This window comes from Ceratotherium simum, chromosome 28, assembly GCF_057802395.1.
Source record: "Ceratotherium simum simum isolate JZ-2026a chromosome 28, ASM5780239v1, whole genome shotgun sequence".
Classification (NCBI taxonomy): domain Eukaryota; kingdom Metazoa; phylum Chordata; class Mammalia; order Perissodactyla; family Rhinocerotidae; genus Ceratotherium; species Ceratotherium simum.
Window position 1 is genome coordinate 5,924,386 of NC_141927.1, and position 576,716 is coordinate 6,501,101.

General features: G+C 41.2%; 4 protein-coding genes and 3 long non-coding RNA genes across 22 annotated transcripts; 3 read left to right on the forward strand and 4 right to left on the reverse strand.

The window, feature by feature from the left end:
- Positions 1-75,650: 75,650 nt before the first annotated feature.
- MCPH1 (microcephalin 1) lies at positions 75,651-322,146 on the forward strand. Of its 12 annotated transcripts, none has more exons than XM_087418291.1 (14): positions 75,651-75,673; positions 77,857-77,948; positions 81,725-81,843; positions 106,504-106,591; positions 110,326-110,440; positions 113,995-114,138; positions 117,697-117,786; positions 120,340-121,536; positions 131,578-131,687; positions 163,487-163,524; positions 165,813-165,975; positions 194,590-194,667; positions 313,617-313,854; positions 321,752-322,146. In XM_087418291.1, the coding sequence occupies exons 2-14, from the start codon at positions 77,937-77,939 to the stop codon at positions 321,805-321,807; spliced, it is 2,448 nt and encodes an 815-aa protein (XP_087274417.1). In that variant the 5' UTR covers positions 75,651-75,673; positions 77,857-77,936; the 3' UTR covers positions 321,808-322,146. The 12 variants fall into 12 exon arrangements, with proteins under 12 accessions (XP_087274417.1, XP_087274426.1, XP_004440637.2 ...); XM_087418300.1 differs by having other exon boundaries at positions 75,662-75,683; XM_004440580.3 differs by lacking the exon at positions 75,651-75,673 and adding an exon at positions 75,973-76,089.
- Positions 197,304-250,791, reverse strand: ANGPT2 (angiopoietin 2). Its single transcript, XM_004440581.3, has 9 exons — positions 250,223-250,791; positions 221,203-221,358; positions 217,837-217,958; positions 213,234-213,466; positions 211,227-211,354; positions 205,930-206,031; positions 205,189-205,355; positions 201,043-201,173; positions 197,304-197,981 (listed from the first exon to the last, which is right to left on the reverse strand). The coding sequence occupies exons 1-9, from the start codon at positions 250,508-250,510 to the stop codon at positions 197,821-197,823; spliced, it is 1,488 nt and encodes a 495-aa protein (XP_004440638.1). The 5' UTR covers positions 250,511-250,791; the 3' UTR covers positions 197,304-197,820.
- Positions 310,722-336,668, reverse strand: LOC147913290 (uncharacterized). 2 transcript variants are annotated; one of them, XR_015548787.1, is made up of 3 exons: positions 336,096-336,668; positions 333,830-333,990; positions 310,722-312,171 (listed from the first exon to the last, which is right to left on the reverse strand). It is a non-coding gene; the product is annotated as an uncharacterized LOC147913290 (long non-coding RNA). The 2 variants fall into 2 exon arrangements; XR_015548786.1 differs by having other exon boundaries at positions 310,722-312,337.
- A 71,897-nt stretch (positions 336,669-408,565) lies between these two features.
- Positions 408,566-466,328, forward strand: AGPAT5 (1-acylglycerol-3-phosphate O-acyltransferase 5). The gene is made up of 8 exons (XM_004440579.3): positions 408,566-409,081; positions 420,024-420,093; positions 422,540-422,655; positions 427,007-427,096; positions 432,168-432,258; positions 447,864-448,025; positions 461,463-461,586; positions 463,792-466,328. The coding sequence occupies exons 1-8, from the start codon at positions 408,863-408,865 to the stop codon at positions 464,015-464,017; spliced, it is 1,098 nt and encodes a 365-aa protein (XP_004440636.1). The 5' UTR covers positions 408,566-408,862; the 3' UTR covers positions 464,018-466,328.
- A 40,545-nt stretch (positions 466,329-506,873) lies between these two features.
- On the reverse strand, positions 506,874-530,670 carry XKR5 (XK related 5). Of its 3 annotated transcripts, XM_004440578.3 has the most exons (7): positions 530,594-530,670; positions 528,508-528,691; positions 520,183-520,367; positions 518,947-519,156; positions 517,230-517,399; positions 512,528-512,639; positions 506,874-508,563 (listed from the first exon to the last, which is right to left on the reverse strand). In XM_004440578.3, the coding sequence occupies exons 1-7, from the start codon at positions 530,649-530,651 to the stop codon at positions 507,416-507,418; spliced, it is 2,067 nt and encodes a 688-aa protein (XP_004440635.2). In that variant the 5' UTR covers positions 530,652-530,670; the 3' UTR covers positions 506,874-507,415. The 3 variants fall into 3 exon arrangements, with proteins under 3 accessions (XP_004440635.2, XP_087274427.1, XP_087274428.1); XM_087418301.1 differs by lacking the exon at positions 518,947-519,156; XM_087418302.1 differs by lacking the exons at positions 528,508-528,691; positions 530,594-530,670 and adding an exon at positions 522,975-523,089.
- A 143-nt stretch (positions 530,671-530,813) lies between these two features.
- LOC147913291 (uncharacterized) lies at positions 530,814-536,840 on the forward strand. The gene is made up of 3 exons (XR_015548866.1): positions 530,814-530,985; positions 534,596-534,766; positions 536,159-536,840. It is a non-coding gene; the product is annotated as an uncharacterized LOC147913291 (long non-coding RNA).
- Positions 536,841-537,883: 1,043 nt separating this feature from the next.
- Positions 537,884-553,837, reverse strand: LOC147913292 (uncharacterized). 2 transcript variants are annotated; one of them, XR_015548789.1, is made up of 4 exons: positions 553,797-553,837; positions 553,328-553,420; positions 541,927-542,084; positions 537,884-538,075 (listed from the first exon to the last, which is right to left on the reverse strand). It is a non-coding gene; the product is annotated as an uncharacterized LOC147913292 (long non-coding RNA). The 2 variants fall into 2 exon arrangements; XR_015548788.1 differs by having other exon boundaries at positions 553,328-553,809.
- Between the last annotated feature and the right edge of the window lie 22,879 nt (positions 553,838-576,716).

Consider the following 576,716-nt stretch of genomic DNA (forward strand, 5'->3'; position numbering starts at 1 on the left):
AATTAGAAAATCCTCTTCATCATCTTAATCAACATGGGGTTACTTAGGCAAAAAAAAAGGGGGAAGGAGAGGATTTATTGAAAGGATACTTGAGTGACATTCCAATCCTGCAGAATCCTTGCTTTCAAAGAATCAAGCACCTATAGGAATGATAATATCTTATTCAAGAGTGCACTTCATAACTTGCCCTCAATGGGAAATTTCATCAGAGCCTTGTATATACTAATCTATACTCCTTGGCTGAATTAAACCAGACGAAACACTCTCCAGAATTCCAATTCCTACTATGGATCCAAAACTGCAATGGTGCATACCACACAAATACTATTCCTCAAACCTTACAGTCAATAGATCCAAGAGCACATAATATTTATGTAATAAACTACAGACTCAGTGAGGCAGTTCAGGTGTAAGATAAAGGACAATAAAAATTCATTACCTGATATAATAGTTCTCTCTGAGGTGCCTACAGGTCCTAAAGGGCAGGTTTGCACATGATTAACTATTGAGGAGTCCAAGGGACTCTGAATGCCTCCTTCTCAGTCTCTTCTCCAACTTACTACTGTTTGAATAAGAGTATGTCTCAGAAACAACCATCTATTCCCCTGGAGTTCTTTTCTGTACAGCCCAGTGAACCAAGACTAACATGGAAAACAATGTGGACTAGGGCCGGCCCTGTGGCTTGGTGGTTAAGTGCGCGCGCTGCGATGCTGGTGGCCCGGGTTCGGATCCCGGGTGCGCATCGAGGCACCACTTCTCCGTTCATCCTGAGGCCGAGTCCCGCATACAGCAACTAGAAGGATGTGCAGCTACGACATACAACTATCCACTGGGGCTTTGGGGGGAAAAAATAAAATAAATAAAATCTTTAAAAAAAAAAAAGAAAACAATGTGGACTAGAGTCTAGATAACCCAGTAAGATGCAGTGTAGCTGCAGAGTGTAGCTGGGCTGTAGCCATGACAACCTTTAGGCAGCACTGAGCAAAACTGACTCACAGCTTCTCCCATGGGCTGAGCCACGAGGCTCCCACAGAGCCCCCTCTCCCTTGTTCCTGAGCCCAGGGCAAATGTTCCAGATTCTTCTTCAGCATAGTCTTACCCATTGCTCACCTCTCCCCTCTGATATTGCCCCTCCCTTGACATTCCTGACTGTGCTTCCCCACACAACATCCTTGCTCTGATCGCAACATCAGCACCCCTTTGTTTTGTGCCTGATGGACAGGTGTCTTGACATGAGTACAGCCATGATTGGCTGGTCCATGAACCTACAGCCACCAGCACACAAATAAATATAAAGTGCCTTTCTGTGTGGTGGGAACTGGCCCTTCTCCCACAAAGATAGTTGCAAATTGTAACATTACTAGGCTCTTTGTGCGTCGAAATCCCTGGCGGACTGGCCATCTGTGCTGGGCTAGGGTGATACCAAGGAGTTCGATGCACGTACACAACTGATAACTATTTGTGCATGAAAACACCAAATGCTTACTCTGGAAATTACTCATAGTATATAAACTGCTAGAGACTGGGGCCTGGCGAGAGTCTCGCTTGTGGGGGGATGCCTTGCCCAGACCCCTTTCGATAGGCACTCCCACCTAGCCTTGTCAATTATAATTTTATTTATTTATTTCTTTTCCCCCAAAGCCCCAGTAGATAGCTGTATGTCACAGCTGCACATCCTTCTAGTTGCTGCATGTGGGACACGGCCTCAGCATGACCAGAGAAGCGGTTCGTGGGTGCGCGCCCGGGATCCAAACCGAGACCACCAGCAGCGGAGCGCGCGCGCTTAACCGCTAAGCCACGGGGCCGGACCCTAGCCGTGTCAATTAAAGGGACTCTCCCCGGTGTAAGGGCGTGGATGTTGTAAGTACCCCATCTGATGTTTCTCTTTTTCCATCCATCTGATGTTGTTTCCCTTTGATCGGTCTGATGTTTCTCTTTTTCGATCCATCTGATGTTGTTTCCTCCTTTTATTGATCTATTCGGATATTATAAGTATCCAGTCTGATGTTTCTTATTTACTAACTTTTGCCTTTACCCTTCTCTATACAATAAAGTGTGCATTCAGTGCATTCGTTTGGGGTGGAAAGTTCCTTTTTACGTCTCCGATTGAATCCATCAAACCTCTTACAACAACAGGCCAGTCTCTCCTAATCCAAGGCCCATTCCTATGCTCCAGAGACTCCAAATTGTCTGTAAGGAAGAATGGGCAGCCACAAGCAGGCAAAAAATGATACATGTACAGAAGGCTTTAGATATGTGTTCTAGATCAGTAGTATTAAACTGGGTTCCCACGGAGCCCTGGGGTTAAATTCAGGTGCTTCAGGGCACTGAAAAGTGCATCTTGACCTCTATCTCACACCCTGTATTAGTCAAGTTCTCCAGAGAAACAGAACCAATAGCATGCATGCATATATAGAAAGACATTTATTGTAAGGAATTGGCTCATGTGACTGATTATAGAGGCTGGCAAGTCCAAAATCTGCAAGGACACTGTAGCTCGAGATGCAGGAAAGCCAATGGTGCAATCTGAGGGCCATCTGCTGGAAAATTCCCTCTTGCTTGAAGAGGCTGGTCTTTTTGTTTTATTCAGGCCTTCAACTAATTGGATGAGGCCCACCCACACGATGGAGGACAATCCGCTTAATCAAAGTTCACTAATTTAAATGTTAATATCATTCAAAAACAAATTAACCATCATACGTCATAATATTGCAGATCCAAAATTAAAAGACAATAAATATTTTTTTAAGAAACATAGAACACCTTCTTCTTGCCCTTGGGGTAGGGAAATATCTTAAACAAGACACGTAACACACACAAAAAAGTGCTATGCAAAAAGAAAAAATTGAAAAACTATGTTACACTCTGTCCATTAAAATTAAGAATTTCTGGTCCTCAAAAGACACCATTCAGAGATTGAAAAGGCAAGCTACTAGTGGGAGAATATATTTGCAATAAGTGTATTCAGTAAAGTATTCATATCTAGAAGATATTTTTTAAATATCTATGAATCTATAAGAAAAAGGTAGACAACCCAATAGAAAAAAAATGGACAAATTACTTGAACAGGCATGACACAAAACTGGTTATCTAACTGGCAAATACATAGCACAATGTGATCTCACTGCCCTCCACCAGATGGATAAAATGAAATAGGCTGACAATTCCAAGTTTGGAGAGCAGGTAGAGCAAAAGGAACTCTTACAAAATGGTGGGAATATAAATTCATATAACTGGTTTCAGAAAATTGTTTGGTATGTACAAAGAAAGCAGTACCTTTGCATACCCTGTGACCTAGTAATTCAACTTCTCTATGTAAATCCAACAGATAGGCAGGCACAACTGTTTCAAAAGATTTGTATAAGAATGTTGATAGCAGCACGTTTCATATTAACCAAAAAACTAGAAATAACCCAAATGCCCAATAGAAAAATGGAGAAATAAATTGAGGCATATTTCAATGAGAATAAAATGATCTACAGCCACAAGCTGTACATGGATGAATCTCACAAACATAAATCTGATCGAAAGAAGCCAATTCAAAGTAACTACTGTATGATTTCGTTTATAAAAAGTTCAAAAGCAGGGAAACAGTATCTGCGGCACTAGAATCAAGAGCAAGTCTACCCTTGGGGAGAGAGGCTATTGACCATAAGAGGCTTGAGGGGGCTCTGAGATTCTGGAAGGGTAATTTTTCCTCATCTAGTCGCAGGTCACATGGGTGTATTCACCCATGAACAATGAACTGTCCATTTATGATTTGTGCACTTTTCCAAATACACGTTACACTTAAATTTTTTACAAAATCATCAACACAAACATTATAGAATAATACACGGCAATAAACAATGTGTCACTGGGGGAAAAAAGACAACAAAAAATCTAAATTCAAGATAGATTACTCCTGCTGCTTGCCTTAACCCCACTAGGTCTGTCATCTTGTCATAGAGCAGATACACCTGCAAGGTAAAATTGAATTAATTTGCATACAAGTAGACAAGGTCAGTGAGGTGTCATGCGTTGATTCTTCTGATAGATGCTCACAGGTGAGTTAAAGTACTTCCCAGCAACTCTCTTTTACTTATTTTAATAAGGCAACAAAACAACATTAACACTTTAAGAATAAATTTTCCTGGGCATAAGGAAGTCTTCAATGAACTTAATTTTTAAATGGCACTCACAAATCACCTAATCCTTGTATCCCAATTGGTGTCAAGAATGGAGATACCTGCACTTCTACTTATTTCAGTGAGTCTAGTTCATCTATATTTAAAAGAAGATCAAGTTAAATACCAAAACCTCAGGGGGAGGTTAAGGAGATACTCACAGCCTTAAAAGAAAATGTTATTGAGTCCATTAGCACTTTGGAAAAAGCAGACATTAATGGAGATGCAAAAGACAGTTAAAATTCAGAGACTCAGCACATTTTTTTATTTTTATATAATTTACTTAATTGTACTTTTTGTGGTAAAATATACATAACATAAAATTTACCATATTAACCATGTTTAAGTGTACTGTTCAATGGCATTAAGTACATTCACATTTTTGTGCAGCCATCGCCACCAGCCAGCTCTAGAACTTTTTCATTTTCCCAAACTGAAACTCTACCCGTTCATTACACAGTCACTCCCCCAATTCCCTCACTCTCCACAGCCCCTGGCTACCACCATTCTGCTTTCTGTCTCTATGAATTTGACTTCTCTAGGTACCTCATATAAGCGGAATCATGCAGCATTTCTCCTTTTGTGACTGGCTTAGTACACTTATATAATGTCCTCCAGGCTCAACCATGTTATAGCATGTGTCAGTATTTCCTTCCTTTTTATGGCTGATTAATATTCCATCATATAGATAGACCACTTTTTGTTTATCCATTCATTCAAGGATGGGCATTTTGGTTGTTTCCACCTTTTGGCTATTGTGACATTTTTAATTTGAGGTTCTTTGTGACCAGATAAAGATGGCCACACGTTCTTGGACACTTTTTCCATGGAAAGATGGGATTGATGTTCCTTCCCCTGAAATCTAGTGGGGGCTCTAGGCCTGCTTGACTGATACAATACAGCAGAAACAAAATGTCCTAGGATCCATGCCCAGGCTTAAAAAACTGATGACTTCCTCTTCCTGCTCACTCTGGGACCACCATGCTGCAGAGACCACATGTAGGTGTCCTGTCCACAGTGCCAGCTGAGCCCTGCCCTCCAGCCATCCCAGCCCAGGCACCATACATGTGAAGAAAGCCACTTTGGACCCTCTGGACCAACCCTTCTGCCAGATGTAGAAGGAACCCTAGTCAGTGCCACCTGTAGCACAAGAATCCTTGAGCTGGGCCATGCCCAAATTCCTGGTTCACAAAATCCTTAAATATAACAAAAAGGTTAAGTCACTAGGTGTTAGGGTAGTTTCTTATACAATAATAGATAACCAACACCACCTTGGCTCCAAAACATCAGACAACTTCTGCAGCCTTGCAGCGGAATCTCCCACCAAAGAAGGGCTATCAGAACCTTAAATACCCGAAGGAATCAATGGCAGGACAAAGCCACCCCAGGGCCAGACTATGAAATATCCAGTCAATCCCAGGTAGGTTAGAAGGAACATCCAGATCACAAGAAACATTCTGGAATTTTGACCTTTTGTTCCCGAATTCACTCGCTCATTGAATCAAGTTGTGTCAAACACGTGTTATGAGCCACACATTGTGCTAAGCACTGGGTTATCCAGGTCAATAAGTCACACACCTGCCTTCACGATCATTGATCTCCCAGTTCACCAATACCACATGCCTCAGCTATTTCTTCTGCCAGTTCACCATCCTCTAACTTTTGGCTCCTTGTTCCAGAATCAACAAACATGCTCACAGGTGCGGTGTTTCAATGCAGACCAAGACATTCTGTGGGTTCTCCTAACGTATATGACTGTAGCTCCAACATCATGTATCTCGCCCTGGCAAGAGCCAATTAGCCCATTAAAAAAAAGAAAGAAAGAAAGAAAAAGATATAGCCAGGTACTACTTAAAACTAGCAATTTCTAGTATTTTCTAGTGATTTTGTTGGGTTCATTTTGATTGTACAGACTGCTAGAAGTTACCCAGAGTGCACTGTAGAATTCATGAGGCAGAAACCCACTGTTACCTCTTAGTCTAAGAGAACATAGTGAATTCAAAGGGAAAACTGAGCAGAATACAAAGACTTCCTAGGAAAGAGAAATTCTAACTTTGTACAAGAAGACATACTGAATCAATTGTTTCTAATAGGGTTTTGACTGCTTCCCAAGCTTGGTGTGATCAATTTGCCATGTTTAGATTTGTTTTGTCAGAAGGGAGGGCAGTGAAGGCTTTGCTAGGTGAGCTAGCTTACCTGATAATGCAGAACAAGCTCATTCTGAAGACCCGAACCCGCTCCTCCTGGTTTTCTCTTTGGGGCCGTCATTCTGCTGTGGGCAATGACTTCAATGTATGGACTCAGCCTTCCCCTGTTCCTAGGCATCGGATGAAAGCTGGCACACGTGTGGAGACCCATTCTCCCCAGTGGGCGAGTGTCTAGAGTTAGTCTTGCTGATATTAACAAGCAAGGGACCAACAGGAGACAACCCTGAGCACTGACATGCAGCTTTCTCTTCTTATCATCACATTTGCTCAGCTCTGATGTAGGCGTTTCTCTCTCATTTCTCTTATTTAGAAAGAGTTGGGATAGGAGCCACGCCATGAACTCAGCTCGTTCTAATCCTGTCCACCCATTACAGTGACTTGATGTATTTAAAATATTCAGAATGTATCTAGAACCTCCTTATCCCAAGTACCCCAAATGCAAAAACTGGGGCTAGGGTACTCCTCCAAGCCTGGCAGAACTCATACAACTATAACAGCAAACCCCTTCTCATTCCAGATATCACCACTGACATATGCCTTCTGATTTATGCTGCTGCATCAATCCCACCAGATCAGATGCCCTTAGATATGGACACAAACCCAAACGAAACATAAGAGCAGACTAAACAGAAACAGTAGATTCACTCTACTGACTTTGGAGTCACGTCTATAGCCAAATCGATGCTAGTTCCATTTGTACCTAATCCCATCTCCCTTCCCTTTACCATCAGCCCCACCAATGAGATTCCAATATCCTTCACAACAGAACCTTTCCAAGTTATGACTGGTATCTATCCAAAAATAGGTTTGTGATTAATGTGTGTATTAATCAGAGGAAAATGATAACTGGCCATCTTTGTCTTGATTATTGCAGGACAATGGTAATGAAGATTTTTTTCTTAACTGTTTAGTGAGAGTCTCTAGCCAGGTCCCTAAAGTTGAAGGTCTAAGGATAAGATAAGACTGGTGACAGATGTGTTCAGAAGGCTGAGTTAGAGTCAGGTTGCTGAACGTAAATCTTGGCTCCACTGATCACAAGCTGAGGACAGCCTCCCTGCACCTCATCCCTTCCTATGTGAAAAGAGTGGTGATCTGCTTCTATCAGAAGGTGGTTGTAAGGATTACATGTGTGGTTTGTGTAAAGCACATACACAGTGATGGAATCACAAAATGTAAGTTCACTATTCGTAGTTTTATTGGCATCATCGTCAGCCAGGTTTTTCTTGGAGTATCCTATTTTATTAACCTCAACAATCTGCAGTATAAGCAGAAGGACTGAAGGGTGCCTGGGGATTCTGTTAGAGTACATTTACATATCTTTTGACCCAATTATATCTTTCCTGTTCCAGTAGGTGTCACACCAGGGTTGCCCCAAAATGAAACCTGTTTATGTAATAAGAACCAAGGTTTTCATCCCAATCCTCCAAGCCTTCTCCATGAGGGAAACCAAGAAGGAAGCAAAGATGATTCTGACTCTCAGATTCTTAGATGGTGTTTATATCACAGGGAAGCCACTGGACTCTATAGTACATAGACTGGGGAGCAGTGTCCAGGTTCCTGAAAGATTATCATAAAATACTCTGTAATAAATAAAATACTCTGTAGGTGGAATAACAGAATCCACAAAGAAAATCTTTAATAAATGTTTGGTCATTTAAGGATATTCTACCTTAAGAAATTACTGTCAAAGGGTGACAGAGAATGGGGAAGAAGTTTGGGGGAGGGAAGAAGGCTGAAATTCAAATATTTTCCTTTTTGCCTGCATATTTCACTTAACCTCTCTTTGAAAGGCCAGTTTTACAATTATTAATAAACCTCTGAGGTTTTCGTACGAGGGAGGTACAGCTCCCTTGAAGTACCAATTCTATGAGTAGGATGTATCTTTTTCCTTTGCCTCTTGTTTTGTAAATGTCTGTATTTTTTACCCATTCCCACTCCACCCCACATCTTAAGTAATAGAGTAGTGTCTTTATAGAAATGTGGAAACATCTAAAGTTCTTCTGATAAACTTTTGTTACAATCAAGCACGGCAAAGGTGTTGGTTCACAAACCAGAGAGGGAGAGACTGAAGAAAGAGACAGGCCACCCCACATAGGTAGATGGCAGGTTTAATAAGGAAAGGAACTTACACATAAGGCTTGTCTTAGCAGCCACAAGACGAGTAGCTCTCCATCCATACCCAACCACCAGAACCTTAAAGTTTATACGGAGGCCTTAATGCTGTCCAGGTAGTTTCAACAACACATTACTCTCTCAAGGCTACACCTTGAAAATGGCTCCAGTTGCAGGAACAGTGGGTGGAACATACATTCCAGGGACAGGGGAGGGGTGAGGAGCCTCTGATTGCCCAGTTCCTGCTCACAGGTCAACCAGCATTCACATTCTCTCTGTGACCTCTTCCAACAGAAGGATATTGGTGGTCTGTGCTTCACAATTTGTGATAAGGTCCTCTGCTTTCGTCTTTCAGTCCAAAGGAATTTTAGATAGTGAAAGGGAGAAAGATTATCCTCTACCCACTCTGGGTCCTTTCTGGCTGGGCTACACATTAAATTGACATGAGACCGAATACCAGGAGAAAATTAAACAAAGCTTTATAACATGTATACATGGGAGAGATGCATTGGGTAACCGAGTATCTCAACAAGATGGCAGAGGTTGTCACCTTAAATATTACCTTTAGCTAAAGACAAGGGAAGATATTGGGGGTGGGGGGGAGTCAGCTATGGGAGATTACCAAAAAGGCACAGTGAACACAAGTATGCAGATTTAAGTCCTCACCTTCTGCACTAATAAGAGTTTCTAGAGACAGATCATCCCCACTTCTTCCTGGTACAGAGAGGGACATACCTTTACAAATGGAGATTTCCCTTATAAATGTAAATGCCTCTTACAAAGGATAACTTCTACTTTTACCTGGAATAGACCCTCCCAGTCTGTCCATATCCAGAGTTAAATTCTTTTAAGCAGTTAGTGGTGGGGGGGAGGTCAAAGTTTCTTTCAGAGAAAATAATCAAGGTAAAGAGACATATTTTGAGGTGGCCAATTCTGATCTCCCACAATAGAAAAGAGTTACAGCCTATATCCCTCTTTTTTTCACCCCTCTTTAAGGAGGAACTGTCATGGGTCCTCCAAAGCTCCCAGTGCAAGAAGAAAGAAGGAGAAGGAAAGAAGAAGAGGCTGAGAGTGTGGAAGGACAGAAAGCGCCAAAAACTGAGACTCAGGTGAAGCTGTTTACATTCACTGAAAATCTCTGCACCTTTTTGTTTTCATTGAGAATTTATTGGGCTTGCAAAGGTACATGCACCCCTGTGTTCATTGCAGCCTTATTCACAATAGCCAAGACTTGGAAGCAACCTAAGTGCCCATCAAGGGACGAATGGATAAAAAAGCTGTGGTATATATACACAATGGAATACTACTCAGCCATAAGAAACGATGAAATCCAGCCATTTGTGACAACATGGATGGACATTGAGGGCATGATGCAAAGTGAAATAAGTCAGAGGGAGAAGGTCAAATACCGTATGATTTCCTTCATTAAGTAGTAGATAATAACAACAATAAACAAACACATAGGGACAGAGATTGGATTGGTGGTTACCAGAGGGGAAGGGGGGAGGGAGGAGGGTGAAAGGGATAATTGGGTACATGTGTGTGGTGATGGGTTGTAATTAGTATTTTGGTGGTGAACATGATGTAATCTATGCAGAAATAGAAGTACAATGATGTACACCTGAAATTTTTACAATGTTATAAACCAATGTTACTGCAATAAACAAAAAATTTAAAAAATTAAAAAAAAATTAAAAAAAAGAGTGAGAATTTATTGGGCATCCTTAATGTTCAGATGCGTGTGAGGTTCTAGAAAAACAAGTATGAATGACATGCAGTCCCTGCATGTATGCTTTTGCCATCCGAGGGAGGGAGCCCTATCACCATTCAGTTGCACAGACCTATTTCCAATGAAAGAGTTGCCTTTCTGTGTCTACCTGAAAAGGCTGCAAAGAGAAATAGCCTCCTTTAAAATATTGAATACCTTGGGAAAAATAGTAGACTTAACTGGTGTTGCAGTATCAGTATTTCTAGTTTTTACCACTAAATGTTTATAAAGATTTTAGATTTCTGGTGACAGATATTCTTTAACACAACACATTATAACGAATAGTTGGGAAGGGTTCCTGTCTCTTTTCCCAAACAAATATTTACCTTGATTTATGTTCATATTAACACAAAGATTTTTCTCCACCACAGCGCTGAATACCAGGACTTGCCTCAAACAAGAATTCTTGTTTTTATCAACTCAACCCATTGGGAGACAATGTGTCCTTTTATTTAGTTTCTCAGGTGCTAATCAATTGCTAATTATCTTTAACATATTGACCTTCTCCCACTGTTTTTGCCGTATAGATTAATGAGTGACATTATAAGGAGCACAAATTCATGCATTGAAAGGAATGTATTCATGAATTATTCACCCCACATAAATACATGCACTTTTATTTGGAGCTTTCAAAGATCTCAGAAAGAAGCACCGAGGAGAGATACAAGCTGACAAAGGCAAGAATTGGGACAGGAAAATTATATTCGATGGAAATAGAGAAAATACACCAATCTGTGCAGAAATGAAGCTAGTAGAATGGAAGCAAGAACATGAGGAAAGAGGAAACAAATAAGTGCCTGTAAGTGTGAGTGTCTCATGATGTGTGCCAGGATCTTGAACCCCAGAATCTCACCTGGCCACTCATCACATGTGCACCCCCCTCTGCTGGATCACAGTGGGTATACACACAAAGAACAAGTCCAGGCAAATGAGCACTCTAGTAAGATACTCACGTTGGCCTCATGCTCTCTGGCTTCCTACCCTAGGAACTGAGCTAATCCATTTTAGCATAAAAAAATACTTCTGCTTGAACTAAAGGAAGGGGAAATGAAGATAAGTGGCCTCCTGTAGGCTCCTTGCCCCTGAGTTCCCCTTTGTTTTCTACTTGTCACCTAAGGAAGGTAGAGAAAGTTGATGCCTGCTCTCAGCCAGGAATAAGCCCTAACCCCTCTTGGGTCATAAAGAGAAAGGATGAGGGCCGGTGCAGTGGTACAGTGGTTGAGTTCACATGCTCTGCTTCAGTGGCCCCAGGTTCGTAGGTTTGAATCCCAGGTGCGGACCTAGGCACAGCTCATCAAGCCATGCTGCAGCAGCATCCCATATGCAAAATAGAGGAAGCTAACTGATGTTAGCTCAGGGCCAGTTTTCTTCGCCAAAAAAAAAAGAGAGAGAGAGAAAGGATGAGAGGAAATCTAAACTGAGAATCCAAAGAGAATACCCCAAAAAGAGCTGCGGTATCATAAGAATATACCTGTCTTCATCCCCAGTTCCTGCCACGGAGCTTCAAAAATCCTTGGAATTTCCTGAGTGATAGTAGTCTTTGTTATGCTAATGAGGTGACTCCTGCTGTTCCCCTAGAGAACTTCAAGATGGGGGCTGGTCACCAGAAAGACCAAGCCTGGGATTAAAAGGTGGGAACTTTCAGCTGCCCAACCTCTGGGGAGGGGAGAAGGGCTGGATATTGAGTTGAATCACATGGCCAGTGATTTAATCAACCACCGAAATCCCAATAAAATTTTTGGACACCAAAGCTCAGTGAACTTCCTGGTTTGTGACCACACTGATGGGCCTGGAGAGTGATACACTCTGACTCCATGAGGAGGGGGCATGGAAGCTCTGCATTCGGAACCCTTTCAGACTTTGCCCTATGTGTCACTTCTTGTATCCTTCGTAATAAAATTGTATTCCTAAGTATAGTGCTTTCCTGGGTTCTATGAGTTGTTCTATGGAATTACAGAAACTGAGGGGGCATGAGAACCCCAAATCTGTCACCAGTCCATTGGAAGTGCAGCTGGCCTCTGAGGTCAGGCAGTACTGTTGAGGACTGAGCCCTTGTACGCTGGAGTCTGACAGTAACATGGGTAGTTAGTGCCACAAGTGGATTGCAATTCACTCACTCAGGCTGAAAACAGAACAAGAACATGTTAGTCTTCCATGTTTTGCTCTTCCCTTTGACCCCACAGCCCCATGGTGCTCTTGACCTCAACAGCATTTGCCTCCAGCTCAGAGTGCAGAGAGATGGCCAGGCAAGGAGCTCAAGCTGTCTCTAAAGTGGTGGTTTTCAAACCTTTTATTAAGCAGCAGAATGCTTTTTCAAGTAAAATCTTATAAAAACCCAGCAAATAAAGTAGATAAAAGCATCATTTTATTAGTATTGTTTAAGAATAATTTTCAATTTTACATTTTCACGCTTATTATTCTAAAGTATTTAATGACATTAAAGAAGTAGCACATCAGTGATCTCCAGTACGATAACACTTGATATACAAAGTACATTTGACTGTGCAAGTTATCAGAGGTTAAGTGGGTTTTGTAAATAATATTCAGAATAGCTTTGGCCCAAAGTGGGCATTCCCTACCTCTAAAATATATTGGCACATTCAGGACATCGGTCTTTTTTGTGACACATATAAGAATAAAAAATTTAAAAAGTATATATTAGAAGTAATGAAGAATCGTTGACTTTTTTTCAATGAAATTATTTTCAAATGCTATGGAACACCTAAAAACACCCCGCATAATAGAGTTTGACTACCCAACCCCTAACAGGCAATGGGGATTTGAGTTCTCAGTGAAGTAGGGAGCTAGAAATGAGACCCCTGCATAAAACTGGAAAATCTTCAAATGGCTGAACCCTGAATGACAAAATGAGAAATCCACTCTTGCCACAAAAATACAACAATGAGGTTTGTCTCTCCCTGAGCTCTGGTTAAAAAGAAAAAAAAGACTTCTATGAGAATTGAATGACTGAGTTCATGTCTAACTAGAGCAAGGATCAGTAAACTATGGCCCACATACCAAATCCATCCAACAAATGTTTTTTGTGGATAAAGTTTTATTGAAAAACTACCATGCTCATTGTTTACATAGTATCTATGATTGCTTTCACACCACAATGGCAAAGTTAAGTAATTGCAAGAGACTGTATGGCCTGCAAAGCCCAAAATATTTACTATCTGACCCTTTACAGATAAATTTTAGCAACCCCTGAACTAAAACATGAGGTCCTAATTTACTCTGCCTAGGTTTTTCAGGAATATCCAAACAAAGAAATTAATATGCCAAAGTTGGCCTCAGGATTTAAATATCACTTGGGTACTGGGTAGGTGCAAACACAAAATCATTCTAGAAGGGAATTCAGAGCCCACTCCACATAGGATTCCCTCAGATCAAGCTCTACTGATGATGAGCTTACAACCAAAGCTTACAAAACACATGAGGAAACAATCCACATGAGCAAGAAGACAATCCCAGGAATATCAAATAACAGAACAATAATCTTAAAAATACAGTAGAACTCAAATAGTTGAAAACTATTTAAAAGACTTGAAAAACATAAAAATGACACTAAAATACCAAATAGAACTCTTAAAAATATATGGTAAATGACTAAAAATTCAATTAGTGGGTTAAGTAGCAGATAGCTGAAGAGAGAATTGGTGAAGTGGGAAGTGGAACCGAAGAAATTACCTAACATGAAGCACAGACAGAAAATAACTTGGAAATACAAGAAAGAGATTAAGCCAAAAGGATTATAGAATACAAGCTCCAACATTTGTCTTACATGATATTCTAAAAGAGGGAATAAGAAAAAGAAGAGGCAAAATTAAAAAAAAAAAAAAGAATGAAAAAGAAAATAATGCTGAATATATTCCAAAATAGAAGAAAAACATAAATATTCAGAATAAAAACATCACATGTCCAGTGTTCAGTCTTCTAAACTGGCTCCCAACGATACCCTCCTCCTGGTATCAATGCGCTTGTTGCAAGAGCTTACCCTGGAGTGTAAATTGGACATAATGACATATTTTTAACAAATAGAACATGACAAAGGTTATCGGATGCCACTTCCAAGATTGGGTTACAAATGACCATGGTTTCTGTCTTGCCACATTCTCTCTCTGGCTCTTCTTGCCTGCCTGCTCTGATAGGGAAGTTTGCCAGCAAGGAACCATGGGTGGCCTTGGGCCCACAGCCAGCAGAGAAGAGAGATCCTCAGTTCAACCTTCCATGAGTGATCTTGGAAGCAGACTCTGCCCCTGTTGAGCCTTGAGATGACTGTGAACCCACCCACCACCTTGGTTGCTGCCTTCGGAGAGACCCTGAAGCAGTGCACCCAGCTAAGCCGTGCCTGGATTCCCGGCCCGCAGAAACAGTGAGATGATAAATATGCATTGTTTTAAGCCACTAAATTTTGGGGTAGCTTGTTATATAGCAATAGATAACTAATATGCATCCCAATAAATAAAAATAAATCTTCACTGAGCCACTTCACTGTGATATTTTGGTGCAGCAAACACAATATGTGAAAAAAAAGAAAACAAAAGAAAGAAAAAGATAGAGCATCTACAAAGAGTAAAGATTAGCATTTAAATGCCAGAAGATAACAGATCAGTAAAATGTTGAGAGAATAACTCTCCACCTAAAAGTCTATTCCAGCTAATATCATCATCGAGTGAGGGGAAAGTAAAGACATTTCAGACAAAGACTAAGACCACCTGCAACCCAGAGATCCTTGCTGAATGAGCTCTTAAAGGAGGCATGTCTGAAAGAAGGATGCTGAACCCCAAAGAAGGAGTAAAACAAGTCAGGTGGAGTTAGGAATGGTCAGCATGAGGGTCAATTCACACAAACGCTGACTATTGAAAACAGCAATAGTAAAACATTTGGGGAAATTAAAAACATGTTGCAACAGAAATATTGAAGAAAATGCATGTAAGAAAGGAAGCTGTTAATCAGTTAAGTCTTCATAAGTTTTTATGCAGTTCAGTAGAAGATAGAAATATTGAAGAACATTAGACTTTGTTAAATACAGAGTGCATATTTTAAAATATAAGGATAATCACTGAGAGAATAGGAGTAGAAAAAGTAAATTACAAATCTATGAAAAGAGGTGAATAAAGAAAACGCAACCCAATAAAAAAGAAAAATAGGGCCAGCTCTGGTGGCCGAGTGGTTAAGTTCGGCGTGCTGCACTTCCACAGCCCAGGTTCAGTTCCCGGGCACAGACTTACACCACTCGTCTATCAGTGGCCATGCTGTGCTGGTGGCCCACATACAAAATAGAGGAAGATTGGCAACAGATGTTAGGTCAGGGTGAATCTTCCTCAGCAAAAAGAAAAAGAAATATAAGAAGTAAAGTAAAAGAATGATAATTAGGAAGTATAAATAAATCCAAATATATTTATCATAGCAATAGGACTTTACTCACAAATTCAATGACAGACACTCACAATTGGAAAAAAAAAAAAATCAGTTCTATGCCATTTAGAAGAGATTCACCTAAAATACAATGACAAAGAAAGGTTGAAATAAAGTGATATATAATATTAAGGAGAAGAAATGGTTTTAATGCAAAAAGAAATAGTAGAGTTAAAGAGAATTATATAAGGAAGAAAGGATCAATTCACTAGGAAGATTGTCACAACTTGTGTGCTTGTGTAACCTAAATAATATAGCCTCAAAACCTATACAAATACTATACCAAAAAAAAAAAATTTTTTTTAATTATAAGGAAAAATGGTCAAATCTACAGTCATGGAGGAGATTTTAATATACTACTCTTAGCAAATGATAGAATAAGCAGAAAAAAATAATTAAAAGATAGAGAAAATATAAACAAAACAATAAACAAGCCTAAACCCATGAGCATATATTGAGCCCTGCACCCAACAATTAGAAAATACATTTTCTTTTCAAGTACACACAGAACATTTACAAAAATTGACTGTACACTAAGTTTCACAGAAATTCTCAACCAATATAATTGACTCAATATCATACTGACCATGTTCTTTGACCATAAAGCAATAAAATTAGAAGTGAACATCCAAACGCACAACAAAAAGAAAGTTGCATATTTAGAACTTAAAAGCTCTGAGTTATCAGTGCAAAGAAAGCTTTGTGAGTCAGCATTTTTCTACTCTCCTCCTGGAAATCATAAAAAAGCAATAAGGAGAACAAAGCCATTTGCAAACTCCGGGTTTTTTTCCAGTGAAACTAGGAGACAGATATAACCCACAGACTACAAATTATTCATAAAGGCTGCAAAAGCCCCTGATTTGAGGCAAAAGCCACTCAAGAGAAACTGAAGAGAAGAGGGCAGAGCAGCGGCTAACGTGGAAAAACACCAGCACGAATGCACCTCCTGAGAGCGAAGGAAAACTAAAGGCAACAATTGTGTCCCTGCTTTGCTACACGGGTCTGGAGCCGAGAAGAGCAGGGCAGGGCTGGTTCCTGGGCACTCCCGGTAGACCTAAGAGGCAGGGCGAAGCCAGGTGAGCTGATGTGCTGCTGTCTCCATAGCAGCCGGAATTTGTCTCTCAAGTATAAAAACTACAACAAACAGTTTCAACATACTAGAACTCGGGGGTATTGTTTCCGTGCGACTTCCTGAGGAAATTAATAAAGGCTGAATCTCAGCCAAATTAGAGGAATAGCCAAAAAAAAGTCTTTAGTGTTTAAATATAGAACTAAGATGTAAACAAATATAAAAAGGGTAGTAGATGGTAATATGTATGTTATGCGCCCCAGCAACGTAGAAAGGATTCAATTAGTAGAAACATGGCAGGAAAGGGAGAAGAAAGATGGGAAATGAGGGTAAGTTCATTGAATGTTGAATTCTCAATAGCTGGGAGTTTCAAAATATAGCTTAAAGCTAATACAGTAATTAAAACATAAACATATATAACAGTACTAAGACAAAACTGTGAATAAAATGTTAATAAATATAAAAGAAGTGTTTGCAGAGTGGAGTTGGGGAGAAAAAGGAAACAAGCTAATTTTATCATTGTTCTTACAAGGGAACTAATAGATGTTATTTAAGGAAATGTAGTTCTGAGGTAATTATATGATGGTATAAAAATAATCTTTGAATAAAAACACCAACTTTACTAATTATCAAAATAATTAAGCAAAGAAACAAAGCAAACAGGTCACATAGTTAATAATACTTTTTTAATAGACTTCATTTTTTAGAGCAGTTTTAGGTTCACAGCAAATTTGAGGGGCAAGTATGGAGATTTCCCATATACCCCCTGCCCCTACACGTGCACAGCCTCCCCCACCATCAAAATCAGAACGGTACACTGTCACAATCATCAGAGTGCTCCGTTTGTTACAATCTATGAACCTACCTTGACACATTATTATCACCCAGAGTCTGCTGCTTACATTAGGGTTCACTCTTGGTGTTGCTCATCCTATGGTTTTTGACAAATGTCAATGACTTGTATCCACCATTATAGTATGATTCAGAGAATTTTCATTGCCCTAAAAATCCTCTGTGCTCAACCTATTCATCCCTCACTCTTCCCTAACCCTTGACATTTGCTGATCTTTCTACTGTCTCCATAGTTTTGCCTTGTCCAAAATGTCATATTGTTGGAATCACAGTATGCAGCCTTTTCAGATTGGCTTCTTTTGCTTAGTAATATGCATTGAAATTTCCTCCTTGTCTTTTCATGGCTTGATAGCTCATTTTTTTAGCACTGAATAATATTCCATTGTTTGGATGTACCACAGTTTATTTATCATTCACCTACTGAAGGACATCTTGGTTGCTTCCAAGTTTTGGCAACTACGAATAAAGCATAATAACTGTAAGCATTCGTGTGTGGGTTTTTGTGCAGACATAAGCGTCAACTCATTTGGGTAAATACTAAGGAATATGATTGCCGGATTGTACACTGGCTGTGGTGGTGAAAGCACCAAATCTTAACCAGTAGACCACCATGGCTGGCTAAAAGGGCTTAACTCACATATTGTAGACCACCATGGCTGGCTAAAAGGGCTTAACTCACATATTATAAGAAAAAGATTTTCAGATTGGATCACAAAGCAAAACCAAAAAAGATATAATACAAAAAACTGGGTAAAGTCATATCAAGCAAATGCAATGCAGCACCCTCAATCCTGTTGTCCAACAGGACATTAGGATATTCACTGAAACCATTAAATGAGTGTCCAAAGGAGGCACTTTATATTGGTACTGGGTAAACTGCACAATGAAGATATGGCAATTGGGACTATCTATGTACTAAATAATATAGCAGCAACAGTCATAAAGTAAAGTGAGGAGATGCCAGAAAAAGTAGACAGAAATAGTAAGTGTGGGGTGTTTTATCTTTGATTTTCAGTAGTTTGAAAATTATATGGCTAGGTTTAGTTTTTCTAGTATTTATCCTCTGTGGTGTCCTCTGAGCTTCCAAGATCTGTGATTTAGTGTCTGATATTAATTAATTGACATTAATATCGATCATTATTGCTTTAAATTTCTTCTGTTCCTTTCTTTCTTCTCCTTCTGGTAGTCCCATGACTCATATGTTCTACCTTTTATAGTTGACCCACAGTCCTTGGATATTCTGTACCATTTTGTTCAGTCTTTTTTCTCTTTTCAATTTTGGAGATTTCTATTGACATAGCCTCAAGCTCAGAGATTCTTTCCTCAGTTGTGTCCAGTCCACTAATAAGCCTGTCAAAGGCATTTTTCACTTCTGTTACTGTTTTTTTAATCTCTAGCATTTCTTTTTAGTTCTTAGAATTTCCATCTCTCTGCTCACATTGTCCATCTTTTCTTACGTGCTATCTACTTTATTCATAGAGTTCTTAGCATATTCGTCAGAGTTGTTTTAAATTCTCTGTCTGATAATGACAACATCACATCCCTGCCATATCTGAGTCTGGTTTTGAGGCTTGCTCTGTCTCTTGTATGCCTTATAATTTTTTCTTCATAGCTGGACAAGATGGACTAGGTAAATGGAACTGCTATAAATAGTCCTTAGTAATATGGTGGTGAGGTGTGGGTGAGGGGAAGCATTCTGTGATGAAGTCTCAGCCTTTCAGTGACCCTGAACCTCTGGATTCTGAAATCCAGGTGTGCCTCTCTGTTTTTCGGCTTTTTCCCCCTCTTAAGTGGGACTGGATGGCTAGAGGGGGCTGGAGTTGGCTATTTCCCTTCCTCCAAGTCAGTTAGGCTCTAACAAAATGATTCCCCTGTAAGCACACCTTTTATATGCAAATCAACAAAGCCAGGACCCATACTCCAAACCACCTCCTCTACCTGGCTCTTAAACTCCACTTGGCAAGACTCCTCTGCCCAACTAATCACCCCAGGACCAGGTACCAGACAACCAGGGACAGCCCCTGTGCCCCAGGGCCCACTGAAATTATTCAGACTAGCCAATCCTAAGCCTGTTTATCTTGCTGTGCCTCACCTTTCCCACAGAAAGCACAGTCAAGTCCCCTGTCCATGCTTTCCCCTCACTCTTTCTGCCTCCTGATTGACCCTGGTGCTTCCCCGTGTGGCCCTGCATGGCGTGGCACACCTTCTCCAGGGAACTGTGAGAGACAAGCTATCTTTTCAATGGCAGTTGCTCCTGATCTGTTGGCCTCACCATATTGGAATAATGATAGAACTTACATTTCAAAACATCTACTAATATCAACTGTTTGCAAGAAATGTGAAGAAACCTCAACTCTCATACGGTGGCTGGTAGGAATGTAAATTGTTAAAATCATTTAGGAGAACAATTGGAAATATCCAGTAAGGCTAAAGATTTGTATACCCTTCTGCCTGTCAAATCCTATTTCTAGAAAAACTTACCCATCTGCGCAAAGAAACATGTATAAGAATCAACGCAGTGTATTTTTTCAACAGGCAAAAGAGTGGAGACAACTTAACTGCACTTGAGTAGGAGAATGGATAAATAAACTGATACAAGAGCATATTATGCAGTAGTTAAAATGATTAACTGGATTTACATGTAACAATATAAAAAAAATCTCAAAAACAATTAAGTGAAAATATTATATATATACCTGCAATATAACAACATTTATATATTTTTTAAATTAAAAAATATTGTTTATAAATCTATTCATACACGAAAAATGCAAAGGCACATGTAGAATAGGGCACACCATCTTCGGGTTAGTGAGTAATGCTGGGGAAAGAAGGAGTATGATGGAATAGGAGGATATATTCACTGCATCTATAACATTATTTTATTCTTTCTCAAAAAAGGAACAAGGACAGATCTGAAGCTAATTATTATCATGTGTTAAGCCTGAGCAGTTGATTCATAGGCATCTCATGTTATTTTCTACTGGAAACATTTCATAATTTTTCCCCTTGGAACGTTTCTATTTTTTCCATTTGAAATATATATGGTTCATTGTTTTAATCTTAAAGAAAAAGAAAATCCGTGTTTAAAATCTAGCATGTAGCCAATACACAGGCACTTCACATAGGTCTACTCTCTGGAGACAGCTATCTCGACTAGAGAGTGAGATCAAGCGCTCATGATGAATAATTAAATTTGGTCTCTCTCCCATTCATTTACACAAAATGGATTCAAAAAGCCAGACTGAACCACATCTGGGACATCTAGGACATTGGCTCTGATTAGCTCACTCCTCTCCAGTTCTCACTGCCTCATCCTCCCTATCCCACCTCCATCCAGGCCTGTGTCCTGTTCCTATTCCTTGCCTGAGTTCATAGGTATGGGGCCAGGAATTTATTCCTCTTTGAAGCATGAACATTTGAATAAGACATATTTTAAAAGTCTTCAGCAATGAGATTCCACTTCACACCCATTAGGATGGCTATTATAAAAAAAACAAAACAAGTGTTGGTGAGGATGTGGAAAAATTAGAACCCTCATGCACTGCTGGCATGAATGTAAAATTGTGCAGCCACTATGGAAAACAATATGGTGTTTCCTCAAAAAATTAAACATAGAATTACCATATGATCCAGCAATTCCATTTCTAGGTGTATACCTAAAAGGTTTGAAAGCAGAGACTTAAAAAATATATTTGTTCACCCATGTTCATAGCGGCACTATTCACAATAGCCAAAAGATAGAAGCAAACCAAGTGTCCATCAACAGATGAATGGATAAACAAAATGCAGTATATACATTGCAATGTAATATTATTCAGCCTTAAAAAGGAGGGAAATTCTGACATAATATAACATGGACAAACCTTGAAGACATTATGCTAAGTGAAATAAGCCAGTCACAAAAGGACAAATATTCTGTGATTCCTCTCATATGCAGTTCCTAGAGTAGACAATTTCATAGAGACAGAAAATAGAATGGTGGTTTCCTGGGGCTGGAGGGAGGGAAGAATGAGGAGTTAGTGTTTAATGGATATAGAGTTTCAGTTGGGGAAGGTGAAAAACTCTGGAGATGGATGGTGGTGATGGGCACACGACAATGTGAATTCACTTAATGCCACTGCACTGTATGCTTAAAAATGGCCAAAAGGGTAAATTTTATGTTATGTATATTTTACCACAATGAAAAAAAAGACCTCAGCACTTCAGTCTTGAATGACTGTGTTTTTGGCTCAAGGCAGATGGAAGGGAAGACTATTTTTGAGCAGTATTGGGAGGGGGTGGTCTCATTCATTCAATAACTCTTGTTCGAATGCTGATTCTGCACCTAATACTATGATGGGTGCTTGACAGTTCATTTTGAGGACAAACCAGTGAAAAAGCAATTATAATGAAGAGTGCTAAGTGCTATGAGAGGGATGAGGAGGAATAGCACATTGTAGATGACTAAAAGGGTCTGCCCAGCACCTGTAGACAACCACAGATCAGTTTGTAAGGAGCACAGTGGGCCTGGCCTACAGCCCATACCTTCTGAGGAGTGGATATATTTTGCGGTGGGGGGTGAGAGGGGCAGGTGTCAATCAAATGACATTTTCAAGCTTCTATGTGTAGATGAGACAATTGCTTAAAATTTGGGTCTTTGATATAATATACGAACTTTGTGTTTCCTCCAAAAGAAATGTGCAAAATCTTTTCTCCTTTAAGCCACAGGTAAGGAATCTCATTAATTGTAATGGTAATCGGCTTATTGCAAAATGCATATTAGTGACCTGAAAAGGGTATGTCCCTCACAGCAGCATCTTCTCTCTTGAAAGGCAATGAGGCCCTTCCTTTGGTGGCACCCCTATGGTATGGGGTAGGGGATGTTGTGGAGCCTGGTTTCCTTGATATTATCCTTTATTTTCATAGAGGACAAAACAAAATCGAAAATGTATAAAGTGCTTATTCCTTTCTTTGATTTAATATTAGCATCACTAATATCATATATGGTCCAGGAAGAGAAATATTTTTCTAGATTTTCATTCTGGTAACTTTTACTATCTCTGGCACATCATAGAAGAGCTTTGTAATCTACTCGCCATTGCATGAGCACTTATGGGCAGACTTATTGCTATATTGGGATTCGTGAATTTGGGGATTCAGAAAGGTCTCTGAAGTTCCTTCTCAAGGGTCAGCAATCTCCTTTATTTTGGGGAACTTTCTTTTTAGCAAGTAGGGCCTGTCTTGTTATTTAAACCATTTCACTTGGACGTGTCACATTTTCCTTTCTTGGTACTAACTGTCAGTGCAGAGAAGTGTTAGATAGTCAAGTGTTAAGCACCACTTTATATTTCCACTTCCCTGACTGTCAGCACTAATAAACCACAGCATCAATATGTGCTTTCCTTCGTCTGAGGTACCAAGTGGAGGCCTCCAGAAAAAGGCACATAGCCATGGGGGAAAATGAGTAAACTGTACAGTGCTTCATAAAAGTCTTAGGAGGTTTGACACAAAACATTGACGTTTCTGAATAGCAAATAAAACTATCAATAATTGAGAGATATTATAAATAACCTGGAAAGAAGATTTTAATCGTATTTAGAGGTGTTTTTCTTGTAAATTGAATAGCAATATATGTTTAATGTAAAAAACTAATATACACAGAAAAACACTCCCTCTCAAAATTATTTTTAATCTCAACCCTAAAGAAAATGTCATTAATATTTCAATGTATGTTTTAAATATGTTTATATATGTTTATCAATATGAATATGTATGATTATATATATGTATTTTTAGACATATATGACCATTTTTTGCCAATTGCTTTTTTACTTCACAGTATATTATTATTTTTCTGTGATGTCTCGACATGTCAAGAAACAGTACCCTTTAAAATAATTTTAATGATTGCACAATATTCTTTTCCATATATTTAGAAAAACAGTACCATAATTTACGAAAAAATCCCCTATTGTTAGAAATTTAAATTATTTAAAAGTGTTTTACTTTTATAAGCAGGGCTGTGATAAATGTACTCATACATACATCTTTATAGAACTTTATAATTATTTCCTTAGGATAAATCCATAGAAGTAGAACTACTGAAACATCTCTCTTTTTTCAATTTTTTATTTAGAAAAATGACAAACCTATAGAAAAGTTGTAAGAATAGCACAAGTATCCTTATACTCTTCATCTGGATTCACCAATTGTTAACATTTTTGCACATTTACTTGTACTTCTCTCACATCTATCTTTCTCTCTCTCATCTCTCTCTCTCTCTCAACATTTCACACTATATATTTTGGTATCTTTTCTTAAGAGCAAGGATATCCTCTATAACCATAATAAATGATTAAACTCAGGAAAATAAACATTGATACCACACTGTTATCTAACTTTCCAAACATATTCAAATCTCAGTTGTTCCAAAAGTATCCTTTGTATTTTTTCCATCCACAAGCCAATCAAAGATCATAGGTTGCATCTGTGATCTCCTTTAACCTAGATCAGTTACCCCAGATATTTTTTTCATGAAATTGATCTTTTTCAGGCCAGATGTTTTTCAGAAGGCCCTTCAGTTTAGATTTGTTTGATTGTTTGCTCACTATTACATTCAGGTCAAACCTCAGGCAGCAATATTTAATAGGTAATCTTGTGTCCTCTAGATAGTGCATCTGGGATCTCACAGTTTGTTCCATTATGGTTGATGTTCAATTTGATCATTTGGTTAAGGTGTTGTCTGCCAGTTTTTTCCAATTATAAACGTACCTTTTCCACTTTACAACTAAAAAATAGTCTGTGGGGTGACATGCACTTTTTTAATGCTTTTGTCATACATTGCCAAGTTCCCCTCCAGAAAGGTTGGGCCATTTCTAAGTGATAAGCAGGAGTTGGAAAAGTTATTCATTGGGGAAGAATATGGGACAAACAATTATAAGCCTTAGGTGTCTCTAGAAAGATAAATTCACTGGATTTGTTTGAGGAAATGTATGTACTTCCATTTCCTCACCAAGAAAACCAAGAGCTACAAATGCCCCACTCCTTCTATCTCTTTCCATATAAGAGATGAATGCTTGTGGGTATGCTGTTGCTGCTGTGATTGTTGTTTCTTTTCTTTCCTGTAACGTTAAAAGCTTAATAAGTGAAAGAATCCTGGGCAGCTATGATTTGAGTCTAAGGCTAATACCATGTGTAGATGCCTACTCACCCTCTGATAACCATATCTTCAACTGTTATATCTCCTTATTTTCCCTGGACCTCCTACCCAGCCATCACTACTTTTAACCATTTCCACCTTGCTTCTTCTGAGTTTGCTTCTCATCGGATCCTGACTTTGTCTCTCTGATCTCTGCCTATCCTGACTTCTGGATTGGCACCTGCTTGCTGGCTGGCCTATGGCTCGTCTCCTGCTCACTGTCAGAGGTTTCATTTCATGCTCATTCCTAGTCCTCGGAGTCCTTGTTATACTTTAATGCAACAAGTAGCTGTCTTAGACTCTTCAGGCTTCTATAAGAAAATACCATAGACGGCGTGGCTTATAAACAACAGAAATTTATTTCTTACTGTTCTGGGGGCTAGGAAGCCCAAGATCAAGGTGCTGGCGGATTCGATGTCTGGTGAAAGCACACTTTCTGCTTCATAGACGGCCCTTTCCCTCCAACCTCACCTGGTGGAAGAAGCGAGGAGCTTTCTCAGGCTCTTTTATAAGGCCACTAATCGCATTCACAAGGGCTTCACCTCATGACCTAACCACCTCCCAAAAGCCCCACCTCCTAATATCATCACCTCGGGGGGTGGGTTTCAACATATGAATTTTAGGGGGACACAAACTTTCAGACCACAGTATAGCTCTTTCCCTCATCCCAGGGTCTGGTCTCCATGACAGACTCTGCCCTCAAAAGACTGACCCAGGACGTCGAGCCTGGGCAGAGCCCAGCAAATGAGGTCAAAATGTACTTGCTAGATTATCAAGTGAATGACATAGAATGAGATGTGGTAGAAAGACAGTGGTTTTCTAAAACTTGGCCCAAATTTTCCCATTATCCTACAGAAAATAAGACCAAAAAAGAGAGAGAGACATACTTGCTGATTGTTGAACTAAATCACATGTATAATTAGACTCATACCTAACTCTTGTTAGGTCATCTTTCTGTAGGCCAGTGCTGAGTTTGACCTGGCTCTCCTGGATGCACACATTTTTCTGCATCTCATTCTCCACCAGCCTCAGCTCATCTACCCATAGGCTCTTCTCCCTTCTAACATCCCTTAATTCCCACCTGTTTTCTCCAACTCAAGCTATTGATCTTAGCTAACTTCCAACTGTGAACCATGGATTTGTCATACCCCATTCCTCCTGCCATGAAGCAAAGTGTCAACTCAATACCAACTCCCATTCTATGCTGGGTTCTCTGATTCACTGTAGGGTGGCCCCTGCTACTTTGGTCTCTGACCTCTGTTGGCCATTATGGTCCCACCTTTCCTACAGACTTCCTGTTTGCTGACCCCCTGCCTGCTTCCAATTCAGAACACATCTTTTCCTAACCTGGTTGGCCTGTTCTGATATGAATGTTTGTGAGTGTTCCAGCAATCTGTGACTAAGTCACAGTCAAGTGATTAACCTTGTATTGTAGTTTTCCATTGTGAGAATAATAAGCCAAATATATCTGGCCCATTCTCTCACACTCTCTATGCGTTATAACAAGAATTGGAAAACTTCTGTAAAGGGCCAAATAATAACTATTTTAGATTTTGGGGGTCCAAGAGGCAAAATCAAGAATATTTTGTAGGTATTATATAATAAGAAATAAAACAAATTTCTACAAATTTTTCATTAATGAAATTCAAATTTTAATAACAATTGAGTACATTTTTTTCTAATACAGGTCTACTACTGAGAAGAATGGAATTCTTTTGTGAGGAGTGGGTAACATTTCACTTAATTAGAAATCAAAGTTATTGTTCTTTATCATCAAAAACAATTACAAATGTTCATCTGCTAGTGTTGATCTGTAATGAGATTTCATGTATTTCATCTTCGAAAATGTCTTTTCACACAGATAGAAGCTGCCAAAAACTGATATAAATCCATGACCATATGATTTTAATTGAAGATATTCATCACTTGAAAACCAGTTTGTAGAATTCTATTGGAATCTTCTCCTGATAGCTTTACATGTTGCTACATTGCAGATGGATTACTTCCAGCTGAAGGTTAAGTAGGATCTCCTCAACTGCATAGTTAAATGGATTTTGAAATATGGAAATTTCCTTTGCTCTTGCATCAAGGTCCAAAAAATGCTGCTGAAACTGTAGTTTGAGCTTAGAAATTATAGCCACTGCTAAATTTTGTAGGAAAGAGATCTCACTTCTTGCATTAACTTGGGACAACACTGCAAGTATATAAAGAAACTTGACAGTATCTGTGATTCAAACACTAATTGTTAAAATGACTTTAGAGCAATGCAAGTTTTGCATATAAGCATTGTTTTGCCTTGTAATTTTATATTGCATTCATTTACAAATATTATCAAGTCTACAGCAAAAACTAATTTCCAAAGCCATTCAGTGTTCCACAGTTGTGGTTGAGAATTGTTCTTCTCATTCAAAAAAATTTCAATTTCGATCCTGAGCTATAAAAATCACAATAAAACTTTACCACTGCTGAGCCATCAAACTGTTATGTGGCAAAAAGAGCAGGACATTTGGCTTTTATTTCTAACAATATTTTACGGAACTGACAATGGTTAACTCTACGAAAGCAAATGAAATCTAACATCGATACTACCAGTTCAATAACATATAATATATTCAAATATTTTCCACAAGATAAATAGTTAAATAAATAACCATAGGCTTTAAACACTTTGCATTTCCACAAGCTTTGTAAATTTGTCCAACTGAAGACTGTTCTGCCCCATACATGTTTTACCAACATGAATTGTAACACATCTTATCAGATTCCACTTCAGTTTGTGCTTAGTGTTTTCTCAATTTCTTTTCATGTGTTCTCATTAGGAGTTGCTATACATAGACTATTCATACAAGACTACTTTGTTACTTTAAACTCATCATTGACTCCTCAAATAAACAACTACTAAGTAATATTGCTAACATCTGTCAAATTATCAAGAGCCAAAGTAAACTACTTAAAATTGTTTGCTTTGTGTTTTGACTATTGATATTACTCCCAAATTCCTCAACTCTTTGTGCAACTATTCTTGCTGAAAGTCTGATAGGCTTAAACAAGATTATTTTTTCTGGAGATATTCCTTTGGTTGCCAATCAAACATGATGTAGTTGATTAACTCACCATTGGGAAACAGCTTTCCTTGCATGGCTAACAAATGAGCCACTTGGAAATTTACTTTTCTTGCAGCCTCACTTTCATTGCTTTAATTTTTGTGAAGAAATTCTACTGTGATGAGATATTCTGTATTAATTTTCCACTACTTTTAGATCTTTGCTTTCCTGTGGGTTAGGAACGTTGTGATAAGAGCCTCATCTGATGATGATACTTAATGTATTTTTTTTAGCACAACTATTCATTATAGTCATTCTATAATAAATGCAATTATTTAAAATCTAAATCAATAACAAAGTAATTGACACTCTATTTGCCTTAAAAGTGTGACATTTAAAGTCCACGTTTTCCTTCTTTTTTTTTTTCTTTTTGATACGAAGAGAATGCATTGGGTAATAAGAAATAAATAAAATGACATGGCATGGCTTAAATGCTCTTGAGTTACGAGTTCACTGTGATTTGTAGTGTGTTGAGCAGCAGCTCCAAATAACAAAAGGCTCACACATTTATCCTCAGTCATTGTAGCCCAAAAGCAACCACAGAGAGAACATAAATGAATAGGCATGGCTGTGTTCCAATAAAACTTTATATAAGGATCCTGAAATTAGAAATTCACATAATTTTCATATGTACCAAAATAATATTCTTCTTTAAGATTTTTTTCAACCATTTATAATATAAAAACCATTATTAGCTCATAGGCTGTACAAAAAGAGTAGTGAGCTGGATTTGGTCCACAGGCCATAATTTGCTTATCTCTGCATTAAAACAAAGAGTGAGCAAAAGTTAAAAGGATACAACATCTAGTGCCAAAATGGGTTTGTTTGTTTTTTTTGTGTGTGAGGAAGATCAGCCCTGTGCTAACATCTGCCAATCCTCCTCATTTTGCTGAGGAAGACTGGCCCTGGGCTAACATCTGTGCCCACCTTCCTCCACTTTATATGGGACGCCGCCACAGCACGTCTTGCCAAGCGGTGCATCGGTGTGCGTCTGGGATGCAAACCGGCGAACCCCAGGCCACCGCAGCAGAGTGCGCACACTTACCCGCTTGCGTCACCGGGCCAGCCCCCAAAGTGGGTTTTTAATAGTTGCTCTGATAAAAATCAAGCACTATACAAAAATCTATATAGAATAGGAAATGAGGGTGGTGGTGTCTAATCTGATGCCAACATTTGAGAAATTGTGCAGTGGTGGTGCCCCATAGACACACACATCCCTTTAGTAAGTAATTGTGGTTATTTAAGAAAGAAATATGTTATTTTATCTTTCAATTTATGTGTTTTTCAAATAGCTGCTAAATTACTAGGCCATAAACATTTATTAATTTATTTGAACTTCTCTACTTAATAAATAGAATTGTTATGTATATTTAAAGACTTTATTCTTTTTAGAGCAGTTTCAGGTTTACAACAAAATTGAGAAGAAGGTACAAAGATTTCCCATATACTCTGTTATGACTTTGTTAAATTAACATTTGTTAAGTGGAGCACAGGGCGTCAATGGTGTGCCTCAGTTCAACAACAGACCACAAGGGAAATTGAAATAAAGAAGTTCATTACTCACAAGTCCTGGAGGAAGTGCCCAGCCTTCCTCCAGGGGCCACACGGCAGTTCAAGGCAGAGTACAGACAGAGAGAGAGAGACAAGACCTGGGGCGTATGCCTTTATTAGGGTCCATGGGTGAAGTGCTTTGGGGTTCCTAGGATAGGACCAGATGGGTCAATTCAAACCAAAAGAGCAGAGTTTTGGTAAGCCCCACAGGAGTATTATCTAATGGGTGCATAAGACATATAGGTGCTGGGAGGCAGGAGAGATGATTGATCACAAGGGCTGTGGGGTAAGTCATATCAGGACTTATATTTGCTTGTGACTCTGGGGGCTGCTATCTGGGGCATGAGCTTGCATGAGGGTCTCTTGTCAGTTTAAGGTCCCTGCAGGCCCCTTGGCCAAACAAAATGGATGCCCAGGCAGCAATACCGTGGAGTAGCTTAGCTCAACTCTCAACAATCACTCACTGTAATAATATATTTTTCACCAAGGACAAGCCTACAATGACACATCATTATCACCCAAAGTCCACACTTTACATTAAGGTTCGCTCTTAGTGTTGTACGTTCTATGGGTTTGGGCAAATGTGTAATGACAGGTACCCACCATTACAGTATCATGCAGAGCATTTTAACTGCCCTAAAAATCCTCTGTACTCTGCCTATTCATCCTTCCCACCCCCACCCCCTAATCCCTGACAACCACTGGTCTTTCTGCTGTCTCCATAGTTTTGCCTTTTCCAGAATGTCACATAGTTGGAATCACACAGTAGGTAGTCTTTTCAGATTGGCTTCTTTCACTAGTCATACGCGTTTGCACTCCCTCCACATCTTCATGGCTTGATGGCTCATTTCTTTTTAGCACTGAGTAATCCTCCATTGTCTGAAGGGACCACAGTTTATTTAACCGTTCACCTACTGAAGGACGTCTTGATTGCTTCCAAGTTTTGGCAATTATTATGAGTAAAGCTGGTATAACAGCTTTAGGGGTTTGCATGGACATAAGTTTTCAGCTCCTTTGGGTAAATACCAAGGAGTGTCATTGCTGGATCATGTAATAAGAGTGAGTTTAGTTTTTGTGAGATATATTTTTTAGCCTAAGATGCCATGAAAATGTTACTGAGACACTAAGGATCCATGAATCTAACAGGTCTGGGAACTTCTGATCTAGACTACGACTTAAGCAAGGTCCAGCTCCTTCCAGAAGAGGCAGGGCATCCTAGCGAAGCCCAGCATTCTCCTGCACAATTCAGTATCCTCAACTCAGGAGAAGGGAATGGGATTCTTGTGCCTGGGACTCTTCTTTCCTAATAACATCAATGGGAAATAGAAATAGCCCAAAGAAAGTAAATGATAAGAATAGAAAGAAAAGCAAATCGAACAATGAAGATGGGGAGCCGATATTTATATGCTGCTGTGTTTTTTCTTCTCCCTTTCCAGAGATGCCCTGCCTTCTCTACGTTGTGTATCCCAATCACTTCTAATCTCAGGCTTATTTGTTGATTTGCTTAGGCTGTTACAGTGGAATTTGGTTTTATTGAATTCTCAGCATGAAAACAATCCTTGCTGAAAGCAAAATTGTGTATAAAAATGTCTCTTTCTTCCAGACCAGTGATATAAGCAGCTTCCATGAGTGAGACAAATCCCTTTCCAGTAGGTGGGCCGCTGGAAGTAAGCGATGGACGAGACATCCACCCTCCCTGTGGAGTTGCTCACAGAGCCTAAATATTTCCACACGACAGAGCTGCCAAGAGTAAGAGCAGAATAGGGTGGAGCCATAGGAGAACTCAGCCCTCATGGATTTATTCAGGGTCACCTACTGTCTTATCCATGGAGACCTGGACCCACAAGCTATCTGGAGTGTCCAAGAGTCCTGGGAACCCCCATTTCCTGCCAGCGCTTCAGTGCACTTCACACTTCTGCCATATCAAATCACCATGCATCTCAGAATGCAGCATACCATGCAGTTCGCTCTGCCTAGAATACCCATTCCTTCCATCCATCTGATGAAGATCTAGTCTTCTTCCAAGAGGAAGTACAGGGTATCTTGGACCTCCTTAAGCCAAATAAATGACTCCTTCTTTCCTGCCACTGCAGATGCTCATGCTGCATACCTTCAGTTTGTGCTCGTCACAGTGAATTACGGTCGTCTGCTTACATTTCTGTCTCCTCTATTAGGATTTGACCTTTTTGAAGACAAACCTTTGTCTCTTCTCTTTGTCTCACAATTGCCTAGACAGTTAATGGCACATAAGAGACACTCGATGAATATCCGTTGATTGAATAAATGAATAGTTGAATACCATCAGCAGCTTTCTGGAGCCCTGTGCTGTAGAAGAAAGCTTAAGAGGTGTTCAGCTCTCCCATTCTATAATGACAGGTAGCTATTGACAGCAGTTTAGAGCCTACAATACTCTTTCATAGGCTTGAATCCATTTAGTTTTTACAATAACTCTAGACAAAGGAAGTACTGTTATGGCCATTTTAATATAACTCCTAAAATGAAGTTTAAAAACATTGTAAGACCTACCCAAGGACATCAGTTATTAACTGGCAGATGTGGAACTTGAGTCCAGCTGTAGTGAAGATTGGGCCACAGTTCTTCCTTCAATAGTAGCATTTGCTCTATAAAACCATCCTCCCAGCTTGTGTCTGAGTGGCATAAAGCAGTGTTTCAGTGAGGACTCCTTGGTTAAAAGCAACAGAAACTGATTCAGACTAACTCAAACAAAAGGCATTTATTATAAGCATGTTGAGGCTTCATAAAATCTATGAGAGGCTGAAGGAACAGGCATTCCACCAACGGAAGCTAGGATGCAGGAGCCACAGCCAGCATCTCACAGCAAAAATAGACCTAAGAGGACACCCAAAGTGGGATGAGGGCACTGCTGTGATTTCTTTCCCCCATGAGCCACTCTTTCAAGAGTGAAAGTCCTGGGAGATGATCCAATTGGCCAACCAACTGCTCCACTCTAGCTGTTCATGGTGGGAAGAGAAAGGACCTGGCCATGTCAGCTTCAGGAGTTGGGAGAAAGGCACCCAGACTTACTATCCTCTCACGACTGCACAGAAAGAGGGATGATAATTACCCAAAAGAGAATTTGAGTGTGGTTGAGTAGGGGAAATATGTGGACAACAACAAATAAACAAAAAAACAAATGCAACGCTCAAGGTTAATAGTATCTATTAGGAGCATTTTATATAAAAAGGTGGTAGGAAGGGCAATATGCTTATGTTGATTATTTTCCTGAATGAGACTATAATAGTCATAATAAACAACATAGTCATCTATATTTAAAAGTCAAATAATGATGCTTTCAACTCACACCTAAAACATCAAGATGTGGAAGATTTCAGGCGGCAGTGCCATGGAAGCTTAATGAAATACACTTATTTCTTTGAAATATGTCTACTCTCCCTTATAGGACACAGTTATCTAAATTGGGGGGCTTATATCTCTAAAATTCTTTCCTCATTTGATATCTTTGTTTTTATAAGTGAAACTTTCTGGGTTTTATTTGCTTAACTTTGGCAAGTTTGCTTTCAGAATATCCAAACACTTTGGAGACTGTTTCTTTCTCTTTTTTTCCCAGAAATAATGAGGCAAACCTACCTTTGCAATACCCAGAAATGATTAAAGTCCCAGGCCCCCCCTTAAAATCATGATTAGGTCTGCCTTTCTCATGTACCTGTAACTTGGTTGTGACCTTCAATAATTTCTAATTTGGGATCTTTTTTTCCTTGCTTGAAGCATTACTGTGGAGTTTGTCGAATGCTGCTTGTTGAGACTGGCTACAGCAAATGAGTCAACTTGGGCATTGCTCAAGTTTCTTTTGATCAGTGAAATTTCAGGAGAAAGAGTGAATAATTGGAAATTTCTCTTTCTTTCCAACACATTGAAGAATATAAAGACATGGGATCAGTTATTTACTATTCCATTTACTACATAGCAGTTAAAAGTCTAACCCACAGTCACTTAATCTTTTTGTGCTTTAATGAAGCACTTGCACTGGCTTCAGCATCAGGTCGATTTGACTGATTGCTCTGGGACTTGCCCAAATCCCCTATCCTCAGCTGTTTACTTACAGGAACTGGAAATGACTTTGGAAGGTAGCTTTAGGAGGAAGACTAACACCCTCTAAAGACTAACCCATCCCCACACCCCACACCCCACCATCCTCTTAAAAAATAGGAGATAGAACTAAAAGCAGGTGGGCTTTAATTTTAAGAGTGGCTGCAGGTATTTCAACATCAATAAAGTACCTATTATATGGATTTGGTTGAACCATATGAAGTTGCCACTTTCATGGGTCAGAACCAGCCAACTATTGGCAATTTCATATGTTGCAACCTAAATAAAGCTGTCTAGAGGGTAAGGCAGAGAGCAAAGCAGATGTGGTGCTTGCCCTTACGGCAGGGAAAATAGACATGGAACATTGTTACAGTATACACTGTGCAATTATGTCCTGGGCTTTGCCATGAGAGCAGGTGACAGGGGAAACCTCCAATGACTAAGCAGAGGCAGGAGGGTGTGGGGGCATTTCAGGAACCACCCCAAGAAGGGCCAGAGGAGGGGGGCAATGACCATAAAAGATGTTAGGACATATCAGAGCATGGCATAAGGTGAGTTGTGAAGCAATAGTCCTCAAGTGAAACTCCAAATTAAACATTATAGAATTTTGAATATCTTACACTGGCATTTATCTCTAGAAACAAGAAGACTGCTGTGGTTGATGGAGAGACCAAATACAATCAGAAACAACATCAATAACTTTGCATGGCACTAAAATGTCTTACAGAATTAATTCAGAATTTACAAAATAGACATGTAGGTCCCATCTGATTTAGGAATTTTATCATTTATAGATTAGATTGTAGTGATTATTCAGGTGTAATGAACAGAACAGGAGGAAGCCAAAATCAATCTTTCTAACAAGATTCACCGTGCTGCTTCCAACCTTTTGTTTTTCATTAAATATATGTTTGAGGTTATTTTTTCTCCCAGATGAATTAATTCCTCATCTTCTGGCTTAAAATATTTCCTTCCCTGCTCAGTTTTCTGATTTCTGAAATTTTGTTTTTCCTTCTTCATCTGTCATTACCAGGGATCTTTACCACAAATGGGCCCTCTAAAACAAATTTATACATACTTCTTCCAAAACCTGCCAATAGGGGGATCAGAAGCTTCTCTTCTTTAGAAACACCACATAGCAAAGTGATTAAAAGTAAAAACACAACAACAACAGAAAAACTGGCTTTGGAATCAGCAGCCCTGGTTCCAGTTCTCATTACCGTGTGATGTGACTTTGTACGAAACACTTGATCTCCCGGAGCCACTATTTTTTCGTAAAAGCAAGATAATTTTTTTAATCTAAATAAGAGTTTTTATGAAGAGTAATTGTGATAGTGCGTATCTTCACTTAACAGAAAGCTTAGCATGTATTGTGCTTAATAAATAGCAGTCATTACTTTCTTAAATATTATGTGCCACTCTTCATGACTTTTCTGAATAATATAGTAATAATTACCTTTATTGAGCATAGACTCTTGGGCTAGACACTATTCTGGAAATTTTATGTAAGTCATTTCATTATTTTAAACCCCTTCAAGGCTGATCTTATTTTTATCAGTTTTGCAAATGATGAAGCATAGTCCAGTGTTAAGAGTACAGTTTTCAGAGCCAGACAGACCTAGGTTCACTACAGAGTCTCTCAGTTACTAATCACGAGACCTTGGGAGGGTTGCTTAATCTAGGTCTGAGTCTCCTCATCTGAAAAATGGGTTATACTAATCACAGGTTTATATGGACCATGTGGGAACTGAAGGCGACACTATCTGTAAATTACAAAGCACAGCTCCTCGTGCATAATAAACATCAACAAATCTTAGCCATTTTTAAAAATTATCATAAGGATACTGAGGCTCTGAGAGAATAACTAATTTGTCCAAGGTAGCAGAGCTTATGTGTCAAAGCCTAGATCCAAGGGCAGGTCTAAGACAAAAGCATGTATTCCTTCCAGTGTGTCACCACTGAGGTTAGTAAACTTGCTCCCTGTCATTCTGAACACTGAACAGCTCTCCTACTTGCCTTCCTATTGGATACAAGTTGGCTAACGGATGGTGTTCATTCAGCTCCCATATTCACTTAATTTATCAGCTGCCTGTTTTTCTCTTAAGCATGGTTACTTATACATTACAAAGTCATCTATCTTCACTCCAGGCCTTTGCAATAAGAAGCTGGATAAGAGACAAGAAATACTCTAGGCACGGAGATAAATACACGAGGACAAGAATTGGCTGACCTTGCATGAAGCCCAGCGTCTTAACAAAAGTGATATGAGCATGCTGTGAAAATTAAGAGCTCTTCTGCTTATTAGGAGATACATCATCTTCCAAACAGGGCTTTTCTATGTCTTATTGTTTTTGCACATTAATTGAAATAAAGGCAGGTCAATGTTGAACATGTTCATATTATCATCAGTTATTTATTTCAAATATGTATATCTGTAGATAGGTTATGTGGTCAACAGCAAGGTACCCTCAAATGTGAACTTGAGGTTCAAAGCCATTTTCCTCAATAAAATTAGAGAGAAGGGCTTGTAATCAATGAACTCAGTCATCTGTAGAAGGAATTACCTGCTCTAAGTGATCATTTGTAGCCACTGGAAGATGTTATTATTATTATGTTTATTATTTCAGAAAGCTTAACAGCTCATTGTACCTATTTAGGAGAATAGTGCAATATTAGATGAAGAGTTAGGCTAATTTAGGTAACAGCCACCAAGAAAGAATTTTCATATATCTTTTTTCATTGAATTTCCACAAAACTTTGGGAAGAGCTCTACTCCACAGGTGAGAAAATTTAAGTGCAAGAAAGCTATGTGATTTGCCCAAGAGCACAGAGCTGAAATTTGAATCAACGTCTGACTCCAAATTCCATAATCTTTCAATAGACAAGTAAGAATTTGAATGTCTCCAAAACTGTCTAGAGAAAAATATGTTTTCACTAGTGGGTTCTGGTTCCCATAGAAGGTAATTCTCTATACCAAAATTAGAGTTTCCAAGCTGTCATAGGTTGGAAGTCACTAGCCAATGGGGTCATCAATTGCTCAGATTCTCCGAGCATCAAGCAAGCTTCTGCTTTAACATAGCACCCCCACATGCCTTTTCCAGAGGAGAAGATGTCAACCCCCTTAGCACTTGTGCTTCCATGGTTAATTAGCTAATGGTTATTCTGATTTATCCAACACCTTCTTGCTAGCTTGATCACCAAGAGTCATTGTCCTGACTCTGTGAGTTCCCAAGGAAAATGGCATTTCTGGGCCTATCAGAGCTTCTCTACAGTAGCTCTCTCATTGCTCTGCAGCAGATTTCAGTTCTTATGATAGAGCAACTCCAACATACTTGTCTAGGTCGGTTTTTATAAGGTATATCTAGTTAACCAGCATAAAGTCAGATCCCCCTGATGTTTAAGTAACACTTACATTATCAACAGCTCCATAAAGAATTCAGCTAATATTTATCAAGTTCCTATGTGCCCAGACACTATACTAAATCAAAGGGCTACTTAGACTCTAAATCATAGATGAATTAGAGTGAATCTCTGCCCTTGTGGAAACCACAGTCTAGTATAGGAATTCACAACCTCTCATCACAGGATCAAAAATCATCTGAAGGAATTCAGGGAGATCAGATTTGCCATAGAATAGACTGTATGGACATCCAGTCAATGGCCCTAACATAATCTAAGGCTGTCACGGGGAGCAAACATAAAATCCCACGTCAAGGGAAGATGGACACCCCTCTGTAACTGCCAGGTAGAGGTAGAAGTCTGGGCTCCCCACTCAGTCTCTGTTGATGTCCCCAGGTGGGAGGGACCCTTCATTACTGCTGGGTGGGAGGCAGAGGTCCAGCTACCACTACTGGGCCTTCACGGATACCACCCTGGCACCATGATGTCCTGAGGTCCCGAGGCCCGAGCCAGTCTGCCATCTCCCTACTTTTGAGAGTCTTCTTATGTCTTTTTTATAGATAATATCCAGTGTTTTTAATTGACTTAGCAAGAACAATAAAGAAAAGAATTTCTACTCCATCTCCTGTACACCACATGTCAATCCAAAAGCCAATCTGCTCTTTGGGGACTCTGCTTGGCCAGGGTTGAAGGTTGTGTTGAACTTATGTCTCACCTGCAGTGAAGACCACCCCGTGGGCACTTCCTTGCCTACTCCCATCTTGGCCCTCAGTCTCACAGCCAAACCACATACCATAACCACCCAGTTCCTGGAAAGGTGGGAGGGCTGGGAATTGGATAAGAAAACAGTCATTCATCTCAGCATTTAATTCTGCTCTCTCCAACTACCAGAATAATAAGCCATAGGCTGTGCTGTATTCCTGGCTAATAACCAGAAAGGAGGAAATGAGCACATTCATGAATTATCCTGTTGATGTTCTTCAATTTGCAAATCCAAGCATTTTTTTAAGTAATATCTCTGCCAAGATAATCGTTTCCCACCACTGATGTTTCATTTTGAAAATAACCTTAGAAATTATCTTCTTTATATTATACGTATATCTTTACACTTTTAATCTCCTTTCAACCTACAAAGTTTAATTTTGCAACGACCGCTGACTTACAAGAATCGATGCAGCATCAGCTAGCTAAAAAACGCACTCACTTGCCAGTAGGCAGTGAAAACAGAAAAGCAGTTATTACCAAAGTCTACTTGGAGAGTCAATGTCTTTTTAAATACATCAAATAATAGTTGTGACATAAAATTAAAGCAAATTCAGATATATTGCTGAAAAGTCTGTCTTTGAAGTAGAAGTCAATGCTAAATCTTCACAAACATGATAAAACAAAACATTCTCATGGATGAAAAAATTTAAAAATCAGAAGCTGAACAGAAAACTTGAATTTACTCTTTATTCTTCGATGTCTTCAGGTTTCAGCTCTTCTATATAACCATTGATAATTGCCCCTTCTAGTTCATTTTCCATAAGCTCCTGAACTATGCCATCTTTGTTATTATATTTTGTTAATGTGCAAACCTTCAGAACCGGTTTATTTCTGGAGACACCCAACCTTTTTCCTGCCCTTCCATATAACCTAAAAACATCCGTGAGTACAAAGTAGGAAATGAAACGAACGTGAGTCACTGTGGGCCGGCAGATGCCAGCAGGACACACACAAACACACCACTCGTAAGAGGTTTTTTTATTTCTTAACAAAAGCAATATGTCTAATTTTGAGTCTTACAGCTGGGAGAAGACTACCCAAAAATGCCCACTCTTACACTCTCACTAAAAATAGCAAATATACAAAAAATTTATAATGGCTTCTGATTTGCTTGCAGATTAAATCCAAATGCCTTTTCTTATTATTTGCTGCCTTTCCTAACACGGCCTCGCTCCCTACACACCTGATCCACAGGAAGCCTGGTAAGTAGGCAAGCCAACCTATCGATTCCTAGTTCCTGCTACATGCCATATGGGGCTCACCTTGCTTCATCCACATTTGCTCGAATCCATTTTGTCACAAGTATATATGAAGCCTTCCCTCTGTGTCAGGTACCATGCTAAGTGGGGAGGACAAAAAGGAATAAAATGTGCCCCTGGAACTGTGTGCCTTTGCTCAGGCTCCTTTATTCCGGAATGCCCTCCCTCCCTGACCCAAGTCCACCCTTCTCCAGAGATCTATTCCTTCCAGACAAAATGTGCTCTGATGTCCTGTATTACTTCCATGCATAAAGGAGCTGAAACCACACCACATACACATGTCCTTATAATGCTGTAAAATAGTAGGAAAATAGGAGATTTTTTAGGAAGAGGGTTCATGTCCTACAGCAGGTTGTAGAGTGGAGGTTCAAACCCCAAACTCTAGGAGTTAACATTCCTTGAGCACCTGCCAGGCCCTTTGAGTAAACATCACATTTGATCCTTTGAGCAATCCTAATAGTAGATATTATTATCCCCATTTTTTAACCTTTTTTATTGCGGTAAAATACACATCACACAAAATTTACCATTTGAACCATTTTTAAGTGTACGGTGCATTGGCATTAAGTACATTCACACTTTTGTGGAACCATCACCACCATCCATCTCTAGAGTTTTTCATCTTCCCAAACTGAAACTCTGTCCCTGTTAGGCAACAACTCCCCGCTCTCCCTCCCCCAGCCTCTGGCAACCACCATTCTACTTTTTGACTCTATTAATTTGACTTCTCTAGGTACCTCATATAAGTGGAATTATACAATATTTGTCCTTTCATGAATCTCTTATTTCACTTGGCATAATGTCCTTGAGATTCATCCATGTTGTATCATGTGTTGGAATGTCCTTCCCTTATAAGGCTGAATAATGTTGCACTGTGTGGAGATAACACATTTAGTTTATCCATTCATCAGTCTAAGGACATGTGCGTTGCTTCTACCTCTTGGCTGTTGTGAATAACGCTGCTGTGAATGTGGGTGTACTGTTATCCCCATTTTATGTTAAGAAAAAAAACAACTGAGGTTTTCTTACCGCAGCACTGGGGCTGAAATTCAAACCCAGGAGAGTCAGGCTCCAAAACACACATGTAGCTCTCACCCAGGCTGCCTCTCCTGCATTTATGCAAAGGAATTTATCCACACTGTCTTCACTTAGCCTGTGCAGGAACAAGGAGATACTAGTATCCCCTGCAAAGTACAGAGGTAGACAATAAAATGGTGATTACCAGGGGATGGATGAAGAGGTATGGGGAGTTGTTTTATAAAGTTACGGTTACGCAAGATGAGTCAGTTCCAGAGATATGGTTAACAATATGGTATTGTGCACTTAAAAATTTGTTAAGAGGGTAGATCTCATGTTGGGTTCTTACCCAAAAAACCCTCAGATACACACACAGAAGGACACAAGGAAACTTTTGGAGGTGATGGATATGTTTATTGCTTTGCTTGTGGAGATGGTAATATAAGTGTATACATATGTCCAAACTCACCAAATTGTATACATAATTGTGTGTTTTTTTGTATACCAGTTATATCTCATTAAAGCTGAGGGAAAAAACTAGATGAAGAGAATAAACAATGAGACACTTCTTTGCTGAGTGTCTGGGTTGAGGAAGAAATGATCGGAACTGAGAAAGTCTGCGGACCGCAACTGCAGGCGTTAGAGATTCGTAAACACAGATACTGCAAATTCCTCAGGACAAAGCCCAGAATGAAATGGAAGCCTGTTGCCGGGGGTAAAGCTGAAAGATAAAAACTTTATCAAAGATGAAATCTTTACAAACACTTTTCTGTGGGCAAAGTATTCATATTTGCATACTTTATTCTTCTCTCCAAAACATTTCCTAGTCATGCTACTTTGTGCTGAAAAGAGAAAGACCTTGGTGAGCATAATCAGAAGAAAGAAAAGCTAAAAATCCATTGTTACATAGAGAAAAAGTGAAATAAAATGAGACAGGATGGATAGAAAGGAAAAAAATAATTATATGTAAACCAAATAACAATAAAATTATAGCATGAGTAAAATATTCTGTTCATAAAGACTGTTTTAAAAAAGTAATACCAAGTGGTTCTTGTGTATCCTTCCAAACAATATTTTTAAGAAAAAGGAGTGCTTTCTTACGGATTCATTTTGGTTAAAATTTTGAAAACAGAGTTTATAACACAGAGAAAATTAGTTTTATTCTTTCATTCACGATAAAGAATACATATTGAACAATAATGATAATAATTATTGTTATACCCTCTCATTAATATGTTAATTTAAAAATAAATAAATATGTTGCCTCTGTTTGAACTCTAGGTGGGCCACTAACTGATTGACAGCAGCAGAGGAGGAAAAGCCTCCATCTGCCCTCACTCAATCTGCCCTCGTCCTGATTTTGGGAAACATTTATTGAGGACCTTTTGCTCCAACATGCAGCACACGTGACCCCAAAACCCACGCACCCTGCTCTCCCCACCTCTGGGTCCACTTGTTCTCGACCTGCAAACTCAGCTTTTCTTCTGGTTCTGAGGTGTCATTTGTCTGCACTCAGACTTCACAGCTCTACACTAACATCATGAGACACGGTTACGCCCAGTTCTGGTACCCGTGGCCTCCATTCCACCTCTGCCACATAATAATTTCTAGTATTTCAGTCCCCACAAGTACCAAGGCATGACCCTGTGCTGCCATTCACTCCCAAAACCACACACTAACTTGTCTTCACTAGATAATTATCCACCTCTGAAGTGACAATTTCAGAAATCTCACTTGGAGACGCCCATCCCCAGCTCGCATGCTCGTTGGTTCCCACAGAGGCAGCTCCTCAACTTCATTGAGACTCCAACCCACCGACCCTTCCCTTTCCTCCGTCCTCCTCTCCTTCATCACTTAACTCACTTTGTGGCTTTGTTTCTATAGAGTCTATCATTTCAACCACTCTCCAGCCAATATCGCAAACTCCCTTGTTTCATGGCTTATCCTTCTCTCTGAGAGGCTCTGCTCTTTTGACTGAAAATTTCTACTCATCTTGCAAATTCTGAAAGAGTTTCTCATACTTAGGTGTAACTACTCTGCTATGGAGGAGAGACTGCATCTCACGATTTCACACCACAGGATCTGCTTACTTTTCCTTCCTTGCAATGGAAATGAGCTACCTACCACATTACATACAAAATATTCAAGAAATTGGAATCCTAGTTAGAAAAAGGTAGTAACTTTATATGTAAGATAGCTTGGCCTATATATATATATTCACAATTTAAGTGAAATTACAAATAACTTTAATTCCTTTTGCAAAGGCTGGAAACTCCATCATTTAAAGTTAACAGATACAGTCAATGTGAATTTTTCTAGTTACACAAGGTGACAAATGAGCAGACACAAGCTAAAAGAACTCACCCCGTTGTGTCCCAGATAAAAAAGTGGAATTCTCCTCTGTCGACAACTTTGAGTAAAGAGAGAGAAATACTTTGCAATGTCTCTTCTTTACGTGCAAACCTGTGATGCAAAGCTGGAAAAGAGGTTCTTATTTAGTAGCCAGTGGCTGGGCCACTGCTCAGTCAAGCCAAACTAGAGATTTTAGAAATGTTTTACAAAATTTACAAAAATGTTTACAAATTTTACATCAGCCCTGTCTGGAACACCCAAGACATTTTCTGCTCTGTGCAACTCTTCTACCAGAGTCTGATTCCTTGGGAAAGCAAGTGAATCTGGGGGAGATGCAGGAGAGAGGAAGAAACTAACACTTGTTGAATGTCTACTACAGATCAAACTCTCTCTATGTTCTCTAATTCTCAATAAAGAAAAAAAATTCTTCTACATTGGTAATGTCACTCCCATTTGAAGGTTTTGGAGACCCAGGAAAGGTGAATAGCTTGGCCAAGACCAGCACAATCCCACTACTAGTAGAAGACAGAGAAGAATTTGACCCAAAGAGGCTGCTTGCCCACTCTCTGTCCTCACCGTGAACAAAGGCATCACACGTTTTTGCCCTTCTCCAAGAACCAGTAAGCTAAAAGAACTTCCTGAGAAGGTAAATTAGTCCAGGAACATCATCAAGGCCGCTGCAGAGAGATCAACTCTCTACACAGCTCCTAATGTATGTGTTTATGGAAATGGCGGTAAATAAGCCTGATTTACATCAGCATCTTTAATATGAGTTTTCATTTGACTTTGCATAATGAATTTTAACCTTCAACTTTGGGAACATGAAATTTAGATACAAAAGTCAAAGCATTGGAGAAAAGCGTGCCTAATGAAAAGCAGGAAACCAATAAATAAGCCCTGGCCAGACTCCTCGAAGATTTGAAAAAAGAAGGAATAAGAGTTCTTTAGATCCTACGGAGGTGACAATGAGAAAGCAAGGCAGAGAATATGGCAATGATGAAGCAATTGAAGATTGAACTAGATAATTGCCAAGATTTCTTCCCTCTCAGCAACCTATGATTCTATTATTTCACAAGGGAAAATAGTGAGCAAACAGGAGGCCATTGTAGTGAGACATCAGTGAGCCCCCCACTCTCTTACCTCCTTCCTGGGCTCGAGAAGCCAAGTAGAATCCCTGGATCCTTCACACAGAATAATGAGATACATTGGCTCTTTGCCCCATGACTTTTCATCTTCCAGAACCCAAGGCCGTGAATTCCTCATGAATCAGAAAGTCAATCGAGGTGACTGCTCTAAAGAAAAGAAAATATTAGCCCAATTAGATTCAGAATCAGCATATTTATTGAGTATTTTTAAAAGACAGATTCTTACAGATGTTCTGATAACAATGCTGAATGATGAGAACTCCCTATTTTTCTTCTTTTTAAATCATCTATATTGAGGTATAATTTATATACGATACACCTATTTTCAGTGTCCGGTTTAATGTGTTTTGACTAACCACGCCACGTGACCACTGATATGCTTTCTGTCACTATAAATTATTTTTACCTTTTCTAAACTTTTATATAAATGAAACCATACAGTATGTACACAGTTGTATCTGGTGGCTTTTACTCAGTATAGTGTTTTCAATGGTCACCCATGTTGTTGCATATATCGGTAGTTCATTTCTTTTTATTGCTGAGTAGTATTCCACTGTATGTATTGTATGGATATGCTATAGTTTATTTACACATTCACCTGTTGGTGGACATTTGTATTGTTTCCAGTTTGGGGCTTTTATGAATTAACATACTGCAAATGTTTATGGACAAGTCTTTGGCTTAAACAGGTCTTGATATCTCTTGGGTAAATGTGTAGGAGTGATTTTTCTGGATTGTATGTTATATGTATGTTTAATTTTACAAGAAACTGTTTTCCAAAATAGTTGTGCCATTTTGCACTCCTACCAGAAGTGGATAAGAGTTCTAATTGTTCTGCAGCCTCATCAACATTTCGTATTATTAGTCTTTCATTTTAGCCATGATTGCAGGTATGAAACTCCGTTGTTCTAGTTTTCATGTTCCTGGTGATTAATGATGTTAAGCATCTTCCATTGGCCATTTCTTCATCTTGTATTCAGATTTGTTTCTCATTTCTCTTTATTGGGTTGTCTTCTTATTAAAGAATTCTAAGTTATTTAAATATTTTTATGACAAATCCTCTGTCAGATATATGTATTGTGAATATTTTCTCTGAGTCTCTGACTTGCCCTTTTGTTTTCTAAATGGTGTCTTTTGAAGAGCAGAAGTTTTAAATTTTGGTTGAGTACAATTGTCCCTGTTTGTATAGGTCATGATTTTGTGTCCTATCCAAGGAATCTATGCCTTCTCTAAGATTGCTAAGATTTTCTGCTGTGTTTCTCTTCTTTTTTTTTGTGAGGAAGATCAGCCCTGAGCTAACATCCATATCAATCCTCCTCTTTTTTCCTGAGGAAGACTGGCCCTGGGCTAACATCTGTGCCCATCTTCCTCCACTTTATATGGGACACCACCACAGCATGGCCTGACAAGTGGTGCATCGGTGCACGCCTGGGATCCGAGCCCAGGCCACCAGCAGCAGAGCGTGTGCCCTTAACCGCTACGCCACGGGGTCAGCCCCCTGTGTCTTTCTTCTAAATGTTTTATAGTTTTAGCGTTTATATGTAGGTCTATGATCTATTTTGAGTTCATTTTTGTGTATGATGTGAGGTAAGGGTTGGAGTTCATTTTTCCAAATGGATATCCAGTTGTTCGAGCAACGGGAACTTTGGCTTTTTAAGACTATCTTTTCCTCCATCACATTATCTTGGCCTCTTTGTGAAAATCCATTGGTATTTTCTTCTTGACAACAAAGAAACCAGCTGGAAGTAAAATTACTTACCCTGAGTCACGTTATATTTCTTTTACTTGTTTATTTATATTCCCAATCTTCTGGAAGTTTTGGAGCAGCTTACCAAAATCCTTACACCATAATAGCCAACAATTAGTAAGTAGAGCTAAGATTCAAACCAGGTTTTTAATCCCAAATTCAGTGTTTTTTTTTTTCCTAGACTGCATGCTATACAGACTATGACACCCCATGCTCAGTCTGTGAATAAAGATTTGTTAAGTCCCCACCATGTTCTAGCATTATTCAAGGGGCTGAAGATGAAACAGAGAAGAAAGCAGAGGGAGACCTTCATCCTTAAGGAGCATATTTTCTGGTAGAAGGAGGCAGAAAATAAACACAATGAATAGATAGATGGAGAGCTAGAAAAAATAGAGATAGATAAAAATTTCAGGCACTGACAGATTCTCTGAAAAAGATGGAAGGAGGTAACGTGGTAGAGAATGACTGGATGAGAGCCATCCCCTCCTTATGAAAAGGTGACACTTAATTGAGACCAAAATGGTAAAGAGGAGTAAGCAAAGAGCCAGGGGAACCCAAAAGCCCAGGTCCTGAGATGGAACTCAGAGCAGCATGTTGAAGACACAGAAGAGGGCCAGGACGATGCTGTAAACAAGGGAAAACAGTGCGGATGCTGGAGAAGTATGCTGATCCTCGTAGGCCGTAATGCAGTCTTGAACTTGATTCTGAGAGGAATGGGAAGCCATCGGAGGATTTCAGGCAAGGTAAAGACGATCTGATTTACACCTTGGGAAGATCACTTCTGGCTGCTCTGTGGGGCATGAAACAAGATGAAGAGGCATGATGAAGCAGCAGGGTTTTACAGGGGGCTACTGGAGCAGGCCGTGTGAGATGACGATGGTGTGATGGGTTTTCAGCAGTGCAGATGTTGAGAAGTGCTCAGAGTCAATATATATTTAGAAGGTAGATCCATCAGGATGTACTGGCAGGTGGAATATTGGGAAAAGGGAAAGAGAGGAGTCAGGGATGTCTCCTAAGTGTGTGGACAGTGCCACCATTTGCTGAGAAGGGCCCGTTTAAGTGGAACTGGATTTGGGAGAGGGGAATGAAAACAAATCAGGTCTGCCTGGACTATATTGAGTTTAAGATACTTAAGAGATGTTTAAATATAGATTCTGAGTAAGCAGTTGGATATGAAACATTGGAACTCAGGGGAAGGCCCAGCCTAGAGATGTAAACCTGAGGGTACCTGCTAATAGATGGTATGTGAGACCACGGGAGTGGATGAAGTCACCTAAGACGAGAGTGTTGATAGAGAATCTGTCTTCTCAGATGAAGATTTGGGGAAGAGAAACAAGATTTTTATACAAGACAACTATGGGTATCTTATGGAGTAGAGTCATTTCTCATCTCCCAACAGCCATTTCTCATTATGTCCACTTACTGTAATGTCTAATTATCAATGAATTGTTAGCATTTATTGGTTGTATACTACATGCCTGAAACAATGGAAGGGAATTATACATTTTCTCCTAAGGAGATAGATATTATCATTAGCCCCTTTTTACATGTAAGAAAATTGAGCATCAGAGAGGTTAAGTAAAGTGCCCAACCAGTTAGTGTCACTTCTGAGTCTTATAACACTAACATTGGTGAAATTTAACCACTACACTGTACTACTGTCGGTATGAGAATAAGCAGTTGACACGGCTACCTGTATTCCATCTAATCCAAAATGTCGTTGATGATAGGATGCCCCATTGTTCTATGTTCCACTGAGAAAGAAGAAATTCCTGCCAATTAAACTGTGGCACAATTTTCACATGGAATTTTTATACATAGTTCTTGAAAGAACTCAGACTTAATTGGGCCAAGATTTGTTTCATATATTAATTTTATACATACAAAAAGGGAAAATATAAACAAAATATATCATTATGATCTTTCTACAACTTTTTCATGTTTGAGTCCACCTCTTCTGATACACTTTTGTCTCAGAGAGATCGATGTCCACATTTTTCTACACCAATTCATCCTTTGTATCACTTAACGTGTTGGTGATGCAGCAGTTCTACAAGAATCCATGATTCGACTAAAAGCTATTGTTTCTGGGCTTTTAAGCCTGCTTTGCAATTATAGAGCTCTGGTCTACTTTTGATCCTGCCTCAGGAATGTTGGTAAATCCACCTACTTCACCACCTTTCCCACCCTCTCCCACAACCATCTCGTTTCTAGAAGTTACAGGTGGAGATCTTGGCTCTGAGATTTTCTTTCTAGTAAAGGTTGTTGCCGGTGCTGGCCCATGCTGGGACAAAGATAGCCACAGCACCACTGCCCCCTGGCCCTCAGAGGTGGGAAGGCAACGTCAGTAGTAGGCTACATCCCAGTTTCAGAAATGCAGAACGTGAAAGGAGTGCATCACAGAATGGAAGAAATCCAGTGTCTACGGCAGAGGTGAGGGGGAAAATCAGAAAGACTAGGACAGCCACAGAACGATATGAAGGACTAACGGGGTTGAAAACATACAGCGTTGATGTCTCTGGGTTTCCTAGATTTCCTATCACAAAAGCTAGCCAGCCTTGCTTCTGTAATAGCTTTGTTGAAAGATTATAGATAATTTTATTGTTATTATGACTATATGCACTTTCCAGTTTTCCTGAATTGAACCTAGATTATTTGTGTAATATTTTTAAAGCAATATTGTGTGATTCAATTTTTTCTTATTTCACCTCGGTTAATTCTATTAGTTCTTGTATATGTCCTAACATGTACACATAGTATACATATGTATATATAAATAGCATGGGAGCTGGGAGCATCTGGGCACAGAATGTGGGAGGTGGAAATATGTGTTTGTGAGACACTTTTCCGCAATGATCACCTTAATTGTAGCATGCACATTGTTGCCAAGCGAAAGAAAGTCAACTGCGTGTTTCACAGGTGAAAGGCGCTGGTTTATGTGGCTGGTTCCTGATGAACTCACGTTTTCCTGCTTCGTAGTTCTTAAAATTTTCAAAGCCGAGCAGCGCCATCTAGTTGTACAAGCCAGAACTGCTGGCTTTTCCCTTCTCAGCGTCGGTCTTCGCAACACCTGCTGTGGCTACACGATAGGTCCTCAGTCCTGTCTTCGTTTTGTTGACAAGACAATTATATAGTCAAATTTGTGTTTCTGTTGCTGATACAAGTCTTATAAACGATCATCAAAATGCTGAAACCTCAGAACTCTTCCTAAGTAGTGGTTGCACATGCACAGTATTGGTGTTGTAAAAATTCACAGTAACTTTTCAAACCTTTTTACAAATTTTTGGATTAGACTGGCAAAATCAGTCATATTTTGCCTAAAGATAAATGCTTTGTAATGATGAAAGGATTGTTTCTTTGACAGAAGTACATCACAGAGTGACTCCTAGTCTATAATTCTCTTGTCCGTAGTAAATTATTTTACATATTACTGATACATGCAAAGCCAATCACTATTGATTGTCCTCTTATTACTTATCCCTTAAGGAATTTTTAGAAATTCCTAACTGGAAAGGCTCTGTGAAGAAAATGTTTTTTTTGTTTTGTTTTGTTTTTATTTTATTTATTTACTTTTCCCCCAAAACCCCAGTAGATAGTTGTATGTCATGGTTGCACCTCCTTCTAGTTGCTGTATGTGGGACGCGGCCTCAGCACGGCCGGAGAAGCGGTGCGTCTGTGCGCGCCCGGGATCTGAACCCCAGGCCGCCAGCAGCGGAGCGTGCGCACTTAACTGCTAAGCCACCAGGCCAGCCCAAGAAAATGTTTTACATTAATCTTTTGTTGAGATAGACACTTTCTGGTAGTGTAACAAGTGACATTTCTGGAATAGTTTGTAAAACGTGACAGTTAACCAATTCTATGGGATGTTAAGCTACTGTTTGTGAAGTTATACTACCAGCCAAGAATACTGGCTTTATTTTGATCTTCAGTGTCCTGATTCTTTTGGTCTCTTGGCCACAATTTTATACTCTTTTATTATTTTGCTATCTTGTTTCCACAACAAACAGCAGCAATAACATGATGGATTCCATCCTGCATTCTCTTTGCCCAAAATCTCTCTTGACTGTTATTTCCAGAGGATGATGACACGGACATTCATGGACGTGTCCTTTACCAGCAAGGTGCCCCACTTCTCTGTTCACTTGCCACACTGGACTAGAATTACTTTTTCTCTACATTTCCCTCTGGATTATGATCTGGAAGTCACTAGTCTAAGGGCGATGTTAAGAGCAATCATTCAAAACTGGGGTATAAGGCAAATGATGAGTGTCAATCCTTTCCACTCATACAGGGATGAAGACCCACAAGGATTATTTTAACTGTTTACTATTGAGTTTCCCAGACTTGGTGAAGATACATATAAACTTACAGATTTTTTTCTAATACAGATGAAAATAACTTCTGTCCAGTAGAAAAGGTAACCTCCAAATGTTACAGTTTGTTGCCCTGTAGGACATTAACCAGTTTTGTATCTCACCCAGTCATCTTATCCTAACCTTCCTCTAGTAAATTCTAGATAAATACATAGCTTCTCAAATGACCTTTTGTTGGTCTTAATGTCGTTCTGATTCTCTTGTTAATAAATGGAATAAAATCTCTGATGTGTGTTCACATTTTATATTTGCATGATTTTACCTTTTGAAAACTATACTTTAGCTGTTTGAACTGTGATTATATTCATCTTTGCTTAATTCTGTATGTGATGGATGGATGGATGTTCAAATGAAAGCTTGTGAACGGAGGACTCCAATTCTCACCATCAGTACCGGGCTGCAATGCAAAAGCAGGGAGAGTTGTAGTTCTCCATTTCTGAATAAATGTGTATATGTATATTGTATGCCATGGGGGTAGGGGGATTGCTCCATTAGCCAGGATTTATTAGTCTGTTTTTATGTCTCTGTATTAGTTTCCTATTGCTACTGTAACAAATTATCATAAATTTAGTGGCTTAAAAAAACATGAATTTATTATCTGACAGTTCTGGAGGGCAGATGTCAGAAGCCAAGGTGTCAAGGGGCCTGCGTTCCTCCTGGAGGCTCTAGGGGAAATCTGTCCCTTGCCTTTTGCAGCTTCTAGAGGCCACTGCATTCCTTGGCTCATGGCCCCACATCACTCCAACCTCTGCTTCCATCATCACATCTCCCTCTCTGACTCTGACCTTCCTGCCCCCCTCTTATAAAGACCCTTGCGATTACTTGACCCCACCTGGATAACCCTGCATAATCTCCCCATCTCAGGATCCTTAACTTGATCACATCTGCAAGGTCCCTTTTGCCATATAAGGTGATATATTCATATGTTCCAGGAATTAGGAAGTGAGCCTTATTGGGGAGGCCATTGTTTGACCTACCACAGTCCCTATCCCAATACACTAAAAAAATGCATACAGAAAACATTTTAGAAAAGAATAACAGTGAGGTGTCTACCTGTTATAAGGGTTATAAGCTTTAAAAATGCCAAAACAATCTAGTCCACACATGTATGGGATAATTTAACAAGTTATATTTAGTGATTAATTGCTGGCTTCTTAACTTAGCAACATTGCTACATCTCTCAGTACGTTCTACAGATTTTCTTTAATTTCATGGAATTTAGTATACCATAGTTATTTAGGCAAAATTTCTGGGGTCAAACAGATTAAATCAAAGCCTGGCTATCTAGCACGCAATGTTGGTCAAACTATTTGACCTCTCTTGCTCCAGTTTCATCACCTACATAATGCCTACCCTACACGTTCGTTGTGAAATTAAATGAGATCATGTACGCAATGTGCCTGCCAGAATCCCTGGCAGACAATAAATACTTAGTAAACAAGCATTTATTTTTATTATCACTGAAATCTGCACCAGTTGTCCATTCACTGCTGCCACCACAGTCTGAGGGACTGTCGTTCTGTGTGGATAGCTGCAATCACACTGTAATGTTACAGCTTCAGTGCTTCCACCCTTACCCTCTGCAGTCTAGTCTCAAAGCAGCAGCCAGATTAGTCCCCTGAAAACTTAAGTCAGGTCTTGCCACTTCTCTGTCCTGCAATGACTCTCCGTTTCCCTCAGAGTTAAGGCTTCATTTCTCCTCTGCCCAGTTCTATAATTCACCACCTGCTCCACTCCAGCTGTCTGCCCCTCTGCTGATTACCAAGCAACCCAGGTTTGCCCCTGCCTTGGGGACTTGCAGGCTCTGTTTGCTCAACCTAGGACTCTGTTCCACACACTACCACCCCTCCTATGGTTAGGGGTGGTTCATTTCTTCACTTCCTTCGAGTTTTTGTTCAAGCATCACCTTCTCAGTGATGCCTATCCTTACTGCCTTTTTTAAATTGCAGACCCCTCCTGCCACCTCGCACCACAAATATTTCCTATCCCCCTTCTCTGCTTAAACATTTTCCATAGGGTTTATCGCCATCTAATATATTATAATTTTTTAATGTATTTTGATTATCATATGTCTCCCTCAGTTAAAATATAAGTTCCACACGGATAAGAATGATTGTTTGTTTTGTTAACTAATGTAATTAGCAAAGTGCCTAGAAACTGGCTACCACATATTAGGTGCACAAAAAGTATCTATAGAATAAATGAGTGGATCAATCGTTAAGTTGATTGATAGAGCCAACCATCTTGCAGGTTTTTCTTTCTCCTCTGTTCCACCTCGCCTGCTCTATTATTAGCAAGCCTTGCCCTCACATACACTGCCATGTGCCCAGTAGTTCAGGATATTTATCTAATTATGTTATTGGTAGCACGTTTTTTGTTCATCGTGTTTCAATGCTATAATTTCACCAAAGATTTTTTGTATGTTTAATGTACTGACACAATTCTAGGAATTCCGTATGAGTTACGCATACTGATATAGTTAGAATTGTTCTGTATTTCTTATATAAAACACACAAACATACACACACATAGTCCATGTTGTTTGATTTCCATAGTTACCACATTACATAATTCCAAATATCCAGTTTTCAACAAAAAATATTACAAGACATGCAAAGAAAAAAGAAAATATGGCCCATACACAGGGAAAAAGTCCTCAATAGACTCTGTCCTTGAGAAAGCCCAGACATTAGACTCAACCAGCTGTTTTAAATATGTTCAAAGAACTAAAGGAACCCATGTCTAAAGAACTAAAGCAAAGTATGACACTGCTATCTCACCAAATAAAGATACCAATGAAGAGATAGATATTATAAAAAGGAACCAAATGGAAATCCTGGAGTTGAAAAATACAATAACGGAAATGAAAAATTCACTGAAGGAAGTTGAGAGCAGCTTTGAACAAACGAAAGAAGGAATCAACAAACTTAAAGATAGATCAATTAAGATTCTCCAGCCTGAGGCACAGAAATAAAAAGAAATGAATAAAAGTGAAAAGAGCCTCAGAGACCCATGGGACACTATCAAGTGTACCCACATATGCATAATGGGAGTATCAGAGGGAGAGGAGAGAGAAAAAGAGGGCAAAAGAATATCTGAAGAAATAATGGCTGGAAACTTGACAAATTTGATGAAATGCATTCATCTACATATCCAAAAAGCTCAACAAATTCTGAGTAGTATAAACTCAAAAAGATCCACACCTAGACAAATCATAATCAAACTGTCCAATGGCAAAGAGTCTTGAGAGCAGCAAGAGAAAAATGGCTCACCACATACAAGGAATCCTCAATAAGATTAACGGCTTATTTCTCATCTGAAACCTTGGAGACCAGAAGGCTCCAGTGGGATGACATATTCAAAGTCCTGAAAGAAAATAAACGTCAACCAAAAACTCTATATCTGGCAAAACTATCCTTCAAAAATGAAGAAGAAATTAACAACACATTTGCTGTTAGCTTAAGCCTTTATTCACATGTAGCAATATGTGTAAAAATTTGGGGGAAACTTTTGTAAAACATAAAAATGTTCTAACATGTACTGAATATATTTGTTGAATTCAGGTATTGAACAAAAGATATTGCCATATTCATAGTTCAATATAAATGTTTCTTTCAAAGACTTTGATATGCATATCAAAATTATTTCAATCATAGGAGAAGAAACTTAAAAGTTCACCCATCAATGAATTTCATAAAAACTCCAAGTAGAGAAAAGAATTATGGCAATGTGCTAATCTCATCCAAGTATTTTTGCCTAGAATCAGAATCAGAATTTTTTTTGTTGATTATATTTCAATGCTATGATTTCACCAAAGGTTTTTTTGTGTATTTAATCTATGTTCTGACACAATCCTAGGAATTCCTTATGAGTTACATATACTAACATGGTTAGAATTGTTCTGTATTTATTGTATAAAACACACAAACATACACAGGCAATAGAAAACAATAGGACTATTGTTTTCTGCCTAACAGGACATTCTACCTAACAGATAAGCAATTGAGTTGACAGTAACTTGACTTGATTATGATGTAGTTTCATTATAATGTAACTCCATTTTATCAACTTTTTAGAAAAATGCCTCAACCTCTATTGATTTAGTTAGCTCTATTTTCACAGAAGAGTGAATTTATTTATTTATTTATTTATTGTGTGTGTGTGTGTGTGTGTGTGTGTGTGTGTGTGTGTGAGGAAGATCAGTCCTGAGCTAACATCCATGCTAATCCTCCTCTTTTTGCTGAGGAAGACTGGCTCTGAGCTAACATCTATTGCCCATCCTCCTCCTTTTTTCCCCCCCCCAAAGTCCCAGTAGATAGTTGTATGTCATAGTTGCATATCCTTCTAGTTGCTGTATGTGGGATGCAGCCTCAGCATGGCAGGAGAAGTGGTGCGTCTGTGCACGCCCAGGATCCGAACCCAGGCCACCAGTAGCGGAGCGTGCCCACTTAACCACTAAGCCACAGGGCCAGCCCAAGGGTGAATTTAAATACAGATGCGGAACTAGATTATAACGACTGCTACCATTTATTGAGAATCTCCTTGAGCCAGATCTGTGGCATTTGTTATTTCTAATTCTTCAACAACTCAGCAGGTGGGGATCGTTATTATTCCCATCTCATAGATGAGTAACACAGAGATTAAGTAAATTGCTGAAGCCCATGCTTAGTAAATGATAGGGATGAGATCTGAAGCTCAACTTCAAGCCTATACTCATTCTCGTTTACTGCACTGCCAAAATAGGAGGATTTGACCCTGAAATTTGCCTTCTACATCTCTCACTTCCCTGAAACTGCTCTCAATGGAGTCTCCAATGGTCTTTCTGTCGCTAAGTTCAAAGTAGACTCTTTTTGTTCCTGTCTTAGCCGACCCTTCAAAATCTGACATTGTTGACTGTACCCTCTCTATGAAACAGCTCCTTCTCTTGCCTTCCTTGGCAGCAGCACTCTCCTGGCTGCTTCCCACATGCTTGGCTGCCCCTCTCAGTCCCCTGTGCCTGCTGGAGCTTCTGCCCTCCACTCATAAGTGGTGGAGCCCTTCAGAGCTGCTAAGGGCTGTTCTAAGCTGCTTTGTCTTATCTTGCCGTCATTCATTCCACAAATATTTTTTAAACTTCTACGATACGCAGGCACTTACAAGGCTGGGTGATGTGCAGTGAGCAAGACAGGCAAGCATTAAGGGGATTATGCCATGATGAAGAACAGTCACGAGCCACATAATGACATCTCGGTCAATGACTGACCTCATACACCAGGGTAGTCCCATAAGATTAGTACCACACAGCCGAGGTGTGTAGTAGGCTATACCATCTAGGTTTGTGTAAGTACACTCTATGATATTTGCACAACAACAAAATCGCCTAACGACACGTTTCTCAGAGTGCATCCCTGTCAAGTGACCCATAACTGTACTTCATTACAACTGAGAAAGTGCTCGAAAGCAGCAGTAGCGTGGTGCAGCAGGGAGATGTAGCCAAGAAAGCCGACACAGCCTTGGACCGAGGTGGGGTAGGGGTGCTGCTCTAGGGAAATTTTCCTGAAGAAGTAACATTTAAGTTGACATTTGAAGGGTGAGTGAGAGTTACCTAGTGGAACAGAGAGAATTACTCTGGCAACGAAAACAGTGGACGAGAAGGCCATGAGCTGGTAAGAGTCAGGCGTTTCTGAGAAGCTCAGGGAAGGGCAGAGGCGGTAGCAGAGGATGGAAAATACATGAGGGAAAAATCATGCAGCGCCCCTGCAGGCTACAGTAAGGATTTTGCATGTTCCCTAAGGATAGCAAAGTCATTGAAGAACTTTAAGGAGGAGAGTGACATGATCTTATTTGTGTTTTAGCAAAACCACTCTGGCTGCAGCAATAAGAATAGTTTGGGGATGGGAGTGGGGAAAACCACCATCATTTTTCATCTGGCTTACTTCTATAGCCTTCAAAATATTTTCTTCACATACATTATCGCTCTTCTCCAATGCAGTTGCCAACATGATCTTTTATCCCCTTCAGTATTTTTATTGCATTTTTTTTTAATTCAAGAGCAATACAGGAATGTACCCTCATTGTAAAAACAGTTTTAAGCACATGGAATGAAAAGTGAGCATCTACTTTGACTCAGCATGGCAAAGCCATTCCTTTCCCTAGAAGTGAGAGCCATTTAGACCCTTTTCTACTCATTTCCACATGAAGGTACAAAAATGAACATACCATCTCCAAGATGTCTTGGACCATCTGTTTCCATATGACGATGTTGTTGTAAATATAAACCCATCATTACCAAGGACAGCTGTAGCTATGCTGGTGGACTCTTACTGGAACTCTGACAATAATTTTTTGTTCTGGGGTCCCAAGTATTTAAAGAACCACCTGCTTCAAACATATTGTAGATGTTATGAAAGGAAATAGTATTGATTAGGTAACCAGCTGTATTATTCAGGCTGCCATAACAAAATACCACAGACAGGGGGCTTAAACAACAGAAATTTATTGTCTCACAGCTCTGGAGGCTAGAAGTCCCAGATGAAGATGCCAGCAGATTCCATTTCTGGTGAGATCTCTCTTCCTAGCTTGTAGGCGGCCATCTGCTCGCTGTGTCCTCACATGGCCTTTTCTCCATGCAGGTGCAGAGGGAGATCTCTGGTGTCTCTTCTTATAAGGACGCCAGTCCTATGGGATTAGGGCCCCACCCTTATGACCTCATTTAGCCTTAATTACCTCCTTAAAGACCAAAAACAGTCACACTGGGAGTTGGGACTTCAGCATATGAATTTTGAGGGGACAAAATTCATGCCATAACACCTCTCCATTACTATTTTCTTTCAGTCCATGTGACCTTGGAGTACATATTTCTCCCTCTGTATCGCAAGACTAGGATGTGAAATACTCGGCTGCTACTGAATATACAACCTCCAATATACCTGAACACAAAAAACTGACCTGGAGAGACACTTTGTGGGCAGCCGGTTGGATATTGAAAACTGGACTCACTTCTTTACTGAGCACAGCCCTTAAGTCCCACGTCAACTCTTCTGCTGGGTCCAGCTGATCCTGCAATCAATGTCCCCTCGTACTTGAGCTGGGTGAATTCGAAGGCTGAGAGAAGGATTCCATCACAACAAGTAATTCTGGGATCCCAAACTGTGGGAACCTCAGCTTTCACTTCCAGATAGTATTCAACACAACTGAGAGAGGTGTCAACAGCTCTAATAAAATTACTTTGATCAATGCTCAAATTATGCATTTTCTGTCTGCAATCTAATCCCCACCCCAGGCAGGCATCGTAATGCAGAAAGCAATGTCCCGGATGGTACAGTGGAGTTGGCCACATATCTGACACTCTTGGACGCTCATTAGCTTGAACTTTCGAAGTCTCCATTCTGATCCTTCTTTCATTAATTTTATAATCAATAAACAATTTCTTGAATATACTATTTATTAAAACCAATGAAATTTTTGCCTCCCTAACTCTCCAATCAGAATTTTTAAAGTGATTGATATTGAAGTATGAATCATCTAAGCAATTTCTCTTCTAGAAAATATAAATGAAAATGCTAATTAAAAAATTGAAATTAAAGAAAAGAATTAAAAAATTATATTACTATAAAACATAACATAATTTTTTACATGCTTCTGCCCATAAAGAGAAAATAAAGACTGTCATTGATCCCACAGGCACTTCCAACTGTGCTTTAGGGAAGAGCTCTATCTAAGATGTTTTGTAAAAGCACTTTTATATAGCTTTTTAATCCAGATTTTATATGAAAAGTCACCTAAAAATTTAAATGGGACCGTAGATAACACTTTCCTCCACAATTTAAAGGTAGTCTTTTCATTTTCTCTCAATTTCATTTCTTTCAAATTATTCATTTTCCACCCACTTTTTATTTGGTCGTTTTCAATTCTTCAGGGCTGTGAAATTGAGTACTGCTCTCAGAGGTGTCATATTTATACCACTCTTACCTAGCTGACATTATGTCTCCTCTTTACTACTGAGTTGTTAAGGAGTAGAGAGGGTAAGTGAGTGACTGGAAAAAGAAAAGAAGAATGTCGAATATAATAATGGTGGTGTATTTACATGAAATAATAACGCCCAGCTTTCTTTGTTTTATCCAGTTGATCCTTTCTTTATCAGCAACTGAAACATGCAGAGAACATATCCTTTTCAAAGATATTTTTAAAAGATTAGGTGACAAATTGCCGTATGATCCAGCAATTCCACTTCTGGGTATATATCCAAAAAAATTGAAAGAAGGATTTTGAAGAGATATTCGTTCATAGCAGCAAGAGCCAAGAGGTAGAAGCAACCCAACTGTCCACCAATGGATGAATGGACAAACAAAATGTGGTCCATCCATACAATGGAATATTAGTCAGCCTTAAAGAGGAAGGAAATTCTGACGCATGCTACAACATGGATGAACCCTGAGGACATTATACTAAGTGAAATAAGCCAGGCACAAAAAGACAAATACTGTATGACTCTGCTTATATGAGGTATCTGGAGTAGTCAGATTCACAGAGACAGAAAGTAGAATTTGGGGGCCAGCACAGAGGCGTAGTGGTTGAGTTCATATGCACCACTTCGGCAGCCTGGGGGTTTGCAGGCTGAGATCCCAGGCAGGGACCTACGCACTACTTATCAAGCCATGCTGTGGCAGGCGTCCCACATATAAAGTAGAGGAAGATGGGCACAGATGTTAGCCCAAGGCCAGTCTTCCTCAGCAAAAAGAGGAGGATTGGCAACAGATGTTAGCTCAGCATTAATCTTCCTCACCAAAAAAAAAGGGGGGGGGCCGGCCTGGTGGTGTAGTGGTTAAGTTTGTGCACTCCACTTGAGCAGTCCAGGGTTCACAGGTTCGGATCCCGGGTGCAGACCTATGCACTGCTCATAAAGCGATGCTGTGGCAGTGGCCCACATACAAAATAGAGGAAGCTTGGCACAGATGTTAGCTCAGTGACAATCTTCCCCACTAAAAAAAAAAAAGAAAGTGGAATGATAGTTGCCTGGGGCTGGGGAGAAGAAGGACTGGGGAGTTAGTGTTCAATGGGCATAGAGTTTCAGTGTTGCAAGATGAAAAATGTGAAAATATTTAACACTGTATCTTGCACAACCATGTATTCTGTAGCTCAACAATGTGAATATACTTAACACTACTGAACTGTATACTTGTGATAGTTTGTGATTTATAATAAGAAATACTATGTATTTGGTCTTTGTCTCCATTTCTGTCACAGAGCCCCGAAAACTCTAGGAATTTCCTGGGATGAGAGCAGTAAAAGTGTCTTTTGTTGTGTCAATGAGGTGACTATTGCACCTAAGGATGTGTGCTGGTTGCCAGTGAGGCAAACAGGTGATGAGAGGGTTGGAACTTTCAGTCCCACCCCCTGACCTCTGGGGGGTGAGGCAAAGATTTAAATCATCTTGAATACTTTGTGGAAAGTGCACATGTTTTATTAGATGCAGTCATTGTTTTTAGTCTGGATCCTAAAATGCCTCAGAATTTTCTGGATTAGTGTTCCTTAGTCCTGTCCTGTTTCCAATTGAATTAGACACCTGGGTGTGGTTTTGAGCTAAAACAAAATATCTGGATATAGTTATAAGCTAGAATAATCATTATGTCATTAGTGACTCACTTTTTGTGAACAATTGAATAGTTGTAATAACTTATTCTGTTTCCAATGAATATGGTGGACAAGGTATCCAGGCCAAACATCCTACTGAAAAGAGACTGAAAATGGAGTACAAAATATTAAAACAAACCCATGAGGAGCTGGAAATCGGTGAGAACCAATGTGGCAGAAATCTGTGTATGTAGCGTCTGGAAGATTCTCCCCAGATGTCATTTACCACATCGGTCATTGAGGTCATTGACCATCACTGTTCCTGGCCTGACCCAAGGTAGGGAGTCTAATAGGAGACTCTGTCTCCTAAAATCAGGACTTTACAGGGCTCCACTAAAACTAAATTCACCCTACCTCACCCTCTAGGACACTCCAAGGAATGTTACCTTGGCTCAGAATAGACCAGTTTGGAAAAGAGAAATCTGTCTCTGAGAAGGTGTAATCACACAGATTCACATTACCTGGGTGCTCCAAAACACAGCAACCTGTGTAATTATTTAGAGTAATCTAAGTCTGACGATACACCCAGGCACTCGGCAGAAGTAAATACAGACCCTGGAGCACACACTTTCTTATAGGCCTCAAGGAACTTTGACAAATAATTTTCCAAGGAAAAAGAGTAGTTCACTGTTAAAAAATCGATAAACATAGGAGGAAACAAGCTCCACAAAAGGAAGAATCAGAAGAAACTGTAACGAACAGGAGAAATTAACCCATTTTCAAACAAACTCTGTGGTATTCTCTCCTAAAACTTATAACACCAGTCCAATCACAAGGAAAACCTCCGACAACCCCAAACTCAGTAACATTCTACAAAATACCTGGCCAGTATGCCTCAAAACTGTCAAGATCATGAAAAACTAGAAAAGACTAAGAAATTGCCGGGCAGAGTCTAAGGGGAGATGATGGCTACATGCACTGTGGTGTCCTGGATGGGATCCTGGGACAGAAAAAGGACACTAGTGGGAAGAGTAACGAAATCCAAATGAAGTCTTGAGTTTAGTTAATAGTAATATACCAACGTCAATTTCTTAGTTTTGACAAATTTACCATGGTTATGTAAGACGTTGCATTAGGAGAAACTGGATGAAGGGTATCTGTGCACTCTCCAGTACTACCTTTGAAACTTTTCTGTAAATCTTTAATTATTCCAAAACAAACCCCATATTGTATATAAAAACACATATAAATCTTTGGAATGAAAAGTATAATCATTGAAATTAAAATAAAATTGAGGATATACGGATTCTAGACTATACTTAAAGAGTGAATTAGTGAAATATATGAAGCAAAAACTGACAGAATTAAGAGAAATCAGAGTGGGAAAATTCAACTTATCTGTGTCAGAAATGAAGAGTTTAAGCAGACCAAAAAGTGATGAGAATATTTTTACTTTAACTAATATAATCAACAACCTTAATTTAAAAGAGAATATATTTTATTTTATGATATTAATGGAATACCTAAGAAAGTCTCAAAAAATTGTTTATTGTTAATATTGTTTTATGGATGCATAACAGTGTGCGACTGCCTTTTATCACTCAATATTAAAATGTTGTTTCACATTTCGTGTTGTTCATTTTCCTCCACTGAATAGTGTTCCTTTCTGTATAAACCACAGTTGATTTAGCACATCTCCCATTTATGGTCATTTAGATTGTTTCCAATTATTTTCTTATTTCTTGACTCTTGCAATTAAATTAGAAATCAGCAAATCCACTTCAAGACATATATTCTATGAAAAAATCTCTAACACGTGCACAAAAAATACACTTACAAGAATGTTCTTCGCAGCATTGTGATTTTCTCCTTCACTAACGGTTAGCTTAGTGTCATGGGGTTTTTTGTTGCCATGTGGAGTCTCTACCAAGCACCAGTAGGTAAAGATATGGAATTCCCATATCTTCCAGGAATGGGCCTGCCTCATTACCCCATCCACCCTAGCCATGGGCTGCAAGTATGGCCTGGTGTAGACATGGCGGAAGACTTCAGATCTCAGGAGCTGGGGCCCTTGGTCAGTTCTGCTCCACGTAGTTGGAGGCTTGTGAAGTGCATCCCTGTGCACCATCCACGGGCACCATTTTTATGATGCAGTATGTACCATGACCCAATGGCTATTTCATGGTGCTGTCCCCTTCTACCCTATCTTTTTAGGGAATACATGGATTTCAGAACCAAGGGATAAAAGCAGGAGAGGCCTTGCTCACCAATGCTCCAATGACTCACTTAGGGAATTTGTGTCCCACCCCCACAGTCTAGGATCTGTGGGTCTAGAGGTCCTGGCTCCCAGAGGGAAGATGTTTCCAACCAGGGACACAGTGAAAGTCATACTAAACTTTAAACTGTGGCTGCCACCTGGTCATTTTGGACAACTTGTGCCAAAAGAACAACAGGCTATTGATAGGAAAAATAAGCACAGGATGAGAGTCAATAAAGGATAACAAACTGAAGACTTAAAATAGAACCGCTAATTTTCCATGAGCATATATGTTTCAAAATACTCAAAGCAACAACTCACAAAATTATAAAGGAGAAATAAATTAACAACTGTACTTGGAGATTTGGACGCCTCCATCTCAGAACCTGGTAGAACAAGCAGAACATAAGATTCCAGAACTATCCCAATCACTCAGCGTTCCTCTTTTATAACTCAACCCACTGCGTGTGCAGACACCCATCATGGAACCGTTGCATGTTCCCTGTGGGAATCAAAGGGCATGGGTAACTGATGCCAACCAATGTGAAGCTTTGGCTGGTGCTTTCTCAGTGAGTGTTGATGTCCTAGAGCCTTGTGTCTTCTGCCAGCATCCATGAGACAGTGCAGGCTAACTTGTTAGCTTGTAAAAACATAAAACCTCAGACCCTGCATGGTTCTTGACATGTGCAGGGAGGGTGCATCTCAAACACTGCCATCTCAAGTTGGGGATCTCACTCCTTCCCTATCAGGTATTTACACCCCTGTGTAGTCCCCTCCCCTTGAAACTTGGCTGGCCCTATGAGTCATTGTTGACCAGTAAAATGTGGTGGAAGTGACACTGTGTCTTCTGAGACTGGGTCATAACAAACCTTACAGCTTCTGCCTGGGTTTCTTAGAAAACTTACTCTGGGGGAAGCCAGCTGTATATCCTCTAAGAAGTCCAACCACCAGGCTTTGAAGAAGCCCCAAGCTAGCCACGTGGAGTGGCTGAGTGGGGAAAGAGATGCCAGACCAGCCCAATGATTTCAGTCATCCTAGCTGGATTTCCAGACACGTGAGTGGAGAATCCTTCAGATGGTGCTGATAAATCCAATCCCAGCTGCCATCTGAGTGTAACTGCATTCAAGAACCCAAATGAGAACCATGCAGCTGAGCCCAGTCAACTAACAAAACCATCCCACACTGTTGTTTTAAGTCACGGATATTGGGAGTGGTTTGTTACACAGCAATAGATAATAGGAACAGGGAATGAAGAAGACAGTGTCAGGAAAGGAGCTAAGCATGGGTGTGCAGGTGAAGTCTAGCTTCAGCCTAACTCCACAGCGAGCTCTCAAGTGAAAATTGTTCCAGGATTCTCTGTCCTGCCTGGAAACAAGGGAGCAGGGATTTTGCACTCAATCTCCCCCACCCAAGAGACAGTCAGTGGCCAAGGGATGCGTATGGAAGGTGGTGCAATTCCCAGTAAGGGCCTCAGCTGCACAAGGGCAATCCCCTGGAGCAGATGGTAGATGTAGCCACAGCACCTGTAGTATCAGGAAATGGGCACAGCAACCAGTGAAATGGGATCTGGGCAAACACCAAAGTGTCTGCCACATTCCCTCTTGACAGCATCCTCTTCCCAAACACCATCAACTCTTGTCTGAGTCACGGAAATAATATCTAACTCGTCTTCCAATTCCATCCTTATCGCCGTCCAATCTCCACACAGCATCCAGAATGATCTATTGCCCTGAATGTAATCTGGGCACTCAGGTTGAAGCCTTCCACTGGACTCCCATTGTCTTTAGAGAAGTCCAAACTCCTCACACTGCCCCACAAGGAGCCTGGTGACCTGGCCCTGCCCAACTCTTCTTGCTCTACCCGCACCACTCTCCCCCACACTGGCCTTCTTAAGGTTCTCACTCTCCAGGCTGTGTGTCAGCTCAGACAGAGCATTTCCCAAGCTGTAACTCTTCCACAAGCATCCCCCCAGCTTTTCTTGCATGAGGGATGGAGGGAGTGAGAAAGCAGGTTACAGTGAGGGAGGGAGTGAGGGAGATAGAGTGTGAGAAGGAGTGAGTAAACAAAAGCATTTTCACTCCAGAAAAATATTAAAATCTGGCTTAAGAGGCAAGAGTAATTGCAGTCAGTTGTAGTATTAGAAAAAAATTACTTCGACATATAAACAGGAATAAAATATAAAAAGTATTTAACAGCCAGTGTGGCATAGGCAGCAACCAATGAGAATGGGTATCAGCTGAGGTTTGGGGGGATCCCGGGGGCCCTGGTATTAACCCTTTAGTTGCTGGAACGTTGGGAAGCAAGGAGGACAGGGGTAGAGACAGTGGGAAGAGAGGGGGCAGCAAATCCTAGGGTGGCTCAAGACAGCGGCTATTTTTCAAATGACCCAGAAGTATTCCGGTGTTTCAGGAACCAGTGTCACTGCACCAATGCATCCTGGCTTGAATAAAGCCCCTGAAAAGAGAATTTTTAACCAATTTGAGGTCCTACAATATATATAATTTGGTGCCCTATTTGTTTCAGTTTAACAGTACATTGTGTGCATTTTCCCAGAGTGGGCACTTCTCTGTTTATCTCTTTGCTTCCAGAAAGGATTTGAGGCAATTTAGTTTTGAATCAGAACAAGAGTGTTGAGGGACAATTGCTTCAGCCCACAGAAAACTCTTTGGAACAATCTGGTTCCTAATAGTGTATTTTTCTCCCTTTTATAAGTCTATTTGGTTCACTGCTATATCTCCAGATCCTTCCACTGTGGCTGGATCATTGGACTTGGTAAATAAAAGTCGGTTGAATAAATGAAGGAAGAGAGAGATGCTAAGTGCAGTCAAAACAACAAGGGGTGGGGAGAGAAGCTAACTTACATTTTTTATTATAATTCCTCAGGTAACTGAAAGGAACAACATAAATAAAGCAGCACTTGCATAGAAGCAATTCCCTGGCTATCTGTCTTACAGTTTTTCATCTGTTCAACACACAAAAGGGCAGAAGTGTCTGGTTCTCTGATGGAGTTTTCTGCGGATCACAGTAGGAATAAAGATAAGGGGCCATGTATTTCTTGTCACTGAAGTGAAATGACTATCCAAGGTAAAAACTTCCCTCCTAGTTAGTCCTTACCATATTTGAACTCATATTTGAGTTCATTAGGATAAGAACACTACTCTTCGGGTAGCTTTAAAGTTCCATTTTTATTGCTGTGAAACATTACCAAGATATACAACTAAAATAACTCATTATTGGTCTTGCAAATAATTTCATTGCTTTGTTTTTTCCTGCCCTCTGCTTTTTCTTCTCTTTCCAGTCATTCACTTATTTCAGTTCATGTATTCATGGTTTTTACATTTTTTTTAAGTTTGTGAGTGCAAGCAAGCTATTCTATACCATCAAATAATATTCTCCTTTTGAAATACATAAAACCTTTATTTTTTTAATTTTAAGTTTGAGAGAAGTGTAGTTTGCTACTGTTATTCAAGAAAAATGCCACATTCACTTCCAATATTAATAATTAAAGAGTTATATTTTTCACTGGAAAATTATAGTTTTCCATTAGGTTTAGTATGTGTTAAGTTTCTCTCCACTGTCTTTTTTTTAGGGGGGGGCGGTTTGTAGAAACACTATAAAGGAAAATGTAACTCAGTGATGTTCTTGACCTTTGAAATTCATGAACTCCTAAGAAACCCACATCCACTTCTACCCTAAATGTTTACGCTGTGCTGTTGAGAATGGAAGATTCCAGAGGGAACGTCAGACTCCGGGGCACCAGGGTTTCCTTCTGAAGCACTGGGTCTTTCATCTGACTTGTCGGCCAGGATTTCTCAGAGAGGTACACATCTTGATTCCTGTCCAAGTATTGTCAGGTTGTCAGGAAGAATCCTCTGAAAAGCCTGCCACCTGCTGAGCTGAAGTGTGTGTCTCACACAGGTCAATATTTTCAGCTTTTCCTTTGTCCTGAGTGTGTATAAAGGGCTCTCTGGTATAAATCCCTTTTATTGCAGGTGAGTATTGGCAGAAAAAAATGGCTTTCATCTTTTATCCTTCTGCGGAGAGTAAAAATACAGAATCACAGATAAGTTATTTTAGACTTTACTAGATCCTTTCTGTAGATTATTTTATTAAAAACTCTGAACAGAAATGCAAAGACAAAAAATAAAACTAGAGCCTAGAGTGCAAAGGTCATTTTTCTTTGAAGTCATTAATTTTAATTAAGTTTGTTCTTAATAATGAGATGTATAGTCCTTAGCTTAGAAGACAGATTCTGATATGAAGAAGTCGTGAATCAATGGAGCAGAGGTTCATTGCCATATATTTAAAGCCGTATGCAGTTCCTGGCACATAGAATGTCCTCAATAAACATCTGTGGAAGGAATGGAGAATGAAAACCGTGAACACGCTGGACCTCACATCAAGAGACCTGAGTTCCAGGATTGACACTAATTTAGCAGCTATGTGATTTTGAGCTGTTGGCCTTATTTCTCTAATCTGTAAAACAAATATGTCAGATTGGATGACAACATCGTTTAAATTTAGTATTTTTTTGTGTCAGAGATGGGTCTTTTTCAATATGCTGTTGCTCGGTCAAGACCCTTTTTAATTTTTTTTTTAACAACGCGTTTTGTTACAGCTCTGAAACTGCCCTTTCCAGTTTTTATGAGGAATACTTTTTTAAATATAATTTTTTATATCGGTATTTTCCTAGACATTAGAATTCTGTACTACAAGCATCCCTACCTTAACAGAAATGATTTTAAATTGTATAGCAGAAACTGCCCTTCCATTGATAAGGTAAGATGTATTAAGTGATCATGTTGATTTCATTTATTTGCCGTCATTGTGGGCGTAAGCAAGAAGAGTCCAGCCGGTTGCAAGTGTGCTGGGCACGGCCAGGCCACAACTCCCTAGCCGTTCGTTTTTGTCTTCCACCCTGAGAGGTTGGGACCAGCAGGAATAACCATAGTCCAGCCCAGCCAGCTATTTCCTGCCATATATCTGTTTTTTACCCTTTTATTTTGAAAGAATTTGGGGCTTATAGAAAAAGTACAAAAATACAAAGAATTCCCACAAGCCATTCACGCAGATTCCCCAATGTGCACATTTACCACATTTGCTTTAGCATTCTCTCTCTAGGTGTGTGAACGATTGGGGCGGGGGGGTGTGCATATGTTGTTTCCCTGAAATATTTGAGAGGAAGTTGCAGACATGATGTTCCTTTACCCCTAAACACTTCGGTGTATATTTCCCCCAAATAAGACATTTTCTTAAATAACCCCGTACAATGATCAAAAGCAGGAAATTAACATTTATGTAATACTCTAATCTAAGGACCTTTTTCAAATTTCACCAATTGTTCTATTAATATTATTCATAGAAAAAAATGTTTAAGTTTTTTTCCAGTCTGTGATTCACTCCATAATCACACACTGTATTTAGTTGCTAAATGTCTCTTTAGATTCCTTCAGTCTGGTGCAGTTACTCATTTCTTTGTTTTTCATGACCTTGACATTTTTGAAGCATACAGGCCTGTTATTTTGTAGAATACCCCTCAGTTTGGATGCGTCTGATGTTTTCTCAGAATTCAAGTTACGCATTATTGGCAGGAACCCCCAGGAGTGACACTGCGTCCTTCTCGACGCAGCATCTCACGAGGCACAGGGTGTCTTTGTCCCTTACTGGGGACGTTTGATCACTTTTACAGGTGGTGCCTGCTATGTCTCTCCACTGTAAAGTTACTGCTCTTTCCTTTGTAATTAATACAAATCTTGTGGGGAGATACTTGGAGAATATGAAAATATCCTGTTTCTCATTATACTTTCACTCACTAGTTTTAACATCAATTGAAGATCATTGTCTGAAACAATTATTATGGATGCCAATTGGCAATATTCTAATTTCATCATTCTTTCAAATTTGTTAGAATACTGCTGTAATGAAGAGGTTCCTGTCTCCATTCATTCATTTGTATTAATATAGACTCACGATTTCCTATTTTATTGTATGGGTTATAATCTGTTAATGCCCTTATTTACTTCGATTCTAAAATTGTCCGATATTTTGCCAATGGGAGCCATTCAAGCTGGTTCCCCTGTTCTTTTGACATGTCTCCATTATTCTTTGAGCATGTTCTTCCTTTCTGGCACAAAAAGATGTTCCAGACCCATGTTGTAATTTCCCTGACTCAGCCATGGATTTAGCCATTTCTTCAAGGAAGCTTTATTTTGTTAGTGGAAAATGGTATTTAGAAACCAAGGTCTAGTCCATAGGTGTGCTATTTGTTATAGGGATATCACAGACATCCTCAGAGGATAGAGCTAGAAAATAATGTACACTTATACAAATCCACATTCATATCCACAACTATATCTATACCTATAACTATACTATATCACCTATTTCTATTTCTATGCATCTATTAAGAACCATAAATCAATTCCAACCCAACACCACCAGTTTATTCCCTTTTCCATATTTGTAGCTCCCTCCCCTAACACTGAGAATCCTGGATCTCAGTATCCACAGTGTATTCACTTATTTGGACAATTGTAAAGTATATGTAAAATATAGTTTCAAAACTGCTAACCTTTACCCATGTGAAAGACAAAATAATTAACTGGAGTTTGATATTCATTTAGAGTTCTTATTATTTTTACTACTGTGTCTAAAGTTACTTAAATTATTTCTTTTCTCCCGTTTAGTGTGGTTATGTTATTTATTTAAAACACAGATGGGTATTTTGAGCTTTTAACTCCATTCTTGTTGATACTTTTATTTATGTTTTGAACATATGGTACATGAACATGGTTAGACTATATAAAAAGCCGTACTTTTTGTAGTGGCCCTTCCTCATCCTTTCTGCCCTGTTTCCACTCCTCCTCTTCACCCCATACCCACCCACTCCTGTAGGTAACAAGTCACGTAAACTTTTGATTTATACCTCCTGTCTGATTTTTTTTTGTACACACTGGCAGATACTATTTGCTTTTCTCCCTTTATTTTTTACACAAAATGTGGCATACACTATTAGTTTCCTAAGGCTGTCATAACAAAATGCCACAAGCTGAGTGGTTTCAACAAGAGAAATTCACTGTCTCACAGTTCTTGAGGCTAGAAGTCCAAGGTCAAGCTGTGGCAGGGCCATGCTCCCTTTGAAGGCACTAGGGAAGGATCTGATCCAGGTCTCTCTCCCAGCTAGGGGTAGTTTCTTGACTCGTGCCGGCATAACTCCTGTATTCACATGGCATTCTCTCCGTGTGCGTGTGTGTGTCTGAATTTCCCACTTTTCTAAGGACACAGTCACATTGAATTAGGGGCCCACCCTCCTCCAGTATGACTTCATCTTAGCTAAATACATCTGCAATGGCCCTGCTTCCAAATAAGGTCACATTCTGAAGTACTGGGGGTTAGGACTTCAACATATGAATTTGAGGGGACACAATTCAACCCCAACACGTACTATGACTGTGCTTTTGTACTTTGCTTTTTTTCACTTAACAATATATCCTGCAAATCATTCCATATCGGTGTATAGGAATCTTCCTCATTTTTTTTTCACAACTGCAAAGTGTTGCATTGTATGGATACAGTTTATTCAACTATTCTCCTATATAGAGCATCTAAACTATTGCAAATATTTTGCAATTAAAAGCAATCTGCAATGAAAAAATTTGTGTACATGTATTTTCATATTGCTAGAAGAGTACCTTCAGGGTGATTTCCTAGAAGTGGGATTGGTGGGTCAGAAAGTAAATGCATGTGTGCTTTTGTTAAGTATTATCAAATTCCCCTGCGAAAAGTTGTAAGAATTTTTATTTCCATCAGCAATGAAACACTATTGACCTACAGTATTTCCAGCAGAATGTATTGTCTAGCTTTTTCATTTTTGACAATTTGACAGGAAAATGATATCCAGGTGTAGTTTTAGATTGCATCCCTCTAATTACGAGTGAGGTTGGAAATTTTTTCATAAATTTAAGGATTGTTTTTGTATCTTCTTTTGGTGAATAGTTTGTTTCTGTCTTTTGCCCATTTTTCTATATAAATTTTTAGTCTTTTTTCCTCAGTTTTTAAAAGTTTTAAAATATATATGTACTACGATATTGTAGACATTTTTTTTCCAGTTTGTCAGTTGCCTTTTTTTTTAATGCTTTAAAACAACACGAATTTATCATCTTACAGTTCTGGTGATAGGAAGTCTGCAAAGAGTCTCACTGGACTAAAATCAAGGTGTGTGGGGGGTTGTGTTCCTTCTGGGGGCTCTGGGGGAGCATCTGTTTCCTGGCCTTTTCCAGCTCCTAGAGGCTGCTGCATTCCTTGGCTTCTCCCTCCATCCTCAAAGCTGGCAGTGTCTTCAAATCTCTGACTCTGATCTCAGTCAGTTGCCCTTTGATATTGTTCACGGTGTGTGGGTGTTTATCATTCTTTATTGCATTTGGTTTTGAGTTCTAGTTAGACAGCTTTTTCCCAACACAATCCCTTTTCCCTACACCTGATTTCTGTCAGGGCATGCGCCGGTACAACACTGTTTCAATGAGAGAGGGTTTCTTGTATGTTTTATAGCTGGTAGAGTTAGTCCCTGGTAGCTTTTCTTTTTCAGTGACCTTCTAGCTTGTTTTTCCATATGAGCTCTAGCATTATCTTGTCTAGTCCCATCAAAAGCCTTGTTAGTATTTTTTATTGGGATTGCATTCAGTTGAATTAGGAAGAAGAGACATCATGGTGATATTAAGCACTCAATCCAAGAACAAGGGATGTCTTTCTATTTGTTCAAAGCTACGTTTGTGTCTTTCAGGAGTGTTTTCAAGTTTTTCTCAAATAGGTTTTGCACATTTATTGTTAAGTTTATTCTTTACTGTTGTTATTGCAAATGGAGTTTTCTCTATCTATATATCCTCTAACATCATGTTAATTTTATTTCTAGATCCTTACTGAATTTGTTTTTTTTTAGCAATAATTTATAGTTTTCTCAATGATTTTATCAATCTTTTATCAATGATGCTGTAGGGTTTTCCGAGTGTATCGTCATATCATTTACAATAGAAATAGTTTTACTTATTCTTTAATTCTTATGCCACTGATCGATTTCTCTTGTCTAATTGTAGTAGCTAATATCTCCACTGTATAATGTTGAATAACTGCGTAGATAGTGGCCATCTTTGCCTCATTCTGGGTCTTAGTAGAAATGCCTCTGCTGTTTCTCCATGGAGTAAGATCTTGGCTATATATATATAAACTATATATGTATTTATGCTAAGAAATAACAAATTCCTATTCTCTTGAGTGTTTCCATCAGGAATGGGCGCTTTTAGTCCATATAATTATTGATTAATTTGGATTTATCTCTACCTTCTATTATGTGCATTCTCCTGCTTGCTGTCTTTTTTCTCCTTTCTTTCCTTTTTTTGAATGGATTATATTTTATTATTTCATTTCCTCTTTTATTATCTTGATAGTTATACAATATTTGATTTCTTTATTGATTTCCCTAGAGATTGTGAAATACATCCTTGCCTTATCACACTCTAATAAAAATGAGTGCTTTCATTACCTCCTGTAAATGAAAAGACCTGAGGGGACTTTAACAACATTAGTTCCCTGATGGATACACCATTCCTGCGATGCAGTATTGCTATAGATACACTGCATTTTAACCCCATAAGACTATTATTGTTGATTTATACAATCAATATTTATGTTATTTTTTATTTGTACCTTCAATATCATTTAGATTCACTCACATTTGAACACTTTTTGTCATTTTTCATTCTTTCTTGTATCTCCATGTTTCCATCACAAGAAAAGAAAACTACAGACCCAAATCTATCTTGAACATAGATGCAAAAATTCTAAACAAATTTTAGCAAAACATATCTGACAATATATTAAAGGGTTGGTACATCATGACTAAGTGGAGTTTATTCTAGAAATGCAGGGTTATTTCAACATTCAAAAATCAATCCGTGTAACTCACTATTCACAGACTAGAAAGAGAAAAACAACATGACCATCTCAGTAGATTAAAATAAAAGCATTTGACAAAATCAAACATCCTGATTTTAAAAATTCCTGATTTGAAAAATAAAAAAAACCTCTCAGCAACATAGGAAGAGAAAGAAACTTCCCCAAACTGATAAAGGGCATCTGCGAAAGATCATAGTTAATGTTGAAAGACCAAACGCCTTCTCCCTAAGATCAGGAACCAGACAAGGACGACTACTCTTGTACTGGACTAAGGTTTTCTCAGCCTCAGCACTATTGACAGTTTAGGCCGGATAATTCTTTGTTTGGGGGGCTGCCCTGCATAGGCTGTTTAGCAGCATCCCTGGCCTCTACCCATTAGATGCCAGTAGTAATTCCCCACCCCCAATTATGACAACCAAAAACGTCTCCAGACATTACCAATGTCCCCTGGGACAAAATCGCCTGTCTGCTGAGAACTACTGAACTAGAGTTTCTGACCAGTGTAAGCAGGCAAGTAAAAGAAATAAAAGATGTCCAGACTGGAAAGGAGGAAGCAAAGCTGATTTTTTTTTTTTTTTTTTTTTTTTTTTTTTGCAGATATGAGGACTCAGACCTCAGAGTTGGTATAAAGATTATTTTAAAGTGAAAACATTTGAGCTAAAGAAGATGCAGAAATAAATCTCTTATCTGATGAAAGCAGAGCCTCCAGAAAATACAGCGGCCATTTGCTCCCCTCCGAGGGAGTTTTCTGTGAACTCTGGTGCCAGGAAGACAGACTGCCAACATCCATAAGCATCAAAAAGCCCTACAGAACCTTCCATAACTTCTCATTGAAGCCCTGAAACCACCTCTTCCCTTTGTTAAGTTTAGTATATATTCAGTGAGTTACTTATCACTGAGTACTCCCACATGTACACACAAGCACGTGTAAACAAACCTTGTCTTTTTCTGTAAATTGTTAATGTGCAGACCCTCAATCACTGGACCCAAATTGGAAGAAGAAAAATTTTCCTCCCAACACAGATAACACAATTGCCTGTAGAACATCATATAAAATGTACCAAGAAGCTATTAGATATTAATATTGGAACTATTAATCAAATTGAGGAAGGCTGCAGAACATGAGATCAATTACAAACACCAATTGTATTTCCATATATTAGCAACAATCAGAAATCGACATTTTAAAAAATCATTTACAATATCATCAAAAAATAGAAAGACTTGTGTTTAAATTTGGCAAAAGTTCTAAAAGACCCATCCTCTGAAAAGTATAAAACATCACTGAGAGAAATTAAAGACATAAACAAATGCTAGTGGACCAGAAGAGTAAATATTGTTAAGATGTCAATCCTCCCCCAAACAGATCTGAGATTCAACACAATCCCAATCAAAATCCCAGCAGGAGTTTTTTTGTGTGTGTGTAGAAAATAACAATCTGATTTTAAGATTCGTAGGGAAATTCAACGTATCTAGAATATATAAAACAACTTTGAAAAAGAAAAACGTTGTAGGACTTATACTATCCAATTTCATAACTTATTATAACTTATAAAGTTATAAAGTTTCATAACTTATAAAGCTACAGTAACTGAAACCGTGTCGTATTGGCATAAAGACAGACAAATAGCTCAATGGAACAGAATAGGAAGTCTAAAAATAAACCCACACATGTAGGAACAACTGATTTTGACAAAGATGCAAAGGCACTGAATGCAATGGAGAAAAAGTTGCTTTTCAACAAATGGTGCTGCAACATTTGGTTATCTACATGCAAGAAATGAATTTCAGTCCTTATCTCGTACCATATACAAATATTTACTCAAAATAGATCCTAAACCTAAATATAAAATCTAAAACTATAGTATTTGTACAAGAAGTCATAGGAGAAAATATTTGTGATGTTGAAGCTGAAGAATCTACCAAATACTGAACTTTTTGTACCACCCTGACCAAAGGCGATTGTTTTGATCTACTTCATTATGTCATTTTTTAATTCTAAATTTTCTTAGAGTTCAGTGTCGCTTACTCAGTAGGGAAAGTAGCTTTATCTTCAACGATGAGCTGAGCTCACATTCCCAAGTAAACGGTGTCACCATTTCCTCAGAGTAGAGTTTATTAGGTCAACAATTTGTGATAATGATGTAGTTATTAATCAGAGATTTGAGTCTAGAAAGTGGGGTTTCGGGGCTGCATATACTCAAGGTCATTCTTCAGGACCACAGTGGGCTTATTGGATCCTATTAACAGCTGATATAACTACTGGGATAATGAATAAATGGATGACAGAAAGACTTGAATAGATGGTAGTCAATATTCCTGTACATACCCTGACACTGGATTTAGTAAAATGAACTAAACTTGTATGAATCCCAGTTCCAACTGTTGGGGCCCAGAGCAGGCCACCCCCAAATATCCCACAATAGCATATTGTTATTTTGAATTTAAGTTACTTGAGAAGCAAAAAGGGCTTTCTGACTCTCCTGTCTCTATTTTCCCTGAAAGCAGGAAATAAATCTCCCACGTGAGAGGTGCTCTCCCTGCATCCTTATCACCACAGCTGGGGAATTCAGGGCCGAGAAGCCTGCACAAACAAATCTTGCTAATTTACTACCTCAAGCCTAAACTCTGCTTAAATTCCTCACTATTTACATACCCCAAACCTAAGTTTCTTTGTCCTGTCAATTCTTCACAAATTTATTGTTTCTTTATGTAAAAGATATATACTGCCTGCTTTGTTCACTCTTCGAGCATCATTTCTCTATGATCTCCAACACGTAGGTGTTAAACTGGGTTTTTCTCCTGTTAATCTGGTCTTTCCTCAATTTGATTATTAGTCCAGCCATAAAAACAAAAGAAGGGAAGAAGGGATTTTCCCAGCCCCAACACAACCAACACCATCAGTTCCTAGCTGAGTTGCCTTGCACTAGTCAGGTAACCTCCCTTGAACCTGGTTAGTTATGTGTATAAACGGGATAATATGCTTACTTTTTCTGTCTAACAGGGCTGTTGTGAGCATCAAATGATACAAAGTATAAAATAAGAGAAAGCACTTTTAATTGTAAAGGAGTTGGAGCCGGCAGGAGTCCACTGTTAGTCTCCAGATTATGGGATAATAAATACCTCTAAAATAATAGAAAGTTAGTGAGAATCTAGAAGAAAAAAAATATATGTAAGTGCTTTGTAAATTGCCATAAGAACACTTAGCTCTTGGCGGGATTAACTTTCATAATACATCATGATAAGTGCTAAGTAAATGTCAGTTTATTATTTCTACTATTATGAATGCCTTTTCACAGGAAAATGAAGCTTGGAGAGTTTTAGTAACTCCTCAATATCTCTAGCTAGTTAGTGGCTGAACAAGGCTCCAAACTAGGTGCAGTCTGATTCCAAAATAGAGCCTGTACTTCTAACCACTGAGTTACAATGGCGTCCCTTTAACTTCAAAACTTCAAAACTTTAACTTCAAAACTGTGTTTTTCATTAAGCTTGGAAATAGAATTCGTTCTACATGACAGAACACCAAGATGGTATTGAAATCACTGGAAATGAAAGTTTACACATTTGGTGGCTCATTCTTTAATACACATGGCATGGATCCTTTAACTGATTCACTGGTTCAGGGAGATTACACAGAAACCTTTTATCAGCAGACAAGCAAGACCTTCCCCGCCCTAAGCGTCATCCCGGGAGAGGCTCTGGCAGATCGGCTCAGGCCTGCGGCTCCCGACGCGACACGTGCGCGCAGCCCTGGGGGGCCCTGCCCCCGCGCCCCGGCACGGCGTGGGCGGGGCTCCGCTGGCGCGAGGTTTGAAGCCCGGGAGGCGGAGCGGCGGGAGGGCGGGGCTGGTCCCGAGCGCGCGGCTCGCCCGCTCCCGCCCGGCGTCGTCCGCTCCGGGGTTTGCGGGCGGCGGAACGCAAGGACGACAGGCAGGCGAGGGGAATCCCCCTTGGGATCTGCGGTCCCGGGCCCCGCCCCCCGCGGGGTCTGAGATCCGAGATGCCCCCGCGGGATGGGAGGTCCCGGGTCGCCCCGCGGACATCGGAGGTCCCGGTTCTCCCCGTGGGGATCGGAAGTCCGTGGTGCCCCCGCGGGGACCTGAGGTCCGGGTTCTCCCCGCGGGGATGTGAGGTCCGGGGTCCCTCAAGGGAGGCCGGGGTCCCGAGGGGCGCCGGTCCCGGCCCCGCGCGGGCTCGCCTGGATGCAGAGGGGTCGTGGGTCGGGCGCGCTGGACGGTCCTTGGCGCGCTGACGACAGGGCGGCGCCCGGGAGCCCGGGGCGTGTGATGTGAGGTGACTTGACGGCGTCGCAGGCTCCGAGCAAGGCCATCCTCAGGTCCCCTCCCCGGCCCCGCCCCCAGGTGAGCCCAGGTGAGGCGCCGGGAAGCTTCTAAGTCCCCTTACGGACACATAAGGGTTTAACTCGGATTTTATGGGCCATCGTCCTGGTAACTTCCGAGAGGGCAGAGACAACTCCCCCGGGAGGAGGCTGGCCCGCAGTCTGGGCTGGAGGAAGGTCGAATCTGGGGTAGAAAAAGCTGCTTTCTTCACCCTCCGCGGGGGCGGAGTCTTACTGTCCCGCCCCTCCCTTGGCTGTTTGGAAAACACGGACGAGCGGATTTCCGCGGAGCCGGAGGGGAGCGGCGCGCCTCCACCCTGCGCATGCTCAGTGCCGCCCGCTCCCTCTGGCTCCCCGGGCCCGACGCCGTGTACCCGGTGCGGGTGCCGCCGGCCCTCATGGCGGCCCCTGCGACCGCGGGGGCCTCTGTCCTGAAAGGTGAGGGGACCTCCTGCTCCCTGGAGTGGGTAGGGGGTCGAGCGGGCGGCGGCAGCGGGCGGGCTGGAGGACGGGTACCCGGGTCTCGGCGCGCGTGCAGTGGGCTCGGGGGACGAGCGGGGAGGGCAGCTCGGCCTTCCCGGAAGTCGGCCGCCGCTTGTGGGGTCGGGGTTGGGGGCGTCCCCGGGTCCAGTGACGGTCCCCGTGCTGTGGGGTCGGGGTTGGGGGCGTCCTCGGGTCCAGTGACCGTCCCCGTGCTGTGGGGTCGGGGTTGGGGGCGTCCCCGGGTCCAGTGACCGTCCCCGTGCTGTGGGGTGTGGTGGAGGCCGTCCCCGAGTCCAGTGACCGTCCCCGTGTTGTGGGGTGGGGTGGAGGCTGTCCCCGAGTCCAGTGACTGTCCGTGTGTGGCCCTCCCTGCGCTCAGTGAGGCAGATGGTGGAGGCACAGGATGGGTTGTAGAGGGGTCGGAGTGCAGAGGCATGGGTGGATTTTTTTCCAGCTTTCTCCCAGGTCCTCGGGTCTTTGCAGGCCTGGGTGAATTTAGGGGCGTGGGGCAGTTGTGAAATTAGGAAAAGAAATAGCAGCTCCTCTCCCTGTTTGTGTCAGTGTTTGTTGTTATGATACCAGGAGCGACCTGTCACAGAGGAATTATTGTGTCTGGGCACTGTGCTAAACCCTTGGTTGATAGTGCCTTAATTGTAATCGTCCCAGCAGCTCTGTTTGAGCTCATTTTACAGGTGGGCAAAGTAAGGCATGGAGACTTGGGCGCGTCTCCCCAGCCACACAGCTAGTCAGTGCAGGCGGGATTTGAGCACCAGAGCCTGCCCTGTAGTCGGTATATTCTACTCCCCATCCCTGGTGAAGTCAGGGGGCACCTGGGATTGCTGAAGATTGCCCGGGAGACATGTAGGGTTAGGTGTTGGAGAGAAGGGGTGTGGGTAGTCAGGATCTGTGTTGAGGGACCTGGAGTAGTGTAAAGACCTTATATTCAAAAGACCAGAGGCTTTACATAAATTCTAATCAGATGTCACTGTTTCTCTAATGTTAGTATTTTGTTAACTTAAGCTGACTTTTGTTTACTTTGCTCACAATTATTTAGAATGGCACACCTGGAAATTTTTTTAAAACATCAGGTTTTGAGAAAAGGATATCTGCTAGAAAAGGGGTCTGCAAACTGCTCCCTGATCCACAAAGCCTGCCTGCTACCTTTTTTTATAGGGACTGCAAGCTAAGAATGTTTTTTACTTTTTTAAATGGTTGCGGGGGGAAACCAAGAAGAATAATGACACCTGAAAATTACATCGAATTCACACTTCATTGTCTGTAAGGTTTTATTGGAACACAGCTATGCTAGCTCATTAATGTATTGTCTTTGGTTGCTTTTGTGCTACAGCCATGAAGTTGAGTAGTTGTATGGCCTGCAAGGCCTAAAATATTTACTATCTGGTCCTTTACAGAAAACAGACTCTTGCACTAGAAAACTTAAGCCTGGTGTAGGAATTTGGTGAGAGCATCGGGTGTTAAGAATGTAAACTGTGACCTGTGTATGAGTCAAGTTGTTTTTTGCTTGAAATTTTAAGAACCGTAATAGTGCTGATGCTATTCTGAATAGGCTTTTAATAGAAGAAGTTTTAAAGGAAATTTAAGGAGAAATTTTAAATTTACTTTTTAATGTAAATACAATAAGGAAAAAATCTATTGAAATCCTTGGGTGAGGGATGCTGGAATTTCAAATATATTTCATGCTAATATCTAGTTTGTTTCCAGATGTAGTGGCATATGTTGAAGTATGGTCAGCCAATGGCACAGAAAATTATTCAAAGACATTTACAAACCAGCTTGTGGAGATGGGGGCAAAGGTAAGAAATTCATTTTACCATTGCTACATATGACAGATGTCTGATACACAATGAGATATATTTGCCTTTTCTTATTTTAGGAGTTAGTACTTAGAACATGAAGGACAAAGAAGACAATGGTAAGTGGCAGGAGAAAAAAGAAAAGAATCATGATATGAAGAGTTTAGATGAGTAGGATTTATACAACAGTTGGTCTTATAGGTCATTTGAGAAGAGAACTCTAGGATGAAAATATGGCTTCTGCCATTGGTTACCTGGATGCATGGTGCTGTTAATCAAAGTGAGGAACACAGGAAAAGGAACAGGTTTTTAAGGGAAAGATTGTGATTTTGGGGGCATATTGGAAATACCTGATAGACGTGGATATACAACTGTGGAACTTGAGACAGTCAAGGCTAGAGACCTGGGGGTCAGGTGAGGCCCGTGTGGCTAATGTCCCAGGTGGTTAGAATGAAAAGTGCTGAAGGTGGATCCTATTAAGTATTTCAAGGACAGGTGATGGGAGCTGTGGACCCAGGGACAAAGATGGAGAAGAATGCCAGGAGAATCCAGAAGATGAGTCTGGAAGTCAGAGGGACGAACTTCAATGATGAGATTTTAAAACACTGCACTCTGCAGAACAGTTAAGACTGAGAAGTATTCTTTCTTTTGTTTTTTTGTGAGGAAGATCAGCCCTGAGCTAACATCCACGCTAATCCTCTTCTTTTTGCTGAGGAAGACTGGCTCTGAGCTAACATCTATTGCCAATCCTCCTCCTTTTTTCTCTCCCAAAGCCCCAGAAGATAGCCATATGTCATAGTTGCCCATCCTTCTAGTTGGTCTATGTGGGATGTGGCCTCAGCATGGCCGGAGAAGCGGTGCGTCGGTGTGCGCCCGGGATCCGAACCCCGGACTGCCAGCAGCGGAGCGCGCGCTTAACCGCTAGGCCACGGGGCCGGCCCCCTGAGAAGTATTCTTTATGTTTGAAAACTCTGAGGTCTTTGATGAGCATAGTGTGGTTTCCAGTGAACTGGATAAAGGGAATGGAAATTAGTTCAGGAATCACTGAGATACAAGGAACAGAGATGGTGAAGGTAAACTGCTCTCAGAGGATGTTCAACAATGAATGAAGTGTATTTGTGTGTGCGGATTGGGATTTTACAGGAGGATGGCTGATAGGCTGAGGGTAGGGAAAGATTAGAGTAGGTGAGAAGATCATTGAAGGTGGGCCAGGGATTAGGGTGAGGAGAGAGGCCTCCAGGGCATGAATCTAAGGAGGCATTCACTCTCAGGCAAGGAGTGAATGTTCCTAAATTTTGTTTGGCTCACCCTATTCCCTGTCCTGATGCAGAGATCAAAGGCCCAGAGCAGACTGGGGTGAAGGGCAATCAAAATGTAGGGATAAGGCTGGCTTTTGGGCCTGAGAGGATACTTTTTTTGTGATACGTTGAAAGTTAGGAACCCGAGGGAGTTTCCATCTTATGATAACCTACTACATACTTGGGCTAAAGACATGTTACTGTGGCTGAGAAAAAGCCATGGAACACATGAGTTGACAACATGGCTTTTGAGGGTGGTATGGATTAAGATCTTAGATCTCTTGGATCTTTTTGTTTTTCACTTTTTATTTAGAAAATTTTCAAATAGAAAAGATGAGAGAATAGTACAGTGAACGTAGACCCGACAATTGTTAACGTCTTAACATACTTGCTTTGTTGCCATTTCTCTGTACAGTATATTTATGTGTGTGTTTTTTTTGCCTTAACTGTGTGAAAGTTGCAGATGTCATAATTTGTCCTTCAATATATTTAGTTTTCATCCTTTAAAAACAAGGACATTTCCCTGTGTAAGAAAAAGACCATTGTCACATCTGAGAAAATTAATGATTTCTAACAGTTTTCAACAGTTCCTAACAGAATTCAACCACAATTCAATGGTTGAATCGACTTATACTTCTGCCAACATAGACAGCTCCATTGCTGTATATGCTGGTTCTGTCAGTCTTTCCTTTCAGCTGGTGTGGTGCGTTCTGGTGGTATATCATTGTGGTTTGAATTTACATTTTCCTGCATGTTTTCATATATTTATTTTGAAGAGCCTGTTCAAGTCTCCAGCTCATTTCCATTGGGTTTTTCTTTTTCTTCTTGATTTGTAAGCATTCTCTGTATTTTTCAGTTGACCCCTTTGTTGGTCATATGAATTGCAGTATTTTCTGTCACTTTGTTTCTTGTCTTTTTACCTTCTTTATGGTATCTTTTGATGATAATTGTAATGTAGTTTATTCCTTTATGATGAGGTTTTTTGTGTGTCCTGTTTAAAGGAAATCTGTTCCTACACCAAGGTTATGAAGAGTTTCTCCTATGTTATTTTCTGGAAGCTTTATCATTTTGCCTTTCACATTTAAACTTTCAGTACATCTGGAATTGATTTTTGTATGTGATGTGAAATGGTTTCATTTTTTTTTCCATATGAATATTCATTTGTCTCAACACCATTTATTGGGAAGACTGTCCTTTAACCAAGCTCTGCAGTAACCTCTGTCTTCAGTCAGGTAACCGTATGTTTCAGTATCCATAAACAGTCATGCGCCATGTAACTAGGATTTGGTCAGTGACGGACCACATATATGTTGGTGGTCCCATAAGATTAGTTCCATATAGCCTAGGTATATAGTAGGCTTTACCACCTAGGTGTGTGTAAGTGCCCTCTATGATGTTCGCACAACGACAAAATCACTTAAGGAGCCATTTCTCAGCAAATATCCCCATCCTTAAGGGACGCATGATTGTACTTTGTTCTCATGACAAACCACCCTGTCTTAATTGCTGTAATAAATCTTCATATGTCTTCCCCTTTGTTCTTTAATGTGTCCTGGCTATTCTTAGCTGTTTGTCTTTACAAATACATTTTAGAATCAGTTTGTCAATTTACAGTATAAAGCTCTTTTGAGATTTTGATTGGAATTGGATTGGAACAATAGAGCATTATGGAGAGAACTGACATTTTTACAAAATTGAATCTTCCCAACCCGTGAACCCATATGCCTTTGTCGATTTAGATTTCTTTAATTTCTTTCAATAATGTTTTATAATTTTCTCAGTCATACTTTGGCTATTATAAATGATATTTTTTAAATTCCTTTTTCTAACTCCTGTTAGTATTTAGAAATAGTTAATTTTTTGCACAATACACAGTGTGTCCAGAAAATTTACCAAACTCATTTATGAATTCTGTGGCATTTTCAGGGTTTTAAAAATGTGCACAATTGAATCCTCTGTGCACAGGACAGATTTGTTTCTTTTTTTTCTAATCCTAACACCTGTTATTTCTTTTTCTTGACATACTGCACTGGCTAGGGCCAGTTGAACAGGATGCAGATGTCGGCCATCCTTGTCTAGTTCCTCTTCTCAGTGGAAAGCTTTTAGCATTTTGCCTAATGCAGATTTGTACCAACTTTCAGATCCTGATTTACTAAGAATTTTCCTCATGAATAAACTTTTTAAGTTTATCAAATGTGCTTTCTGCCTGTGTTGAGATGATCATATTGTTATTCCACTTACTTTGTTAATGTAGTGAATAATTATGATGGATTTTTTTTAATGTTCACCAACTTTGCAGTCCTAGAATAGACTCATGTGATGGGGATGTATTACCCTTTTTATATATTGGTTGATACAGTTTGCTAATACTTTGTTGCCTATTTTGCAAATGTCTCCAGGAGTGACACTGGCTTTGTACTTATGAAACTGTGTGCAAATAGTAATAATTTATATTTTGTTTCTGCACTTTGTCTACAGGTTTCAAAAACTTTTAACAAACAAGTAACTCACGTTGTCTTCAAAGATGGATACCAGAGCACTTGGGACAAAGCACAGAAGAGAGGCGTGAAGCTCGTGTCAGTGCTCTGGGTTGAAAAGTAAGCAGTTTCTCTCATGTTTTTCCTTAAATATCTAGTATTGGTAAAGTGTGGAGATATTTTGCATGGATCACGGAACTAGATAAAGTTTGACTTCCCTCTTTTTTTCTACCTCTTACTCGAGCAAGTCATTTAACATCTTCAAGCCTCGGTTTCCACAGCTGAGAAATGGATATGGTGTAATCCCTAACCCTGCCTAGGGAGGAAATGAGCTTGCAGGCCCTGAGACAGGGTTGTGCTTGGTGTAGTCAGGAAACAGTAAGGAAGTGAACGTGATGAAGCAGCTTATATTAATATGCTAGGGCTGCCGTAACCGAGTACCACAGACTGGGGGGCTTAAACCACAGAACTATATTTCTCATAGTTCTGGAGGCCGGAAGTCCAAGATCAAGGTGTTGGCAGAGTTGGTTTCTTCTGAGGCCTCTCTCCTGGGCTTGCAGATGTCTGTCTGCTGTCTGTGCCTTCACCTGGTCTCTCAGTGTCTGTGTGCTAATCTCCTCCTCTGTAAGGACACCGGTCATATTGGATTAGGGCCTACCCTAATGGCCTCATTTAAGCTGATCACCTCTGTAAAGGTCTTATCTCCAAATTCAGTCACATTCTGAGGTACTGGGGGTTAGGATATCCTAGGAATTTTGGGGGGGACACAGTTGAGTCCATAACAGGAGTGGTCAAGGGGAAGCTTAGGAGGAGATTGAGGTCAGAGAGGTAGTGGGGCGTCAGATAATACAGGGTCTCGTGGGGTATGATGCAGAGGAGAGGTGTGTGGGAATAGGGGCAAAAGGCAGAAGCAGGGAGAGTGAGGGGAGGCTATTGAAACATCCAGGCTAGAGATGTTGCTTGTGCCAGGGTGGCAGCAGTGCAGTCGTGAAGAATGATCAGATTCAGAATATATTTTTGAAGGCAGTGCCACACTAGATTTCCTGAGGATTTGGATATGAGTTTGTGGAGTAGGGGAGGAGGCAAGGATGACAGGTTTTTGGCCCGAGGAACCAGAAAGGTAGCTTTGCCATTTACTGAGATTGGGAAGGCTTCAGAAGGACTAGGTTTGGTTGGGGGGAATCAGGAGTTCTGTTTAGAGGTGCTGAATTTTGGGTATTTATTAGGCACCCGTGTGGAGGTGTCAGGTAGGTGGTTGGATATATGAGTGTGGAGCTCCTGGGAGTGGTTGAAGATGAAAACGTGGGAGTCCTCAGTGTACAGATGTTATTAAAGCCACGAATCTGGATGTGATCTCTTAGTGAGTATAGAGAGGGAAGGGAAGAGGTTCCAGGATTGAGCGCTCCAGTGTTGGAGGTTGGGGAGGAAAACCAGTGAGGATAGGGTTCTAGAAGTCAGGCGAAGAAAGCTTTCAAGGAAGGGATAATGATCAGCTATGGTAAATAGGTTGAGTAAAGGCAGGTCTAAGAGGGCACCAGTGGAATTAGCAATGTGGAGTCTCTGGGATCTTGACTAGCAGTTTTGGTGGATTAGTGGGAGCAAGAGATATTTGAGTAGAAGTTGGGATTGGAAACAGTGCATGGAGGCAGTTCCGATGGGGGACAGAGATCTGGGGCAGTATCTGGAGGGGGATGTGGAGTGGAAATGGTTGTTCAAGATGGGAGAAATGACAGCATCTCTGTATGCTAATGGAACTGATCCAGTAGAGAGGGAAATTTCGATGATGCAGAGGCAAGAGGAGACATTTGCCTATGCAAGTGCACTGCTCGTGCAAAAGGCTTAAGGAGGCTGTGGGGATAGACTAGTGGACAAGTCAGTGGGTTCTATAGGATGTATAGGTTATATCCTATGGGTTATATAGGATCAAGGATAGATTATTCTGTATGGACAAGAGGGAATGCAGAGTATACAGAGACATTTACTGCTAAGAGTGGATGTGGCATCAGGACTTGTGGAAATTCTTTTCTGATTGTTTCTGCTTTCTTAGTGAGAGGAAACAAGATTATCTTCTGAGAATGAGAATGGGGAAGAGGTTTTAGAAGTTTGAAGAGAACACATGAAACAGTTGTCTAGGAACCTGGAAGAGTGGATGGATCAGAGAAATGTTCTAGAATTACTACTGGGCAGGACTAATGGCTCACTTGGGGCTGGTGGTTGTAAGTGATTGTGAGGCCAGAGGAACAGGCCCGTTGTTCATCCGGCAGCCTGTAAGCGGGAAGGAGGCAGGCTGTTGGATTTAACCAGGGTTGGATTTTGCCAGGCAACTGCCATCAAGGGATATGCAAAGCAGTGGTGATAATGATAAACCATGGACTCCAAGCTTTTTAGTGGGGGTTCATGAAGGGAGTGAAGGAAAGAAGGGTGGAAAGATTGTTTGATTAACAGATCATGGGTCTGCGTTGGCTTGAAGTATTGTTGGGGTTGTACAAGAGGCTATGTTTGGAAAGATAGGAGGATGTGTTTGGAGAGAGTGATGCTTGAAATGTAGATTATGGAGGGCATACTGAGAAAATGGAATGAAATCCGTGGTACCTATTCTTTTCACAGGACCGCCTTCCATTATAGGGCCAGTGAGCCTTGAGGTAGTTCTTGATTCAATAGTAAGAAACAACAAGTACATGCTGGGTGCCCTGGAGAAACCAGAATAACTATGAAGCAGCACTTCAAAGAATTTATAACCTAGTTGAGGGGGGCAGATAAAATGTCATGGTGGAGCTGTCAGGGCCACTGTGACCACAACTCCACAACGCTACACTGTGCAGCGTTGCCCTGGAGAAATTTATTTAAAAAGGTCAGAGTTCCTCACATAGGGTTGAATGGCCATGCCTTAGTATTAAATTTTTTTAAATTAATAGACTTTTTTTTTAGAGCAGTTTCACACATCATCTGCCAAAGTCCATGCCTTATATTTTACTTTGCTGCTTTCATGTAAATTTACTCTAGTTTTCTAAAAAAAGCAACAGTGTGACTCCTCTACACCTGGATTTCAGGGGACATTCCATTCTCCAGAGGCATTTATGGTATGTGTCTTTAGCCCAAGACAGTTCTAAAGTGGCAACTATCAGATTTCCTATCCTGGATAGTCACATAAGAGGACAGGACAGGGACAAGACCAAAGCAGTTCTAATTATTAGAAAATACAAGTGAGTGTATTTTTAGTAAGAATGTAAAAAGAGGCTTAAACGTTTTATTACTATGTATGTATATAAATACAGTGTTATTACTAAGTGGCCTCTAGTGGGTGTGGCCTTCATGTGATTAGTCTTGGGAAGAGCAGTCACAAGAAGCTAAATTACAACTAAAGTAATAAGTAGGGGGAACTATTTCATCTGAAGATGAAATTTTCTTTTTTCTTTTTTTTTGAAATATTTAAGATGTTTCTAGGAAATCTGTCTTTAATGTGTAAGTTTGTCGAATGACCCCAGCAATGTCCTTGAGCATATTTTCCTCCCTCCAGCACAAGATCCGGGCTAGGATTCAGTAGTGTGCATAATTGCCTTGTCTCTGTGGTCTCTTTGGGCTGGACCATTTCTGTATCTTTTATGGCGTGGGCAATTTTGAAGACTCCAGTCTCGCTCTCCACCCTTTTGTTGAGAATCAGATGTTCTTTGTTTGGGGTTTGGCTGATGTTTTCCTGTGATTTAGATTCAGGTTATGGTTTCCCTCCCAGAATGCTCTGTGAGTATGTGTGTCCTCCCCAGGGGCCCACAGTGTTCATCTGCTTCTTAGTGGTGATGCTAATTTCGATTACCTGGCAAAGTGTTTGTTGATTTTGCCACTGTACAATTACTGTTTGTTTCCCTTGAAACTGGTAAGCCACCTGTGGGGAGACAATTTAAGATCATGCAGACTTCCTGCTCCTCATCCAATCTCCCCCGCCCCCTGCCCTGGCCCTGGGGCTAGCGTCCGGTGATGATTCTTACGGGAACCAATCTTACCTCTGATTCTTACCAGATGATTATTTTCCAAGGCCAGCTCTTCCTTGCATTTCCCTGGCAGAGCCCTGCTATGTACTGTAATGAAGAGCCTTCCCTTCTCCCGTACTGACTGATCCATTAGTATCAACTCATGGATTCCTGTATTTCTCAATGGTTTGTAATTCGTTTCTGTCTGTCTGGTGCTGAAATTGTTCAGAGTTGGGTGTTGGGAGCCCCTTCAAGCTGGCTTTTGTGTCGTTGTGACATGTCCATCATTTTCATTTGAGCGCTTCCTTACTGGCTGGCACCTTGTACCTGCTCTGCCCCAGCCCTGGCATCAGCCATTTCTGTAAAGACCTGTGATTCCTTTGAGTGGAGAATAGTATTAGAGACGAAGCTGTGGGTGCTGGTGGGCTCACGGCTATGGAGCATCACTGCTTCCTGGCCTTCTGAGCAGCGTAGGAAATACATTTTCTTCCTCTCTTCCCTTTTCCTTCCCTATTTTGGATGATTTGATCTGTTTTTTAACTAAAACTCTTTCAATTATTTTTATTTACCTATTTTTAGTGATTGCTTTAGGAATATGATATAAATCTTTATTTTTTCTGAGTCTACTTAAACTTAATATTGTACCACTTCACATAAATACCAGAACACCAGAAAACTTGGTAATTGTATGTGTCCATTGATTCTGCCCTGCCATCCTTTGTTAGAGTTGTCATATTTGTTACATCATATGCCTTATAATCCCACAAGACACTGTGGTAATTTTTGCTTTAAACAATTGTCTATATTTTAAATAAATAAAGAGAAAATATAGTGTCTCATATTTATCTATATATGTTTTCTTTCTGTTCCTCATTCATTCCTGAAGATCTGAGTTTCCTCTGGTGTTATGTCCTTTTTTTTTTTTTTGTGAGGAAGATCGGTCCTGAGCTAACATCTGCCAATCCTCCTCTTTTTGCTGAGGAAGACTGGCCCTGGGCTAATATCCATGCCCATCTTCCTCCAGTTTATATGGGAGGTTGCCACAGCATGGCTTGACAAGCGGTGCCTTGGTGCACGCCCAGGATCCGAACCTCAGGCCGCCGCAGTGGAGCACACGCACTTAACCGCTACGCCACCGGGCAGGCTCCTGGTATTATGTCCTTTTAATGTAAATAATTACATTTAGCATTTCTTCTTTTTTTTTTTAAATTAAGATGAAATTACCATACCATAAAACTCACCCTTTTAGTGTACAATTCAATAGTTTTTAATATATTCTATTAACAGAGATTTGTAACCATCACCACTATCGAATTCAAGAACATTTTCATCATCTGAAAAAGCTCTGTAGTCATTAACAGACACTCCCCATTGCCCCTCACCCCTAGCAGTCATTAATCTACTTTTTGTCTCTATGAATTTGCCTATTCTGGACGTTTCACATAAATGGAATTTTATAATACGTGGCCTTTTATGTCGGGCTTCTTTCACTTAGCATGTTTTGAAGGTTCATTCATGTTGTAGCATGTATCACTACTTCATTCCTTTGAGGGGCTGAATTGTATATACCACATTTTGTTTATCTGTGCATTATTTGATGGACAGATGGGTTATTTGCACTTTTTTGCTATTATGAATAATGCTGCTATGAACATTTGTGTACAATTTTTTGTGTGCATATGTATTTCCAATTCTCTTGGGTATTTATACACCTAGAGGTGGAACTGCTGAGTCATATGGAAACTGTATGTTTAGCTTTTTGAGAAACTGTCAAACTACTTTTGAAATTGGCTGTACTGGTTTTACATTCCCACCAGCAATGTATGAGGGTTATTATCTCTCTTTATGATTATAGCCATCATGGTGAATGTAAACTGGTCTCTCACTATAGTTTTGATTTGTATTTCCCTAATGACTAGTGATGTTGAGCAGCTTTTCATGGTCGAGCAGCTTTTATTGGCTATTTGTAAACCTTTTTTTGGAGAAATGTCTGTTCAAAAAATACTTTGCTCAGTTTAAGAAATTGGGTTATTTTGCTTTTTATTGTTAAGTTGTAAGATTGTTGTAAGTTGTTTATATATTCTGGATGTAAGACCCTTATCAGATATATTATTTGCAAACATTTTCTCTCTTTCTGTGGGTTGTCTTTTCACTTTCTTGATAGTATCCTTTGAAGCACAAAAGTTTTTAATTTTGATTAAGTTCAGTATCTATTTTTTCTTTTGTTTCTTGTGCTTTAAATGTCATATCCAAGAAATCATTGCCTGATCCCAGGGCATGAAGATTTACACCTATGCTTTCTTCTAAGACGTTATAGTTTCATCCTTACATTTAGGTCTGTGGTTTACTTTGAGTTAATTTTTGTACCAGGTGTGAGGTGGGGTTTCGCCTTCACTCTTCTGCATGTGACTATCCAGTTGTCCCAGCACCATTTGTTGAAGAGACTATTCTTTCCCCGTTAAATTGTCTTGTACCCTTGTTGAAAATCAGTTGACCATGGACACATGGGTTTATTTCTGGATTCTCAATTATATTTCATTGCTCTATATGTTTATCTTTATCTTTGTGCCAGCACTACACAGTCTTGATCACTGTAGCTTTATAGTAAGTTTTGAAATTGGGAAGTGTGAGTCCTCCAATTTTGTTTTTCTTTTTCAAGATTGTTTGGCTTTTCTGGCTTCTTGCATTTCTAAATGAACTTTAGGATTAGCTTGTCAATTTCTGCAAAAAAAAAACTGGTGGCTGAGGGGCCGGCCCAGTGGCGTAGTGGTTAAGTTTGCGGGCTCTACTTCAGAGGCCCAGGGTTCACAGGTTTGGATCCTGGGCGTGGACATACACACTGCTCATCAAGCCATGCTGTGGCAGCATTCCACATACAAAGCAGAGGAAGATTGGCACAGGTGTTAGCTCGGCGACAATCTTCCTCAAGCAAAAAGAGGAAGATGGGCGACAGATGTTAGTTAGCTCAGAGCCAATCTTCCTCACCAAAAAAAAAAGAAAGGCAGCTGAGCTTTGACGGTGATTGTGTTGAGTTTCTAATTAGGGAAGTGTTGCCATGTTAACAATATTTAATCTTCCAATCCATGATCATTGGAAGTATTTTCATTTTTTTAGGTCTTTAATTTCTTTCAGTGATATTTTGTAGTTTTCAGTGTACAGGTCTTATACCTCCTAGGATAAATTTATTTCTAAATTTTTTGGGGTTTTTTTGATGCTCTTGTAAATGGAATTGTTTTCTTAATTTTGTTTTTAGATTGTTCAGTTGTTAATGTATAGAAATAACAGCTGATTTTTGTATATTGATCTTTTATCCTGCAAGTTTGCTGAACTTGTTCATTAGCTCTAAGTGCTTTTGTGATTTCCTTAGGATTTTCTGTATACAATGTTACGTAATCTGTAGATAGAGATAGTTTTACTTCTTCCCTTCCAATCTGGATGAGTAGTTGTAACAGAGCCCACATGGCCCACAAAGCCTAAAACATTCACCATTTTGCAGAAAACGTTGGCTGACCCCTGGTTCAGAGCTCTGCATGATTCTCTCTGTCTTGTTTCACCCTCAGCTGCACCACTTTCCCGGTTTGTATCTCCAGGTACGCTGGGCTCTGTGTGTCCTTAGGCAGGCCTTTGTTCTGGGCACATGCCACCTAGAATTCTGCCTCCTCTTCCTGCTGCTTCAGCCTGTTTTGTGTTCAGCTCCTTCTCATTTGTCACATTTCAAGGGTCACCTTCCCAGAAGAGGTGTCTCTGTCTCCCTGTTTTTCACTTAGCATATTCTCTAGCTAGTAACACTTAGTTACTCTCTAGCTCAACTTTTTATTTCCTTTTTGTGCTGTTAAAACATTTGTTCATTTGTCTGTTTTATTATCTGTCTGTCTACCTACCTATCTACCTAATCATGCATTTTGATCTTTCCATTATAATGTGAACTCTATAAGTACAGCTACCGAGTTCGTCTTGTTTTATGGTTGTTTCCAGTAAGTGTCTAACACGTTCCTGGCTCATACATAGTAGGTGCTCAGTAAATATCTGTCCCAACAACTAACGAGCAGAGGGGGCTGTGCTTAGGTTGGCCTAGAGAGAACAGAGAACATGTCTTGGGGGAAGTGACATAAGCTACATGTAAAAGGTTGTGTAGGAACATGGGAGAGGAGGGTACAGAAAAATAGGCCTTTACTGACAGCTTGAAGTTAATGGAGAAGCTTGGACAGAAATGTAAACTGACAGTGAGGCGTTCCTGTACTGAAATGAGCCCTCTTGGCTGATCTGACGCGGTCCCCGCCGTTCCTCTCCTGAGAGTCCTGCCCTCTTGTCCTCATTTGCTGATTTGTCCCTAATTCCCTTCGTCTTTATCCCCTTTCTCTCTATTTCTGCCCTCATGTAGCCCTTGTTTCTCAAGGGCTCATGGAAACTCCAAAAATACTTGTAATTTACCCAAAGGCAATCTCTTAAGGTCGCTTTAAAGAGAACTTAATCACATTTTTAATACAAATTAGTTCTTTCTTGTTTATTACAAGAAATAAATTGTAATGCAATCAGGTTTTAATTATTGTGTACAATTACTGATTTTATATTTTTCCTTTGCTATCTTGAAAACAGACTTTCTTTTGAGTTAAATGTATTTATATTTATTTTTTTATTTTTATTTTTTTTTTGTGAGGAAGATCTGCCCTGAGCTAACATACATGCTAATCCTCTTCTTTTTGCTGAGGAAGACTGGCTCTGAGCTAACATCTATTGCCAATCCTCCTCCTTTTTTTTTTCCCCCAAAACCCCAGTAGATAGTTGTATGTCATAGTTGCACATCCTTCTAGTTGCTGTATGTGGGACGTGGCCTCAGCATGGCCGGAGAAGCGGAGTGTCGGTGCACGCCCAGGATCCGAACCTGGGCCGCCAGTAGCAGAGCATGCGCACTTAACCGCTAAGCCACAGGGCCGGCCCAAATGTATTTATATTTAAATGTGTGTATATTTTTTTAAAGTGAAAAATCCCCACCTAATCCACCTCTTGCCTTATCTTCCCTCCCCTTAGTTGGGGGGAACTTACCATTGAGAATTTGCATATATACTTGCAGACTTTTTACTAAGAATATAAGAAATGTGTACTTATACATTTATTCATTCATATTTATATATACATTCATGTAAATAAGTAGGTTTTATTTTTTTAATGGAATGCATATGTACTTTTTCAGTTAACGGTATATTAGAGAACATCTTTCCATGTTTGTACATAGAGATATATCCTGTGGTTTTAAATATATATCTAAAATCTTTTGTAATAGGTATCCAGAAATTATGTAACTGATGTCCTGTTAATGTGTATGAAACTTTTCATTTTTTTCTTCTTTTTCTTTCCAATCAGAAATAGTATGACATCGAGCCTTTGTGTGTTATCACTTGCTTGCAGATATAAGTCTTTCAGTAGGTTTAAATTCCACATGTGGACTTCTGAGTTTAGAGGGCTTGCATCTTTAAATTTATGATAGATGCTGTCAGTTACCTTCTGGAGAGTGTGCCAGTTTCCATTCTTTCTGGCAGTGTGAAAGAACACCTGTTTCCCACACCTGTTACTCATACTGTGAGTTACTGCTCTTTTTAATCTTTCCTACTTTGTAGATAAAAAAAATAAAATTGATTTCATTTGCATTTCTTTGATTTTTGGTCATCTTGAACTTAGTTCAGCAGAACTTGGAGGTAGGAGTAACAGGCACAGTGACCTTTATTTTATTTGTCATGTGTCTATTCTTCTATTGACTGCCTATCCAGGCTGTCACTCATGTTCCCCACTGAAAATGTGAACATTAAATACGTAAGGTCACTAGGTGTCACTAGAACCCCGTTTTATTGGGTTATTCCTGGACGTGTCATTTCTAAGAGCAGATAGCTGTGAAACAGCAGCCAGTAAAGTTCTGACATTTCCTTTGGAGGCTCGGCATTTTTGTACTGAAGAAAGAGGAAATAAAGGTGAAAGGAATAAAGTTCTGTTGAAGGAGGTTTATCATAAAGTAGCATCTTTAAAACAATTGTAAAGTAACGATAAGTTGGAAATACGGTTCACAGGCATTTGTCCTGTCCATTTGAGAGTACGTTGCCACGTTGCCGCCCGGATGCCCCCTCACCCCTGCGTTTAGCATTTCCTACAAACAAGCGCATTTTCTTGCATAACCACAACACAGCCATCCACGTTAGGAAATTAGCACTGAAACCTCCCTACCATCGAGTCCTCCAAGTCCATTCCAGTCTCACCAGCTGTTCCCATCACATATTTTATAGCAAACGGCTCCCCTTCAGAAACGCACGTTGTGTTTAGTCAACGCATCTCCGTGGTCTTTCTCACTCAGAGCCATTCCTCAGTCTTTCTGTGGCTTTCGTGCCTTTGATACTGTTGAAGGTTACGCATAGTGATGTGCGGTGTCCCTCAGTGTGGAGTTGTCTGATGTTTCCTCGTAAGATTATCCGGGCTCTGTGTCTTTTGCAGAAATGTCCTGGGAGTGATGATGGGTTCTTCCTGCACCCTCTCAGTGTGTGGTGGTGCTGGTGGTGGTCACTTGCTCACGGTGGTGCCTGCCAGGCCTCTCCACTGGAAAGTTCATATGCCCTCCTGCCCCCTTGCGGTTACTGTAGCTTCTGAGGAGAGGAACTTTCAAACTATGTGAATAACTGTTGCTCATCAGACTTGATGTGTATGGTGTGTGTGTGTGGCTGTGTGATTTATTCAGTGGGTTATAGTCCGTTACTATGGTCATTGTTTCTTTTCATGTTTACGTTGTCCTTGATTGGCCAGTCGTGGCCCGCTCAAGCTGACTTCTGTGTTGTTTTACCTGTTCCCCTTCGTTCTCTGAACACTTCTTTTCTCTCTGGCACAGCAATTTCATGCAGGCTCAGCTTGTACTTTCTCTTTCCCGGCCCCAGGTTCAGCCATTTCTCCAAGGAGCCCTGCTTCCTTTCGGTAACAAATGGTATTTTGAACACAAAATCTGGGTGCTAGGCATGCTCATTGCCATGGGGTGTTGCTGCTCCCATGCCCTCTTGTGGACAGTTAACGGTATATGTGTGTATCTGTGCCTGTGCATTTATTTCTGTAACCATCCGTCTATAGTGAATCAGTGCATTCCCACTAATGCCTGCGATTCCAGCCCATATCCAGGGGGTTCATTCTAGTCTTCCTCCCTCTGTGTTTCTGACTCCCTGCTCAGACACTGAGAAACCTGGCTCCTGGTATCCTTGCTTTACATCCTGTTAATCTCGGTTAATCAGGTAGGTGGGTGACCTGCCTCCTTTCCAGGGCTCTGCCCTTCCCTGCCCAGAGCCCTTCTCTCCTGCTCAGGCTCGAATACCCCCTCCACACTGGGCCTCCTCTCCACACAGATGTCCCCCGTGTTACCCCCACACGTGGGCACTCTCCACACCCGAAATTCTGACACCCTGCACTGTGCCATGCCTGGGCTCCATCAACCCCTGCAGGATGCCCCCTTCTCGGGCTCTGGGAAGTGCTCCTCACTTGCCTTGGGCAGTGACACCCTGCTTTGTGCCTCCCGCACTGCATCCCCGCCCATCCATACACACCTTGCAGGTCCACTCTTTGCCCCTCTTGAGTGGCTCTAGACTGAATTGTTGGATGGGAGGGGAAGGTAGAAGGGGCGGCATTTACTTTTATTACCTACTGCTACATGGAGGGCACATTCAGAGGGATTGCCAGAGTGGTAGGAATTGAAATCACAGAGTTCAAAATTATTCTTAAACTTTTAAAGTTTGTCAAGCCTACTCCTGTGATTAAAAGCTGGGTGTTGAAAGGACGAGTATTTTTTAAAACCTGCCAGTTAGATTTTTCTGCTTGTAGCAAACTTTTGGTGTTCTAGGGTTGGTTAAAAGCAAAGCAAAGCAACACAGAAAATATCTGCTGTTACCAGTTAGGACATCAGCCCCAAAGTGAAAGACATATTCCCTGTCTCAGATGGCATAGATTTATTGAAAAGACAGACCTAATATTCATGATCACTTAGTGAATAATATCAGAATAGTGGGTTTCTTGTAGTTGTAGAACAGCAGTTCTCAAATCATGGTCCAGGGACCTCTGGGTCCCTGAGACCCTCTCGGGGCCAGCAAGGTTGAGACTCTTTTCATGATATTAATAGGATGTTATTTGCCCTTGTTTCTCTCATCCTTTTAGGAGGGTACATTACAGTTCAGCTGCCTTATGAGATATCCAGCATATGGAATGCTGAAACAAATGTGAGAATCCACCTATTTATTGTCATTTGCAAAAATGTGTAGCCATGCCACTTTCCTTCCCAATTTATTTTTCTGTTTTGGAAAATACAGTTATTTTTCATAACATTACAGTATTTTTCATAACAGTTGTTATTTGCGCTAACATGTATTAAGTTTATTATTTTTAAATGAAGTAACAAATATATATTTTAAGAACTGCTCAGTTTTAGTTTCTGTTACCATAAATATCTGTAAATATAACTCACGTAAAAAAGCTTTTTGAGAGCTTCGAAACTTTTTAAGCATGAAAGGGACTTTTAGTCCAAAACGTTTGAGAACCGCTGTTCTCCATTTCAGTGTGTCAGTGGGTTCCGTGTGTCAGTGGTTAATAACCAATAACAGGATCTCCCACTGTGGCTGTGGGTCCTGCTCTGTGCCAGGTGAATCTGTGTGTACACTTCTCCACACTTATCGCCCTAGGGAAGGCCTCCAAATTACCTTGTTCTGTCTTATTGTTGAAAGGAGTCCTTTCCCTCAGGTCAGATACCTTTCCATCGCCCCAGCTTTTGCAGAGGTAGTGGGTGAAGGCAGTTTGGGTCGGACTGGGCCTCTTAGATTAGGAACAGCATGGGACTGGTTTCACGGAACAGCTAAGATTCGAATAGCTTCCACTTTCAAAGGTGCCTTCCCTGCCAGCTCATGACGTGTCGTATGAATGGGTGTCGAGATTGCCAAGCAGTTTGCTATCTTAAATATGTGGGGACAATGCCATTTCAGTGTGAGACATTTGCTTTACTTTGCCGTTATGGGTCTCCCCTCAAGGGCTGTGCAGCATTTGACAGTAGCTGGGAAATGGAAAAGGCACAGTCATCCCCACCCCTCTCTACAGTTTAGTATATCTGAACCTCAACACTGGCCGGAATACTTTGAGTCTAAAGCCTTATTTCACTCTCGACAGAAATGTTTATGTTAGACCAAGGCAAGTGTGTAGGATGTGATAAGTTATTAAGGAAGCTCATCAAACCAATAACATAAGTTGTCTCTATTTTTATTGTCCCAGAGGTTTTTATGCCCTGGGCATGTACCCTGATACATTTCAGGATGGAGTTGGTCAGCCTCTTAATGGCAAGTCCAAAGGCCATGTGACGGGACCGGGGCTCCTAGTGGAGGAGTCACCTGGAGTCAATGTGGCCAAGTCGAGTGAGTGAGGAGGCTGTGGAGAGAAAGAGGGCCTGCAGGAACCTGCAGTCTCAGGTCAGTTTCAAAGGGAATACCTACTGGAAGGTGGTGATCAGGAATGTTATTGCCTTAAAACTTTCCCTGCTGGTTGTCTAGAAAGTTTTCACATCTCCCCGCCACTTAACTCTTCTAGTTTGAAGATCAGTGAACACGGCTGAACGTAGTAATGTGGTCCCTCCTGGGAAAGATGAGGGAAGTGGCTGGTGGGCTGAGCCTTAGTGCACTAGGCAGGAAGAAAGTGAGAGAGTGATTTGCTTCTGCTGTGTGCCTAAGGAAAAAGGGAGGCGTTGTGACCTGCAGAATGGTCTAGTAGCAATAGGCAGGTCGCTCCTGCACATCCTGTGCGTTCCTTTGTTATTTACTGTTATTTCCCTCAAATGCCCTTCCTTTTGCATACAGCTATTAAACTTCTTTCCTTACGGCCTTGTTCAAATACTAACTCTTCTCTGAGTGCTTTCCAAGGAAGTAGCATGGTGTAGTGAAAAGGTGCAGCTCCAGAGCCAGATGGACAGGAGCACAGATCCAGGCCGTGGAGTACGGTGTGCAGCCTTGGACTAGCTGCTCAGCCGCTGGGCCCTGGTTTCCTCCTGTAACATGTCAACCTGACTTGTGAGCACAGTCAGGGCTCACTCTCAAGCCTAGCTTAAGTTCATCTTTGCTATTTCTCTCTGCTCACGGAGCGTGTTACCTGAACCTCTGTGACCCCCCAGGTTTGACTTGGACTTTTCAGTCAGGATCTTGTGCCTGAAGGTTGGAGCTTCACAAAGATGTTGTTCGTTCTTTCTCTCTGAATTGTCTTACTGACTGGGTTTAGGAGACAAGGTGGTGACCTCGAGAGGGTTTGGCATAAGTAAGAGAGTTGGTCCAGGTGTAGCCAGGGCTGGTCCTGAGGCTGGAATGGGAGTGGTTGGTCCCGAGCAGGCCTGCAGGGGGAAGTGCTGTATCCTTAGCTCTCGAGGGAGAAAGCTCATCGCATTGGATCCCTGGCAGGATTCCCCAGAGGGAAGGCTGGCACCTGCCGCCTGTTTCCCGTGGGCTCTGAAGTAGCAGCAGTGAGGTAGCGAAGTCAAAGTCAGTTCTGTTTTTAGGGGCATCTCTTGAAACACTTTTCTGCTTCACCACTAGATGGGGAGATGATGTTAGCAGTTGACATTTCTCAAGAGAAGTAGAAATCCAGCTGGTGAGCTTCTTTTGTTTATCCAGTAGATTTTGATTGAGTGCCTGGTAAACATGGGTTTTAACGTAGTGGCTTCAATATTTTATGAGGCATGCTAATGCACAAGTTGTTTGCAGGCATGGAATGACATTACCAGCATTAAGGGCCACCTATTTCTTGGTTGTGAAAGGTCGTAGTTAAACCCAAGTGGATTGGATTCAGGGAGCATGTCTCTGTGCAGCTTTCCATCTTACCCCTTCAGAGGTAACTTGTTGGGTCGCTTCTCAAAGGGGACAGCACGTGTCTTCTACAACTATGTCACTTGGGTCAATCACACATTTTACTTGATTGAATCAAGCCTTTCCCCAAACTACTAACTAGTAGAGGATACTTACTAGTTTTGTAAACTTTGGCAAATGATCTTCTGTGAGCTTCAGTTTCCTCAGTTGTGAAATAAGAGAAATGATAGTACTTACCCACTGGGGTTGGTGTGAGGCTTCTCAGGAGCTGCCTGGACTTTATTATAATGATGATTATATCTTTAATCTCATGTTTATGATGATAGGATTATCCGGGTTCTGTTCATCTGCATCTTCTATCCAGGTGCTTCTCAGCCACCTGCATTTTGGTATTTTATTGCTTATGACAGTGGGAAATAGGTGACATTTTGCTTGGGTAAGGAGAATTAAGTAGTAGATAATAACAACAAACACACACAGAGACAGAGGTTGGATTGGTGGTTGGGGGAGGTAGGAGGGCGAAAGGGATAATTAGGCACATGTGTGTGGTGATGGATTGTAATTAGTATTTGGGTGGTGAACATGAGAACATGATGTAATCCATGCAGAAATAGAAGTATAATGATGTACACCTGAAATTTATACAATGTTATAAAGTAATGTTACTGCAATAAACAAAAAATTAAAAACAAAAAGAATTACCATTTCACAATACAGGAAATGTGATGAGTTTTTCCCATTAAAGTACCTTCTGATTTGATGTAAAAAAAAAAAAAGAGAGAGAAGCTGCTAAGCGATTGCTCAAGGTAAAAATTGGTAATTAAGGGACCTTTTAAAAAAGAGACATTCCGAAGAAGCATTTCTCTCCTTGTTCTCTTCATCCTTCCTGCCCTTCATCTCTTTCATTAGATCCATTATTCTGCCCATCCCTTAATTGTAGGCTTTCTACAGGCTTTGGGTGATTTAGTTTGTTTTTGTAATCAACTTTATAAAAATGTAATTTACATAAAATAAAATGTACCCATTTTAAGAGTATGGTTCACTGAGTTTTGACATTTATATACCCATGTTACCACCGCCACCACAACCACCATCAAAATACAGAGCAATTTTCATCACCCCAGAGAGTTTCCTTGTGTCCTGTTACAGTCAACTTTCTGCCCCCTCCCCCCACCACAAGGCAACTGCTTATCCGGTTTCTGTCAGTATAGAGTAGCTTTGGAGTCATACAGTATGTACAGTTTAGTGCCTGGCTTGTTTTGCTCAACATGATGTTTTTTGAGATTAATCCATGTTGTAACATATATATCAATCATTTCATTTCTTTTTGTAGCTGAGTAGTAGTTTATTGTGTGGATATACCACAGTTTATCCATTCACTTGTTGATGAACATTTGTGTAGTTTTCAGTTTTTGATTATTGAGTAAACTTGCTGTGAACAATCACATTTGCGTCTTTGTATATTTTCATTTCTCTTGGGTCATTACCCAAACTGCTTTCCAAGGTGGCTGTATCATTTTACATTCCTACCAGTAGTGTATGAGCGTTCCATTTGCTCCACATCTTCACCAACACTTGGAATTTGTCAGTCTTTTTAATATTAGCCATTCTGGTGGATATGTAGTGGTATGTCATGTGTCTTTTTTTTTTTTTTAGTGACAGTTTTTTGGGATATAATTCACACAACATACAATTCATCCACTTAAAGTGTACAATTCTGTGGTTTTTAATATATTCATAGAGTTCTGCAGCCATCACTACAATCAATTTAAAACATTTTCATCACCTCAAGATGAAACCTTGTACCCCTTACATCCCCTCCATTCCCCCCAGTCCAAAGCAACCATTAATCTACTTTCTGTCTCTGGATTTGCCTATTCTGGACATTTCATGTAAGTGGAATCATATAATATGTGGTCTTTGTGCCTGGCTTCCTTCACTTAACATAATGTTTTCAAGATCCATCCATGTTGTGGCATGTATCAGAATTTCATTCCTTTTTATGATCAAATAATAGTCCATTGAATGGATATATCATGTATATCCATATCATATACATGATTTGCCAGTGTTTCTCCCATTCTGCAGATTGTCTTTACAATTCCTTAACAGTTTCCTTTGAAGCAAAAAGGTTTTAATTTTGGTGATGTTCAGTTTCATTTTTGTTTGTTTTTTCTTGTGCTTTTCGTGTCATTTAAGAAACCATTGCTAAATCCAAGATCACAGAGATTTCCTCTCCTATATTTTCTTCTAAGAATTTTACAGTTTTATATCTTAAATTTAGGTCTTTGATCCCTTTTGCTTTAGTTTTTGTGTACGGTGTGAGGTAGGGGGTCTCATTTCATTCTTTTTCATGTTGATATCCAGTTGTCCCAGCACCGTTTGTTGAAAAGACTATTCTTTCCCCAGTGAATTCTCTTGGCAACCTTGTCAAAAATCAGTTAACCATAAATGTGAGGATCTCATCTGGTTTTAATTTGTATTTCCCTGATGACTAGTGCTGAGCACCAGATAATATGCTGAATTACTATTTGTGTATTGTCTTTGGTTTAACTCTTTTGCCCACTTTAAAAAATTGAGTTTTTGTCTTCTTAATATTCAGTTGCAGGTGATTTTTTGTGTATTGTGCATACCAGTTTTTTTGGTCAGATATATTGTAAATATTTTCTCCATGACTTACCATTCATTTTCTTTATTGTTTTTGAAGCATATAAGTTTTTGATTTTGTCCAGTTTTTCATTTTTTCTTTCATGGTTTTTTTTTTTTTTGAGGAAGATAGCCCTGAGCTAACATTTGTTGCCAGTCTTCCTCCTTTTTTCTCCCCAAAGCCGCAGTAGATAGTTGTATGTCATAGTTATAGATCCTTCTGGTTGCTCTATGTGGGATGCCGCCTCAGCATGGCTTGACAAGCGGTGCATAGGTCCACATCCAGGATCCAGATTGGCAAACCCCAGGCCGCCGAAGTGGAGCATGCGACCTTAACCGCCATGCCTCCAGGCCGGCCCCTATGCTTTACGTTTTTGTTATCCTACCAGAATATCTTTGCCTACTTCAAAATCGTGAATTTTTTTCTTCCATTTTCCTTTAGGAATTTTATAGTTTTAGCTTTTATGTTTAGTTCTGTGATCTGTTTTAAGCTGTTTTGTGTAGGGGTGTGTGTGTGTGTGTGTGTGTGTGTGTGTGTGTGTGGTATAAGATAATGAGGTCAGAAGTGTTTGTCTTTCTACAATGATGACATTTACTCATTCTGAAGATATTTTTTGAGTACTTACTCTCTGCCAGGCATTGGGGTTACAGTTGTAACTGGACAGGCATATTCCCTGCCCTCGTGGAACTTACTTTTTAGTGAAGAAAACAAATTTTAAAAGTGCAGCTTATAGTAGGTCCTCTGAAGGGAACAGGGAAGGACCTGAGGTGTCATTGACGTTTGAGCTGAGGAGAGAAAGGCAAGAAGGAGCTAGTTGTTGAGAGAGTTGGGGGCCAAGTGTTCTGAGGAGCAGACGGTCGTGGCCTGAGACAGGAGAATGTCAGTGTGTGGCTGGAATCTAGTGAGGAGAGGAAGCTTTGAGACAGGCGGAGATGTGCTCCTGCGGGGCCGTGGGGAAGGATTTGAATTTTATGTATAGTCTGTCTTTATCCTCAGTATGTCCTCTGAGCATCAGACCTATGTATAGAATTGCCTACTAGATGAGTCACAGCACTTCAATAGGTCCAAACTGAACTCGCTGGCTTTTCTGATTGCTTCTGAACTTCATTTTCTGTCTTGGTTTATGGTGCCATTTTCTTCCCCGTTGTGCAAGCCAGAACCCCTTGAGTCAGGATGCTTACTTTCCTAATCCTATGGTGTTGTGAAGAGAGCCTCCCCCCGCCACCCCCCACCCCCCCAGCAAAGAGAAAAATCAGTGATCATCATAAGGCTGGCAGTTAAAGTGAAAACAGTAGTCCCTTCTTAACCCCTTTCCCCTAACCCCTCCTCCTCAGAGGCGAGTCCTCTCCACTCAGGCAGCTGTTTCCACAGCTTGTACTTACCTCCGTATGTATTCCAGCATTCGACATTGTCTAGTGACTTTCTAGTGTGGACATGAGACTTCAGCTTTCCAGTAGCCGCCTTCAGGGGGACCCCACCCTGTGAACTGCCTCTGCTCTTTGTACACCCCCACGATTCTCCTCTCATTATCTCAATGTTAGTGATAAATTACATCAGTAGTTTTTGTTTATATTGTTAGGACTGTGGAAGTTGTTTTCAGCTGAATCTGAAAATGCACCGTGAATACATTTCCCTTTGTGTAAAACTTCTTGTCCACCTGACTCGGCCTGGTGTCCTTGAGTCCAGTGCATCTCTGGTCCAAGTCCCCTGAAAACTGAACCTGTCGCCTCTGCTTTGGTGGCGGGAGCAAATGGGGTGCAGTGGCTCTGACTCTGGCTGTTAGGAGCGTAGCTGTTGCTCTTCAGACCCACCCTCGCCTCCGCGGGCCTCAGGCGCCAGAGTGGCGTCCAGGTTTGAGGAGAGGAGTCTGGTTCCTGCTTGTGGACTCCTCCTCCCCCGCCCCACCCCACCTGCCATGTCAGGTTTTCTTCTCTTTGAAAAAACTGTCTACTTTTCACTTCCCCAGACATCCCTTACCTACTCTTTATTTCTGTTGGTCTATGTTGTTTTATTTTCCTTTCCTGTCATTTGATTGGAGTTTTGGGGGGCAGAGAGGAAAACACATTTGCTTAGTCCTTTAACAGAGGTCAAGAACTTTCCATTTTTATTCCTAAATATTGCTCATGTAAGGATCCCCACCCCAGTCCCACTGCCTTTGCTGAAATCTCAGCATCTCCTACTCCAGTAGCCCCACTGTTCTCCTTGCCCTCAGTGTCCCTGTCCTGGAACTCATCCCTCAGACCTGTCCAGGGCCCCTCCTCACCTTTCCTGGGGCCCAGAGGACAAGGGCCGTCTGAGCACACAAGCTTGGCAAATACAGCCATTTGTTGAGCTGCACGATCTCTGTGTCACTGGTCTCCTAACTGCCATTCATTCACTCCAGTCACACCAGGTGGAATGTGTTTTCCCAAGGTTGTCCTGCCGTTCACTTTGCTGTGCTTTTGTCCACGCTCTTTTTCCACGCTGAAGATCTCCGTCCTCCAAACCTGCTTCCGCCTCAGAGTTCAGTCTGGTGGTCGCCTCTGACCGGAAGCGCTTCCTGACTCCTGTAGTATCACTGTGCTCTGGTTTCTGCTATGTTTTGTTGTTCTCTTGTTACAAATACCGTGCTGCGTTCTTTTTTAAAATGTATTTTATTTTTTATTTTTACATTTTGCAGCTTTCTTTCATGCCTCTTTTTTTCCCTTACCTATGGGCTAGGGAGTAAGTACTAAGAAACATCTGGTGAGTAGACTGAGTTTACTGTTTACTCCCAGTTGGTAGCAGCAGCCTGATTTCCACCTGGTGATCAGGATCAGTCACCACAGCTTATTCTCTGCTTTTTGTTCAGTAGCACAAAGAACCCCAAATGGCCAGGGCAGTCTCAGCTTCTGATTTCATTTTTACTTTATTAAAAAACCCTTGCTGAAATACGCACACGAAAAAAGCAAAATTTCCAAGTGAGAGTGCAACAGATTGACACAAAACCACAACCTGTGTCCACCACCCAGGTGAAGAAATAGAGCATTATTAGTACTGCAGAAGCCCCCTCCTGGTCATTTTCCCACAGGAAACCACTAATCTGACTCCTGAAAGCATAGATTGGTTTTGTCTGTTCTTGAGCCTTGTGTAAGTGGGATCACACAGCATACACTCTTTTGCCACTGCTTTCTTTAGCTCAACATTATATTGGTGAGATTCATTCATATTTTTGCAGTTATAAGATAAGTTAGTTCCCTTTCATTGCTGTTTAAATATACCCCAATTAATATATCCCTTCCACTGTTGATGGACATTTGGGGTGTTTCCGGCTTTAGGCTATTCCAAGTCCTGCAGCCCCAGATATTCTTGCAAATGTCTCTTGGTGCACATGTGCACGCATTTCTCTTGTGCATATCTAAGGCTGCGGTGCTGGATCTTACGGAATGTACGTGTTCTGCTTTCATAGATTCTTCCAAATCATTTGTCCGAAGTGGTCGTACAAATTTATTCTCCTACCAGTAGTGTATGAGAGTTTTAATTTTTCCACATTCTTGCCAACACTGGCTTTTTCATTTTGGATAGTCGAAGTATTATGGTTGTTTATTTTTTAATTCAATTTATTTAAACTAAAAAAAATAAAAACCACAAAAATAATTTACCCATTTCTCCTACCATCCACTCCCTGCCTCTGGCAACCACCAATCTGTTCTCTGCATCTATGAGCTTGTTTTTTTCATATATATATATATTCCACATGTAAGTGGCATCATATGGAATTTGTCTTCCTCTGTCTGACTTATTTCACTTACTGTAATGCCCTCAAGTTCCATCCATATTGTCACAAATGGCAAGATTTCATTCTTTTTTATGGCTGAATAATATTCCATTGTGTATATACCACATTTTCTTTATCCATTCATCCACTGATGGACGCTTAGGTTGTTTCCATATCTTGGCTCTTGTGAATAGTGCTGCGTCCTGCTTGGTTTAACAGATGACAGTTATACTCGCACATCTGCTTCTGTGTTCGTGTATTGGGATAGCACATGTCATTTAGCTCCATTGTGTTCTCATGAGAGAATGAGAAATGAAAAAGACAAATAATGTCTTCGTATTATGATAAGAATAGCTTTGACTTCACATGCCCTCAAAGGGTCTCAGGGTCCCCAGGGGTCTCTGAGCGTACTTGGAGATTCACTGCCCTAGTGATAAGTACTGTTGTCAGTTTGGTGTGTAATCTTCCAGACTTCTTTTAAAATGAGAAGTACTTTACCATAATACAATACACATACATGTTCCTGAAATTTACTTTTCACTCTTAATATATTAGAGAGCTTTCTATATCAATATGGATATATTTGCCCCATTCTTTTTTTTTTTTTTTGCTGTATTTTAATTATATTTTCAACTGTCATTTGCAAAGTGGATATTGAACAGTGATAATCTTATGAAATATAGTAATAGATATGGTTGGGGCCATTTTTTTTTTTTAATTTTTTATTGATGTCATAGTAGTTTATAACATTGTGAGATTCCAGTTGTACATTATTGTTTGTCAGTCACCATATAAATGAGCCCCTTCACCCCTTGTGCTCACCCCCCAACCCCCTTCCCCCTGGTAACCACCAAACGGTTTTCTCTGTCCATGTGTTATTTTATATTCCACATATGAGTGAAGTCATACAGTGTTTGTTTTTCTCTGTCTGGCTTATTTCACTTAACATAATACCCTCCAGCTCCATCCACGTTGTTGCAAATGGGACGATTTTGTCTTTTTTTATGGCTGAGTAGTATTCCATTGTATATATATACCACATCTGCTTTATCCAGTCATCTGTTGGTGGACACTTGGGTTGCTTCCATGTCTTGGCTATAGTGAATAATGCTGCAATGAATATAGGGGTGCATAAGCCTTTTTGGATTGTTGATTTCAAGTTTTTTATTTGGATAAATACCCAGAAGTGGGATAGCTGGATCATAAGGTATTTCTATTTTTCATTTTTTGAGGAATCTCCATACTGTTTTCCATAGAGGCTGCACCAGTTTGCATTCCCAGCAGCAGTGAATGAGGGTTCCCTTTTCTCCACATCCTCTCCAACATTTGTTATTTTTTGTCTTGGTGATTATAGCCATTCTCACAGGTGTAAGGTGATATCTTAGTGTAGTTTTGATTTGCATTTCCCTGATGATTAGTGATGTTGAACATCTTTTCATATGCCTATTGGCCATCTGTATATCTCCCTTGGAAAAATGTCTGTTCATATCCTCTGCCCATTTTTTGATTCGGTTATTTGTTTTTTTGTTGTTCAGATGTGTGAGTTCTTTATATATTAGGGAGATTAACCTCTTGTCGGGTATAAGGTTTGCAAATATTTTCTCCCAGCTGGTGGGTTGTCTTTTCATTTTGATCCGGGTTTCTTTTGCCTTGCAGAAGCTCTTTAATCAGATAAGTCCCGCTTGTTTATTTTTTCTTTTGTTTCCCTTGTCCCAGTAGACATGGAATTCGAGAAGATCCCTTTATGACCAATGACCAATAGTGTACTGCCTACGTTTTCTTCCAGGAGTTTTATAGCTTCAGGTCTCACCTTCAGGTCTTTGATCCATTTTGAGTTAATTTTTGTGTATGGCGAAAGAAGATGGTCTACCTTCATTCTTGTGCAAGTGACTGTCCAGTTTTCCCAGCACCATTTATTGAGACTTCCCTTTCTCCATTGTATGTTCTTTGCTCCTTTGTTGAAGATTAGCTGCCCCTAGATGTAAGGTTTTATTTATGGGGTTTCAGTTCTGTTCCGTTGATCTGTGTGTCTGTTTTTGTACCAGTATCATGCTGTTTTGATTACTGTCACTTTGTAGTATGTTTTGAAGTCAGGGATTGTGATGCCTCCAGCTTTGTTCTTTTTTCTCAAGATTTCTTTAGCTATTTGGGGGTCTTTTGTTGCCCCATATGAATTTTAGGATTTTTTGTCTGTTTCCGTGAAGAATGTCATTGGGATTCTGATTGGGATTGCATTGAATCTATAGATTGCTTTAGGTAGTGTGGACATTTTAACTATGTTTATTCTTCCAGTCTATGCGCATGGAATATCTTTCCGTTTCTTTATGTCATCATCGATTTCTTTCAATAATGTCTTATAGTTTTCATTGTATAGGTCTTTCACCTCCTTGGTTAAATTTATTCCTGGATATTTTATTCTTTTTGTTGCGATTGTAAATGGGATTGTATTCTTGAGTTCTCTTTCTGTTAGTTCGTCATTAGTGTATAGAAATGCAACTGATTTCTATAAGCTGATTTTGTACCCTGCAACTTTGCTGTAGTTGTTGATTATTTCTAATTGTTTTCTGATGGATTCTTTAGGGTTTTCTATATATGAAATCATGTCGTTGGCAAACAGCAAGAGTTTCACTTCTTCATTCCCTATTTGGATTCCTTTTATTCCTCTTTCTTGCCTAATTGCTCTGGCCAAAACTTCCAGCACTATGTTGAATACCAGTGGCGAGAGTGGGCACCCTTGTCTTGTTCCTGTTCTCAGAGGGACGGCTTTCACTTTTTCTAGGGGCCATATTTTAAAAAGACTCAACAGATAGGTGAGATTATTCTGTAAACACAGCAGTAATGGAAGATTTTTGATCTGGATTGGAAAGAGATGAGTAAAATGTTTTAAGATTAATATTTCAGTAACGTATCAATTAATGAGAAGAGGAGAAACTGTAGAGAAGGAGATCATATAGAAAATCTTCGGGAGAGACTGAGTGCTTGGAAGTAGCTAATGGTCTCGGGGTTCCCACGATAGGAAGAGAGGTTAACAGTATTGCGAGAGGAGAAATGGCAGCGTGTGACAACAGGCTGGTTATGGAAGGACAAGTCACAGTGAAGAGTGGCTGGGATCGCAGACGGCTCTGTGGGGTGGGGTGGTGTCCTGAGAGAAACACACAAAAACGAGAACCTAGTTTTGGTGGAAAGATAAGCTTTCTGGCTTTAATTTCTTTAGAACCCCTCTAGCTCTAAATTACTCATTTTATGGCCTGTTTACCCTTAAATTATGCCTTTAATGGCATATGAGTGCCAGGCCCTGGTCATTTTGAAGCCTGTTACAAGTCTAAAATGGTTGTAAGAAAGGATACTTCCTTTGCCTCCTCTCTCTTCTACTTTTATATTTTAAAACGACTATATAGAGAAGATTTTGGAAAATTGAAGTTATATTGACTTTTGTATTTGTTAATAAATATGCTTATTTTAAAAGACATGTCTATTAAAATGGCCTGTGCGTGGATTTCTTAAATTACTGACACGTGGGCAGATTGAATGCTGTGTGACTATAACAGAAACAAATACTCATTACACTACTTCAATTTAATTATACAGATGCAGGACAGCTGGAGTACACATTGACGAATCACTGTTCCCTGCGGCTAATACTAATGAACACTTACCAAGCCTAATTAAAAAAAAAGTAAGTATGCAATTTCAATATAGATAGTGGCAATTATGAATTTTTTTTTTTTTTTTTTTTTTTGTGAGGAGATCAGCCCTGAGCTAACATCTGCCAATCCTCCTCTTTTTTTGCTGAGGAAGACTGGCCCTGGGCTAACATCTGTGCCCATCTTCCTCTACTTTATATGGGAGGCCGCCACGGCATGGCTTGCCAAGCGGTGCGTCGTTGCGTGCCTGGGATCCGAACCGGCGAATCCCAGGCCACTGCAGCAGAGCGCACACACTTAACTGCTCGCGCCACCGGGCTGGCCCCTGAATTTTTTTTTTTATGCGTAGAAAATAAAACTTTTAGAAATATATTCAAGAGTTGTCTGAAGTATTGCTGTTGATGATATTGTTCTTTTCACATAGCATTTTTTAGCAAGTTATAGAGATTATTTTATCCTATGAATGCTTCGAAGTAATTTGTAAGAAATGGAAGAGACTGTGGTTGGCCAAGAGAAAACTAAAAGTTGCGAAGAGACCAGCAAACATTCAAGTGCTCTGGTAATTACTTCAGAATTCAGTGTTATGTCTGTAGTAAGATGCATTTGTTCTGTTTAGCTGGAAAATCGCAAAGGCTGAAGCAGAGATATCCAAGTGTGTCAGGTTGTTTATTACAGAAAATCTGCTGTACAAGTATAAAGACTGCTTTTTTATGAGGTCTAATTCACACTGAATGACAACCTTTTCAGTTTTTATTTATTTGAAAGTTTTAGAGGCCAGCCTGGTGGCATAGTGGTTAAGTTCGCACGCTCTGCTTTGGCAGTCCAGGGTTCACAGGTTCACATCCTGGGCATGGACCTACACACCTCTTATCAAGCCATGGTGTGGCAGGCGTCCCACATATAAAGTAGAGGAAGATGGGCATGGACGTTAGCTCAGGGCTAATCTTCCTCACCAAAAAAACAACAACAACAACAACAAGTTTTCATTGTGATTTCTTTATTTGAGGGTAAACTGGTTTATTATGAAATGTCAACGTCACTTTGTTTTCACGTGAGAATCCCTGTTGGAGAGAAGATTTGCAGACTTTCTCCAAACTGAATTAGACAGACTAGAACTGTACATTTCCTGTAGGTTAAAGAAGACATTCCTGTGGATGTCTCCAAATTTTCTGCAAATAGTAAATCATATGCCTCTTGTTATATTTCATCTCAGACAAGCCATGGTTTGCTAGTGCTGTGATGGATAACTTCAGTCTCCATCCAGATCTTCTTATCTGATTATAGGTGAAATAAAGCCTCTAACAGTCTCTTGACTCTCTGTGATATGCTGAGCAATAGCTATGTCTGTTATTTTAAAAATATTTATTTAATAAACGGACATCTCTCTTCATTTCCTTTCCCTCAAAATAGGCAGTTTTCAATGTGACTCGGGTCCTTGTGAATCCATGGTCTTTGTACACATATGTCACATGTATGTGTGCACACACATTCTACACGAATGAGGTTCTAGTATATTACATGTATTGTTTGGTAGGTTGCTTTTTCTTCACTTAACAGTATGTCTTTGACAATTTCACGTTAGTGCGTCTTACCTCTACTTCGTTTTTCTGCATTGTAGTATATATAACATGAATGTAGTGTTCTTGGAGTCATGCTTAGATCATTGTTGGTTTTTGCTAAGCACATAGTTTATATGACATATTTGAGTTTATTTCTCCAAGTGGACTATCTAGAAATGAAATTACCAGGTCAAATGGATATACATTTTGATTTTAACAGTTCCACCAATAGAGAACAAGAGTACCTATTAACACTCTGACCAATGCTGGGTATTATTAATCTTTTTAATTTTTCCTAATCTGAAGCATAAATAATGACTGCTCATACAATTCACCACTTAAATTTTTACTCATGCCTAAAAATATTCCCTTTCCTTCCCTCTTGCAAATACAACTGCAAATTAAACGTGACTTCAGGCCTTATTATTTTGGGTTCTTGGAAGAGGTTCTCTGCTTCGCTCTCCCTCACTCTTTCTGCTGCCAGCCTGACGCTCTTGCTTGCTGTTCTTCAAACATATCAAGCGTATTTGTGTTTTAGAGCCATTGCATCGTCTATTCCCTCTGTCTGGAGCATGCTTCCCCCCAAAATCCATCCACATGACTAGTTTTCTAACTTCCATAGGGCTTTGTGCCCGAGTTACTGTCTCAGTGAGATGTCCCCTGACTACCCTATTTACGTTAGTAGTTCCTTCCTGCTGTGCCAGCTGTCCTGATCTCTGTTACCTGCTCTTTTCCTTTTCGTCTGTAGTACTTACCCCTTTCTAAAATACTGTTAACAACGATAGCAGTTAGATAGGGTTTAGTTGCTGTTGAAGATTCACAGGACCCCAATAACAGTGCTTCAGAATCTACAGACCAGGGAGCCTCTAGAGGAGCCTCTTATATTCTGCTGGTCGTGTACCTATGTTCTCTCATTACCCTACCTCCCCGCCCCCTAGAACGACAGAGCCCTCCCTCCAGTAACAGACAAGGTTGACACACTTTGGGGATACAAACGGACCCAAACTCCATGGACCCGTAGTTACAAAGCAACACTGTTAATTAGTATATTGCATGCTCTGCAGGTACTTTGGTGAAAACAATTCATGCCAGTTCCAGGCCTGCTGAAGTTAACCCTCCCGACACACATGCAGTGTAATTTACTTATTTATTATGTTTATTTCTGTCATTCCTTAATAGAATATAAGCCCATGACGGCAGGGATCTCTTGCTTTCAAGAACAGTGCCTGACACGTAATAACATGTTTGTTAAATGACAAATGAGTGAATAACTCACTGATAGAGCAATGTGCTAAATCGAGAACGTAAGTGTAGGCATTAGCCTTGAATGGCTAAAAGAAGTCCTTTCTTAAGACTGGAACAAAAGAGGTTAGACTAGGTACCCACATAAACATGTTGGACTGGTGGCTTCAACCTGAAAACCAAAAGCGGCCTAGACAGAAGACATATCTCTCTCGAGTCCTTAAGAGAGCGCTCAGGTGTAGAAACAGTAGTAGATAAAGATAATGCTACATTCAGTTTTTGTATTTGTGGGGGTAGCTGGGCCAAATGGGAAGTTCTGAAGAAGAGATAGTGGGGAGGGCAGGTTTGAAGGGGACATGTTCCCCTTTTTATCCGAGGATGGGAAGATTAGAAAGTTAACCCCAGACTTGCTCATGGATGTCAGCCTTGGGCTTCATGTGTTTGAGGTTTCCTTATTTTGTCACACTTTGTATGTGTAGTTACAGTTTTTGATTTTTACTGGCTGAGTGGAGTTACTGTGATTTAAACACGGTAAGGCAAGATTAAATAATGGTTCTTTTCTTTGGTAGTTATAAAATAGTTGCTTTTGTGTTTTATTACTATGTCATGATTTTTGGGGGGGAGGGGAAATAACATGAGAGTAGCAGAAATAAGGAAAAAGACACTAATTTTGTTTTAAGAACCTTCATGGAAACTAAGAATGCAAGGATCCTGAAAATGCCACACAAAACATAACTACTTAATGTACAGCCTTTTATTCAGTCTTAAAATTCTGTCCATATTTTTACAATTGCACAAAAAAGAAATAAATATTTACAATTCACATATAATGCAAAAAATACCTCTTGAAGAAGTTTTTATTATTAATGTTATAAAGTGTATCAGAAATGTTCCTGAAAGGGTTGTTTTCCTGTCTTACGCAGTTGCAGCACTATATCATTAATTTTTATGTCCTTTTTGCACAGCGAAGGTGTATGCAGCCCAAAGATTTTATTCCTAAAACACCAAAAAATGATAAGAGACTTCAAAAGAAATTTGAGAAAATGGCTCAGGAGCTACAAAAGCAAAAAACAACTCTAGGTAAGCAAGTCCTCTGCATTTGTGTTTGTACATCTAGTTTAATTTGCCTGACGAGCAGTGGCATCCAGGATGACAGAGCTAAGGGGGACTGCAGTGGTTCTAGCCTAGGAAGGAGAAAATAGAATGTAAGTCACCCAGAAGACTTGACTACAGCCATTATAGGGCCGTACAGTTGCTCTAATTGATCACAAAGTTTTGTTTTTTTTTTGGTGGGGAGGAAGATCAGCCCTGAGCTAACATCTGCCAATCCTCCTCTTTTTGCTGAGGAAGACTGGCCCTGGGCTAACATCCATGCCCATCTTCCTCCACTTTATATGGGACGCCACCACAGCATGGCTTGACAAGTGGTGCATGGGTGAGCACCCGGGATCTGAACCAGGGAACCCCAGGCCGCCGCAGTGGATCGCGCGCACTTAACTGCTTGTGCCACTGGGCCGGCCCCTTGTTTTTTTTTTATTGAGGTGTAATTGACATATAGCATTATATTAGTTTCAGGTGTACAACATAATGAATTGATATTTGTATACATTGTGAAATGATCACCACGATAAATCTAGTTAACATCGGGATCACCACGATAAATCTAGTTAACATCTATCACCATACATAGTTACAAAATTTTTTTTCTCTTTTTCTTCTTGTGATGAGGACTTTTAAGATGTACTCTCTTAGCAACTTTCAAATATTTAATACGGTATTATTAACTATAGTCACCATGCTGTACATTACATCCCTGTGACTTAATTATTTTATAACTAGAAGTTTGTACCATTTGATGCCTTTTACCCAGTTCTCTCCTCTCCTCCAACCACCAGTCTGTTCTCTGCATCTATGAGTTTGGGTTGTTTTTAATTTTTTTTAAGATTCCACATATAACTGAAGTCATATGGTATTTGTCTTTCTCCTTCTGACTTATTTCACTTAGCGTAATGCCCTCAAAGTCCATCCATGTTATGGCAAATGGCAAGATTTCCTTCCTTTTTTATGGCTGAATCATATTTCATTGTGTATGTATACCACATTTTCTCTATCCATTCGTTCATCCGTGGGCACTTAGGTTATTTCCATGTCTTTGCTGTTGTAAACAATGCTGTGATGAACGTGAGGGTGCATATATCTTTTCAAATTAGTGTTTTTGTTTTCTTTGGATAAGTACCCAGAAGTGGAATTGCTGGAACCTATGGTAGTTCTATTTTTAATTTTTTGAGAAACCTTCATACTGTTTTCCATAGTGGCTACACCAGTTTACATTCCCACCTGGAGTGCACAAGGGTTCCGTTTTCTCCACATCCTCGCCAACACTTGTTATTTCTTGTCTTTTTGATTATAGCCTTTCTAATAGGTGTAAGGTGATATCTCCTTGTGGTTTAGATTTGCATTTCACTGATGATGAGTGATGTTGAGGATCTGTTCGTGTGCCTGTTGGCCGTCTGTATGTCTTCTTTGGAAAAATGTCTATTCAGATCCTCTGCCCATTTTTTAATTGGATTGTTTGTTTTTTTACTAGATATATTCTTTTAATGATTTAGAAAAATAACATCATGAAACTCTAAAGTACTTTATGTGTTTTTGATATTTCTCTTTTTTTGCCTTTTTCACTATCCTCTAAGTTCAGTATTTCACACCAGTCCTGACACATCGTTGATACAAATAAGCAATTTTGGTAACTATATAATGCATAGTATAGAAATAGGAAGCGTTAATTCCTCCAGTTTTTTTCTTTGTTTTATTATCTAGTACTATGTCACAAATTCTCTGCTCTGTATTTTGGAGTTATTCACATAGAATTATCAAGCTTTATTTTAAATCTGTCATAATAATGTAAGAGAATTGACTAGAACATGTTGGCTGCACAGTGCTGCCAGATAATTTTCCAAAAACATTGTCTTTATCATTTGTTTTTGTGGTCAGTCATCCTACTGCCTGAGAATCAAGTCTCTTCTCTCCTGGTGCCGTGCGGGCCCCTCCCTGACAAGCCCACACTAACCGTCTGGACTGCCAGGATGCTCCAGACAGAAACATGGAGTTCTCCATGATGTTGCTTTCTGCCCTGACACTGACTACCCGTCCAGACCCTTAGAGCACCCTTAGACTCTGCTTCTGAAAGGACTGCTCACCCCCTTCTCTGCTCTCTTTCCAAGTCCGCATCACCCCCACTTGAATCACTGTAGCAGTTCCTTCCCTGGGCCCTCCAGGCGCTGTGTCCTTATCCGTCGTACTTTGGTGAGAACGATGTCAATCGGAAGTCAGGTGGACTTAAAATTCCTCATTGTCATCCTAAGAAAAAAGTATTTAGGATAAAATCCTATATTTAACGTGTTTTACAATCTACCACAGCCCGTATGATCTGCATATGTACGCGTATGTTCAGAGGTGCAGTAGGAGTTGTTCAAGCCTAAGAGTTGCAAAGAAGAGGATGTTGAATGATGCTGGTCTTTTTTTTATTAGGGGGCAGGTGGTCAGAGTCCTCAAGTTCTCTTTGAGCATATGCAGGTTATGGATTCTGGAAAAACGCACAACCATGTACCCACACAATGAATTAGCCCATTATTTTATGGCTCCAGGACCCCCCTGACCCCAGAGTTCATATGCGGGTGTAAGAGTGTCAGCTGAGGTAGGGGCGTCAGTGGTGGCAGTTGCTGAAACCTAGGGTAAAAACCATGGTAGGAGAGGCAGAACTTCTTCTCTACCCCTCTTAGGTCCTCGGCTGGGCTCTGTAACAAGAGACAGAGTAGCAAGAGCAAAGCATACAAATTTATACCAGTTTTTCATGACAAAAGAGCCCTCACAAGGAAATGAAGACCCCAAGAAGTGGCAAAACCTAAATGCTGATGTACTAGGTTCAACAAAGAGGCAATTGTGGAAAAGTAGCTAAACTATAAGGGGTGACCAAAGGAAGATAAGAGTTATTTTAACAAGGTCTGTTTGTACAGAATTCTCGTGGCCTCGGCTCCCCGTCTCTGGTTTAAGAATGTTTCTTTCCTCCTGGTAGAAGGAGGGCATCTTTTATCAGGGAGTTGTATCTCCCGCCTTCAGGAAGTAAAGGGAGGGTCAGAGCACCCTTCTTGGACCTATTGTTTTTTAGGTGCCTTTAGCTCAAAATAATCCTTATGCCAAAGTGGCATGTTTTGGGGTGGCATAGTCTACCATCTGTTACCACATATAGGAACCACATTTCATTGTGGCTTCACCTTCTCACTTAGTTGTGTGATCCTAGGTAAATACTTAACTTCTGCGTCTCGGTTTCCTCATCTTTAAATGGGGATACTGATACCTGATGCCTTGGGTTTGGGGGAAGTTTGAATGGGACAGTGCACATGTGGTACTTAGCACAGTGCCTGCAGTGGACATTGCTCAGCAAATGCTAGCAGTTGTAGTGTGGGGTTACTGGTCGTGGAGGTGGTGGTGATAGAATATTGGTAGTAGGTAATGGTGTTGAAGGGGAAGAGGAAAACTATGGGGTGGGGGGCTGGATGTTCCTTAAAAGGAATCATATTATTGAGGTAGGAAGGCACTTTTTTTGAGCTTCAAATTGGATTTTTGTTTATTTTCAGATAATGGTGTACCTGTTCTCTTATTTGAGTCTGATGGTTCGTTGATGTATAGTCCCACAATTAAAATGTACAGTGGTCACCACATCGGAATGGAGAAGAGATTACAGGAGATGAAGGAGAAAAGGGAAAATCTTTCCCCTGCCTGTAAGTGCTTACATTTTATAAAATGAAAATTATGCCAATAGGTGAATAAATTGTGGTGGAAAGGTTTTTTTTCTTCTTTACCTAGATATTTTAGTTTATGTTTCCTGATTCTAATAGACTTTGACCTATTTCAGAGTAGACTTGGTTAATATTTTCATCCAGGAAATCTTATTCTTCCTTAAGATTTTTTAAGCATATATTGAGTGTATAGCATTCTCCAAGTTCAAAATCCTGTTTGTTGCAGCTCCTTTGTAATTTTTAATATCTTTGGGGATTTTTTTTAAATTAAATTAATCAGGCCACTCTTTTGAAGGAATTTGCTTTAGATTAAGTATCTAAAGCATCAGTTTATATTTTTATTTCGTTTATCTTTCAAATTTTTAATTAATATATAAGCACATTTTCATAAAACATTTACCAGTGTATGGCTCATAGTAAAAATCCATCTTGATTCCCACCTAATTCTCCTCTGCCCGTGGGTAACCCGCATCTTAAGGTGATGTGTTTTCCCAGATCTTTTCCGGTACGTCACGTATCTGTATATACACGAAAAAGATGCAGGCTTCTGTATCTTTCTATATGGAGGTATAATTTTTCTTTACCTAAATTGGATCATGGCATACCTATTACTTTCAGCTTTGTTTTTCTTACTTGAAAGTGTCTTGGAGGTTTTTTCAGGGCAGTAGGTGTGGACCTACCTCTTTTTTCTCTTTTTTTAAGATGCTGCAGAGTAGTCTAGTGTTTTAATATTGAATCATCTATCTGTTGGTGGATGTTTTTCCAATTTTTCTTGTTTAGAAATAGTGCTGCAATTTTTATTCTTTTTAAATTAGCTAGTATAGTTGTTCTTGTTTTTTATTTAACCGTTGTCCTATCTATGGACATAAGGCTTTCCGCCCACTTTTTAGTGTTATAATGTATACACAAGTGGACATACTTTTACATAAATCTTTATGTTCCTGTGTATTTCGATAATATTAATTCATAAAGGCAGAATTTAACGTTTTTGATAGATATTATCAGATTGCCCTTCAAAAAGTCTGTAGCATTTTATCTTTTGCCAGTCGTTTGTATAAGAATGCCAGTTTCTCCGCGCTTGGAAAACTGGATCACGTTAGTCTTTACATCTTTTTCAATCTGAGATTGAAAAACTGGATTTCTTTGTTTAATTTGCTTTTGAGGTTGCTGGTGAATTTGCTAATGAGGTAAATGTCTTTTTATGTTATTGATTATGACTATTACTGACTATAGCTTTTAATGTTATACTCTGTATATTATCTCTGTGAATTATGTCTTTGTCCAAATGCCTATTATAGTCGTGCTCCACATAACGATGTTTTGGTTAATGACGGACTGCATATATTATGGTGGTCCCAGAAGATTAGTACCGTACAGTCTAGCTGTGTAGTATACTATACCATCTGGGTTTGTGTAAGTGTACTCTGTGACATTCACACAGCGATGAAATCACCTAACGACGCATTTCTCAGAACGTGGCCCGTCGTTAAGTGAGGCATGACTATATATTTTTCTTTTCTTTCTCACTTGTAAGAGCTTTTTCTGTATCATGCATATTAATTCCTTGTTATATGTCGTAAACATTTTCTCCTAGCTTTCCAGTGTGGAGCACAGTGTGCTTATGTAGTAGGCACTCGGTAAATATATTGTTGAATAAAATACACAAAATCTATTGTTCGTCATTTAATATGCAGCAACGTTTGTTGAACAGAAATGTTAGATTTAATATAGACAAATCTGATTGTCTTTTCCTTATGGCATCCAGGATTCTGTGATGCTTAGAACTCCTCCACCATAAGCTTTTAAAATTGTTCTGTGTTTTCTTCCATTACTTTTATGGTTTATTTTTTAAGGTTAGATATTTAATCTATCTCAAGTTTATATTTATGTATGATATGCACTGGGCACCTATACCAGTTAAGGTTAGTTTTGGCTGCATATAACAGAAACACAAAACCAGTAGGTTAAATTAGGTGCACTTCTCTGTCATGTCAAAGAGGTCAGAAGTAGGCCGTCGTGGGGTGGCCATTCTGTGGTGTCTTTGAGAATCTAGGCTCCCATCTTTCTGCTTTGCCTTCCTTGGTGCCTGGCTTCTGTTTCAAAGTGCGTGTGCCTCCCAGCTGGGCCAGCTCGCTGTGAGCAGCCTTACCAAAAGTCCTATCCAGTGTTGCTGCCGAATCCCATCAGTCAGGACTCAGTCTTGTAACTACTCCTGGTTGCAAGCTAAATGCAACCATTTATGGCCAGAGAGCTACAAGAGCAAAAAACTACTCTAGATAAGCCAAGAAATATAATACAGTTTTTTGCATTTGTGTTCATATACCTAATTTAATTTGCCTGATGACCGGTGGCATTCAGGATGACAGAGCTAAGGGGGCCCGCAGTAGTTTTAGCCTAGGAAGGAGAAAACATAAGTCACCTGCAGGAGACTGCGAGCAAGACTGAAATGTAGTCTTTCAGCAGGGTGTGTTGCTGCACTAGTAAAATCAGGGTTGTGTTGTTAAGAGGAAGGTGAGAATGGATAATGAGGTAGGTAACTAGCAGTATTCTAGATGAATATCCAAATTGTTTCAACATATAATTATGTATATACCTATATTCCTTAAACTTTATTTCATTACTTTGCAGTGTTAATTCTTCCACTCAGCTGCATCTAGCACAATTTAAAATTCAACAACTGAAAATTTTATCTCTGTGCTTACCTTTCTTATCTTGGTTTATTCTCATTTTATGATTGCTTGCTTAAGTTTTCTCAGAAAAGCATCCTTTTTCGTCTTTAAAAAAATCTTTGGATATGAGACCAAACATCTCTTTTGTTTCTTATTTGTTGTGTACACAGCCTTTGAAGATAACACTTATGAGTTTATTTTTAAATCACTGATATCTGGATGCTTTCTGTGAAACCGCTAGGATTTCTCAACTCAGCACTGTTGACATTTTGGGCTGGGTAATTCTTTTGGAGGGGGCCGTCCTGTGCGTGGCAGGATGTTTCACAGCATCCCTGGCTTCTGTGCACTGGATGCCAGCAACATGGCTCACACCCCCGCACCCCACTCCTCCACATGTGACATCCAGCAGTGTCTACTGACATTGCCAAGTGTCTGCAGGAGCCAAAATCGCCCCTGGTCGAGAACCACTGCTCCAGTTACAGAGGTAACTGTTACCAGCATCCTTGAAGAAAAAGCCTTGATTATTAACAGTAGGTTTAACTGAAACTATTTGTTTACCTTTGTTGAGCTTCTGCTTAGATCCAGGCAAGCTGACTTTTCAAGATCCCTTCTGACTTTAATTATCCTATGTTTAATCCTTTTTTTATAAGATGATTTATGACGATTATTTTTTGTGATTCTCATCATCTGTAATAGATTCGAGTGAGAGTTTTTTGGGCTTACTGTTTGCAGTGAGTCTGGAATATGAAGTACAAGGCACCGGTCGATGTGTAAGTGATTCGTGAGAGTAGAGTGAGTTTGGGTTACCATTGGCTTCATCCCTAAGACGTGTCCAAGTCGTGTCTAATGAAATGTTTGGATGATGTTTCAGCTTCTCAGATGATTGAAAATTCTCAGGATAACCCGGTTAACTCCACGCGTGAAGAGTCTTTGACCATTTCACATGATACTTTGTATTCAGGTAAAATAACTTTCTTTTCTGTGATATATTTAAGCTGTGAGAATAGTATGGTTTTTATATTTGGAATTTTTTCTGATGAGAAGAACAGTTAAAAACTAGAATTCATGAATTTCACCCTGAAATTAGGTATTATAATAAAAATAGGTATTGTACTAAAATTAAGGCATGAGAAATTATATGAGTTAAAGTTCCTTTTTGATTCCTATGGTTTTTCTCCTGAGCATTTGCTTTCTTGGCACAGAATCCATTGCTCACTTTTTAAAAAACTTTGTGACCTTATGTGAACTGCATGCAGTTTAATCTGTATATTACTGAGAACAGTAAGAGAGACAAGGGAAAATTGTTTCACACCATGTATAATGAATATATGGAACAAGTTATTGAATGGGGTCAGTGAAGTATGTACAGATCATCAAAAAATTTAGGAGATAGAGGATTTCTAATTAGAAGCAGAAAGGGTGTTGGTAACAATGAAATTAGAGTTATGTATTATAGACATATGTATTTTTAATGTGGAAGCCCTTATTTCTCTTTGAATGATAATTTTTCATGGTTGTAGCTTTCTTTTGGTTATGTCACATTTCTTATAATTTTCTCACCCAGCCCACGATAGGGCCCAAATAAGTAGCAGTGACCCCCTAAAAGAACTGTGTTCAAAAGTGCTTGAAATGTTATGAAATGCCTTTTTATGAAAGCTACAGCGCTGACCAATCACAAAACAATGTCAAGGTATTAGGAGTTTAAAGCTTCCTTTTCATGCGTGGTTTATTCTTGTACTCTTTTTGGTATGTGTTGAAATTATTTACCCGTTTATCTTAAATAATCTCTATCTTTTTATTTCACACTTGTGTTTATTTCTTATAAGTTGGAAACAAGTGATAATAATAACTAATGCGGATTTCATTTTTCCTGTGTTGTAGGCCCTGCTGTTTTGTCTTATGTGCTGTTTCTCATGTAATTCTCCCATTAGCCCTATGAAGTAGGTGCCGTTGTTGTCCCCATTTTGTCCCTGAGAAACCAGGTCAGAGAGAGGTCAGACAACTCATACGAGGTCACAGTTTGTGAGTGGCCAGCCCAGGATGCAAACCTAGGCAGTCCGACTTCGGCGTTTACCCCATGACATGTCGTGCTGCTTGTCAGCTTTTTGAAAAGTGTGCTTAGCTTCTTCAGCTGCCAAAATTCGTATAAGTGTCCTATATTTCCAGCTGCTGACTTAGAAACGCACAGGTTCCCTGACTTTGCTTGGGCACGGCCCCACCCTGCCCGTGGGCTTGCTTTTGCTGCTTGTTGGTTGCCTGTGTTCTTCCTCTTGAAAAGGAGAGCTTTAGTGGTTTCGATCAGTAAGTTATGACGGTTTCTATCAGTAAGTTACGACACTTAACGTTACCTCCAGGGTTGTGTGGTTTCTGTAAAGTGGAGGTCCTCCTTCCATTCAGCAAGTGCCTAGCCCCTATTAGGGGAGCCAGCTCTGGGTTAGAGGCTTCGGATTCCAGAACGTAGTGTCTCTGGGACCTTCGAGTCTAGTGAGAGGACAGATAGAAATGTAATCACAGTGTGATGTGACACATGGTTTTATAAACTTAGGTTGGAATTCTGTGTGACTAGACCTGGTAAAGTCAGTGGAAGGATTCAGAAGTTTTGACATCCAGGGTGGATTTTTTTTTGTGAGGAAGATTAGCCCTGAGCTAACATCCACTGCCAATCCTCCTCTTTTTGCTGAGGAAGACTGGCCCTGGGCTAACATCCGTGCCCATCTTCCTCTACTTTATATGGGACGCCGCCACAGTGTGGCTTTACAAGCAGTGTGTCAGTGCACACCCGGGATCCGGACCTTCGAACCCCAGGCCGTGAAAGCGGAGCGCGCGCACTTAACCACTACGCCACCGGGCTGGCCCGCGGGGTGGATCTTGAGGGAAGAGTAGGATTTATCCAGATTCAAGTGTGGAGGAAGAGCAAGGCCTGGAGGTGTAAATGCATATACAGTTTTCACGGGCTAGGTGGCAGCTTAGCATTACTCTTAAGAAATACATAAAATATATGGGAAATCAGAACATTAAGATCTACCAGGTGGTTCACCTTTGAATATAAATATAGTGTGAGACTTCAGTGGAAGACAGAGGAGTCGAGGTGGGCTGTATTAAATTGTGGAACACTTCATGAAGACCAGAACTTGGCGTAGACCCGAAAGCAGTAGTTCTTCACGTTTAGAAAATCGTTGGCCTCCTTGAGAGTTTAATGACAGGGTGTGGAGGCTCTTCCTGGAGAAAGGTGTACATGCGTATGAACATCCAGAAAGTGTGCATAACATCTTTAGAGGTTTGTTACCTCCCTCCCTCAACCCCCGTCCCATCCGATGCACACGTTGAAGCCCAGTTTCCCTAGTTAAAATGCTGACCGTAGAGGTGTCCATAAGTGGAAACGAGGAGAACCAGGATGTGGTCAGTACTCTTCTTAACTGTGATTAGAAAGTATTACGTTATTGGTCAACTGAAAATTACTTCTATAATAATTTAAAACACTTTTAAAAGTTAATTCTTTATTAATATTTTCCAGATGAATCCTTTGCTGGTGGTCTACACTCATCTTTTGATGATCTTTGTGGAAACTCAGGATGTGGGAATCAGGAAAGGAAAGTGGGAGGATTTGTTGATGAAATCAAAAGTGATATGTGTGTTTCGTCACCTGTATTGAAAACAAGTAGTATTCATTTATCAGCATCTCCCGGTTACCTCAGTCAATTAACGCCACAGAAATCCATGAGTAACCTTTCAAAGGAAGAAATAAATTGGCAGAGAGATCGTGTGGGTGAAGTAGTCACTCCTGACACAAAGCATTCTGAAAGAGTATCTAAGGAGATGTTTGATACGAAGCATAGTTTGTCTCCTGAGTTATCTGCAACAAAAGGCCACCCTGTGGGACATTCACGACCCAAGAGTTCCTCAGCAAAGAGAAAAATAACATCAGAGAACTTGCCTTCACCTCCAAAAGAAAAGCTAAAGAGAAAGAGGTGTAGTGGGAAAGCCGCTATGCCAAAACTGCAGCTGTTTAAGTCAGAACACAGCCTACAGTTTAGGACGAGATCTGTTCCCGAGACTGCTGACTGCGGGGAGTCCTCTTACGATGATTATTTTTCACCTGTTAATCTTAAGGAAAGGAATTCAGAGAACCTTCTTCCTGGATGTCAGTCATCATCAAGCCCTGCCCAGTTCAACTGCAGAAGGAATCTTTCTAAGAGGGAGAGAACAACCATCTTAGAAATGTCGGATTTTTCCTGCATTGGTAAAAATGGCGGATCAGTTGGCATTACCAATTTAACAACAGAAACCAGCCCCCGTCTTCAGAGACCTACAAATGACAAAGGAAACACAACATTGGGTTGCGTGACTTTTAAGGAAGTGTCTGCTACTGAGGAAACTCCAGGGTTTTGTGGACAGGCTGCCCTTCAGACAAAAGAAGACGTGAGCGCAGATGGAAAAAGTCTCTCTTCCTGCACCGTTAATGAACTCAGTCTTCAGAAAGCACATGTAGCGAAAGAGCATCATGGTGATTCAACTCCTTTGAAAGGCAGCAATAAAGAAATGAAGGAATTAAGTGACGTAAAAACCAGGCAGAAGGAAGATACTACTTCTAAAATGTTGAATTCCTCTGAAGGTGAAACACAAAGTGATTATAAGCTAAATTTTGTAGATGATTGTAATGTGGACAAATCTACGGAAGAAAGAGAAAACTTACCCAGAGAATGTAGTGAAAGTATGTGAATCTCCTTTTCCAAGTTTCTGTGTTATTGGAGTATGTAATAGTGCATCTCTCTTTCAGATTTATCACAACTCTTTCATAGTGAAGATATTTCTTTCTCCCTCAATTTTTTTGCTTTAAAGAATGTGTTTGATATTTTCCAATGATAAATTCTTTAGGAATAGATGGCTTACCACTGTGTGGAATTTCTAGGCTCATTGGTCAAACCAGTTGTTATGAATGCATTTCTCCAAGCTTTTTCCTTCTTATGGGTGAAAGTGATACCTCATGTGAATAATCGACTAGAGTGGATGCTTTTCCTTGTTTCAGTATAGCCTCTCACTGTAACAGGATTATCGTGCAAAGAGGCATAGTAATAGAGTATTTTTTAAAAATCTCAGGTCATCACTGTGAGGCTGTTTATTTTAGAAGGGAAATTAAGATAGTGTGAGCTATTGATTCTATCAAGAAAAGAGGAGGTATGAAAAAGTAAATGTGGAAATATGTTACCACTATTTACTTTTGAAGAAGCTTTGAGCGATGTCAGCTATAAAGAAATATTTTTTTAATATTTTTGCTCAAGTAAGAAGTTCGTTGTTACAGGTCTTGTTTGACTTCTATTTATTTTACTTTAAGCATATCATTTAAATAGCTTTATTCCCATCTGTAATTTAATTGTAACCATAGTAATGAACTATGTAATTGTAGCAAAAGTAGCAATAATAGAAAACAACATTTTGCGCTTTGTGATTGTAAGCACAAATAGGTTTCAGCAGTCGAAAGTGAAGAAATCTTGAACTTTAACTGTCTTTACCTAAAGATTGGGTTAAAATTTCAATAACACCAAGTTTATTCTTCTTCATTTCTCTCCTCTTTGCATAGTTTTAACCACCTTTTTCAAGATGGAGAAGTTAAGGGGGTTGAAATAATCACAGATGTATTGCTTATCCTTTCCTTGGGTATAAACGTCCCAAAATTGTCTCACAAAATTAATTAATTTTATATATTTTAACCTGCTTTTTATGTTTGAGCTTTCTGAAAATACGTGAAGTTCGACAAGGAATTAGATTTTATGTTTCATTAGGCTTAGTATGTGTTTTCAAAATATTTATTTTAAAGTCTTGTCCACTCTTAAGTTAACATAAAACAGTAGATGTATAGAATTGTTTTGGTAGTTAACGATATCCTGTTGCTAAAGCTTGCATTCTCATTCTTCTCAGTTTTTATCTTAGATATTTTTTAAGCTTTTAAATAATGTTTAATGCAGGCAAATATAAATTAAGTGAAAAAAGCTAGTTTCAGCCAGTGCGGTGTACCCTGTAACGCCAATGTAGTCGACAAAGAGTGTTCATCCTTGGAAGCAGGTGTACAGCCTGATCTAGCGCTTGGCCAGTGCGCACGGCCCCTTGGGGTCTGGGGTGCGTCTGGTGTGGGCTGTCACACGGTGGGGTGCAGGTAGGGTCCTGGTGCTGAATGTCACTCAGAGGTGGAAACAGACATTCTCTGTGCCCTAATCTAAGGCTGTCTTCTAGAGTCACCTGCCTTATTTTATGTCATTCCAAAGAGACAGAAATCATTGCATTTTAGGACAGGAAGAGACTTGCCTGTGGTCTAGGCTAGATCTAACCCCTTTGTTTTATAGTGATAAAATCAAGACCCACTGATGTTTTAAATTGTCCCGTCAGCCCAGCTGGCACCCCACTCCTCTCTGGGAACCTACCACAGATAAAAGCACGTAGTCTGCATTTGCCTTGGACTTTTCATATGTGCTGAAGTTGTAGAGCAGTAAAACTGTTCTGTACATCAAGCTGTACCTCTCCAGTCTTTTATGTTGAAATAAAAGTCCTTTTTCAATTTCTGTTTTCAGTTTACTTTTACTTGTTGCCATTGTTGATATCTAAGATAGATAGTATGCAGTAAAGGTTGCAAGAACAAGTGACAAAGAGACTCAATGATAGAAGTTAATAGAACGAATGGAGGGAGAAACTTTTGATTTTGTTTTTTTAAATGATAATCTTTGAAATCATATTAACCAATTATTTTTTCTTTTTAAACTTTTATTCTCTAAGTATAAAGAATTCACAAATACATGCTCATTGTAACAAAAATTGCTAAAAAGAGTGAAATTTCCCCGTCCCACTCTCCTCACTTACCTCCTTTCCTTTAAGAACTATTTGTTGTGCTCCTCTGTGTCCCAGACACTCTTCCAGTTTCCAGGGGGCTGGCAGAGAAGGAAACAACGTGTGCCCCTCAGAGAGTTATGCTGTGGTAAGGAAGACAGACAGTAAGTGAATATTAGCATGATGTCAGGGAGTGAGCAACGGGTGATATAAAGAACAGAAAAGTGCGGGTGGTTAGATGAGGCAGCCAGGGAAGGCTTCTTGGAGGAGGTGGCCTTGTGACTGCTGGCATCATGTTTCAGCTTGAGGAAACAGCAGGTACGAGTGTCCTGAGGTGGAAAATGCTTGCAGGAGCCACACAGAGACCAGTGCAGCAACAACTCTTTGGGCTGAAGGAAGACCGGGAGGAAGTGAGTTCAGAGAGGCAGCCAGGAGCCCCAACAAGACTTTTGAGTTTTCTCTTTTGTTTTGAAGTGTGATGAGAACCATTGGGGAGTTTCAAGTAGGGGAGTGAGCAGATGTGATTTATGTGTTAAGTGTAACCCTGGATGCTTTATGGAGAACAAAGTGTGGTTACGGTCTCTGCTAGAACCAAGCACTGTCAACAGTCCACTGTGTGTCTTTCTAGACATCTGTGTGTGTGTGTATGCAAACATACAGGTGCAAGTAGATGTGCCAAGGGTTTTTTTTTTTTTTTTTGCATACATAGAATTATCTTATTGCATTAACATTTTCTTTTTAAAAAAATGTCAGATATTCCCATATTGGTATCAATAGATAAACTAATTTTTTAATATAGTCTATATCAGGGGTCAGCAGAATTTTTCTGTAATGAATCAGATAGTACATATTTTAGGGTTAGTGAGCCAAGAAGCAAAATCAAGATATGTAGGTACTTATTTAGTGAGAAAAAAGACATTTTCACAAAATTTTGATTGATGAAACTCAAGAGAGACTTGAACGCAATTTTTTGTAATACAAGTCTAATGAGAAAAACAATTCTATTTTGGGGAGAAGGAATGACTTTTCACTTAATTGAAGTTCAAATGGAGTGTTGCCATCATCAAAATTGATTGCAAATGTTTATTAAGGCTGCTGCATAGTAAGATTTTGTGTATTTCATCTTTGAAAATGCCTTTTCACACACACAGGTACTGCCAAATACTGATCAATCCGTAAGCAGATGGTTTTCATTGAGCATATTCGTTGCTTAGAATTATGGAATTCTATTAGATCCTGCTCTTGATTTGTGCCTTTTAGCATGCCCTTACTTAACAGGTTAAGCATTTTCAATGAAGGGTAGGTGGAAGCTCCTCAATTGTGCAGTTAAGTGGATTTTAAAATAAATTATCTTTGCTCCTGCATCGAGGTCTGAAAAACGTTGCTTGAGCACAGGAAATACGTCCACGTTAAATTTGCGTGGGGATGGAGATCTCACGTCTGGTTTTAACTTGTGACACCACAGGACGGGAAGTGTATAAGCTGCTTGATGTTACTCGTTTGTGGAAGTGGCTTCCCAGCCCCCGTGGCACTGGTAACCGCAGTTCTTCAGACCACTGCCTGAAGTTGGCTTTAATTGCCAATAGACAAAGCCAGTGGGTTGTCCTGAGCTAGCACACAGCTTGGCCCCTAATAGTTTCTCAATAGTGAAGGGAGCTGAAGTGGTTCCACCAGTGCCACGTGGCTGTCGGCAAAAGCAGAAGCCAGTCCTTTCCACACCCACACCCTCACTGTTGTCCGCGGTTCAGTAGAGATTTTCTTCTTTGCTGTAGATGATGAAATTTTACACGTTGGCACAGACGTATGCCTTATGTAAACAATTTAGCCATGCCCAACTATTATGTTCTTTTTCATAGATAACAGTTACCAATTATTAGAGGTGATGAAGGTTAGCACTCTTCTTCTACAAGCTCTGTCTACCATATCTTACTGAAAGCAAGTCTCAGGCATGGAGACATTTATTTTTATTTTTATTTTTTTTGTGAGGAAGATCAGCCGTGGGCTAACATCCATGCCAATCCTCCTCTTTTTGCTGAGGAAGACTGGCCCTGGGCTAACATCTGTGCCCATCTTCCTCCACTTTTTTATATGGGACACCGCCACAGCATGGCTTGAGAAGCGGTGCATCCGTGCACGCCCAGGATCTGAACCTAGGCTGCCGCAGCAGAGTGTGCACACACAACTGCTACGCCACAGGGCCAGCCCCAGAGACATCTATTAAACAAACATTTACATTGGCAAGCAGATGGGAAACAGACCTACGTGCTGAAGTCCCAGGCCTCTGTTCTTTGGGTTGACTGTCCGTACCTTATCTGAAAGGTTTACTGGAGGCAGCCAATACTCTAGGGCCATGTTTCTGTAAACTTATTGTCAGCATCAGGCCACCAGATACCTTGATCCTGTAGTTTCTCATGGGACCATTTAGGGATCAGGCCTTGCATCTCACCCCCTGGGACACCAGCTCATGCTCGATTTTTATGCCCTGTTCAGGCATGGGTAGGGGGTGCCCCTATAATATTTTAACCAATCTCGTTTTCTGGAAGCCATGAATTTAAACAATGAGCAACTGTGTCTGACATCCATGATGCTGATTAACAAGCTGATGATGTCACCAATCATAGCTCATTTTTTTTTCATTTATTTTGCCAGTTAGCAAAGCATCTAATATTGGGCAGGAGGATTTATGGGAGTTGTCTCTGGAGTGTGGGGTTTTTTTGTTAACCTGTTAGCTGACCACTCCTGGCGTGGCTGCTTTTCATGGGGAAGAACTAGCACACAGTTCGCATCATACAGTCTATGCTGAAGTACGTAAACTACTTTTCAGCCTTCATGACACAGTGCTTTTCTGTCCTAGCGCATTAATCCCCGTGATGGAAATGACACATGACGTCTGTGCTGACTTCAGCCGGTTGGTGGCCTGCAGCCCTGGGATGGGAAGGATAATGAGGCTTCACCCTGGCTTTGAAGGAAGAAGTGCCGTGATGAATAGTAGTGTCTGCCTAGAGAAACCATGAATATGCTTCAAGATTGGGTTTATTTGGATTACAATTTAGTTAATGAAGAATTATAGGCAAAAATGCTATAGTAATTGTCTGAAAGGTGCATTTTTGTGTATTTCTTCATGATTCATAGTCCCAAGGCAGAGAATTGCTTTTATAATTTCAGATGTGTTTTGTAGCCATATGAGAAAGTTTGATAATCTTTTGATGTATTTGATATATCTCATTGAAATTATCAGGAGACATACCATTTTTAAAATTGAATTAATTAAAATTAATTTATATTGTTGTATAAGAACTAAGCCCATCCAATCATAGGCACTTAGATATTCTTATTCAATATAGAATATTTTGTATATTCTGAGTGTTTCTTCATTCAAGAGAAAGTATAAATTACTGTTGTAGCAATTGATATACGTGTATATGTATTCCTTAAATATTTTGAATTGAAGAGTAATTATTGCACTTTTTGACAATTCAAGTAATACACAGTGTTTTCAGAAGAGTGTTTCAACCCTCTTCCCCAGAACCTGCCAGTCCACTCACTGGAGGTAGGCAATCTTGACAGCTCGACGTAGGTTAGTCAGCCTTAGCAGGGAGGCTGACTACAAGGAAGGTGTTACAACCTATTGGTTATTTGATTGGTTGATTTGTTCTTTAATTTATTCATTCATTTTTCATTAATCATTTGTTTACTCTGCACCTACTATGTACCAGGTATTGGGATAAACACAAGGGAGATAAGGTTGATGGAAAGTTCTGTCCCTTTCACTTAAGGAGCTTAGGCAAGTAGGGAAGATACAGTCAAGATAATAATCCATATACAAGTATCCGGAAATTCAAAAGAGGGAGAGAGCACTCCCAACTAATTTACATATTTAAAATCCATATTTTAATTCTCTACAATGATTATAAAGGAAAAAATTCTGCCTCATCTATTGAAGATCATGATTAGATTTTATTTTTGTTTGTAGTTAACCAAGTGAACTTGACATCTTATCAGATGATAAATACGTATATATGCATATATAGTTTTTTATTAACTGAATTTTGCTTGTATAGAACCTGTGTGTAACTTGCACACATCCCCAAGTCCTAAAAGTATATATGGAAAGGAGTTTTTCTTAGGTGTCTTTTAAGGTGCTCCACAGTCTTCAGATTCTGGATTCTACATTATCCTTAAATACTTCATTATTCAGATTTTGGGGGCTAAGAAGAAATTTCCCATTGGGATAATGTTAAAATTTTGTATATGCTTCTATGTGTTAGAATTATGGATTCGTAGATCAGTCTTCAGAAGCCTTTTTCATCTTTGATGCAGTCTATCTTGCAGAGTGCCTTGTACGAATAAATATTAATTGCTTAAATGTATTATTAGTACTAGTGTTATTAGTTTTTAATTCTGTGTCTTGGAAGTAGGAAAGTAGGACGTGCAGGAGGATAGATGTTGGAAATAAGTTTATTTCTTAGGCCCCTACCCTGGACGAAATTCTGACATGGACCAAGTTTCTCTTAAGAAATTTAATGGTTTTCTCTGCATCTATTTCTTTCTCTCTCTCCCTTTCCTAGCATCTAAATTATGTATCTTCTTATGCTGTCTTAGCCTGGTTCTGCTTCCAAAGTGGTCTTCCCTCAGTATCAAAACGTTTTCTTTCTCCTGCTTATGTCTGTTGGCTGAATGAAGGTAGTGAGAGGTGAGTGAGTCACTTTCTAACCTTCCTCAGTGTGTTTGTATTTTGTTGATATTGTTAACCCAAACAAATTTCTAACTGGTGAAATTTCAGGGAATATAACAATGATAAAAATTCTGGGGGCTCTGAGGTTCTTTTCTCTCTGTATTTGATCATTTTTTGAAGACAATGGATCACTTGTATGATGAAGTTAGAATGAGGGGCAAGAAAGGAGTCTAGGACTTAGGACTGATAGGTAGATGGTTGATAAAATTCATCAAGCTGGAATCTGTTGAAGGAAGAACAGCTACAGGGTGGACCGAGGGCATGGTAGTTGAAATTTCTCTGAGACATTCAAAATAGATGTCCATTAGGTAGTTGGATCTGAACAGCCATACCTCAGCTGGGAGGTCTTGGCAAGAGACATCGAATTAGGACTCTTCAGTAAGGGATGACTTCATGGGACATGATGAAATCACCCTTGGGGAGTGAGAAGAGAGCTGATGATAACCCTGAGAAACTGCAGCACTTCGGAGGCACACATAGCAAGAGTCATCTAGAGGTGGGAGAATCAGGAAGATGGGCAGTGCATGTTTGTTACCAAGCTATGGCAAGGCATGAAATCTGGCTGCTTTCTAGCAAGTGCTTTCAGAATTACCTTCGCACTTTGAGCTGCTTTTGGTTTACTAATAACATCGTTAAAGAAACATAGTAGCTGAGTTTGTAAAATGCTGTTTTAACATAACCATATAAGAAATCATTTACTTATATCATTTTGTGACTGTGTGATTTGTGAAGTTGTGAAAACGTATCATTAGCAATATCAGTCTTTCTTAAGTTTTAAAAGGTTATGTTGCATTTTCTATTGCTTTATGTTTACAAAATGCTTTACAACCTATTTCATTGTTCTCAGCAAGACCTCAGGCAAGTGGCTGTTCTAGAACCGTTTTTGATATAGATACACTAGGAAGCTGCAAACTTATTCATAGTTCAGTAGTGGAGAGCACTGGATCCCAAGTTATATCTTTAGTCCACTGCTTTTCTTATTTTATATACTCTTGCTTTAAGTAAACATTTATTTAAAAAGGAAATTAAATGCATAATCAGTACAATTAATATTCTAATCTTTTAACCACTTTAAATCTTAGATCTTAAAGATGAAAAAACAGATTGCATCCTTATCCTGCCTGAGGGTTAGGAGTTCTCAGCAATTTCAAAAGGAAGTTGTTTTAGGGGCCGGCCCGGTGGCGCAAGCGGTTAAGTGCCCCCGCTCTGCTGTGGCAGCCCGGGGTTTGCCGGTTCGGATCCCGGGCGCGCACAGACGCACAGCTTGTCAAGTCATGCTGTGGCAGCGTCCCATGTAAAGTGGAGGAAGATGGGCATGGATGTTAGCCCAGGGCCAGTCTTCCTCAGCAAAAAGGAGGAGGATTGGCAGATGTTAGCTCGGGGCCGATCTTCCTCACACACACAAAAAGTCGTTTTATGTAGCGGAATCTAATGCATAGATGATAGATAGATATTCTCACCTTCAAAGTGAGTAAAAGTGAGAAACTTAGCATAACAAAGATTTTGATCCTAGAATAAACGGCAGAATACCCTTTCACATGGCCTGCTAACCCATCTCCTCCAAATAAGGTCTTTATTTAGCTATCACTGGGGCGATCACCAGGGTTGGGTATTCATCTGGGACTGAAGTAGGACTGGGAGAGAACTGAAGTACAAGTTAAATATAAAATATTGCTGAGGAGATAGTGGGGTCAGCCTATGATTGGTTTGAGCCTCCAAAGGGATCCAGTATTAGGGTTTATAGGCCAAGAGTGTTGGTTCTTGGTTTAGAACTTGACCTTTAAAACATTTCTAGAGCACAGGTTGCAAATAACAACTAGTTTGAATTCAAGAAAATATTTAACCATTGTTGTTTTGTATTTTTTTCACTTAGATAGAACCCAGTTTTTGAAAAAAGTTAAAATTTTCAAATCAGACCCTCCAAACTTAGTTATATCTGATTTTATCATAGTATCCTATTTTATTTGAAATATCTGCAAAGCAGTCATACTCATGTTATATGATTTTTAATTTTTGATAGCACTTAGATTATTTTTGCCTTGTATTATATTCATTTGTCTATGTCTACTTTGTCTGTTGGGTTGTGAGCTCCCTAACGGGGGGGACAATCTTTGTGCATCTTTGCATCTCCAGTGGGTAGCCCTGATCATTAGATATTTTTAGGGAAGGAAGAGTGAGAGTAAGGAGCACTGCATAGGCAGTAGCAGTAGGTGAGTCAATTCAGAGTACACATTTCACACTTCATTGCCGGTTACTTAGGATGTCTACACCGTTTAGCATCTAATGAAACCTTGTTTCACTTGATGAGTATCTTCTTTTTGGTTTGTGTGTCTTCAGGGCAAGATGCTAGTCTAAGGTGGAAATTTGTGGGGAGTAGAATCACCATCTATCGTTTGTAGATGGAAACCTGAAGCTTTGTACTGAAGACTGTTTTCTAGAAAAACTCATACTGACCCCAAAGCTAAGATTACTTATTTCCTCTAATATGGAGCTGCCTTCTCTGAGGAGCTGAGTTTTGGTCATTATGTAAAAATCTAAGGAGCCAGCCCTGATGGCCTAGCGGTTCAAGTTTGGTGTACTCCACTTTGGTGGCCCAGGCCCTTCGGTGGCCTGGGTTCGGTTCCTGGGTGCAGAACCACACCACTTATCTGTCAGTAGCCATGTTTTGGTGGCAGCTCACATACAAGAACTAGAAGGACTTACAACTAGAATATATAACTATGCACTGGGGCTTTGGGGAGGAAAAAAAAAGGATGATTGGCAACAGCTCAGGGCAAATCTTTCTCAGCAAAAAAAAAACAAAACACTTCCACCTAGAATAAAGAGAAATGTCAAAGATAAAACTTAAAAAAAATCTAAGAATTGAAGTTTGAATAGTGCATAAGGTAGAGGCAAGTTTTCCTGCATCATCAACGGACATACGGGATACTACAGAGCTAGTGTATTGTCACCTGACAGGCAAAATTGTTTATGACCATTGAGTTGAGTGAATTGCTTGGGATATTAGAGTGGAGTGAATTGGAAGTTCTAAATAGATCTCACGGAGCAAGAAGTATGCAGTGTTTGTTTGGAAGGACTACACTTTGTATTAAACTAGTATGCGTAAATAAGTGTAGTTTTAAAATTTTTGTTTTGCTGAAGTTGCATTAGTGTTCAGTCCATGTAAAGTTCTAACTAATCTTCATTCCACTTGGGTTTTAGGTGTTAAAAATGGACCAACAAGGCGTGACATTTTAGATGGCTCATGCGAAGGCTTTAAGGACCTCATCAGACCTCATGAGGAATCAAAGAAAAGAGGGAAAGGCCAAAAGGTTGGTGCGTGAAAATATTATTTTAAACTTTCCGTGCTACTACATCATAATGTTCTTCTCCGGGTTAATGAAACATAAACTCGTCTGTCCAACTTGTATTTTACTTAAAAAATTAATTATGGGTGGATGTTGGAAAACTCTGACCATAAAACTGAGAGCATTGGTCACATCCAGGACAGAGAGTTACTTTTGATGGAACAAGCTTTCTCTCACCGCTTTGCCAGTGCATTTCTTGCTTGTAAAAATGCCAACAGCTCCTCTCGAGCAGAGAATGTTGATGGTGCCAGCAATTGTTGTTGTTTTATAATCTGAATAAACATTCACTAGGTAGGAGGTGAAGGACCCAAACATCTTTTGTTTGTGAGCTAATCTAGGTTTGACCTCAAGCCATCAGAGAGAAAGGTTTTCATACTGACTCGCAGGAATACCCGTTTCTTTGTGCTTCAGCTTTGGAACCTAGCTCTGCCTCTCAAACTGCAGCTCTCTCATCACACTGTAGGCTTACGTGAATAATGCAAGGAGGATTTGAAATTTTTTTGATTCTTCAACGTCTGCTCTCATTGCTTAAATTTAAAACGAGCTCCTCCTTATCTCGTGTTTCATTTTCATGAGGCCAAGGAAGTATAATATAGTGAATCCTGAATTCCAAATGATAGGAAAACTGTACTGACAAATAGCAAGTGGAAAAGGAGAGCAGTGACAGCAGAGTCCACACTGGGGCATCCAGCTCCTGATGGCAGTCCCGAGCAGATGAGCGGCTGCATCTACCTGAGGAAGAGAAACGTGACACCTCCTTATATTTTAACCAAGAAGTTTAAAATTACACAGATTCCAGGAATGTCTGTTGTAACTTGTAGAAACTAAGATTTCTTTACTGATGCTTTCTGGTTTGTCTCAGAAAAAAATGGAGCGAAAAAATGGAAAGAAACCACATTTCAGATAGAGCAACCGGTTTGCGGGAAGAGAAATTGTCAAGGTCTCTCCAAGGCTCTGGCTTCTGTGTTCTGATTGTAGCGACTGTCGCTGAGTCTGTTAACACTTTTTGTACCTGCCCCAACACATCCCAGTGATTGTGGCTTTGTAGAGAACTGGGGACCTGTGCTTACATTTCTATTTTGTTTCCCTGTGTCCCAGTCTTCTCCCTAATTGCTGCACAGCCACTTAACCTTTTGCCTTTGGAAAAAAATAAAGAAAAAAAACCTTTTTTGGCATTCATTCAATCAATATTTATTAAACATGCACTATTATTTATGTCCTGCTCCTTCTGATGTATTCCAAGAGGGTCTATGAGCACCTCTGCTTTGGATCTCTGCGCTTGATGATATTGTTTCCCACTTTCTGCCTTCCCGTGGGTATCTTCTTAGGGAAGCAGTTGGACCTACTCGTCTCTATTGTTCCAGTGCTTGGTATTATGCCTGCATTAAAAAAAAAAAAGTGCCCAGTAAATGTTGAGTTATTTGTTACTATAAAGACTCTACCCTGCCTGATCACAGCATGAGGTTTAACTTTCTCATTTGCCCGCTGTAGACAATAATCTTTCAGACATTTGACCTTGCCTGGCTTCTACCTGACCATACCCTCTACCTGATGAGCTGGGTCTGTAGAACACTGGGTTAGAGACACGTATCCTGGGTGGGAACACTGTCGCTTCTTTCTCATGAAGCATCTCGCCTTAAATGAGAGAACAATACCTGTTTGACTTACCTCCCAGCCTTATTCTATGGGTCAAGCAATAAGTGCTGCACAAATATGTAGTATAAGGTGGTATCACTGTCATGAATACTAAGAAAAAAAATGGCCTAAAAGGAAAACAAAATACAAAATAATATGTATATGCACACATACGTATCTACCCTCAACCAACGTGCTCAGGAACAAAAATAACGTAACAAATTTAATTATGAGACTTGCTCAAATTTGTCTTAACTCTTGTTTGGAAAGTCTTTTAAATGTATTAGTAAACTTTCTGCCCTCATCATTTAGAATAATAGAGTATCAGTGCTGAAAGGGATCGATCACTTCTGGTTCTGCATGGAGTAATTACCTGGAGGACTTTTGAAATACGCAGATTCTCAGTCCTACTTGAGACCCTCTGGGTCAGCATTCCCAGGACATGTGTGTGTCATAGCAATGAGCTACCAACCAGCTTCTGAAAGCCACCTATCCCGTACAATCCCCTTCTTTACAGGAAGGACACGAGCACTCAGAGAGGGGACATAATTCACCCTAGGTGTCCCATCTTGCTCATAGCAGACGGGCTGAGAACCCAGATCTCCTGTCTTTCACGTGACGATCTTCCTAATCCATTTCTTATCCCATTCACGACACAGCCTTTTCCCTCATGAATCAAACACTTGTAACACCTTAGGACAGTGGTTCCCAACTTGGTTGCACGTTGCAGCACCTGGGGATTTGTATCTATACAGATGCCTGGCTTGCATTCCCAGACATTCTACTGTCGTCACTGTGGGGTGCACACTGGGCACAGGATTTTTAAAAACTCCTGAGGTGATTCTAATGTGAAGCAAAGTTTGGAAAACACTTTTTTGCCTTAGGGACTTTGTCTAGTGTAGTTTAAACAAATAATTTATCCTGGAAAAAGTTTTGTTTCTAAACACTTTTCATGTAAACTAATTTCATTGTTTAGACTCTAACGAGGACAAAAGCTTAAAATCCTGATTTGTTTGCTACTGGGTTAAGTGTTTTAGAAGTGCAAATTTAGATAGCAATATAGGGAGATGAATGGCCGTGCTTTATTTTTGTACAGGTTAAAACGAAGAACGATAAACATTTCTTCAAATGCAATTTTAGATTTTAAAGATATAGCTTCCTCGCACTTTCAGATCTTTGAGTGTGGATGTGAGAGGAGTTTATACTGATACCGTATGTTGTAGTGAGTCAACAAAAGCACTAAATTTAGTTGCCTGGTAGTGAAAGTCTACTGTTGGAGGAGTTGTAGAAGGATTGCGTTGTTAAATTAAACAGAAGTTTCTGATCGCTAATTTACAAATACAATGTTACTCTTAAGGGTTATGACAGTATCTCAGTCATTCCCTTTTTTCCCCCCGAAACTGAGGTCTTACCTCTTGTTTTTGTTCCTTATTAGATTTCAAGACAAGTAGTGTTAAACTGAAGTTTGAGACTTTTTAACACAGTCATGTTTTTATATATAAGTATATATGAGGGGATTGGAGTCTGTCAAGCACAAAAATTGTTGCCATTTCCTAAAAAAAAATCTCATAATTGAATTTTAATGTTGAAAAAAAGCAAGTTTACAGGAAATATCTTTCATCAGCTATTATTAAAGCACAAGCCTCCACTGAAATGGAGAACACTGATGTCTAGAGTATAGGATCCGCATGTTTGTGTTTTCACGTGGGAGCTACCCTCCATGCTGTTTCTCTAGTTATGAAAATGGTTTGAAGCTCAGATGTGTCTCATGACCCTAATGATCTTTTTTTTTTAATCTTAAACTTGAAACAGCATGTACAGGTAATGTCCTCTCTGGACAGCCCTGCAGAGCAGGCCTGATGAGAGCAGTTAATCCTGAGTTCTATGTAATGTGGAGGGTGGAAGGTAGAAGATGCAGTGGTCAGAAGGATGGGGAAGCGTGGAGCTTGTGGATAGGGACCACTGTCCTGGTGGAAGGTATGGCCTGGGAACGCGTGCTGGTGCGTCCAGAAAGAGATGCTGACGTCAGCCCAGGCAGGTTCTCAGTAGATTGTTCTCTCCTTGGTTTTCTGTAGTGTTCTTGTGAGTGTTGTTTTTGTCGTTGGCCTGCTGCAGGGCAGCAGGACGTCATGCCTTTGATCTGCTTCGTAGAATTCTCACTTCTCTTTCTTCCACTCCTAGGAATTCAATTACAAGTGTCATCTTTGCCTTCTATGCCCCCTCCCTCCTGACTTTTCTGTATTTCCATGCTTTGCTGCCTCCTTATTTCATTCTGGATATTCTCTATTGCCTTCTTTTCCATTTCACCTTTCCCTCTTTCTACGTCTATTCTGATGATAAACCTATATATTGAGTTTTAAAATTTCATTTATTATATTTTTCAGTTCTTGTAATTCTATTGGATTTTTTTAGTCATTTCCAGTTCTTTGCCAAAATTATTGGCCTCGTCTTTTATTTCTTTGAGCATAATTAGCATATTTATTTTGTAGTCTATATCTGATAACTCCATTTTCTGGTTCCCCTTAGTTTCTGTCCTCATTATCTGTTGTTTGTCTTAGTTTTCAGTCATATGTTCCTCTAATATGCCTGGTTATTTTTGATGTATCCTCCTACCAGGAATGGAGATGATTTGAAGTTGGGCTTCTATCTCTGTGGCGCCAACTGTCCCCAGGGGAAAACAGGCCTCAGATGCTGGCCACGTCTGAGTGTTTCTCCTCCTCCCACAATCCACCGTCGTATCAGCGTCTTCAGAGAGCTGGTGTTTGCTTGTTTGTTTCTATCTCGTCCAGCTTCACTAATTATTCACAGTGGGGGGGGGTTATTCTGACCTACTGACTCTACCATTCCTGGAAATAATGGGTAAATTTTAACGGCCATTAAAAAACAAAACAAAATTCTTCTAAGCAGAGACGGGATAAATCCTCCTCTGAGAAAAGAGCAATGAGAGACCAAGTCCACAGAAAAGAATTTTTGAGATGAACATTCAAGACGTTGGCTGCAAAAGACTTGCTAAACATCTCTTATAGAGTGAAAACAAGTATAATTTGATAAAGAATTATAGTGTCCTAGAGCTATAACTTCCATTACAAGTTTTTTGGTTTAGTACCCACTTTTCTGGGAAAAGCCACTTTGTAAATCAGTGGGAAACTATCTTTTTTAGACTTATCAATTTAAATATATGTTTATAAGTTTGTTGAACCTTTTTTATTTTGACAATCCAGCCAAGCAATTTCATTACCTCTTATAATCTTAAAATCTTCTAATATGTAGGTCCTTGACAAGGAAAGATATTTCTCCCATCTTTTCAGAGGGAAAAATAGAAAATATTATGACAAATCTTAACCTGTTTTCTTTGTTGCTTATTTAATATTGTCAGATATAGACCCTGAAGAAGGTAAATATAAGATTAATGCCAGTACTAGGGTAAACACATATGAAAATCTTTTTTACCTCCGAAGTTTTTTGTTTATTCTACTTCTGTTATGTTTAGTTTGTTGTTGTTCAAAATATTGATTATTATCCTCAGCAAAATTTTTCTTTTAAGGTAAGTCAAATGCCAGATCAAATGCTTAAATTTCTACAAATTCCTTTTTTTTTTGACTGAGGAAGATTTGCCCTGAGCTAATGTCCATTGCCAATCTTCCTCTTTTTTTTTGCTTGAGGAAGATGAGCCCTGAGCTAACATCTGTGCCAATCTTCCTCTATTTTGTATGTGGGTTGCCGCCACAGCATGACTGATGAGTGGAGTAGGTCTGTGCCCGGGATGCCAGCACGAGAACCCAGGCCACCAAAGTGGAGTGCATGGAACTTTAACCACTCGGCCACAGGGCTGACCCCTCTACAAGTTTCTTAAATAGAATAGAAAACAAATGATGAATAATAGCTTACTTATGTTCCAATACTTGCTTGTTCTCATGTTTTTACTAGGATATAAGCCCTTTAGGACACAGACTGTGTCCTATTCATCTTTTAGAACTCAGCATAATATAGTACCACACACAAAGTAGGTGTTCAGTAAATATTTGCTGGGTGAATAAGGGATATGTGTTAATTTCCCTTCTGCTTTTTGAATGAACATGTTATACCATTCCTGATGCTTTTACCCATCACGTAATACTGTCATAATCGTCATAATATACCTCATTTCTTTTTGAATGTTCTTCCTAAACTTATGAAATGGTCTTGTATCAGTGAAGGAAGGAAGGTTTTGCAGTGCAGTGCTTGTTGCTAAAAGCGTTGACTCCTGAGCCAGGCTACCTGGGTTCATATCCTAGCTCCACTACATCCTGTTCTATCATGTTGAACAAGTTCCGTAATATTTCTGTGCCTCTGCTTCCTTGTACATAAAACAGATATAATAGTAGTGCCAACCCCAAAGGGTTTATGCTAATTAAATGAGTTGAAATTCACAAAGAGTTGAGGATGATACCTGATATATAGTGCCATTCAATAAATGTTAGCTATTTTTTCCAGCACAAATGTGGGTGAAAATTATGTCCACATATTAACTGTCCTTTGTTCTGTAGGCTATAAATTATAGTAAACTGAGTCTCTGTCACTCCTCACTTCCCTGTCTCCCAGAGACTGCCATGTATCTTTAATGAAAATGGCCCTCAGAGTTCCAAGATGGTCCAAACTATGTCTCTTACTGGATTTATTGACCACAGTCATGCCTGGGCCAAAGCAGGATCTCTGGGCATAGGAGGGTGTTTTTTAAAAGTTCCCACATGGTTCTGAAATGATGGTCATCCTCCCAGTGAGAGCCTCTGTTATAGGGGTTAGATGGGGCCACATCTCTTTAGGCCACTAGCATGAAATTATCCCCTATCCCCTCACCCAGGAGGCAGGAGGCTGGATTTTGTAGTTGGTGATTCCTGCTTTGGTGTTTTACTTCTTCCGAGTTCCTGACAGATGCTTTCCTCGTCTCTAATGTCATTAGAACCATCTGAAAATAACCGAAATCTATTGATAGACCTATGCAAGCTGTACATAACGTGCTGATTGTTACTACTAATAGCTGCCATTCCTTGAGCACTATGACCTCTTTTCAGATTGAGTTTCCTGTTTTGCTGTCACACAGAGTTGCTGGAAAGAAAGTATATTTCAGAGACCTCTGCTCACGCCTTTGTTATGGAGGCGGTAGATTTGGAATTACAGCTCATTTGGGTCTGGCTTCTCCAAAGAAGGAACCTTGCAGTGGAGAGAAGATAGAAGGATACCAGTGGTGGAGAGAAAAGAAATACTGGGCAGAAAGAGAGGCCTCGGGCAGTCTAATTCAGGTGCAGTTTGGGTAGGCTCTCCAGGGGCGGGAAGAAGAGAGCTGGAGGGAGACAGAAGCCTTCTTGAATAAAGAAAGTGGAGTATTTGAGCCACTTTTTGTTTAAACAGAGCGATTATTTTCCCTAGTCTCTCCTATCCTCTCAAAGGTCCCTGAATGAGTACTTCACTCCTCCACTGGACTCGAATATTTTATGAATGTGCTTTCACAATTTGCAGTAATTCCGGGACTTTGGCTGTTTGCCATTAGATAGAGTGCTTGGCTGGAGCATATAATCATGTGTGTTGTTTTGTTTAAATTTAACTTTGAAGTTGAAAGAGCAGTGACTCATCCAAATGACAGGTGATATTTATTTTGTTTCTTGAAAATTCAGCATGAGTATGTTGTTGTTAGTCGCTTAGGGGAATTGCCACACTTCCTCGAGGATGACACCCTTCATGAATGTCCCCGTAAATAATTTCCCATTGTCCAGAGCCGCTGTACACAGTGAGATAGGGCCTATCTCCTGTGGAGGTCCTTTGAGTGCAAATAATTTGATAGATGAGTTTACAAAGACTGAAGGTGCCCTTGGTTTCTAACACAGGTGTTTAAATGACCTGTGATTGCTTTGATAAATCACATTTGACACAGTGTCCCCGGAGTTGGCAGTGGTGGGCATGTGCTCGTTATGACAGGTGTGGAGTTCTCTGGCAGATGTGACTCTGTGAAGCCAACTGAAAACCCGCTGCCTCTGGATGGCGTAACATTGCTTTCGTCTCCATTAGCAGGTTGTTTTTTTCCTGTTAGATAAGAGAAAAAATATTTATATGGAAAACATTAAAAAAGAATCTTCAAAGAGCACCACATTTTTTTAAATGTGTGTTCTGTGTTCAGTACAGAATGACTGATTTTTGCATGCCATGTAGGATGTGTGCTTTATGAATTGTCAAAGGTGTTTTGAACTGTAGGTAGGGGAAATGAGAGCCGGTCGGGATGGCTTTGAATCACATCTTGGCCCACGTAAAGGTAGAGGCCAACGTCGGAGTACTTTTCCCACCAGGAGAGGTCAACAGGCTCAGAGAAGAAACTTGGAAATCTGGCTGCAACATGCTGGTGGGGACTCGATGCACTGGGCCAGTGAGAGGTGTGCATTACAAGTGTAAATAGAGCTGCTAGTGTCCAAGGTCTAGCTTGCTAAATATGCCATTTAGGGGATGTTAGCCAAATGATAGTAAACCATGGTCAACTGGTTTAGAAATATCAAATTAATCTGTTTCAGATATGCAAAAACTCAAACAAAATAATAACTTGCTGAAGTAGCAAACCTGAATCTTTACATTAAAAAAAAGTAACAAAATGGATTGTTTGGGAGTAAGGAACCATAGATAAGTAAAAGAGGCACAGCCCCTCCAGTGCCTCCCTAATATAAATACTGATTTTTTACTGAGCAACCAGTGTGCCAAGGAACCATCCATGCCTAAGTGTTAACTCTTTGCCTCCTACCAGTGCCCCCACCTCTCCCGGGCATCCACTCTATCCTCAGACAATTAGTCCAAGCTAATCATGGTCATTCTGTTCCTCATACCCATAATTAGTTTGGGAATATGACTCACTTCTGCCCAATAGGATGCGAAGGGAAGTCTTACTGGGAGGTTTCTGGAAAAAGTGTTCTCTCACTCGAGATAGCCCTGGGAAGAAACGCTCTCCTGCTCCTCAGAGCTTTGTTATGGCTGGATGTATCTCCTGGAACTGCTGCAGCCTGAGGATGAAGCCAAAGAGCAAACCAAAGAGAGGAAGGGAGAGGGAGGCCTGCAAATCCCATGGCTTATTTCCACTGACATCAGAGAGATGTGTGAATAGGGACAAGTTGTTTCATTTGTTGTGTTCCTAAGATATGATGGAACGTACATGTGTAGAAATGCGTAGCTGTACACATTTGTCCAAAAGGCCAGATTTCACTTGAAACGTGGGTGGCTTTCCCAAGCAGGTTTTACCATGTCTTCTCTGGAGGAGCAGTAATTTCCTCTCCAATCATTAGATATTTATTACTTCTCCTTTCCTTAAGTCTATTCAGCTCTCTTTAGTCGTTTTTAAAGTGATTGCTTTCCAAATAATAAATTCAGGAATATAAATTACTGGATATTAATCCAAGATACTTTAGTAACTTTTTTTTTTAAAAAAAGAAATAAAAACAGCATTATTCAGAGGAAGGGGGTTAAATAGAAGAGTGACAGATAAAACCACAACTCAAAATCAATGAGGCATTATTATAGACTGTTAAAAAAATAAAATAGGAGGCATTTCAAGTAGATTTTGGCATATACTTTTGTGGCTTTTGGATATGAGTTAAGATTTAGTTAATATGTCAATGGTGAGTTTATGCAAGAAAATAGTCTAATATACAATGGCTGTCAAACCGTAGCAGCTTAGTCTGCAGCAGTTCTCATTCTGGTGTTCATTATCAGGGATTTTCAATTTTGAAAACTTTTTTTTTTTTTGAAGTTGTGCTGTTTTATTTTTCCGCAGAAATGTCTTCTGCTTTTTAATTTTAAATAAATTCACTAGTTATAATCTAATTCTGTTTATTACAAGGCACTGAAAGCTTTCTCAGCATTGACCAGGTTCTAGCTTTCTTCTTTTCTGGTTTTTGGTGTTCTTTACAATGTCATTCAGTTCTGTAGGTGAATTTTTAACAAAAAGGAGGGCTAATGGACCGGAAACTAGGAATCAGAAACAGTTGAGGAGGGTTGCAATTTGTGGTGTGACCCCTGAGGGGTTGGAGGGTAGAGATATGTGTCTGTTTCTCTAAATAATAGCACTGGCCTAGAAATCCCGTGAATTTGCACCTTTTCCCCAAATTCAGCCCATTTGTTTCCTAATGGCCAGACTTGGTGACTTTAGGGTTATATTTAGAGTGAATAGTGAAAGAAGCCTCTGCCGTACACCAGAACTTAAGCAGTTTTAGCAAATTTCTTTGAAAGGCCTCACTGAAGGGTTTGAGCTCAGAAGCCAGTCTTCGTCTGCCCAGTGACTGTCTCTGTTCTGCCGGTGGGGAAAGTGCACGGCTCTGGGCAGCCCTCGGCTCTCCCACCCTCCTTCATACTCTGTAGGTCCTCTTCTCCCACCACACGCTGTGTGGACTTATAGATTCGGGTTATAACTCATTGCTGTTGTTTGTTTTGGGAGGCGGATGCTCAGATTGTCCCAGATTTAGTCAGTGAGACCCCTTTAACTTGGCCTTTTGACACACTCCGTTCTTCCTTAAGCACGTCCTTCTTTTCTAGAATACTAAGATGTTCTGGGCTCATATTTACTTTTCTCGCCCAGGTCCCATTTCTCTGTGGAACCCTATTCCATTCAATGGAGAGTAGATTGTATAAAAACAAGATCTGGCACTCAGTGTCTGTCATCGTCTGTTTGAGCTGCTATAACAGAATTCCATAGACTGGGCGGCTTGTAAACAAGACTTTTATTTCTCACAGTTCTGGAGGCTGAAAGTCCAAGATCAAGGCCTGGCAGGTTTGGTGACCGGTGAGGGCCCACTTCTTGGTTCATAGATGGCTACCTTCCTGCTTGTCCTCACATGGTGGAAGGGAGGAAGGAGCTCTCTGGGGTCTCTTTTATAAGGGCACTAATCCCATTCATGAAGTCTTCACCCTCATGACCTAATCACTTCCCAAAGACCCCACTCCTAATACCAACACCTTGGGTTTACATTTCAACATATGAATTTTGGGAGACAAACACTCAGTCTATAGCAGTGTCCTTGTTGCTATTACAGCTTCATTGCTTCTAGTCCCTCTCCACATTCAGAGCCAGGAAATGGGTGTATGTGTAGACCCAATGGGAGTTTTAGTTTTAGATATTAAGTGTGCTAGATAAAACATCTTAATAAGTAAAGCAATGTATGTGTATTTTTTTGAAACAATGTGGATATTGATGAATAACCTGGGTGTACATTTTCTCTATGTTTGTTTTTTTTACTATAAAAATTAATTTTCATCCAGTATATGAGTATTTAAAACTGATACCGATGCTTTACTGATCACTATTATTGTTTTATTTGAGAACATTTAGAAAGGCATTATATTTTTTAGAAAAAGCAACCCGTATATTAAGAGTCTCTGCAATTCTCCTAATGAATTAAAATAAATTTCACATAAGGAAAAAAGATATAAGGAAGGACAGTTAAGTTACAAAAAGGTTAACGTAGAAAGTTAAAGATTTTAACTTCAATTTTCTGCGGTGAACACAGCTTTAGAGCATAGGATTTACCATCAAATTAAAAAAGAGAGATATCAACAATATGAAAGATACATGTTGTGAGCTTCTTATTTTTAAAAACTAAGGTCTCTTGGGTCCATAGATTGAGTTTTTCTGAAGACAATTTAAACAATATAGCTGCCAGGGATCTAAATAATAGAATATCCTCAGGAAGTGATTTGAAGATGTTTCCAGAATTTATCGTTTGTCATATTCGATTTGCTCTTTTTTATTTTCGCTATAGTCAACATTTATATAAATATATGTTTCTGGTAGAGTCCATGTACTAGGTGGTCTTATATCAGTAGTGAACAAAATCAATAATCTTGGCAAATGTGTGCCTTATCTCCTTATTTCCATTCCTTTTATGGACAGTTGGTTCACTGTTTACCTATGAAATGATACCTAAACCCAAAACGTTTCAAAGAATGTTTTATTTTTTAAATGTTTCTTTTTTATCACTAATAAAACAAGTACATTTGTTTAATTTGACCTACCTTTGATCTTACTAAAACAATATCAACTAGACTATTTCCCAGATATTCATATTTTCTCTCTCTCTCTGTCTTTCCCCTCACTATTTTAGTACTTCCAGAAAATGCTTTTGCTTCAGTTGAATTCAGTGTTTCATATTTGTGAGTTGTTTCTCACTGGTTAGTGGATTGTTTCACATGATTACCTTTCAGCATTTGCTTTGATTACCTTTTGGTGCCGTGGAGCTGTATTTGGACAAGGGCTTTCTTGCCCTACAAAGTTAAAAGCATAAAAGGGTTGTTATTCTTCTTTCTATGAGAGATACCTTGAAATGCTTAAATATGTGAGAAGATGTGAGCAGAATAAGAGTGGTACAGTTACATTTTATAATAAGACATTGCAGATAATAAGATAAAGGTTTCTACTTTCCTTGAGTCTGTCCATATAATATAATTTTATTGTACTTTTTTCATTTCTGAGATCTTCATACTTATAACTAAAATGTTAAGATATATGTTTTATGCTTATGTTTCTCCCGATGTCTGATGAATATAATTAAACCCTTGAATAACCCATGAATACGAGTAAACTTGCTGGACCTCCAAACCGTGTCCCACTAGCGGCAGTGCTGGGAGATGTCAGAGGTTATACCTTGAACTACGTAGTTGCTTAGTTAGCTTTCCATCATAAGCTATAGCAGAAAATGAAAGAGTTCTTAACTTGTGTTATCTCAAACATAAGGAGAAAATCAGCAATATTCCTATAAGACATATATAAACTGAGGGATATCATTTCTAGCATTATATTAAGAGTTAGGAAAAGACCTTCTTCCGTCTGTCAATTCACACCATTCCCAAGTGATTTGTCTTACTCTTTCTCTAAAGTCTCTTTACAAAGGAGACTGCTACAGTTTGAGTTTTGCTCTTTTTTAGACTGTGCTGCCAGTTTCTGGACCTCTTGTCCTGCGTTGAAGAGAAACGAAAGATGTACATTGCTAATTGCATAATCCTCCCTACCCTGCCACAGTAAATGGTTCTTGGAGGCTGAACATGTTCAAAAGCTTGACCTTCTATCTTTCTTCCCAGATATTTATGTTCATTCTCTCTCTCTCCATTCAACCCGCTGTCACCCTGTTGTGTTCCCGTTATCCATCAAGGTAGAAACCTAGGAGCCATCCCTGAAGTCTCCCTCACCCCCCATGTCAAGGTTCATTTATTCCACCTCCTCATTATCTTAAATCCAACGCCTTTTTTTTTTTTTGTCTTCCCTGACGTGGCCTTGGTGCTGACCTCCGTTTTTCCTTATCCAGGCTGTTTTTTTGCAAAAGTTTGTCATTTTGTCTTTTCACCTTACCTCCAGTCTTGCCACAGTTCTTCCCAAGACTTATCTTCTTTGCTGTCTTAAGGAAGTTTTTGTAATGTTGATCTCCTAAGTGACAACTTGGTGAATCCATACAAACTACTCTCAGATCCCAAATGAGTCTCTTTCTTTCATGTATATTTCCTTATGTATTTATTCACCCCATCTGGGATATCCCATCCTACCCTATCTGCCAAACTTCTTTCCTCCTTGAAGCCTTAGCTTGGTTGCTTTTTTCTTTAAGATTCTCCTGACCACTTCCCCCCTCCAGGCAGATAGTTTTCATTCCTTTGTATTCTCAACTATATATATATCCAATGATCACTATAATTTGATTGGATTATAATTTTGTATCAAAATGCTTGTCACTCTCTTGAAGGCAGGAATCCCTGGTGTCTGGTTTTGTGCTTGATATGTTGTTCTGGCTCACTTAGTGTTTAATGACTAAATGAATATTTAATATCTGACAATATTCTTTCTTAGGGATTGGATGATCCTATTTCCATTAATTATTTAAGGATTTTCTTATGTTTTCACCACTTTTTAATCAAAATTGACCAAAGAGTGTAAACTTGAAATTTGAAATTAAAACCCTTTAGGAAAAATTCTAATGAGGCAATTGCTTCTTGGGTATTCACAGCCTTTATCAAAACTCTGTTCCTAGGCATTTAAAACAAAAAGTGCAGTAGATATGAAAGACAAAATGTACTGGACAATTAAGGAGATGATTTTATTCAGACTGTTGTAATGTGGAGATCACTCCTTAGTGAAGAATGCTCAAAGGAAAGGAGAGGGCCTGGGGTTTCATAGAGTCAGGTAAGCAAAGCCTCATTAGGGAGTCTTTGGGAACCAAGAGCGAGGATGAAGATAGTCTTATCTGAGTCGTTAGAGGAATAAAGGTGGTGGCGGATCTTTTCTTGGAATATTGGAGAGCAGAGTGGTCCTTTGGGGTTCGCCTTTTCTTCAAATTCAAAGGATGGAGGATTTCTAACCTGCACTATTTTCCAGAAGCACAAAGCTCAGATTCCACATTGTCAGTCCCACCTGTTGTTCAAAATGAATATCATTTCTCACTAGACAACTCAGAGGCAACATAAATCTTTTGAGTGAGGTGAAGCAGAGTCTAAGAAATAGTCTCTTGAGGCCTCTTACTGGCACTGGTTCCATCTATTGAGAGGTGATGGCTAAGATCTGTTGTTTAAGGGTCCTGGAAATCAGACATCTTACAAGAGGGCTTCCTAAAATTAAAAGGAGCAATATAAATTGATATAGAGGTTGCATTATAGTAAAGAGTCAGAAGTTGAACCCTGAGGGAGACCAGTCCCGTGGACCCCAGAGGTCGGCGGAAGAGCACGTTTCAGTTGTGCAGCACAGTCCGTCGAGTGTCTTGAGGCTCTTGAGTTGGGATGCCCATAGATATGCTTACCTCTCCTACAAAGGCATGCATGACCATTGCACCAGACCTTCTCATGGTCCAGACTGCAGCCTGTCCAGACAGAGTCCTGCCCATGCATGGTCACATTGTCAGGCTTCAGCACTCAGAGCTCCTTCAGTCCTGGGGAGAAGGGCCAGCTTCAAAGGAACTGGAGTCCAGATAGGGATCTGGACAGTCTGGTGCTAGTTCTTGGTGATGCCCAGAGGTGATGGGGAAAAATTGGAGACATTAGTTTGGAGCGTTGTAGCCAGATGTTGAAGAAAACCAGAAGAATTAAAAATTTGGTAAGGATTGACAATTTGGGCAAGGTAACAGGATCCAGGCCAATGTGCAGGTAGGGATTTAAACTGGTTTTCCAGGGCGTAGTGGTTAAGATTGCGTGCTCCACTTCAGCGGCCCGGGGTTCACAAGTTTAGATCCCAGGTGCAGACCTACGCACTGCCCATCAAGCCATGCTGTGGCAGGGTCCCATATATAAAGTAGAGGAAGATGGGCAAAGATGGGCAGAGATGTTAGCCCAGGGCCAATCTTCCTAAGCAAAAAGACGAGGATTGGCAATGGATGTTAGCTCAGGGCTAATCTTCCTCACAAAAAATAAAAAAAGATAAAAAAAACCAAACTGGTTTTCCGTAGGGGAAAAGGAAGGCCAGTAAATCTCTGATGGAGTTTTCACATCCTTCAGTTCTCTGCAGATGTACATAGAGGTGCAAAATAAGTCAGTGAACTTAGTGAACATGGCTAGAATCTGATATCCTAGAATGGTGTATTATAAACAATGCATAGTTTCCCATAGAAACACAAATTTTATTTCTATAGTCCCTCCCCCAATAATCAAAGAAAGATTATTTATGATCACAAAATAAGGCTAGTCTCGTTAGGTGTATTTACTTAGGTGCAGTAAGAATGTTAATCTGCCGTGAAGGCCTTAAATTTGATTTGCGAGAAGTTTTGGTAAGGAATCTTAGATTGCATGTTTAAAAGCCCCTTGGGGCTAACAAGCCAAGCCAAAAGCTTGCTGTCAAATTTCACCTGCAGTACCTATAAATTTGGGTGAATTCCTTTCTTCTGAGGTCCCCAGCATATCCTACAGTTCTTAGGCCTGCTGCAAAGTGACCTTCCATACTCATCTGTAAGTCTGGGAAGCTGTAAGCCAGGTAGCAGGCTCGTTTTCCCAAGAGGGCTTTGCAAGCACTTGTGCCGTAAAGTCAACCTTAGTTCATTAAAAATGTCTGGTCATTTCTGATTAAATAAGCATCGTTCTCAAATGCGACCTTCCAGGCAATGCCATGGTTGCATAACCAGTGTTTTCAATTATGTCCTGGTAACAAGGAAGACGGATTCTTTTTTAACCTATGCAGATAATTATATTGCCCTGAAAATAAGAACACTCGATAAGAGTTTCCAAATTCTGGAGGGGTCAGGCAGAGAGAATGAGATATCATTTCTAAGTGTTTCCTTTCTGTTTACAAAAGCTTAGTCTACTAAATTATTATAAGATCTAGACAGCATAAGAAGAGCAACGCTTCCTTTTATCCAGAAAATAGAACATTAAAACATCAACAATATTCCAGACAAAAAGACATAGTAATCCCTCAATAGCTCATCTAGGCCTATGTAGTTAACTCTTGTTCTGCTTGATCTTGGGCTAGTAGTCTCAGGAACCCGTCTGCTTCTCAACTAGAGTTCTGGAAAATCCTGACTCAGTCCCCTGGTAGGGTCTCAACAGTGTTTAAATGATGCCATCAGAAGACTGTACCCCAAAAAGATTTGACATAGTCCTTTTCCACAGGCATCTAGGAGGGTCTTGCTTTGTTGAAGACAAATCGACTCTGGCTTAGGGTGATTGCAAGTGCTATCAGGATGCGTCAGGAAACGCAGAATCTTTACCTGAGCCACTTACACAAGGATCTGTAGATAAAAAAAGATTTTAAATGGCTGTGGTTAACTTATTAATGGTAGTTTTCAAAAGTAAAGGATCTGATGAGAGTTCAATACAAAAATAATGCAACTGACAGGGAAAATTGGCTGTGGTATGCAAGACAAAGGCAATCCAAAAAAGTTTTAGACAAAACATCTATAAACATGACAGTTAACCCTATTTTCAAAGAAGAGTGGACGTTGACTCTAATTATAAAAATGGCAGAATGTAATCTTTGCAGAAAAAAATCTTCAGATATAACAAAATAATCTCAAGACTTAATGTACCATGGATATGCTAATCATATAATTAGAATAGACTGAGAATATATCAAGAATATCAAGTAAAGAGATTCAGATAGTCTGGAGTAGGACCTAAACATATGTATATTAATAACATTCTGTTTATACAAATTTAACCTAAGGAAGGCTAAGCATCATTTCCCATTTGATGACTCGTCCCATACAACTCATCAACAGTAACATAGCATGCAGACCTAATTATTTTTAGCACCTATCTTTTCATAAAGTGAAAGAAAAAATCTTAGTGATTTTCCAGGTGCCTCTGAGAAATCTCAAAGACAGCTTTAGGTACAAAATTATATCATTTAGGTTTTGATTTGGGGAAGGCAAAATATCAAAAGTTGTTAGGCAATCTTGAGCACTTGATTAAGATAGGATCATAGGTTACTTAGAAACAATACTTGACTACCTGTTTAATCAAATAACAATAAAAGGTTTTTAAAATAAACATAGAGAAAACATGATTTTAAAGCACCTTATTATCTTTTTCTTAGATGATTAGATTTGTTAAATACTCAAAGATATAATAAGGTCAGCATAAACCATACAAGGTTATTCTGGTAAAACGCAGAATCTTTACCTGAGCCACTTACACAAAAATAAATATAAAAATAAAAGAGTAACCCTTTACATTTTAGATGAAGGCTGTAAACAGTAAACCAAGGAAACAATCCCATCAATATGGAGCAGACTTTGCTAAGATTTTTGCATATTTCATAGCTTTTCAAACTCAGATGTTATAAGCCAAGACAAATAAAGTTCATTCCACATTTTTTCTTTTATTATACCCTTTCATGTTCTGGAACAAACCAACACTTTACTTTAGGACTGATCTCAGGAGTTCTGCAAGGTCAGAACTAAGTTTGTAACATTAATAAGATGTTAACATGCAATGCGTTTACAGTTGCTATCTCCAAATGAATCAACATCGATAGTTAAAACCCATAAAGAAAGGTTTTGGGGTCCTCAATAAGCTGGAAGTGTGCAGAGGGTTCAGAAACCAAAAACCCACCCCTTCAGGATAGTATTGTTATTGAAAACATATAACTACGTACATAGTTGTATTTCCATGAAAGGGTTCTCTTTAGTATAAACCACATATTAATTTTAACTTTTAACTAGAGTAACTAACTTCTGATTCACAGAGAAAATTAGGAGTGGGTAAATGTGCACTGTCACATACCAGCATTTATACATATGTCATTGTCTCTGTAGCATGCAACAATAAAAAACAAGAGCATATAAACTTAAAATTATGCTCAGTAATCAGAGTTTCTGTATTCTCTCTCACTTAGCAATGATGTAGGTATCTAATGAATATACATTAATTATCTCAATTTAGCGTTAGGTCAAAGTTTTAAGTTACCTAAAATATTTTAGAAATTATCTTCAAGATCTCATAATATAAAACACAATTGCTGTTAAAATAAAGTTTGTCAGAATAATGATTCAATATGGTTAAACACAAATTTACATTTTTTATAGTCTTAAACATTAAGTAGAAGTAATGCTCGCTTATTCAATCAGTAAACTTGTATAAGTTTAGGAAGGTCATGTACAAAACGAATAAAAATGTACACTTTTGTTATACTTAAAGCTAATAACTCAGAGAAGACATAGCTTTTTTTAATAAATCAAAAATATTCAACTAGTCCCATTTGCCAAAGATTTACCTAAATATGTGAACTTGAATTCTTAAAACATTTGAGTTTCTATAATACTTTTTTTTAGTACTGTTGAAATATTATTGGGCATTCAATTTTCTTAATTTCTGAGAATTTTAGGAATATTCCATTTATGTGTACTTATTTCTAAACCTATAGTAATAGAGCTTCTTTAAGAGATTTTATAATCTCATTTAGTAACACCACCTCATGATGCTTACCTCAGGATGGGCAGTAACGGCCTTTTTGAATTACAGGCAGATAAACGTACAAACAGAGCTTATAATTTCAATTTTAAAATTTCACTCATGGCTCAGGCATAATCGCAAAATACAAAACTCAGTCCAGGTATCTACTTCTTGATGGCATGAAATTCTTAATAATTTTGAGCTCAAAGTAGAAAAATAATCAGAAAAAGCTGACAAGGCAGACCCAGCAAAGGTAAGATCTCTAAAAACTGTCAGCCCGTTTACTGAGATCACCCAATAGCCAGACCATGAAACCAAAAGAAACTAGCACCAGAAATCAAGTGAATACTCAAAAGGAATCAAAATCAAATTCTTACCATGGTATCAAGGGACAAGGGTCTGGAGCATAGATAAGGAGCTGGACTCAACATTGGGCCCCTGGATCACTACTCAGGAATGGCGCCCAGAGGGCTCCTGGAGCCCTGGTTACCTGGTGAGGAAACAGGGCCAATTCCATCTGAGTCAGGGCATTAAAACTATGAAAAACAAAATGTACAAGACAACTAAGATTGTTCTGTTCAGACTGTTGTAATAGGCAGGATGTTCATGAATGAGGCCTGTCTCCAAGAACAGGAAGGGGCCTGGGGTTTTACAGAGGCAGGTAAACAAGGGAACTGTCAGCAAGTCTTGTGGGAATCATGAGGAGGATGGCGATGCTCTTCTCGGAGTCATTGAGGAAGAGTGGTGGTGGGTCCTACCTTGGAGCATGAGAGAGCAGCCTGGTCCTTCTGATTATGCTTTTCTCAAACATACAATGGTGAGAAGATTTCTTAGTCAGCATTCTATGTTGTGGAGCACAGGGCACAGGTGAAGTTCAACTTTGTCATGGAGAATCAACTTTTAATAGAATGGGAATTTGTCTTACAGGACAGGTAAGGTAAATCCAGGTCTTGGTTGTAAAGGACTGTTTAATTTTCTTTTTTTTTTTTTAATAATTTTATTTATTTATTTATTTTCCCCAAAGCCCCAGTAGATAGTTGTATGTCATAGTTGCACATCCTTCTAGTTGCTGTATGTGGGACGCGGCCTCAGTATGGCCGGAGAAGCAGTGCGTCGGTGCGCGCCCGGGATCCGAACTCGGGCTGCCAGCAGCGGAGCGCACGCACTTAACCGCTAAGCTGGGGGGCCGGCCCCAGGACTGTTTAATTTTCGACACTGAATGTAGTTGGTTCTAATAAGTGTTAGGTGATCTTTTCCAACAATGGTAAACAAGGTTTACTGATTCTCATTAGATTTTTACACTGTGAATATCACATGGGGGAGGGGGTGTTGGAGGAGTCAGGTTACCATGATTAAAGAGAATAAAGTGACCAAACTTTCTGCCTGTTCTTATTACCATCATTGAAATGTGACCCGTAGCAAAGGTTACATAGATAAATGACTAAGTTAAGAAATGGCTTGTATTCTCATGGAATTACATACCGTGAAGGTTGTAAGTTACAAAAGCGCTAGTATTAATATTTACTTTCAACAGAATTATTAATCGTGCAGCACTCTGGGAGTAATTCATTATCTCATTTCTTAGATGAGACACATGAGATAAGGAAAGGCCAAGTGGCCTGTCACATATGAAATCACTAACAAATGAGCAGCAAAGAGATTTCCTGAATTACAGTCTTGTTCTGGGTCTACCAGCCGCTGACTGTATTTCTTGTACTTTCATGTATTCTTTTTGTATAATTGATTGTTATAAGATATTTTGTGCATAAAAAATAATGATAGCATTCTAAGAGGACGAGAAACACATTGAATTTTGTATATAGAAATATATTCAACTCAACAGAACATGCCAAATGCTAACTACACTTAGAGTGCTATAAGGGATAAAGTTATTACTTTAGGGTCAAGTTAGTAATAACTTAACAGCTTGAGTTGTTTTTGCAGTAGTTGTCATATGCCTTGCCAATTAAAAAAATATGTACCCGAACAATATTTTTTAAATTTTATGATAAAAATTTTCAAACAGAAAAAAGTGAAAAACTTATACACTGAACACCCATATACCCAGCAACTCATTAAAGATACTTTTCTTTTAGAAGATTTTGATCATGACTTTCTTACTAATATAAAATGAGTGTTGTTTAACTCATTAGTTAGTGAAGGAGCCAGGAAGCTGTTGTGTCCTGTTCAAAGGAGACCCTGAGGAGTATATACATTGATAGACCATTAGGAAGCTGAAATGCCTTTGCTATATAAGCACAAAACTAGCCTCTTCCACACTGAGAGGGAAGTCAGCTGAGCCTTCTTTGGGCAGATTTAGCATGTCTGTGGACGAGAATTATTTGCATTATCATCTTACTACAATTGACAGAGTTGTAAATAGCTCAGAGAGGATGAACATCATAAAGCACATAAAATTATATAACCCTGAAGGGGTGTGTCCTCAAACAAGTCATAGTTTCCCATTAAAGTCACCCAGTAATCTTTTGTTCCATTCAAAAGTATTTTTCAGTATCCCTCCGTTATGATCAAAATAATCTCAAAGAAAGATTATTCTTGATTACAAAATAAAGCTAATCTTACTAGTTATTACCTGAGTGTTTGTATAGGGGCAGCAAGGGTGGTTGTAGGCCTTCTAAATGATGCTTTCTAAAATCTAGAGCCATGTAGTACTGAACAATTACAAAATAAAGTTATGTGTGAACATTTTCATGAGTGATTTCAGACTGAACTTTTAGAACCCCTCCATTACTTGCTATCTTAAGGCTAAGAAACCAAGCCCAACAACTCTTCTCCAAATTTCACCTGCAGTACCCATAAATTTGGGTAGATTTCTCTTCTTGAGGTCCTCAAAATATCCTAAGTGTTTTAGTCTCTCAGGAAGTGACCTTCCACAGCATCTGTGGAGCTGGGGCTCCAAACCAGGTACCAGGCCAGATTTCCAAGGAGGACTTTGTAGGCATTGGCAAAGAGGCTGATCATACCTGATTAAATGAACATCATTCTCAAATAAGACATTCTAGGCATGGCCTGGTTGCATAACTGATTTTTCCAGTTATATCCTGGTAAGACAGAGAACATATTCTAAAACTATAGAAATAACTATATTGCCATGAAAAGTAAAGGGGCTTAATAAAAGTTTCTGAATTTTGAGGCAATCATTGAGAATCAGATATCATTTTAAAATGTTTTAAGTTTACAAAAGCAGTGTTGGGGTCAGCACGGTGGCATAGTGGTTAAGTTTGTGCGCTCCACCTCGGCAGCCTGGGGTTCGCAGGTTCGGATCCCAGGCACAGACCTACTCACTGCTTGTCAAGCCATGCTGTGGCAGGCGTCCCACATATAAAGTAGAGGAAGGTGGACATGGATGTTAGCCTAGGGCCAATCCTCCTCAACAAAAAGAGGAGGATTGGCAACAGATGTTAGCTCAGGGCTAATCTTCCTCACACACAAAAAAAAATGTGTTTTCTGTATCCTTCTGAATTACAGATAACTTAAGAAGAAAGAGAAAGGGCTTCTTTATACATTCATAAAATAGAACATTAAACAATATCAACAATATTCCGAGTTCACAAGCACACTAAGTATTCATCATTTGTTCATTTAGTGCTGTGTAGTTAGTCCTTGTTCTGTAGGAGCTTGAGTTACCAGTCTCATAAAGCTGTCTACTTGTCAGCTAAAGAGAGGCCTGGGGTTCCTGACTCGGGCCGAGGCTCTGGTCTGAAAGTTGACTAAGCGCTGCCATTAGAGGCCTATACCTAATAGTTTATTCTTTGAAACATCAGTAGTTTGGGTTACTCGATACCTTCCTTTTCCATGGGGTCTGAGACGTCCTGTGTTGAGGTCACAAACTCTGGCCTGTACCTGATTGCCAAGCTGTTCAGCAAGCATCAGAGGAAAGCAAAACTATCTGTAAACCTAAAACGACTGGTGTTGATTAATTACTCATAATTTTCTTATGTGAAAGGGTTGATGTGAGTTCATGACAAGAGTAATGAAACTGACAAGGAAATTTGGTTGTTTTTGTGGCAAGAAAAACAAAATAATAAACTGATTACCAAAAAAATATGCAAAATTTCTTTAAGGTCTGTGATTAAACCTATTTTCAAATAAGTTAGTAAACATTACCTCTGATAAATAAAACGATTTATTTATAAAGGATGAACATAATTTTTATAGGCAAAAAAAATCTTGAGATATAGCATAATATTCCTGAGACACAAATAAACTAACATGTCAGAATATCTAATAAAGAGATTCAGCAAGACTGGATTAGGTCCTGGACATCTATATTTTTATAAAAATCCATAGATAAGTCTGATATGCATCCCCAGTTGAAAGCTGTTGGCCTGGAAGATGCTAGATTTAAATGATAGAAGCAAGACCCTGACCAAGTTAACATTTTAAATAATAGCTGAAATTATAACACTGTATTATCGTCTAATAGCACAGTGTGGCTAGAACACACTAAGTAGAAGAAATCTCAAGAGAACTATTAGAGAAGTGTTTTGACCAGTGTTTTCGCTGAAAGTAAAAACATATTACAGAAAACATGGGCAATAACCAATATCAAGGATTTTCCATAAAGCATATGATTTCTGAAATATTTTTATCTTACCTATTAGATTTTCACCTAGACAGGCTGAGTTGCCCTTCTGATTTCACATTTCTTCCCACAAAACTTTACAACAGTGACATATCAAACCTAGTTATCTTAGCACCTCTCTTCTTATAAGTGAAAAATAAAAATATCATTATGATTTCCAGGAGTCCTTTAGGAAATCGCAAAGATAGTTTTAGATGTAAACAATATCCTTAAAGTTTTATTTTTTTTATAGTTAGGATCCAGTTTGGAGAAGGCAAAAATCAAAAAAGTTATCAGAGGAGATTTGTACAGTTCGTTAAGGCAGGATCATGTGCACTGAGAAACCATACTGGGTAACTTATTTAATCAAAGTGACGCTAAAACATTTAAACATAAGCATAGACTGTAACCTAAGTGAGCAACCTCTGTTTTCTTAAATAATGACAGGCATGGTATAGTCAACATAAAGAAGAGACAGTTATTCTGTTTTACACAATCCTTGCTATGTAAGCAAATCATACAGAAAGTTAAGACTGACCTTTTGTATTGTAGGCAAAGGCATTATCAGTGAACCATAAAAACAAGACCATCAGTGTTGAGCACACTTTGGCTAAAATTTTAACACATTTTGTGGCTTTCTTTAAACTCATCTGTTAAAAACTAGAGTAAATTAAGTGGACTTTCTGAGTTTCACTCTTAGTATGCCTTTTCTTATGCTGGGACAAACTAACACTTTGCCTAAGGATGGAGTCTAGAGCGACCATGTGGTCACAACAAATTTAATGGTAACACTCAGATGTTATTTTTGTTAACATACAATGTGTTCTTCACAGCTATCTTCAAGTGGATCAATAAATATTTTTAAAGTTTTTCAATTTCCATGATGGTAAATATCGATAGCCATAATCCACTTAAACAAAAACTCTTTGGATTCCTCAGTAAGTCCCAATAGTGTAAAGCAATCTAGAGACCCTAAAACCTGAAAACCACTGCTTTAAGATAAAATTCCTTTTTTTTTTTTTTGATACACGAGGGTACATGCACAGTTGTATTCCTCTCTCATTATTTCTCTTAGTGTGGTCTCAACCATTCATATTAATTATACATTTTAGGCAAAGTTACTAAATTCTATTTCACAGAAAACTGGGGAGGATAATTGAGAGATGTCCGTCTTAGACAGGCAATCTAGCAGACGATCAAGGCTTACATTACGTCTTTCTACCCCCGTGTCTCTTTTAAGCCCTTATAAAGTTGCCAAAATGAATACATTCATTGACATGATCCAAAGACATAGCTTCTCTATAGCATATAGAAATAAGCAAAAGTATATAAAATTAAAATTATACTTAGTAATCAGTGTTTCCGTATTCTATTTTATAAATTACTGAGTTACCAAATGATTTTTTAATTAACTCAATTTAATATAGGACCAAAGTTTATATTAGCTAATGTTAAAAGATAAACTGAGGGGCCAGCCCAGTAGTGTAGTGGTTAAGTTCGCATGCTCTGCTTCAGCAGCCTGGGGTTCACAAGTTTGAGTCCCAGGAGTGGACTGATACACCGCTCATCAGGCCATGCTGTGGTGGCGTGCCACATACAAAATAGAGGAAGATGGGCACAGATGTTAGCTCAGAGCCAATTTTCGTCAGCAAAAAGAGGAGGATTGGCAATAAATGTTAGCTCAGGACCAATCTTCCTCACCAAAAAAAAAAAAAAGGAAAAAAATATATAAACTGAAGCATACTAAAATTTTTAAGAGTTTATTGGAGCAAAAATTGATTAGGATCTAGCAGCACCAAACCAGAAGTGATTAGGAGCATTCTACCAACAGGAGCTGGGGAGAGACTTTTATAGAGAAGATGCAGAAGCAAAGCAAGGAAATTCTTTGATTGGCTGTAGCTTGAGCAGTTGCCTTATTTGGGAAAGCCTAGTTGGCTGTTTGTGGCTGATTGTCCTTAGGTTTTGATTTCTTAACCTTGAGGTATTTATAGGCTCAGGTTTGGGTTTGCTTATGTAGGCTACTAAGGCTTTAGAGCCACCTCAGTCCAATGGCCTCCTGGTTTAATTAGTTTAACACTAAAGATCCTAGAAATTATCTTCACACTGATGTGCTACAAAACACAGTATCGATATAAAAAGTTTGTTAGAGTAATGATTCAATTTGATTTGTCACAATTTATATTTTTTATAATTTTAAACATTATATATGAGTAATCTTATTTTATTTGATCAGCAAACTTAAGTTTAGGGAAAATAAACCCAAGAAGAATAAAATGTATGTTTGTATTATACTTAACATGGATAATTCAGAGAAGACATAGCTGTTTTCATTAAACTAAAATTATTTTAAAGTAGTCTTAATTTCCAAACACATTAACTATGTGAATTTGAATTCTTAAAACATTTCTGAATTGGTTATAATTTCAGCCACCAGGCAAGAATAAAGACAGAATTACCAAAATCAGTCTAGATTTCAGAGCTGTTCTGCTTCCTGGTGGGCATGAAAATCTTAATTGATTTTAAATCAAAATGGGCAAATAAGCAAGCAAGCAAAAGAAGGCTAATCAATCAGGTCCTCTGTTGTCTCTTACCCCAAAGAGAATAGATCTCTATAATCCACTGATTAATTTATATAGAACACCAAGTGATCAGACCGTAAAACCAAATTCCCAAGCACTTCTTCCACTAATGGGGACTAATTTATCCATTAATGAAACAAAACAAAACAAAAACTAGTAGAGAGGAAAATTAAAATTAGAAAAACAAAGAGTCAGCAAGGGTCTGTTGCCACTTGGGATTCATCTCTGGAAGCCAATAGAAGACATGCCTGGACTTAAGCTGCCTGTGGAGTGTGCTTCTCAGGGGATGAAGATTACCTACCTCTGTCAGATGAATCTATTGGGCATCTCAATGGAAGACCTTCAAAAGTGTTAAAAGATGCTTTTTTTAATAACTCTTTTACTAATAGAAAATGAATATGTGTTAAAGATTTTATTTAACTCATTAATTAATGATAGGACCAGAAAGCTGTTTTGTCCTGTTCAAAGGCGAATCCACAGAGCAGACACATTTATGGATCGTTGGGAGTGCTGAAATGGCTTTGTTAATAGATCCAAAGCTGGCTTTTTCTCCAGTGGGAGAAAGAAGTCAATTGAACCTCCACTGGACAGATTTTGCATTTCTATAGACAAGAATTATTTGCATTACTATCATTTTTCTATAACTAACAGAGTTGTAAAATAGCTCAAAGACAATGAAAGGCATAAATCCCATAGAAGCAGATAACCTTGAAGGGTATGTGTGCTGAACAATGCATAGGTTTCCATTGAAGAGACCCAGTAATCTTTTGCTCCATTTAAAACTATTTCACAATTTTTCCCTCTAGTCTTGATTCTACAAGTAACGCTTTCTTACATTTACTTTATCATATATCCATCCATTTCTCCATCCGTCAGCCTTCTTATTTTGTTATCCGTTGCTAAATAAGTTGCGGATATCAATACATGTCATATTTTAAGGAGCTTTCTTGATTAATCAAGAGGATTATACTAGATATATTTTCCAATTTCTAGTTTATAAGATCAGATAAGTAGATATGCTTACTCTTAATAATGATTGCTGTTTTCATCACTGTATTTCAGGCTAGGGTCCTTTGTCACACCGGTCTGAACATGTGCTGTCTTGACACTCATTAACACCATACTCTAGGGAAGGCTTGTCTCTTTTAGGTTCTGTAGCTGGACTATGTAAATGAATCTTTAGTCTTCTAGATTCCTTATCAGACATCTGCAAGTCAGAGGGACATAGAAGCAGGATAGTCTTTTTTGTTTGGATTGTTTTTTGCCTTCTGTATATTTTTTCTTTTCACTTAGACTTCCATTTTGGATTTTGAGTTTCCTTATAAAAACAGTTCTTCTCCTTCAGCCTGAGAGGAGAGGTACTATCAAGACTCTGGTTGACTTAACTGTCTAAGCCTTCCTTCACTCAGACCTAATAAAGCTGCTGTTCATGGTTCTCTTTTCTTGAGTGATATTAGCAGATATTAATAGAATAGGTTAATAGATTCTATGAAGTATATATATATGAAGTATATGTGTGTATACTTGTTTCCCATTTTGTATTTATCCACTTATAATAAATATTTAATAAATATTGTTTTGAGTGCTTGTTGTCTGCCAGGTACCGTTCTAGGTGTTGTAGGAAAAGTAGAAAAGCAAACAGAAGTTCCTGCCCTCTTGGAGTTTATATGCAATTTTTAAATGAGGGACAGAGATAGACAATAAATAAGAAAAATAAAATAGTGTGATAAATGCTAAGAAAAAACATAAAAGAAGGGAAGAGGATATGTTGGTGTAGGGCTACAGTGTTAGACAGGCAGCCTAGAGAGAGTCTCCCTGAAGGTGACTCTTGAGTAAAGACCTAAAGGAGATAAGAGAGTGAGCCTGCAGATATCTGAGGAAGGAACATTCCAGGCAGAAGAAACAACAAATGCAAAGACCCTGGGCTGGGAGTATGCTTGTCATGTTCGAGGAAAAGTGTGACTGAAGCAGTGTGGGTGAAAGAGAGAGCAGTAGGAGGTGAGGTCAGGAAAGGAACAGTGGCATCTTGTATAGGGCCTTTTACTCAGAGCTGTTGGATGCTTGGAGAATAGGATTGACATTTTCTAACTTGTGTTTTAACAGTTTGGCTCTGTGTTGAGCATTGATTGAAATCTCAAAGATTTTAGCAGGGAGATATCGAAGGGGTTTTGGCAGTCATCCATGTGAGATGGTGGGATCCTAGGAGTGGAGTTGATGAGAAGTGGTCAGGTTCTGGATATATCTGGAAGGTTGAGTTGATAGATGTGCTGATGGATTGGACATGGAGTATGAGAAAAAAGTGGAGAGTCCATGATGATGAAAATGCTTTTGACCTGAGCAAGAATGGAATTGCCATTCACAAATGAAGCTGTGGAAGGGGTAGGTTTGGGAAAGAAGATCAATAGTGTAACTGTTTTCTTTTATTTTGATAAAATGTATGTAACATAAAATTTGCCATTTTAACTATTTTTTGATGTACAATTCAGTGGCAACATCCAGTGTTGTGCATGCATCACCACTATTTCCAGGTTTTCTCACTTCAAACTAAAACTCTGTACTCATTAAGCAATAAATCCCCATTCCCCAGCCCACCTCTAGCCCCTGGTAACCTCTAATCTGCTCTCTGTTTCTATGAATTTACCTATTCTAGATGTTTCATGTAAGTGGAATCATGCAACATTTGTCCTTTTGTGTCTGGCTTTTTTCACTTAGCATAATGTTTTCAAGAGTCATCCATGTTGTAGTATGTCAGAATTTCATTACTTTTTTTATGGCTGAATAATAATATTCCATTGTATATATATACCAGATGTTTTTACCCATTAATCTATTGATGGTCTATTAGGCTGTTTCCACCTTTTGGTATTGTGAATAATACTGTTATGAAAATTCTCATATAAGTATCTAAGTCCCTGTTTTCAATTCTTTTTGGTATATACCTAGGAATAAATTTGCTGATTATATAGTAATTCTGTGTTTAACTTTATGAAAGTTGAACCAAACTGTTTTCCACAATGGCTGCATCATTTTATATTCGAGCCAGCAATGTATGAGCCTTCCAACTTTTCCATATCCTCATCAACACATGTTATTTTTCCTGTTTTTGGTTATAGCTAACCTAGCAGGTATGAATAGGTATCTCACTGAGGGCTTGATTTGAATTTCTCTAATGACTAGTGTTGTAGAGCATTTTTTCATGTGTTTATTGGCCATTTGCTTATCTTCTTTGGAGAAATGTCTCTTCAAGTTATTTGCCTGTTTTTAAAGTGGGTTGTTCTTTTTTTGTTGAGTTGTGGGAGTTCTTTATATATTTTGGTTATTAAACCCTTATCAGGTATATGATTGGCAAATATTTTCTCCCATTCTGTGGTTTAGCTTTTCACGCTCTTGATAGTGTTCCTTGATGCATAAAAGGTTTTGATTTTGATGAAGTCCAATTTATTTATTTTGTCTTTTTTGCCTATGCTTTTTGTGCTGTATTTAAGGAACCATTGCCTAATCCAGCGTCATGAAGATGTTCCCCTATATTTTCTTCTAAGAGTTTTATAGCTTTAGCTCTTAAATTTAGGTCTTTGATCCATTTTTAGTTAATTTTTGTATATGGTATAAGGTGAAGGTACAACTTCATTCTTTTTTGTATGGATATCCAGTCCTCCCACCACTGTTTGTTGAAGAGACTGTTGTTTACCTGTGAATGGTCTTGGCACCCTTGTCAAAAATCAATTGACCGTAGATGTCAGGGTTTATTCCTTGGCTTTCAGTTCTATATTTAGATCTATCCTTATGCCAGTACCATACAGTTTTGACTACTGTAGTTTTGTAGTAAGTTTCGAAATCAGGAAGTGTGAGACCTCCAACTTTGTGGTTCTTTTTCAAGATTGTTTTGGCTATTTGGATTCTCTTGGAATTCCATATGAACTTTAGGATGGATTTTTCCATTTCTACAAAAATCACGGGATTTTGATAGAGATTGCATTGAATCTGCTTTAAATAGTAGTGTCCTCTTAACACTATTAAGTCTTCCCATGCGTGAACACTGGATATCTTTCCATTTTTTTAGATCTTTCATTTCTTTCATCAATGTTTTTTTAATTTTCGGTGTACAAGTCTTAAGTCTCCTTTATTAACTTTATTCCTAAGTATTGTATTGTTTTTGATACTGTTATAAATGAAATTGTTTCTTAATTTCCTTTTCTGATTGTTCATTATTAATGTATAGAAATACAATTGATTGTTGTGCATTGATTTTTTTATCCTGCAACTTTGCTGAATTAGTTCTACCAGTTTTTCTGGATTCCTTTGGGTTTTATGCATATGAGATCATCTCATTTGTGAATAGAGATAGTTTTACTTCTTCCTTTCCAATTTGGATGTCTTTTGTTTCTTCTTTTTGCCTAATTGCCTGACTAGAACAGTATTTTAGCTTTGGATATGTCAAATTTGAGATTCCCATTAGACTTCCACATGGAGATATCAAGTAAGTCGAATATTTGAGTCTGGATGTCAGGAAATAGGTCTATGCTAGAGATATGAAATTGCAAACTGTCAGCATGTAGCTGGTATGTAAACCATGAGGCTGTGTGACAGACCACCTAGAGAGTGCGTATAGGTAAAGAAGAGAAATGGTCCGAGGGCGATGTCGTGGAGAACGTAGCTTTGTAGAAGTCGCGAAACTTACCTTTTCCCATTCCTCTTCATCCCTTGGTCCTAGAGTTCAGGTACTTCCCGCAGATGAAACCCTGCCGGCTTCTTTTGGATGGTTCCACAGAAGAAAGTGGATGCCACGGAATGGGCTTCTTTTGGATTTTATTGGGGGCTGGTCATGTCACTGGGCCTGTCATTCAAGGATGACGCTGAAGAACAGGATTGGGTTTCAGCCAGAATCTTACTTGATGATTAGAGACTCCTACATAAAGGCCTTGTCTCTAGACTCAACTCGGGGAGCTTTGCTGCAGTTGTTCTACTAATATTCGAAACAGATGAGAGCTAACAAAGAATATTCCAGGAGGATAGAAGATAGGGCAGCAGTTATCCATTAGTGGCTCATCTGCCACTTCTCTGCGTTCTTCTTTTCAAAATCTTTTTGATTCATATTATCCCTTCATTCTCCTTCCTCTGCCTTCCCCAAATATACCCATGTGGTACACAGGTCCCTTCAATTCTATCCTGTGTGTCCACCTGGGGTCCTTTGAATGCCTTTTGTTCCTCCTTCTCATTTATCCACAAGGACCATTCAAGACATGAGTAAGTGTGCAGTGGTTAGTTCACAGTTACACTAAACAGTTGGTTGCATTTGAAGTAGATTGTATGAGTTATAAAAGTATGTGAATAATGTGCATTTGCTTTTGTTTTTGAAAAAATTGTGTACACACACACTCCCTGAGAGAGAACATTTGGCTGACTATATACCAAATTATTAAGCAATAGTTATTTTTGGCTGGTGGAATTACAGGGGAATTTATATTTCTAATTATATATTTCCAAAGCATTTAATTTTTTTGCCATCAGCGTGCATTTCTTATGTAAGTAAAAAATATTTTAAAACTTTTATTTAAAAAAAATTTACAATTCCAGTTAAAAGGAGATGCAACACATAAATAAGCAGTCCCGTTATCTATGCTTCCCGTGTGCAAGAGATTAAAGAATTTGGGTGACCCATGCAACAGAAGCACAAGCATTATTGGGTACATGTATCTGAGACAAGGATATGGTTGCCTAGAAGCCTTGGGAGAAATGGTTCTTAAGCCTTCAAAGAAACGCCTTTTTTACCCTCTCCTTCCTTGGAAGTCCATGAACAGGTTGGCACATTTGGAGTTCTGCCAGCTTAGCTAGTAGAATGGACTTCTGGAGGGAAACATTTTTTTTGCTCTTCTACTTGATGTCCTGGATTATTTTGGATTGGTTTAGGGATAGTATCTGAGTTTCTATCTCTTCGGCTGTTTTTTTCCCAGGAATACAAAGGTTTTTTTCTTTGATATATGCTTAAATGTTTATTTTTAAGTGATGTAACTTTTCAAAAAACGTATTCAAGTTTATTTCTGTGGGAAAAAAATATTTTTTATATTTTTGACTGTTTTTTGTTCCTTCTCTTTTGAAATCTCTAGCCAACAAGAACATTAGTCATGACAAGCATGCCATCTGAGTAAGTACTCATTGTTTTTTATAACTTTCTACTCAATATAAAATTTTAGACTTTTCTTTCATATACTGTGATGCTGTGCTTTGGGGCAGGTCATAGATCTGTACTGTACCGCTGTTGCTCTATTTAATTAATATTGGAATTAGAAGATCATTGGAAATAAAAAGGGTGGTTAAAAAACTGTGAACAGTTTAGCTCTGAAGGCTTTCTGAGTTGTGTAGACAGCATTAAGAGGTGTTAGGTATTCACTCTTCCTCTAGCTTGCTTCATACCTAACGGCTCTGTGTGTCCACCACCCCCACTCCATGAATGTCCGATATGTGGAGAGCATTGCTGGCTGGAACATTCCCCTCAAAGGTCTTAAAGAAACCCTGGTGTGAAGCCTTCTACAGCGATGTTAAAGCAGCCATGTACACGTGTCGTGGAAGAGTTAATAGCTTGCTGGCATGCTCTTATCACCTTCCTTAAACATTTAACACAATAAAGTACATCCAACAAAAATACAGCACTATATTTTTTGTAACAGATTTTTGAATTCCTGTTTAGAGGGGAAAACCATGTTTTCTATGATCAATCGTAAGTTTTAAGGATTTAAGACACTCATCAAAACATTGGGATGTTTCAGTGAAAAACAGGCTGCTAAAAGAATGTTTAGAACACTTTCTCTTGCAGGATCCTTTTCCTACCCATGGCATGAAGTTAAAAGGACTGATAATTCAAACACCATCGTTATATAGTGAAAAAGGAGCACACTCACAATTTGTGTTAATGCATATTGAAATGTGAAATATATTGGACATCCTAAATAGTCTAATACAGAAATGAATATTCAATATGAGCATAAAATTTTTAAAAGTCTATATTTTTGCTCCAAATAAGAAAACATTAATAACTAGATACTTTCTCAATCAAAGGTTTGAACATCAGACTTTTCAGTTTAGGCCATATTCTCTTTTTATTCTTTTCCCCCACCTATGCTTCTTGTCTGAAGTGAAGAACGAGACCCAGAACAAGATGCCACATGGATCAGCCGTGTCCTGAAAAGACGCCTGTTGTTTATTAGCAAATCCAGCAAATAGCTGGCAGCTGCCAGACTCGGAATGAGGAAAATCATGAATATGCAGAAATGAAGGGTTCTGGAGAGCATTTGATTTAGAAGTTTTTCTCTTTGCTTTTGTTTTGTTTGCCTTTTTTTCCCCCAAATGTAGTATTTTCCACAATCCCAATAAGCACAGATCCTCGGGTTGAAGTGGTGATGAGATGGGGCCCAAGTCTTGACCCATTCATCTTCTCTACCCTAAGGATCTCTAAGAATTTAAAACCGTGACGGTAGTTCAAGACTTTCATTTTATAAGGCCTGCAATTGACATACCCAAGGCCACTGGAGATCAAGCTAAGAAACTCGATAAAGTGGAAGGCAGATTATTGGAGGCAGTCTGTATGAGCATGGACAAGAACTGACTTTTTCTCCTTTTAACATAATTTCTGGAGAGGAGATAAGTTTATTTCTTAACACATTGTATATGCTGTAGTGTGGCTTAGAAATCCCTACATACCCTTTGTATTTCACCGGAGAGTTCCAAAATTTGCTGGGAGAGAGGGAAAAACAATGTATCAGAATTAAGGGGCTTAGAGAGGTGATCGTAGAAGGAAGAGTGGAGAGTTCCTTGGTAAGGAAGTTAGCTAGGAAGAATATTAAAAAAAAAAAAAAAGATACTTAAGGCATTAATGAAGTGATGGACCAGAAGGTAAACAATGATGAGCTTTGTGAAAATAAGGAGCCTCTGCTCTAAGATTTGATCTGATTATTTAATAAAAAGGGCTTTTTTTTCCCCTCTTAGTAGAAAAACTACGTGTTTGACTCGCAATAAATGTTGTATTTTCAAAATAATTAAGTGAGAAGCTTTGTCCTGACCATGCATAAATTGGGTCAAATAAGTGAAAAAAGTAAATAATTGCTGTGGCGGGCAGAGCACTGGGCTGGTGTCAGGAGGGCTGGTTTCTGATGCTGGCTGCGCTCCTACCCACGGGCTCTGGGGAAGCTGTTTACAGCCTTGCAACTACAGTTTTCTCGGCCATTAAAATTGACGGTTGGAGTTGAGATCTGGAGTTTTTTTATTTCCCCAAATTTTATGTCATTGATTGTAAAGAAATTAAGACATGAACATAGCCGAAATCAATGTAGAATTTTAGCTTTCTAGTTTTTTTTTTTTTAATTCATTGTAATCACCTTGATGTTCACACGCGGGAAACATATTCATTTTGTTGATATTTTTCTTCCTATTTGATAGAAAGCAGAACGTCATCATCCAGGTTGTGAATAAATTGAAGGGCTTTTCATTAGCCCCGGAAGTGTGTGAAACTACCACTCACGTGCTCGCTGGGAAGCCTCTGCGGACCCTGAATGTGCTACTGGGAATTGCGCGTGGCTGCTGGATTCTCTCTTACGAGTGGGTAAGCAATTACTTGAGCAAAATATGTGTTTGAGTTACATATTCTTTTTTTTGTGTGTGTGAGGAAGATCAGCCCTGAGCTAACATCCATGCCAATCCTCCTCTTTTTGCTGAGGAAGACCGGCCCTAAGCTAACATCTATTTCCAATCCTCCTCCTTTTTTTTTTCCCTTTTGCTCCCCAAAGCCCCAGTAGATAGTTGTATGTCATAGTTGCACATCCTTCTGGTTGCTGTATGTGGGACATCGCCTCAGCATGGCCGGAGAAGCGATGCATTGGTGTGTGCCCGGGATCTGAACCTAGGCCGCCAGCAGCGGAGCACGCACACTTAACCGCTACGCCACAGGGCCAGCCCCTACATATTCTAAAATAGAAGGTGTTTTGATAGATTTGGGCCTCTGAGTTGGTGACACTAGATTCATGCCGACGTGCCTCCTTGTCAGTTTGCGCACTTTCCTGTGAGCGGTGAATCCCGTTCTCTCCTTGATCTCTTCTCCCTGTGGTTCATCACCCTTCAGCCACTGCTGATCCCTTGGGAACAGGAGTGTGGTGAGGATGGAGAGGAGGAGAATGAGTAGACTTCCAGATAAAGACCTCTCGGCCCCTGGCAGAAATAAGATCAGAACAGACTTGGAATGAAAACACAGAATGCATGTTCTCACAGTCAAATGCACTTTCTTCTGTGTTTGACCAAGAAATAATGTGACCTATGTTAGTGATGGTTTAAAAAGCCAAAAGAATTCAGTGATTGTTTTTACAGATGGATTTACTTAGGATGAAACATGTTCATTTAATCCTATTTGGATATGTGTTATCTTACCCATATCTATCTGTAACATTACTTGCCCTTATTTCTGTGCATTGAAGCTAGGTTTTAAAAAAAAATCATTGTTTTCATTATTCATAAAAATTGAAATTGTTTGTTATTCTTTCTATTTTTACATTGATCGTCAACCTGTGTTCACCCCTAAGCATTGCTGTCTGATGAAAGTAGCGTCATTTTTTACTTGTGTTACTATTTGTATCTGCTAAGTATCCACCCTCCTTCCTTCTCCCCCTAAGAATGTATTACATTAATACTGTGTTAATTTAATCCAGTAGAATTATAATACACAAACAAACTACAGATGTATTTTTAAGAACCACTGTGGTCTTTTTCTCGTGTCATAATTTAGCCCTGCAGTTCCCTGGTACAAGAGGTTTAAGACAGTAGTGCTTCCAGTCATGAAGTGGAAAAGGTGGAAATTCCGTAAAGAAGTACTACTTGCAGTGGTGGCAATTGAGGAGTATTTTACCTAATTATATATTAGTACTGATGCACGTTTATTTGCATGAAATTCATTTGTAACTCCAGCTTCCACAAATGAATACCCTGTTGTCTTGCCCTCCAATTTACAATGTCTCTGTATCTTCATTAGTCAGCTCTTCCTTCCCTCGTGTCTCAGAGGAGAAAAATGTTCTTTATCTTTTATGAAGATACGCATCCATACTTGATTCTGTACCCAACCTATGCTTCTGGGACTTGGAGAAGACCAGAGAGGTCAGACGTGAAACTGAGCATTTACTGCTGCCGTGTGTAAAGACCAACTCTCCGGATGCCTCCATGTTTCTGCACAGTGTGCTGCAAGTATTCTCCCACTAATCCTATGTAGAAACAGAACCAGATGCAAATTTAACTTACAGTAACTATATGTGGGATTAACCACTATATGTGAGAAAGGCAGGAAGTAAAACATGTTATTTAATAAACTTCTGGTGCTCAGACAGGACTCCCCACCTGGACTTTCTGTCTGGAGGGAGGAACCTGGGCCATTCAGTCACATAAGCGAATGAATGACATGTAAGTGCAATATAAGGCAGGAAAACGAATTATAAGGCATTTAGGTTGGAGAGGAAGAAATGAAACTATCTCTATTCATGGACAAAGTGATTGTCTATGTAGGCAATTGCAAGAAATCTACAAAAAAGCTCCTAGAACTAATAAGTGAGTTTAGCAAATTGTCAGCATACAAGAATAGAATAATACAAGGTCAACATGGAAATATTTAAGTATAAATCTAACATAAAAATATATGCAGAATCAGTATGAAATATTGATTTAAAAAAAATCAAAGAACTAAATAGAGAGACATACTGTGTTCATGGGTTGGAAGACTCCATATAGTGAAAATGTCACTCCTCCCCAAAATGATCTGTAGATTTCACACATTCCCAATCAAAATCTAAGGATAATTCTTTGAAGATACAGACAAGCTGATTCTAAAATGTATATATAGAGAAAAAAGAACTAGCATAACCAAAACAATTTTGAAAAAGAAGACCAAAGTTGGAGGACTAACATTTACTACCTAGTTTTAAGGCATCCTTTGAAGCTGCAGTAACCAAGACAATGTGGTATCAGCAGAAGGACGGACATAATGGAGTGGAATGGACAGTCCAGAAGTAGACCCACACAAATATGGCCCGTTGGTTTTCACAAAGCTGCAGAGGCAATTTAGTGGAGAAAGGTCAGTCTTTCCAGCAAACAGTGCTGTCGCAATTGGATATCTAGATGCAAAAAAATGAACCTACCTCATGCTTTATACAAAAATTACCTCAAATGGATCATAGACTAAAATGATAAACTCTTAGAAGTAAACCTAGGATAAAAATCTTCATGACCTTGATTTAGATAAAGTGTTCTTAGATACAACAGCAGAAGCATGATGTGTAAGAGAAAAAAATTAATAAATTAGATTTAATCAAAATTAAAAATTTTTACTCTGTGAAGAACATTATAAAGAGACCATGGGAGGGCCGGCCCCGTGGCTTGGTGGTTAAGTGAGCGCGCTCCACTGCTGGCGACCTGGGTTTGGATCCCGGGCTCACACCGACGCGCTGCTTCTCCGGCCATGCTGAGGCCGCGTCCCACATACAGCAACTAGAAGGATGTGCAGCTATGACACACAACTATCTACTGGGGCTTTGGGGGGAAAAAATAAATAAATAAAATCTTTAAAAAAAAAAAAAAAAAGAGACCATGGGAAAATATTTGCAAATCTCGTCTGACAAAGAACTTACATCCAAACATAAGAAAACAACCCAAACAAAAATTGGCAAAACAAAAAAAATTTGAAGACTTTATCAAAAATATACAGATGGCAAATAAGCACTTGAAAAGATGCTCACTGTCATTAGTCGTTGGAGAAGTACAGTTTAAAACCACAATGAAGGGCCGGCCCCATAGTGTAGTGGTTAAGTTTGGTGCACTCTTATTTGGTGGCCCAGGTTCACAGGTTTGGATCCTGGGCACAGACCTACACCACTCGTCAGCCATGCTGAGGCAGTGACCCACATACAAAGTAGAGGAAGATTGGCACAGATGTTAGCTCAGGGCTAATATTCCTCACCAAAAAAAAAAAATTCTTATAAAACCACAATGAGACACCACTACATAGCTAGTAGCTAGTAGAACGGCTAAATTATAAAATATGTTGACAGTGGTCTAGCAAGGATGCAGAGCACCTGGACTCTCATCCACTGCTGGTGGGAGTGGAAATGGTCCAGCCACTCTGAAAAACAGTTTGGCAGTTTCATATGAAGTTAAATTTGCACTTACCATCTCTCCCAGCAACCCTGCTCCTCAGTCATTTGTTTAGAGAAATGAAAGCTTATGCTCACACAAAAGTCTGTACATGAATGTTGTAGCAGCTTTGCATGTAATCTCCCAAACTTGGAAACAACACGAATGTCCACAGTGGGTGAATGGATAAGCAAACTTGTCCATCCCTACAGTGGAATGCTGCTCAGTAATAAAAAGCAATGATGATACGTGCCACAACTTGGATGAATCTCTCTTGCACTGTGGGCTACCTGCCGGTGAGCCAGCTGGCCTCAGGGTAGGATAGTTCTCGGCTCCCTTAGGAGGGCTACCCCAAGCTCCGCTTCCTCCAGATGGGCCTCCTTCTCCCCATAGGACCCCAGGCGTCCAGGTGTCGGGCTGTTGGCGTTCCCCGACAGTTCCTATAAAGTCGGCTCTCCACATCCAGACTGTGAGGCGCCAGACTGCCGCTATAAGGGAAAATCCCTAAGGCAGGAACAGTGTATTTGAGGAACAGCAAGGAGGCTGGATCGGGGAAGCCAAGAAAAGTGGATGAGATGAAAGAGCCAGATGGTGAAGGGAACTGCAGCCATGTAAAGTGTTTGGTTTCTATTCCTTGTGTCACGATAAACCATCAGAAGTTTTCTATCAGGGGAGCGATATGATCTGACTTGTGATTTTCAAAGGATGGTGGCTCACTGTGGAGAAGCAGGAGTGGCATCGGGGAACCCAGTGGCTGGCCTTTGCAGTCAGCATTCCCGTGGGAGAAAACTGCAGCTTGGATTGGCGGCAGGAGGGGTGGAAGTGGCAAGAGAGTGGAGGTGGTGGGAGTGGGGAGGGTGGCGGGAGGGTGCAGGTGGCGGGACGGGCTCCGCCGATTTGGAAGGTATCAGGGAGGTCGAGTTCAATGACTTCATCACAGACGAGCCACAGATTGTGAGGGGAAAAGCAGTTAGGGTTAATTGTGGGGTTATTGACTTGAACAACTGTATGAAAGTTGGCGAGAAGAAGATTAACAAAGATCCATAATGATTTAAAAGGGATACGTTATGATGGGGTTCCCTTTCCTCCTGCCCACCAAGATGGATGTCGTGAAGCCTGTAAGACTTAGCAATGCCAGGACAAGCCAAGGAGCGGGAAGGATTCCCGGCGCCACCAGGAGCTGGAGAGAGGCCTGGATCAGATTCTCCCTCCAAGCCTCCCAAGGAACCAACCCTGCCGACACCTTGATTGAGGCTTCCAGTCTTCAGAACTAGCTTTGTTGATTGTAAACAAGAAGAAAGACCGTTGAGAAACAGAGAACATCAAGAAAAAATTAGAGAAGAAATGCTTACAAAGAGAATAAAATACATTGCCTCGGGTCTCCAACCATGCCGAAGGCGCTCCTGTTCTTTCGTGACGTGGGTCTCCCTGGACGGTGCTGGCCGGGAGCTAGGCCAGCTTGCAACGGGAGGACCAGCTGTGTGGACCTCCAAGCGGAGAGCAAAGGCGGAACTGAGATAGAGCTGAGGCCTGAAGGCCTCCCTCAGGGTTTCAGCACTGGCAAGACAGTGCATGAAAGCGTTCAATGAGTGTTTTTAAATAACCTATTTTATATACCAGTATAGTGATTTTAAGCAGTGGACAAGCAGCTGCTTCAAAATTCATATTATTTTTCCCATAGTAAGCCACAAATTCAGCCACAGCTTCTTCCGTGAGATGTGACTTCTGAGAGGTTCATATATTTTATTTATCTGGTATCTCATATGTCCAATACCTTCAACCAGGAAGACGGAAATTGACAAATAGCTGTTCAGAGAGAAAGAACGGAATGAAAAGGCGATTGCTGTTTACGTGATTACACTGAAAACACACATCCGTATATGTATGTAAATACATGTGTGTGTGCTCTGTTTAGAGGTCCCCATATATTTCTATCAGTGTTTATAATGTCCGAATTGGCAGTGCATTTACATTCAAGTTATTTTGAAATAGAAGACCCACAAAACTATAACACAAGATCTAGGCCTCTGATGTTTTAACCAATGTTTCAGGCTGATGTTAGTATGAAGATAACATGAAACAATAAAAAAAAATAATCCAGTATAGGATAAACACCGTGCTATATGGCTGCTTGCAGATTTGGGGATTTCATAGACTGAAAGTTAACCCCCATCCCCACATAAAGTGGGAATAGACTCGGCTGGATGCCTGGGTGCTGGGAACATTCTAGCCGGGTGGCCTTAGGTAAGGTGCTCCATCTCAGCGAGCTGCAGTCCCTCGTTTGTGAAATAGAGCCGATAACAGTACGTCCCTCATAGGCTTGTTTGAAGGCTAAGAGTTGAACATGCACTGTGCTCATAACAGTGACTAGCAGAAGGTAAGAACTTAATAAATGTTAGCCTTACAACAGAAACAACAATGTATTAACTTCCCCCCAAAGAACTATAAAAATCAATTACTGTCTACTGTAACTGTGGTTTTATATATAGAAAGAATGCACTAACCCTAAAAGTAAAAAAAGATACTTTTGCTTTGGACCAGTGATAACTTTGCCATGGACCAGTCCAGGCCATCCTAGCACTGAGGAGTGTCCATGAAAGCTCACGAATGCTGCTAGCACTCACAGGAGAATAGCATCAGTGGAGTCTGAATGATTGGGGGCCCTCAGTGAGGGAGGGGAACATGAGCTGGGGCTGGAAACATGGTATGGTATCTGTGGACAACGGGAATGTGCCTGCATTTGACCTTCAAGGGACCTCAGAAGAGGACCTTTCCTTATCTGGAGGTATTTCAGTATCATTTGAACACTTCTCCTAAAGCCACTGTCGTACTGATTTTCATCTGTTTTGGTTCCTCCAAAACCATCAGCGGACTATCACTGGAAGTGGTCACTCTCAGATTTTGAGATTTGTATCTTTCCGTGAGAACAGCTACAGACGTTGCTTTACCAATGATGCCTAAACACTTCTCTATTTGTGAAAAGTACCAGCTCTTGGGAAATGGAAAAGGACCGGATCTACTGGCTTAAAGTGAAATATCTGTTCACGTAGTTGTGATGACTGTCAAATGTTTCCTCCAGAGGGTGTTACGTGTTTATTGATGTTAATAGATTATTGCTGACTTATGAAAAAAGAAGTTCAGAAATGAACTGAATCTCTTTCCCTGTTTATCTCAGTCTTAAATAAGACAAAGGTAATTGCTGCTTCTCGCATGGCCTCTTCCATTACTTGTCTGAAGAAATTCAGTCTGACAAACATGAGAAACTGTTTTTTTTTTTTGGTGAGGAAGATCAACCCTGAGCTAACATCCATTGCAAATCCTCCTCTTTTTGCTGAGGAAGATTGGTCCTGGGGTAACATCCATGCCCATCTTCCTCTACTTTATATGGGACGCCTGCCACAGCATGGCTTGACAAGTGGTGCATTGGTGCACGCCCGGGATCTGAACCTGCGAACCCTGGGCCGCCGAAGCAGAGCATGCGAACTTAACCACTACACCACCAGGCCGGCCCCATGAGAAACGTTTTTGAGAGAGAATAGTTGTCCCTGCCATTTATAAAGCCACTCCACATAATTTCTAAAGTTCAATACACAATTTAATACAACTTGTGTATAACTTAAGACATGAACTTCACAGTTTGCAATTTCTTTTAGGGTCAAGATTTGAAGTGTCCATACTATATACTTTAAGGATCACATTGTCTTTGTGTAAAGGAATGACTCTCTCTCCCTCTCTCTCTGGACCTCCTCCTTTTTCCTTGTCCCCAATGCAATTCGGGGGATTCTTAAAATATTCTTTTTGGCTAGCAGTATAAACTTGCCTCCAAGAAAAACATTACTGAGAATGTTTTTATTTCAGGGTTTGTGTGGTATTCTCTGGAAATTTCTTGTAAAGGAGAGTTCTAGCAGTTCTTCAAAATTAGATGGTTGTATGCAGCCCCGTTAGAGCAAAAAAGTTATGGTAATTTTATAATAAAATTCAGCTTGAATTTTTACTTAGTCCTTTTTTTAAAAAAAAAAAAACTGTGTTGGCAATTTCTACATGTTTACAGCAGTTCCTACTTCCATTGTTAGCGCTGCTGTTTTCAGCAAAGAGAATAACTTGTGTTTTTCCTGCTTCGTGACTGAATTGTCTGGCAGATACATAGAAATAGAAAACCGTGTCAAGAGTTGCTCTATTTCCTATTCGTGGGAGACAGGAAGTAACCCTCAGAAAAATAAAGAAATTGACTTGACTAAAGTGTCCCTGTAGACTGCCGCTTTTTTGTTTTATTGTGTTCAAGCATAGTGCTAATTGAATTCTTTAGATACTCATCTCTTCTGATTCTCACTTACTTGATGTATGTTTCCTACGTTCTCCTCTGACTTATTTTACAATTCTCCTCTGCCTTTACACCACTTTGTGTTCAGTGAAAAGTAGTGGAGCACCCTGTCACCTCCCATTACATGTGGCTCTGTCCCCTCTTCAAAGTCACGGCAGAGGAGTGAGGAGGGATTCAGCCTATATTCACGTTACTGAAAAATGTTGATTCTGAACAGCTTATGAACAAGGCTTGATTCAGGATTTTAAAGCTAAATCAGTTGTAAATGCAAATATAGAGTTTAGAAGCTAAATCAGTTCTACAGCCAAATTTCAAGACGGTTAACTAGTAACAAAAGGACAAAAAAAACACTTTATAATCAAGTGTTTCATAAATCAAAAAATGATACCATCATGAGTCAATTTTCTTGAAATAATGTGGTTCAGTTTTGGCTTTCTCACAATGAATTCAGCAAGCAGTGAGTCTGATGTTATCGGTGGGAACACAGAATCAAATGTTAGAATTAGAGGGAAACACGTAGCTCATGCAGCGCGTGCCTCTTGTTTCACATTGAAGAATGCTAAGTCACTCTCCTAAAATTATAACCAGTGGTAGAACTAGGCTGAAGTCTAGGTTTTTCACTGGTGTTCTAACACATCACGCTGCCTTCCCAAGACTATTCAAAAGGAGTTGTCCTGAAAACCATTCTCTTTTTTTACCTCAAGTTGGCAGATTAACTTCTGAATGCATTCTAAGAGTAATTTTCAGACAGAATGTACCTACCTCGTGTACCACATTTAACACCAGCATTTTTTTTTTTTTGCTTGAGGAAGATTAGCCCTGAGCTAACATCTGTGCCAGTCTTCCTCTATTTTGTATGTAGGTCACTGCCACAACATGGCTGATAAGTGGTATAGGTCTGCAGCCGGGATCCGAACCTGGGCTGCCAAAGTGGAGTGCACCAAACTTAACCACTACACCACAGGGCTGGCCCCTACACCAGCATTTTGTAGCTGTTTTCTTAAGTTCTTTCTAGCAAACATTTATTGGCTGCAACCATGTGCTAGGCATTGATGACACCAAGCTGACTAGGATCCCCAGCTTGGGTCTTTGAACCTTCATGGGCTTGATTCCACAGTTCTCTTTCCTCTGCCACAGATTACACCTTGATAAAGTACTTATCCTTAAAAAAGCATTTTCACACGCACTGTCTCATTGGATCCTTATAGAACATTTTGGCAACAGAGAAGGACCCTGTTTGTGTTTAGTGGTGGAGGCACTAGGAAAAGTAGCTTGTCTGACTTGAATGTGGATCTTTGAAATAGTTTTGATAAAGGCATTGTCCTAAGGCAGTGACTATAAATGGTACACCTAGTTTATAAACTTTCATTATTAAAATACTGGATTTTGTTTGTGGACAGACATATAGCCTGTAGTGCTTTGCTCCTTTTACTCGAGGTAGTTACTGAAGACTGCCCAAGCTCTCTGCAGAACCTCACACAAGCTGCAGTAGACCTAACCCTTGGACCCACAGGAAGCTGGTGGTCCTATTTGAATCCTCCACCCTCCCTCCGCCATCCTTTTGTTCATCCTGGCAAGTCCTCAGGGTGTGCTATTTCCACATTGGAGGCTGTGTGCTTTCCCAGTTCCATAATCTGTAATTGGAGACAGATAGGAAAAAGTGATTGACCTGGAAAATTGAGGCTTTTGTGTTCTCTTTCATGAGGACATTTGAAAAGATGCATGAACAGGACTGTGATTGTCATCTAGGAGTGACTAGTGGCAGAGTTGGAAGGAATGAAAGCTGTTTCTTAGAGTGAGAAGGCTGTGAAGTCACTCTGGGATGCAACCATTGACTGTATGATGAATGAGTTTCCGTCATCATTTTTGGAATTCATATCTTTACATTAATAACTTGTTCTTTAATTTTATAAAGGTACTAGACAGCATCTACTTTATACACCTGGCACACGAAAGCCAGTGCACAGGTCCTAAGGCTGAGACTTTGCATGGAAGGGAAATCTCTGAGGCACTTTGAGTGCGGAGAAGGATAGGTGTTTGGAGGGGCCGTCAGGGCCCAAAGTGTGGCTCTGTAGGTCTGGATCTGGAGTTTGGGAAGCCATTGGAGTATTTCACCTACAGAGTGACAGGCTTTTGTCTCTCTGGCTTCTGTGTCAAGAATGGATTGTAGGGAGGCACGAACAGAAGCAGGGTGACGGAAGGAAGCAATTGGGATCATCTGGGTGAGAAATTATAATGGCCATAACTAGGGTGGTGGTGGATAGGTGGAGGGAAGAGATCAGATTGGTGTACTTTTTAGGAAGATCTAAGAGGATTTGATCACATGTGATATGTGGGCATAGAGAAGTCAAAATGACTCCTACCTAAAATTTTTACTTGAGCAACTGAAGGAAGATAGTGGTGCCACTTATTGAGGTGGGGAATACTAGGGGAGAAAAATGTTTGCAGGTCTGGGGTGCAATAAAATATTCTGATATATATGTATTGAGTATGAGATTCCCATTAGACATCCATGTAGAGATATCACATATCATATTAAATATATATGTTTTCAGGGCAAAAGTTGGGACCATAAATATTCATTTGGGAACCATTAGCACATCGGTGGTCTTTCAAGCCATGGTACCTAGGCAGTGAGTGCACAGCGAAGAAAGGAGTGAGGTTAGGACTGTGTCCTGGGCTGTGCCAATATGGCGGTGTGAGGGAGAAGGAGGGAGAGCAAGGGAGCCAAGGAGGATGAGGTGGTGGCACAGGCAGAACACCAGGGGCATGTGATGCTCAGATGAAAGAGGAACTGTCTCAGGAAGGAAAGCGTGTTTGTGTTGAATGCTGCTGAAAGGCAAATAGGATGAAGACAGAGAAATGGGCATTGCATTTGACTAGATGGATATTGACAGAGACCTTGGAAACAGCGAGTTTGATGATGAGGAGGGTGGACGAGTGAATGCTAAGTAAAGAAGTGAAACAGTGAGTGTGGAGAACTATTTCAAGACCCCTTGCTGTGACCGGATCAGAGACATTGGTCTCGGTAGCTTGATGGGGCAATATGAAGTATGATTCACCACTTCAGCACGGCCACCTGAAAGACAGGGTTCCTGGCGCTGGCCAGTTTGGTTTTATTACAGTGAATTGGGAGTGGTCTTGTGAAGCACCTGAATCTATTGGCTTAGCAGGAAAAAAAAAACCTGAATTAAGGTTATGTATATTAAAACGAAAGTTGCTATATTTGGCAAACGGTTTAAGAGAATAAGGCTGAAAATGAACAAATCAAATGATTCAGCTTTGTTTGGTACTTGCTTCCCATCCCTTTCGTATGTGGTCTTCAGGGACCACACTGTTTTTGGTTTTGTTTAACTTGAGGAACTGAGTAGTAACGCCAGTTCTTAGTTTCTTTAAACCTCGGATTCTCTCTTCCTCTCCTCATGGTTGAGAACTGTAAGGCCTCACCTTAGTCCACGCTGAATTGTATCACAAATTCAAAGCTCATTTTTAGAAAAAAACTTCAGCTGTCCCTAAAGGTACATCTTTATTAGCTAACCTCTGCAACTTTCTGTTGAGTTCCTAAGTTTTCACTTCGGGTTCTGACATCCCAATGAAGCCGTTCTTGCCTTAAATAACAGAAGATCTTAATTTTAGGTTCTCATCAGAAAATTCAACCATGGTTTGATTCTCCGGAACTTTTTGCAAATCATCTTAAGTGATCCATCCTTTAGATATCTATTGGTGGTGCTGGGGACATTGTTAACTATCCATTCTTTTAAGTTTCCAAGCTCTCTTCCTGAGTTAAAATAAATTGCCAAAAAACATCATACTTGGATTCTGTTAGTGCCTGAGTAAGTACCCTCTGTGAATTAGGCTTCAGTGATAATATTAGATTTTGGAGAGAGCTGATGTAAGAAATACTGAATTTTAGAAAACAGTTGAACATTTTTCGAACTTTAATTGACAACATTGTACATTTTGCTACCTGATACTTTTTATGTATGATCCACACAACACATTTCTCCTAAAATTCATTGCCCTAAAGCTTCTCTACAAAAACTCTTTTAGGCTTTTCTTTACCAGAGAATGAGAAATATGTGACTAAAATGATTTTGTCAACTGAAATAGCAGTTTGCCTTCAGTTCATGACAGATCTGTTCCTTAGTGCTTCTTAGTTGATTTTTGTTCTTATGAAAGAAAGTTCCTCTGCTTGAATATTAAAGTTCCACTTAACCTAATCATTGATCCAGCACTGATGGTTCTCAGGTAGTACACACACGTACAGACTTGAGCCTTGACACGTAAATGCGGGGGGATGATCTCTGGTTGTTGGCATTCGTGCAGCTGAGGCAGAATGAAGCACTTTCATCCTTCCCTGATTCTTCCTGCCCTTCCTCGGCAGGCTGCCCGCTCTTTGCCCTGTCACACACCATCCGAGAGTATCCTTCGGGGAGTCGAGAAGCACATCTCCACCGACCTTTGTTTTATGTAACTCTGCCTTCGGTTTTGTTGGATAACAACAAAGCAAGAAAGAGTAGTACACCAACACTTAATATTATGCACAGGTGTTTTCTCTTTTTACGTATTTCTAGAATTCCATGCACCCTTTATTGAAGTGGAATGTTTATTTCAATTGTTAAATTGTAAACAGTATTTTTGGTAGTAAAACTTACTTAGAGACAGCCATACCCTCCCTGGCACAAGGGACTGGGGCAAAGCAAAGAATGTTTCATGCATTAAAGCAGCACCTTTTTAGCAGACCCTGGTTATGTAGTGATTACAAGCTCTTTGAGGGGAGAGACTGCTCCTGTCTTTATTTACGTGGCCCGGGACCCAGGATGGAACACAGAGCACAGCACTCACTTGTTGAATGAATAAATACGTGGATGGATGACTACACATATTTGTTATTTCTTTTAAAAACCTCAGAATTTCTTATTGCCTCTGATAAGCTAAAAATGTCATGTAAAAACATTGTACACGATTATAAATTACAAAAGTATCCATTGAGTTCATGTGTTTCTTGTTAAAATTCATGAAAATAAAATGACCTGATGCTCATTTAAGAAAAAAATCTTTATAACTCAAATTCACAGAAAGAAGAAGAAAAAACAGTGATTGCTCTTAGTAGCCATAATATTTGGTTTATTGTCTGTGATGGTAATAATAATTTCTGCTTTGTTATCATACAGTGAAGTGATGTTTCTGCTATTTATTTTAGTTACATTGGAATGTGTTATATTTATTTCTTTGTTTTCATTTTGATAAGGAAAGTACGAGCTTGTGTTATTTATAAAGATGTTTGGGCTTCACATTCAATATGCTGGTGAAATGCTGGGTCACCCTGGTCTTTACTTAGCAATATGTAAAAAGTAGCTAATAGTGAACAGTTTAGCTCTAAAATCCGAGAATAATCCGTTTTCACTTTTGCATTCTGGAAAAGCCTGGGTAAAATACAAGCAGCATAAATCTAACTTTAACGTCTGTGTACAATACAGCTAAACTGTTTTGTAACAATACTCAAGCATATATCAACATGGAGCTTGTCCCTCTTACTGTTGGTTTTGGTCTCTGTCAGTTAATATCTCTTAAAAAGGGAGAAGAGTTCTTAACTACTTATTTTTAGTACTTGATTGCTTATCTTCTCTGTCTTGGTTAAATAGGTTGTGTTAAGGTTTTGGTTTCCTGCCGCTTTCTTTGGAGACAGCTGGAGCAATGCTTTTACAGCCTTAATAACATACGAACCCCCTGGGGATCTTATTAAATGCAGATTCTCATTCAGTAGGTCTGGGTCCCAGGCTGCTTCAGTTGTGACAGCTCCCAGGTGGTGTGCAGGCTGCTGGCCTGATGACCACACACTGAATAGGAAGGTGCTCAAGACCAGCCAGCTGTATTTGGCGTAGAGAGGGGGCTGCTTCCAGGTGATGTTAGTCATGTAGAAGATGTAAAGATAGGGGGCTGCCTAGCCAAGAGATCTGCATATGCTCTCTCAGCGTGTCAATACAATAATCCTTTGTGGAAACTGAGACTTGAACAGTTTTAGTAAACTGCTCATGGTCACAGTGCTTGAAAATGATGAGTTTTGAATCTGAATTCCACTTCTCCTCCATTCATAGCCCATATTCTTTCTAGCAGCTACTTCCAGAGATAGCCTAGAGAATACTTTTATCTTCTACTACCTTAAACTTTGGTATGTTCCATTCGGTGTCTGCATACCACCTTAACGTGTTTTTAAAAGATTAATGTATGAGAGAGTGAATTTTTAATGCTAACGTTGCCGCTTACTAGCTGTGTGACGAATAAGGCAGTTAAACTCTCTAAGCCTCAGTTTCCTTATCTGTAAAAAGATCAAAAGATCATCTAAATAAAGTTCCCAGTAAGCACTCAATAAATATTAATCACTATTATTATGAAACAAGCATTTTTTGAGACCTATCACCAGTCTTCATTCAAATCACAACTTGAATGGACCTTGAAGACATTATGCTAAGTGAAAAGAAACCAGACACAAAAGGTCACACACTGTAGGATTCCTTGCATGTGATTTATCTGGAATAGGCAAATTTACAGACAGAAAGCTGATGAGTAGTTACCAGGGGATGGAGTGGAAGGGAGAATGAGGAGTGATTGCTTAATGGGTGTGGGGTGTGTTCATGGGGTGATTAAAAAGTTTTGAAACTAGAGAGAGATGGTGGTTACACAGCATTGTGCATATACTAAATGTCACTGAACTGTACACTTTAAAATGGTTAATTGTATATTATGCAAATTTCACCTTAATTTAAAAAATCATGTATGGAAAATTGCCTCATTGAGGCAGTCGTTACCTCTACTGAATAGGTTTATATTTTTAAAATAACTTTATGGAATTACAAAAAGCATTTCTCGATGTTCTGAGATGTGTTGGAAATACAGAGGAATGGCTTATTTTGGAACACATATTATTGCCTTGAAACTTTGCCAGTTCAAGTTGGTCTTTTCGGAAGACTAGACCTCCTCTGTTTTCTGGCTCTAAAGTGCTCAGGACGTAAGCACCCTAATATTTTGTTATTAAAAATTATACCATTGATAGCCCCATTTTTTTCTCCTGAAGTTTAACTTAGAAATAACTTCATTGCAACAACTATTTCATTAACTACATAGATACTTCTGTAATTTATAACGATGTATAATGTTTTCATGTGACAGAAAGGTTAACTAACTTGCCTTTGGCACAAATCTGTAAAGAGATGGAGATTGGTTTAATTCAGTTGCCTGGGTTCTGTGTTCTTAACCATAAACTATGCTGTCTAGTTGTGGAAGAAACGCAAGTACTATTATTCTCCTTCTAGAAAAAATCAAAACAATGTACATAGTAGCAAATTCTCTTAAGGTATTGTTGTTTGAGAAAATCAATTACCCTCATAACTGAGACAAAGAATCTGTAAAATCTGATGAGAAAAATATTTGTAATTTGGTTTTTATAATTTTCTTGTTAGCTCAAAATAGCAAAAAATTAATAATTACTATTTTTGTTACCCTTGTATAGGAAAGGAGAGATTTGCGAATGCTGAATATATGTTTCTGTACCTCTGTAAACTCTAACAACCAAATTTTTTACCACAGTTGGTGGTGGAAGGATGGGTAGTGCAGAGTGATGAACACAACCCACTCCCTTGTCAATGATGAAAGTAGAGGAGAAAGTATACTTTTGAGTTATTTGAAATTAACTGGATTTCCCTGGGTTAAATCTGTGGCACAAGTTTATGTTAGATTTGAATTTTAATCCATCAGTTGTTCTATACAATATGAAGTCTTTTATATGCAAAAGATATTGTTGACGTTTCCCACAAAGAAGGCCTTGTCTTTCCTTATCTGCTGTGTTCTCACAAGTATTCTCGGTGCCACAATTGCAGTGGAATTTAAGGATTATATATGGTAGGTGGTGCGCTCTGGAGACGGATCCAAAAACAGTGATGGATTCGGCTGGCTATTTAGAAACTTGGAATAAACTTAATATTACAATTACAGTAAGAAATTTTGAATGTTAATAATGTTTTCCACACGATTGTAATGCTCTCAAGTGAGTTAAATCAGCTACATAGTATAGTTGTAATTTTCATACGGGTAGCGAGTCATCATCCTCTAGGGTCATTTATTTTTTCAAGTGCAATCTAAAATCCCTCTTACAGGTCTTTTTTTCTCTTGTCCTAACCTTATCTCATTGCTTATACATTGAAATAATTCTGTATTGTTTTCCCTCAATTTAAAAATTTGGGAGTGGGAGGTGGCCCAGTGGCATAGTGGTTAAGTTCACAGGCTCCGCTTTGGCGGCCCGTGGTTCACAAGTTCGGATCCCGGGCACGGACCTACGCGCTGCTTATCAAGCCATCCTGTGGCAGGCGTCCCACATACAAATAGAGGAAGATTGGCAACAGATGTTCGGTCAGGGCCAGTCTTCCTCAGCAAAAAGAGGAAGATTGGCAACAGATGTTAGCTCAGGGCTAATCTTCGTCACCAAAAAAACAAAATTTTTTTTGAGAAGTCAAAAATTAAGGGTACATTGCTTAGTGTTTTTGCTTATTAAACACTTTCTGAGTAAATTAATTTTTTAAAGACAGCTGAAGAATATTTCTTAGACAATTAAGAAAACATTAAGAAATAAAGGTGAATGTTAAGAAAAATTAATTTGATTGGTTCTTCCTCAGACAGTGGCATTTACTTATCCTAAGCTATAGTTCTTTTGATCGCTCAGAATTTTCTAATTATTCTTTGAGAAATAGGAATTTGAAGCAGCTAATAAAAGCTCATAACCACTAGCCAGCACCAGTGCCAGATAACAATGTATACTTTTTTACTTAAAAACGAAACGAAATAAATAACCTGTGCTTTCCATAGCTACATTAATTTATAGACAAGAATACTTTAGATATATGCTGTTATAGTACAACAAATTAATCTGCCTCACAAAGTAGTTCAAGTAAGTTTAATGCTCTCGTTATTGCTCTTCTGCATTGTATTGAAAGTCCTAGCCAGTGCAATAAGGCAAGAAAAAAATTATGCATACAGATTGGGAAAGGAAGAAGTAAAACTGTCTATTTACATAAGACATGATTGTCTACATAGAAAATGTCTACAAATCTACAAGAAAGCTCCTACAACCTTGAGCTCAAAGATGTTATGTGATATAAGGTCAATATACAAAATTTAGTGGTATTTCTGTGCACTAGCAATAAACACCTGAAATTATAGTTTTTAAAAATTCCATTTATATTAGCATCCCGAGAAATTGAAGTATTTAAGTTTGCATCTGACAAAATATTTGCAGGATCTGTATGTTGAAAACTACAGAACTCTTAGGAAAGGAATTAAAGGAGATCTAAATAAAAGGAGAGAGATACTATGTTCATAAATTGGGAAACTCAATATTTTTTTTTACTATTTTATTGAGGTCATGATAGTTTATAACAATGTGAAATTTCAGTTGTACATTATTATTTATGTCACCATATATATGTGCCCCTTTACCGCTCACGCCCACTCTGCAACCCCCTTCCCCTCTGGTAACCACTAGTCTGTTCTCTTGTCCATGTATTTGTTTATCTTCCACATATGAGTCAAATCATGCAGTGTTTGTTTTCTCTGTCTGGCTTATTTCACTTAACATAATACCCTCAAAGTCCATCCATGTTGTTACAAATGGGACAGTTTTGTCAATTTTTTTTTAAAGCTGAGTAGTATTCCATTGTATATATATACCACATCTGTTTATCCATTCATCAGTCAATGGGCACTTGGGTGGCTTCCATGTCTTGGCTATTGTGAATAATGCTGCAATGAACATAGGAGTACATAAGTCTCTTTGAATTGTTGATTTCCAGTTCTTTGGATAAATACCCAGTAGTGGGATAGCAGGGTTGTATGGTATTTTGATTTTTAATTTTTTGAGACATCTCCATAAACTTTTCCATAGTGGCTGCACCAGTTTGCATTCCCACCAGCAGTGTATTTTTCTCCACATCTTCTCCAACATTTGTTATTTTTTGTCTTGGTAATTATAGCCATTCTAACAGGTATAAGGTGATATCTTATTGTATCTTCGATTTGTATTTCCCTGACGGATTAGTGATGTTGAACATCTTTTCATGTGCCTGTTAGCCATCTGTATATCTTCTTTGGAAAAATGTCTTTTCATATCCTCTGTCCACGTTTTGATCGGGTTGTTTGTTTTTTTGTTGTTCAGTTGTATGAGTTCTTTATATGTTTTGGAGATTAACCCCTTTTTGGTTATATGATTTGCAAATATTTTCTCCTGGTTGGTGGGTTATCTTTTTGTTTTGTTCATGATTTCCTTTGCCATGCAGAAGCTCTTTAGTCTGATGAAGTATCATTTGTTTATTTTTTCTTTTGTTTCCCTTGCCCCAGTAGATATGGCATTTAAAAAGATCCTTTTAAGACTGATGTCAAAGAGTGTACTGCCTATATATTCTTCTAGGAGTTTTATGGTTAACATCTTATCTTCAAGTCTTTATAATCCATTTTGAGTTAATTTTTGTGTATGGTGAAATATAATGGTCTACTTTCATTCTTTTGCATGTGGCAGTCTAGTTTTCCCAACACCATTTATTGAAGAGACTTTCCTTTCTCCACTGTATGTTCTTAGCTCTTTTGTCAAAGATTAGCTGTCCATAGATGTGTGGTTTTATTTCTGGGCTTTCAGTTCTGTTCCATTGATCTTGTGTGTCTGTTTTTGTACCAGTACCATGCTGTTTTGATTACTATTGCTTTGTAGTATGTTTTGAAGTCAGGGATTGTGATGCCTCCAGCTTTGTTCTTTTTTCTCAGGATTGCTTTAGCTATTTGTGGTCTTTTGTTGCTCCATAAGAATTTTAGGATCCTTTGTTCTCTTTCTGTGAAGAATGTCATTGGGATTCTGATTGGAATTGCATTGAATCTGTAGATTGCTTTAGGTAATACAGACATTTTAACTATGTTTATTCTTCCAACCCATGTGCATGGGATGTCTTTGCATTTCTTTATGCCATCATTGGTTTCTTTCAATAATGTCTTATAGTTTTCATTGTATAAGCATTTCACCTCCTTGGTTAGATTTATTCCTAGATATTTTATTCTTTTTGTTGCAATTGTAAATGGGATTGTATTCTTGAGTTCTCTTTCTGTTAGTTCATTATTAGAGTATAGAAATGCAACTGATTTTTGTAAGTTGATTTTGTACCCTGCAACTTTGCTGTAGTTGTTGATTATTTCTAATAGTTTTCTGGTGGATTCTTTGGGGTTTTCTATATATAAAATCATGTCATCTGCAAACAGCAAGAGTTTCACTTCTTCCTTGACAATTTAGATATCTTTTATTTCTTTTTCTTGCCTAATTTCTCTGGCCAAAACCTCCAGTACTATGTTAAATAAGAGTGATGAGAAGGGCACACTTTACTTTTTCCTGTTCTAAGAGGGATGGCTTCCAGTTTTTCCCCGTTGAGTATGATGTTGGCTGTGGGTTTGTCATATATGGCCTTTACTATGTTGAGGTACTTTCCATCTGTACCCATTTTATTGAGAGTTGTTATAATAAATGGATGTTGGATCTTGTCAGATGCTTTCTCTGCATCTATTGAGATGATCCTGTGGTTTTTATTCCTCATTTTGTTAATGTGGTGTATCACATTGATTGATTTCTGGATGTTGAACCATCCCTGTGTCCCTGGTATAAATCCCACTTGATCATGGTGTATGATTCTATTAGTGTATTGCTGTATTCGATTTTCCAATATTTTGTTGAGGATTTTTGCATCTATGTTAATCAGCAGTATTGGCCTATAGTTTTCCTTCTTTGTGTTATCCTTGTCTGGCTTTGAGATCAGGGTGATGTTGGCTTCATAAAATGTGTTAGGAAGTGTTCCATCTTCTTCAATTTTTGGAATGGTTTGAGAAGGATAGGTAGTAAATCTTCTTTGAATGTTTGGTAGAATTCTCCAGAGAAGCTATGTGGTCCTGGATTTTTGTTTTTGGGGAGGTTTTTGATTACTGTTTCAATCTCTTTACTTGTGATTGGTCTATTCAGATTCTCTATTTCTTCTTGATTCAGTTTTCGGAGGTTGTATGAGTCTAAGAATTTATCCATGTCTTCTAGATTGTCCACTTTGTTGGCATATAGTTTCTCATCATTTTCTCTTATAATCCTTTGTATTTCTGTGGTATCCTTTGTATTTCTGTGGTATCCATTGTAATTTCTCCTCTTTCATTTCTAATTTTATTTATTTGAGCCTTCTCTCTTTTTTTCTTAGTGATTCTGGCTAAGGATTGGTCAATTTCATTTATCTTCTCAGAGAACCACCTCTTTGTTTCATTGATCCTTTCTACATTTTTTTTCTTTTGGTTTCAATTTCCTTTATTTCTGCTCTAATTTTTATTATTCCCCTCCTTCTGCTGGCTTCAGGCTTTGTTTGCTCCTCCTTTTCTAATTCTGTTAGGTGTCATTTAAGATCGCTTATTTGAGATTTTTCTTGTTTGTTAAGATGGGCCTGTATTGCTATGAATTTCCCTCTTAGGACCACTTTTTCTGCTTCCCATATGGGTTGGTATGGTGCATTATCATTTTCGTTTGGCTCCAGATGTTTTTTGATTTCTCCTTCAATTTCTTCATTGATCCATTGGTTGTTCAGTAGCATGTTGTTTAGTCTCCACATGTTTGTCACTTTCCCAGCTTTTTTCTTGTAATCTATTTCTAGTTTCATAGCATTATGGTTGGAAAAGATGCTTGATATGATTTCAATCTTCTTAAATTTGTTGAGGCTTGCCTTGTTTCCCAACATATGGTCTATCTTTGAGAATGTTCCATGTGTACTTGAGAGGAAGGTACATTCTGCTGATTTTGGATAGAGTGTTCTATATATATCTGTTAAGTCCATCTGGTCTAATTTTTCGTTTAGTTCCACTATTTTCTTGTTGACTTTCTGTCTGGTTGATTGATCTATTGATGACAGTGGGGTGTTAAGGTCCCTCACTATTATTGTGTTGCTCTTAATGTCTCCTTTTAGGTCAATTAATAATTTCTTTATGTACTTTAGTGCTCCTGTGTTAGATGCACATATATTTATAAGCATTATGTCCTCTTGGTGGAGTGTTCCTTTTACCATTCTATACTGCCTCTCTTTGTCTGTCATTGTCTTTTTTTTTAATCTTGAAGTCTACTTTGTCTGATATAAGTATGGCAACACCTGCTTTCTTTTGTTGACCATTAGCTTTGAGTATCATCTTTCATCCCTTCACTTTAAGCCTGTGTTTGTCTTTAGAGCTGAGATGTGTTTCCTGGAGGCAGCATATTGTTGGGTCTTGTTTTTCAATCCATCCAGCCACTCTGTGTCTTTTGATTGGGGAATTCAATCCATTTATATTTAGAATGATTATTGATATATGAGGGCTTAATGCTGCCATTTTATTGCTTTTTTCTGGTTGTTCTGTATTTCCCTTATTTCTCATCCTGTGTATTTCAGACTGCCAGTTCAGGTTGGTGGCTCTCTATGATGGTTTTCTCAATTTTCTGTTTATTTATCATTTGTGTCTCTGTTCTGATTTTTTGTTTAGTTGTTGCCGTGAGGTTTGTGTAAAAGATCTCATAGATGAGGTAGTCCATTTTCTGATATCCTTTTATCTCCATTAGCCTAAACATTTTCCATCCTTTTCCTCTTCCCCTTCTGAGTTATTGTTGTCACAGCTTATTCCGTTTTGTGTAGTGAGTTTGTTTAAATGAAGTGATTATATTTATTTTTGATGTTTTCCTTCCCTTTATCTTTAGAGTTATAATTAAGTGTTTGTTAATCTGTTCTGATAGAGAGTTGCAATTTTCTGATTTTGTCTGCCTATTTATCTCCTTGCTCAAGGCTGTGTTAACTCTTTCTCTTTTTTTTTCAGATGTGAGGGCCTTCTTGATCATATCTTGTGGGGGGGTCTGGTGGCAATGAACTCCCTCAGCTTTTGTTTATCTGGGAAAGTTTTTATTTCTCCATCATATCTGAAGGATATTTTTGCTGTATATAGTATTCTTGGTTGAAAGTTTCTGTCTTTCAGAATTTTGAATATATCATTCCTCTCTCTCCTAGCCTGTAAGCTTTCTGCTGAGAAATCTCCTGAAAGCCTGATGGGGTTACTTTGTAGGTTATTTTCTTCTGCTTTGCTGCCATTAATATTTTTTCTTTGTCGTTGACTTTTGCCAGTTTTACTAATATATGCCTTGGAGAAGGTCTTTTTACATTGATGTAATTAGGAGTTCTGTTAGCTTCTTTTACTTGTATTTCCAGCTCCTTCCCCAGGTTTGTGAGGTTCTCCGCTGTTATTTCTTTGAACAAGCTCTCTGCTCTTTTCTCCCTCTCTTCTTCCTCTGGAATACCTATAATCCTTATGTTGCATTTCCTAATTGAGTCGAATATTTCTCAGAGAACTTCTTCATTTCTTTTTAGTCTTAGTTCTCTCTCCTTCTCCATCTGAAGCATTTCTATATTCCTGTCCTCTAGATTGATAATTCTATCCTCCATAATATCAGCCCTATTATTTAAGGACCTCAGATTTTTCTTTATCTCATTCATTGTGTTTTTCATCTCCAACATTTCTGATTGGTTTTTCTTTATTGTTTCAGTCTCTTTTGTGAAAAATTCTCTCTGTTGATTAATTTTTTTTTAAGGAAGATTAGCCCTGAGCTAACATCTGTGGCCAATCCTCCTCTTTTTGCTGAGTAAGAGTGACCATCAGCTAACATCCATGTTCATCATCCTCTACTTTATATGGGACACCCCCATAGCATGACTCGATAAGTGGTGCGTAGGTCCACACCCAGGATCTGAACCTGTGAACCCCGGGCCACCAAAGCAGAGCACGTGAAGTTAACTGCTATGCCACCAGGCCGACCCCTCTCTGTTCATTAATTTTCTTCCTGATTTCATTGAACTGTCTGAGTTCTCTTGTAACTCACTGAGTTTTTTTATGATAGCTATTTTGAATTCTCTATCATTTAGACTGTAGACTTCTCTGCCTTCAGAATTGATTTCTGTGCATTTGTGTTTTTCCTTCTCTTCTGGAGTATACTATTTGATGGGGTGGATTTGTGCCATCATATAGTGATAGTATCTGGTCACAGGTTCCACGTGCCACCACTGGGGACCAGGCAAGATCTGTGTATTTTGAGCCCGCTGCTATCCCTGTCAGCTGTGCCTTTTGGAGCCTGGGCCACTCCTGGGGACCACAGCGGCCCTCTGGGTTCTCCCACCAAATGGGTAAGCAACCACGTTGGGGTTCAGGGCTGCCACCACCTGCTCCCACAGTCCCGCTGAGACACACTGCCGGCTTTGGGGCCACAGTGGGACTATGGGCATTCGCAGCAGCCGAGATCTCATTCACCCAGGAACACAGGTCCGCTGCCCTCTCCTCCTAGGTTGCACCAGCCGTTATGCTTGGTGGGTGGGGCCTCCCCACTGGGTCTGGGCCTGAGCCACTCCCTGGGGACTGCGGCGGCACTGTGGGTTCTCCCGTCAGACGGGAAAGTGATCACACAGGGGCTCAGGGCTGCTGTCACCTGTTCCTACAGTCACGCCGAGTGTGCTCCCACCCTCAGGGCCGTAGTGATGCTATGGGCACTCCAGCCAGGAGACCAGTTGCACGCATGTACAGGGCTGCCAGGGGGTTGGAGAGTGCTCACCTATCTCCACCACCTCTCGTGGGTATTCCATCCACCTTCAGATGTATTGCTGCCTGAGTCTCTCAGGTGTCCTGATGTCTGTGTGGGTATCCTCTGCTGATCAAGGAATCTCTTTCTGGTTGTAGTTCAAAGGGAGAGAGACAAAGGGAACAGCTCACTCCACCTTGTTGCTGACATCACTCTCTGAAACTCGGTATTTTTTAAACTGTCAGTTCTCCCCATTTTGATCTATAGATTCAACTCAGTTCTGGTTATAAGCCCAGTGAAATGTTTTTGTAGATATTCACACACAAGTTCTAGTTGCAAAGCACTTTTTAAAGAGAAGAGCAAAGTTGGAGGCTCACACAATAGAGGAATCTAGGTGACAGGTGAATGAGAACCCTCTGTACTATTTTGTGAACTCTTTTGTGAATCTAAAATTATCTAAAATAAAATGTTTAAAAATCAAGCATAATTTATGAAGCTTATAATAAAAACAGCACTCCCTGCCCTATTGTTTCCAAGCCTAGATTCTCACTCTTAAAATATCTTTCTGATGTTTTATCTACATATTTCTAAATAAAATGCTTTTTCTGTCATTTTTTGATTTTTCACTTTAAGATGTTATAGACTTCCTTCTGTGGAAGATTAAAATATGGCTGTATAGCTTTCACTACTACACACACTTCTCCCCAAACTATCCAATGTGGTCGTAATTTTTGTTTAACGTATTTATATGCATATAAACACACACACACATGCACGCACGGATGACTATGTGAATACTGTTTGAGCTGAGCCATATAATGTACTATGATTCTGTTTCCTTTCTGGTAATTTTTGTTTGTTTTTCCTGAGTAATCATTGACAATTATTTTGATTGCTTAGTTTTCTAGGTTCCTATCACACATTCACTGCAAAAATTTCCAAAATCATTACAGTTCTTCTCTCAAAACTGTCTACACATCAGATAATCTTCCAATGCCTTTTATTTTTCTTGGAGGCACCGTACACGATCCCTTTTTTGTTCTGCTCCATCCAGACTGGTTCTTTCTGGGTCTACAGAACAGCTGTTATCCTGGGACTTCCCCTCACTGTGGTCCCAGGAATCCTCTTTTTGTTTGGTTTGGTCTATGTTTTCATGCCAGAGGATTTTTTCAAGTGGGTATAATGTCATGTTTAATAATGAGGCACTGATTGAAACTCTGCCTGAGTGGCATGTGGATAATCTGCCCTGGATGGAGGTGTTTGATAGAGGGAGGTCCGAGTGTTAGTATTTGCATGTCTTTTTTTCCTGGGCTGATCAGTGTCCCCAAAAGAACAGCCCATGTCCTGCCTCAGGGTTCTGTGTGGGTGTCCCAGGGTGTGTGCTGTGCTGGAGAGGTTCTCATGAGCGCTTCTTCACATTGCCCTCAGAAAAGCCCTTCTCATCTTACTTACAGAGGAGGGTGGGTGGAGGGTAGGAGATTTCTCCTTTTACCCTGTTCTACACCCAATTTTCAGAGGTCTCTAGTACCACCAGTTTCTCTGCCTTTCTGGGAATCTGTGGCCGGAACTGGATGCTTCCTATTTACTCCTTCTCTAGACACTTAAGTTTGAGCTTTCTGTGCCCTTCTAAGTCAATCACCATTTATCCATCTGCTTTACAACTTCCAAAATATCATCATATTTTATCTATTGTGTTCTCTTTTTCCATCCCTTTTAGTGCCATCATTTTAGTTGAGTATTGGGAGCTGGTGAAGATAAATGTATGCTCATTTTGCCATGTTTAACCATGGTCAACTTCATTGTCTTCCTTGTATATGATGCTGTTCTTGACTTGCATTTAGTAACAGCACTGTTTCCTGGCTTGGGTTCCCTGTGGCTGCACTGCCTCACGTTGTTCAAGTCACGTGATTAGGTGTATAGAAAACGAGAGAAGACCATTTGTGTTTAGGCTGGTATGGAATTAACTGCATAGTCAATCCTACATAATGGAAAGTTGTCTCATCAGTAGCTGTTGTGATAATGAGTCAAGGATATGGTTCCTATTTAAATTCATCAATAAGGTTCAACTTTTATGAATGACAATTTTAAAATGTCAAAAATATATTCATTTGCAGTGGATGCTGAAATAACTTGGCCTTCGTTTTAGGGGTTATAAACATGGGATTTGATACTCTGTATTCATGCAACCCATCCCTTGCTTTATTTAGATTCTCAATTATTTTTGTTGTATCACATGTATTATGGGAAATAGGTTGAGTTAACTTTTTATTTTTAAGTTCACTTACAGCCTTAACTGTGATCTTGCAGAGTAGACTTGCCCAGTTTTGAACACTCTGCTAAGGTAAAGATAAGTTTGGCTAATGAAAGGACTAAAGCAAAAAGTTTGCACTGTATTTCTGATTTGATGATTTCATTACAATCAAATTAGTGTTTTCTGCTCTCTCTGTACAATGTCCATTCCTGGGATACCTATATAAATTAAATTTATTAGTCACTTAATAAATAAAATTAATAAATACAGAATTCTACTGTAGATGCCTTATGGTTTTATTTTCAAAACATTTAGAAAGGGACTAATTCAGAGAACATAAATTTTCTCCAAGAGGTTGTTTAAATTCAGTTGACATTTTAATGTGGGTTACATTTGAACTCAAATGCCACATGCATTTTTAAGGCTGATTCGCTGGATTCTCTCACTGGTACGTTGTGTTTCTCACTACACTGTTCTTTCATATTGCCTTGTGTCTGAAATGAACCTAATTTTGAAACGTTTTACATTTTATTTCCTGGGATAATCATGAGTTTGGAGGGAACTACACATTGTTAGTGTCTCTGTAAATAACACGCATTGACTGATAAAAGTAAGGTAAACATTGTGTTACTTAAATGTTTTTAACTGCCCATAAAGAGCTGAGTAGAAACTGGATTACAGTGTACAGTTACCCATTTTCTAATACCTTCTTTTATTGAACTTATTAAGGTGTCTTTTTTTTAGTGTTGTTTAGGGAATAAAAATCAAGGGAAAACAAAAAGAGATTTACATGTCAAAATGCTCATGTACACACAGCTCTAACTGGAGATTGAACAGGGTCCCTGAGAACATAACACGTTAACTTTCTCTCTAATGGAGACAGAGTTTCCCATGTTATACTCCATTCCCATTATATCGTTTTGGGCCCAAAGCCCTTGGAGCTCTTTCTGCTGTCTTTTCTGACTTGTCCCCTGATTCTCCCCTCAACGGTTCTCTTACCACATGCTCATGCCCCTGAGCACATGGATAGAAATGCTATATTATTATATGTGACCATAGGGCTCCATGCAACCCTATTTCCTTAGCACCTCTTCCAAAGCACCCTCTACTCTAGCCAAAACCAGAACCTACTTAAATCCTGTCTTGGCACGTGGTATTCTCTCTGTGTTGGAGTCCCCTCTCCCCTTGCCCTTGTCTCTCTCTGCCTGATGAATTCTTACTCATCCTTTAGGACTCAATTTAAAATGTCAGCTCTTCTGTGGACCCTTTCTTGGTCCTCCCAGGCTGAGTGAGTTTGCTTCCTCCTGTAGTTTCCCACAGCACTGTTCTGGAGAAACCACCATTTGTGGTTTGCCTTCCTGCCTCCCCCAGAGGGTGAACTCCTCAGGTCTGGGTTTGTTTCCAGGACCTAGCGTGGGTTCTTATTTATGGTGGGCTCTCAATAAGTTGTTCACAGATGAACGGACAGTGAACTGAAAGAAACAGTTGTTGAATAAATAAGTGCATCTGTTAAAAGTAAGATCCAGACCAGTGCTGAGAATTATCATTCAGATTCTCTATCCTATTCTTGTCTTTATTCCATTATCATTCTCACATTTTCTTAGGAAAAAAAATTGCTGTCTCGTGTTGGATAAGTACTAGCTTTAATATATAAAAAAGGAAATATTTAAGACTGATATCCTATAGCTGGTTCTGAACCTTAGAAACTACCCAAAAGGAAGACTTGGGCCTCATTCCCAGTAATTCAGCAAAAAAAGCTTAAGCTTTATGTACCAACTCTAGAAAAAAAGAATACACTCACTGATTGTAGGAAATGAAATTGCAGATAAAAAGATAAACGTGAGTTATGTAATTCAATTTGATTATTTTAGTTGTAAAATTATACTGTTGCATAGAAGCTTACAGATTTTCAGGGAGTTTGGTCATAGAGCAGGGATGACTACAGAATCTCAGACAGCATTGAATTAAAAATAAAAACATTGTTTTGACTATTTAAAAATGTGTGAGTTAACTGGGGCTGGCCCCGTGGCATAGCGGTTAAGTGCTTGTGCTCCAGTGCTGGCAGCCCCGGTTCGGATCCCGGGCGCACACCGACCACCGCTTGTCAGGCCATGTTGTGGCGGCGTCCCACATAAAGTGGAGGAAGATGGGCATGTTAGCTCAGGGCCAGTCTTCCACGGCAAAAAGAGGAGGATTGGCATGGATGTTAGCTCAGGGCTGATCTTCCTCGCAAAAAGAAAAAAAAAAGTTTGAGTTACAATAATAACAATAGTAATATATTAATAATAATGAAAGCTTGTTTATGAGACATTTTATGCTTCCAAAGTCTGGGAAGTATTTTCACATGTGTTATGGAGAACTTCTTGTCCTGAAAATATTACCTAATACTAAAAATAAAGTCACATACCAAAAGCACTGCTTTTTGAATTTAGGCTTATAATCTATGTTCTCCTAATTTGCATTTTTTTAAAATTAATAAAATGATGAAATATTTACTGAGGATTATAATGACTCAAATTGGAAACTTGGAATTTTTTTTTTTTAAATATAGTATTTTATATGTTTAGAAATGGGGTGAGGTTTAGTATTTGGTCTCTCTAGGATAACCCAGATTTCTAATCATCATGAGAATTTTTCTTAGCCAAGCATTTATTCATACTCATAACATTTATGCAACCTGAAGATTCTGATGGCACTCTGGTGTTCCAGCGTATCAGCTTCGATCTATGGAGTGTGTAGTCACTGCTGGTTTTTTTGTTTGTTTTTGCTATATCTTCAAAGTGGTTTATTGTCCACTAAGAGCCTAATAAATGTATAATAAATGTCGTATTTGTTGTGTTACTTGTAGGTACTGTGGTCTTTGGAATTGGGTCACTGGATTTCTGAGGAACCGTTTGAACTTTCTAACTACTTCCCTGCAGCTCCTGTAAGTCAGATGTTATTTTATGATGGTAAATACAATTTGATACTCTCAGGAAATTATTATAAGCATAGATAAAGACTGAGGTTTTTATTATATCAAGAGCAATTATGCCCATAGTTAAAAAGACATATTCACAGAACTTAACACTTTTTATCTATTTGTGAGAACAAATGTGAAAATATTCTGCAAAAAGTTATGAGGAATGCAGTCCCCCAAATTTTTAATTATAAAAGTCCTCAGGATTGAAAAAAACTAAAATGAAAAAAAAAGAATAGATTCTTGAGAAGGTAGTAGTATATCGTGCTTACTGCATTAAAAAATAGTGCTTTTACTGTTACTAGAGATAGAACTGATGGTATAAAAATTGTGGCCTACTAGCATTATGATGTGGTCTTTATATTTTGATGTTTTTCCTAAACTCAACTTTAACTCGACTTACTTTTACTTTTAAGTATTTCAAGTGCCTAATGAAAAAGTTCCAGGTTCTGATTTTTTTAAAAATTAAGCAATAATGAAGTAGGTAATTTAAGGTTTGGTTGGAAGCAGGATTGTGCAGAAGTTGGCTTCATTTTTAAAAATGCTAACTGGTTTTTGTGACAGTTTATTCTTTGAAAAGATTAATACCTGAAAGATAAATAGTGCTTTTTGTCTGCGACCAGTCTTCATGATTTTTAGTTGTTATGCCATGCAACTATACCATAACAAGAAGTTGAAGTCTGACCTCTCATCACTGTCATTAGCTAGGTTGTTGGGTTGCTTATGTTTTCATTTTTAATATTGCTGTTTTGATTTCCTTTCAGCTTTATAAATATTTTCTTAAGAAAAGAGAAAATTCCTCTCATTAAGACTCTTTGTTCATTTGAAATACCATGTAAGGAATTGAAGTGTAAAATAAAAACACAAAATCCTCCCATTTTCTGTCATAAGACAGTATATATAAGTCTGAATAGCACAGTGAGGTTTGTCTTTGAAATTCACTTTATCTGCCTACGTGGGCAAGTGATATAAGTTACGTTGTTGCCAATTTTTCCTGTATTATGCCTCCCCCCTTGGTTATCTGTCACGCGGTCGTTGAGATATCCTGGAAACTTTCTTATGAAGTGGTGATATTTTCTTATTATCAGATGTTTTTTTAACTTGATACAAAGCTGTGATACCTCTGTTGAATTTATAATGCCTTCTTAAATGTAACAAGAGGAACTATCCTAAGATGGGGAGGTTCTTTACTCGGTTAATATACTTGCTGGGAAAGTGCAACATGGTGAAAAGGCAGAGCGCTTGACTCTTCCAGAGTACATAAATTGGCTTAAAACATGTAGCAACAAGTGGGTGTTGTAAAACTAAGTCAGGGGGCCAGCCAGTGGCACAAGCGGTTAAGTGCATGTACTCCGCTTCGGCAGCCTTGGATTCGCAGGTTCAGATCCCGGGCATGCCCCAATGCACCGCTTGTCAAGCCATGCTGTGGCGGCATCCCATGTAAAGTAGAGGAAGATGGGCACAACGTTAGCTCAGGGCCAATCTTCCTCAGCAAAAAAAGAGGAGGATTGGCATCGGATGTTAGCTCAGGGCTGATCTTCCTCACAAAAAAAGTAAAACTAAGTCGGGGTAGGGGTGCATGTAGGGGTAAAATAAATTAGATAAGAAAAATGGAATAAAGGAAAAAATAGTGGCAGAACAGTATAAGGTGAAGAAAGACACGAGGTAAATGCTGGTTGCACATTTGGCTCGAAGCTTCCTAAGAGCTGCCTCAAAAGCAAATATATGAGAAATTGCTTCCAAATTACAAAGCATTGCACAAATGTTCATTAGTATTAATTGTACTATGAAACTTCAGAGTTAAAACTTTAGGAGTTTAAGGTTTTGAAGTCCTGAGCTTAAATCTATGCTCTCAAAATTTTCTGTAAACATTTGAATGTACTATAAACATCAGATTTTGTTTTTGCACTCCAGAACACTTTTTTTTTTAAGTTTGCTGGTAGACATTAAAAAAAATCTTACTATTGCAAATTGTTTTTTTCCTTAAATAATTTTAAAGGTGAATCTTAGCTTGAGAAGTGTAGCTTTGTAAGAATTTTAAATGGAAGGGTTTTCTCAACCACAAATTAAATTGTAGCCTACTTCTCTAAAATACATCTTACTGGGAGAGAAAAAAACCTCTGTATTAGAGTAGTGACTAAAAGATAGTAAAGCCTCTTTGTCATGAAATTAAATGTATAATTTTCTTCATCATTAAAAATCAAAATTTTCCTTGTCTTGAGGCAAATCAGTTTTTGGGAATCAAATTACAAAATTGTAAATATTATCATAATAGTTAAATGTGGTCATCTCACCTAATAAGTTATATTTAATTACTAAAAATACCTTCATATTTAACAGCCAGGCAGAAAAAAATAGTACAATCTTCATATAAACTACAAGAACACACATTTCTATTAATAATTTCAGAGTCCTGGAAGTTTTCACCATATAAACTTGAAATATATATTTGAGCATTAACTTAAAACTAAGCTGTCAACACATATGTAAATATGCTCTTTTCAAAATGAAAATTCAAAGCACCTAAAAGGAGGAGTAAAAATGCATTAATTATGTTTTTCCTTCTCCGAATATTAAAATGCTAATAACCACTTCTCAGAAAATCCCTGAATATATAATAGATATTTATGACTTAGAGAGTTTTTTTCTTCCTTTTAATTATGATAGTGATGCTGAATTCAGGACATATGGATATTTACACAATCTATAAACAGTGCTTAGAAGAATGCAGTTCCAAGATTATCTCTACTATATAGCATAAGTGTTCTGTTTTCCAGTTATTTACTGATGAGCTCGCACATAACATTCTTTGTTTTGACAAGAGTCTGTAAATTGTCAGTCTTATTCGCAAGCTTGGATTTATCTTTGCCCAGGCCTTCTACCAGGTCACAATACCAGGTTGTTGCTTGTTCTGGGTTGAGCTTTGGTTCGTACAGTGGTGCAGGTTTAAGTGATGAAGTTTACAGGCTCTAACCTGGAGCACATGGACCCCTTCTGCACCCGAGAGCATGCCTCTGTCTGAGGTGGAAGAGGAGACAGTATGCAGCTGTGTCTTTTAGAGCTTTGGGGTTACGTCTTTGAAAACAGTACAATACACCCTTCTTCAGGTGTGTGCGGCATTTAAAAATCTGCTGGTCGGATCATCATGGTGGTGGCCTTGAGCGAGTAGCCCGACCCCTTCCAATAGTACCACTTAATCCCGTTGAATTTATTTGTGTTCTGCCTCTGTGGGTAGTACATTCCGTTCAAGTTGGAAGGACCACATGCATCAAACCACCAGCCTGTGAAAGTAAAACACAGAAGGAATTAGGAACTAGGTAACCCCAACTACCTTACCATGGAGTGGGATATACTCGGCTAATCCACTAGTCACATTCCACGCATTTTAAGTAGGCAAATATCCTTGAGGATAGAATGTGCTACATCGATAGATGAGGAGTACGGTTTTCCGCCTTTACACTGGTTAAAGCACAGTTCCATTATGGCAAATGTTTTTACGAGCTCTCTTACTCCATTTCTCTTGTGCTTTGTGGAAAGGCCAGTCATCCACAGACGTGAATAGGGGGCCATCCTCCATAGTCCTGATTTGGTAAGCACACAGTACAGTTGAAAGTATGGATAAGTCAAAAACTGAAGAATCGTTGGATGGCTCTTGTCAGGCCAGGATTACTTTCTAGTTCCAGCAACATAGTGGACTGGACAGGTTCAGGCTCCACTCCCCTTAACAAAGAAATTCTTTTTGTTTAAAATATAACAAATTGTAAGTACTCAGTGGAGCTAGATAAAAAGGAAATCTTTAAGTCCCAGAGACAAAAAGGAAATTTAAAGCTGTAGTGGCATGCTCACTAAGGTAAAGCCAGGGGGCAAAAGAGGTGCCTGGCACAGTGAGGTAAGGGGGTGGGTCCACATCTACTCCTGAATGCTAGGCTTGGGGTTTTAACGCCCTTACCTAGAAACAAGAGCATGCCAGAGGCCCTGGGTTTGCGAGGGGAGGGAATGACCTCGATCTATATGCATTAATCTGAATAAACTGTAAAAACATTGTGTTGGAAGAACACGTACAGGATGATGCCATTTACATAAAATTTTAAAATACAGAGAAAAGGAACAACTAGTATTGATATTTCCATACATAGTAAAATAAATAATGTGAATGAACCTCGAGTCAGTGGTTACCTCAGGGCAGCTTTAGTTGTATCTGTGAGGTTTTATTTCTTTAAAAAGTATTCTAATGGACAGAGAAAACTGGACTGTGGTTACCAGGGCAGTGGGGGTGGGGGGTGGGCACAAGGGGTGAAGGGAGTCATATATGTGGTGATGGACAAACAAAAATGTACAACCCAAAATTTCACAATGTTAGAAACCATTGAAACATCAATAAAAAAAAAAAAAGATAAAAAGATAAAAAGAAAAAAAAAAAGTATTCTAATGAAATTATTATGTTAATATTATACATGGGACTGTGATCACCTAAATTCTTTCCTGATGGTAGCAGCTCCGTGGCTTGAGTTGATTTGAATTAATGTCACTTTGATAAGACATTTGTGTTTGTTATTCAGTATCTTTTAAAATACTCGAGAATATTACAGATTTATAGGTCTGTCCATTCTGGACCCTGTTACTTGGCTTCACTACAGAATTTACTGTCCATGCAGAAATCTAGCTGATCGTTAGGCTGGCTTATCTCTGGTCCAGACCGTGGAATCTGACTTCTTAAAGTCGGGACCGCTCCACTTTCTGTCTTGGGCTGCGTTTCTTCTCCCCAGTCTCTTTTCCCCTTCCACTCTCAGCCCTAAATCTTGATTAGAATAAATAAATATATTGTTTCCTTGGTTATTAATGCACTTCCCCTACTCTCTCGAGTAGCTCATGACACACGGGTGGTCTGAAAACCGCCGCCCTATCGAGTCGACAGCTGGGTTCAGGGTGGGAATGGCAGACGGGAAAAAAGGGCTGGGTATATTTGGTGCCCCCACCCATGCCTTTTCCCCTTTTCATTGGCTTTTAAAAGGATTATTACAGTAGGATGAGGGAGACAGGCAGCTTTTACACAATCAATGTAACAGCCTTCTCTCATTGAAATAATTCTTGAAGTAATTATGTCAAAAGAGGAGACCCGTGTTGCCAATTATATTTATATATATAAATATATTATCTAAGGAACCATAGGATTGATTTCTGTAATGGAGGCCAATTCTTTCGGTATTATTTTAAAGACATGAAAATTACTGAATTTCAAATTATTTTCATAAATAACTTCTTCCTTTTGACTCTAAATGATTCTTAACTGAAGTGTGAACACACAATAAGCTAAAATCTCTTCCTTGCTTACGCAGTACCTTATATTTATAAGATATATCAACTATAGCTCTTACCTTTGGTTTCCCTCGATGAGTAAGGGGTGGATTTTTGGTAATACAGTTTATGGTCTCCGGATTAAACCTGCCAATTTCCCGTCTGCCTTACATTCAGTTTGCACTATTGGCAGAGTTTTTGTTGCTGTTTTAAATCTTTCAATGTTTTTAAGAACTAACTTGACAGCATTTGTCAGTCACTATTAACTGGTTCCAGTTATTCAATTTTTTAAACTTTTAGAAATCAGAAGAATAAGTTTTTTAGCAGTTGGTTCCTATCATTGAACTCTTAAGTGTTTCTAAATACTGATTTAGCCATTTTAAGTGACTGTTACAACAGTCCTTTGCTTATGGGTATGTTTCCCATTTTTTTTAAAGCAGTCTGACATGGAAAGTAGAACAGAAGAAGAACCTGAAAATAAAGGCCTTAATTTAAAGTGGACAATCATTCATTTTAATTTGATGCCCTAAAAAAGCAGGTTGGTTAATTAGTTTCTTTGTGTTTATAAGTATTTGCTATATATTAATGAAATCCTTAAAAAAGACAACGGAAAATTCCTTGTTTGAACAATAAGTTATTAATTGGAAACATTTCTGTAGTAATGGATCTATATCACTGTTTGGTTGCGATTTTGAATTTTTAACCTTTTAATAAAGCAACATGAAATTAAAGCATCTCTCCAACATCTGATGCTCAGTGAGCACAAACTCAAGAGAGCCTGCTGAATGTCACATGTCCCCTCTCCTCGCCAGGGCTAGGTCCTGAAGAGACACAGTTGGCCTGCTGACAATTCTAGCTCAGTATCACGTTCTTGCTTAAACTCAATAGTCTGAAAAAGTGAAAAACAAGTCTCCCTATATCAAGCGTGTCTATTTATGAAATGTGGACATTGTCACCCGTCACAGGGTGAAGTCCAAATAGCCAGCCTTTCACTCCATGAAATTCTTCCTTGCCAACACAAATAGGAAGAGAGAAAAGTCATCTCACCTCCTGTGAGCATTTGTGAGCATTTGCAAATACATTTGTCGTTGTCTGCATCCTTTGTGCTAAAATCATTTCCTGGTTGGCTTATGCTGCTTATTTTGCCGGCTGTCCCTGTAAGTCCTTTAAGGTGAATCCTGTAAATAGGCAAAGAAAAAAAACAGAAGAACGTAATTGGCTTGGGCTGTTGATTTACCGTAGTGGAAAATTTTTTATAATGAAGAATTCGTTCCACAGAAATGCGTTCTGTGCTGGTTAGTGCACTAATGCATACTCTGGACAAAACAGTTTCGCACTGGTATAAACAGGAACCAACTTATCATCAAATCCTTAGGCAAAGAGGAATGTTTTCATGGACGCTTCAACGCATATCACTTGCACAAGCATCAGCAGGGACTTCAGGGCCCTGTAATTTATTTTCCTGCTGCTTTCAGATAAACAGAAGAGGGGAAAATACAGCATGAGGGGATCCTCTTTCCAGCTCTCCAGGCAACATCCATATAAAAATGAGAGTCCTGAGATGACTGGACAGCTTCAAACATGATTATTTTCAGTGCAATGGTGGGGGTGGGGAGGGCAGCAGACAACAAGGAATGATCATTGAATTTGGAGTAGAAATCTACAGAACTGTGTACAAAATAAATCCTCATGGCTGCTTTGCCTCTTTTCTTTATAGTATTGTCATAAACCCACTAGACGTTGAGAAAGAAAGAAATGTAATAAGTTAGACACTAGATAATAGCCCACACTTTCAGAAGATGCCAAAAATCTGGCTTGCACAGTGATCTGTGTGCCAATGAGGAGAATGGAAGGGAAGGAGAAGGTATGTAAACTGGTTCAGGAGAGCCTATGCCAGATTGGCTCGGTACAGCTCAGAGCAGGGCTTCACGTGACGGCATGTGACTGTGCAGAATGCGACATTACTGTGTTGGTAAATGGAGTGTGGGAGTATGGGAGCCTGGGTCTCCCGCTGAGTCTTCCCGTGCTGGGGATCCTACAAAACAGAACCCTGCAATGTCGGAGGGACAATTGTACTTTAAGCCCCAAAATGATGCTCATCTTTGTAACTTCTGCTCACATTTGCCAGCCACCACCTTGGAAGGAATATAATTTCCAAGAATTCATGTTAGAACAGAGGGTGAAGAAGAAAGGAAAGGTTCACCAAAGACTATCTCTAACCAGGCCGTGCCAGGCACTTTCACGGGCATGTGCACTGAATGCCCATACCAACGCCGAGAGGCAGGCATTACCCTTGTTTTTACATATGAAATCATTGAGGTTCAGAGATAGGAACTCATCCAGAGCTAGTAGTAGAGCTAGGATTTGTACCGGATGCGTCTGACTCCTCTGTATGGGTCCACCCTGGTGCACACCTTAACAGGGATGTTTGTTTATTGAAGAAGTAGTTGTGAAAAGATGGCAGCAGGGACAGTATCAAATGAGGGTCCATAAAGTGTTAGTTCTAAGTAACTTTCATGTTAATGACTTGGATTTAAAATTGTTTTTAATATTGTAGCTCCAGAAACTTCATCATAAGGCATTGACTGAATTTCTGAATTTCATTGTTATCCTCATGTTTCAAAAATGACCCTGGCCCCTAGCACAGCCCCTAAATACCTGCTACAAAGCATTCATGTAAGTTCTACTCATCATTATGATTTCGAAACACTTTCATTTCTTTCCAGGCCCTTCTCATTAATCATAGATATGATTGAGATAAACTATTTCCCTGGCTTTTCCTCTTTTTAACTCTCCTGTCTCCTTAGAACAATTTCCGTTCTGGTGGAACTCATTAAATTTCCCCAAAAGTGAGCAAAATAAGGAAGAATACTATTTTTTATTAGTCTCTGTTAGAAAGATTGTATACTTTTAGATCCTTCTATTGTGTGGCCCATTGGTTTAAAGTTGCTTTCTTTAAAAACTTGGGTATTAACAATAGCCACATTCTTGAAATTGCTTTAAATTGGTATCAGTTGCTTTTATGTAATGGTGAAGTGAAAGTAGAGGTAATGCCAGCATTTAATCATTAAATCTCAGTGTTTGTATAGAACTGCCAGAATGCTTGTGAAAAGTGACCGGTTTTTAAGGTTTAACATACAGTAGTTTTTAGTTTCAGTAAAAAGAATCACATTCTGTTGATGCATTTATCCATTGCTTATAACATGTTATTTTTTAATTTTCCAAGATTTGGGGAACATTTCTTTAGAAAAAAGCAAGTCAGCTTCTACACACACTTGGCATTCTGTAACACTTGTAGTTATTATCACAGTTCCTTATCACATTGACATGCTTTATTAGGACAATAATTTTTTTGATGTAATATCTATCTCACACTGCCAAGTAAATTAAATTGACCTTTAAACAAATGTGTGCTTTTTTAAATGGCATATCCAAAAATTGATTGCACTTCTAAAGGAAATATCTGTTAAGAACCATTTTAGTTTAAAATATTTTTATAATGTCAGCATACGAGGGTAATGACCCATTTTGTAAAATCTTCTAATACAAACAGTCTAATCCTTAATTTTTGTTTCTTTTTTTTTTTTTTTTTCTAATTCCTCTGTTGTAGATTCCTAACTGTTGCCAGTTGAAAAAATATTTAGCTTGGAGGTAAAACAATGACCAACCACTCGCGTCTAGAAATTCATTGAAGTTTTGATCTCTTTGGAGTCAGCTTGGAGCTGTAACAAGACCCAACACCTATCTTTTCATTCATCTGGCTCGTTGCCTCTCCGAGAGAGCCCTGCTCTTTCTATAATGAGAATTGATGGGCTGTGTGTCACTGACTTTTAAAAAGTCAGGTCAATGTTTGTTGTACCTTATCTGTTTTCAAAACATGCTTCTGAATTCTGATCCACTGTTTATAAAGCAGGACAGACTGGACATTATCATATTATATATATATTATTTTATTATTTTATATAATATGTATACATTATTATATATTATATATACAGTTTCCAAGTAGTTGTTCGGGCAAGCTGACTTTCAGCCCATTTTTCCATGCTGCCTATTGTGACCCTCCCTAGGAAGCCAGCTCAAGAACTTGGAAATCATGTTTATTTTCCAGACTATTCAGATCTTGGAAGTTCTACTGAGCAGAGGGTCTGAGTTGGGCATTAATGAGATTTAGATGGGACTGTAGGCCAGATGAAGACTGTTTCCTGTGGTGTTCCTGTTGAACCTCGTTTGTTTATTTCTGACCTCAAGAGTAGGTGTTTCAAAATGTCTGCTCCATGACCACCAACTACCACCAGTCTGTGCTATTTAGACTCCTTCAGGCCTGTGTTGGTGACTGAACCATTCTCTTGTGCCTCCTCAGACCAGTTCCTTTGGTGCCACCCAATGCACAATCACACTTCTGCCCCCACCGTTGCAAGTGCATCTCTGGTACCTCTCTATATAACAGCATACACAGTGTGTACACTTGCCTCACAAGGTGCTCATCTTTCAGTCCCTTCGCTGCTCTCTGCCTCTACCCTCATGGCATTCGAGAGCCAGAAAGTAAATTCCGAGTCAAGGTTGTCCATGCTTTTCTTGGAACATTCAAGATGAGCACCGCCATATTGGTGGCACACGGCAAGTTCTTTGGGGGTCCTGAGAATCAGTTATTCTTTCTACAGCGGAGAGCTGAGGAGTTGACTAACTAACATCCTACCTAATTCTGCCACTTTTAAACTTGCAACTCATTCTGACTTCGGGATGGAACATAACAATGGAATGTGTTTAAACTGCAAAGAGATAGATTTAACTTTCAAAACCTTTTGGAAGAAAACAATATTGTCATAGGTATACATCTGTTCTGATATTGTATGACATTTTATAATAGAGACAGAACATTCACGTATTCTACAAATAGTTGAATGCCCATTATCTGCTGGGAAGAGATCGTCTGTACCTTGAGGATACACAGCAAACCCCGCAAAACACTGCCCTCGTAAAGTTTCCCTTATACTGTTAAAACCAAAGTTAGAATTTTAAAACAAGAGAAACTTACCTAAAGGTAGCAAAGAGCTCTAAGAAACAAGATGTATCCATTTAAGGCAGTCTAAGAGTAGTTTAGATCCTGGTTAATACAGTAGGGTTCTCATTTTCTGGAATAATCACCCAGCAAATCCTTTAACTTTCTTCAGTTACCTATAATTGACTTACCTGTAATTGAATTCTTCACTTGAGAGATAGAAGTGTTCATATAGTGAGTAAGCCTCGTTCCCTTCCCAGTCTTTAAGGTGTATTTTAAGCACGTAGCGTTGCTGATTAGTCACTTGTGAAACAAACTCATTTCCCAGCCAGTATTCGCCTGAAGGGTTCCCAAATCCCTGTAATCCAAGTTGTAAAATTAAACTACCTCATTTATTTTTTCTTCATCTATTTGAAATCAATAGTCCATCAATGTGGCACGGAATAACTATCAGATATTCAGCAGACATTCCTTCCTGTACTGTGAAAATTTGGGTTCTTCCATATAAGAAAGTAGAGTTTTTTAAAGCTCAGTTTTAAGAAACAAAGCTGTTACTGGAAGAAAATTAGTATTAGAATAATTAGAACTACTTGGGGAACCACCAGTAGAAACATAAGCATAAACAGCTAGGTCTGCAGACGTGGGAAGCACTATGAAACAGTTGGCTTACCCAAAAGTGCTGAGTCTGCCATTAAAAATAAGCCTAGCGCTCACATGCCTTTGTTTTTCTATAGAGTTTACGTTACATTGACAGGACCATTCTTTAATGGGGAGACCGAAACACCAGTTAAAAAGAACACTTTGGTAAAAAAAAAAAAAAAATTGTCAAAAGTCATCGGTTAGTTGTGGATTTGTGGTGAAGCTTCTGCAGATCTCGCGAGTTAGTGTTCCCAAAGAAAATTATTTTCAGATGGTTTAAAGAATATTCGTACCACTTTATATTCCTTCCACGTCCTCTGAAAATCAACACTGCCATCTTCACGTCGCTGAATAATTGTCCACCCGCCTCCACCGGTTTCCATGTCGCAGTAAGCCTGTCAATGGGAAGTGCTCGGTTACTGCGTGAGAAACATCGCAACTCAGGTTTTCGTCTTAAGTAACAGCAACGAGATGAATGCAGATACCTATAATAAAATTTGTGCTGGTAGGGTTCTCTGGGGGAAATCTTTGTGGTCTTGCAAGAAACAGATGGTTTTAAATAAGTTGAAAACCATGAATTTAAAATAAACTGTAATATAACACGACACGTTGATGAAAATATGACTCTCTTGCCATCATCTGTTCTAGGCTAAAGACCCACCCAATAGCTGATCCAAAGACCGCTGTTCCTCAGAGATTCATTGTGAATGGGACATCCTGGCAGATGGGCCCCAAACCTCTCATCTCCAACCTGTAGAAATCTGTCAGCTTGCATTCACAGCTCTAAAAACCTTTATGATAGTTGCCAGTCCCTATCAACTCTGCAGAGAATTATGTAAAAGGGATCCTCTTGCATTGTAGGGTTTTTGAGACTCCTGTGGGGCCGTTAGGCTTCCTCCATAAGGGATAAAAGTCAAGTTGCTCGATTCATCCTCCAGTACGAGTGACCTGAGGCTTCCAGGGACCAAGTATGATGGATGTGACCTGAGTGGCCTGGCAGCTCTACCCCACAGATCATGACCTCAAGCTTCTTTGCACTTTACTCAATGCCCATGGCATTTCTCTTCCCAGCTTTTTTCATTTCTGCTTTTAAACTGGCTTGGTGGGTAAAAACGTTGTTCAGAACACAGAATTCTTTCTTGGGCTAAGAGCATGCATGCTCAATTTCAACTCAGCTGGAGTTTTATTATGAAATTAAAAACCTCTGAAAATAAGATTACATAAATAGTTGTAAATAATAAGATTATAGTAGAACGAAAAAGTTTTCCAGAAAGTTAAGATAAATTTTCCTACAGCATTCAAGGTAGTAAATATGAAAGTTAAGGTTCAAAACCAATTAGAAATATTCTTCCTTTGTTGTTTTCCATGGTCTTTGGGGGAATAATGGAGATAATTATGGCAGACTAAGTTTAAATCTGAACTATTCTGCCTTTATGAGTTAAAATCCTGCAGAATGAGGACTAAAAGAGAACCAAGACCTACGCCTTCATTTTAAGTGGCTTGCCTGATGTCTCATTGCTAATGGAATAGAGAGCTGCTATTGGAACCCAGTGCCCTGTCCTCCAGTAGATTTCTGTCCACCGCTATTCCAGTCTTTCTCCATGAAGGTCACTTGGCCCACACTGCTTTCCTGATGATCCTCATGTTTGGAAACATATGTTCCATTAAAGAAAATTATATTTAATTAAGAATAAAATGATTTCCCCATTTTAAATTAATCGGACATATAAAATTGATCTGCTTAAGATAATCTCTTGTTACCACCCTGATATGATATTATTATTATTATTAATTATCATTATTATCATTACTGTGCATCACTCTTTTGCAAGCACTATGCTAGGTACTTTGCATATATTATCTGTAATCTGTATTATCTGTAATCAGAGTTGCTGTGATACTATAATTCTGCATTTTTGAAATGAGAAAAGATTTAGTAAGGTTAGATTAATTTGATCAGAGTCATTCAGCTACTAAGTGGAATATAGGATTTGAATAATGTCTCTTTAATTCTTAATTCTGTAATGTTTTTTTCAGCTATACTGTACTGCCAAAAACAGAGAAACTTGACCTTTTTGTTAATAGGCCAAAAGTCCCTCAACACAGCTCCAAGTTGAAATCAGTTCATGAATAATACTGCCTCTTATTTGCCTGTGGTCCATGAAATGGTCAGTATTGCTCACTTCTATCAATATAATAGCTTTTTAAAAAATCCATTTAGTAAACTAGCTGAATAAGTTACATTGGTTTGAGGAATCATGTGTGTACAGAGAAATTAATTCCCCTATATCCTAAATGGCATGCTGGTGGGTGAAAAGAATTAATATGGTTCTTAGTGAACCTACCTTTGTTCCAAAAATATTTGATTCTTTGATGTCAAAATCACCATTATGAAGTTACTGATATTTAAATCAGAGAACAAGTTCATCTTGTTAGGGAGACTCGAATGGCTGAGAGTCACTACCAATGTGCAAATGATTTGAGCCATGCTATTCTCTAACTCCATCAGGGACAATGATAAGATTATTAGAACATTTTCTTAATATTACTTTGGATTAAAAAAAAAACAGTTTATAAAAACTGCAGAATTATGGTTAATTGGCTCATGAAACTCTGAGAGAAAAATCATGTTCAAATAGAGTTATCCACATAGCCAGGGGTCCTGAGTGAAAATGATGAAGTCAATTACATCAGGAGCAGAGAAGCAGAAGTCCTCAGATGGTGCCCAAGACCTCACCGCTCCAACTACCACAAACCTGGGGCAGTTAATGCTTTTGGTTTTTTTGCTTTTTGGTTCGGGGGCCTGATAATCTTGCTCTAAAGCTTGATGTCTTTCAGCAAATAATGCTTGATTTAAATGTTATGCTTCAGCCCTGAGGCCATGGTGAGTGACTGATTAAACAGCAAACACATAGATAAACATTAGGAGACAGGTATCCTGTGAAATTTAGGGAAAGAAACTATTATGTCTCTAACTAGCAAAAACATCCTCTAATGGTTCTGGTAATTGCCATCTTGCAGTGTCTATCTTGTACAAAAACTTACAAAATGTGTCAAAAATGAAATATGTAGGCCCTTTTGGAAAAGATCTGCCCAAAGATCTGTTGAACATTCTTTTTTTGAGTTAGATGAAACAGGGCAAAATTGAGTCCCCTGCCATGCAAAGAAGTTGTCTTATAGTCTTGGGGACAGTCAAAATGAGAATACCTCCCATTTATTGAATGGTTGGTAAGAACCAAGTCCTGTCCTGGGTACCTCCATCATCACCTTGAAACAGCTCTTTACAACTGGAGGTATTACGTAGTGTTACAGATTAGGAAACTGAGAGCTCACACAAGTTAAATGACTTGCTCAGAGGCACGAACCGGCAGAGCCAGAATTTAAATGCAAGTCTCTCCAACTTTCTCTTCCTGGATCAGATTGTGAGTTATGGAGTCTTAAGTCTGGAAGGGAATCTAGAGGTAACTTAATCTGGACCATTTATTTTAAAGATGAGAAAATTGAGGTTTTGAAAGATTGTTATTCCCTGCTGTGGTAAATGAGTTATTTTTGCTGCAAATGTTTAAAAGGAATATAAATTCTAATGTTTCCAACTATGACCTGAGACTCCTGTCATCCCAGAGTACTGTATATTTTCATCTTCTGTGAGGCCATTGGGTTGTATAGTGCACTGGGGTCGGGACATTGCTCTAAGTCAGAAAAGCACTTATCCAGCAGCAAGATGGTCCTTCTGGATTTGCAGTGGTAGCATTCACATTTTACTCATATCCTCTATCCTCCTCCTCTTGTCACTTCTGTCCCCATTATCTCTAGGCCAAGAAAAGACCAATATCTGGTGACAGACAATAGCTATGCAAAGAATTGTCATAAAAACCAGATTGCAAAGGGGATTGAAAGGCTTGGTGTAGAGTCTGTTCGTTACTTTTTCATCTGCCACAGACCATTCGGGTTTTTTTCCTCCCCCAATGCACTGTTTCTAGGGCGCTAGGGACATTAACTGATTTCAAGGTTGATTTCAAGCAGCATTAATGAATTAGAAAGATTTCTTTGGAAAGTATTATCTTGAATAGCACAATATTTATCTTTTAAATTCATAATCGAGGTATATGTTACTGTTTCAAATTTCATGTCTTTAAACCCTTAATGCTTGTATTTTTAAAGTGTTTTTCTTTATTGCCATGTTAAATACAGAGGATAATACTGAATTCAAAGAGAGAACATTTCCAGGGGCCTCTAAAATTTCCATTTGATACAGTGTCTAGTGCCTTTTCTGTAAGTGTTTACATAGTTTCAATGTGTAGCTGCTTCTACAGTTAGATGCAAACTTATAGACATTTAATATATACAGCCATCCACTATTTACATAACACTTCACACTGATTCTCATGTGATATCATTTTACGTTATCAAACCTCTAAGGGAAGCCACTTTGAAATATTCCCTCGGGAAGTGATTTTTTTTTTCCTCATCTAAAGCTCAGTGTCTCCCAAAGCAACTTGGGGAGCCATGCTCACTGAGTAGTCCAGAATAACTAAGGAGAATTGAGTTAAGCTACACGCTAGCTTCTCCTGACGGTAAATTCTGGTTGTTCATTCACTTTCCACACAGTATGGAGCTTACACCTCGAAGTAAACTCCGTGTACTTGGGAAGAAAATGAATTGCTCTCTTCGACGGTGTGTTTTAAGTCTTCTAGCCTGCGTGAGATGGGGTAAGAACAGCCTGCCCCAGCGGTCCTCATGGTGTGGGCTGCGGACTCCTGGCAGTCCCTGAGAGCCTTGCAGCAGCTTCACGAGGTTGAAACTGTTTCCATAATCACTAAGATGTTCTTGGCCTTTGCACTGTGATGGCATTTGCCCTGATGGCACAAGAGTGGGTGGTGCACTAGTGGGTGAGACTGCTGGTGCCCTGGCATGGGGAACAGTACAAACTGTGCTAGAGTCACTGTATTCTTCAGTCACATGCTCACACTTGGGGGAGGAAAAACACAGTAAAAATTATTAATTTTATTAAACCTCTGCTGCTGAGTCTATGTCCTTTTATAGTCTGTGTGAAGAAATGGGAAATGTGTATAGGTCACTTCTGCACGCCAAGGTCTCAAAGAACAAATTCTGTGTGATTGTCTCAGTTATGAGTCGAATGAGCCCTTTTTTGGGGGATGGAATACCATTGTTACTTGAAACAACAATTGAAAGACACACTATGGTTATTTGAACACTGGAATTTGGGGGGTATTTTCTTTAAAATGAACGAAATGAGTCTGACACTTCAAAGAAAATGACTGACAGTCTGCATGATTAAGCCAAATACAAGGTGAATATAAGATAGATCTAATATATAAGATAGGTATATATAATAAGATAAGTGTTTCTACATCATTAATATCATGTCAATATTCTGTGCACATTGATTGGACTTGGAGCCCTTGGCGAGTACTTTATGTGATGCAGACACTCGGTAAATGCCTTTTTCTTTGCTTTGAGTGAAATTGGGGAAGTATCTGGGGTGTGTGAACTACACTCTGCAGTTCCTCCACTTCTTAAATGACCTGCTTACAGCCAGGGAGTTAAGAATGGGAGACGAATCTCTTACCTTTATCTCCTCCGTGGAGTTAGGGAATGTTAGCTTGTAGATGCCGTTGGTCGTTAGTCCTGATTTGAATGCTTCCGCACAGTCTCTGAAGATGATCCGTTCTTCCTTAGCAGCAAAGGAGTTCTTAGCTGCTTATAAAAAAATAGGAAAAGATTTAAATGGTGTTCATGAAAAGATAAAAGTTTACTATTTCAAGATGAACTCATCTGGTAAGTTTTCTTACATTTGAATTCTCATAGTAAATAAGTAAAAAGGATTTGCCAGTTTTTTAGCCATTCCAAAAAAGTTACTCTTTCAGCCTGTTTCATATTCATTCTCTAAGATTGTTACCAATAATCCATACTTCCTTTTTTTTTTATCATCGACTATGTAAGGCAAGTACTTCATAATCAGCTATAATAAAGTACTACTTTGTAAAAATCTTCCATCTTGAGTAGAATCAGATAAAGTTATTACAGAAGAATAAAAAAAGAACATTCCTAAAAGCAGGATTACCTCTACAGTGGATGCGTCACACAGCCCACTAGTCATTAGCCTGTCTACACTGTGGTATCTGCTCTTTTCCTTTCTTTTTATATATCTGAGACCACGTCTTTATACATTTCTTTAGACTATTGGTGAAGACATTTAGTAGTCTTTGGATTTTTAGCAGCTGCAACATAATAGTTTGTGTTAAAGAGGAACCTAACGTTTATTTATCTATGTCTTTGAAATTCTTCCTATAAAAATTCTAGGGCTATGAAATTCCTTCAAATTTTTATTCTGCTTTCAACATTTAGACTGCCCAATCCTTTTTTTCCACATTAAAAAAAATACGTGTGGATGTGTGTTCTTGCAGGTATTTGTTTCTATTTCATTGTAGAGACCTAACAAAGCAGGGGTCTGTGGACTGAGTGGCGTGGACGGGGTCACATCTGCTCATCAGCTAGAGACACACGGGGAGACCAAAGCCCTTCTGCTGCTCTTTCTCCCATGCTCATGTTCTCTGCCAGGATTTGAGCTACATGATTTTCTCTACATTGGCTCATTGGAGCTAACACCTCACACTGTCTTGGTCCCACCAGACAGTGTTGGATTATTGTCTTTTCCTTTTGGATGAATGTGAAAAATATATGATTTTTCTAAATTATAGGAGAGTGAAACTCTAGTTGGGAGGCACATGTTGCAAACTGGCAGACCAGTGTGTGACTTGCCACTCAGCATCAAGATTGTGCCACTGTTTTTGTTTGTTTCCTTGTTTGTGTTTCTATTAAAATTGTGATAACTGTGTAACTCAAAGAAAATATGAGAACATATTTCTTATGAAAGGGAAGACTGTCTCTACATGATTAATATGTAAGATGTATCTGTCTAAAAAAAAAGAATACAAATCAAAAGGACATTATTAAATAAGCTATAGTAAGAACTAAGCCTAATTTGTTTAAAAGAAAAACTTAAGTAAAAATACCACAAAGATTATATATCACATCTCTATTAATAACCAAAGGTGCATCCCTTCTTCCCTCTAATATCTAAGAGAAGTTGAAAGGTAAAACCGTAATAAAGAAGGCAAAATATGTTTAAGGATGTGGCAAGAGAAGCGAACTAGCATTTCTTGAGTGCCAACTTTATGCTGGTTAGTACAATGTTATCTCATTTAATCTTCACAATAATCCTATGGTCTGATAGTTTTTCCCACTGGAAGAATTAACTTGCCTCGCCTCGTGCTTCCAGTTAATGATGGCACTAACGCAAAGTAGGCTCTCTGAGCCCATGAATCAAAAGTATGTTTGTGGTGTTTTGCTTCCTAATAATTAATTAGTATACATAAATATTCCCCCTCCCCTCCTCTTTCTCCCTCTTTTTAATTGGTTCTATGTTGAGACCCTATAAAGCTTTTACATGAAATACGTAAGAGAAACAGTGCCTTTTCTGAAAGATGAGAGTTTTTTTTTTTTTTAATTTTGAGAGTTTCACTGACTAACAGCAATTGAAACTGAAGAAAAATGGTATGTAAATGTTACTTACAGTTTGATGTCGATATCATAGTCAATAAATTATGAACTGTCTCCATCAGATCATGCTGCTGCTTTTGGAGAACTGAATTATTCACCGTGGCCGTCACTAATTGTTTTTCTAGTTCTTCAATGATGGAATTTTGCTTGGATACTAACACCTGGAGCTGATCTTTCTCTTCTTTTATTGACTGAAGTTGAACTATGTGCTTGTCTTCCATATCTAGTACTTTCTTTTCCAAGAAACTTGTAAAGGGAATAATTGTTAGTTAGTGAAGGGTGTTCTGACCCATCAAAGGCTAGTGCTTTAAAAACATCTAATCAGTTTCATAATTCTTATACAATTGTTTATATTTATTGTATTTCTACTTCTCTAAAGCATTTCTACTTCTCTAAAGCATTTCTACTTCTACTCTGTTAAGATGTTAAAGGAGTTACAAAGTGACAAGATGTTGCCACAGCCCTGAAGAAGCTCAAACTTGCTGAGATTAGATACATAGATATGACAAAGGTTCTCTGTCTCCATTGAGGAGAAAATACCCTGGTGAGAATGTAAAGTCCATAACTAGAAGTTATCACATGCAGCGCATCTGAAGACTTTAGTTTCACTGAAGAGGAATGTGGACATTGAGAAGGTGTCCTCAGTGTTAGGGGCACGTGTGGGCAAGTAGAAAGAGTCCTGGGCTGAGAACCTCAGCTCTGTGCATGACTACCTGTGTTACCTGGGTAGGCCGTCCTCTCTCTGATCTCAGGTGTATGTCTATCTCAGTGAATAGCCACCTACAGAAGTAAATCTCTGTCTAAGATGAAGGCCTTAGATAATCTCTGAGGCCCCTTCTAGTTCAAATAATCTGTAAATCTATTATGCCTTTGCGGGGGTGGGGTGTAACATTTTTCTGTGTCTTGAACTCTGCAAACAGCATTATTCAGCTGAGGAACTGACTACCTATTATAGATCTTGCCTATAAGCAGTAACAATCAATATTAATAATTATTATTAGAAATTCAATTGCAGCTCTTAAATTTATCCCAGCCCAGTGATCACTGTAAATCAGTATACGACAATAAATATACTGTCAATATAACAAGTCAATAAATAATGTTACCTTAGTACAGTCATTTGCATTTTACTTTCTTCAGTTTCACCTTATTCACTTTTCAACTATTATTTCTTAATATTTTTCTTGATATCAACTAACTTATTTTTTAATTTGTATATCACTTTCACTAATTTAAAAACCAAGATGGCTTACCATAAGCAGAAGGTAACCTAAGAAAAAATGCATAAAATTTTTCTGTTTGCTACCTAAAATCATTTCTAATACCATCAGCATACAGGCAATATGCTTTGGGAAACACTCCTACAATGCCTGACCAAGACAATTAACATTAAATATATGAGACATTTTTAAATCATTGATCTATACTGCCTTCAAAAGGATGATGCTGAAATTTGTTATCCAACCATTTTTTGTTGTTTTTAATATCCTATGAGGAGGCAGAAAGATGTGAGGATCATATGGTACAGAGTGTGAATGAGAGTTAAATGCTCTGGGATGGATATTAAAAAAACAAACAAACAAAAAACTTTAGTCTCTTTCTGCCAAACCTATACCAGTCACATCCTGATCAAAAAGATTTAATCTTAAGATTAAATGCAAGCATATATTGAAGAGTTGTGCCCAGCATCAAGTCATCCCAGACCAGGCTGGCTCTGAGAGCAGCACCATGTAGTGAGTACAGAAGCTCAGATCATTGCATTTTTAAACTCTAAAGAGTCTCTCAGATCATATTCTAGAGCAACATTTTGCAAAATTCAGATCGGGACCTATTAGTGGCTTGCAAAATCAGTTTAGTGACTCACAATCATCATTTATTTATTTATTTTTGTGTGTGTGTGAGGAAGATCAGCCCTGGGCTAACATCTGCCAATCCTCCTCTTTTTGCTGAGGAAGACTGGCCCTGGGCTAACATCCGTGCCCATCTTCCTCCACTTTATGTGGGACGCTGCCACAGCATGGCCTGACAAGCCGTGCGTCGGTGCGCGCCAGGGATCTGAACCGGCGAACCCCGGGCCACCGCAGCGGAGCGCACACACTTAACCGCTTGCACCACCTGGCCGGCCCCACAATCAGCATTTTTTTAACGAAAGGAAATTAAATGGGATAAAACAGATGAGAATAGAGTATAAATTCATAGCAAGAACTTAGCACACTGCAACAAATACCATGGTCAATAGTGATAGGTGGTGGAAGAGAGGAAGGGGAGCAGCATGGGGTACACGTGCATTGTTTGAAATTTTGCCCATTAGCATCCTGTTGATTTTCTGATACAGGAGGATCAATTTGATCATCACTATAAAAGTTGGACTTAGGTACAGCTTTATATTAACATAATTCATGGTCAGTTGAGCAGTGTGGGGAAATATCCTGTGTTGGCAGAAATATCAAGGCTGAAGCGTGTTTCTTTTGTGAGTTTTTATTGCCTCTCTTCAGAACGGGACAGTGTCAATGGCAGCACTTTTCAACAACAATAATCACAATTTAATTGAACTGGCCCAAACAGCCCCTAAATCAATCATTTATTTTAGAGGGAAAAAGAATGATAAGATGAAAAAATGCATAGTACTTTGAACTTCAGCCGGTGAATCTAAACGTGTCATAGTGGCGATTTTCAAAAAATGTTGGCCCTACTAAGTACTCTGACTTCATTTGAACCTGTTCTGTGACGAAAGCAATTGTACTTTTGGGGAATTATTGAAGAATATTTAAAATACGGTTTGTCAAATGTGCAAAACATTTGCATATTTTTGTAATGATGTTCTTGCAAATGAAATCCTAGACTAGTCAAAATTTAAGGCACCTGAAAACACAGCATGCCAAACTCATTGAAAGATGTAAAATCATTGGCACAATTTTCTTATTTTTATTTGTTACAGCCGTTGATGAAAAAACCTTATTATTGTCATTTCATATGATATGACAAATTTCATATTCGTGATAAAAGAGAATGTAGTTTCTGCAGCTGCTAAAAAGATTATTCTTCCTGCAGGTGTAGGTTTGTTACGTGTGGTTTTTATGATAAATCAGCTGATAAAACCTGTACTTTTTAGTATTTGTACTATGGCAAGTCACTCAGAAACAGTTCTTATCCAACTCTAGTCTGAGTTGGATGTTTGCAATCCAAGTTGTGGAACACTGCTGTTGCAAGTCACATAAAATTTTAGTTTTTTAGATATATTTGACAAGGTTATTGTGTGGAAGAAATGTTGTGATGTTTAAATTTAATTTCATATAAAGCTAGATTTGATTTATTGAAAAGTACATTATTGGTCAATGTAAATTAAACTGGGAAAAATTGTGAAGGACCCAAGTGAAAAAAATGTGAAGGATCATTTTACTGATAAGTGTAGCATTGTAGCATACTAAATTAGAAACCTAAGGAAGTAACGGTGTTCAATACTAGGGTGTGTTCAGCAAACTGGACTCAAAGACATTATTGTTAGGGCAAGTAAGAAAAGTCATCACCCAGCTCCCGTATCTTCCCAATGTTACTGCAACATATTGAAGAAAACATCATTAAATAAGACCATTTTAACAAAATGAAAATAGAGAGATTGTTATATCTCAATTACTGGTCTCAACTTTTATTTATCTCTTTGTAGGACAGAAAAATTGAAACATTAAAAAAAAATAATTAGATAAAAAAATAAGTTTGCTTTTCAAAACCCTAAATCAATAATAAGTTAAACTTGTTACCTAAACAATAAAAAGAATTATTTTCGCTTAGTTCTTGATTAACGGGAAGGAATGATTATAACACAATAAGTCTATCGTCATTTTTGGCTAAGAATAAAGAATTATTTAAATTGTAAAATAGAAAGAGTGTATTGTTGTCTGACCATTCTCCGTGTCATATATACATGCCTTGATTAGAAATAAGTAGATAAGCACAGTAGGTGTGTGAGTACAATTATCCTCATACGTCCCCAACTGGAATAGACCTATGAAAACAATCCCCACTGATCACCCATCATTTCTGTTTTTGTGTTCGTTTTCTTGGGATTTTTCTATACTGTATTTAAATATTAATGCAATCATATTTAATACCAACTTTTGGTTTTGCCTCATATGTTTTAAGAGGAAGTATTGCATCATGACACCTGCATTGGTTTACAATATAAAGTATAGTTTTTCTGCTGTAGATTATTTTGCATTGGAAAAAACTGAGTGCTCAGAGGCAAAGAAACTTTGTAAAGTTAATATGAGAATTCCTAGGCCAGTGTTACTTTTACTCCATAATACTAGCAGTATTTTTTTATAGATTAACATGAATAATATTGAGGCGGTTTGCAGGATTTCTGTAAGAGAATCTTTAAGGGGCCAGAGAATGAAAAACAAAATTGAGAACTGTATAAGAAGGTGCGTGCCATTTCAATATTTTTCTCCAAACCCTCTCCCTACCTTTCCCTCAGAAGCTTTCTGATTCTTATACTATACTTGAAGAAATTCGGCATTTTGGAAATCCAGGCTTATAATGGACAGCCACATGGAATAAGCTTTCGTATCTAGAAAGTGTGCAATTCTGGATTATAAATGTTTTTGTCCTTTTATTACCTGTTCTTATCTTGCAATTTGTTTATTTCACTGGTCTGATCCAAAATCTGTTTTTCCAATTTGTTTGTAGAAAGGGAATGTTCCAGAAGCTGAAGTTCGAGCCTTGTCGTCTGATTTAATACCTAAATGGAACAAAACAGAATTCCTATTTACCATTTTTAAAATGAGATATAACTTCCTTTTTAATTAAGTTATCTAAATTATAGGGAAACATGAATGCAACATTATTTGCCCAATTTCTTATTTTGGCATATTTTTCATTTTCAGAAAAGGCTGGATTACATCCGAGTGTGTTAAACATTTTTTCACCATATCTTTATTTTGGAAAGCATTTAATAGTTCTTGACAACGGTGTTGGTGTCAAATAATAGAATGTTATTTTTCTTGTTCTGCATGTTTTGTCATTTCTTTTCACAGTGAGACAAGTGGGAGCGTAAAATGGTCATTTTTAATATATCAGAAACTGTCGATAAGTGAAAAATGGTTTTGCCTCTGCTCAAAACAAAATGCTCTTCTCATGTTTGTTTGTCAGTAGACAAAGTGTCTGGCAGTCACAAGCTTCCATTCTATAAAAATGCAGCTCATTTTTAGCCCAGCATTTCCTAGTTGGTATTCACTTGTTTAGCCTTTTATGTTTTTTTCTTTTCCATTTCTCATTTTCCTATTTTAAAAATCATGTTAACCAATTCAGAAACAATAACATGTCAGTATAAGTGGGAGCTCACTTTTGCTTTGTGGGCCTTTCTGACATATACCATGTGCAGTATCGCTGTTCCCATTGTGTTCAAACAACTTTAAGGACAAATTCTTTAGCGTTTGGCTGCCTTTTAGCAGGAAGAATCCATTACTCACATCCTCTGTGTCATGGTTATTCAGGATGTGATATCACGTGTAAGTGTAAGGCAGAATTGTTGCCCAGGAATTAGGGTCCTTGAAAGAAGCATTGTTTGTTCGGGGTCTGTGTCATTCATAAAAGGCTTGGCCTGGCCCCACTGTGCAGGTTTAGGGACGGTCGATCTTTAATCAAAGCTGGATGCATTCATACCATGAACACTCTTCTGTGAATGAATAAAGGTGTTGGCCAACATAAGGGTTGGGTTTTAATATTAACACCTGGAATATAGATTTGGCCTATGTCTTCTTTGGGTCCAAACATTCTTTGCTGGTTATTGCTAAAAGGAACTGGAAACTCGAGTCTTTTATTTAACTTATAAGGGCTATAAGTGAGTACGATGGGGAGGATGGTGTATAGGTCCTGACTGACCAGGACCAATGACGATGTCCTTCCATCACGTTTCTGAGGGCCTCCAGCTGCAAGTGGTTGTCTAAATTATGCAGGTGAGGTGCTTGTCTGTTTTCTCTAAGATCTCAGATGTCTAACCATCCACCATTGTCCAGTTTGATAGTCTCTCACTCTGACCGGCTAGAAGAATCTTGCTTCTAATCAGAAATTTCATGTTTGGATTTAAACCTATTTCACCTGCTCAACAAGTGCCTTTAGCTAGGCTGGGTACGTAATTCAGTCCCTTGATCTCCTTCCTTAGGCTCAGCCATTCTAATATGTTTAGTTGGACATTATAGGCTGTTTTCTTTCCAGCCATTTTCTGATTTTCCTGTTTATCCTGGATCATATGATATCTAGTTTCACAACAGACTTTTTTTAAATCATGTGACCCAACAAAGGCGCATTAGATGCTTGTAGGCTGACTGACACAGGATGCAGCAGGTTTGCATCATTGCTCCATGTCTCATAGTTTTTTATTACTCTTCTCTGAAACATAAGAAATGTTACACTTCCAGGACATGTTTTGGATGAGCTGAATTTCCCACCAGTTTTACTTTCAAAAGGTGGGAAGTGTGACTTAAACAATACTGATTTATTTTAATAATCGACTATGGATATATTGATACATTTACTTTTAAATTTTTGTATCTTTTCATTTTTAGCTTTTATTACTTCTTGGGATTACAATTTTCAGTACCTTGTCATCCCTCGTGTCAACAATTTCTATTTTTCCTAAAACTGTTCTCATGTTGTGTAAAGATCTGGTCAGCAAATAAGTTCTTATTCTATCCTCAGACAAACATCTTTTATTCCTCTGACACTTCCTGACTATTTGCTCTGCCTTATCCCGCAGTTTTTAGAGAGGGATAAAAGAACACCTGTGCCCTTCTAGACGCGGTCTTATCACAGCTGGGTGATCTCACATCCCCTCCTGGCTGGTGCCTGGCATTTCTTGTCCTTTCAGCTGAAGTAGCATATAGGAGTAATATATCCTGGGAATCATTTATAATTAAATCTACTTTTTTTTTTTTTTGAGTGTGATTTATAGCTCGGAGTATGAAGATACTAACTTCACAAGCCTGTAAAGAAGGCAGCACTAGGAACCAGAAAGCCAATTCACCAATGAAGAGGCTTGAACTTGGAGCATCTCCATGAATTCCTCCAACAGCACTTTTCCCACCTGGACTATTCTTATTGGGTCACATGTTTTGTGTCATTTAGCATGACTCTGGATGAATTTTGTTTTAATGTTTTGCTGTTATTCTTTTATGCTTTTCATATTTTATACTCTTCTTTCCTACTATTCATCCATAGCTCATAGAATCTTCAGGCTAAAAGGCAAGATTTTAGCCTGCAGGCTAATCTGAAAATTCTGAACTTCAGGCTAATCTTAATTTACCAGTCAGTCATCTGGCCCCACCTCTCAGTTTATAGTGAAATCCCTGAGGCTGAAAAGCTGAAAAGCAGAGGGCCTTGCTAGATTTATTTGTCCCGATGGTGGTGGGACTCGAACTGTGACAGACTCAGGCTCCTGGCTAATGGTCAGCCCTCTCTGTCCCCAGCTGCTGCTCCTTACTGTCCTATTTGCTTCTTTCTCTCTAAACTCATACCACAAATTGTATAAACTCAGTTCTTTGAGATGCAGGTTTTATCTTAACTCAAGAGTTAGATTTAAGAACAAAGTTTGTAGCACTCTCCCTCAGTGCTTTTCATTTCTCAAATGCACAAAAAAGAGTGAAGGACTTCAGAATGAAGAGTATGTCGAGAGTCCAGAAATGACCAGTGAGGCAGAGGAGCCTTGATCTTGTAGTCGTCAAGTAGGAATAAGATGAAAATGATTTGAATGTCCTTAGTAGAATAAATGTAATTTAACCTCAATACTGAGAATGAAAATATATTTACTGATTTTAAATTCCTATCTAGCCACAAGTTCTTAATTTCTTACCAATTCCTTTCTTTTTTTCCTGCTATACTTGAGCTTTCTTTACTTTTCCATTATTTCATGAAGTGACCGTGCAGAATGATTTCGTGCTGGTATTTATCTGGCTGGACCTTTGTGTGTGTTCTATTTCCTTACTTACTTGGGCTTCAACATCAGTTAACTTCCGTGTTTGCTCTGCGGTTTGATTTAGTAGGTTCGTTCCTATTTCTATCATCACAGCCGTCTGGTTCTGTACTGCATTCTGTTGCATCTCTACCATTTCTTTCTTCATGTTGTCCTGGATATAATTCTCAAGCTGGAAAAGAACACGTGTCAGAAAGAGAGCCATTAGTCAGATGACCAGAAACCTTATTCCTAAATATCTTCCCTTTCTTTTATAAAATCTATTGGAAGACTTGTGCCTTGCTCTGATTTTGAAATCTTGCTGTTTTTTTTTTTTTATCACTACCAGTAAAACACTGTGATTTTGTTAACTCAAAATCCAGCAGCTTAGTAACAGCATGTGTAGGAGACAAACTGTTTAGATCCCTCTAGAAGTCCACACTGTGGCAGGCGAGGGAGGTAGTGAGGCCACAGCTCGGAGATGCGTGCAGTTCAGCAGAAGGACCACAGGGATTTCACTGTGTTGCGTCCACTCTGCCAAGCTGCAGCTCCGTCCACGTGAGGCAGGAAATGAAGATTTGGTGCTAAGAAGCATCATCGTTTCTACGACATTCTACATTTAATGGTTTCTCGAAACACAGACGTTAGAAGGCTCTCGAAGACAGAGTATGAGGGAAGGTGCACCTTTGGATTTTCCCCGTAGCTAAGAGAATCACCCCTCAGTTCCACATTCTGCAGTGTCCCCCTACCCTCCTTTTATTGAGTTCATCATGCATTTGACCTATTAAGTTTTTCCTCACATGTACGCATTTTTCACGATTTCATCATTTCATATATCAGGCAAACTTTTAACCCTACACCAGTCCATTCATCATTTCACGTGCCAGTCAAGACTGGTCCTTCTCCCAGGAGTTGCTATGGACGATGGGCGTGCTGACTCGTTGTAACGTGAGCTTAAGCACAAGAGAGTGAAGAAGCTAATTTCACTGCCCTAGGTATAAATACCTATATCTTTGGCTGTAAAATTATATAATGAAATATAAATGCAGGACAGCCAGGCGTGTGGGAAAGAGCATGTGGGCTTCAGGCCATGGACGCCTGCTCCCCTGTTTCAAGCCTTTGACTCTAGGTAAGTTGCTTAACTTTGGGGGCCCCCAGTGTCCTCATATATAAAGTAAGGTTTCTGATTGGTCAGAGGAGTGTTTTAAGGATTAATTAAGCTATGCTTTTAAAGTCATTGTGCATGCATAACTTCAGGTACTTAAAATTTATTTTCCTTCTTTGATTTTCGTACCGATCCAGTGATGGGAGCCACAGTTCCATTAATTGATTCAAACTATAGGCTCATGAGGAGAGAAACCCTATTTTTCTTTCTTTTTCACATAGTTACAACTCAAAAGTTTTTTGATTAAATTGAATAATTGAAAGTAGATTATAAAACTGCTTAGAGTGCCTCTCTTTAAAACTCTTAATTCTCTGCAGAGAAACCATTCATAGATCCAGTCATCAAACATAATTTCTCCTAAATGTTAACCACTTAGTAATTCTGTCCTTCTGCCTGAAAGAGTGAGAAAATGGAATGGGAAAGATGGAGTTTCTCCCTTAGAGTTTGAAGGCTCCTTTGTTGGTGCAATTTATAGATTGTGTCTTGAGTAGTATTTTAAGGTCTAAGGTTAGTCTTAGAACCACAAGGTTACTGCTTCCATTGCTTGCTTGCTTGCTGTTGACTCTGTCCCTACTCCTGTGCTTCCCATCTCCCTCCATGCTAGTTATCTTGATGGTTAATGGTCACTCCCTGATTCTCCCTTCGTTGTTGGGCAGATCAAATAGCCTGAAACCTGACAATTACTAGAGCTCTGATCATTTGTAAAATCTTGTAGTCAAAGCTTTCTCTTCTCAGTATGAATCAAAACAGATTAGACCACTATAAAAAAAATCAAGTACTATTACTCGGCAATCCAACATCTCTGATATAGACTTCATAAACTGTCAAGAGTGATACTCTTTATTAACTAGCTGGTGCTAACTAGCTCAGGCTTTTTAGTGCGTATATTCTTTCTTTTTTAATTCGCTCTTTCCATCTTCCCTTCCCCCTGCCTTTTTAAAACTTTTAACTTTTATGATTTAAATACAAATTTAAAAGAAATTGTAGATAGAAGTTTATAATTTCTCCTTTCTTTCTCTCTCTGTCTCTCTCACACGCACACACACACTCTCACACTCTCTCCCTCTCTCTCATCACCAGGGAGTAATGGAATTTTTGAGGTTAAAGTCAAAGCTATATAAGTCATCCAGAGGAGTTGTCTTAGTTACTCTTAACGCCCAGCAGAGATAATATTTAGAAAGACTTATTCTGGGAAGTTTGGAACTATTAAAGATGTTCTCAAGCTGGAGTTTGGTTTAAGTCCATACTCTGAAGTAATAATTTACAAAATATTATAAGTAAAAGTCTTAATCTTCTTATTGATTGCAGTACTTAAAAGCTAAATAAAAATAATTCTTTCTTTCTCTCTCTAAATCATGTAACTAGAGGGAGAAAATGAATGCTTTAATCCTCCCCACCCCCATTTCTAGAACTACTTGGTAAACGTGGTTACAATCATCAACAGTCATGAGAGGATTGTTTATAATTTGACATTTTAAAGTCAAGTTCTAATTTAAAATTAGACTTAGGAACTTTAAGAGACATAAAAGACCTAATTTTTAAAAATAAAATTTAACTTTATTGCCATGTCTTTTTCTAAACTTGAAAATGGTAGAATGCAAAATGCTTTTTAAGTCACTACTTTTCAGCTTTTCAGGATGACAATGTATATGTATATGGTAGGTGTGTGAGTGTGTGTATGGTTAATCTTTTTTCTTTTAAAGATTTTATTTATTTATTTTTTTCCCCCCAAAGCCCCAGTAGATAGTTGTATGTCATAGCTGCACATCCTTCCAGTTGCTGTATGTGGGACGCAGCCTCAGCACGGCCGGAGAAGCGATGTGTCAGTGCGCGCCCGGGATCCGAAGCCGGGCCGCCAGCAGCAGAGCACGCGCACCCAACCACTAAGCCACGGGGCCGGCCCATGGTTAATCTTACATTGAAGCAAATTACAGATATACATATACATGTAATGTGTGTGTATATAGATATTACATATAGTATATATGTGTATAGTGTCTATATACAATATAAACAGCTAAATAAAGGAAAATTCTATATGATACTGACCCATTTGCTAACTAATTGAAGTCCTTGGGAGAAAAGTGGAACAGAAACAGAAATATCATGTACTAGACATTTGGTGTTGATTCTCAAAAAGATTTGCGCTCTCACACTTGAAGCAGTGAAAATAAGTTAAGATTTTAAGAGAAATGCGTGATATGACAGTCGAGGACTCTTTAAGAACAAAGAAGAATTTAGTCCCAGAAACAACAGCAACAATAACAACACAGTAACTAGTTAATGTTTGTTGGTTACTTCCATTGTCTCAGCTGCTGTGGCCTCCAAGTGCCTAGTATCGTATAGGCAAGGGCACTTCTGAGGACTGGCATGCCTGTGAGCAAACTGGTAGTTCAACCCAGAGGTCACGCCACACGTTTCCAGCCTTTTAACAGCCGGAAGTGTATATCCCAAAATTGGCATGAGTATGCCTTCCGGTTTCCAAGGTTCTCAGTGCCTTAAAAAACAGATAGACCACCTACCACTCAAAGAATTTTTTTTACTACAGAAAAGCCTAGAATTGAAGATCACCAATGCTGATTTTATCTCCTGGGAGCATCATGACAGAAGAATCTGTTTTTCCCTCCAAAAACTAGTAGTAATTTTTAGAGAGCAAGAGTCTGGACATTCATAATGTAGGGTAAAAATGATAATTTCCAAATGAAATTCTCCCATTTAATGTAGTCTTTCCCTAAATCATTACAAGTCAGGAGCATAAGACCAAATCTGGAAGTGAAGCCTGTGTGACTGATCCATCCGGACAGATGCACCTTGAAACTTCCCCGTCTCTTGATCTTCGGGAATTAGTTCTTTTCTAGTTTATTGCCCTGAAATGAATGTCTTTCTGTCTAGCATCTCCCTTATTTTTATTGTGTGTCACTGAAACCCAGAAATACAGAAATCTGACCAATGAAATTCCATTCTGGTATAAGGAAGTCTTAGTACAAAAAAGTATATGAGGCAAATAAGATCTCTTCTCCCATTGGCAGCCTGATACTCGGCTCTGCTGTGACAAATGTTTCCCATCCTTGCCATTTGCACTTAGCCCCTCTAATCAAGACAGTTCCAAGACACTTGAACCTCCCGAGGGAGGAGACATGGTTCCTTCTCATTTCACATGTGTGGCTTTGCATACTCATGTTTTGCAGGAATGTTTGACACTGCCTTCATATCTGAAGACGATTAGGCAGTAACTCGGACTTTTGGTCCAAGTGTCTCGGAAAAGGTCCCCATTCCAAGTTTGGAAGGACTGTGGACATTCATTCTGTCCCCTTCTTAATTAATGGTCTGAGTGCTCTTCCAAGTGTGGGCCTTGAGCTATTTCTCCTTCCTTAGAATTCAAATGAATTCTTAAAGTTTAACTAAAATTTTAAGGCTATCACTATCGTTATAGTTGCACAGATTGTTGCTCAGTATTATTTTGATTTGCTAAAAAAGAATTACACCCTGAACACAGTCTTTAAAAGCTGGCAACATATTGAAGCTCCAGCAACGAGAATATAATATTGTAACACATCATAAACATACATTTTTTTTAATGTAAAATACGTCCTGAAGTTTTTCATTACTCTCCAACATTTGGAACGATCACATTTGACAGGGAAAATAGGTCCATTTGCGAGGCAACTATGGCAGATGGATTACACATTAAAATGTTTCCCTCACAGTCTTCCTTCTCACCAAGATTATCATCATTATTTTTTGTAGCAAAAGGATGAGAAAAGGAAAACATAGATAGTGTACAAAAACTGTCCCCAACTCGAGATTTTGATGATGGTTCCTTTTATATGGATCCTGGCTGAGAGATCATTTCCACTTAAATAAAGCTCCATGTCCTGATGCCTCCTAATGGATGAGTTTTTTTATCAATTTGAATGACCTAATTTTCCTATGAAATTAACAAATAACTTGAGGTTTCATTGGAAACATTTTACTCTTTAGCATTGCAATTTCGAAATGAGCTAACTATTCTCTCCTACACACACACACACACACACACACACAACCACCCACCCACCCCCACCCCCACCCCCAAAAAAGGATGGTTTTTTCCGACCTCAGTAATCCCTCCTGACTTGATCCCTTCTTCCCACCCAACATCTACCATCCTCTCTCCTGGATTGTCACGCAGCCCCTAACTGCCCTCCCACCATCCCAGCCAGAGAGGTATGGTGTTCAGTGGAAACTTGATCACTCTGTTGCTCAGATCACTCCCTGCTCCTTGGCCTGTAAGATGAAGTGCAGAGTCACTGGCTTGGCAGCACACACCCTTTCTGATGGTACTGTAATCTCCTAGCCTCATTTCTGTGTGTGCTTGCCTCCTGGCTGTGCCACACCACTTAGGCTGCTTCATACCTCTGGCCTTTGTCTGCGACTGCCTTTGTTTTGAGTCCTTCCCCGTTCCTTCTGCGATTACCCACTACCCCACTGCACGCCTTCCTCAAAGATCCCCACCACATTGTGTGCTGCGTTTTGTTACCAAAACACATTTTGTGTTTGTTTCATTGATTTTTAAATATCTTAATGTGTTTATGTTCTTGTTTGCTTGGGGTACTGAAATGCTATAGCCATATACCGTAGTAACAACAAGCAAAACATTTGCTCTTATAATTAGTTTGAAAACTTGAATGCAAGATTATTAAATCCAGGGATATTCTGTTTGGAAGGCTTTTGACCTAATGTTCTTGGTTCCCTGTCATGAGTAAACTGAAACATCTTTTGAGGTCTTCAGACAGAAAAGTAGCACAATTGGGCTTTCCTCCCCCTCCTTATAGTGGTTTTTTTTTTTTTTTTTTTTTTTTTTAACCTAGAGATTTTCCTGCCTAAGCAGATGTGTACTCAGCAGTATGTAATGAGAGATGCTGAGATTAAAGGGGAAAGGCTGGGAGATGCATGTCTTGGGCAAACCTTTGTCCTCTTAAACATGTGCAGAACACTGGGAGTAAATGCATTCCCCATGCACTGGAGGCCATGTTCAAATCCCGCCATGAGCCGGGAAGTAAGTTTTTCCCTGTTTCCTCTCTGTATTGATGCCATACTTGAATTTATATAGCCTAGAAAAGTCCATGTCAAAGCCACTTGCCTTCCGTTGACTCTAATTTTGGCCTTTCTGTCCACATTCAGTGTAAGGCACTGCGGGACATCAAGGGCAGCACGGGCCTCCAATAGAGGTTTCCAGGTGGTCATTGAGCAAACCTGCTTCTGTCCACCATAACTTCGTGGCCCCCACCCGCATGGGATCTTTCAAGCACTTCCTGGAACTAATTTGTTCTCATCTCTCCTTTTTGCTTTTTTGTATGAATAATTTATGAGTGACTTTCTGCTCTCTGACGCTGTGTCTAGATAACCTCTTTCCTATTTTCACTAGTATAAAGAGACTAAAAGTGTTCTCGTTTATGACTGTAAACTTAAAGACATGATAAGGACTAGAGTTGCAGGCACCGGCTGGTGCCATACTAAATCTAAAGTCTGTCCCCCTCCTCCTGGGACAGATAAAATTTAAAATAATTTGAGCACACCAGTATATCTGTGCTCCATCAAATCATATTTCTTTGCTTTTATTTGTGAGTGTAACTACATACTCTTTTTTGTTTTTAATGGGGGAGGCGGTTATCACATACACTCACACCTCTTTGCCTTTTTGTATGTTGCCATCACTCCAAAATCTAAGGAGAAAATGTATTTTTTCCCCTCCAAATGTTCCAGTCACTTCCTACTGATAAAATGGCTATTTTTTATCAGTAGCAGCCATTTTAAATATAAGCAGGCTTAATGAGTCTGGTATTGTAACCTAATATAGATTAGAGCATTTCATATGACAAAAAGTGTCATGTATTACACACGTGAGACTTCTAGAGGGATCTTAAGGTACATTTATATTTACCCAATATCTACCCAAATAGAGCGCTGGATCACAGCACCTTACAGATACTGCAAATAAAATGCAGCAGATATTGTAAGGTCGTGTATACGTTTATATACAGGAAGAGGAGTTATAGCAATTTACAATTGCAAAATGTCTACGTGTGTGTGTGTGTGTGTGTGTATATATATATATTTTTTTTAATCTGACTTGATTCTCACACTGCCCTAGCTTGGGTTTCCCCCAAAGCAGAGCCTGAAACAAAGGCATGCCTGCAGGAAGTTTATTTAGGAAGTAGTCCCAGGGAGCAGCCGTGGAGGACGGGCCAGGGAAGCAGGGAGGAGGAGGCCAGTTCCAACATATGGACCTGATTGGCCACCACCGTGGCGACGGATGCAAAATCCCGCAAGACCTTCTCAGGAGCCTTAGGAAACGTGTCTCAAAACTGTCCACCTGGGGCAAGAAAAAGGATGCTCCCATCCCTGCTGGACAAGGGAAGCCCCGTGGTCATCAACTCTCCCACACTTTTGGGTTGTGGTCGCAGGAGCACTGAAGGGGTTTCCACTGGCGTCTCCAACCAGCCTGGAGTTGGAGGGTTTGCTGGGTGGGGAGCAGGGGTCTGTGGTACTGATCAAGGCAGGGCCTGTGGACTCGTCCTTGTGGGAATGGGTGAAAGATGAGAGGGGGCCGCAGGGATTGGAAGTGGTCACAAGAGGTGTTCCCTGAGACAGCAGGGTGGTACTCTCAGACCTCTTGTACAGAGGAGAAACCCGAGGGTCAGAGCACTTACTGCCTCACCCACAGTCCCCGGGCCCGAGTCTGCTGCAGCAGACGATGAGGCTCAGACGGAGTGGCACAGGGACCGTTCACAGGGGACCGTGGGTTAAAGCTCACGTCAGCAATCTGGTGCAGTGCAAAACCCATCCCTGCTGCATGTGCTGCAGAGAAGACCTGTTGAAAAAGCAGCCATTCTGAGAGTGACAGTGTTTCTACCAGATTGGAGAAAGGGGAAGGCTGGAGACAAGAAATGAGGCTGAGATCGCCGTATGAGGAAGATAGGACGTGAGGCTGACAGGCTGTGGCAGCAGAATTGAGAAGAGTGTCACTTCTAACCTCAGCAAGTCCCCATTGCACATCAGACATTCTGCCAGCGGCCGAGGTCTTGGGATATTCTGTCAAGTTCTTGGCTTAGGAGACACTAGAAATGTTTCCTACAGAGGTAGGAAGGGAATATAAACTATTGTCTCCTTTAGAAAATGAACTGCATTATCAATTATTACAAATGGGAGAAATTCAGCTCTGAGAATGAGATTGATGAATTTAGGCTACAATATACTGGGGATTTACTTTTTAATGGAACTAAAGTTGTTCTTGCCTCTCTGAAATTAAGGTGCACTGAGAGAAAAAAATAACTTGAGTAAATATTTCAGTGTCTTTCTATGGCAGACATAATCTTTGAAACATATGTGTATATTCATAGACATGTCTTCATGTGTGGAGATATAGATATAGAAATAGATATAAATATATCCATGTATTTTCACTTCCCTATGGGATGATAGTCCTTCAAAAGCTGGGGGAAAAAAGGTTTAGAAATCAATGATATTATTGAACTTTTTCACTTTGTGAATGAGGACACTCGGACCTGCGTCACAGTGCTAGCTCCTAACAGACTAAAAATTAAAACCATGGTCCAGCCCTTTTTCCACTATACTCATACACCTGTTCTCACCTAAAAAAATGTGCCACCGAGTGTTAACAATCTTACTTTTTCACTATTCAGATCCCAAGGTTATTTATGTCTTTCATCTGTCCTGTTTCCACTGTCTCTGTCTGTATTATGTGGGTTTGCCAGAATCCTGGGTAGATTTCTAGGGATAAGACCATGTGATGATCTTTGGAGCAGGCGTTTTTTGTTCTCTTTAGCATGAAATAAATTTACACTGTCACAATTACTATACTATATGGCTAGGAAAGGGAAAAGGCTAAAGAAACAAATGATTTTTGTCTTGAAGATACTTTCAAGACAAACTAGCTCTTTATAAGGAAAGCAGGAAGCTTGTGTTGTTTCTTTCAAAGAAAAGGAGGGAGGGGGACTTGGGAACGCAAATGGGAATGCTTGAGAAATCTCAGAATTGGGCCTCATGTGCCCTGCTGAGTGCTGCACATCAGAACAGACCTCCAGCCAAGCCTTCTGTTGCTTTATCTGCTCTTTCTGCTAGCAAACCAAAAGGTGGAAAGAATTCCAACCGAGAGAATTTAGGGGATGGTATTGGAAGGCGCTCAGAGTACATGGGATTAATTTGCATGGAAACTTTGTGATAGAGTATTCCATCTCTTATATATGATGATGGACTACTGACCCCCATCAGCAAAATGTGTTTTTTGTGGTCCTCTCTCAGAACGGCTGATAGCTCTCTTCTGAACTGTTCATATTCTCTTGCCCAAATACCTTTCTGTCTACTTTACTGTGGATTAGAATTAATGGATACAACATATATCTGTGTCCTCTGTCCACCGATTTGACATTTCTATGAGCCGAGTATGATGGTGCCTGTGTGGTGGGGGAAAGCTGTGAGCTTCATTTAGGATCATGCTCTGGTCGGTTGGATACAGCCGCCCAAACCACAAACGATAGTTGCTGCGGTAGTAAGGCTGGGAAATATCTAGGCAAGTGTGTTCTTTTCATTTTGATTTTCACATTCGTAAAGCTATCACTGCAGCTTTCTTAATTTTATGATTTTATAACAGCTAAAGTTCGTGCTTTTCTGAACAATTTAGGAGGGAAAGTTTATCTGTTCTACTATATTAGATTATCTCTAATTTGACCTGTGGTTCAGTCCTCATCCTTGGAAGTGTTTAAAGCTACAAAATGTTCTTATTTTGGTATTTATTTACATAATTCAGTGGCCTGGGTGCACATACCTTAAGGAATTGTATACTTGCCTGTGATTTGCAGAAGCAAGGCAATCTGAAAGTGATTGATCCTTTTTTTTAACTCATGTTAGAAATACAAACTGTTTATTTAGGCTATGTTTTACACATTAATTTTTCAAGCTGTAATGCATTTTAAGCATGTTAACAACTTATTTTAAGTCTGATCAACAGCAGAATTATTTTCTAATCAGAAATGGTGCGACAAAAGCAAAGCATGCTCAAAATTGCTCAAAGAACGCTCAAAGAATTTGAGCATTCAATGCTCAAATTATGTGGCAAGACAGAGTAGTATAGCTTTATTTTTTTTTTTTACTAATTATGACTCTTTTTTTAATCTTTATTTCTTGATCTGAAATTTGATAAGATAGATATTAAATATATATCAAAGTATTTATTGCTCACTGTTGAAATGTTGATAGTCAAGCTGGGACTGCTGTTCACTTTGGAAAGCCACAGAAAAGCCTTAACCACGTTCCACTTCTGTCTGTGGCTCACAGTCCAGCGACACTGTACCGAAAACTGCACACACCGTGCTCTGTGGATGGCTGCAGTCTGCCTCCACGAGAAGAAAGCCTCAACTGGGAACTGCAGATCGTGATTAGGACTTGGGACAAATCAGTGAGCTTCTAATTATGTCTTCCAAGGCCTCCTGACCCGAAATAAGAGAGTATCTTGCTACAAAATATATGTTGTATCAAACTTCTCTTTACAAAATACCAGTTCTAGGGATGGTATTGTTTCTGACTCATTTTTAGAGGGAGCTCATTTCAAGCTTTTATTTCAGGGGTGTGTCATTCACATACTGAGGGAGTCACTCTCTCCAGTGGTTGAGTAAGAATACATAGGAAAATTTGGTCATGATATGAAGGTGTCATTGCTCCAAATGGAGTTTAAACACACATTATTTTATTTCTGTAGGATTAGTTAGTTATCGTAAAGTAATTTTTACATAAAATTTCACTCTGAGAAGGATTCATTTAAATAAAGACAGATATGGCATCTTTAGTTACTCCTTGACATAAAAGAACCTTTCTTACATACTAACTTGCTATATATAAAATCTGTTGAACTGTTGAAATCGTGAGAACTTGAATTCATGTTTTGTAGCCAGTTGTATGATAGCAAATTGAAACTGCTAAAGAACACTCTTTGGTGAGCACTTTTTGCTAGTTTCCTTCTCACAATAGAATTGTTATTTTGATTTGCAAATATTACTCCATGGGGACTGATTTGATGTGTTAATGCACTGCAACTCAATTTTTAAAAAGAACATAACAGATGGTGTTAAAATTAAATACTGTGACAGGCATCATGTCAAGCAAAAGAAGCGACACACAAAAGAGTGCTTACCATATGATCCCATTTATATCAAGTTCAAGAGTAGACCAAAGGTACTGATGGTGACAGAAGTCAGAATAATGATTTCTGGGTGGGAGGTGTTTATGGGTGTACAAGCAGGCTTATCAACTGGGAAAGTAGCATGAGGGAACCTTCTGGGGTGCTGGAGATGTTTTATATCTCGATCTCGTTTCTAGTTACTTGAGTAAATTCATATTTTAAAAGTTCACCAAGCTGTCAATTTAAGGTTAGTATACTTTATATACTTCCTGTGCTTTAGACTTCAGTAAAAAGACTTTTAAAGGAAAGGATATTAAAAATGAAGTGTTTGACAAATTTTGCTGTGACACTACGACCCGAGTTGCTATGGGAGGTTTTATTTACTTCTGTCTGCAGTTTTCATCTGGTGGTACCTAAATACTGCCTAAAGAAATGAACTTTGGAAAAGTGATTTTAAAGTGACTGTCTGCAGAGAGCTATAGATTAAACCATTCCAGCTGCCCAAAGAGGGTTAAAAGTATTCGGTTAGGTAAATTAGTAATTTAACATTCAGAAACTTGATTCTTTCCGGATCAAGCATAAAAGGCATTTGCTCTTGGAAGACCAAGAAAGAATTCAAGCAGTTCCCATTAGTCTAAAAATAAATAATAAATAAATAAATGTCTGAGTCATGGGTTGCATTTTGTTGGAGTTCAGTGGCTTCCAGTGTAGGAAGAAAATGATTTATTCTCTGAATAGTTGTGCTACCCATTGCCCACTGGAATGAATACAAAATTACTCTGAGAAAAGTAAAACAAATAAATTATTCTGCTGAATTTAATCATATTTTGAGTTACTCCAATTTAAATATTTCCTACTTTTGAGCAACATTCTAAAAACCTGAATAAAGAAGCTCTATTTGTGTAGGATGAAGGTGGGGAAGGGCTACATTTGTGATTTTGGAAGCTGTTATGGAGTTGCCATTACAGTGCAGGTTTGGGGATGCAAACACACCTGGGTATGAATCCTAGCTTAGCTACATACTAGCTACCAGGTCAACTTTTTTTAACCTCACATTTCTCATTGGTAAAATGAGTATGTAAATGCTTACTGTGCTATGTTAGGTGGAAATTAAATGGAGTTCCCAAACTGTATGCCAAGGCACCCTGGGTTCCTGCAGCAAATTCATAGGAGCACTGGGAGATAGTTTAAATGTTCAAGGGAAACCTGACAATACTTAGCATCTGTCAGCCACTGCAAGAATTAGTGGCTCAAGGTAGCTCACAGTTTCAACGCTATTAAATTGTGCCACCATGCAAAGCTGGGTTTTTGGTGGTTGCTGTTGCAAAAAGCAAGTACTGCAAGAAAGTCAGAATGGACCTTGAAATGAGAGTGGCGGTGTCTGATCTGATGGCAGAGTTAGAGAAGCTGGGCCATGCCTAACTGGCAAATATATTCCACTCGTAAATAACTGGAGTTACTTAAAATTCAAGTATTTTTTTCTTTCAACTTAATGTGTGTTTGTGTTTTCAGTGGTCTACTAAATTGTCAGGACATAAATACTTAAGTTGTTGAACCTAACCACTCAATAAATGTAACTGTTAGGTGTGTCTTTTGTCCTAGAGGTGCCAGGAGAAAATAACTGCTGAGACACTAAGGGTGCCATGAGCTGAGAAGTTTCAGAATGTCTTGCATAGAACATTGCAGTTAGTGGAGTGTAAGCTCAGCCCACCCTCTTCCTTCCCTTCCCCCAATCCAGATACTGTCTGTAATTGCAATCTCTATGATTTGATATGTTTATCAGAAAACCAGTAACTCAAAAAGAACTAGTAAATTATATAAGATCTTCACTAGAATGTAAACTTGGGTATTTTTCTAACTTCTGAAACTGTTAAGAAAAACAACCATGTTTTTTGCAAGGTAGTTGTCTGGCACTGTGTCTCCTTTCAGGCTAACAACTTTTATAAGCATAGTGTACTTCAGGAGAAACGTTCTGAGAGCAACATGCATGTGTTCTGTGGGTTAGTATGGTGGCCTCAGGCTGATACGGTTTGGGTGGTGTGCTGGAAGTACAGAATGTGTGCCCATTGAACCAAAGTAATGTGGTCCCTTTCTGCATGGAATTTATAGTTTGCATGCTTGCCGTCCTCACTTGCTCTAAGTTGAACTCGTTTTATAACATACAGAAAAGCCAAATTTACGTGAACACCAAAGCAGTTTGGGAAGTAAATTTTCAGTGTGATTGTCCAAATGCTTGTGGTAGAAGTACAAGGGACTTGAATCATTTTCCCATAATTCGTTTCAGTTCTGGAGGTCTGCCCCCTCTCCCTAACCCTACTGCCTTGCATGCATGTCTATTCCAATGGAAGCTAGTGGAAAATTCCTATCCCCTTTCACTTCAATGCCATGAGTTATAAAAAGCATGTCATTCAGAACTTACTTTTTCTTCTGCATGCTTGAATTTTTACTCACAAGTTGAGGGGAAAAAAAATTATTTCAAGAGATATTTCTCTATCATTGCGGTGAGGGACCACAGCATCCATCACCATGAACCACAACGGAATGGCTGACTCAATTTGCTTCATCTTTAGGGGTTCAAACATTTATATCAACAAGTGCTTTTTGAGGGATAGTATGTGACAGTGCAGCACACTACCACCTCTTTTTCAGAGCCACAAGGACACTCATTCACAGAAGTCACTTAAGAGTCACATCTTAACTGATTCATTCAGTGAGGACTAAAGTTCACAGGCAAGTGAGAATGAGGGGTGAGGGTGCACACAGGAAGTGGGACGAGGGGTGAGGGTGCACACAGGAAGTGAGATGAGGGGTGAAGGTACATGCAGGAAGTGGGGATGAGGGATGAGCGTGCACGCAGGAAGTGGGATGAGGGGTAAAGTTGTGTGCAGGAAGTGAGAATGAGGGGTGAGGGTGCACGCAAGAATTAGGAATGAGGGGTGAAGTTGCATGCAGGAAGTGGGAATGAGAAGTGAGAGTGCACGCAGGAAGTGGGATGAGGGGTGAAGGTACGTGCAGGAAGTGGGGATGAGGGATGAGAGTGCACGCAGGAAGTGGGATGAGGGGTGAAGGTACGTGCAGGAAGTGGGGATGAGGGATGAGGCTGCGTGCAGGAAGTGGGATGAGGGGTGAAGTTGCGTGCAGGAAGTGGGAATGAGGGGTGCACGTGCACTCAGGAAGTGGGAATGAGGGGTGAGGGTGCATGCAGGAAGTGGGAATGAGGGGTGAAGGTGCACACAGGAAGTGGTAATGAGGGGTGAAGGTGCACACAGGAAGTGGGATGAGGGGTGAAGGTGCACGCAGGAAGTGGGAATGAGGGGTGAGGGTGCACGCAGGAAGTAGGATGAGGGGTGCGTGTGCACTCAGGAAGTGGGATGAGGGGTGAGGGTGCACACGGAAAGTGGGAATGAGGTGTGAAGGTGCACACAGGAAGTGGGATGAGGGGTGAAGGTGCACACAGGAAGTGGGATGAGGGGTGAAGGTGCACACAGGAAGTGGGAATGAGGGCACACACAGGAAGAAGAGAACTGTAGTGGAGATTTTCCTATTGTTAGTGTTTATTTGTTTCAATCAAAATATGAGTCATCTCACTCCCATTTTTTAACCAAAAATCACTGTGGTCAGTGCTATGATTTGGTCTTGACTCCTACAAGCCAGTTTAATTTTATCAGTGGTAGTGAATTCTTGAAAGCTTCCCTCAATTGTAGAAATCTGGTTTCAAATTAAAGTGGTCTCAATGCCAGCTTAAACTTTGTGGCTTAACATCTTTATTGAATCCCTTCAGTGGAAAGACCTACACTGGAGTTTTGGCTGCTCCTTGGGATTCAAATTATGAGTGGTTGGTTCCACTGGAATCTTGGCCCTCTTCTGGAGTGACTTTAGGAGTACTTTGGCTTAAGGAGGCCAAAGTTAGAACATAAGTGAAGGTTTTATCCAAAAGGCCTGTCCTGCATCCCAGCATTTTTCAGGTGGTGGGGTAGACCTAACAGTGCTAATTGTTTCTGAACTCTTAAACCATTATTCTCCCAGGGTGTTGGTGTCTTTGGGGAAAAAGTCTATGCTAACCTAGGAAATTTCCTGAAAATGACAGTGATAAACTCAGAATTTATCTGACATGAATGGGATGTGAATCCTCATCTTAATCTTTATTCCCAGTGGCCACAAGCTCTTCTCTGGCCAACCTCAGAGAAGCAGCTCTTGGGTTTTCATGGCCCCTTTGCTGTGCATCTCAGTGGTCCCAGTAACTGCTCAAGAAGCAAGATCAGGCCAACCCACATTGAGAGAGGCGCTTATGTGAGCCATGGTACAGAAAGTACACCTAACAGATTTTCATAATAATGACGCTAAGTCATACAAGTAGAAGCATGATAGAAAGATTTGAAAAAGGAAAAATCCTGTTGCTCCCAGAAGCAGACTCTAATCTGGAAAATTGTTGTGTGTAGTAACCATCTCTTGATGATGCTGGAAAATGAAGGTGTTGTCAGGGAGAGGTGAAGATTGGAAAGTCCAGAGGGAGTGTGGATGGGTACCACTGGTGGATGGGTACCAGCCGGGCATATGTTTCATCCCCGCACTTTCTTTTCCATTGAATGTGTATACTGCTCCTTCTTTCCTTAGGCATCTGTTGTACTTATATCAATATCTCCCTGTTAACTTCTGGTGGTAACCTTAGTGGGATTATATTATGTTTGACCAGTACTTAAAGCATTCCTCAAAAGTTCTTTCTGGGAACCTCAGGAATAAACACCAAGACCACTCTTCAACATATTTTATGAAGAGTGGATTTCATTATAAGGCAGATTAGTCTTGGAAATCATTCAAGGCAGCTTTAAGTCAATCCAACTGTATAGATTCCAAAGATAACAGTACAAGGAAAACAACACATGTATTTGTCCAATTAAGAAGCATTGACTTCCATAAAAGAGCACAAACATCCATCTACAGTGGTACAATGGGGACATAAATCGTGTCTTACTCATACAATGAGATACTACACAGTAATGGAAAAGGACACATTTTAATACACACGAAACGTGGATGAATCACAGAAATAATAAAACAGACCCCAAAAGAATATGTACTGTATTGTTCCAGTTATACAAAATGACAAAACTTAGCAAAATTAACCTATGGTAGAATAGAGGCTAGTCTTGAGAGGCAGGGATACTGAGTGAGAGGGGGCATGAGCGAGCCATCTGCAGTGCTGGAAATCTCAAAAGTGAGCTGGATAGTCATTACACAGCTGTATATATATGTAAAAATTCATCAAGTTATACACCGAAGATTTGTTAATTTTATTCTATTATTATACCTCCAAAACAAGTGCTAGATTCCATAAAACAGGGACAGCACAGCACAGAGTCTGAGGCATGTCCAAGGCAGCAGTCTGAATAAATGAAAAGGCGAGGGCTGACCTGGTCCAGCCACATGTTTGGGGCAGCAGAGGTGTATGTGTGAACGGAATAATTTCCTGCTCGGCAAGGCTTATTTTGCCCATCCCTTATTCCTCCAGTGCTGTATTTGGAAGAGTTACCTTTCGGTTGTACCACTTGCGCTTGCTTATTCGTGAATCCCTATCTCTGAAAACATAGCAAAGTATGTGTCACTGTCTCCAGATGTCACTGGGTGCCGTCTTGCTGTGATGATGCACGTGTGTCTCATGATGCCAAAGCGCTGCAGCTGCCACTTACGCTTAACCAACGTCGACGTCGTGTGGGAGGTTTAAATCACATGGCTTGTATTGTTCTGCTTCTCTCTCTCTGTTCCAGTCATGAGAGGGAAAAAGCAAAGCTTGGGAGGAAATGGAACACTGCCAGTGACTGCAGGGCTTTGAAATAAGACATCCCTGGGTTTAAATCCCTGCTCTGCAGCCTAGTATCTCGGGAACCTAGCAAATCACTTACCATCTCAACACTTGTCACCATTCCCCCAGGGGTAGGATGGAAACAATAGTATCCCCGCAAACTGGTCTTCTCGCGGTTTCCATATTTCCCTATTTGTTCTTCCTCATGGTGGTGGGCGTGCTTGGGTGTGACCATTGCATGTAGTGTCAGAATGGCAGGGGTTGGGGACCGCAGTCAAGCCTGTTAGCTCTCCTGACCCCCACAGAAAGATCTGCGGAGTTTTATTTAACTCTTTTGAAAATCTGTGCTACTGTATGAAGGTCTGAAATAAAGAAACTTGATCATAGTTTTGCCAACTTGACCATCTGATACCACTCTGAGCTTGAGTTTCTTCATCTGTAAGGGAAGAAGAGAGCATCTGCCTTAAATGGGCTGTCATCAAATTATATGTGACGATGTCACCATGTTGTATGCACCTAGCAAATGCCAGCTGCTATCATGATGATGACCAGCAGCATTGTCACCTCTGACACTTTACAGTAACGACTACATAGTGCCAAAGGGGAGAAAGTGCCTTTCTCTGTTTTGACCCCTAGGGACTGCTGTCATATGAACAGTGTCCTTGTTGCAAGAAATCCCCAGACTTTTTAAACAAAAAAGCGAGGGATGCTGGCATCCCAGTAATGAGCTGAAAGCCCCCTTGTTTTTGAAGAGGTGATTGAGGGCTGCTAGTTACCTCCATGGCTGCTGTGGCTGACCTGTACTGCTGACTGAGGATTCTGAGTCATTTAAAACTGAAATGGATAGAGAAAGAGTCCCCATTGAGAAGAGAGAGTTGTTCATTCATCAAATATTTTCATCCTCTTTTTCTTTCTCATCCAGAGACCATTTATTTTAATGGTAGTGGTATTTTGGGGTGATGAAGGGGAAGGAAAAGTGGCACAGTACCAGTTAATTCTGTATATTGCAGCCGTAAAATCTTCATGGCATGGAGCAGGCTAATCAGGTAACAAGAAATAAATTATATGTATTAAACATTGTCCAATTAGAGGAAAAAGCACATCTGGATTTATTGTGTTTCTTATAACCCAGAAGGAAACCATATTTGAAAATATGGACAATTAATCACACATCACAAAATGACCAATTTTTTTTTTGAGGAGATGGTGTTCTGATTAATCTCTACAAGTTCTTTAACTTGTAGCATAATTATCCCAGCCATCACTACTTTTAAGAGCATTTCACTGTTACAGTTAAGTTAAAACCAGTTATGGTCAGGAATTCCTGTTATTAACACTGAAAAGTTAAAACTGGATAAATTTATTTTTTTTAGGAAATTTAAGAATCTATTCCTTAGTAGCTAAAAATAATAAGGAATTCTATACACATACACCAAATGTTAAGCATAGATAATTATATTGTGGTCGGAATTTGATTATTTTGTATTATTCAGCAAAGTATCTTCTCTCTAGCAGCATTTTTACAACAGAATTTCCCATTAAATACAGCTTGCTTCGGGAAGTTTTAAGCTACATCTGTATGTAATAATTTTTCAAGATTCCAAAGACTAGATAGTAGTCAATAAAACTCAGAGGAGTACTTCAGTTATCTTCAGACTAATGTTTATAATTATCCAGCAAATAACCAAGAATTGATGATATCTGTGGATTCCACAAATCTAATGGTAGAGAAAATGCTTTCAGGAGCCTGGAGGAAATGATCCTCTTAGGAATTTTGAATCTTTTCTACCAAGATGTGCGGGTTGACTAGTTAACCCGAGAATGCCTGCTAGGAAGGTAGTTTGGGGCTTCCCTCTAATATTCATTTGGTTCCTGCCTTCTTCTATAAAAACAGAACATACAGAAAAGTAGCATCGCTTATAGCTTACTGAAAGCTGAAGTGATAAAAAATAAATTTAACGATACAGGCTGACTCTTTTAATGGGCTCACAACGTCACCTGTGAGCATGATGGAGCACAGGTGGGGTGGTTTAGGAGAAGGTGGCAGGGGCAATTTTAGAGCAGGTGTTTCTAGAGAGAGGCACTCAACCATGTGATATAAATAAAGACATTTTATATGCGCACTTAAAATTGTCCTTTTCCATTTCGAAAGGAAGCTCATTATCTTACAAAGATGTGCTTTGAGGTGTATAACTTAGAGGTCTAAACTCAGATCATTTAACCTGATAAGAGTAAGTGGAATTATAATCTTTCATGTGAGATATAGTACAGATCTTGATAAGTCTGTTTCTGGTATTTTACTAAAATTAATTGTAATGACAGCCCCTGCGATGGTGTAACATCTTACAGTTTCCAATGCACTTTTGCCTTCATCATCTTATTTGAAACACCTAATAATCCCCTGAGGTCCCCTCTGTAGGTAAGAAAACCTTGTTTCTGAAGGTACACAGTGGAGATTTTAACCAGTTAACTTAGTTGAATAAGGCAAAGATCACTAAACAAATGTACAGTTAATCATGCAAAAAAAAAGTCACTAAGTGAAAGAAGGCAATTTGAAAAGGCTACATACTGTATGATTCCAACTATATGACATTCTGGAAAAGACAAAACTATGGACACAGTGAAAAGATCGGTGCTTGCCAGGGGTTCAGCGGGAGAGAAGGATGAATAGGTTGAGCACAGCGGGCTTTTAGGCAGTGAAAATACTCTGTGTGATACTGTAATTGTGGCTATGTCATACATTTGTCCAAACAAATCCATAGAGTGTACAACACCCAGAGTGAACCCTAATGTAAACTATGGGCTCTGGGTGATAATGATGTGTCAGTGTAGGTTCATCAGTTGTAACAAATGTGCCAAACTGGTGGGGGTCGCTGATAAAGAGGGAGGCTGTGCGCGGGGAGGGGGCGGTATATGGGAAATCTCTGTACCTTCCACTCAATTTTACTATGAACATAAAACTGCTCTAAAAAAATTATCTTTTAAAAAAAGAGTGATTTACTACATATAAAGAGGACCACATGAAATAAAAAACTTTTATTCTGTAGCTTCAGATTGCGCTAGTTAACCTAGCCAGCTCTCTCAATGCTTACGTAGTTAAACAAGCAGACACTGAAACCCAGGAAAACAATTTCGAAGGCATGCTTGTCTAATGGTAATAGCATTGACTTCATGTGCAAACATGGTTTATTTTATATTTAGATTTCTTTGAATCTCATCAGTTGTGTCCAAGATACCTCTTCTTTTGGTATAAAATGCCTTTATTCCAAATTCGGGAAAACGTGAACACATAGTTCCCTTTGCTCTAGTTTGGCTAAATTCCTGGGGCTGGCTTGGGCCAGAAATGAAACCCCTGAAATGGCCTCAGTTTTTTTCAGCTCTTCTTTTTTCCTTCAGGATATAAGTCTTGAGGGTCTCAGAAGCTCCTCAGACAGAGGGAAATGGGCAGGTCCCAGTTCTCTCTCACCACATCTTGGAACAGAGAGACTGTCACACTAACTGCCCTTGTAACGTCACACATGATTCAGCAGGTTATACCAAAAAGTATGGCCTCCTTGCTGTGGATTCATGAAATTAGACAATTTCATGACACATTTTTTTCCTTTTGCTGTTGAACCTAACTACCAAGATGTACTTTTGGCAGCCAAAGTACAAATCGCCAGTGGGGAGCATGTTCAGCCCAATACTGAATGTTAGTTAGTGACATACAGAGGCTAACTCACAGTCCAGGTTTAACTCTCACCCCTGGAATTTGCTAGAACAGTCAATGAAGATGCTAATGTACATCCTGGAATACTGAGTCCTCATCTTAAGACAGGGAGATGTAGGTGGTAGGTTTTGTCACCAGATTAAGTCACTCTGGTAGAATAGCTCCCCTCAGATCAAGAAAGACCGTTAACATGTGAGCAAGTATTGTATGGTCTAGACGGAATGTGACACAGTTCAGAAATGGAGAGATTAAATGCTTGCCTCCTTTTAAGACTTTATTAATATTCTCTACCTAAAAGACCAGAGAAAAGACCAATAACTATTATGAATATCCAGCATGCATACAACAATGCATTCTCTAGGAAACTGTGTCAACACAATAAAATAATATATTTCCCAAGACCTCTGTATCTTAATATCTCTTCCCTTAAAGATCATCATTGTCCACGAAAAAATGTAAAATTACATACTAAAAAATGGCAGGTTATATTCTTAACGTATATACTTCGTTTGGTTGATTGTTGGTTTTTGAAATACTAAATATTGGATACTTTGTAGTGTTGTCAGGTTAATGTAAAGATTCCGAAAGCAATTCACAGACCTGTGAAAGGTTGCACAAAGGGAGGACTGAGGCTGATTTTGGAGCCAAGTAATTAGCGACCCAGGCACCCCCAGAAGCGGATCTCACAGAGGTTTTGATTAGGTTCTACTTGAATTGCGAAGATAATGGCTTTAGCTGGTTGAAGAGGTGCTGATGGTAAAAGGATTAGACCCACTTCTTGGGAGAGTTTAATAGGTTTCACATCTGTAGTCAGCTGGTGCATGCCAAGATTAGGATAAGAAAGAAAGGCAATTTCATGGGGAAATATCTAATCAAATATTAATTTAAAGACAGACAGCCAGCACACCTGACTCACAGTTAGGTGGTGGAGGAGAGTTCATCCCTTTATTTTCAAACTATATATAAAACAGTCATTTTAATTTCAATAAATTGTTGAAAGTTTTATTCTAAAACGTTATCTATGAAATTCTTTTTGCTGGTTTTGATTCCATCAAATCGTTGAGTTTTACATGTTTTTCTCCTATTAACCATTAATAACATGCTCACGACAAGGCAGCTTGGGCTGTACCTATCTGTAGGATGCTGGATGGGAGATACACTCTAGTCATTTTTAAAATCACACAGAGGACAGGGCAGGTCACACATTGCTTTCCTGGGACTGAATTTTATTTGCCTGGACCTTCAGGTGGTGCTGTGAAATTCAGGATGTCACCCTCAGTAAAATTCCAGAAAAGGGTTACTGTATGTATGGTTTGTTAGAATCTCAACATATGCTTTCTCTTAGTTATCATATAATTTGTTTTTACTCTTCTGAGCTACAAAGTGGAATTTCATGTAATTACTTTGCACACAAGATATTCCCCATTGCTTTTTTTTTACTTAGCAGCTTTGCACCATCCCCACATAGAAAGGGTTGCATATCTTCCCGTAAGTATTTGATGATGAGGCTGTCCACACAGTAGCCATCATATGCCAAGACTGCTGAGGTGCTCTGCTACTCCAGTGCTCAGGAATGCCCTGGAACGTCCTGTACTTGTCTTAAGACAGGACTCACAGGTGGTAGGAATTGCTTCCATTGCTGACTTGGGATGTCAACCGAGTTACTTAACCTCTCAGACCCACCTCCTTTTTTATTTTTAATAAAAACAATAAGTTATCAGATAAGTATCTGATATTAGATAAAGGTATTAGATAAGGGTATATAATACTACAGTATATACATGCTTTAAAAATAATCACACATATATAGGCATATATATACACCAAATATTAAGGATGGTTATTTCAGAATGATAGAATTATACATAATATTTATTTTTTGTGCATTCTTTCTATGCCCTCTTTTCTACAATAACCACGTATTATTTTGGTAATCAGGAAAAATGACCATTCAGAAGTAGTTTCAATTTACTTTCCTTTTATAAAAGAGGCTTCAACGTAGTGATCAAGCTATTTATCATGGCTCCCCTCCACCCCCAGTGGCCTACACTCCCGAGCTCCTTTCCTGGCTTTTCTTTCTGCTTTCATTCACTCATTGTTTTCTGCAGCGCTTACCACGTCCTGACACATGTTCTGCCGAGAATGTGGTGGTATAATTTAGTGTGTCCCCACCAGGGCGAGACCCTTAGTCGTCGTGCTCGCCTCACTGACTGACCCCGGGCACCTAGAACACTGCCTGGACACACGTGGGCCTTCCGTAAATATTTGTTGAACAGATAAATGAACTTGAATGATTCCTGCCCTGAACAGGAAAACCCCCAGAAAGGGTGGAAGGGGTAGAATGGTATTCACTCGTTTATGTTAACGGACTAAGAAATAACACTGTGTTCATATTCATTCTCACTTCTCGCAACAATCTTCTGCAGTCTTCCCAGCCCCATGGAAAATTCTGCTTTTTGTCAGAGGAGGGGATATGTGTGCACTTCCACCTTTGTTTTCCTCTCTATGTAATCCAGACAAGACTTCTAAACTGAAAAGCACATTGATATTATCCTGACCATGTTTATAAGTGATTAAAAAACAGATGGGATTATATCTGCCATGCCTGTGTTCTAGAGATATTTTGAGGACAAATGAGGTAAGGTATGGAAAGTGCTATAAAGTTATTCAGGGCTACTAGACTTCTGTCCCCTGTTGTTATATTACTACGATTACTCAGTGATAAAAATGTGGCTGGAAAGTTGAGTGGCTGTCTTTGTATCAGAATAATTCTAGAATAATCTAGGAGAAAAATCTTATCGTCAGCTTCCTTCAAGTCAAAGAAGGATATAGTGAAAAGAGAATATATATATATATATATATATATATATATGACTCACTTCTTATTTTATTTTTAATAAAAAATATAAATTATATTTTATAGGTATATATACTTATATATTTATTATGAGAGAGAGAGAATAGTTCGCTGAGTTGTCATTATCATTAAGTAATATAGCCATTCTGCAAATTATGAGCACCTGATTTGGAAACACTCTGTACATGTCCATGATTCATTGCATGTACCCTCTTGATCTCGACTCAGGAAATCCACAAAGCTGTCTAGGTGTTGCTTGGGGGGCCAGAATATGGAACAATATAAACCACCTCTTTTCTGTCAAAATAGTCATGCCATGTACTGCCCCTTCTCCTTGTCTTGATTCCATCATAGGTAGTCTCCTCTCTCTCTCTTCCTCCCCCCTCCCTCCCTTCCTCTCTCCCTTCCTCCCCCCCTTTTTCTTTTTTTTTTTAATTTTATTTATTTATTTTTCCCCCAAAGCCCCAGTAGATAGTTGTATGTCATAGTTGCACATCCTTCTAGTTGCTGTATGTGGGACACGGCCTCAGCATGGCCGGACAAGCGGTGCGTCGGTGCGCGCCCGGGATCCGAACCCAGGCCGCCAGCAGCGGAGCGTGCGCACTTAACCGCTAAGCCACGGGGCCGGCCCTCTTTTTCTATTTATCTCTCATACACACACACACACACACACACACACACACACACGCATGCACACGCACCTCTTTAATCCCTATTCTCCTTTACCTCATCTTCCAAATTTTGCTCTTTTTCCCTAAATAAAATCTTTTGTCGTTTGTGAGCCAAAACAAGTTTCTGATCATGGTATAATGCCACAGTACATGTTTTAAGAAGAAGAAAATTCATTCATTTTGATATTAAATTTGTCACAATAAAGGGCTAGTATAAATCTCTGAATGCTCATCTCAAAGAAAGGGACTGAAGATTAGAGGGAAGGAGAATTTACTTCCTATTTTCTACTGTTTTAATGGTTTGACTTTTTTATACATTGCCCATATATTACTTTCGTAATATTTTTGTTTTGTTTTTTAAGTTATCCATGTGGTGGTAAGATTGACTGGAACTGTTGTTTTCAATTACAAATATACAAAATTTCTATTATTTTATGGATTAAAATAAACACTGTGTGCCAGCCTGAGCATCTCATCACCATTTACAAGGTCATTATCCTTTTCAAGTTCCATATACAATAACTGGCTTACAGACAAACTTTTGGATTACAACCTGTTTGTAGACTATAAAAAAAATATTGATTAAATTCAACCAATTTTCAAATTTCAGTATGAAGAGTATATGGATTATCTAGTGTCTAAACGAGAAGTTAGATGTTATAGAAGTTGTATGCTCAAGTCTATTTCCTAGTTGGCAAATGATCATCTCCCCACAGTATGATACCTACATGGTTAATCCAATGTGTCAGACATCCCTGTTTAATAAGCAGAGGCTACTTGACCATGGAAAGCAAACATTATATGTATACTATAATATATATTATATATTGTATACATAGTAAACATTATATTTTTAAATATGTATAGTAATCACATATTGTACAATATATCTTGAATATCTTGCATAACATGTATAGTAAACATGATATGATAATTGCCTTTTCCCATCTCAATTATGTTGTTCTTCCCCTACCATAGTGAAACTTGAATCATCTCTTCATCCCACTATCTTAATATATAATTAAATAACAATGGTAATCACTTTCCTGTGATCTTAAACAGAGGTTTTAATCAGCTTATCTGAATGCACAAAATTCGCTTCCGATACTGAACACGATCGTGTTTCATGATTCAAGATACAACAGATGCAATACAGGAATGGTGGTTCTGCTCCAGTGCTGCATAGACCATTGGCTATGGGTATGGCGGGATTTTCTTTCTTTCCTTTAATGAACCGAGCTCTGGTTTGTTGGTTTGTCTGGAAATACAGCTAAGGAGTGTTTTGCAACCACACAGGATAAAACACGCACACGTGCGCGCACACATACACACACACACACAAAATCCCTGACGGGGTAGGGAGGGGCCGGTGGTCTGAGTTGCGCAGAGCCTCTCCCCACCAGTTTTTCCCATTGGCAGCAATTTTGTTTTTAGAAGCAAAACTGCATTGTTCCCTATACATCGACGGATGAATAGTAGGTCTACCTTATTAAAAGGATATATTATTCACAGTTTCAAAGAAAGAAAAGGATCTCAGTTCAGATTTACAGTTCCCAGCCTGTACTTCTGTCATTCCACAAAAAAGTAAGATGACCGAGGAAATGTTTACATCAATTTAATAGGCATTAGCTTTATTTTTCAAAACACTCTGTTTTAAAGCACAATAGACTCTGCAGTTGTTTATAAATTTAAGGTATTCATCAGTGTGAAATAATTATTTCCTTTCCCTGTTTCCTCTTATCGGAAAAAAAAATACATTTGGTCTCCTAGCAAGACACAATCCATTTTGCTAAGTTATTTGTCAGTTTTTATGAAGTGTGTTTACTATCACTGGGGCAGAGGTTTAGACTAGATGCAGGATTAGCAAGAGAATGTGACATATAGTGCTTTTGTAGGTCATGGGGTGTGTTTGGTGTGCTAGCTATCATGGATTTATCTTATCCTTGTTTAACCACTAAGCAGAAAGTGAGCCTTCCCGGTATTGTTCCATTCATATTCCACTGCACTCATTCAGAAGCCTGACACTTCCTCTGCCTGGCAGATTAAAGGGGTAGTGTGGTATCTTTTGATGATGTGCAAAACAGCTCCCTCAGTCCACGCTCCTTAGGCGACGCTAACCACTCAGAATTGAAATGCTATTCATCTACCCTGGAATTAACCAGAAACTTGATCTTATTTTCCTTCTTGACAAGTTCTCTTAAAATCATAATGGTTTTTTTTTCTCTCTATTTCTCTTTCTCTCGCTCTTATTTTTAGTGTTGATCAGGGAGAGAAAGGAAATATGGAAACATAAAATAACAAACAGCCCTAAAGAAAAGGAAATATGTAAAACAATGAAAAACACAGAATTGTGCCTTTTCTTTCTGTGATAATCTTTCAGTAGGTGTTATGTTGTGATGGTGATCCTTTAATCCTGTGGCTTATCTATCATCCTATTATGTATTATTTTCTCCTTTATGAGAAAAGCAGTGTTTATTATCACAGGTGGGAAAACACAGAAGTAAGAAACAAGCAGAGAGGTTACATTTAATCACTTTAGGCGGATTTCATATTTGCCTTTTTGCTTTCATTCCCGATCCAGAAGCCTGTAAACCAAATGAGAGGACAGACTTTGTCAGGTGCATATCGCTGAGATGGGCCAGGAGGACAGGTGCTGAGCCAATGCAATGATCAACATTAGGTCATTGTTGGTGATATTTAGCTAGAGAGCTAAAGAAAGAATTTAGAAATACCATTGTGCTACTCTTCAAATATTTACTAATTGAACCTGGAAAGGAAAAAATGTTGGCCCCCTCATATAGAATTCCTTGTCCTTTTCCTTCTTTAAACAGTATGTCAAAGATCCAGGAGAAGAAGTTTGTTTATCTAAGAAAGAAATATGAGCTTTACTTATGGAGTTTCAGGTACCCCTAACGTGGAGGCTTCAATAAGGAAATACAATTTGGCAATCCTGCATTTGGCAAAACATTCTTTTATGTTTCTGGCCTGTTTATTTTAAGAGACAACTTACCAGGCGGGCAGATTAGAGTGTTTACTACGTACAATGTGTCTTTCATCTCTCACCGTGGCTGGGGCCCTGGCGTTAGCCGCACCACAGTGAGATGTAGGGAGGTTATTCAACAGGAGCGTGACGGTTTAAAAAGAAATGAGAAGTCAGAGCGAGCAGATACTTGGAACACAGTTTGTCTTCCAAATATTTGAACTTGTGTTGCTGCGTACTTTTTAAGGTTAACATTATTATTTGCACATCTATGAATTTTAGAACATTTAAAAAGAGCACACCACATGGACCTTCTTAGGAAAAAGCAGAAGCTTATTGGAGAATTTGCCCGGAAGGGGTAGTGCCTTTAAAGATATTACTAATTTTTATATTACTACAGCGAGTCTTTCTGATACGTTTTTGTTGTTGTCTGTTCTTTGATTTGAAGCGACCCCTCTTGTGGAAGTGAATGCAGTCTGAGAGCGTTCATTCATTTAGGCTCAGGACTCAAGTAATAACTTAGCCGTTTCCTCTCTGAGGGTAGGAGAGCTAATGAGAAACACAGATTAGGAGCCAAGATCTATTCTGAGATTAAAGTAAAATGTCCTAACAGAAAGTTGATGGTGAAATGAAAGACTGAGAACATAATTATACTTTTCTGGGGCAAAGTCTTGAATGAGGCAAGCCAGCTTGCTAAAGTTCCTATCTGTCTTCAAATAGTCACATTCTCTACCATGTAAGCATTGTGATGTAGCGTCATTATAATATTTAATGATTATACCATTTATGCAATTTGTTTAAAACTCCTTTAGGATATATATAGCCCATATCAAGAAGAATTCCAGGGTGATTTTGGGTTTGGTATAAACAGCTCTCAGGTTTACATGTGAAAGGAAAACTGAGCTTTCAATATCCTATTTTGGTTAAACTCTCTATAAAAAGCGTGTGAAGCAGTGGAATGATCTTAGCCCCGAGAACATGACCATCTGGTCACGACATAACGGCAGCAAAACTGGCCGTGCGCACTCGTCCCACGTGGGGTGACCTCCACAGCCGGCCGCTGGCGCTGAAGGGGGCTGCAGTGACCAGTCCCCTCAGACACTTGGAAGACCTACCCCCGTTTACAGATGACAAACCCTCTGGGGTAAAGCCCTCAGAATATGAGAAACATAAGGTCTGCTTTATTTAATTTCCTCTCATTTACCAAGAGTCACAATCTATTTTAGTAAATAAATTCAGGAAATTGGGAAAGCACTTTACTCCATCCGTTATGTATCAGTAATTAACATGATTGTCACGTTTTTCCTGGCTGTGGGCGCCGCTGCTGCTTACAGCTTCCCTCACATGCCTGCGACCAGTTTATAACATCCCTGGTAATGGGTGTTACTGCGTCTAAACTCCTTAAACAAACAAAACAGCCTACACGTTGTACAGAGAAGCGCACTTCCTCTGCTTTATTCATAAAGATTCCTGACCTTAGAGACTTTTCTCTATTGATTCTGGCATTCTTTTCACATAACCCTTTACACTTTTCATCCACGACTGCTTTACACCCTGGGATAGAATAAAAGAAATGATAATTCATTCAAAGGCATGCATCTCTCTCCTACTTTAAGCCCCCCCCCCTTTTTGGTTATTACAACAGAGCCCATCTTAATAGCTTCGACTGTTCACCGGGTAGAACTGATTTTTTCCTACCTTCATTAGCCACTGAGTGTTGTTTTCCATGATGTTCTCCAGCACTTGTAGTCTCTGCACAGAGTCGTCATAGTCTAGTGGTGCGTCCCTCTGCACAGCGTTCGGCACGTAGGAGCTGGAGGGAGAGCGGCAGTTGTCTGTCTCTGGCAGGAGAAAAGTGTAGCTGCAGGAACCGTGCTGAACCTGATACTGTCTCTTCCCTATGCTGTCCATGCTTTTCCGAAAGTTGTTATAGGCTGCGGCTAAGACAAGATCACAGCTCAAAGTAAAGAAAACAATCTGCCACATTCTTTCTTTCTTTTGGTAACAAGCCACCAGCTTAGCAAACTTCAAGGCACATAGACTCCCGAGTCCTAAGCTGCCCTCTCAGACACAGAGCTATGCTGCCATGGCTTAAGGTCCATCAATGAAAGTCTTCTCTCGCCTCCTTTTCTAGCCGCAAACGTGGCTTTTGATGCTGTCTTCTCTCCGATCCTGCAGTGAACTGTCAGATTGCAGCAGGCAGAGGAACCCCGCTCACTTGTGAGGGCTGTGTTCGCTGTACGGATCAGCGTTAATGCTTCTTTGTTTCTCTTCCCCCAGATTCTGTGGTGTCAGGATCCAAATCAATCACTTTCCTTTCCTTATATGATAAGTTGATAAGAGCAGCCAGACATGTGTAACGAGCTGCCCCGCCCTCCTGGCTTGTCCGTTATCTTCCTGTAGGGGGGTCACTAGCCAGGCAACAGGAAAAATCCGAGCGTGATGTGTGCTGTCCAACCAGGACTAGATGCTGCAGAAACCCTCTGGGAAAATCTGATCAGTTACAGGACCCCTGGGTATTTCGGAGGCACCACCCTAATTGAGCATTTCCTAGAGAGAGCAGTGGGTCTCCTGTGTCTGAAACTGATTTCACAGTGCTAAGCTGGTAAAATATCTGGGGTGATAACTTTAACTTTAAAGTACAATGAAAGTTCCTGTTTTTCCCTTTAGGAATAAAAATACTACAAATATGTCAGGACTTTGGTTTATTTTTGTTATTACAAACAAAAGAGGAAGAAGTCTTGCTCTTGTAAACTCTTTGCTTTTTCATAGGGAAAATAGTTTCATTGGTATTACTTGCTTTTTGAACTATTAGCTAAGTATACAAAATTTTCATTTTAAAGCAGTTGGGTAGGAAGGTCTTGCTTTATTAAATCATGTTAGGAAGCTCAGTTTCTGAGCTGTGACATCGAATCTTTCAATATTCAAAATAAACTTAAAATAGACTGGACTAATTAATGGTCTGTTAAATTACAGTAAATAGAGAAATTAGAACTTAAATAAGAGGATGTTGAGAGAGGAGCTCATAAATTCTCCTTTATTAGATCAAGATTTGCTCAAATCCCATCATTTTGTAACATATTATCCAGGATCTATTAAATCAGACCTGTTGGGTGTTGGACTCAGGCAAAGCACTTCTTTTTAATTAAGCTCTAATGTCCTCATCTGTAAAATTCAGGAATTGCCTTAACTCCCAAGATTTTTCTATTTCAGTTCTATGGCTCTGTAAATCCTCCAGGTTGCTTCCTTTAATAACTAAAATTTAACACTTCAGAGGTTAACAACATGCTAACTCACTAGCCAGAGGGTACACGGGGAAGAAACTTGGAGCCTTTGCCGTGGTCTGTTTGTATCTCAGTGCACAGGATTTGTTCTTCCCAGGCAGTGGTAGCATTTCTGTCACACTGACCTGGTAGACCTCGTCTACCCATGAAAGCCAGTGTCACTCTCTATCATATAAGATCAGCTTTTAGAGGATTGCAGAATTATAATTTTAATTCTCGGGTGGATGTGGAATTGCTATAGTGAGTTCTGTGTTCCTGGAATGTGTTTTCCAGAGACCTAATTAGACCTTTAAAAACATCCTTCCAAGGGGCTGGCCCGGTGGCATAGTGGTTAGGTTCACGCACTTCACTTTGGCAGCCCAGGGTTTGCGGGTTCAAATCCCAGGGGTGGACCTACACACTGTTCGTCAAGCCACACTGTGGCAGCATCCCACATATGAAAAGTGGAGGAAGATTGCCGCAGATGTTAGCTCAGGGCCAATCTTCCTCACACACACACACAAAATTCCCAATTAACCTAGGCTGGCTCCTAGGTTATCACTAAAGCCCAGGGTTCTTAACTAGAGGTCCACGGACAGAATTCCTGGGGTCCATGAACTTCGACGGGAAATAATATGTCTTTATTTTTCACCAAGCACTCACTGAAATATAGCCTTTCCTTTAACTGTGAATAGGTCACAAACAACAGTGGTCAGTATCTGTGGCTTTCTCATCAATAGGAATCATGGTTGTTTTGTATGATATCTCAAGCTATCACTTGCACTCAGCACTACATTGTTATTAGATCCATCTCTAGATCCTGTTGGTTAATATCTGAATAAAGCAGCACCATGTCGTTTTCTGAGAAGGGGTTCATGGACTTCACCAGACTACCCGAGGGTTCTGTTGCACAGGGAAGCTACAACTCATGCTCTGGAAGAGTCACATAGAAGAGGGTATTTGATCCCACCATGATTCTGGTGCGTGGTTTCTGCTAAAGGAACAAACTAAAGAAAATACACCCATTGAGACTATGAACTATACAGGAAAGCATATAGGCTTGACCATCAGACCTGTGTTAGAACCTGGTTCACTGAGCCCTGAAGTAAACGCTTGACTTTTCCAAGCCTCAGTTTCCCCACTCGTAAAATGAGATGATTCTTTCTTTGTAGCGCCTCTAGGATTAAAATGATGCAGAATAGTAAATGTTACTTAAGAATATTAGATTCCTTTCTTTTTCGGTACTTTCCATTAAGTGGAAATCAATTGTTCCACCATCAAGTATTATAACTGGGTTATTCTCTGATTGAATGTGATGCGGTAGCATAGGGCACAAACTTTTTCTTCTAAGTTTATTCCCAGTTTGAAAAAGCATATTATAAGGCATTAATATTGCATTTGTGGGTTTTAAAAGTCATTCCTCTGCCTTCCAGGCAAATAGGGTGTTTAAAAAGAAGCTGCAGGAAGAGGATGTACCACAAGTACTTCTCGTCTGCCGGTTTTGTATCAGACACTCTGTGGCACACTGACAATAGAGATTAATACGAGGGGGCTTCAGGCTTGAAGAAGCTAACAGAGTGAGGGAGAGAGACCCGTAAACTAATAGGATGTGATGAGAGGAGGAATTGTGAGAACACACAGAAGGAAGACAGTGTTGCTTCCAGGGCGCCGGTCCTGCAGGCATTGGCATGGATGCTCTCTTATGCATCCGTCCACTCAGGCTCAGAACATGCAATGAGCAGCTCTTCATAGGCTCCTAAATGGAAATTGTTACCGGAGAGTCGGGGGGAGGCTCTGGTTCGACCAGGGGTGGGCAAAATTCTTCTGTAAATGGTCAGATAATAAATATTTTCGGCTTTGCAGGCCCTGCGGTCTGTGCTGCAACTGCTTAACTCTGCTGTTGTAGCGTAAAAGCACCTGCAGACAATCCACAAAGGAGGGAGCCTGGCTGTGTCCCAACAAAGCTCTCTTCATGGGCACTGACATGTGAATTTCTTGTCATTGTCACATGTCATGACATATTTGTCTCTGGATTTTTTTTCAACCATTTAAAAATGTAATAACGTAAAAACCATTCTTAGCCTTTCAAAACGCACCATGGACTGTAATCTGCTGACCCCTGAGTTAGAACTAGGAGAGTCGGCCGGGGGGATGTGACGTGGTTGGTGAGGCCACTCTCAATGCACAGCCAATGTAAACAAGGACCTCTCCCATGCCTCGGATCACGGCATGGCTTCTTAAAGAATTGAGAAGCATGAGCCAGGCCGGGGAAAAGGGACTTAGGAAAGGGGCAGGAACGTTTGCCCAAAGAGAAAGTGCCACTTTGAAGCTGGATCTAAAATGCAAGACGAGGAAGATGAGCTAGGAGAGCGGACTCCAGTGAGGAGCAAACATCACCCTGGGCAGGGCCAGCCACAGGCAGCACACGCCAGAAGCAGAAGGCGGCACATTTGTTGTAGTCAGAGCGTACGCTAGGCTGCAATGACTGGTCACGGAGGAAACGCAGAGAAGATCTGCAAGTCCACCGCGGCCAACGAGGGGGAGCCAGCAGGAGACCCTAGAAGGAGGCAGATCTGGGCGTGTAGTCACATGAAGGAGGATGGGGCTGGGATTCTGCCTGTGGCTGGCTGACTGAAAGTGCGGACAGTCCACCCTCCTGCCCTCACTTATAGACAGGCCTGCTGTAGTCCTTTAGTAAGCCCCACACAGCTGGCCTCTGTGTGAGGACCACCACCCCAGCCTGGGGGCTTGGAGGCTAAATGCCCCAGATCCTTGGCTCCTGAGTGAGGCTTGACTGTGGTTCTCAGGACTGTTCATATTGCAAGAGAATCTTGAGTTTTCTTCAATGACTTGCTGACAGGATAGCTAAAGGCAGATGAAGCCATAAAATGAGAAATATTATGACAGCCTTCCCCAAAGTCGCCTGCCTGCCCAACCAATATCTTTTTTCTAACGGTTCTGCCGAACAGCTGTGCGTGGTGCTGTTTATTTTGTTAACAATGTTTGTTTTCTCCCTCATGCTGTATGTCATCAGCTGAAATTTCGGAGGCTCCCGTTTGTTCTCTGTAGAGCTGTCTCAAGTTCTCCTTATTCTTCGCCATGAGGAGGTAACTCCTGTTCAGTGGCACCAGAAAGACCACCTATTCCCTGAAAGGAGTCAGCATGACAAAGAACTTTGACTTCAGTTTACCCTGTTGAACAAGAGCCTTAATGTGTGGGAGAAGCCAAAAGACCTTCCGTTGGTTGTGGCCTCCCCTTCCCTCCAGAAATGTAGGTCCTGTGGATGTAGATCTGTTTCTATCTGGATCGTGGAATCTGATTGACCACAGCCTTCCAGAGGCCCCCGGTCATCCAGAGCCATCTGTGAGACTCCCTCACACATTTGGCTCTGTTTGAATGGTGTCCCGGGAAGCCAGAAACCAAAAGAGGATGCCATCATTAAATCAGTGCAAAGCAGGGCAGCCCCCAAGCCATGGATCTCCAGATAGAATTTTCAAGAAGGCCCATGTGACTTCTGCTATTGTCCTGTGAGCCAGTTCAATATTCAGTATTTAACTGGATAGTTATATTGTTGGAGAAATCATGAGTTGGAAGTGGGACCAACTGGCCCAGGGAAGAGAAGGGACATTGCTTTCTGAACTATTAAAATCCCAATAAGTGTACGTGGCAAATACATTCTTTGAAAAGCCCATACCTAATTGGAAAATACGTGGAAAGTACTGAGACATCCTGAGAGGCACATTGATCTCCTGCGTTCATCGCGTGTTTTGTGCTGGAGTCTTTTTCCATCATATCTGGGCAGGTCCTCTGGAGTGGATGGGTCTCATGCCTGCTCGAGTCACTATCACCCAGCACCCAGCACAGTCTCCATTCATCATGTCATCGCTGCCTGCAGGCCTCGGAGATGGTGACTGGGGCAGGCTTCTTTGGCCAGCGTGGCCTTAATTTTTGGAAAGCACTGTGTTGGTGTAAGAGGAACTCTCAGTACTGAAATACCTAAGAAGTGAAGCTGCGGACCCTGTTTGGACTCTTGGCCATTTGCAGACAGACGGGCACACTCAGGACTCTCGGGCGCCTGGCACGCTGGAGCCAGGAGGGGCTCTGGAGACATCTTGTCCGTCTCTCCTCCCTCCCTGTCCCCAGCCTTTTTAAAATTGGCCAAATAAAATCAGTCTACATGTTTACATCCAACTCAATGTTCTGTGTACAGGGAAAACCATTAGAAAGTTCACTGGACATAAAATTGTTGCTCAAGAAAGTTCAAGAAAGTTGTTTTACTACTTTTCTTCCAAATTGTATGCAGTAATCAATGACAGCTAAAGAAGAAGCTACAACTGGCAAAAAAAAAAAAAATTCAGGTTTCTGAAAGCAGTCTCCCTCCCTGGTGATTCCTTTATAAGCTACATGGAAAATCTCTATTTCTCTATTTCTGTTCCATTTTAATATATGCTGAACTGAACCTGAAGAACCACAAATGGAGTCCTTTTGTAAAAACTTTGGTGTTACCTCTCTCTGGAGCTACTAATCATGTTGAACTCATATTAAACCCTGAACCTGGAATGCTGTGAAAGATCATTCCCAGCCATGGGACTTCAAAAAAGTGCTAAAGGAAAAGCCCCTTAAAGTTACCGTAAAGACAGAAGAAAAGGAAAATCGGTGTAAATATGAACACACGCACATCCATGGAAGGTAGGTTTTGCCCCTATTATGGATATGGAAATCAAGGCTCAGTGAGGGCAGATGACAAGAATTCCATCAGCCAATCCCATGTCTGTGCCTTTTTTTTTTTTACATTAATGGTGATGAATTTAAGGAAAATTTAAAGCAGTAATTTTTTACCCCAATTTTAAGACGGCAGAACTCAACCTTCTTTGGAGAGGATCGAGAATCGCTGTCACGTACTGGCCATCACTTGTGTGCAGCACAAACCCAGCTACAGAATCCACTTCACCACCAAAGACTTTGTGTGGCCTTTGGTCTTCCTGAGCTGGAGCAGCCAGGTCACGAACGGAGCCACCACGCACCTTCTTCAGTATCCTGGACCTATGGCGTCTGTCAGCGGGGAAGGTCCCATCAGAAGTGCACGAATCAATTCAGCAATGAAGACTTAAAATCAAGTAGCTACCTACTGGCTTAGTATAGATTCTCTGGAAACCCACCATGTTATCTAACTGCGTCAGTTAAGCTTGATGCATACATTCTAGTTACATTGTCAATTTTCTGGCCTTAACATTTTTTTTCTGCTCTCTTTGCCTCTTTGATTTCATCCAATGTAGATAACTGGAAGAGTATGATGTACCTTTTAAATTATAAACAGTTTCTGAAATGAAGTGTGATGGCTAGTTGAGCACGTTTCCTGTCCTAGTTGCATTAAATATATCAAGCATTTAACATAAAATAGCTGGCCCGTTATATTTAGAGTACAAATTCAACGTCGTCCGCTTAGAAAGGGGCATCGGCCCCATAGAATTCACCTTTGTAGAAGGTGAGGAAATGTATATTTTGTTAAAATAAGTATCTGCCTGCCAAAGGAGGAGAAAGAGCCCTTTGCCAGATGTGTTTTCAGTCAATTTCCTTTCCTGGGAAACAGCCATTTCCCCTGCATTACCAGTGCTGTTTTCATTCGTGGAGCAGACAGAGTAAGTGCAGCGCATTAAAGGACAGAGGCCCCGATAGCATCAGCCTTATCTGTGACAATTATCTTCCTTGCAGCTGTGTAACTTCTGTCTGACAGCGAACCGTAGGAACTGTGTGTTAAAGTTAGTATCGATGGAAGAATCAGAGTTGATAACATTCACGTGGCCTCTCAGGTGGTTGCCCTTCTTATTTAGGTTAGTTCAATTAAAAAGGTACTAAATCCTCCTCATTCTAGCTTATCCGAGTATTTCCTGTGAGGTGCCATCTGAGGACATTTAGAAAGGACTTTACAGTTGGCACTCCCACGAACCCAGCAGCATCTGCTAAAGAATGTTTGTTTTTCAAAGCCACACTGTATATAATGTGTAACCTTAAAGACATTAGAAGAAAAGACTTTTTGTTTACTAGAAACTTGGGAAATATCCAAGCGGCGGTTTTTTTTTTTAAGATTTCATCATGAATTCCCTGAATTTTTAGGAATATCTTAGTTTATGTAATTCTCCTGTTTACAAAAAGTTATCTCGGATGCTGTTTGATTTTTAAATATTTTTGTTCTCTAATATTTTTATGGAATATTTTATCTTCCCATCAAAAAAAATGCCTAAAAGGTCGAGATACAAGTCATAACTTTAAAAAGGCAGAGGGTGAAATTCTAAAACAATAGATGAGTGCATTAGCCTGATAATATTTTTGCCAGTAATTCTGTGTCCTGTTTTTTCCCTGTAGAAAAAAATGCTAAACATTTGCTTTCAGTGGATTGATGTCACTGTTTACTGTTTTACAAATGACCGACGTAAAGTCAATAAAATCTTTCCTTTGGCTAGGACGATATTTCACTAGCGATTTTGAAGTGGGCTTATGAGTTATAATTTTACATTAAATCTTCCTAAATTCATTTCAACAAGGTTGTAAAGAATTCAAACTCTATTGCTTCTGAAAAATGTGTCTAGCCTCTTTGTCATAACCATTTATCTACATTTCTCTGCGAATGAATTTTCTTTTGAAAATGGCTTAATGCCATCTAAATTAATCTTTGTTTAATCTAAATGTATAAAGTTTTTATCTTAATTATTGAGAAACTTTTTAAAATAAGACAGATAAAAATGTCATGTGTGCTATTTACATTAAGATATATTATCTCTCTTGGTTATAGGTTAACATAAATAAAATTGCTTAGGTCAAACAAGTAAAAAAAATAAGGGCACATGACCCCCTTTTGGCGTTCCCATCTGTCAACTGACTTGATATAAAAAAATCTTCCTGTGGGAAATTAGGCTTGATTATGGAGTAACATGTATAAAAAGTCATTTTTGAGGAATGATGTATAGTTTTTGAAGAATTATATTAGAAGTATAATAAATAGTTATGCATAAAAGGAAGTGATGTTTGCATTCAAGGGTATAAAAATACTCCCTGCCCGTATTGCTCCTTCGTGAATCTAAGTATGTTTGTCTGCTGAGGATTCAAGCTTTTTCTAATAATCTAATGTGGACACACTCCACTTTTTCTCTTAAACCGTTTCTCAAGCAATTTCTTTGATATTCCATTAATAATAAACTGTACTTCCCCCAAAATGTTCCATTTCAGAGAAAGGGTCTAAATTCAAAGAAAGACTGATACAAAAGAAAAAAGGAAAGGAAGTAAATTGTACCAAGGCTGTAAAGAAAGGACATTTATAGCAGTATTAAGGTACCTAGTTCCTGGCATCTGTTTCCCTCCAGAAAAAAATTTTGACAATGGTTTTTGAAAGCCCTAAAACTATTCTAGTAGAATATTTAGAGAAAAATAATATTATTTACTTTTCCCCAAAATCCTGATGCATATCTCAGTGACCGTTTTTATTTATAGGTCCAGAAGTCTCGCTTCATTACAGTAAAAATTAAAACAAAGCACAGCAAAAACCTGCTAGAGATGGTACCTCTCCCAGAACGCATATATCAAACCCCCTTGTAACACTCGCCTGCTCCCTCTACTGGTCTCATACCAGGTTACAAGCAAAACTATCCCTGTTTTTTATTCAAGTCATTGGTAAAAATGATATGCAATTCAGGACACAAATCAATAGCAACTAATGTACAACTTGGAATGCTTTCATTATAGTTTAAATGCAGAATAACACCACACCATATGTAGAAGTTAAATGCCTACTTAGGAGCACACACACACACACACACACACACACACAGTAAAAAACATTTTTAAGAATTCGTTTAGCACACACAGAGCCAGAAGCTATTTCTGCATCCTCTGGTGATCAGGCTACTACTCGATGAGTTAGGCCACACTATGGCTGAGGTAGAAAAAGTAGAGGCCTGTGCTGTCTGTCTCGGTAAGGGGTGAGTTTAGAGACCTGATCCTGCTCGTAGCAAGTGTACTACAGTCTAAAGAGGTAGATCCTGGGGCCGGCCCGGTGGTGTGGCGGTTAGGTTCACCAGCTCTGCTTTAGCGGCCCTGGGTTCCCCAGTTTGGATCCTGGGTATCAACCTACACACTGCTTATCAAGCCATGCTGAGGCCGCGTCCCACATACAGCAACTAGAAGGATGTACAACTATGACATACAGCCATCTACTGGGGCTTTGGGGAGAAAAAAGGAAAAAAGGAGGAAGATTGGCAACAGATGTTAGCTCACGACCAATCTTCTGCAAAAAAAAAAATTAAACAAAAGCAAATTTGCCTATTATTAAAAAAAAAAAAAAAAAAAGAGGTAGATCCACATGCCGACACACGGGGACAGTGCTGTGACAACCTCCCTGGTGATCCTGGTGCTACTGAGCAGGAGCCCGGCATGGGGAGGCTCCTGGGTGGAGATATGTCTGAGTAAACACCAGGAACACTTTCAATGATTGATGAGATCCAAATGTTTTACTTATTTAAGAAGGACCTTCTCATCCCTTCCCCAAAATAAAGACCGAAAGTGAAGGAGATTACATTCCAGGCAGAGAAAAAACTTGTGCAGTAAATACGCAACCGTGGAACTGAAGGGAAATTCACTGTGTAATTGAGGAAAGAGTGCAGGGGAGGTGGTAAACCTGGAGATCCCATCCTGAACCTGCTCCTGGAGAGTCCCCTTCAGGCATGTGGACTTGACCCTGAGGGACTGCATAGCCAAGGGAGTGCTTTCCACAGAGAGTGGCCTAATCTGATTTTGAAAGGCCCCTGGAGTACTGTGTGGGGGAGAGGGTGGAAGAAAGTAAGATTAGAGAGAGACCTGAAGACAAACAGGTCAGATATTAGGGTGGCCGGTGTCAACCAGGGCTTGGGAGTATTTAAGAGGGACAGTCAATAGGACTTCTAGGTGGATTGGCTATGAGGACTCCTGTAATGGGATGGGTTTGGTATTGGGACTGACTCCTCCACTTAAAACAACTAAAAATGCTGGGTAAAATAATTTAAAAATTGTTTTAAAAGCATCAACAAAATGCCAATAAGAAAGTATCAGGCCCAAATTTAAGTGGAGGCGTGAACCAAGTGGAATATTAAGGTCTTGCCCTCAAGGCCTTTGGCAAATCTGGAAAACCTGAACCTCCCGTTCAAGGCCTGAGCAGGTAGGGAGAGGGGATAGAGGCCCACAAGGTGGAGAGTCTGAGGCGCTTCCTTCCAGGAAGCTGGGGCCCCAGAGGACTCCACCCAGTGTGTCCAGGTGAGGCAGAAGTAAACCTGTTGCACCCCCGGCCTCTGCAGAAGAAGGAAGAAAATGTGCCTTATGTCAAGCACATCAGAAAGGGGGAAACCCATCCCAGAGGGTTGTAACCACAAGCTCACCCTTTTTAGTTTTACAGTGCAAATTAGCTGGTTGGAAAAAACCTCAAGCCATGGTGAATTTTTAAAGTGGTTCTAGGCTGGTGCTGTTAACCCCTCCCCATGCCCCAGTTTTGTGGCAAATGTGAATCCTTTCTGAAAGAATGCACCTTCATCATAGATCTCAAAAAATTCCTGCAGATAATTTCCCAAGGAAAATGAGCAACTCACAGACAAAAATAAATGAGCATATAAGAACACACAGTACCATTAGCAAAAGTCAGCAGAAAGAAAAAAGAGCCAAAACAGACTGGCAAGAACTTTACATATGGAAGGTATCAGCCACATTTTATAAAATAACTGTCCTTACTGTATTAGTTTTCTCAGGCTGCCATAGCAAAGTACCACAAACTGGGCAACCCACAACAACAGAAATTTATTGTCTCACAGTACTGGAAGCTAGAAGTCCAAAATGAAGGTGTTGGCAGGGCCATGCTCCCTCTGAAAGCTGTAGGGGAATCCTTCCTTGCCCCCTCCTAGCTTCTGGTTGTTTGTGGGCAATCTTTGGCATTCTTTAGCTTGCACAAGCATCACCCCATTCTCTGCCTTTGTCATCATGTGGCATTCTCCTGCGTGTGCCCTTTGTCCTTACATGTCCCTCTTCCTATAAGGACACCAGTCATATTGGATTAGGGGCCCACCCTACTCCATTATGATCCATCTTAACTAGTTACATCTGCAGCAGCTCTATTTCCAAATAAGGTCGCCTTCTGAGGTAGTGGAGGTTAGGACGTATCTTGTTGGAGGACACAATTCAACCCATAACACTTACCATGCTTAAAGATATAAAATAAAATTTTGAAAATACCTAAAGGGGACAGAAAACCAAAGAAGAAGAAAGCCTTGTGGGTTTGAAAAGAAAACTTATAGAAATAAAAAATACAATAATTGAAATTTGTAATTTGAAGATCATGTTTCACAAAAGATTGGACACATCTGAAGATCCGAAGAGAGACTCACAGAGCTGAAAGATGTTAAAAGGAGTCATCTGAGAATACGGCATGGAGAAACAAGGAGGTGGAGACCAGGAAAGAAGGTGAGACACTGAAGGATGGAGGGAGAAGGTCTAACTGGAATTCCAGAAAGAGGAGAGAGAGTGAACAGGGCATATGGTATTTATTTGAAGAGATAACAGCTGAAAAGTTTCCCAAAATGATGAAAGACACCAAGCTACAGATTCAAAAAGCCCAATGAATGACCAACAGAATCATAAGAAGACTAGAAAAAGGAGTGAGAGGAAAGAGTCGAACGTGAATGATCCTCCAGCTCCTGGCCTGGGAGCTAGCCAGATGCATGGTGATACAGGAGAGCTAGGAGAGGGAAGCCAAGCAGGGAGGCAATGGGTACACCTCTGTACAACTTCAGTTTTAACTGGTTAGGAAACATCCAGATAGAGATTTCCTACTGAGTATGTGGGTCTAAAGCTCAAGAGAATGATCTGGGCTGGAAGCACCAGGACCTATTTTCAGTGTCAGCCTTGTTAAGTACTCTTAACTAATATTAAATAATATATGAAAATAATGAAAAAGAACAACTACGTAAGTTGCATAAATATTAACAATCTGGGTTTTTAGATCAAGTTAAATTGCAGATTGCGTCCATCCTCTAAATTTCTGCTCTAAGAGATAGATAATAATAGTAAATAAAGATCCAGTCTGATCAGTAAAAAGTTACTTCTTAGTGTCTATGAGATGTTGCAAGTGACTGAAAATAAAATAAAATCTGTAAGATATAGTCATTAGCATGGTAACTTTTTATAAATTTGTCATTGCTTTCTTTTTTTTTTTTTTTTATGGGGAAGATTAGCCCTGAGCTAACATCCGATCCCAATCCTCTTGTTTTTGCTGAGGAAGATTGGCCCTGGGCTAACATCTGTGGCCATCTTCCTCTACTTTATATGGGATGCCACCACAGCATGGCTTGACAAACGGTGCGTCGGTGCATTGGTGCATGGCTGGGATCCGAACCTGTGTACCCGGGCCAACGAAGCAGAGGGTGCGCACTAAACTAGTATGCCACCGGGCTGGCCCTATAAATTTGTCCTTTCTTTGAGAGCTTTTGTTATGGTTGAATTGTGTCCCCTAAAAATTCACACATTGAATTCCTAACTCCCAGTACCTTGGAATCTAACCTTATTTGGAAATAGGGTCATTGCTGATGTAATTAGTCAAGATGAGGTCATACTGAGTAGGGCAGGCCCCTAGTCTAATATGACTGGTGTCTTGATAAAAAGGGGAATTTGGACACAGGCACACACACAGAGAGAGAACGCCACATGAACAGGAAGGCAGAGAGCAGGTTGATGCATCTACAAGCCAAGGAATGCTGATGATTGCCGGAAACTACCAGAAGCTAGAAGAGAGGCCTGGAACAGATTCTTCCTTATAGCCAGAAGGAAGCAACTGTGCTGTCACCTTGATCTTGGACCTCTGGCCTCCAGAACTGTGACAGAATCAATTTCAATTGTTCAAGCCACTGAGTTTGTGGTTCTTTGTTATAGCAGCCTTAGCAAATTAATACAGCCTCCACAAAAATTAGTAGTAGGAAGGGAATGAATATGTTGCTGCTCTGCATCCTCTACCAAGCACTGTAACCATTTGGCTGTTGTGCCTCCGCTCAGATATTTTAATGATAACCCTGAAAAACCTCACTTTGCAACACTAAAATCGTTTCTTAGAAATCGTAAGGCTCTTGAATTGCCGCCGTGCTTGTGTAAGACTGTCCTTCATGAAGGCCCAGCGCAACTGTTACTTCCTCTAGGAAGCCTCCCTGTGTCTCTGTAGGAAGAATGGAGCATGCCAACCTCACGGATGGCCCCTGCACCTGTCCGTACCTCTATCACAGTGTTGCTGTGAGGTCTGTTGATAACGGCTCATTATCTCCACTAAACTGTGAACTCACTAAAACCTGCGCCCATGCTTTATTAGATTGCTGCTGCTGTCTGTTTTAAGATGACATCTGTGCATTCATCTCAGCAGCTCCTGCTCAGGAAAAGACAATGGCTTACAACAATGAGATAAATCTGAGAAATGCCAGTGCAGGGATCCCATTCTGCAGAGCCATTTATCTCAGCTGCCTGCTGTGACAAGGCCCCCTTCCCCATCGAGCCTAGAGTCTTGCCATTGGATCACACTCTGGACGAGTTGCAAGATACTGCTTTCTGTCCCAGCCATCTTGGTTTCCTGTTGTAGTGGAGGTGACCAAGAGTCTGTGAGGTGGTTGCAAGCCTTTGGGCTAATTAAGTCTTTTCTAAGTAGTTGGACGCCTTTTCCTCGGACCATCTGGAGTGCTTGTACCATGGTCTTATTTGGGGGCTCCTGTTCTTTAAACTGGGGTGTTGCTGGAGTTTTCTCATTGGGCCTCTCTCTTCTTCTCGCCTCATTTGCTCCGGAGCCTGTTGCATTTGAATAAAGCCACTAATATAGGTAAACAGCCCTGAATTGAGTTACATTATCAAATGTGCAGCACGTGATACAGAATAGATTCCCCAGATAAACACATTCACAGATTCTGAATGTGTGAAGCATGACTGAGTCTCTAATAAACATATTAGAACTTACGTCTAAAAGAAACTGTTGTCCTTCAAGATAATTTTTTGAGACTGTAGACGCTTACTCTGCTGCCCCTATAGTCGAGATACTTTTAGAACTCCTTTTGGACAACGGCTCAAAGCCAAAGTGCTTGCATTTGAATATCCTCCGTGATGCTACATTTTCCCTCTTTAAGGGCAGAATAATTTTTATTATGCCCCAAACTGCAGTGTTGTGTTAGGTTTAGGAGGTGACTAAACACAGAACTCTATTATAATCCTATTGGTTTTCAGTGTTGTTTCCTTTTATTCAGTCCAACAGATGTGAAAGACATTGTGCTAGTTGTAAAAGAAATGGAAATTATGGAATTATCGAAAATCTTATAGTCTAGAAAGATATCTAGATGATTCTCATTAATTTCTCCTGCAGGATCTAAGTGATCCAGAGCCTAATTAATCCAGAATCTGTGTCTTCCACCTGCCTCCAAAGTAGCTCTAAAAAACGTCCAAGACTGGGTGTCATGGACAACAAGGTCTCTTTCATGTGTGTACCCTCCCATGAGATAGCAGAATATCTCCTATATTTAGTGAATTGGGAATGGAGGGTTTTCCTGCCTTGTCTGGGAGAGCCTCACTCACCCACTAGGTAGATCAGAAGTGAGCTTTCCTTTCACCAGCAGCTAAAAATACCAGCTTGGCATGGTTTCCTGGATACCCAACTATCCTGGAAAACATTTGGACCATGATCTTTGAGAAGAGTAAGTTTGAGCCACTGTGAAGGCTCATGGGAGAGGGAAAGGGGTGGAAATTCTTTCCCAAACCGGTATTTCTAGGAAAACACTCAGCCAGAACCTGCAGCTGTTCGGTATCCAATATCATTTCTAAACAACATTTTAGTTGGCAAAAGAAAAGTGAGAAAACAATAAGGCTTGAAGCCTAAAACTTTGGGAAACCCCTTTCCATAATGTGCTTATTTAGGGCTTAAAAATATGCCTGTTTTCAGAACATGAGAGCTAATATCCAACTTTTCTAGTCCTGTTTTTTTTTAAGATACATTTTAAATATTTTCATGATTAAAAGAGAAAAATACTTCTTGATCATTTTCTAAACATAATCTAAATCTCATTATGTAATTGGGTTTTTTCCCTTTCTTTTTCAGAATAGACTATTTCATTACTACCAAAATGCCAGTAGTTTGGAGAAAATAGAAAAAATAGAATCAAATGTAAGTTAGTCAGCAAGTATGTATACTTTGCAAGATGTATACTTCGGACGTCTGTAACCCAGGGATGTTGTCTGACAATTTCAAAAGCTCCGTCGTCCACAGGGTAAGCAGACCCATCTGAAAGCTTCTCGGTGACACACACGGGCTCGTTCAGGGCCTGAGCAAATATACAGGGGAAAGGGAAGCCAGGCAGATCAACATGCAAGTCGAGTGATACCTTGTACGATTCCAACTCAGACGCTGGTCTCAGCAGAGCTCATTCTAGCTCGTTTGAGATCGGTTAGATGTTGGAAGTACAGTTTGGCTTCCCTGGCCCAGGGACTCGATTATTCCTAGAGCTACTTCACGGAGTCCATGGGTTTTATGCAGAAGTGGCCCAGAAATCCTAGCAGCTGCCCAGCACCCCCAGAACAAACGTGGGAGCCGGATAATCAGGTCCAGGATGTTTCAAACCAAGACACAATACCAAGGCTCTAGACTGAGGTCGTTTGCATATTATCCTAACTGAGAAAATAAGATAATGAGATGGTTTTAGAAAAATTAGACGAATAAGCAAAGGGCACTGAGGGTGCCTCAGAAGACTGGAAACTGCCCCAGACAGAGCTGCCTCCAAGGGTCAGAGAACCTATTTCATTTCCTTGAAAACCCACTCAATATCTGCCTCTTCCATCTCAGCCTTGCCTACCTGCAGCCTATGCTCTCTCCATCTGTTACATGAGAATAATTGATGTTGCTCTGGAGAATTCAGTGATGTTGGCAAAGTACCAGGTGCAGTGTCTGGTGCACACGTTAGTGCCCTTCCTCCATCCCATTCTCCACTTGACTAGTTATCTAAGAAAGATCACCTTAATGAATGAGACATTGTAGATCCATCCCCTTGAGAAATGACGGCAGTCAGCCCTCCACTGGGTCTGACTTGAGGTGTTAAACCATCTGTCCTCAACATTGGCAGAGCTGAACTGTCTCTCACCCTCTGATTAAATCATGTCCATCAATAAGTAAAGTATTCTTCTTGGGCTTCTTTATGAAAAGTGCTATTTGTATAATTAACAGGTAGCATTTTGGGTATTTAATTCATACTTTTGTTTTTGTTATGGTGGGCGTCAAATTAATCCCTTAATTCAATGCTTAATGTATACACCATGTGGTTTGCATTTTATCCTGACTGAGAAAATAAGAAAATGAGATGGTTTTAAAAAAATAAGATGAATAAGCAAAGGGCACCCAACTTCTCTCCCTGTCCCCAAAGCACATGTCACCAGCAGTCACAGAAAGGATTGTTAGTTACAAGCGAAGGAAACTGATGCTTTCTAGTTTATGTAGAAATGGAATTCATTGAAAAGATATTAGGTAGTTCAAAGCATAATAACAATAATAGTGAGGCTAGGTAGCAGAAGCCACAGCCACAGTTCCCACCCAGAACTGGCCTGGTGAGGTGTTACTTCCCCCTAAGCAAGCGGGAGCCACAGATTTGCAGCCAGCACCACCAGCCCTGAGCTGGGAGACTGCTGCCAATATCAGCACGTTTCTGCCCCTGCCAAGGAGCATTGGCCCATCCCTGCTTCTCGCGGTCACTAGCGTCAGATTCTAGCCGCTAGGTAAAAGGGTCTAATTGGCTAAGTCTAGATAGCTACCACCAAGTGAGCTGGGAAAGTGAGAATCTTGCATTTTCAGGCTCCGTGGTAGGAAGGCAGCTCTGCATCTCACCAAGACTCACGAGGTGGAGATTGTCCCAGCATGCAGTGGTGCTCAGATGCCAGCCAACCACAGACAAAGGTCTCCCCCATCCTACTGAAGTTATGTGACATCTTCCAATACTTCGTAAGTTGCACTATAATTCAAACATTAACAGGTGTTGAGTTGAGTGTGAGCACTTTCTCGATTCAGCTTGTGGCCCTTTATCGCATTAAACTGAAAGAATCTCAGAGTTGGAGAGAGACCCAGAAAGAGCCCTCATTCACAGATGAGACAACGAAGATACGGGAAGGCAAGGTGACTTCCCCAGGCGTCACGATGCTCCTAGTGAACACAGCCTTCTGATGCCTAGTCCTGTAGATAACTGTGCAGGTAATACGTTTGTGCATTGAGTGTTATTGACTCAGAGTCAATAACTATATTGCTTTTTTAACAGGGATGGATTTGCTACTTGTGTATACTTGCTATCCTGGAATCCAATGCCCCTGTGCTATCTGTAGCTGTGAAACGGAGAAAAGCAATTGAACTGTACGTGCAAATATAACCAAGAAGAACACAAGATGAGGCATGAAACAGTCATTCCCTGTCCTCTTAGTTTTCTTTTTGATCTTTAGCCTGTAACTTAAACATCAGAATCTCATGTGAAAACAGAACAATGTCTTCTGACAGTTCTTACTAGACATCCTTACGAGAAAGTTAGGAATTTATATGAAGAAAACACCCCAAACTGTGTGTGGTTAAATGTTTAGTACATTAAATGTAGTTAAATATTTAGTGACTTTCCATAGTTCTGGGGAAATTTTAAATTATATTGGAACTTTTCTAAACTGGTTGGCATTGGCTAAGAGAGGACGACTGTATTTGTTTGTTTTTAATAATGTAATAAGTCCTACGAACTCAACACCAGACCTAGAACACAGATGTCGCCTCTGTGCCTGTGTTCCATATGCCCACAGCCTGCCTTCCCTGCTCTAAGGACACCACTGTCACGATCCTTGTCATTCGGGCCTGCCATGGTATGGCTCTCTCCAGCCTTTTTCTTCTCTACTCTCTCTTCATCACAAACACTGTGTTTCCAAGAAAACGTGGCTCTTCCTGTCACTCTGGCATTTGTTCCTACTGGTCTTTCTTAGAGTCTTTTGCCCAGGTGGGCTTCTCTGTTTCCAAAGCCTTCCCCATCCCTTAAGTTCTGCTTATTTTCCATGAAGACCACTTCGAGGGCCACGATCCTTGGAGAGAAATCTCTCTCTCTTCTGAAGGTCTGCATTTACTTTTTTAGCACTTAGTGGTGGGCATTCTGGTATCTGTCAAATTGAAATTGAGCTCTGGGCCTACATGGTCATGTTCTGTAGTAACTAACAGCCCTTCGGTGAAAATGTGACTTTTCATCTTGGCATGCCCCACCCTGGCTGGCACGGCACCTGGCTGGATATTAGGTGCCCAGAAATTTGTTGAGCATGATTCATGGAGAAAAGGATTGCGACAAATGATAACTGACGGAGTGCCTGTGAAAGATTCCTCAGGTGTTATAAATATGCACAAACACGCACAGATATTTATTGAACATATTCCATGTGCCCGCAAGGCACTGGCTCCATAGCGGTGAATAAAACATACAAAATCCCTGCTGTCAGGACATTCATGTGGCATTACTGTAGTGGAAGAGATAAACATATATGTACGTGTCAAGAATGATAAGTCTTGGGGCTGGCCCGGTGGCGTACTGGTTGGGTTCGCGCGCTCCCCTTCAGCGGCCCAGGGTTCGTGGGTTCAGATCCCGGGCGGGGACCTACATACCACTTATCAAGCCATGCTGTGGCAGCGTCCCACGTATAAAGTAGAGGAGGATGGGCACGGATGTTAGCCCAGGGCCAATCTTCCTCAGCAAAAAGAAGAGGATTGACAACAGATGTTAGCTCAGGGCTAATCTTCCTCACCAAAGAGAAAAAAGAATGATAAGTCTTGACAACCAAGTGAAGCTGGCTAAAGGAATGAAAAGCGATGGAGGTGGGAGCTGATTTCTATGGTGGGATCCCCTCAAGTCTCTCAGGTGAGATGCTTGAGTGAAGGACCGGAGTGAGGCACGTGGGGAGTTCTCAGTAAAGGAACTGAAGTCTTACTGTGGGAGGAGCAGGGTGCTGGCTGGCAGAAAGCTGGGAATAAGTGAGATGGTAAGAAATAAGGGCTTTGGGTGCAATTCCTACATTTTATAGATAGTCTTAGAGTTATCTTGGGCAGGTCATCCTGTGGAAAAGGCCCATAAGCTAACTTGACCCCAAACAGGCGATTGTGTGCAGCGTCATTGTCTTGGAGTCCTTTTTCCTCTAGGTTGTTATTGGGGTTTGTTTGTTTGTTTGTAGCATTATCTTCTTTGGCACTTTTTCCCTAAATTTTGAGTTTTTACTACTTCAGGTGTGTGGACTTTGTTTGGGTGGATCTCTCGATGTTTGTTGTATAAACTTGATCATAAATACTTTGAAATTCTCTCCAGTCGGATGGATGCATTGGTTATTCAGCAAGACTTGCTATCTGTCGCACCATCTCTAATCACCTTCAAACCCTTCTGAAGTTCCTGCCATGGTCACTCCTTGAACTCTTGCCAATTCCCAGGCTTGTCTGTGCTTGAAACCCTCAGGTTTGTACAGTGAATTTGTAACCAAAAATTACAAATTGAACTCAGAATCAATACACACTTTTTTAATACTACAGAATTGGAAGTTCAGGGAGGAAGGAACTTTAAGTTCATCTGAGATGTGAATGCCTCCTCTTCCTAAATGTTTGTATTCATATCACCATCTAGAGTTTAGTGAAGCATGAAAGGTTAGAACTTAGTGCAAACAAGTCACCCACAAAAATATTTCAACTGATTTGAGAGACACAGCAGATGGAGATTATTGTTGAAAGAACTCTTACTAGACTAATTCTTTTTATTTTGATCTCTGCTTATCCCAAGCCTTTTGCCTGCATGTGCTGATACACTCCAAATCTACAATAAACTTGTTACCAGAACACAGTTCATTCCAGCCCGGACTCTTACAGACCATTTTAACTGGGGGAGGACATTTTTTTAAAAGGTTATCTTATAAAGCATTTCTCAGTGTTGGCTACAGCTTCACTTAATCTTTTCCAAAATTTGACAGTACACAAAGCAGTGTGTAGTGACTTTTTAAAGTGACTTGACAATGACACGGTCCTGTCCAGCTTGCACTTTCCAAATCCAGTCGTATTCTGACAAGATGCAGCTATTTGGGGAAGCCCTTGCGTGCAGACACAGTTCTGCTGAACAAGCTGGGCCACACCGTGCCCCCAGTTACACAATTGCCCGCATTTGATTAACAGATAGCAAAGCGGAGACAATCTCAGAAGTGCCCAAATAAAATATAGGAAACTTCCTGCGGAGTCTAATTGGCAGATTTGATTAATAGAGCCATATGGATCATTAGATAACCCCTCCTCACCCCACCCCACTTCCAGCATTCTTGGCAGCGCTATAGGAATAATATTTTATAAGTATAAACTATCCTCCAGCAGTTCAGTTTTGAGTATTGGGGGTAAAAGTGTATTTTTCTAATATTTTCAGACTAGTACACCGTGTCTCTGTGTTCTGAATTTTCCTGTGGCAAAAAAAAATGTTTTATCAGCATGGCGAAGAAAGACCTTGTCCCTGGCTGGGACCCCTTAGGAACAGGAGTGTGGGTTTAACCAGCTCATGTCCAGGGTAAGATACAGTGTGAGTGACATGTGGAGAGAGGGCTGCATCCACCTGCAGCAGCTGCGATTGTCCCGTGAGTTTCCTGTTTAAAGGAGACAGTTCGGGTGAGTGCTACAGGGAAGTCGAATCTGACCGTGGTCACCGCAGCTGGAAGTGTGACCTGGCACAGCCACAGCTGTCTGACAGCCCGTCCCACAGCCACCGGCGCGTCTGAAGTGCAACGTTGCAGCTGGAGCCTCTGTCTCCCCAGGTTTTACTTTTAGCAACTAAGACACGTGATTAGGATGTCTTCATCTTAGAGTTCTGGAACTTCGGGTCTGCCTTTATAAATGTCACAAAACAAGAGAGCACTGTAAATATTTTTTCTTAATGGAAATTTTTTTGTGACATTAGGCGTCTTTCATCTCACTCATTTTGGCTGGATTTCCTTGCACACTTAAATATCCCTCCTTCTATATTGTCCATAAAAAGAGAAAGAAATTACATTTGACTGCTGTTTTCTCCTCTTTATAAAATAAAGCCTTATGCCTGAACACCTGGGTCTATATTTTATTCTTTACGACCAATTATGCCGTGGGATTGCAGGACAAATTTTTTTAAAAAACAGTTTCTGTAACACCATTCTTTGAACAGTTACTGAGTATCTGCCACATGCCAGTCGTGGGGTTTAGGAGTACACGCATAATTTGACTTCTGACGAAGAGAACACAAAATAAAGGCAAACAGGTGGAAAAGTTCAGGGTATCGATAAGATGCCCTAAGCCTCAAGTCTGGATCAAGGGACAGAAATAAATCTGAAAGAGGATGACTGAACGCCAAGCCTTAGGGCTGTTCATGACTGTCAGCCGTGGGGGCCACTGAAAACTCGTGAACAGGTTTTAGTGAGATTGATCTGGCAGTGCTGTTTAGGATGTACTGAAGGGATAAGAGATTTAGAAACTTGCCTTCTGAATCCCATAACTGGCTTTGGCCTACGGTAGCATACCTCTTGTGTCACATAACCTGCCATAATATGGGCATCCTGACTTGAAATTCCTTGAGATGGTTCCTGTGTGATGGAAATACTCCCATTAACATAGTGAGGGCTCTGGGAGTGGGGCTGTCTTAGTGGGGAGCCCTGGGACCAATAATGCCCTCATCTTGGACACCCAGCACTTGTGAGTCAAGCCAGAGCGAGGGGCATCTGTTTCAGATTCTCAATGCTGGTAATAGCCAGTTATTTTTGTTGTCAGTGATGTGTATTGATTTGGTGTGAGCAGGGTTGAACGTCTCTGGTGGTGGTCTGAATTGTACAGACCAGAAGTCTATACCTCTTTCTTTTATAAAAATAATTTGACAGCAAAAATGACTCACTCAAGTCTGGCAGATATAGAGTCCTCTGAATGGACTTCTAACTCGGCCATGTTGGGTTCCAACTGACTGTCCTCAGACTTTGCTATCACAAGATCTACTTCTGGTTTAGATTTTGTTTGTTGTTTGTTTCAGCTCATGACTTTTTTTTTCTCCCAGCTTTATTGAAGTATAATTTCCATACAATACAATTCACCACTTTCACTGTATAGTTGGGTGACTTTTGGCAACTATGTACAGTGTGTGATCACCACTACACGCAAGGCACAGAACGTTATTTTTTTCTCATTTAGTGACTGGGGACATTTGAGTCGTTTCCAGTTTTTGATTAGTATGAATCTGATTACGATTTTTGGCATACATTCGTGCATAGTCACATATCAGTTCATAATTTTTCAGGAGAAGAGCAGTCTTGGGGCCTGGATGGTTTATTGTGGTCTTAAAAAGTTTGCAATGATAAGGTTTCAGCCAGTGCTCCTTTGTAAGAATGCGTTCTTACTTGCAAGGGAGCTTTGGTCAATGAGAGAGAAAGCAAATACTTGTGGAGACTCTGTCCAGAGAGCCCAGACAGACTAAGTCAAAGGGCTGTGAATTAGCAATCCCCAGAAGCGTATGGGAGGGGACACTACCCTTTCTCACCTAAACTGATGATGTGATTTGTGCTGTATGAGTCTGAGCTCTCTGAGCCAGTGAGGGTCCTCTGACTGATGCGTTGGGGGATAGCCCACTTGAAAATCTCCCCCAGGGCAAAGTTCCACAGAGTTCGTAGAGGCTGTTCTACTATGGAACTATAGTATGTTCTACTATGGAACTCATAGTTCCATAGAGTTCTGTAGAGTTCAGGCTCACTTCAATGTGAGGTATCTCTGAACCATTTTGTCTTAAGCTTTCCAAAGTCTGGTCATTTTGGGAAAACAGAAATGAATTTTCACTTTGCCAAGGGAGGATATATAGGGGTCTGAGGGTGAGGAATTGTTTATGATGGTTAGGGAGGGGTGCTGACAGCAGCTAACAGGGCTGGGTCCTGAGCAGACTGACCTCCACCAGTGCTGGCACATGGGCACCTCACCTACTCCTCCCCCCCGGTCATTGTCCATGACGAGGAGGCTGTAGCTGCAGGCCTCAGGTCAACTTTATATTTCAGAGCCAGGAGGAGGTTTGGGCCAACCAGGCAGCTGTCAGTCTATAAAGGGTGCTAACCTTTACTGGAACAAGAACTAAAAACTCACTTAAAATGTTTTTAAAAAAGGAAAAAAGGTTTAAAAAAGGAAAGAAAGAAAAAGAAAGCTGTGTTCATGAGAACGTCCCTCAGAAAACGAACTTTGCAGTTGGAAGGAATAGTTTGATAAGCAATGTCGAGGTAGGATGAGACCCCCCCACACCCCACCCGAGGGGCATGCTGGAATTACAAGGAGGATCAAACACCTTCCTAAGGAGGGCGGTCTCATAGCTCTGCAGAGTGGGGTATGTCAGTTTGGGCCGGCCCTGAATTGCTTAGGACAATAGAAACACTGAACCCTGCAGCTCTCACCTGTTCTCCAAATAGATGTTGAACAAAATCATTAGTCCACATCTGTTTTAAATGTTCCTACGTCATTGGCCTATCCAGGACACTGCTAAGTCCTGGTCAAGCTCGTCTTTACCGTAACTGCCCACCTCTCCTCAATGGCCTTCAGTTCAGGGGGGTTGTTCCCTGCAGCGTCTGCTAGCACAATAGACAGATTGGAATCCTAATTCTAAGAGAAAAGACTCGAATGGGGACTTCACATAGTTTATAATCTAGTTGTGACTTAACAGAGCATCAGAAAAAATGATCAAAATGGTAGAGGGGCAGAAATTACAGCATTGAAAGAATGAACTGGTCATCACTGAAAATATACTTTTGCTTTTCCAAATAGATTTTTCTTAAATAATCAATGCTTGAACATTGGAGTATAAAAATCATCAGAATACCTAGATGATAAATTGACAGTAAGAATTTTCCCAGGACCTGTTCCTCCCATAGTCTCAGGGAGGCAGGTTTGTTCTATAGAGATAGATATTAGAGAGATGTAGTGAAATAGAAATAAAATCATTTTACAGAACTCAGACTTTAATGATATTTTCACTTATTAAGGATTCATTTCTTTTTCTTCTTGAAAAACAACTGATACCTCAATTGATGGGAACCTTTTTTGGTGTAAATTGAGGCTATAATAGTGAGTGAGGAACACTTATTTATATGCTATACTTCCTCTTTCCTCATATTTTATTACTAAGGATATTGACATGAAAACAGGATCTTCGTGTCCAATGAGTTCATCTACCGCCGATTTCCCACCAGAAATTCCAGGCTTTGTGACATCAATGTGTACTGCTCTGGGTGTCATTTGAAGAGCAGGCATCTGGAAATGATGAAATCCTGAACAAAAAGGTTTTGTTTTCAGGAAGACAAGCCAGAGGGGAAGGGAAAAGGAAATGAAACTTCAGTGAGCACCTACTGTGTGCCAGGCACTTCTACCTTTCATCCCAATGTCACGCATTCCTAAGGTGTGCGATGAGAACAAATAAAAACCGTGTCAGTCACAACTTACAGCACTCTCAAGTGTTGCTATGGTATTTGTTGTGACTAAATGAATTATCTGTAAAGTCTCAGAGATTTATTAATTTTTAAGTCAGTGTACAGCATTTGAATACTTTTATATCTTATTTGTCATAAAACTGAAATGTGAAGATGCAGCAATATATATTGGATAATTCTCTAAATCTGTTTATTGATATGAAAATAATTCAAAAGAAAAGTCTCAATTCATAAATGACTATATTAACTTGAAAATGCCTACAAGACATGCATTAAAAAAAGACACATTTTGTCTCCATATTTTCTTATTCTGTTGTATTTCAAATGCTACCCTCATTTTAAAACTTTCTGCCTTAGAAAGTTCTTGATAATAGCAAGAAGTGGGGGAGTGAGGAACAAACATTCAGTACTAGAAGAATGATTGAGTGTATTATGTAGAGTTGAAAAATCATTTTTGCAGAGAGTTTTCAACAACATGAGAGTGTGTTATAACATTAAGTGAAAAAAATAAGAGTCCAACTGTGTAATAATTATACATAGAAATAAGAATGAAAAATGAAGCAAGAATGACAGTAGAGGAAGGAGTGGAGGGGAATAACACTCTGTCTTAAATATGTATCAGCCTGTAATCATTTCATGCGTGAAGAGAGTGGAAAACATTTGGTTTATGTTTTCTGAAATGTGTCATAAGCTAATGTCATCAAAGACTAAGCAATGAACACAAAAAGCAAGACATCCTGGGTGGGAAGCAGAAGATGTTGGCACTTTCTCAAGTCAAACTGGCTCTCAGCCACCAGAGAATCTATTGGTTTCTGAGTTCAGATTGATAAAGGGCTTAATCTGGAATGTGGCTCTAAAACCAGTTTCTCTTGTGTGGCATGTTGGATGCCAATCTGTCTTGAGACCTTGTCACAAGCGATAACTTATCCTAGGAACATGACAAAGTGAACTACAGGAGCAGAAGGAAAGGATTTGGTGTCTAAGAACTGTGGTCCTCCTACTAGTAGTTCATAATCTCTTAAAGTTACTGATAGAAAAGATCTCTTATTAATGTATCTTCTGTGAAAGGCTGCCTGTTCTTCAAATAAATAAATAATAACTATCTAAGAAAGAAAGATTTAAAAAATTATAAATTTTAAAAATATAAACGTTGAAGAGCAGTTTAGAGTTTCAAAAGTTCATTCCCATAGGTTGGCTGATTCAACTCCTACAGTAATTCTCGGAGGCAGGTATTAGGATGATCTCTGCTTTGCAGAGGAGGAAACTGAGGCTGCATGAGGTGACTGTGACCTCCTCACTGGCCAGTGAAGACTGGCTTCATCTCTGGCCTTCTGACCCCAAGGCCACCTCACTGGGCACAATGATTGATTAAAATCATTCTCCTTAGCTACATGCCTACTTTTTATAGCAACTGTGCTTACTGCCTGGAGGCTACATCATGGTTGAACTGGGGTCTATTGTTTATTAAAGTCTTGTTCTCATGTGGTGTTTATAGATTATCAAATGTTGAGTGATAAACCCTGGTAACAATGATTCCACACTGCTGGCCCACGAAGTCAGTATATGCGTGGAAATTCCCCCGTTGAAATCACCCCATGTGAGGAATGCATGGTTAGACTAACAGGTATTTTTCTCCTCTCTCCAATAGGTTTTAAAAAACCTGAATTTCCTTAAATGCAACGGTATTTTAAGAGCCCTTTAGAAATATCTTTGCAGCCTTCTCTCCAGCATGCTTTGTCAGTTGGGTAACAAGCTCTAGATATCCACTATATTCCAGGAGTTATGGCCCTTAGAGAAACAAATAATTTTGGTACTTCCTGCTTCAGCATTATTGGTGAAGTTTGAGGGTGGAATTTTATGGAATTAGGACCAAGAGACTCATAGCTCGTGTATTGTGTTTGAATAGACGAGCATTCAGGTCTTACTAGGGGCAACTGAGTCTACGACCCATAAAATTCCTTGTTTTGATCTGTGGCAAACTCTACGTTTATTGAAATGCAAAGGAGAGGAACGTGATTTTATGTGTCTATCTAGGTAGCAGTGGGTATATTGTGTTCACTGTAAAATTCTTTCAACTTTGCTGTATGTTTAAAGTTTTTCACACATAAAATGCCAGGGAAACCTATGGGACAGAAGTGGGGAAAAGTTCTGTGAGGCAAACTGAGAAGAGAAAACTATAGGGGGCCCTGCTGGAGTGTCATCATTAATAAATTTTTTCCTTTATACATATATTTGATGAAGTATTTTAGCATATAAAGAATAGAAAATGGCACAATATTAATGGACCGTCACTCAGCTTTATCAGATCTTCGTATTTTATTGTTGTTGCTTCCACTTTTTGTTTGCTTTTCATAAATAAAATATTGCAAATTTTACAAAGTTAAAGCTCCCTGTATATTCCTCCCTACCTGATTCTTTCCTCTGTCCTGCCTCCCTAAAGGTAATTGCGATCCTGAATTTGCCTATTATCACATAATTTTTATGTGGTTTTTCAAATGGAGAGGTTTCATGCAGAGAGGTAAAGAGCACTGGTTTCGGAGTCAAACGTGGCCGGGTAGGAATGCAGGCGTTAGTGCTTTCTAGAAAACAAGTAAGGTCCTTCTGAGCCTCGGTTTCTCCATTTGTGAAATGAGGATAATAACCCGCCTTACACTGCTGGTGGGAGGGTTAAATGAGACGTTCGAAAGCACTTGTGTAGCTCCTGGTGGGCGGTGACCACCTGGTAAGAGGTGGGAGGTCAGAGCCTGGATACTCAGAGTCGTTTCTAAAGGAATAGCATGGCAGCATGACTGCTGACACTTACAGATCCCAGGGGACCCATCTCAGTCACAGTCCTTGAGCTGTAAGAACCTCAGCATGCCTCTGGGGACGTCTGACCTCGCGGTTTGCACTTAAGGAAACTGAGTCCCAGGATAAGCTAAGGGGCTCCATCTCACTCAGATCTTGGTTGGTGGCCCACCGGGATGGGGCAGTGACTCCTTTTCAGGGCTCTGAACCTCAACACAGTGCCACCCCCCCAGCCACATAAGAAGACATTTGCTGAGAAAACCCCCACCCGCCTCTGCTGGTTTACAGTGGACTCCAGACCTTGGGTGTGAAGATTTGTTACAGTCCCGTTTGATTTTAATTCAAACACACAAGGGTCTTCCTGCAATCGTCAGTTTCTCTCTTTTCTCTTTTTAAATCAGAGTCGCTCTAATGTTTATGCTGTACTTATTTATTTTTAAAGTAATCTAGGCCCTTGTTTTTCTCTATTTTTTTTTTCAGATAAACAAAGAGCTTTATTTTTGTCTTAAATTGCTGCCTCAAGAGTGTGGTTCAGATCCTATTTTTTACTGAAGGATTTCTGACTTTGCTCGGATTGAGAAGAGGTCTCAGGCACCTTTATAAATCCAGGATTGGGGGATATTATCGGTATATTTTTATGGAGCCTGGGTAATGCCATGAAGTTGTTGCATAAGACTTCTCGAGCAAAGAAGAACGCCTTTCCCTAGTGAAGGATTTTCTCTTGCTAAGATTGACAGCGTTCAGTCAGAGCAAAGCTCTGTTTATTGCTTTCTTCTCATGTGAACATGGGCTGTCCCTGGTGGGAAGCATCCTAGCTGGCACCACAGTCAACCTTCAGGCAAACAGAAGCTTTGGAGAGAAAAGAGGTGATGTGCCACAGACAGCCTCGCCACGGCCTCTTTCCACATGTCCGTGTTTTCTTGTAGTCGGCACTGTGACAAGTGGTTGCTCAGGCAAGGTTGGCTGCTGTGCTCCAGCAGGACATGGTGTGGAGAGCAGGAGTGTGGCTGCACGTAGGAAGGGAGCCACAGTACCAGACCTGCCCCTGCAACCTCCCCACCGTATGCTCTGGGCAGACCCGGTCAGGTGGTTCCTTGTGCAGGATCTTGGAGAGTGTTTACTTTGGAGGATTGTTTGTTTTAAGAAAATTCACTGAAGCAGATTAGCAGGGAGTTATGAGCCAGGTGACGGCACGTGGGTGAGGGCTTTACCCACAACACCTCATCATGATGGGAGTCACCGTTATGGAATTTGACCTGTGTTTTCATTGTGGTCCAGCCCGGGGATAGGATACCACTCCCATGGATCATGCAAATCCTTCCAAAAGAGTCCCTCGGGGCCCTCCGTGGAACAACTAGGGCATTACCAAGAAACATGGGCCATTGATCATGTCCAATCGATTTTGAAACAATCCCCACCCCTCATCCATCCGCCTGACTGAGGAGCCTGCTACGGTCAGGCTGGTTCCCTGGAGAAGGCTGTTGGGACCACATGATGGGGCATTTTTCTGTAGAAGAAAAATCTCAACAGCTCAATGCCCTCTGGCAGAGGATGGCAGGGGAAGACAGCTTTGCCCTCCAGCCGCCATCACTCATTCCTAAGATTGTATAGAGAGGGAAGGGGAGGCATAGATACATCATAGGTCAAATTGTAACTTTCTGCTCTGGAGAAGGGCCTCATTTATGGGGCAGAAGAGAGATGGTTTTAGCTGCCTCTCCTCGGTTTTAGATCATTCCTTACACTTGCAGTGTTGCCGTGTATGGCATGATGGTTTTAGACTTTTCTTTAATATCAAAGTTTTTCAAACTATTCTTGACTTATATAGTAACTAAGAACCTTTTGTAAATCTTAGACAATGTAACTGTCAAGAACAGACGATTTGAGATCGAGTTTATTGCTAACTAACTTACTGACTTGAGACAAATCGCTTTACCTTTCGGGTCCTTAGTCCCTCAGTAAACCCTCTGTTGAGCACCCCTCTGTGCAGGGCACTGCTCTGAGTACTTGGGTTGCCTCAGGGAACAAAAGGGGCAAGGATCCTGCCCATCTCAGTCCGCTCAGGCTGCTATAGCAAAACACCGCAGGCTGGCGCCTCATAAACCTGGAACACTTCTCCCTCACAGTTCTGGAGTGCAGGGTCAAGGCTGGCAGATTCAGTGTCTGGTGAGTTCCTGCTTCCTGGTTCTTAGACAGCTAGCCGTCTTCTCGCTGTGTCCTCAAGTGGAGGAAGGGACCAGGGCACTCTCTGGGGTCTCTTTCATAAGGGAACTGATCCCATTCCTGAGGGCCCCACCTCCTAACACTGTCACCTCTGGGACTAGGTTTCTACTTTGAATTTGGGGGGACATAGACATCAGACCACAGCACTGCCCTCGTGGAGATTTCATTCTAGCGGGGGAGACAGACAGCGAGGAATGAACAGAATAAGCAAGTCATCTCAGTGCCGTGGAAGGGAACAAGGAAGGAAACCCTGAAGGAGGGGGGGGGTGGTTATCAGGGTGTGCAGCATTATGCCATAATGAGACAGAGGAGGTGCTGAAAGAGGTGAGGAAGTTGCCAATTAGACAATGGGGAAGAGTGTTCCAGACGGAGCCAATGCCCTAGAGGGGGTGCCTGCCTGGTGTGGAGGGAGCTGCAGTAGGCTGTGAGTCAGGAGGTAGATAGGGGCTTTTACTCTGCGTGAGATGTGGCAACACTGCAAGTGTAAGGAATGATCTGGCTCCAGTCTGAAAAGAAGATTCTGGCTGCTGTGTGGGGAGGAGACTGTTGGGGTGAGAGTAGGTGACAGTAGATCATAACAGAGTTGTCAGGAGAGTCAGGGACAGTCGTGAAGGTAAAGGCACTTTACAAATGACAAAGCACCAGAAAAGAGGTAGGCGTGATTATCTTCATTTCACAAAAGGGAGAAAGATTAATTCCCCAAAAAGAGCCTTTGAAAGTCAGATGAAGACTTTAAGCAATAAATAATAATGGTCACACGGGTAAGTTTCTTCTTTTTTTTTTTCCCTTTTTTACAAAAAAAATATATTCCTGTGTCCTTCAAAACAGTTTTTCACATGCATTTGGCATACATTCATGGAGTGCCGCTTCTATGTGTATTAGTCATGCTGAAGAGAATAAGCCATAAGTGACACATTTTTCATCTAAATTTAAAGGATATTGGACGATATTTTGATAACTTTATTGGGCTCAAATCTTAGCTTTGCCTCTAACTGGAACTGGGCCTTTACGGAGTCCATCACCACTGTGGGTTTGCACTTACTCACCTGGCAGGTAGAGGAAAGGGCGGGATGAGCTCTAACGTTCTTGTAGCTCAGCCAGCTTCAGAATGCCTTCACAGGTGGCCCTCTTATTGCATCATCCTGGGTTATAAGCAATAAAGGAATTGAAGGTATCTATCTGTTGAGGAAACTAACTCCTCTGTTCAGGATGGTTGGCTCCATCGCTTCAAATGTAGGTATTTTATGTGTCTGGTTACGTGACAGCCAAGAAAGTCTAGAGACTAGAACAGTAGATAACCCGGTGACTTAGGATGGGCAGTAAGGAAGCCCGAAGTTTGGGACAAGTGTGGATAGTGGGAGGAGCACATGAGCATGTGGGTGTGGATGGGGTCGCATGGAGGGATTCCCAGGAGGCAGGATTGGGGCATTTGACATTGTATCCCCAGCAACCGCACAGCGACTGGACCACAGTAGATGCCAACAAACTAGAACTGAAACGACCCAACCAGATCAAGGTCAAAATAATTCCCTTTTGTGCTGGAATTCATAGTCTTTAAAAGGGCAATACGCTGCAGTGGAGATTGTTAATTATCAACCACTAAATGGCCAAGGCCCAACTGAGACAATGGAGAAGGACAAAAGGTAAAGAATGAAAGGTAGATCTTAAGTGTTCCCATTGCCAAAAAAAGGGAACTGAGTGAGGTGATGGATGTGTTAATTAGCTTGATTGTGGGGATCATCTCACAGTGTGTAGTATATCAGGACATCACATTGTACAACCTAGATATATACAATTTTTATTGGTCAGTTATACCTGGGGGAACAAAAATAAGGAATGAATGTGAGGGCCCCTGTATGGACGATGTGGTAAGATTCAGCAACCAATCGGTGCCATTGGTAAATTAAATCAGCAGAGAATCTAAACTGATTCTCTAGGCCACTCTGGAGGTTAGGAAAGGAGCGATGGTGCACAGTGGTGCACAGAGCACGAGGTTGAGTCCAGCAAGGCCGGACAGCGTCCTCTTGGTTCCTGGGTGTGACTCTGAGCACTTTCTGTCCCTTCCCTGCATCTCGATGAGGGTAGTGATCTGCTGTAAGAATTAAGCGGGCAGCTGTGTTAGCACTAGTCCCGGGCAGCATGCCCGGTGCTCATAAAGGCTCCGTGAAGGTTATCTTTACCATCATCACTGTCAATATAGAGAAAATGTGGAAGAAAGGGAACAGAGGCAAGACAGCGTTTCCTACCATTGTCACCCTGTGCTTCAGGTGGACGTTAGACGTCTAGAAGGGATTCCTTAAGTCAAGGCTGGAATACAGACTTTAGAGCAAGGACTGGTTACTTAGTTCACAAGTGACAAGTCTGACGTGTAAGATGGACTTTATGTGCTAGTGCCAGGTGCCACTCGGCACTGCAGACACCAGAGACAGTGCAGAGATAAATAACAGGCAGCCCTGGGCCCAAGCTCACTCTCAGCCAGATGTTCACCCTGCCCAGCTGGGACACTGCCCGCTCTCTAGGAGCTGCTATTGCTGCTTCTGGAGGACAGGAGAGCCCAGCAGGCTGAGAGCTGGTGCCTGGAAGGGGGAGGGAGCGAAGGAGGAGGCCCTTTCTCTTTCCTAATTTCTCTGTTTCTGGCAACATATCCTTCAATTCAGTCCTGCTTTTCTCAGCCTCTAACTTTCCTGTGCTGCTTCTGAACTCACCACTTTCCTACATGTCATATCTCCCCTTTGTGAGCCCACATAACCACTGCCCCAGGTGGGTGCTCACCCTGCCCTCATCTGTCTCCTTGGAAGAAATGTGAGCTCCTCATGGCAAAGTCTTATGCTTTCGGTTTTTCTTCCTCTGGCACCTTGAATAGAGCCTTACGTGGAGTGAATGCTGGTCAGTGCAGGCTGAATGAACGGTCATGTTTCCAGGTGATGCTGTCCCTTTCCACACAACATTAGCTTAGCACGTCTGCAAGTGTATAATTGCCCCTATGTCCCCCACAATGAAATGAGAATGTCCCCACTGCACAGAATTTGCAGTGGGTCAGGAAGAAGGGGACACAATGGCAGTCGATCAGCCTCCTCAGAGATGCAGCGTGTGCCTCGGAAAGATAGTGGGTTTCCAAACTAGATGGAGGTCGGGGTTAAGAGAGCGTGTCTGCACAAGTCTAGGACGCAGCACAGGAGTGAGCCTTTTGGAATCCCAGGAAGGGCCAGAGCTCCTGAAGGGAATGGAGGGGTCAGAAAGCAGGAGGCCAGGCAGAAGCCCCTGAGATCGGAGACAAAGCTCGGTTCCCAGCCTCAAATACCAAAGAGAAAGGAAAGGAGACCCGGCTCCTCACCTTGAGATGCCTGTGGGTCAGCAGTGAGTACTGTTGACCGGGCTTGTCGGGAGGGTATCCTCCAAAGAAAGCAGTGGGCTGGAGGGGAAAGCCTGCCTTCAGAGGTCGGTTCTCTTACTGGTTTAAGCAGGGCTTTATCCTCAACAGTCAGGAAGCTTTTTGAAAAGGTAATTGGTGCTATTTACCCTGAGCAACCCTGTCTCTGCCACTGTTCTCAGCTGAAGCACACACATCTGCACCCACGTTTAAGTGGTGGGTCTGCAGGTGGTTTCAGAGCAGAAGGTAGAGGGACACGCGCTCGTATTTCGCTGTTGCAGCGTGTCCCTTAGAGAAGGCGCGTGTGGAGCGGGTCTCTCACGGTGGGCTTTCTCTTGCCTGCTGTAAGGTAAGAAAAGCTAACCAGAACCTGAAATGAGCTGACACAGACAGGACTGGAAAAGCCTCCAACTGCCCAGAACTGATCATTTCTCACTGCAGCCTGGCTGACGCTGCAGATTCCCCATTGGACGCATTTCAGATTTTGACTTTCCAAAATAGAGTGCTTTTAAATCAAAACAGAAGGAGCTCTGGCTCTCACTTGGACTCCGTACTAAAATACGTGCATACACGCCCTGTACATATGCGCAGATATATACAGACCCCCGACTTAACTGGGAGAAGAGGGAAAGCCGCGAGAAGATCTGATTACTTCTGATTAAACCATATATTTTAAAAAGCATTAAACCTATTCAGATGGCACTTCTTGGAGCAAATATATGGCTTTTAAAAGTTTTGGTAGAAGTGACCATTTAAAGAGCTCCTGGGAAGTAAGAATATTCCTTTCATCTCGGGCTCGCATGGTCATAAATAGGAAGGACTCCTCTAATCTCAGAATCTTAAAAGAAACCTTGATGTGGTTACGTGATTACCTAAAGGAATGCCTTCCTCCCCGGCCCGGAAGGATATTTTTAAGAGAATGTTAAACTTGTGACAGGAATTATTGATACCTTTGGAATTTTTTTCTCAAGTGACTCAGGCTCGCTTTAAGTCATTGCCTAGGAATTAGTCAGGGACCGCATGACGCCGGTCACCACGCCGTGTAAAGTGGAGCAGAGCCTAGGGAGAGAAGGAGAAACCGAGGATGTTCTTTTGTGCGTTATTCTTATCGTGATGAATGATGCTTGTTTTCCTCTCCACTTTAATTAGAATGTTTCTACATTTGCCAAAGAAAATGTTGGAATGGAGACAAAAACCTGAAATTATAGGAACAGGGCTTGATGTAATAGCTTATTTGTAAAGGAAACACAACTTGTTTGGTATTTTATTGAAACAGGAAGTTCAGAGCTTCGGCGCACACAAGTACAACAAATTCTCAGGTGCTAGTTGAGTCATCTGTTGTTGGAAATAGTCTCCTGGTAGTTTTCCCCTGGATTTACGTTTTTTCTTCATTTTTGGTTTTTTTTTTTAACTAGTGGCAGTGGATGGGGGTAGGAAATCACGTTCAGGTTCAACTGGAGATTGTGTGCACTTTTAAAAATATCAACTATCAAGATTAAATAAATAGAGCAGGGGAATTCTCTCCTTATACATACAGACATGCATTTTTGTAATTACCTTTGAATAAAATAAGAGAAATCATAGTGAAATAATCATTTACCTCAAGGCTATTTCTATTGCACAAGTAACCATCAGTCAGGGGAATGGATGAAAAGCACTGTGAATTTATTTCTTTATATTCTATTTGCTTTTAAGCAGTTCATAAACATTTAACAGCAGAAGCTGAATAACAGTTTAGGAATATTAAAAACTTACAGTAATGATGTGAGCTGAGTTCGTATAGACACAAATCTTTAGGTTTAAATTTCCCATCCTTTTTCTGAGAGATTAGGCTGGGATGCTGCCTTAAAATATGCAAAAACTGTGGCCACCCTGGCTGGAGTTCAGTCTTTTGAAAATTCCCTAGTGCACTGACAAGTCAGGTGCTGCTCCTAATGGAACTTGGTAAGGAGCCCAGGGAGGGGCGGGGAGAGTGCATGAGTATTAGGGTCCCTGCCAGTGATCCCCAGACCTTCTCCAGCTTGTATGACCTGGCCTGGCAGTCTCACCCCTCTGCTAAATTAGGATGGTTACACTGCCCTATCCATTCGAAGATACGTCAGAAAGATGCCCAGATGCAACACGAGGAAGTCTTTGCAAAGGGAACAAGCGCTCACCAAGTGCTCAGAATAACTGGTATTCCTGCCAGAGCAGCAGTACCTCTCTCTCTTTTTTTTTTTTAGAGCAGTCTTAGGTTCAGAGCAAAATTGAGCAGAAGGTACGGAGAGTTCCCATGTACCCCTTGCCCCTATACATGCACAGCCTCCCCCATTATCAACATCCCTCACCAGATGGTATATTTCTTATAATTGATGGACCTACATGGACACATCATCCACCCAGAGTCCATAGTTTAATTAGGGTTCACTCCTGGTGTTGTACATTCTATGGGTGTAGATAGATAGACAAATGGATAATGACATGTATCCACCTTTATAGTATCACACAGAGTAGTTTCACTGCCCTAAAAATCCTCTGTGCTCCACCTTTTCAACTTTCCCCACCCAACCCCTGGCAACCACTGATCTTTTTACTGTCTCCATAGTTTTGCCTTTTCCAGAATGTTGTGTAGTTGGGATTATATAGTATGTAGCCTTTCATATTGGCTTCCCTCACTTAGTAATAGGTATTTAAGGTTCCTCCGTGGCTTTTCTTGGCTTGATAACTCATTTCTTTTTAGTGCTGAATAATGTTTCATAATGTCTGGATGTACAAGTTTATCCATTCACATAATGAAGGACATCTTGGTTGCCTCCAAGCTTTGGTAATTATGAATAGAGCTGCTATAAACATCTGCATGCAGGATTTTATGTGCACATAAGTTTTCAAGTCTTTTGGGTAAATAACAAGTAGCACAATTGCTGGATTGTATGGTAAGAGTGTGTTTAGTTTTGTGAGAAACTGCCACACTGTCTTCCAAAGTGGCTGCACCGTTTTGCCTTCCCACCAGCAACGAGTGAGAGTTCCTGTGGCTCCACCTCCTCATCAGCATTTAGTGTTGTCAGTGTTCTGGATTTGGGCTATTCTGATAGGTGTGTGGTGGTATCTCCTTGTTGTTTCAATTTGCATTTCCCTGGTGACATATGATGTGCTTATTTGCCATCTGTGTATCTTCTTTGGTGAGGGGCCTGTTACGTCTTTGGCCCATTTTGTAATCTGAGCAGTACCTCTTTTTGAAGTTTAGAAGCCTGCCACTTTAGACACATGAATACTTGCCCTGCATTGTGGACATCAACTTGAGAGTGCAGGCCCCGCCCCCCGAGCTCACAGCCCTCTGCTGCACCACAGCATCTCCCCAGGGTTCAGTCAGGACTCACGTTGAGCTCTCGCGCTGAGCTGGACCTTCAACATGCCTCGATCCAGAAGGAAAGTCTAGGCTTGCAGCATCAATCTCCGCTTTTTAGACTGACCCAAGACTATAAATGTGACAAGGCAAAAACTTTATGGCTGTATATCAAAAGATTTATTTTAGTTTTTTTTATGGACTAACACTGAACAAAACAATATTACTATGAAATGAAAAAATTAAACCTCTGTAAGTGTTTACAAATGCAGATTTTTTTTTAAACTTTATTTGAATAGATAAACAATGCAAGAGATACATAAGGTAATTCCAGAAATGCTTCAAGGCAATACACGGAAGGTCTGGAAGGCCCCCAGACTTTTTTAGGTCCTTTTACAGCTACAGATACCCCCACGTAAAGGGTAAGTGTATTGATGGGTGCTAATCCCACATTATCTAACGCTACTGAACAGACGTATCAACTGGGGAAAGTATAACACGGCGCCTATTAACACAATTTGAGGTGAGAAAAGAAGCAAGGAGTCCGTTCATAATTGCTCAATGCGCCCACATGGAGACAGATAAAGTGGCCGTCAAGAGATAAAAAGGAAGACATACAGACTTGAGCCCCCAGGAAGGAGAAAGTTAAACATCATCTTCATTCTGTGCTTCCAACACAGGCTCCTGTGAAGTGGCATTGCCAGCCTTGCAGCCGTACACACTAGAAACTCCGGTGTCATCTCTAACCCTCACTGTTGTGGATTGCAATGCCTATCAGCTGTATTTTCCAGATGTTTCTTCCCTCCACTTCCACTGTCACTGCTATCAGTCATCTTTGTAAATGCATCTTTGGAAAACACAGATCTCATCATGTTACACTCTGCTTTTAAATTTCTAGTGATTTCCTTTTGCCTGCAAGATCAACTTCAAACTCTTCAGCAAGGCATTCTATACCTTTCACAAAGCTTGTTCTCAACCCACCTTCCTACCAGCCCTATTGCCTCCCTGCCCCTCAATGCCACCTGGATACACAGGACTACCTTCTGTGCCTGAAACCAAGCTATTTATGTCACTTTGTCCTCTGCCAGGTCTCACCGTCATGATCACTGCTTCACCCTGCCTCCCCATCACACCCAACACACACACACACACACACACACACACACATCCTTTTCCTAATTATCCTAGGAACAAGCTTTGCTGGGAAGCATTCCCCAGACCTTCCAGGAAAAATTAATTTCACCCTCTTTTATGCTCTTACAGTATTTTTTTTTCTATCACCAGTATAAATCCTATAGTATAGAAAGGATAAATAATATCACATAGTTTAATTAAATGTTTATGTATGTCTCTTCTGCCAGATTATGAGCTTCTTGAAGGCAAGGTCCACATTTTTGTCCTCATTTTTTTTAATCCCCTGCATCATACATTAAAGACACTCAATAACTATCTTGAGTTAAAATTGAATCTGATTGGGGGGCCTGCCTGGTATCATAGTGGTTAAATTCGTGCGCTCTGCGTTGGCAGCCCAGGATTCATGAGTTTGGATCCTGGGCGTGGACCTATACATTGCTCATCAAGCCATGCTGTGGCAGCCATCCCATATACAAAATAGAGGAGGATGGGCACCGATATTAGCTCAGTGACAGTCTTCCTCAAGCAAAAGAGGAAGATTGGCAACAGATGTTAGCTCAGGGCCAGTCTTCCTCACCAAAAAAAAAAAAAATTGAATCTGATTAGAAGGAGGTAACAAGGTTCTAAATGCTGTACAGATAGAGGTTAAGAAGACTGGTTTCCTTGAGCAGAAATATTTGAGAAGGCTACTCATTGGTAAGGATGGAAGGTTGTTAGGGGCCAGATCATAGAGGCCTGAACACCAAACTAAGGTCGTTATCTCTTATCCAGCAGGGTTTGGAACCAGAGAGAGACATGGTCTCAGAGTTTTGTGAGGATTTCCAGGCAGTGAAGTGAAAGCAAGTGAAGTTAGATCTAAGAGTCCTGACGGAAAGTGGCTGGGCAGCCACACATATGGACGGGAAACCCTGAGCTAGAGCCATGGCCATGAAAATGGGAGGAAGAACCAGACCTGAAACAGTGTGGGGAGAATCAAGGGCTGGGAGGGCTGGCCTGGGGGGCGGGGGTTGGGTGGTGCTGGGAGAGGAGGAGGCATGAGTCTGGGCTCTCCAACTCACCGGGAACGCCAGTGGGGAGGCTTCCTTGCCTGTCCGTTTCCTCTCCTTAATACGTAGCACATTCCTGGTCAGCCTTTGTTGTGGGCTGGTCATTTGTCCTTTCCTTGTTGTTTACAGCCTCCAGGTATTTGTGGACAGATCTTATCTCCTTCCCCCTTAGTCACCTCTTGGCCCCACTCTGCATACTTTACTCTTTTAAGCTCTGCTCCTGGGTCTGACCTTTGGCCACTCTCTGAAGGATATTTCTTTTGTGTCTTCGGATTTTTTTCCATTTTGATTATTTTAAGAGATGTGATCAACTAAATACGGCCTGGCAAGTATGGTCTTGAAGTAGAAAAAATAAATTATATATATATACACACACATAGATAATTGTGTATGTGTGTGTAGGGAGTGTGTTATGAACTTGAGGCATCAGTCACTCACCCTTGTGCTCTGCAACCATTAGTCTGCAGCCTGGATTCTCCCAGTCTCCCCAGAAATGAATCCACTCTAAATTTAGAAAAAAAAAAGGGGATGCAAAATCAGAAAGTGACTAGCGCCTGCTGCCTGATTCTCCTTTAGTCTACATCCATCTCTGTGAGGTCTTGGGGTTTATGGGAATGTGCTCATTTTCATGACCCCGTTACTATGTGTTGTTATCAAAGGGGCCAGCTCCATTTCGTCTTCAGTTTTCTCATCCTTTTTCTGTTGCATGTTGCCCTCCTCTTCCCACCCTGGGTCTGTTCTCTAGTGAGCTGTCCTCACTTACCCTTTGTCACAGCATACTGGTTGATATCGCTTCTAGAAGAAAACGTAGGAGAAAATCTTCATGACTTTGGGGTGGGCAAACATTTCTTAGGACACAAACCCGGGGACAAGCTCTGACCATAAAGGAAAATTGACAAGTTGGACTTCATGAAAATGAAAAGTGATTTTTTTTTGAAAGACATCATTAGGAAAATGAAAAGGAAAGCCCCAGACAGGGAGAAAATAGTCATACTCCAAATATTTGAAAAGGAACTTGTTTCAGAATATATAAAGAATTCTTACAACCCAGTCCAAGTTCTTTAAAAACTAGCAAGACATAAGAACAGAACTCCACAAAAGAAGTTATGTGAATGGCAGAGAAGCACATAAAAAGATACTGAACATCATTAGTCATCAGGGAAATGCAAATTAAAACCACAGTGAAATACAGCTACACGCCCACTACGGCCAAATTAATGCCAAAATTAAAATGCCACGTGATGGCAAGGACGCGGAGCAGCTAGAACTCATACTTTGCTGGTGGGAGTATAAAATGGCACAGACACTTTAGAGCACTGTTTGGCAATTTCTTACTGAGATTTAACATATACTTACCAAACAACCCAACAATTCCACTCCTAGGTATTTACCCAAGAGAAAAGAAAGCATCTGTCAACAAAATACTTACACACCACTGTTCACAGCAGCCTTATTCATGATATCTAATAGCTGGGAAAACCCAAATGTCCATCAACAGGTGAATGATAAAAATTGTGGTATATTCATACAATAATATAACAATAAATACAACAGTAAAAAGGAACAGACTATTCATACACAGCAACATAGCTAAGTCTCACACACATCATGCTGAGCAAAAGAAGCCAGACATGAAAGAGTGCTTGCTGTGTATTCCCTTTACGGGAACTTCCAGGCAGGCTGAACTAATCTACAGAAAGTGACAGAAAGCAGGGCGGTGGTTGTCTGGGAGTGGGGGCGGTAATTGACTAGAAAGGGACAGGAGTGAACTTTTCGGGATGTTGGAAATATTCTAATCTTGACTGAGGTGTGATTACATGTATACATATGTATATATGTTTTTCAAAGTCATCAAACTTTGTACATTTTGTTGTTTGTAAATTATACCTCAATAAAGTCAATTTTAAAAGTTCAGCCCAAAACACAAGCACATACACATTGCTAGAAAATGAGACTACCAGTTGTTTATGCATTTATGTGAATTTAAGCCAATGTGTTCATTCCCCCAGGAACATTTATATTTTAAGATACAACTGATGCTAAAGGCATCAGCAAGGAGGTATGGGATAGGAGTTTGGACTTGGAAGCACCTTCCCCCGCTTCAGTAAATTTCATAGGCACTACTTATTCATAAGGCTAACCTTGGTTTCAAACAAATAAATGGAAAGTAGGCTGTGTAAAGTTATAAGAAGAGATCCAAACTGAGATTTAATCTATAACTAATTCTGAAGCCATCGCTCGTGAGTCTCATTCTCTGAACTTCTATAAAGTCAATATTCTTCTGTATATGGTGATTCTACTCTACGTTAAAAAGTAGAGTCTACTAAGATATTCGACCTCCATGAAAATAAATGAGCTTTTTATAATGCTTGATGTGCATATCAGTTGTCTGGCTGACAAGAAGTACTGGGAAAGCCTGGTCCTTTCCTTGGACCTCCCTCGTCTCAGCCGTCCTCGCTGCCGGCTGCTCAAGCACCAAATCAAATGGCTTCCCAGGCATCACATGGCTCCTGTGCTCGGCCTTCCCAGAGACAAACCTTCCACGAGGCCAGCAGACGTGTTCACCCACTAGCCAACGATGTTTTAGCCAATAGAACAGACTTTGAAAGAGAAGTAGACACTGGACCTTTTGAATCTGGTCTATGTTCAACTACAGTATCCTAATGATGAATATTTAAAAAAAAAACAAATTCCCTAATAAACCTCCAGGACTATTTGTTTAGGTGGGTTAGCATACAATGGAATGTTCCAGTGAATGTCGGAATTCCCGGCATATTTTTGTAATATGGACGAAGTTACTTAGAATTGTAAAGTTAAGTACAGTAGAAGCTTTTGAAATTACCTGGGGGAAATTTAGTTGCTAAGTACAAAGGAGTAAGAGCAAAGAAGTTGATCAGAAGGAACCATCTAATCAAAAATGTCCACACGGAAAGAAGATGAGGAGATTATCCAGTACCGTCCCTTCGTTTTATAGGCTGAGAACTGAGGCCTAGAGAAGTCTTTATACCAACAACAGTGCCTTCTGTTATTTCACGGAGAATCAATTACTCCTTCTCATGCTCACGTCTCCTGTAAGGTGGGTGGGGGTGAAGTCTCGGCAATGGTGACCCCACAGCCAGCTGTGAGTGGAGAACCAGAGGAAGCGGGCGTCCCGGCACCCAGCTCCTGCTCTACCCAGACTCCTAAAATCTAGAACGGTCACTCATGTTTGGGACATTTTTATCCCTTTTTCCAAGTGTTGACGTCCAAATGGGCCCTTTCCTTCCTCAGAATTTGCCAGTTGCCCTTTTTCTCCTCCCTCCTGTGCCCCTCCTCCCTTGGGATTTCAGATTCATTGAAAAAGAACTTGTTTCACTCTAGGGGTAAGGGTTTGGAAACTTAAGAGCAGGGAGTCCCTGGCCTCTCGCTGAGATTTGTTCCCGGAAACCTATAAGGCGGGTCGTCAGGAAAATGTTACGGCCGGGGTTGCATTTCTGACCAAAGACTCAGCAGCATATAAATCAAAGATGTGAACAATGATATGTCCTTAAACCAAGACGTGACACCGCAAACCGCTCGTATCTCCTAAAATAATTCTTTGAGCGGCCAGACTGCATACGCTGGACTCTTAAAGGGAGCATTTGCCCTCCAGGTTGAGTCTCTGGGAAGGGACAGGGGTTGGTAGCCACTGGCCTGTGCCTTCATTGGAAGGATGTAAAGAAATTCAGTTTCATTTTTAAGCACTGAGAATTAAAGAAATTGTTTTAGTAAATAAGAAAATGTCAATTTGCTTTTTTTAAAAAAATCCAGATCGGTAAGTTTTGTTTTAATAGAAAAAATTTGTAAACAAGTTTTTAAACATTTGGTAAGTTCAGTGGGTCCTGTAGGCAGCCCACAAATTGCTAAGTCCAGAAGTATCACAAGATTCTGGAGAGTGCTTCTTTTATATCATACTCTGAAGAATATGCCTGATTCTAAGTATAAAGAAAAACAAATCCTTGAAACCTTGAAATGATAAAGTTGCTTCATTTACTTGTATATGGAATAAAATATCTAAAACATCTCACAACCCTCAAAGAAGGGGGAAAAAGACTTTTGAGAAATCAAACGTAATTCATCCCAAATCAAACTTGAAAATTCACCACAGTGGATTATACAGTGACCCAAAAGTAAATAGTGGACTATAAAGTGACCTAAAAATAAAATTCACAATAGGTCATTTTATAAATCTTGACCCCAAATATGGCTTTGAATAAAAGCTTCGTTAAAACACTTGACCCTATGTAAGGTGTCGTAGTCATTTTCTGTTAAAACGAGATCCCTGCCCTGGTTAGAGGGCCTTCCCCATGTCAAACAGCCAGGACTGTCAACTCAAAGGAGGGGAGAGGAGGAAATGCCTCCCCGTGCATCCCCACCTCCACACTGAGCAGTAGCGTGGAATGGAGATATCTCAGAGGGAGGAAGATCACATGTGAAAATGTGGAGACCGGATCAAAACAAAACAAAAGATTGGCAACCGTGGGAAACCAGGAGGCCCATGTTGTCACACTGGGTCCTATCCAGGACGCCCTTGGCGGTAGAGCACCCAGTACACCCGCGAGAAGCTGGTGGACACTGGAAGGCTGGCCTTAGGCAGGGCTTGGGATGAGCAAGGCCAGCAGGTGGAATACTGGTCCTGGTCGGCCCCCAGGAGGTGAGGGCTGCGGAGAGCACTCACCGCCAGCAAGGTAAGCTGGAGCCAAAGTGGGACTCCAGTCTCAGCAGGACTAGAGAGCAAGCCAGGAGGACAGACCGCAGGCCTACATGCCGGGGTGGGAGAGCCCGCACAGGCCCCTGACTGAGCAGCCCCAGACCAGACCTGCTGGTGGCAGATGGCCTGAGCAGGGTTAGAGGCGCCAGGGCCGGCAGATGAGTAGGAGAGGAAAGGCAGGAGCATCCTAAAGACAATCCAGAGAGAACTGGAGAACTCCAGCTATGAAAAAGAAAGCTCATCTTTTAGTGGGTGGTTAATTTGTTTTGGAATTGAAATTGTGTTAGCCAAACTGATTTACTTTCATGATTCTTTCAAGCTTGCTAAGACAGGGACCATATTTTGTTCTTCTTCACTAGATGGATCAATGCAAGGCAACTAGCGCCCACTTGTTAAATACTCATTACAGACGTCTTCTAAGCTCATGGCCCTCAGAACTGCAAACAGGCTTGTCCACGGTGACTCTGTTTACTGTTCAAAGTCTGTTTGGTTCTAATTTGGTGGTTCTGACTCATTAGAATCACCTGGGGACATTTTTAAACTCCTGCTACCCAGGCCACACTCCCCTTTAATTAAATCGGAATGTCTGGAACTGGGATTCCAGCACTGGTATTTTTTTAAAACTCCCCTGGTGGCTTCAGTATGCAGTCCAGTTTGAGAACCACTCTTGTAGTCCTTTCTCAGCCCGAGCAGCCCACTAGATTAACCTAGGGAGCTTTAACAGTTCCTAATGCCCAGTCCCCATCAGGTGCCTTAATTGGCGTTGGGGTGGGCCCTTGCAACACTATTTTAAAAGCTTCCCAGTGGAATCTAATGTACAGCCAGAATAAGAAGTACTGCTATAAGGCTCAAGACCCACAAAACACTACCAGGTCGTTGGTTTGCGGTTCTTTCCAAAATTTTGCTTAGAACCCCCGACTTAAAGTACACTGTGGATTTGCTCTAGTATTTTTATAGGTTTACAGACTTCTTGCCAGCTGCCAGACAATTTTTAAAGAATCAAATAAAAAGTTCTATAAAATCAAGAAGTTATTTCCATATGTATTTTATCATGATTTTTGAAAAATGAGCATTAAAAGCGATTCAGAACCAAGTGTGGCAGGATGGCTTGCGTAGTTATCACTAAACCACATGGAAAAGGCCCAGAGCAGCCAGACCTAGACCACTATAGAGAAAAAGAACCTACCGCGTTCAAGCTTTGACCTATTTCTTGCAGTTGTTGAAAACTATGAGGCATGAAATCCAGATTTATGACTTTTTAAAAGGTTATTTGTGGATTCCCAAGGCGATTATGTTCCCATCACTTATGTAGTCTTTAAAACTCAAATGATGCTTTGAAAAAATCCATGTTTGGCACACACAGAGTTCGAGGCTGGTCGTCAATAGTGTTCAGTGAAAGTAAGGGAAAAATGCATTCTGCCTTTGCTTAAATTATGGTTTGTTAGGGAGACCAGACAGAGAGGCTCATTTGTATGTAATTTTTGGGAAAGCTAAGCCAGAGTGATTCTCTTTGTGCACTTTATTTCACTTTTTGCATAAGATGAGAATTTGAGGAAAACATCTTAGGGTGAGCCCCTTCACACTGGACAGGGCATTCCTTCCATCTTTTCAACAACACCGTGGATTTTACTTTTACTAGGAGTCTCATTATAGAAGAAGCGTCACCCATGCTTTGCCACGTGCACCAACACTGATGGGAGCCAGTCAGAGGATTACCTTATTCACTCCTCTTTATTTGTGTATAAACTCTTTGGAATTTCAACTTTTATTTCTGAAGCTGTCATGTTGAAACCAATGCTAATTATACATCGATTATATCTCAATAAAACTAAAAAAAAAATTTTTAAATGATTTAAAAAAATTTAGAAACCAATGCTGATTAGAGAAACTATACTCCTATGCCTGACAACACATGTGTTTGCCTGAGGCTTTTTCTGCCAAGAACCATAAGGATTCTTGAACTCATTTGCACCATTTTTATTGGTCTTTAGAGTCTCCTGCTTGTCTGACTGCTAAATGTTGCGTGCTCCCACTTCTAAATCGATGCAGATGCGTGCAGTTCAGTTGCCACTGGGTCTCTCATCCCATCTGTAGGAGCTGGGTGGGGACAGAGGCCTCTCTGTTCCATCCCAGAGCTCAGACCTGGGCAATCGCATAGACATGGGGTGGCAGTGGTCTACCATCTAGACCACGTTCTCCTTTATCAACTTATCACATTGAGCATTATGTACGATTCTTTAAGGATACATATGTCTTCTGTAAGTCCCAGGGGCACTGCAGTCTTCCTTGAGCGCAGGCTCCCTGTCTCTGCCTCCCCCACCGCCCTCATCCAGTTCCTGGCTCAGCCCTCAGTTGTCTGCGGGTCATCAGTTAGAACATGCTCTTATGAGTTCACCAGTGTTAGGCGTGTGTCTGATGGCACGAAGAGCAAAGTGAAAGACGTCCTCCACCACAGCTCTGGGAGGTTGTCATCTGTGCTTTGTCCCCAAGGAAACTGAGATCTAATGAGGATTACACAGCACAAGGTCACGTAGCTACAGGATGGAGGACCCAGGACTCCATGTGCAATCTTCATAAAATCAAATCCCACATTAGCAAGGAAATCAGGCTGGAAGTTGGACTAGGGAAATTTAATGAATTCAGACCTATCTGAAAGACAAAGATGGTTCTAGAATAGAAGACCTGAATATCCCCAGATAGTTACTATCACAGAACTGAGAAATGTAAAACGAAATTCAAAGGTTGTTAGTCATTCCTGGGTTCCGCAGTCGTGAATTTTAAGGCAGTACATTGTGTGGTGGAGGGTGTAGGCTCTATATGTGTAAGACAGGTCTGGTTTGAATGCCCGTCCCTCCACATACCAATATGGCACCTCGGCCAAATTACTCTGAACCTCAGTTTTATCAATAAAACATGGGTAATAATGGCCTCTGCCTCACAGGATTTTTGTAGCAATTAAAGTTAGATTTTTCATGGAACATACCTAGAATAGTTTAGCAAATGTGCTGTGTGCAAATGCTCAGTAAATGTTAATGATTATTATTTGATATCTTGGCTGTTAATTTTAACAACTACTGCCTTCCTAATCTTAATGAATGGGACCACTAGCTGTCAAGTTGTGCACGCCAGAATCCTAGTAGTCCTCCTCTCCGGGAGTCTATATATAGAGACTGGCACAGGGGGGAGGAGGAAGTGTCTGAACCAAGGGAATAATGTGACAGCTGGCATTTCGTTAGCAGCTCCCCAGGAGCCAGGCATCATGCTTGGCATATATTTTCAGTCTTCCTTCCAGCACTTCTGCTAGGTGACTATTATGATCATTTACACTTGTAGAAGCTGACTTAAGAAATCTGGGGACTTATGCAAGGCCACTCAGATACTAAGTAACAGAGCTGAGACTTAAACCCAGGTTCTTCCTGGAGCCCAGGCCTGCACTGGCTCCACTGTGTCACTCAGCCTCTAGGACAGGAACTGTGGAGCGGAGGTGACACAAGAGTTGTTACTGGGGCGCTAGAGTGGCAAGGTAGCAGGAGAAATCAAAGATGTTCCTGAAGTTTCAACACTGGGTGATCGCGACAATAAGAGGAGCAAGAACCAGGAGCCAGGTTAAGAAGGAAGATGATTGATATTGTAGATGCGCTAAATTAGACACCCTTGGACGTGTCCAACAGAGGTTAGGAATGTGTCACATAGAACTGAGTTAGCTAATAACAAAGCTGTCGCCTCATGGCTAGTTTTATAGATTCAGCTTCCAAGTGACTATCTCACAAAAGAACAAAATGGCCCCTGCAACATTACATATACACAGGTGTCGCCACCAGTTAGCTGTAACGTACCTGAGGTATACCATCTAAGAATAACAGCTGACAGCATTCATTCGTTCAGCTGTTTATCAAGAGCCTCCTATGGGCCAGGAGCTGTGCCTGGTGTAAGCGGTCCAGTGTTGGGAGGAGCATTCTGCTGGAGCAGGCGGAGCGGCAGCGCCACCCCAGGGGACGGGCAGGTTCGCATGCCCAGCAGACTGCTCTCCCAGCCCCTGCTCCTCACCCCTTAGCTTTGCGACCTTAGGCAAGTTACTTCCTCTTCGCGTCTTCAGTTGCTCGTATGGAAAAGGGGGGATAATAACAGTACCTGCCCCGTAGAATTTTTAAGAGGATTAAATAAGTTAATATTTATAAAACGTTTAGAACAGTGGCTATCACCTAATAGGTGCTTAGTATTTATTAAATAAAAGGATGATACAGATGTGGTTTAGCTGGGGAATAGCAAGGGCTTCCCTGAAGAGATGGCAGTTGAGCCCAAATCCAGATGATGAGTGGGAGTTACCTGACTGAGAAGGGACTGACACATTGTCCAAGCAGAGGGGGCAGCATGTGTAAAGGCCCTGTGGCCAGAAAGAGGCAGAGAGCATACGAGGCTGGAAGGAGACTAGTGTGATGGGACAGAGGGAGGGAGAGGAGGATGCTAGATTGGGCCACGGATAAAAGTAGGGGCCAGCTCATGGAAGGTCCTGTATACCATTCAAGAAGTTTTGGTTTTTGCTCTGAGTAATGAGAAGCTATTGGAGGGTTTTAAGAGTATATTTGTGTAGACATTGTGTTGAGCAAAAGAAGCCAAATACAAAAGGGTACATACCATATGCCTCCATCTTTATAAAGTTCAGTAATAGATAGAACTCATCCATGATGATGGAGCTCAGAAGAGTGGTTATCTCTTGGGGCGGGGATGTGAATTCTCTGTGGAGGGGCAAGGAGAACCCTCTGGAGTGCTGGAAATGTTCACCATCATAATGGTGATGGTGGTTACACAGGTGTGTGCATAGGGTGTAAGCTTAAGACTAGTGTACTTATGCACTTTATGCATTTAATTTGTTGGTGATGCCATTGAGTCGATTCTGACTCCTAGCGACCCTGTGCACAGCAGAGCGGAACCCTGCGCGGTCTTTTTGCGCCATCCTCTCACCTTCCAGCACTATATCAGACAATGTTCCAATGCTATTCATAGGATTTTCATGGCCATTTTTTCGGAAGTGGGTGGACAGCTCCTTCTTCCTTGTCTGTCTTAGTCTGGAAGCTCCACTGAAACCTGTCCACCATGGGGGACCCTGCTGGTATTTGAAATACTAGTGACATAGCTTTCAGCATCACAGTGACACATAGCCACCACAGTATGACATCCAACAGATGGGTGGTGTGGTTCCCTGACCAGGAAACAAACCCAGGCTGTGGCAATGAGAGCCCAGATCTTAACCACTAGACCGCCAGGGCTGGCTGTGCATTTAATACCTCATTTAGAAAAAAAGAAATACATGTGAGAGATGACACAGGAGTGGGTGCCAGGACCCAGTTTGTAAACTACTTCATTAGTACAGAAAAGAAATTATTGCAGCTTGGCTAGAATGGTGATGGTGGAGTTGAAGATAGATGGATGGACATCAAATGATATTCAGGAGATCAAATCTACAAGACATGGTGATGAATTGGATAAAGAAGATGAGGGAAAAAAAGAAGTCAAGGAAGATTCCTGGGTAGCTGGTTCCATTCACTGAGATTCTGAAAGCAATCTTATGTAATTATTAGGAATGTAGCTTGCCTGGGTTAGAATCCAAGGCTGCTTCACGTCCCAATTATGTGACCATGTGCAAGCTAACCCTCTCTGTGCCTTATTTTCATCTGTGAACTGGAAACAGCGACAACGTCTCTTTCATTATTTGTTTCAAGGATTTAAGTGAGCTAATTCATGTGAAGTTCTTAGAAGTGCCTGCACACAGTAGGCTCTTACTAACTGTTAGCTATTATGTAACGGGACCCGGTTTGGGAATGAGGAGCATGAGTTAAGTTTTAGACATGATGAGTGTGGAGGGCCTGTGAGTCATCCAGAAAGAGAGTCAGGCTGGCAGTTGGTTGTAGGCCCAGAGCTCGGAGGAGAGCTCTGTACTAAAGACGGAAAAGATATGTGTCAGTCATCTGTTGAGGAGTGAGCCTGCTTGTGAAGAGGAGAGGGCTGTGAGGAGTCTCAGGATCTAATGGCCCAGTGGGAAGATGAGCCCAAGCAGAGGGGAGGGGCCGAGGGAGAATGCCAGGGGGATATGTCCCAGGGCCAAGGGGACAAGATGTTTCACAGCGGGGAGACAATGTCAGCAACAGTGTTGAAAGCTGCAGAGAATTCAGTCCGGATGAAGCCATCTTCTGCCAGACACTGTTCCAAATACCTCAACCACATGACCATGTGCTCCTGTCCTGTTCCCACACCCTGGGCAGCATTGGCATTGACCCACGCTGCATGTGAGCCCACTGAAGCTCAGGGTCGCATAGTAGGTGGCAGAGATAAGATGTGACTGGAGGGGGCATCCATGATTTTTTTGTTTTGTTTTTTTTTTTAATTGAAATCTATTTGACATATTGATTGCATTGTGTAAATTTAAGGCATGTGACATGTTAATTTGATGCATTTATGTATTGTAATATGATTGCCATTGTAGCAATAATTAGCACCTCTATCAAGTTACATAATTATCTTTTCTTTTTAGTAGCTGGAATACTTAAGTTCTAGTCTCTTAGCAAGTTTGATGATTATAATACGGTATTGTTGTCTATATTCCCTATACTGTGCATTATATCTCTAGGTCTTATTTACTACTTGCTGTAAGTTTGTTCCCTTAAACATCGTCTGTCATGTGCCTCCACCCCCAGCCCCTGGTAACCACCATTTTATTCTCTGTCTTTACAAGTTTGACTTCTTTAGATTCCACATATAAGTGAGGTCATATGGTATTTGTCTTTCTTTGTCTGACTTATCTCACTTAGCATAATGCCCTCAAAGTCCAACCATGGTGCTATAAATGGCAGTATAGCCTCCTTTCTCATGGCTGAGTAATATTCCATTGTGTGTATATATACCACATCTTTGTTATCCATTCATTCATCAATAGACACTTAGGTTGTTTCCATATCTTGGCTGTTAAAATAATGCTGCTATAAACGTAGGGGTGCATATATCTTTTTGAGTTAGTGTTTTTGTTTCCTTTGGATAAATACCCAGAAGTGGAATTGCTGGATCATATGGTAGTTCTATTTTTAATTTTTTGAGGAACCTCCATACTGCTTTGCATAGTGACTGCACCAATTTACATTCCCACCAACAGTGCACAAGGGTTTCCTTTTCTCCAGAGGGAGCTTCCATGTTTTATCATCGTTTTCTTCCTCCCTACCACCCAGCCCCTAGTAGGTATGTGGGAATTTGAGATCAAAACTCTTAATAGAGGTCCTGGCTTCCTGTATTGCAGGCCCATTTTGTTTTACTCTCTGTAGCTTCTTGCACTTAACTTTTCTCTGCTTTGGTTTGCTTACAGGTAAAATGAAAAAGTTGGACTCAAATAATCCCTTTTATTGCTAGAATGTTTCATTCTAAATGTGAGCAGCTTTAAAAAATGTACTATTTTTAGATGTTACTCCAACTGTACTTCTTAAACTGAGCTGTGTGTGCCCTGATCTTTCTTATGTGATATGTTTACTTATTAATAAGTAATTTAAAACATGTTAATAGTAAAACAAGCAGATATATTATATAAAATATGAGACCTTACAGGAAGTTTACTCTGACAGGAGCTGCTTTGGGCTTTGCTGTCAGAGTCCTTGAGAGTCAGAAAGTTTGGGAACACTAGCTACAGTAATTTTTTTTTTTTAATTTTTATTTATTTATTTTTTTCCCCCAAAGCCCCAGTAGATAGTTGTATGTCATAGTTGCACAGCCTTCTAGTTGCTGCATGTGGGACGCGGCCTCAGCATGGCCGGAGAAGCGGTGTGTCGGTGCACGACTGGGATCCGAACCCGGGCCGCCAGCAACGGAGCGCGCGCACTTAACCGCTAAGCCATGGGGCCGGCCCCTAGCTACAGTAATTTAAACAAAGAAAGTCTATGTTACAGTTTGGTGTCTTTATTCATGATTTTTAACTTTTTCTTAACTTTTTCAAACCATGTTCTTCGTTACTAGTTAGAATACCCTTTTATAACTTACCCTAAATCTTACCTCTGTGTTCCACCCCTTCCAGAGTTGGGGTAGTTAGCTGTTCTTTGCAGACTTTCTAGTGCAACATTTGGTCAGAGTCATAATCTTCCTCAAATCTGTTTTCTCTCAGTGATGACAAAATTGCCCAGAGAAAGGAAAGCATCTGTCTTCTTTCCTTTCAGCTCCCTGGTTTAAGACTTTCTTTCCTCATGATGAAAAACCATAATATCATTCTGCTTAGAAAGTGCAGACCTCTAAACTCACTTCCAACAGAAGGCAGGATTTATTAGTTTGTTATCACTCAACTTTCCCATAGCCCGTGGGTCTCCAGGGCCAGGATTTGACAAAACTGTTTGATACATTCCTAAAGCTATGTATCTTTTAGCCCATTTCCCCAAATCTAAGATAAGACATTGGCTTTTCTTACAAAAACCCCTCTCGAGCTCTTTCAAAGAGTGTCTCACTAACAGTGTTTCAAATTGCAACATCCAGACTCGGAAGTTGTGAACTGCACATTGAGCAGGAAAGGAATCCATCCTCTCCTGGCTTTAGTTGTCACTCTGTTCAGGTGACTCCTGCACCAGCTCTCAGAACGGTACCTCACGCTGCCTGATTTGTGACATGCCTCTCCGTCCGAGTCATCATTTCCAGAACCAAGCCTGCGTCCTCCCACTTGTCACACCAGCTCCCCCCAGCCAGCCCACGTCTCCCAGTGGAGTCACCTCTCTTCCCATCCCCCTGGCTAGGGAATTACCCTGCAGCTTCCTGCTCCTCATCCTCTACACGCTGTCCATCAGTAGTCCTCACCTTGTCTTTTAAGATCTACCTTAGACTTACTACTCTTTCCCCATGCCCTCTGTGACCCCGCTAATCTAGATCCGTACCCACTCTTTGCTCTTCCAGCATCAGAATCTGCCTTTTCCGATGCATCCTCTGCAATTTCCATTGTAGTCTCCGTAGACCCTCCCCGCCACCCTGAGCCCAGTCGAGGACCTGTTCCAGCACCCTCTGCCCTCCCTCGGCTGGCCCAGCCTCTGCCCTGGTCCTCTCTTTCCCCGCCTACTGCTCCTGGCGGGACTGCTTAGGCTGATCGCCTCGCTGTCCACCCAGATCACCTCCCTGTGCTTTCTCAAGTCCTACTCCTTCAGGCTGGCTGAAGGCCCTGCTGCCCTGTGGAGCTTTCTCCCATGCTCCCACCCACCCTGATCTCTGCCCTTTGTTGAAATCCTTCTTGTCTTGTCACTGCCACCTTGATTCCCCCAGGGGGTAAGTTTCTCTTCCTACTAGAGTAGAAGCTTTCCTGAAACCAGACTCTATATTCTCATCGGTCTCCCGAGCACAACACTCCACACTCACTCAATAAATTCATTGATTCACAGATATGATTGAGCACCTACTGTGTGCCAGGCATTGTTCTAGGTGCAGGGATATATCCTTGAACAAAACAAGGATTCCTGCCCTTGGATTCTAGCAGGAGGAACGTAAAATAAACAGTGAGTAAATAAATTATATGTTATGAGATGGTAAAATGTGTGGCAGGAGAAGAAGTAGAATAGATTAAGGGGATCAGGATTGCTGATGGTGAGGAGGGCGTTGGGAGTTTGAGTGGGGTGGGTAGGGCAGGCCTCCTTGAGATGTGACAGCTGAATAAAGACTTGAAGGAGGTGAGAGAACTAGCCATGTGGACATCTGAAGGAAGAATATCCCAGGCAGAGAGGCAAGTTAGTGCAAAGGCCCTAAGGCATGTGTTCAGGAACAGCAGGGAGGCCCGGGGGGGAATGGAGTGAGCTAGGAGGAACATGCTAAGAGGGAAGTGAGAGGCATTTCCACGTTGCCCATTGCAAGGACTTCAGCTTTTATTTTGAATGAAATGAGGTGCCAGCATCTTGAACAGGTGACATGATCTGACTTACGTTTTTAAAATTCTCACGCTGTTGAGAAGAGTCTGTAAGCAGGTCAAGTTTAGAAGCAGGGAGACCAGTTCAGTGTGAGGTGATGCTAGCTTGGCTTGGACCAGAGTGCCCAGCAATGAGAGTGGTCCTCGTCTGCACATATCTTGAAGGTGAGCTGACTAGATTTCCTCATAGGTGAGGTGGGAGGAGTGAGAGGGGTGAGAAGTCAAGGCTGGCCCCAGTGTTTCTGGCCTGGGCACCTGGAAGGATGGAATGGCCAAAATTTGAGATGGAGAAGGCTGCGGGAGTAGCAGGTTGAGGGAGGAGGAGGAAAGGCCGGGATTGGGTCTGAGAGGTCTGTCGGACATCCGAGGGGACTGGCAAGAAGGCAGCTGGACCTGGGATTCTGGAAAGAGGTCTGAGCTAGAGACAAAATATGAGAGTTATCAGTGCACGGTGGATCTTTGAGGCCATGGCGCTGGCTGAGGTCACTAAGGAGTGAGTGTAGAAAGACAAGGACCGCAAACTGAGTCCTGTGGCACTTGGGCATCGAGAGTCAGGAAGAAGAGAAAGACCCAACAAAGCAGCAGCAGCTAGGGAGGTGGAAGGAATTAGGGGAGGGTGGGTCATAGGAGCGAGCAAAGAAAGGGACTGAGGGAGGGGGAGGGGTCATCAGTGTCCCAGGTCCTGCTGGTCCCTATGAGATGAGGACTCAGAACTGCCCTTGGTGTCAGCAGTATGAGGTCCGCAGTGATGTGACAGGAGCAGTTCCACGGACGTGATGGGAGCAAAAGCCGATCACAGCGGATGGACGGGAGGAGAATGAGAGGCAGGAGCATGGACCGCTCTTTCAAGGAGTTGTGCTACAGAGAGACACAAAGATGTGGGGCAGAACCTGGCAAAGGAAGTAGAACAGGGAAAGGTGTTTGGGAGAAATAGTGGTGTTTTTGTATGTCAGTGTGAATATGGTGAGCAAAACTTGATGATCAGGAGAGAGACGCAGAATTGATGGAACAAGGCCTCAGCAGGGGAGAGAGCCCCGTGGTGTACAGTTGGGTTCAGCCGTAGTAGGGATGGTCCATCTACAGGATCAGCTGTTCTGCTGTGGAGGAATCAGTGAGGTGTCGTCAGCTGAGTGTGAGGAGGGATGAGGTGCTGGAGACCGGCGAGCTGTGAGCAGCCATCTAGGAGATGGATCATGGGCTTGAAGTGGTTTAGGAGTGGAGAGGGGGCGTGGTTGGGGTGAAAGTGAGAAGGTGATAGTATCAACCGACAGAGGCCCCAGCCGGCTTCCAGAAGGAATGGGCCAGAAAGACGGGAGATGGTGATGAGAATGTGGGACATATGAAATTCTGCAACTCCCTAGGGGGTGAGCCTGAGGTAGGTGGAGGACAAACTCCTCAGGAAAGAGGGGTCCAAGAAATTGAGAGCACACGGTGTTTGGAGGATCGCCTCTGTGTCTTTTTAAATGTCCACAAATTAGAACAGGAGTGGTGATGGAGAGTGACAGTGAGCTCAGAAATAAAATGGCCAGGAGATGAGAGGAATGACAGTAACAGGGAGGGGTCGTAGGGGTCTTTATGTATTCCTCATATGAAGACTTTGTCTTTTTTATTTTTATGGGATTTGGGTAAGTGTCACAATAAAGGTGTGTTCTGTATTTAGTTCATTATTATTTTTTAATTTCCCAGGTCTGTAGACATCATTTGTTTTTCTCTCCAGTTCTAAGGACAGCCAGTTCATTTTACCTTTGACAGACTCAATCCATCCGACGTGGTCAAGGGTAGGCACTGACATTTTTAGAAGGTGAAACTTCTCATTCTCTTTTGTGTTTCCAAACAGTTGCTCTGAGTCTGCCATCTTCTCTGTTGAGATGGTTCACACTAGGATCTGTTTTCTAAGATGGTTCCCCAAGAGCTAGGGATTTCACCCAAGTGTGAGTGCCTCGGGTGACTCACGATAAGAGCCCCTTCAAGTCACTGTGCTTCAGGTGTTTTCGTTCTCACGTTGATGTCAGAGGAGCCGCGTGTTTCCGTGGTCTCGGGCCTCCTCTCACTCGCACCCCCAGGAGAGGAAGACTCACTTGTAAACTGAGAGTTTGCAAGGAGCTGGGCATCCTGACTCAGCCCCTCTGTGCCCCCACTTCGGATCTGCCCACCTTCCCGAGGCAAGCCTTCCTGTTCACCCACTCTCAGCTTGCCCCTGCCATGGAGGGGGCCCTTGCTCCGGTGCCTGCTGTGAATTTGTGGTGCCACCTCCTAAATCACTAGGGCAGTGTTAGCAAGCTCACATGACCGTAGGTCTAGGGCCCAAGTCTCCAGTCAGCTTTGTGAATGACAGTAGTGATTATTATCTCAATTTGATACCCTATATCTGTCTCCCAGTTAGTATTGAATTGGGGAAAGAGAGGTATTATTTATTGGAAACTTTAACACGTCAGCTGCTGAACTTTCCTACAAACACCATGCATGGCTCTGTTAATGTCTCCAGTACTAACCTCCCCCATTACACACAGCAGCATCCTGGTGAATTTGCCTTCTTATTCCATCTTGATCACTTCCTCTCCCCTCCCTGTGCCCTGCCCTTCTTTAGTTCTTGTTGAATTTATTGCAGTCCGTTCCTTCGGGTCTTCCTGTTTCTGATGTCAACCCTTCCATGTTGTCTGCAGCGTGATCTCCTAAACACACGGATTTCGTGACCTCATCTCCTGCTCAAGGTTTTAGTGTTTCCTCGTTAACTGGATAGGATCCTATGTAATCAAGATCACTCCGGTGCCTGCTTACTCAGCCTCGTCACCTTGGCACATACTTGAATGCTTTTAAAAGTTAGCTCTTGTTATTATGACCACCTGCCCGACCCTGCATCCGTCACACGTCACCCCCCAGCGATCCTGGACTATTTGAGCAAGCGTGTGGGATCTTTCACACACCTTTTACCTGAAGTGCCCTCCAGTGCTTTTCATTGAGCAAACTTCCTTCAGCTCACTCTCCAACTGCAAGGCAGATGCTACGGCTGTGAGGTCTACTCGGGTTCTCATTTCCCATCCTATGAAATGACATGTCTTGTTGTGCTGTAATTTCTAGAAAGTCCTGGAGAAGCGACCACTGTGTCCTTCCATTTCTGTCTCTTCAGAACTTAGCCTGATACCCAGATGAATGAGTAAATGAATTAAATAATGAACTGACAAAAGAATCAACAAGTATTTCTCCTGCAAGGAGAGGTGTGGGGACCGAGAGCATTGGTTCTGGAGCTCAGCCCTGAGCTGCACGGTGGCAGGCAATGGTAAGAGGATTTTGCATCTTAGGAAGCACAGGAAAGCATTTCCAGGATCTCAGTGACATCAGATAAGGAACTTTGTCTCCCTGAGCTTCAGTTTCATCTTTAAAATTTGACCCATGGTTGAGATGATCTCCAAGATCCTTCCCAACGCTGACATTCTCTGCCTTCTTCCACAGTATCCCCATTAGCCAGAAGTTATCATTGAACTGAGGCATCCAACGCTGGCACATTGTTTGGCTCTGCCCCTCTCTCGCCTCCTGTCCTCTCTTGTGCTGCGTCTCTGGGGTCAGCACCAAAGTGTGAGGCCAAATGGAGCACAGGGGTCCAGTTCCCTTCCCAGCCTGGCTGCCCCCACCTGATGGAGCACTTCAACCAGCTGGACCTCCCTGCAGAGGACCCTAAGAAGGGACCACACGGTGTGGATGGTGGGTGGGAGGGAAGGAACCGCCTCTTCTGGTGGTGGGAATTTTCAGCTATGTTAACTATGTATTTACCATTTATTATTATTTTAAAAGAAAAAGGATCATAGAACCACCCTCCCACCTAAACATGCTGTCTCTTCACTCTTGACGCAGTTGTATTAGTCAGGGTTCTCCAGAGAAACAGAACCAATAGGATTTATAGATATAAGAGGAGGTTTATTTTAGGGATTGGCTCACATGATTATGGAGGCTGAGAAGTCCCATGATCTTCGGTCTGTAAGCTGGAGACCCAGGAAAGCTGGTGGTGCAGTTCAGTCCTAATCCAGAGGCCCGAGAACCAGGAGCTCTGGTGTCCGAGGGCAGGAGAAGATGGACATCCCAGCTCAAGCAGAGAGAGGGAATTTGACCTTGCTTCACCTTTTTGTTCTATCCAGGCCCTCGAAGGATTAGATGTTGCAGAGACACCGTCACACACGCACCCGGAAACTAGGTTTTACCAGCTTTCTAGGCATCCCTTAGCCCGGTCCAGCTGACACATAAAATTAACCATCACACCAGTCAGGTATGGTCTCGGCCTAACCTTTGCAGCCACAGCAGCTACAATTGCAGATATCTACTGTTGTACTTGTGTGGTTGTGAGCCTGAGCTGTTCGCTAGTGCTACGAGCTGAGTTCCAAGTAAGTGCCGCAGTCTGGGGGTGGATAGGATCTTAGAGGAGCACCATTCAGCAAAGGCTCCATGGGAGAAGAAACATGGGGTATAGAAAATTAAAATGTCCTAGAAAGAAAAATGGGATATAGAAAAATATGAGGCTAAAAAAGTATATTTTTTAATTTTTCTATCTTTTAAATTAACGTACATTAAAATTGACTTTTTTTTGGTGTACAGTTCTGTGAGTTTCAGCATACATGTGTATTTGGCCAATCAAACTACAACCCACCATGCATTGTGAGACCCATCCTTATATTATTGTTCCTAGGATGTGAGGAAGTGCATCTTAGATCTGAAGAGGCATGGCATTATTTCATTTGATGGGTATGACGTGGGGATGGGTGTTGCTCTCCCTCTGTTACTTGTGAGGAGTAGAGACCATGTGAAGATATGGGAAGACCAGGACGTTGGGGCCCGACACCCTTTGTTCAGAACCTGACATTACTATTTAGTGGTGTGTGATCTCAGGTGAACCAACCTCCCTGAGCTCCAGGTTCCTCAAACGTGGAATAGTTGGCCTTGAGAATTCCATAGTGAGGACTTGTACCTCCTCTGCTGCATATGGCTCCAAAGTACCTCTAGAAACTATCAGTGGGTTGGAGAGTAATAGTCAGGGTGAGCTCTTCCTGAGGGAAAAGAAATTTGCTAATTGAAATCTAACACCCGTGTCTGGAGTAAATGAACCGTCAACACCCTCCCCTGTGGGGTGTCCACCCTCGTCGGGGTAAATAACTGGGAGTCACTGAGGCTGGAAGCATTGGGGGGAGTTCTGCACTGCTTACCTTTGTAAACAGTGTGGTCCGCCTTGACTGACAAGATAGACTGGAAGCACCTGAGCTAAAACCTATTAAATCAGTATAGCTTGCTTGACGAGGACACAGATGCAAAGGCAACATTTTATAAAGCAAAGCTAATGTCTCTTTGGCCTTCAGTAACTTAGACCCTTCAGCAATGTCCTAATCCTTTACAAACAAGGGTTCAAATGAAGAGCTCAGGGCAGAGAAAGATTTCTACCTTCGGTCAGCTGCCTCCTTGTCTTTTATATATATATACATAAATATGCATACTTATACATCCAAACATATATATGTATATATAATGATTATTTTATGTCAGCATTCACAGAGAAAAGTGGGAACTCTTCTGAACTTCACCCAAAATTCACCCTGACTACTGACCTGTCCTGTTTAATTTGGAGGCTACTTAAGCCTAGAAGAGTCCAGTAAATGCCACTTAATCCCCTTTCCTTCCATGATTTCTTTTAAACATCAGACATCCTGGACTCTGTAGGAAAAGCTGTGCTTCATTGAAAAACTCTGCTTTTTCAGACTGTGCACATCCTCCCAGGTTGTCTGATTCCAGCTTTCATTGCCTTTGAGCTGTTTCACAACTCTGTAAATTGTAAATCCTGCTGGCAATGCAAACAATTTTTGTCTGTGGACATGAAATAAATTCTGTCCAGTGGAGGGAATATCCTCCTCCTCCACAGAAAAGCCGATGTTTTCGTCCATTTGCAAGTTCATTTCAATATTCATACCCATAAATGTGTTAATTCTCCTTTGACCCAGTTACAGCATCTGTCAGAGTCAAATAAAATGAACACATCTTAGATAACACCTATATGAGTTATGATTTTTTAAAAATTATATTTTAGCCATTTTTAGCTAGAAACTTCTAGGTCAGTGTAGATAAACCTGGTTATCTCTGAGGTCATCTTTGAGGAAAGAACAGAAATAACACACCACCATCACCCCTGCAATCTGCTCCTGTGCCCTCCACTGCCCTGTAATAATGCCTGCATGCCCCACCCAGATGCCTTTTTCTGGTGATTGGCAGCATTTGTTGTGTCTGTGTGTGTTTTGATGAGTTTGAAATGAAATTAGGATTTAGAGCAAATTGCTGTGAATTGCTATTATACTAGGGATTGAGAAGGCAATGAAAATAATCAACAGCAAGTTGACGTTAAAATTTGTGCATTTGAAGCTTTTCTCCTAGATCTTGAAGTAAAAGGTAGCCCTTCGGGGTAAGGCCTGCTGGTGGCAGAAGCAGAGGGCACCATCGGGCACACTCAGCATTCTCAGCTGCTCTGTTAAACTTTTTGTGCTGCTTGCAGCCTTATAATTCTCAATTTATTTTTAAAAATGTACCAGTGGGGACAAAATGGTGCTTTGCTAGAGAGGAAAGTTGACTAGCCATGGTCAGAATTATTAAGGCAATGTCACATCCTACAGTCGCAAAGCAATCTTATGATCTGTGCCTTCAGAGGCAGAGTGTGGTCTCCGGGGGTGAGGCTGCATTGGTCCTTGTGTGTATAGACCCATCTCATCATCACGAGGACCTGAGATGTGAAAGCCCTGGGGGGACTGAGATGAATAACAAAGGTGGTCTGTCCTCAGGGAGGATTGGGAAAGGATGACATTCGTAAGACCTTCCGCTTGCTGGAATGAGTTTAACTGAAGCAACTCAGTAATGAGCAGAATCATGTGTCCTATTATATTTGTAATATAAATAAAGCCTGCCAATCACCTTCGTTTCTATGGCAACACACTCCTATACATGCATGTCCTAATATACATCAGGGAGTGTATTTGTAGGATAAATTCCCAAATTAACTTTTAATTTTGAGTAACTTAAATCTTGATTATGCTTTCCCAGAAGTTATTTTACTTAGGATTGGAAAGTCAGCATGCATGTAGTCTCAATTATTTTGAGTGAAGAATCAGATCTTTGTAATTCTTTGCCTCCTCTGATTTCAAGCTGAATAAGTAAATACAAGGAAGCATTTTCATTTGTTGACTTTTGTATTACGTGTGAGGTCAGGGACTATGTCTTAATCGCCTTTGCTTCCCCAGCACCTTGCATGTGCCTGGCAGACAGTAAGCATTCAATTAACGTGGGAGGAAGAAAAATGAAGAATCAAAGAAATTAGCTACTGAAGTCACATTGTAAACATTTGAAAGGTTTACATTTGTCCTTTTCTCCTGGATTAAAAATGGGCTTGATTTACTGCTTATCGGTATACCAGCAAACATCCTTGATCTCACTTTTGTTGTTAAGAAAATCTGTATCCTAAATATATGTGTTTGTGTGTGTGGCCGTTGCACAGAATTTAGAAAAATACACAGCAAACTCTTAACCGGGGTTACCTCTGGTAAGTGGCGGGGGGGTGTGAGAACTGAGGCATCTGAATGCTTTGGGCTTCTGGAAACAAAAATCTTAACGAAAAAGAAGCTTCAAGAATTAAGATTTTTTTTTTCCCCTGACATAAGAAGGACAAAAGAAGGACAATTCCTAGTTTGGTCAGTCCAGTGACTTAGAAACGTTATCTAGGACCCAGGCCTTCCCATCTTCCCACTTGGTCATTTTCAGCATGTCCCATGGCTTCAGGTGGCTCCATGTATCCTGTGTTGACGTGACAGAGTCCAGCAAATAAGGGAAGTCTTTTTGCTTCTGCATCAGTTTATGTTAGTGAGGAAGAGCTGCCCCCAGCAGACTTATTCTCAGGCCCAACCCATGCCTAACCCAGTCCTTTGCAAGGGAAATGAGATCGCTGTGATTAGCTTGGCCCAATCCTGAGTCTTCCCTTTGGGCTGGGAAGACTCCCCTATCTTGAACACAGGCCCTGCAGAGGTGAGCACCCAAAAGAAGACGATGCCCTGCCATTAAGGAGAAAAAGACGGGAGTGGATTTGAGGAACAGACAGCAGGATCTAACATAGGAAAATTGACTTTTTACTTTATGCCCTTATGTATTGTTTCAGTTATCAACCACTTTTATAATTAGTTTTTTAAATGTGTGGTTATATCCAACCTTAGTAAGAGTCTTTCTTGATCTCCAGTTTCAGTGTAACATGGTCCAGCAATTCACCGACTTTATGGATTGTGGGTGTTTTCTTCCAGCTTGACTCGTCATTTAGCCACAGCAGATCTCCTGGCAGGCTTCCACCTGTGTCTTCATCTGCAAAATTAAATGAAAGCCTTTCCACTCCCGATCTCAGAGGGATAGCGGAAGTCACTAAACACAGTAACAAAGTTACCGCGCGAGTAGCATCGCCATGTGCATCACTGGGATCCTGCTGCCGCCTCCCCAATCAGATGAAAGCTGTCACATGCGACGTCTTACACTGCAAAATTCAAAACTGGCAATGAGAAAAGAGAATTAATTCCATGGCCCTATTTAAGTGTATTGGGTCGATTCCGTTAACGTTGGAGCTGTTTTTTTATAGTAAGATCCTCTCTTCTTAAAAACGACAGTGTTATGAAAACCCAGTGGAAGAACAGTTCATTCTTTCTCTGATTTTGTCAGAGATGTAGACTGAAGAATGTCTTCTTTGCTGCCTCCCCTCCTCCACCGTCAGCCCCTCTCCATGCGTGGCCCTCTGCTGATGGGGGGTTCCCTCCACCGCCCCCCGGCCCAGGACACCCTCCTCTGAGAAGCACCTTGATCTCTTTTCCCACATAATTCCACCAACATCCCTAATTTCTCTGAGCCACTGATCTCAAATGTTCAATTCGATCCTCAGGGAAATAAGGGGATTAAAATACTCAACATGTGGATGACAGTTAACCCTCAACATCTCCCAGAGGGTATTTCACTTAAAAAGAAGTCTTTGTAGTTAGTGAAATGTGTGTTTAGAATAACTCGGCCTTCCCACTGTCCCTTGGGCCAGCCAGACAACCACAACTTCATCAGAATAAAAAGCGCAATTTACATCCCTCTTTCTGCAATGTTTCCCACTGTCTAGATTCTCCTCATCACCATTTCCACAGTGACTCACTGAAGTAACCTCTGGACGCTCGCCTCCCCCCACCTGATGTGTTGGGGAACAGCTATAGGAATTCTGCTTTGTTCTGCCCCGTTCTCTCTTTGCCCATTTAAACTGTGGGGCTGGATTTAGAGCATGTTTTAGGTCCCGTGAAAGTCCATTGCCGCCGGGGCCCCTGAAGCACCGTGGATGGGACCACTGTTCACAACAGCAGCTACTCTCGTGCAGTCGGCTGGTGCCGTGTGGGGCTCCTGCTCCCCTTCCACAGGTCACCCCATCACTTCCACAGGATTCATGGGCCGCAGATGCAGCCCTCCTCACTCCACTGAACAGTTGATTACTTTCCATATTTTGGCTTAGAATTTATCTTAATTCAAAGCCCTAGACATTTTTGCCTATAAATTTGTTTTGCTCGTAGGCTGCTTCAGAAAATGTCCATTTTAGCTGCTCATTATCTGTCATTATCATTAAATGTCATTATCTCCCCTGGGTCCTCAGAATTCAAAAATTCATCTGACACAAGGCAACCTTAGGTTCTGTTGTTCTCCCAAAAGAGAGTGAGCTTCACTGTTGACCTTTGCTGAATAATGAGACGGCTCAGTGCTGCCCTAACCCTCCCTCTGTCTTTGCCCCACAGCTGTGCCGCCTGGAGCGCCATTTGTCTGCGGGGCAGGACCAGGGAACCCTGTTTGCCGATCAGCCGATGATGTTCATCAGCCCAGCCAGCAAGCCTCCCAGAACCAAGCTGTGGGAACTGGTCCTCCTGTGTGGGGGTCGGATCACGCGCATCCCTCGCCATGCTGGCATTTTCATCGGACCCTCCCAAGGAAAGAGGAAGGCGACAATCAAGTATCTGTCGGAAGCATGGATCTTAGGTAGGAGTCTGCACCCAGGAACAGCCATGGGTCATATAGGGGACACGTGGGGATGGACGAGGAAGGCGTCTTCTGATTGCAGTAGCCATTGGGCATCCCCTTTAGAGCCGCTGTTATGGGGTCTGGGCGACATGGACAGGTTTCTCCAGGGGAAGCATCGTCCCCACGGCCCCTTGCATGCAGCCTGGAGCCTTTGGATGGACATCTGAGCGTCCACGCCTCTGCTTTAACAGAGGCCTGTAATTATTATACGTCACAAGCCGACCTAGACATGCCTGCTTTTTACTGTGGGTCGGAGTGTAGTTCACGAGGACAAAGGAGCTCCTGTGAGACTTAACCTCACTAGCGAGTGTGCAAGAACCAGTCTACACAAAGGGGCCCCAATCTTAGGGCCACAACACAGGCCACCCACCCGCAGCTCTTACACTCTCTCTCCCCGAGGGCCTGCCTCGCTCTGCAGCCAGCGCCCGGCTGCCACGACCCACCACCCAGGCTCCGTCACTCCTTCCTCGTGTGCACCTCTCCTGATAACTCGTTTGTTCTTGTGCTCAAAGTGGTTGCCTTTAGTGCAAAAGGAGCTCTGGCTTTTATTTCAAAAAGCAAGCGTACTGTGAATGTGATGTACATGTCTGGCATCAACTCAGCGTACATTGTGCCAAACACTCTGCTGGATTCAGCAGGGCAAGAGGTGGTAGGGATAAGCCGTTATCTGTAGGAGGCTGGAGGCTGCCATTGTGGTGACAAGCAAGTTTTGCCTGTTACCCAACTCTGAGAGATCTGTAGGGGCCACCAGGAGGAGTGGGCTAAGACGACTGTGAGGCGGGACCCCAGGCAGCAAGGACAGCCGTGAGGAGGGGTACAGGGGAGAGGGGAGGGGCAGTATTTGTGCTGTGATAGTCGCACGTGGTGGAATGAACTTGGGGCTCCACTTTGGGGGTAAACTTGACTTCTCCCTCCACTGGGTTTTGATGAACATGTTATTCTGCTAGGGCTGCTGTAACAAAGGACCACAGACTGGGCTTAAACCACAGGAATTCATTCCTCACGGTCCTGGAGGGGGACATCGCAGATCAAAGTACCAGCAGGGTTGGTTTCTCCTGGGGCCTCTCTCTTTGGCGTGTAGACGGCCGTCTTCTCCCTGTGTCCTCACATGGCCGTCCCTTGGTGTGTGCATCTGTCCTAATCTCTTCTTCTTGTAAGGACACCAGTCATAGTGGATTGGGGCCCTCCCTAATGACCTCATTTTAATTTATTACCTCTAAAGGCCCTATTTCCAAACAGTCACATTCTGTGGTACTGGGAGGTAGGGCTTCAACATACGGATTATGAGGGCACACAGTTCAACCCATAACAGTGAATTATTCCAGTTTCGGCACCTTTGGCCACGATCCTTACCTGGCCTCTTGAGACTTGAGAAGTGCATTCTCTCTCTCCCTCCTCCCAGCCCCCTGTTTCTTTTTCAGTCTTCCTCCTATTTCCCTCCCCCGTCTCTGAATCCCAAACTTCTGGCTTTCCTCACCGCTTCCTAGACTTTATCCTTTAACAGATAAGTAGGTACGGTATTTGTCCAAGTTGCTTTCATATATAACTACAGGCATTTTATGAGCATCGTTTAAATGACTGATGATCACCCTCTCATGTATTTTAAAAGTATGGCAATCAAAAGTAATTTTTTACTATCTGGCGCAGAGTAATTTATCTTTTCCCTGGAAACTAACTTCAAAAAAAGACTACGATTTTAGCTCCAGTCCAAAAGCCAAGAGGCTGTTTACTCTTTTCTAAATGCCAAGAATATAACCTTCAAAACATCCTATGTTCTGAAACAGAGGTTCTTGTTTTGTTTTTTAGAAAAGTGCATGTATCAAAATGACACCGACTGGGGACCAGAATTGTGCTTTTAAAAAAAGATATCTCATTCAGCAAACGGAACTGTGCAAATGATTGATATCAACAGCTAATCTTTTCAAAGTTTGCCAATCATGTAGTGTGCAGAGGGCCGAAGTCTGGGTCTGCGCTCTTATTATTTCCAGGTTGGGGAACTCTGTCGGCCCCTTCCTGTCGCTCATGCATTTCTGTGCGCAGATCAGCACAGTTCAGCCGCCTGCCCAGTTCCTTTGGTTGTTTTGCTGCTCAGCTCTACTGCTGGTGGGTCTTTAGGAGGCGACCGTCTACCTGCTGGCCCCCAGGGATTAATTTTCACAAGGCCCTCCGGAATTCTTTGAGTTTCAGAGCTGGAGCTGTGGACCTGTTTCTGTTTCTTTCCTCTCCCATAATTCATGTCCTGTTTCTGATTTGTCATTGATTACACCATCTGTGTGTGCCCTTGGCAACATCCGGGTATTGTGTTCTGGCCTCCTTGGCTCTCCACGTGGTGAAATCCTCACCCAGAAGATGAGCCTCCTGACTCTCTGGCCACTGCCCCTGTCTGCGCTGCGTCCTCGCCAGCCTGGTCACTTGGGTGTTAGAACATGTGTTTTTCAAATGTTTCTTAGTGTATATTCTTCTCTTTCTGAACTGAGTTACAATAGCATAGCTGCAGCTTTTATAAATAAAGGAGGTTTCATTTTTATGTCTCTATACACATGCATGGACGTACAAAACATACAGTCCAGAGCGTTGCATTTTCTGCCCGTCAAGGCTCTGCCGCTAGCTTGTTCTCTGACCAGAGGCAAATCATCTATTTTCTCTGGACCTAATTTACTTCATCTGTAAAAGAGTAATAACCTCTGCCCTGCTTACTACATATGCTGATCAAAGGGGAAAACAGTATAAAATATCTTACATCTACCATGGGCATTGTCCAATATCATCGGGTGACAGTATCCACTGGCCTGTAGAGTAGGCATTCCTGACGCTTTGACAAAGCAACATTTTCTCTTTTGAAGACCTTTCTCCTTCCCATTAGCTTCCATTATAAATAGTTCTAGGGAATATTTTATTCTCAAAATGTTGTGAAATTAAAATTAGGAACAAAACCACTTTTCAACTAAAAACAAAACCATGTTAAAGCACCAATTTAAAAGAAAATGAGTTATGTTGTGATAAATTATGAAAAGCAGTATTCAAAATTTATAAATTAAATGTGTTCCAACTGGAATATCAGCTGCTGTGTGAGGTAGAGTCCCTAAGACTTAAGAGCAGTTTGAATAAAGCAGTGAAAAGTATTAAAAGTAGCTTGTTGTATCCACTTTCAGATTTGTAATTTACCTTCCAAAGTAAAACTTCCAGGGTTGTTTTAGTCCTTTCATATTTATTCCTATATTTTATCGAGTCTTTGTTTTTGCAGACATAATAAAGTCAAAGAGGATGGACAAGCAGATTTTTTTTTGTTAGAAACCTCTAAGAAGTTCCTTTTTCTTTTCTTTATATTTCTGGCAGAGGGGATGGTGGGCATGACTAAAAAAAGGTCTCTTTCCCCAGGACCTCTGACATCCTAGCCCATAATCCATCAGATCAGATAAGCCATTTATCCCTTCACCGTCTGTATCTTAAAAACAATGACCCAACGTTTATGCATATGAAAAGGACTGTTAAGTGGGTATTCTAGTCCTAAGAATTCCTTCTAACCTCTAGCTCTTTCTCCGGGAGACACAGCCTCTGGGGTGTCCATTTAGCATCCAGCCAGCTTACCCTACTGACTGCCTCATGTTGCTGGCATGAAACGGTGTGAACTTATGAAACCTCCAAACGGGGCTCCCCATGTGAAACTTAAGCCTCGTCTTACTCATTTGCTCCAGGAGAATCTCATACACAGCCGAGCTGCCTTATAACGAGGCTGTTTGAATGGTCGTGATTATGTTCCCGATTCAGTCCCCAGAGCCTTTTTTCCCTGAAACAGCAGGATCCTTAGGCCAAGATTCTTGATGAGTCATTCAACCAGAAGGAGAAATGGGGATTTTCTGAGAGAAAACACTGCGGGCTCTTGAATATTATGAAAATAAACAGGAAAACAAAAATCAAATTCCCGGCACTAGGAAGCAAAATGTTACCTTTACCTGATGTTGGTAATGCATGCTATATTTGAGAGCATTTTCCAGTAATTTCATTTCCCCCAGCAGGCCCATAGAATTCCCATTTTATGTCAAGAAACTAAGACCCTGGGGTCTGAAGTGACTTGGTGCCAGAAGTGAGAGCTGCGAGGGGCTGGGGGCTCTATGCCGTTCATCGCGGGTCTGTGACTTTTCGTGCTTTAATCATTGCTGTTCGCTCTTTTATCCTGCGTTGGTGTTATCACTTAAGGTTGGTTTGGCCTTTCTCATAAGACATATTTCCAGTCTCGGGCGCCCTTTTATTGTCTGGGCTATGTTGAAGTGATAAGACATACATTTTATGCTATTGTGGGAACATAATGTAATATTCTCAACAGCGTTGCCAAAAAAAAAAAGTTTAGCCTCGGCATGATTTCCTTATAACTTATAAAAAGCATTTGATTTGAATGTCTCCCTATGTCGCTGTTTTCAGGAAAAAGATCGCTGATAGCGTGTGGGCCCTGTGCATGCTAACATAGGTCATTGTTTCCCCTGATGGCTGACCGAGAACTCCGCCCAGAAAAATGCATGCTCTTAAATGTGCATTTTGTTAAAGCAAGGCCACTCCGGAGGCCTCAGACCTCAGGGTTTCATGATTCAATAGAAACTGTCACGGTTCTTCAAGATTGTCTCAGCCCACATTTTCATTGAGTAGATAAGGAGCTCCTCACAGGGAGGTGAGGCCAGTTGCTGGGGATGGAAAGAGGAGGAGAAAGGAGAACTGGGAGGTGGGCCTGCTCAGAGCCTGCTCCCCTCCTGAGAACACTGCCGGATTTCATCCTCGCCCAGGCAGCCTTACCCAGGAGCTCAGCAACCATTCAGACAGTGACTGCAGAATTTTAAGATGCAATTTCAGGCAATAAGATGAATTATTTTTGTTTTGAGCTGTTCTCAAAGGGGATGAAATCTGCCAGAATGGAAAGGAAGGAGAACTAAAACTGATTCGCGCGATTTTATACTTTCAATATCTTATGTGTTTAGGCTTTTTAAAAAAATATCATTAGTGGGTTTTTTTAATTAACTGCTAGCTGCTAGAGCCTTGAAAAGATGTGGAAAGAGTATGCTCAGAAAGTGCATTTCTAAGCTCTCCCTGTAATTGTGTTCATTGGTCATCTAGTGGTCCCAGATGGTTCTCTCTGAGATTTCCTAACCTGTCTCCCTGGGTTCCCCTTTGTTAAATTTACACCAGCCGAACTCGTCGCTGGGTGTGAGCGCCATCAGTGATGTGAAGGGTAAATAGCATATTAAAGACCAGCACACAAACTGGGAAATAAAGACCCTTCTCTGCACCTGACCAGCCACGCCTGGTCCTCAAGCCTCACTTAAAAAAAAAAGGACAAAACAATCAGCTGCAGATTCAACTCAGAATGAGGACTATTATAAACGAGGCAACATTTTATATCCATCTCTAGAAATGTCGTTGTCAGTTTGGGGAGTCAAACTGGCCACTTACAGGCCAGTGCTGAGCATTTTGGTTGCGACAGGTTAACAAGACTTTACAGGTTCAAAGCCCTCTGCAAAAGCTCCCCTGCTCAGGGGGCCGGGGGGGATATGGGGGGAGTGCGATGTGCAAGTGTTTGACCACAGCCCCGCGTCTCCGAGGGCTTAGGGCTAATGGACGGAAAGGAAACTTTAAAGCTCTGCCTTCTCCTAATGGTCTGTTGCCGGGAGTCTTGGCATCTTTGCTTGTTGACCTGGTATATTAACGCTTTGGGTTATGACTGTGAGAGAGAGATTTCCTGTGTCTCCAGAAGCTGTTGAACTTAGTTCTTCAGTTGTTGTTGTTGCATGTTGGGCAGTTAATGTTGACATCATAGAACCTGAAGTGATAGAGCTCATGTTAGGACAGAATTGTGTCCCTACATTCATCTGTTGAAGTCCACATCCCCAGTCCCTTAGAATGGGACGGCATTTGGAGATAGGGCCTTTAAAGAGGTGATGGAAGTTAAATGAGGTCATATGGGTGGGGCCCTCATTCAATAGGACTGGTGTCCTCATAAGAAGAGGAAGAGACACCAGGGTTGTGGGCACAGAGGAAAGGCCACATGAGGACATAGAAGATGGCCATCCACATGCCAAGGAGAGGCCTCAGGTGAAACCAAACCTTCCGACATCTTGGTCTTGGGCTTCCAGCCTCCAGAACTGTGAGGAAATACATTTCTGTTGTGTAAGCCCCCCAGTCTGTGGTGTTTTGTTATGGCAGTCCAAGCAGACTAACACTGCTCAAAATGAATTCTGAGATCGTCGGTAGAAATCTGTTCCTTTTATAGAAGAGGAAACTGAGGGATCTGAATTTCTTGGCCAGAACCACATGGTGAATGAAAGACCCAGAGTTCCTGGTCACCTGCCTCTCGGTTCAGAGTCTTCCTTTGTAAAAAGTCAGATCTTAATCTCCTCTCAGTAAGTGAAACATCTCTTCATCTGTGCAATCACTAACTATAGTGTTCTCAAACTGAGCCCTACAAGGACTGACACCCCACAAGCCAGACTGGGAGTGAAGTGTTCCACCTCCAAGTGAAATAACAAGAAGCTTTTCCCGATTTGCAGGATGAGAAAAAAGTTATTGGGTTAAATTATTTTTTTTAATCAATTTTTCTCAAATTTTGGTGCTTGCAGATGAATGAATATGTAGCAACAAATAATACAGAAGAATGTAGGAGGAAAGAAATAATAAAGATAATACCAAATATTAACAAAATTGAAGCAAAGAAAAAAAGTTCTTTGAGAGTAAAAAAGGTTCTTTCAGGAAAAAAAACTTAGAGTCAAAATCCTAGCAATATTGAAAAAGAAAGGAAAAGAAAAGGTCGAGCTCAGACCCCCATGGGAGTGCATTTGTGTTGGGAAGGCTACGATTACATTCTGGAAACTATTTTGAGCTACCACTAAGATGAGCCAGTTTTTCTTTCATTTTTTTTTTCCTATAATCACAGAATAAACCCATTATTTCTTCTTTGTACCTCACAGCCATCATAGCTTTCCATCTTCTATTGCTGATCATCATGACTTCTTAGGTCCTTCAAATATAATTTGTCCATCCCTCTGGATAATAATGGTAATCCGTAAGTTAAATTAAACTTAATTTGTGATTCAATCAGTGCAGACAATTCACTGCCTTCCCCGTTCATCCTAATAGTAGAAGTAGGGTTGGGAGCGGTCAACTTTCCAGTATGAAGGAAAGAGTGAAGGGGTTGCTTCGAGCCGGCTACGGAGCGCACTTGTGCTGGCCTGTTCACCTGCACCCGGAGCTTATCCTGGACCTGGTGACTTCTTGTGATTCTCATAAATAAACAAGTTTTAAACTGACAGGACTTTACAGCTCGCTAGTCGAGCTTCTTCTACCAAAATATGAAGACCTGACTTTTAGAAAGTGTGCTTACTAACTTTGTACTCTATATCAAATACTCAGCTAGGGAGATAGGATGGCATGACCTAGAATGCGTCGTTACTGTCATAACTAAAACTTACTTATATATTTATTTGCACTCTGCCAGTCCATGACATGGGAGACCCGTGTCAGTTAGCTACAGCAAATACTCTGGTACAAGGGAAACTTTCCAGCCTGTCTACTAGGATGTTCTGCCATGATGGGAATGCCCTGTGTGTGCTATATCTAATAGGACATGTGGCTGTTGAGCACTTGAAATGTGGCTTGTGTAACTGAGGAACTGAATTCTTTATTTCATTCTATGTTATTTTATTTTGTTTTACTTTAAATAGCCACATGTGCTGTATGGACATGGGAAAATATGGACAATGCAGCTCTAGACCATTTAGGATTTTACAATATGATTTTGTGTCTATATTAAGGGTTATTATTTTAGTGTGTGGCTGGCCCTCATGAATGCTAAACTGCTTTTCTCTCTCTCCAGATTCGATCACTCAGCACAAGGTCTGTGCCTCTGAAAACTACCTGTTGCTGCAGTGACGGTGTCGTGTCACTCAACACGTGGCTGCTGCAGACAGCTGGCAAAGTTGTCTTTGGACAGTCAAGTGAGAAACAAAACTGTGAGGAGAAGGAACTGACATAAAAAGGAAGCCTTTCTATATCATCACGTTTGCCCTGTGGGTGTTGTGGGTTTCGTATAAAGAAGCTCCTTTGTGTGACTTTGTGATGTCTGAATGTGTGTTTCAGAGAAGCCCTGACCAGCCCTACTGCCTTTTCTAGACAATGCAGTCTTTGTATCTTAGTTAACGATCATAATTAAAAGGTCACAGAACCTTTGTCATTGAAGCACCATACTGTGAAATAAAGAGTAGGAATTAATTTAAATTGTTTTATTGCTGAGAACAATCGAAGAACCCCCTAAGTCTCTTGGTTAGACTCGAAGATCTTTATTAGCGTATCATATACTAGACATGAAGGATACTGATCAACTATTGGGGTTACTTTTTATGTACCTGAGATTCTTCCCAAGGAACTTAATGAGGAAGGTGTGGCGAGCACAATTACTGGTAATTAGTGCCATTAGAGCAGGCCTACTTCTGGAAGCTTAGTTTATGGTGAGGAGAGCATTGCCAGCAGGAGATCACGGCCGCCATTGGCCTCCATGATGCCTGCTGTCCTGGAGAGAAAATTGGCAGTGGGGCTGAATCATAGACACGCTGACTGGTCAACTTCTAAAGGAGAGAAACGCTGAATCCCATCAAGGTTGAAGGTGCCACTAAGGCTTCCTCATGATACTGTTCCCTCTCCATGTTGTTCCACTCTTACTCCTCTCAGCTGTTATTCCTACCTCAACAAATATAATGGGTCAACTTCTAGAATACCTTCGAAAAAGGAGGTAGCAATGCACATGGAAGTAATGAAGGGTTTTCTCTTAGTTTTAATATAGTGTATTATAAGACTCATGCCCCAGCAACAGTTGAATCTCAGTGCAACTCAGCAGGCCTAAGTCTATTCCTTCCATGTTGGAAACCCTGTTTCACTATATCCACTAGCATCCTGGGCTTAGCTATTTTGAAGCTCAGGTACTTTGGCAGAGCTCCCACAACACCAAAAACTCCTGAGGAGGCCGACAGAAATTGTGCTGATTCCTGTTGGGGACAAGCCACAAAGAACTTGCCATCCCCACCACCCCCACATTGGCCATAGAGTGCCATCCATGCTGTCTGCCCACCCAGGCCTACATCCTCAGTGCTAAGTTCTGGTTCCTGATGCTGGCCTGCCAGTGGCCAATCATGATTCTCTTCCTAAATGCTATCATTTTATAAGGACACTGATTTGTGCCAGGCATTACACTAAGCATTTTATATGTGGTACCTCATTTAATCCTCCCAACAATCCTAAAAGTTAGTTACTACGGGTCTGCAATCCCTTACCCAAAACACGTAGGGCTGAAAGTCCCTCAGAATTCTGATTTTTTTTAAATTTTGAAAGGTATGTGGCTCTTACCATTTCTATTGAATATTGTATTGAAGATTCTACCCAGAGAAGGCAAGAAAAAGGAATTAAAGGCATACGGATTGGAAATGAAGACGTAAAACTATTCTCAGATCACATGATACTATGTGTAGAAAATTATAAAGAATCAAAGAATAAGCAAGTTTAGTAAGATTACAGGATACAAAATAAATATACAAAACTAACTGAATTGTATTTCTATAAACTATTGATAAACAATTAAAAAATAAAATTAAGAATACAATTCCATTTACAATAGCATCTAAAAATAAACTTAATAGGAATAAATTTAACAAAAGAAGTATAAGACCTGAACACTGAAACCTACAAAACATTGCTGAGAGAAATTAAAGGAGAAATAAACGAGGTTCATGGATTAGAAGAGTCAATATTGATAAGATGGCATTTCTCCTCAAGTTGATCTATAGATTCAATGTAATAATCAACATCCCAGGTGGCTTTTTTATAGAATTTTAAAAGTTGATGCTAAAATTTATATGAAAATGCAAAGAAACTTGAGTGGACAAAACAATTTTTTAGGAAAAGAACAAAGTTGGAGGATTTACACTACCTGATTTCAAAACTTACTATAAAACTACTGCAATCAAGAAGTGTGGTTTTAGCATAAAGACAGAATATAGATCAAGGGAACAGAACAGAGAATCTAGGTATAAATTCTCATATTTATAGTCAGTTGATTTTCAACAAAGGTGCCAAGGCAATTCAATGCAGTAGGATAATCTTTAAAACAAATGGTCCTGGAAAAAAGGAAAAAAATGAGAAAGAAAAAAATGCACTTATATCCTTACCTCACGTGCAAAAAGAAAAGAAATGTGTGTAGATCCTTACCTCACACCATAAGCAAAATTAACTCAAAATGGATTAGAAACTTAACTCAGGATCTCTCAGCCTCAGCACTATTGACATTTTGGACAAGATAATTCTTTGCTGTGGGGGGCTGCCCTGTGCATTGTATTATGTTTAGAACCATCTCTGGCCTCTACCTATTAGATGCCAGTAGCATACCCCACCCACTTGTGACAATCCACGATGTCTCCTGGAGAGCAAAACTGTTCCCAGCTGACACCTAATGTGAGAACTAAAATTATAAAAAGTCTAGAAGAAAACATAGCAGAAAATCTTTCTGACTTTAGGTTAGGCAAAGATTTCTTAGATATGATACTAAAGGTACAATTCACAAAAAAATAAATTGTACCTCAATTTATTCAAGTTAAACTTTTGCTCTTCAAAAGAAACCATTAAGAAAATGAAAATACAAGCCACAGACTAGGAGACAATATTTGCAAACTGTATCTGATAAAGGACTTGTGTCCAGACCATGTAAAGAACATCTATTCATTAATAAGATAAAGAATGAGCAAAAGATAGTTCACACAGGAACATACAGCAATGATTAATAAACACATGAAAAGATGCTCAGCATTAGTCATTAGAGAAATGCAAATTTAAAGCACAATGAGATACCACTACCCACCCTCTGAAGTGGGTATAACCAACAATTTTGACAATACCAAGAGTTGACCAGCATGTGGAGAAATTAGAACACTCACACATAGCTGGTATGACTGTGGAATGATACAGCCACTCTGAAATCTATTTGGCACTTTCTTTTAAAATTTAACCATACACTTACCACATGACCCAGCAACTTCACTCCTAGGTATGTACCCAAGAGAAATGAAAACGTGTCTACACAAGGACTTGTAGACAAACGTTCACAGCAACATTATTCACAACAGCCAAAAACTGGATGCAATCCATCAACTGATTAATGGATAGACAAAATGTGGTCCATCCGTACCGCGGATTGCTACTCAGCCACAGAAAACAACAAAATACTGATATATGCGACAACCTGGGTCATCCCCCACATCATGATAAATGAAAGAAGCCAGACTCAAAAGACTACATACTGTGTAATTCCATTTAGATAAAGTTTCTAGAGAAGAAACCATAGAGGCAGAACACTGATCAATGGTTTCCTGCTGCTGGGGGTAGGAATGGGCATCAACAGCAGACATTTTGGGGTGATGGAAATATTTGAAAACTGGACTGTGGTTTTGATTGTACATCTGTATACATTTAGTAAAATCATTGAGCTGTACCCTTTCAATGAGTAAATTTTATGTTGCATAAATTATACATCAATAAAGCTGTTTTAAAAAAAAAAAATCTATGTGCCAACCATGGAGCTGTACTTCTTGGCTCTCACTTTAAGAAAGAACCTTCTGCTCAGCTGTATTGAGTACAGTTAGCTGACAGCCTCCAGCTCTAGCCTTTAGCACTCAAAGTCCCACCTCAGCTTTCAAGGCAAGGCCACGCTCCCGCTGGGCGGTGAGTCCCCAGCCAAGGGCCCAGTGAGCGCAGGGACCTGGCTAATTCTGCTGACACCAGCCCCCTTTACTGGGCATCTCGGCTCCAGAACTCCCTGTTCTGCTCTGCAATGTGGTCTAAGGCTCCCTCTGCCCACTCCTTCCTCCTCCAGTCCTTTCGCAGCCGTCAGCTCTGCAAGACGTCCTAAAGATTTTCCTTGTGGGATCTTGCTTCCTCCCCCTTTTATTTTTCACAGGAGTTATCCCCAGTAACCCTCTTGCCCTCTTAACTCCTATCAGCCTCAGCTACCCAGACGACCTACCTGCCAGAAAGTACTGTGATGCAGATAATTCCCCAATGGCATCTGGGGCAGCAGCCTGTAACCTAGTATTTCTTCAGTGACACATATCGCCTTAAGTGGGAGACATAAAACTATTAATAGTCTTATCTATATTCAGGTCAGATTTTGCATCTAATTCATTCACAAAACCTATTTTTCAAAGCTTCTGGATTTTGGAATTGTGGATAAGGGACTGTGGGACTCGTACTCATACTATTATCTATAGATTTGCTGCTTTTCAGAGATTACATAACTTGTGCAGTCACATAAACCAGTTGATGGAGGAACTGGTGTTTGAACACAGCCCGTCCCTACACAGCATTGCAAGCTCACTCAGGCTTAACAGGCACCTTTGAGAATGTCTGATGGACTGGAAATAATTTTCAAACGTTCCCTGCATGCCCACCAGGCACAGGTCAATATCCTAAGTACTCTATGTGTGTGTCCAGTGGACCTCATATAACCACATGGCCCTTAAACTTAGAATCAAAGTATTTCCACAAAACAGTTCCTTTCAGCCTTTTTTTTTTTCCTTTGGTAAGGAAGATTGGCCCTGAGCTAACATCTGTTGCCAATCTTCCTCTTTTTGCTTAAGGAAGATTGTCCCTGAGCTAACATCTGTGCCAGTCTCCCTCTATATTTTGTATGTGGGATGCCGCCACAGCATGGCTTGATGAGCAGTGTGTAGGTCCCCGCCCAGGATCCGAACCTGCGAACCCCGGGCCACTGAAGCAGAGCACGTGAACTTGACCACTACACCACCAAGCTGACCCCATTTTTCAGCCTTCTTTAAGTAGCAACATTTTTTGTTCAAATGAGGTAGCATGAAAGTTGCAATCGGTAATGGATCACATCAGAACTGCTCTGATTAAAAATTAGGGAGGGAAAGGGAGAGGGTTCCAGATCCTCACCCAGAGACCACTGCCATCTCACAAGGAAAACCTCACAATGCCTCTGTAGATACTTAGGAGATGGTCTCACAACTCCCCGACTAGTCCAATCCTTCCCTTCACTTACAAAGACACTGACACCTCCAAAGTCATTCAACAAATGAGCAATAATTCTAAGAAAAGAATCTAAATATCAAAACTCCTTACCCACAGTGCTTTCACTTTTTGCACCCAAGATGGCACAAACTGAAATTGTCTACACATATGGAATAACTTTGCTCAAACTCAGAAAACGGCTTTGAAAGTCAAACATAACCCACTGAAAAGATGAACCGCAAATGAGATGCCATTTGACGTAGTCAATTAAGTTTCTTTGTGTTCTGTAAGCCGCTCCCAAAATTTTGCACATACATTGCCACACTTTTGGACAGAGCATTTTTCACCATATGTTAAATTAAATATTATCATCTTATGTTTTTAGAAATGCTATTTAGGGGCTTAAGAGATTTAATTTCTAGATAGTTATTTACAATCATGCCCCCTTATAATTGCATTTGAAAAGTGTGTGAGGAAATTCTGAGTGCACAAATTTAAGGAAGGAGTTATATAAGTGCTTCTCAAACTTTAATGTGAATTTAATGTGAATCGTCTGGAGATATTATTAAAAGGTCAATTCTGATTTAGTAGATCTGGGGTGGGACCAGAAATGCTGCATTTCTAGCAAGCCCCCAGATGATGTCATGGAAGCTGTTTGAGTAGCGAGGATTTGGAATACTCAGAGGGATGTTATAAATTTACATACCATTTAATTCTAAACAGGCATCAATACTTTGGGAACTTTAGTGTCTTGGTAAACCAAATTGCTGTTCTAGCAGTGTGTTGCAAATATGTTGTCAAATTCTTATCAAGGTACTTTGAAAATGCGTAGAGCAATGACTCTCAACTCCTACAGAATGTTAGAATCACCTGGAGAGTTTAAAAATATACAAACACCATGGGCTGGCCCCGTGGCTTAGTGGTTAAGTGCGCGCTCTCCGCTGTTGGCAGCCCAGGTTCAGATCCCAGGCATGCACCGACGCACCGCTTCTCCAGCCATGCTGAGGCCGTGTCCCACATACAGCAACTAGAAGGATGTGCAACTATGACGTACAACTATCTGCTGGGGCTTTGGGGGGAAAAAATAAATAAATAAAAATTATAAAAATATATATATATATATATACAAACACCAGACTGCACCCCAGGATTCTGATTTAACTTATTTGGGCATCCATATATTTTGGGGAGGGTGGGTGTTTGTCTGTTTAGTTCCATGCAATTTGATCACATGGGAGGTTCACATATCCACCACCACGGTGACGATAGAGAATATTTCCATCACAATGATCCCTATGGTGCCCTTTATAACCACACACCTGCTTCCCTGCCAGCTTCCTCCCTTCCTTAACTCCTGGCAACCACTAATGTGTTTCCCATTTCTATGATTTTATCATTTCAAGAATGTTACGTTAATGGAATCGTACAGTATGCAACCTTTCAGCACTGGCTTTTATCACTCAGCATAATTCTCTGATAACTCATCCATGTTGTGTGTATCAGTAGCTGGTTCCTTTTTATTGTTGAGCAGTATTCCATGGTATGGATGTATCAGTTTGTTTAACCATTCACTCCTTGACTAGAGTGAAGATAAATGTGAAATACCCTAGCCCAGTGTGATGTTCATGTGTCAACTTGACTGGATCATGTGGTGCCCAGATATTTGGTCAAACATTATTCTGGGTGTGCCTATGAGTGTTTCTGGATGAGATTAACATTTGATTTTGTAGACTGAGTAAACAGATTGCCCTCTCCAGTGTGGATGGGCCTCGTCCAATCAGTTCAAGGCCTGAATAGAATAAAAAGGCTGAACCTCCTTGAATAAGGGAGAACTCCTCCTGCCCGACAGCCTTGACCTGAGGTATATGTCTTTTCCTGCCTTTTGACTTGAACTGAAACATTATCTCTTGGGTTTCAAGCCTGCCAGCTTCCAGACTGGAACTCACATCATTGGCTCTCCTGGGTGTACAACTTGCCAACTGTAGATCTTAAGACTTCTCAGTCTCCATAATCACATGAGCTGATTCCTTGTAATAAATATACCCTATTGGCTCTGTTTCTCTGGAGAGGCTTGACTATTACAGTGTGTAACATGAAGTAGGTATTTAAATGTTTGCTGACTCTGGATTTGAATCCAGGGGGAATTGGCAATTAAATAAGCCCTTTGGGTCTTTAAAGGAAGGATGTGTGGTGGTGTATTGTGATGGATGATTTAGGAGTCTAAGCAACTTGGCAGGGTGGATCAAATGTCGATGGGGCAGGTGAGGAGAGCAGAGCCCAGTCTGTCCTCTCCCTCCCCCTAGGACGGTTCCTGAAGCAGGATGAACACTGGGATCCAAGCTCTAACCTGGGTGAAGCCATCAGGCACAGAGGTTATCAGACCAGAGAGAAGTCATGGAGTATCATGGAACCTGTTGGTAGAACTAGGTTCTATTATTTACCTACCACTCTATAGAACCAGGGCAAGTTAACTTCCCTGACTCCCAGGATTCTTATACATAAAAGGGGGTAGTTGCTGCACTGCACATCTCATAATAATGCAAGGATTCTTGTAAGGATCGGAAATACAAGGTGTGAGCAGTCTTTACAAACCATCAGGCCCTATGAAAACATAAACTATGATTATTCTTATTCCTATTCTAGCAGAAACACAGGAGCTGGTTTGCGTTAATCATCAGGAAACAAAAAATCAGGACAGATTGACAAGGTGCCTAAGAATGAGCCACTGGAGAGACACTCAGAGCGTTGTCTGGGCCGTCCTGGCCCAGGATCACCTGCAGTGCCGATTCCTGAACCCATCTCAAAAGACCAGAATCAGGAGCCTTGGGAGGAGTGACTAGTTTAAACCCGAAGTTCGAAATCTTTCAGCTCTGCTCCTTATAGGGAATACCATAACATCCAGGGCTCCTGGATATGATCACACCCGGGCCAGTGAGGGTGAAATCAACACTCTACACTGGTCTTTAAGAAGGAAAGGAAAACACAGGTGTTCATTGTGAAGAATTAAAATAATGAAATCCAAAGCATGAAGCTAAAGCAAAATGTGCAAAAATTGGCCACACCATAAAAAGCCCTATTTTACACAGCGTGTTGTTCTGTATTGTGTAGGATATCAATGTAGGTTAACAACTACAGGTAAAACTAAATGGCAAACTTATTTCTCCCTCTCTATGTTAAAAGCCATTCATGGTTTGCTATTTTATTTCACCAAACAGGTGGTGACTTAATTGCAGATACAGTGAAAAAATGATCATAACCATTCATTTTTGTGCTGTTCTTGTCATCACTTCCTTATGTGAACTTCCTCTTAGTTAGAGGAAATCATATTGAGAAGGAGGATAGGTTTTGTTTAGGGAGAAATGCAAAGAAAACAGATAACAGTCAAGTTTTTGATTTCCAAAAAATCACAGAAGAAATAGACTAGGCTTAATAACCTAAAAATACTTTGCTACAGCATACCTAAAAATACTGAGGAAGAGATTACAAACTTCTTTTTAAATATATTGCAGAAATCCTCATAAGGAAAGGAAATCTCCAGTGGGTGGGGATTCAAGAGAGAGCTGGAAACAGAACTGCCTAGAGCCTTAGGGCCAAACGCTGCTCCCCAGGAATAGGGAGAGTGGGATCTTGAGAACCAGTGGCTTGGGACTTATGGCAAAAGGGGTCAGCAGATGAGGCCGTGGGCCTGTGTAAAAGGAGTGGTATTGGAGCTGAGACTCTCCAAATAAAATCAAAATTCTGGACAGGTACAAACTCAGTGAAAGAGAAGACTAGAAAAAATTCTACACTAATTGACAAAGAAGCCAGACTATCTGACTCAGAGTTCCAATCAGGGAGGGAAAAAAAAAATGCTTTCAAACAGACCATGTTTTCTGAACTAAAAACAATTTAGAAAATCAATGGCATAAAGTCCGGAAACTATATTTGTAAGTTTGAAAATGTACTTATAAATAATTGGTAGAGCAAAAGAAACCATAAAGGAAATGAGGTAATATTTAGAACTGAAGAAAAACTCCTGGGCTACAGCTAAAGCAGTACTTTGAGAAATATATACAGCCGTAATTGCTTTCATTAGTAAATAAAAAAGTAACTAAAAATTAATTAGTTAAATATCCAGCAAAAGAAGTTGGGAAAAGAACTATATAGTAAATTAAAGAAAGTGATAGGAAGAAAATAATAAACTTGATAGCAGAAATTAACAAAAGAACAATAAAGAAATAAGAGAAAGAATCCATTCAAAAGATGATTCTTTGAAAACACTGATAACATAAGTAAATATCTGAAAGCTTAATCAAGCTAATTGACATCATAAAAACATAAGAAGGCAGTGTAAAACTCACTAGTAAAGTTAAATGTATAGTCAAAGTTAGGTTCTGTAATGTTAATGGTGGTACATAATTCATTTACAACTCTAGTTTGAAAGTTAAAAAACAGGGACCGGCCTGGTGGCATAGTGGTTAAGTTTGCACACTCTGCCTCAGTGGCATGGGGTTTGCAGGTTTGGATCCCGGGCATAGACCTATGCACTACTCATCAAGTGCTGTGGTGGCATCCCATATAAAGTGGAGGAAGATGGGCATGGATGTTAGCACAGGGCCAGTCTTCCTCAGCAAAAAAGAGGAGGATTAGCAATAGATGTTAGCTCAGGGCTAATCTTCCTCACACACACACACAAAAAAACAAATGTAGTAAAAATATCCATAACTGCAATAACTTGTTATTACTTACAACAATATAAAAAAATAAGTAAATTGTAACATTGATAACCTAAAACATGAGAGGGAGGAGAAGTAAAAGTGTAAAGCATAGGAATTCTATTGAAGTTAAGTTGTTATTAGCTTAAAATAGAGTGTGATAATTTTAAAATATTTTATTTAGGTCTCATGGTAACCACAAGTGAAAACCCTGTAGTACAACACAGAAGAGCATGATAAAGAAGTCAAAGCATACTGATGCCACGGACATCAAAACACCAAAAGACAGCAGCAGGATAAGAAGGAATAAGGGATCTGCAAAACAACCAGAAAACAATTAAAATGGCGACAGCTAACTTATCTTTACTTATCAATAATTACTTTAAATGTAAATGGGTTAAATTCTCCAACAAAAGACACAGAATGGCTGAAAGGATAAAAAAAACAAGATCCAATAATATACTGCCTACAGAAGACTCACTTTAGCCTTAAAAACACACATAGACTGAGAGTGAAGGGATAAGAAGATATTTCAAGCAAGTGGTAAGCAAAAGTAAGCAGGGGTAGCTATACTTATATCAGACAAAATAAACTTTAAATTAAAAATGGTAGAAGAGACAAAGAAGGTCATTTTATAATGAGAAAGGGGTCAATCCATCAAAAAGATATAACCAATTGTAAATATTTCTGACCCCAATACCTAAGCAACTAAATACACAAAGAAAAACTACTAGAGCTAAAAAGAGAAATAAACAGCAATACAGTAATAGCTGAGGACTTTAATACTCTACTGTCAACAATGGATAGATCATCCAGACAGAGAATCAATAAGGAAACAGTGGATTTAAACACTTTAGACTAAATGACCTAACAGACATACGCAGAACATTCTATCCGACAACAGCAGAATACACATTTTTCTCAAGTGCACATGGAATATTTTCTAGGATAGACTATATGTTAGGCCGTAAAACAAGTCTTAGCCAATTCAAGAAGATTGAAATCATACAGAGTATCTTTGACCACAATGATATGAAACTAGAAATCAATAACAACAGGTAAAACTGGAAAATTCATGAATACATGGAAATTAAACAGCACTCTTCTGAACAAACTATGGATCAGAAAAGAAAGTAAAGGGGAAATAAAGTATCTTGAGACAAAGGAAAATGGAAACATATACAAAACCTTATGGGATGCAGCAAAGGTAGTTTCAGAGAGAAGTTCATAGCAATAAATGCATACATTAAGAAGCAATAAAGATCCCAAATAAACAACCTAACTCCATGCTTTAAGGAACTAGAAACAAGAAGAGTAAACTGAGCCTAAAGTTAGCAGAAAGAAAGAAATAATAAAGATTAGAGCAGAAATAAATGAAATAGAGAACAGGAAAACAATAGAAAAGATTAACCATAGTAAGATCTTGTTCTTTGAAAAGATAAACAAAACTGACAAGCCAAGGATAAAAGAGAAAGGACTCAAATCAACAAAATTATAAGTGAAAAAGAAGACATTACAACTGATAGCACAGAAATACAAAAGATCATAAGAGGCTACTGTAAACAACTATATGCCAACAAACTGGACAACCTAGAAGAAATGGAAAAAATTCTCAGAAACATACAAACTACCAAGACTGAATCAGGATGAAATAAAAAGTTTGAATAGACCAGTTACTAGTAAGGAAATTGAATCAGGAATCAAAAATATCTCAATGAAGAGAAGCCCAGGAGAAGATGGCTTCATTGATGAATTTTACCAAACACTTAAAGAAGAATTAATGCCAATCCTTCTCAAACTCTTTCAAAAATTGAAGAGGAGGGAACACTTCCAAACTCATTTTATCAGGCCAACATTACCCTGATACCAAAACCAGAAAAGGACATTACCAGGAAAAAAAAAAAAAAAAAACTACAGACCAATATCCCTAATGAACGTAGATGCAAAAATTCTCAATAAAAGACTAGCAAATTGAATTCAGCAGGGTATTCGCCATGACCGAGTGGGATTTACCCGTTGGATGAAGAGTGGTTCAATATACGCAAATCAATCAATGTGATATGTCACATTAATAGCATGAACGGGGAAAAATTATATGATCATCTCAGTAGATGCAGAAAAAGTATTTGACAAAATTCAGCATTTGTTCATGGTGAAAAACTCTTAACAAATTAGGTCTAGAAGAAACTTACCTCAGCGTAATAAAGGCCACATGTGATAAGCCCACAGCTAACATCATACTCAACGGTGAAAGGTTGAAAGCTTTTCCTCTAAGATCAGGAACAAGACAAGGGTGCTCGACTTACTGCTCCTATTCAACATAGCACTGAAAGTCCTTGCCAGAGCAATCAGGCTAGAAAAAGAAATGAAAGTCATCAGAATTGGAAAGGAGGAAGTAAAATTGTCTCTATTTGCAGATGACATGAGTTTATATATAGAAAATCCTAAAGACTTCACCAAAAAACTGTTAGAACTAATCAATAAATTCAGTAAAATTGCACCATACAAAATTAACGTACAAAAATCTGTAACATTTCTACAACATTAACAACAAATTATCTGAAAAAGAAATAAAGAAAATGATCCCATTTATAAAAGCAGCAAAAACAATAACATAGGAATAAACTTAACCAAGGAGGTAAAAGATCCATATGCTGAAAACAACAAGACGTTGATGAAATTGAAAAACACACAAATAAATGGAAAGGTATCCCATGTTCATTGATTGGAAAAATTAATGTTGTTAAAATGTCCATACTACCCAAAACCATTTATAGATTCAATGTAATCTCTATGAAGATACCAAAGGCATCTTTTACAGAACTAGAAAAAAACAATCCTAAAATTTATAGAGAACCACAAAAGACCCCAAATAGCCAAAGCAATCCTGAGAAAGAAGAACAAAGCAGGAGGCATCACACTTCCTGATTTCAAGCTGTGCTAGAAAGCTATAGTCATCAAAATAGTACGGTACTGGCATAAAAACAGCCGAATAGACAAATGGAACAAAATCAAAAGCCCAGAAATAAACCAAAGCATATATGGTGAAATAATATTTGACAAAAGAGCTAAGAATATTCAGTGGAGAAGACAATCTCTTCAATAAATTGTCCTGTGAAAATTGGATATTCACATGTAAAAGAATGAAACTAGACTCTTATCTTACACCACTCACAAAAATTAACTCGAAGTGGATTAAAGACTTAAATATAAGACCTGAAACCATGAAATTCCTGGAAGAAAACACAGCAAAAATTCTTCTTGACATGAGTCTTGACAATGATTTTTTGGATATGATACCTAAAGCATAAGCAACAAAATGAAAAATAAATGTGGGACTATATCAAACTAAAAAGCTTCTGCACGGCGAAAGAAACTATCAACAAAGTGAAAAGATAACCTATGGAATGGGAAAAAATATTTGCAAATCATGTATCAGATATGGGGTTAATATCCAAAGTATATAAAGAAGTCATACAACTCAAAAAAAAAATCCAATTAAAAAATGGCAAACGATCTGAATAGACATTTTTCCGAAGAAGATATATGAATGGCCAAGAGGCACATGAAAAGATGCTCAACATCACTTGTCATTAGGGAAATGCAAATCAAAACCACAATGAGAGTATCACCTCATGCCTGTTAGAATGGCCATCATCAAAAAGACAAGGGATAACAAATCCTAACAAGGATGTGAAGAACCGTTAGTAGGATTGTAAACTGGTGCAGCCACTATGGAAAACAGTATGGAGGATCCTCAAAAAAATTTAAAAAAGAACTACCATATGATTCAGCAACTCCACTTCTGTGAATATATCGAAAGGAAACAAAACCGCTAACTCAAAAAGATATTTGAAACTCCCATGTTCCTTGCAGCATTATTTACGATAAGCAAGACATAGAAAAAAGTATAATCCCAAGACGGCCCAGGTGTGGTGAACTCATGCACATAAACTGGTGCAATGGTTTTTTAAAGCAATTTGTCAATAAACATGGACTCATGAGTACATCCATATCCTTGATCCCAGTAATTAATCTGAAGAAAATGTTCTAAAAAAAGGAAAATGACATGTACCCAAAGGTGTTCATTGCAGCATCATTTACATTGAAAAGAAACTGGGAACAATCAAATATCAAACAATGTGGAAATTATTTAGTAAGTTATCATACATCAGTCTGACAAATGTCAAGCAGCTGTTACAAATTATAACTATGAAGACTGATAATACGGGAAATGTTTATGATATGAAGTAAACAAGTACAAAATTATAGTTATACTGCAATAAGAACCATACAAAATTGTGTATGTATAGTGAAAAAAAAGGAAGGTGACATAGAGACATAGTTTGAGTGGGGTAGCTGGACCATGATTAATTTTTTATTTGATATTTGTTCATGTTACAATGTTTGTTCAGTAATATTACTAATAATTTTGAAAAGAAAAACTCAAGCAATTACCTACTCAAAGCCAGTTGCACTCGAAGCCTGATGCACGTAGCAGTTTGCATGTTGAATTTTGGCTGGCTCCTGTTTCTTTGCCTATGTACCAGTCCAAGGTTCTTTGGTCAAGTTAGTTAAACACCAAAAGCCTGAATTTCCTTACCTCTAAAATGGGAGTATTAACACCTACTCAGAATCCCCTTAGGGGGTCAAGTTGCTCAGATCATAAAGCTCTTTGCAAACTGAAAATGAAGACCCATTCAACCTCTTATCTCTGCTGCCTTCCCTCCAGCTTAATCAATTCTTCCCCTTTTTTGAATCTCTTTGTTCTTTAATTTTCTTTTTCTGTGTTCAACTCAATTATTTTGCCTTCTGCTCCACCTCCTTATTTTTCCCTTCCTTTCTAGAGGTCAAAAGGGGTTTCATAGTCTTCAAATCAAGGCAGAGCTATGGTCCTTTCTGGAGGCTCCAGGGCAGAATTCCTTTTCTTGCCATCTCCAGCTTCTAGAGGCACCTGCCTGCTTGGCTAGTGGACGCTTCCTCCATCTGCAAAGCCAGCGGAGTCTTTATCACATGGCTTCAGTCTGACACTGACCGTTCTGCACCCGCCTTTCCCCAATTCAGGAGCTTGTGATGATACTGATTACCGGCACCCCCCCCCCGCCCCCCCCCGCCAGCCGAAGATCCAGGATAAGCTCTTTATTTTAAAGTCAGCCAATTAACAACCTTTCTATCTGCAACTTTAGTTCCCCCTTGCCGTATGAGGTCACATTGCCACAGGCCAGGGGCCATTCTTCTCCTACTGCATTGCCCCTTCATTCCTCACTCTCAGTCTAAAACAGCCTTGCTGGTCACCCATCTCAGTGGCATCCAACCCTGGGACCTAGGACAAGGTGTTCGTCATCTCAGAGCTGCAGTTTCTTCAACTGGCAATACTGTTAAAGAAAAAATACGTATTCACAGGGCCAGGCCGGTAGTGTAGTGGTTAAGTTCGCATGCTCCACTTCAGTGGTCCCTGGTTCGTGGGTTTGGATCCCGAGCGCGGATCTGCACACTGCTCATCAAGCCATGCTGTGGCGGCATCCCATATACAAAGTAGAGGAAGACTGGCACAGATGTTAGTTCAGGGAGAATCTTCCTCTGGCAAAAAGAGGAAGATTGACAATAGACATTAGCTCAGGGCCAATCTTCCTCACCAAATAAATAAATAAATAAATAAATAAATATATATATATATATATATATTCACGACACTTGTTAAAGCACAGTAAGGCAAGCTGTATTCAAGGGGTGGGGCATGGCGACGGGTGTGGGGACCCCTGCAATGGGGTCTTGCAGTGGGGCAGAGAGATTGGACTCAACTCTGAATACAGCATGAGCAAGTGGGGATTTACAGCCAGGGAGCAGGGTGGGCTCAGTGAGTGGAAAATTACTAAGAGGAAACCCCAGGGCTAAGGAGGCTTCTGACTAAGCCAACCCAACAGGTGTCTTGCTGAAGGCAGGCCAGGAGGTCGGACATCACCTGGGGGTTGGTGGGGCATGAGGAACCGATCAGATATCGAGGGCAATCAGATATCAAGAGTGGAGGTTCTGATTAAACAGACTTAGCAGGGTTCTCGCTAAAACTGAATTGTACAAGGCCGTGTAGAGATGGGCGTAAGAGAAGCTTCAGGAGCCTGACTCAAGTTTAATCAAGCACAGACTCTTTGTCAACAGTCACAACAACACTTGTCCAGGTCCCTCAGGATGGAGGTCAGGCAACACGGAAGAGCTCGTCTGCAAGAGTGAGGGAGCCAAGGCAGCCGTGTCTGCATCGTTCAGGGAGTCGTGTCAACCCCAAAACACGGATCAACCCACCGAGAGGAATTCCCAGCACAGTCAAGAAATGCCCAGCAAACAAGCCTCACTCCTGACAACTGAAACCATGAAGAAAGAGTAGAAAACTTTCTTTACTTACAATTATTGTGTGTGTTTAGCAATTAGTTAACTTATTTGACCACACCGTAAGGAAGAAATGTATACATTTGAAAGTGATTCAAGTTTTATGACCTCCTGTTGAATTTTGCTTCATCTTTTGCTTTATTTAAAACTATAGAGTCTATTTTCTGTGCCAGAAAAACAGTATCTCCTTTACCCCCTAACATTTGTCCTGTTAACTGAGACAATAATGAAAATTATTGAACTGAAACTAAGCAAGCACACGCAAAGATTCTTCAGGCGTAACCAGTGTTTGGTTTGGTATGCGTTCTCAGTTTAGGCGTGAATATGTTCCCAAAGCCTTGGGGCCTTCCAAGTCCTAAGCTCCACCTAGAACCCTAAGATGCTGGCCCCAGTCGTCCCTTCATTAATCTGGTTTCAATTGTTTAAATGTCTGGATTCACAGCTTATCTATGAGAACAAATAGTTTTCCATCTCTACTATTCCAGAGAGAAGATTTACTGAAAAAAGTTAATTTCGTATCCCCTCCTGCAAGCCAGCTGATGAAATCCCAGCCAAACCTGAGGAGAGAGGTATTGTCAGGAGGAAACATGTGCTGGGGATGGCCCAGCCGTGGGGCCGGCTGTCTGTTAACAGGAGCGCAGGGACGAGGAGCATTAGCAGTGGTTCTGTCGGCTCGAGGCTGCCACAGGGGCCCAGAGAGCTCGGGAAAGAAGAGACTGCCAGACCCAAGGCTTGGCATGAAGAGCCAGCTGTCAGCCAGACAACATACTCAGCCAGCAGCTTGAAACTCAATCATTAAGTTATCGGGGACTGGTCAGAGAAAAGAGACTCTTGGTCCTGTTGTGCAGAGCTGCTGATGGCAGAGGGCAGGAGAAGGGCTGTGACTCACGACGCCACAAGTTTTGTTCCAAAAACAGAACTGGGGACATTCTGTGGGATAGAGCTGATGGCGCAGTAGGAGGCAGAAGGCTCAAGAGAGACTCCATTTCAGAGGGGTGACGAAAGACTGTCACCTCGTCTCTGTGGCCACAGAGCCCAGCAAAGATTGTGGAGGCAGCCCTCCAATGCCGTGAGAGACTGACAGAGGAATTCGGCTATTTTGAACTCTTTGGCGTTTTGCTTTCCTTGAGCAATTCCCACCCCACCCCCCCTTTAATGATTTATTGGATTCAGGGGCCACCTTCTAATATCCTTTGAGCCCAAATTAGACTTTAACACTTAACATAGCTATGCTCCAGGGGTTAAGGGCTTACTTCCTGCACTAAAGGAGCAGAGATTTGGGTAAAATGATCACTATGATCCTTAATTTTGATGGACCCCAGTGAAGTTACCCTGTCACCAGAGGCAAAGGGATAATATTTTTAAGACGTGGGAATCTTTTCCACACTGTTGTTCAAGGCAAGACTTTTGCGGCTTTATCTTCTCGTAGGCTGTCTACACCCGCTCTTTCCCACCTTGGATTCACAGTGTTTGTTGTCCTTTCCCGACCAACATTCATCTTCTAGCACATATCCGAGGTTTATTCACACCAAACAACAACAGCCCACATTCACAAGACATTTATTGAGCACCATTCTACATGAGGTATAGATATATACCTGGCTCCGGGGACCAGAAAAAACTAAGACAGAGCAGCTGCCCTCAGCATTGACAGTCTTGAAGGGAGTCGGGTTGGAAAAGCAATTACATTGCATTGTGATAAGCTCACCAAAGATGGGGAAAGAGACAACTCTGAGAAAGGAGTGAGTAGTTCTCCAAGGCTAGGGAGAGGGTTTAGGAAATGCTTCCTGAGAAACAGACATCCAAGGTAGGTTTTAAAGGAAGCTGAGGCATTCACTGGGGGGTGAGAAGGAAGAGGCCATGGAGGTGTGGGGAAGCCCACTGGGCTTCAGGAGCTCTGGGGCTTCAGTGGGAGGGGACAGTAAGAGGAAATGCGACAGACAGACGAGCCCAGGCCAGATGTGAGCATCTGCTGGTTACGAGAGGCTCCTGTAATTTTCCAGGCAAGAAACGTCAGAGTGCTGGACCACTTGCTCATGGAGATGAAAAGGAGGAGATGCACTTGCAGGCTATTTCAGAAATGGGATTAAGGGAACTTGCTGATTGAGTAGCTATGCAGTGTAAGTAAGAAGACAGAGCTGAATGTGGATGAGTCTCCTGGACTCAGGCATACAGTATGAGAACTCTCAGGAAGGTCTACATTTTAATAGGAATCAAATCCATAAGCTAAAGGGAAAAAATGTGTCGGAGTGCTTTAGCCATTAAAGGAGCATGCAGTCCAGTGGATATAAAGAAGCCAAGTTCTTGTTGCTGAAGACATTAGTTAGAAGGATGGGGGAGGGGCGATTAAAGACAAATTCTGTTTCATAACTATTTTAGGCATGTTGGATATTCTGAATAGTTGTCAGATTTCTAAACCTTGACATTTGCGCTATCCAAGAAATTAAATGTGACTTCCATTTTCAGCAAGATAATGAACATTATAATGGACGTCTAAAAATGCAGAATGAAATATAGAGAATTTTCTTTCGAATGATGGATAAACCTGCAAATTCTAATGTTGGAAATAAAATGGAGAGCTGGGTCAAAATTGACCTAGTGACCTAGACCCGTGTGTGTGTGTTTGTGTGTGTGTGTGTGTAGGGAGTGAGAGAAAAGTGGAATGGACAGCACTCCTGATAAAGCTGGGACTGGGGAAAGGTTATGCTCCTAGGAAAAGAGCTAAGCAGGGGAAAGATGACTTCTCTGCAAAGACAAACAACAGGGACATTGTCTTTATCAGCAGCTTCCTTAGGCACCTGGAAGAAGCAGCATGTATCTTTCAGGGAAAGTGTCCCTTAACCTGGGCTTCTGCTAATACTCACAATGTGACCACAGGTTTGAATGCACCCACACTTCCAAATAACCATCAAGACCATCTTCAGGAAAAGCAAACAATATGACCATACCAACCACAACCTCAGACCCTGAGTCATCAGACATAGATTATAAAATAAGAATGTTTGACAGGGGGAAAGAAATAAATGATGGACATAAAAGCAAGAGAAAGGAGCAAGAAATGCCATAAAATGACAAGCTAGAGTTGAAAAATAACTAAATAGAACTTAGTAAAAATTTTTAAATTTTAACAGTGTTGAGAAAGCCATCCCTCTGAAAACAGGGACAAGACAAGGGTGCTCACTCTCGCCACTCTTATTCAACACAGTACTGGAGGTCTGGCCGGAGCAATTAGGCAAGAAAAAGGAATAAGAGGAATCCAAATAGGCAATGAAGAAGTGAAACTCTCACTGTTTGCAGATGACATGATCTTATATAGAGAAAACCCTACAGAATCCATTGGAAAACTATTAGAAATAATCAACAACTACAGCCAAGTGGCAGGGTACAAAATTAACTTACAGAAATCAGTTGCATTTCTATATATCAACAACGAACTAACAGAAAGAGAACTGAAGAAGACAATCCCATTTACAATTCCAACAAAAAGAATAAAATATCTAGGAGTAAATTTAACCAAGGAAGTGAAAGACTTATACAATGAAAACTATAAGACATTATTGAGTGAAATCAATGATGACATAAAGAAATGGAAAAATATTCCATGCACTTGGATTGGAAGACTAAACATAGTTAAAATATCCATACTACCTAAAGCAATTTGCAGATTCAGTGCAATCCCAATCAGGATCCCAAGGACATTCTTCGCAGAAATAGAACAAAGAATACTGACATTCATGTGGGACAACAAAAGACCCCGTATAGCTAAAGCAATCCTGAAAAAGACGAACGAGGCTGGAGGCATCACAATCCCTGACTTCAAAACATACTACAAAGTGATAGTAATTAAAACAGCATGGTACTGGTACAAAAACAGACACACAGATCAATGGAACAGAATTGAAAGTCCAGAAATAAAACCTCATATCTATGGGAAACTAATCTTTGACAAAAGAGCTAAGGACATACAGTGGCGAAAGGAAAGTCTTTTCAATAAATGGTGCAGGGAAAACTGGACAGCCACATGCAAAAGAATGAAAGTAGAACATCTTCTTTCACCATACACAAAAATTAACTCAAAATGGATCAAAGACCTGAAACTATAAAACTCCTGGAGGAAAATATAGGTAGTACACTACTCATCATCTGCCATAAAGAGATCTTTTTGAATTCCATGTCTACTCACACAAGGGAAATAAAAGAAAAAACAAACAAGAAAATATAAACAAATACCCAAGGACTTCATCAGATTAAAGAGCTTCTACAAGGGAAATGAAACCAGGATCAAAATGAATAGGGAACCCACCAGCTGGGAAAAAATATTTGCAAGCCATATATCTGACAAGGGATTAATCTCCATAATATATAAAGAACTCACACAACTGAATAACAAAAAAACAAACAACCCAATCAAAAAATGGGCAGAGGAAATGAACAGACACTTCTCCAAAGAAGATATACAGATGACCAACAGGCACATGAAAAGATGCTCAACATCACTAATCATCAGGGAAATGCAAATCAAACCCACACTAAGAAATCATCTTACATCCGTTAGAATGTCTATAATCACCAAAACAAAAAGCAACAAATGCTGGAGAGGCTGTGGAGAAATGGGAACCCTAATCCACTGCTGGTGGGAATGCAAACTGGTGGAGCCTCTATGGAAAACAGTATGGAGATTCCTCAAAAAATTAAAAATAGAAATACTTTATGATCCAGCTATCCTGCTACTGGGTATCTACCCAACGAACCTGAAATCAATAATCCAAAGAGGCTTATGCACCCCTATGTTCATTGCAGCATTATTCACTACAGCCAAGACATGGAAGCAACCCAAGTGTCCCTCGACTGATGATTGGGTAAAGAAGATGTGATATATATACCACGGAATACTACTCAGCCATAAAAAAAGACAAAATCGTCCCATTTGCAATAACGTGGATGGACCTGGAGGGTATTATGTTAAGTGAAATAAGCCAGAAAGAGAAAGACAAACAGTGCCTGATTTCACTCATAAGTGGAAGATAAACCAACACACAGACAGATAGAACTGTTTGGTGGTGACCAGGGGCTAGGGTGGTGGTGGGTGGGCACAAGAGGTGGAGGGATGCACTTATATGGTGGCTGATAAACAATAATGTACAACAAAAATTTCACAATAAAAAAATAATTTTATACATAAAAAAATTTTTAACAGTATTGAAATCTTTCTGAATCCTCACATAAAAATAGATGTCCTGGATAGCAAAACCAAATGAAGGTATTCTCATGAACTCCAAAATGCAAGCATGTGGAGCCAAATCACCACCAGCCGCAAGACCTGTGGGATACCAATATCTATACAGGAGGAAGGAGGAGGAGGCTACACGGCTGATACCTGAGAACAGTAGAATCCCCAAATAGCTAAGTTATTACTAGAAAGCACAGCGGGGCCAATTTGAGAACAGAAGCTGATTTTTGCCTAATCCAATAGCATGTGAGTGTAAGGGGTCCACAGTAAGAAGGATTGAAGGGTCCTGGAGCAGTCTACACCCTATGAACTCTCAAAACTGACCCACCTGATTGCCTTTCTAGGCTAGAGTCGTACACCAAAAAGAAATTGCTGAGAGTGGAATCAAAATTGATCAAGACAGGCAGGACAGAAAAAAAGAGAGGGTCAAGAGGAGGGGTTGGCAAACTTCTTCTGTGAAGGACCAGATAGTAACTATCTTAGACTTTGAGGACCAGACAGTCTCTGTTGGAACTACTCAGCTGTACAATTACAGTGTGAAAGCAGCCATAGATGGTATGTAAATGAATGGATGTGGCTGTGTTCCAATAAAACTTTATTTACAGGCACTGAAATATGAACTTCATATAATTTTCATGTGTCACAAAATATTGTTCTTTTTTGTTGTTATTTCAATCATTTAAAGTAAAAATCATTCTTAAGTCACAGGGCGTACAAAAACTGGCAGTGGGCCAGATTTAGTTTTCCAAGCCCTGGTATCAATCAAAGTAGGGTAGAAGAAAAAACACGAGTTCAGATGCTCAACATCACTAATCGTCAGGGAAATGCCAGTCACAACCATAATGAAATATCACCTCACACCTGTTAAAATGGCTTTTACCAAAAAAAAAAGAGATAACAAATGTTGGTGAGGATGTGTAGAAAAGGGAATCCTTACGCACTGTTCGTGTGAATGTAAAATGGTGCAGCTATTATGGAAAACAGTATAGCAGTTCCTCAAAAAATTAAAAATTGAACTACCATATGATCCATCAATCCCACTCCTGGGTATATATCCAAAGGAATTGAAATCAGGATCTTGAAGAGAGATCGGCATGCTAATGTTCATTGCAGCATTATTCACAACAGCCAAAATGTGGAAACAACCTAAGTGTCCATCAATGGATGAATGGATAAAGAAGATGTGGTGTGTGTATGAGTATATATATATATATATATATATACACACATACATTCATACATGTATACATGAAAGAATATGATTCAGCCATGAAGAAGAAGCAAATTCTGCCATTTGTGTCAACATGGATAGACGTTGAAGGCATTACGTTAAGTGAAATAAGTCAGAGAAAGATAAACACTGTGTGATACCATTTACATGTAGAATCTAAAAAAGCCAAACTTATAGAAACAGAGAGTGGAATGATGGTTATCAGGGGCTGGGGGTGGGAGAATTGGGGTGATATTGTTTCAGGGTACAAACTAACAACTAGAAGATGAATAAGTTCTGGAGATCTAAGGCACAGCATAGTGATTATAGTCAACAGTACTGTATTATAAACTTCAAAGTTGCTAAGAGACTAGGTCTTAATTGTCCTGACTACAAAATTAAGTGATAATTATGTGACGTGATACACGAGATTTTGGCTAACATTACGGTGCTAATCATATTGCAATACATAAATGTATCAAATCAATACATGTACGCCTGAAGTTACACAATGTTATGTCAATTATATCTCGATAAAAAAATACATTTAAAAGAAAAAAAAGCTCAGAAAGTGAGCCACCTGATATTTGAACACTACCAAAAACAGCAGAAGAGGGAGTTTTGTGAAGTTAGAAAAGCCACCCTAAACTGTGTTTTATTCTAAAAGTTCAGGCAAACTAATGTCATATAAAAACAAGCAGCAGAAAATTATCAAGGTCAAATCCCGTACAAAGTTACTAAAGGAAAAAAGAGAAAAAGGAGTACAATGATATTGTATAGACAATAAAAGCATGAACTAAGACATGGCCCCCAAAATATTTCAAAACAGGCTAAATGACTTTAAGAAAATGATGAAAGACATGAAGTAACATATAAATGAGAATTAGAAAAACACATCAATGAGGCAACAGAATTCAGGAAAGAATTAGAAATAAAAGAAAAATTAACTTTAGAAGCGAAGATTAAACTAGAATTAACACAATAACAAATAAACACGTAATTCTTAAGAAATATAGAAAGTGAAAATGGTAAGGTTTTAAAAGCAAAATGAAATGAGGAAAGATTTTAAAAGACATCAGATAAAGTGACAAATATTAAAGATAGGCAAAGGAGATTGCACATAGGAGTTCCTAAAGAGGAGATCAAATCAAAGAACAAAAAACCCTGAACTAATACTAAAAACTACAGTTCAAGAACCTTTCCTTAAAAAAAGAAAAAAATTTGAAGCTATATATTGAAAAAGTACACCTCATACCTGAGCCTATTGACCCAGAATGGTAAAAGTACTAAACTTAAAAGAAAAAAATCCTTTGGGCATTCAAAAAAAAAAAAGGAACATGTGACTATTAAGGGAAAAAAATTAGATTATCATCAAAGCTTTTGACAGCATGCTTTATGAAAAGAAAATGAAACGTATTTAAGAAACTCAAGGAAGAAACATATGAGATAAGAATTTTACATCCAGCAAAATTGACTTTTAAGTATAAAAGATACAAACTTATCAACATGCCAGAACTCAGAAAAAATTATTCCCTTGAGCCTTTCCTGAGGAATCAAGCTTCAGACAATCAAAACAACTGAAGAGATATTGACTTAAGCACTGGTGGAGAAGTGTATATATATATATACACACACACACATACACACATATGTCACACACACGAATGAGTGTTAAGAGAGAGACAGTATGTAATGCCAATAGGCTCTGACCATGTGGGTAAAGTACAACTGTTTGAAAAATGGTGGGAGGAGAAAAAATGGAGGGAGAATTGGAGAACATACGCAAAAAAATGTAATGTTTTTGGAATCATATTGGTGGTGGTATTGGTATTATTATTCTGAGACTGCTGTGTGTGTAATATGGTGTAAAACCAATGAGTTTTCATGGAATATTCCAATTCTATCATCTCCTGTGTCCTTGAGAATTATGTTCTCAAGTATAGAAGAAAGAAGATACAGATGTAATTAAGAAGAGGTTAAGCTCTATAGATTCTAATTTGAATTGAACTCATGAAATATTTTACTTTTAATATACGTATGTAGTTCTTAGCTCTGTCCACTAAACATCCCTTTGTGCCAAAATTGTGGTCTTGAAATACCATTTCTTGCTGAAAGAAATCAAGGCTTCTGGGAGAAATGGCTGATTTCATGTCTGCAAAAAGAAAAGTATGAGATGAGTCTGGAACATCTTGTCATACTAAATAGCAAGGAAACCATCAAAGACTAAGTAAAAGAACCTAGAAGCCAACTGCAAGAGGCTCTCACTAGACAAAATGAGACAGTTTGAGGTTTAAAAATAATTGCAATGGATTAAAACCCCTCCAAGATTTAAATCCATGAGTTCCCAATGCTATTGAAATTGACAGGAATGAAAAGGAACCAATTCATTACCCTGAAAAATGGTAAATAAAGGGAAGCAAAAGCATTTATCCTGCCTTTCCTTTATAAACTGTACCACTTGGGAAACAAATAGTAGATGAGAGAAAGTGTATCTTTATAAAAGTATTTCAACTAATAAATGAAAAAGAAATGATATATTTAGAAGATTGCCCTTTGCAACTCCCCATGAATGAAAACAGACATTAAGTATCAGTATCAATGACTCCTAAGATTTTAAAATAGACAACCAGGCATTATATTCTTCTGGTAGGCTTGACAAAGAGGTTGAGTTTGAGTGTGACCCAGTCAGTGGATTTAGCCACCAATTTTCAGCAAATGTAGAGGATAAAGGAACACGCTGAATCTCACCATGAACATGCAATCACCAAAATCCATGGGATGGAAAGCTATATAGATCAAATGACTTGGGTTTTTCAAAAGATAAATTGGGTAAATTGTAAGGGAGTGAAGGGGATAGAGGAGAAACATATCGATTTTTAAAAGACTTAAAAGATATATCAAAAAAAACTTAAATGTCAAAAGCTAAGAAAAAATATTTAATGGAAGTATAATCTACAAAGTAAACATAGTTCAAGAGAGAATTAGTAAACTGGAAAATATATCCAAAGAAATTTTCTGAGGATGCATCACAGAAGGACAAATAGAAAATATGAAAGAGAATTTAAGAAAAAAAAAATGAAAAAGTCCAACATACTTTGATTTCAAGTTCCAGAATAAAATGGTAGAGTGATGGGAGGGCAGTTATATTTAAAGAATATTTAATAGAATACTTAAAAAATAATGGCCAAGAATTTTCCAGAATTTAGGAAGTGATATAATATACAAAGCAAAATAAATAAAAATAAATTCATGTATAGATACCTCTTAGTCATGCTATATACCATCAAAGACAAAGAGAATATTATAAAAGCAACCAGATTATCTACACAAAAATATCAATTAGACTGACAGCAGTCTTCTTAATAGTAACAATGGAAGCCAGAAGAAAGTGGAATATCTTCAAGGTGCTGGATGATAATTGTAGATCTAGAATTACAAACTCAGTGAAATTAACTTCCAAAAATGAGGTGAAATAAAGACACTTTCAGATGGGCAGAAATTGAGAATGTTTACCACCAAAAAACCCAGTAAAGGCACATCTAAAGGATGTACTTCAGTAAGAATGAGACGATCCCAGAAAGAAAGTCTGAATGAAAGAAGGTTCGGTAAGTAAACAAAATGGTAAACATATGGATAAATTTAAATACACATTAATAATAATAGTAACATAATATGTGAGGTTAAAAACTGAGATTGATTCAAAATATATCCCAGTGGTATCTAGGCTGGGAGCAAGTGGCTGCCTTTTTGATAGGCTCAAATGAAAATGAAGTGAAAGGAATGATTCCTTATGTTTTCCTACGTGCAGCTATCATTTATGGACATTTGATACATTCCCTAGTTATTAAAATACATTAATTTTTAAATCCACACCCAACTTAAAAGCTTCAGGGGTAGCTCTGGCTGGGAAAATGGACTTTATTCAGATGGTTACCTCCTTCTCTCAGTGCAGTCTCCTCAGAAGAGCAGCTGTGTCTCCCTCCCTGCAATACCCAACTGCCCCTCGCTCCCGCAGCAATGCTGGTGTGAGGACCTGGTGACTGCTCGTGACAGTGCCCCTGTGTTGGGGAACAGGGGCTGCTGTGGTCGGGCTCTGGCATTCACTTTGGACGCTCTAGGAAGACGGTTTAGATCTTGTAACAGCGACTAAAGATATTTTGTATCGGGCTCAACAGAGATGATGCCAGAAAAGCATACCTCCAGCTCACAGCGCAGGGGCGCCCTTCAGCTCTCACAGTCAGCTATTCCAAAAGGGAAACTTTCCCTACCTGTTTCTCCCCATCCATCAAGCTGATCCCTTTGCATCTTTTTAAAAGAAAATTAACCTAATTATCCGTTGTTTGCTTCAGTTTTACTTTCTAATTTTAGAAGATGATGTTTTTAACTCCTGGACCAGTGGCTTTTACCATGAGGTTTTTATTTCTTTGGTTTAGAGAGCAATCACAAAACATCGTTATAAATCTTGGAGTCTTTCTGACCAGCTGGATGCTATAGTTGTTGAGACAGTACCTCTGGACGCCTTCTAGAAGTGAAAGTAATTCAGAAGAAATCACTCATATCTGCATCTTACTAGTTACAAAACACCAACAGTGCCCAAATTAGTGTGTTATGTAAGTTTGTGAGCTGGGTGTTAGGAATTCTACTGAAACCTCTCTTAGCTGGTACTTGCTTCCTGATCTGACCATTATATAACTATTATGTATAGCATAATTGAAGTGTTATATATTTCAAATAAATAGAAGATAATGCTATAGATTATCCATTTTTCTTAAACATCTTTCAATACAGATATAGCCCGGGCTCTGGACAGCTGACCTAGTCTTAAGATTTGTTTCCATTTTTTTTGCCAGACCATTTGGACTTTGTCCTAAACTGACCACTGGCCCAAGGGGAGGGTATGGGAATAGAGAACCTGCTCCAAAGAGCATGGACACTATCCCCAGTGGGGAGGAGGTTTGTGGTCTCCACCCAAGGAAGGGGCGCTTATCTCTGGAGCTCTGCCCCATCTTTGAAAAGGAGTGGGAAAAGGAAGAGGAAGAGGGCAAGGGGAGACCCACTGGCCTGCTGGGCAGCCAGCCAGTGAGCAGACAAAGACAGCCATACTGGGCCAGAGCCCTTGCTTCCTGGAGCAGGAAGGAGGAAAGTCAATTCCCACAGGACAACTCATAGAACCTCCAAGGATCTAAAGATGGGGAGCAAACCAGCCGTTTCACTCAGTCCACTCACTCTTGACTCAATTTTAGCTTAAACACTTCCTATGTCAGGGGAACTTCTATTTCAGGGACCACGGGGATGACACAGCTTGAGATTAAGACTTGGGGGATTAAGAAATGGAGTCAGGTTACCATGGCTATGGGAAGAGGGGAAAGCAGAGGAAACACATGTGGGGAGGAATCAGGGCTTCTGCAGCCGTGTAAGTAGGAAAGCATTACAGGGATGGGGTGTTCCCAGTGTGTGGGGCAACAGGCAGGCCATGGATGACAAGGCTGTGGTCAGCAAGGGAGAGGAGCAGGCCTTGGGATCCCAGGTCTGCTCTACAGCTTCCAGGAGGTCTTCACAGTGCTCTGCAGGCTGGAGTGTGGGTATCCCAGAGTCTCTTTCTGCCCCTCCATGCCCTCCCCAGAGCTATGAGGCTCATGTGGCAATTGAATTGTGCCTGGGCCAAGGGTTCCAAGGAATGGTGCAACTGTAAGTGGGGGAAGGTTGCCAGCAAAAACATGATGCCCTCCGTGGAAGCAAAGGTTGCCAGGACAACCTCTGCCAGAACATCCCCTCCCACAGCTGGGCCTCTTCTGCTAGAAGTTTCCCTGAGGGGTACTATTGATGTGGGCCTGGGAAGGGAAGTGTGGGGACTGTTGGTCTAGAGCCTCTGTGAGGCCCCAGTGCTGGGGCAACTATGGACATGGGGACCCCCAGCTACCTGGGCTTTGAGACTCAACTCTCAGCTCTCCCAACTACTGAGTTGCCTCCTCAGAAAAGAGCTCAGGATTTCCTGGATGCCACACAGTGTTGGGGGAACCAGAGGAGGAAAATGGGTCCCCTGCTTCCAGTAAGTTCGTCTATTAGTCCTAGAATCGCAAAGTCAGGAGGGGATCAAAGGTTTCAATGTCTTAGTTTGGGCCTCTGTCCTAGTCTCTGCATATTTTTTTGTGCATGCAGTGGAGGCATTAAAGTGCATTTGTTTAGTAATTTTCATCCAATTTGCCTGTGATGCCCAAAATAGTGGTAAGGGACTCCATGTTAGCTCAAAGAAACATTCATTGCCTTCTTTCTTTTCAAGGTTTAAGCTAAAGAAAGAAGGTTCTAGTGGAAGCATCTGTGTGTTTTCCTACACAGTGTTCTCAGCCCTGCATTCTGGCTGTATACTAGCATTTGTCAGACAAACAGGGAAATCCTCTGTGCTTGGAGCACCAGAAGGCACCATACAGATAAAATGGGGAGGAGAGGGATCAAAGATGCAAGAGAAGACTCAGTTCTCCTCTTTCTCTCATCCTCTTCCTCCATTGGAAGAAAGGTAAGGTTTGGATCAAAAAGATTGGAATAATCCGGAGGGAAAACGAGGTGAACGGAGAGTGTTGGCCCTCCCACCTTACTGGCAGCCTACAGCACTTCCTTTACCCAGTGACACTACCTGCAAAGAGGCACCCAGTCAAAACTGCAAAGTCAGCATCCTTTTCCAGTCACACATCACGTCCCCTTGTGAGCCTCCTCCTGCCACCACTCCTGGGCAGCCCTATAGGACTCTGCAGGGTCTAAAGTTGCCACCCTACTCAGCTCAGCCCATAATGCCCAGATTTCTATTCCTAAATCAGAACTTGCGTTCGTTGACCACCTTCATCAATGATCTGAGTAAAGTAATTCACAGCAAGGTTGAAAAGTCACCTGCTTTTTAAGAGACTGAGGACACAGATGGATAGGACGAACATTATAGAACATTATAGAAGTCTGCCACTGAGGGTTAAGTAACTTGCCGAGGTCACCCACTTCTAAGTGGCAGAGGGGAGACTCAAATTCCATCGGTGTTCTTTCAAAACCAATGTTTCATTTCAAAACCCATGTTCTTTCCCAATAAGATTCCAAAAGACAGAACGCGTGAGAGAACTCTTTCCTTAAGGATGGAAGGACTCCTTATGGATCAGTTGCTTTGAGTTCATAGGGCCTTGCCTCCCGTTTCCCATCCTCCCCAGTAAAATAAATGCATGGGATTCATCTTGCAGCCACATTTGACTCCCTCGCACCCCAGGGAAATCTCTGAAGCAAAGGAATTACTGGAGGAGGGAGGGTGGGTTGGCACAAGAGACACGCAATTGCAAATCAGGAATGTGCCAGCCCTGAGTGGTTGCTGCAGTGAGCCTGGTATGCAATTTCCTTTTTGGAGCACCCACTTGAGATGGTTTGCCAGCAGGTACCAATTAAGCCATGCTAACTAATAACAGCTTCTGAAGGAAAAGGGAAAATGAGAGGATTTAAATCAATGTGATACATTTAGTTGTTACCATGTGAATGTTTTCAAACCAAAATGCTTATTTTGAGATGATTTAGAATTAACTAACTAATAATATAATGCTACCTCCACCAAACAAGATGAGTTATCCCTTGGGGATAAAAATAACAAGTATAATGGCTGCATACTTCTCTTGAAATGGAAGAGACTCTCAAAGTCATGAGTACAGGCCAAAAAAAAAAAAAAATCACAGAAAAGTTAAAATCATATAAAGAATTAAATATCCCATCTAAGCTAAATTATGTTAATACAGTAAAACTAAGCTGTAGGGATTCGGTGTGGAAAGTGGAGTTCAGAATCTTAACGTTCATAGTTGGATCTCTACAGCCTACTAAGAAATGTGTCACCTTATTTACTGCTTTCAAATTTAATAAGCCTTCAGCTAACCATGATAGTCAGAGACAGGAATGTCATAGTTCTCTGAATTCCCTGGTTAATATAGTTAACCAGAAATGCTTTTTTGAGTTCAATCCTTCTTTTTGAAAATCTTTCAAAAATTTTTCTCTGTTTTCTTGTCCTACTAAGTACAATGGACCCACCAGAGACCCTTTATTCCAGAAACTTAGCATTATTGTACCATTCTATGCCTGTGGAATGTCTACGAGATTGGGTTGAGTTTGTAACAAACCTGGAAAACAGCCTGTTGCCTTTTGGATAAGTCTCTGATAGAAATTCATTGAGTTGTGAGTAAACTCTTCCAAATAAAAAAGTGGGAAGTAAAGCCAAGGGATCTATTCGAAGTTTTGTTGAGTTCTATTTCAATAAATAAAGGTCTCCCTCAGTTACCCAGCTTGATCAAACACACACTAGGCAACTATTTTTACAGAGAGGTTTCAAAAAGTAGATGTAATTCTTGCATCTGAGCAGCTCATAGACTAGTATAGCTGTAATTGAGCCTATCACATTGAGATATATTTAAAGTACAGCGGGGATGGGAATTAAATTGGCTGAGGGATGCAGAGGGAAGGAGGAGGGAGATGGCACTTACTTAATTAGCCTTGGAAAACGTGTATGAGATTTCCAGACAGAGGGAAGATGGTGGAAATGCCATTCCTTCTGGAAGAAGGAAGCAGCACTGATAAAAGCATATAGAGATAACTCTATGGCATTTATAGGAGGTAGTAATTTATCAGTCTCTGTAGACTAGAGTGCATGTTTCCATCCATGTAGACTAGAGTGCGTGCGTCTGTGTATGTAGACGAGAATGCATGGTTCTATTTAGACTAGAGTGCATGGTTCTGTCTATGTAAACAAGAGTCCATGGTTCCATCTGTGTAGACAAGAGTGCATGGTTCTGTCTGCGCAGATTAGAGTTAATGGTTCAAGATGCAGAGAGGATGATTACGATACCAGAAATGGAGACTAGAATGAGTTAGTGAAAGGCTGGGTATTTCGTGCTAACACAGTTTGCCTTAATTTAGTAAGCACTGGAAGGCTGCCAGAGGTTTTAAGCAGGAAAACGGTGTGATCAAATTTGTGTCTGGGGAAGGTCATTCAGATAGGAGTGTGGCAGATGGCTTGGGTGGGGCAAGACTGGAGGCAAAAAGACCTGTGAGGTTACTGCAGGAAACTGTTGAAAGATTATGAGTGTCTGAGCTAGAACAGTGATGGTGAGGATGGAGAGGAAGGGAGATTTGTGAGTCTTTTTGAAGTAGGATCAATAGGACCTGTTGATTACCTGATTTGGATGATAGGAATTTTAAGTGGATAGAGGGATAGTTTACTCCCATAAAAATAGAGAGGTTAGAAGGATAAACAGTCTTAGAAGAAGGGACATGAATCTGAATATGCACCAGGTAAATCTGTAGGATTTCCAAACGAAAATCTCTAAGAGCCAGTAGGATGGACCCTTGCATGAATCCCCAAAACAACATCTTAATCCATGCAAAGTTTACTGACTAGAGAATACTAAATAACACAAATATTCATCATTAAATATGTAGTCTGCAAATAGACACTCAAAGATCACAAAACCCATTCGCCACCACCAACTGAGAAGTCTGAGGAGAGTGCTGTGCTGTGTTTGTAATTCAGGTCTCAGTTTCCCCATCGTCTCAGGGCTCACCCCAGCAGAGCCCCGTGAAACAACAACCACTGCTGGCTCCAATCCATTGGCCAGTGGAGGCTCAAAGTTGTTGATTCCTCAGCAAGGAATCCTTTCTGATTCTATGAAAAATATGGTGGATAAGTTATTTCATTCTGTTTAGTGGATGTTATCTTTCTCTCTTTGTCTATTCTTGTGGGCTGACCATGTGCAGTTCCCCAGGCAATTAGGGCCTCCAGCTGCACAGCCTCCAACTGTGTTCCTTTCTATGATACATGCCTGAACACAGGAAGAATCCATGTGCCATGCAAATCATCCCACTGTACGAGCTGAGAGTTCAATGCCAACTCTATACCAGACATCCACCATCACTACCAATGACCATGTAGCTGTACTGAGTTGCTTCTTGGCTCAAAAAAATAATCATGAAAGAGCTTTATCACAAAGATTTAAGTGCCATGTATAATCAAATTTCCCACATAAAATTGGGAGGATAGTTTTATGATTGCTTTGGTTGTATTGTCAAATCACTTTGATCTGAGGTGCAGTAAGCAATGTGATTCCTTCGAAGATTCTGCCAAAGCAGCCACTAGGGTAGAACACATGAAAAGTCAACCCAGCGTGAAACCAGATTTGTTGGGAGATTGAATACGAATGGGGCCAAGGACAGAAGAGAGATAGTGAAATCATTTGCTTTCTTGTTGTGATTCTAGTGCAGTGGATTTCAACCCTGGCTGTAGATTGGAGCCATCTGAGGAGATTATTTTTCCTCCAAAAAAATACTGTGCCTGGGCCCCAGTCCCAGAGATTCAGTAGGGCCCCCCAAGTGCACTTTAAATGATTCATTCTCTGGTGTGTTCCACCATTCATGACATATGAAAACTACTGACCTTTCAGAAGAAGCTGAAAATGACCATAAATGTGCATTCATTTAGCCAACACATGAATACCTGAGTGTACCAGGATGGAGGGATTGGGGGCCTGTACAACACGATGTGTGCTCTGGGGAACCGACCAGCACATTTCTGAGAGAAAACTCAGACTCCCCAGGATTTCCCTGGGTGTTTCTGAAGCTGCAGTTGGGATCAGGTCTTAGTTCATGTGACTTAAGCACAAATTAGCCCACTTTCCGTCCCCCTCAAAAAAAATTACCAAATCTATTCAAAGACAGTTGTCAGCCTGTGAAAGGAGAGGTGGGAGGTACGCATTTCCAACCCTGGGCAGCTAAGTGACTAGAGAGTCTCTACAGTATGTTAGGGGGAACCCACAACAGTGCCAGGAGGGACAAAGAGTAAACATGAGAGTCTGTCTTTAGCCACATTTGGTTCTGTGATGGCAAATCAATAATGGTGCCATAGGGACCTTGGCTGGCAGGCCCTTATAGCTGTGAACTGTGACACCCAGGCCATCGCCAGTGAGCACAGCTGGGATCCAGGAGGAAAGGGAAGCAGCTCTTGGCCCTCAGCTCCCAGGACCCCGGATCTTGCCCTGACTGCCCCAAGCCTGCCTCCACCACACCTCCACTTCCAATGCCTGCCCTTGGCAATCTGGACTTGACCCCACTGTTACCGAGAACCATCCCGAGACCAGCCCTGTGGAAGTGCATCCTGCTTGTCCTAACAGCACTGGGCAAAGTGAGGCAGACAGGAGTAGTCAAGACTTAAGGACAAGGCACAGAGAGAGGTAGAGTCATATTCCACATTGTCATCGTCACAGCTCTGTCTACTGAGGGCCTGCCCGGTGTGTGTCTGGGCTAAGTGCTGTATGTCCATATCTCAGCCAAATATGGAAAACAAGACTTCGATTCCACTTCCAGGAAGCCCAGACACATGGGAGTTGCTGGTTCTGCAAAGGTCTCAGGCCGTTAGGGAGCCCACAGCTTCGGAGTGAGAGCAGCCATCTCTCCGTTAACCGGCCTGGATTCCCTCACAATCCTCTTAGATTTGGGGGCGGGAGGGTAGGGTTGTAGATGTTGCCTACAGGCCTGGGGACTGGTTATAAGTGGGGTGATCGAGTGGTCCTTGGAGTTTAGTTCTGTCCCAGGAGGAGTTGGAGGGGAGGCAATGAAGCCATTTAGAGCCAGAGGGACTTGAGAGATTAGCTGGCCCAATCTTTCATTTCAGACCAGAGGAAACAGAGACTGAGAGAGGTTAAGTGATTGTCCAGAGTGACTCGAAATGTTGATGGCAGAAATAGGGTGAGGACTCCAAGGCCCTAACCTGTCACTCCGGGTTCCCTCTGGTGAATGCAGCGTATGTGGTTTCCAAGGAAATCCGTCAGGTCCTCAACAAAAGAAAACGACGCTGTTGAGGAGAGGTTCTGGTGGTGCATGCAGACAAACCATAACGGCCACAGGAAATGAGTGCTCAAGTGGGGCCACAACAGGAACAAATAGAAAGGACAATGGCGTCAGAGGTGGCGTAAGGCAGCATGTGATTAAGTGACAGATGGACGGCCTCAGCCACCAGCTTTGCAATTTGGGAATTGCAAAGACCAGATCACTGGCATGGGTGGATGGAAAAGAAGTTACTGGGTGAGTTTTATCTTCCAGCTGAAAAGGCATGAACACGTCAGGTCCATGTAGGGTTTAGGTTGTGTTCTTAGATGATCCTAGGAGATGCTACCTGGGCAGCAGAATGGAATTTAATAAAAAGTGGGAACTGTGGATGAAGCACTTCGGTGCATTGTGCATACACAATTGCATTTTGGTGGCCCGATTTTTCTATCTAAGCTGATTGACACAAAAGCATGTTGGGTTCTACCAGTTCTGCTTATGGATTTGCATTAGTGATCATTAATAACTTTTAGTTAGGTGAGGTTTTGTGTGAGGCATATGCAAAAAAAGTTGAGGCAGCAATATGATTTTGTTGTTTCTCCACCACCATACATATCCATTCTTAATTATCTCTAAGGTTTTATACACAGCCAAAGGTCACACTATGATTGAGACAAAATTTTCACTTCAATGGGGAAAAGTTCATTCTTAACACTTTAACACCTCAACAAGGCCAACCAATTCAGCTTCTGAAGTCTCCCAGCCAACTCCCTTCCCTCCAGGATCAATGGCCACTGTCCTAGCCCAAACTCTCATGAGCCCTGAACATTCTATTGCAATAATCTCCTAATTTGTCTTTTTCCAACAAAAAAAACGTATTAAGAAACTAAGACAGTGAAGTTCTTAAGGAACAATAGAGCATACAGTCCCCATGCTGCAGAAGTGCAAATCCTGTGTCACATATCTAAGGCTGGAGGAGTCTGGTGGAATTTTCAGAAATTGGTATTCCTCAGAGGAATGTTTAAAGTCTGCTGTTTGAAGCTTGGTCATTTTACCTGGCCTTCTTTTTTACTCAGATTAATCAACCAGTGTTAGAAATTCATTTGTTATCCCATCTGCAAATTTTTGTAAACCCATTCTCCTCTCTTGTCTTTAAAATAGCCAGCATCCTACAGACAAAATCCAATTTGCAATTAACTTGAAAACATAAGAAAACCAAGAATCACTCAATCAGGGAAAACATTGCACTTTTAGATTTAAACATTTTTTTTCCCTTAGCCAAGATGTATTTATTGTCATTTCCAGAATTACTCTTATAAATATCTGGTTATCATAACCACAAAAAGACAGCCTCTTAGTTTCAACTGCTGGATGCAAGCATGCCACATTTTCAAGATTTCTGGTCTCACCCTTTTAACCCAAAGAATAACTATAAATAGATGGTAAAGTCTGGGATTTCCACAGCTAAGTGCTGCTATAAATAGTTTTAAACATTTTCCCACTTCAAGCTTTCTAAAAGAACATTCTCCACTTCCTTTCTTGGATAACCTCTGGGAATAAAGCGAAATCACATTCAGAAGTTTATTGACGGAGTTTAACGAAACTCTTAATGAACCTATTAGCAACTCTGAACATTCCTCAGCTACTGAAAGAACTGAAAATAAAATGATTTCACAAATTAATTTAAATAGATATTTCCGAGAAATGTATTTTTAAATTAAGCTTTTAGTATCTTCAGCTGTTCTGTCTCATTACTGGGAATTTTTTTTTTTTTTTTTTTAAATTAAGCCAAAACCTGGATAGTTCACTTAACAGTTATTTAACTTAAGTGAAGTTTATCTCTAATTTTCTTGAGAACTTAGCTAGATTGGGAACTCTGGTGGCTACAAAATGAAAGAAATATATTTCTTTCAACTTTCCTTACAATTAACATGCAGAAAAAGAGATGCGAGTTCACTTCAGTGGTCAGGGGTCCAGATTAGTTGTCTTCTTTCTTCAAGAATGTTCATAAGACACCTTGCAAAACACACAGAGATTCTAAGTTCTTTGTAAAATCTCTACCATTTAATGCTTTCCCATGGTGCACGCCTATGGCAGTCAGAGCGAAGACAGAGCAATGCAGAATTGCCTCATCTCTAGAGACAGATGCTTACGTTCTAGCAACCTCTGCTGGTGGTTGTTTTTGATGGGAAGAAAGTAAAATTAGCCACTGTCTTCTAAGTGGCAGGGAAATTAAGCGAAGAAAGAACAGCAATGAAAACAGATGATGTTAGTAAAACTTATGTCCCTGTTTTATATTTTGGTTAAAAAAAAAGGGGGGGGGTTAATGGGAGGCTATAAGATATTTTTTAAAAATTAGATATTTATAAAAATAGACAATTTTTAGCAGTTGTAGATTTACAGAAAATATCGAGCAAAAAGTACAGTGAGTTCCCATATATCCCCTCACACCTTCCCCATTTTCCCTATTTTTAACATCTTGCATTAGTGTGGTACATGTGTTACAATTGATGAGCCCATATTGCTATATTATTGTTAACTAAAGTCCATAGTTTACATTAGGGTTCACTTTTTGTGTTGTACATTATATGGATTTGACAAATGTATAATAACGTGCATCCATCATTAGGGTATCATACAGAATAGTTTTACTGCCCTAAAAGTCCTCTGTGCTCCACCTATTCATCCCTTCCTCCCCACTTACCCCTGGCAAGCACCAATTTTTTACTGTCTCCATAGTTTTGCCTTTTCCAGAATGTCATAGGTTTGGAATCATACAGTATATAGCCTTTTCAGATTGGTTTCTTTCACTTAGTAATATGCATTTAAGATTCCTCCATGTATTTTTGTGGCTTGATAGCTCATTTCTTAGCACTGAATACTATTCCACTGTCCGGATGTACCAGAGTATATTTATCCATTCACCTACCGAAAAACATCTTGGTTGCTTCCAAGTTTCAGCAATTATGAATAAAGCTGCTATAAACATCTACATGCAGGTTTTTGTGTGGACATGAGTTTTCAACTCCTTTGAGTAAATACCAAGGAGCCTGATTGCTGGATCACATGGTAAGAGTATGTCTAGTTTTGTAAGAAACTGCCAAAACCTTCAATGTGTCTGTACTGTTCTGCATTCCCACCAGCAATGAGTGAGAGTTCCTGTTGCTCCACATCCTCTCCAGCATTTGATGTTGTCAGTTTTCTGGATTTTGGCCATTCTAATAGTAGTATCTCCTTGTTTTAATTTGCATTTCCCTGATACCATATGATGTGGGGCATCTTTTCAAATGCTTATTTGCCATCTGTATATCTTCTTGATGAGGTGTCTGTTAAGGTCTTTGGCTCATTTTTTAACCAGGTTGTTTGTTTTGTTGTTGAGTTTTATGAGTTCTTTGTATATTTTGGATATGTGTCTTTTGCAAATATTTTCTCTAAGTCTGTGGCTAGTCTTCTAATTTTCTTGATGTTGTCTTTTGCAGAGCAGAAGTTTTTAATTTTAATGAAGTTCAGTTTATCCATTATTTCTTTCATGGATCACGTCTTTGGTGTTGTATCAAAAGACATCATCATACCTAAGGTCATCTAGGTTTTCTCCTATGTTATCTTCTAGGAGTTTTATAGTTTTGCATTTTACATTTAGGTTTGTGATCCATTTTGAGTTAATATTTGTGAAGGTTATAAGGTCTGCGTCTAGGTTCATTTTTTTTGCAAGTTGATGTCCAGTTGTTCCAGCACCATTTTTTTTTTCAGTTTTACTGAGATATAATTGACAAATAACATTGTGTAAGTTTAAGGTGTACAGTGTAGTGATTTTATATATGTATATATTCAGCACCATTTGTTGAAGAGACTGTCTTTGCTCCATTGTATTGTCTTTGCCCGTTTGTCAAAGATCAGTTGACTATATTTATGGGGTCTATTTCTGGGCTCTTTATTATGTTCCACTGATCTATTTGTCTATTCTTCTGCCAATAACACAGTTCTGATTACTATAGCTTCATAGTAAGTCTTAAAATCGAGCAGCATCAGTGCTCCCACTTTGTTCTTCTCCAATATTGTGTTGGCTATTTTGGGTCTTTTGCTTCTCCGTATAAACTTTAGAATCAATTTCAATATCCATGAAATAATTTACTAGGATTTTGATTGAAATTGCATTGAATCTATAGATCAAGCTGGGAAGAACTGACATCTTGACAATATTGAGTCTTCCTATCCATGAACATGGACTATCTCTCTACTTGTTTAGTTCTTTGATTTTGTTCAGAGTTTTGTAGTTTTCCTCTTGCAGATCTTGTATATATTTTGTTAAAGTTATGCATAAATATTTCATTTTTGAGAGGTGCTAATGTAAATAGTGTTGTGTTTTTAATTTCAAATTTTACTTGTTTGTTGTTAGTTTATAGTAAAGCAATTGAGTTTTGTATATTAACCTCGTGTTCTGCAGCTTTGCTATAACTGCTTGTTTGTTCCAAGAGTTTTTTTGTCAATTCCTTTATATTTTCTACAGAGATGCTCATGTTATCTGTGAACAAAGACAGTTTTATATCTTCCTTCCCAGGAAATAAAAGTAAATACCTTTTATTTCCTTTTCTTGCCTTATTCCATTAGCAAGGACTTCCAGCATGATGTTGAAAAGGAATTGTGAGAAGTGATATCTTGCCTTGTTCCTGATCTTAAGTGAGAAAGCTTTGAGTTTCTCACCATTAAGCATGATGTTAGCTGTAGGTATTCTTATAGATAGTGTTTATCAACTTGAAGAAGTTCCCCTTTATTCCTAGTTTACTGAGAGTTTTTATCATGAGTGAGTGTTGGGTTTTTTCAAATGCTTTTTCTACATCTAATGATATGGTCGTGTGACTTTTCTTTTTTAGTCTATTGATATGAAAGATTGCATTAATTGATTTTTCAACATTGAACCAGCCTTGCATACCTGGGAGAAATCCCACTTGGTCATGGTTAATAATTCTGTTTATACTTTTTTGGGGTTAGATATACCCCTAATATTTTGTTGAGGATTTTTACATCTATGTTCGTAGGAGATATTGGTCTGTAGTTTTCTTGTAATGTCTTTGTCTGGTTTTGGCATTACGGTAATGTTGGCCTCATAGAATGAGGAAGTATTTCTTTTGCTTCTATCCTCTGAAACAGATTGTAGAGAATTGGTATAATTCCTTCTTTAAATATTTGATAGAATTCACCAGTGAACCAATCTGGGCCTGGTGCTTTCTGTTTTGGAAGGTTATTAGTTATTGATTCAATTTCTTTAATAGATATAGGCTTCTTCAGATTGTCTATATCTTCTTGTGTGAGTTTGTGCAGATTGTGTCTTTTAAGGAATTCATCTGGGCTGGCCCCATGGCGTAGTGGTTAAGTGTGCATGCTCCGCTACTGGCGGCCCGGGTTCGGATCCAGGCGTGCACTGACACACCGCTTCTCCGGCCATGCTGAGGCTGCGTCCCACATACAGCAACTAGAAGGATGTGCAACTATGACATACAACTATCTGCTGGGGCTTTGGGGAAAAAAGGAGGAAGATTGGCAATATATGTTAGCTCAGAGCCAGTCTTCCTGAGCAAAAAGAGGAGGATTAGCATGGATGTTAGCTCAGGGCTGATCTTCCTCAAAAAAAATTTAAAAAAAGGAATTCATCTATTTCATCTAGGTTATCAAATTTGTGTGCAGACAGTTATTCATAGTATTACCTTATTATTCTTTAAATTTCCACAGGATTTGTAGTGATGTCCCCCCCAAATTTGATGTCTCCCCCTTTGATTTTGAATAACCTTTTCAGATAAATATTTAGTCAATGCAACATTCAAACTTGATCTCAAGTATGTTTCTTCTCTCTCAAAGGATTTCTCTCCACTTCACTTTCCTAAGACATCTTAGCATCTCACGACAATGGAGACATGACCAGCTGTGGGAGAGGAGGGTGTCGTCAAGATCCTTGCTGGTTTCTGCTGAGATGTGACTGGCTGTTGTTCTTCGATTTCTGTGAGACCCCACTACTAAGCCCTTTGACCTTTTAAAGCTATCTTCCTCTTTCCTCTCGATCTAACTGAGCAAAGTTTTGCAAACAAAATAGCCCTAAGGCAATGCATGTGTTGAACAAACACTTATTGATAGAACCATGCACCAGAAAATGTAGGGGAAATATCAATGAACAAATATCCCTGTCATGTGTCCCTACAGCAAATTGATTTTTTAAATTTTAGTTTTAAATATATGCACCGGAAATCCACTCTTTTAAAACCATAGTTCCATGAGTTTTGACACATACATAGAGTCATGTAACCACTACCTCGATCGAGATGCAGAAAAGTATCACCCTCCCAAATTCCCTAGTCTTTGTAATCAACTCCTCCACCAAACCTTAACCTCTGGCAGTCATTTGTCTCTTCACTATTCCTATTGTTTGTCTTTTCTAGAATGCCATGTAAATAGAATCATGCAGTATGTAGTATTTTCAGTCTGGATTCTTTGATTTAGCATAATTCATCTGAGATTCTTCCAAGTTGTTGCATGTATCAGTAATTCCTTCATTTTATTACTGAGAAGAATTCTATTGTATAGCTGTATCACAGTTTGCTCACCCATTCATAAGTTGAAGGACAGTTAGGTTGTTTCTAGTTTTTGTTGACTTTCAATAAAGCTTCTATAAATGTTAACAAACAGCTTTCTGTATGAACATACATTTTCTCTTGTGTAAATACTTAAGGGGGCATTGCTGGATGAGATGGAAAGCTTTAAGTTCAATTTTATAACAAACTTTTTATGCATCTATTGCTATGATCATATGGTTATTCTTATTTTATCAATGTGATGAATTACATTGATTTTTAAATTTTTTTCAAAAGTTTTTCTTCATCAATTGAAATTATTATGTGGGTTTTCTTTATTTTATTAATATGGTGAGTTACATTAATTGACTTTTGAATGTTGAGCCAGTCTTGCGTTCCTGGAATGAACCTCACTTTGTTGTGATGTATTATCCTTTTTATATATTGCTAGATTTGATTTGCCGATATTTTGCTGAGAATTTTCTGCCTCTGTTCCTGAAGGATATTGGTCTGTAGTTTTCTTTTCTTGTTTTGTCTTTTTATGACTTTTGCATCAGAGTAATGCCTTGTAAAATGTGCTGGAAAATGGTTCCTCTTCTGTATTCTGGAAGAGATTGTGTAGAATTTTTATTATTTCTTCCTTAAATGTTTGGTAGAATTTACTAGTGAGTTAGGTCATTTAGGCTTGGAATTTTTCTTAGTGGGAAGTTTAAAAAAAAACCCACAAATCCAGTTTCTTCAATAAATAGAGAACTACTCAGTTTCTATTTCTTCTTGAGCAAGATTTGGTAGTTTATGTCTTTCAAATAATTAATCCATTTAATCTAAATGGTTGAATTTATGGGGATAGAGTTGTTCATCATGTTCCCTTGTTCTTTTAATGTTCATGGGATTAATATTGGTGCCCCTTCTTTCATTCCTGAAATTGGCAATTTGTGTGTATCTATTTTTTTGGTCAGCCCAGTTATCAGTTTATGAATTTTGTAGATCTTTTCAAAGAACCAGTTTGGGTTCATGATTTTCCTCTATTGTCTGTTTTCAATTTCATTGATTTCTGCTTTTTATGGTTTTCTTGCTTCTGCCAGCTTTGAGATTACTCTTTCTTTCTAACTTCTTTCACACTCCACAAATATGCTGTATTTTTATTTTTATTCAGTTCAAACTTTTATAATTGTCCTAGAAACTCCCTCTTTGCCCCTTTGGCTATTTAGAAGCATGTTGTTTAATTTACAAATATTTGGAGATTTTTCAGATATTTTTCTGTTAATGGTTTCTAGTGTAATTCCATCATCATCAGAGAAAACACTTGGAATAATTTCCATTTATGCTTTTAAATTCTTTAAGGTATGTTTTATGGTCCAGAATGTATTCTGTCTTGGTGAATGTTTCCTGTGCACTTGAAAAGAATATATATCCTATTGTTTTTGGTGAAGTATTCTATAAATATCAATTAGATCAAATTGACTGGTGGTGTTTTTCAGATCTTATACATCCTTGCTGATTTTTGGTCTATTTGTTCTATCTGTTACCAAGAGAGAGGTCTTGAGGTTTCTAAATATAATTGTGGATTTACCTTTTTCTCTTTTTAATTCCATCCAATGTCTTCATTTTTCATAATTTAGTGAGGTAAAATATACATATAAAATTTACCATTTTAACCACTTGTAGGTGTACAATTTAATGGCATTAAGTACATTCATAATGTTATGCAGCCATCATCACTATCCACTTCCAGAACTCTTTCATCATCCCAAACAGAAACTATACTCACTAAACAATAACTCCCCATTCTCCCCTCCATATAATCCCTGGTAACCTCTGTTCTACTTTCTGTCTCTATGAAATTGCTTTTTCTAGGTACTTCATAGTGAAAGAACCGTACAATATTTGTCATTTTGTGTCTGGCTTATTTCACTTAGTGTAATGTTTAAGGTTCATCTATGTTGTAGCATATATCAAAATTTCATCCTTTTTATTTACTTATTTTTTATTTTTTATTTTTTTGTGAGGAGGATCAGCCCTGTGCTAACATCTGCCAATCCTCCTCTCTCTTTTTTTTTTTGTGAGGAAGATCAGGCCTGAGCTAACATCCGTGCTAATCTGCCTCTTTTTGCTGAGGGAGACCACCTCTGAGCTAACATCTATTGCCAATCCTCCTCCTTTTTTTCCCCCTTTTTCTCCCCAAAGCCCCAGTAGATAGTTGCACATCCTTCTAGTTGCTGTATGTGGGACGCCGCCTCAGCATGGCTGGAGAAGCGGTGCATCGGTGGGCACCCGGGATCCGAACCTGGGCCTCCAGTAGCAGAGCACATGCACTTAACCGCTAAGCCATGGGGCCGGCCCCAATCCTCCTCTTTTTTTTTGCTGAGGAAGACTGGCCCTGGGCTAACATCTGTGCCCACCTTCCTCCACTTTATATGGGACACCGCCACAGCATGGTTCACCAAGCAGTGCGTTGGTGCGTGCCCGAGATCCTAACCAGTGGACCCAGGGCCGCCGCAGTGGAGCGAGTGCACTTGACCGCTTGCGCCACCCGGCCAGCCCCCAAAATTTCATCCTTTTTAAAGAATGAATAATAGTCTAGTGTATGTATATGCTACATTTTTAAAATCTCATCTGTTGATGAACGTTTAGGTTGCTTCCACGTTTTGGCTATAGTGAATAACGCTGCTGTGGACATTGGTGTACAAGTACTGGTTTGAATCGCTACTTTCAATTCTTTTGAATACATAGCTAGAAGTGGAATTGCTGGATCATACGTTAATTCTGTTTAACTTTTTGAGGAACCAACAAACTATTGTCCACGGTGGCTGCAACATTTTACATTCCCTGGCAATACACAGGGTTCCAATTTCTCCCCATCCTCACAGACATTTGTTTTTTGTTTTTTTGCTGTCTTTTTTTTCAATGGCTATCCTACTGGGTGTGAAGTGGTATTTCATTGTGGTTTTGATTTACATTTCCCTAATGACTAGTGATGTTGAACACCTTTTCATGTGCTTATTTGCTATTCATATATTTATTTGGAGAAATGTCCATTTAAGTCCTTTACTCATTTTTGAACTGCGGTTTTTTGTTGTTGTTGAATTGTGGGAGTTCTTTATATATTCTAAATATTAGTCTTTTATCAGATATATGAATTGCAAATATTTTCTCTCCTTCTATGGGTTGTCTTTTCACTCTCTTGATAGTATCCTTTGATGCACAAAAGTTTTAAATTTTGGGGAAGTCCAATTTATATATTTTTTCTTTTATTGCCAGTGCTTTTGGTGTCATATCTAAGATATCATTGCCAAATCGAATATCGTAAAAAGTTTTCCCCTATATTTTCTTGTAAGAGTTTTAATTCTTACATTTAAGTCTTTGACCCATTTTGAGTCACTTTTTGGATATACTGTAAGGGAAGGGTCCAACTTCATTCTTTTCCTTGTGGATATCCTGTTTTCCTGGCACCATTAATAAAAAGACTGTCCTTTCCCCCATTGAATGTTCTTGGTACCCTTGTCAAAAATCAACTGACCATGTATGCAACAGTTTATTTCTGGGCTCTGTGTTTATTCCATTTGTCTCTATATCTGTCCTATGCCAGTACCACACTATTTTGATTACTGTAGCTCTGAAGTAAGTTCTGAAATCAGGAAATTTTAGTCCTCAACTTTGTTCTTCTTTTTCAAGATTATTTTGAATTTCCACATGAATTTTAAGTCAGATTTTTCTTTTCCTTAAAAAAAAAATGCGGGCCGGCCCCATGGCTTAGTGGTTAAGTGCGCACGCTCCACTGCTGGTGGCCCGGGTTCGGATCCCGGGCGTGCACCGACACACCGCTTCTCTGGCCATGCTGAGGCCGTGTCCCACATACAGCAACTAGAAGGATGTGCAACTATGACACACAACTATCTACTGGGGCTTTGGGGGATAAATAAATAAATAAATAAAATTATTAAAAAAAAAAAATGCCATTGGATTTTGACAGGGATAGCGTTGACTCTGTAGATTGCTTTGGGTAGTTTTATTATCTTAGCAATAGTAAGTCTTCCAAGTCATGAACATGGAAGGTCTTTTCATTTATTTATGCCTTTGATTTCTTTCAGCAATTTTTTGTAGTTTCAGTGTATTTCTTTTGCCTCCTTGGTTAAATTCATTCCTAAGTATCTTATTCTTTCTGATTCAATCATAAATGAAAATTCTTTTTTAATTTCTTTTTTGGATTGTCATCTTTAGTGTATAGAAATGCAACCATTTTTTACATGTTGATTTTGAATCCTGCAACTTTGTTGACTTTGTTTATTAGCTCTAACAGGTTTTTTGTTGTTATTCTTGAATTTTTAGTGTAATTTTATCAGATTTGCTCCATATATATTGATACTCTGTATTAAGGGGCATACACATTTAAGTTCATTATGTCTTCTTGGTGAATTGACCTTTTTATCATTATGTAATTTTGTTTTGTAGTAGTTTTCCTTCCTCTGAAATCTATTTTTTTTAATATTAATAAGGCCACTTCAGCTTTCTTTGGATTAGTGTTTGCATATTACATTTTTCATACTTTTACTTTTAACTCACTGCTATATTTAAAGTGGATTTCTTATAGACAGTATATAATGAAGTCTTTTTTTTAATCCATTCTGAAAAATCTCTCATTTACTGGGTGTGTTTAGACTATTTACATTTAATGTTATTGATGTGGCTGAATGTGGGCCTACCATTTTTTTTCCTACTTGTGCTATTTTTTTGTTCCCATGCTCCCTTTTTCCTGCCTTTTTAAAAAGTATTATTTGAATATGCATTACTAAGTTTTATTTGTTTGTTTAACTATTTTTCATTACATTGTCTAAAGTAATACCTTTAAGTATTACAACATACATACTTTTATAGTCTAGTTACAGTTAAGTTCTCATTTGAAGCAAAATGTAGAAGTGTTACAACAATATCTGTCTCTTTACCCTCCTCCCTTTTATGTTATATTGTTATTTGTATTACAACTATAGTCATACATTGCTTAACAACAGGGATAAGTTCTGAGAAATGCATCATTAGGCAATTTCATTATTGTGTGAACATCACGGAGTGTGCTGAAGGGGAACAAAATTTGCCACCTCAAAATGTGTCTTTTTAACATGAGGATTATTTTAGGCTGATTATTTTTAAGAAATAAAAGACTCAAAGTTTTCCTGCTACCTCCTCCTTAACTGCCTAAAAGAATTCAGATTAAAAAAACCTGTCTCAGGAAGTGAGTTATCACCTTAACATAACATGAACTAGGTGACAGACCAGGAAGAACCTAGGAAAGCCTGTTTGTTGGGCTCCCCTCTGTGTTCTTCTGTTTCTGTGTGACCAAACAATCACTTGTTTTCCAAACATCTGCTCCTTTTCATTTATCTGTGAATTGCCTTCCTTCCCTTTGAAGTCCCTAGCTCTCCCACCTCCAACATCTTCTTTTGTCTTTAGCTGCAGATGGTATTTAAGGTGAAAGCTTTGGCCATTTAGGTGAGTTACTCAGTTTTCCTGGATTTCTCCCATGTACACATGTTATTAAACTTTTGTTTTTCTCCTGTCTCATGTCAGTTTAATTCTTAGGCCAGCCAGAAGAACCTAGAGGGGTAGAGGAAAATTTCTTCCTCCCGTAGAGTACGTACACAAAGCTAGATGGTATAGCCTACTGCACACGTAGGCTATATGGTGCTGATCTTATGGGATGACTGTCATATATGAGGTCCATTATTGACTGAAATGTCATTATGTGGCACATGACTGTGCATACATTGATAATCTCACTATGTACTGTTATATTATTTGCTTTCAACCATCATATACATTTTAAGTAGCTAAAAGGAGAAAAATACTTTATATATTCAGATATTTATGATTTCCCTTGCTCTTCCTTCATTCCTGAAGTTCCAACTTTCCCTTAGCCTGGGGAATCTCCTGTAGCATTTCTTCTAGAGCAGGTGTGCTGTGTCAAATTCTCTTCATTTTATTTCAATTTAAAATGTATTGTGTCTTCATTTCTGAAGGATATTTTTGATGTACATAGCATTCTGAGTTGACAGTTTTTTTTTTCTTTCAGTATTTTAAAAATGTCCCACTGTCTTATGGCCACCATGGTTTCAGATGAGAAATCTTCAATCATTCAAATTTTTCTCCCTCCATATGTAATGTGTTGTGTTTTATCTGTTGCTTTTATTTCTCTCTTTTCTTCCTCTGTCTTTTTCCATGTGTCTCTCTCTTTCTTTTTTTTTTTTATCTGTCTTTCTTTTTATTCTTTCTTTCTTCCCCATCCCCGCTCCTCCTCTCCTCCTCCTCCTTCTTCCTTTTGCAGTTTAATTATGATGTGTCTTGGCATGATTTACTTCAAGTTTATCCTGATTGAGGTTCACTGAGGTTTGTGTGTTTCCTGAAAGTTGTTAAGTTTTAAGTGTGCTTTTTTTTTTCCAAATACTTTTTCTACTTCTGGGACTCCAATGTCAAATGTTAATGCTTTTGATATTACCCCACAGGTCCCTGATGCTCTGTTAATTTTAAGTCTTTGTTCTTTCTATACTTCAGGTTGGATAACTTCTACTGACCATTTTCTAGTGTCTTTTCTGATGTCTTCATTCTGCTATTGAGCCCTTTCAGTTAACCTTGGTCATCTCACCATTTGTTGATTGTCTTTTCCTAGAGAAATGGTCATATTTTCATGGTTCTTTTTATATTAAATAATTCTACATTATATCTTGGACATATTAAATATTGTGTTGTGAGGCTCAGGGTCCTGTTTAAATCTTTTGAGAATGCCGATTTTTTGTTGTCTGTTGTAGCAGGCAGTCAGCCTGCTTAGGTTGAGCATACAGGTTTCTTTTTACCTTCTGTGAGCAGTGTTTTCTACCTCAGTTCATTTTCCAAGTCTTTTCTACTGTTCTTTGGGTCTGTTCTGTGCATTCACAGCTCTGGATGAGCGTGGGGCTTGTGAAGATTCATTCACAGACTTAGAGGATGCTCTTCTCCAACTCACTTCTCTGGGATTTCCCTGACATTGTCTAGCTTCCAGGGCCCTCTTTTCCCAGTTCCTCTGCCCATAAAGATACTTTCCTCTCAGAGTTTAGGTGCCTACGACACCACCACAGCCGTGTATCCCTGCAAGGTGAGCTGGCTTTATGGCTGGGCCAATAGAGAAAAAAATTAAAACAGAAAATAGATTTCCCATCCCCTGCACTCTTCAGCTCACAGGGCCCCTTTTCTCGATTTCCTGGCCAGAAAAATAGGGTTTCTACCAGAGGTTTTGCTCTCTGCACCCACACGTAGTTCTATAGCTGAAGTTTCCAGGCCAGCCTCAGGAGAAAGTCAGGAGATACAGAAAAAACTCCTGGGCACTCGCTGATACCAATCATTTTTCAAGTTTTTCTTTCCTTCCCATATGCCCGCTGTGTACTTTTCAGCCTTCAGGTAGTTGCTATTTGTATTGCCTTGAGAGATGTTAGGTGTAATCAATGAGAGAGTTGTGCACTGACACGTCTGTTGAATGAAAAAAGTCTGGTCTGTCTCTCTTACTGGCCTGTTAGCTCCATGAAGACATGCACTGTGTCTGTCTTCTCTAATGATGTTACTGGTGCCTGGTCCAGTGTTGTCCATGATAAGGTCAAAATAATTATCAAGTTAAATGATACTGGGCAAAGAAGAATCAATAAGAAAATAATACTGAAGTGAATTAAAAATGAGAATTTAGCCTAGAATATGTGTAAGGAGTCTAAATGTGAGATAATGTTGTAAGAATGATATATCTTTTGCTTAAGACATGAGATTAATGGTGAAAACTCTGTAGACACACCAGGGTTTTGAAAGATATAAGTGGGAGGATTTTGCAGTTGTAATATTAAATAATAAGTAAAGCTCTTGGCAAAGAGGACGAATCCAAAAGTAATATACTATTCAGTAAACAGTAGGAATTGGCACGGATTTCCAAAAGAGAAAAAACAATCATTTAAAAATTTAGGCTTTAGATTTTGATAAGAAAAATAGTAACAGTGTGGTATAGAAAATAAAGGTAAAGTGGAAGCTTATTATCCCCTCTGAACAATATATAACAAAAGGCCTGAATGCCAGAGACAATGGGAGCTGTCCTTTCTAACCATCCTGTGAGGTATCACTGCCTGTCCAAATGAAGCTATCAGAAAGACACTCAGAAGCCGGATAATAAAATGGTCACAGGTCAAGGAAAGTGACACATATCTAGGGCCATCAGTGCAGAGGGAATGACATTATATAGGATGCCTGTTGACATCCCTTGGCAGATGACAAGGGGAATTATCACGGGGATTCTCTAGTAGAACAGAAGAGTGATTTATGTTTAGTCGCAAATGGCTGTAGCTCATTCAAATGGCCAGTCTCCAATGGTAGTGTTTTCTTTACAGAAATGAAAAGAATGGGGGAAAGGAACATTTCCAAAATATATTTCTTTCAATAGAAAAAGAACAGTGTGTTTAAATGACCTAAATTATTAGAAGAGTACAGATTAGAGAAATGGTATGGTTGAATCTTAACAGTCTTACTATTTCAGAAATTTTGAAGCAATGTATAAGAAAAAACTTTTGAAAAATAATTCTAATAATTTTTAACATGTTTTAAAGCATGAAAAGCCTAAACATAATACTGTCACCATTTCTAGCAAATATGAGTAAGTATTATTGCATAATAGACATAAAGAGAAATAGACTGTGAATGGGGGAGGTGAGGGAGGGGATGCAGCACTGGTGAAAACAGTAACAAACTATGAAAGATTCCCACTAACACATCAAGGAAGCTGGAAAAAGCCCTTCCACACTCTAGTGACCTGGTTGACCAATTGGAAGGTCTTTAAATCTATACTTTTTGTCTCCAAATTAATAACTTCACTTGTAATCAAGTCTTTAAATGTAATTTTTGTCTTACTGGATGTGCTATAATAAAATTGAAGTTAAGATGCAGGGCAAGAAATCAGAGTGTTCACTATCAAGTCCATTTTATCTGCCAAGATAAACAGAAGCATGTGCAGCCAAATTTAAATCTGCGTGAAAAATACTATTGACTTAGCATATACATAGACACATAAGCCAAAGGCAGGTAGAGTTTAAGAGTAGAAGGAATAGTGACAGTGGACTGGGAACCAGAGTTTGTATAGTTTGGTCCCAGCATCACCATATACCAGCTGTGTGACCCGGGCAGACTCAGGATTTCTTGGGCTCGATTTCCTCATCTTTAAGATAATAGGCTAGCTCAGCGTTCCAACAGTTCTTCCTGGCTCTTCTTATGGAACTTTTGGATGAGTGAGATGTTTCTCCTTCTAGAAAGATGCATATTCTCATACATGCAGATGACATGACATAGCACACACTAGGAGACTCCGAATAGATAACTGGCCCTGCGATCTCACTACCACTAGAAACAAGAGCTACAGATCAATTATCCTAAAACAAAAGTTGCCATTTTTAGCAGGTACCTCCCAGCTAGTAACTGGTTTTTAGGTAATAATCACATAGAGCAGGTCAACCTCATCGGTTATCCAAGTGTAAGCAACTAGCTTATTCTGGAAAGTACAATAAGTTACTTTGTTCAAAGCTGAACATTCAGAAATAATTAGACTGCATGACTAAAAGCTAATAGAGGAGAAAAATTGAAAAAATTTGGTTAATTAAAAACAAAACCAAAAAAGGGCAGGCAAAATGGAAAAGGCTACTCCTGATTGAATCCTGGAACAGATAAAGGACAATCATGGAAAAACTGAAGAAATGCAAATAGAGTTTAGAGTTTAGTTCATGGTAGTGCAGTAATGTTAATTTCTTGGTTTTGACACGTACACTATGATTATGGAAGGTGAAACTTGGTCAAGTGTGTACAGGGGCAATCTGTATTATCTTTACAATTTTATAAATCTAAAATTATTCCAAAATAAAAGCATTTATGTTAAAAGAGTCTTTTTTGAGAGAAAAAAATATTTTGTATAAGGTCATCTTGGAGGCAGTCCAAGAGGCTGATGTAGGAATATCCTGAACTCACCTCCTCCCATAGACACACTGAGTCTACAGCTACATATGGAACAATTCCTTCTGAAAAAGACCTGAAAACTAGCTTAGCAGCTCCTTCACATCAGCAACTGAGGAAAAGGCCACATCAAGGCAGGTAGGAGAGGCTGGGACACAGTCTTGCCATAAACCCTACCCCCAGTGCAGTGACCCACAATCGGGAGGGAACTCACAAACCCAGTGCTTCTTCCTGAGGAGTGAAAGAGTTCGTACCCAACATCGGGCACCGCAACTTTTAAGGCCTGCACCTGAGAGATGAAACCCCCAAACAGGTGGCTTTGAAAACCAATAAGGCTCATGTACACAAGACCCAAAGTAGGGATTGCTGAGAAGATGGTGGCATGGGAGGACTCTGAACTCATCTCCTCCCATGGACATAACAAATCTACAACTACCATGGAACAATTACCTCTGAGAAAGAACTAGACTCTGGATAAAAAGAACCCCCACAACAAGGGATGACACTGACAGAGGTGGAAGCAGCAGAGATACCCCTCTTCTGAGGAAAAAAACTACATTCTAGCCACGGTGCTTCATGGCCAGGAGCAATCTTAAGGTAGGAAGCTTTTTTGGAGATGCGAGGGATCTGAGTGGAAAGCTATGCCACAATAGGCAGCCTTTGATTTTGGCACAACCAAGATGAATGCCATAATACCTGGCTTTACTGCCTATGAAAACCAGTGTGAATACCCCCAGAAAAACTATCAAACATAAGTAAAAGAAAAGCCTGCTATTAAAGGGCCCCCACACAGATTCACTCATTCCAGAAATCAACACAAAATCACCAGAAAGGTGTATGGTCCTTTGGTAAAAGACACTCACTTGATAAGCTCTGAGTGCATCTCAGAGGGGCAGGAGGTGGCTGGGTCCACCTCCCCAGGGACTGAGACACTGGTGGCAGCCACTATTGTGACCTAGTACAGGTGTGCCGACACAGACACTGTCAGATGTCATGAGATTTCCTCTTCTGGCCTGTTAGCACAGGGGTTTGTCCTGCCCACTAGAGCACCAATTTAATCCAGCTCAGCCAGGACAGGCAACCCACTCTAGGGACTGGCCCCACTTACCAGCAAGCACACAGGGAATGTAGGCAGGGTGTGTTGCACCTCTGCTGCAGTGGGTCTGCCTCTGCAGGGTGGGAAGTACATGCAGGGTGGTATTGCCTTGGCAGGGTGTGTGGGCCCATGGGCAGTGGGGCATATCAGCTGCAACAGACTTGTGCAGCTGGCCATTTCAAATGCCCACATACGGGATCTGCCCCACCTTCCAATGCCTGAAACAATTGAGTGCTGCCATGCCTGGGTCCAGACCCACCCAGCTGTGCTCCTGAGAAAGCTGAAAACAGCCTTGCAGGCCAGAGGGTTTTGGCAATTGTAAGCCCCTGAGCCTAGCAACCAGCCACACTGGGGGCCTGACTCACTTAACAGAAAAACAGCAACAGGTACATGCTATTAGACCTTGCAGCCAGCCATGCTGGGGTTTGCCCCACCCAATAAAGTGACTAAAGTGACCATAGCAGCCACATGTGGCTGAACCCTCTGACCAGCCAATCCAGGGGACAGCCTAGCTTACCCACTCAACTGCAGCAAGAACAACCCCACCACAACAGAGGGGCATATTTAGCCCACCCAGGGGACACTTCTGGAAGATTTGGAACTGGTGACAAGAGGGAAGCACATTGCTGGGCCCCATAAGGCATCTCTTACATAAGGTCACCTCTCCAAGATTGGGAGATGTAGCTGATCTACCTAATACATAGATATAAGCACAGAATAATAGCCAAAATGAGACAAAGGAATATGTTCCAAATAAGGGAACAGGATAAATCCTTAGAAAAAGGACTAAATGAAACAGAGATAAACAATCTACATGATAAATTATACAAACTAATAATCATAAGGATGCTCACTGATCTTAGGAGAAGAATGGATGAATTCAGTGAAAACATCAACAAAGAATTGGAAAATATAAAAAAAAAAATCAGAAATGAAGAATACAATAATGGAAATGAAAAATTCACTAGAGGCAATCAACAACAGAGTAGACGACACAGAAGAATAGATCAGTGAGCTAGAAGAGTAGAGAAAATCAGCCAAGCTGAAAAGAGAAATGAATTAAAAAAATGAGGACACTCTAGGGACCTCTGGGATATCGAGCATACTAACATTCATATTATAGGTGTCCTGGAAGGAGACGAGAGAGACAAAGGGGCAGAGAGCCGATCTGAAGAAATAACAGCCGAAAACTTTCCTAACCTAAGGAAGGAAACAGACATTCAGGTACGCAAAGCACAGAGAGGACTAAACAAGATGAACGCAAAGAGGCCCACACCAAGACATATTATAATTAAAATGTCAAGAATTAAAGATAAAGAAAGAATCCTAAAAGCTGCAAGAGGATGACAAGTTACATACAAAGGAAACTCCATGAGGCTATCATCTGACTTCTCAGCAGAAACCTTACAGGCTAGAAGAAAGTAAGTGGCATGATACAATCAAAGTGCTGAAACGAAAAAAAATTTACAGCCAAGAATACTCTACCCTGCAAGGTTATCATTCAGAATGGAATTAGAGATAAAGAGTTATACAAACAAGCAAATCTAAGAAAGTTTATCACTGACAAACTGGTCTTACAAGAAATGCTAAAGGGGCTTATGTAAGTGAAAGAGAGAAGACCACAAATAGGAATAAGAAAATTATCAAAGAAAAAAAAAATCACTGGTGAAGGCAAATGTATGGTAAATGTAGCAGATCAACCACTTATAAAAGCTAATATGAAGGTCAAAAGACAAAACTACTAAAAATATCTATTTCCATGATAAGAGGTTAAGGGATACATATACACAAAAAAGAAGTTAAATATGATATCAAAAACATAAAATGTAGGCGGAGGGGAGTAAAAGTGTAGGGCTTTTAGCAAGAGGTAAAATTCAAGAGACCATCAACAATACAGATTGCTATTTACATTGGAGACCCAAAGTGCTGTAGCAATCAGAGAAACAGCTCTTAAAGGACTGCACTCAGGCTCCCTTGCCCCAGGGCCTAGCATAGAAGCAGCCATTTGAAAAGTGCCAGACTATATGTGAAAGTGATTCATTTGTGAATCTTAAAGCATTGGCCATTGGGCAGAGGGGCAGGGGCCTGTTGGGATACACTTCAGGGTCCACAGAGGTGCTAGAAGCACCATTTTTGTGGTTTTTCTCTACCTTGCTAAAGCTAGCAGGCACAATTCTTTTCTTTTTCTTGGTTGAGTGCCATCTTTACCCTTCAACCATCTTCGGGTGCCATCTTCGCGCTCTCCCCGTGCCTTGCTCAAGTCAGTGGGCACCGTCACTGGCATAACAATTGAAGAGACAGTTCTTGGCAGGCTACCACCCCAAAGGCACTGTACAAACAGCCAATGGAAACACATGTCCAGTCTTTCTGAGAAGGAAGCTCTTTTGCTTCTTCAGGAGCTTTGGATGAGGAGCAGGCTTCTGGTTTGGCACACATCTTGGATCTTACTGAGTTGTTCTCAGAGAATGGAGGCCAGTAGATACATTCTTTGCGTTCTCCCTCTGCCTCACTCCAGCCATCTGGTATCTCCCAGAAAGGAGCTTATACCCTTGTGTGGCACCACAATTTTTGCAGCTGCTACCGGGGTATTACCACACAAAGGGCACGGTCTGCTCACGGCGAAACAAAAGCCAATCGTCAAGAGGCAAGGTGGTGGCAGAGAAAGGGCAGTTTATTACAGCTTGCTATCAAGGGGGAAGATGGCCAACTAATGTCTGAAAGGCCAGTTATATAGGGAGCTGGTCTCCAGGTTGGGGAGGCATCTGGTCTCAGGGTGGTGGCATCCATCTGATCTTGAGGTGGAGGTAGGCATCTGGTGTCAGGGTGGAGGCAGACATCTAGTCTTAGGGTTGAGGCAGACATCTAGTGTCAGAGTGGGTGCATCCATCTGATCTCGGGATGGAGACAGACATCTAGTCTCAGGGTGGGAGCATCCACCTGATCTCCGGGTGGGGGCAGACATCTGTTCTTAGCTCCTGATAGTCTTTTGTTTTACTGGATATGCATCAGAGACCAGAACAATGCCCTATACCCTGATCTTTCAGTTGTCATTAATTATGGCTATCAGCATAGACTTTCCCCCTAAGGATCATCACATTCCTAAGGAACTCAAGAGAACAAAATTATCAACTTATAGCAACTGGGAGAGGCCATAAAATCCACAGAGCATGTCTGGGTTAGTTAATCAGAGGTCATTCAAAGTTACAATATGGTTTCTTTTCTACAATATGTCTTCCCTCATGTCAACTTTGTGTTGAGCTGGTATCAAGGGGACATCTCTACATTGCCTGGTTCTGGTGGTCAAGGGGTTTATGCCCACAGCTCCCACAGGGCTGTAATCAACAGAGAAAGAGTTCTTAAACAGCTACCACACTCAGAGCGCAGCAAGAGGTAACAGACCCAGGAGCTCAATCTTTCTGTGTAAGAGGCTTATTAATTTATCATAGTTGCAGCATGAAGGGCAGGCTTTTAATGAAACACTCATCTAAGAGCTGACTGTAATCCTTTTCAGAGACCTTGGAAGGCGGGCACTATTTTCTCACTGTCCCTCTGCAATGCTCCAGAGCACCAGTGTCTCTCAGAGGGTGGCTCTTACATGTGTCTGATGCCCAAGTTTCTGCAGCTGCTGCCCAGGGGATGCCCCTTGATCACCTGGCTCTGGTGGCCAGGGGGGCTTCCATTCCTGGGTCCCATGGGACTGTAACAATTGGTGAGATAATTCTTGGTGGCTATCACTCCCAGGGCACTGCACAGACAGCAGACTGAAACATACATTTAGTCTTTCTGAGAAAGAGGTCTGTTTACTTGTCCTGGAGCTTTGCCTTGAGGGACATCTTCAGGTTTGGCACATCTAAGGACCTATGGATCTGGTCTCAGGGAACATAGGCCAGTGCATGCCATCTTTGAGTTCTCCTTCTGCCCTGCTACAGCCCACTGGTATGTCCAAGAAAGGAGCTTATAAATTCTTCTGGAGCCCCGATACTTGCAACTGCTACACTGGGGACATCTCCAGATCACCTGGCTCTGAAGACCAGGAAGGCCAACACTTGTGATCCCATGGGACTGTATATATTTGCATACATTCAAAGCTTCTGCCTGAGGGTCTGGCATCCAATCAGCATGAATCTAGGTACTGACTGAGATCCTGCCCTTTGAGACACTGACGGGTCTTGGCACACCCTCAACAACTGGGAGCTATTAAAAAATGAAATAGGCTGCTTGGGCAAATGAAAAAGTTTGAGACACAATTAAGAGCTAGGGCAAGGTTGAACAACAAGGTTTATCTCCTACATGAGGCCACTCCCTCAAAACTGGGAGAGGTTGCTGTTTCATCTAACACATAGACACCAACACAGAGAGTCAAGCAAAATGAAGAAACAAAGGAATATGTTCTGCCTGAAAAGGTTCCTAACCTGGGGAAGGAAACAGACATCCAGATCCAGGAAGCTGAGGGAGTTCCAACTCCTATAAGACTATCAGCAGATTTTTCAGCAGAAACTTTGCAGACCAGAAGGGAGTGGCACAATATATTCAAAGTGCTAAAAGAAAAACATTTCCAACCAAGAATACTCTCTTCAGCAAAGTTACCATTTGGAATTGAAGGTGAGATAAACAGTTTTCCAAATAAGGAAAAGCTAAGAGTTCAACACCACTAGATCTGCCCTACAAGAAATGCTAAAGAGACTCTTTATGCTGAAAAGAAAGGGCACTAATCAGTAACAAGAAAACATATGAAACAATAAATCTCACTGGTAAAAGTAAATATATAGCAAAAGTAGTGGATTAATCACTTATAAAGCTAATATGAAGGTTAAAAGACTAAAGTAGAAAAATAACTGTACAATCATTAGTTAACAGATACACAAGCTAAAAAGATGTAAAGTGTGACATCACAAACATAAAATGTAGGAGGGGAATGTAAAAATGTAGAGCTTTAGAATGCATTCAAACTTTTGTTGTTATCACCTTAAAATAGGCTGTTATAAATATAAGTTGTTAAATATAAGCCACATGGTAACCACAAAGCAAAAATCTATAGTAGAAACACAAAAGATAATGAGAATGGTATCTATTATTACTACAAAAAAAGTCATCAAACCACAAAGGAAGAGAGCAAGAGAAAAAGAAAGGAACAGAGAGGAATTACAAAACAGCCAGAAAACAATTAAAATGGAAATAAGTACATACTTATCAGTAATTACTTTAAATGTAAGTGGATTGAATTATCCAATAAAAAGACATAAAGTGGCTGAACGGTTAAAAAAAAAGTACCTATCTGTACGCTGCCTTCAAGAGACTCACTTCAGCTTTAAGCACACACACACACTGAAAGTGAAAGAATGAAAAAATATACCTTGCAAACGGAAAAAAAGAAAGCTGGGGTAGTTATACTTATATCAAACAATATAGACTCTAAAACAGACTGTAATAAGAGCAACAACAGTCTTTATATAATGATAAAGGGATCAATTCGAAAAAAGAATATAACATTTGTAAATATTTATGCACCCAACTTAGGAGCACCTAAATAGATAAAGCAAATATTAGCAGACCTAAAGGGAAAAATAGACAGCAATACAGTAATAGTAGAGGACTTTAATAACCCACTTACATCAATGGATGGATCATCCAGACAGAAAATCAGTAAGAAAACATGGGTCTTTAATGATATATTAGACCAGATGAACTTAACAGATACATACAGAACATTCCATACAAAAGCACCAGTAAACATTCTTCTCAAGTGCACATGGAACATTCTCAGGATAGATTGTGTATCATGCCACAAAATAAGCCTTAATAATTTTAAGAAGACTGAAATAAAGCATCTTTTTTTTTTTTTTTTTACCACAATGGCATAAAACTAGAAATTAATTACAATAAGAAAACTGGAAAATTCACAAATATGTGGAAATTATACAACATGCTATGAACAACCAATAGGTCTATGAAGAAACAAAAGAGAAATTAAAACATACCTTGAGACAAATGAAAATGGAAATAAATCATACCAAAACTTATGGGAAGCAGCCAAAGCAGTTCTAGGAGGGAAGTACATAGTGAAAAATGTCTATATCAAGAAACAAAAAATATCTCAAATAAACAACCTAACTTTACAACTCAAGGAATTAGAAAAAGAACAAAGAAAGCCCAAAGTTAGTAGAAGGAAGGAAATGAAGATCAGAGCAGAAATAAGTGAAGTAGAGACTATAAAGACAATAGAAAAGAACAGTGAAACTAAGAGCTGGTTTCTTTAAGATAAAATTGACAAGCCTTTAGCTAGACTCATCAAGAAAAAAGAGAGAACTCAAATAAAATCAAACACGAAAGAGGAGTAGTTATAACTAATACCAGAGAAATACATAGGATCATAAGAGACTACTATGAACAAATATATGCTAACAAATTTGACTATTTAGAAGAAATGGAAAAATTCCTAGATACACACAACCAACTGAGCCTGAATCAGGAAGAAATAGAAAATATCAATAGACTGATTACTAGTTAGGAGATCCAATTAGTAATGAAAAACATCTCAATGAACAACAAAAGTCCAGGACCACATGTCATTATTGGTGAATTCTAACAAAAATTTAATGAAGAACACATATCAATCCTCCTCAAACTTCCAAAAAATTGAAGAGAAGGGAATGCTTTCAAACTCATCTTATGAGGCCAGCATTACCCTGATACCAAAACCAGAGAAGGATACCACAAAAAAGAAAATTACAAGCCTATATCCCTGATAAACATAGCTCCAAAGATCATCAACAAAACATTAACAAGCCATATTCAACAATACATTAAGATGATCATACACTATGATCCAGTGGCATTATTCCAGGGATGCAAAGATGATTCAACATTCACAAATCAGTCAAAGTGATATACCACATTAACAAAATGAAAGCTACAAATCCTATGATCATCTCAACAGCTGCAGAAAAAGAATTTCACAAAATTTCAATATCCATTTATGATAAACTGTCATAAATAAATACCCATTTATGATAAACTATCATAAATAAATATCCATTTATGATAAAAGTTGGTATAGAGGGAACGTACCTCAACATAATAAAAATCATATATGACAAGCCCACAGCTGACATCATAGTCAATGGTTAAAGGCCAAAAGCTTTTACTCTAAGATGAGGAACAAGATAAGGATGCCCGGTCTTGCCACTTTCATTCTACATAGTATTTGAAGTCCTAGCTAGAGCACTTAGACAAGAAAAGAAATAAAGGAAACCAAATTGTAAAGGAAGAAGTAAAATTGTAACTATTTGCAGATGACATGATATTACATATAGAAAACCCTAAAGACTCCACCAAAAAAATTGTTAGAACTAATAAACTACTTCAGCAAAGCTGCAGGATATAAAATCAATCTGTTGTGTTTCTATACACCAATAAATTACCGGAAAGAGAAAATAACAAAACAATTTCATTTACAATCGCATCAAAAAGAATAAAATACCTAGGAACAAATTTAACCAAGGAGTTGAAGGACTGTACACTGAAAACTATAAGACATTAATGAAAGAAATTGAAGAAGACAAAAATAAGTGTAAAAATATTCTGTGCTCATGGATTGGAAAAATTAATATTGTTAAAATACTTATACTACCCAAAGCAATCTACAGATTCAATGCAATCTCTATTAAAATTCTAATGGCTTTTTTCAAAGAAGTATAAGAAACAATCCTAAAACTTGTATGGAACCACAGAAGACCCTGAATAGCCAAAGCAATCTTGTAAAAGAAGAACAAAGCTGGAGGCATTACACTACCCTGATTTCAAACTATATTACAAAGCTATAGTAATCAAAACAGTATGGGATGGGCATAAAAACATACATATATCAATGGAACAGAACAGAAAGCCCAGAAATAAATCCACACATATATAGTCAATTAATACCTGACAAAGGATCCAAGAATATACAATGGGGAAAAGACAATCTCTTCAATAAATGGTGTTGGGAAACCTCAACAGCCACATGCAAAAGAATGAAACTCAACCACTATCTTATACCATACACAAAAACTAACTCAAAGTGTATTAAACTGTTGAATATAAGACCAGAAACCATAAAATTCCTAGAAGAAACCGTAGAGGATAAGCTCCTTGACATCACTCTTGGCAATGATTTTCTCGACCTGACACCAAAAGCAACAAAAGCAAAACCAAACGAGTGGGAGTACATCAAACTAAAAAGCCTCTGCACAGCAAAGGAAACCATCAATAAAATGAAAAGGCAACCTTATGGAATGGGAGAAAATATTTAAAATCATTTATCTGATAAGGGGTTAATACCTAAGATATATAAAGAACTCATACAACTCAATAGCAAAAAAACAAAAACAAAAAAAAACTAACAACCCAATCCAATTAAAAAATGGGCAGAAGATCTGAATAGACATTTTTCCAAAGAAGACATAACAAATGGCCAACGGGTACATGAAAATATGCTGACATCATAGTCATCAGGGAAATGGAAATCCAAACAGCAATGAGATATCACATCACACCTGTTAGGATGGCTATTATCAAAAAGATAATAAATAAGTGTTGGTGAGGATATGGAGTAAAGGGATCCCTTGTGCACTGTTGGTGGGAATGTAAATTGGTGAAGCCACTGTGGAAAACGATATGGAAGGTCCTCAAAAAATTAAAAATTGAACTACCATATGATCCAGCAATTCCATTTCTGGGTATTTCTCTGAAGAAAAGGAAAACACTAACTTGAAAAGATACAGGCACTTCCATGTTCATTGCAGCATTATTTACGACAGCCAAGACTTGGAAGCAACCTAAGTGCCCATCAAGGGATGAATGGATACAGAAGATGTGGTATATATACACAATGGAATACTATTCAACCATAAAAAGAAGCAAATCTTGCCATTTGCCACAACATGGATGGACCTTGAAGGCATTACGCTAAGTGAAATAAGTCAGACAGAGAAAGACAAATACTTATGATCTCACTTATATGTGGAATCTAAAAAAATCCTCCAAAAAACCAAAAAAATGAACCCACATATAGAAAACAGATTGATGGTTGCCAAAGGTGTGGGGTTTGGGGGTGAGTGAAATGGGAAGGGGGTCAAAAGGTACAAACTTCCAGTTATAAAATAAATGAGTAATGGGAACGTAACGTACAGTCTACTGACTATAGTTAATACTGTATCGCATGTTTGACAGTTGCTAAGAGAGTAAATTTTAAAAGTTATCACAAGAAAAAAAGTTTTTGTAACTATGTATGGGGATGGATGTTAACTAGCGTTATTGTGGTGATCATTTTGCAATACATACAAACATTGAATCACTATGTTGTACACCTGAAACTAATATAACCCTATATGTCAATTATACCTCAATAAAAAAATAAAAGAGTAATTCCAGATTTCCTGCATGGTGTTTCCATAATGGCTCTGGGATCAATGAATCTACTGCCTTTTAAACATACCCCACCTTTCATTCTCTACTATTTCTTTTTTTCAGGTAATAGTTTGTGGATTGGTGAGATTTTTGTTGTTGCTGCTGAAATTTTTTTCCCTTGAAAAATACATTGCTCATTCAAATTGCATTAACCGCATAAATGTTTGCCCCTCCCGCCAACACAAGGCTGAAAAAGAGCAGATGTCTTGATGTTCTCTACTTGCACATCAAGTCCTACTTTAAACCTTTGTTAGGAGGTCAAAGCAATAAGTAGAATGACAGTCTCTATATTGATTTTAAACAGAACTTTACATAACTTAATTTTGAGCTCATGAACCCTTTGTTAATCTATAATTTAAACCGTGGACTTTGCTGATGTCCATTATATAACTGAGCATCATTCTCCCCTGTGGAGATAAACGTTTGCTTTATGTTGTATTTCTCTGGTGATTTCATGACATGTGGCAGAAAATCCATTTTCACCAGTGTATTTTGGGGCAAAGGTATGTATGTGCATTAGGGGGTAAGAAGCGGTTCTTCAATCATACCTTATTTTCAGCCACGTTCAAATGCAACACATTTTTAAATGAATGTTAGATGACTATCCAGGTATTAAATAATGTATAAATAATGACAAATAGGAGAATGAAAGGAAAACATTTCTTTGTAGTCTGAGCATCCACTATAGAAGAATATACCATGCCTTAGTATTAAGTATTTTAATTTGTCAGTGAACTCAAAGCATAAAAAACATCTGTCCAGAAAGTGATAACTGATTTGTATACAGGTTCTGGGATACATTGTCATTCAGACTACCAGCCACCTAAGCCCAGGTAAGACCAGGGAATCAGAGACCCCCATTAACAACACTCTGATATGACCTCAACCCATGGCTGTTAGGCACACCCATTTTAAAGTAATGTTATTACATACAAAGCAGCAATTGAGAGTTAAAGATGTTCATCTTTCTAACAGTGATTTAGAGCTAGTTTTCTTTTTGTGTGTGTGTGTGTGTGTTTTTTTTAATTGGAATGACTTGAGCCCTTTATCAATGCTATAAGGCACAATATGTTTCTAGAATGAAGGATTCCAAGTAAACAGGAAATTTTTTTCTCATAAAAACCCAAGCAAGGTAGTAAACTAAATATTCCAATTAAAAGACAATTGTTAGAGGAAATTTCTTTTAAAGGCCCAACTGTGTGCTGTTTACAAGAGACATACTCTAAATATAAGGACCCAAGTTGAAATGAAAAAATGTAAAAAGATCAGCAAACATGAAGCAACAGAAAACTGCTGTGGTTTTATTAATATCAGGCAAAGTAGACTTTAAGTCAAAGTATTTCTAGAGATAAAGAGAGATATTTCATAATAATTAAGTGAATAAATTCAATAGGAAGATAAAACACTTAGTTTGAATGCAACTAATGCAACTAATAATACAGCTTCAAAATATATAAAGCAAAAAGTAATAGAATAAAAAGAAGAAAGAGATACACTTGCAACCATAATTGGAGATTTTAACATACATCTCTTAGTAAATCATGGATCAAGGAAACCAAAGAACCAGTATGGATCCATGCCAGCAGGAGCCCTGGTCTCTGGTTGAGTGCATGCATGACACCAATCTAGTACCCGTGGCAGACCACAACTGCTGTGCACATACCAACAGCTAGCCCTTGCAGCTGCATGAGTGCACACCAACAGCCCAGACACCCATAGCTGCTTGGGCACCTAGAGTCAGCTTGTACTCCTGTCACTGGCCTGCACCACTACACATGCACATAGCAAGCCACTGCAGTCGCTGATATATAAGACATCGGCCCTGACTCCTGTCACCAGCACCCACCATGGTGAACATGCCAATATCTAGCCCTGAATGCACACAAGAGAATACTGACAGCCTGGGTCCCAGCATCTGCTTGTTCATCTGGATCCAGCCCTGAATCCTGTCACTGGTCTGAACTGCCATGTGTGCCCACAGTTAAAGCTTGCAGCTGTGCACCTGCATGGTGCCAGCCCTGATTCCCATCACCAGCTCCCACCACTACACACATGCCTAGACCTAGCTCTCCCAGACATGTGAGTGCACACAAACACTCCCTGCCACTGGTCACAGCATCTGCTGCTGCTGCTGGGTCAGGCCTTCACCACTGCCACTACAGCCAGCCTGTGCCACCACTCAGGCACCTGGAGCCAGCCCTTGCAGCTGAGCATGTGCACACTGCTGGCTACAGCCACCAATGTACTTGCCCTGATCCCTGGAGGGGATCATACTGGACCTGGAGGCACTGCTGAAGAGCCCAACAATGCCCTGCAGCTCTCAATGCCAAGGTTCACATAGTTGTGGATGTTATGAACCCTGGTGGCCTGAGCCAATCAAACACCATGCCCACCCTCCCAACTCAGAGCTGCCATATGCCCTTGCATTTGGTGCCCTGCACCACTATACACAGGACCATAGTATGCTAAAGCATGTCCCCAACTGCAGAAGAAGGTAGTTCCTTACTAAACTCAGTGCATAAAGTCTGGAAGATGTGACTGCTTCTTCAAATGTACAGACACCTATGCAAGGCTACAGGGCTCAAAAAGAATCAGGGAAACATGACACCACCAAAAGAACACAATAAACTATCACTAACTGACCCCAAAGAAATGAGATCCACAAATTGTCTGATAAAGAATTCAAAACAATTGATCTAAAGGAGCTCATAGAGCTCCAAGAGAACACAGATAAACAATTTATCTAAATAAAAAAATAATACAAGAACAAAATGAGACGTTCAACCAAGAGATAGAAAACAAACAAGAAAAAAACCCACCACACAAATTTTGGTGCTGAAAAATAGAATGATTGAACTAAAAATGCAATGAAGAGCTTAAAAAACAGATTCAATTAAGCAGAAGAGAGAACCAGTGAACTTGAAGACATGATTTGGATAATCAAAATTATCCACTCAGAAGAGAAAAAAGAAAAAACATGAAAGGAAAGAAGAAAGCCAACAAGACTTATGGGACACCACCAAAAGAAACAATATTTGTATTATGGAAATTCCCAGGAGGAGGAGAGAGAAAGGGGCATAAAGTTTATTTAAAGAAATAAAGATGGAAAATTTCCCAAATCTTGGGAAAGATATGCACATTCATGTACGTGAAACTCAAAGGTCACCAATAAGGTTCAACCCAAAGGAGACTTCACTGAGACACATAATAAAATTCTCAAAAATTAAAGACAAAGAGAGAATCTTGAAAACAGCAAGAGAAAAAAGCTCATCACATTTAAGGAAACCCCAATAAGACTATCAGCAGATTTCTCAGCAAATTGTAGGCCAGGAAAGAGCGGGATGATATATTCAAAGTACCAAAGGAAAAAAAATTGCCAAGCAAGAATACTTTACCTGGCAAAGCTATTCTTCAGAATTGGAGAGATACACATTCCCAGGCAAACAAAAGCTGAAGGAGTTCATCACCACTAGACCTGACTTACAACAAATGCTAAAGGGAGTTCTTCAAACTAAAAAGGATGGTAAGTAGTAATGTGAAAGCATATGAAAGTATAAAATTCACTGGTAAAGGTAAGTATATAGTCCAATTCATAATATACTAATATTGTAATGGTAGTGTGTAAATCACTTATAAATCTAGTATAAAGGTTAAACAAAAAAAGAATGAAAAATAACTATACAACTATAATTTGTTAATGGATACAATATAAAAGATATATTGTGACTTCAAAAACATAAAATGTAGAAAAGGGGAGTAAAGTGTTGAGCTTTTGTATGTGAACAACATTAAGTTGTTATCAGCTTAAAATACGCTGGTAAAACTGTAAGATGTTTTATGTAAGCCCCATGGTAACCACAAAGTACAAACCTGTAGTAGTTACACAACAGATAAAGGGAAAGGAAACAAAGCACACCATTATGGAAAATTATCACAAAGGAAGACAGGAAGAGAGGAACAAAGGAACTATAAAACATTCAGAAAACAATTAAAAAGATAGCATGAGTAAGTCCTTACATATCAATAATTAAATGTAAATGAACTAAATTCTTCAGTCAAAAGACCAAATGGTGGCTGAATGGATAAAAAAAACAAGACCAAACTATATGCTGCCTAAAATAGACTCACTACAGCTTTATGGACACAGATAGTATCAAAGTGAAGAGATGGAAAAAGATATTCCATGCAAATGGAAACCAAAAGAAAGCAGGGGTAGCTATACTTATACCTCAGACAAAATAGACTTTCAGTCAAAAACTGTAATAAAGACAAAGAATGTCATTATATAATGATAAAGGAGTCAATTCATCAAGAGGAAATAACAATAGTAAGAATATATGTACCCACCATCAAAGTACCTAAAAATATAAAGCAAATATTAAAATATCTGAAGAGAGAAATAGACAGCAATACAAAAACAATTAGGGACTTTAATGCCCTACTTTCAACAATGGATAGATCATCAAGGCAGAAAAACAATAAGAAAACTTTGGACCTGAACTACACTTTAGATCAAATAGACCTAAATGACATATATGGAATATTCTATCCAACAGCAGTGAAATACACATTCTTCTCAAGCATACATGGAACATTCTCCAGGATAAATCGTATGTTAGGCTATCACAAGATTTAATAAATCAAAGATTGAAATCATATCAAATATCATTCCCAACCACAACTGTATGAAACTATGAAAGCTGGAAGATTCACAAATATGTGGATATTGAACAACATAGTCCTGAACAAACAATGGTCAAAAAAGAAATCAAAAGGGAAATAAAAAAATCCGAGACAAATGAAAGTGGAAACACATCATACCAAAACTTATGTGATGCAGCAAAAGCAGTTTGAAGTAGGAAGTTTAGTGATAAAAGTTCACATTAAGAAAAAAAAAAAAAGATCTCAAATAAACAACCTCCCTACACAGCTCAAGGAACTAGAAAAGAAGAACAAAGCCCAAAGTTAGTAGATGAAAGAAAATACAGATTAGAGCAGAAATAAATGAAATAGAGACCAGAAAAACAATAGACAGTATCACTGAAACTAAAAATTGGTTTTTTAAAGAGATAAACAAAATTGACAAACCAAGAATTTGACTAAGAAAAAAAGAGAGAAGTCTCAAATAACATCAGAAATGAAAGAAGAGACATTACAAGTGATATCTCAGAAGGAGGTCTATTTGCATACTTTAAAAGATGCTGCCTGAGGGTCTGGCTTCTAATCAGCCTGATCTAGGCACTGAGTGAGATCCTCCCCTTTAGGATACTTACAGGTCTTGTACACCTTCAACTACTGGGAGTCAATAAGAACAAAGAAGGAGGCTTGGTCACTCACAAAGTTTTGAAAGACAACCAAGAACTAGGGGTCAAGCTGAAAAATAAGTTTCATCTCCTACACGAGACCACTCCTTCAAGACTGGGAGTGGTGGGTGTTTTATCTAATATGCAGAAACCAAAATAGAGAGTCAAAGAAAATGAGGAAATAGAGGAATATATTCCAAACAAAAGAATAAGATAAAACTTCAGACACAGACCTTAATGAAATCGAGAAAAGTGATTTACTTGATAAAGAGTTCAAAATTATTGTCATAAAGATGCTTACTGAGGTCAGGAGAGAACGAATGAACAAAGTGAGAATTTCAACAAAAAGAAAATATAAGAAAATATCAAACAGAAATCACAGAGTTGAAGAATACAAGAACTGAACTAAAAAGTCAATAGAGGGGTTCAGTAGCAGCATAGATAAAGTAGAAGAAAGGATCAGTGAATTCGAAGACAGGGCATTGGAATTCATCTAATCAAAGGAGCAAAAAGAAAAAAGAATGAAAAACAATAAAGATAGCTTAAGGGTCTTATGGGACTCCACCAACGGCATCAATATTTGCACTATAAAGGTCCCAGAAAGAGAAGAGGGAGAGAGAAAGGGACAGAAAGATTATTCTAAAGAATAATGGCTGAAGACTTCTCTACACTAGGGAAACAGACATCCACATGTAGGAATTCCAGAGAATTGCAAATAAGATGAAACCAAAGAGATCCATACTGAGACACATTATAATTAAAATGGCAAGAGTTCAAGACAAGGAGAGACTCTCAAAAGCAGCAAGAGATAAACAACTTGTTATGTGCAAGGAAATCTCCATAAGGCTAGCAGCTGATTTTTCAGCAGAAACTTTGCAAGCCAGAAGGGAGTGGCACAATATATTCAAAGGACTGAAAGAAAAAAACTGCCAACCAAGAATATTCCACCTGGCAAAGTCATCCTTCAGAAATGAAGGAGACATAAAGTGTTTTCCAGGCAAGCAAAAGCTGAAAGAGTCCATCACCACTAGACTGGCCTTACAGAAGTGTTAAACAGATTTCTTCAGGCTGAAATGAAAGAGTGCAATTTACTAATAGGAAAAGATATGAAAGTATAAATCTCACAGGTAAATGCGTCATTGAATTTGGAATACTCTAATGTTGTAATTGTGGCAGGCAAATTTTTCATAAAGCTCGAATGGAGGTTAATATACACAAAAGCATTAAAAACTATAAGTATATAACTTATTAAGGGATACACAACATAATAAAATGTAAATTGTGTTATCAAAAAAAAATGGAGGGGTGGAGTAAAAATGTAGAACTTTTGTATGCATTTGAACTTAAGTTTTATCACCTTAAAATATACTGTTTGAAATAGAAGGTGTTTTATACAAGCCTCATGGTAATCACAAAGCAAAAAACTGTAATAGATACAAAAAAGACAAAGAAAATGGAATCTAAGAATCCCACTACAGAAAATCATCAAATCACAAAGAAAGAGATCAAGAGAAGAAAGGAACAAAGGAATTATAAAACAGCCAGAAAATAATTAGCAAAATGCTATTGTAAGTCCAAACCTATCAATAATTACTTTAAATGAAAATGGACTAAATTCTCCAATCAAAAGATATAGAGTGACTAAATGGATTAAAAAACAAGACCCATCTATATGCTGCCTACAAGACACTCACTACAACTTTAAGGACATACACAGACTTGAAGTGAAGGGATGAAAAAAGATATTCCATGCAAATAGAAACCAAAATAAAGCTGGGGTGCCTATACTTATGCCAGACAAAATAGATTTTAAGACAAAGACTGTAATGAGACAAAGAAGGTCATTATATAGTGATACAGAGGTCAAACCAACAAGAGGATATAACATTTGTAAATATTTATGCATCCAACATAGGAGCACCTAAATATACAAAGCAAATATTAAGAGACTTGAAGGGAGGAATAGACAGCAATAAAGAAATAGTAGGGAACTTTTAATATCCCACTTTCATTAATGGATAGATCATCCAGACAAAAAATCAATAAGAAAATAGTGGACTTAGGGCCGGCCCCGTGGCTTAGTGGTTAAGTGCACGTGCTCTGTTGCTGGTGGCCCGGGTTCGGATCCTGGGTGTCTACCGACGCACTGCTTCTCCGACCATGCTGAGGCCGCATCCCACATACCACAACTAGAAGGCTGTGCAACTATGACATACAACTATCTACTGGTGCTTTGGGGGAAAAAATAAATAAATAAATAAATAAAAATAAAAAAAAAAAGAAAATATTGGACTTAAATGACACATTAGACCAGATGGACTTAACAGACATTGACTTTGACGAATTTCGCCAAACATTTAAAAAAGAATTAATGCCAATCCTTCTCAAACTCTTTAGAAAAAAGAAGAGGGAGCACTCCCAAACTTTTTACAAGGCCAAAATTACCCTGATACCAAAGCAAGATAGGGACATTACAAGAAAAAAAAAAAAAACTGCAGGCCAATCTCTGATGAATATAGATGCAAAAATTCTCAATAAAATACTAGCAAACTGAATTCTGCAGCACATTAAATGAGTCATTCACCACGATCAAGTAGAATTTATCTTTGGGAAGCAAGGATGGATCAACATGCACAAATCAACAAATGTGATACATCACATGAATAGAATGAAAGAAAAAATCATATTATCACCTCAATAGATGCAGAAAAAGCATTTGATAAAACTCAACATCCATTCATGATAGAAACTCTCAACAAATTAGGTATAGAAGGAATGTACTTCAATAAAATAAAGCCCATATATGACATATATGACAAGCCACAGCTAACATCGTACTCAAAAAGAAGAAAATCCTGCCATGTGCAACAACATGAGTGATTCTGGAGGAAATTATGCTAAATGAAATAAGGTAGACACAGAAAGATAAATACCTCATGATCTCACTTACCTATGGATTAAAAAACGTTAAACTTATAATAATAGTGTATAATGGTGGTTACTAGATACTGGGAGGTGGGGAAAAATGGGAGATATTGATCAAAGGGTACAAACGTTCAGTTATAAGGTGAATAAGTTCTGGAGACCTAATGTATAGCATGGTGGCTGTAGCTATATTTTCTGTTTTTTTTAATTGAGGTATAATTTGGCTATAGCTAATAATAATGTGTTGTATACTTGAAATTTGTTAAGAGAGTAGATTTTAAGTGTTCATACTACACACACAAAAATTATAACTATGTGAGGAGATGTATACGTTAATTAGTTTGATTGTGGTAATCACTTCATGATGTATACATATATCAAAACATGACTTTGTACTCCTTAATGTATGCAATTTTTATTTGTCAAAAATAAAATTAAAAAGAATAAATTACCCTAGTTCAAAGAATATATCACAATAGATATAGAAAAATCTTTTAACTCAGTGACAAATATGATATATCAAATTTTGTGGGATATAGCTAGTGGTGTGCTTTGAGGGAAATGTACGGCTTTAAATATATTTATAAGAAACAAAAGGTTAAATATCAATTATGTAAGCTCCCAATTCAAGAAGCTAAAAATAATGTCAAATTAAACCCAAAGAAAGTAGAAGGAAAGAAATAAAAATTTAGGTCAGAAATCAGTGAATCAGGGCCGGCCCCGTGGCTTAGCGGTTAAGTGCTCGCGCTCCGCTTCTGGCGGCCCAGGTTCGGATCCCGGGCGTGCACCGACACACCACTTCTCCAGCTATGCTGAGGCCGCGTCCCATATACAGCAACTAGAAGGATGTGCAGCTGTGACATACAACTATCTACTGGGGCTTTGGGGGGAAAAAAATAAATAAATAAAATCTTTAAAAAAAAAAAAAAAGAAATCAGTGAATCAGAAAGCAGAAAAACAAAAGCAATGAAGGCAAAAGTCAGTTCTTTGAAAATATTAATAAGATTGACAAACTCTTGTGTGACTGATAAAGGGGAAAAAAAGAGAGAAATCAAAAAAGGTTAATACCAGGTATGAAAAATTGGGCATAATTATAGAGATAAAGAGAAGATATAAACAACTTTTTGCTAAGAAACTTGACTACAGAGATGAAGTGAAATTTCTTGAAAACTATAATTTACCAAATTTGACATATAATAATTTTAATAATATATTATATATTAAAGACCTTAATTTTTCAAATATATGTGTGTATATATGTGCATGTATATGTGTGTATGTATACGTGTGTATGCATTATATAATATACATTAAATCCATGGATTTAATATATTTATATCTATGTATCTATCTCTATCCACATTAAATCCATAGTTTAGAACTCTTCAGAAAGAAAACCCAGACTAGGATAGTGGTGAATTACTCCAAACATTGAAAGAAAGAATTACATACTCTTACATCAATTCTTTCAGAGAACAGAGAAAGAAAGAACACTTCCCAATGCAGTTTATATGCCTATATAATCTTGATGCCACAATCAGATAAGGATATTACAAGAATGTAAAATTATTGGCCATTATCTCTCATGAACATAGATGCAAAAATCCTAAACAAAATATCAGTGTATCAAATCCGGTGATACACAAAAATATAAGACAATGATCAAATTCAACATCTACTAAAGGTAAACATATGCCTACCCTATGACCCAGTAATTTCATTTTTAAGTGTATGTCCAAGAGAAGTGGGTGTATGTCCACCAGAAGGCAAATATAAGAATGTTCAACTATATTCATAATAGCCCAAATCTGGATTCACTCCAATATCCGTTAACAGTAGACCAGGTAAGTAAATTGTAGTCTACTCATGCAATAGATTATACAACAATAAAAAAGAAAGAACTACTGGTTTGTAGAATGAGAATGTTCCCTCCAGGACAGCAATAATTTCTACATGAGGGCCACTTGCTCTGGCCACTCCCAATCTGAAAGTACAGAGGAGCGGTGCAGAGGAGTGTTCTCGCCTAAATCTGTGACACCATCCCTCAGGAACCACAGGACCTCTGATTTTGCCTAGAATTTCAGAAAGTATGTCATCAAAATGGTTCTTTTATCTTCTAAAAGAACTCTAACTTTAAAGACTCATCCTACTCCAAGGGGCCAACTGGCAAACAGACGTCAAACTATTCCCTCCATCATCTTTGGTCTTCTCACGCTCACCCATTGGAAGCCATGGACTCTAGTTTCCAAACAACGTCCTTCTTTTCTCTGTTAAGATTGACTCTAGCTATAACTTACACACACACACACACACACACACACACACACACCCCTAGCAATGGCCCTAGACTCTCCAAGATCCCAGCTCCTTCCATCTTACTCCTCTGCCATATGACCCAAAATATCTCTTCAAGCTTCAGCCATCAATTTGCATTCCACCACCCGAATAGATAAGTAGGAAAGAGGAGAGTACCTTTTCTTTTTAAGAAGACACTCCCCAGGGGTCTCACACAACACTTCTGCTTTTATCTCATTTGCCAAAATGTAGTCAACATGGCCACTCCTTGGTATAAGGGGAAGTTAGGGAAGGCAGTCTTCCTAGCTTAGATTCTGAGTTCTTACTACCAAGAAGAAAGGGAGAATTGATATTGGGAATCTCTTAACTACTTCTAATCCCAAAACAAAAGTTTCCACGCCTATCAGTAGATGCCAGCCATTGTTATTGCAGCTGCTTGTGTGTGTCTCTTCCTCTTCCAGGATGTGGGAGGAAAAGAATGGTTGTCTACTTTATCAATGTGTAAGCCACAGTTTAGCTAGCTCGGATGCCCGGTTATACCTGGATTTGGCAAGACCATTAGAGAGCCTTCTACTCCATCAGCATCCTATGCTGTGCATGGTAACCTTAAGCTATGTATATTAAAGGCAATTGCTACTGATGTTACTTATTACATTTTTAATATTAAATTATTCTCTGATGTTAAATATAAAGATTACATCTACTTCTCTTGAGCAACTTTTATGGACACTGAGCTCTGAAAGCTGAGAACCTACATCAGGATAAAGCTGTGACCTCACCATGGAGAGAACCACATGGCACTGACCTCATCTTGCCATCATGGTACCCACCTATGTTTAGCTTTCTTTTCTCTTCTCATTTTAATACTTGCTTTATTCTGCTATTCTGCACGCATCATTGTAAGTCACCATATAGTTTATTTGTAAAGAAGTGAAATATACACAACTAACCAAAACAAGTTATCTTATGCCAAGTTTAAAGATTACATGGAGAGACAAAATTAGAAAGGAAGAGTCACAACTGAAGTGCTAAGCTAGAAGCATGAGTCCTATCTGAAGTGGGAGGCCAGGAGAAACAGGTGGCTGGGTGTTGCTGTCAGTGGGAAGGGTTCCTGCCTGTGGGATGACATGAAAGGCGGATGTAGGTCAGGCTCCGTGCTTCAGTACAGAGCCAGTGACTGCTCCACTTAAATGGTACCTGGCACAGCCGCAGAGCAAGCTGGGCCAGATTGAGAAAGGCCTTGGAGGCCACGAAGAGTATGATTCTATCTTTAGAAAAGACAAGTCATTGAAGGGTTTTCAGAGAGTGAGGTCAGGTTTGTTTTAGCAAGGTGGGACTGGCAGCAGAGTGGGACAGATTTGAGCCAGGACGCCAGCACAGGAATCCAGGTGAGAGAAGGTCAGAGGCTCGGTGAAGTCTATGGTACCACAGTGGAGAAGACAGGGTAAGTCAAAAGACATCTCTTAAAAATGGATTGGAATAAGGGTCGACCCTGTGGCTTAGAGGTTAGGTGCGCGCGCTCTGCTGCTGGCGGCCCAGCTTTGGATCCCGGGCGCACGCCGACGCACTGCTTCTCCGGCCATGCTGGGGCCTCGTCCCACGTACAGCAGCTAGAAGGATGTGCATCTATGACATACAACTATCTACTGGGGCTTTGGGGGAAAAATAAAATAAAAATTTTAAAAATTAAAAAAAAAGTGAATTGGAATAAAGGAACCCACTAGCCAGTTGAATAATATATAGGGTGGATGAAGCTGAAGGAAGATTGGAGGGCAAGTTTAAGTCTTTTAGAACCAAACTGAGAGGATTCAGGGAAAAGAGCAGGGCGGTGGTCGTGGAGGTACTCCCTGCCAAGAACATTTAAAATTCTTGTAAAATACCAGGCTCAGATGTCAAAAAGGCAGAGTAAATGAAAAAATGTCAGCAGCTCAGGAGAAGTAACTTGTAGATTTGGGGGCCATTAGCAAAGAGGAGATTAGCCAAGTCCATAGATGGAAATGAACTTGCTCAAGAACATTTGGGGAACTGGAGTGGGTGAGTGTGGCCAGGGCATTTTAGGTAGGCTGATCACAGACAGCCTCAAAAATGTTGAGTGAAAGACTGAGCATCTGACATGTGGAGGCTACAAAGAGGAGGAAGATATACCTTCAAAGCCCATTCTCTGGTAAGAGAAACACACATAGGCATTTCAACAAATTGAAGTGACCTCTGGTAAGTCCTATAATAGAGGCACACTCAAGGGACTGTTGAAGGACAGGGCAGTTTTCTACTCTCTGGGGAAAGGGCAAGGGGACAAGCTCTGGGGATGCTTTCAGCAGGAAGAAAACTTGAGCTAGGCCCCAGTTGATGAATTAGAGAGGAAGAACATTCCAGCAGAAATGATGTTGCTTACAAAAACACTCAAGCACCAAACAGCATGGCTGTTTTAGAGAATGGAAAGGAGCTTGTGTGAATGAAGCTTAGATTAGAAGGTGGCAAGCAATGGAACATGATGTCAGGAAGGCAGGTCTGGACCAGACTGGGGAGAGCTTCAGAGTTGTCCTAAAGAGCACGTACCCCAAAGAGATGCAAGGGTGTCTTAACCAGGATTGTTCCGAAACAAAGAACAAAAACTCACTCAAAGTGGATGAGGTAAAAGGGAGTTTATCACTGAAGAATCAAGGAACTTTTATTGAAACCATGTGCTGGATGTCAGCTGAAAATCTTAGGAAAGACAGCGGGCGGCTATTCCTTCTCTCTCCCTTTCTTTCAGGGTACATGGGTTGCGTGCATGCTGCACTTTTCTCTCTCTGCAAGTTCACTTGTTCCTGCTCACCCAAAGCATCAATATGTGTGCCATTTGGGGTATCCATGACAATTATGACTGAAATTTCACATGACTTCTGTTCTTTAGTGCTCAGTTCTGTTTGGCTCTGTTTGTGCATCATCTCTGTCTCTGACGGTGGGTGACCTCATAACTCTAGATCCAACACTGGGGACTGGAGAGAGGGATTCCCTTGTACAAACCTGATTCTATAGATCTCACTTTGCAGTGCCTCTGGGGAGCAGTGCCAAAGAAGGGGGCATGGATTAGGAAAGTGCCCCATATGTGTCTACATAGTGGCAGTGTGTCAGGGGTATTCAATATATCCTAGGAAAAAAACGTGGCTCATCTTCCTGGAGTGCAAGTTTCTTCTTTAATTAATTCGACAACCTTTTATCGACCTCTTATTGTTTGTTAGGCATTGGTCCAAGCTGTAAAAATATAGCAAAACAAAAACAAAGTTTCTCCTCTCAAGGAGCCTACATTCTAGTGAGGGGGAGATAGGTAATTAATAGATGTCACATAAATATAAATGTAATATAATATAAAGCAGGGTAAAGGGTACTACATTAGTTAGGATTAGGTGTGGCTACAAATAAAAACCTAAAATAAGCTTAAACAAGTGTTTTTTTTTTTGCTTTCAAGAAGTCTGGAGGTAGTAAGTCCAATGCTGGTATGAGGTTACATGGTGCCAGGAGTTCAAGTTCCTTTCATATGATTGTTCTGCCACATATGCCTGCCAATATGGCTGCTGGAGCTCCAGCCATTATGCGTGATTTTACCCAACAAGAGAAAGAAGGGTACCTATACCCCATATATACCACTTCCTTTTACATTTCATTGGCTTGTCAAATCATCTAGGTACAAGAAAAGCTGGGAAGCAGTCTTTATTTTAGGTAGCCGTGTGCCTAGTTAAAAATTAGGGATCTAATTATTGTAAAAGGGAAGTTTGGATATTGGAGAAACTAGCAGTGTCTGTTACAAGGTTAACCAGTAATGACACAAAGCGGGCACGTGTGTCATTCAGGATGGTTAAGGGACAGTCTTTGATAACATTTGACAGAGACTAGGAAAAGTGAGGGGGAAAGCATGTCCATGTGTGGGGAAGAACATTCCAGATACAAGGATAACCTGTCTTATTCGATGCACGGAAGAGAGCAAGAGGTAAGGATGGTTGACTCTTCAAAATGACCACCAGAGTAACTTATGGATCAAGCAAAACCAGTTACTTACTTACTGCAGTAAGGAAGATCATCTAGATGGAGTTTTGGGAGAGTCCCAGAAGGGAGAAGTCAGGACAGGGCATTTATAGGGTTTTGGGATCTGGGTTTGAGTAGTGTTAGGTAGGTCTTTCAGTGTGGGGACCTAACGGGGGTTGAATGAAATTTGTGATATAAAAGTTCATGACTGGTGGACACAGCCGGGCAAGGGTCTCAGAGAGCCATCTGAGGCACAGACAATTCTTTGCTAAGCACACATGGAGGGATCTACTGTCCTGAGAGGGCATTACCCAGAGGAGCCCTCTGCTGTTCTGAGAAGCGGCTGGCTGAGCAACCTATTGTCTGCAGCGATGGAATTTTGAGAGATTCCTGAAGAAAACAACAAAGTTACTTACTAGTTTATGGCCTTATCTTCCAGGCAAAAATTTCCTGGAACAAAGAACAAAGTCACGTCGGGGTGCTTAGTGCTGAGAGTCGGGTTGCTGCACAGCTGGAGCTCAGAGTCCGAGGCAGGACCATCGTTCGTGTGGTTGGGAAGGTGGCTCTCAGGACCTGGTGGCCACAGGCAGGACTTAATTTGGATTTTACTCTGAGATGGGAGTATCTCCAACAGAGAAGTAAGGAAACGATCACCTTGGCTGCTGTGACAGCACCACAGATTGGGGGACTTCAACAACAGAAATTTGTTGTCTCACAGTTCTGGGGGCTGGGAATCTGAAACTGAGGTGTTGGCAGTGCTGCTTCCTTATGAGGGCTGTGAGGGAAGGATCTGTTTCAAGGCCTGTCTTGTTGGCTTGTAGATGACCATCTTCTCCCTATGTCTCTTCACATCATCTTCCCTCTTTGCATGTCTGTGTCCCAATTTCCCCTCTTACAAGGCCACCAGTCATATGGGACTAAGGCCCACCCTAAGGGCCTCATTTTAACTGGATTACCTCTGAAAAGACCTATCTATCTCCAGAAAGGTCACATTCTGAGACACTGGGGGTTAGGACTTCACCATGTGAATTTTGTCGGGGACATAGTTCACCTACAACAGCAGCTGTTTAGAAGATACAGTGTGGGATGGGGCTGGAGAGGGGGGCGAGGGTGGAGATAGAGAGACTAGTTAGAAGGCTACTACAGTAGCCTTAGTAGCCTACTACTAAGAGGATTAGAGGATGACACCTTGGATGACGGTGGTCACTATGAGGTGGAGAGAGGGGATGGATTCTGGGTGTATGTTGATGCTGAAGCCAATAGAGCTTATTGATGGATTGGATACAGGATGGGAAAGAGAAGAGTCAAGAAGGCTCCTTCCTTCCTGCCTCAAGGCCTTTGCACTTACTGTTTCCTCCACCTGAAATGCTCTCATCTTAGGTCCCCAAATTATTCCAATTGTAACTTAAGTGCTCCCCCCTCCTTTTAGAGAGGCATTTCCTGACCTTATGATTTGAAGGTGCCACTTCATAACTCTGTCACATAACCCTGTTTTAATTCACTGCTTGCCTTATAACTCGTTGGCATGTTTTTATTTACTGTCCATTTGTCACTACTGACATGGAAGTGATACTAAGACAGGGACCTCATCTACTTTGGTCACGGCTGTATTACCAGATCCTGGAACAGGGCCTGCCACGTGATAAGCACTTGATAAATGAGTGAGCGAGTGAGTGGATGACCTAGTGCCTGAATGGATAGCAGTAGGTGAGGAACAGAGAAACAGAATAAACTCTCAGTTTTTAGCATGGATGACTGGGTAGATGATAAGAGAAAAACCCACTTCAGCCTGGCTTTAATAAGAGATTTGTTTGCTCATATAACTGGAGGGCTGAAAAACAGGGTGGGTTGCACAGCTGGTTTGATTTAACAGCTGGAGGATTTCAAAGGCTTCTCATCTTTCTATTTCTGTGCTTTGCCTTTTGAGTGTCAGCTTCATCCTAAAACTGACTTCCCGAATGACCGCAAAGTGTCTGTGCACTTCCAAGCTTCACCCCAGTTAAGTCACAACTAGGAAAGGGAGGAGCATCTCTTCTGTGGCTCCTGTAGCAGAGTGAACAGCTTCTTTTCCAGAATCCCCTCATAATCTCTGCTTGAGTCTCAGAAGCTCTCAGGGGGTTCTTTCCTAAACAAAGGTGTGTGGCAAGAGGTGGGGTACTCTGTCCTAGACCAGTGGTTCAGGAACCCTTTACATAAAGAGCTTTTTTCCTGACTCATACCTATTGATACTCACTATATTGGAAATTAAAACCAGAAATTTAAAAATGTTTAGTAATTCAAAAATAACAGTAATAAGCCCATTACATGTTATCATGTCTTTAACAAAAATTTTCAAAGAATGGCACTGTCATATTTTTTTGCAAATTTCTTTAATGTCTGGCTTAATTGAATACAGCTGGATTCTCCACATTGTGTCTGTTCTATGTTGTTTTTTGGTTGAGGCAGATGAAGAAAAGCCAGCCTCAGTCAGATATGTGATTAGAAAAAGGCAGGAGTATTTTAATAGCTTTTTCAGTTAATGTGAATATTCTTTCATTTTATATTAGAACTCAGTAACTGGTCATTTCTTAAAGGTTATTAGTAATGTGGAGTTTAAAATATAATCAATAAATCTTTATACTCTGTTACATTAAAATCCATTAGTCTATCCAGCACTCTGAATCATTTACCCATGCATGATTTTTAGACACCAAGTGCTGAGTATTTACAAAATATTGGTTCACTGAGTTACGCAGATTTTCTAAATGTTGACACACAATATTGAAAAATCACAATAGTTAATATCACCATAGAATTCATCAAAAAAGTCTAAGTATTGCTCATGGGAGCAAACAAGTTTTCCAAAATTCTAATTTTCACTTGAAAACTTGAATTTTATTATCAGCAATACTATCAGTTGTTTTCCTCGAAGTGACAGAATCATTTTGTTCATTTTGCTGAAAAAATATCTGCCGGAATAACCATAGTTTATCTGTTGTTCATTCTTTCAAGTAAAAATGACATTCCATGAAAACAGCAGCTAGTTCAGCTCGCAACTCACAGGTCCTTTCCTCTGGAGAACTATTGTACTTCACGCACACTTCCTGTTTACTCACACGGGATGTTAAAGGGCTGTGTACTCAAGGGTTGAGATTTAAGAAAATTAGTTTTTTGCTTCATCAAAGATATTCTTAGGTGAAACAAGTGTGTGTTTTTGGCCTCGAGTACGTGGTAATAAAGAACATGTGGCCACTAGTACACTTTAGTATCACTGCCTTGACGAGTGCTAAGGTGCCAGCAGGGTTACTCACCATCATCACTGCGAATTCCACACAGTGAAAGAGGCAAATAATGTTTCAGGTCATTATGAAAATATTTTGACCTTGGACCACCTGGAAGGGTCTTGGGGGAAATTTAGGAGTTCAAGGTCCACACTTCAAACAAACAAAACAAAACAACACACCTTCCCTCAAGAAAACAACCCCTCCATCCCTCCAAGCCCCCCCCAAAAAAATCACATAAACCTCCTCAAACTCCCCCCCACCCCTCAAAACTACACTGTTTTGCATTGATCATGGCCCATGCTGGGAGGGCGGATGGAGTCAACACTCCCCAAAAGCATACAAGCTATATTGGGGAGGGGTGGATATCTGATCTGAAGGAAAATCTTTGTGATCTCAAGAGGGGAACAGGGGCAATGGATGCACAAACATCTACTAACAGAAAGACAGGAAAATAACTAGAAAATTATTTATTACAACTGTAACCTCTAGGTGAGAAAGTCGGATTTGGGACAGTAGTAAGTGAGGGAGATTTCCACATTTAATTCAACATTCAAAACAGAGTGTTGTTTAAATCTTTTAGAACAAGAATGCCTTCTTGTTTTCGTTTTACAAATTAAAAAAAAAGCTTGAATGGGAGCTGACCAGATAGAGGCAAAGTTCTGGGCTACAGTTTTAAGTTGTCAGTGAATAGAAGGTATTCTTTTTCAAGATCTTTCCATTCTTTCACACTGAGAAAGTAAGTTTCCCTTTGCCTCTGAGGGTACTCTGTCCAGATCAGAACCTTCTGTTACCACCTAGGATAGTCAATTTACAGTACAACCGATGGGGTTACAGCTTTCTTTAATTACATTGTTCATGTAGATTCAATGGGTGTTCCCCAAGGCCCTCAGTGACCCACTAAGACCTCATGGTACTTAGGGGGACTATGCTGCAGTTTGTAGTATAACACAATTAAGTTTATTCAATTCTGCTCTGTCACATTGCTCTGTGGAGATTCCAAGAGGCTTGAGAATCAATACTTTATGACGATGATTTGTTTTAGTACCATCCCAAACAAAATCTTCACCTGAAGATTATAAAACTATTATCCTGTATTTTTTCGTTAATATTTATGTTTAAATCCCATCTGGCTTTTATTTGGTGTAGGTTGTCATGTTTGTTTATAGCATTTTTCCAAAAAATATGTACAGATGTACTAACATCATTTTTTGACTAGTTCATTTTTTTCCCTCGGGTTTTAAATGTCACTTTCATAAAGTAATACAAAATACACATACACAATGCCTGGGTTTCTGGACCCTTCACTTTGCCCCACTGAGCCTCTATTTCCTCACTAGGAACATACTACCACTGTGGCTTTACAGTTTGTTTTGGTACCTACTGGAAAAATTCCTCATTCAGTGTGTTAGTTTCCTAGGGTTGCTATAAAAATTATCACATGCTTAGTAGCTTAAATAGTATAAATTTATCTTACAGATCTGGAGGTCAGAAGTCCACAGTGGGTCTCACTGGAGTAAAGTCAAGGTGCCACGCAGGGATGCGTTCCTTCTGGGGCTCCAGGGGACCATCTGAATCCTTGTCTTTTCCAGGTCCTAGAGCCTCTGTCCTTCCTTGGCTCCCAGCCCCCTTCCTCCATCTTCAAAGCCAGCAAACTTGAGTAAAGCCCTCTTCACGTTGCATCACTCTGAGCCCCTTTTCTGCCTCCCTCTTCCACTTTTAAAGGCCCTTGTGATTACATGGGGCCCACTTGGATAGCCCAGGATTGTCTCCTTAAGGTCACCTAGTTGGCAATCCTATTTCCATCTGTGCCCTAAATTCTCCTTTGCCATGTAAATTAACATATTCCCGGGCTCCAGAAACTGTGTGGACATCTTTGGATGGCCATCAGTCTGTCTGCCACACTCAGTATTCCTCCTTTATAAAAATTTTTTGAGTTGTTTTCCTACGTGAATTTTAGAATGCATTTGTCAAGACTCCATTCTACTCTATCTTCCTCCTTCGCACCTCCCCTCTCAAAAACAGCTAGATTTTTATTGAATATGTGTTAAAGTCAGAGTGTGAGGCTGAATATTATATGCATCCTAGCAATCAATGATGAAAACCAAATTTCCATTTATCATGCTAGAGGAAAGACAATTACTTTTTTCTCTATATGTAGAAAATATAAAATAGTTTTCATAATCAAAAGAAAGGTATACTTTATTACAGATATATAATACAGTTTCATAATAACATTTTGTTATTTTTCTGGATATTTTATTTTTGTGGTATGTCAGCTTGTAAAAATTCAATTTTTGTGTGATTTTTTTCTCATTCTAAATAAATATCCATGTTCAAATCTAATTTTGTATTTGTAAACTTGAATTTTTTCTTAAAGGGGTCCCCACTCCACCAGCTGAATAAGTTCCATGCCCCACAGAACCTGTTTCCAGTCCGTCAGTAGATGAAACCAAGTTCCTCCTGGAAACTCAAGCTTGAAGCTTGGAAGGCATTTGTCATTCCTCCCTCTTCCTCATTTATCACCTTCAGTCAATTAACTCCTGTGGATCACACCTTTCAGCTATCTCTTGCAAAAGTTCACCTCTTTGCTTCTTTTCTTCTCCATTTTTTTTTTTTTTTTTGGTGAGGACGATTGACCCTGAGCTAACATCCCTTGCCCATCTTCCTCCTTTTGCTGAGGAAGATTAGCCCTGAGCTAACCTCCGTGCCAGTCTTCCTCTACTTTGTACATGGGATGCCACCACAGCATGGTTTGATGAGTGGTGCTTAGGTCCACGTCTGCGATTCAAACCTTCAAATCCTGGGCCGCCAACGCGGAGCCCTCGAACTTAACCACTATGCCACGGGGCCTGCCCCTCTTCTTTATTCATTTTTATTTGCATTACGTAATAAGCAAATCCAACTCCCTCATCCCAGACAGCAAGGGTCATGACCTCAGGTCCTTTATCTGCCATCTTTATCTCTGATGTCCAGCAAGACCTGGGTGGGATACATGACCGGCACTGGGTATGTATTTGTTGAATCAATATTTCTTTGTACAAACTTGAAACAACACAGAAAGTCCAGTTGACCTTCCTCTGATCTTACTTTCCCTCCCCAGAGAAAATCACTGTCATCAGTAGTTTCTAGACATTTACATATAGAAATAAATGTATTGTTCTATTTAGTTTTTACAGAAATGGGATAATAGCACACATATTATCCAGCAACTTGCTTTTTTCACCTAATGTCCTGGAGATCTTTCTATGATAATACATTTGGATTTACTTCTTTTTAACTGCTGCATAGCATTTCATGAGTCATCCTGTGTATTCACGTAATCAGTCTGCCACTGACGTTCATTTAAGTAGATTTGTTGATTCAAAGGGTATGTGTCCATTTTGATACTGCCAAATTTCCCTTCAGAGAGGCTGTACATAAGGAATTCACTTCCTGCTCTCCATACAAGGTCGCTATCAAAGTCTAAGCCACCGTTATCCCCAGCTGGGAGTCCAGCAAGTGTCCAAACTGCTTTCAATCTACTCTCCACACTGCCTGGAACAACCTTTTTAAAAAAATCAAATTTAATCATGTCACTTTCCTCCTTAAGACCCTTCCGTAGGTCCCAGGACCTGTGGGACGTCTACAACCCTTTACATGTCTCATAAGACCCCACTGTCACCTGGGTCTTGCCTGTCTTTCCCTTCCTGACTCAACCTCTATCATCTTTGTCTCCTGCCCCGGCCCTACTTATTTTCTCTAATAATCTTCAGATTGGGCCCTAGGTACCCCTGAGAATATGTAAGGATGTGGTCATGAGGAGTTTTAAGGGACTCAATGTTCAGATGCTCAACTTTCCTAAAACTGACCTGTCTGAGATTCCTGGGGTCCAGACCCACCTTGCATTTCACAATGGCTCCACCCACTTGGCCCACCCCAAATCTTACTATGTCGTACTGCACTGAGATGGAGAGGATAATAACCTTAAGGATAACTTGACAATTTCTTTTAATTAAAGCATCATTAAGACAGGCATTTCCAATAAAACTTTACTTTTATTTATAATAATCATCAGATTTCATGATACACATTGATTATAATGTACATTGCTAACAATTATTGCTCAACCCAGAAGAAATTTTAACTCTTAGAACCCTGATGATATAGTCTGGTCAATAAAAGACTTGGAAACATAAAATATATTCCATTAGGATAAAATTCTGTGGTGGAAGGGTAATGAAAATGTTTTCAAGGAGAAAAAGAAAGGATCAATGTAAAATTCTAATTGGTAAAAATCTTAAATATTTTTAAAATGGATGATGGTGGTGATGAAAACAATAAGTTTTCACATATTGAGGTACATGGGGAAGCCATTCTGGTTTAACCCTGATTTGGCCTAAAACTTGTTTTTCCAGAGCAGCCTGACTTAGGCCTGCCAAACTTGCATTGTACATCTGCTTCAAACATGTTCCCAAAGCAAAGAATGCACTCTTTAAATATAGAGATGACTGTCTCCCTCTCTCTGACGCCAATACCAGGACTTCTTTGAAGACAAGCTTTTCCTCCCAGAGAACCAAGGTCACGTTGACCTGCTGTGTATGCGCTAAACTGCAGAAAAATCCTTATGACTTTGGGGAAAAAAAATTGTATTCCTGTCATGCTTGATCTATGTTCTTTGTTCTGAAACAGTATAAAACCCTGCTGTAAACCATGGTTCTTCAGTGTGCTTTCTTTCCTGGTGGAGATAACACTTCCAAGCCAGTCCTCAGCATTGGCTCAATAAAGACCACTCTATCTTTCTTATCATACATAAGTTATTGATCATGTGCATCAACAGTGCAAATAAGTATTAAATCACTATGGTATTTATAACCCATGGGGTCTATTTAAAAGATTTCTGACACCACTTTAAAATGTCATTTACAACTCATCAGAACTTACTTCTTTTGTAACTAAACTTATGATAAAAATAATTTTCTATATTAACTTAAAAATGTGTGACGGAAATACATAGCATTGTTTTAAGAGATCTAAATAAAAAAAAGCGTGGCCCACTACAGTGTTCCCCACAGGTCTTTTCAATGCCTCAAGTACATTGTGTGCTCTTAGACTCAGTCCTTCAGATACACTGTTCTCACTTGGAAAGCTCTTCCTCTTCCTTCTCATGTCTAGCTCTAGCCTGGCTAATTCCACTCTCAAGCTTCATCTTAAACATCACTCTCTTGCGGAGTTTTCTTTGGTGCAGACTAAATGAGATCTCCTTAACATATGTTTCTACAGTACCATGAATTTCCCCTTCTCATAAGACTCATCCCACATGTTAACTCCTTGCTAAACATAAGCACCAGGAAGGCAAACATGGAGTCAGTCTTTTCACTGTCAGATCCTAATGCCAGTTATGCAGGCTAAGAGGCTGGCTGTGCTCTTTAAAAAGAACCATTTCAGTAGAGTGAAGTAAAAGGAAGTCAGACGGCACGGGGTTAGAAAAACTACAGGGCAAGGAAGTAGAGGCAGAGGGTGTGGGCTCATTATAGCTTAAGAAGGGGGCAGGGGCAGAAAAGCAGGGCGCGTCTGTGACTGTTAGTAGGAAGAGGGGAGAGTGAAGAGCACAGGGAATAACAGAGCAGGTAGGGGCTGGGTGTGGACATAGACAGGGGACAGGAGAGACTTAAGTTGCATGTCTCCATGCCAATACACTGCACAAAACTTTACAACTTGGTGACTGATAGTAATATGGGGATAATTCACAGGAAGTAACATATTCTCACACATCACACGAATTTACTGACTTCATCCTTAATATGAACAGTGAACATGCTTTCTCTCTTCATACGTTTTTCTAATTGTAAGGATGTTTGGTATCAATTAACTAAAGGGATCATAAGCAGCACTGGTTGTGCACATAATCCACACCCATGACTTTTTCCCTCCAAAACAAAATCTAGTTCTTCTCACAGTACAGAGCAATAAATTCCAGAGAAAGAGGGGGGAAAATCCTTCTACTGTGTAACGCTTCCTGTTGGCAAGATACCTGTCCAAATATTTGTTCCTTCAGAGATCTCTATTCAGCTGGCTTTGTTCCCTAAGGTCACCATCTACCAATCATGTTACATGATGTCAATCATGGATACATAGTCAAAGAAAGTAGCCACCATCCTGGCCCTGATTAGAATTCTCCACTAAAACGCCTGTCTGCATAAAGCTACCCCACAGGCCTCCATTAAGAAAAAAAAAATTGTTTTTCTTTCACTTAAAGCATTTGGCATTGTTTAAAAGTGCAACTATCCTTGGAAAGCATTAGGCATTAAACCACATTTACCATAGACAAAAGGCGGTAGAAGGATCCAGAAGGCCTCGGGGTCTGTTTGTACATCAATGAAACAGCTGCCCTGCCTTCCTCGACTTTTGGGAAGGTCACAAAAGTATGTCAGTACTTTACGCACTCTATATGTACATGCAAAGTGCTGCACCAAAAATGAGGCTCCTTATAAAAAATCAGACACAAGTCAAAGAGCCAGGCCCTGGGGAAGCGAAGGAAGAGGGAATTTGAAAAGGTCTGATAAAATAAAGTGTGGAAAGAACCTTGAAAAAGGCCGTCCAGCTATGCGCAAACATCTAATTATCATCATCACTGTGAAGGGAGAAAGAAGGGGCCTAATTCGGAGCCACCCTAGGGGCGAATGATGGGGAGGAAGGGGTCCTGGGCAGCCGCTGGGAGAAGGGGAGGAAGCCAGGAAGGCGGAGCGTGGGAGCCACTTCGAAGGGACGGTGGCCGCCCCGCCAGGCCTGCCTTTGGGTAGATAACCCGGGGCGGGACTTGAATAGCTCTTATCACACCTATCGTAACTGCTCCAGTTGTGTGTGGCCTTCCCACAGCAAGCCTGACAAATCTCTGCTGCGCGCATGGCCCCCGTAACCGGGAGTGACAAGCTCTGCAGACGTGTGCGGCGCAGCGCGTCACCCATGCACACACGGAAGAGGACCGCTCGGCTCGGGCGCATTCCGGGGCGCACATGGCGTGCAGGCTGCAGGCGGCCGTTTCCTCCAAACAACCCGCGTCCACAGTCCGACGGAGGAGGCAGCTGGCCGCTCGGGCCCCTCCTCCGGCCGGCACCCACCTTCACCCCGCTCGGCCAGTCGCACCTCCCTTCCCGCGTCGGCTCCTTAGTCGAACTCCGGAGCATGCGCAGTGGCCCGAGCTAGGCGCCCGCGCACCCCGGCGGCAGTTGCGCTTCAACCGTCAGCGGACTCGACCAATCAGGAGGCGTGTTGTTGCCTCGTAGCCCCGCCTCCGACGGGAAACTATGGTAACGGGCGGCCAATCAGGAGGCGTGTTGTTGCCGCGGGCCCCGCCCCCGACAGGGGCGTGGGGTGACTGGCGAGGGTCATGGGGTCTAAGCGCTGCTGAGCTGCTGAGCCCCGGAGGGCCGCGGCGTCCCCTTGTCCCGCGGCCCTGAGCAGCGCGCCGGGCCCGCGCTCGCCCGCCCATCCCCGGCGGCGGCGCGGCCCATGCGGCTGGGGGCGGGGGCCGGAGGCCGGAGGCCGGAGCGGGCGCGGGCTGGGTGTCTCAGGTGCGGCCGGCGGCCCGGGGAGGTGAGCGGCGGCGGCGGGCCCGGCCCGGCCCGGTGATTGGCCGCCGGCGGAGGGCAGCGGGCGGCCGGGCGACGGCCGGCGGGGAGGAGCCGGCGGAGCGGTCGGCGCGCCGAGCCGGGAAGATGCTGCTGTCCCTGGTGCTCCACATGTACTCCATGCGCTGCGTGCTGCCCGCCGCGGTGCTGCTGGGCTCGGCCCCCACCTACGTGCTGGCCTGGGGGGCCTGGCGGCTGCTCTCCGCCTTCCTGCCCTCCCGCTTCTACCACGCGGTGGACGACCGGCTCTACTGCATCTACCAGAGCATGGTGCTCTTCTTCTTCGAGAACTACACCGGCGTGCAGGTGAGGCCCGGCCGCCGCACCTGCCGCCCCCGCTCTCCCCGAGTCCCCGCGGGGGCGCAGGCGCATCTCCCGGCTTGGAACCTTCAGGCCTCCCGGGGACTTGAGGCTCATTCCGCCCTGCTCGGCAGACCGGGCCCCAGGAACACGTGCCATCACCCCATCCTCCAGCGCGACGAAGTTTCACGCTCTGACTTTAGGGTTTGGCCCCACGCTTCCTGCGGGTCCCCTAGGTCACTAGCAAGCTGTAGTAACGTTGTTCTGAGGCTACGAGTGGGATCAGCCGCCCCCTCTCCCACTCTTGGGTTACTGTCTGTTCGGGTGCTTAGCGAAGCAGATGCAGGTGAACATTTAAGTAGGGCAGGCGTTTGACGGGTTTTGTCGTTTGGTCTAAGAAGATGGCAGTGTTGGAACTCAAAAGTGCGCTTTTAAAAATCGGAGATCTTGTCTTGAAACAGATTAAAGTTATTATTTGGACAAGAAGTGCAACTCTGGTTTGCGTTCTTCCTCAGTATAAGTGAAAGCTGGGCGAGGAAATGAATACTTTCGTTACTGTAGAAGGCTTACCGTGGATACAATTCTAGCCAGCTTTGGCTAAGCTTGAATGTGTGGCGAGTCTTTTTTCTGGTTACTTTCTTTCTCTGTAGAGATTGGATTTGTGGATTAAATCTGTAAAACAAAAGTAGAAGGCCCTCTTACCTTATTTAGTTATTTGAAGTCTCACACAAAAATAACAATTGTGACTTTTCCTTTTATTTCCCAGTTTGACAAAAGAGCTTGATTCGTGGTGGTTCTTTATACCCAGTTCCTAAGACTATAAATTGTTGTTTGTATCCTTAATTTTCTTTTCTCTGCATATTTATCATCCATGTGAAGACCTTAAAAGACCTTAGATTACTTCCTTCAGTTTAGAAGTTGCAGTTCTGAGCTGGGCAGACGTGGGTGTGCTTCTGCGTGTGCTTGTTTAAGCAGGATGACACAAGCCTTTGATAGAGGAAATTAACATTTCCCAATCAAATACGATTCCAGTCTAACACAATTTAAGTCTGGCAAGGGAATAGACTTAGAAAATCTTAGGGAAATGTAATTAGAACCTTGTTTTTACGCTTTCTATAAATATAAATCCTGGACTGGGAGCAAACCAGTTATTTTAGGTTGCATTTGTGTCAGATTTTTTTAATGCTTGTTTTTTGTACTTTAAATCACTTATGCAATAAAGTATTCAAACACTGCCAGAATGTTTTGAGGAAGTTTAAGTTCCCTTTGCCTACACACGCGTTTCCCAGGTGTGCAAGAATTTAGGTGTGTAACTTTCTTCCAAGAGCTTTTAAATGAATGTATGAATTGTGGGAAGACTCCTTTTCCATTAAATTAACTTCTTAGATGGGTTTTATAGTAGCACTAAATATACCCATAACCTATGGGGACACCTCTGTGTCATTATGGTGGAAAGCAAAGAACAATATGAATCTATATATGTAATTTACTTTCTCTCTTTTCTAAATTTGTCTAATTTTATGGAGCTAAATAAACTGAGAGTTGACTCTTAAATGGAATTAGAAGTTAATTTTTCCTGTAATATTTTCTCAGTTTATTGTGGTTTTTTAAACAGAGGTTGATATTAATAACCTCCAATCCAAAGTGAGTAGTAACTTCTCAGTAAGGAATCCCTAGAACTTACTCGTCATTCATTCATTCATTCAATCAATATTGGAGTGGAAACCACGTTCCAGGTCTTGTGCTGGACACTACAGGACACAGTGAAAAAAACATGGACAAGGTCCCTGCCTTGATGGAGCTCGCTTTCTAGTGGGACACAAACAGTAACAAGAAAATGAAAATGTGCTGTGCTCTGTGAGGTTGTTAGCCTAGTCGGTGGGGCTGGGCGTTGGAGAAGCCTCCTTGATCAAGTGACATTTGCATGGAGCTCTGGAAAAGGACCTGTTTGGGAGCTATTGTAATCAACCAGGTGAGAGATGATGGTCAGAGTAGTGGAAAGAGTGGACGTGAAGAGAATGAAAACAATCCCAGATCTGTTTTAGCTGTAGCTGGTAGGGCTTTGTGATTGGATGTGGAGGAAAAAGGAAAGGATATGGCTCGTAACAAACTTAGCATTTAGTGATGCTCTGTGCCAAAAATTGTTCCATTATGTGAGTCATTTCGCTTCTACAAGGTAGGCACATCCCTCCCATTTTACAGATGAGAGAACTGAGGCACAAATAGTTCACATTTGTAGTGGGTAAGCTGGGATTCAGTCTAAGGCAATCTAGCTTCAGGGTCCATTTTCCAGAGATGCTTTGCTAGGTGGTGTGCTTGTGTTGGTTGAAATGAGATCCCTACTCTCAAGGTATTCATACTAGGACAAACATGGACAAACAATTAACAGTGGAATACTGAAATTGGAGTGTTTGTGCTTATTAGCTTTGTGATGCAAAGTAACTTTGCTTGTGTTCTTCAAGAAGGCTGTAGCGATTGTTATGAACTGCTTTGAATCTTGACTTGGAACCGGAGTAAGTGGAGTAAGTAGTGTGGCATGTTTAGGGAAAAGAGGTTCTCACTTGGTAACAGAATAAAAATGAAGACTCCTAAGCATGGCATTCAAGGCTGTCTAAATTCTGCCCTGGCCAACATTTCCATTCATTGGTTTCACTCTAGCCAAACTGCTGCTTCCTCCCCAGTTCCCCCCAAATTACCAATACATTCTCAACAAGGTGCCTTTGGACTGCTCTTCTCTGTATACTTTCTTCCAACTCAAGCCCCAGCTTTTCTTCATGGGTCATGATCTCACCCCATCTGAATGTCAGGATCACTTAGATGTAACATTAACGTATCTAGTATCAACATAACATTAGCATATTTTAGTGTATATATTGTCCGCTCTATAGATTGTAACCCCTTTGAGATGGCAATGAAGGGGAGAATGACTTGATTTTTGCTTTTTAACGAAAGGGCAGAGCAGTCTACAGAGGATAGTGGCTTGTGTTTCTGTGGAGGCGTAGCTGCATCTCACTTGTGAAGGTGTGGGTTCTTGAGTGGCCTTACCAGTTGACACGTTTTGATCTAATAGAGTCTACAGGTATAGTGAGTCTAATTGCATTCTTTACAGAAGTAGATAAAGGAGGAAGAAACATGAACTCCACCTCAGAAGTAAGACTAAGAATGAATTAAGGTCAGAGACCTTGTGAAAGAGGGAATTCTGGAACAGCCAGCAATACAGAGCAAACTTGGTTTACTTGTCCATGAGAACTTGTGCTTTCTGCAATTTTTGAACCTGTGCAGTTATCTCAGGTTTATTTGGTTTCCTCTGTTTCTCTGTAGGAAGTAGCAATGAAAACCTCAAATAAGCAAGTATTGCTTGGGTATTTTAGAGGGCTGTATGTGTATTTTGAGGAGAACTTGACTCTGCCCCATCCCCTGGTGAGAATTTCAGGACCAATGAGAAACAGTGGGGGTGAAACCTGGAAAGTGCTAAACGCCTGGTAGGCGCCAGCAATTTAGATCGATAAAATAGTCTCTACCCTCAAATAACACACAAGTTAGCAGTGTAGAAAGAAGTCAGTTTTAAAAAAAAGCTGTATATTGGGCCGGCCCCGTGGCTTAGCGGTTAAGTGCGCAGGCTCCGCTGCTGGCGGCCCGGGTTCGGATCCCAGGCATGCACTGACACACCACTTCTCCGGCCATGCTGAGGCCGTGTCCCACGTACAGCAACTAGAAGGATGTACAGCTATGACATACAGCTGTCTACTGGGGCTGTGGGGGGAAAAAATAAACAAATAAAATCTAAATTAAAAAAAAAGCTGTATAATGAGATAAGTTACGAAATAAAGAAATGAGCAAAGAGCTGAGGAGATACAGGAGTGCAGTTGAATCCGAGCGGCTGCTTAGCGGGGAGGGTGGTTGTGCGTAGACCGGCAGGTGGTTCCTCTGAGTGAGGCGCCGTGCAGTGAACGCCAGCTCTTTGTGCCCTTGCATATTGCTTTGCTCCCATTCTCAATTTGTATTTCTGTAGGAAAATCTCTTTATATCAGTTTTTAATTTTTTTCTCACAAGTTTCTTGTCTCCTTTGGTTAATATTCAAAGTGAAAAAATTACATAGGCTTCCAATATATGGGAAGCCTTCTCATTTGACATTTTTTATGTATTTTTTTAATTTTTTTGCGGAAGATTGGCCCTGAGCTTACATCCATTACCAATCTTCCTCCTTTTTTCCTTTCTTTTTTTCCCTCCCCAAAACCCCAGTAGATAGTTGTATCTCATAGTTGTACATCCTTCTGGTTGCTCTATGTGGGACACTGCCTCAGCATGGCTTGATGAGTGGTGAGTAGATCCGTGCCCAGGATCCGAACCAGTGAACCCGGGGCCGCCGAAGCACAACACGTGAACTTAAACGCTACGCCACGGGGTTGGCTCCTGGAATTTTTGCAGAGAATAGTTTTGTTACAGTTGAAAGGTTTTTGGATCTTGGCATGAGAAACTTCAGTGTAATTTCTAGTCCTCTGCCACGCTATGTGTCAGCTTGAATAAATCAGCTTCTCAAATCAATATTCTCATCTTTAAAGGGAATACTTATTGTCATGTTATTCTGAAGACTAAAGGAGATAGTATGTGAAGCTGCCTAGGTCAATGACTGGTACCTCATAGATACTCAGAAAAAACACACCCTGGAAAGTTAGGACAATACCAAGAGGCAGTATGGCAAATGTATAAGAAAGCTTTGTGTTTTGTAAGGTTCCGTTGAAATGTTGCGTGATAATTATTTTTCATACTGAGTATTAGACAAATGACTGTGTTTATATTTTGACCTTGTTTCAAAGAGGCATCATGATTTTCCAGTTCTTTGAAATGTCTCAAATTGGGCAGGAAAAGACCATAGGTTTTTTTTTGGTGAGGAAGATTAGCCCTGACCTAATATCTGTTGCCAATCTTCCTCTTTTTGCTGAGGAGGATTGGCCCTGGGCTAACATCCCTGCCCATCTTCCTCTACTTCATATGTGGGACGCCTGGCAAAGTGTGTCTTGATAAGTGGTTTGTAGGTCTGGGTCCAGGATCCAAACCAGTGAACCCTGGGCCGCCAAAGCGGAGCGCCCAAACTTAACCACTACACCACCAGGCTGGCCCCTAGACCATAGTTGTTGTATGCATTACAGTGGAAATTTTGTACTGGTTAATTGGTGATATATTTCATTGGCATAAAAATACATTTAAAAATTCATTTCAAATGATTATAAACATCACAGAGTGTAAATTATATATACAAACTTATTGAAACTGAAATTCCTTCTAGCTGCATTTCTACATAATCAAGAGACTTTTTAGAAAGATACTAGATAGCTGGTTTTCTTATTCACTTTATTGGATAATAATAATAACAGTTAACAATTTTTTGGATGGTTACTATGCTCCAGGCATTGTGTGAAGGGGCTTACGTAGTCTCACTTCACCACAGCCCTATGAGGAGTAATTACTAATACTACACTCATTTTACAGGTGAAGAAATAGGTGTGGAAAAGTTAGGTCCTTTTGCTCAAGTTCACATAGGTAGTAAGGTGATGGACTAAGATTTAAATCCAAGCTGCTCGCAGAGAAGGCTTAAGCACAGCCAGTTCTGTAAATGTGTCTGTCCCAATTGAGACAGCTAGAAACAGTCGACTGACTAAGTGGAAACTAGTCTGCGTGACAAAATCTTTCTGTATTTCTGTCTACTGAAGTCACAGTTAACCTTGCCTAAAAATGAAGTTTGAGTTTCATATAGTGAGAAAATTAAAACGATCAAGTTGTTCCACGATAGCTTTTGAATAAGCAATTTGCTTTTAATAAAACTTCTTGTCTCACCACAGCCTGGACACAGCAGACCCCCACCTGCCCTTGGCAGACGCCTCCTCCCTCTGACTCTGGTGTCCCACAGGTCCTGTCTCTCTCTGACCCAGAGCTCCCCAGGGCGCTTGTCTGACTGACCACGTGCACCACCTGGCTCTGAGGCTCCACTTTGGCGTCCAGCAGCCGTCTCGAGGTCAGGATGCTCAGAGCGGGGCTCTTCTTCCTGATGGTACCGACCTATGTCCACCCCAACAGCCACACCAAAGCCCCCGGCCTTGTGCTTGCTTGCTTTTTCTCCCTCGGCCCCATCCCCACCTGGGGGCAGGTACCCGTTGAAAGAAAAAAAAATGTTTTTAATCAAATACTTGGAAGCCTGTGCTCTTAGTGACCATTATGTTGCAGTATAGAGGAGGAAAAACTTTTCTTCTACCCTCTTTGATTCATTGTTGGGGCCTGCAGATTAAACTGACAAAAGCCAAATTAACAGGAGAAAAATCATACAAATTTTATTGATGTTAATATTTTTATGTGCACTGGGGCCTCACAGAAAAGAAATGAAAACCAAAAGATGCAGCTTGGGAGTTTATCATTTTAAGAGAGGGCAGTAAATTGTGGAGACGTGACTAGACAGAGGAAAAGGGGGTTTGGGCCCTTAGCGCTGGCAAATTATGGGAAGGTCACTAGGCAATTGTGGTAAGGTTTGCTATGCAGACTCATCTCAGTGCTGTTTCTAATCTTCCTGGTCTTTAGAAGGGAACACCTTTAGGAATAGAAATTAATGTCGCCTTTACAAAGGGAAGTTTGTGCCCTGCCTTTAGGCAGAAAGGAATAGAGCAGAGAGCTCTTCCTGTGTGTGCTGTTTCTCAGTTACCTTCAGCTCAAAATAATCCTTGTACCAAAGAGGCACATTTTGAGTTGGCATATTCTGATCCCCTTCAACAGCATCATCTATATTTACGGACAATGAAAGAAGTTTTAAAAAAAAAATCATGTTTCATTTTGCATGCTGAAAGAAAATGGATATTATTGAGATCAAGGAAGACGATATTTTTCACAAAGAAAGAGTGCTGTATATTTATATCCCTGTGGCCTTGTTAGTTGGATCCTCTCCTGTGCTAAACACGTGATTACTTTATCTTTCATAAGATGTGATGAAGGTGAGGTGAAAGTAGTCTGCCTCTAAATTCAAGCTGCCTTCTGAGAGCCAGTTTGTGCAAGAGAAACAAGTTTGACTAAAGTGGAATAGTAACTAGTGTGTCAGTTGCAGTGAAGATAATTATTCAAAAAGCATTTCTATTGTCTGCTTCTGAATTAATAAAATCAAAAGATAAAATTGTTCTTTTTCTCTAAAGGGACTTTAGATGAATTTTAAAAAATGGATGATCCTAATATTGAACAATTATGATGAGACTAAAATTACTTAAAGAATTAGGAAAAACAAAAAAAGTCATATGTTTTTCATGTGCCTTGTTTTGAAGGAACAAATTACCTGCAGAAAAAGTGATTAATGTGATTTGAAATATACATACTAGAAGATTCACAGAATGACGCCTTTAAAAAGTCACTGGTGCATTTAAAGTATTTTACTTACGTTTATTCCAAAACCTCTTACTGTTGAAAATAAGGTATAGTTTTATCCTCTTGTGAAAAATAAACGTGCAGCTTAATGACTCGGTAAACATCTGTTGAAAACCATCTGGGTACTAGGCTTGGGGTAGAAAAATGATGAAGTCCTGGCTACTGAGGAGCTTACAGGCCTTAAGGGGGCTATGACTTGTAAATAAGTATGCACAAGGTGTCCTTGATGGAGTGTGAATGGGGCTTGTCCTTGGGCAAAAGGGGGGGTGATTAATCCTGCGGTCTGGGTTAGAAGGCAGGAAGGCTTCAGTGAGGAGGGGAATTTGAGGAAAACCCGATTTAAGATGATTCCAATGAGACAGTGCTTGTAGGTAATCATAATAGTTTAATAATTTATATGTGTGGGTATTTTGTAGTTCTTATGAACATTTTTTTTAAATTTAGAAAACACTACAGCTATCTTATTAATCATGTACTTGTTAATATGATAGTAATAACTGTCTTATTAAGTGTTTTGAGAATCTGCATTCTGAAATGAAAACTGTTTCTTTCCCTCCATGTTAGTAAATTTAAAAACAAATAACCTTTTCACTTCAATGAATGGAAGAAATTTAAGATAGAGTAAAATGCTTTTTCCTGGAAGCTTTGGAAATAAATCAAGCGAAGGGCCTTAAAAACTGCATATATTTGATCCATGCACATTGTAATTACACAGTCCTTTCTTGGTTAATGGATGTTTATTCGAAGTACTTAATAATGATTTGCAACTATTACAGTAAGATTTGCAGGTCATCATTTCACTTACTTTGCTTTTAGAGCTTTAAAAATTTTAAATATGATGGGCTACTCTTTTCTAACTTCTTACTTCTGTTGAATTCCAATTTATAGTGACAAATGAAAAAACTTAAATAAGAGGCAATCAATCCAAATATCTACTTTGAGATCCTAAATTATGTTGTCAAAGGCTTACCATCTTTTGCATTTCCCTTGGAAATAGCTTTTATTTCATTGAGATACTATGCATATGTAAAAGTGTGAACTGTGTATTTATTTTCCCTTCAATGGTTGTGAATTAGGATTTTGTTCCTGTCTAAGTGATCTAGCAGTAGAACTACATTTTCTCCATCTGTTTTGCTCAGTTCATTGAATCAATTACTTATCTTACTTACTCTAGCTACCATTGAAGATCTGTTTTAAATACTGAGCATGTTTAACTTTGTTACTGAGTTAATCAAACAATATATTGAACATGTCAGTTGTTTGGAAGCCATTTAGGAGTGGGGAAAATTGGTGAGCCTTATAGGAATTGCAGAGACGGCCTTTCCTACAAAGCTTTTTGGGTTATGTTTATGTCTGCAAACAAAAGTAGAAAATTGTGGCATTTTAAGGTCAGCATGGTATACTAAATGGATTAAGCCAAAAAGTGGAGGTGTGGGATCTTCTTGAGCTGGTGGTGCCATTAACTGATCATGAGTCATTGAACAAGGCTCCTTGGTTTGTATATACCTCAGCTTGCTTCTGTGTGCAGTCAGAGAGCTGGACCAGAGAACGGCCAGGCGTCGTTCCTGTACCAGTGCCTGTATTGAGTGTCTTATCGTGACTTTAGATCATTATGCTTGGTTTTGTGGTTTCCTTTCCGCCCTCGCCATGCTTATTTTATTTTAAAATGAGATATATATTCAGTTTTATAAAAGATAAAATTTGCAGTGCTATGTTTTCTGTGATACTGTAATCCTGTGAAAAATGTCTATTTTATATTAAAAATTATTTATTTTTGACAAATAAAAAATGGTATATATTTAAGGTATGCATCGTGATATTTTGATATATGTATACATTATGAAATGATTATCACAATCAAAGTAAAAAATGCCTTTTAATAGCTTATTTGTCATTTACCTTCAAAGGCTGCAGCCTGGCGGTCTCATAATCAAGCTCAGAGCAAGAAAGGGAGAGGAGAGTCTCTTAGATGGTTCAAATATTGCCTTCAGCTTGGGGGCAGGCAGGTCGCCAAAGAGTGGTATTCAGGTTGAATCAATTAAACCACAGCCTTTAAATGTGAATATCCTATCCAAAGAAGTTAAGCCAGAAGTACTCTGTTGTGTAGCTGCAGTACTTTCAACTCGGTGCACCATACCCAGTGGTCTCGAAGCAATTCTGGCTGATGGGTAAAAGAGAATGGGGATTGCTCACAAGCCAGAACTCCACTTTTAACCCTGCGCAGATCAAACTATTGGTTTGGGGTTTTTGGGGTACTGATAAAATTTATTAATAAAAAATTATTGAGCACATATGTAAACACATATTACATGCATAGCACTGTATAGTTTTCTAAGGAAGGTTATAGAAACCTCAGTCTGAGTCCCTGGCCACAAGAACTTTGTTACCTAATTCCGTTTATCTACAGAGATGTTGGCTTCCTGTCCTTTTCTTTCTTCCGTTGTTAAGATATTAATGAGTAGTGTTGAGACCAAAAGATAATCACAGTGGATGTCTAAAAGGTAGATCTAAAAAGCCTTAGCTAGTTCATAATCTTGCATAATCCATGGTGACAAGATGCAGAAACAAAAATGCCCTGAATAAAAAAATACCACTGTTAGCAGTCATTTCTTTTGAAATCTTTAAAAATATACTTCTAATTTCTTTAAGTAACTTAGGAAATATTGAAGACATACAAAACTACAGACAGACTCATATAACAAGCAAGTATGTACCCACCACCCAGTTTAAGAGAGACCGCATGACTGCTGGAGCTGAAACCTCATGTGAACCCCTCCTGTCTCACAGCTCCCCCTCTTCCCAGAAGTCACCCTTGTCCTGAACTCCCTCTGTTCTTTATAGAGATATAGAGTCCTGATCATGGAACCCTGTTTCCCAATGACTCACAGAATAAAGTTTTAATCTTTAACTTGATACTCAAGGAGACTTCTTACGTTCTGGTTCATATCTCCCTTCTGGTCTCCTTGCTCCAGCTCACGAACTCCGCGTGCAGCCAGTGTTTTGGCCGTGACATGACTCGGTGTACCCCAACAGGCCTCGGTTGCTGCCGCTTCTGTTCCTTTGTTCATCTGTTCATGAACATTCTTCCCTGATCTCGTCTGCTGAAACTGCACCTAATGAACACTGCTTCTGCTCTGCAGTTGACAGTGCTGTAAAATAAAGTGTACTGTGTTTTCATAATGTTTGCATTATGTCTCATTTCAGTTATTCTATGTATTCCTGTCTCTTCCACTATGCTGTAGGCTCTTTGAAGGAAGATATATCTTATGAATAGTGTTTCAGAGATTGTAAGCAGTCATTAAACACTTGTATTTTTCTCATGAGGGTATTGGTTATGCTCTTTCACTTTATGACCATTAATTTACCCTACAGTTAACTACTTTGTAAACATTTGCCATTTATGGTCTCTGAGGCTTCTAAGAGAAATCTAATTTTTGTTCATCAGGGGTGGAAATATTCATAACATCATATATTTGTCAATTTCTTGCATGTTACAGTAGTATGTGTTTTAAAATATCAAAATAATGTTTCTTTTTGTATTATCTTTTAGATATTGCTGTATGGAGATTTGCCAAAAAATAAAGAAAATATAATATATTTAGCAAATCATCAAAGCACAGGTTTGTATTTCCTTTGCATGAAACAGGTTTGTCTACAGAAAGTACATGGGCATTCAAAGTAAGAATATATATATTCTTATATATTTAAATGGAATTTTTTTGTTCTTATTGTTAAAACATGAATTTTCTGTGCAGATATTATACGTGACCTTGCAGTTTTGTGATTTTACTTTTTGGAAAGTCAGGAAGGTGAAAACTGAATTTTCCTGAACTTACCTTCTTTTGTTTCTTTGAATAGCTCCTTAAATAGTCTATGCATTCTTCCTTTTGTAAGTTGTGTTTCTGGAAGTGGAATTGCTGGGTCAAAGTGTATATACATTTTATATGTTTCACTGTTAAACTGCAGAAAGGTGGTACAATAAGTTAGTACTCATTTCCTAAACATGGTGTTAATTTCTAATGTCTGCAGCTCCCTTTGCCTCTTCAGATGTTTTGGTTTAATTATAGCTTGCTCCTCTATCAGAGGAATCATAGAAGACTTTGATTATGTGCAGTATATACTTTATATACTTTAAATTAGGTTAAGGTACTGTTTTAAGAAACTTCATTTTGAAATAATTTTAGATTCACAAGAACTTGCAAAAATAGTACAGAGTCCCATGACCCTTTCACTACGTTTCTCCCAATGGTGACATGTTACATGAACTACTGTATAGTATCAAAACCAAGAAACTGACATTGGTTAAGATACTTTTTAGTTCTCCAAATAATTCAGTTCAAAAAAAATCCCACTTCATAATTTTTTCAAACCTATAACTGCGTTTGATGTACACTTCCTAAATTCTATTTCTATGACTTTAAAAAGTATGGTACCCAGATGTTCAAAGCTAGAAACAATCTGATCAATGATAATATCTTAATGGAAAAATCACTTAGGTCTCTGGCTTTCCTTTATCTTCCTTCTGTCAACTCTGTCTCTTCATGATTTTGTTGCTTTTATTACTACCTATGCCACAGATAAGGTAAAACAAGTAAAAGAAGTTGAAATGCATTTTTATCAATTTAGCTTATTAATGATATATTCAGTTTTATAGGACAAGAGTTGATGCTACAAAGGGTTGATAGGAATTTTGATGTGTCTGTGTGTTTCCCTAACTTTATTAACGTGACAGGTTCAGTCTATTTGACTTAGTTACATTTGCCTTGAGCAGAGCAACCAGTCCTACAGTCAGTGCCTGCCCCCACCTCTGGCCTGTAAAGCAGCCTGACTTCTTCCTGTGTTTTGACTGTTGTTCCTCCAGACATACTGGGTTTTTTACTATTAACACAGTCGTGCTATTCCTGTCCTGTTGTTGATGGCATATTTCTACCGGGGTTCCAATATCCAAATAAAAATGATTTATGGGACCAGGGCAGGGAGTGGCCTATGAGAGCCAAATTCCCTTTATGTTGAGCCACTGGTTAATTTCGTTTAGTTTTCTTTCTGTTTAACAGGATGCTCTCTTGTTCAGGTTCCCTGCCAATTTTCCTTTTTCTATGTTTCGATGGAAATACTGTTCTATTGACAGAGCTGTGGTACTAGAGTGAATATGTGGAATAAGTTCTGTGAGCATTGCTGGAGGTGGTAGTAGTAGGAACAGTAATAATGAAATAGCGTCCACTGCTATCATTTGTGTGCATACTATGTATGTGTGGCCTTTGTGTACATTACTTCCAAGTGAGGGCTTTTGGGAAATCATTTGGAAGAAAACAGATTTTTAAAATTCTTCTACTTGTGTTTGGAACTGGAAGATAATATGGGAAGTGTCAGCCCTACAGTCAGCCCCCAGCTGACCTGAAAAAGTTACATTTCTCAGTGCAGAAAACCACTTCCACAGCCCCCTCCCTGACCTCTGAGTGCCTGTGACTTCCTAGTACAGGTCCCACACCAGGCAGCCTTCAGGATTTGGGAGTTAGAGAAGCTTGTTTTCTTCCTGGTTCATGCTGCTTTTGGATCACTTCGATGGTTTGTGGCTTTTGCATTTTATCCCTGAAATAAAAAGCCTTTCAAGAAATGCAAAAAGAAAAAAAACCCCACCAACAGAAAACAAATAAAAAACCAGAATTTAGGGGCCGGCCCGGTGGTGTAGTGGTTAAGTGTGCGCGTGAGCTTCGCTTCCGAGGCCCAGGGTTCGCAGGTTCGGATCCCTGGCACACACCGATGCACCGCTTGTCAAGCCATGCTGTGGCGGCGTCCCATATAAAGTAGAGGAAGATGGGCACGGATGTTAGCCCAGGGCCAATCTTCCTCAGAAAAAAGAGGAGGATTGGCAACGTCTTCCTCACAGAAAAAAAAGCCAGAATTTATATTGTTTAAATGTGGTTGATCTAAGGTAATTTTAAAATTCTAATAATTTTTTCAGAGCATATTCTTAGTACGGTCTTGTGAAGAGGCCTTCTCTGTCTCTGAAGGATGCTGGACCTCACGTATGGGTCATTTGTGCACTAATGGGTTCTGTCTTTGCAGTCGACTGGATTATCGCGGACATTCTGGCCATCAGGCAGAACGCTCTTGGGCACGTGCGCTACGTGCTGAAAGACGGGTTAAAGTGGCTTCCACTGTATGGGTGTTATTTTTCTCAGGTAACTTTTTTTCATTATATAGATGTAGCTTATAAAAATTTTAGATTTGAACATTGAAAATACACTTATATGTATGGGGGTTTTTGGTTTATTTTTATGGGATTAATAGTTTATTCTAAATTGAAGTAATTTTATTTGGGATTTTCAGTGGTGTGTATTTGTGTACATGTCTGATAACCCAGTTAAATAGCAAAAATGCAAATGTACAAAAATCAAGCAAATAGGAAAATTTAAAGGCATAGAATTTGATAGACGATTACCTTAAGAAACTAATAGTAAAAGTAATTATGATCTGTAGGATATAAAGAAAAGTGAGCTATACATATAAAGTACTTAGCGTGAGTGTCAGGTATGTAATGAGTATTCAATATATGTTATTTTCCAAAATGCCCTTTAAAATTATATAATAACCATCAGGTCATGAAACTCTGTGTAACAGGCTCTTTTATATTCAGAAGGGGATTACTAGATTTTTTCTATGCCTTTTCTAAATAAATTATCTGACGTTATTTTTTAAGTATTAAGTGTGAAATTTGTGTGGAAGACATGCTTGTTAATAAGATTTTCATAATTGACTAAAGAAGAAAGGCTAAAGTTATGGTGAGCTCTGACAATATGTAAATCTGAGAGTCATCTCATGAATAAAAGATAGCAGGACCCCCAATTCATGTTACCCGTAGGTCGAATGATGGAGTGTTATGTTGTGTTTGAAGTCAGAAGGCTTGAATACTCTTTTCCTCTTTTCCAGAGTCTTTTAAAGGAAAATAAAATTCGTATATATTTTGATGAAAAGTATTTTAAACTACTGGGTTCATATAAAAAATGGAATAGATTATGAAGTAGTGGACTTACGTCAAGAAGTGAATTTTTCTTTTAAAAGGACTTGTTCACAATTTGTATGAAGCGGAAATAATGCTGTTCACAGCTAGTTATTTACAAGCAAAATATGAGGAAACAGACTTTCAAGTTTTGTATTTCTTGTAACTATTGTATTTATAAAATACTAAGTATTTTATATATATAGACAAATACATGTTAATGTACAGATATTCAGAAAACTAAGCATTTCCAAATGGCCAGCTGTGAACATTGTAAGGTGTAGTTTGACTTTAGAATACATAACAGAGTTCTGCATGCTCCCCCCACCAGTCAACCAAAAGCAGGTGTCTTGGGAACCTTACTGTTGTGTTAAATTAACAAAAAAAAAGTGCAGTGGAGAGCTTTTGCTTATTTAAACCCTGTGAAGATAACTAGAGATATGTATAACAGCTGTGACTGACCTCTCATTTAATCACTGATGTTATTTATAACTGTGCATCTTTTTATATTCTTGTGTAGTAAAGCTGATGGTATTTTAAGTAGGTCACAGTTGAGTATTAAATAATGTATGAATTAAAAATGCTATTCTTGTCTTTACTGAAAGAGATTTTTTTTTTCTCCCAGTGGTTGTATTTTTACATTTTTGCTTGTGTTTATTACTTCTCCCTTAATTGTTTTAGACACAAAAGTCACTATTATACTTCAGCAACATTTAAAACAGAGTATTTTGGACTTCATTAGACCCTCTTATAAAATGATGAACATACCTATAAAGTTTAAATGATTTTATAGCAAATATAATCACTCAATAATTAAGGCAACTTGAGGAAGGCTTGAAGTTTAGAAGTACTAGAGCAAAGAAATGTGGTTTATCTGAGACTTTGTTGCTAAAGCATGTTCTCCCATGACCAGGAGTTTGAGTGAGGTAAAGTTTTTTTATGTGGAGGGAAGAATATTCGTGAATAGGTTCTATAATGTTTTGGAATTCTAAAGGAACAGGAAATCAGAGCACCTTTTGAATAAAAAGGCAATTTATACCCAAAGTTCCCAGTCAGGGACTTTGTGTCTCAATTTCCTTTTTTCCTTCATTTCCATTTTACCAGGATCCTTTCTCTGTCTTCCCCTTCTTGACCTTCTCTAGCCCAAGACAGGCTGAGTTCTCAAAAAAATCACAGCAGTTTTATGAAATATTTGAAGATTAGTCTTAACAATTCAGAGCCCTTAGAAGGATGCCTGATTTGGGGGATTGGTAGAATTAACAATTCAGAGTCCTTAGAAGGATGCCTGATTTGGGGGATTGGTAGAATTAAACCGTTTAAGGAATGATCTGGGGAGTTATTGCAAAGAGTAGACTGGGGCTCTTGGATCTTTTTTGAGAACATTAAGCTCTCATCATCAACCTTGGAAGTTTTTTGGTCTGTCTGTTTTACTCACTTCAGACCAAACTGACACTGTAGAATTACTCTTGAGGCTCCTAAAGTTGATTGGAGCTTCAGCCAGGGTTACTTTGTAGCCTAGTTTGTGCCCTGCTGACTACAAAGTGTGACGTCAAGGCCCCATGAATTTTACTTTAGTTTTTGACTGAACAGAAGTGCCCTGTTCTCCTGTTTCTCTGAGAAAGAGAATCAAAACAATGTGGGTGTGCTCACCACCTACCCAAACTCCTAGTGGTGCCGAGAGGTGCTGATGAGCTGTAATGAAATTTGGATAGAATTGGCAATTTCCACCTTCAGCCTTCAAAACACTTTATTTGCTTCTCAAACCATAAATTTGGTCAAGCCACTAATCTGCTCAAACTTGTGTGTTTCCCAACTGCATTAAGTCCCAATTCCCTTGCATGACATTCATGATCTACCATGATTTATCTCCCTGTAATCTACCTTTCTGTTTCTGGCCTTAATCTGTTTCTCATCTCCCTATCCTTCTTCAAGCTGTTCCTTTAGTTTAGGATAAATACCCTTTCTACCCTGCCTTTGAGGTCCAGTTCAGATGCCATCATGAAACCGTTCCTAAGCCTACCAGTTACTCTCTTTCCTCTGTCCTGCTTTTATGTTTGGCTATTTTTATTGTAACACTTACCAAATTCTCTTTATAGCATACTTGTATACATATTTATACATATGTATACACATAATAAGTCAGTGGAATTAATCAGTAAGTTCCTTAAGGAAAGATACCTGGGCTTCCCTCCTGTAGCTTCCATATACCTGGGAAAGAACCCAGATGTTTTTGAATTAAAATAGACTTTTAATAAACAAGTTAAATGACAGGGAAGAAATAGTGTGTAAAGAACAGACATAATGTCTCTTAAAGCTTGGGGACATTTTACATTGCAGTGTATGCATTCTGTGGCTTTTAACTGAAGAGATGGTAAAGAATGAACCTATTCTCATCAGTCCTCTCTATTGGGTAAACAGTGACAGGCATTCTGTAGAACGCTGTGAGTTTCTTCTCTGCACTGAGGCAAGCCAGTTCATGTGGGAGGAACCACGATCAGATTGGAAGGCCACCTCTTCTCCTCTCCTCTATACTGTCTATTTCCTTGCTTCTCTGTGTCCATTTTCTTTTTACTCATATTCTTGACTAAGACAAAATCAAAGTCCACCAGTTGGTATATTTTACAGAGGAGTTCGCGTTAGCACAGAGGAGTGCAAATAACATGCTGACCAGATGCAAAGTTTCAGTGAAGTGATGAAGTTTAATTAAGGATACCTGAATTTTTATGAAAGTACCTGTGTTAGTCTTCTAGAGCTGCCATAACAAAATACTACAGACTGGGTGGCTTAACCACCAGAACTGTATTTCCTCACAGTTCTGGAGGCTGGAAGTCCCAGATCAGAGTGTCAGCAGGGTTGGTTTCTCCTGAGGCCTCTCTCCTTGGCTTGCAGTTGGCCGCCTTCTCCCTGTGTCTTCCCTCTCTGCAAACACGTATGTGTCCTAATCGCCTCTTCTTATATGGCACTAGCCCACCCTTATGTCCTCATTTAACCTTAATTAACCCCCCGAAAGGCCTCATCTCCGGATACCATCACACTGGGGGTTAGAGCTTCAGCAAACAAATTGGGGGGAACACGATTAAGTCCATACCAGTGCTACATAAATATCTAGTTGGGTCAGTTTTTAAAATCCCCAAAGATTGCGAGTGTTGACATTTTAAGGACACTTTTTAGTGATTCTGTAATAAGTCAGTAGAGAAATTGGGAGCTAAGATCCATCTGATTGATTGTGTTTTTGATTTTAAAAAATGTATTTTTAAGAAAGCAAGCACTTTTATTTTAACTGTCAACGAAACTAAATGTTCATGTATTTTTCAGTACAGTGCAGCATGCAGTTTTGTTTGAATTATGTTGAAACAGAATTTTCAGCTAAATGTTCTTTAGATACTAGTATTTGACTGTATTAAATATAGTTTAATTTCTAAAATGTAATTTTATTCTACAACTCTTTAGGAGTAAAGTTACCTTTTTGCTGACCAGCCATTGGGTATTTTAATAGTAAATACTTTTCTCCCCCAATTTTTTTTATGTGGCAGCATGGCGGAATCTATGTGAAGCGAAGTGCCAAATTTAATGAAAAGGAAATGAGGAACAAGCTGCAGAGGTACATGAACGCAGGAACTCCAGTAAGATTACGCTCATTTTTATTATTTTCCTTACAACTCTCATTTTTTAATTTAAGAATCAAATTAGAATTTAAGAATCTTTTTGAAAATGTATTATCCCATGCATAATAAATAATTTACAGTTTTGTAGAGGCAATAAAACCTTCTAAATAGAGGTGAGCAGTTCTTTTTAGCCATCAGAAAGATCACTGCAGACAGTTCGGCTTTGCTGGTGGTTGTGTCAATATTGACCTTCAAGAGGAATAAAAAGAAGAACCTTTCGTTTCTTTAGTCTATAAATAGAAAACAGAACTGCACTCGTAACCTTACACGTCAGCTACTTAAGAGCTCCTCTAACTCCTCGTCTTTAGTACCAGATGTAGTTTTACAAGAAACAACTGTTTTCTGTCTCTTAGTATAAATTTGGATTTCTTGTACATATTGAATTATTTGAAAAGCCCAAAATAGTACAAATATCTACAAAGAATCATTCATTGTAAATATTATTTTATAAAACTTTGCTCCCCAAAAAGGAATCTTAATATTCTCTTTGAAGAATGCTAATTGCTGCCAGATGACTTCCCCCCCAGGCTCCCTCCGGGACAGGGCAGCCTGCCTGCAGTGACTCCTTGAGCTTTGTTCAGTACACTGCATGGTTTTCTGTCCCGTTGTTCTGAAACTTGGCTCACGGGCACAAGTTCCTTTCTTTTTTTCCTTTCTTGTCCCCTCTGTCCTCTTCCTCTCTCTTGCCCTCTTTCTCCACTTTCCTCTCTCTTCTCTTCTTTTCTGCTCCTCACCAGGGCTCATAGATGGCAGCCAGAGCTCATATATGAGTAAGACTTTTCCACCATCAGCTGTTGAAGTGCCCTAATGTTCAAGTTTTTGACTTATAAACGTTCTCTGGTTGTTTTTACCTTACGAAATTGCATCCTGTTTTGGGATGACCTGGAGTAGAATGTAATGAGATGGACAGTGCCCCTTTATCCTGTTAGTGCTCACCCTTGAGAGCACAGCATAGCCTTTTGAAAGGGTCTTAGTGTGAAACAGTTTGGTATGTTTTGGCAGAATCGGGGTCATTGTTTATTGATCTCTATAAGAAAGAATAGATTGGTAGTAAGTATATTTACTTTCTTTTCAAGCAATCGTTTACACGTTAAAGAGTCCATCACACCTCTCCTCTCCAGCCAGCAGTCACCACAGGCAGATAACTGCCGTGAGGTTTCTCGAGTATTCGCTGTAGGCCGAGTATAAGTCAGACAAAGGCATACTGTCTCTGTTTTACGTGAATTTTAGTATTTTAGACGCAGTTTCCCTTTGCTTGCCCCCTGGTAAGACAGTTGTCGATAGTGCCGAGGTTGAGAAGCTCTGCTCTGGTGCTGTACGTCTTTTCTCTGGCTGCTGTCGTCAGCTTCTGGTTTTCAGCAGTGTAAGTATTCACATATGAGTGTAATCTTTTTTTGCCCTCTGTGTTTATCCTGGTAGGTCTTCCCTGAGCTTGAGTCTGTGGTTTGGTGTCTGTCAGTAATTTTGGAACATCCTTGGCCATTGTTTCTTCAAATGTTATTTCTACCCCTTCTCTCTCCTCCAGGTGCGTGTGTTGTGGGCCTTTTGACCTTGTTCCACAGCTCTTGAATGCTTTTTTCTGTTTTTGTTTTGTTCTGTTTTTTCACTCTTTTTTCTTTTTGTGTTACCATTTGGGTAATTTCTGTTGACCTGTCTTCAGGTTCACTGATTCTTGCCTTGGCTTTGCCTGGTCTCCTGATGAGCCGGTCAGGGGCATTCTTCATCTCTGTTACTGTGCTTTTCAAACCATCACCACAATCAAGATAATGAACATATCTATTACCTGTAAAAGTTTCCTCGTGTATCTTTCTGCCTCTTCTATCCCAAGGCAGTCACTTTCTGTGATCTGCTTTCTGTCACTATAGATTAGTTTGTATTTTCTAGAATTTTATATAAATGGAATCATACAGTTTGGACTCTCTTTTTGAGAGTGGACCTGGCTTCTTCCACTCAGCATAATTATTTTGAGATTCATTCATATTACTGTATGTATTAATAGTTTTTTTCTTTTTACTGCTGAGTAGCATGTTGTTGTATGAATATACCAAAACTTGTTCCAGTTTGGGGCTATTGAAAATACTAAAAACTCCTCAGAATATTCCTGTGCAAGTCTTTGCATCTGTGACTTGCCTTTTTATATTCATAACAGTGTCTTGAAGAACAAAAGTTTTTAATTTTGCTTAAGTCCAATTTATTGATTTTTCTCTCATAATTTCTACTTTTTGTGTCCTATTTTAGAAGTCTTTGCCAACCTCAAAGTTATTAAGATTTTCTCCTATGTTTTCTTCTGGAAGTTTTATAGTTTTAGTTTTACGTTTAGGTCTATATTCATTTTGAGTTCGTCATTGTATATGGTGTAAGGTCAAGGTTCATATTTTTAAATATGAACATTTGCCACCACTTATTGAAGAGGTTATCCTTTTCCCCGTTGTTTGAGATAAGTTGACTGCATATATATGGGTATATCTCTGGACAGTTTATTCTGTTCCGTTGATCTGTGTGTGTGTCCCCAGGCCAATACTATAGTGTCTTGATTATTCTTGGTTATAATACGTTTTGAAATCTGGTGTAGTTAAGTCTTCTAAATTAGTTCTTTTTCAAAGTTGTTTTGGCTATTTTAGGTCCTTTGCATTTCCAGATAAATTATAGAATCAGCGTGTCAATTTCTACATAAATGGTTGCTGGGCTTTTGATTTGTATTGTATTTAATTTGTAGATCGATATAGGAGGAATTGATACCATAACAATATTGAAACTTTGAATCTATGAACATGTTCTATATTTCTGTTTATTTAGGTCTTCTTTAATTTCTCTCAGCACTGTTTTGTAGTTTTTCAGTGTATAGGTTTACATATCTTTTGCCAAATTTATCCAAATTTGCCAAAATGTGAAATTCTGAATTTTATATTTTTTGATGCTGTTGTAGATGGCATTGTTGTTTTTATTTTAGTTTCTGATTGTTGATAGCAGCTAGACATAAGGATTGATTTTTATATATTGACTTTATCCTGTAACCTTGCTAAACTTACTTATTATCTAGTAACTTTTAAAAAATATTCCTTAGGATTTCCTATATAGAAAATCATGTCATTTGTGTATAAATACAGTTTTACTTCTTTCTTTTTAATCTGGATGCCTTTTATTTCTTTCTTGCCTAATTGCCCTGGCTAGAACCTCCAGTACAGCCTTGAATAGAACTGGTGAGAGTGGACGTCCTGCCTTCTTCCTGATCTGTTGGGGAAAGAATGAGCACTCATCCTTCTGCTGTTCTTTAGGTCTTAGTCCCTTCATCCATTCTTATTTCCCTCTTGTCGTCCTCCTTCATAACACCTTGTTCTTTTTCTTCATAGTCTTATGATGTGTAACTATATGTATTTTTTATTTGTTTAATGTACTTTTTCCTCATTTGTCTTCAAAAACCATATCTGTTTTGTTATCCTATGTATAATACCTGGCACATAATAGGTGCATAAGAACTACTTCTTGAATAAACCCTGAGTGAATACTCATTCCTGCTTTCTGGCTGACCATCAGTCTTCTTAAATGAAACATCTAAGGGACAGAAAATAATACCAGATGAGTTATTATTAACCATTCATATCATGAATCATTTTGTTTATAAATACTTGAGCTAAAAGCAATAATCATCCGTAATTGCTTTCTTGGCTTCGAATATAAACTTTACTGATTTCAAATGTATTCTCATCAGAATGAATTTGTGGTTTTTGAACTAATTTTAATATTTTTCTTCTTCTTTCTTCTAGTTGCTGGAATATAATAAGAAATTCTTAATGTTTTTCTTAATTTTACCCAGCTTTTTACATTTTCTCGACCACTCTGACTAATCTTCATTATTGAATATAAACATACATAACAAAACCTATTAATTTCTGAGTTAGGCAAAGATAGTGGGTTCTAATGAATGAAAAGCTTATATTTTTGCTTGGAAGCTAAAAATGCAAAATTGCAGAGCCATCAGTATACCAGTTTTTCAGAAGAAACTTTGGAAGAGATTAATCATAAGTTTGTGTAATGAAAAAATTTGAACTCTCACATAGGTTCATTAAGTAGGATTCTAACAATCATAGGTTATTCAGATAAGGGAATGCTTCTGTCCTGGATGTGTAGGTAGACGGTGTTATCTAGGATCTGGTGAGGATGGGTAAGGTGAACATAATTTTCTTCCATGAGCTCCTTCTATCCCTTTGTTTCCTATATTATGTTTGTATTTCAAAAGATTTGATAGGAATGTCTTATTTTTGTCTTTTGACTATCAATTAAACATGTTGGGATAGTTTTTATAACTCAGTTCTAAAGTCAGGAGTTTTTTACTGTATAGTTTTACTGTTTCTGTTTTTACTTTCCCAAGTAGATAAATGTAAAATCTTAGACTAATTGATTACTTAGCAAACATCCAGCTTGATATTCTCCTTTATTTCTAAGTACATTATTTCAATTTATGAAGCTGCTTATAAATTGAGTCATTTAAAATGCATTAAGGGGGCTCTATAAAATAGGCATACTGTGTATCTTGTGTAGTGTGAGCACTTATTACCCTTTATATTGTGGAAATTTTGATATTTATATTTAGTTTTTCTCAAATGTGATGTACGTTTAGTATTGATACTTAGGGACATTGATTTCTAAAATTTGTACCTTTTTAAAATGTCATTTTGCAGACTCTTAGGGGGAAAAAACCTTTAATTAATTAATTGGGGCTTTGTATGAGTTAGCATTTCATGGCCAAATTTTTACTTAGTAAATATTAGCATGTAATTAGAAATGTTGTTAGATTCTTAGTGATTGACCTACCAGTGAAAGTGGGACTGCACTTTAAATATAGGCCATGCTATGTTATGACTTAAGTGAATTTTTGCATTTTGGTTGCTGTGCTTGAAATGAAAGTCGTATGTAAATGAATCCCTGTAGGAAATACTCTCTTAGCTTTAACAGGATTAGCGTTGGTAAATTAACAACAATAACAGAAAAACTCACACAAAATAAACCAAATTTTCTTTATGCACCACAGATGTATCTTGTGATTTTTCCAGAGGGAACAAGGTATAATCCAGAACTAACAAAAGTCATTTCAGCTAGTCAAACATTTGCTGCTCAAGAAGGTAAGTAAAAATTTGACTGCATTTGAAAAAATATTTTTTAAAAATAATGAGTTTTAAATTTTTCTTCCTGGAGAAGATATTTATGTTTTACAACAATTGAAATGAATGGTTGTATTCATTCCTTGAATGAATGTGTGTTATCTCTTAGGAAATGAAGTTTCTTCTCATTAATTAATGCATATTATTTCGTATGTCTGAAAGATTAAATTCAAGTACTTGCTCAAATATATGTTCCAGTGCTGTGGATTTAGTTAAAATCTATCTAGGTGATGACTATGTTGATAGACCTTTTTCTACAATGTGGGTTCTGTGTGATGGAAAGAGTTTCTGTTCTGCAGGCTGACAGACTGCAGCTGAAATCCAGACTCCGACATTTATTAGCGCTATGGTTGCAAGTTGCCTAATGTTACTGAGCTTCAGTTTCCTCATCTCTTAAAAAATATATGCCTCAAGGTATACCTAACTCTGTATAAGAATTAAATTAGAAGATATGTGAAGTTCCTATTGGAAAATATAACACAAAGTTGGTTCACAGTACTTGGAAGCTATTAATCTCCCCAATGATGGGAATGTTCTTAATATCCGTATTTTAGAAAACTGGATAAGTGATACACTGACAAGCTATTCATTTTAACCAAATTGGGAAGTAAACAGAAAACGGTGGCTCTGCTGTGCTCTAAAAGGTGTCCTTGAAGACTGGCTGTGAATTAGTGTGTGGTCTCCATACATTGATCAGCAGGCTCTTGCTGAACAGATGACTTGCAGACGACGTTGTGTCACAGTCTGTGCAGTGCTGTCTAAGAGAATGTTCTGCAGTAATAGTAATGTTCTGTGTCTGCTCTGACAAAAGTGGTGGCTTCTGCCCACATGTGGCTAGTGAGCATTCGAAGTGGGACTAGTGCGTCAGAGGAAATGGATTTTTAATTTTTTTTAATTTTAGATCTGATATGAAATTCTTGATACTTTTTTTTTTTTTTAATTTTTATTTATTTATTTATTTGTTACCCCCAAAGCCCCAGTAGATAGTTGTATGTCATAGTTGCACATCCTTCTAGTTGCTGTATGTGGGACTCGGCCTCAGCATGGCCAGAGAAGTGGTGCGTAGGTGCGCGCCCGGGATCTGAACCTGGGCTGCCAGCAGCGGAGCGCATGCACTTAACCGCTAAGCCACGGGGCCGGCCCTCTTGATACTTTCTTATTGAAATTTTCTCCCTAGACGTCTGTAGCTCTAGTCTTCATTTTCTTCCCAGCTCTTTGGTGATTCCTGCTTAGTCTCCTTTCTAACCTTCTCTTCTGCTTCATTCTTTCCTGTTTCATATGTTGTTTCCAGTGTCTGACTCTGGTCTTTGATTCATTTTCCTTTCTGTGCTTTTCACAGAGGCCTTCATCTAAATCCATAGCTTCAGCCACCACTTATTTGACTGCTGATGACTCACAGAGAGCTTTCTTCCATCCGTATCTCCCTGCCTAACCCTAGACCTGTATGTACGGTTGCCCAATAGAGAGCTTCTTGACTGACCCAAAGGCATGCCTCAAACTCAATATGTCAAAGATAGAATTTATCTTTGCAGTCACATGCTCATATTTCCTGTCTTAGTAACTACATCATTCAGTCTAAAACCTGGGAGTCATCCTAGACTCTTTCCTTTTACCCATCCAAACATCAGCAAAATCTAGAGTTTCTTTCTCTCCATCCCCACAATTACTGCCATACTTTAAAATCTAATTACTTCTTGTTTCCATTATCTGTTGTGTGTAAGAAGCCACCCGAGAACCTCGCGACTTTAAACAGTGACAGCGCTTTATTTGCTCACAGTTCTGCACTGTGGTCAGGCTCAGCAGGGACGGCTCGTCTGTGTTGCACGTGGTCAGCTGCAGCCTCTCATCTCGGTGCATTTAGGTGGGAGCTTGACTGGGGCTCGAAGGTCCAAGATGCCTTTACTAACATGTCTCATGCCCTGCTTGCGTTGGCTGTGAGTGCTGGGAGTAGCTAGGCCTCTCTCTTCAAAGTTCTTTTCAGCGTTTTCTCATGGTATATATTGAATATCACTCTTGAGCCAGTATTTAGTTTTAGATGGACATTACCACTAGCCTTGGGCTGCATTCCCAAGCACGTATCAGTTATATAATCTTAGACAAATTATTTCTTTCGGTCTGTTTCCTTATTTGTAAACCAGGGATCATAATATCTCTTTCACAGGGCTTTTGTGAGGTGCAGTGACATGTTTATAGAAAGCCTGGTATGTAATATATATTTAATAAGTCATTACTGCTAACTTGGGGAGTGGAGGAGAGGAACTACTACAGGTAAATCTGTTGATAATGGCAAAAATTGATAGCTGATACTGAGGGATAAGACAGAAGGACTAATAAAACTGGACATAAGAAATAAGAAGTGTTGGTGAGGATGTGGAGAAAAGGGATGTGGTGGGAATGTAAATTGGTGCACCCACTATGGAAAACAGTGTGGAGATTCCTTAAAAAATTAAAAATAGATCCTACCGTGTGATTGAGCAATTCCACTTCTGGGTGTTTATCCAAAGAAAATGATAACACTAATTTGAAAAGATATATGCACCCCCATGTTCACTGCAGCATTATTTACAATAGACAAGATAGGGAAATAACCTAAGTGTCCATTGATGGATTAATGGATAAAGAAAATGTGGTGTTTTTTAACACAGACACACACACACACTCTGCAATGTTATTCAGCCATTAAAAGAAGGAAATCTTTACCACAATATGGATGAACCTTGAGGGCATTATGCTAAGTGAAATAAGTCAGATAGAGAAAGATAGATACCATTTGATCTCTCTTATATGTGGAATCTAAAAATATGTATATACAGAGCTACCTTGGAGATATTAACAGTTTGGTTTCAGACCACCGCAATAAAGTGAATATTGCAATACAGTGAGTCATATGAATTATTTGCTTTCCCAGTGCATGTAAAAGTTATGTTTACACTGTACTGTAGTCTATTAAGTGTGCAATAGCCTTGTGTCTAAAAAAATAATGTACATACCTTAATTAAATACTTTATTGCTAAAAAATGCTAACCATCATCTGAGCCTTCAGCGAGTCGTGATCTTTTTTGCTGGCGGAAAATCTTGTAAAAAACGCAATATCTGCAAAGTGGGATAAAGTGAAGTGCAATAAAACGAGGTATACCTGTATTAAAAAAAAAAAACTAAGCTCTTAGATGCAGAGAACAGATTGGTGGTCGCCAGAGGTGGCAGGGGTAGAAATGGGTGAACTGTTCTTGTTTGTTTTTTGTTTTAAATAAATTGAAAAAAAAACATTGCACATATTTGGCAACAGGTTGGACACAACAAAAAGTTGTTGAACTGGAAAATGCATCAGAAGAAATTATCTAGAACATACCCTGCAAGGAGAAAAAGAAGAAAAATAGAGATAAGAGCATAAGAGGTATGGAGGATATAGTCAGAGTTCTGACATTCGTTGATTAGAGTTCCAGGGAGATGAGAGAGGCATATTCAATATGTGAAGTTGTAATTGTTTGGAAGGTTTTGGAACTGATGAAAGGTACCAATCCTCAGATCCAAAATGCTCAGTTAATCCCAAGCAAGATAAATTAAAATGAATCTCCTTGTACACACAATATAAAGGAACAGAAGAACACCAAACATAATGGGGAAATTAAAAAAACGAAGGGGTCTGGAAAAATAAAATGCCTCAAATGAGCAGCAGTTAGACAGACACTTGACTTATAGAACTTGTCAAAAGCAAGAATAGAAACAAACATTATGATGTTTGCAATATACTAAAACAAAATAATAGCCAGCCTCGTCTTCTATACCTGGTGACATATATTTTTTTCAAAATTAAAGATAAAATAAAGATTCTTGCATTAAAAAGAAAAACGATATAAGAACTCAAATCATTACCATTTGGGCTACTTTGTAAAAGGCAGACAAGGCTCATATCTTGTAACTACATTCCTTTAAGAAATACTTATTATGGAGCAGACATGAGTCCTTATCCAGATAGTGGGTAAGACCACATGCATATGACGTATAAAGTGAATGAGATGTGAGAAGCATACATAATATGCTGTAGGAGTTGAGGGAAGAAAGAACTAAATGACACGCAGGGTGTCTGGATGACTGCAAAGAGGAGACGACATCTGAAATTTAGGATTAGGACCCACATATGCAGCAAGAGGAGGGAATTCTAGGTATAAGAAACAACAATATCAAAGACATGGGGTTATGAATGAATGGGCTATGTGAGGTAAGCAAAGTGTTGATGTTTTTAAGCAAAAGGTGAGTGAAGAAGAGTTGTAGGAATTCAGTGTGTGAGGTTGGGATGGGTCTCAATCATGGAAGGCATGGAGTACTAGGTGTAGTAGTCTAGGAATAAATCTAGAGCTTATTCCATAGTTGAAGTCATTTAACAGTATTCTTTTTAATTCATTCATTATGTTTTGTTTAAGAAATCATTGTCTTAATTCCATTTTTCTAAAATTGTCTACTACAACTGAGACCACAAGATGTTTTGAAAAAAAGGGTTTCATGTGCAAATGGGTTGAGAGAATATTGCATTTTGTATCCTTCCATTAGTAAGTTACAGTTCACATTTATGTATTAGTCTCAGAAAAGTTTATTGTAAAGATATCTGATTTTGTTTATTGAGCTGTTTTCTAATTTTATATATTTTAGAAAGAAAACAAGGATCTAAAATTGGTAAATAAAATTTTGGGTTTTCATGGGGTAAATTCTTGGGTTTCCAGAAAATTTTGGCTCTCTAGAATTATTCCTTCTTTAAAGATTCTAGCTAGCTGAGCTCTGACTTTAACAAAATGTGTATTTTACTCTTTGAAGCCTAAAACAGTTTATAGATGGATCAGTTGTGGGAGTCTTGATAAACTGGAGTATAGGCCTTAAACTATATACATTTTCAGTTACTCTTATGTGTCATCTCTTATATTCACTCTAATTCTGTTGAGGAATTACAATTTTAGGTTAGACAAAATGAAAAGGAAACAATGAACTTAACATTTGGGGAATTGTTTTCCTCATTATTTTTCATGTGTATTATAAAATCTGAGGCATTTTGTCCTCATTAAATAATCCATCACATCTTGAAATACTTGTGGTTTTTATGAGTTGAACAGAGGGTTGAACGTGGGAGAGACTTACTAGAGTGCTTTAGATCCTCACAGTCTGTGCTGATTTTGGTTTTAATATAGTATAGTATCCTACTTTTAAATATTAACAAATCTTTATTAAATTTCTAATATGTAAAACATTCTGCTAAGGTGGTACCACTAGCTATATTGTCTTCTAGGGGTTTATAATTTAATAGGAGAGAGGAAACAATTGTATTTGTTGTCTGTTGACAACTAACAAATTATGTTAAATCTTAGTGGCTTAAAACAGCAAACATTTATTATCTCACAGTTTACATGGGTCAGGACCCCTGGTGTATTTAGATGGGGGCTCTTGCTCAGGGTCTCTCACCGGTTCGAGTCAAGGTGTCTGCTGGGGCTGTAGTCATTTTGTGGCTCCCCTGGGGAGGATCCACTTCCAAGCTCACTCACGTGGCCATTGACAGGCCTCAGGTCCTGGCTGGCTGTTGGCTGGACAGTCCATTTCTTGCCACTTGGGCTTCTCGGTAGAGTTACCGAGTTACATGACAGCTTGCTCGCCTAGAGCTATGGATCAGAGAGAGGGGGCGAGGAGAGAAGGAAGGAGAAGTGGTGACAGTGAGAGCACAGACTAGGGTGAGCAAGATGAAAGTCACAGTCCTCTTGCAACCTGATTTTAGAAGTGACATCCCTCACTTTTGCCATATTGTTTGCTGGAAGCAAGTCACTGGGTCCTGCCCACACTCAAGGGGAAAGGATTTCACAAGGATGTGAATACTAGGAGACGGGGGTTATTGGGCATTTTAGAGGCTGCCTACCTCAGTGATAGTGAGAAAAGATTTTTACATAAATAGTGACTTTAAACTAGAATATGATAAGAAAAGAATAAGCAAAGGACACTTGAGGTTAAATTACTTCTCCTTGTGGGTTCAGTGAGGCCTCGGTGGAGGAAAAAGCCCTCAGGCTGGGCTGTGAGGAATGTGAGTTGGTAAAGTTGCGGTCATAGGGGAGGGTTGCCTGTCAGTAGGAAAGAAAGGCATGAGCACGGCCCTGAGAGTGGAAATGTCAGGAGGTCCTGACCTGGTGATTTGGTGTGGGGGAGAAGGCAGACAAGTGAGAAAGTGGAGGGTATTCCTGGTCAGTGGTAGGGAGGGCCCAAGCATGACTCAGCAAGAGGAGTCCAGCTGACTGAGATGCAGGTCTTACTTTACAGTGTGATCAGACTTCTAAAAACTTGAGTGTGGTATTTTTCAACAATGTTGCCTCTTGCAATTCTATTTTAATGTATGATGGACTAATTCATTAAGTTTTAAATATGTTAAGCAAGAGAAAATTACACAATTATATCTTGTCATGGGCAAATCACTAGTTATTTGTTGAGGTGTAAAAGATTTGCATGATAGAATGAATATAATCCCAGATTATTGTTTTTTTTTTTTTTTTTTTTTTTTAAAGATTTTATTTATTTATTTTTCCCCCAAAGCCCCAGTACATAGTTGTCTGTCATAGCTGCACATCCTTCTAGTTGCTGTATGTGGGACGCGGCCTCAGCATGGCTGGAGGAGTGGTGCCTCGGTGCGCACCCGGGATCCGAACCCCGGGCCGCCGGCAGCGGAGCGCACGCACTTAACCGCTAAGCCATGGGGCCGGCCCTCCAGATTATTGTTTGTGTGAAGAATAACATAAAATTGTGTGTTTTAGTTTTGAAGTACTCCTGATTTCTTTTGTAAAACTTATCTTTATATATGTGTGTATATTTTTATGTCAATATTGGCATACTTTTTTCAATTGGGTAAAAATAAGTTTATATGCAAATAGATTTATTTACTGTTAGATTTATTCAGAGTTGTAATTTCACTCCAGGTTTTAGGGCCTGTATTAGTCACCTTGGGCTGCCATAACAAAATACCACAGACTGGGTATTACTGGCTTAAACAACAGACATTCATTTTCTCACAGTTCTGGAGGCTGAAAGTCCAAGATCAGGGTGCCGGGGGTAGGTTTCTGGTGAGGGCCCTCTTCCTGGCTTGCCAGCAGCCACCTTCTTGCTGTGTCCTCATATGACCTTTCCTCTGTGTGCTCACAGAGAGAGGTCTCTGGTGTCTCTTCCTCTTTTTATAAGGACGCCAGTCCTATAGGATTAGTGCCCGGCCTTACGACCTCATTTAACCTTAATTACCTCCTAAAAGGCCCTGTCTCCAAATACAGTCACATTGAGGGTAGGGCTTCAAAATGAATATGGGGTCGGGGGTGAGATACACATTTTGGTCCATAACAGGCCTTAAATTGTTTTTCTATATGTAATTATATTTAATACTAAAATTTCTTAATCATTTTTAAAACAACTTAAGATGAATATTTACCTTTTATTGTCCAATCTTAGCTACTAAAAGTTATTTTAAAAAATCCACAAATTTTGTAATGCTAAAACAAGTATTTTTAAGTAACTCTTAAAATAACATAATAATGATCTATACTTTAGCTTTTTAATCTAATAACATCCTAGTCACCTATAATTGATCGATTATTGGTCTGTGATCTTTCTGTGAGTTGTAGATCTTTCTTGAAGTTACTGAAAGGGAAAAAAATAAATAATTTGTCTTACGGATATGATTTTTAACTACTAACTGTTCTTTAAATTCTATAACTGGGAAAACTATTGCTATCTATTAGAAATATATTTTCTTGTGACTATAAAGGTAATTAATTCCCATCATACACAAGGAAAATTGATTTGTGAACAGTATATCTAGAAAAAGTATTTCCTGTTTTCTTTCCTCTTAGGTCACAACTAAATGAGATTACTTGAAAATAAAAGCAAAAGAACTTGTTTCCCCATCTGTTAAGCTAATTTTTCTTCAAGAAAGTTGAAACTAATAGCACTTGTTAGTTTGTGATATGTTTTGCTTCAAAACATTATTAATTTTGCTCTTAAAGTACTTTTATTTGAATCTGACTTAGAAAAACAAACCAAAACCAATCTTTTAATTTAGATTTTTAAAATCTGATACTTGTTTCACTTTTAAGTCACTATACCATATATCACTCTTCAGTTTTCTGTTGGCAGTGGTATTAGCTGGCTTACGAAGTATGAGTGGTGGATATGGGTGTGTCTGTGTCTGTCTCTTTTAAACCTAAATATTTCGAGGCCCTGGTTATCACTATTTCCTAGAAGTATTTTGCTTCAAAAAAATATTAGCCACAGAATATGTTGATTTGGTATTAGGGTGTCATTTAAGATGTGCCTGTGTTATACTGTTTTGAATGCTTAATATTATTCACCTCAAAGATTGTCATATTAATGATCTCTAAACTCTCTTCTTACTTGAGACTAAATGTTAGTCATTCCTTTAAAAAAGACTTACTCATATTCCAAATAAATTAGTCAAGATTTTGTTTAGCTATAATTTCTCCATGATAAAAATGAAGATTTCGAGAAGTCTGAAATATAGGTAGAGTCTTCAAGAAACTATGAAATGTCAAGTAAGCAAGATATATATTGAAGATTGCTCAATTCTGTAATAGTAAATCAGAGAAAAGAGAATTTTATTTTCGGAAAGGCTAACATGAAACTTGTCATTAAGAATACAATGGTAAAGCATTTAATAAGGAAAGCGTCAACATGATATGTAAGTATAATAGCATTGTGTAGTATTATATAAATAAAATAGTCAAAGTATATAAGTATAATAGTACTATACAGTATAGTATTAAATAACTATAAATAAAAGAGTATGGTGGGTAAAAATGATCTTTCTATAATTATGTTTCTAAAATGTTTGTTTTGTTAAGTAACCAAATAGATTATTTTAATTTCAATCCAACAAACCTGTCAGTGACCTCTTCCTCTTCTGATTTCCCGTGGCAGGTCATTTCTTTGCTAGCTGTTGAGTTATTGTTGCTGTTTTGTGTTGTCAGGTATCTGTTAATCCTGGCAGTGATTTGTAGAGTGCTGTAAAATGCTGTCTGTTCCTAGCAAGGCCACAAAATAAATATCATGGGCCTCAAGTACTGTTGAATCAAAGATCATAGATGGTTCAGGATATAGAAACAGAAAAGGATCATCTTGGAAGACCACACTCAAACCTTACATTCCCAGTCTAGAATTTTTTATTCTTCTATGCTAGTCATTTTTGAAAAAGACTAGGAATGAATAAAGGGAGTGAGAAAGCTTTCAAATTATATTTATATTTATAGTGATACTCAAGAAACCCATTTTTTCGCTTTGCATGTGGACCTCTCCGTCCATGTGTGAATTGCCACTGTATTTCACTTCTTGGTCCTTTGGCGGCCTCTTCTTCCCTGTTTCTGTAGCATGGTTCCCGCTGGCATCTGGGTCAGGGACAGCCGTAGGGGACCACAGCAGCGAGGAGCGGTGCTTGTGCATCTGGGAGGTCTGAGGAGGAAGGTCAGATCACCTATCTTAACACTTGGGTTGGGCTTCGCACATGGCAAATGTTTAGTGACTCAGACCTTTGTTTCAAGTCATTGAGGTCTTTTTCATACTATTTTTTTTTTATAAATTTTTACCAAAATAAATGATATTACTGTTTATTCCTCCTGCCTTTTGCTGCTCTTTTGTGAATTCTTGATCCACTCAGGCCACTGTCTGAATTGTAAATCAGCGATTCTCAAAATGGTGCCTGGACCAACAGCATCAGCATTGTCTGGGAACTTGCTTGAAATACAGATTCTCAGGATCCATCTCAGACCTGATAAATCAGAAATTCTAGGGGTGAGGCTCAGCCTTCCAGATGATTCTGATGCGTCCTAGTTTTGGAATGCCTGGTCTAGATAAGATTAGTCATGTGCTCAGCAGGTTAGTTGGGTCAGATTTTTGTGTTTCAACTAGAACTTGTGGATCTAATATTTATTGGTAAACCTTTATTTTATACTTAAGTTTCATTAAGAAAAAGAAAAAAACAGCAGCAGTTACATACCCATTATAGGAAACTTAGAGGGGCAATAGGAAGAGGCCTCTGTTTGGGTCTTGTAAACATTCAGGTACCACAGCAGTAATTTCAGCCTTTCTCGGTTATGTGAAGTGTTTCATTTTAACTAATTTTCCTTAGAATCGTTTTAGATGTTTTGCTTTCCAATGGTTACTAAGGAATTTAGTAACAGAATACAGGAATGTAGTGACGCATCTAAATGGCAAACCAAATACCTAGAATTTTTATGTAATTGATTGAGATCTTCGTGGTCCTTTTTGGAGGCTCTCCAGGAAAATCCATTTTCTTGCACAGGATCCTGTGCTTGGTTTAATGCTCTGCTTTCAGGGTCTTGAAATGGCATTGGGTCCTCCAAATTATGCAGCTGGTTCTGCTTCTACCTCTTTCTTGCTATTCCTTCCTGGGTTTTTTTCTGGCTTAATTCTGACCTCTCTTTCCTTGGCTCTTTTGTGGCTTTATAGGCCTTATGTAGCTCTTGTTTGCCGCCCAGCCTTGCGGTTGGCTGCCACTGCCCTGCAGTTCCCATTCCTGGCATGTTTTGTTTCGGCCTTGTCATGTTTCTTATCGGAGCTTGGTTTGTTTTCTCCCTTCTCCCTGCTCAGTTGGGAGCATCATAAAAATCTATGCTGGTTGTCTTCTGCAGCCAATGCATGCCATCTAATCTCAGCTGAGCCCGTAATGCTGTGTTTAAGCAATTCTTTCATTTTTCTCTTTTTGTCTACCTCTTATATTTTTCACATTTTTTCCCATCACATGTCAAGGTTTCTTTGCATTGAAGAAGTTATGTTTCTCTGAAAAGATTGTATCATACAGTCATACATATCCTTTTATTTCAAAAGCTTAATGTTGTTGCTTCAGTAATTTCCTTTTGCTTACATCACCACCACGCTCTTTTCTACCAGGTTCCCCCAGTGTATAAATAAAGTGTGTGTGTGTGTAGTGTGTGTGTGTGTAGTGTGTGTGTGTGCATGTACCCCTAGTCCCCACCTATGGCTTTGCTGGTTTCTCTCTCTTTCTCTTTAGTGCTGATCTTCCTGGAAGAGATGTTTGGGCCCCTTCATCCTCCTGTGTGACCCCGTCCACTCGCGGGTGTTGACCCCACTTCCACCCAACCAGTGATCGCTGACTTACAGTCTCATAGTAGCATCTCAGTCACTTCTCGTATCGGTCAGTGTACATGCAGCTTTTGATGTTTTTATGACCGTACTACTTTTGTAATCAGTAAAGAGCTAACTTTTTTGTAGAAATAAATATGGTATTTTTTAAAGGTAAATAGCACCTCCTCTTCCTTTAAACATTCTCTTCCATGGGCTTTTGCATTCCATTGGCTTTCCTTTTTTTTTTGTACTGGCTTCTCCTAGTCCCCATTATCATTTTATCTTTTATTTTTTTAAAAAGTAAACATTCCCTAAGGCATTTTTTGCCTTTTCTTGCCTTTTCTCTTCTGGCCTTTAGTATTCTCAATCACTGCCATTACTTCAACTATCGTGTCTATTGAAATGATTCCCAAATGATTATCTCTGGCTGATTCTTGACTGTTTTACAGACCATACTTCCAACTGCTCCTGGAGAGTTCTGTCCAGCTTCAACTTGAGCATGCCCGATTTGGACTTATGTTCTTTCTTTACCTGTCTCCTGCTCTCCCACTTCTACTCTTTTTGTGTGATGGGTATCTGCTTGCACACAAACACACACTCCGCCCGTTCTCTTTCTATTTATGGTGCAACCTTGTTCATGTCTTCCAGGGCAGAAGCCTGGTCATTTTTTACTCGTTTTCCTTTATTACCACATTCAATTAATTGCTGAATCAATGTATATTTGGTTTTTATAACATCATTTGACTACATTTTCTCCTTTTAGTTTGCACTACTTCAGTCCTAAGTCAGGATCTCATTGCCTATGACCTAATGTCCTAAACTATTTCTGAAACCCAAACTGTTTTTCGTAGCACCTAGATTATATCTGTCCGTTGACCTAAAATCCTCGGAGTCCCACAGATCAATGTTAGTGCATCAGCCTATCATTCTAAGGCTTTTAGCAGTGTGGCCCCAAGGTACTCTTTGATCTTATTTCTTGCCAGCTCTGTACATGTGCTCCACAGACCTTCCAGGTCCCTTCTTCTTTACCTTTGTTCGTCTGTCTGTCTTCCCCCACTGTGTATGCTGCGTACCCCCATCTTACCCTCTTGCCAGTGTCCTCTTTTTCCTGAAGCTTTCACTAATCAGATATGACTGATTGAAAAAAATCTTTAAGTATGAGTAATATTTTTGTATTTTGAGACTATTTTGTATCTCTTTTAGGACACTCTACCGTGTACTGTAGTTATTTAAGTTTATTTTATTGCGTCATTAATCTCTAACCTACATGTTTATAGTTTTAGTATCTTATTAATATTTACTGAGTAGAAAAAGTACTAAACAAGATATTATAAGGTCTTGCTAGCTGTGTGACTTTGAGCAAGTCATTTTACCTCTTTGAGCCTTAGTTACTTAATTTGTGGGAGTCAAGTGAGATGATAATATATATATTATATATAATAATATATATTGTATATATTTATAATTATTATATATATATATATAAAATGTAAAATTTTCTCTATGGAAGTTTTTCTCTCCAGTGTGTTTATCATTTATTTATAATGTTTCCAAGATACAATACTGACAGCAAAGTTTCAGTTATACCAACCACCACCATAATTGCCCTCAGGGAGAAGCTTGGTTGAAGGGTAAGATTATCGTTAGTACCAAGCAGAAATTTAGGAGATCTGGACACGGAAACAAGGCAAAGCAGATCCTAAAATAGAGAACCAGATATTGACCTGGAAGAATTAACTTAATTAGCCACCATTTTTCTCTGTTTAGGGCTCAGGGCTTTTCTCTAGTTCCTGGAGGCAGAGTCTGATCTCAGTGTGATGGGCTCAAGCTCAAGCAGTTAATTATGAGTACCTGTTCTTTGGCTCCCTTTCTGTGGAAATACTAATTGGGCCCTATGTTATTATTATGAAATTGGTTTTATAATAATGACCTGGGGTTTGGGGATAGTGAGTGCCCTTCTCACTGTTGAGAGTTGGAGACCACTTAGTCAGAGATTGTAAGTCATTCCCGGTGTGGACTAGAGGAGTCCATGGGCTCGGATTTCGCCCTGTGAAGTGACTTCTGATCATCAAAGAAGGGCCAGATTCTATTTGCTGTAATGGTAAGGGTTTGTTATATTAGTTTAAGGCTTGGAAAATTAATAGACCGTGTGTTAATAAATACATGCAGGAAAGAATTGGCTCTTGTTGTTTTTCTCACCTCATACATGGACACCTCTTTTAACCCACTCTTTGAGCTTCCATTCCTAACACTCTACTGAAAATAATAGTCTGGGTCACGTGTAACATCCATTTTGCCAGGTAGTCAGTCTCTTCTCAGTTCTGGACCTTTCAGTGTCTTTAAATGAGTGTGTTTGACCTTCTCCTTCAGACATTTTCTTCTCTGCACATCTCTGTCGCCACAGTCTCCTTGTTTTTCTGCTTCCTATTGGCTGTTCCTTTTCCAGAGCTGGAAGATAAAAGCTGGAATATGAAGGATATGGACTGGATCTAGAGAATATGTTCAGAGTAATTAGAACTGCTCCTGGTACATTCCTCAGTGAGAAGATTTTTTCTTAGTTTTATTTACATGTTAGTGATGGGTATTTGTTACTCATCTGTCATAAAGCTGATTTTTCCAAACCTTCAGTATAACTCATTTTTAGGGGGAAATACTACTTTTCTGTCTTGTCTTCTTACTAACTTACTTAGATTCTAGTAGTTAATTGTTCATACTGAATACCACAGAGTGATCCTGTGGAACTTTGGACGTAATAAAATTGGGTGAGCTCCAATAGCAAAGAAGAAAGTATTAACTAATTTAATTAGCAAATAAGTGTTTCCTAGCCTGATGTACTATTCAGATTTTTGTTATAAGTTTGTGAATAAATTAAACTGCTCCTGCTCTAGAGACTTAAGTCAGATACGTGATTGTGGGAATATTTTTCTTTCCCACACCACTCTGCATTTTAAAAATTCTTCTGTGGGAAGATCCCAGCATGCTATAGCTGTTCTTCCGTATGCAGCTCATTTTCCCTGGAGAGAGGCAGGAGAAAATCCAAGTCAAGCTTTGCCTAGTCTGTTTTCATGTCACTTCGAGAGCTACTTCTGTTAAATTGTCAGTAAATATTCTAATCTAGGAAATGGGAGGGAGTAGGGAATAGGAAGGGGAGAAGAACAAATTCTTAGCACTAGTAGGAGCACTAATGAATATGTGATTAATTATTCTATATAAATTGCAATATTTTCTCAGAGAAGCTTTTGGAAGTATGGTGTGTGTGTAAATATATATATATACATATATATATCTCAAATATACTCAAGAGAATTGAAATCATACGTTCATACAAAAACTTGTTCTCATGCAGCATTCATATGCATTTATATGAATGTTTGTAGTGGCATTATTCATAGTAGCCAAAGGGTGAAAACATTCCAGATGACTATTAACTGGTCAATGGATAAACAAAATGTGGTATATCCATACAGTGGAATATTATTCAGCCATAAAAAGTAATGAAGTACTGATATGTGCTACAAGGTGGAAGAACCTCAAATACATTATGCTAGGTGAAAGAAGACAGACACAAAAGTCCACACACTGTATGATTCCATGTGAAATGTCCATAATAGGCAAATCCATAGAGACAGAAAGTAGATTCGTGGTAGCCGGGGTGGGGTGGGGTGGGGTGGGGGAGAATGCAATGTCTTCAAAGGGTACAAAGTGTCTTTTTGGAGTGATGAAAATGGTCTGGAATTTGATAGTGGTGTTGGTTGCACAGCTCTTTGAATATACTAAAAACCACTGACTTGTATACTTTAAAAGGGTGAATTTTATGGTATGTGTATTATATCTCAAATTTTTAAAAAATGTGTACTAAGAAACTAGATTGTTTGGTTTACCCTAAAAGCATCAGGCCAGTATTTCATATTATATAGACCACATCAGCTCTTACCTCAGATGTTGTACACAGTGGGGGTCATTTAGGTAATCCACCACATCCATCTTTATTTGAATAGAAATAGAACCAAAAGAATCATGGACTAGGAGTCAGAAATTATGAATTGTACTCCTGAGTCTTGAGTGACCATAAGCAAGATGCTACCACCTTTATTCTGTTGCCAGAAATGAGGATAATAATATTTGCCCTTTTCAGGGTTTACCAAATTGAAGGGTTTCTGATAGATCATAAGTTCTTGAGGGCCGGTTTTCTGACAGCCTCCCACAGTGTCTTGTTATGTGTAGATGTTTAATAAATATGTATTAAATGAATGTTGATTTAAACAGAGAAAGTCATGTAAGAGTGCTTTCTAAACGTACAGTTCTATAGATGTGAGATTATGGCATTAATATATTCTGATCTGTCTATTTCTGGAAATTTAAAGACAGTTTAGGTGTTATATTCTATTACCAAGCTGTTTTGTAACTAATTTAGGGCTGCATTGAATCAACTTCTTTTCTAGGCCTTCCAGTATTAAAACATGTGCTGACGCCAAGAATAAAGGCAACCCATGTTGCTTTTGATTCCATGAAGAGTTATTTAGATGCAATTTATGATGTTACAGTCGCTTTTGAAGGGACTGTGGACAATAAAGGGCAGCGCAAAGAAGCGCCATCCATGGCTGGTAAGTTTGTTTTCAGTTGAGTCACATATATTTATGAATGTGTAATTCATTTTTAAAAAATAGGTAAGTGTACTCTACTTCATTACATTTACTTGATATTTTATCCAGGTAAGTATACTGGATATATTTTCAAGTATTTTTTATTAATCTTTAACAGTTTAAATTTCATTAGTCCTGCTAAGTTTAGTATCTCTTGGCTGCCATGTTAGTCCTTTGGACTCGCCCATTATTACTAACTCAGCCTGTCTACCCAAAGTTTACATGTAGAAATGGAAAGCTACATGAGTCGAAGGAGTGAGGAGGGGGAGTGCTTACCTATTGAAACTGAAGGGTGCACTGATGGTCAGTGCTCGTCTTTATATGTATTTTTCACATAATATTTATGAAATTTAGTATCATTGACAAGAAGACAGTTAAGTATGACTTTTTCTTTTTTCAAATGTGCTAGCTTTTAAGGACTTTTGAGCTATTGTCTATGTGTATGTCAGATATAACAAGAAAAAGTAAAATTGTAAGTGAGCATAATATTTTAAACATAACCAAAACACTCTTGACTGTTGGAGAAATTTAAACATGAGAATAGGTAAGCAAGGAAGTGTGTGGAGTCGCCATCTGCTTTTCACAGTGTCTGTTCGTGCTGTGGTGGAGAGAGAGCGAGCCCTGGGCTTTCTGTTTCATGGCAGCTGTTTGCAGTGTAACTGACGTCAGAGTGCTTCTGTCAGTAGATCTCTGGAAGGCAGATGTTCAACATACGTTCAGAAGGCATAAAGGGTAGCTCCCCAGAGCAGGAAGTTTGGGAGAGAGGATGGAGGGGTGAGGCACAGGGGGCTAAATGATGTAAAAATTGATCATGGTGGAGGAAATAAAATCTGAAACAAGAATGATTGCTCTCTTCACTGCCTTTAACACAGAGTAGTTGTAAAGTAGGAGGCTAAAGTTCTTTTTTCTTTTTTAAATGTAATTTTTTGGAATATATTATACATAAAACAGTTTAAAAATCAAAACTGTGTAAAGTATACAGTGAAACGGCTTGTTTTCCACCCTGTCCCTGTCCACCTGGTCTCCCCCTTCCGCTTCCCAGAGGTGACCACTTCTTAATTTCTTGAGTATCACATGTGGATATTCTTACTCTGCCATCCCTCCTTTCTTATAAAAAAGCAACATATTAATATTCTTCTTTTTTAATCATTAAGGGAGTCATTGACCTGTTGTTACATTCAAAAACAGACATGCATTTAGTTGTTCAACAATATTGTAATTAGTTTATCATCATTTAAAAAATAAGATTAAACATGTTTCTATTGTTTATGAAAACTAGATATAATTCCCATAATCTTTTTTTTTTTTGGTGAGGAAGATTGGCCCTGAGCTAACATATGTGCCAGTCTTCCCCTATTTTGTATGTGGGACGCTGTCACAGCATGGCTTGATGAGTGATGTGTAGGCCATGCCTGGGATCTGAACCCACGAACCCCAGGCCACTGAAGCAGAGTGCATGAACTTAACCACTACGTCACCAGGCCAGACCCCATAATAACCTTTTTAAAATGCTGTTTTCATTATGTCACCCTCCTGCTCATCAGAGCTCATTGGCTTGGCCGTGTTCACAGGATAAATACTAGCCTCCTTAGCCTGCCATCTAAGGACTCTGTCTTGTATCCCAGCTCCTCTTTCCCCTTGTTTCCTCCTACACTGCGCCGTGGTTTACACTGTTACTGACATCCTCCCGCACCTCCATACAGGTGCTGTAATGGAAGGCTGGGTGTGGATCAGTCCTCCTTTCCAAACGAAACCCCTTCCTTCCCCTTTGTTGTCCCCATCCAAGTCTACTCCCCCTCAAACTGTGTCTCTGATGAAGTCTTTCCTCGCCATTTGCTTTCTAGCTCACAGTGCTTTCTCTTGCTTTAGCACTTCCATGGCACGGATTGCATATGCCATAAGCATTTGGTACTTAGCATATGGTAACTCTGTCTCCTCCCAGCTAGATCAGAAGTGCCTTGAGAAAGCCAACCATTTTAGAGTTGCATACCCTAGATTCCAAACCCAGCACTCCTCCCACTGCTCTGCTTAGTCCACAGCACGTGTGCTGATGGCGGCTGTGTGTATTCATTACAGAATGTCTTTATTGTTGAAAAGGTTGGCTTTTCCGACTGTCACACCCATAAGCCATGTAGAAAATAAAATCGGTTATTTCAATCAATTAAGGATAAGTATTTCTACAAGGAAAAATATACCAGAGTAAAATCAAAAGACTGAAGACAAACTGGGAAAATGTTTGCAACTTAGATTGCAGAAAGAGGCTAATTTCTGTCATGTATAAAGTGTTCTTATAAATTGATAAGAAGATGATCCATAACTCAGTAGAAAAATAGGTAAAGGATAATAACAGACAGTTCACAGAAAAGAATGTTCAACCTCATGCATAACAAGAAAAAGGTGACAGAGAAGTCAAGATGGCAGCGTAAGCAGACTCTGAACTCACCTCCTCCCGCAGACACAGCCAATTTACAACTGCTTGTGGAAAAATTACCCCTGAGACAGAACTGAAAACTGGGTAAGAGGAACTCCTGCAACAAAGGAGAATCCTAATTGAGGTGGAAGAGGCAGAAACTCCGTTCTGGAGAGAAAAAATGCCGCCTTCACAAGCCGCAGCGCCTCGCAGCGCCTGAAGCAGCCCAAAGGTACGCAGCCCTCCCTGGAGGCGCAGGGCCCTGAGCCGGGGAGCGCTCCTGCTGGGGGCATTTTGTGGACCCAGCACAATCCAGATGAGTGGCATAATATCCGACTTTGCCTGCTGCTAAAACATTGGTGAGTACCCCCAGAAAAGCTGATTCACAAAGAAATTAAAACTGGCTCTTAAAGGGCCCATGTGCAAACTCACCCGTTTCAGAAAGCAACCTAAAAGCACCAGAAAGAAAGGTGCACAGTGCTTTGGTGAAAAGAGACTCACATGATAGGCCCTGAGTGCATCTCAGTGAGAGGTGAGACCTCTCCAGGGACTGGGACATTGGCGGCGGCCATTGTTGTGGCCTGGTGTGGGTGTGCTGACTCCATTGGAGTTCTCCCTGGGGCCTGCTAGCCCAGGTCTGCACCATCCACTAGAGCACCAATTTAATCCAGCTCAGCCAGGGCAGGCAGCCCACCCTAGAGACTGGCCCCACGCAACAACAAGCCCTCAGGCAACTTGTGGGCCTGCATAGATTGGTGACTGGATTCTTTGCAGCCTGGCAACGGAGCCCACTTCAGAGGGGCAGGGCGTGCACAAGGAGCAGGTGGAGAGTGTGGGGCGGTGGTGGAGTGTGTGGGGATCCCGCCATGGACAGATTGGGTCCACTTTAAGAGGTTGGGGCGCACACATGGGGCAAGACTGTGTTGACTGTGTGTGTGGACCTGTGGGCAACAGGGCTTGTCAGCTGCAGAAGACTTGTGCTTCTCAAAGACCCACATAGGGGGTTTGCCCCACCTTCCAAAGCCTGAAACAATTGGGTGCTCCTGTGCCTGAGGCCAGCCCCACCCAGCCGCAATCTTCAGAGAGCTGACAAGAGACCTAAAGGCTGGAGGCTTATACCAGTTGTAAGCCCCTGAGTCTAACAACCTGTCACGCTGGGGGCCTACTCACTTAAAAGAAATACTGCAACACAAACGTGGTATTGGAACTTGTAGCCAACTGTGTTGGGGCTCCCCACACCTGATAAAGAGACTGAAGGGCCCACAACAACTACAAGCAGCTGAGCATTACAACAGCCGGCCAGGAGCATAACTCAGCCTCCCTGGGTGCCTACAGGGAGAGCAAACAGGCCACAACAGAAGGACACACGTAGCCCACATAGGGGTCACCCCTGGAACATTGAGAACTGAGGGAAGCACACTGCAGGTCTCCTTAGGCATCACTTATATAAGGTCACCTATCCAAGAGCAGGAGACGTAGCTGACCTACCTAATACGTAGACACAAGCACAGGGAAAGAGGCAAAATGAGGAGGCAAAGGAATACATTCCAAGTAATGGAACAGGACAAAACCCCAGAAAAGGAACTAAGTGAAACAGAAATGAGTAACCTACCTGACAGAGAGTTCAAACAAAGAGTGTTAAGGATGCTCACTGATCTGGGGAGAAGAATAGATGAACTCAGTGAGAATGTCAACAAAGAAATGGAAGATATAAAAAAGAACCAATTAGAAATGGAGAATACAATGCTGGAAATGAAAAATTCACTAGAGGGACTCAAAAGCAGAGTAGAGAATACAGAAGAACGGATCTGCGAGCTGGACGAAAGACTAAAAGAAGTTACCCAAGCTGAATAGGTCAAAGAGAAAAGAATTAAAAAGAGTGAGGACAGTCTAAGGGACCTCTGGAACAACATCAAACGCACTAACATCCGTGTTATAGGTGTCCCGGAAGGAGAAGAGTGAGACAAGGGGGCGGAGAATCTATTTCAAGAAATAATAGATGAAAAATTCCCTCACCTAAGGAAGGAAACAGACATCCAGGTACAGGAAGCACAGAAAGCCCCAAACAAGATAAACCCAAAGAGGCCTACACCAAGACAATCATAATCAAAATGTCCAGAATTAAAGATAAAGAGAGAATCCTAAAAGCCACAAGAGAAAGACAAGTTACATACAAAGGAAGCCCCATAAGGCTATCAGCTGACTTCTCAGCAGAAACCTTACAGGCTAGAAGAGAGTGGCACGATATATTTAAAGTGCTAAAAGGAAAAAACTTCCAGCCAAGAATACTCTACCCAGCAAAGTTATCATTCAAAATGGAAGGAGAGATCAAAAATTTCCCAGACAAGCAAAAATTAAAGGAGTTTGTCACCAAGAAACCAGTGCTACAAGAAATGTTAAAGGGACTGATTTAAGGAAAAAGAGAAGACCACAAATAGGAAAAATTATCTATTTCCATGATAAGAGGGTAATGGATACAAGTGCACAAAAAAGAGGTTAGGTATGATATCAAAAACATAAAATGAGGGAGGAAGGGAGTTAAAGAGTAGAGCTTTCAGACAGAGGTCAAACTAAAGAGACCATGAATTTTGTATAGAAGGAGAAAGGAACAGAGAAGGACTACTAAAACATTGAGGAAAAAAAAAAGTTTAAAAATGGCAGTAAGTACATACTTAACAATAGCTACTTTAAACGTCAATGGACTAAATGCTCCAATTAAAAGGCATAGAGTGGCTGATTGGATTAAAAAACAAGACCCATATATATGCTGCATACAAGAGACACACTTCAGACCTAAAGACACTCACAAACTGAAAGTGAAGGGATGGAAAAAGATACTGCACGCAAGTGGCAATGAAAAGAAAGCTGGAGTAGCAGTACTCATATCAGACAAAATAGACTTTAAAACAAAAGTTGTAAAAAGAGACAAGTTCATTACATAATGATCAAGGGAACAATCCAACAAGAGGATATAACACTTGTAAATATCTGCACATCCAATGTGGGTGCACCTAAATATATAAAGCAATTATTAACAGACATGAAAAGAGAAATAGACAGTAACACAATAATAGTAGGGGACTTTAACACTCCACTTACACCAACGGATAGATCATCCAAACAGAAGATCAATAAGGAAACATTGGCCTTAAATGACACACTAGAACACATGGACCTAGTAGATATATACAGAGCATTCCATCCAAAAACCAAAGAATACACATTCTTTTCAAATGCACATGAAACATTCTCCAGTACTGATCACATATTAGGCCACAAAAGAAGTCTCCATAAATTTAAGAAGATTGAAATAACACCAAGCATCTTTTCTGACTACAACGGTATGAAACTAGAAATCAACTATAGGAAGAAAATCAGAAAAGCCACAAATACGTGGAGATTAAACAAAATGCTACTGAACAATGACTGGGTCAACGAAGAAATCAAAAAATACCTGGAGACAAATGAAAATGAAAATACGACATGCCAGAATTTATGGGAAAGTGGGCTGGCCCTGTGGCTTAGTGGTTAAGTGCGCACACTCCGCTGTTGGTGGCCCGGGTTCGGATCCCGGGCGCGCACTGATGCACCGCCTCTCCGGCCATGCTGAGGCCTTGTCCCACATACAGGAACTAGAAGAATGTGCGACTATGACATACAACTATCTACTGGGTCTTTGGGGGTAAAAAAAAAAAAAAAAAAGTATTTATGGGAAACAGCAAAAGCAGTTCTAAGAGGGCAGTTTATAGCAATACAGGCCTATCTCAACAAACAAGAAAAATCTCAAATAAACAATCTAACAGTGCACCTAAAGGAACTGGAAAAAGAAGAACAAACAAAGCCCAAACAATAGAAAAAATTAATAAAACCAAGAGCTGGTTCTTTGAAAAGATAAGCAAAATTGACAAACCTTTAGCTAGACTCACCAAGAAAAAAAGAGAGAAGGCACAAATAAGTATAATCCGAAATGAAAGAGGAGAAATTACAACAGACACCTCAGAAATACAAAAGATTATAAGAGAATACTGTGTAAAGCTATATGCCAACCAATTCGACAATCTGGAAGAAATGGATAAATTGCTAGAATCATACAACCTTCCAAAACTGGATCAAGAAGAAGTAGAGAATTTGAATAGAGCAATCACCAGTAAGGAGATTAAAACAGTAATGAAAAACCTCCCGAAAAATAAAAGTCCAGGACCTGACGGATTCCCTGGTGAATTTTACCAGACATGCAAAGGAGACTTAATACCTATCCTTCTCAAACTCTTCCAAAAAATTGAGGAGTGGAGGAAGCTCCCTAACTCATTCTACGAAGCCAACATTACCCTGATACCTAAACCAGACAAGGACAACACATAAAAAGAAAATTACAGGCCAATATCACTGATGAACATCGATGCAAAAATCCTCAACAAAATACTAGCAAATTGCATACAACAATACGTTAAAAAGATTATACACCATGACCAAGTGGGATTTATTGCAGGTATGCAGTGATGGTTCAGCATTCGCAAATCAATCAACGTAATACACCACATTAATAAAATGAAGAATAAAAATCACATGATCATCTCAATAGATGCAGAGAAAGCATTTGACAACATACAGCATCCATTTATGATAAACCTCTGAATAAAATGGGTATAGAAGGAAAGTACCTCAACATAATAAAGGCCATATATGAGAAACCCACAGCTAATATCATCCTCAATGGTGAAAAACTGAAACCTATCCCTCTAAGAACAGGAACCAGACAAGGATGCCCACTGTCACCGCTCCTATTTAACATAGTACTGGAAGTCCTAGCCAGAGCAATCAGGCAAGAAAAAGAAATAAAAGGGATCCAAATTGGAAAAGAAGAAGTGAAACTGTCACTATTTGCAGATGATATGATTTTATATATAGAAAACCCTAAGGAATCCACCAGAAAACTTTTAGAAGTAATAAACGAATACGGTAAAGTTGCACGATACAAAATCAACATACAAAAATCAGTTGCATTTCTATACACTCACAACGAACTAGCGGAAAGAGAAATTAAGAATACAATCTCATTTACAACTGTAACAAAAAGAATAAAATACCTAGGAATAAACTTAACCAAAGAGGTGAAAGATCTGTAAACCGAAAACTATAAAACATTGCTGAAAGAAGTTGAGGAAGACACAAAGAAATGGAAAGATAGTCCGTGCTCTTGATTGGAAAAATTAACATAGTTAAGATGTCCATACTTCCTAAAGCAATCTATGGATTCAGTGCAATCCCTATCAAAGTTCCAACAACATTTTTCACAGAAATAGAGCAAAGAATCCTAAAATTTATATGGAACAACAAAAGACCCCGAATAGCTAAAGGAATCCTGAGAAAAAAGAACAAAGCCGGAGGTATCACACTCCCTGATTTCAAGGTATTACTACAAAGCTATAGTAACCAAAAGAGCATGGTACTGGCACAAAAACAGACACACAGATCAATGGAATAGAATCGAAAGCCCAGAAATAAACCCACACATCTATGGACAGCTAATCTTTGACAAAGGAGTCAACAACAGACAATGGAGAAAAGAAAGTCTCTTCAACAAATGGTGTTGGGAAAACTGGATAGCCACATGCAAAAAAATGAAAGTAGACCCTTACCTTACACCATACACAAAAATTAACTCCAAATAGATTAAAGACTTGAATGTAAGACCTGAAACTGTGAAACTTCTAGAAGAAAACATAGGCAGTACACTCTTCGACATCTGTCTTAGCAACATATTTTCAAGCACCATGTCTGACCGGGCAAGAGAAACAATAGAAAAAATAATCTAATGGGACTACATCAAACTAAAAAGCTTCTGCACAGCAAAGGAAACCATCAACAAAATCAAAAGACAACCTAATAATTGGGAGAAGATATTTGCAAACCATACGTCTGATAAGGGGTTAATCTCCAAAAAATATAAAGAACTCATGCATCTCAACAACAAAAAAACTACCAACCCAATTACAAAATGGGCAAAAGACCTGAACAGACATTTCTCCAAAGAAGATATACAGATGGCCAACAGACACATGAAAAGATGTTCAAAATCATTAACTATCAGGGAAATGCAAATCAAAACTACAGTGAGTTATCACCTCACACCCGTCAGAATGGCTATAATTAACAAGACAGGAAACAACATGTGTTGGAGAGGAGATGGAGAGAAGGGAACTCTCATACACTGCTGGTGGGAGTGCAAACTGGTGCAGCCACTATGGAAAACAGTATGGAGATTCCTCAAAATATCAAGGATAGAACTACTATATGATCCAACTATTCCATGCTGGGTATTTATCCAAAGAACTTGAAAACACCAGTGAGTAAAGATACATGCATCCCTGTGTTCATTGCAGCGTTATTCACAATAGCCAAGACTTGGAAGCAACCTAAGTGCCCATCAAGGGACGAATGGATAAAGAAGATGTGGTGTATATACACAATGGAATACTACTCAGCCATAAGAAACGATGAAATCCAGCCATTTGTGGCAACATGGATGGACATTGAGGGTATTATCCAAAGTGAAATAAGTCAGAGGGAGAAGGTGAAATACCGTATGATTTCCTTCATTAAGTAGTAGATAATAACAACAATAAACAAACACATAGAGACAGAGATTGGATTGGTGGTTACCAGAGGGGAAGCGGGGAGGGAGGAGGGAGAAAGAGATAATTCGGCACGTGTGTGGTGATGGGTTGTAATTAGTATTTGGGTGGTAAACATGATGTAATCTATGCAGAAATAGAAGTATAATGATGTACACCTGAAATTTTTACAATGTTATAAACCAATGTTACTGCAATAAACAAAAAATTAAAAAAAAAAAAAGATGAGTTAAAACATACACATATGATACCATTTTTTACTATGAGATAGGCAAAACTCCCAATAACAGGTTTGATCACAGGCCCTGTAGGTGAGATTAACATATAACAGGGCCTTTTATACTTTGCTGTTAGAAATGTGGTACAGTACAACGTCTGTAGAAGTTATCTTGGCAGTGTTTGTCCAATTCACAAATCTGTTTCCATTCCCACTACTGAGACATTATTCTACACATGTACCCGTGCACATAAGAAATGACATCTGGTTTTCCTTGTTGTGTGTTGATTTTAATTGTGAGTTGGGACCTGTAGCTTGAAAAACCCTCCTCTCATTATTATATAAATTAATTGATATTCTGCTTTACTTACAATCTAGTATAGATTAAGATTCACTTTAAATTCTGTGAAGTATATCGTAAGTTGCATGAGGTAAAAAAATTCCGTAACTTAGAATATTGTAAGTACTTTGTGATTGAGTTTAATTTGTATTAAATATTATCTTCATACATAGTGGGCTGTTATTTAATATCCACATTTTGTAGCCCAATTATAAAAACAATGTTTTTCCATAAAGTTACTAGATTGTTCATTTGTGTGCCATAGGCCAACATTTCTCAAAGCATTGTAGGGGGATTACCGTTACAGCAGCCTCACCTGGGATGACTGCTGCCCGTGCAGGGTCTTAGCTCCCCCCCAGACCTCGGACTGACCTGCGGCGGATGCGGGCATAAGCTGCAGTGTGAGTGAACTCCGTAGGGGTTCTTGGGACCACAAGCGCCCGGTAGCTCAGGCCATTGTGAGGCCTCCTGTTAGTGAGATGGGCAGCAGTAGTGTCCCTGTCCTCCCCGTGTCTGGTGTGTTTCCTCATAAGGTGGGCATTGATCAGAGCCCACCTGGGCATCCTCTCGTGCGTGGCTCATCTGGTCTTGTCAGCGCAGTCAGAGTGCTTGCGTGGACGATGTCCATGGGGGGCGGTAAGACAGGGCAGTTTGATTATAATTGACTTTTTAGAAATTCCATTTCTAAAGTGGGTGGTATGAGTAATAAATTGTGAGCTTAAAGACAACGTTTGATATTCTATTTAAGCATTTTATATGATGCTAGGTAACTTTTTTCTATTAATATTTTCTTATATGAGAATAAAACATTTTGAGGGGAAAATTACAAGTAACCCAAAAGAAGAAGGGAAAAAAACTCCACAAGCTCACCTGTCCAGATGCAACACCAGTTAACAGTTTGGATGTTGTTCTCAGAATCTTCTTTTTTATTATGTCTGTATGTTGGAGTGTATATGTGCCTTTATGTATTTAAAAAAAATGAGATCATTCATATATATATTGCTTTCTTTATGGTCTGGTTTTTTTTGCTTAATAGTATGTCATGAACATCTTTACGTATCAGTAGATATGCTTCTATAATTTTTTTAAAAGGCTACATAGTGTTCATTGATGTGAATATACAACTTACCTACCCAGTTTTCTACTGTTGTATTTAGGTATATATAAAATGTATATATAGTACATATATATATTTTCCCCCCGAGAAAAGGGGGTGGATTGTAAGCCGATGGTCAGCAGTACGCGAGCTGAGTGAGGAACCAGCGTGTGGAGGCCTCACAGTTTAGCACAGGCACATTGTCTGGCCCCACTTTCTCTCCCCTCTGCCCGTTGCCTGGCTCCCCAGGCCCTGAGCGGATGGGGCTCCGCTTCTCCAGAGACTAGACCTTGTGACATACGTGAACTGTTGGAAGACCTTCTGTAGTGCCCTAGCATGTCAGTATACTCTAGGGCTCCACCAGAAAAGTGACAGTTAGAAAAGAAGTATACCTTCATTAGAATACTTTTCCCTATGTTCCCTAATATTATGGGATAATTTTTGCTCATATAATGTGAAATATGCCCCAACTAAAATGGTTTTTACAAATGTAGATACAAGAGCTTTATGAAATATTGAAGAAAGTATTTATGTCACCTACTTCCTGTCTTTGGTGGTAGAGCCTCCTGAGTCTTGGATGACACTCTTAGGGTCTCTAGTTGGATTCCTGACCACAGGACTTGGCTGATCTGGCTCCACTGCCAGCTCCTCTGGGCCTTGGTCCTCTCAGAGCCTTAGAGGAGATGCTAGTACTTGTCTACATAGACTTGTGAAGATCAAATGAAACAATGTACATGAAAGTGTGTTGTAAACACCAAAGTTACCATGTAAATTTTAGGGGAAAAAAGCCTAAAAGCACCCCTGTGAATTTTAGAGTCCTTGTCTCACAGTGTTGGTGCCTCGTCCCTCCTCAGCTCATGTCTTATTAGAGGCGTCGCTGACCTGTTCTGAGCGCTTTAGTTCACAAGCAGTTCTCCTCTGACATTTGCAGCACAGTCAGTTTCATTTCCTTACGATCTGTAGCTGTGCACAGCGCTGGAAATAGCAAGGATAAATACAGGGTCAGTTGGATGACTACTTAATTATGGAAATGTTGAGGGGGAGATGTAGATAACTAAGTGAAGGTAGGAAAATTGATGTTGGGGTCTGTTTTTATGTATCATAAATAGAAATAAGAGGGCCAAGTGAGAAGGAATATGCAGCTGAAAAATTAAAGTAGCTAACACATGGTGCATACTCTGTGCTATGCACTGCTCTGCGTGCTCAAAGTACTCCTACAACGGCCCTACCGGGCAGGTGGGAACAGGCACAGAGAGGCCAACAGGTCTGCCCAGGGTTGACAAGGGACCAAAACCCAGACTGCCCGACTCACTGTCTGTGCTCTTTACCGACGCACAACTCTAAAAGGACTTCTTAAGCAGGTCTTTGATTATTTAAATGAAAATGGAACTTGAGGGAAATTAAGGCAAAAATATTGAAAAGGTAAAATCTTCCCCATTACAGTGTTTTTGCACATTTATGATCAAAGCCAGTTCATTCCTAAAAAATGAGATAATTTTTGATGACCAAAATGCTGCATGTTACTAAGGCTTGACGCCAGAAGTAAACAAGCACAGTTGTAGAGAGTCCTGAGCAAAAAGGGATGTGTGTCAGGCCAAAAGAATAGAGACAGCTTTAAGGAGAAGCTTAAAGTCTTCCTCAGACTGTAGAGCACACAATTCACCATCTCTTAGAACGTCTTTGAACACATTTCCGTTTGAGATAAAAGGTCTCAGCCTCCTACCTGCATACCCAACTAGGGAACATAGTCTTCTCTTAAATCTCTGAGAAAGATTTCCTTGTTCTGCCAGGAATTTAAGTATGTTAATATTCTCGCCTCTCCACACAGCCACCTACAAAAAAAGGAGTTTCCAGGCTCAAAGTTCTTTCTTGGAATAAATCCTAGCCTCATCCCTTGTGTAGCCCTGGCTGAAAAAGGACTGTCTTCTTTTTGCAAATTAACTTGTCTTAGGAACTGTAGTTAAGAGCTCATAGCTATTCCACAAAAGAAATTTGGTTCCTGAACCAAGTAGAATATGTTAAAATATGGCAAGGATCAGGAAAGCAGGTAGTACCAATGAGTAGAAACCAATGGCAAGTCATAGAGGAAAGGAGGTCCCTCCCCCGATTCTGTTATGGCTGAGTAGTAGTCAGTAACAGAGGCTCATGTGCCCGATTCAGGCACGAGGGATTCATGGGGACTAAGTGCCCAGTGCTTTGCCAGAGTGAACCAGACAGGCCCCATCTCTGCCCTTGTGGGACTCACAGTCTAGTGGGAACAGCAGTGACAATGTGTGACAAGTGATGTGCTTGGGAACGGAGGACTGGTGGTCCCGTGAAGATGATTGGCGCGTCTGATGGTGGTTAGCATTTGGGGATTCCTTCTGAGGGTGGTACATACTTCTAGTAGAGTCCAGCTTCCTGTGCCTGGGCTGCCTATAGAATTAGAGGCTGTTGTGTGAAAAGTAACATTTGGTACTATTGATTTAACTTGATGGCTTAGGTGATTGTGGTAGACTTGGAAATTATAACACGCTCTTCTACTTCAGCTTGAAACCTAAAACCACCAGTTTATAATCTTTATTTTCTTTTGTTTTTTGCTAAAGAAAGAATCTGTACTTTTTCATCATTTAAAAATTTTTCTTCCTCATTTTCATTATTTTATAGTATAACTGAGAGTTCTAAAATAATAAAAAATGAAATATTTTTGTTTGTTGTTAGAATTTCTCTGTAAAGAATGTCCAAAAATCCATATTCACATCGATCGTATAGACAAAAAAGATGTCCCGGAAGAACAAGCGTATATGAGAAGATGGCTTCATGAACGTTTTGAAATAAAAGATAAGTGAGTAACAACAGTTCTAGCACTTCAGAAACTTTGGTTCAACTAAATTTCACTATAGTAAATGATTTGAAATGAATGTAAACAGGTTTATGGTGTTAAGAATGCTCTTTATGAACTCATGTCAAATCTTGTTCCATGCATAATCTGTTCTTGTTTTAAACTCTACCGTTACAAGTCACTGTAAAAGAACTCGTTATGGGAGGCCTATCTGTTTTCGTTTATAATATTTCCTAGACTATACTCTGTGGTAAGATATAAAGTAAAAAAAAAAAAAAAGCAAGACACACAAAAAGCTTTCTGGTGTAAGATGGCCCACATCTGCCCTCTCAGGTGATGTAAAGTGCTGTATTGTTTGAGGACTGGCATCATGCCATCAGTGCGTGGGAAAGGAAGGCTGTGAGAGGGAGGATTGTGTCTGATGTGCGTGTGGAAATGACACCAGTATGTTTGTTGAAAGAGGAAGGGGCAGTTGACATTTTCACGAACAAAATATCTTTTTGCTGTTAGTATTCTTGGGCCTAAGCAGTGTCTGGGATTGGCCTTGTGTGTGTCTGTGTTAGTAACATTCGTTTGGAGCAGACAGCGGTGTGAACCTTGCCAAGAGCTACCTGTGAGTAAGCAAGTGGCATGTTCGGATGCCTCTTGGGTGAGGTGTAGCTTGAAGAGGTCAGACCGAGTGAGTGAGTGAGTCTGATGGGCCACTTACTAAAGAGTGCGCTGGAAGCAGCAGGTGGCATCGATAAAGTAGATTATTCTCTCTTTTATTTAGTACAAATTTCTAAAAGAAATTTTTAGATTTTCTTTTCTTTTTAGGAAGATAAAAAAGGGGTCTTAGGTTTAGATATGATATTTAGAAATTGAATTTTCTCAGTTGAAAACTTCAGGATATTTATTTACTTTTTGTTTCACTATCAATGGCAGTTTTATTCTTTCTGATGCATGTCCTATTTTTTGAAAGCTATGTTTTAAACATCTATACTTTTTATCCTCTTTTTGAAAAAATGGATCCATTAGTTTTAGGATGCACCATTTACTAAGACCACATTGAAAAGTACGGCTTTTTAAAAACTTAAAAAAATACTTCCAAAATTATGTTTATGTTCAGAAATTTTACCCATGTTTTATTCTTCTAATATGCTTCTTCTCAGGAGACTGCCATTGTTCCTCCTTTGCTTGTTGTTACAGTAAAATATTTCCCAATTAACCCTCCTGGATTAACTTTAACAAGTGAAAATTATGTAAAGTATACTGTGTTGAAAATGAAACTTTATAGAGTTTATAAACAAGTAGCTAAATTTCTGTATTTCATTGACTCTCAATTGTACACGACAATTTATTAAACAAATCCTTCAGTGCCACCCACTTTTGTTATGGAAAAAATTTAAAAAGTAAGATCTGTGGGTTTTGACGTGAAAATTTGTTCTCAGAAAAAAGCCTGAACAGTAATATCCAATATATATATAATATCCAATATATTGGATATTAATCCAATATATTTTGTGTTATAGGCGTTTATATATATTTAGGATGAGTCTGGACATTTTAAAATGGTGGTTCTCTTTGGGGAATGTGATTTGTAAGGCAATATAAGGACTAACACTTTTTGTGCTTTGTGTTTGAGATTTTTATATTGAGTATGTTCTGCTATTATAACTTTACATTTTTTAAATAAGCTGGGAAAATGAATTAACTGTGCTATTTTTTCCTGTTTTTACCTGCTTTTATAATTCCATGCAAATAAGGGCTTTTTCCGGAAATTTCGTGTATGTTATAAGAGCTGCTGATGTTTTCTTTGACTTCTAATGGAATGGGAGCTGTGGGAAGAAGGAATAATAAGGATTGGGGAAGGTGGAGAAAGGCTGAGATGGTTATTACCTAGGTGTGAGTCAGGCCATTACAAAATTTCAAAGATCTAAAGTTTGAAAAACAAAAACATCCCCATAAAATTACTTAAACCCATCTGTTTTTAAATATTACATATAATACAATTCATACACACTAATTATAGAGCAGATTAAAGATATTTTTAAGGTCTAGAAACTCCAATTAAACCAAGTCTCTGGTGTTTCCTTATTCATCTTTATTTCCCAAGGACCTGTAACTTCTCCAGTACATAATAGGCACCCAAGAGATATTTGTTGAGTTAAAATATTGAAATGACTAAACCTGAAATTTTAAAGTTTTTTTTTTCCATTCTGGCCGTAGGTTGCTTATAGAATTCTATGATTCAGTGGATCCAGAAAGAAGAAACAAATTTCCTGGGAAAAGTGTTAATTCTAAACTAAGTCTCAAGAAGACTTTACCATCATTATTGATCTTAAGTGGTTTGACTGCTGGTATGCTTATGACCGAGGCTGGAAGGAAACTGTATGTAAAAACGTGGATTTATGGAACCCTCATTGGCTGCTTGTGGGTCAGTATTAAAGCGTAAACAAGTGGCTGTCTCCAGGCAGTGGACTGTGCTACGTTGTTTGTCATTGGCAGCTGCATACTGCATCAGATTGTTTCCTGAATTTAGTAAGAAGTGTAAATAAAGCCTTACTGATTGAACATTGGATAAAATAGAATTTCTGACTAAAGCCAATATGCTGTTGGTCTTGGGCAAATACACACGATTTACAACTTTAGTACAGAAGCTGCTGGAAAGGGAAGAGCTAAACAGAGTTTATGCTATACTTGGCATTTCCTGTGAACTAATGTCAACTTCAGAAGATTATTAGGATTGGATAATTTGTTATTGTTTTGTAATTCAGATAGCTGCATTCATGAACATTAATTTGCAGTGTATTTCACTATATTATTTTCAATTTTTTCCAACTTGACTGGTCCAAACTCTTATCACTAAAGTATTTAGTATCTTGCAGCTATGTAATATTTTGCTTTTTGCTCAATTTCTCCAAGTCAATGAAAGAAATTGTATTTAAGTATCAAGAAAGATACAAGGAAAGGGGTAAGAAATGTTGGTGGGGAAGAAGCTCTGGTTAGCGCATGCTTTCATTGTGTGGCATTGTCAGCTGATTTCACTTTATATTTGCAAAGTAGTTGACATTTCTAATATTTATTGAAACAGCTTACTTTGCACACTTTGTACCCTATACAAAAGAATAATGTATAAAATATGAGAATTAAGTTTAAGTTAAAATTGTGACCCTGATTCATTATAGCAGAACTTTAAATTGCCCAGCTTTTTGAAGATTTAAGCTAAGCTCTTAGTACTTCATAACATCGGTGCCATAAGTACTTGAAAACCCTAAGGTTTCCTATTATTTTTTATATCAGAATAATCAGTGTGAACCTTTGTTGGACCTGAGTCTGCAGATATTTGATTGATGGGAGCCTTCCGATGTCTGACTAGATTTACTAACATGTGCCTTTGGCCTGTTACTCTTGGGTTTAGCAAAATATTTAATCCAGAAATCATGTTTTATGTCATCGTGGTCGATTTCCGCTGTATTCGAGTTCTTTTCCTGTGGATTAGGGCAGTGGTGCTGCTCGGTGGCCGGCACAGCAGACTTGCAGGGAGGAAGCACGTGGCTGGCCAGAGTGTGTCTGCTGCAGAGCTGAGCTCTTGAAGCTCTGGTGAGAGAGCATCACTGGCTGCCGCAAAGGCCAGTACAATACAGACTTGATCGTCAGGACTGAGTGAATTGGTTTAGTTCCCCTTAGTTTTAATGGGATGTACAGTTAATCTGTGTCACCTCAAAACAAGGGCCATGTTTCAGGAACCACATCACTCAATTTCCAGTCATGGAACAATATGTCCTGTGCAAAAGGACCTTTTTTAAAGTGTGATCTGCTCTATTTTATGTTATAATTTGAACTTGATTGCCTACGAGTAACATTTCTGCTTACTGCTAATGGATTTTTCTTGCAAAATTGTATCAATGGTCCAGATGAAACACACTAATTGAATCATGATAAACAAAATGAAAATAGTAGTTAAGGGAAGTTTTGTCTAACTGATTCTCCAGAACCAGAGAGTAAACCATTTCACGCCACACCTTTGAAGAGGTGGGTGGTCTGACTTGGTTTGTGTGTGTTAGTATGTGTATGTGCTCATACATTCATATACACACATACCCACAGGATGCAGTTGGCCTAATGATGACTGGGGGTGTAGCTAAAACTTCTGAGAAATGTTCTCATGCCAAATTACAATTTTCTATTACCTGTAAAGTGAAATTTGGGTCAATTCCCTGTCTTTGTTAAATACTTTTTTTAGCAGTCCTAAAGTTAGAAGCTATTTCTAATTATATCAAAGGAAATGTAAGTTGTGTAGCTTACTTTGAATATCATGGATATTCTCTAAATTTAAATTTTGAGAAGCAATACCATTAGAATTATGTGGAGTATAACTGATTTTAAGAAGGCGAAGTGAATTGCATAAGATCACTTGAACATCATGTTCTTATGACTATACTTATATTCTTCTCACAAAAGGTCTATAAAATATTTATTAGTTTAAAAATTTTTGTATCAAAATATTTGGAAAATTAGAAGCTTCTTTTTAATTTGTATTGATATGACTTGAATTATTATTTTCTAAAATTAAGAGCCCTATATCTACTTGTAAATCTTTTCACAGACTATCATTTTAGCTTTTGTTTGTGTTGTTATTGTTGATTTACAGCTTTGTTATTACTTAGTTTTTCTTTATAAGAATGCCATCAATGTGCATGCTTTTATGTTTTTCAGAAAAGGGTGTGTTTGGGATGAAAGAAATAATAAAATCTTTCACTGTCTCTAATGTCTGGGCTTTTTAACATTTTGCGACTCAAGAATTCACCAGCAGTTTCATATTACACAAAATAGGCATCATGGCTGGCCCTGCATTCTGAATTTATAAAACTGTAACATTTTTTCTTAAGTATTGGACAAATTTTTAAAAAATATATTTTTCATTGTTAGTGCTATGAGTGATTCTGACTCCTAGTGACCCTGTGGACAGCAGAGCTGAGCCCTGCCCGGGCTTTCTGCCCCATGCTCTCACCCTCCTGCACTGTATCACACAATGCTGTTCATAGGCTGTTCATGGCCATTTTTTTGGAAGTGGTCGGTCAGGTCCTTCGTCCTCGTCTGTCTTAGTCTGGAAGCTCTGCTGAAACCTGTCCACCCTGGGGGACCCTGCTGGTATTTGAAACACCAGTGGCATAGCTTTCAGCATCACAGCAACATGCAGCCGCCATAGTGTGACAACCGACAGACAGGGGTGTGGTTCCCTGACCGGGAAACGAACCCAGGCCGTGGTGGTGAGAACGCCACATCTTAACCACTAGACCACCAGGGCTGGCTAAAAAATAGTTAACATACTGAAAATTGTGAAGCAGTATATTCCTTTGGTTATATAAACTCACCTGTGTATTTTATAAGATGTATGGCATGCGTTAATTGCTTGACAATTCTGTAATCATTAGGAGATCTCACTGAAACATGTCAAATACCTAAAATTAACCAGGTTGATGAATAAAGTGCCAGTCTGTCTAATCCTTACATCATACATACTAATGATTTCTTTCATATGTTTCATTTCCATGTGAATTTTTTGTTCGTTTAGAGTGGTACCAAATTTTCCTTTATATCCAGATTATGTAAGCTTTATTTTTTCCTTTGTAATGTTACATGGTTTATAATTATATTCACCAAATAGATCTATGTCAGTAAAGTTATCTAAATAGATTGACTATTAAAAGAATAAAAAAGAAATATACATAAAATTTGCCCATCAAGTATAGACGCAAAGTAACTGCCAGAGACATATCAGACTCGTGTTTGAGAAGTCAGAGAAATGTCTATTATAATAATAATAGTATTTTATGTGTACAATTGCAAATGTCTAGTAAAAATACATTTTAACCTTAATAATATTTGTTCTTGAAATATTGAGGAAAAGGTTGTCTTGGCAGATATTCCAGATGCCACCTTATAGTGAGTTACAGATCTTTGTTTATAAACAAAGGATTTTGGGCGTGGGAAGTTTGGGCCAGTTTTATTATGAGTTACACATACTTCTAGATTAAAGATTGGCTCACTTGGAATATTATGTTACCATTTAGTATAATTGGCGTTATAAACAGACTAACTTAAGCTAACATCCAAGCGTTAGAATGAAAATTAGTACTTGGTCAAACTGCTTATTTGGAAACATTCAGATATGTTGGAGTGCTGTCAATATAATCACTCATTTATTTCAGTTTAGAGCAGTTATGACTCAACATTATCCCCAGGGTTTCGTTTGACACCTTTTCCGCTTTGCGGATGATAAAGTGAATCCATTGCTTTTACCAGCGGGGGCGGCATTCTGCGGGTAGTCATGCATGAGGTCAGAGAGACAAATACCTGGCTACGATCGTGAGCAGGAAAAGTGATTTTCCAAAAGGCCACCCCCAATGGAAAAGCTCAGTTACCTGTACCGGATCGAGGAAATTGGGTACGTGAAGCCAACTGTCCATAAACGGTTGTCGATGGTGACGAGGCAGGTCAGGTATTCCATCCCAGTTGGTAGTGGTTCATGGTTTTCCATGTGAATACGTGAGAAGGGCGTGTTCTACAACTTTACTGTTACAAACCTTTACATCTAAAAAGAAAAGACGCTGCTGCTGACCTTCTCTGTGTGTGTGTAGCAGGAGAGAATGACTAACAGTCTTGTCTCCTTACGGTGCGTTCAGAATCAATTCTGACAAGTTCTGAGTTCATTGGTGCTTTATTTAGCAAAAAAAGGAAAATATAAATCTCAAAGGTTACTTATTTGGTGATACAAGATCTATTTGGTGACAGTTACTTCATATATGTGATAATATGTATATATGTTTTATATATGTATATATGTTGTATTGCCAAATATAGCTACAGAATACTATGTATTATTTTAAAAGTTCATTTTGGTTTGATCCTTGCCAAGATCTGTCGGGTGCTCACTGTATGTGGGACAGTGTGCTCACCTCCCATGGGCGTTCTCTCATCTAACACTCATAACACACCTTGTGCCGCAGGGTAGCTCGGCCGTTGAGAGGAACACGTCTGCAGGCAGACTGCCAGGTTGTGAGTCCTGGTTCCACCACTTGGTATTTGGCCTCGGGCAGGTTTGTTAAAGTTCCTGTGCCCCAGTTTTCTCACCTGTGAGATGGCAGTAATAATCGTGTTTGCCTCAAAGGCTGGTTGAGGACTCAGCAGGTTACCGCAGGTAGAGCACTGTATGTCGTGCATGGAATGGAGTGGGGGCCAAGTGCGTCTTGTTCTTCACCTTCTCCTCCTGTTTCCAGTTTTACAGATGAGGAAATTGAGCCTCAGGGAGCTTGAATAAAATACACCAAGTCACACAACTAATGCTTCTACCAGAAAAATGCGCTCCCATTCTATTCTGCTTGACAAAGATACAATGCAATATTTCAGAGTACTTAAGTGCCTTTAAAAGTGGATGGTCATAACTATAATCATAGTTATTTAAAGATTGCAGGCTTTGTTTAAAATCTAAACCAAACAATACAGAGATTACAAAAAGAAAGATTCTCCATCTTTCATAAGAAGATCTCATAGTCTCTCCACACCGATCCGTGTTGATGCTGAGGGTGCCCCCGTCCCTCACGCTGGGAGCAGAGTGCTTTTCATGTCAGTGGAAGGTGATGTGTAATAGCAGATTCAGTCTTTCCTGAGAGTGGCAAGAGTAGAGTAATACTTAAAATTATCCCACCGAAGGGCCTCACTAAGGGAAATCCCAAACTGTAAAATAGTCGGTGCTGTGTCACTCCATATACATAATCTTAACAAATTACCTTCCCTGTTTAAGCCCTCCTTGATTGATAACATGAGGAGAATACTTAACTTACCTCATAGAGTTTAGTGAGAGTCAAATGAGATAATAGTTGTAAAAATGCGTTCTTATATAAAGTTCAACATAAATGTGAGAGATTATTATGATTCCTACTAGATCATTTCAGCTTTACTGTCTGTAATGTGTGAATAAGTAATTGTCTATTATTTTCTGATGCATTTTGGAACTCAAACACATGATTGTTAGGAATATTTATTATTAAACATTTTCTCAGTTATTCGGGATCATATTTATGTTGTGTTCTATCCATGCATACTTGAGTTACTTTCTATCTGGGTCACAGGTCGGTTTATTAATAATTTTATGGACAACTAACCAGTTTTCATTTGTTCGTGGCAGCCCTCATTCTTTTCGCTCACCTGCACCCATCTTTTATAAGGTCTTTGGAAGTTTGTTGCAGGAAGATGGCAGAGAAAATTGTGTGCTTCCCACCAACCACCCCATCCCAATGTTTTATCACTGGCCAGAATGGGGAATACCAGTAACCAGTATCGGAGGTCATTTCTTGTCTGTATAATGGAGACAAGGATGGAGAAAGAACCTGATTTAGAAGGAAGAAGCATTTTCAAATTAAGTATCAATTGAAGAAAACCAGAACTAAAGGGAACTTTCTTTGTCAGGCCACTGGGTAGCCAAGGTGAAGAGAAGGAGATGGGAGTGGGTGTGTCCCCTCCCATAATCTGGAATGCATCCACAAATACCTGTGGGGGGTTTGTTGTTGGCTTGCATTGGCTGATTTGATTTTTTTCTGGATGGTGGTAGCTGAAATTTGAAACTCAGGCAGAATCGGTAGCAGCACAACCATTGCCCCTTTTAAAGATTTCTGGTGTTGTGATCAAGTTATTGTTGATCTGTGCACTTACTTCGCAAACCTCCCCTGAGTGCCCACACTGGATTCAGTGCTGGGCCAGGGGCTGGACTCATGGTTGTTTCCAGAGGTACCACTTAGGGTATAAAGAAAGCCTGGTGAGGAATCCAGTGAAGCCAGAGACATATTAGGAAATGAAAGGAAGGCATTGCCGTGGTCCCGTAAGAACTAGTGACTACACGCCCACCCCCACCACGTCCCTCATTCAGATTTTGGCAGAGATTGTAAGCATGATGCTCGAGGGGCCTATGTGGATGATAGCTGTTTCTGATGTAATCTCTTGTTGGCTGTTCTTTACTGAAGGCGACTGTTCCCTGAACCCAGAAGGAGTAAGGCAGTTGCTGCTCCTCGGTGGGTGAGCGTGAGGGCGTTGGCACATCAGCTCACACTGCTGACAGCACCGCCGGTGATACGGTCTGTGTGTCTCTGAATCTTGTGCAGATGGTGGGAACAAGGTTCTGTATCGTTCATTCTGTCTTATAATGTCTCTTGTTTGTGAAGGAGATTTGGGAAGGAAGAGAAGGGTGGGGTGAGAGATGGATTCCAGCCTGGCCGCTGGGGTTTGGATCTCTCCTGCCACTCCCCAGTCAAGTGACCTTGGTCAAGTTCCTCATCTCTGTGCCTCGGTTTCCTTAGTTAACAAAATAGAGATGATGATACTGCTACCTACCGCCTAGGGTGGTTGTGAGGATTAGATGACATAACCCACATAAAGTACCCGGAGTAGAGCCTGTTAGTCCTGAGCACTCAGTGTTAGCTGTTGTTACTAGTGCTCCGACCATTCTGGATGACCTACGATGACGGCAGTGACCCCTGTTCCCAGGAATCCCAGTATTAAATTGGGTAGCTAAGCTATCTAAAATGCTGGTACACTTGTGCCTTTTATTGTAAACCACCCCAAATGCTGTGTCTATATAGATGTCCATAAGTGGGTTCTGCCTTCCACTAGAATGAATAACATTTTTGTTTTAGGTTTTCGGTATGTTGGTCTAATTTGGCATGTGACAAACACAAACTGGACAGTGTGAAATAAAAAAGAACATTTAAAAAAAATCAATACCAGACAACGTATCCCTCTCTTCTTGCGTGCTAATATCTTGATTCTTTTTTGTCTCTGTATTTCCTCCCCGCTCTCTATTTCTAGAAGTTGAGATAAATAAAGGATTTCAGATTAGAAATAAATCCAGTACAAAGCATCGCTCCGTACATCTTCGCCTCTGGTAATTCTTGGCTCTGTGGTGGTCTCTAACATGGTCTTATTCCTGCACCCACGTTGGTTGTCTGCTGGTTTTCTAACTCTCGATGGTGTCATTTTGTTTCCATCCTGCTATAATATTTTATTCCTGCCTGCTAGCTCCAATCTAACATAAAACGGCAGTAGAGTTTGAACTGAACTTGGCCTCAAGGCAGTGCAGTGTACGGAAATATCAGTCAGAGTCGGGAGACCTGGAGTTGTGGCCACGTTCCAGATATGTGATGGCTGGTCACTTCTTTCTGGACTGCAGTATTTTTTGTGACATGGGGCCGAGTCACACAGTTGCTGAAGACTTTCCATCCTCCAGTCTGTCCTTCCTGGCGTCTTCCCAGCCCCTTGGGCCTAAGGCTTGGGGGCACCTTCAACCACACCTTGCACCTGTCTCCCCAGGCTAGTCTACTTGATAGTTTCTTCATCCTGTCTTCATCAGCATCCTCTCTCTCTTCACCCCCTGGGACAGCCCCTTACACTGACTTCTGGGCCGGGACAACAGGTCCCAGTCTCCCTCTTAGAATGTGTAAGTCACACTGCGCCCTCCAAATCTGCACTTCTCTGCGTGGGAGTCACAGTCCCACGTTGCCATAGAGCCCTTGAAACGAGAGATGTGCTGTAAGTGTAAGTGCATACCTGATTTTTAAAAATTAGTACAAGAAAAAGAATGTAAAATAGCTCATTAATCTTTATGTGGATTACATTTTGTAATAATATTTTGGATATATCATGCTTAATAAAATATATTAAAATTAATTTCACCTGTTTTACTTTTTAAAATGTGGCTACTAGAAAATTTAAAGTTGCGCATGTGTCTGGCATTCTGTTTCTTTTGGACAGAACTGGTCTACAAGATGACAAAGGTCAAGGACTTTTGCCTCAAATTTTGTGTCCTGAGACCACCACAGTTCCTGGCATATATGAGGCGCTCAGCAGGGCTTGTTTAACTCATTCAGTAGAAACAAATCGAGAGTTAGCTTAATCATTGTGATTCCGGATTAAATATCAGTTGAAGGTTTTCTAAAGCAACTGTGTTTTAATTTGATAGTCTGAAGTCAGCAAATTCTTTTAAAAAATAAATGGCATAATCAATATTTCATAAGTGGTTTGGCAGTTCGACTTGGAAGGATCATCCAGGCATTGTTGGTGTTCAAGACGGGAAAACACAACCAAGAAAAAATCTGAAGGAACATGACAATGTTGAGATGTGTTCATTCTGGATGGGCTTACAGTGGATGCTACGTCGTACTAGTCTCTGTGTTTTTTTGTATTTTTAAATTTTTCCCAGTTGACAACTGTTAAATCTAGGCACATAGGTTACTGTGTGTAGTAATATCTGAAGGTGATTGCATGTCATATCACAATCACTAGTGAAACATGTCACCACTTTTCCTTGATCACTAGTCCACATATGAATGGAATCAGTAAAATCTTATAGTTGCAAGTAGTTTAAAAATCCCCTTAGAAGTTTCTCTCTGGTATGTCTAAATGTAATCAGTTAATGTTACATGGTACTATGATTCCAAATAATTGTTGGAAATATTTGTTTGCTGTTGCATCTGCTTATAATGAAGAGCTAAAATTGTATTACTTCTGTCTGCCCCTTTCATTCTTCCCAAAGGAAATTACTCGGGATGAATTGCGTTGAAAGACAGCGTATTTATAGTGGCCTCAGAAGACACATTAAAAATGCTGACTGCAAAAGAATGAGACTTTTTAACAAAGTAGTAGTTAATAATTCCAAGGAGTAAATAGGAAACAAGATAATCCCCCCCACTTGTTAAAAGAACATGCTTGTAATCTAGTAAATAATTTTGATTCCTTAGGTTAAGACTAATAGTTACTTATAAGATCAGTTTCTAAATAGCTCAGTGCAGTGATACAGTTGGGAACCTTGAGAGGTGGAAAAACCATAGAGGGGGCATCAGGCACACCTGGCTCGCTTTACAGATGTGGAAACGACCATGAGGACAGCAGGAAATCAGAGCTCACAGGTTGAGGGGTAAGTGGTAGAGACAGAATGAGAACCTCGTCTCCTGGTCCTCTGCCAGTTCGAACAATAATCACCAAAGCTTGATGTGACGTTATTATAAGGAATATAATATGTATAAAGGGATATCTATATATATATGATATATCTAATTTCATACCTGACAAATATATGTGTTTATACACATATATACAAGATTTACCATTGACAATAAGGATATTTCAGATGCTGCTGAATCACGTCTCTTCACATCTTTATGTTGAGTCCAGCATCTAGGCAACCTTCTCTGAAGAGTCCCTCCATGCTTTGTAAGCAGGTTACCTCCCCACTGTATTCAACGGCACAATGAAGTCTTTAACCAACCTCTCCCTGAAGCCTCACAGTTAATTTGGAGTCAGCTGACTTTGATATAAGTGACATATCCTTGGATTCCTTAGTTTACAGACATGCCCAGTCACCCTCTCTCTTAACACCTTATAGAAATCTTTACTTAGGAGAACATATCACATTTATATGCATTTTCATGCCATGTTCATCTGTCTCCGCTAGGCTAGGGCAGCACTGGTTCTTTGTGTAACAGTGTTGAATCAATAGTGTAAAGTGTTCTATAGTTGGCAAATTTTCAAAGCATCAGCCATATCCATATTCAAATAAAAGCCCCACTCAGAATAGCTATCATTTCTTATTTACTCTCTAATAGACAATGTATAAAACGCTTTACATATATTCTCCTTTAATTCTCATGTGAAGTAGGTTAGGGGTCCCCAAATGTCCTACAATGAATATTTATTACCTTTTTAAAATCTCATCGTCCAGGGGGCCGGCCCCGTGGCTTAGCGGTTAAGTGCGCGTGCTCCACTACTGGCGACCCAGGTTTGGATCCCCGGCGCGCACCCACGCACCGCCTGTCCGGCCATGCTGAGGCAGCGTCCCATGTACAGCAACTAGAAGGATGTGCAAATATAACACACAACTATCTACTGGGGCTTTGGGGAGGATTGGCAGTAGATGTTAGCTCAGGGCCGATCTTCCTCAGCAAAAAGAGGAGGATTGGCATGGATGTTAGCTCGGGGCTGATTGTTCTCAAAAAAAATCTCATCATCCAAAAGCCGAGCTGGGTCCTAAGAGATGCCTGACATTGATTGCTCTTAGCCGCACAGAGTCTGGGGAGGCCCCAAACAGAGAAACACCTCTTCGCTGCTGGGAGGCAGGGCTTTCCCAGGCTCCTCCCGGTGGCTTCCTTATGTCACCCAGGAAGTCACTACGGTGCCTCTTATCCCTTGTTTCATAAACTAAGGGCAACTCTGCCCCACAGGCTGAATCACCGAGGAGCTGAAAACAGCATTGCTGTAGGTGACTCACGTAACTTGTGTGGGCCTGTTTTCTCGTTTGGAAATGGGAGAAACTGCTTTGCAGAGACTGTGAGGACTGAATTAAACTGACACATGGGGCAGATGGCAGGCACAAGATAAATGGTAGCCATTATCACAAGTCATAACAGTGAAAGTCACAACTGCTTGCTTGCCACCCACCGTGACAGTGAAGATCGAGGAAATGTAAGTAAAAGCACTTAGCACGACTGCCTGGCACGTAGTAGGTGGTCAACAGGTGTCTCTTCATAATAAAAATCTTAGGGTCTCTTTACGGAATCTGTAAACTCAACCCATTCGAGATGGAAATGATGGCTCTTGCTTTTGCAAGGCAAGCCAATGACCGATGCAAGGAGCTAGAAAAAACAAAGTTACCTCCTTCTGAATTTGGTGAGAATAGCTGTCTTTTACAGAGCCTCATTCTACTTTTCTTCCTCGGTCTCATAGGCTCCTGGGGGGCAACACGACTGGGTTAAGAAGAGGGATCTTGACCTGTGCTGGTTCCACCACAGGAGACAGAGCGGGAGAGGCTGAGAAATCACAGAGGCAGGGCCCTACCCCCTTATCTCCTCTAGGCCCCATCAGTGCTTTATGGCAGAGCTCCTGCTGTTACCCCAGTTAGCAATGGGGAGGCAGAGCCTTGGAGCGGGGAGTCATCCATGGGAATCATGCTTGAACCACCAGGTCTGACTCCAACACCCATGGTTTACCCTTGGTGTTATTATTGCCCCATATATATATATATATATTTTTTTTGTGTGAGGAAGATCAGCCCTGAGCTAACATCCATGCCAATCCTCCTCTTTTTGCTGAGGAAGACTGGACTGGACCTGAGCTAACATCCGTGCCAGATCTTCCTCCACCTTATGTGGGACGCCACCACAGCATGGCCTGACAGCGGTGCGTTGGTGTGCGCCCGGGATCTGAACCTGGGCTGCCAGCAGCAGAGCGTGCCCACTTAACCCCTACGCCATGGGACCGGCCCCATTATTGCCCCATATTCTTGAGGCCAAATCCAGTGGAAAGTGGCCCTGGAGACTTAAATTCCAAGGGTAGCCTAGGGGCTTCAACGGTAAATGAAGCCACTGATATTTTCTTTTGAAACCATAAACATGTAAGAGAAGAAAAGCCCTAACTAATATATGGGATAGTACAACATCTTAGGTTTTCACATGAAATGTTACTTTGAAGCTATCTCAATACACCATGCGGGTAGTGGTGCGGTTCCTCTGTGTTAATGGACTCTGGGGTGAAAGGCGAGAATTCAAGTCAAATGAGTGGATAGGAGAGAGAGCAGGAAACCCAGCTGAATGCCAGCCTTTGTACTCAAGCCACGATTGCTTGCCACCCCCTGGTGGCCACTTAATGGCAGAAAAGTGTTTCTCAAAGGCAGACAAAGACCTCTGGTGAGGAATCACACTCACCAGGTGGAAAACCTCACACTTGCAGTACCCAGATGGGTCCCACAGACATGGGGCCTCCAGCACAGTCATCTGGAGCAGAAAGGAAGCGATGTGACAGCAACTCCTCTGCCTGCTCCCAACCTGAAGGCCTTCATCTGCAGTTAAATGTACCCCGGCCTCATTCGTTGCCCCGCGTGCCATAAAAATGTCATCACATTTGACAGGCTTGCAAGTCACAAACCCGCGGCATCCTGCCAGCTCTGTGCTTGCTCATTCTCTGCTAGTCCCGGTCCCTTCCTTGAGGCAGTGTCCTCTTCTAGGTCACTTGAGGCACTGGGAACTCAGTCCCAGCTGGAAATGCCCTTGAGCTGTGGGGACCAGCATTTGCAACATCCCATTCACTCCAATGGGGCAGTGAACCAGCAGGAACATCTCTGTGGTTATGTGTCTGGTCAGATGTGTTTTTAGTCCCCCAAAAATATTTCAGCTCCATTTCGGTGAGGTAACCATCTTCCAGAGGCCAGTCAGTAAACGCACGGCAGACGAGGGTTCTGGGCCTCCCTGCGCGGCCTGCTCAGCCTGTTGTTACCTCCAGCCGCGTCCAGATGGACAGGCTGGGTCTGGCCCCAGAGGTAGGGGCCTCCACTCTCCCTGGTCCATGGGAGCCCGCACCTTGGGGCTGGGTGGAGGGTGCAGAGCCCTCTGGTGCTGGGGAGTGACTTGCAGATGAGGAGACGGAGGCGGGAGTGGGTGAGAGCCTGGCCCGGGTCACCTCCTCTGAGGGGATTGGAACCCGGGTCTCTGACTTTTAGTCCTCAGGACCCAGTGCCTTCAGGTATTTTACTTGTGCTACTTCATTCTCACATGTTTATAAAGTGGGCATCATTGTTGTCACTTTACAGACAAGAAAACTGAGTCTCAGAGCTGGGAAAAGACACACCCGTGGATGTAGAACTGATCCCTAGAGGAGCTGCTGTGACTCGCGTGCATGTGTATTTGTCTGCAAAGCCTCGGAAGGCAGATGAACACAGAAGGGGTTGTTTCAGGCCAGGAGAACACGAGAAACAAGTGTCAGTTTTTGAGGCCCCCAGGCTGTGGCATTTGGTTACAGCAGCCTGAGCTGAGGGGACACAGGTTATGTGTCTCCCCACTAGATGGGGGCCTCTGGGGGGGGAGTGGCTCTTCATCTCTGCAGGTAGAAGGTTTCCCCTTAGCACGAGGTGGATTAGTGAGCAGCCAGGAGGCCAGGGATCAGGCCCGAGGAGGCTAGGTTATCCAAACTTAGGATATTATCATTTCAGTTCATTTTACTTCAGAGGCAGAAGAAAATGAATGGGTGATATTTTAGGGGGCGAGGAAAAGCCTCTGTCCTTATTGGACAAGAAGATCATTCCCAAAGCTGATCAGCATACAGTCAGGGCAGCTGGGAACGCTGTTGCTCTGAACCTCTCCCCAGGTCTTCCTGTTTTCCTGGGACCACGCATCCTGCAGATACTGACGGCAGAGGATGTCGGAGTCACAAACCTGCTCAGAGCCAGCGCACGCCTGTCCCATGTCAAAAGTCACAGCAGCGTGCCCGGAAAGACAGTTTCCACGGGACGAGTTAAAAAGGTGGCAACTTTTCTGCCCGTCGAGGGATGAGCCCGCCTGCGGTAGGAAAGGATTTACAACCAGCCTCATAAACACGGCGAGCCGGCGAGCCCGGGGGCCTGGCAGTGGGAAAGGCCCCTCCTGGGGACCAGAGGCATAAACAACTCGGGTTTCCGCGGGGGATGGAGCCGCCTGAAAGGCCAGGCTGATGGAAAAACAAAAACCGACAGCCTGACTTCCGAGCTGGAGCTCTGGATAGGGAGCAACCGCGGGTGGAAAGAGAGGGGGTCAGGGGCCGGCGGCGCTGTGGCCTCGTGGGGGCCTGACAGATGTGGTGCTGCCACGGGGGCCCAGACTGTGGGCTCCCCGTTTCATGTGATGATTCTCACGAAAGCATTCCAGCCTCTGTGACCCAGTAGTGATTATGGCTCCATACTCTTCCCCAGAAGCTTCCAGATTTAGGACATTTGTATTTGGCTCTTTTTCTCTTGTTCCTTTGAAAAGTCTCTTCTAGCTTTGCCTCCCCCCTGTCTTCTCCCCTCTAACCTGCCTCCCGGCTAAGGTGGGAGCGAGGGTCACAGACCGGGGACTCGGCACCATCTAGTGGCCAGCCGAGAGGTGTCAGCTCAGCTTTTGACCACTCACGGCTGAAAGTGTGCTTGGGAATAATAACTAGGCGTAGATCCAAGGTGTTAAGCGATGAGCTTAAATAGGAAGATCAACAGAACAGAACAAAAGCAGTGACGACAAACACGAGACACGGTGAGCCCTTAGCATCATATTAACACGGAGGGCATGGTGGGCCCCGCGGCCAGGCCCGATGGGCCCAGGTCTTCCGTTCTTTCTTGGGCCCTGCTTTAAAAGAGGCTGCGAGTGGGAGACCTGGGCTTGACCAAAGGGGGTTTTACCATTCTGCATCACCCTGTTTCTCTCCTGCCTACCTGCCTACCTGCTCCAGAACAGAACTGAATTTTTCCACGGCTCTGCTCTCTATTGGAGAGCAGCTCCCCAGTGCATTACGGCAGTCATCAATCAAGGCGGCCTCCGTCGTGTGGGGAGAGGGTGGGTCAGACGCACCCCAGACGGTCTGGTGCTTAAATCTCCCAGGTCCATCCTCCAGAGACTGAGTCAGTAGGTCGAGAGGAGCCCAGAAACTTGCTTTTTTAACCACCTGCCAGGTGATTCTGACACAGGAGTGTGTGGATGTAGGAATGAGGCCCATGGAGGAGGGGAAATGGCTTCCATTGGTAAACCCTGGACGACAGATCACTTGTGTGTTGTTGACCTCACACTTTCTGCCAGAGCCACCCACTTTCATAATCTCTTACGCCAGTGACAGGGGCCAGCTCCTCCAATTAGGATACGATGACTGCCTGTTGGATGGCATGGGGCTGTCATCTCTCCAGAAGAGACTGGTTGTTGCTGGGATAACCGGCTTAGGTCAAGCTGAGGTGGTGGAGGGGCTGGTTTTCACTCTGTGCAAAATACCTAAAAATAGATATTTCTGCTTTCTCTTTCGACACCAGAGGAAAGATGTTTACTGCAAACAAAGCAAGGGGACAGTTTCCAAGAGCTGCGGAGAGGGGAATCACAGAGAGCCTGGCCTTTGTGTCCTGGGGTGCACGGGGATTTCAGAAGCTGGGAGACACGGAGGAAACATCCCTCAGTAATTCCCTTTCCAATCACCCCTTGTGCTTTCATAGAAGAGTGGAAAATCATGCCCCTGAATGCACATGGCAAGGTCTGAAGAAAGTCCTGGGAAGAAACGTGTCATGAACATTATTAAAACATGGTTAGCATCCCACATATAGCCTGCAACAAATCATAATAAGAAGGTTACTATAAAAATGTGTTCGTTTCCAGGTTGAACGAAGCTGGTATAGACAGGAGGGTTATGAAGAGTGGACTTTAGCTCCCATGTCCAGTGGTCATATGAGCGTGGCCCCCCTGCCACCAATGGGTGGCTCTGGGTAAGAGTTTCTCTGAGTCTTGGTTTCCTCATTAGCAACATGGAGGGAAGATAACAGCTCCTTCCCCGTTGGGTTGTTGGGAGGATCAGGTGGAACAGTGCATCCTGCCTGGCACATGACAAGTGTTTAATAAATGTTTGCTGTTATGACCTGAGGACAGTATAACACATTCAAAGAAGTCCAAGGAAATCCATTTAAATTTTAAGCTAGTATATTTTTCTGTGAATGAGAAACTATCATCTTTAGGCAAAAAAAAAAAAAGAACAGTGTTATTTTTTCTTTTTGGTTTGGTTTTTCATTAAAAAAACCTCAAAACAAAAAACTCTCCCTGAGCGTAAGTAAGCAAATGAACTAAAGGAAATTTACAACCATGGGGAGTCATGAAACTGCAAGACGTCCCTGGGGACGGGTGGAAGCCCATTGCTCCATTGCTCCAGCCCGAGGAGTCATTTGAGAATGCCCTCGCCGGGACTGGACAGAATGATGCAGGCTGATTTTCCATCTGTGATGTGTGCAGTGCTGTGACGATGGTTCCCACTGGCCGCTGACCAATCTGGGGCCTATGACTAGGTGACTGCTTTCTTTCCACATGGAAAAACCACTTTTAATGGGAGAAATCATGGTCGTGGAATCCTTTGCATCTCATGATGGTCAGAAGCATTTCCTAGTTCATTTCCCCAGAGTCCACCACCAGAAGGCACTGACTGTTGAAAACATGAAAGTCCATCTGCTCTAAGTAGAATTTTCCCCAACCGCAGCCATTTGACTCAAGTTGGGAATCACTGTTAGTGTGGATGCTACTCATTCGTACTGGGGCTGCTGCTCGGGGAATGAATAGGAATTACCCCTTGCACAGGCAACATGTTGAAAGCGCCCTGGATTCCATCAGAGATTCTAGTCTTAAATCCTAAGGGTTATTTACAAACTGTGTCATCTGGAGAAATCCTTCCTTTTCAGTTTCTGTGTATTCATCTATAAAATGAGGTAATAAAAACTATCTAACCGGGTTGCCATGGAGAATAAAACCAAGGAATATGAGGTTTTATTATACATCTCAATGCACAACTATTAGTTGAATATGAGTACACAGGAGGGGAAGGGTTGACACGTTGATATGGTTAAGACTACAAAGGAATTGTGGAAACCATAAGTACAAACTTTTAAAACGTTCATAAATATAGGTCAAAGGCTTCCATTTATTCAATAAGATAGGTTAGCACCAGGCAACATCGTCAGTATGGGTACAGGAGGAGGTAGTCTATTTCCTAGAGATTTCCAGAAAAGTCTCTGAAATTTTAGATGCCTGTTACTTTTTAAGAATGGTGACCTCAACAAGTTTGCCCCTCGACATAGCTGTTATAGAGTGTACTATGCGCATTGGGAGAAAAACAGAAGATGTGCAACATCAGGGTCAAAAGATTGGGCCAATGGAAGCCACACATAGACCAGGCTAGAAGGAGGAGGCCGATTGAGTTCTGGTGGACTTGGGGAAAGTTTCTGCCTGATATAGGGTCTCTCAGAGGTGTCTGACAAGGTCCTCTAAGTGTTGGGCAAGACTTACCAGTGCTCCCAGACTACTTGTCTCCCAGTGAGGGTACCAAAGACCACAACTTCATAATAAAGTAGCTCAGGAGGAGACATGGCTGTTACAGAGAAGATGGTCTAGAAAATCGTCAGAGAGATGGCGCCATCTGAGACAGCAGCAGGAATGCTGCTCCATGGAGGAAACTTCCCCAGAGGGAAGCTGACGGAAGTTGAGACAAAGATGTGGTAAAGGAGGGATAAAGATGTTCAAGTTCAGACCCCTGGCATTTTTCTAAGAGCTTTCATTTCCTAGACTTACAAGGCTGGGGTAAAGCTATCTTAGAAACTGAGGTCTTCTGGTGTCTTCAGTCCCGTAGGGATACTGCTATGTTGATGCCATGAGCATTTTGATATGCCTTTTGATGCTGCTGTTTTGACCCAAAGGAGCCAATATGTTATTGTGATATAATCCAGTGTGCAATGGATAGACTAGACTTTAAGCAACAGCAGAAACTGTTAAATGGTTTATTTCTTTAGTGCTACCCAAACAAGTGGTATAATTTATCTATTCAATTATCTTAATGATTTTTACTGTTTTCTCTCCATTGTTTTATTATTTTATCTTTTAATCCCTTATTGACAGATCTTTGACGTAAAAATTGTGTATATTTAAGGCGTACAACTTGATGTTTAGTATATATGCATTGTGAAAAGATCACCACAATCAAGCTAAATAACTTATCCATCACTTCTGCTCTGTTAAGATTTGTGTGTGTGTGTGTGTGTGTGTGTTGTGAGAAGATTTAAGATCTATTCTCTTAGCAAATTTGAAGCTACAATACAGCATTGTTAACTACGGTCATCATGCTGTGCATCAGATCCCCAGAACTCATTCCTTTTGCATAACTGAAACTTTGTGCTCTTTGACCAACCTCTCCTCATTTCCCACTCTCCCCGTTGCTTTACATAAATGACACCAGAGAAGCTGAGAGAGATTAAAGACCTTGCACAAAGTCACAATGTTACTAAGTCTTGGAGCTGCCAACATCCTTCCTGTTTTAACATGGTGTAAGGGGAGGTTATAGGTAAAATAATTTCCCAATTTTTATCCCAACTTGTATCCAGCCATATCTATAAAAGCACTTGTTAGTAATGTGTAGTAGCCAGGACTCAGAAACCAGATCTGCCCAGATCTCAGGCAGTGGTGTGCCGGAACTAGCTGGGATCAGCTTTTGAGAGCCGAAAGCTCACTGTGAACATTTGTTCCCAATTCCTTGGTCAGTGGTGCCATGTTGGTAGCTTGTAGTTGGCCATGGTGAGTATTTACTCCATGATAATTGAAAAAAGCTAGAAATCAGGGCTCTCCACTCCCCGGCCTGAGAGCCAATTGTTTCACATTTACCAGCACACAACTGAATCAAATGTGAATTATTGCCCTGCCGCTTGCTACCTATGTGACCCTTGGCCAATCACTTAACCCTTTGAGTCTTGATTTCCTCATCTGTATTCGTTGACTGGGGTGCCATAACAGAGGACACAGACTCGGTGACTTAAACGGCAGAAATTTATTGTCTCACAGTTCTGGAGGCCAGAAGTTCAAAATCAGGGTGTCGTCAGGGTCAGTTCCGTTTGAGGGCCATGAGAGGAGATCCGTTCCAGGCCTCTCTCCTTGTGGATGGCCGTCTCCTCCCTGTGTCTCTTCACAAAGTCTTCCGTATTTGTGTGTCAGTCTCTGGACACCAGTGTTATAAACTGAAGGTTTATGTCCCCTTCAGATTCACATGTTGAAGCTCTATCGCCCAGGGTGACTGTATTTGGAGGTGGGGCCTCCAAGGAAGTAATTAAAGTTAAATGAGGTCATAAGGGCAGAGCCCTGATCCAATAGGATTAGTGTCCTTATAAGAAGAGACACCAGAGAGCACACTGTCTCTGTTTCTGTCTCTCTCTTTCTCTACACACACACACACACACACACACACACTGAGGAAAGGCCATGTGAGGACATAGTAAGAAGGCAGCTGTCTGCAATCCAGGAAGAGAGCTCTTACTAGAAACCAAGTCAACCAGAACCTTGATGTTGGACTTCTAGCCTCCAGAACTGTGAGAAATATGTTTCGATTGTTTAAGCCCCCCAGCCTTCATGAGGGTATTTTGTTATGGCAGCCCTAGGAAACAACACAACTGGTCATACTGGATCAGGGTCTACTCCAGGGACCTCATTTTAACTTGATTACCGCTGTGAAGACTCTATTTCCAAATAAGGTCACATTCTGAGGGACTGGGTTTGGGACATCAACATATGAATTTTGAGGGAACACAATTCAGCCCATAACATTCTCTAAGTATGAGAGCTATGAATGTTATCTATCTCACAGGCTTGTTTCAAATATTAAAAATACATATAAAGCATCTGACATGGGTAGGCCCTCAACAGTGGTCAGTAGTCCTTTTGTTACAATAACTGCAAATCAACTTCTAGTTTATACTCTTGCTAAGCTTCCAGTGCCCCTCACTTTGCTCCATCACATTAGTGGAGAGGAAATGACTGCTTCAGGAGGAAGGGAGTCGGGAGGGAGGACCATAGGGTCTACACCCCTGCAGGAGGCCCGGTCCCCAGACCCACCCAGAGAGTGATGGGCATTGAACTTTGCCACAGGCAAAGTTCATGTGAAGCCTTGCACAGGCCCGTGGCCTGTGGTAAGTGCTCTGGGAATGTTAGAAGGCCTTCCCAAAAGACCAGTAACAATGTACCTTTCCTTCCTTTCTCATTTACTTTAAAAAAATTATGGCAAAATACACATAAAATTTACGGTTTTAGCCATTTTTACATGTACAGTTCAGTGGCATTAAGTACATTCACATTGTTGTGGAACCATCACCATCCGTCTCCAGAACATTTTCATCTTCCCAAACTGAAACTCTGTCCCCATTAAGCAAAACTCCCCATTCCCTCCTGCCCCCAGACCCTGGAACCCACCATTCTACTTTCTTTTTTTTTATTTTTCCCTTTGCTTAATTAAGCAAAAAAAAAACTTAAATTTTTTATTTTTATTAAGGTAACATTGGTTTACATTATATAAATTTCGAGTGTACGTCATTATATTTCGATTTCTTTGTAGACTACATCATGTTCACCACCTGAAGACTAATTACCATCTGTCACTGTACACATGTGCCCTGTCACCCCTTTCACCCTCCTCCCTCCCTCCTTCCCCTCTGGTAACCACCCATCCAATCTCTGTATCTATGTGTTTGTTTGTTGTTGTTTTTATCTTCCACTTATGAGTGAAATCATATGGTATTTGACTTTCTCCATCTGACTTAATTCTCTTAGCATAATACCCTCAAGGTCCATCCGTATTGTTGCAAATGGCAAGAGTTCAACTTTTTATGGCTGAGTAGTATTCCATTGCATATATATACCACATCTTCTTTATCCATTCATCTGTCAATGGGAACTTATGTTGTTTCCACCGTTCTGTTTTCTATCTCTATGAATTTGACTACTGTAGGTACCTCATATAAGTGGAATCATACAGTATTTGTCCTTTTGTGACTGGCTTATTTCACTTAGCATAGTGTTCTCAACGTTCATCCATGTAGTACGTGTCAGGATTTCATTCCTTTTTAAGGTTCATTAATATTCATTTGTATGGATAGACCACATTTTCTTATCCATTCATCCTTCAATGGACACTTGGGTGGCTTCCACCTCTTGGCTGCTGTGTATCTTTCTTGAGACCTCACTCACCCTCAGACCCACATGTTCTAGGCTATTTCCTCCTTTCCACAAATCATCATATAGAGTTACTAGTCTAAAGTTGCCATTTATAAGCAATGCTTTTTTCCTTAAAAATTACTTTAGCTTATGGAACTAAAAAAAGACAAAAAGCACGGGAAAGAGAAACACACCATCTGTGAGCAGAGTTGCTTCCTGAGGAGGCAGCTGGATGGCTGCAAGCTGGTGGGGATGCCCCAGCTCTCGGGGGAAGAGAGTCACTGTATTATGTTACATGCCCTTTTTACATATCGAATATAAAGGCAATAATATGGGAAAATTTTCTTCAGCCCAGTAGTTTTCCACATTGGCGTTGAGGCGAGGTGCAAATGGTATGAATTATCAACGGATTTGGCTGAAGTTCACCTGGTTTTGTTTCAGGAAGTGACCCTGTTTTTTTCTACCCTCAAGAGGCAAAAAGCCACCCACCCATGCTCACCAGCAGGCAGATGGAGCAAGGAGGGCTGTGGGGACTCTTCCCTCTGCTGTCTCTCCCTCGGAGGCCATCATGCTTCTCTGAGGCTCAGCTGAGCCTCCAGGACTGAACGGCTAGGTTCAGGTACAGACGCAGGCTGGGGTCCTCCTGGTGCATCGTCCTCCACTCTCCATCAGCTCTGGCGAGGTGGCCTCTGGGCTTGCAGCTGACCTCACCTTGTGCACCTGCATGGCCCTGGCCATCTTTCCATCCCCTCCCTCTCATCCTGTGCTCATGGCCTCCTGGAGAGAAGCGCCACCACCACGCTCCCGGGCACAGCACGCGGGTCTCCAGCCCTTTCCTCCTCTGCAGGCCCAGCAGTGGCAGCTCCGACCCAACCGGACACGGGGCTGCGAGTCCGTGGTTTGATGCTGTCAGGAAGCTTTCTGACAATGCAGCCCACATTTCCTCTTCCTTAATTACATCCCATTACTCCTACTTAAATCTCCTTGTGCCAGGCCAAATAACTCCTTTTCCTGCTGTTGATACCTTGCAGATGTTTGCGGGCTGTTACCACATTCCCTTCCCTCTTGGTCCCATGTAGTGAAATTCCGCAGCTTTGGCTGGCCCAGTCTTTCTTCATGAATCAGACCCTCCTGTCTGCTCACCCTAGGGCTGTCCTTTGGATCATTTCTACCATGCACGCTCACATGCACACACTCACAGACACACCCACAGCTCAACACACTCACACTCAAACATACACACTCATACTCACTCTAACACACTGATACATACGTACTTACATATGCACACTCACACTTACTCATGTACACACTCCCACTCACTCTCGCACCCCACGGGGGCGTGCACCATCCCATGTCTCTCACTCTATTACACACACTTCTCTCTACATTTCAGAGCCCGTCTGTCTGTCTGTCTCCAAGAGTCAACGCAGTCCTTCAAAAGGCAATGCCTCACCTCCTTTATTCTAACAGAGGCTACCATAATTAGGATGAAATAATTGTCCTTAATGACTAAGTGGGACTAGCAATAACAGTGAGAATCCTGTAACAACAGTGGGGAGCCGCCACCTCCCACTCCATCTAGCTTTTTGTTTAATTGAGTTGCATTCATTCAATCAACAACTATTTATGGATCTCCTTATACGTGTCAGAAGACATCCTAGTTGATTACAAATCATACAGCCAGGGTCCCTGCCCTCCAAGAGCCTACAGCCTGGTCATAAACGAGAATGCAAACAAGTAACTATCATTCCCAACTGCCGTGAGGGCTGGGAGTGAAGCAGGCTTCCACGGAGAATGTGCCCTCGGCACCCACCTCAGCCCTTTCTTCCCATGATCGCATCCTCCCTCTATCAGCCTTCATGCCTGGGGTCACACCCTTGACCTTGTTATTATAACAGGAGCCATCCCTCCAGAATCCCGATGTCCAGCATCCCACTTTTCAACCACCACATTCTTTCCCTGCGGCTCGCTCCCTCGAGCGCCCCAATTCCAGCCATCCTTCCAGGAGAGAGGACTGCTCCCCAGCCCTTCAATTTTCTCCCCCCACCACCCCCTCCCCAGTGTAGATTCCGCAGTGCTCGTTACCGTGGCTGCCTTGTATTCATCCAGCTCCCCTGCCCTGCTTTGTCCTCCTCTCATGGCAAAGTCAAGGCCCTGGGTCAATGCAACTTCCACTGGATGTGACCCCAAGAGGCTGGAGGAGACCGCACGGCATGGTGCTTGCCCTCCTCGGGGTCCTGGTCATTCTCTCCACTGGGCCCTGAAGGCCTCCCAACAGTTGTGTTCTACGTTCCCGGTCAGTCACCTGCCCCCTCCACTAGGTCATCCTTCCCCCTCTCACTTGTTTCTGTGGGTGACCTTGCATCCTCCGGCTCCAAGCCCTGCGTGTCTATTAGAGCCTCTCCACTAGCCAAGGAGAACCACTGCCTGCAGTTCTCTCTGCTCTTCCGCACATTGGGCTCCCCTCCTTGGGGCTCAAACCTACCCGAATGCACATAGGCTGCCATTGCTCCGGTGCTAAAAACAGAACACAATCTGAAACCCCTCTCTGACACCTTTTCTCTCCCTTTCATTTACAGCAAAACCTGAAAAGGGTTGTCTCTCCCCGCTGCCCCATCACTCTCCTCTCATTCCTTCTAGAAACCTCTCTAAGCTGGTTTACCTTGACCCCACCATCAGAACCACTCCTGCTATGGTCACCAAGGTCCCTGCCTTGCTAAACTCAGTGGCCATATCTCCACCCTCAGGAGATGTGACGTGGTTGGTCACACTCTCCCCTTCCAGATGCTGTCTTCACTGGTCTTCCAGACCTGCGTGAGCCTGGCCTTCTAGTGTTCCTGCTGCTTCTTCTCTGCCTCATGTGGGGCTTCTCTTCTTCTCCCCAAACTCCTTCGGGGTTCAGTCCTTGGTCGTCCTCTCTTTGCTGTCCACGTTCCCTCCCTGATGACCTCACCTAGTCTCCTGGCTTTACACACCACCTACACGCTGGCCAGTTCCAACAGTGTATCTCAGGCCAGACCTCCCCCTGAAGGGGCTGTTGGTACATTCAAATGCCTGCCCTCCATCCCCACTCGGATGTCTGATGACACCTCACATGAAACCAAACAGGAGATTTGATGCAGAGAGAGGTGGCATCAACGAACACTTAGCTATTTGCCTTTCTTTAAATCTTACTCAATCACGTACTAGACTTACCCAATATGTGTGAAGTAAGGTGTGAATGCACTGGAGTTGCCTTAGTAAATTCCTTATTTAGTTTTATTTAATTTATCTTTTTTTAGCATAATGGCCTCAAGGTCCATCCACGTTGTTGCAAATGGCGGGATTTCTTTCTTTTTTTTATGGCTGACTAATTTTCCATTATATTTATATCTTGTATATAAAATATATTACAAAATATATAAATAAATGTATATTATGTACAATATAAATGTAAATATACATACATCTCACATCTTCTTTATTCATTCATCCATTGATGGGCACTTAGGTTATTTCTATGTCTTGGCTGTTGTAAATAATGCTGCAGTGAACATGGGGGAGCAGATATCTTTTCAAGTTAGTGTTTTTGTTTCCTTTGGATAAATACCTAGAAGTGAAATTGCTGGATCACATGATAGTTGTATTTTTAGTTTTTTGAGAAACTTCCACACTGTTTTCCATAGTGGCTGCACCAATTTACATTCCTACCAACTGTTCACGAGGGTTACCTTTTCTCAACATCCTTGCCAGACTTGTTATTTCTTGTCTTTTTGGTAATAGCCCTTCTAACAGGCACGAGGTGATATCTCATTGTGGTTTTGATTTGCATTTTCCTAATGATTAGTGATGTTGAGCACCTTTTCATGTACTTCTTGGCCATCTGTATGTCTTCTTTGGAGAAATGTCTATTCAGATCTTCTGCCCATTTTTAAATCAGATTGTTTGGTTTTTTTGCTATTGAGTTGTATGAGTTTCCTTTTAACATTTTTAAGTGTACAGTTCAGTCACGTTAACTACGTTCACATTGTTCTGCATTCATCATCACTATCCATCTCCAGAACTTTTTCCCCTCTTTTACATAGACTTTGTATTGTAGAGCAGTGACTTTGTATTGTAGAGCATTTTTTTTTAAATTGCCTTTTTTAAAAAAATTTCATTTATTTATTTTTCCCCCAAAGCCCCAGTAGATAGTTGTATATCATAGTTGCACCTCCTTCTAGTTACTGTATGTGGGACGCAGCCTCAGCATGGCCAGAGCAGCAGTGTGTCGGTGCGCGCCTGGGATCCGAACCCGGGCTGCCAGCAGTGGAGCGCGCGCACTTAACCGCTAAGCCACGGGACCAGCCCTGTAGAGCAGTTTTAAGTTCACAGCAAAATTGAGCAGAAGATACTAAGATTTCCCATATACCTCCTGCCCCCTACATGCATAGCCTCTCCCATTATCAACATCCCCCACCAGATGGTACATTTGTTACAACTGGTGAACTTACATTGACATCATCATCACACAAAGTCCATATTTTACATTGGGATTCCCTCTGGGTGTTGTATATTCTATGGATTTGGACAAATGTGTAATGACATGTATCCACCATTGTAGTATCATACAGAATTGTTTCACTGCCCAATAAATCCTCCATGCTCCCCCTATTCATTCACCACCCCACCCCACCCCCCAGCAACCACTGATCTTTTTACTGTCTCCACAGTTTTGCCTTTTCCGGAAGGTTATAGAGTTGGAATCATGTGTTATGTAGCCCTTTCAGACTGGCTGCTTTCAGTTAGTCACATGCATTTAAGATTCCTCCATGTCTTTTCATGGCTTGATAGTCCTCTCCAAAAGTTTGTCTTCGTCCCAAATTGAAACTCAGTAAGGCTTATATTTCTTAATTGATGTAAATTTGATCAAGAAATAGCCTCTGAAGAGTTTTTCTGTCCAGTGTGGCATTGAGGTGTCATCAAGGACTAAATATCATGGATCTTTCCTTTATTTCAATACTGCAAGTAGCCATCATCTTAATTGAATTATTACAACAGAGAACTGGACATGTGATGTTGGGAAGTACTCTCTTCCCTTTCTTAGGGGGCCCCTTGTCCACCTCGTCCCCATTTCCACCTCCTCCCTGGCATCCCACTTCCTAGCTCATTTTCTGATTTATAACGAAATGTTTATGTCATAGTACTAATCAGATGGGTGAGGTTATGGTAACAAAAAACAACAAAACACCAAAAATCTCAGGACTTAGGACAAAAAGTTCTTTTTCTTGCTCAGATGACATGTCCAGCAGGGTTGATAAAATGTCCCTGCTTATGACAATCCCTTAGGGTCCAGGTTTATGAAAACTCCACTGCAGCATGTGCTCCCACATTCGCTGTGGCAGGAAGAGGGAATGTAGCCAATGACACACTAGCTTTTAAAACTCCAACCTGGAAGTGACACACATCACACATCATATGCTTTTACATTTCATTGGTCATAGTAAGTACACGGCCATGCCAACCTCAAAAGGGGCAGAAAGTACAATAATTCCTTGTGCCCAGAAGGAGAGGAGAACTGGAACATTTAAAGTACGCCCTAATGACCATTGTAATGAGAACAGATTCCATTAAAACCACTTTGCCTACAAACATTTTTTTTCTAAGGATGCAGATGATCAAATCTTTGTCTAAAATCTTGATTCTCCAATTTTTCCAGTATTTAACATCTTATTATGCAGTCTTTGTTGGAAATGTGGCCTGGTAACATGCTGGGTCTAGTTTATGCCCTTTCCTGTTGTAGGAGAAGCAACATCAACGGCCGATGTTTACAGGTGAGTTGGTGCATCTGTGGCCACCCGGGTGGCTTCAACCTGCTTTGGGATGATTCCTAAGCGAGTTTAAAAGAATCAGCAAAGCTTGATAAATAAAGCAAAGAGGAGGTACAGGTCACATGGGCAGGAGAAGTGAATACGTGAATTCTGAGTGTGTTGATGAGGCTTTGAAGAAGAGAGTGAGTGTGTCTAGGGGATAATGGGGTGAGAGGCAGGGGACCATGAGGAGGTGCTAGGGTCAGGGAGGAAACAGGAGCAAATGATCAGACAGGGCTAAGTTCTGTTTCTAATTCTGCCAACTGCCAGCCTGGGACATTGGGGGAATCCTTTAGTTTTTCTAAACAGCTGTTTCATTATCTGTAAAATGAGGGTACTATGACCAATTTGAAGATGAAGTTGAGATGATGCATGTAATATCCTTATACAGTGCCTGGCTCAGTAAGTGATGGCCACCATTATGATTTAGTATCATAGCCATGATTGATCCCAGGCCGTGTAGTCACCTGTATAATTCAGCCCTCTAACCTCTACTCCCCCCAAAATAACTCCCATAACTGAGAGAGAAGCTTTGATTGTTCTAATCTCCTCTTCCCCTCTCCCAAGGGGATTAATGAATGCTTCACTTGAGTTCAAGCCAAGAGCCACCCCCATCTGGACCGTGCGAGGTTTCTCCTTGTATACCAGCCTCATGCACAAGCAGGGGCCACATGATGGTGCACTCTTCCAATTTTCCATTTTCCAGGCCAAGACGAATTGACAATGCTCCCAAGACACTTTGCAAAGATTGAGGCCACTCAGTGCTACACTGAACAGCTTTGTCTGGTGGACACAAGACAGGGTGCACATTGAGGGGCATTGAGGAGGGACTAGAAGTCTCTGCAGCTGCATTAACACCTACTGAGATGCCCCCTGTGTTCAACGAGTTCCGAGGGGTTGTCTCCCCACTGCTCCTGCCATGACTGTTTAATGCAGGTGCTGTGACGGCCCTTTTCCAGTTTTTCCAGCAGATACCATTCTCCCTAAGGTCTGCCATCATCCCAGCTAACGCAGGGCTGTGTTCTGGCAGACACCCAGACCTCCGCCAGCAAGAACTTTTGGTTAGGTTTTATGAAAGGAATTCAAAGGCCCATTTGTGTGGTTATCTGGCAAACATCCCAGGCCCCATGGAGGCCTTTTAAATTGGGGACATGGTGGAAAATTAAGCCCTGAGAGTAACTACCTACCTGCAGAGAGTGAGACCAATTGATTAGAGAACTGAATGTATAAATCCATCAAGGGGACTGAGGAAGCATTGACGTCTAGGCTTCTCGTATGCTGCCTACGTGGGGCTGCAGGAGTCAGGGCCGCTGGGCATGCTTGTGTAAATTGAATTTTGCAGCAATCATGAGGCTGAGGGGAAGGAGGGAGCGAACCCCACCCAGATGGGGGAGCCCTTTCCTGACTCGTACACAGAGGTCATGAAGCTGGTGGTGGCTCCAATCTGAGCACCTGCCATGAGGTGAGTGCAGGGAACACAGAGATCACTAAAGTGTAGGCTCGGCTTCATGGACCTGACTATCTAGAGAGGGGAAGAAACTAATGTCCAGTGGGAGGTTGTTGAGGACCGGCTGGCAGTGATCGGGAGCCTGTTTGGAATCTCGAATAGGATGCATGTGTCTCCTTGTCCCTGCAGAGCAGTGCCATTTGCCCGGTAGGGGGCTGGATGCGGAGGAGGCTGGAGCAGCCAGCAGAGCCTCCTGGACGTATCATGTTTTCCTCTGAGCCCGCTGCGGTCCCCCGCCCCTGGACTGCCTCTAATCTGGAGGGTGCGCTCTCTGGACCTCATCCCAGGGGACCGAGGTTTCTCCCAGGGCTGAAAGGCTTCTCTCTGTGTGTGGTGGCTGGAAATGTTCCAACTGAGGGCGGGAGGAGGCCCTGCCAAGACCCGTCTGTCCTTCCTCATAGTCCTGCAGAGGCCACACCAATAGACAATGTTTTCCTGTGGCGAAATCTGTCCCTTGGGGCCCTCAGGCCTCTGAGGATGGACCGAGAGGAGGCTGTATCTGCGGGTGTTTGCTAAAGGCAGAAAGTTTCCTGTGCACTTCCCTGGGCATGCTCCGTGAGGCTGATTTGTATTTAGTGGGCATTTTCCTTGGCTCATCACCAAACACAGCTTGCTTGGAGGTGGAGGAAAGCAATTTGTCAATAATTCTCAGGGAAAACAGGCCAGAGGGAGGTAGGGGGCAGAATCTAGAAGAGAATCCCAGGGCCAAGACCGCAGGCCGAGTCAGAGGTCTTGGTCCTGGCGCTGCCTTTGCCTCCTCATCTGGCCTTGAGCCAAACACTGACCCTCCTGCCCTTCAAGGTCTCCTCCACCAGGAAGCCTTCCAGCTGTTCCATCTCGTTACCAGCACTCTTTTGCCTAGAGGACGAGGCCTCCACAGCAGTGGGCTGGATTTGTCATTTTGATTTGGTTTTATGCTTAACATGGAGCAACCCTGTTTCAAAGCACCCTGCCCCTGAGCCACCAGGCTGAACGTTTCCTAAGTGCAGGGCATCCTTATTTGCCTGTTTTGTTTTTTAACAGACTTTATTTTTTTAGAGCAGTTTTAGGCACACAGCAAAATTGAGGAGGAGGTACAGAGGCTTCCCATGTAACCCCTGCCCCCCGACATGCACAGCCTCCCCCACTATCCACGTCCTGAACCACAGTGGTCCATTTGTTCCAACTGATGAACCTCCACTGACACATCACCATCATCCAGAGTCCATGGTTCACATTAGGGTTCACTCTCGGTGCTGTACAGTCTACGGGTTTGGACAAATGGATAAGGAAAGGAATCCACCATTAAAGTATCATACAGAGTAGTTTCACTGCCCTAAAAACCCTCTGTGCTCCACCTAGTCATTCACCACCCTGCCCCCCGAGCAACCACTGATCTTTTTACTGTCTCCATAGTTTTGCCTTTTCCAGAGGGTCATATAGTTAGAATCATACTGTAGTATGTAGCTTTTTCAGATTGACTTCTTTCACTTAGTAATATGCATTTAAGTTTCCTCTATATCTTTTCATGACTTGATAGCTCATTTCTTTTTAGCACTGAATAATATTCCATTGTCTGGATGGACCACAATTTATTTATCCATCCACCTACTGAAGGGCATCTTGGTTGCATTCAAGTTTTGGCCATTATGAATAAAGCTGCTATAAACATCAGTATGCTGGTTTTTGTGTGCACATAAGTTTTCAACTCCTTTGGGGAAATATCAAGAAACATGATTGCAGAATCGTATGATAAGAGTATGTTTAGTTTTGTAAGAAACTGCCAAACTGTCTTCCAAAGTGGCTGCACCATTTTGCATTCCCACCAGCAATGAGTGAGAGTTCCTGCTGCTCCTCATCCTCACCAGCATTTGGCATTGTCAGTATTCCAGATTTTGGCCATTCTAATAGGTGTCCAGCGGTATCCTATTGTTGTTCTAATTTGCATTTCCCTGATGACGTATGATGGGGAGCATCTTTTCACATGCTTACTTGCCTTCAGGGCATCTTTTTCCCACACAATGACAGTGTCACTCCAGGATCTGAGCGCTGGCCTTGCTTTCAAGCTCCTTGTTCCTGAAATTAGGGAGTGAGCTTCTTGAGGGCAGAACTTATGTCTCCTGTTTGCCCCCGCACCACCCCCAGGTCAGACCTTGGCCCTGAAGAGTCTGGGCCCAGCAGGTGAGTAACAGCCACGTCTCTTGTGTGATCACCGACCTGAGCCTCGAGCTCCTCATCTGTGGAATGGGGAGAACAATAGCACCTACCTTAGAGAGGTGTTTCGAGGAGCAAATGTGCTAATATAGATAAAGTAGCAGGAGTCTGGCACATGGAAAATGCTTAGGAAAGATATGCTGATGGTGATGATGACTCTTCAACCTGCATTTTGGAGGAATAACCAAATCCCATTAGTCCAGAGGACAGCTGAGCTAGGACACGGCGCCTGATGTCATTCTCTATCCAAGAAATGTGAAGCCAGCAGCCAGGGAGCCTTCTTGCATTGTTTTATTATGAATGATTTTTCTAAAATGGGGGCCCTAGGAGTTTCTGGGTGATGGAAAGATAGAAACAGTTAAAGCAAACCAACCATGTCATGGTGGCAGCTCAGTGAACTCCAACTCCCAAAACAAGAATTTGTCTGGAAAAACAGTTACAACTTTAGGATTAAATTTAGAGATTAAGAGAAATTACCTAATTTTGGGATTTCGCCCCAGAGTCAAGATCAAATATCGGCAAAGGGGTCAGCTGATTAATAGAAGACTAGTTCCTGTGTCACTCACTCACTTTTTCGACTCCAGCCCAGGCAAGCCCTGGCCTGGCCTCTTTCCTCACACTATTAACACGGACAATTAACACAACACTGGAACAGACCCAGACGAAAACTTGTTTAGAACACTTCCTCTCTGCTTCACCGGCACAAACATCTATTCTGGGTTTGGGCTGTTTTCCAAGTTGAGTTACATGACGGTAAACAAGTTTTTTTTGGTAAGTGAAATTTTAACTGGGTACTTCGCAAAACACAATTACGAAAAAATATTTGAAGAAATGATTAAGTGGAAAAGTTAGAGATGTAAAGAATTACATGTGGTTATGAAAATGTTTTTCACTGAGCTCTGTTTATTCATTGGCATTTGGAAAGACCTGCTGGGACAGATTTCTGACTAGGAATATGCGTTTCCCGTAGATTTGAGGACTTTCTTATATAGACTATCAATAATTATCCATCTTATTTTAAGGATAAAAATGGAAAGTGAAAAGCTCAAGAAATCAATTTGCCAGCTTGAATTGGCTGAGAAATTCAGAATAATGTTCATGGCTGAAATTTGCAAAGTAAATCAACATAATAAGAAGAAGTAAATTAGCCCAGAATGACAAAACGAAAGGATGGTTCCCATGTAACCTCATAAATTTCCTGCTTGATGCATTTCGAGTCTCTGATTTCTAATAAAATTCTCATGAGAACATAGTAGTGCTCCATAAAAACTCCTGAACTCTCCCCATGAGAACCAGCTGGTTTATAAGGGCATGTGGGTTCATGGCTGTGGTTTATTTATTAAAAATTTCTCAGTAAATATATCATGGTCCACTGGATAGCGCCCCATGATTATGGGGAGGCCATGTATCATTTCTGCTGTCCCCGAGTATGAAGAAAAACAAGAAGAAGCACGTTAGGAACTCTCTGGGCCAGAAAAAAACTGTAACCTTTTTTTTTTCCCCTAAAGAAAGTTCTCTGTGAGCTGCTCCTTGCCATTACCTTTGGCCTTCCAAAAATCTGAATGTGCCTGGCCGGATGGTTGACAGTGAGCAGAATGGAGGCTTGGTGTCGTCCTTGTCCCTGCCATGGGGCATGCCCTCCTGGGGACACAGGGCAGGCAGAAGCTGCCACATGGCTATTGCAGATTTTGAGGGATTTCAAATGTCTCAGAGAAAAGACGTGTATTTACGTGCAGTCATGAAGATAATGCGTCCACAGCTTGCTCACCTCTCCCACCATGCCCACTGCCTACAAAAATAATTCTCACTAACACATCATGGTTTTAATCTGTGCCAAACGCTTGGGTAAAAGCTTTACGAGTCTCACCCCACTGGATTCTACACACAATCCTATAACATGGGCTGTTAGTATCACCCTCGTTTTAGAGACAGGGAAACTTCACACAGAAAGGTCACACACCTCACAAGGGACGGAGCAGGGACTCGAACACTGGACAGTAAACTGACTCAATGCTGATGCACTAACCACCAGACCAGACTTTGAGGGAGACCCACCCAAGGAGGATGGCGTGAACCCCGGAGACTTTCAAGGTTTTATCCTACTCATCCAAGAGCCTCTGCAAACAAACTCACTGGTTTAGTTCTACATTTGCAAAGCACTGGTAATGTGTGTAAAACTGTGCTGACTTGTTCACAGATGGGCCGCATGGGATCCTCACGGCAACACTATGAAGGAGACGAGCCCTCTGCCTTTTGTGCCACTGTCTTTCACTGGACTCTAGTACCTAAGAGCTGGACCTCATGTTGCCAGCACTGGGCACAGGGCCTGGCACATATAGGTGCTCAATTAAAACATTTCGATGGATAAGAATAGGTTTTGGTCCATGGCTGAGAAGAGCATAATTAAAAAAAAATTTTAATAGACTTTATTTTTTTTAGAGCAGCTTTAGATTCACAGCAAAATTGAGGAGAAAGTACAGAGATTTCCCATATACTCCCTGCCCCCCACACAAGCATAGCTTCCCCCACTATCAACATCCCCATCAGATGGTACATTTGTTACAACTGATGAACCTACATGGACACATCATCATCTCCCAGAGTCCACAGTCCACATTAGGGGTCATTCTTGGTGTTGTACATTCTATGGGTTTGGACAAATGTATAATGACGCATCCACCACTATAGTATCATAAAGAATTGTTTCACTGCCCTAAAAATCCTCTGTGCTCCACCTATTCATCCCTCCCCCAACTCATGGCAACCACTGATCTTTTTACTGTCTCCATAGTTTTGCCTTTTCCAGAATGTTGTATAGTTGGAATCACACAGTGTGTAGCCTTTTCAGATTGGCTTCTTTTACTTAGTCATATGCATTTAAGGCTCCTCCATAATTTTCATGTCTGAGAAGAGCATAATTTTCACTTCATGGACATGAAAAGCACTTTCTAGATCCATAGAATTTAGACTGAACACAGAAGCTAGGGACATGATAGAACTGGTGGTACGTTCCGGAGTTCACTGTCCCTGAAGAGACATAGAAAATGACTTTTTCTTTTCTTAATGACAATAGCAATGGGAGCCTGATTTACGGGTCCCCATAATAAAACATCAGCCCGTTTGACCCTGTTGTATAAAACGCGGGCAAGGATTTTGTCCAGTCTCATGAATGAGCATGCTTAGCTTCGCGAATAAGTCACTTGCTGGATATTTCATAAATGCTGACTTCAAATTTAAGGGCACTTGGTATTGACAATGGAAACTCATATTTTCCTTTTATAGGAAATAGATAACTGCATTTGAACACCTAATTGTCTCAATAAACCCTTAAGCACATGACTTCAAAAAGGCAGGTCATCAACTTGCTGGGAAAATGCAGAAAGTACTCAGGTGTCAAGCCTTTCACCAGCCCGTGTATGGTCCACATGGGGTGTTTGTGTGTATGACTGAAAGCAATGAATTGAGAAGCAACCAACCAAGCTTAGACTGAAAAGATCAAGAGTGGAGCAGTCACTAGAGAACAGCGGCTCAGGCAGTGTGCACCTCTGTGCGAGGCGGCAGCATGCTGATGGAGGGACAAGGGCGCCACCTACCGAGCCCGCCCTGCCCTGCATGTGTGGAAAGCGTGCGCCTTCAGCAGGGAGCCAACTGCACAGATTGAGATAACAGTTTCAAGTACTCTGTGGGTCGCTGCACTGCCCAGGGTGGGGAATCACATGAGATTACAATAGCAATAGCTCTTAAAGCAAAACATGAATGTGAAGTATTCTTCACTCCATAACATATGAGTATTCAAATAGCCCCCCACAAAATGTCCTTGTTATGAGAGTGAACAAGACCTGATAGCTGCCTAACGCGTTAACATGTCAGTGTGATGTTGATCTCTACACAGACGGGCTTTTTGCAGCTCAGAATTACGGCTAAATATTATCATGAATTAAGAGAGAGAAGGAATTGGCCATTCATTTTAAACCCAAGTCAAAACTAAGCCAGATTAAGCTTTTAGCTGACATTTATTTTAAAAAAATGACTCGAAATCCTGAAAGTTTTTATAACCTTACAAAATTCAGCTTGGACCTTTGTCCACCTAACTCCGTCACTCAGATTAATGACATTACTTCCTGACTGCTGGGAAAAAAATATACCGACCTCCACATTCTTAAGACGTTTAGAATGGAAAGTGGAGTCTGAATATCTGAGTAGAACTTTCTCGTTATCATTCACTTTGCAATGTGATTTAAAGCAAACACGTGATCCACAACCACAATAGATCCCTTTCCCTTCACTATTCCTAGATGGTCTAGGGACAAGAAGGCGACACAGGGACCTAACATTTTTGAAATTCCTGTTTTGTTTATTGATTGTTTCATAAGGGCCATTTTATCACCGTGTGAACCTACAAGGCCTGAGAAGGGTTTCTGCCCAACCCCACGGACTCCATAGATGAGGTTTGCCCCTCTTGTCATTTAAGGTCACAAGATCATGGCAAGATGCCCCAAAATGATTTTACAGCTTTGGAGCAATTCCTGTAAAACTCTTTAGTAAAAACAAGCTTAAGCCTCCATCAAGATCCCGTATGCATTTGCTTTGGGATGAGTCAGTATCCAGAACAGAGGGCGGAGGTGTCTCCCTTCTTCCATGGTCTCAGGAAACGGTAGGCCCCTGACCACACAGGATGACTCTCAGACTCCACTCTCTGGAGGGCACCTGGGATGTCAGCTTGAGGGCTGGGAAGGATGAGCAGAAGGACCCTGTCCCTGGGGTAAGACAGTTCATACCCACTGCTTCTGTGGCCACACACAAGAATTCTGCAATCTAGCCAGACCAACTAGTAGTATCCTTGATTTATGGAAGAGGAAACTGAGGCTCAGAAAGATGAAGTGATTTATGTACAGTCACAGAATTAGCTAGAAAAAGAGACAGAAGAGAACCCAGGCCTAATCTCCCACACTCATCTCCCCACCGCATTGCTTCCTTCAAAGGTATAGGGAGCCCAAAGCTCATTTCTTCTGTGGTTGACTGAACTTCAGGTATAAGAAAAAAAAATAGCAAATCTCTGTTCTTTTATCAAATGGTCCTTCTTTTAAAGTAAATTAAAGACAAAGTGTTGCATTTAAACCCAAAATTTTCTGGTTGGAGTGACATCCTTAATTGACCTTGGTTGGTTGGTTGGTTGGCTGTTGTTGGTGTTCTTAGTTTCAGATTAAAGAACAGACTAAGAACAAAAATCCATATTGTTTATTTGATTCCCAACCTCATCTTCCCCCTCTGTCCCTTCTCCCACTCCTAGCCTGGCCAATTTGTAAACAAATCCCCAATGGACTGAAAACCTGTCCATGGTTTACTCCAGCTGGAAAGAATTGTGTTCCACCAAGATTTAGCTCCATTTATAATGGAAACCCTGATGACAATGTTGTAATTATAGTCTCACCATAATGAATGGATCTGTGTGGTCAAGTCAAGGATTTTTCCGTGGTATTTTTCCATGGGAGATTTGGTCCCAGAGAGATGTTAACTTAAAACCTGGATTATGGCTCTGACTTCAGAACAGGATCTCTCCTGATTTGGTACAGCTTAAAGTCAACGACTCTATTGACCTTGTGGTCATGCTTAGCATGCTTAGATTGATTTTTGCAAGATTGACGGGGGTGGGGGATGACAATTTGGTGGTGTAGGAGCTTATTTCAGGAAACTAGCATTGTCTCCCAGATTTTTAACCACCAAGTATTTTCTCTCCTCTCTGACCCGGCGGCTACATTAAACTAGAAAAACTGGACAGGGCCAACAGTATTTGTGTGGTCAGCCATCCCGACTGGCCTGGAACTATCTGCTTTTAGCCCGAAAATATCACCTCCCAGGAAACCGCCCAGTCCTGGGGACACCAGGATGGTCGGGTATCCCAAACAACATGGAAAGTAGAATCGGATTCAGGAGGACAGAAAAGTAACAGCCTATTTTAAAGAGAGCAACCAGACTGGGTTTTAAAGCAAAATCCTTTCTTGGTGCTTAAAAACTCTAAGTGTAATCAGCATTTAGCTTGAGAACTGATTCAGGAAATAGCCCAAAAGGAATTTAAAAATCTCATGCTTGGCATGGCAGAATATAATACGAAAAACCAAACAGACCACTGCTCTGCCTAACAATTTCTTAGGTTAACCTACTGTCTGGTCTTCGGAGCCCAAGCAGAATGAGGCATTTCATGGGTGTTTAGGCCCTCCTACGAGGCTGCTGCCCAGGGTCCCACTGCTTCAGACCTTTCCCTGGGCCCTGGACTGCTCTGCAGATGCCTCTTCTCTCTGTGGGAAGAGGAAAAGGATGCAGGAGAGAAGTGACTCAGAGGCCGACTTAGGGAGCTGGGTTTCTTTTCTGGGCCTCACACAGTGCCCTACTCTGGGGGCCTGCTTTCTGGATCTTCTCTCAGGTTGCTCTGGTTGCCTTTCCAAGTGTTGTGAAAAACCCTGAATTTTAGGAATTGGTAGGCTGACTGGGGTTAAAAGAAAGGAAGGAATAGAGAATCAAAACCAAGGTGGAAATGGCCAACATCAGGCCCAAAACATGGGTCACAGAGCTCCTGACAATCCTGTGGAGTGGTGAGAAGAAATGTGTATCAAATCTCTTTTTTGCCTTATGAAAACAGACACATCAGGACGTGAATATTAAACCCATCTCTGGAGTTAGAGGCTTCAGGATATGCATTGAATCTGTTTCTGGATTTACAAATCCAGAGCCCTTGGTAGATGTGCATTAACTCTCCCTGCTGTTTTAAATTCTATAGCCATGAAGTTCAGCACCACACGATGGAGAAACAGGACATGCGTGAAGTGGAGCCATTGACCAGTTCTGGTAGACTACCCTTCTACTCTTGCCCATGGAAGTTGGGCTTGGCCATGTGACTGGTTGAGGCCACGGAACGTGGGCAGGAGTGGCAGCACATCACGTTTCCCCCTGTCCCTCTGGGAATTTCTGACCAGCACGTCCACTGCCCTCTCCCTCAGGATGTAGAGCACATGTGACTGTGACCTGCAGCCTGAAGAGGAGCCCCCTTAGATGATGTGCAACCCTGCTGAAAAATAATCACTCGTCCTTTTATGCCAGTGAAGTGTTGTGGTGCTTGTTATGCACCCAAAGCTGACAAATGCACCTGCTTTTAAAGAAGGAGCTTAACCTCAGTATATCATATCTGATTCTTTTTCAGTTGTACCACTCTAGCATATTATGAAAGAGCTGCAAATAGATGTCCAAAAGTTCTCTTCCTTCTAGGCTCCCTTCTGATGTTATAGGTGGGCAGAAGATGTAAAACTTCCATTTCATTTTTCTGCTTCTTACCAGAAGTACCTGCAATGAATTACGTCCCTGTGCCTGCAAAGGCCATAGAAAGATTTTAACCAGCAGTTCAGATTTTAAGTAACTAGATACATAAAAATAAATTGCTTTATTTTCCTCTGCTTGAGGGATGAGGAAAATGACAAAAAGCAGACACATTTAAAATGGCCACAGCTTGGGGTGTTCCGTATAGAGGCTAAGCGCTCCACAGCTAGTGAACGATGTCCCACGGGCATTGCTGTGTGGTGACCGTGGTTGTTCTCAGCTCCCCCCAGACTGGCCTCTTCATGCTGAGCTGGCTATGGGAGCTGATTTTGGAGACAGCATTGAGAGCTCCGTGTCCTCTGGCTTCCCGGTAGGTGTGGCCTGGCCTTGCCAGCATGAGAGCCGGGACAGGGCATTCATTTCCCTGGATCCCTCCTGCTGAGCCACTACCGGTTGCCATTGGTCCTTGCCAAGAGCACAGCACAGATCCCCTGGCCTAGCTGCAGCTAGAGCTCTCCCGGGTCTGATGGCAGCCCCCTCTCTTGCCCCCAAGGGCGTAACAGCAAGCTGGGGTGCTCCACCAGCCATCCCTCCTCGGTTTCTGTAACTCTACCCCACAATATTGCAAACACTCCCTTTGTTAGACTGTCAATTACCCCGTGTGAGCGTGAGAGAGGCAGTCACACTGCCTCTCTGAGTTGCCAGAGTCCTCTGCTGAAAAGGGAGGGAGGTGTGCAATCGTTTTGCAAAGACCCACTTCCAAAATGGTTGTCCAGAAGCTTTGCTTGTGAGAAGTAAAATCCTTAGTCAGAAATCAGAAAAACCTAGACATTCAGTGCCACTTAAGGGGTGTTTACTGAGTGTTTGCCACAGCCATCCATCAGACCAGGCCTCACCAGGGCAAAGTGCTGAAGAAAATAGCCTGTCACAAGGAGTGCACAACGTTACAGAAACATCTATGGAAATCGGACCTGATTCCCTGCAGGTCCCGGAGAGCCAGGGTTTGCCTGCTGTTGGTGGAAATGGCAATGAAGGGAATGTGTATATGGTCTGTAGTGTTTAGGGAGACCAGAGGCCTTTTGTTGCTTCCTGTGTAGCTTCACAGGAGAAGAGGGAAGTGAGGGAGCCTTAGAAAAATTTAAAAAAGTAGGTGTGACAGCAGATATAGGATAAATGCCCTTAGAGTGAATACCGTGGGAGCAACACATTTCAAAGTTCTGGGTGATGGCCATTCCCTGAAGAAGTAGCGTCAATAGACTAGATCCAACATGTAACACAGCCTAACAAACAGCAGTCAAGCTACGATTAATATTCTGAGGGAGAAAAGAGCAGCCCCTGACTTCGGGAGCTCGTCTGATGCCCACAGTCAGGCTACGTGTTCTGTTGGCCACAAATGACCACACAGAATATCAACTTCAGATGAGGCCACGTGGAGACCTAATAGATATGACAAAACCAGCGTCACTGGACAACCTTCAAAACACCGCCCCCTTCCAGTTCAGTGTTCTTTCCCAATTGCAGCTTCCTTCTCGCTCTCGTCTGCCCTCTCCGTAGATGAGATTTATTGTGATATCCAGTCATAGGATTGCACCCAGTCCGGAGTGAGCCCCCGCTTCCTTGGGCCCTCTCCAAATCCACCCAACCAAAGCCCAAATCCTCTATGTCCTAATACTCTCTTACTGAGATGCCTCTCGGGGGGTGCGTTCTCCCTTGCTGCGATGAGTCATAGACCCAACTGGTTCAACTCCAGGTGGTTCCTGGTGGTCTTTGCCTGGAGGGCATTGGCACTGCCATCTCCAAATGTCATACTTGTGCTCCATGAGTTCTGGCCACAAAGATTCAGACAAGTAATGTAGCAATGTAGAACGCTCTGTCCAATAACTGTTTTTCCCAAGGTAGGCATGAGCATTCAGTCCTTGGCGAGCCTGCCTCGTAGAGGGGAAAGGCCAGACGTCCTGGCTCACAGAAGCCCCTCTCCTGTCCTGGGCAGGGTCACTGATGCTGCTCTCCACATCCTCCTGACAAAGATTCTCTCCTTGACCAAATGCTACTTACTCTCCTCTGAACTTTTCACTAGGTCTATTTCCATGTTCCTGTCTGCATTGTCCAATTTTAGCAGGAATCCTGCTAAGTGAATCTCCTACCCTCAATATTTGATCACCTTCTTTATTTGGTCAAATCTCTCATCCCCCACCAACCCCCGGTGGATGTGTGACCACCTGGCCTGCCTTTAGCAAGACTCCCAGTAAGTTGATTTAGCCAGAAACCCCCCTTGCCCCTGAGGTTTCCTCTTAGTAATTTTCCACCCACTGACCCCACCCCTGCTCCCTGGCTGTAAATCCCCATTTGTCTCTGCGGTATCCGGAATTGAGCCCAGTTCAGTATCAAAGTCTCTTTTCCTCTATTGCAATAGTCCTCAATAAAATTGTTTTTTTTACTGTTTTAACTCCTGTCCAGCTGTTTTTTTCTTTGACTCTCCTTCCACCAGGCAGAGAGCTGAGGTCTCCTGGGGTGAAGTGTCATGGATATCCATGGGCCGGATATTCTAGATCACTCAGAAACCTGACTGGTAAGGACTCCGGGAGGGCAGGGAGGCTGACGTGCTCATCTTCAGATCCCTCTCAAAACCCTGGTTTTCATTCTCTGGTTCTCTTCTTCTCCTCAAGGGAGGAAAACTCCCCAGAACAGACATTAAAGTCCCCCACCTGTGGCCCCCACTCACTCTCGCACAGAGCCATCGGGTCAGGACCCAAAAGATCACTTTGAGCTGAATTTTCTAGTCCTTGAATTCCCTTCATGGTCTCTTTGTTAAGGGGCTGTCCAGGCTTTATCTGAGCACCTCCAGTGAGTGTAACCCCCTTGCCACCTGAGAGGGCCTGTCTACCTCTGGATAATTCTGCCTTAAAGACCCCACGTTGAGCCCTAGTGTGTTTCTCCAGGTGTGCATCAGCCCTGCAGGAAGAATACCAAGTCCCTACTCACAGGACGCCCTCGTCCCTGAAGACGGCAGCCGTGTGAACCTGCTGAGTGAACCTGCTGTGGGTTCCTGCAGCCACCTCTCAGGGTGGACTCGATAAGGCTACTGACTCGCTTCCCTGCTGAGCATGTACTGAATTTCCTCGCGTGCAGCTTTGTGATCCTAGTGACTAGCATTCAGTAGATACTCAATAAGCACTTTTTAGAATTGTGTCCATTTATTAGTCTTCTCTAACAAATATATGTATATTTTCTGATTGTTTTCATCATCTAGGGATACGCTTTCTGGAGGCGTGAAATGAAGAGGCCATTTGAGAGGCCCAGGCTGGTCTGTAGGCCCTTAACAAGAAGTCGATGCCTTGGTGTCTATCTGCTTAGTGCCTGCTGTATACTCAATACATATTTCTTAAATCAGTGAATGAAGAGGATTTCTAGCCTTCTAGCCTGATCAAGGGCTGGAAAGTTTGAAAAAAATGAGCAGATTCCCTGTATCCCACTCTACCTTCCCCCATGACACAAAGGCCCTTCTACCAGGATATGTACTGTTATGGACTGAACTGTGTCCCCTTGAAGCTCTAATTCCCGACGTCATGGTATTTGGAGGGGGGGCCTTTGGGACGTGATTAGGTTTAGATGAGGACATGAGGGTGGGGCCCTTATGATGGGATTGGTGCCCTTATAAGAAGAGACTCCAGAGAGCTTTCTTCCTCTCTCCACCATGTGAGGACACAGGTGGAAGGCGGCTGTCTGCAAGCCAGGGAAAGGGCTCCCACCAGGACCTGGATTGCTGGCACCTTGATCTTGGACTTCCCAGCCTCCAGAGCTGTGAGATATAAATGCCTGTTGTTTAAGCCACCCAGTTTATGGTATTTTGTTATAGCTGCTTGAGAGGACTGAGACATGCACAAAGCCACAATTCATGACTAAAGCAACCATTAATTAATTCACCCTATAGTGTCCCAACGCCTGCTCTGTGCCAGGAACAGTGCTGGCCCTGCAGGTACAGAACTCAAAGTTAGGATTTGCAACCCTTCATCAGCCTTCACAGGGCGGGGGTGGGTGGTAGGTGGGGGGAGTGCTCATTGAAGTTTAGGAAGAGATCACCAGAGGGCAAAGGACTATGGCATGCAGCCTGGGGCAGAGGGCAAAGGTCAGGGAAGGCCCCCAAGAGGCGATGCTTGAATTGTCTTGGAGGATGAACATGGGGTAGAGGCCTGTTAGGAGTCAAGGAAGAGGCCCAGGTTCCTGGTTGAGTGAGAAACTGGTGGAGGAGGAACCAGCATGCCGTAATAGTACCATGAGAATATCTGTGGATGATTTTCTGCTCTGTCCATGAACTCTCCTTACTTTATATGTACCTGTTGTACCAAAGTTCTCAGCCACTCTCTGCTATCTCAGACTGGCTTATGTGGCTGGCAATAGAGACCCAGATGATCTCAGAGCTTACTGCAGAAAGTGTTTTCACGTGCTCTTAGCACATGCAAGCTGAGCTAAGTTACTCTACACTTTCTCTTTAGGGCTCGAATATCATCCCTGAACCCAGAGGTGCTTGTAAAAAGTAAAAAGTGCCGCCACCAAACAGCACCCAGACCGCCAGTGTGGACGGCCTTCTGCTTCACTGGTTTGTGATTGGACTTCCTTAACCAGCTACGAAGGCAGACTTACAGAAATGGTGGAGATACTGATCCACAAAGAACACATTTAAAGGCAAGAGTCAGAAAGACGTAGAGCATGAAGGGAAAGGGACAATTCTCTTCTTCTTGGATGAGCTTAAATCACAGAGAGTATGTCACACCGGACAAAGGAGGAGCAGAGTTTGGAGATAAAGGAAATGGAGTGTAAAGTCAGTAGCAGAGAATAAGGACCTGACAAAGAACCTCTGGCTGCCTGGCCTGAGAGAAGGACTGCAGATTTAACCGAAAAATATCATTTCGGTTCTGACAAGGAGATAACGGAATCTCAGAATGACATTTGTAGTTTCAACTAGGTTGATGATTATAAGAATACATTTCTCATCTACTTCTAGAAAGGGCTTCCATTTTCTTACCATAAGATTTCATAAAATAATGCAGTTAGAATACATTAAATAAAGAGAGATTAATAACCACTTAGTGTTTGGAGAAGCTAGTTGCAACAAGAATCCAGAATAAAATAGGATTGTGGGTTTTACCTTTGAGTTTCCTAGAATCCACAGCAAAATAAGTAATAAAATAGGGATTATATAGTTTGAGAAAGGAAGCAGGCAATTTTGACTGGAAGTCTTTTCTCCTCCTCCCACACTGCGTTAGATAATGTCTTCTCTGCATATGTGTGGTATGTGGTGTTCACAGGGGATCTTAGAAATAATCTAATCCAGTTCTTTCATTTTTCAGCTGTGCAGATGGAGGTCCAGAGGGAGATGAGATGTACTCAAGAATGTAGGTGTCGGAAGTGGGATTCCTTCTGTCCCAATATCCGATGACCAGCTTGACTTGCCGGCCTGTTGTCTTGCCCCACCATGACTGCAGTCAGATGAAGAAACTTGTCTCAGTCTTCAGCTTTCCCCTCCAGCTGCAGTCCCTGTGGGTGGACTCAGATTTGGGGGTCGATGTGAGGCAAGGCTCATCTGCCAGCCTCAGGCTCACCTGTGGCAGTGACATCTGTGTGCCAGTGGTAGAAGCACGATGTAGGTCCCTTGTGGGCTCCTGCTGTTCCTGATGCTCTGAGCCACCCAGGGTTCTGCCAGGGAAGCCTGCACTGGGGCAGAAGGTTCTACCTGGGCCCATGCCTAGGATGGGGCTAATGTTGGCCATGGCGATGGGAAAGGGCTGAGCAGCTGGCTGAGGTGAGGCAGGCTGGGTAAGGCTGCCTTTCCCCAACCTCCTCCCAGAGTGGAGTGTCTGCGGAGTTGCCTGCCCACCTTCTAGGTTTGAGGATGTGGCCCCTACAGTGGTGGCACTGAAGTACAGCGTGGAGCTCTCCTCTCCTTCTCCTCCTCCCAGCCGCCCACCTGCACCCCTCCCCTGTGCTCCAGAAACAGCCCTGGCTCCTTCCTTCGGGCTGCCCTCCTGTTGTGTAGCTGACAGCTTCCACGCAGGAGCTTCGTCATGACTGTCACTGGCAAAAGAGACATAACTTGAGGTTTCTAACAGATCAGACTCTGCCTTCGGGACACCTTGAAACTCAGAGCCTTTCTCTGAGGTTAGGAGGTCATGGGGTGATGATGGGGGCTCTTGCTGGGAAAACGGGGGCTTCCTCTGCTGGTTGTATTGTTGGCTCAATCCCCATGCAGGGGGACAAAAACAGCCAGGATAATCGTCTCCAAAGGCTGCGTTGATCTTAGACACATTTCCCGTTTTTAGGGCAAGTTTCATCAACAGCCAGTGGTGGTGACTGAGGAGAGAGTCTTCCCCAGCAATCTGGCTTTCCAGCCCAGCCTCTGAGGGGCCCCACTGTGGGCTGGGGGGCTTCCCCAGACTTGTTAGCTCATAACCTTCCTCTTGGCTCTCGCCCGGGCTCCCCAGCCTCTCCCCAGCTGGAGCCGTGGCCTGTGGAGAAGATTCTCTCTCTGTTTTATCACCTCCTGCAGTGTCACAGGACTTCCTCACAAAGCCCTGAAAGATGTCAGTGGATTTAGGATGTAGCAGGCTGTAATAAATTACCAGCGAGACGCTGCCTGAAAAAGAAGAAACAAAAAAAAAGACCACAAGGTTATGTTCTTTGAAGACCTGTGTCCTCCCTGGGGTTTGCAGAATTCCAGGTTCTGGAATTTTGAGTGGAGTAATACAATTTGGGATCCCAAACAGGACTCTTTTTGAAACATCAGAACTGGATATTTGGGGGGGAATTTAAGTAGGTGCCAGCTTCCATAAGCTGAAAATGTTTCATATTTAAAAATGTAATAAGAAAGTTTAAACCCTATTGATTCTGACTTCTTCCTTGAGGGTGGCTCCAATTGAGCACTCTGGATGTGTATGTGTGTTTGTGCATGTGTGTGTGTGTGCACGTGTGTGTACAAGTGTGTGTGTATGCACGTGTGAGATGCTTGGTAGAAATTCTAACTTTACTGTCAAATAACTGCATCAAATACTCAGAATTCAACCACCCACACACTGGTTGAAGGATTCCAAAGCTAGGGGAGGGGAAGGTAAGGAATAATCTCAAAAACAAGACCCAAGAGGTTAAACATTTCCATCGAAAACTCCATATCAAGGAATTTCCTTGAGCTGCAACAACACTTCCTTTGTGCATAAACATCTTAATCACATTGTTGTCAGTTTAATTTATTTTGATCAGAAGTGTTGACTACGGCAATAATTTCTTTAACAGAGCATTCCAGGAATCCTCCCACGTTATTTCCAGTTTCCTGTTGTACTGGATCAAGTGCCTGTTTCAGGGCGCTTGTTATAAACAGCAAGAAACCTCAAATAGGCTCATGGAATAGCCTCGGAGGGGGCCGGGAATTCTCAGTGCCACAGAGCTGGAAGGAACCTAACGGATCCCCTCGCATCCTCTCCCAGGATCTTTGCGGGATGAGGAGCAGGGTTAACAAGGCGGGCCTCGAGCGGGGAAATGGAGACAGAATTCCGGCATGATGAGTGTTGGCTCTGCAGCGTTTGCTGCTCAGACCACTTTACACCTTGTTCTGAACTCTCACAATTGCTGCTGAGGGAGACACTGTCACCCTTCTTTCGCAAGGAGCCACCCAAGGCCAAGAAAGGGAACTAAGCAAGTCCTAAATACACGTTTTCAGTGTAGACAGACTTTCTGTGAGGTCACGCTGTTCGCAGGGTTCTTGGTTGCAGCCCCAGACTGGCATGCAGTAGGTACTCAATAAATGTTGGTCAAGGGAGCCCCAGATGTGAGCCAGAGCTGCCTGCTTGAATGCTTGTGCTCCCTTGACTATGATTCACACACAATCTTCCTGCTGAGGACTCCCTCAAGGCCCCTTGGGAGTCAGGGGTCCAGGCAGCTCCAGGAGGAGGAGGAGCAGAACCGGCAGGTCTGGCTCCATCCAAGCCCCTTGGGCTGCCTGCGCTCCAGGTGCTGACTCTCGGCCCCCAGCTCCTGCTCCCCACGCCCTGGGTCAACACGCTGACAGTGAAATCATCTTCTCACGGGAACTAGACCAGGTGGGAAACTGGCACAGCAGCTCCGGGAGCATGACACCCTTTACGAATGGGGTCAGACATCTGTCTCTGGATCACAGAGTGAAAATGTGTGAAGCAGATGGAGGAGGACGTTTTTACTCCCCACCCTGAGGGCCCCGCAGGACTCAGCTATGCCTCCTGAGAATGGGAATATCCAATGAGTGGTCAGGCTTCCCCGCTGGCAACACCCTTCATCCCAAGTGTCACAGCGCCCCGTGCCCCTAGGAAGGAGTGAGTGCTTGAGACGTGCCAGGAGTGGCCAGACGGATGTGAGTGAGCACAGCTGGTTCACACCTGGGCAACCGTGTCCTCAGCTTTCTCTGTCATTTACACGCACACAAGCAGCTTAGAAACCAGTGCCCTGCTATGCAAATTATTGTTTTAAAAAGGACTACCCAGATGTCCTTCAACAGGTGAATGGCTAGCAAACTGTGCTTCATGGCACCATGGAACAGTACTCAGCAATAGAGGAAGGGACTATTGATGTATACAACAGCCCAGTGAACAAACCAGTACACAGAGGTTACATAGCCTGTGATTCCATTTACATGACATTGTTGCAGTGACAAAGTTTTAGAAATAGGGAACAGATTAGTGGTCGCCAGGGGTTAAGGAGGGGGTAAGGGCGTGAGGAACTGGGTGTGGTTAAGAAAGAGTAACAGGTAGGGTCCTATGGTGACAGAAATGTTCTCTCTGCATCTTGAATGTGTCATTCAATTTCCTGGTTGTGATACTGTATTATAGTTTTGAAAGATGTTACCATCGTGGGGAACTGGGTAATGGATACAGGGATCTCTCTGTATTCTTTCTCTCCTTCCTTCTTCTTTTCTTCCTTCTTTCCTCCCTCCCTCTCTCTGTCTCTTTCTTTCTATTTCACCTCTCACCCTCTCCCTCCCTCCTTCTCCTCCTCCGCCTCCCTCTTCTTCCCTCCCCCTCTCCCACCTCCTGCCCCCCCTCAATCTCTCTCTCTCTCTTTCATGCACAATTTTGAAACATTTCCCTGTTCTTTACTGTAGTACCTTCCATTTATCCTCCTAAATCTAGCTCTAGTGAGTTCTCATTAGAGAGCTCTCATTGGTGAATTCTTTTTATGCACCTCCAGGTATATTAGCTGTTCTTATGTCATTTCTCACTTTATACTTTTTAAAAATGTTTTCAAAAATATTTATTGATGTGGAGTTCTCTGTATTATTTCTTAAAACTACAATTATCTCAAAAGAAAAAAAAAGTTTAATTTGAAAAAGAAGAGACTGACTCAGCCCCGGATCTCTAACAAGCCATGTCTTGTGCCGTCTAATGAAGAAGGTCAGAGCTTAAAACCCAGGTGGTTTTTGGCCCTCGAATACTTGTTTTAAGGCCACAATTTATGAATCTGCTCTATCCCCTGAATAGTGTCTTCATCTCTCTAAATGCTTGGATGCTCAAGGTCATTTCCTTTTCCTGGTCAGCTACTCACAAGGGCAGTCCCATCCATGGCTGCTGTGAGCCATAAAAGGATCTGAGTCCTGTGCCACCCCATTTCTCTGTGTGAGGCCCCAGGCCTGTCTGGGTGGTGCCCACCACTTCCACACGCCCATTCAGGATGCGAGAGACCAGAGGGTAGGCTTTGGGGAGAGGGTGGGTGCTCAGGGCTGTGAGTTGTTGCAAACAACTGAGGCCTCTCTGCACTGGGTGCCGTGTCAGAAGTATGAGGACCCTCGTGAGGCATTCGGGTGGCTGTGCTGGACAGTGTGGCACAGGCCTGCAGAACGACAGGCTGTGATCGCTGAGCCAGCACGTGCCGTGTCGGGGGAGAGCAGGTTGACAGCAGGGGCGCTTTGTATTTTTACTTTCCAATTGTAGGAGAGGAATTCCCTTTGGAGCTCACATAGATCTGTTAAGCCAGGTTGACACAGAGGGCACAGCATAGACCTTGGAGTCATTCACTCCTTTATCCATTCATAAAACATAACTGAATATCTAGGACTGCCAGGCACTGTGCTAGAGGCCTGAATTGGCTACTCACTAGCTGTCTGATCTTGCAGGGCATTACTTCACTTCCTCTGTGCCTCACCCTCCTCAGCTCTAAGTTGGGGGTAACTCAGCCCCCATCTCCTAGGGTTCTTGTTGGTACACAGCACGAGGTGCAGTGTCAGGAAGATCCCTGCTCTTCAGCCCGGATGCCATGATGCTGAGGTGGGAAAGGAGAGGACAGCCACATCCTTGACCCCTGCCGTCGCTCCAAGGAGGAGCCTCGCCCATGAAGTGTTTTGGATAGATGTGGACAGTCCCACCTTAGCTTGCAGCACAGCCAACAAGGCAGACCAGGGCTAAGTTCAGCTTCTCATGCTCTGGTGGGGACGGCCTTGCCACCCACAGTGCAGTGAGCCCCACACCTTGGTCTCCATCTATCCGCTTCTGAGCAGCTTCCTACTCTTAGAGGAAGTTCACTGAGAAGGAATGAATTAAGGGTGGGGAAGGAGGGGATAAGAAGGCAACATTGGGTCTTACCAATCAGAAATCCAGACAAGACTCCTGCCGTGGTCCACAGGCTGGTCCACGAGGCCCCCTGTAAAAAGTCAGTGGCCAACAACAAAAGGATGACGTTCTCCAGCAGCATTATCTGTGGGACCAAAAGGAGAGTCACCACACCTAGTCAGGTGCACACGGCCTCGGGCACGCTCCTGTCCTGCAGTGTTGGAGGCTCTATCCTCGGTGCCCACAAGGGCTCCCATGGCTGACCGGACCCTCCTAGAAGCAGGGTCAGGGTCCGAGAGAGCTTCTCTAGCACAAGGGGATTCTCCCTGTTCTCAGTGCAGCTCATTAAAATGTCTGCAGAATAGAAATGCACAGGAAATGAAGAGCACAGCCCACATGGCCAAGAGAGGCTCCCTTTGGTGAGTCACATGTGGCTGAGAGAGGAGACTTTTATTTCCTACTTTACTTCACATTCTCATGTTAACTGTATGCATGTATTAGTTTTATAACACAATAATAAAAATTATCTGCAGAGCTCATAGTGCCATTGAATTCTGGTAAGTTAGAGTCACAAAGTTTCATAACAAAGTTAGAATCTTTTTTCAAATATTTGCCTCTTTAAAGGTAAATTTGGCCTGTGGCCACCAGGTGGCAGCAGGGAGAGGGCTCTTGCTGGCTGAACACAGAGCCTCCCTCTGCATCCAAAATGGCGGCAGCTCTTACAGAAGGCTGTACCTCCCATCCAGGCTGGCTTATTCACTTTGGTTTCCAATTTTTAAATATAAAACTATGTTTATTAAAATAAGTAAACAAATTGGACATAATTCAAAATGATGTATTTAAATACTGTGTATGAGACATTAAAAAAAGTAAATTGTAATACTGTTATGCTGTCTTTGAAAGCTTTGCCATAGTCATTCGTTGGCGTCATTTTAACTCGAGAAAAGTAAAACAAGGAGAGAATTAAAAACATAATTGGGAGCTGCTTAACAATCCTGAGAATGCCTTTGGGCTCTATGTGGCAGTGTTCAGAGGTTCAGCAGGTGTTATTTCAGTACTAAATGGCATTGCCCAGCAGCCCAGTCCACAAAACTTGGAGTTGTTCTCATCCTACTCCTTAAATCAACTACATCTCATCAGCTGTCTGGTCCTGTTGATTCCAGTTCTTAAGTTTGTCTTAAATCCATTGCCTTTCTCCTGTCCTTACTGCCGTCTTCCTAGTTCTGATCCTATTACTTCCTGTCTGGGTCCTACTGTATTCTCTGTTTTCATTCTGTCTCTGCCATCTCACCTCCACACCATTACCAGGGTGATCTCTTTCACCTGCAGATCAGACCTTGTCACCACTCCTTAACACGCCTCAAAATAGCCCCATCTCGACTCAGGATCAAGTCTTCAGTCCTCGACAATGCAGCCAGTCCTGTTTACAGGACTGATCCTTTCCAGGGTCATTTTCCAACACGCTGCCCCACAATGACTGTGATGGCTAATGTTATTGGTCAACTTGGCTGGGCTAAAGGATGACCAGATATCTGGTAAAATGTTATTTCCGGGTATGTCTGTGAGGGTGTTTCCAGAAGAGATTAGCATTTGAATCAATAGTCTGACTAAAGAAGTTCACCCTCACCAACACAGGTAGGCATCATTCAATCTGTTGAGGGTCTGAATAGAACAAAAAAGTGGAGGAAAGGTGAATTCTTTCTCTGTCTTCTTGAGCTGAGACATCCGTCTTCTCCTGTCCTTGGACATCACAGCTCCTGGTCCTTGGCCCTTTGGACTTGGACTGAATCACACCACCAGCTTTCCCGGTTCTTCAGCTTGCAGAAGGCATATCGTAGCATCACTCAGCCTCCATAATCAGGTTAGCCAGTTCCCATGATAAATCTCCTCTTACGTGTCTATATATATTCTATTGGTTCTGTTTCTCTGGAGAACCCTAATACAATGACATTCCACTGACAAAGACTATTCCTTGACCAAACTTGACTCAGACAGGCTCCTCTAAGCCCTCTTCTCCACTAGGCTTCAACCTTGGCCTGTAAAACTACAGGCTCTTAGCACAAATGATTTTGTGCACTCCTTCCCCACACACATTAAGAGACTTGAACCAACACTAACACAGTTTCTAACAGCTTGAGACAGCATCCCTAGGATGATGACCCCAGCCCCAATTAACTTCCTGCCTAAGAAAGCTCAACGCTGCCAGGAAAATTTATTTTTGTTCCATCCAAAACCTGATAAAAGGCAGATAGGCCCTGAGCCCCCTCTTAGAGCAGCTACTTTAGAACAATTGCAATTATAAGTCCTTTCTCTGCCCCTTTGAGATGTAAATTCTCTACCATCCAGAACTGTCTTCTCAAGGACCTGAGAGCCAAGGAGCTAACTGACCCAGCCCAGTGGGCGCCTTGCTGTACATGAAGATAGGAGAAGTGTGTTTCTTATCCCGACAAGCGCCAATTAACAGCACAGATGGTATAGTCACTCTAACACACCCTTTCCCACTTTTGGCAAATTTCCACTTCCCTAACTCGGCTTGCGCCCCCATCGTCCCCCCCCCTCACTCCCTCATTCTCCCTTTACAGCGCCATCACCTCTGCACAAATTGAGGTTGGGGTCAGTTCACGCTGGACCCTCTTCCCTGCTGCAATGGACTTAATAAAATCTGTTTTCATCGCCTTTCACTAGTGTCTGGCTTTGTTTGTCTTTGGTCCTGCTCACACTCACTTTCCTCTGGACTACCCGATATTCCACTGTCTTTATTTTGCTTCTGCAGCTTTGCCGGCAGTGCCCCAACCCCTCCCCACCGTATTCATCTTCAGGCAAACTGTACTCATCTCCCAAGACCCAGCCTTTGTGAAGCTTTCCCTGACTTTCCTCTTGCAGCCTCTCATATTCCTGTGGAATTTTGATAGCATCGTTTCTCTGGTCTCAGTGGATCCATTCATATGTTTGTGTCTTTGTGGCCACCGAGACTCGACCTTCTCACACTGGCATCTGAGTTCATTTGCAGCACATGGAAGACGCTGTAGATGCATGTTTAAGTGAAAAATTAATGACCAGTGAAGGAGGTTAACCAGGCTTTCTATGACATTCACGAATTACCCGGAGGCCGGTTCCCGCCTCTGTGAAGAAGGCGAGTACAGGTGAGTAGTTCTCAATTAGGCTGATCATCAGCACCACCAACGCTGCTTCCAAAACCCTGATCCGGGGCCCACTCAGACCTACTGGGTCAGCATCGCTGGTGAGGTGCCTGGGAATTTGTATTTTGGAAAAGTTGGGCCGGGCCCTGACACACGTTAACACGTTCAGTCCTCACCCCCACACGATGAGGTGGGCATTATTATTCCTGGTGTTCAGATGTGGAAACTGAGACTTGGTGAGGCTCTGTAACTTGTCCAACATCACAAGTCCTCTTTGTTCTGTCGGCCCAGCGGCCTGTGGGGTCACTAAGCTATATGGGGCTCTCCTAGAAACAGGAGGTGACCATGCCACCCACCTTCTCCTGAACAGCAGCTGCATCTCCTGCCTCTTACATTTGCTCACGTCTCTGTCCTGAAGTGCCTGCTTCCCCCAAAGTCTCTTCATCTTTTATGATTAATAATGGCCAATATTTGTCGGTTATTTTGTGCCAAGTTTATTGTTTTATTTAATCTTCACAGGGACCCTGAAAGAGGGTGATCTTACATATTTGTCACAGGAACGTGGAGGGGGGGCAGCCTTGTTCCTGCTGTGCAGATGAAAAAATAGGTTTGAGGGGCCCGCCCTGTGGTGTAGCGGTTAAGTGCGCGCGCTCTGCTGCTGGCGGCCTGGGTTCGGATCCCAAGCGCGCACCGACACACTGCTTGTCAGGCCATGCTGTGGCGGCGTCCTACATAAAGTGGAGGAAGATCCGGCACGGATGTTAGCTCAGGGCCAGTCTTCCTCAGCAAAAAGAGGAGGATTGGCATGGATGTTAGCTCAGGGCTGATCTTCCTCACAAAAAAAAAAAAAAAGGTTTGAGAGTTGGCATTCTGGCCAAATCAGCTGGTAATAGTGATTGGCGGAGCCGGGGTTCCAATGCAAGCTTTGATTGCAAAAGCTGTGCTCTGAGGCCTTTGGCTGCATCTTCTGTCCTGTGCTGTTTGCAATGGACAACACAACAATGGCTCAACTTCCACCTTCTGGTCAAGAGCGTCTCTGGTCCTCCCAACGGGAAGTGACACTGACTGTGCTCCTGTGAGTTTCAGATATGTTTTCTCTCTTAGCATTTACCCATGTTCTGCCTTGTTTTCTTGGTTATTTGGGAACATAGCCTATCTGCTCTACTCCACTAGAAGTAGCCTGAAGACAGGCATTACATCACCTTCGTGTTTCTCACACTGCTAGGACCATGGCTGGAACTCAGTAATAGAGTTGATTAACAAGGACATGTGTATACAATATAATATAGAAGAATTGTGATTATATTTATCAGATGGGCTGATGTAGAGAGTGTCTAAAAAACATCGCCAAATATGCCATAGTTTTTGCTACAGTAACTCCATGGGAACAACTGGATGTCAGGTTACTATTTTCAGAGCCCATCAGCTCTGTTCAAGACTATAATTCCTTTTAGACTTTTTCCTAAAACTAAACTTTTCCTTCTTAAATAGATATGCATGCACAAGTGCACACATGCACATGTACACACACATACGCACGCATACTATATATAGCGTAAAGGTTAGGATTAAAGAAAACGGTCATCACCACTTGCCGTATAGAACGTGGCCATCCTGTTTCTGGAAGGGCTGTCCCAGAAGTTGAGATAGCAGAAGACGTACACAGCCCCCACGAGCAGGTTGAACAGCCTCCAGTGGCAGGTGCTGTCGATGATGTCACTCTGCTGGGCCACGAGCCAGAATGTCATCACCAGCCAGTGGGCACCTGAAGGGAGGAGGGGAGTCATGGTCCACATGGGGAGACGGGGAGGAGGTCAGGCAAGGACGCAGAAACCAGGGCCTCGTAACCCTCCTCTCTGCTGATCACACCTGACTCTGTGCCCAAGAAGAGATTTGAGGGACGTGGAAAACCAACGCATTTTATCTTTGCACATATTGTCTCATTGATCCTTATAGAGGGCAGTTGATCTAAACTGGGGATGAGAAAACAAAGACTAGCTTCAATGACACTCACCAAACCTTATGGACTTATGCCCTTTTAGGTCCAGTGTTTAAGGAGGCAGTTCTAAACTGATTGCCCCATATTTTTTAATCTTTGCTACAAGAGCTAAAAACCTCTGCATCCGAAGGAAAGATCCCTATGTGGCCCACTATAATTTTTATCCATATATTTTAAGATAAATAATATCACACTGGAGTTTGAGCTGAATTTTAAAAAATGAATGAAAAAGTTAATCTCTCTTTAGGAGCACAATTTCTTTCAAAAATTTCTCCTTTCCACCAATAAATGTATTAACATTTGCTCTGGGCTCCAGGTCTAAGTATTTCCCCATGCCTCCAGTTCTCCTTAAACAAGAGCACACTGGTCCTTCTGCAGAGTGTATTCACTGATGGCCAGAGAGAGTCCTCCCCTTGGCAGGGACACACGGGCCCCTCCGGGGTTTCTGCACAGTCAGGCAGACTCCCTGTCCTCACTGTCACATCAGCGTGTGGCTGGACTGAAGACTGAGGGAGGGTTTGGGGTCACTGGAGATGTCCTATTTGAAACAGAGAAGATGGCCAAAATTCAGGATCCAAATGAAATGGAGGGCTTTTGGAAGCTATGAGCAATATCACGGTATGTACTGTATATTTTTGCACTGAGTCAGGGCAGGTGGGACCCTATGCCTCCCTCTTGTTTGAGTGACAGCTTCTCCACGGAAAAGAGTTCAGCCTATGAGACAGAACACAGTCTTCCGAGGAGCCCCCACAGCATCTAACGCTGTGCTCTGGAGCTGGCTGGGACTCAGAGGGCTGAGCTATAAGCTGTGGGTGCGTATCTCCAAAGAGGGCCACCATACGTTCTTCCCCTCGCTGCACACTCCTGGGGGCTGGAGTCTATTCCTCCACGCTCTTGAATCTGGGCTGGCCCTGACTGCTTTGATGGGTGGAAAACAGCAAAGCCATACTGATCTAGTGCTGGGCCAGCTTCAAGAGGACTGGCAGCTTCCTCTTCCTTTCTCTAGGAATTCTCAGCTGCCGCGTCCGAAGTCCAGGCTGCTTTGCTGAAGAGAAAGGGCACAGGAGGAGCCCTGGGGCGCCAGACGTGTGAGCGAAGATGCCGTCTGTACGGCCGGCCCAGTGGGCCTCCCTATGAATCCAGACACCTGCTATCCCATTGCACCCATATGAGGTCCCCCGGCAAGAACCCCTCAGGAGCCCATTCAGACCCCAGAACTAGAGTTGATGATCATAAATGGTTATTTTAAGGCATTAAGTTCTGGGTTGGTTGGTTACACAGCAACAGACACCTGGAGCTCAGGCTCAGCTCACCTCCAACAACCAAAACCCAGACATGGTAAGCTTTGAAGAACAGCACCAGACTGAGGACGCGGGCTCCCAACATGCCCATCCTCCAGAGCTGCTGGCAGAGGAGGGCAGTCCACGGCATGGAGAGGCGACCCGGCTTCATGGAGCCCATGAAACGGGCATAGCACACCAGGGCCCAGGACAGTGCGGACCAGGAGCACAGGGCGCTCACCCCTGGAACGGAAGGGACAACAACAGTATTTGTGGGATGTTTACCTCTTATTAAAACCTGGCTTCATGGAGGGTATCCCTAACCAAACCCCTGACATGCAGCTAACACGACAACTGTGTACAAACACGCATGTCTACATGCAGGAAGAAACGGGGACGAGCAGGAGATGTTTCCTCTGCAAACGGTAGTGGGTGCTCTTCCCCAGCAAGTGGGCTGGGCTCTTCTTCATCCTCACCTTAAGAAGAGTGTCCGAGTCACTGATCCTCTAAGCCCTCCTGTCTCAGCTCTGTTTATGAAGAAGCATATCCTAAGGGCTCTGAACGTGCTATTCCATCCCAAATGTACTTTGCTGTTCAACCCATCAGAAGGAGGTTTAATCAAAGAAATAAAACCAGAACATCCAACTTTGCCAGGCCCTTGGATAAAGATGGATGGAAGGACAGTGCAGTCATGACTCTCAAGCATTTGACTTATGCACATACCAGAGTGGACACTTGGCAAAGAGAGAGGAGAAGAGAAAGGAGACGAGGGGAGAAAGCAAGAGGCGACTGAGAGAAAACGAGAGAGAATGTGCATGCCCATGCCCTGGAGAGCATGCAGGCTGGGGACACACACTTGCTGGGGCCTGAACTGCTCTCAGGTTCCACACGGTTCTCGAGGTCTAAGCTTCGGGATGCACTAAGTTAGTCTAGTGACTAAAGATACAGAAAACATGGACACATCGATTGTGCTGAGAAGCAGAGTGTGGTACCTTCCCACAGTGTTTTCAAGGTCATTTGACCATCCATAACTTCTATCTTATAGACTGACTTTGGAACATAACCCCCATGATGGAAGCCAACTCGCTATGAACTAATTGCCAGAAATAAAAGCCAATTTTAGCCATCACCTGTGCTAGTGGGCTTGGGCTGCCCTAATTCTCACAAGCAGGGGAAATCTTAGCTTGCGGGGTTTCTCTAAATAAGGCACTGGTTTCTGTCCCCCTTGAGAAGTCGGACCATCTGTGCTCAGTGGTGGAAGTCACTCACCTGGCAGAACATCAGTGAAGTCCGAGGCGAGGAAAACATATGTTTGAAGCAGCAAGTGGGGTCCAGCCTGAAGCAGGGCTTCAAGGAGGCGGAGGGCCGACAGGTCAGCCTCCTGCAGCAGCAGCTGGCCCTGGCGGGAGGCCTCCCATTCCTTCGATAGAACAGTCCATGTGGTGTCCCAATGCCTGAGGAAAAGCAAGGGCGACATGATGCTGAGCCAGACTATTTAAGTGACAGCCGCTTTTGCTGGCTTACCCTTTAGAGACCTATAACATTCTAGAGAATAACCTGTCTACACACCAGAATCCCTGAGCTCTGGCTCCAGGCTGAAGATGACAGTTCTGACCCAAATGCTGCCATAGGTAATCCTGCTCAGCAAGGCCCAGCCAGCGGACCCGCACTCTGCCCATGCGTGGGAGGGGTGGGCGAGGTGGGCTGGGAGGTTCGCTGGGAGCTCTCTCCGATCCTGCAAAGTTTGAAGCTAACCCTGAACCATGTCCTCCACCCCAGAACCTCTTGGTATGGGAATCAATTTGCTCAACAAATGCGTGTTGCCAGGTACCAGGTCATCTTTGCTGTAGAGCATAAGGAGATGAGAACACTCTCGTCCTTGTCCTCAAGGAATGTAGAATTCTGTGTGCCTCTGAAACTGGGACTGGCTCAGAGCAGACTGGGGAAGGAAGATGGGCCAGGCTGGGGACTGTCAAGAGACCCAGGTGGCTGGACTGTGACAGGAAGGTGGGGCTGACGAAGCCCAGGCAAGTAGAGCAGGGCCCTGAATTTCAGGTTGTGGGGTTTGGATTTTGCTCTGGAAAACTGAATTTGGCAAGGGTATGCATGTTGTGTTTGGAGTGAATGTGTGTGTGCATGTGTGTGTGTGTGTGTGTGTTATGGACTGATTGTGTCCTTCCAACATTCATATGTTGCAGCCCTGCCCCCCAGTGTGGTATAATAGGAGGTGGGAACTTGGGAAGGTGATTAGGTTTAGATGGGGTCAGGAGGGTGAAACCTGCCTTGATGGGATTAGTGCCCTTACAAGAAGAGGAAGAGAGACCAGAGCTCTCCTTCTCTCTCTCCCTGCACTGAGGAAAGGCCGTGTGAGCACAGAGTGAGAAGGTGGCCGTCTGCAAGCCAGGAAGAGAGGCCTCACCAAGGACCAAATCTGCCAGCACCTTGATCTTGGACTTCCAGCCTCCAGAACTTTAGGACAATAAACGACTGTTGTTTAAGCCCCCCAGTCTGTGGTATTTTGTATAGACAGTGTGTATGTGTGTGTGTGTACATGTGGTGTGCATGTGTGCATACGTGTGTCTCTCTGTGTGTTCATGTGTGCACATTGTGTGTGTTGTGTGCACCTGTGTGTGTGTACCGGAGAAAGGAAAATCAGGCAGAGAGCTAATAAAATACTTCAAGCATAACTAATGAAGGGTTGAGTTAGATGGAGAATTAGGCATGGAAAGGAAGGAACAGATGAAGGAAATATTGGGGAAGCCTGGACTTGTTGACTGATAAGGGGAGATGAGGGAGGGCAACAGATAGCTGTGAGGTTTCAAGCCTAAACAACTCAGAAATGGTGATGCTACTGAAAGGAATAAGCCAGTGTTAAGAAAAAACAGTGTTAAGGAAAAGGAGTAGGAGAGAACGCTGGATTGGCTGGGGAGAATGCGGCTGTCTTCAGAGGTGAGGCATTTGAGGACTGGTGGACACTGCAGGGAGAGGTCTGGGGCTACTGATGATGAATTAGGACCTACCAATGGAGACGCAATGGCTCAGGCAGAGGGACTGGAGGTGGCCAGAGGAGACTGAAGACAGTAGAGGCCCAAGGACATCCTCAATGAGGGGCCTGGATGAAAGAGAAGCCAGCAAAGAGCTTGGGGAGAGAAGCAGGAAGTCGGGAGAGCAGGTTTTGATGGGGTGGCGTGGTCATCAACACCAAGGGCTGACAGGAGGCTGAAGCAGACGAAGCTTAACAGACCCTCCCTGGGGCACAGGCGGACAGCAGGAAGGGGAGACCACTCTCAAGAGTCTGTGGGACTGGGCTGCCCCCCGACCATAGGGCCACTCCAGCACCCCCATGCTGGACGACCTTCCTAGCATCCAGAAAAAGGAACTAACATAAGAGAGAGAAATTAGGAAATATTCTTGTTTCTTTCTGTTTCCCATACGCCCATCCTAGAAACCTGTCTTGATACTCCCATCTTATGGAAGCTGTCTGGAAGGTGCCAGGGGCCACCAGCCTATGCCCCCTGAAGGGTCGTGCAGCATATAGAAAACGACGCCACTCCCCAGGCATACTCGGGCACTGTGGACTCGGGGTTTTCACGGCAGATCCTCCTTCCCCCACCAGTTTCCTCATGAGCGGGAACAGGGGGATTACCACACGAGCTTGCAGCAGGGGCGGGGTGCCCACCAAATCCATTTGGGATTGTGAACTTCCATGTTGTACAAGAAAAACCGGAAATCATTTTGATTTAAGGACTCCTGAATCAGAGTTGGATGCCCCTTTAAAGTCACCTGAAAAGTCCCCTCCTTAAGGACCAACTAGGACTCTGGCTGCACAGATGACAAGCCTCACTCCGATCTCCGGCCAGCATTTCTATGGCCACAGTAGAAGGCGGTCCTCTTTGAAACGGCTTTAGTCACTGTACCAAGGGCCCAGGAAAGACGCATAAGAAAAACAGTGTTCTTTTCTCAGCATTTGGAGTCCTGGAGTGAACTGGTTTCTTACTGAGTCTTTGAAGCCATGATCTCTGACACAAACATAATCTTAAGAAGAAAACCCAAAAACTAACCATAAGGGTAGGTTGCAGCTTCCCTTTCAGTCTCGAATGATTGGTTCAATTGCTGGTCCCTCTTCCTATCCTCTCGAGAGCTTTCATTCCTTCCATATGCATTTTATTGGGCTTTTCCCACCTGCTGGAGACTGCAGAAGGCACAAATGAAATGAAAGATGTTCTCTAGAACCCCCAGATTCAGTTGCGGAAGGAAACATGTCAAAATGAGTGGCGTGGAGAGGGAGGGGGTAAGTCCTGGGCAGTGGACAGCGTGGGCAGGGAAGGCTGCCCAGGAAAGGAGGGACAGGAGGATGAGCAAAGCCCGAGGGAGCAGGTGTGGGTCAGCGGGGTCAGTGTGCAGGACCAGGGCCTGAAGGGGCGGGTCCAAGCTGGGGACAGTGAAGGGGAGCCTGACCGTAGAGGCCTCTGCAGGTCCAGCGAGGGTTGAGGTTCCTTCCAGGAAAGAGAACCAGGGGGAAGGTGATTCAGCCAGTTTTCTGAACGGGGTTTCTGGATCCTGTTGCTGAGGGAGGCATTCAGGCTGCCACCATGGCAAGCTGTCGGGGTGCCCAGGCAAAACCTGAGGCAAGACTGTGGGGGGGGAATGGAAAGGAAGCAGCCGTGTTGAGTGGTCACCAGCTCCCATCCAATTCCGTCCTCGTGGTTGCTGCCTCATTCCTGCCCTCACAGATCCTGCCTGGACTTCTGGCTGCCTGCCTGGCCCTCGGTCCATTTCCTACCGTCCCTGCAATCATCTCTCCAAGGGCCTAATTTGACCAGGTTATTCCTTTGCTTAAACTTTCCAATGGGTCTTTGATGCCTGGAGGATAAAACCCAATCTCCTCTCCTAGTGCACAAGTCACTTCATTGTCCAGCCCAATCTATGGCCAGCCATCTTCCTCTCATCTAGAGCATTCTTACCCTACACTCACATCACAACAAACTTCTCCTAGTTTCCTGAGCACAGCATTTCTGGAATGCCTTTCTGCCTCTGCACCAGCTATTACTGCTTCCTGGGTCAGAAGTGCCTCCTTCTCCCACGTGGATGGAAATCCGCCTCATCCTCAGCCTTCACTCAAGAGTTCCTGCCCCAGGGCAGTGGTTCCCAAACCCGAGTGAGCATCAGAGCCACCTGAGGGCTGTTGAATACAGGTTGCTGGGCCCTAGGCCCAGAATTTCTGATGAATGAGACGTGTCTGCAGAATCATGAGAAGTTTGCTGTGACGAGATATTGGTCCAGGTGCAGTTCGAGAATGTGCATTTTTAATGGGTTCCCAGGTGATGAGGTCGATGCTGGTCTGGGGACCTGCTCCCAAAGACAGTCCTCAGGGCTCCCCCGGCACTGCGAACATCTCTTTGTTCTTCTGACTTCACTGCTTTCTGTTTTGTCCCCAATTTGGCCTCAGAGATTGTATCTTAATCATGTGTGTCTCCAGTCCCTCGGTCACACAAAAATTAATAAAGTGGACAAATAAGTTCTGAGCATAATGAGGTCTGCTGATGATGGTCTAAGATGTCTACTTGCATTAAGAACACATGCTATAAACATGTGGACATACGACGAATTAACCTAACTTAGGCCTTTGGAAAGAAGTTTCTCAGCAAGCTCTGATCTTTCCTCACTAGCAGCTTAAGTTAAAAGCCAAATGTATCCACTTCACCTAGAACAGTCAGTCGATCACAGGCCCACGACTTGAAGAAAAAGCAACACTTCTCTCCATCTTAACACTTTTTGGCGATGTTAAAGCTGAGATAGCAAATGGCTCAAGATTTTGGCTATGGCTGTATTTTCTTTTCAATTTTTTATGGTGGTAAAAGACACATAATGTAAAATTTACTATCTTAACCATTTTAAGTGTACAGTTCAGTGTTTTTAATAATTCAAATTTAATAATTTATTAAATTAATAAATTTAAATTAAATTGATTTAATAATAATTTAATAGATTATTAATAATTTGTAATAATTCATAATGTTGTGCAACCACCACTACTATCCATTTCCCTAACCCTTTTCATCTTGTAAAACCGAAACTCTGTCCCCATTAAATGATAACTCTCCATTCCCTCCTCCCCCCATTTCCTGGCACCCACCATTCTACTTTCCATCTCTATGAATGTGACTGCTCAAAGTACCTCATATAAGTGGCCTCATAGAGTATTTGTCTTATTGTGATTGGCTTATTTCACTTTGCATAATGTCTTCAAGCTTCATTCATCTTGTAGCATATTGCAGAATTTCCTCCTTTTTTAAGGCTAAATAATATTCCATTGTGTGTATACACATTTTGCTCATCCATTCCTCCATTGATGGGCGTTGGTGTTGCTTTACATTTTAGCTGTTGTGAACCACGCTGCTGTGAACATGAGTGTACAGATATCTCTTTGAGACGCTGCTTTCAGTTCTTTTCAGTATATAACCAGAAATGGGATTGCTGAATCATGTGGTAATTCATGTTTAATGTTTTGAGGAACTGCCATACTGTTTTCCATAGTGGCTGCACCATTTTACATTCCCACCAAGAGTGCACAAGGGTCCAGTTTCTCCACATCCTCACCAACACTTGTTATTTTCTGTTTTCTGGATAGTAGCCCTCCTAATGGGTGTGAAGTGGTATCTCATTGTGGTTTTGATTTGCATTTCTCTGATGATTAGTGATGTTGAGCATCTTTTCATGTGCTTATTGGTATGGCTGTATTTTACCTACTTTAAATATTAAGTTTTTACCCATCCATGCTAGGTTGCCTTACATATTCTTAAAGTTCGCCTTCTAAGAACTTTTAGCTTCCACTAAAAAAAAATTTCTAAACAAGACACGAGCTAAGGATGAGATGAGTTAGGGACTCTTCTATCTCTCATGCTGAGTTTCCAAATGCATTCATAGGCTTAAAAAAATTAAAAAGATATTGGTAACATATAGCATTTGAGTGGAAATATAAAAAGTAAATAGAAAAAAGTAACTGACTTTGTTTAAACAAGTAGTCACCAATGTCAGGTGCTCTTGAATACAGTCTGACTTAACATTAATATAGTATGTATTATTTGGAATTTAAAAAAGGAATATGTTTATGTTTTAAGTCTTCGTATTTTTTATAAGCTACTTCATCTCAAGAGGTTTGTGTTTTATTGGTGTTTCTGTTGTTAGTAGATTCTTCTGCATTGTTATAAGGTCACTTAAAGCGATCCCTTCTTAGAGGCTACTCAGGATTGTGCAAAACACAATTGCTTTGGCTCCCCCTGCAGATGCTTTTGTGAACTGCAATTTTCCCAAAGGCTCGCTTGCAGGCCCTGATTAGAAAACCGTCTTGAAATTCAGCATGGATTTGCTTCAAGACACTGCCGCCCCCAGTGATTTCCTTGTGAGAACCCAGTGAGCTGGTGTCAGCATGAGGAATAGATTTGCTGCTTTCTATTTTAACTGCCAAAGCTTTCTCTAAGGAAGTAGATTTCCATTTGTTTGGTTTATTTTCAGCCTCAGAAACATTGCAAACCATGTAGCTCTTTGCTTGCATGAGCTGTTACAAAACTTAGAATCAAAACTGTGGCTCACCTCGAATAATTGTACGTTAATGCTTTATCTTGTTTTGTAACATTTCCTCTCTTATCCTGACTTTTCTCACTTTTTTCTTTCCTTTTAAATTATGTATTTTTTTAGTTGCCTTAACTTTTTGTTTTTAAATGAGAAGAGATATAGATGATTAGTTGCTTTTCCTAATTTCTAATTTTCATGTCTCTCTTCACTTATCCATTTCAGTTTTTAATATATTTAATATTCATGGCATCATTTGAGAAACTTTTGCAGGAATGTGGGGAAGACAAGTGTGGAGTCACCGTCAGGCACCAGCAGCATGAATCTGGACAGGTTGCCGGCCTGACACGGTCCCCTTCTCTGAAGAAGGCACTGGATCAGATGGGCCCGAGGGTCCCCACAGAGCCCCAGAAGGCAGATTTATCTGCAGTTATTCAGGAAGCTTCTCTCAAGACACGGCATTGACTTAACTCTCCTTTTGAGCTCTCAGATGTTTGTTTGGGGGAGCGTTGATTTATTTTTCCAATAGGTTGTTTGTCCTCCAGGTCACATACTTGGCGACTACAAGGGGCCTGAGCCCTTAAAGGTTTTCTCACCAGGCTGAGCTGAGGGAAGGGGGTGAAGTGGAGGGGGTGCTCAGCAGAGGCTCCATCCTTTGAGTCCAGTGAAAAAACCATCTTTACTCTCTTCCCACTAGGAAGAGTCCAGTCTTCTGAGAGGAACTGCATGTGTGGACACAAAGGCCCAGCTTTGGGCAAAATTGCTGTGGCTGCAAGTGTGCTTCTGGTGTCTTCCAGCTCCGTGGGGCCCAGTTTAATTTGGGGGGTGGCCTGACGTCCTTCTTGGAAGCACCCTCTGCCTCCTACCTGAGATTCTGCTCTGGCTGTGAAGGGATTCACTCCCTCCTCAGTTTCAGCTGAGAAATCAGAAAACTCACTTCAGCTCCCTCAGAGAAAGCCTTGGGAACAGCTTGAAGGCACCAAGAACAGCCAGGAGCACAGCCCGAGATCTGAAACTTGGCAGTGACTCCTTGAACGCCCTTCCAATCCTCGGCGTCTACAAATTCACGAACACTTGAGCTGCACGGCTTCACTGATCGGATCCCCCAATTGTTCTCCCTTTTGTTATTCCCGGCAACTCTGTGGATTAGGAGGCAGCTGAGAGCTGAAATGGCCAATTTGTAATCTGTAAATTTGCCATGTACATCAATCACTGCCACATCTCTCCTTACACTCCAGCTATCCAGGTATACCAGTGAAAAGAATACCTTACCTGAAGAGGTGGACCACAGGTAAGCCTGCTGGGCACTAGGCCCATCCAGGCTGCTTTTTTTCTTTTTTTTTTCCTTTGGTGAGGAAGATTGGCCCTGAACTAACATCTGTTGCCAACCTTCCTCCATTTTTTTGTTCGTGGGATGCTGCCACAGCATGGCTTGATGAGCAATGTTTAGGTCCCCGCCCAAGATCTGAACCCGGGAACACTGGGCTGCCGAAGCAGAGTGCATGAACCCAACTACTATGCCACCAGGCCAGCCCCCCAAGTTGCTTTTTTATGAAGAAAACCGGCCCTGGCTCCCAAATGGGTTCTTCTTGCAATAAAGGCTTTATGTAAATGTCACCAGGCCTGCTCCACTCTCTAGTTTGTGGTTAAATCTATGCCACCTTCCCTGACAAGCTAGTAGGTGTTTAAATGGCACTGCCTTAAGCAGGTCACTTTCTGTGGCTCTAAAGGCTCGACCACTGAATCGAAATAACATTAGACAGATTTGGCTGAAGTCAGGAAAAAGCTTTGGCAGGTCCATAGCCACATCTGGAAGGAGCCCCCCGATGCTAGAGATGCTTCAGGAAGTGCAGGCTGGGAGAGGGATGCCCCATCAGAGCAAGGGTTCAACATGGTGGCTTTGAACATTCGCCCAACCCTGACCTTCTACGATCATGAGGATAGAGTCCATATGCACAGAAGACCCCCCTACTGCACTCATGCAGTCCTGTTTCAGAGGCAAAGGAGGCTACCAGTCCTTACCGCTTCCACACGCCAAGCTGTAGGATGTGCAGAATGAACAACAAGCAATGCCCTCGATGTCCGTCTGCTCGGAACCACAGATAGCTCAGGCCCTGCACCAGGAAGCCAGGCAGCAGCACAGAGAGGGCCAGCCACCCCCAGAGGAGCTGGCCTGTGGTGAAGGAGTAAACCACAGTGCAGAGGCCTGCGGGGTGGAAGAGGAAAGACCAGAGGGTCAGCAGAAGGCTGGAGTGAGCCTGGGTCCCCAGCCAGCACTGCATCCCTGCCACCAGCAGGGCACTTGGCTAGACCCAGCCCGTGAGGGGGCAGAGCCAGCTGGCAGTCCAGAAGGGCGTGAGGTTGAATGAAGGGCCAGGGCTTTCCAGGGTACCCAGAGGATCAGACACCACGGTCCTATGACGAGACTGTTGGATGGCATAGGACAGCAGGTGCAAAATACACCTGGCACCTACTGTGTGCTCAGAAAATATTAAACCTCCTCTGTGGGGCTGCTTTGTTTATTTTATCTTTGAGGATGGTAGGGTAGAGTACCATGGTGGGAGGAATTAGACACATCCAGGTCAGGATCTGCACCTCCATCAGTGACAGCGGGGGTGGGGATGGGGAGCTTGTATCTGTCCAGCACCAGCAAGTGCAGGATGCACAGTAATCACTTTATATGCCTCTGGCTTGGCTTTTCCATAGTAAAGTTTAAAACGGATTTATGGGCACATGAAGCTGCAACAGTGGAAAGAGTGCATTGCCCAGGGTACAGATAAGAACCCTGGGGTGTGGACGGAAGGGTCTGGGCTCCAACAGCCCTTCCTTGGTCCCCAGGCTCTGTCACCTGCTCTAACCACCCTGGGCTTCCTGCCACACACTGCAAACCAGGGTCCCTGCACAAAAAGTCTGTGGAGGGGTCACTGCCCTGCCCAGGTTGAGGAATGCTGCGGCCCTGGCCACTCCAAGCTGGGAGGGAAGGAGTGACACTGTCTGCGGGACCACGTGGGGTGGGTGCTGAGACCTAGGGGTCCTGTCTTGTCTTAGCCCTTAGAGGCGGGGCGCTGGCCCCGGGAGCTTTGGTGCGGATCTCACTGGGTGCGGGTCCTGTCCAGTGCGCCTTTGAATCAGTGCGGCTGGGGAGCCCCCGCGGAAGGGACCAAGAGGGATGGCAGTTCAAACAAGGGACCCAGCCAACCCGGAAGCAGCAACGGGCTCCGAGGGGTGAAGTTTAGAGCCAGCGCCCGCCAGGGTCCCCAAGTGCTGTGCTGGGGAGGGGCTCGGGGCCCAGGGGATCTCGAGGCCAGGGATTCGTTAAATCTCTTCCCATCCCTATCCCTAGGGACCCCGCCGCGGAAGACGCGTCTGCTGGGAGCCCGGCGGAAGTGGGCGGAGACCTTCTCTCTGGCACCGAAAGAGTTACAAGTTCAAACTGGAAAGGCGCTAGAGGGTTGCCATCTTGCTGGGCAGGTACTGGGGTGTCCCAGGCAGGTCTCGTGTGGCCTTGTTCTAAATCCCTAAGCGGAGTCACAGTCCTCCAGGTCCGCGCGGACCCCGAGCGCAGTCCCACCCCCCCCCCCAACCCGGGTCCCCAAAGGACCGCCCTCGCCGCCGTGACCCCCAGGCCAGCCAGAATAGAGGGAGAGCAGGGCGCACCCAGTCCCGCGTTCAGCACATCTCGCACTCGCAGCGCTTCGCTGAGGCCAGGAGGCCTTTCTGGAGGGAAGCACGGGACACAAGTGCCCAGGCTCCACGGGGGATTATGCATTCTTGGGGAGACCATGCATCCGAGGAGGATCATGCATCCTCGGGGAGATCCTGCATTCGTGGGGGGCATCATGCACAGGGGGACCGTGCATCCTTGGGGGAATCACGCCTCCACGGGAGGATCGTGCATCCGCGGGGATCCACTAAAGACTAGACCGGCGTGCTCAGCCCGCGCGGTGGGGTGCCACCATGCACGCCCTGGCGCGCAGCGCTGGGCCCAGGCATAGGCAGACTGCCCTCGCCTGCAGAAGTGGCATGTGCGCCCCGGGGCATCTGGGTGGACCAGGGTGTTGGAGGGGTGAGCAGGCAGGCGCCCAGCCCCCGGGTGCCCCGCACTCACGCGCGCTCTGCTCGGCCGCCAGCAGCAGGGCGGAGAGCCCCAGGACCCCCGCGTGCATCCTCCGCGCCCGGCCCGCGGCCCCCGCCTCCCGCCGCCGGGCCGCCTCCTCGGCCCCCGCCCCTTCCCCTGCCCGCCGCCCCAAGGCGGGGAGGCTTCCGGTCAGAGACCCGACTGCAGAAGGCATTTGGCCTGAGCTGTTGGGGTGCGGGCTCTGGTTCTGCTTTATCCCGAGTTACTAGCCGGACAGGGCGGAGGGGCAGCGTTTTCTGGTTCCAGGAGGGGAAAGTACGGATCAGATCCGGCCTCTTGATGTGTGCAGAAAGGTTTTCTCTGCTGTTCCCCAACCTGAGAACGGGCCCTGGAAAAGTACTTCTTGTTGGTTAGAGCTGCAGGTAGGTTAGTGGGGAGGTGGTTAAACTGCTCACCTCCTCTGGGGCCGCTGAAAGGCAGTCAGGTAACCGCTAGTCAGGGAGTGCGTGTTTATGGAAGGAGTTGGATTCCAGGACTTAATTGGTCTTCAGAAATCTTACAGGGGGTGTTAACTGGCGTCTTCCTCTGTATCTCGCCCTCAAATCCATTCGGATCTCTGCCCTCACTAGCGCTTTTTCCGGAGGGGCTTGAGGGTTAATCAAGATTCAAGGTGTAAGAAGTAAGACCGCACGGTGAAAAGCTCTCAGGATCTCTATCTATCATCTATCTGTCTATCTATCTATTGTATAATTCAAGGAAGAAGCAGTGTTTAGGCACGCTGAGGGTGATGACGAATTTGGAGTCTTTAGCTCCTAAAGCAGGCAATTAGCCAAACTATTGCTCCTTTTTATTTTGAGGGAGTTTTCCGGTGCCATCCTGTAGTCAAGGGTGTTTCCCATTCCTACAGGACCTTGCTGCACTGATCACATGGTTTGATTAGATGGAGGACTCTCTCCTTCCTTGCACAATCCTGCAGTAGAACAAGGCACAGTTGAGGAATTTACCCTCTTGACAGGAAAATAGAGTGGACAACGCAGGTGACCCGGTAAACCCAGCAGAGCTCTTATGATTATTTTCCTTTTACCAAAATAAAACCACGAAGTCAGACACCTTCCTTTCTCCCCTACAGTTTTAATGTGCTTCATAAAATGCTTTATTTCCTTGAAGGTCATGTTTATTTATCCTGAGAGCCTTCCCTCCCCCTCCCCATGCCCAGTTTTCCTTCACTTTTCAACGCATTTCCTGTTTTCTCATCACAACTTTGGAATTCTGGTCTTCTAGGTCTCTCCCCATTTCAGAGACTAACTCTACAATACAGATGTCAGAGCTTTCCATAAATCTTTTGAGTCTCTTCTCTCTAAACCAATACAAGGGGGCAGTTCTAAGGTCTGGATTTCCAGTCTTTCAGCTTCATTTTCCCCAAAACCTCATTTTCGAAAGTCCCATTCACTCTCCCCATGACAACCTCCCTTTTCACTGACTTCCAGACCTCAGATCTTCCTTTGTCAAGCAGTCCTGCAAAGGCAATATGTCACAATGTGTACACATTGGGAGCAGGACTCTATCTACTAGAAAAGGAATTTAAAATTGAAATGGCATGCAGAAATTAGGATTGGGAGTAGAGGATGCTTATGGTTGAGGAGGGAACATTGCAGTATTCCATACTTTCCTCAACATTTCAAGTTTTAGAATAAAACGTTTCCCCTAATTCAGAGGTATTATTTGAGGCATCTACATATATCCCATATTTCATATGTTAAAAAAAGAATGCAATGATTTAAAAGTTTGGAGGAGGGTCTTTCTCCTGGGAAAGCACCAGTTTGAATAAGAGTTATAGTCAATGTCTTCTGCCTTGAAGTTATGGGAGGGTTTTTAGAAAGGAAAAGTAGAAAACATCATGGAGAAAGGGGTTTATTGTCCCTGGAGGATAGCCTCAGCTCAGAAAAGAGTGGTTTTCACCCCACATCCTAGCCATGGGATGGAATAGATGGTGAGTGGGAGTGGGTAGAGCAGAAATCTCAGGGGCTAGAGAACCGTGCATGGCTACAGTGTAAACACCTGACCCACAAATAAGCCTTTCGTGTCAGATTGGAAAAGGGACCACAAATTCCTTCTGTGTTGACACGCGCACCTCTGTGTCGTGTGACTTTCCACTTCTCCACTAAGAGGTGGAGCTTCTTCTTCACGCTCTTGAGTTTGGCTGGTCTGTGATTTGCTTTGACCAAGAAAAAGGGGAGAAATTATATTGTAGGAGTTCCGAGCCCAGGCCCGGGGCCCCGCAGCTGCTTCTCTCTTTCTCTTTCTGTCTGTCTGTGTCTCTCTCTGTCTCTTTCTTTTTCTGTCACTGTCTCTCTCATTGTCTCTCCCTCTGTCTCTGTCTCTCTGTCTCTAATTCTCTTTCTCTGTCTTTCTGTCTCTGCCTCATCTATATATGTCTCTCTGTCTCTGTCTCTCTCATTCTCTCTCTCTCAGCACCCTGAGCCTGTCCCGTGAAGCACTGGGGCACCCTCTGGCCAGCACTAAGATGTTCCCCTCAGCTAGACTAAACTTCCGACAGGCTTCTTCTGGAGTCTAGGACCCTGACTGCCCTTTCCATAGAGCATTTACTTAGAACACTTGTCACTGTAAATTTCTTCCCTGTCTCTCTGAGATGTATGTAAACCTTCTTAAAAGCCTCTTGCCAGTTTTACAACCCAGGGATGTCTCTCTCAGGAGCCCCTGTTTGAAATGTGACTGTCTAGGGAGATAGAGCCCCCATCTCCCAGTCTCTGGAGGGTGCTAGGGGCCTAACTTTGGGGACTCTTGGAGACTGATCCCGACCTCCAGACGTGAGCAGGGCCATCTGAGATGGCCCAGTCCAGTCACAATTTCAATGATGACACATGATCTCCTCTGGGAGAGCCCAGCTCAACCTACTGGACCACAAAGTGAGGAGCAAATAAAATCTGTGTTGCTCTAAGCCACTTGGTATTGGAGTGGTTGGTTACGCAGCAATGGAAAATGTATATACTTCCACTGGGTCACGATTTGGTGCCTGGACAGGACTTGTCCTGACACAGTTGGCCAAGCCACCAGGAGAATGACTATTGGCCCTCAGCTCCACACAGAGTCGTCAACCCCGACCTTGTGAGGCTGGGTTGAGACTCTGCATAGCATGTTTCTCCTTTGTCAGTTCCCTCCGTTTGGTTCTGCAGACAGGAGCCATAGGAAGACGAGACGGCAGAAGAGGGGAGGCTGATTGCTCTTTCTGCTGGCTTCCTGCTCCTGTTGTGGATGCCCCAGCAACGGCCCTCCACCCAGGCACTGAGGTGGCTTCCAGTCTGTCGCTGTCGGCACTCCCAGAACCACCACATGTGGCCCGGAGGAGCTCCCAGGGAGGCAGGCTCGGAGCTGAGTGGGGCTCCTTCTCTGAGCCTGCTGGTTCTGATAACCCCAATGTCTTCTCTCTTCTCTCCCTGTTGTTGGGGTGGGGGCTGCATCCTGCAGTTGTCACCTCACTGTCCCTGTTTTGCTTTTTCATTTCTCCAACTCATTTATCCAGTTCCCTACATTAAATTCTCTCTGTGGAAATGCCTAGTGTAGACTCTATAGAAACACAGTGTTCAAACTCTTGTGACTCAAAGATTGCTCCTACGTGGGATGGTGCATTGAACTAAGTAGTCACAGGAACGTCACCCAAGCTCCCCCACTACCTGGGGTCTTTCCTAGGATGCATGGGTAGAGGAGTCCGGATGGAGATTCTGAGAAAATATGTTTGTATTTGTATCATGGGAGAATGCCAGGCAGTGACAAAACCCAATTGAAGGAGAAAATCTTTAGAAAATTTCCACAGTGTGCATCCTTCTCCACATCACACAATTCTGCCTGAGCACAGTCTCCCCTCCTGCCTGAAACATCCCTGTGGTGGGTAGAGCGTCAAGACATCGCTGTCCTGGCACAAAAAGGAAGAGGAATTGCAGGCCAGGGTGGTTTGGCAGTGTCTGCTGACTTCACATCTCGGTCCTCTTCTGCTTGTGTGCCTCCCTTTTACAGACTGGCTCAGACTCTCTATCCTTTCCTGCCTGACCCTCATTTGAATGTGTTTGGAGCAGACGATCATGAGCAGGGAGGTGCTGCTGACATGAAGGGCACGTGCTGCCAAAGGGGCATATTGACTGCCCTGAAAGTGCTAGAGATGATGGAACTCAGGACCCAAACTCCAAGGTGTGTTTTGTTTGGATGAATTTGGAAGTATCCCCCCCGCAGTGGAGACACAGGGCCAACTATGTGTGTGGGGAGCAATGGCTCATGCCCATACCGTCCCTCATCACAGACCAGGCAGCATCCCCTGGAGAAGCAGATGCACTCTGTTACAGGATGCAGCGGTATTCCTGGAGACCTGGGGTGAGGTGAGGGAGGAATGTGGGGCTGGGTCCCTGCCCTCCAAGAATCTGTAACGGGGGTGAATCCAGTACTGTGTCTGTGTCAAGGGTCTGAGGACATTACTGTTCTCTCCTACTTGGTAAGCTTTCAACTGGTGGTGGAATTCCTCCGCGCAGTTGAGAGTGTTAATAACCAACTAACATTAATTATCAATGAAAAACAGAAAAGCGGCTCATGCAGGCCACGCGGTGTAAAATAGCCCCTGCTGGACACTGGGCATCCCCTCACTCTGCTTTCTTTTTCTTCCCAGCATGGGTGTCACTTAATTAGTTTATTTTCTCATTGTCCATCTGCCTCCACTAGAATATCACACCCAGGAGGAGGGACATTATCTGAGTTCTTCATCCCGGTACCTTTCCCAGAGGCAGCAGTCAATAAACACTTGTGGTGTGAATGCAGCAAGGGGTCTGGGGTTATAGAGGATGATGATTTGCAGACATCCGAGTCCCTCAGTCAGTCACTGTGCAGACTTTTTCCCTTCTCCTCTCCTCCACCCTTTAAGATCCAATAGCCCTGGTCAATGAATGTTCTGGGGGAGCAGAGGAAGTAGTGAATACCTCCCATGGGTATCAGGAAGGGAGCTGCTTTAAGCCCGGGAAGGTCCTTTCCGGTTTGCATGAACATAGCACGGACATGCAAGGTGTGTGGGGTGAGAGGATGAGAGGGCAGCGGAGGGCAGGTGGCAGATGCAGCAGGAGAGTTAGGTGGGGACTTGGGCCGTGTTCTGATTAGGGGACTGTGAGGGCAGAGTCGGGTGGCTCCAGAGGACTATGTAGGAAGCATTTAGACAGAGCAGTGAGGCTGGAGAGGTTTGGGGTGTGGTCTTGAAGCTGCATTTGTTTTGCAAGTTTTTTGTTTCATCCCTATTTCATTCTTACTTGGGGAGCATTAGGGAGGAGACTGCGGGAGATGATGGGGGTGTTAATACCCCCTCCCGCACCCCCCTTATAGTCCTGCTCCTGGGTATAGAGAGAGACATGACCACATTGAGGTCCACAGGGCAGGGAAAGGTCTGGTGGAGACCTTCAGGGGCTTTCAGCACAGATGGCATTATAGGTCCCCTCCCCTTTCTGGGTCCCAAAACCAGACAATATAAAGAGCAAAATAAGTATAAAGGAGCCCAGAAAATTCTGATTTTCTCTGCAACAAGTAGTCTTGCGTGATATTTTTCAGCAAATTCTTCCACTGGCGTCACAGTCCCAGGCTGTTGTTGGTGGGACTCTGGGTCCCGTCTCCAGAGCAGAGCCTTGACCCATATGCACTTTTGTCCGGAGAATCCTGTCTCTAAGGCAGCCTTCGTGAAGATCTGAGCCTTCCCCCTGAGCCGAGTTAAGCCCCCTCATACAACACACAAGGCCCATAAAGGTAGCAGGGCCCAGGATATCCCTTGTGGTCGATGGAAGATTGGCCACCATTGTACCTCCCTCCCTGAAGCGGACCTCTGCAGTGTCACTTTGCAGATCCTACCCTCTGCGGGTGGAGTGTGTTTCCATAACTCTGGAATCTAAGCTGGCCTTTTGACTTGCTGTGGTCAATAGAAGACAGCGAAAGTGAGCCTAGACTTCAAGATACCTTGCATGCTTCCTCTGGTTCTGTTGGGACCCTGGAAGCCACCATGAGAACAAGCCTGGGTGAGCCTGAGATGAGAAGAGGCTTGGCTCAGAGATTTCCCATTGTCTCAGCTAGAAGGCAGACCCCAGTCAACCTGGAAGGCGACTGTAGATGCAGGAGTAAGCCCAGGTGTTCTGGGCTGAATTGTGCCCCCCCAAATTCATATGTTGAGGTCCTAACCCCTGGCACCTCAGAATGGAACTGTATTCGGAGATAAGGTCTTTAAAGAGGTAATTAAATTAAAATGAGGTCATTACGGTGGGCCATAATCCTCGATGACTGGCGTGTTTACAAGAAGAGGAAATTTGGGCACTGTAGGCACAGAGGGAAGACCGTGGGAAGACAAGGGAGAAGGCAGCCATGGGCAAGTGAAGGAGAGAGGCTCAGAAGAAACCAGCCTTGCTGACATCTTGATCTTGGGCTTCCAGCCTCCATAATTGTGAGTAAGTAAATTGTTATTGCTTAAACCACCCGGGCTGTGGTACTCTTTATGGCAGCCCCAGAGGATTCATACCTCTTGGGTGAGACCAGAAAAATCACTCAGCTGAGCCCAGCTCCTCCTCCAACTGTGGAATCACGAGCTCAGTAGGTGGTGGTTGTTTTCAGCCACTAAGTTTGAGGGTGGGGTCTTATAGAGTCGAATGACAAACTTGAAGGGCCCAGAAAATGGTTCAGCATCATGTAGCAAACAGAATGAGATGAATTCCTGATTAAATATCCCTCCTTTTCCCCCTCTGTGTAGACATCTGCCTTACGTAGGGACACCACAGTTACCATCCCATAATTATGTATCTAGGATCCTTTTTCCAGCACATACCTGAAACCCCAACATTTCCATGTAAAAGCATCTCCCGTCTCAGGTACACCAGGCCTCCCCACAGCTAGGCCCTGTCATGCACATGTAAATTTCCTCCCTGCTTCAACACACACATCTCTCCTAGACTTTTTTTTTTTTTGATGATGCAGATTAGCCCTGAGCTACCATCTGCTGCCAATCCTCCTCTTTTTGCTGCGGAAGATTGGCCCTGGGCTAACATCTGTGCCCATCTTCCTTTACTTTGTACGTGTGACGCCTGCCACAGCATGGCTTGATGAGTGGTGCATAAGTCCGTGCCCAGAATCCAAACCTGCGTACCCTGAGCTGCCGAAGCAGAGTGCATGAACTAAAGCACTATGCCATGAGGCCGGCCCCATCTCCCAGACATTTTTACACGTGGTAATCACCGTTCTTAAACACAGCAGAGATCATTTCCTCATGTTCAGGAAATAACAACACAACACTTTAAGAGGTAAAGTGAGCCCTTTATTTCAAGGTCGAGGTGCTTGTCCTCCAAGGTTCTTCAGTCCGTGAAACGTGCTGACAGCATTTCTTTATTCCAAACCAACAGGAACCAATCTTTTTGTGACCTTCTGAGCAATAAAAAAATTGACATTCGGCGCCAGATGCTTCGCACTGCTCTTCTGACTCTATGGTGTGGGCTGTGGAGAGGAAGATATTTCAGTGTCTCTGTAGGGAACAATATTCATTGTGAGAGCTGGGCTGTGGCCTGAGCACTGAACAGCCGGCGAGAGAGGCTCCTTCTGCAGGTGCCTCTCAGAAAGCCCAGGGAGCCCCGTGCTCCCTTCTGCTCTGCTGCCACTGCTGCTTATGGCTCCTGGCTGGCAGGACAGCCTCGACTCTGAAAGGCCAGACACTGAAGTGTCTTCCCTGAAAGTTGACCCCGAGCTCCCCGCCTGCGCCCCAGCTTCCAGCCCCTGCTCCAGGTGCACCACAGGAGTTGTGCGACCTCGAGTCGCCTGATGAGACCACCGCACACGGCACACCCCCGACGTGCCCTGGACACAAAAGGGCAGGAGAGATTTGGCCAGAGGAACTGGACAGAAAGAGCAGCCAGGGCTCAGGGGACTGCCGTCCTGTCATCCCCTGGGTTGCATCCGGGCCTCAGCAGGGGCTGGCGTGGTGGGCCTGTCACAGTGGGGCGTCCAGACAGAGAACACACACAATAAAATGGCAAGAACACCAGAGGTGGGACACATCTTGCATGATCTGCTGCTTTACAAGGCCCTTCCTGACCTCTTTCCCGTTTGTCCTCAGTCAGACCCCCTGGAGGACTCCGGGGTTCATTCCTAGCCTAGAGGAGACAGGGCTGGGTTTGGGGACAGCTTGGTGCCTTGTCTGAGTGCCCACTGCGAGTCCGTGCTGGAGGTGAGAAAAGCGCTGGTGTTTGGCTCCTGGGTCCAGCTTTTTCCTACGTCCTGTGCTCTCTCCCAGGCAGGGAACTCAGATGGCAAATGAGCCCCGAGGATGGCGCCTCCTACATGGTAGTTATCCCCAAGCTTGTTCCAAGGCAAACCACACCTGCCGGCCTGAGAGCCTGGCCTGCCACATGCGTGTTGCTCTCTACCTACTCACTAGGTCCCTCTTCCTGGGATGTGACCCCCATGCTTAGCCTGAAGAGACACTGAGGGCCACGTTCCTGTAAGTTAAGAGAAAGCTAAGACACATTTGTTAGTTGGTTGACGCTCTCCTTGATGCTCAGATTTATTACTTATTTCTAGACCCTGAGCCACTCCCCCTATGCGGCCAAGTCCCCATTCCCTGGTCATGAGAACCCCGTGCCCTGAAGCCAGCTTGGCTTCAGAGCTTACCTGCAGCAAAGTGAGCAAAGAGGAGGAGGAAGGTCAGGAACAGGAGGTAGAGGCTCCTCATGGCGATGCCGGCCTGATCCTGGGTGGCAGGAGAAGACAGAGGGGCTGGCTCTGAGACGGGACCACCGTGGCTGCTGCAGGTGAGAGGGCCCTCTATTTATAGGCCCCTCGGTGCTTGCACAACAGCACTTGGTTTTGAACCTTGCCTGTTATGATCCTGATTACAACACAACTATTGATATTTGCCCATGGGACTCTTTCCAGCTGAGCTCCTCCTCTCTCTCCCCCTGCCAAACCAATTAGATGGGAATGGCCTCATGTCCACTCCATGGTGGGACCCCTGACCCATACACCTGACCTCAGAAATTATTCCAGAGTGGACCCCTAACCCAGGCCCCAGCAAACCAGATAGGACATTTTCTTGGGCAAAATAATGATCAGCAGTGGGTCGTGGTGGGAACTTCCAGTATTGTGAAGCCCAGCATGTTTGTTCAATCATTTGAGAAAGGAAAACTCTCTTTCTTGAAAGGTACAAAAAAACGTTGACCCAGGAGTGTAACTGCCATCTTGCTTTTGTAAAGAAGTGGATCTGGGAGTGAATTAGATGTGGTGAAAGTATACTGGGTTCTTGGGGACATTGTGTCCTCACTGGGTCCAAGGACCCCGAAGCCTAACATCCCTCTGGATTGCTCAAACAGTAGCCCTTGTTTGCTTTATCCAGCTTGTGTTGACTTTTCAGTTATCTGCAATTGCAATCGTGTTGGCTGGCATGCAAGATTTGAGGCTCCAAGCCAGGGGAAGCTCAGCCATGATGGGGGGCTAGGCAGGGTTGGTGGGGGGCTCTGGGAGCAAAGCTGTGCTTTTTTACTAGTCAGGTGAAGCAATACTTCCATATTTGAAATGAGGGGAGTGTGCTAGACTCCCTTTACAAATCATGGGATCCGGGAGATGTGTAGGGAAGGTATTCGCAGCTGTATCTTGGCTCTGCTGTCTTCAGGCACATTCATGGCGGCCTCCTCTGCTGCTCAAACCTGTGGTAGAAGCAGGTCTTCATGTCGCGGTGGTCACAAGAAGGGTAAGTGCGCACTTTCTCTGTCATGGTTTGCTCTGATAACAGCAAGTCCTGACAAGACCCGACTCTCCTGAAGCAGGATGTGAAGTCACTTCTTTCTGGGTTTAGAGCTGTCATAGTTTCCCGGGGCCACTGTAACAAATTCCCACAAACTTAGTGGCTTCAAACAAGAGAAATTGACTTTCTCAGAGTTGAGGAGGCCAGAAATCTGAGATCAGTGTCACTGGGCCGAAATCGAGGTGTTGGCTGGGCCAGGCTCCCTTGGAGGCTCTAGGGAGAGTCTGTTCTTTGCCTCTTGCAGTTTTCTGTGGCTCCCGGAAGTCCTTGACTTTCAGCTGCATCCCTCCAGCCTCTGCCTCCGTGCACCCATGGCCTCCTGCTCTTCTGTAGGTGTCTGATTTCCCTCCGCCTTTCCCTTATAACTTGCGCTGGTGTTTAGGGCACAGCCAAAAAATCCAGGAGAAGCTCCCCATCTCAAAACCCTTCACTTAGTCACATCTGTAAAGGTCCTTTTACCCAACAGGTCACACTCACAGATTTCCACCTGAAGTTTTGGGTGGCCATTATTTAGCCTTCTACAGGTCCTTTCAGATATCCCCATTTCCTCATAAAGGACCCAGGAAAGCAAGGGTCAAGCTTTGTGGTCACAGAGGTGCATTTGCCCTCTGTCGTGGCAGCAAGTTGTCACCCATCAGAACAGTAGCTGCTTCCAGGGCAGCCTCTGGATCTACATTCCTGCTCCAAGCTGGGAAGGTGGGAACTATGGATAATTCACACCCACAGCAGGGACGTGATGGCCTCCTGTTTGGTGACTCCGGAGGAAGGATCAGGAAGCAGAGTGTCACCTTAGATTTTGAAGCTCAAATGGGGAGATTTGCCCCTGGGTTTGAATGATCTGATTCTCACTGACCTCCCCATCCTGGAAGAACACATTTCCCAGCACTGCTGTGGGCGATGCTGGCAGAGTAGACCATGGTCAGAGTTCATCCTGTTATTTGAATTGGCAGTCAGTTTTCCCGCTGTCAAATAGCCATCAGAATTCAGCATTTCTCAGTGACCTGTTGCTTCCAAAGAGCTGGAGAAAGGTGGGCTTTCCATGACTTTTTTTGTTAACAAAAAAGTGTTAACAATGACATTGTTAATGTTAACAAATGACATTCCTTCAGTAATGTCAGGAATTCTGTTTTCCTGGTCCTTTACCAGGTGCGAATGAAAGTTCCATTTTTTGGGTGGATGGTTATTGTAGCACTCCTTTTAAAGTGAACTGACAAATGATCTCAGGTCCTGGCACACAAGCGAGGGTTATATTGTAAAGGGCAGAACAAGGTCACAGAAGGCAAGGACTGTGTTTTCTGTTCTTTACAGTCTTGTCCCAAACTCATGTGTTTCATGTGACAAGGCGCTGCTGCAGGTTTGCTGAGCGGAATGACAAACATGCCCACATCTGGGGTTTCTGCCCCAAAGTCTTCCACCAGAGTGTGCATGGGACCACTTTTTCCCCACGAAGAGGAGCAGCTCCAATTTGCTGCCCGAGGTGAGGTACCATAGACACTCCCATCGGGCCTGTTTGTGAGTCCTCACCTGGCTCAGGGGTGCCCTTGGGGCTTACCTGATCACATGGGCATCTGGGAAGCTCCTCATGGTCCATGTTGCCACTGCCTGGGTGCCTCACCTAGCTCTCAGCATTTCTGGCCACAAGGCTTCCACTTCTGGTGCGCGGGCTACTTGCATTTGCCCCTGGAATGGACCACTAACACTTTGTTCTTTCTGGGAGGGAGAGGCATGGAGAAATCGAAGGTTTGATTACACAAATAGTCACTAATGTCAGGCATTCTTGAATAGAGTCAGACTTAACATTGATAAATAAATTACAAACAATAAGATAGATTGGAGGGTATGAGAAAGACATTTGGTTTAAAACTAATTCGCCTGACCTTGTTTTTCCAAAGGGGTCTGACGTGGCCTGTTGAGCATGCATTGTATATCTGCTTTAAACATTTACTATGTCCCAAAGACAGGAACAATGCCCTTAAAGATGGGGATGTAACATCCCCCCATATCAGCATTTCTTTAAGGATTAGCATCTCTTCCTGGGAACTAAGGATCCGTTACCAACCTGCTGTGCTTACCTTGTGACCACTGACCTGCTGTGGCAGCAAAGCATCCTGTGACAGTGGTAAAAGGGATATTCCTGTTATATGTGCTGTATGCTGTTTGTTCCAAGATGGTACATGACCACACTGTACACTCCACTTCTTTGGTGCCCTTCCTTCCTTGGGGAAGAAAGGCCCCAGGCTATAATCCTGAAACTTGACTCATAATATCCCACCCCAATTTTGATTTATAGATTGAATATGGATTATTTGCGTTGACATTTCTTGGTGTAGTCAGGGCAGGGTTCCAGAGAAACCCACTGAAGAGCACCTGGAATCTACACTGAAGTGGAATTTGGTACCAACAGGGGCCCATTGAGCCCCGGAATCACTGCATTCTTCAGGTAACCCTGGTGGTTTCCCCTGAAACTCGGACCTCCTATTTTAAGTCAATGGTCCAGAGTTTATATGAACTGTTTCCAACCTTAAGACTAAGTGTTTAAGGAGGTACTGGTATATACATACCCTAGGTAAGAGGAACCTGGGGGGAATTCGTGGAAAGAGAAACCTAGGGGGAATTTCTTAGGTCAGGGAGCCTAGGGGGGAACTTGGGAGTGACTGGGGCAGGCTGACCTACTTAATTTGGCTTTAAATTGCAAAGAATTGTGTTTATAAAGTCCAAAAAAACTACTTGATAGAGAAATGAGAGTCTGACCTTGTTCAGCATGGAAGAGAAGGGATACCAGCTGCAAGGTGTTCTCAGGTGACTGAGAACCTTGAAGGAGTGTCAGATCTACCACACTGTCCCTAGAAATTGTTCAGACTTAGTAGTAAACTGAAATTAAAAGAAAAATGGGAAATCGAGATTCTGAAAGCCAACCATTTCCTGAGTGGTCAGCCTCCCCTCAGAACTCTGACTGGCCTCATGCTGAAATTTGCAATTGTTTAACCAAATGGAGATAGCCGTAAATGGCTGACAAGATAACCTAGGATAATTTAAAATTACGGTGGCCACTTCTAGAATCCTTTATAAGAGCCAGGTAATAGGGAAATCTTTTAAAGCGTCAAGCTCTCCATGTTCTGGCATAATTGCTCAAACTCAAGGTTCTGGAAGCTGTAAATATTTACAGAGAAAGGAAAAACTTTCTTATGATACGTGGTTGTGTCCTGAGGGCTTGGCTTAATAATCGTCAAGTCAGGGTCCTGAAATATTGTCAGACAAAATGCAGTTGCAACCCATTTTGTGGTCAGAGATGAGTTGCACCCCATTCGATGCTAGGGGTCCTATCCAACTGCCGCCAACCTCAGGGGTTACATTGGCAATTGGAAGGAACGTTCTGAATAGATAAGATTATTTAAGAAGTGCACTTAAAAGCAAAAACTTCAAAATTCCAAAATAACCTTATTGAAAGTTTTGTTGCAAAAAGCTCATAGAAAATTAAGTTATAAAAGGTACCTAAAGGAAAATATATTGGGCCATAGCTTTACAGGCACCGCTGTATATACTCCCAGAGTTAATGAGACTCCGAGAGACATTCTTGGAAACTGCTATGTTAAAGATTATGGAATTGTACAACACTGCCAGGTAGTTACTGTTTCTCCAGGCTGAAACCTGGCAAGACATTTGAAAGGATTTAGCAACTTACAATGAGAAATTCAGCCAAACTGGAAGCTGATATTCAGAGCCTGATAAGAATTTTAGGCCTTCTTCCCTAAGTTAAAATAAAACCAAGCACCCAGCGGAAAGAAGCGAATTAGTATGAAGTAGTTGGACAGGTAGATTGACTTATAATGTTATTTAAGTTACAACCCAAATTAAGAGAAATTAAGAGCAACTCTCTTCAACTTACAAAGCTATGCAAAAGTAGAAAGCAGCTCTAGAGGTCGTTCAGATTTGACCTCTTTCCTTTAACTCATAGAGGCTTATTGCCTCACCTCTACAGGAACTGGTATCTATCCCATCACCAATTCCTAAGATTGAGGGAAAAAAGAAGGAAAAAAGGCAAGAAAAACGGCCACAAGATCACAATCTCCCAAAATATAATATCTTGAGTATCTTCTCCACAAATATTAGTAGAAAAAGTTTAGAACAAAATTTGGATTCAGTTATTCTTTCATAAGTAGTGAGTTTATATTACTGTACCTGATTCATGGCAGCAATTTTAAAACAATAGGTGTGGAGCCTATGTGTATGTGTGTCTATATATATGATATATATGTGTGATATCTTCCCTCTGCATGGTATAATTTCTAAAGAGCTCTATTTAGTTTGTTTAAAGTAATTGCTTATATAAATGTAATGGAAACTAAGCCAAATGTCTTTAAAGTGAACATAATATAAAACAATCTTTGGCAAGTGGAGGGTTATTTTAGTTTGTTGGTTTGATTAACATAAACATATTTTCAGAGTTATCAGTATGGAAACAAGTAAACTAAATCAATGTGAAAAAGATAGGGAGTTGTGTGAAATTTTTAACAATAACTATGTGTTATGGTGTATATGGTGAAAATAATTTCAAAACCTTTTGGTAACTTGAAAATTTAGAGTTTTGCTAATTGAGATAAATGATGAAATTTATTGAGTATCTACTTAATTTCCATGTAAGATAAAATATTAGATATTAATTATTGAATATAGGTGTATCCGTTTTTGGCTTCTTATTATACAGAAGCTAAAAAAGGTTTGAGTCTATTAGTAAACATGTCAAATTTTATTGAAAGATTGTACTATGAAGTAGCATGTTTCTAGAAAATATAAAAAGCATTTATAAGTTTGCCAAGCCAGGGAATGCTAACATCAAGGATGGGTCTTAACTGCTTACTTCCTAGTTTTCACTAAAAATTAAGGTGTGGAAGGGCTAAAAATTCTAATTAATATATGCCATTAACGCTACTAAAAGTTACTAAGGAAAACATCTTTCTATTCAAGGAAAGTAAGATGTATATTTTCAGTAAAGAAGGTATGAATAATGGAAATATTTTCATTTGTTTTTTGGAGCAAGATACACTTGCCCTGATGTACTAGGAAGGAACAAAGGCATGGGATAAATTTTGAATGTAAAAAGAAAGTTGCAGAAGGTTTGTGGAAAAAGAACCCTGAAGAAAGAGTTTTGTGCATGGTCAAGTAGGCTAAGATGAAATAAATTTAATTAAGTAAGTTTTAATATCTAAAGTAAGCTGGTACAAAAATCAAAATTTAGTTCTCTCTCTCTATGAAAAGGATAATTTTCCTAGACCTTTAGTCTGCTCTTGATAAAGAGATTATAAAAGGTTTTATTTACTTTTGAATAAGTCTCACTTTGGTCAAATGGATAACGAAGCACTGTTTCAAAGTGGCCATTGATTCACAGCGACACAAGATCAGCACTTGATCTTTTTTGACCAAGGGCTTTAAAACCTTTTGACATTTTTGACAATCTCTTCAAAATTCATATCCTAAATGAAGTCTTTCTTTTGGTTTGAATATTTCTCTGCAAATTTTCAGAGGGCCCTGGGGGTTTCTCAAAGAAATTTGTTTTCTCTTCCTATAAAGAGGGAGATACTAAACTAACGAGGGTAGTTTGTTCTGCTAAATTGCATGGGAAGCAGTGTCAAGTAAATAATGATAAGCTTCCTTAGGTTATATTTTGTAGGTAAATATTATTCACTATCTTAACCCTACTACATTTCTTCCAGCACCACAAGAGTAAAATGACCACAATTGCATTCTATTATCTAATTTGGTTCACAGATGGGTCTTATTTAAAGGATGGCAAGGACATTATCAAGCTGGAGATGCTGTCCAGCCTTAAGAATACACATCACTTTCTATTAACTCTGCTAATCCAGTAAGAGATTTCCTTCTACAGCCTCAGAAATTTGCCACAGAAGAAGAAAAACAAAAGTAGTAACAAAAGGGGGAATTTTTGACATCACCATGTAGATGTGGTTTGGGCCCGATAAGAATAACCCATAGTGCATATTGCCACTGCTCCAGCACATCCACCAGTTAACCCATTGGACACCTGAAAAGATGATTTTACAGGGCAAACAATACTTTAGGAAACTTTCTTATACAGTGGCTCATAAAGCATGCTCATTGTACTGTATGTCCAAAGAAATAACCTAGGGAAACCATTTCTTGGGTCATAAAGCCACTTTCCCCTTCCTAAGGGACCCTTTGAGGTATGGCAATTGGACTTTGTTCAAATGCCACCATCTCAAGGATATAAATATATCTTGCAATGATCTGCATGTTCTCATATTGGGTTGAGGCCTTTCCTTGCAATAGAGCAATGGCTTTAGGTAAAGTATTATTGGAAAATATAATTCCTGTTGGAGGAATACCTACTGAGTTACACAGTGAACTGTGAACTCCTTTCATCAGGCAAATAATTAAATCTGTTTATGACTTTGGCCAATAACACAACATTTTAACTCATGTTGCAAAGAAAACTCAATTGTCAAAACTTTCAGAAGCATTTAATCTCTTCTGGACAAAAGCTCTTCTGCTAGTCCTCCTCAATCTCAGACCTACACACTTTGGTAGACATCAGCTGTCCCCTTTTGAGATAATAATGGACGGCCTGTGCAGTTAGATGAAGGAATGTATGAAGCAACTTTGCTTAAAGGAGATTTCTTACCTTATTGTCAAGGTCTCATTGAGACACTCAAAAAAAAAAAAGAGAAGTTAGCAGTTGATTATTTTCACAGTAAGCTCCCGGGAGATGAAGACCTAAGAATCATGGACTTTCACCTGGAGATTTTGTTTATTGAAAAATACAGAAGATAAAAGACTCTTTGCAGCCCTTGGAAAGGACCATACCAGGCCTCTCCACCCAAGTGGGTTTCAATTCCTATTTCTGATACAGGACTTCAACTGACCAAGGCAAAAATCTCCAAGCCAGGATGAGAAGAAGATCTGTTGTAGACTGCTGTCCCTAGACTCTGGACCAGGCCTATATTCCCAACCTTATATCTCCTCGTTTAAACCTTTGTAATGCTTAAACTGTATACTCATTTTATAATGGTTCCATTTACGGTTTTCAGAATACTACCATACTTCAAGAAAGTGATTGGTTTGGAACAGACTGGTCTTGAAGGTCAGGTGTTTATCGAGTGGCTCCTAATGGGACTCAGTGTTTATGTGGAGCAAATCACTGGGCTTGGCTACTGCCTGGATGGCTAAAACAGTAGATCCTGAGCTTCTCTTGGAAGTGGGGAAGGATTTGCCCTGAGTTAACAGCTGTTGCCCATCTTCCACACTTTAAGGTCAGATGGGCTCCTTCAGTGTTCCACTGGTATGACCACCTAGCAGCTATATTTGTTCCTTCCGTGGGGCTAGAAAATGTCCTTTCACATATAGAAGCCCTGACTAAATTTACTGAACAGGACCTTATCGACAGTCAAGCAGGAATAGCCTTATTAAATATTGAAATGTCTTTAATGAGAAAGGTGTCCTTCAAAATAGAATGGCCTTAGATAGTCTATTAGCAACCCAAGGTGGTACATATACAATCATTCAAACTGGATGCTGTGCTTTTATACCCAATGATCTTCCAATGTTTCATCTCAGCTAAAGCACATGAAAAAGCAGGCGAACGCCTTAAGTGATCCTACCCCCAGTCTTGATTTGTTTGGTTGGCGCCCTTCAGGTATTGGTTCCCTTTTTTGATCCAGATTGCAATTCTTGTTTCTATTACTCCTTGGAATTCTTGGATTAGTCATAATATTCAATCTAATTACTACTTGCTTGACTCAGTGTTGTAAGACTGGCATACAGGCTGGAGTAATGACTGCTCAGCGACTTGAGATGGTCGATCGATCTCTCAACCCTTTTCTCATAAAGGCTATGCCAGAGAACTCATTTTAAAACTAATCTTTTCAAATATTGAATTGTCATCATTGTTACTGTACCTGTTCTATAATTGTAAGCAATGTGAGTATGAGCATTCATGTAAAAACACATGTACAATGTTTGTGCAACAATCTAAAATTAATTGAAAAATGATATAACCTATGAAATGCTTCCTCTGTTAATATATTCCTCTATGCTTGTCTGACCATTTCCCTGCAATGTGGATAAGTGGGCAAATCAGTGAGATAAAAGCCTAGCACCCAGAGACATGATGGACCCAGGGTAAGCAGAAACTAGCCTGGCTCCAAGGGACAATATTTTGATCATCAATGCTTTCTGTGGAAAGATTACTGATCAAAAACAGGATAATGATGAATAAATGAGAAACAATAGGATATACGGAAGTACATGAGGAAGCCATTTGTTCAAAACTAATTCAGCCTGACCTTGTTTTTCCAAAAGGGCCTGGTGTGGCCTGTTGAGCATTCATTGTACATCTGCTTTAAACACTAGCAGTGTCCCAAAGACAGGAATGATGCCCTTAAAGATAGGGATGTAGCTTCCTCCAATATATTGGCATTTCTTTAAGGACAAGTATCTCTTCCTAGGAACTAAGGATTAATTACCAACCTGCTGTCTTCACCTGTGACCACTGACCTACTGACCAATGACCTGCTGTGCCAGCTAAGCATCTCATGACAGTAGCACAAGAGATATTCTCTTTGTGATGTATGCTCTTTGTTCCAAGATGGTACATAACCACTCTGTACACCCCACTTCTTTGATGCCCTTCCTTCCTTGGGGACGGAAGACCCTGGGCTATAGTTCTCAAACAGGGCTTATAGTAAAGTCAGCCCAATTTTAATTTATAGATTGAGTATGGATTATTTGCATCAACAATGTTAATTTAGTATTATTATTTGGAATAAAAAAAAGAATACATTATGTTTTAAGTCCTCGTATTTTTCATACGTTACTTTATCTCAAGAAGGTGGTGTTTTATTGGTGTTTCTGTTGTTAGTAGATTCTTCTACTTTGTCATGAAGTCACTTCAAGTGATCTCTTTTTGAATGCCCCTCAGGATTGTGCAAAACACAATTGTTTTGGCTCCTGCATCAGGCACTTCTGTGAACTGCAATTTGTCCAAAGCGGCCTTTGCAGGCCCTGATGAGAAACAGTTTTTCAAAATGCAGCCTGGCTTTGCTGAAAGACCCTGCCTCCCCCAGTGTTTTCTCTGTGAGAACCCAACGAGCTGGTGTCAGGATGAGGAATAGGTCTGCTGCTTTCTATTCCAACTTTCAAAACTTTCTCTGAGGAAGCAGATTTCTGACTGTGTGGCTTATTTTTAATCTCATAAACATTGCAAATCATGTAGCTCTTATGCTTGCACTGGCTGGTATTAACTTAGAGCCAAACTATGGCTCACCTCGAATAATTGTACATCTGGCTTTGTCTTCTTTTTGAACATTTCCTCCCTTTTCTCACTTCTTTTCTTTGTCCTTTTAAATTATGTATTTTTTTAAATTATCTTACCCTCTTTTTTCCCAAATAAGAAGAGATATAGATGACTAGTTATTTTTCCTAAATTCTAATGTTCGTGTCTCTCTTCACTTATTCATTTCAGTTTTTTTTCCTTTTTTTTGTTAGGAAGATTAGGCCTGAGCTAACATCCGATGCCAATCCTCCTGTTTTTGCTGCGGAAGATTGGCCCCGGGCTAACATCCGTGTCCATCTTCCTCTACTTTCCATGGGTCGCCGCCACAGCATGGCTTGACAAGTGGTCCGTTGGTGCGCGCCCGGTATCCAAACCTGCAATCCCGGGGCTGCTGAAGTGGAACTCACGAACCTAACTGCTACTCCACTGGGCCGGCCCCATCGTTTCAGTTTTTTAGTATCTTTAATATTCGTGGCATCATTTGAGAAACTTTTGCGGGAGTGTGGGGAAGACAAGAGTGTGGAGTCACTGTCGGGCACCAGCACCAAGATTTTCGACACATCGCATCTCTCAAGAAGGCACTGGATCAGATGGGCCCGAGGGTCCCTACAGAGCCCCAGAAGGCAGATTTATCTGCAGTTATTCAGGAAGCTTCTCTCAAGTCCCCGGCATTGACTTAACTGTCCTTTTGAGCTCTCAGATGTTTGCTTGGGGGAGCAGTGATTCATTTTTTCAATAGGTTGTCTGTCCTCGAGGTCCCATACTTGGTGTTTACAAGGGAACTGAGCCCTTAAAGGTTTTCTCACCAGGCTGAGCTGAGGGAAGGGGGTGAAGTGGTAGGTGGTGCTCAGCAGAGACTCCATCCTTTGTGAGTCCAGTGAAAAAACCATCTTTACTCTCTTCCCACTAGGAGGAGTCCAGTCTTCTGAGAGGAACTGCATGTGTGGACACAAAGGCCCAGCTTTGGGCAAAATTGCTGTGGTTGCAAATGGGATTCTTACGTCTTCAGAATCTAAGGTTCCAGCTCCATGGGGCCCAGTTTAATTTGGGGTGTGGCCTGACGTCCTTCTTGGAAGCACCCTCTGCCTCCTACCTGAGATTCTGCTCTGGCTGTGAAGGGATTCACTCCCTCCTCCGTTTCAGCTGAGAAATCAGAAAACTCACTTCAGCTCCCTCAGAGAAAGCCTTGGGAACAGCTCGAAGGCACCAAGAACAGCCAGGAGCACAGCCCGAGATCTGAAACTTGGCAGTGACTCCTTGAACGCCCTTCCAATCCTCGGTGTCTACAAATTCACGAACACTTGAGCTGCACGGCTTCACTGATCGGATCCCCCAACTGTTCTCCCTTTTGTTATTCCCGGCAACTCTGTAGGATTATGAGTCAGGTGAGAACTGAAATTGGCCATTTACATCAATCACTGCCACATCTCTCCTAACACTCCAGCTGGATAGCTGGTATACCAGTGAAAAGAATATCTTTCCTGAAGACGTAGACCACAGGTAAGACTGTCGGGCACTAGGCCCATCCTGGGTGTTCTATGGAAAAAACTGGCCCTGGTTCCCGAATGGCTTCTTCCTGCAATCAAGCCTTGATGTAAATGTAACTAGGTCAGTTCCCTTCTCCAGTCTGTGGTTAAATCTATGCCACCTTCCTTGACAACGTAGTAGGTGTTTAAATGGCACTACCTTAAGCAGATCACTCTCTATGGCTCTAAAGTCTCGACCAAGGAATTTGAACAACAGAAAGATTGAATTTCGCTCAAGTCAAGAAAAGGCTTTGGGAGGGCCACAGCTGCATCTGGAAGGAGCCCCCTGATGCTAGAGATGCTCCAGGAAGACCAGGCTGGGGGAGGGATGCCCCCATCAGAGCAAGGGTTCAGTTTCAACATGGTGGCTTTGAACATTCGCCCAACCCTGACCTTCTATGACTGACCGTAAGGATAGAGTCCATATGCACAGAAGAAGCTGCCTATTGCGCTCATGCAATCCTGCTTCAGAGTCAAAGGAGGCTGCCAGTCCTTACCACTTCCACATGCCAAGCTGTAGGTCGTGCAGAATGACCAACAAGCAATGGCCTCGATGTCCGTCTGCTCGGAACCACAGATAGCTCAGGCCCTGCACCAGGAAGACAGGCAGCAGCACAGAGGGGGCCAGCCACCCCCAGAGGAGCTGTCTTGTGGTGAAGGAGTAAACCATGGTGCAGAAGCCTGCGGGGCGGAAGAGGAAAGACCAGAGGGTCGGCGGAAGGCTGGAATGATCCTAGGTCCCCAGCCAGCACTGTGTCCCTGCCACCAGCAGGGCTCTGGGCTAGACCCTGCCTGTGAGGGGGCAGAACCAGCTGGCAGTACAGAGGGGTGTGAGGTTGAATGAAGGGCCAGGGTTTTCCAGGGTACCCAGAGGATCGGACACCAGTGTCGTATGAAGGGACTGTTGGATGGCGTAGAACAGCAGGTGGAAAAGACATCTGGCACCTACTGTGTGCTCAGAAAATATTAAACCTCCTCTGTGGGGACTGCTTTATTTATTGTATCTTTGAGGATGGAAGGGTAGAGTAACCTGGTTGAAGGAATTAGACAAATCCAGTTGAGGATCTGCATCCACATCAGTGACAGCGGGGTGTGGGGAGGGGAAGCTTCTATCTGTTCAGCACCAGCAAGCACAGGATGCACAGTAATCACTTTATACAACTGGGGCTTGGCTTTTCCATATTTAAGTTTAAAATGGATTTAGGCGCACATGAAGGTGCGATAGTGGAAAGAGAGCATTGCGGGGGGTTCAGATAGTAGCCCGGTGGGTGTGGACAGAGGGGTCAGGGCTCCAACAGCCCATCCTTCGGTCCCAGGCTCTGTCCCCTCCTCGAACCACCCTGGGCTTCCTGCCACACACTGCAAACCAGGCAGGCTGCACAAAAAGTCTGTGGAGGGGTCATTGCCCTGCCCAGGCTGAGGAATGCTGAGGCCTGGGCCACTCCAGGCTGGGAGGAAGGGAGGGACAATGGCCGCGGGACCACGTGGGGTGGGTGCTGACACCCGAGGGGCCTGTCTTGTCTTAGCCCTTCTGAGTGGGGCGCTGGACCCAGTGCCTTGCTGTGGATCTCACAGGGGCTCCCTCCTGGGTGCGGGTCCTGCCCACTGCGCCTTTGAAAAGCGCGGCTGGGCCCCCTCCCCCGGGGAAGGGACCCACGGGGATGGCGGTTCAACCTTGAGGTAGCAAACTGGCTCCCGGGGCTGAAGTTTAGGGCTAGTGCCCGCCAGGGTCCCCAAATGCGTGGGTGCTGGGGAGAGGTGGGGGTCCCTTGCGGTCTCGAGGCCGAGGTCTCATTAAGGCTGCCTCCCCCATCCCCATACCCGGGGACTCCTCCTAGGAAGATGGGTCTGCAGGGAGGCCGGCGGAGGTGGGCGGAGGCCTCCTTTCTGGCACCGAAAGAGTTACAAGTTCAAACTGGAAAGGCGCTAAACAGTGTTGCCATCTTGCTTGGCCCCACCTGGCTCCTCGCGGGACTGGGGTGTCCCAGGCAGGCCGTGTCCGACCCGTCCTAAACCCGAGGCGCAGTCACAGTCCTCCAGGACCGGGCGGACACGGAGCCCCATCCCACCCCCAAGCCAACCCGGGTCCCTGAGCGGCCTCCCCCGCCGCCAAGACTCACAGGCCAGCCAGAACGGAGGGAGAGCAGGGCGCACCCAGGCCCGCATTCAGCACGTCTCACACCCGCAGCACTTCGCTGAGCCAGCAGGCCTTTCTGGAAAGAAGCGCGGGACGCATGTGCCAGGTCCACGGGAGGATTATGCATCCTTGGGGGGACCATGCATCCAGGGAGGATGATGCATCCGTGGGGGTCTCATGCACAGGGGGACCATGCATCCTTGGGGGAATCACGCATCCAAGGATCGTGAGGAGGATCGTGCATCCGCGGGGATCCACTAAGGACTAGACGGGCGTGCTCAGCCCGCGCGGTGGGGTGCCACCGTGCATGCACTGGCCCGCAGTGCCAGGCCCAGACCTAGGTAGGCTGCCCGGCCGGAAGGCTGCCGTGTACGTCCCGGGGCATCTGGGTGGACCAGGGTGTTGGAGGGGTGAGCAGGCAGGCGCCCAGCCCCCGGGTGCCCCGCACTCACGCGCGCTCTGCTTGGCCGCCAGCAGCAGAGCGGAGAGCCCCAGGACCCCCGCGTGCACTCTCCGCGCCCGGCCCGCGGCCCCCGCCTCCCGCCGCCGGGCCCGCCTCCTCGGCCCCCGCCCCTTCCCCTGCCCGCCGCCCCAAGGCGGGGAGGCTTCTAGTCAGAGACCCGACTGTAGAGGGCATTTGGCCTGAGCTGTTGGGGTGCGGCGTCTGGTTCTGCTTTATCCCGAGTTACTAGCCGGACAGGGAGGAGGGGCAGCTTTTTCTGGTTCCAGGAGGGGAAAGTACGGATCAGATCCGGCCTCTTGATGTGTGCAGAAAGGTTTTCTCTGCTGTTCCCCAACCTGAGAACGGGCCCTGGAAAAGTACTTCTTGTTGGTTAGAGCTGCAGGTAGGTTAGTGGGGAGGTGGTTAAACTGCTCACCGCCTCTGGGGCCGCTGAAAGGCAGTCAGGTAACCGCTAGTCAGGGAGTGCGTGTGTATGGAAGGAGTTGGATTCCAGGACTTAATTCGTCTTCAGAAATCTTACAGGGGGTGTTAACTGGCATCTTCCTCTGCATTTCACCCTCAACTCCATTCGGATCTCTGTCCTCACTACAGCTTTTTCCAGATGGGCTTGAGGGTTAATCGAGATTCCAGGTTTAAGAAATAAAAGTGGGCGCTGGAAAATCTTCTCTCAGGATATCTGTGTATCTATCTATCTGTCATTTATCTATCTATCTATCTATCTATCTATCTATCTATCTATCTGTCTATCTATCATCTATCTATTTATCATCTGTCTATCTGTCTATCATCTATCACCATCATCTATCTATCTATACATATCTACGGTATAAATTAATGAAGAAACAGTATTTTGGCATGGTGATGGTGATGACGAAGTTGGGGCCTTTAACTCCTAAAGCTGGCAATTAGCAAACTATTGCTCCTTTTTATTTGGGGGGAGTTTTCAGGTGCCATCCTTGAGTCAAGGCTGTTTCCCATTCCTATAGGACCTTACTGCACTGATCACATGATTTGATTTGATGGAGGACTCTCTCCTTCTCTGCACAAGTCCTGCAGTAGAACAGCCCACCATAGAAGAACATATGTTCTTGAAAGGGAAAATAGAGTGGACAACCCAGGTGAACCTGTAAAACTCTTATAATAATCATTCTCCTTTTACTGAAATAAAACCACATCTTCTTCCCTACAGTTTCAATGTGCTTCTTATCAAATGCTTTATTTCCTTGAAGATCATGTTGATTTATCCTGAGAGCCTTCCCTCCCCCTCTGCATGCCCAGTTTTCCTTCACTTTTCAATGCATTTCCCATCTTCTCATCATAACTTTGACTTCTGGTCTTCTAGGTCTCTCCCCATTTCAGAGACTAACTCTACAATACAGATGATCAGAGATTCCCATAAATCTTTTGAGACTCTTCTCTCTAAACCGATACAATGGGACAGTTCTAAGGTCTGGATTTCCAGTCCTGTAGCTTCGTTTTTCCCAAAACCTCGGTATCAGAATTCCCACACCCTCTCTCCTATGACAATCTCCCTTTTCTCTGACTTCCAGTCCTCAGATCCTCCTTTTTCAAGTTGTCTGCAAAGGGAGTATGTCAAAAATTGTACACATTGGGAGCAGGACTCTATCTGCTAGACAAGGATTGTAAAACTGAAGTGACGTACAGAAATTAGGATTGGGAGTAGAGGATGCTCATGGTTGAGGAGGGATTATTGTCGTATTCCATACTTTCCTCGACATTTCAAGTTTCAGAACAAAATATGTCACATAATTCTGAGGTATTATTTGAGGCATCTACATATACCCCATATTTCATTTGTTAAAAAAAGAATGCAATGATTTAAAAGTTTAGAGGAGGGACAGCAGCAGTTTGAGTAAGAAGAGTTACAGTCAATGTGTTCTACCTTGAAGTTATGAGAGGGTTTTTGGAAAGGAAAAGTAGAAAACATTATGGAGAAAGGGGTTTATTGTCCCTGGAGAATAGCTTCAGCTCAGAAAAGAGTGGTTCCCACCCCATATCACAGCCATGGGATGGAATAGATGGTGAGTGGGAGTGGGTAGAGCAGAAATCTCAGGTGCTAGAGAACCGTGCAGGCTTCAGTGTAAACAGCTGACCCGCATCTAAGCCTTTTGTGTCAGATTGGAAAAGGGACCACAGATTCCTTCCATCTGCATGTGCCCACCTCTCTGCCGTGTGACTTTCCACTTCTCCATTAAGAGGTGGAGCTTTCTCTCCACCCCTTGAACTTGGCTGGTCTGTTACTTGCTTTGACCAAGAGAAGGGGGAGAAGTTATGTAGTAGGAGTTCCGAGCCCAGGCCTGGGGCCCCGCAGCTGCTTCTCTCTTTCTCTGTGTCCCTGTCTGTCTCTGTCTCTTATTTTTTCTTTCTCTGTCTCTGTCTCTTTCTCTCTCATTCTCTCTCCCTCTGTCTCTGTCTCTAGGGGGTGGTAGAGACCTAAGTTTGGGGACTCTTGGAGACAGAGCCCAACTTCCAGACATGAGCAGGGCCATCTGAGACAGCCCAGTACTCTCCCAATTTCAATGACGGCATGTGATCTCCTCTGGGAGAGCCCAGCTCGACCTACCAGCCTACAGAATGAGGAGCAAATAAAATCTGTGTTGCTCTAAGCCACTTGGTTTTGGAGTGGTTGGTTACCCAGCAAAGGATATGAACATGCTACCATTGGGTCATGATTTTGGTGCCTGGACAGGATTTGTTTTGACTCAGTTGGCCAAACCACCAGGAAAATGATTTCTTCAAACCGCACTTTGTGAGGCCGGGATCGAGACTCTGCAAAGCATGTTCCTCTATTGCCACCTACCTCCGTTCGGTGATGCAGACAGGAGCCATAGGAAGATGGGAAGGCAGAGGAGAGGGTGATTGCTCTTTCTGCTGGCTTCCTGCTCCTGTTGTGGATGCCCCAGCAATGGTCCTTCCAGTCTGTCACTGTCGGCACTCCCAGGACCAGCACATGGTGGCCCAGAGGAGCTCCCGGGGAGGCAGAATCACAGCTGAGGGGGGCTGCACATCTGAGCTTCGGGGTTCTGATAACCCCAATGTCTTCTCTCTTCTCTCCCTGTTGTTGGGGTGGGGGCTGCATCCTGCAGTTGTCACCTCACTGTTCCTGTTTTGCTTTCTCATTCCTCTAACTCATTTATCCGGTTCCCTACATTAAATTCTCTCTGTGGAAATGCTAGTGTAGACTAGAGAGCCATGGTGTTCAAACTCTAGTGACTAAAGACTGCTCCTACATGGGATGGTGCACTGAACTAAGTAGTCATAGGAATGTGACACCAGCTCCCCTGCTGCTAGGAGGTCCTTCCTAGGATCCATGGATAGAGGAGTCTGGATGGAGCTTCCGAGAAAATATGGTTGCATGAGCATCATGGGAGAAGATCGTGGAGCATCAAAACCCAACTGAAGGGAGAAAATCTTTGGAAAATGTCCATAGTGTGCATCCTTCTCCACATGACACAATTCTGCCTGAGCATAAGTCTCCCCTCCTGCCTGAAACATCCAGGTGATGGGTAGAGCGTCAAGACATCGCTGTCCCGGCACAAAAGGAAGAGGAATTGCAGGCCAGGGCGGTTTGGCAGTGTCTGCTGACTTCAGATCTCAGTCCTCTTCTGCTTGTGTTTCTCCCTTTTACAGACTGGCTCAGACTCTCCATCCTTTCCTGCCTGACCCTCATTTGAACATGTTTGGAGCAGACGATCATGAGCAGGGAGGTGCTGCTGACATGAAGGGCACGTGCCGCCAAAGGGGCACATTGACTGTCCTGAGAGTGCTAGAGATGATGGAGCTCAGGACCCAAACTCCTAGGTGTGTTTTGTTTGGACAAATTTGGAAGCATCCCCTCCACTAGAGACACAGGGCCACCTGTGTGTGTGTGTGGGGAGCAATGGCTCATGCCCACACAATCCCTCATCACAGACCAGGCAGCATCCCCGGGAGAAGCAGGTGCACTCTGTTACAGGACGCAGTGGCATTCCTGGAGACCTGGGGTGAGGTGAGGGAGGAATGCGGGTCTGGGTCCCTGCCCTCCAGGAATCTGTAACCGGGGTAAATCCAGTACTGTGTCTGTGTCAGGGGGTCTGAGGACATTATTGTTCTCTCCTACTTGGTAAGCTTTCAACTGGAGGTGGAATTCCTCAGCGCAGTTTCTACTGAGAATGCTAATAACCAACTAACATTAATTATCAATGAAAAAAAAATAGGCTCATGCAGGCCACGCAGTATAAAATAGCCCCTCCTGGACACTGGGCATCCCCTCACTCTGCTTTCTTTTTCTTTCCAGCACGGATGTCACTTAATTAGTTTATTTTCTCATTGTCCATCTGCCTCCACTAGAACATCACTCCCAGGAAGAGGGACATTATCTGAGTTCTTCATCCCGGTACCTGGCACAGAGGCAGCACTCAAGAAGCACTTGTGGCGTGAATGCAGGAAGGGGTCTGGGGTTGTAGAGGATGATGATTTGCAGACATCCGAGTCCCTCAGCCAGTCACTGTGCAGACTTTTTCCCTTCTCCTCTCCTCCACCCTTTAGGATCCAATAGCTCTGGTCAATGAATGTTCTGGGAGAACAGAGGAAGAATTCAATACCTCCCATTGGTATCAGGAAGGGAGCTGCTTTAAGCCAAGGAAGGTCCTTTCCGGTTTGCATGAACACAGCATGGACATGCAGGGTGTGTGGGGTGAGAGGATTAGCGGGCAGGGGAGGGCAGGTGGCAGATGCAGCAGGAGAGTTAGGTGGGGACTTGGGCCGTGTTCTGATTAGGGGACTGTGAGGGCAGAGTCGGGTGGCTCCAGAGGACTATGTAGGAAGTGTTTGGATACAGCAGTGAGGCTGGAGAGGTTTGAGGTGTGGTCTTGAAGCTGCATTTATTTTGCAAGTTTTTTGTTTCATCTGTACTTCATTCTTACTTGGGCAGCTTTAGGGAGGAGACTGCGGGCGATGATGGGGGTGTTAATACCCCCTCCCGCACCCCCCTTATAGTCCTGCTCCTGGGTATAGAGAGAGACATGACCACATCGAGGTCCACAGGGCAGGGAAAGGTCTGGTGGAGACCTTCAGGGGCTTTCAGCACAGATGGCATTATAGGTCCCCTCCCCTTTCTGGGTCCCAAAACCAGACAATATAAAGAGCAAAATAAGTATAAAGGAGCCCAGAAAATTCTGATTTTCTCTGCAACAACTAGTCACGTGTGATAATTTTCAGCAAATTCTTCCACTGGAGTTACAGTCCCAGGCTGTTGTTGGTGGGACTCTGGGTCCCGTCTCCAGAGCAGAGCCTTGACCCATATGCACTTTTGTCCGGAGAATCCTGTCTCTAAGGCAGCCTTCGTGAAGATCTGAGCCTTTGCCCTGAACCGAGTTAAGCCCCCTCATACAACACACAAGGCCCATAAAGGTAGCAGGGCCCAGGATATCCCTTGTGGTCGATGGAAGATTGGCCACCATTGTACCTCCCTCCCTGAAGCGGACCTCTGCAGTGTCACTTTGCAGATCCTACCCTCTGCAGGTGGAGTGTGTTTCCATAACTCTGGAATCTAAGCTGGCCTTTTGACTTGCTTTGGTCAATAGAAGACAATGGAAGGAGACCACTCATGAGCTTTGACTCAAGACACCTTGTGTGCTTCCTCTGGTTCTGTTGGGACCCTGGTAGCCACCGAGAACAAGCCTGGGTAAGCCTGAGATGAGAAGAGGCTCAGTTCAGAGATTCCCATTGTCTCAACTAGAAGGCACCCCCAGTTGACTTGCAAGCTGACTATAGATGCAGGAGTGAGACCAGGTGTTCTGGGCTGAATTGTCTCCCCTCATATGTTGAGGTCCTAACACCAAGTACCTCAGAATGTAACCATATTTGGAGATAAGGTCTTTAAAGAGGTAATCTAATTAAAATGAGGTTATTAGTGTGGGCCCTAATCCGTGATGACTGGTGTGCTTAAAGAAGAGGAAGTTTCGATACAGGTAGGCACAGAGGGAAGACCATGGGAAGCTGAAGGGAGAAAGCGGCCATAGGCAAGTGAAGGAGAGAGGCTCAGAAGAAACCAGCCCTGCTGACATCTTGATCTTGGGCTTTCAGTCTCCATAATCGGGAGCAAATAAATCTTACTGCTTAAACCACCTGGGCTGTGGTACTCGTTATGGCAGCCCCAGAGGATTCAAACCTGGTGGAGAGACCAGAAGAATCACTCAGCTGAGCCCAGCTCCACTTGCCAACCATGGAATCATGCTTGAATGATCAGTGGGTGGTGGTTGTTTTGAGCCACTAAGTTTGGGAGTGGGGTCTTATAGAGTCGACTGACAAACTTTTGAAGGGCCCATAAAGTGGTTTGGCATCATATGGAAAACAGAATGAGATGAATTCCTGATTAAATATCCCTCCTTTTTTCCCCCCTGTGTAGACATCTGCCTTATGTAGGGACACCAGTTACCATCCCATATTTATGTATCTAGGATCCCCTCTCCAGCACACACCTGAAACCCCAAAATTTCCATGTAACAGCATCTCCCGTCTCAGGTACAGCAGGCCTCCCCACACCTAGGCCATGTCATGCACACGTAAATTCCCTCCCTGCTTCAACACACACATCTCTCCCAGACTTTTTTGTTGTTGTTGTTGCTGAGGAAGATCAGCCCTGAGCTACCGTCTGCTGCCAATCCTCCTCCTTTTGCTGAGGTGGCCCTGGGCTAACATCTGTGCCCAGCTTCCTCCACTTTATATGGGACGCCACCACAGCATGGCTTGATGAGCAGTGCATAGGTCCACGCTCCAGATCCAAATCTGTGAACCCCGGGCCGTCGTAGTGGAGCACTCGAACTTAATCACTACACTACCGGGCAGGCCCCTCTCCCAGACATTTTACATGTAATAATCTTCTCTCTTAAACACAGCAGGGATCATTTGTTTACTTTCAGGAAATAATACCACAGCACTTTTAGAGGTAAAGTGAGCCCTTTATTTCATTCTCTGGGCTCCTTGTCCTCCTGTGTTCTTCAGCCCATCATCGGCTGTCACAGCATCTCAGCATTCCATGCCACCCACAGGATCCAATATTGTCAAAACCAGGCAGGCAGAAAAGAAAATGACAAACTGCACCAAAGTCTTGGCACTGCTCTTTTGACTCTACGGCGTAGGCTGTGGAGAGGAAGATATTTCAGTGTCTCTGTAGGGAACAATATTCATTGTGAGAGCTGGGCTGTGGCCTGAGCACTCAACAGCCGGCGAGAGAGGCTCCTTCTGCAGGTGCCTCTCAGAAAGCCCAGGGAGCCCCGTGCTCCCTTCTGCTCTGCTGCCACTGCTGCTTATGGCTCCTGGCTGGCAGGACAGCCTCGACTCTGAAAGGCCAGACACTGGTGTCTTCCCTGAAAGTTGACCCCGAGCTCCCCGCCTGCGCCCCAGCTTCCAGCCCCTGCTCCAGGTGCACCACAGGAGTTGTGCGACCTCGAGTCGCCTGATGAGACCACCGCACACGGCACACCCCCGACGTGCCCTGGACACAAAAGGGCAGGAGAGATTTGGCCAGAGGAACTGGACAGAAAGAGCAGCCAGGGCTCAGGGGACTGCCGTCCTGTCATCCCCTGGGCTGCATCCGGGCCTCAGCAGGGGCTGGCGTGGTGGGCCTGTCACAGTGGGGCGTCCAGACAGGGAACACACACAATAAAATGGCAAGAACACCAGAGGTGGGACACATCTTGCATGATCTGCTGCTTTACAAGGCACTTCCTGACCTCTTCCCCGTTTGTCCTCAGTCAGACCCCCTGGAGGCTCTGGGGTTCATTCCTAGCCTAGAGGAGACAGGGCTGGGTTTGGGGACAGCTTGGTGCCTTGTCTGAGTGCCCACTGCGAGTCCGTGCTGGAGGTGAGAATAGCGCTGGTGTTTGGCTCCTGGGTCCAGCTTTTTCCTACGTCCTGTGCTCTCTCCCAGGCAGGGAACTCAGATGGCAAATGAGCCCCGGGGATGGCGCCTCCTACATGGTAGTTATCCCCAAGCTTGTTCCAAGGCAAACCACACCTGCCGGCCTGAGAGTCTGGCCTGCCACATGCGTGTTGCTCTCTACCTACTCACTGGGTCCCTCTTCCTGGGATGTGACCCCCATACTTAGCCTGAAGAGACACTGAGGGCCACGTTCCTGTAAGTTAAGAGAAAGCTAAGAGACATTTGTTCGTTGGTTGACGCTCTCCTTGATGCTCAGATTTATTACTTATTTCTAGACCCTGAGCCACTCCCCCTATGCGGCCAACTCCCCATTCCCTGGTCATGAGAACCCCGTGCCCTGAAGCCAGCTTGGCTTCAGAGCTTACCTGCAGCAAAGTGAGCAAAGAGGAGGAGGAAGGTCAGGAGCAGGAGGTAGAGGCTCCTCATGGCGATGCCGGCCTGATCCTGGGTGGCAGGAGAAGACAGAGGGGCTGGCTCTGAGACGGGACCACCGTGGCTGCTGCAGGTGAGAGGGCCCTCTATTTATACGGCCCCTCGGTGCTTGCACAACAGCACTTGGTTTTGAACCTTGCCTGTTATGATCCTAATTACAACACAACTATTGATATTTGCCCATGGGACTCTTTCCAGCTGAGCTCGTCCACTCTCTCCCCCTGCCAAACCAATTAGATGGGAATGGCCTCATGTCCACTCCATGGTGGGACCCCTGACCCATACATCTGACCTCAGAGAGTGTTCCAGAATGGACCCCTAACCTAGGCTCCAGCAAACCAGATAGGACATTTTCTTGGCTAAAATGGCGATCAGGAGGGTCGTGGTGGTAACTTCCATTACTGTGAAGCCCAGCATGATTGTTCAATAGTTGGAGAAAGAAAAGTGCTTTTTCTCTTGGAAGGTACAAAAAACAACATTGCCCCAGGAGTGTAGGAGCCATCTCCCTTTTGTAAAGAAGCAGATCTGGGAGTAAATCAGACATGGTGAAAGTGTACTGGGTTCTGGGTGGCACTGTGTTCTTACTGGGTCCAAGGACTCTGAAGCCTGACCTCCCTCTGGATTGCTCAAATGCCCTTGTTTACTTTATCCAGCTTGTTCTGACTTTTCAGTTATCTGCAATTGCAATTGTGTTGGTTGGCATGCAAGATTTGAGGCTCCAAGCCAGGGGAAGCTCAGCCATGATTGGGGGCTGGGCAGGGTTGGTGGGGGGCTCTGGGAGCAAAGCTGTGCTTTTGTACTAGTCAGGTGAAGCAATACTTCCACATTTGAAATGAGGGGAGTGTGCTAGACTCCCTTTAGACATCATGGGATCCGGGAGATGTGTGGGAAAGGTATTCGCAGCCGTATCTTTGCTGTGCTGTCTTCAGGCACATTCATGGCGGCCTCCTCTGCTGCTCAAACCTGCGGTAGAAGCAGGTCTTCATGTCGCGGTGGTCACAAGAAGGGTAAGTGCGCACTTTCTCTGTCATGGTTTGCTCTGATAACAGCAAGTCCTGACAAGACCCGACTCTCCTGAAGCAGGATGTGAAGTCACTTCTTTCTGGGTTTAGAGCTGTCATAGTTTCCCGGGGCCACTGTAACAAATTCCCACAAACTTAGTGGCTTCAAACAAGAGAAATTGACTTTCTCAGAGTTGAGGAGGCCAGAAATCTGAGATCAGTGTCACTGGGCGAAATTGAGGTGTTGGCTGGGCTAGGCTCCCTTGGAGGCTCTAGGGAGAGTCTGTTCTTTGCCTCTTGCAGCTTCCTGTGGCTGCTGGAAGTCCTTGACTTTCAGCTGCATCCCTCCAGTCTCTGCCTCCATGGACCCATGGCCTCCTGCTCTTCTGTGGGTGTCCGATTTTCCCCTGCCTCTCTCTTATAACTTGTGCTGGCTTTTAGGGCACAGCCAAAAAATCCAGGATAATTTCCCCATCTCAAAACCCTTAATTTAATCACATCTGCAAAAACCCTTTTACCCAATAGGTCACATTCACAGGTTCTAGACTTTCCACCTGAAGTCTTGGGTGGCCATTATTCAGCCTACTACAGGCACTTTTAGATATCCCCATTTTCTTCATAAAGGACCCAGAAAAGCAAGGCTCATGCTTTGTGGTCACATTTGCCCTATGTGGTGGCAGTAAGTTGTCACCCACCAGACCAGCAACTGCTTCCAGAGAAGCCTCTGGAGCTGCCTTCTTGCTGCAAGCTGGGAAGGTGGGAGCTATGGAGAATTCACACCCCCAGCAGGGACATGATGGCCTCTTGTTTGATGACTCCGGAGGAGGATCAGGAAGCAGTGTCAGCTTAGATTTTGAAGCTCAAATGGGGAGATTTGCCCCCGGGTTTGAGTGATCTGGTTCTCACTGGCCTCCCCATCTTGGGAGAACACATTTCCCAACACTGCTGTGGGCGATGCTGGCAGAGTAGACCGTGGTTAATGTTTATCCAGAACAAGGCCAGTGAAGGCAAGGACGATGTTTTATCTTCTCTACAATCTCAGCTCAAACGAGTGTGTTTCACATGACAAGTCCTTGTCACAAGTTTGCTGAGTGGAATCACAAACATCCCCATATCTGGGGTTTTTGCCCCGTAGTCTTCCACCACAATGAACACGGGGCCACCTTTCCCCACAAAAAGAGGAGCAGCTCCAATTTGCTGCATCAGGTGAGATGCCAGAGACACTTCCGTCAGGCCTGTTTGTGAGTCCTCACCTGGCTCAGATGAGCACTCTGGATTTGTGGGCTTCCCCAGGGAAAGAGACGTGCTTAGATCCGGAGATCTAGGCACACCTGTGTGAGGCCCAAGTATCAGTCCAGCAGAGAGACCTCTGCATAGCTCTGCTTTTGGGCCCATGGCTCCTTTGGAGTCTGCTCTAAAGCCTAGTGGCGGGCACGTAGGTGTGTAGATTTTTTCTCCCACAGCACCGCAGCATTTTCTATGATCAGGTGCTAGATGTGTATATATATATATATATATTTTATGTTTTTTTTTTTTTGCAGTAACATTGGTTCAAAACATGGTATAAATTTCAGGCCCACATCATTATATTTCAATTTCTGTGTAGATTACATCATGTCCACCTCCCAAAGACTCATTACAATCCATCATCACACACATGTCCCTAATCATCCCTTTTGCCCTCCTCCCTACCCCCTTCCCCTCTGGTAACCACCAATCCAATCTCTGTCTCTATGTGATTGTTTGTTGTTGTTTTTATCTTCTACTTATGAGTGAGATCACACGGTATTTGACCTTCTCCCTCTGACTTATTTTCCTTAGCATAATACCCTCAAGGTCCATCCATGTTGTCACAAATGGCCAGATTTAATTGTTTCTTGTGGCTGAGTAGTATTCCATTGTGTATATATACCATATCTTCTTTATCCATTTGTCCCTTGATGGGCACCTAGGTTGCTTCCAATCTTAGCTATTGTGAATAATGCTGCAACAAACTTAGGGAGTTCTTTAAGCATTCATGTTTTCACGTTCTTTGGATGAATACCCAGCAGTGTAATAGCTGGATCATATGGTAGTTCTATTCTTAATCTCCATACTGTTTCCCATAGTGGCTGCACCAGTTTGCAATCCCACCAGCAGTGTATGAGAGTTCCTTTTTCTCCACATCTTCTACAACTTGATGTATATTTGATGCATGGAATAAAGCAGGATGTGGCTGTGACTGGGCTAGGATGACCCCGCAGACCTGCTCCGTTGCTTAGAGCTCGAAAGCCTCAGCTCTGGTGTTTATTAGGTTACATAACAATGCAGTTTGGAGATTAAACGAGAGAAAGTTAGTGGTGAAAAAGTGCTTCTATATGAAAAAAGACTCAACCTGAGAAAACTGAATCATGTTGCCCATGAAATGGCAATGGTCACGGAGTGGCTGAGTCTGAAGGGGACCTTGGTGGCAGGAGAACAAGATGAGGAGAGGAAGGATTTGGGAGGAGAAAAGAAACGTCTCTTAATTTGGATGTGAGGAGATGTGGTAGGAAATTTTGAGGTAGTGGGTAGAAGACGGGACTGAACAGGACATCTAGTTTGATAGAAGACAAACTCAAGAACAGTTCACAGAATCGAGAATAAAAACTTACAAGCATGAAAGCCCGGAGACAACAGACAGAGCAAGAGCTTTGAGAAGAGAGCGGACAGAGAAGCAGCAACTGGGAGCAACTCCTGGTTCGAGGAGGGAGGGAATCAGATTCAGACGTGCCCCAGGTGCGAGGCAGGGGACCAGTGAGAGGAGACTGCTGTGGACCAAAGTGTCGTGTCTCCGAAATTCTTGTGTTGAAGCCCTAACCCTCAGTGTGGCTGTATGTGGAGAAGAGACCTCTAAGAAAGTAATTAAGGTAAATGATATCATAGGGTGGGGCCCTGATCCCATAGGATTAGTGTGCTCATAAGAGGAGACACCAGAGAGCTCTCTTTTTCTCTCTACCCTCCCAGCGCGCGCTAAGAAGAAAGTCCATGTGAGAACAAAGCATCGTCTGCAAGCCAGGGAGAAAGCCCTCACCAGGAGCCAAACGGGCCAGCACCTTGATCTGGACTTCCCAGTCTCCAGACCTGAGAGAAAATGGATCTCTGTTGTTTAAGCCAGTCTGTGGTGTTTTGTTATGGGAGCCAGAGCAGATGAATACAGAGACTCTAGTCCAGGAATACCCTGGTGAACCACAGTGTCCACACAGAGAAACCCAGGGTAGCCATAGAGAAGGGAAAACCCAATGGGATGGCAGCTTTTCATTTTGCTTAATAGAGACCGTTAAAAAATAGACCAACCTGTGTCCTTGCACTGTTTCATAAAAGTAGTTTCAATAACAACAACAGAGAATGAGGGATGTGGCCTCAGAATAAAGACCTGTGCTCTCTAAGAAATATCCATGTGTCCCCCCCAACTCCCACGACGTGTCAGACAAGCAGGTCTGTGCAGAGACATTATCTTTGCTTCCTTAACTTTTGTGAGAGTCTGTCTGCAGCCTGGTGATGAGCAGCCCCTGAAACGGCCTTAGAAGAGTGATGAATACAGTGACAGCAAACTCAGAAACACAAGGAAAACCGACAAATTTGCAATCACATTCGAGATGTTGCCAAGAGTCTTTCCGCCATCGATGGACATTCTGGGCAATAAATAAATAAGGAAATAGCAGATTTAATTATATAATCAGTGAGCTTGAGTTAATTAGATAGATATCTTGTTCTGTAGCCTATAAACAAAATGTATACATTTCCCGCCAAATGCATACAATAAGATCACATGTCTGGCCAAAATTATCCCTAACAGACTTTCGGAAATTGGAGTTGAAGTTGCAGAGTCTGTAAACAGCTAGCAGAGAGCCCAACAGGAAGAACAGCTTAGAAAAACATGTCTGGGCCAGACAGTGAAGAGCAAATAAAAGGAAGAAGTCAGTAAGTGGTGTTGAGACTCTGTTGTGTCAGGAGAGGGACAGACCCAGGACCCAGGGACTTCTTGCAGGAGGGGCCCCCGGGGACATCCCACTGGGTGAGAAGCCAAGGGTAGTGTCTGGGCCTCGGTGCAGCTGGAGCCCATGTGTCCAGTTTAGCTGGCTTTTCAACTTGCTTTAGAGAACACAGACCAGAAAATTGGGCCGGCTCTGTGGCTTAGCGGTTAAGTGCGTGCGCTCCGCTGCTGGCGGCCCGGGTTGGGATCCTGGGTGCGCACCGACACACCGCTTCTCTGGCCATGCTGAGGCCGTGTCCCACATACAGCAACTAGAAGTATGTGCAGCTATGACATACAACTATCTACTGAGGCTTTGGGGGGAAAAAATAAATAAATAAAATCTTTAAAAAAAAAAAAAAGAAAATGGACAGACATGTCTGTCAACCTCTGGTCTGAAGAATTTGCAGGTGGCCTTGGTCAAGGCCTCGCACAGAACCAGCCTGCAGACTCAGTGCTCAGTGTCCATTCGGGCCACAGCCTCAGATTCTGGACGCTGGTGATAGACAGCTCAGCAAGGGGAAGCCAGGGGTCCGGGGGCTGAGTATTGGGAGGGGAAATCACACATTCACACCGATACACTGCACATACACACACAGGCACACCTCCCCACATGCACACACATGCATAAACTCACACTTGCACACACCCACGTGCACACACATGCATACACTCATACCTGCATACACCCACATGTGTGCACACACATTCACACATGTACACACACTCACACATATGCACACCCTGAGCTTAGATTTCCGTTTATTGGCAGCAGGGCCGTGATGAGCGTCTGCCTCTCTCACAGAAGTCTGTTCTGACCTAGCTGGCTTAGGGTTAGTCCATTTCCTTGACCACCTCTCTTAACCTGGGGAGCTTTCTGGATTCAACCTTTAGAGCCAATTGGAAACTCCCTTTTCTGAGTTCACCTGTCTCAGTGCCTGCCGAAGACCCAGGCAAGAGGGGTCCTCTCTGGCTTGATCATTCTCTGGGTTCATGTGACCCAGAAGCGCTTGCCCCCAGCCTTCCTCCTGGGCCTTCAGGGCATCTCCCCTGTGTCTGACCCCCAAGGAGAGCCCGCTGCCCGGGTTGGAGCACAGGAGACACTTGGCGGTGAGGGACGGTCTTGAGTGTAGGAGGAGAAAGGTGTGTGGCTGCAGGCCCTGCCCCTGTTCTCTCTGCCCTGTCCCGTCCTGGCAAGGGCTCTCAGGAGCCAAAGTCCTGTGTTTTAGCTGACCTTCCACTTTGTTGTGGAAGCGTGTTTGTTCAGGGAGGAGGAGATTTTATTTTCGGCAGTTGGTTTTATAACTGTGACGTGTTCGTTACTCAGCATGTGAGCCTCTGTTTATGTTCTTCCCAGAGCCAACGAGGCACTGAGCTGCCTCCAGGGATCATGACTCACTTCCACTAGGGTGGGGCTGGGCTTCCTGCCCACCTCGAGGCTGGGCACAGTTCTCTTAAATTCGTGTGTGTTTTGTAAGGCTCCAAACCTGAGTCCTTATCGACTTCTCCTACACCCATCTCACTTCTCTACTCCTTGTATCAGCTGCCAAGTTCTCCCGGATAGCCAGCCAGAGGAGATGTGCTTCTGACTGCCCCCATTCCGTGCCACTGAGTTTCTCATGGTTTATCTAATTTCTGAACTGAGACTCGTCCCAGAGAGCCAGAGAGGCAGGGCTTCTCTACCGGAGGAGAACAACCCGCAGCCCTCATCTCTTGTTCCAGGGAGACTTTCCCCAGGGGAGGCCACAGGTCAACTCGCTCTCACTTCAATAACAAACAAGCTGCATGGCAACATCCGCTGAGGAGGTTAGAACAGGACAGAGTTGGCAAGACCTTCCTGGCTGCGGAACCAGGGTCTGAACAAGTCCGTAGACTGTGGCCTTCAGACAAAGCTTTTTAGACTTGACCAGTGGGAATCCATCAACTCCTTCAATGAATTTTGTGTGTGTGTGTGAGGAAGATCAGCCCTGAGCCAACATCCATGCCAATCCTCCTCTCTTTCCTGAGGAAGACCGGCCCTGAGCTAACACCTATTGCCAATCCTCCTCCTTCTTTTCCCCCAAAGCCCCAGGAGATAGCTGTATGTCATGGTTGCACATCCTTCTAGTTGCTGTATGTGGGACACCGCCTCAGCATGGCTGGACAAATGGCGCATCAGTGCGCGCCCGGGATCTGAACCCGGGCCGCCAGTAGTGGAGTGCGAGCACTTAACCGCTAAGCCCCAGGGCCGGCCCCATCATCAACTCTCTAAATAGTCTGAAATATGTCTTCCTCAAGGTCCTTCATCTAGGAGCAGTGAGCTTGTCGCCCTCCCTCTGACCCTGAGATGTTTCTGCTGAATTTCCCATGTCTACAGATGTGGCACAACTGGGGTAGGAGAGGCTTTGGACAACCCTTAGAATTGAGTTTTTCACATCAGGAGGATATAAGATTCTAAACACAATGCAGTAGATTAAATTATTGCTCACTTCCTAATACAGTGTATTGGTAGAAAATCTGAGGGCAGGAAGGCCAACAGATCAGAAAACAACTGCTGTTGAAAAGACAGTTTGGATGGAGGGAAGTCAAGATGGCAGCATAGGCAGACTCTGAACTCACCTCCTCCCGCGGACACAGCCAATTTACAACTACTTGTCGAAAAATTACCCCCGAGACAGAACTGAAAACTGGATAAGAGGAACTCCTGCAACAACGGACAATCCTAATTGAGGTGGAAGAGGCAGAAACTCCCTTCTGGAGAGAAAAACGCCACCTTCACAAGCCGCAGCGCCTCACGGCCCCTCGGGAGCAGCCCAAATGTACGCAGCCCTCCCTGGAGGAGCAGGGCCCTCAGCCGGGGAGCGCTCCTGCTTTGGGCATTTTGTGGACCCAGCACAATTGAGATGAGTGACATAATATCTGACTTTACCTGCTGCTAAAACATTGGGGAGTACCCCCAGAAAAGTTGGTTCACAAAGAAATTAAAACTGGCTCTTAAAGGGCCCACGCACAAACTCACCTGTTTCAGAAAGCAACCTAAAATCACCAGAAAGAAAGGTGCACAGTGCTTTGGTGAAAAGAGACTCACCTAATAGGCCCTGAGTGCATCTCGGTGAGGGGTGAGACCTCTCCAGGGACTGGGACAGTGGCGGCGGCCATTGTTGTGGCCTGGTGTGGGCCTGCTGACACAGACGCCATTGGAGTTCTCCCTGAGGCCTGCTAGCCCAGGGTCTGCCCCACCCACTAGAGCATTGATTTAATCCAGCTCAGCCAGGGCAGGCAGCCCACCCTAGACACTGGCCCCACCCAACAACAAGCCCTCAGGCAACTTGTGGGCCTGCATAGATTGGTGACTGGATTCTCTGCTGCCTGGCAACTGAGCCGACTTCAGTGGGGCAGGGCGTGCACAAGGAGCGGGTGGAGAGTGTGGGGTGGTGTTGGAGTGTGTGGGGATCCCGCTGTGGAGACTGGGTCTGCTTCGGGAGGTCGGGGCACACACACGGGGCAGGACTGTGTTGACTGTGTGTGTGGACCTGTGGGCAGCAGGGCTTGTCAGCTGCAGAAGACTTGTGCTTCTCAAAGACCCACATAGGGGGTTTGCCCCACCTTCCAAACCCTGAAACAACTGAGTGCTCCTGTGCCTGAGGCCAGCCCCACCCAGCCGCAATCCTCAGAGAGCTGACAAGAGACCTACAGGCTGGAGGCTTATAGCAATTGTAAGGCCCTGAGACTAACAACCTGCTACGCTGGGGGCCTACTCACTTAAAAGAAATACTGCAACACAAATGTGGTATTAGAACTTGCAGCCAACTGTGCTGGGGCTCCCCAGACCCGATAAAGAGACTGAAGGGCCCACAACAACTACAAGCAGCTGAGCATTACAACAGCTGGCCAGGAGCATAACTCGGCCTCCCTGGGCGCCTACAGGGAGAGCAAACAGGCCACAACAGAAGGACACACGTAGCCCACATAGGGGTCACCCCTGGAACATTGAGAACTGAGGGAAGCACACTGCAGGCCTCCTAAGCCATCACTTACATAAGGTCACCTATCCAAGAGCAGGAGACGTAGCTGACCTGCCTAATACGTAGACACAAGCACAGGGAAAGAGGCAAAATGGGGAGGCAAAGGAGTACATTCCAAGTAAGGAAACAGGACAAAACCCCAGAAAAGGAACTAAGTGAAACAGAAATGAGCAACCTACCCGACAGAGAGTTCAAACTGAGAGTGTTAAGGATGCTCACTGATCTGGGGAGAAGAATAGATGAACTCAGTGAGAATGTCAACAAAGAAATGGAAGATATAAAGAAGAACCAATCAGAAATGAAGAATACAATACTGTAAATGAAAAATTCACTAGAGGGACTCAAAAGCAGAGTAGAGGATACAGAAGAATGGATCTGCGAGCTGGACGAAAGACTAGAAGAAATTACCCAAGCTGAACAGGTAAAAGAGAAAAGAATTAAAAAGAGTGAGGACAGTCTAAGGGACCTCTGGGACAACATCAAGCACACTAACATCCATGTTATAGGTGTCCTGGAAGGAGAAGAGCGAGACAAAGGGGCAGAGAATCTATTTCAAGAAATAATAAATGAAAACTTCCCTAACCTAAGGAAGGAAACAGACATCCAGGTACAGGAAGCACAGAGAGTCCCAAACAAGATAAACCCAAAGAGGCCCACAGCGAGACACATCATAATCAAAATGTCCAGAATTAAAGATAAAGAGAGAATCCTAAAAGGCGCAAGAGAACATCAAGTTACATACAAAGGAAACCCCATAAGACTATCAGCTGACTTCTCAGCAGAAACCTTACAGGCTAGAAGAGAGTGGCACGATATATTTAAAGTGCTAAAAGGAAACAACTTACAGCCAAGAATACTCTACCCAGCAAGGTTATCATTCAAAATGGAAGGAGAGATGAAAAATTTCTCAGACAAACAAAAATTAAAGGAGTTTGTCACCAAGAAACCAGTGCTACAAGAAATGTTAAAGGGACTGATTTAAGGGGAAAAGAGAAGACCACAAATAGGAAAAATTATTTATTTCCATGATAAGAATGTAATGTATACAAATGCACAACAAAGAGGTTAGATATGATATCAAAAACATAAAAGGAGGGAGGAGGGGAGTTAAAGAGTAGAGCTTTCAGACAGAGGTCAAACTAAAGAGACAATCAATTCTGTATAGAAGAAGAAAGGAACAGAGAAGGACTACTAAAACACTGAGAAAAAAAAAGTTAAAAAATGGCAGTAAGTACATACTTATCAATAGCTACTTTAAATGTCAATGGACTAAATGCTCCAATTAAAAGGCATAGGGTGGCTGAATGGATAAAAAAACAAGACCCATATATACGCTGCATACAAGAGACACACTTCAGACCTAAAGACACTCACAAACTGAAAGTGAAGGGATGGAAAAAGATACTCCACACAAATGGCAATGAAAAGAAAGCTGGGGTAGCAGTACTCATATCAGACAAAATAGACTTTAAAACAAAAACTGTAAAACGAGACAAAGAAGGGCATTACATAATGATCAAGGGAACAATCCAACAAGAGGATATAACACTTGTAAATATGCACCCAATGTAGGTGCACCTAAATATATAAAGCAATTATTAACAGACATAAAAAAAGAAAGAGACAGTAACACAATAATAGTAGGGGACTTTAACACTCCACTTACACCAACGGATAGATCATCCAAACAGAAGATTAATAAGGAAACATTGGCCTTAAATGACACACTTGAACAGATGGACCTAGTAGATATATACAGAGCATTCCATCCAAAAATCGAAGAATACACGTTCTTTTCAAATGCACATGGAACATTCTCCAGGATTGATCACATATTAGGCCACAAAAGAAGTCTCCATAAATTTAAGAAGATTGAAATAATACCAAGCATCTTTTCTGACCACAACGGTATGAAACTAGAAATCAACTTTAGGAAGAAAATCAGAAAAGCCACAAATACGTGGAGATTAAACAAAATGTTACTGAACAATGACTGGGTCAATGAAGAAATCAAGGAAGAAATCAAAAAATACCTGGAGACAAATGAAAATGAAAATATGACATGCCAGAATTTATGGGATACAGCAAAAGCAGTTCTAAGAGGGAAGTTTATAGGAATACAGGCCTATCTCAATAAACAAGAAAAATCTCAAATAAACAATCTAACAACGCACCTAAAGGAACTGGAAAAAGAAGAATAAAGAAAGCCCAAAATCAGTAGAAGAAGGGAAATCAAAAAAAACAGAGAAGAAATAAATGAAATAGAGACCAAAAAACAATAGAAAAAATTAATAAAACCAAGACCTGGTTCTTTGAAAAGATCAACAAAATTGACAAACCTTTAGCTAGACTCACCAAGAAAAAAAGAGAGAAGGCACAAATAAGTAAAATCAGAAACAAAAGAGGAGAAATTATAACAGACACCTCAGAAATACAAAGATTATAAGAGAATACTATGAAAAGCTATATGCCAACGAATTCGACAATCTGGAAGAAATGGATAAATTCTTAGAATCATACAACCTTCCAAAACTGGATCAAGAAGAAGTAGAGAATTTGAATAGACCAATCACCAGTAAGGAGATTGAAACAGTAATCAAAAACCTCCCGAAAAATAAAAGTCCAAGACCAGACGGCTTCCCTGGTGAATTCTACCAAACATTCAAAGAAGACTTAATACCTATCCTTCTCAAACTCTTCCAAAAAATTGAGGAGGAGGGGGGAAGCTCCCTAACTCATTCTACGAAGCCAACATTACCCTAATAGCAAAACCAGACAACGACAACACACAAAAAGAAAACTACAGGCCAATATCACTGATGAACATCGATGCAAAAATCCTCAACAAAATACTAGCAAATCGCATACAACAATACGTTGAAAAGATTATACACCATGATCAAGTGGGATTTATTCCAGGTATGCAGGGATGGTTTAACATTCGCAAATCAATCAACGTGATACACCACATTAATAAAATGAAGAATAAAAATCACATGATCATCTCAATAGATGCAGAGAAAGCATTTGACAAGATACAGCATCCATTTATGATAAAAACTCTGAATAAAATGGGTATAGAAGGAAAGTACCTCAACATAACCAAGACCATATATGACAAACCCACAGCTAATATCATCCTCAATGGTGAAAAACTGAAAGCTATCCCTCTAAGAACAGGAACCAGACAAGGATGCCCACTCTCACCACTCCTATTTAACACAGTACTGGAAGTCCTAGCCAGAGCAATCAGGCAAGAGAAAGAAATAAAAGGGATCCAAATTGGAAAGGAAGAAGTGAAACTGTCACTATTTGCAGATGACATGATTTTATATATAGAGAACCCTAAAGAATCCACCAAAAAACTTTTAGAAGTAATAAACAAATATGGTAAAGTTGCAGGATACAAAATCAACATACAAAAATCAGTTGCATTTCTATACACTAACAATGAAGTAGCAGAAAGAGAAATTAAGAATACCATCCCATTTACAATTGCAACAAAAAGAATAAAATACCTAGGAATAAACTTAACCAAAGAGGTGAAAGAGCTGTACCTGGAAAACTATAAAACATTGCTGAAAGAAATTGAAGAAGACACAAAGAAATGGAAAGATATTCCGTGCTCTTGGATTGGAAGAATTAACATAGTTAAGATGTCCATACTTCCTAAAGCCATCTATAGATTCAATGCAATCCCTATCAAAGTTCCAACAACATTTTTCACAGACATAGAACAAAGAATCCTAAAATTTATATGGAACAACAAAAGACCCCGAATAGCTAAAGGAATCCTGAGAAAAAAGAACAAAGCCGGAGGTATCACACTCCCTGATTTAAAATATACTACAAAGCTATAGTAACCAAAACAGCATGGTACTGGCACAAAAACAGACACACAGATCAATGGAATAGAATCGAAAGCCCAGAAATAAACCCACACATCTATGGACAGCTAATCTTTGATAAAGGAGCCAAGAACATACAATGGAGAAAGAAAGTCTCTTCAACAAATGGTGTTGGGAAAACTGGATAGTCACATGCAAAAAAATGAAAGTAGACCCTTACCTTACACCATACACAAAAATTAACTCCAAATGGATTAAAGACTTGAATGTAAGACCTGAAACTATGAAACTTCTAGAAGAAAACATAGGCAGTACGCTCTTTGACATCGGTCTTAGCAACATATTTTCAAGCACCATGTCTGACTGGGCAAGAGAAACAATAGAAAAAATAAACAAATGGGACTACATCAAACTAAAAAGCTTCTGCACAGCAAAGGAAACCATGAACAAAATGAAAAGATAACCTAACAATTGGGAGAAGATATTTGCAAAACATACATCTGATAAGGGCTTAATCTCCAAAATATATAAAGAACTGATTCATCTCAACCACAAAAAAACTAACAACCCAATTAAAAAATGGGCAAAAGACCTGAACAGACATTTCTCCAAAGAAGATATACAGATGGCCAACAGACACATGAAAAGATGTTCAAAATCATTAACTATCAGGGAAATGCAGATCAAAACTACAATGAGATATCACCTCACGCCCGTCAGAATGGCTATAATTAACAAGACAGGAAACAAGATGTGTTGGAGAGGATGTGGAGAGAAGGGAACTCTCATACACTGCTGGTGGGAGTGCAAACTGGTGCAGCCACTATGGAAAACAGTATGGAGATTCCTCAAAAAATCAAGGATAGAACTACCGTATGATCCGGCTATTCCACTGCTGGGTATTTATCCAAAGAACTTGAAAACACCAGTGAGTAAAGATACATGCACCCCTGTGTTCATTGCAGCGTTATTCACAATAGCCAAGACTTGTAAGCAACCTAAGTGTCCATCAAGGGACGAATGGATAAAGAAGTTGTGGTATATATAGACAATAGAATACTACTCAGCCATAAGAAACGATGAAATCCAGCCATTTGTGACAACATGGATGGACATTGAGGGTATAATGCAAAGCGAAATAAGTCAGAGGGAGAAGGTCAAATACAGTATGATTTCCTTCATTAAGTAGTAGATAATAACAACAATAAACAAACACATAGAGACAGAGATTGGATTGGTGGTTACCAGAGGCGAAGGGGGGAGGGGGGAGGGTGAAAGGGATAATGCGGTACATGTGTGTGGTGATGGGTTGTACTTAGTATTTGGGTGGTGAACTTGATGTAATCTATGCAGAAATAGAAGTATAATGATATACATCTGAAATTTATACAATGTTATAAACCAATGTTACTGCAACAAATAAAAAATTAAAAAAAAATAAAAAAAATAAAAAATAAGAAAAGACAGTTTGTTACTCACAGTTCCCAAGAGGAGGAAGCACGCTATGCCACGCCATGCCACACACGCGGGGCCACATGGGAGGCACCAGGGTCCATCAGGAGGCAGAGGGAGAGGGGGACTGTGGGCAAGGGCCTTTATTGTGGTTTCCATGGGAAGAAACCGGTGAAGCAGAGGAAACAGACTTAGGATTGGCTGGTCTGAATAATTTCAGCAGGCTCTGGGGC

Excerpts from the sequence above, each read along its gene's own strand:
- ANGPT2 (XM_004440581.3), bottom strand. The coding sequence starts at position 250,510 with ATGTGGCAGATTGTTTTCTTTACTTTGAGCTGTGATCTTGTCTTAGCC. Across the intron at positions 206,032-211,226 it reads ACTCCACGGAGGAGATAAAG|GCTTACTGCGACATGGAAAC; the intron begins GTAAGAGATTCG and ends TCCCATTGACAG. Across the intron at positions 205,356-205,929 it reads CGTGGAAGGAATATAAAGTG|GGATTTGGGAACCCTTCAGG; the intron begins GTACGAATATTC and ends CTTGGATTACAG.
- XKR5 (XM_004440578.3), bottom strand. The coding sequence starts at position 530,651 with ATGCACGCGGGGGTCCTGGGGCTCTCCGCCCTGCTGCTGGCGGCCGAG. Across the intron at positions 528,692-530,593 it reads GGCGGCCGAGCAGAGCGCGC|GCCTCTGCACTGTGGTTTAC; the intron begins GTGAGTGCGGGG and ends TCCACCCCGCAG. Across the intron at positions 508,564-512,527 it reads CTTGTCTGGATTTCTGATTG|GCAGCGTCTCGCTGGTAATT; the intron begins GTAAGACCCAAT and ends CTTCTTTTTCAG.
- AGPAT5 (XM_004440579.3), top strand. The coding sequence starts at position 408,863 with ATGCTGCTGTCCCTGGTGCTCCACATGTACTCCATGCGCTGCGTGCTG. Across the intron at positions 422,656-427,006 it reads ATGGGTGTTATTTTTCTCAG|CATGGCGGAATCTATGTGAA; the intron begins GTAACTTTTTTT and ends TTTATGTGGCAG. Across the intron at positions 427,097-432,167 it reads ACATGAACGCAGGAACTCCA|ATGTATCTTGTGATTTTTCC; the intron begins GTAAGATTACGC and ends TATGCACCACAG.
- MCPH1 (XM_004440580.3), top strand. The coding sequence starts at position 75,975 with ATGCTCAGTGCCGCCCGCTCCCTCTGGCTCCCCGGGCCCGACGCCGTG. Across the intron at positions 121,537-131,577 it reads ACCCAGAGAATGTAGTGAAA|GTGTTAAAAATGGACCAACA; the intron begins GTATGTGAATCT and ends CTTGGGTTTTAG. Across the intron at positions 131,688-163,486 it reads AAAGAGGGAAAGGCCAAAAG|CCAACAAGAACATTAGTCAT; the intron begins GTTGGTGCGTGA and ends TGAAATCTCTAG.